Consider the following 545,958-nt stretch of genomic DNA (forward strand, 5'->3'; position numbering starts at 1 on the left):
ACACGGTTCAGTGGGTGGCAAACTGGCTGGGGTGGGGGTCACACCCAGAGAGTGGTAGTAGACGGGTCAGTATTGACCTGGAAGGATGTGGGTAGTGGGGTCCCACAGGGCTCAGTCCTTGGACCTGTACTATTCAATGTCTTCATCAGTGACTTGGATGTGGGTATGAAGTGTACTCTGTCCAAGTTTGTGGATGATACTAAATTGTGGGGTGGAGTGAACACTCTGGAGGGTAGGGAACGATTGCAGGCAGACCTGCGCAAGTTAGAAAAGTGGGCAGAACACAACAGGATGCAGTACAACAAGGACAAATGCAGAGTGCTACACCTAGGGCGTAAAAATCCAGTACACTTACTGGCTAGGAAATGACTAGGCCCGTACGAATAGGCAGCCATTCAATTCGGCTTCAGATCCAGCCGCTTTGGATGCCAGGGATCTGATCCAGAGCTCCAGATCAGTTTCCTGCTTCGATTCGGCCGAAGCGGCTCCAAAGCTTTGGAGCTGCTTCAGAGATCCAGCCATAGGGTATAATGGGGAATCAATGAAATATCTATAACATTGTTGTTTTGTGTCTGATTTGGATGAAACTTGCAGAGGTGGTAGCCTCTGCTGAGGGCATGAGGCCTACGAAGTGTCAAGAAGATAGGTGCAGGGGTTTGGGGGGAACTGCACCCCAAATTCTTGAAAGCAAAACTTGTGTCACATGTATGTGTTACAACACAGGGGGATGAAAACTGCAGGGATGGTGGCCCCTGGTGAGGCAAGTACTCCAAGGTGATAGGTGCAGGGGTTTGGGGGGAACTGAAGCTCAAGCTGTTGACATGCAAAACTCATGACATAGATGACCATGTGTGTTAAGATGCAGTCCAAAGCCTTGCACAGCCGTAGAAATGACCCTCTCAGCAGCACAGAAGCGGAAAGGGATCTTAGAGTCACAGTGAACTCCAAGATGAACATGAGTTGTCAGTGTGACGAAATCATCAGCAAAGCTAACCGCACTTTATCATGCATCAGCAGATGTATGACAAACAGATCCAAGGAGGTGACACTTCCCCTCTATGCGGCATTGGTCAGACTGCACAGTTGGAGTACTGCGTCCAGTTTTGGGCACCATACTTTAAGAAGGGTGTGGATAGCTTCAAGAGGGTCCAGAGGAGGACCACTCGTATGGTTAAGGATTTACAGGCCAAGCCCTATAAGGAGAGACTAAGGGACCTGGACCTCTTCAGCCTCCGCAAGAGAAGGCTGAGAGGTGAACTTGTGGCCGCCTACAAATTTATTAGTGGGGTGCAGCAAGATATCAGAGATGCTTTTTTCACCACAGGCTGCCTCTTGGGTAACAAGGAACAATGGTCCCAAACTGACAGAGAGCAGATTTAGGCTAGACATCAGGAAAAACTTCTTCATGGTAAGGGTGGCCAAAATTTGAAATGGGCTTCCAAGGAAAGTTATGCTCTCCCCTACCATGGGGTCTTTAAGAGAAGGCTGGATAGGCATCTGGCTGGGTCATCTTACCCCAGCACTCTTTCCTGCCTAGGCAGGGGGTCGGACTCAATGATCTGTTGAGGTCCCTTCCAACCGTAGCATCTATGAATCCCTGAAGAGGGATGAATTAAGGATGGGTCTAATGATTTCTTTCCACAGGGATCAATTTCCATATAAAGCCAGGAAACTGAAGACTGGCACTGAAGACCTTACAAGCAAGGTATGTTTCCCTTTCTGGAAAGGCTTTGTGTGTATGTGTGTGTGTCTGTCCAAAAAAGGAAACACATTTTGCTTGTGTATAGTACATAAAAAGACTTTAGTGAAGCAACTTCAATATGTACCAGCTCAGGATCTGGTCTTAGATTTTAACACATACTATGCAGTTAGAAGAGTCTTTCAACTGCTCTTTTAAAAGCTCTGTAAACACCTGCAAAATCATCTAGAGAGCAAAGCCATATTTTCTAGAGTTTATTGAACTATTCCACAAAAAAGAAAAACACAGATGAACACTTCTCTGAGTGAAATGCAAAATGATTTAAGGACATATTTTAGATTAGTCATATTCTAGGTATATTCTGCTTTGATGAAATGGCAGTGCCAACACATGCAAAGACAGATATTGCTTCTAACAGATGGAGTCACTTGAGACTGTGGGGGCTCAGAGACAGTACAGAAACACTAATAAAAGTCAATTAAGACATTCAACAACTTGTAAGTTAAATACTTTTGTGTCTGTTAATGGGCTCTCAGATTCCATGCATGTATTCCTTAACTCAAACTTCTTCTCAAAGCCAAACCTTCTTACTAGGAAGGACGGGGTGGGTCTGCTGTCACTGCACCCTAATTAGAGGGGCTGCTTCTTCTGGATCGAGGGCTGTCTTGTCCTTTTCTCTCCTCTGATTCACTCTTCTGCTCAGCCTCATCATTGCCCTTTTCTAGAGACACTGCTCTTCTCCAACGGGCAGCTTTATACGTAACAAGCACACTAGCAGAAACTACGAGAACTGAAACAAAAAATGACAGGACCAACGATTTCCACCAAATATAACTGGAATCCTGTGCTCCGGGAACTAAGAGAAACAAAACAAGGAAAAGAGAAACGTAAGACACACAGGACACAATTCTAGCCTGTTTTCCTCCAGGCCTTTTGGTAACGAAATATGTGTCTGCACCTAATTTACCCCTTACACTGACTGCACCTGAACATGTAAACCAGCAGCCCAACTGCTAAGGTGAAGTGAAGCTGCTTTGTACCAAGTGATTGATACTCTCAGCACCTAAAACTGGCCATGCACAAGAAAGATCACTTAAGCAAACATGGTACAAAATCAGCATAGGGAATCCTACCAGAACCATCTACTCCAAATGAGTTATCTATACCTCATTCAGCCCTGGATGGTGTTTGGGTATCTAAAAGACAATTGTTATAATTTATGCTAGAGCCCAGGCCCAAATTGGGATTCAGAGAGTGTAGATCGTAACCTTCTACAGCTCTCCAGAGCTGCATTCATGTTTGGACTTAGCCAAAGATCTGCGTGACACTGTTGGAGAGAAGAATCTGGCTCCTTCTCTCTCTCCCTCTCTTTCATATATATATATATAATGAACAGCAGCAGCTGCTTCAAAGGTTGTTAGTTTTCCCTGTACAGTTGATTAAAGATACTTTGGAGATTCTAGTATTTCCAATGCCAAGCACCCCGGAAATATGCAGGGTGGACTCTATTATGCAAGCTTTAGGTGCAAAACATGGGAAGTGATAGTGTCTCTACTCAGCACTAGTTAGGCCTCATCTAGAATACTGTCTGGAGTTTTGGGGTCCATATTTTAAAAAGGACATGGAGAACTTAGAGAAGGTCTAGAGGCAGGCAACAAAAATGATAAAGGGAGGCAAGTCATACAAAGAGAGGCTGAAAAAGCTAGGCATATTCAGCTTGCAGAAAAGGTACTTTAAGAGGGGACCTGATAGCAGTCTTCAATTACTTGAAAGGCTGCCATGTAAAAGGAAAAACACTTTTTCTCTCTTGCTGTAGAGAGTAGGACACAGATCAAGGCTTGAAGTTGCACTGAAGTAGGTTTAGATTGGCTATCAGGAAAAACTTCTTCACTGTTAGAACAGTGGGGCAGTGGAATAGACTACCTAGAGGAACTGTGGACTCTCTATCAGTGGAGGTTTTCAAGAAGAGTCTGGACACCCACTAGTCAGGATGATCCAGGCATAGGTATAACTGTGTTCTACTATGGTTATTTCCCATGCTTCTGGGATTTTCTGGCTGCTGCATGGGACTGCGAGGGAATATTTTTTTCTCCTGCTGCTATATGTCAGGTTTTTTTAAGCTTTCCATTGGGTGCTTGCTGCAGCCAAGGCTGGGAATATCAACTGGGATTTGCCAGTGCTCCTGCTGGGACTTAAGCCAAGAGGTTCTTGGCTAGAGGGTCTTACCCTTCTGCTCAGGGTCAGACCAACTACTAAATTTGGGGTCAGGAAGGAATTTTACCCCCATGGTCAGATTGGTATGGACTCTGGGAATTTTTGCCTTCCTCTATAGCAGGGGGTGTGGCCCTCTTCCTGGGATCTCTCAAGTGTATAACAACATTTGTGACAGCAGGATGTTGGCTGCCACAGTCCCCCTGCTTTATGTGTGACAGGTTAGGGTGTCATGCCTTGTGTTATGTCAGAGTTGACTGTGTAGTTTTGCTAAGAAGTAAGACAATGGATTTGTATAGGATGGTTAGGATAGATTCATAGATGTTAGGGTCGGAAGGCACCTCAATAGATCATCGAGTCCGACCCCCTGCATAGGCAGCAAAGAGTGCTGGGTTTAGATGACCCCAGCTATATGCCTATCTAACCTCCTCTTGAAGACCCCTGGGGTAGGGGAGAGCACCACCTCCCTTGGGAGCCCATTCCAGACTTTGGCCACTCGAACTGTGAAGAAGTTCTTCCTAATGTCTAGTCTAAATCTGCTCTCTGCTAGCTTATGGCCATTATTTCTTGTAACCCCCAGGGGTGCCTTGGTGAGTAAAACCTCACCAATTCCCTTCTGTGCCTCCATGATGAACTTATAGGCAGCCACAAGGTCGCCTCTCAACCTTCTCTTGCGGAGGCTAAAGAGGTCCAGGTGCCCTAGTCTCTCCTCATAGGGCTTGGCCTGCAAGCCCTTAACCATACGAGTGGCCCTTCTCTGGACCCTCTCCAGGTTATCCACATCCCTCTTGAAGTGAGGTGCCCAAAACTGCATGCAGTATTCCAACTGCGGTCTGACCAGCGCTCGATAGAAGGGAAGTATCACCTCCTTGGATCTATTCGTCATGCATCTGCTGATGCACGATAAAGTGCCATTAGCTTTTCTGATTACTTCGTCACACTGACGACTCATGTTCATCTTGGAGTCCACTAGGACTTCTGCTTCCGTGCCACCAAGCAGGTAATTTCCTAGGCTGTAGGTGTGCTGGACATTTTTCCTCCCTAGGTGCAGCACTTTGCATTTCTCCTTGTTGAATTGCATTCTGTTGTTTTCTGCCCATGTCCAACCTGTCCAGGTCTGCTTGTAGTTGTTCCCTGCCCTCCGGCGTGTCCACTTCTCCCCATAGTTTTGTGTCATCCGCAAACTTGGACAGAGTACACTTCACTCCCTCGTCCAAGTCGCTGATGAAGACATTGAAGAGTATCAGTCCAAGGACCGAGCCCTGCGGGACCCCACTGCCCACACCCTTCCAGGTCGATACCGACCCATCCACTACGACTCTCTGGGTACGACCTTCTAGCCAGTTCGCCACCCACCGGACTGTGTAGTCATCCAAGTCACAGCCTCTTAACTTGTTCACCAGTATGGTGTGGGATTGGGATAATCTTGCCCTGGATTACCTCTCAAGGTCCTTCCAGCCCTGCTTCTCTATGATTCTAAGCGCAATATTCAGCCATGTGAGTACTTTGAAACGTGACTGACAGAGCTGTAAACAATGGTGCCTTTGGTAGTCACCCGTTTTCCTCCTTTGTGCTGTAAAATGCTTAGAGGATCCCCCTCTCCCCTCCTGGCCAGGAAGCAGACTGGGTGCAGTGAGTTTTCTGCAGAGGGAAAGAAATTCCTCCAAGGGTGCGCAGCCTAAGAAGCGTTGCCAAAAGCTGCAACTCAGGCACCATTGTGACATTTCACTGTATACTATGTCCTCTGATAAAGACTACAGCAAATACTGTGAAATACTGTGAAATACTGTAGTGTGCTTTCACCTGGTGTGACCTTGCAAATCCACGAAGCCAGTTCTGAGCAGGGAGATGAAATCAAGGTCCCATTTACAGGTTCAATCTGAATACACAAATCCTGAGCCTCTTGGAAACCCCTGAAAACCAAAGCAATGAAATGTATCTTTATATTAATCTGGATTTCCTGACCTCAAAGTCACAGCAACATTCCTCCCTGATGTCCTCCCCCAGTAACACTGTCACCCTTAGGTAAAGGAAAGGTGAAACTCATGAGAACGAGAATTTATTTTACCAATGAGGCACTTCGGTGTCTCTACCAGGCATGATCCAGGTTTTGGACTGGAGATTATGGCTCAGCTTGAGTAACCAGCTTTTCTTAGAGATGACTTTAGCAATCCACCTCTGCAAATAATAAACAAAAGTGGTACTGTAGCAAAGATGATGCCTACAATGTACACCTGGATAACAAGGAGAGATCCCCAAATAACTAAATAGATACAGTCTCATTTTGGCAGCAGGATGGCACATCCAAGTCATGAGGCAAGTTTTTTTCATTCTTAATGCCAGTTAAAAAGAAAGAGGCCATTTTAATATGTTAAGAGCCCAAATCTGCACCCATGGAATTTTGATTTAAAATGGTAACAGGTGCAGGAGGTTCAACCACGTACAGATCAGCTGCCTGACCATAATGAAGTACTAAACCTAGAATCTTTTTTAAAAGGATGCTGTTAGACAGTTTAGAGCCAACATTTAACTTGCATTAGATGGGAATGATCTTCAGGTCCTGGTTCTATCAAATTATCTATCTAAACATCCTCACTTTGAGTTTTCTGTACTGTTCATTCATAAAAGAATTTTCCCCAGATAACTGCATAGCAAAGTTGTTTTTAAAACTTCATTTTTTTCTTAAACTCTCTGCCTTGATTTTCTAATTAAAGACAGAAAAAATGCACCTTTCAGTTGTGAAAAAATTCAATACAAATTGACATATACTCCTTCACACACACAGAAAAAAACCCCATCACACACCATTTTTGTAGGGCATACATAGCTCGAAATTTTTAGTTTCTATTCAGTCCCTACTCAGACAAACTCCCACTGATATTAAAGGGAAGCTTTGACTGAGCCGGTACCTCATGCTTTAGCTTAGTGATAGTATTTACTAGTAACATTTAAAGCTGCTGACAGACGTGAAAAAAGCACTTTACTAGACGAAGCAGTGCGTTAGTTCAACTGCAAAAGAGGTCTCCTAGGCTTTTTTATTTCTTTACTTTTCTCTGCAGTGTCTATATAGATCATGTTCTTCAGTGGGGCTTTTTGGTGCTTTTATCTAAAGTTGATTCAATCAACTGTTAATTAAAAGTGCCAAGAAAGCCCTGCTGAAGCGCCCAATCTATACAGACATTGGGCAAGCCAAGTCCAACTAATGTGATGCCTCTTCTGGGCATATGCTAGCCTTGGTGCAGGGGCACATAGAGTTTGAAGTAAAGTGTTGTTTTCTTGGGTTTTTTTTAAAGTCTGTAAGCAGCCTAAGTGTTGGGCTAAAAACCCATATTCAGTGCTGTACAAATACAGAGTAAGAAAAAAACTGTCCGAGGCTCAGAGAGTTCACAATCTAAGTACAGGTTTGTTTAGCTGGCTGGCAAACCCTATGCTGACAAATCCTGATCTCAACAAATCATAAGCCATGTCCTCACAAAGGGAAAGAGTTCGTAAATAAACAGCAAGCCTAACAGAAGTGAGGAGTGGGTTCTTTAGGTACATAAAAGAAAAATTAAGCAGTGTTTTTCAGAGAGGAAAAAGAGATCCAATATGCTGGGATAAAATGATCATTTCACGGTTTTAAAAGATAAATATTAAAGAATACATTGTACACGACCTCTTTATTAATAGTTTTATATCTGAGTGACTGACCTGTTCTTCTGCATCTTGTAATTTTAACAGCTGGGACCCTTCGTATTGACCACACATAAATTCTGCTCCACTCTTATTCAGTGCCCCAAAAGGAGGAATATAATAACAATTTCCATTCCAGTATTTCCAAAAGGGGAAACACATCTTGCTTGTAAGGTCTTTTTGAAATAGAAGACACAAATTAAAAGGCACAAAACTCATTATACACCATCTTGTACCCATACCACCAGTCTTCAGTTTCCTGACTTTATACTGAAATCGATCCTTATGCAAAGAAATCATTAGACACATACTTAAATCCACTCCTCTTTAGAACAGATTTTATTATAAACACGTTTCAATTCTATTAACATACTTACACGCTTCCCTGAATAAGCAGCTTTCTTCAACCAGGGTCACATCAGGCTCTCCCTCCCCTCCCCCCCAATGCAAAGCTTATTCAAGGGGAATCTAAATATCATTATTCCTTTCTATCCATCCATTAGTCAGAAATAACCACCTGCTATGAAACCTAGTCAGGAAAAGACCAAGCTAAAAGGTTGAGTTTTATAATGTATTTAGAATGCTGGTCAACAGCTCATAAAATGGTCAGACCAAAATAACGAACCTCAGCAGAAAAGGGAGCCCAACTCCCTTTGCTGTCTTACTCACCATATTCACAAAGCTCTAATTTCTTAATTTCGTGACAAGTCACTGCACCATCACACAACCCTGTGATTCTATTGCAGGTTGTATGGCTGAGACAGCGTGGGCACTTCTGTTGGCAATACATACCATACCGTCCTTCACTGCAAGCTGAAAAAAAATTTTTTTAATCTTTACATTTAGCTTTCAATTTTGGCAAATCCTGAGTGTTTAGACATATGGAGAAGGGGGGAATGAATGAATGAATAAATGAATGAATGGATGGGTTTGCACAGGTACGTATGTCTACAAGCACTGCACTGTACCATATAAGCATACCCTAAACTTCTTTGGGTCTCAGGTTTCCACCTGTAAAATGGGGAAAATACTACCTCCCAAAGTCCCAGGGGTACTAAATAAATACACTAGCGGTGAAAGCTGCTCAGCTGCTTTGGTAGCCATGGTCATACAAATACTGGAGATAGCTAGAAGGCAAATTGAGATTTACTTTCACAATCTGCCATTCAGTTGACTTGACACAACTCAGGGCTCAAACATGCCCTTAAGGGGCAGTGCAGCATGTGCTTGCAATAAAAAAAAACCTGGATTATGGCCTAAACCAGGGGTTGTCAACCAGGAGTTCTTGGAAAGGCCCTAGGGGATATGCATGGGTGGGTGGGGATGAAGCGCTGCCCCCACCACCCTGCACCACCGCCTCCCAGGAGCAGGGGCAAGGGGGAGGGGGACAGGAAGCTCACATGCCCCCACCACCCATCACCTTGTGCTGCTGCCATTCTGCATGCAGCCAGCACCAACACCCTCCCCACACCCAGCCGTGTGCCACCCCCTCCCCTGCTCTGAATCCGGCTGCCGGGGGTATACTGATTAAAAAAGGTTGAAAACCCCTGTCCTATACTGTTGGCAAAACTTCTGATTTTTATTTTTTTCCTCTCTAAAAACAAATGCATCGACTTTCTTCTTAAAACAAAGGACACAACAGAAGCAACCCACACAAGCATAAAATGTTCAAAGGCAAGGATGCTCAAAGGCAACTGGTTGGTTTTTCTCTTATTATTTTGTGTTGGCTCTTACTGCTCAGACTTGATGATGAATGCCTGGCCATCTGGCTATAACATCACTCTAATTCTACCAAAAATACTCAAAAGCATTTATGAGCAACCTTACAAGGCAAACCACTGTGTTAAGGGACAAGGTAAAAATACAACTCCTACAGGCAATCAGATTACAGACACTTGAGGAACAGAGACAAATTAAAACAAAAAGTAATCAGTCCTCTGATTTACATTTCTATGAGCATATTTACAGCATGTATAGCATTAAAGAAGTACATAGTTACCACTTTTCAGGTACACAGCAACATTTCTTTTTCTGTTGAAGATCAGCTCTTTACCACTGACAGGTATGTAACTTTGCCCCCAGTAAGTTACTCCAGAGCAATCAGCTGCTATGATACAGGCTGACATTGCAACCTCCAAGAATGTGTATGTTAATCCTCCTAGCGGCTGCAGGAGCAGCATTCTGGGGTATTTCCAAAAAATGCCATTACCTGAAAGATTTAAAGAAAAAAGAAAAGAAAAGCCACCCTTCATATTCTGTGCATTTGGTAACTCCAGTCCCTTACTGGACCTTCTGTTGGGTGAAAAGTGACTGGCATGCATTAGTAAAACAGCGGTACTCAGATTTTTTTTGTGCATGGAAAAGCATAGCTAAATCTCAGACAGCGTACTGACTAGGTACCGATAAATCCCATCGTCTCACACCTGATTTTATTCGTGGGTTGGGAGAAGAAAATTTTTCTTGCTATTTTAATTACTACTTGGTTCTCAGCTTTGAATGAACTAAAATAAACTCAGCTGAAAACATTCTCCTCTCCCTGCAGAGGCAGCGACTGATGTCAAAGGGACATTAGCATTTCTGAACACAAATTCCAAGAGCCTGGCAAAGGACTTCCCGAGTTCAGTGATCTGGCTATCTTTAAATCTTTGACATCAAATATGCTCTGCTTGAATATTAGCTTTCATTTAAGTAATTTTAAGAGATTATAGTAAACTTATGTGGTGATATGGGTTGTTATGACAACACACAGTCAATTTATACATGTTCTCTGGGTAGCATAGCCTGCTAGCATGCAAATCCACTCTAATGATAACCTGTAGATCAAATCCAGTTGAATTTGTTTCTAAAGCATAAACGAAGCCACTAGAGGGCCACACAATCTCCCTATTACACAAATACACACATGATAATATGCACTTGAGATGTCAGTAACTTAGGCTTTGGTAGTGTTGAGCCACGTGATTGGCACACACTGGATCAGGCATGCCATTCTACTGAGCAAAGGACCGTGTTAACACATAGATGATAGACATGGTACACACACGATAGAAAGACCAAACGAACTACTATACAAACCAAAAAATGAAAATCGCTGCCTACAAAGTGCTGGGTGTTTTTCCAGCAATCCTGTTCTTTGACTGCATTAAGCCATTTCACCCTCTCATTCTCACCAGGTTCCCCTTTCCTTAAAAATCAGAAAATACTCTTCAACCCGCCCACCCCAAATGAATGGTTTTGCAGGTTTCTAAAGAAACAAATTTTCCTTAAAAATGAACATAAACTGAGTATCTGAATTGTTCTCATCGTGGCATGTGTTCCAGCATTTCCAAAACCTCCTGAACAAAAGAGGCTAGCAGTTGTTTCCCTGAGCAACCCAAAGCACAACACTTGGAAACACTGTTCTGAAATTAAGCCTAGCTCATTAGGTGGTTCATGGGAAATCATTGCAAATACTTTTTCAAAGCCTGTTGATTTTTGAATTTCAACTTTAGATGAAATAATGGATTTCTTCATTATCACTCTCTTTGTTAACAAATGATAATCCAAACCACAGTGACCTTGCCTGCTGAACTGCCGTTCTGTTCATAGAACTGCATGCATTAAATCCTTCTAAATTTACATCATGTGACACCTTTTGATAAACCAAAATGTGAGGCTACCCAATCTCATCCAAAGAGAAGCTATAGCTGCATGCTGTCTCCAAGCTCTGCACTTTCATTCCAATGAGGCAAAATTTGTAAAATAAATGCAATCTGCCACTTAACCATCCCCAATGCTTCAAGCTTTCCTGCAAGAATTTATTTACCACAGCTTAATCTTTACTCCCTCCTCTCAAGAAATAAGTTGAAAAATCAAAAGCTGCAGAGCAGGAAAAGCCTACTTGGAGCATGATTCCTAACCTGGTGTGGAAACACTTTCAGAATCCTATTATACCTCAATCCTGGGACAGTGCAGACCTGATTTAAAAAGCAGTCACTTGTGAGAGTGAGGGTTCCCACCACCACCCACCAGAGATGAGGAGGTATGTGGGGCACAAATGATCCAGACAGGGAACTGGTGGGCCTAACTGTGGTATTATCTGATTGCAAATGGAAGGAGGGTTAGCTGCACCCTGAAAACAACAACCACACATTACCCCACGCAGCCAGCACAAGCACATGTGTCCCAGAAGGAACTGCTGCTCAAAAGTGGATTGAGTGCCAGGACACCCCTGGGGAAGTACAGCTCTGAATCAGTGCTGAGGTGAACACAGACAATCTGCCCCTTCCAAAGAAGTCTGCTTTGAATCACCAACTCAGTGTGGTCACCCTTGGTCCTCATGGTTGCAGAAAAAAATTCCTGCCCTCATACATAACCCAGGCCAACCCTTGTTTGCTTGCAGAAAAATTTTGTAGCTGGATATGGCTGCAGAGATTTTTTTATATAACCTAGCTAGACTGATCTGATAATTTCAGTTCTCTTGCAGCCAAGTTCTGTCACTTTATTCACATAACTGTAGTCTGTGCGCATTTCAAAGTAGGTTACTACTGGGCACATAATGGAGTCAGGCTTTGTACATATGCCATGGAGAATTGAAACTGTAGTATACATTGTGTGACAATATTCACAGGTCAGGAAGGGATTTAGCAGAGTGCAGTCAGATAAGATAAGAGGAACTGAATTATTTCTTACCTTCATTTCTCTTACAAACCCAGGAAGCTGAGGATGAGCAGTTAATTTGGTTCAAGCTCCCATTCGCAGTTAGCTGATCACAAGCGGTCAAAGTGGTATTTTTGGTGTGGCTTACCCTGAGCAATCAAAACACACCACACTGGAGGTTAATCACACCCAATGGCATGGAAGCTAAGCCTCTGGTGCAGAAAAATATATTACTTCAGAAACAAAATGGTCAGGCTAACCCTCTCCCCCCTGTCCCTGCCGCCCAAAGAAAGACTAAAAACTGATCATAGAATCATAGAAATTAAGGGCTGGAAGGGACCTCAAAAGATCATTGAGTCCAACCCCCCTGCTCTGGGCAGGAATCAAATTAGCAAATCAATTGCTCAAGGGAGCAATCCTGGATGCGCAAGCAAAGTCCATCCCATCTCGGAGGGAAGGCAGCAAAAGGGCACAGCAGCCCCCTTGGCTCTCCAGGGAACTGGCGGACCTCCTGTGTCTTAAAAGGAAGACCTACAAAGGATGGAGAACTGGATCCACCACCAAGGAGGAATACTCTGCTCTGGTCCGGACCTGTAGAGAGCAAACCAGGAAAGCCAAGGCTGCGATGGAACTCCAGCTAGCTACAAATATCAAAGACAATAAAAAGTCCTTTTTTACATTTGTGGGGAGCTGGAGGAGAAGCAAGGGCAACACTGGACCCCTGCTGAACCAGATGAGGCAACTGACAACCGATGCACAGGAAAACGCGAACTTACTAAATGGGTAGTTTGCATCAGTTTTTCACCAGTCCCATGGGACATCCCTGCCCACTATGGGTCAGGGAGGCCCGGGTCAGGGAGATTCCTTGCCCTCCATCGAAGCTGATCTCGTGAAGGAACACCTTGACAGGCTGGATACCTTCAAGTCAGCCGGCACTGACGGGTTACACCCAAGGGTACTCAGGGAGCTGGCAAGCATCATAGCTCAGCCCCTGGCACTGATCTTAGAGAGCTCTTCGCGCTCTGGTGAAGTGCCCGAAGACTGGAAGAGGGCCAATGTCGTGCCTATCTTCAAGAAAGGAAGAAAAGTAGATCCGGCAAACTACAGGCCCGTTAGCCTGACCTCTATCCTGGGGAAGGTCTTGGAAAAGATTATCAAAGGGGCCATCCTTAACAGACTAGCTGAAGGCAATATCCTAAGGGATACCCTGCACGGGTTTGTTATGGGTAGGTCTTGTTTGACCAATTTCATTTCCTTTTATGACCAGGTGCCTTATCACCTGGACAATGGGGAAGAGATTGACATTGTATATCTTGACTTTAAAAAAGCCTTCGATCTGGTATCCCATGATCACCTCTTGGCTAAACTGGCTAACTGCAGCCTTGATCTCACCACAATCCGCTGTCTGGGGAATTGGCTCCGCGGTAGGACCCAGAGGGTGGCAGTCGATGGAAGCCAATCGTCTTGGTGCGCGGTCACCAGTGGGGTCCCTCAAGGCTCTGTCCTAGGGCCTATACTATTTAATATCTTCATCAATGATGTGGACATTGGTGTCAGAAGTGGACTGGCCATGTTTGCTGAAAACACCAAACTCTGCGGTAAAGCATCCACACCTGAGGACAGAAGGGTGATCCAGGCCAACCTTGACAGGCTCATGAAATGGGCGGACGAGAACCTGATGGTGTTCAACACCGAAAAATGCAAGGTTCTCCACCTTGGGAAGAAAAACCTTCAGTATGCTTATAGGCTCGGCAATGCTATGCTGGTTAGCACTACAGATGAAAGGGACTTGGGGGTCATGATTGACCACAAGATGAACATGAGCCTTCAGTGTGATGCTGCGGCTAGTAAAGCAAGCAAAATGCTGGCTTGCATCCATAGATGCTTCTCAAGCAAATCCCGGGACATCATTCTCCCGTTGTACTCAGCCTTGGTGAGGCCACAGCTGGAGTACTGCATCCAGTTTTGGGCTGCACAATTCAAAAAGGATGTGGAGAAGCTTGAGAGGGTGCAGAGAAGAGCCACGCGCATGATCACAAGTCAGGATAACAGACCTTATGATGAGAGGCTGAGAGCCAGGGGACTCTTCAGCCTGGAAAAGCGCAGGCTCAGGGGTGATCTGATGGCCACCGATAAGTTTATCAGGGGTGCTCATCAGGACCTAGGGGAACATCTGTTTACCAGAGCACCCCAAGGGATGACACGATCAAATGGTCACAAACTGCACAGCAACCAATTCAGGCTGGACATAAGAAAGAACTTCTTCACTGTCCGAGCCCCCCAAGGTTTGGAATAGACTGCTGCCGGAGGTGGTTCAAGTACCCATGTTGAACGCCTTCAAGACACATTTGGATGCTTATCTTGCTGGGATCCTATGATCTCTCCTGACTTTCTGCCCCTGGGGCAGGGGGCTGGACTCGATGATCCTCCGGGGTCCCTTCCAGCCCAAATGTCTATGAAATCTATGAAATCCCAGCAAGGTGTCTATTCAGTCTCCTTTTAAAGACTTCTAAGGTTGGGGACTGCACCACCTCCTTGGGAAGTCTACTCCAGATTCTGGTCACCCTTACTGTAAAAAAGTTCTTCTTTACATCCAACCTGAACCCATCCTCTAACAGTTTATGGCCTTTGCTCTTTGTCCTCCCCTGGGGCGCCCTAGTGAGCAGTTTTTCTCTCAGCTCCCCATCAACGGGCAGAGCAGAGTTTTCAGTCTATTTGAGCATCTGAATGCATATCACAGCACACCCAAATATCCATGTTACACCTCCATATGTAGAGTTTCAAGTCCCGCCTCAGACTTTTGGGTCATGAGTACCTTTTCTAAATGCCCTTTTAGCCTTCCACCTCTCTCTTTTGTGACATTTAAATATTTGTCTCAAAGCTTTCAAGACTGCCTATTTTTACCATTGATGAATTTCTCCAAGCTCATTTCCTCCAGGACATGCCTTTTCCATCTTATATGTCTCACTCTGTCAGAGCCAGTTATGATGGCTATCAGCCATGGGGAGTTATCCATATTGTAGCAGGGCACTAGGGTGCCTGCTACTAGAAGTGCTGGGATGACCCTTCAGGTGCCGGTTGCTGAGGCAACCAAAGGGAGCTAATGGCTTACACCTGCCTAGCCAGCTGAAGGAAGGGGCAGGGCCTGGCCCCTATAGAAAGCATAGGAAGGAGGCCAGAGGCAGTTCCCTACCAGCAGCTAAGGATGAAGGAGTTCCCTGCCAGAAGAGAGAAAACCTGAATGCCAGAGCAGCGTTGGTCACCGTGGTAGGAGAGAAAACCCGGTAGGCCTGAGCATAGTTATAGCTAGCGGCTTATGTTTAAGTTGTTGCCAAGAGGCTGGTGTTTATGTTACGGTTTATGTTTGCTATTGTTACACCGGTGGTTTGGGTGAGGCTATAAGGGGATGGAGGAGGCCTCATAGGGGACTCATGGTAGAGGACCCCAGCCCCAGTGAGGGCACAGTGTTTGGGGGGGTACAGACCCCAGCTCCAAAGAGGGGCGGCTGAGAAACCCCAAAAGAGGGGGTAGTGGTGTGGGGAGCCCTGTGGGAGGGCAGCATTGCAGAGAAGAGCCCCAGAGAGAGACAGGGCCACGGAGGGCCCAAGGGGGTAGGCCAAGAAAGTGTTGTACACGCGTAGCCCACAAGGCTTGGGTATGCAGAACACCCAAAGCAGAACTGTAGCCAAGCAAAAGAAAGGTAGCCTCCCTATAAAGAACTCACATACAAAGTCGTGGCAGGCGAGAATAGGAGGGTGCAAGTCCGAAACTTGGCACAGTAAAGAAGGAGAAAGGGGAGAGCACAGCGACCCTAACGTCGCTCCTGTCACACACATCAAAGAAATACATCGCTGCAATAGGCCCTTCCGGCCCACGTCAGCAGATGCACAAAAACTGAATGCCTGTCCCACAGCAATTGCGGAGCAGAACTCCATCTCATTTTTCAAAGGAGAACAGTCCTGTTCCAGAAATCCTGTTCCAAAAGCTAAGATAAGGGGGGAAGGCAATGGTCTCCAAAGAGGTCCTTGTACCAAATGCATCCGGAAACACAACTATAACTGGCCACTGTATGGCAAGAAGGTGCCTTGTATACTCCCTTAATCCACAGAAGAATTAATCATAACCTGGGCCTACATTAGCATAGGAATTAAATCATCCTTTTACATCTGGCAGTGGTTTCTCCCTGATCCCACCTGCTGGATCTCTCAGTGAAGGGGGAAAACTGGATCCCCTGGGAAACAGGATGAGGAAACGTAACTGCATCACAGAGTAATCAATACAGAGCCTGAGCTGGGGAGAAGGGACAAAGAACTGCTGGACCACTATCTCTCACTGGAGAACAAAGGCAGTTAGACTCCTAAGAGATACTTGGTGCCTTTGAATTCCTCACCCGTGTCCTAATCCAGCATAGTTGTATTTAAGTCAATGGAGTAAAATGACATCAGCTGAGGATCTAATCCTTTACATATATGGTTTCCAAAACCTGATTTAGATGTGATTTAATACCCTTGTTGATGAAATAAGCAAGTTGCCTTACAAAATATGCTGATTCTTCCTGCCCGTGTTTTCCTTATCCCTTTGCAAGGAAACCACTGAGGCAATCCACGCAGGTTTGTTTAACACAGAGGTGATCCAGGCCTACAGGACAGAAACAAGTGTATGTTATAGAACAGGTTAATGACAGACGAGTATAAGAAGAAGAGGCAGATTTATTAATGGTGTCCTGCACATAACACTTGAACTCTGAGAGGGGACTGAAACCAAAAGTCTGACTGAGACGTGGATCTGACAGATGGCTCCCTTCTGTAGAACATAATTTCTTACAGAAGTGTGGCAATTTCAAAGGATTAGGCTGAACACGGCCTCACTTTCCTGGTATGTTCTGCAGTGGACTGGTTTAAAGATTTTTAAGCCAACCCAGAATGATGCTGAGAAGTCATACACTCTTGTAACAAATCTTATGGCATCAGAGCCTCTTCACACTATGCTTATTTTATTACAAGTTCCATGCTTGGAAAAATAATGTGTGGTACAGCACAACCTGTTAATAAGCCCAAATATGCAGAATAGTGGGAATTGATGATACCAAGATTGGCTTTGTGAAATGCAAACAGCCTAGATAAAACAGTTACTAGAGTTTAAAGCATGCCAGAGTCTCTCCCAGTGGTACCTGTCGCAGATTTAACTCCCACAATAAACAGAAGCATTTTCCAAGTCTATTCTAATACTATACTGCATTAGTTTTACAGTGAGCCAATGACAGCCAGCATTAAGTTTTATACAGCTATGAACTAAGGCACTCCTGCCTAGTTATCACGGTAAGAGACTAAGTGTGGCACATGGACTGACAAAGAGGTTGTTCATGCTACTGTCCCATAAATCTATACTGTTTGGGTTAGATATGCAGACCTCACCCAATGCTGCAACTCGCAGCTGCTTAGGTCTCATAGCAAGAGTACATATAGCTTGATTTTTCTCATTTAAACACCTGTAAATAGCTCAAATTACGTCCCTAGTGTCATTTAAGTGAGATCACGCTCACTATCTTTCCAAGAGACCGTGTGCTCAACCAGGTCCAGCTCCAGAGTTTGATCCTCATTTTCCAGCCAGGCAATGCACAGATGCACGAGGGGTAAAACAGATAAAGTATCTTTCAGGCTTGAAAAGCTCTATGTTTGTTTGTATGTATGGGTGTTTGCTTGTGGTAGAAGAAGAACCAGTGAACCTCAATTTTCACTTTTCAAAATTCTGCTCAAATGACCATTGCTCTTTCCATTACGATTAGCAGTCTGAATTTTAGTTTCAGTTAATTTGGTTTTAGCAAAATGTTGCTCTGCAATTTTTCACTACATAAAGTTCACAGTTCTGCACTGAGTGACTGACTATTTCTGCAACTTCTTGTGAAAACAGTTCCACAGCCCTGACCATCCCTAGCACAAGGTTCTGATGTGCTGGAGTTTAGCTTGCAAGCACAGCTCAATTAGCAGCCCTTAATGCTAATAAGAGCTCTAACATGCTAGATAAGTCAGCTATATGTACTAACATTTATAAGGATTTTGTCTGGAAAGGAGGTATCTGTGAGGGAAAACAGGAAGACCTGTTTTCTGTGCTTACAGAGTGCCCATTTTCCATCTGTGACCACCATTTTTATCACCACTTAGAAACAGAAACATTTTACCTCTTCTTCTGCACTGTCCAATACAAGGAGATCAGTGCCATTATAGGCAGTGCAGAAATTCTTTGCTTCTAGCCAGGTTGAACTATTAGTTTCTTCTATATAATAACACCTGCCATTCCAGTACCACCACCCAGGGTTCTCTGGACACTTCAGACTGACCACACCTAAGGTACAAATGGCAATATATCAGCGTTTAAAGCAAACAGAATACTCAGAAAAATTCCCTGTTGGAAGCAGCATGCCCAACCCCTTCTGTGTTTAAAAAGAATCCAGTTATCCAATATAGTAAAACATGGTACACCTGTAATAACTGAAATCAGCAAACTTGGCCCATTTTTCTAATAAAGGTGGAGCTTAAATAACCTTGCTGTGCACCTAATCCCAAGGCCCACATAAAGCAATGAACATCTTTCCACCAATTTCTGGATCAGTACATATACCTGAAAATACAGGGCAGGGGTGGGAAGAGTATCTTAAGACTGGGAATTAGATATAAAGCTGACACGTGTACAGCTTCCAGTGAAAAAAGTTGTCAAATCAAAAGCAAAGAAAAGAAAGTGAACAGTGGCATAACCTAGTGGTTAGAGCCAGGGGCTTGGTTCAATTCCCACAGCTTTGCTATTGCTGTTTTGTGATGCACCAAAACTGTGAGTGCCTTAACCTGCACACGTTCCTGTTTCCCCTTGCATAAATCAAATATATTAATGTGGGCCTCAAGGGAGATTACAAGTCTTGATTAATGAGTGTAAAGTGCTTTCAGATCTTTTGATGAGATGCTGTACATAACAGCAAAGAACTATTGATATCCACAGCACGCCAAAGCCAATTTTGGATACAATTTGCAATGCTGTATACCTCTACTCCAGGTATGTTGTTCCTAACTGTCCATATGGATTGGGATGCTGCCACCTCATTTGATGCAAAGTGAGGAAAAGACCAAGATGATGATGTCTTGGGTTTGTCTGTAGCTTTCTCTAACAGAAAGTGCAAATAACCCCATGGAGTACTGATTTTGGGAATACCAAAAGTTACTGGGACATTTTAGAAGTACAATTTGTCTCTATAAGAATGACAGCTAACGCGTCTACATTTGATAGCACCTACAGCCACCAGACTAATAACCAATATAATGAAATAAGAAGTTTACTCTATTCCCTCTGCCAGCCCTGCCCTTTGGGGTATTATATCTGGATGTCAAAAGAGAGGATAAGGTCTACAGCTACTTTTTGCAAACGATCTTCATTTTCACTTGCCATGCCAATCCAAGGGTTTCTGTTTCCAGGGTTATACATTTTACCTCTTTGGCACTGTTGTGCCACATATTTCTCTGAACACTGTAAGTACTCAGCACATTCTCCAGTGAAAGGGTTGCAGTTTTCAATTTTATTACAGGTGCAACTACCCTGGCATTCTGGACCATAGTATCCTGAGGCACAGGCTGTAAAACAGAGAGCAGAGAGACAGACACATTAAGGAAGACAAGAATCTGAAATCAAAACAATGGGTGAACCACTCTTTATAATGCGCATCCCATATTACAGGTTTCCCTCGATTTATGCAGGTTCTGTATGTGCAAATTCACTCTTATGTGATAACCCTTTTTATGCCAAAAATGTATTATATGCAAAGTAAATTCACTCTTTATGCGATCGGTGTGGAAGCCCACAGTCAGCTGCTTTGTGCAGTGCATTGTGGGAGTGACGCACACCAAAATACAGTCTCCTGTGTGGATCTGTGTTTCTTGCTCATTGTCTGCAACATGTGTTTCTGTAGTTCTGATAGTGCCTGGTGCTTGTGTGTACTGTCTGCAGCTGGTGAGTACCAAAACTGTCTTGTAAAAGCGGTAGAAATGGGTCTGGGGGTCAGTACAGTCAAGGTCCTGCAACATATCCCTATTTATTACATTGTAAAGTGGGTTCCCTTTATGTAAATTTAAGTTATACACCATCCGGGAATGCATGTACAGCATAAAGCAAGGGAAACCTGTATTTACATGGAAAAGATGTAAATACCACTGAAACTAATACAGACACATCAGAGCTGCTGTATAAAACTGGTACAGCTCAGATAAATCGCAAGACTAAGATCCAGGGTCCATAGATTCCCTGTCCCTCTTTCCATGGGAGTAGATTTTTCCAAGCTACTTGCATCTATAGTGGTACATCAGCACCTCAAGATACACCATTCCTTATATGTTGGGATAACACTACTCCTTGTTTTTGACTGCTAATAACACCTGGGTCTAAAAGCAGAGTTAGAGAGACATTCTTAAGGTTAAGACTCAGGTGTGTGACTATGTATATGCATGTGTATGTCATTCCTGATTTTTTCAGCTTTGTGTCTTGCTTCATGTTTTGACCAGAGAAAGATCCAGGAATCCTGCTCTTTGAAAATCAGGAACAAGACTGGTTCGTTATTTGCTCATCAAAAGTCAGTGGGACGCTTATTCTCAAACCCATATATACAGTTTGACTGTGCCTTTTCCCAGGAACTCAAAATATAATTATAGCACTGGATCAAAAGTAAACTGTTAGATACTTAAGGCAGAAGCCAGGTCAGAAGCAATACTGTTTTGTAGCATGCACTGTCTTGGAAATCCTTCTCACTTCTTCGTACTAGTTACAGTTGTCAATGTAAGGATCTTATAGGCTTAAAACTAAGATCTGGGATTCTTGGATTTGATCCTTGGATTTGGCAATGTGTCACAGTTTTTATTACTTCTCAGTTTCTCCCTCTGTTAAATGGGCACATCACACTACATGTAAAACTAACTGGAAGACCCAATCTGTGAATACCACAAAAAATTATCTAGCTAGAAAGAGAACTTGACTCCAGGGCAGCTTGAAATGTGACCTGAATTCAGAGCAGTGACATGCACCAGTGTGGCTGAATAGCTTTTCTTGTGCCAGAATAGGAAGATCAAATTGCCTTCCAGTAGCCTGGGCCCAAGGAAGTTTGTCTGAGATCAAAGGCAGTTTACTCACCACCCACAAGGGACATTCTTCAATATTCTTCAACATACCCGATTTTATATAAACAGCACTTTCATCTCCAAGGGCTCCACTGATGAGCAGAAGCCGGGTGGCAAACATAGTTCTGTATTCTCCTTTGATCGTCCCAACGGCATTGCAAGTGCTTCGCTGAAATCTACAGAGCTGTACAGCTTCCAGTGATGACTGGTAGGAAGAGTTTGATGTATAGGTGCCAACCACATAATATCCTTGGAATTCCTGGAAATCGATCATTCCTATAACACATACATTTGCTTGCTTGAGGGGTGGTTTTATTTTTTTACTTACATATTCTAAAAAGCAGATACACGTCATTATGTATAAGTTGGGAGCCTAAAATCAAAATCACAACAATGTAAATTGAACTGCATGCCACTCAAAGCCAAGATGATTTAAATTAGGGCTGACAAACAATTTAAAAATTTCATCGCAATTAATTGCGATATTAAAAAAAAATAGCTGCAATTATTTGCAATTTTGATCACACAGTTAAACAATAGTCAGAACCCACCTCACCCAACAACCCAGAGCCCATGCACCCTGTGGCTCCTCCTCACCACCACCAACAGCACACAGCCTCAGCCCCGACCCTGGCCCACCTTGGACTCATGCTGGCCGTGCGAAGAGCCCCGACCCCGGCCCATCCCGCTCCTGCTCCTGCTCTAGACTCAACTGCTCATGCTGAGCAGCAGCAGCAACAACCAGGTGTGGGGAAAAAAGCAGCCTCTCCCCATCGCCACTGCTGGGCCCTTCTTGCTGCAGCCATCTGGACCCCATGCCCAGGCTGCCCTGTGGCTCCACCGCTGCCCCCGAGTGGCCTGAAGCCAGCAGTGACGGTGGCAGATTAGAACTGCAGGCCAGCCCAGGCATGGGCCCCTGGCAGCTGCAGCAAGTAAGGGGGAGAGGTTGTGCTGAGCAGCAGCTTTTGGCCAATTGTCACTGCTGTTTCCACTGCTCAGCGGGCGGTCTGTAGCAGGTGTGGCGTGGGCTGGGGTCAGGGTTGTGTGTGCGGGTTCCAGCTGGTCCAGAGCTGGTCCGCTCCGCTGAGCTGAGTCTGCAGAGGATGCAAGATGGCCCATATTTTGCCCACCCCTGGTCAAAACGGATGTGCGCAATTAACGCTCATTACAAAAATTAACATGTTAATTTGTTTTCTGTTAATTGTGTACGTTAACTGCAATTAACTGACAGCCTTAATTTAAATATAAAACTATGAGGTACAGCTTAGGTCAGATTCTACTCCACTTAGTAGGCTTCAAAGTAAACTTAGATCCTAAACTAGGATCTAAAATGAGATCCTATTGCACCCTGCTCAAGTCCTCAAAATCCATTAATATATCTACTTTTGTGTTACACACTGGGCATGTCTATACATGCATTAATGCGCCGTTGCTATGGCGCATTAAATTTATGTACTAATTAAATGTGCAGTAGCCAGCATTACTGCACAGTATCAAAGGCGCACAGTCTTTTCATGATGCTTAACGTGCAGTAGACTAATTCTATTGCACATTAGCACAGCTTTTGTTGTGACATGCTAATGAGCAGTAGAATTAGCAGCAAAGTAGATTAGAATCATACTTGGGTGCCTAAGTTCACTTTCCAACTGCTGAAGCTTCCTTAGCCTGACGAAGGGTTTTTGAACCCGAAAGCTTGCTTAATAACTATTCTCCAACCATTTGGGTTGGTCTAATAAAAGATATCAAATTCACCCAAGGAACCTTGTCTGCCTAAGTTCACTTATGCACCTAAGACAGGAAACAGAATTTGGACTTTCTTCTCTACAGTAAATGAAAGTAGATGCAATCTCTTTAGTTACAACAATATAAATCTACAATATTTCCACTGATTGGAGATATTCTGGATCTTCTGCCACAATATACATTTGACCCACATATAGGAAACACATAGTCCCCTGTATGCAGCACATTATCTTTATTTAAACTGTCCCTATCAAGAACAGTGATATTTTTGATACAAACAACTGTCTGAGCCAGAGTGCTCCAGACAATAGTACAGGTGCATAAGTGGGGCTTCTTTCCCGGCAGAATTAAGAGCAATCTCTGTGCTCACCGAGAAATGCCTGTCCCATTCTAGTGACATGTAACATAATGGTTCACAATTATGTTAAAAAACAATTATATTTTGTACCAGGGACAAATTCTTAGTCGCTCCATACTATCGCACAAACCAACTGAGTATTTATTTGGATTACCTTCTTCTTTTCTCTTACAAATCCCCGGGGCTTTCTGAAAGCAGTAAACAGCTGCCAAATGGCCCTTCAGAGCATTCAGCTGCACACAGCACTTGGCAGTTACAGTCCACTTGTGTAGAGACAACCTCAGAGAAACAAATATCATAGGAGGTTACAAGGTTTTCCTACCAGTCAGTGCTTTATCATCTTACACCCCAGACTCCAATTTTAGTTTCACGGTTTCCTGCAGGCAGTTATTGACAAGCTGATGATGCTGCATTCCCATTCCACTCACTGAATGAATTACACACTACAGAACATATTACAGTTTCTTGTTGTGCAAAATGGATTTAGTAATTAAGGGTCTTCAGAACATCAGTATGTTCCATGCTTATTTTGGGAAAATGCTCTGCACAAGTGACTAAAGTCTTAAGAGGTAAGAAGTGAAAGAACACACCTTGTTTCACCCTTGATTTCTTGATTTGAGATCTTATTGCTCACAATGAGCAATGACTTCCAACAGGTTGGGTTTCCAAAAACGCCTACCTGTATGCCACAGACTGAATCTGGCACCCAACTCCCATCAGTAAGGTCCACCCAAGACAACTACTCACTCATGTAGCTGCTCATTGCTGGGAACAAGAAGTAGAAGTGTTGCAATCTGCCCATTGAACACATTTCTGCATCTGATATGCATTGCTTGTGCTCCTGCTGTTGGGTCTGTGCATGCAGCCCAGGCCAGAGTTGAGTTTAAAAGCTACTAAGACTTCCATATATACAAATTATTTTTTCTAGGAGGAGTGGAGTACTGTTCTACCTGTGATGATCCAGGAAATGTCTGAGGAGTGAGAACTTCCTGTGATATCTTTTATTGGACCAACTGTATAGCTGGATAGTTGGGAGAGCTACTGGACAAGCTTTCAGGCATCAAATGCCCTTCCTCAGATCATCTGCTCTAGAATGGATTTTTCCCCACTTTTGCAGAAAATATTTTATATCACTAATAAAGCAATGTATTACATTAAATAAATGGTATGGATGACAACTGTCAGAAGCAAGAACGTCTCCACTACAAAAGCACAAAAGGTAATCAACTAAGAATTACTATAGTTTAAGGCAAGGAAGCCAAGTAGCTAACTGGGTGGCTGGAAAATAGGAGATGACCATTTGCCTGAAACAAATGAAGCTAGCTCTCATTCAATAATCAAACCAAGCAGGCTTGCATTAGAATTCATTAGAGAACTAATACATAGCATACCCACGTACAACCAAAACCTTTCACTGAAATAAGTTTTACACTAACTAGCTCTGTACCCAAGGAATAGTTCTCCCCACAGGTATCTAAGCATTACCTAACGGACAGTGCATTCAAGACTTACCAGAAAACTCATCTTTTGTCAGCTGCAATTACAACCACTGGAAATCTTAGTAAGATTGTGAGTTCCTTCCTTGAATCCCTCATTCTCTGTGGGTTTCTGTTGATTTTTATTGGTGGAAAAATAGTCCCAAAAAGTAGGAGCCCTGTTCCCAAAGTTACTTGGCTACCTAGTACCAGCTGGCCATTTTCACTAGTGTTTCCAATGCACCTGGCTTCACTGAAATACAAACTGCACTATTTGAGCCTGTATTCTCTCTTTAGGCCAGAACTCCATGTTAAAAGGGAGGATGGTTAGACATGAAAAATCAAACAGAGACCCTGACCTACTGGATGCAATTTAAGCAATGCCTGTAGTATTCAACTTTACTTTCCTTGCATGTATTTATTTAACTTACCATGCTGAGCGTGCAAAAGGGATTTGACTGTTTGACCACTTCAAAACTGAACACCACCTAACCCCATAAAGGCCTGTCCAGAAAGATGCTTTGGGAACTTTAGAGAACAGCCATTCCTAGGAACAACCAAAGTGAGACAAAATGCTGTACAACAGGAACTTTTCTCTTGGAAAGATACTATGGCTGTAACAGACACTGAAAACAATACATTGCAAGAAGATGATTCCCCTTCCCAACCAAAGCTATTCAGAGTAATAACATAATTCACAGAGTACTGTATTGGGTAGCTGAGCGACAGGCTCCCTTGCCATATTAGGATGCGACTGTTTGATGCACTACAGAGGTACTGAATTCATCTGGCCCCATGGACCAGATAGGGGGTGCAAGGCTGGTCCAAATCAGGTCCACAGATTGGCCCCATGTACTAGAGTAAGTGTGTACAGCCAATCCAACACAGGCCCTACAAACAGCGCACACCCAGAACTTGCACTGCACCCCACATGCAGCATGCATTAGCCCCAGCTGCATGTGCTGCACATGGCACATGCAGCCAGTCTGGGGTGCATGCTACATACGCACCCATGCCAGACCAGGGTATACACTGCATGTGTCATACAATGCCATTCTGTAGGCCCAATCCATACTGGCCCTGGATCCACTGCACAGGGCTAGCACCTTGGCCAGATCCAGACATGCAGGCACATGAGGTATGTGACACAGCAAACCTCTCTGCAGTACCACAAACTGCATATGTTGCACATTAAACCATGTATGTCACTGCTAATTAGCAGTGCTCAGGCAAAATTTGCTACCAGGATTTCCCAGTAGCAAAAGAAACCCCTGGGCGGAAAAAGCGACAAAGCATGCAAAAGTGCTGTGTGACAAAACAAACATGGAGATGAGGGAGCAGGTTGCCCGCTCCTCCAACTCCACACACTGCTGAGTTCCCATGCTGAGGCACCCTGCTCCCCAATGTTGAGACAGGGGAGCAGGCAACCCTGGTCTACCTGCTCCCCTGTTTCCATGTGCTTCAGCATGGGGGCTCTGCTGCAGAGTCCCCACCCTGGCATGTGGACCCCCATCTCAAGGCACATTGTACCCCAGCCAGTTCCAGTGTGCCTCAAGATGAGGGCTCCATGGGTCTCAGCGCCAGGGCTCCACAGCGGAGCCCCCACGCAAAAGCATGCAGAGACCAGGGAGCAGGCAACCCAGAGCTGCCTGCTCTCCCATCTCAAGGCACACTGCGCCCCAGCTAGCAGGAAACCAGCTGGCTAGCATATGGGGTGCCTCAGCAACGCACAGGGACAGAGGAGCAAGCAGCTTCCACATGCCACTCCCTGGCTGGCTGAGGCCAGCTAGCCCCTTGCTGAGGAACCCTGTGCCCCAGCAAGCCCCCTTTGCAGCATATGGAGCAGCAGGACAATGTGTCCTGCTGGAAACCACACAAGCAGGGGCACGCACTGCAGCACAAAGTAGCGGCACAAATTTGTGCTACTACTGTATGTGATGCTGCAAATGCACAAATAGTTATGGATTAAATGAATCAGCAATGTATAACCTTTCTTGAGCTTGACAAATTAAACTCTTGCCCATAAAAGTGTATGCATCGCTGATTCAGTTAGTTTATAAAGTACATCTCTACCCTGCCTTCTGCCTGATTCAAACTAACATAACTTTCCCTAATCCAGGAGTTAAGGACTTGAAACTAATCACTGAGTAGAAGATTATCTATAACTGCTTTAATTTCTGTGTGCATACACCTTACAACCATACATTTAGAGAAGAATCCTTTGGGAGCAGAGTGGTTTACAGTCTGTAAGAAAACTTTAATTCAGTGACCTCTGGGAAGAAAAAATATGCTTTTAATGTGTTGAAAATAATTTTAAATATATTTAGAACAATTTCTTGCAGTGCTTGCCATGGGGAAATATGGTATTCTGCCAGTGCAAAAAGAAACAAAGTGTGAAACTGATTATAAAGCGACTAAGTAGAAGTTAAATTGGCTAGCCTGTTTTAATGGAGACAACTCCAAATATAAACTGATTGCATGAGTAGTGTAAAGTAAATCTCACTCACATTTGCAAGGTTAGCAACAGTCAGAGCACTTTACCAAAAGAAGCAGCACATTACTTCGACCCAGCTCTGCAGTGTCTCAAGATTGGGCACTTCAGCGGGGCTTTTTGGCACTTTTATCTAAAGCTGAATCAATCAGATATTAAATAAAAGTGCCAAAAAAGCCCCACTAAAGCGCCTTATCTATACAGATGTTGGGTGAGCTGAGTTCAACTAACACACTGTCTCTTCTGGGCATGTGCTGGGTTTGGCGCAGGAGCGCACCGAGTTTAAAGTGCGTGCCCCTCCCTCCCTTTTTTTGACGTCTGCAAGCAGCCAAAATGTTCAGATGCCATGAGATGGGGATTAGAGAACAACACACATACAAAAACTAAATTTAATTAAATTTAACCTCTATTCCCCTTGGATTTTTCAATTACGGTTATTTTATACAAAACGATTATCCTGGTTTCTCAGAGCAGAGATTCTGCAGGGTATCAAGAGAGAATACCCTGCACAGGGTATCCTTCAGGCAAAGAATTGCATAAGGAAATCAGAACTTGAAATCTGCACATGGAGTGATGCATACTCCTTCCTCACACTGTAAATACAGTTTCATAACAAATTGAGATTTGCAAAACTAAACACACACACTGTCAGTGAACGCTCCTTGTGCATCCTATTGTACCTTCTCCTCTGGACGTGCTAGCCACAGAAGATCTGTGTCCCTGTAACGCCTGCACAGGTCTCTTGCATGCTGCCAGCTTTGCCTCTTTGCTCTGGGGATATAGTAACAGCTTCCTTGCCAGTACTGCCATTCATCTTCAACAGGACATGACCCGCCAAACAAAGAACCTAAAATCAGAGCATACATTCACCAGTTCATCCCTGGTTGAGCCCCATTGATGAAACAATTACTATAAGCTAAACCATTTAAGACCATTCTTGTATAATATGTTCAGAATAAAGACCAATCAGAGCTTTTAGAATTTTTTAAAAATTCTAGCCCCAGACTTGTGTTCAAACCACTACATTTGGATTTTGCCATATACCCCCACACTACCTACTGAGTGTCAGATACATAGTTCTGTATTTATAACAATGGGATCACCTCCAAGATTTGGACAGGCGTTTAGATTTCAAACCACCTCCAATTACGTAGAACTCTTGGTTCAAATTCCTTCTCTAGAATATCTGTATGGATGAAAAGGTTTCTAACTGCTGCCTTAGTAAGTGGCATTTCTTTATTCCAAGTCCACTGAGGGTTGCTAAAAACCAAAATAGGGGAATTTCTCTCTTGTTACAATAAGAACATTCATTTTAAAAAATGCGCATAGAACTGAAATTTGTTTTTTGGCTTTCGCCACAGAGTTCCACAGGTCTAAACTGAATCCACTTCAGGTTGCAATGGCATTCATGCCATATAGATTTTTTTCCTTTCATACCAGTTTATTGGTGTCACTGCAATGATTTTCATGGCAATTCCTCCTCCCCCTCCTCCATAAATCCTTTGTGTCTAATGGCACTACAAACAGCAACAATATGTGAATAAAGAAAAGAGATAGGGCAGAAGCAAGTCCTGCCTAAAGCCAAATTTCCCACCTCCCCCTCCCTAAGGATGTTAAATAAGCTCACCTTTTTCACAGGGGATACTGCTACTCTCTGTAGTACAAAACACTGTATCCCCACACTTTCCTGTGTGGGGATTGCAAGAAACTCCCTGCTGGCAGGGTGGGCACTCATGCTCACAGAGAGGCCCAAACCTTCCAGAGACACAATCTGTAGGGAAAAAAAATGCTAACCACATACGAGCAGAGATGAAAAGCTGAAAGGACTGAAGCAGACATTCAGTGATCTTTACTTCTGGTCATATGGTATTGTTTTCCTCAACTGTAATTAAAAGGTGAAGCATTTGGGGCCCAGTGCTCTTGCTTCTGTGCTCTGCACATTCACATAGCACTCATTAATGTTAACAGAAATTAAGAGCATGCCTACTGGGACCTGAGCGAGTGATTACGATTTGTAATGCAAACCAGCAGGAGCAAAATGGAAGCTAAGTGGTAAAATGTTCTCCCCTCTAATGAATTAGCACGAAATATTACTTAACATGGCACTTAAAGCGCTTTTCAAAATACCTGCCTTTAAATGCAATGGAAGCACAGTGTGCAGAGATCTTGATTTAAGGCTTCCCTCCAAAACAACAAGAAGGCTTCAGATTGTTAGCGTTAGAAAATGTAGATATAACTAAGACTGAAATACTCACAGAAGTGTTTCTAGACTCTGACACTGGTTGGCAGGTTCAGCACCAAGGTAGGTGAGGAAGGAAAGAGCTAGCATTCGTCAATATTGGATCAATCTGGCTTTTAAAGCACTAGGTATGTTCAAAACCTTATGCCCTGCATTTCCACAAGAACACAGTCTTTCTACCATGTTTTGTGCTGGTTCATTTTATCTTACGCTTTTGCACAGTAGTGATATATAACATTCATCTACAGAAGCAGAACCTGGCTTCATCTTTTATTTCTGTAAAAGGAAGTAAACCTTCAATTTCTCTGCTGGATGTAGTTCTTAACTAGCAGTTCTCCCTAAAAGTTTGCAGCTGTTTTATGTTTTACTCTTTTGTATATTAAGTGAGACTCAAAAATACAAACCCACCATTTTCATATCCACTAGATTTTCATTCACAGAGGACAGTGAGTTTGAAAAGCTCTCACATGTTCCACATACCCGATTTGATAAGGGTTTTCACAGTTCTGTTCCTGCTGTTATAGAGTTCTGTTCCACTTTGTACAATGTTGTGCTCTCCCACAACCACTACTCCAGTGCAGTTCTGTAGATGGGAGCAAGCATCTTTGGCGGCCGTTACGTTGTTATAAATATTTGATGCTGGTACATAAGGGCTATATAACACTCTCCCCTCATGCACTGTAAAGTAGTTAAGAACTGTAAAAATTAACAGGACAATTAATTGTATAACATCCTCCCATAAAAGCATGAGCATAGGAAATGAAATTCAGAAAAAGTCTGCACAGAATAGGATAGGATATAGCAGGAGGCATAAACTGCAGAGCTCCTCAGAATACATCTGTTTCCAAGTTAATCAAGACCAAAGCCAGTGGTTCATATGGATAGCATCAGAAGGTGGCAACTGCAGCATTTTCATTTGCATTGGAATAACCCCTAGGAGCTCCTCTCATGAGCTAAGAGCCTTGCTGCTGCATAAAGACAGGACACAGAGTTCATGCCACTTAGTACAGCAGGAGGGCAAACAGAGAAGTAAGAAGTACACTAGGAAAGTGAAAAGCATATATCTCCCCAAGACAGCAACAAGTCCTGCAGCAGTGACCAAAGAAAAGCTGCTGATCAAAAGCTGCTGCAGTGACCAAAGAACTGCATCGGGATAACCCCATTCCTTACTTGCCTCTGTTTCCAGAACTACTCCCCTGTATTTCTACTGGCTCTTTCTAAGAGCGTCACTACTGTTAAAATCACATTGTCTCAGATAGATAATGCACCAGTAGTAACAGTGCATAGCTCCTTCTTTAGGATCATGAACAGGTGGATACACAAGGGCCCATCTGCTTTACTCCACATCCATTTGGATGGCTTTGACAAGAAGATAAACTATATGAAATCTATAAAGGGCAGAATATGCTGATGGTTCGTTGACCTTATAATCTGTTTCATTGGTTATTTTTTCTTCCCACATATATGTGGAAGCACTTCATTAAATGAAGGGCAGGTCTCAATTAGAAAATGTTTGCTGATACAGTTATACTATGAGGGTTTTCCTGTGTAGCTACACTTTTTAGATGCATCTTATAACGACATAAAGGCACTTTTGCTTACATAGTCTGTAATAGCTCCCTAAACAATACCTTCTATGATGTTATAACTGTATCTCCACTGTGGCTTCTGCAGGTATAGTAATTTTGTTTTGAAAAAAAGTCACAACTCTAACTAACATCATTATACCAGCAAAAGTTTCCAGGTGAGATCTGACCTAAGCCATATTGTTAATGGTCTCCACTAGGGATCAGCCTGTGTCAAAAGCATTGAGGTATATATTTGCAACCTAGTTAATACTTGAGCATCTGATTTTCAGAAGTGCTGTCCTGATTCACATCCCTAGGAGCTACAAGTGCTCAATAGGAAGTCGGGCATATAAAGGTTTAAAATGACAGAAGCATTGGCACTAAGGTTATAAAACTGATATATCGTTTCACTGGTTTAATTTTACACTGCAGTTAGGCCTCTGAAATCAGCCAAGTTACAGTAGCATAAAATTGGACTGATAAGCTAATGAAAACATATATGTTTTCTTTATACACATTATAAAGAAATATATGTATATAAAGAAATCTCTGCCAGATTATGCAGAAAAGAGAGGAGTAAGCAAGATGACTCCACCAAGTCACAGCCACCTCAGAATCCAAGCACAATCCGAGCAGCAGAGGTAAGGATGGATTGATTTAAAGCAATGTGCCAATCCTAAAAATTGAAAACTGCCAATTCTAATCACAATTTAAATCAGGAAGCAAATACTACTACTACATTTAAATCTTGTTTTGCATTTTTTTTAGATATTTTTCATGAAAAAATGTTGACTCTCACTGGTTAGGAACCATTAAAATATCCATTAAATCATATAACACCTTGCATGCTTATGGATGGCAATAAGTAATACCAGATTTAGAGTGAAAGCTATGTTTAATAGAAATATATAGATTTGCCACTAAACATAGCCTTGACCCTAAATCTAGCACTACCTGTTACTATCCAGAAATATGCTCTATATGCATATGCAAGCAGTTATACAGCTTAACAGATATTTATTCACATTATAAATTTTGACAAGTTATATTTAAAATTGCAAATGGCACTTCTTCTCTGGCAGATAATTAATCTTTTTGTCAAGTTGCTTTTGGATGGAAACTGCAATTAAAATTTCAGGAGGAAAGAGCATTTTAAATTTGTTACAAATTAATTAAAACTGTTAAATGGGCTGAACACAAAAAAACATTAAATGTAAAATGTTTTCATAAAGTTATTTGAAGGAAGTATTTATCTGTAGTATGTGAACTGAACTCATTGTTCTGCTCAGCATGTCCTTCAAAGACTTAAGAAAGTATAGATCTGTGTCACACTTAATTTTATTCAAAGACTGGAAGAAGAAAACAAGCTTTTCTGCTTTCTGAGGTCCAAGCTTTCAGCTTCTCACCTCTAAACGAATTAGTTATTGAATTAAACAAAAAGTGGGAGCTGACTATTCCCTGTGGATCTGCAGAAAAGGCTATTCCTTTCAAAACCTACCTTTAGGCTTTCCCCAGTTCAATGATTTGAACTTAAGTCTTAGAGGGCAAAGATGAACTGCTTGAAAAATATTTTTGAGTTTAGATTACAATAAGTATTGGCCTTAGCATAGGCTGTTTTAATTTCAAGTAGGTTTATTTTTTTTAAATACATCTGATTGAATTTTTTTTTAAATCACATTTTAGTCATTGCACACATAATACAATTGAGCCTTAAGTTAGAGCTCCGTAGAATGGAAATGACTTTTACCTTCCTTCCTTTTGCATATCCATTTTCTCAGCGAGAAACAATGTGCGGGAGAAAAATAATGCTTGAAGGCAACCACACAGTCTTCTTTGACAAGCATATGTCTCCTGTTTGTTCTGATGACCCTGCCAACCCACAGAGAAGAGCTTAACTGCAAAATGGAATAAGGTCAGCTACAGTATCACTAAATTTATGGGTTTGGTATTCAAGGGAAAATGTGGCTAGCGGTCAAAACCAAACCACAAACCATCTAATGCTGAGGGTCTGCATTGTGCTCTGCCAGGGATGGGTTTAATGGTTTTCCCCATCTAACACCATCCTATTTAGAACAACGTATTCACTGAAACTTAGCCTCACCATGCACTTTCAGCATGTGCAGGTTTGCCATCAACCCACATGTACAGGGAATCTTCTTTCTTATAGGTCATACCTATCCAGCTGTTCTCTCCTTTAAATTGTATCCAAGTCTGAAATGCAACATAAATCCATTCAAACCCGATTATAAGTCTCTTTTATCCATTCCACTCTGCATTCATCAATATATAGAATTGTTTATCCTGTTAGTGAGTTAGAACTACTCAAAACACTTGATTACTTATCATTTTTATGCTACTTGACTACCAAAATCCCTGGTTTTTAACTTTTAGTGTGGGTTACTCCCTCAAGATCTCCCACCCACCAACCATCACAGCTGCAGAGGCACTGGACCTGACTCCCTCTAAAGTCTTCCTATACAGTAGTTTATGGGATCACTGTAGTCAGTATAATTAAGAGTAGCCCTTAAAACCACAGTGGTCCACCTTGCCCTCCTGATGCACTGAGTGCAGACCCAGCCACTGAATCAGAAACAACAATCAATCAATCAATCATTCAGTGGACAATTGCTTTCAGGTACAGTCTGAAAACAAAGGCTCATTTCTGATATGCATTCTGGCCTATTATTTTCTACATTTAAAAACAAAAGATGAAACAAAGACCTAGAGGCTGTTGAAAGGAGCATTTCCATGCAGCTTAGCATCTACAATTATTTTAAATTACATTTTTCTCCCTCGTCACTGACCCAGCGATATGGGCCGCATCTAAAATAAGGGAACAGTTGAGTTCTGGACTGTAAAAAATTCTGCAAAACTCTACTAATACTATCAATGCCAACTTTTAAAACAAGATAAAACAGCAAATCCTCAATTCAAAATGTGTCAAATGAGAAACCAGGCATGCTACCTTTTCTACATTGTCTGTAATTATAGCAAGGTCCGTGTCTTTAAAACCCTGACATGCTCTTCTTGCTTCACTCCATGTCTTAGTTTTGGTGTCTTCTATGTAGTAACACGTCTTCAGAAAATAGTGCCACTCAGGCCCCTGTGGGCACAACTGCCTGGAAACTACAAGCCACAACTTGTTAGAGTTCACTATTTTAAGAATTAAAAAATTATATATCAACCAATACAAGGGCACGACACTCCAAATGACTGCTTTGTGTACCTTCTCCAGGGGAGCACTGTGGATCTTGAGACTGTAAGCTACAAGTAACACTGGAAGTTCCCACACAGTGTCCTGTAACACCGTTACAAGGAAGACCCCTGTCACACGGACGGCATGTGGACTGACAGTCTGAGCCATAATAACCTGGGTGGCAACCTGAAGAGAGAGTTTCAGAGTTAAATCAGGTCATAGTGCAGAGCCCTTCCCCACCCCTTCATTTATCTTAAGTGCAGGGGCTGAGTGTTTCAAAACTATCTGGAAGAAAACTGTATTATTTCCTAATAGGAAGCAAGGTTATTTCCATTTCAGTTCATAAATACAAAACAAGAACGGACTGTGCCCTGACCCAGGCTACTTTGACACTGACAGACACCACTGGCCTTGGTAAAATCATTCCTGATTTACACCAACTTAAGTGGGAGCAGAATACTTCAAACATCTTGAGCATGGGTTACCAAAAATATGCTCTTTTCTCTATTTCAAAAAAAGATAAATGTTAAATCAAATCATAGAAAATTAGAGTTGGAAGGGACCTCTTGAGGTCAACCCCTGCTCAAAGCAAGACCATCCCCAACTAGATCATCCCAGCCAAGGTTTTGTCTAGCCACGCCTTAAAAATCTCCAAAGATGGAGAGCCCACAACCTCTCTGGGTAACCTGTTCCAGTGTTTTACTGCCCTCCTAGTAAGAAAATTCTTCCTAATATCTAACCTAAACTTCCCTTGCTGCAACTTGAGACCACTGCTCCTTGTTCTGTCATCTACCACGACTGAGAACGGTCCAGCTCCCTCCTCTTTTAAACCGCCCTTCAGGTAGTTGAAAGCTGCTATTAAGTCTTCCGTCAGTCTTCTCTTCTCCAGAGTAAATAAGCCCAGTTCCCTCAGTCCTTCCTCATAAGTCATGTGCTGCAGCCACCTCACAATTTTTGCTGCCTTCCACTGAACCCTCTCCAATTTGTCCACATCTATAGTGGGGGGCCCAAAACTGAACACAATACTGCAGATGTGGCCTCACCAGTGCTGAATAGAGGGAAATAATCACTTCCCTTGACCTGTTCACACACCTACCAATGCAGCCCAGAATGCCATTAGGCTTCTCGGCAATAAGGGCACGCTACTGGCTTATATTCAGCTTATTGTCTACTGTAACCCCCAGGTCCTTGCAGGCTCCTGCTTAGCCAGGCAGCCCCCAGCCTGTACACACGGTGCATAGGATTGTTCTGTCCTAAGTGCAGGACTTTGCACTTGTCCTTGTTGAAACTCATGAGATTTCTTTTGGCACAATCCTCCAATTTGTCCAGGTCACTCTGAATCCCAGCCCTACCCTCCAGCATATCTACTACTCCCCGCAGCTTGGTGTCACCTGCAGACTTGCTGAGGGTGCCATCTTCCAGATCACTGATGAAGACACTGAACAAAACTGGCCCCAGGACAAGCCCCTGGGGCACTCCGCTAGATACCGGCTGCCAACCAGACATCGAGCCATTGATTATTAGCCCAAGTCTGATGCTCCAGCCAGTTTTCTCTCAACCTTACAGTCCATTCATTCAGCCTGTACTTCCTTAGTTTGCCTGTGAGAATGATGTGGAAGACCATATCAAAAACCTTGCTAAAATCAAGGTATGCCATATTCACTGGTCTCCCTGTATCCGCAGAACCAGTCATCTCATCACAAAAGGCAATCAGGTTGGTCAGGCATTATTTGCCCTTGGTGAATCCATACCAACTGTTCCTAATCACCACCTCCTCTTCTGAGTGCTTAGAAATGGATTCTTTGAGGATCTGCTCCATGATTTTTCTAGTGACTGAGGTCAGGCTGACTGGTCTGTAGCTCCCTGGATCCTCCTTTTTCCCTTTCTTAAATATGGATGCTATGTTTGCCCTTTTCCAATCATCCAGGACCTCTCCTGATCACCATGAGTTTTCAAAGATGATGGCCAGTGGCTCTGCAACATCATCAGTCAACTTCCTCAGCGCCCATGGATGCATCCCATCTGGCCTCATGGACTTATGTCCAGCTTTCCTAAATAGTCCCTAATGTGTTCTTTCACCACTAAGGGCTGCTCATCTCCTCCCCAAACTGAGCTGCCCAGTGCAGTAGTCTGGGAGCTGACCTTGCCTGCAAAGACTGAGGCAAAAAAGCCATTCAGCACTTCAGCCCTTTCTGCATCCTCTGTCACAAGGCTGCCTCCCCCATTCAGTAAGGGACCCATACTTTCCCAGATCCTCCTCTTGCTTGTGACATACTTGTAGAAACCCTTTTTGCTACCCATCACAGCCTTTGCTAGCTGCAACTCCAATTGTGCTTTGGCCTTCCTGACTTTATCCCTGCATGCCTGAGCAATGCTCTTATACTCCTACCTAGTTCTTTGTCCAAGTTTCCACTTCTTATAAGCTTCCTTTTTGTGTTTTAGTTTACAGAAGAGTTCCCTGATAAGCCAAGCTGGTCTTCTGCCATACTTGCTAGTCTTCCTGCACATCGGGATGGTTTGTTCCTGCACTCTCAGTAAGGGTTTCTTTAAAGTACAGCCAGCTCTCCTGGACTCCTCTCCCCATCAGACTGGCTTCCCAGGGGATCCTGCATTGAGTTCCCTGGGTGAGCTGAAGTCTGCTTTTCTGAAATCCAGGCTCCTTGCTCTGCTGCTCTCCATAATTCCTTTCCTCAGGATCCTGAACTCAATCGCCTTGTGGTCACTGCTGCCCATGTTTCCATCCACTACTACATTCCCCACCAATTCTTCCCTGTTTGTGAGCAGCAGGTCAAGAAAAGCACGGCCCCTACTTGGCTGTTTCAGTACTTGCACCAGGAAGTTGTCCCCAACACTCTCCAAAAACTTCTTGGATTGCCTGTGCACTGCTGTATTGCCCTCTCGGCAGATGTCAGGATGATTTAAGGCCCCCATGAGAACCAGGGTTCGTGATTGGGAAACTTCCGCTAGCTGTTTGAAGAAAGCCACATCCACCACTTCCCCCTTGCCTGGTGGGTTATAGCAGGTACCCACTACAACATCACCCTTGTTGCTCTTCCCTCTAACCTTAACCCAGAGACTTTCAACTGGCCTATCTTCAGTTTCATACTGAAGCTCTGGATGCAACCACGGTACATCCCATGGTTCTGGCTGTTCAGTTTTTAAAATACAATTACAGCTCTCAACCAGTGTTTTAGAGACCTATTCTCATATGTAAAAAAATCACCTAACATCAGTAAAGGACTGACTTTAAATACATCCAGGCCAGCCTATTCCATTCACAGGCACCTCAAAAAAATGTGAAGGGGATAAGATTGTGCAAGGAAAAATTTTAGGTTGCAGACTAAATGAATCCCTATTATCTGTTTGAACTATGTAGGTTTTTCGATGTACAAGGGACTGTGTTTATTGTTATAATTCATGTTTACGCACACACACAGGAGTTAGTTCTGAACTTATTAAAATGAAGACAGGACTAACAGTTGTAAGGTCAGTGAGTTACTTCAAGTTCACATCAGTGAGTCAGAGAGAATAATCTTTCCATCTCTATCCTGCGTATTTCTAAAAACCCACTTCTTTCTTAATTTCTCTTAATATTCCTAAGTGATGCACTGTCCTTCAAGACTGAAGAAAGAAAATTTCTGAAACAGTTCTAGGCAGAAGCGTCCCAGTTCACACTTGACTCTGGGAAGTCACCACTGGCCTCTCACTATATGGCAGATCCAGAGACATGAAAGAATTTTTAATTAACGATGGAAATGGAAAACTGAATGCAAAAGACATTCTATTAAAAAGGGCATAGTCCATATTTGTACTTTGATATAATCAAACACAAACTTTATATGGCAAATATAAATACAAACTACAAATATACATACAAACCCATTAAATACTTACCAGTTTTAAGGTATAATGAGTCAGCTTTATAAGAACTTCTAAATATTTCTGTTCCACCAACCAAGTGATACTGCTTCTTTGAATAGACTATTCCAGTACAGTGTGTTCTCTCATACAGGCAAGCATTTTCAGCAGATTTAAGGGAAGAGTGCACTTTTGGAATCGCATTCTGACTGTGCATTATGATGTGGCCAGCATAAAACTGAAACATATTTTCAGCTACACAGAAGAGAAAGAAAGGAAAAAAGATTCCCAGAATGATAGTAACTTATCTATCTTCCTCCAGTATTTATGGATTTATCCTCTCACTGGGGAAAGATAGGGAAAAACTACTGTGTCTATCTTGCAGTGGTTGGAAAACTAAGGTACTGATAGGTTAAGGGACTTGACCAACGACACAAGAAATCTGGGGCAGAGCCAGAGACTGAATCCAAACCCTCCTCAGGCCTAGCTCGGTGCTTTAAGCATCACATGACCTCTTCCTATGCTAAATTAGAGCCTAGTATTCAACTAACTAAAGCCATTTAACATAGTAAGCTACTAAAGGAAAGGAAATCAATATTTATACCAGGAATCATAATGTACAGTTACATACCTAAATTTATGCAAACTGGAAAATTAAATCTGCTGCTGGTCCACAAACAAGGCCATTTAGATATCAAAGCCCTCATCTTTACCTTATGTAATAATTAGTATGTATGAAAAAGCAAGGGCATATAGTAAAGAATGTGTTGGGCCTTATTTTGATGTCACACCTAAACAAACCAATAGCAACTGCGCAGAAGACAACAGAACTACATCAGCGTGTGAAGAAAATTATGAGCAAAATGAACCCCCTGTATTTCCAAGTGGAAAAGCGCACTTTAAAATACTGAATCATTTGTAACTAATTAACAAGAACTTACAGAAACTGAGGAGGAAATAAAAGGAGTGAAAAGAAAAGCTAGCTAGTTACTTACATTCTCTTCTTTTACACACAAAATTGTGTTTTGAAAGGCAATCAACTCCTCGTAAAGTCGTTTCATTATACCAAACAGCAACGCAGTTTGCAGTTGCATTTCCTTGAACCTTTATCCTGAAACAAGCAAAATTCCAAAATGCATTTCAAAATGCAAGGGAAAAACCCCAGCAAGAATATGGTGCGTCATCTACACACATTAAATCAGCCTAAAAACAGGAGGACTTCAACAGCAAAGTTACATTTCCCATGCAGTAGATTTATAAATCCTGTGTATACTGTATGATACAACTGAACAAAACAACAAATGTATTACATTTCATTAAATCTTATGCCAAGAAAAGAGGAACAGAAAATAACCTATATGGACAAGATGACTAAGTTTGAGGGATATGGAAATGAGGTAAAAGAGAAAAAAGAAAAGTATCATCCCACCCACTACCACGCAGAGTCTAATGTCGACCTATTCGTTCCTATCCACACAGGCCATTTTATCATCTTTTGCTGCCAGTCCTGTAAAGCAACACAATCCACTAAATTATAAACTGATACAGAAAACTCAGTTTTTAACAGGTACTTTTAGGTGTTATTCCAAAAGAAAAATACAATATAATCTTACCAAAACTTTTGCAATGATAACTTTTCTGTTTACTGTGATCAGAAACAGAAAAGTTATCATTGCCAAAAGTGCTGGTAAGATTAACTTTCCTGGGGAGGCCCCTATCCCTTGGGAAAGCCATTGTGGATGGTACACCACACAAGTTTCGGTCCTAGTCTGGACAATGACAATATGGTGAAACTGTGATGTGTGTACACATAGCGGTTAACCTAGCCATTGTACTGCCATTTCTATCTTTGTATATAAAAAGTTGGTAACAGTGCTTGGTGGCCCACAAAACATTTCATAGTTACAATGGTCCATTTGTCCAAAAAGCCTGAGTACTACTGCCTTAAAGCACTGTCCTACTACAGTTTAGGTACCCATTATACTATACCATGACCTAGATAATTATCAGGCATTATTTGAATCCATGGTACCTGTTGACACTGTATCTGGATTGTGCACACAGAGAATATATATTTCTTTCAGTTCCTAGTTAAAAAAAAGTGTATTAATTGAACAGATTTGCCTCCACGGCATTAAATTAACATTTTGGGGGAGTTTTATATTTCAAAGGCCTGATATACACACTGTTTAATTTAGCTTGATCAAGAGAACAATAAGTCAAGCATTCAAAACCTTTAGCAACTATAGGGAATAGTATCCAACCTATAAACTTTGCACCTATTACAAGTTACAAATACCAAGAGAGGAAATTCTACCAGGTGTCAGCTGTTGCTCCATCTATCCACTGCCACGCAGAGTCTGATGTCGCCCTATTCATTCCTATCCACACAGGCCATTTTATCATCTTTTGCAGCCAGTCCTGTAAAGCAACACAATCCACTAAATTATAAACTGATACAGAAAACTCAGTTTTTAACAGGTACTTTTAGGTGTTATTCCAAGACCTGATATCATTTAAACCACAAGTTTTCATTTGTTACCTTTCCACATAACCCAATTTCTGCTTCTTATTAACACAGAAAACACAGATATTTTGAATGGTCCACACAGTATTAGCAACAAACATGTAAACAAGTGTCCTTCAGAAGACAAGGGAACAGGAGGAAATCACAGAGATATTTTTCCCTCTAAACCAGAGGGGTTACCTGTGATTTCCCTGCTATTCCCACCCCTTCCCACGGGCCTGATTACACACTACACTTTTTGCTGCTCCAGTGTTGATCAGCGTATGTGTTGGCTTGAGTTTGGAGCAGTCTTAAGTTCAGACCAGCAGGCGCCTTGAGGTCTGAAACGTTAAGATTCTCCCCCACTCCCATTACAAGCTTTCCCCAGTGCTCCCCAGGGCTCCCTCCTGCACTCCCCTGCCCCCAGGACTCCCCCATTCCCCCACCCCGCTTACTTTACCAGGAGAGAAACCAACACTGTCCCAGGGGAGCAGGCAGGGAAGGGGAACCCCACCTGCCCAGCCCCAGCCCCAACTGAGCTGCTGCTCTTCTCTGGCTGAGCCCACCCCAGACAGCAGCAGTGAAGGCAGCAGCAGATGCTAAGCAGGGGTTTTCCCTTCCCTCCTTGCTCCCCTGGGATAGCACAGACAGACAAAAGTTACTGGGGTAGGGGGAGAAGTGGTGGTGGTGAGCATGGATATGGGGTTCTGGGGGGCCTGGGAACAGCAGGCCCGTTCCAAGAGGGGAAGGGTAGCAGTGGGCTGATCTGGGCTTCTGGGGAACAAGAGTGGGAACCCAACTGGGGGGGCCAAGGAGGCAGCAGGCCTGATCGGGACCTAAAGTGGCTACAGATTAGTGTAACATGAGCTTGGTAACACGATCAAAGATAAATGTAAACTGGATGGCATAACTTTAAACCGCCTAATGAGTGCTTAAAACTAGTTTCATGTGTTAATGTGTGGACAATGCAGGGGTTAAGAGGTCCAGGAGCCACCTAAAATTAAGGTCTGTAGCGTGCCCTTAGAACAAGGCCCTTAACATGCAAAAAATTAGGAAGGATATGTACTGTATTTCACGGTGTATAATTCGACATGGTGTATAGGTTGATCCTTGGTTTTCCAATAAGAAGTTAAGATTTCATAGGCACCGTGTAAAAGTCAGAGCTGGGCTTGGCGCTCAACTGGCATAGCCCCATCCCTTGCAAGTGGTGCTGCTGGACCACACCAGCAGAGCACCAAGCCCAGCCCCATCCACTGACGAGCAGCACTGGTGAGCTGAGCCCAGCTCCATCCCCTGCAAGAGGTGCTGGGCTCAGTGCTCGGCAGTGCTGCTCACAACAGACAGGGCCAGGCTTGATGCTCGGCTGGCATGGCCCCATCCCCTGCGAGCGGCGCATCCCCAGCTGACTGCCGAGCCCAGCTCTGTCCCTGTCCCCCATGAGCGGCACTGGGCTTGGCGCTCAACTGGGGCCATGCTGCTAGCAGGGGACAGTGACGGGGGTCAGGCTCAACTGGCACAGCCCCAAGCCCTGTAAGTGGTGCTGGGCTCACAGGGGATGGGGCTGTGTCAGCTGAACACCAACCCTGGCCCTGTCTTCTGTGAGCAGTGCTGCCAAGCACCGAGTCCAGCGTCACTCGCAGGGGATGGGGCTGGGCTCACGTTGAGCAGCACTGTTGGCAGCAGATGGGACTGGGCTTGGCACTCAGCTGGCGAGGCCTCATCCCATGCAGCGCTGGTGCTGCCCAGACAGCACTGCTTGCAGGGGATAGGGCCGCACCAGCCAATTTCCGATCCCAGCTTTGTCACCTGTGAGGGTGCCAGGCTCAGCACTTCGCTGGCGTGGCCCCATCCCCTGCAAGCAGCACTGCCTGGGCCATCCCAGCTGAAAGCCAAACTTGGTGCCACTCACAGGGTACCATGTATAAATTGAGGTTGAATTTTAAGAGTTAAGAATTGGGCTTCAAACCTTGACTTATGCACTGTGAAATACAGTACCTTTCGTGGTCTCCATTACTCAAGAAAACATCAGACTGCTTCCCAAGTAAGAGGAAAACTTCCTGGTCAAACCTTTTCAGCAGAGGATTCCAGCTTCAATAGACTTGTTCCTTTAAAATGGCTACAAAACAGCCTGGCTTCCATCCAGCTCAAATTTCTGTTGCCTTCTATAAGGTAGCACCATCCATTCCTGTACCACCAGCCAAAACCAAGAGGACATTTCAAGCTGTACTTGCCTGACATTAAAAGAAAAGAGAAAATTGCAAATCCTATAAAACAGCTTCCTTTTAAGGCTAAAAAGTTTTTTTTCCTGTGATATTAAGCTTCTCATGCTCCTCTCTCAACACAGCTGTTTTTATTCCCATTTCTACTCTAACAGCTTTTTAGATAGTGTGTTGTATAATCACTTCTAGAAGACTAAATGGGACTGGCAACTGTTTTACTTCCTGAGACTATACATCTAACTAGTGTTCTTTATCATGCCTACAAACCAGGCAGCCATATCAATATTCATACACAAAAATATTAATTTGCTTGGGCTAAACTGAGCAAATGCTCATGTAAATGCCAGTTTAGTAATCACTGCCAACAGCAGGAGGCCTGCTGCAAAAAGATGACGTTCACCCCAGGTCCGACATGGAAATTCATACCTATGCAGAGAACCAGCTCAAAGTCACGGAACCACTGAGGCCCTTGTTGGAAGATGGAAGTGAAATGATAGTGGTACTTAGGCCTTGGACTATTCTTCTGAAGAAGAAAGCATTCTCCTTTAAGAAGAAAGCATTCTTGACTAGATGAACTATTGGTCCAACCTAATACAGCACTTTGTGTGTTCTTATGTTCTGAGAAAACAGACACATTTCACACAAACAACACACCCTGGAATATAGTAAATGCCTTATTTTGGAAAGGCAGAATGAAGAACAAAAGATTTTTTTTCAGAGTTATGGCTGCAGAGAGATGGGACAGAGCCTAATCTTCAGCTGACTCATTTTTCCTTTTCAGTTTAACTACAGCCAAATCCTTAGCTGCTGCTGAAGACTGATCTCCATGGGTGCATGTATACTGAAAAGGCTATGAAATAGTAGTAGAGAGACCAGCCAGCACCTAGCACACAGCAAAGGTTAGCTTGATTAATGGAACATCAACACCAATATAAAGGAGAGATGATTGTTAACACCTGTAAAGTGAAGAGCAACAAGCCATTTAGTTCCTCCCTCAGCTACCTGAATAGTAATAGCGCAGCTGTTCTCCTGGGCAGAGCATTAGCTTTCCCACTTAATATGCACCCCCCAATATATTGGGGGTATATAATAGGTATATAATATGTGAGAAAACACAGTACTTTCTCAGGGAAACACAAGAAAAATCAGGCCTAAAATCTCCGCACCACACCACTACTCCTCTATGGCTATCTGTTCTCAGGCGCAGGCCGGAAGATGCAAGCACTTGAGATGGCAAGGTCCTGAAATGTAATTTTAGCATCTGAAAAATTCCACAGAAACAGGTACAGCAAGGGAGGGAGCCAGGTCTATTAATCCAGATGCATGTGTCAGTTCTATCAGTCTTGACTGCATCCCTTTGATTTTGCCCAAATTGGTTTAAAAGCTTTCTTCCCCAAGGATTAAAAAGAGATGTTTGAAATGCATTTATTAAACATGATTCTTCTACAGGCAGCACAGTGAAAAGCTCTCTATTTCTCTCTTCAGGAAAAAGTGGAAGAAATTCAATATATAAAAGCTGAAACTCGCAAAACATTTGTGATTAAATTTTTATTGCAAAAGTATTTCTTTAAATATAGGATTTTTAGTTATCCTTTGACTGAATACTTTAACAGAATTAGAAATTCTCACCCTTGACAAGGCTACATGTAAAGCTGTCCATGTGTAAACACAGGCTTAGGAATATAAATACATATTTTGTCAAAAGTCTGGTGTTGTGATTTGTTCAGTCAGGGAATGGGCCCTTATACACGTGAGGATACACCGATCCTTCTGTAACATGGTGTATGCATGACAGGTCACCAGGACCTTTAACACATACACCTAGGCAGAAGTATGGAGGAGGGGAGAGGCTGCCCAGACCTTCCATCCCCCCTTCAGACCATTGAGACAGGATCCTAATGCCTGACCAAGTCTGTCCATTCAGTGCCTCAATGGCTGTAGTTATATGCATGTTCAGGAATCAAACCCTGGTCTCCCACATGGAGGGCAAGGATTCTACCACTGAACCACAACAGTGGAAGTCAAATTGATGGAGTTACTGGAAATGTACACTAGTGAAGGCAATTGCAGATTCTACCTTACTGCATACTGATGAAGCTGTCCCACAAATTTAAAAATAAGAAAAATAACTTACTACAAAATGAGTTGTTTTAGATAACACTGCTATTCTACTATGCCCTTGTAACACAAACATATTGAGGTGAACACCAAAGTACCCTGATTGCTTCATATACATACCATGCCAAAAAAACAGATGCACTACCTTCACGTTCCCATGTAAGCTTACTTGGCTATAAGGAAACATTGCATACCATAAAAATAAAAAAATCATGGAAGAGCTGGATCCACTACCGCATTATGGGTTTTTTATTTAAACTTTGAGGAAGGAACGCTGAGTTTTAATCCCAATTATCAAACAGATAAGATTTTAAAATAAATGCTTACCTAAATCACAGGCCCCTACATCTTCTGGTGCAGCACAAACAACACTGTCCACACACTCTCCAGATATGCTATTGCATGGCCTGTCCCAATAGCAACGTGAGCATTCCTGTTCACATGACACTCCATAGTATCCAACATTACAAGCTTCAAAAGAAATGAAACACATACCAATCTTGGGGAAAAAAACTGTTATGGTTAGAATGGACATTTTCTCATAGAAAACATGCTGAATAATATGTTCCTTCTCTTCACAATAAATGAAATGTTAGCAATTTTCAGCTAGGGGTCACTAGAATTTAAGCCAGAAGAGAATTTTTAAAAACTATGCACAGTATCCGCTTAACCCTCATGTTGCTAGCTAGCGTATGAAGAAATTTTATTTAACAGGAGGTAAAATTCACTGATATATCCAAATAAGGTATACTACCTGATTTTAGGTATGTGACACTGGGTGCAAATCCACCAATAACCAATTCAGAGTTAGGTATCAGTAAATAAGCATCTCTCCAAAGCATATAGCCAAGGCACCCACGTTTCTGCTTTACACATTGTTCTCTGGCCAGTGTATGGTTAGTGTAGTTATTAGATATTGTCAATGTTGGAAAGACTGTTACTGTATCCCAAAAGCCCATGAACACGTCAAGATCTGAAGAAAGAAAAAAGTTTCACTCACTGATGGTTTACTAGAAGATTGCCACAGTATATAAACAGATGAGGTGATAGTTATAGATTAAAGTATACTGATAAAATTTACATGTGTTGCAGTTCATATTCACTACCCTTTACCATCTGAGATTTTAATGGAATGGCTAAGAGTCATTACTCAACTACCTTAAGATGTTTAATTCCTTATATGAATAGTCATTAAGTAGTCTGTAAATACCAGCCATTTGCTGACAGTGAAACATGAGACTTTTTTTGCATTTCTTTACAGCCAACATTTAAACATAAATAATAATAAAGCTAATAGAAGCCATTTCTGGAAAATATGTACAATGTTATTTTTTCTATAAAACTTCAGATGCCTAGCAGTATCAGGGAGCAACTTGTATTGACAATGTCTGTTCACATACAAATTATACTGGGCATGTCTACATGAGAAGCTTTACTGTGCAGTAGACTAATCTACTGCACGGTCGTTGTCATTGTCGGCAGTCCTTCACATACGAGGATGGCTTCTGTCAGGCTTGATGGGTCTTCAGGTGACTGAGGAGCCCGATTCTGGATATACACATTCTTCGGCAATGGCAGCATGTTGTTGCGTGGGGGAGTGGGATTCACAGCTCTGAGTTAGTCTCCTTCTCCTTCCTCCACTGCCGCCACTCTGGCTCAGTATTGAGTTGTTGGGCTTCAAAGTGGTGCACACCTTGGTGGACCACGTACTGCCACACCAAACGGTCATCAGCTTGCTCCTCCCAGCCATTGCTGTCAATGCCTCCGTGCTTGAGGGCAACCTTGAGTAAATACAGGTACTAGATTAACTGCACAGTAGTTACTGCACAGCAGCACTCATGTAGATGCTGACTGACACCAAACTTGCTCCCGGTCAGCTACACCAGCTGAGGGCCACAGGGAATGAAGGAGTTCTCTGTCCCCCATCCTGGTGCTGCTCTGCTCCCAGCTCTCCCCACGAGCCACCGGGACGAGGTTGCTTTTTGCCCCTCACCCCCATCCCGGCGCTGTATGACATCCAGATTCCCACAGGAGCTGGAAGTCGAGCAGCTTCAGGACTGGGGAGCTATCTGCTTCCTCACTCAGCTGGGGGCTTGTGATACCCATACCTACGGTTTTGCTGACAGTACAGGAGCAAGGTACAAACTTGACAAAAGAGAAGCCTAAGTGTTCAGACTGCACGGTTGCTACTGAGCCGCCAACGCAGTGAAACATATGGTTTCACAACATTGTCAAAGCAATAAAACACCTGTACTGGCAAACCATGAAGAAGCAACTCTGCGACGGCGAGGTCTCTTAGGTTATAATCTTCCTGGAGTTTTGTTTTGTGGGGTTTTTTTCTCTTCTCTCTTCCCCTCTCTCTTTCTGCCCTCCATATCAACTGCTTGAAAAGACTGAAAATCAGCTTCTTAAGGTCAGGAGGTGAAAAGGGTATCTCACCACAATGCGGTACAAAATTGAAACTACCAACTTACCATGCTAACCACAAAATGTTCTTGTGTTTGGCCAATCACAGTAAAGGTTAATCTAAATTTGGTCCTAAATTCCGCTTAGATGAGAATAAATTTGACCCAAAATTTAAGCAAAGTGTGCAGATCTTAGGGTTCTCATAGAAGCGTACTGCTGAGGGAACAGATACTTGGGAAGCTTTGCAGGTAGTGCACAACTGATGGCTCAGCTGATCTGCTCCAGGCATCATCTTTAAGGGTGTCTTTAGAAATTGCGCATAAGAAGTAACAAGACTTAAGCATGTTGTATTGGATTTTGTGAGTATACTCTTTAAGTTTTTCCTTTTAATAAACAAAGGCTTGCTTCAAAGTTCTGTGTGTCTATCCTAAAATAAGTTATACCACTCGACCCCTTACAGGTACGACAGGGCTGACTGGCTCGCTCAGCCATCAGGGAGCGCTCTAGAATGGGACAGGTCCCGGCCAGCCCAATGCTGGAAGGGGAATCCCCGCCCAGCTCAGGGCTCACCAGCAGCTGCCCCAATGAGGTCCCAGTGAGCCATCTGATGGGGAAACCCTACTGGGCACAGGGGCTCACTAGCAGCTGTGTCCCAGTGTGTATGGGGCTGGCAGAGCTCTGCTGGCTACAGCAGCAGCTGTCTCCCAGCCTGGTGCACATCAGGACCCCTCCTGATGTGCATGGGGCTGGGAGATAGCTGCCACTGCAGCTGGCAGAGCTCTCCTGGCCCTGTGCACATCGGAACCAATCCCCAGGCTAGCACCCCAGGAAGCCTGAAGCTCCCCCTGGTTGCTGCAGGGGGGCAGCAGGGCAAGAGCATCTTTGTTTTGGGCTGCTCCTGTTGGGAGCAGATTTGCTCCCAACAGGGTGCAAGTATAGTCACGCCCCCAGGGAAGGCTTACTGTACGGTATTTTACTGTGCAGTAAGCCTATATCACATTAATAGCACATGTAGACATGCCCACTGTCTCTTTCTCTAGGCTGTTATAGGCATCTGTCTGTCTTATGAGACAACAGAATTGAACTGAGTGAGACAACATCTTGTTGAATACCTGCAAGTGTGGCTGAAGAGCACAATTCTTGAACTTTTCACACATGAATTTCATATTTAACAGTCATGAATAGGATGCCGGTTCTTCTCAAGGTTTCTTCTCCCCTCTGAACATTGGGCTCTTCTTTCCTCAAAAGCCTTTATTCCATGCTTCAAAGGCTGTTTCCAAGTCCTTCAATCCTCATTTCAACAATCTTCTCCCAGTCATTTGGCTCAGTGTTCATTGCCTTCATATCTCTCTTGCAACTATCTTTGAAAGAGAGATCAGGATGCCCACATGGTCATCTTCCTGTAAAGAGTTCTCCATACAAGACATCCTTGGGTATATGGCCATCATCCATTTTCTGCATATAATGCTGACTGAGAAGAGAATGGATGCTTGGAACGGTGGCATGTTCCAAGACCTCAGCATGGGCAACTCTGTCCTGCCAGGAAATTCCTAGAATGAGGCAAAGGCAATGTAAGTGGAAGCTGTTGAGGTGTTTTTCTTGAGTAGAGTGTAATCCAGGATTCACTGCCATACAAAATTGTGTTGATGATGCAAGCATGATATACTTTGACCTTTGTCTTAACAGTCAGTTTGTTGTTGTTCCACATTCATTTGCTCAGCATAAGTTATATGAATAGATTATGTCTATTCACATACAACTCATACTGTCTCTTTCTCTAGGCTGTGTTAAAACTGTATTTAAAACCACAGTGCACTCTGATGAACACACATGCAGCTATTAGAGTTCACTTTTGGAATGCTTTGAATAAGCTCTAGTAAACTTTTTGAGACACTTTATAGGATGCTTCTATCAGTGCTCAATGTTTCTGCCCTTTGGGAAATACAATAAAAAAAAATCTTCAACCACATAGGGTAAGCTAATTTTGATAAAGCAGAAATTCATCCCCTTGCAAAGACAGCACAAGGTATAGGCACTATTCAACTCATACTTAAACCTTTCACATACTGGCCTTCTGCTCAAAGGAAATTCCACAAAAACATTAATATAAATCAACAGACTTCAAACCTGGTTCTGCTGCCTTCTTGCACACCCACCCCTTGGCTTTGTTACAGTCTGCTACAGACACGTATTTATCAGCTGTCAATTCAACACATCTACGCTGTCTTTTCTTCTTTTTTAGGACTAACCTGTTGCAGAAAATAAAAACACAATTCAGGGCATCAGTTCTTTTTGGACTGTATCTAGCTCACCTAAGCTGTCAGTAAACTGGGACGGATTGAGGGAAGGACAACAAGAACAATGAACTATCTACAGAACATGAGTTGGAAGAGACATGGAAAAAATAATCCACTGCAAAGGAAGGAATAAAAATGACTAGAATCTAATATGAAAACTGTCTCTGACTGCCCACCAGGGATTAACAAAAAAAACAGTAGTAGGGAAGGGGGAGAATTTCCTCATCAACAGTCTATGCCGTTCCTAGAATACAAGACAAAGATTCCAAAAAAACCCCTCCTTCCGTATTGTTATAGAGAACAGTATCCATTCACCATTATGACAAATGGATTTTTAATGATAAAAGTGTTTTAAAATGTCAGATATTACAAAAGCTGCAAAAGAAAGGACAAACAATTATTGACTGGTACAATCACTGCCTGCCTTGAATGAGTATAAGTTTGAAATTATACCACTCCGATGATTTTACATTGTTTAAAGCAGTGGTCTCCAACCTTTTTAAGTAGGAGATCAACTTTGGCATTTAAAAGTACCCTAAGATCTACTGTGCACCACCCTCCACCCCCCAGCAGGTAAGTCTCTGAGGAGGGAAGTGGGGGCAGATCTAGGCAGAAGGAGAAAAACATATTTGGGAGCATGCAGCCCCAGCAGGTAAGTCTGTGGGGGAAGGGGCGGGGAAGGGGAGAGGGCTGGAGGGGGGAGGCAGAGCAGATTGAGGCCCTAGCCCCACTTCCTCCCTCACTGCTGAGGCCTCAATCTGCCCCCCACCCCTCAAATGGCAGGGAGGGAGGGAATAGGGCTGGAGCAGGGGCAGGCCCTGTACAGCCAGGGCAGCGGAGCTGCGAGCGGCTTGCCCAGGGGGTGCAGGGAGCAGGGGCACACACCCTGGGATGGAATGGGGGTTGTGTGCCCCTCGATCTGCACACTGGCCGGGCTGGCTGCGAACTGGGGCTGAGGTGTGCCAGACAGCGCTGGAAGCAGGGCTACATAGGGGGCTGCAGGCACCCAAAAATTCGCCATAGCCCCCCCCCAGCACCACCGCCACCGCCTGGCCTGAGCACAACACGGTGTAACCCACACCGCTGCCGTGACCCCTAGTTTAAAGTATTATACAGAAATATTGTGTAAAATATGCTGGATGACTATGCACAAGAGAGAGGAATTCAAACAAACAGGTGAAGAGAGTGGTTACTAGTATATACTGAGAGAACGGAGAGCCTGTATGACAAGAACAGTCTAAAAGGCTGGTTTGTTTAGCGTATGAAAAAAATGAAAGCTGAGAAGAGATAGGATTGTTTTTCCATAAGGATGGAAGAAAAGCTATTCAGGAAAATGCAAGCACAAAAATAAATAGGACAAATCTGAACACAAATAAAAGTTAGGTCGGAAATCAGAAGGCTTCTTTCCATCAGAGAAGTAGAGTTCTGCAATAGCCTGTTAATAGGAGTAGTTGAAGGAGACACCCTAACTAGCTTTCAGAAGAAGTTCACAGATTTATGAACAGGATGATGAAGACTACACTCGCTGAACTGTAATGCCTTTTTTCAATCACGTGCCTTATTTTTGCATGAAACAAGAGATGTCTAAATTGGCCCTCCTAATGCGATTATAAATATGTCATTAATATATACATACTGTTCATAAATGTATACATATTCAGTGTTCTATGAAACACTGCCTAAATATTTTCCTGTACAGAGTGGAATGGACTTCATAAGATTTTACTGAAATATTCATGTTAACAATATGTCTAAGGCTGTAATAAATCTGAGATTTCTTTTGCATCTGCATAGTAAAACAGATAACACTTTTGTTTTACTGTGCTTTTGTAGTACAAACACATTAAACATCAAAACAACTCCTGATTATTTCATATACAAACCATGGCAAAACACTAGATGCACTATCTTCATGTGCCCATGCCCAGATACCATCTTGATTTATATCTTGCAATCCTGTCCATGTTTCTCCAAACACAACTTCTGTTATCCAAGTCTGCAAACAAGTTTTCAGAAATAAAAAGGAACATGGAAATAAAAGGCATCTGTGGGTTGATTATTTTTATCCAAATAAGAAAAGAAAAAAAATTAAACTAAGAGAAGGGAAAAAGGGTGTTTGATAAACCTAAGAGTCCAAATATGCTGGCTTTCCAGGCCAGAAAATCCCCTACAAGGTCAAACAAATTCCCTGGATGCCTAGTGAAGCATATTCTTCACATGTACAACCTTTGTGATGTTTACTGTTCCATGTAAGCGTGAAAAGAACAGCCTCTACTATAACACCTTTACAGTGCCACTATTCTGAAGTGCTCCAACCCTAGGCCAACCAGCTCATTAACAGGAGAAAAGGGATGATCTTAATAACTGTACCAGTTCTTCCACACTTTCAAACCAAAGGAGTTCAGCACCTCTGTACCGACTGCAGGTAGTATTGGCATCCTTCCAAGGTTTCCAATTAGCTGGAAGGATAAAGTAACAATACCTATTCCAGTATTGCCAACCAAGTTCTGGACATTTTAAACTGACTGTGCCTAAAAAAAATAAAAATAAAGACAGCACTGGTGTCTCATGTCAAAAATAAAATTACAGACATTTACCATTAAAAAAATATCTCAACATTCTTTGCATTCACAAAATAGCATGCATTTCAAGTGAAAAAACTCACTGTGAAAAGGGCTGATACAGAGTTTATTCACTGTTCAAAGACCTACTTATGCCTTCCTTTGGCAGCAAAAGTGGGATGGGTGATTCATAGGCTTTGTGCAGGACCTGTGCAAGGCGACAGGCATTAAAAAAAGTCCACTGCAGCTACTGCCTTACCTGTCCTGAGAAGGCTACACATAGACATTGGTGGTAGACCAGTAAGCCATAAAACCTATATTGTGTGCACATGAGACAGCTGGACACCTGTCAGCACCTTTGTTAAGACTGCGATCCTAGAAATACTTAGGTACACAACAGTTCTGTCATCAAGTCATGAGACTTTTTGAAGGATGAGAGAGTAAAGTGTGAATCTTCTCACATACAGAAAATACAATTTCTAGATTGCACAGACAAGTCACTATACTAATTTAAATGTGGCATTAGCCCTGGTTTACTTAGTGAAAATCTCTTGAAACACTAGCTTTGAACAGCATCTCCAGTGTAAACAGTAGCTCAGCTGCTGCCCTCCAGAAGTGGCAGTAGCTCCATCTGTACAGTTTGCAAAGGTCCTACTGTTCCATGCACCAGGTCAGTTTTACACTGATGTAATCCCACCGGCTTCAATGAAGTTACTGGAGAATCAGGCCACTGTTGCTGTCTGCAGCACTAGTTACCTATCTATATATCTTATTAAGTGTGCATTTGAAGCAAAAGGTGTTAAAGGAACTAAGATTATTAGCTTGCTTAATCCTATACCCCTGACCTCTATGATTATGTTGCCTATTATTCTCAGGCCTCCATCATAAATAACATTGCTGCAGTGTGGACATGTTACTCTAGCTGCTTCTGTTTTTAGCATATGCACTGATAAAAATGCACTGCTCAGAGCAAAATTTAAGTGCTGATGCAAAATGCAGGTGTTCTTTCATGTAACATCTTTATAGGATTTTCCTCTCCCTACAATAACGTTATACTTTGCAACACAGCTCTTACTTCACTGTACTTGTTTCAGTCATCTGATTTTATTTGTTTACTTCATACATAAGCTGTTCGACTTTAAGGAGGGAGGGAGGGAGATATTGGTTCTGCAGCTGGAAATTGATGCATAGGACAAGTGAATTGCCAGGATGGGTGGGAACTAAGCATACAGAACTTCAAAAACAAAACAGTAAAACCCTCTTACATAAATAAATTATGAATCTAAGATCATTCCCATCACTTTCTTGTACATTATATTCTCTTTCCTTGGTCTGTCTTTGCCTGTAAGAGTTTAAGCTTCCCTGGACATGGATGATTCTTCTCCATGTTTAGAAATCTGGTACTTACTGCATTTTGAGTTTTGGGGCAAAAGCAAATGCAAGTAAATGATCATACACATAAATCCGATCAAGAGATATAATTAAGGTGCTGCTCTGATGGCTTCTCAAACTTATACCAGGGAGCCAAACTTTCCAAGGGGGCTGGGAAAAGTTGGAATACAGAGAGTCCCATGTACTTCCTCCACATCCTTTGCACTGGTAACAGTAAAGAACAGTAATATAAAGCTTGACTATGGCAGTGCTACCCCTACTGGGGACTGTCTTCACAGTGAGGAACCAGGGTCAAGTTCTATTCCCTATGTAACAGCAAAGCAGATTAACTAGGGGCAAAAATGTGAGGCAAGAAAAGAAGCCATCTCACTCATACACTGGCACCAAAACCTTTATGACAGTCTTAGCCAACTAAATTAAATGTGTATGAAGGCCACAGCTGTTGGCACATTAAAGTGGGAAGCCTGCACTGCTGCTCTACCTGTTCTTTATGTTACAGGAAAATGGTAGCATCTAACACAATCACTGTAGGTTCTTTCAAGAAGGCAGCAATCAAGCACTTTGTGAACTGCTAGGAGGCAGAAGCTTCAGGGCAAGGAGATATTCTAGGTCTCTTGTTAAACACTAACCCATACACATAAACAAAGTTTCAAAGACTAACCGCTGAAAAATGAAAAGAGCTTGGGCAAGAGCTTCTAAACTCATGTCAATGTCTTCCCTGATCCGAGAACCAAACCAGCTAATTTTTATGTGGATTAAAACCAGAAAACACAGTATAAAAGCGGCTGTTTCATGGCACCGTTTGTTAGAACTTACTTATTACACAACTCCTTGTGCTGAAGGGAGCGAGACAACGGGTGTTTTCATCACAAATCCCAGTCAAGCTATTACAAGGTAGGTTATTACGGCAGTCAGGGCAGGCTTCCTTACATCCATATCCATATCGCCCAGAAACACAGCCTTCAGATTGGGAAACAGAACATTTCAAATATTAACAGTAGGTTTACAACTCTGAATAATGACTTCTTACATTTTAATTCCCATTTTCTTTACAATCTCCTATGCACACAATGGCATCATTACCATGAGTGAGAACCAGATAAGAGTGTGTGTTGGATAAAAACAGCTAGCAGCATCTGGGTTTCAAATGACAAACTGTCTTAATCACACAGCTCTATTTCTAATGTCACACGTTTCAGAGCAAATATCTTGTCATCCTTACAATCAGCATTACCTTCTGAGCCAAGAAGTCAGCCACAAAATATCAATATGGTAGAAGGGGGAATCAGATCAAAAGAGCTCAGGCCAAAGCATAATTCAAAACTTCTAAATGGGGTTGCCTAAAGCTAAACACCTAAATCTATACATACACACTTCTGTAATAAGATGATGAGTTCTTAAAAATTAAAAGATAGCCAAGTATCTTCAGTACCTATGGATGTAAAGCCAGTTATATTATTAATCCGCACTGGGACTCAAGAATCTAACCTTTAGAGACTCAGATCTGAGATCCCAGTTCCTTAGGTAGCCAGGGTGGATACCTTTTTTTAGGTTTGTTTTTTTTTCAAATTCTTCTTTAGTTAAATCAAATTGTTTATTAATTGTTTTCTAAAGAGCAAAATGCATTTAAAATGCAACACCAAAAATATGACAACACTACATTAAGAATTTACTAGACTCTATCACAGTCCTTTACATTTTAAATGAAAACAATGTTATTGAAGCAGTACATGTTTAAGAAAGTCAGATCACTGAAATGGTGAATTCACTAAGAACCTGGAAGGTTCTAAACCTGCCTAACCAGGGGTATCCTCTTTGGTAAGTACGATGAGAAATGTTTTCTTCATTTCAATCTATTCAATGACTAATTTGTTCAATGTTGAGAAACTGACTGGGGTCATCAGAAAGGAGTTTGCATTGTAAGAGACTGCCTCCTACGTTACTGCCATAAACTTCTTAATTAACCCATTTCTGAGTATCTGCAAAGATGCTGTCACCTTATCTCTTTCCCTTGAGAGTTAATCCCACTACCTAATTGCCACTAAAAAAATTTCTACCCTAAATTTTTTCTTCCTTACCTTCAGGCCATCTTCTGAGACTGTGAATAATTCCCTTTCTTCATTTATACTACTAACTTTGAGTCTATTTATAGATTACGATCACGTCTTCCATGAGCCCTCTGTTTTACTGACTGCAAATAGCTCGTTTATTCTTAGCTCAAAGAATCTCCCAGTGCCAGCCCTGTGACCCCGGAGCTGGCGCTGAGAGATAAGCACCCCAGCCCTGCCCACCCCGATCAGAGCTGCGGTTGGGAACTCCCTGCTGCTCGGGCTGGGGGACATAGACCCTGCCCGGGTTCCAGTGGCAGAGCCCGCCCCAGCAGCAGACAGCTCCCAGGGGCAGGGAGAAAGCTCCCACCCCGTACTGTCCAGCAGCACATTTGGCTTCTACACATGCACTACTACGCAGTAATCCTGACTAAATTTACTACTTGTATTTGCAGGTAGCAAATTTACTCACAATTAGAGCCAATTAATATGCAGTAAGCATGTGCACATGTAGACACAGATGTTTACTGCGCAGTAGTTAGCTCTACCGCACAGTAAAACATCCTGTGTAGATGTGCCCTGTATCTTATATTCCAATCCATACTATAATATTTTTATCAAATGATGTTAATCCATTTTTTAAAATGTTTGTATCCTACAGCTACTTATCAAAAGTACTAGAGACACCATAATATGTTAGAATATAACCGTTTGTTGATGTGGTTGGCCTGGCCCGTGGTGCAAGGAACCCAAATGGATTTAAGCCTTCCTTGAATGCCCATTCTTGGCATCTAATGAGGTAGGTTGCTGCCTACAAAAGCTCATGCTCTCCCAACCAGTCAGTCACTAAGGTGCCCCTGCCCTGCCTGCAATTTGACTTCAAATTAAACTCTCTCTTCCCTACTCGTACACATAGAATCAAACTGCTTTTGTTGCCACAGGAGCTCTGGAACGGTGGGACTGAGGCGAGATTTGCTGCAACTTTTGCGTTCCATTCATGGATGTTGCAGGGAACTAAGATGTGCCCGCTCCTTTAAGGGCAGAAGCAGCCTAGCCAGGGAGCCCAGTAGGCTAGACAGAGCTCCACAGCTGCAGGTTGCCCAGAGCAACAGGCTAATGAGGTAATTAGCCAGCACCTGCAGACAATCAGCTGATGAGAAGGAAGCAGAGCCCTGGGACCATAAAAGTTCAGGGCTGGGGCTGGCAGAGTCTACTTACTGTTTCTAGAGACTGTCAGGGGAAGGAGCCCCTGCCCAAGAGAGCTACCCACAGGCGTCTGTTGCCTACAAGAGCAGTAAGGCTCCAGGGGCATTTATACACATACTTTTTTCCAGCGATCCACTGGAGATCAACCGCTTCAGAGCAGATTCGATTAATCAAGTCTGCTCCACACAAGAACTGACATAAACTGTGCTGCACCGCATGCAGTTGCATAAGCAGCAAAATGCACGTCAGCACTGAGAAAATGGCAGTGGTGCGCTTTTGAACTAAAGCACCTCCAAAGTGTTTTTGTTCAAAAGCGCACCACTGCCATTTTCTCAGTGCTGACGTGCATTTCACTGCTTATACAATTGCGTGTGTTGCAGCCCTGGGGGTGCTTTTCAAAACGCCTGGTGCTCCGACGCATGCATGTAAAAGTGCCCCAGGAGCCCACAAGGTCCCCAAGGCTAGAGGGCATACTGTCTTAGGGGTGGAAGTTTGCCTTCTTAAACGGGCAGAGTGCAGCTTCATTATTATTTTTGCATTATAGCACAGGGACTTATGTTTGTATTGTTGTTTGTATTCGAAGTTTGGGATGAGGCTGTAAGGGGAGGTACAAAGGCCTCATTAGTACCCAGAGGGGCACAACCAGACAAGGGCTGGAGGGCCCGACATCAGAGGGGCATAGCTACACAAGGGCCAAAGGCCCAGCGCCAGAGGCATGCAGTCAGGCAAGGTCCAGGGGCCCAACAGACAGGGGCCAGGGGCCCAGTGACTGGAAGAAACCAATTGGCACTTGTGCCTCAGAGCCAGATCTGACATAGTGGGCCTTGGCTAGAAGGTCTAGCCATATTAAAGGAGCAGAGGCCAAGTAGGCCAAGGCCCCAACAGAGATAACAACATCCTTGTAACTGTGAGGCATGGGGACTGGTATAGGGGAGGTCTGGAGCCACGTACTTAGCCCATAAGGCTCGAGGTTTCCTGTGTGGCACAGAAGGGGAGTGAGGTCCAGTGAAGGGCCCAAGGACCAGTGAGTGCTTGTGAAGTTCGACAGACCAAGGCCATGCAAAGGCCCAAGGGCAGCCTCCCGATTTTATTATTTTATCATCAAGACGTGGCAGGTAAGACAAGAGGGTGCCCTTGGGGCAGAGCTGGCACAGTCGCAGAGCCACTAGGGGTATCACGGCCACCCTAGGGATCTTGCCCCGTGACAGATTCCAAAACAGTTTACAAAGTGGGCAAGTATTATCTACATGTATTCAAAGAGGAAAACTAACCAAGTTGCCCAACATCACAAATGCTAGAATCCCAGCCCCCACTTCAACTTCCCATACTCAGCTCTATGGTAGACTCCTACCAGTGACAGAAACAGAAGTATATTATAGTGACTTTCTGCTCACACTATAAAAAAGAAAACAAAATGCAATTAATTTTAAAATGATATACGTGAAATCAAAACATTATTATCAGAAAAAGAGATTCTTACTTGTTTTCAAGTAAACTGCATTTCTAATGGTTGCAGTCACCATTTCAGTTCCTGAGACAAGGGAAAACCTGGATGGCCAACTATTTATTCCAGTACACGTCTCTTTCATTGCACAGTAGAACTTGGCTTCCATTAGGGTCTTGTACTGAGCCATCTCAGCAAGAGAAAGCAAAAGATGCCCAGGATACTCCAAGAAAATATCAACATCTGCAAGGAAAAAGAAACTTTGTAAGAAGGCTGGAAAGTACATACAGCCTGAATAATGGAGAACAGTAAAGGCACACTAACTTGGTCAACAGCTCCTTTAACTAGTGAAATTAAATTAGAACAAATAGTTATTTACCTAGAATAACTACATTCCATCTCGCAAAAAGATCCCCTTTTCAGGACAACACTTAAGTATCCACTGGACACAAGTACACTAAGTGTTGGTCTGATTCGTAATGAGCTTAACCTAATGTTTAAGTGCTTCCTCCATCAGGGTCCTAGAAACTAATGAGCAGAAGGAACACAAGCTTAAGACTGTAATTCATCATTAGATTTTCACTGGTTACTGCATCAATTTCTAATGTGCTCCATGATGTACAGAATTACTATTACTTTAGAGTTCTATTTCTTATCAATTGTTTCAGGACATGAAACTGAAAAGCTTGAGCAGCAGGGCAAATCTAGGTTTCATTTGAAGTGAAATATATACTATTTTAATGAACATCTCTAGTAGGATAAGTACTTTTATACAATCAAACTGGTAATTTCTGTGGTCACAAAAGGAATTCCACACACTAGCTACGTTTTATTAAAAAATTACCATTTCTAAAATCATGCCCAAACCACCACATGATATAATCACAAGACACCATGGCATAACAATACCTCACAATTTTACTCCTCAGAGTTGGTCCATAGGAGAAATTGCAAGATCACCTTTCAAAACGCATTCATTATGTTAAAAATAGCGTGTTCGTATGCCTTTCTAAACCCTGCTTGCATAGTAATTTCTAGTTTAAAATTACAATGTGGAGATAAGGGGCAAGATCATTAGCTGCTACACATCAGCAGGGATCCTTTGAAATGAATGACCTAAACTGATTTATACCACTTAAAGTTTCAACATGCAGCACTGTCCATCTCCAAAATCTGGAGGGACATTCTGTTGGCAAAATATATGTTTTTATCATACACCCAGATGTCATGGGCATAAGGCCACCTGGACTGAATTACGTATTCTACAGATCAATACCTGCTGGTTTTTTACAGACCCAGTAGAGGTGTGTGGAACAATTAGTTGCCATAAGTATGCCTCCTTTCTTGATCTGAGCACATCCATGTTGATCCATTTGAATATCTGAAAGCCTGTTAAAAAGAATAACACAGTGGAGGCAAATATTATTAAAGCAATCATCCAATCCTTTCATACCACTGTTGTATAATCAGAAAAGCACAGCATGCTCCCATTTAATTGTTTTTTATTATGGAACAAGAAGCTATCATAAACACTCTCTCTTCTCTTTTATTATACAGGTTCTTTGAAAACTAGGGAAAATAAAACTACTCTAAAAAGCCCAATAAACCTATCAAAGTCCATATACTGCATATAATCAGAGAAACAATAGCAACAATATGATGTGAAGTAGGTCAAGCATCCACCTGAGTCAGTCTACCTAAAAGGAAAAGAAACACTCATACTGAAATCATGAAAATTTACAGTGAAATACAAAATGTTACTCTATCATGTTAATGATGAGTCCCACATTAATCTCAGGTGTTTTCTTCATGAGTATTATAATTATTTACATCTGTGTGCTTGGCAATTTCAATGTAATACTTCTGCAATAAAATATTAAAAAGAACAATAGAAAATGCATTTATACAGAGCAGTTACTCATAACAAAGACAGTGAGCTAACTGTTGTAAGATAGATGCACTAATATATTTAATGTTTATTCATTTGTGACAAAAAGGTAATTACAGAAATAGAAGACAAAAGTTGAGTATATATTGGAGAGTTTCTTTGTAATAAATAAATATAAAAGCTAATGCTCAGAGTTCATATGGGATTAAAAGGAGTAAAATACTGTATGGGGAATAAGGAAAGCTAAGAAAAGTCCTGAGGATGAAGAATTGACACTGCAAACACTGTCTTGCAAAATTACTTGAAAAAAATCTTATCTAAAGGCTTTGAGAAAGTACAGATAGGAAAGTAAGAGGACCAAGGCATCTAGAACATTTCCTGCTTTGATATTCCTGCTAGTCTTGGAGCTTATAACTTCATGTCTGACCCTATTTCATCTTCCCATGCTAAAGGTACATCTCATTAGTGTAGCCAAAATCCTTTGCAGGAAAAAAAGAAGAAAAAACCCAGTTCCCTCAGCAAGTCATCAATACCAGATCTCAATCATTTGAAAGTCAGAGAATTTTGTCATCTAAGAAAGTCTGCACTATGGATTGCCGCCAATTGCCAGCACTCATTGCAGCTGAATGAACAAACCCACACAAGCCTATCATCTAGCATTTGCCCTTTGCTCTATTACACTTATGGAAACTACCCCTGTTTGAATGCAGGATAAATTGCAAGCGTAAACTGTGGCTGTTAGATCTTTACCATAGTTATACATGGGAGTTATACTAGTAGAAATACATTTAGGGCAAGGCAAAAGCTGGGGTTGGTCTCCAATGCAGACAGGGGCTGAGTTTAAGGGGACAAGCGAAGCACCACTGCCAATGTAGCAGTGACTAAGCAATGTAGCTAGACTAACCAGGATGAGAGGAATGGGGAACCAAACCTTCCAGTGAGTCTCCCACCAGACAGATTTTAATATACCCTAACTCCCAGGTACCTCAGGAAGGACAGACATTTCTAAAATAGAAGGCATTAGCCCTTATTCATTAATCAGTAATGAACAATAAAGCAGTGACATCACATCACAGGAATACTATCACCAAGGAGCCACAAGGGCAAGAACCTATAACCATTATTGACATGTCTATCTCAGAACCAGCCTGCACAGCACTCTGGGAGATTGTTTTTAGATAAAGTGTAGCCATTATGAATCTACCTGTCAATTCAATTTAGAAAAAAATCATTAAGGATCACATTTGTGGGACCCCAGCAGGGGAAATAATGCTGAAAGGAAATCAGCATGGGTTCACTGCAGGTAGATCCTGCCTGACTAACCTTGTTTCTTTTTATGACCAGGTCACAAAATGCTTAGATGCAGGAGTTGAGGTAGATGCCCTCTACCTAGACTTTAAGAAGGCCTTCAATACATACTGCATTCTGTTCTCGTAAAAAAACTGACAGGCTGTGATGTAGACAATTACACGGTCAGGTGAGTTTGCAAATTGGCTTAGGGGGTCACACCAGAGTGGGGGTGGACGGCTTGATATCGACCTGGAAAGATGTGAGTAGTGGAGTCCCACAAGGCTCGGTCCTTGGACTGGCGCTATTCAATGTCTTCATCAGTGACTTGGACGAGGACATAGAGAGCACCCTGTCCAAGTTCACAGATGATACCACATTATGGGGCAAAGTTAACACATCAGAGGATAGGGAACAGATCCAAGCAGATCTGGACAGGTTGGAAAATGGGGCAGAACGAAATAGGATGCAGTTCAACAAAGACAAGTGCAAAGTGCTGCACCTGGGCAAAAAGAACCACCAACACACTTACAGGCTGGCAATGACCTTCTCAGCAGCACAGCAGCGGAAAGGGATCTTGGGAGTTATAGCTGACTCCAAGATAAACATGAGTCGTCAATGTGACAAAGTGATCAAGAAGGCTAACCGCACTTTATCATGCATTAGCAGATGCATGGCGAACAGGTCCAGAGACGTGATGCTTCCTCTCTAGGCGGCACTGGTCAGGCCGCAGTTGGAGTACTGCGTCCAATTTTGAACACTGCACTTCAAGAGGGATGCAGAGAATCTTGAGAGGGTTCAGAGGAGGGCCGCTTGTATGGTCAGAGGCCTGCAGGCAAGGGCCTACAAGGAGAGACCAAGGGACCTAGATCTCTTCAGCCTTCGTAAGACAAGGCTGAGAGAAGTGATCTTGTGGCTGCCTATAAATTCATCAGGGGAGGGCTGCAGGGAATACAGGGGTGAGCAAAATGCGGCCTGCCAGGCCATTCTATCCGGCCCACGGGGCCCCTAAAAATTTAGAAGATTAATATTTATCTGCCCCTGGTTGCCTGTCATGCAGCCCTAGATGGCTTGCCAAAACTCAGTAAGCAGCCCTCCACCCAAAATAATTGCCCACCCCTGAAATAGGAGATGCTCTATTACTAGGGCACCCCCTGGAGTAAGTAGGAACAATGGCCACAAACTGACGGAGAGCAGATTTAGGTTGGACATTAGAAAGAACTTCTTCACAGTTAGCGTTGCCAGAATCTGGAAAGGGCTTCCAAGGGAGGTGGTGCTATCCCCTACCTTGGGGGTCTTCAAGAGGAGACTGGACATGCTCCTAGCTGGGGTTGTCTGACCCCAGCACTCTTTCCTGCCCAGGGCAGGGGGTCAGACTCAATGACCTACTGAGGTCCCTTCCGACCCTAGCATCTATGAATCTATGTAGATGGCTTTCATATACCCAAACTCATGGGCTGCTTGCAGACGTTAAAAAACAAAACAAAACAAAAAATATGCTTCACTGAATGAAGCAGCACGTTACTTAGACCCAGTTCTGCAGCATCTATATAGACTGGGTGCTTCAGCAGAGCTTTTTGGCATTTTTATCTAAAGCTGAGTCAATTGGCTATTAGATAAAAGCACCAAAAAAGCCCCACTAGTGCCCAATCTATACAGACTTCGGGTGAGCTGGTTCCAACTAACACAATGCCTCTTCTGGGCATGTGCTGGGCTCAGCACAGAAGCATGCCAAGTTTAAATCACCACTTTTTTTTAATGTCTGCAAACAGCCACAATCTTTAATATATTTATCACTACCACATCTCATTAAGGCAGTGACGATACTATTCCCAGTATAGTAAAATGAGGTACAATCACACTGACCAGTTTGCCAAAGTTTGTTGGTGCTGGAGCCAACCACTGGGCTATACTTTCTCTGTGTTAAGGTAGGAAAGGTAGCATAACTACTGGTTCTTATGGTAGACACCTGCAACCCTTTAGGCAACAGTGAAGTAGAATGAAGTCACTGGGGTAACTCCTCAACTGAAGTACAGGTGCTAAGAAATGTGTTAGCAGCCATTTTTGAAATTTGAAAGTAGGATGACTTTTTTTTCAAAATTTGAATACATCTTCTCGTGTATTTTTTTTTCAACTATCTCTACAACAGGGTCCTCAGTGCCTGATAAGGTAACACCTGACCTACTATTTGTACTAAGTGATAAAGTTGGCTCAGATACTGCCTACATCTTAGCTCATGAAGCATTACACTAGCAAGTATAAAAGCTCTCATTCTTTCTCAACAAAAATGTTAATGCTCACCAAATGTATCAAGTGCAAAATCTAGAACTCATAGCTGAATGCAAATCTATAAAGAACATGAATACAGTCACTGATAATGTGAAGCAGCACTGAACTATTCCACTTCAGACCAGTGCACTGATTTGGGGAAATAAAAACACGAAATTAGTTAGAAAAACCTCAGGTTAATGAAGACCAGTTGATGCCATGAAGCAGTCATGCATATATCATCCCCCTGCCCAACCCCTTACCTACTAAGCTCTCATCATTAAGTTAGCTATCTCCTTACCAGCTGGAGTTAAGTTCAGCCCCATGTTCACTAATCCAATTCCAGGCATCCTGCTGCCTTGACAAACCAATCCAGGCGTCACCTTCCAACATGGAAGCTACCCACATCTGAAATCAAAAGCAGGAGGAAACTATAAGTTCCCACAAAGGGCTTCTCTTTGAACTACCTCTCAAACAAACATGTCATCATTGTTCCTGCTGTCTGAAAAAGTCATGCACAAGACTAAAACATCCCAAGAGAGAGGCAAAACAGAGGGAGAAATTAACTCAACTTCCAGGCTTAACAATATAAAATACACATGAGATGTTAAAATTGTTGTGTTCTTTAGGCTGAATGTAACAACTTTTCTGCAAAAAATACCTTTTCTTCTTCATTATCTAGCTTAGCAAGACTAGCATTGTTATAAAATGTACACTGAGCTAAGCCCTGCTCCCATGGCATCATCTCTTTCCTTTCTATGTAGTAACAATTGCCATTCCAATACCACCAGATAGGATCTTGAGGGCATTTTAAACTGGTGAGGCCTGTAAACAAAGAAAAAGTAGGAAAAAAGGAATAAAGAAAGCTATATAGACTTGCTACTTCAAATGGACAATATCTCATACCTCATCAGGCAACAGACAATGCATCATGACTAGGGACATAGGTGGGCAAGAAGCTCAGGAGAGGGAGGGGTGGGGAGAGACAAGAATTCAGAAGTTTTCCAATTTTCTGCAAATACACCTGTGCTTTCTAAAGACAAACAACAAAACTGTGTCTCTATAAGCAACAGCTAAAATAGAACCCTAACCCTTAACTGTTATTCCTAGGTACTACTATAAAACCAGAAGAAACTTTATTATTTAATAAGATTAATTATAAAAATACATTAAACCAATACAAAAATACCTGATTTGAATATCTGTGCTGTTGGACTTTTTATTTAAGGGGTTTTTTTTAATAGTCTTGAATATTCTGAATATTTTTAACATGAAACTGAGGTGCAAAATCAGTTTCCTCCCAAAACAGTTTCCTGTAAATGTCATCAAGGCAGAAAAAATAGCCAGCCCTGTCTGCTGCATTTCTTAATTCCTCATTCAGCTCTCTAGAAGCCAGTATTGCCCCATACAAAAACGGAATGTGACAAAATGTCTCTCAGTGTCTTTCACAAGGAAGCAGAGGCGGTAGGTCTGATTTCCCTTTCTGGTTTAGGTTAGGTTTCCCAGTTAGTGAATTAGGACTAGCAAACTCAGCTTGTCAAACCTGTGTTCTCTCATGCCCCAGTATTTTCAGAAATTAATTCATCTGGGTTAGAAAAAAACCACTTACGTCTCATGAGAACATTTACCAGTATGGGCCAAGTTGTTTTTGGGCAAGTGCCTTTTTAAAACATCTTGCTAGGCTGCGCTACACACAGTGAACAGAACAAGGAAATTCAAAAACCCAAACCAATTATTACTGTACCTGATTCACAAATTTCACCTTTAAATTGGTCCATGCAAATTAACTTTTCTGGGCATCTGCCCATTACTGAGTTGCACCTAAACTTTCCACGGCATGAGGGACACAGCTGCATACAGTTTTCTCCATAGTATCCAAAAGAACATTCTGCATGGAGATCATCAACAGAGCAAAGTTAAAAATACAGTAACAGCGATGTAGCTAAACAACTGTCTAAATTATTTGTAAGGAAAAACATGATTCTGAGTTCAGTTTTACTACCTCTTTTGGAACTCCAGAACCAGGCCCTTAAGCAAGATGCTGTGAAAGCAGTATTTTCTTAACTTGTATGACCTTTCATAGGATTTCTGCAGCCAACAAGCAAATTCATTTACTCACTTGCAGAAAAAAACATACTGCATGCACTGCATTATTTAAAAGAGCAGGGGCTCATATCATTGTTCTGCAGTCATTTGTAACACCATGAAGTAGGGTGTAAAATACTCCCAAACAGAAAGTTTTACAACTACATGGCAGTGATGCAAAGATATAACCAATAAAAGGCTCCAATTGTACCCTTTATATATTACGGAACAGCCAAGCAATAGGGGCTGTTTTGGTACAAAACTAACCTACAGCTAGCTGAAGTCACAGAAGGCTCAACCCAGAGGCAAGGTACCCACAGGTTGTGTTCAGACCACAATGCCGCTACTGTCACCCTATGCACCACAGCAATTTCTAGCTGCCATCAACAGTTAGCACAAGTTAGAAGACATTTCCAGCTGGTCCAAGGCACCATTTCAGCACAGACTTTGGAGATACTGATGTTACCTAGGGCCCTTTCCAGCCCCATTAGTAAGAGTGAGCACTTGTCCATCACAGCCAAGTATAGAAACTAGAGATCTAGAGATGCAACAGCAATAAACAAGCTTAGTTTTAAAATTTAAGAGTAGTCATCTGTGCCAGTGACAGGGGCTGCCCTACCCCAAAAACGAACAGGTACCCAAACTGGCGAAGAATCATCGACATTTCATAGTTGACCTCTTTTTCAAAGAGGTCTATTATAAAATTATATCTATATGCAGCTACCTGAAATGTAAACATAAAAGTTAAGGGTCTGATTTCACTGGGCATCTTCCTGGCATAGAGAACAGGGCATTTAAAGTACAGTGAATTGGAAATGTGGTGAATGCCCTCCAAAAACATCCATTCTATGGCAGAATCAGTCTAAAACATTTTAAAGAATTTAACATTTGGAAGTAATATAAAAGACTCTAACTGTACTTCACACTGTCATTTTTAAGTATTTCACAGAATTTTAACTGAATCTGTCATTTTCAAATTTGGGGAAAAAAATTATTTATAAAAAGTTGATTTTGAGACTATATTGAACACTCAAAACTGGTGATGCAGAAAAGATAAAGGAAATCAACTACTAAGAAGCAGACTAATTTTGTTCAACATTTGTACTGCAAACTTCCAAGTGTGGCAAATTAACACACCTGCGCACACAGACATTTTTGGGGACAAAAACTAAAAATGGCCCCATTTTCATGAAATACTTTGACTTTGCTTTAAATAGCCATAGGCATATTAAATTACTATAGTTTTAAACAGTGAATGAGAATGTTTCCCACAGATGATTCTTCTGTACCTACAGCAAATGTTTAGCTGGCGTGTGGCACATACCCTGTTTCACATATGTAACGACATCTGAGTCAGCAGCCAATTCAGAAAAATGGATCTCATCAATTCCTGCCACTCTTCTGAAGTAATTAGAGACTTTAACTACTCCTGTGCAGTTGTTGTCGTATAAACAGTCTATCTTGGCATCATGAAGGGAGTCATATATTTTCTTTGATGAAAGCGGCCCTGATAGGTATTGCTCAAGAAACGCATCAAAAATGTTTGGTGCTGTGAAAAAGAAAGAAACAGCAAAACAAGCGCACACTGCAACTATCAGTTTGGGGAAGACACTCAAAGTAAGTTTTTGAAAACAATCATTAGTTTTGGATGCAATTTTGGCTATGGATAGATTAGATTGTGGCTTTTCTAACTATATTGTCACTTTCTGACACCACCCGAGAAATCTGGAACGTGGGCATAGACTACATCTGGGACTAAAGTAAATCATGCACAAAGTATATGGATAAATTAACCTCAGGTGAAAATGCATCTTTTATCATGAAAACTGTTCTCTGACTTTGTTTAAGTCATGCATTTAGAAATTTGCTATATCAAAAAATACAGTTTCTCACAACCATTGTTTTCAAAGAATTTTTGCAAAAATTCAACCAATTTTACATCCACGAATGACACAAGGAAACTACAGATTTGGAGGTTTTAAACATTAGCCGCATATTATGTGGCTGCATCAGTTTGTTTCACGTTATATTCCAATGTTGTTCACCTTCCATCGCTTGAGGTAGCACTGCCACTGGAGTCATCGCTAACACGTTACAATATCAGGGACTGACTGTGACAAGGTCTCCCCTGTCACTGCACATCTTGGGAATACAGGTTCAGCATAAAGATAGCTGCACTCAGCAGCACACCAACAAAATGAGCCTCTGAAATAAGGATCTTATGCTCAATATCTATGTGCAACTCCCTCTAAAACCAGGGCAATATATGGCCTGGGGTAACCTGTCATGAAAGATGCATGATTTTTGGTGCAAACTCAAGTGCTACACCAGAGTCAACTGGTAGCTCCTTGAGCATGCCTTCAATCATCATAGAATTAAGGTCAAAAAAGGAAAGAACTAAAGTACAGAAATGCACTGATATATCGGTCCATATCCGATCAGCACCAATAAAAGGAAAATTGATATTATTGGCAATCAGCTTTTTTTAGCCGGTACAGCCAATAATGTCACCGTTAAATGCCACGTGCATGCGTACAGCCACAGCATGCACATGATCAGGAATGCAGCCCAGCAGCTTGGAAAGCAGCGTCCTGCCACTAAGTCTGTAGGGGGAAGGCGCATGGTGGGGGACATATGGAGACCCTCCACAGTGAGGGAGAGAGCAGGGCTGGGGCAGGGGCAAGGGCAGAAGCAGCTGCCCAGCCTGGGCAATGAATGAGACCCTGGAAGCGGGGCACAACCATGGGTGGCTTGTCTTGGGGGGGGCAGGAGGGTGAGGAGAGAGAGGCAGCTCCCCACTGCTGCATACACTCCAACAGGAGGCATGGGGGACATGTGCCCCCCAGATTTTTGCACAGGGTAAGGGCACGCTGCCTGCTGCGGGCTTAGGGCTGCGCCAGCCTCTTCCCAGCAGGGAAGTTGAGCTGGGGCAGCGCTGGGATCAGTGGCTACAAGGTAGCTACAAGGAATTTTGGGGTGGTTGTAGCTCACCCTGTAGCCCCCTACCAGTGCCACTGCCCACCCCTGTCTGCCCCAAATGGAGCCCTAACCCAGCCTATTGTCAGGAAGAGGTCAGCACAGCCCCTGGCCCCGAGCCCACAGTGGGCAGCCTGCCCTCACCCCATGCACAAATCCAGGCAGCACATGCCCCCCAGACCTCCTGTGCGGGTGCATGCTTCAGTAGAAAGCCATCCTCCCATGACCCCCCAGATGAGCTGCCTGTAGCTCTGCCCCATTTCCAGAGTTACATTTGCTGCCTTAGCTGCGCAGCACCTGCCCCTGCCCCAGTCCCAGCCCCACCCCCTCCTCACTGTGGGGGCCTTGACCTGCCCACCCCAACCAAACACACACACACACTTCCCCCCACCCCGCCACAGACTTACCAGCAAGACAATGCTCTCCAAGCTGCCACGTTGCATATTGGCTATTGGATTGGTATCAGTCTATATGGCTGGTTAATAATCAGCCATTGGTACTGGTCAAAAAAATCTTTATCAGTACACCCCTACTAAAGTATAATGATAAAAGTCTCTTGAACAAAACCTGAAAACAAAAAAATGCACAGCTGCATTGACAATACCAGATTCATTGGCACAAGCCAAAAAGACAAAGCCCTCAATTACTTCAACCAGCCCCTTTACAGACTCTCAGGATCTCCCTGGCATTAGCCTACACACTCTTACAACATTTTTCCTCTTTTCTGACTGCTGTGTTTAGGGCAGAATTTTTATAAAAGTTACTTTATATGATTAATATGCACTGAATTCTATTCTCCCACTTAAATATTTAACAGTAACTAGCAAAAAAGATTGGTTTTAAGTTGTTTTTTTTCATAAAACTCCTTCATTGCAACTTACATTCAGTTTTCTTACAGAGCCACCTGTGCTCATTCTCACAGTTTAACTTCAAAATACTTGAGGATGTTGATTTCATACCGGCACATCTTCCAGCTGACTCTCCAGACATCGGTAACCTGACATGCAAGTACACAGGAAATCTCTTGGAACATTTACCTTTTTAAAAAAGTTTACCTGTATAAGATGGCCATTCAAATTTAAAGCATGAGAACAATAGTCCTTGGCATACAAAAACTTTGGAAACTTAAGTCTCAAAACACTCTTGGCAAATCTTTACGTTAACTTCTAGGCTGATTCAGCCACTAAGAGTTAAATCCCAGTGCAGAGGATAAATGTAAGGACTGATCACTACTTCAATACCACTTACACCTTCAAATTTAGAGATGTATACGGTCTGTAGCCTTGGTGTTTGTGTCTGCATGGGACCAAACTGTGGCCAGCACGAGCAAGGGCACAACTAGCATCCTTTCAGTGCCCTCTAGAACCAAATGCACCACTTCCCCTAGGAACATGGTGTCATGCTCCGTTTTATTACTGCTGTTTAGTAGAAATACCATGCTGACATATTAACATATGAATTATAATGAAAAACAGCTGTTTTTGCTTCCTTTTATCCACTGTAGAAATCAGGAAAAAATGTATTTTTAGGAAGATAGACAAGTACTATAGTCTCCTTTTTACAGATGAGGAAATTGTAGCACAGAGGGGTTATATAATTTCCTCAGCGTCACATTCCATTAATAAATTATCCATGAACAGGACCTAAGCTCAATCCTTCAGCTCATGACTGCTGTTTAGGGAATACAGACAACACTCAAAAGAAGCAAACCAGCTTTTATAGTATCTGAAAGAAGTATATATCTTCTTCCCATGTATAGTGTACTAATCCACCATATGCTTATTACAGCAAAAAAACAGTTGAACAAGAACTGGTGCTTACGGCACTGTGGTAAAGAGGGCATCAAGCACCCTTTCAGTAATACACTTCATTGCTGCTCTTTGCCATACATTTCAACAGATAGCTGGACTTCAGCAATTTGAGAATGCTGGCCTATACAGCAGGCTCTTCCCAAATAATGCACTATTCCTACAGATTTAGATATTTTCAAACTAATCAAAAACATGGAAAGAAAATTGCACAATAAATCACACTTTTCTTAATTATATTCTGAATTTCAAAATGCTGACAGAACTTAAAAGAAGTTTCAGTAACTTAGGTAAGTTTCAGTACAATATTTTCCTAGGATGCAAGATTATTGTCACTTTGACACCGACTCATATTTTATACCTTAACCCAGTACTGTAGGACAACTGAAAATGTGAAACATTACTTATGCTGTTTTGTCTTTAAGTCCTTTTATGGACCATCATTCTCAGCTGGTGGAATCAGTACAGCTACTAACTTCAGGAGAACTATGTGAGTTCACACCACCAAAGCCTGGTCCTCAAAATGCCCATCACAATCCTAAACACTACTTTACCAGTGAAGTTCTTTGGCTGCTGAGTTCCCATTTGACCAAATCCATATAGACTCTTGCTGCCTGCTATTCAGTCCAATCCAAAAAGTTTCAGATGTAATTAGAGACAACAGCCAAGCCTATCAATGACATAAGACAGCATGCCTTTTTTGAATACAGTGGTATTTACTGCTGCAAGGTCTAAAACATTAGATTCGAGTCTAAGATTATAGTTCAGACAATGGAAAATATATATGAATTTTCTTCTTTTTTTGTGTTTCATTCACACTTCCCCACCAAATATAAGAAATACCAGTTCTTTTTGACTCCCAATCCACAGCAGATCTGCACTTCTGAATCTTCTACACATCTGCCTTGCTTTTACCCAACTGACAGAGGCTTCTGTGCTCACAAAGTAACAGTTGCCTTCCCAATACGACCAACCAGGAAAACGTGGGCACCATACACTTTTCATTTCTAGTCAAAGAAGGAAGTAAAAATACAATAAGGTCCTGTTTACTGGCATCTAATGAAAGGATCATTAGTTAATCACTGACAAAATGAATGGGAAAGAGAAACAACAGCCAAAGTTAGCTCATGTAAAATGACACCAAAAACACATGCAGATCTTCAAAGTTTTGTACTGCATTAAACAAATACAATCCTCCTGCATGGAAAATGCCTGTGTTACCATTTACGTACCTCTTTGACAGGCTGTTGGTGCACTCTGGGCACTGCAAAAGTGGAAATCATTGCAAGTGCCTGTGTATGGATTGCAGAGGCCATTATTGTAACATAAACTGCACACAGACGAACAATCCTTTCCGAAGTAACCCATAGCACAATCTAAAAACCAAGAGTGGAAGCTGTCATGCCATGCATTTCATGGCCACACAGTTAAGATACAATGGCTGGATATGCCTGTGACAGTACCTTTTATAGCTAGAGAAGAAGTAAAGAGAAAGGGCCCCTGTTCCACAATGAAAGCCTACTTCCAAATTGCTTCTTTTGGGAATCTGGATGCAAAATAGAGAGTGGGGGGCAAAGAGTATGCACAGCCATGGCTCTGTCTCCATATGCCAACCTGGGAGTATGCCAGATAGGGGTATGCTTCACCCCTAGAAAGCCTTGCAGTGCTCCTCCCTCTGTGGCTAGATTTCGGCACCTGAACCCAGCTTTGGTGAAATATTACAATTTTTTTTGTGTTTAAACCTCAAATCTGGAGTGGATCAAATCAACCCCTGACAGATACCAAAGGAGTCCAACCATTTCTCTTATACTTTGGCAGCATTGGTACAATTTGTCCTGCCAATAGAGACTGAAAGGACACCCACAGAAGCCTGGAAATTACATGTCTTTAACTGTATGACAAACACTGCAGAGTGTAAAACCATCTTGGAACAATAATAGAAGACACTCAGAATTAGGAATAACCATGCTACCACTGTTAACCTAGCAGTTAATAGCAGAATCACATTAGAAACAATGGAAGCCACTTTCTGTTCCTCTAGATAGGGCTTGTAACTGGTCTTATGACAGTGAATGGGATCTGTGGGCTACCTGAATATTTCAGGCTTACCTGATTTTACGTAGGCGTAGGAATTGCTCTCTTCACTTTTCATCAATTCTGTTCCTCTAGCAAGGACATAAGCATTCTGCCAGGTAGAAATTCCTGTGCACTTCTCCCTAAGTTCCAGGCAGGCTTCTTTAGCAAAGTGCAAATCTGCATGTACTTCTAATGGATCACGTGTTGATGAGAGAAGGACTTTGGCTTTATGTTCTTGATATCGCTCAACATCTAAAGAGAAGGGGAGAAAAAATATAAGAAACATAAAGTGCAATAATATAGCTAGGTGTCCACCTAGGCTCCCAAAGGCACAGCTCAGGTGCCAATCCAACCTCTGCAATCAACCCAACCTCCTCTGCCTGCAAAACCACAGCTGGTTGTGTACACTTCTTTAAAGTTAAAGAGTTCTTGCTGTTTTAGTCAACTAAAAATCCATAATGAAAAGAGTGAGCTTGCAATTTGCCACATTCTGATTGGACCTCTATGGTGGTGCACTCTCTCATTTTTTTTTCCATGCACACTGCAATATACACTACAACAGGATTACCTGAGTGCCTCTACTCTCCTTCTTGTCAATGACTGAAAGCCAAGAAGGAGCAAGGCCTATGTACCACTTAAGTCCCCAAACTAGAAACATAAGTAAAACATATGCTACGTGCCAGTCCTTTACTACACAGGAGTGAATTTGACTCAACCCAAGCATTGCTGGATTGATAAACTGAACAGCATCAGAGAGCAGGTTCAAACTGAAAGATGGCATTTGACAAAACCTTTCTAACTCGAAAAAGATTAAAAAAGACAATTATGAAGTTGTACAATTTTCCAGAAAATTTGAGACAAAGCAAACTATTTTTGAGAACCAGGAGAAGCAGGGAAATGATCTTGGATTACTTCTGAGTCATGCTTTATTGTAAGTGGCCATGTGAAAATTGCAGGTTAGTTCTCTCTGTGTCATCAGCATTCAAAAGCTGTGTAACAAAGGGAAAATATAAAAGATAAAAGATTTGATCTGCCTTTTTAGTTTTCTTGCATCAGTTTGCAAACCTCGTGTCATTCTGTTGTTTTAAAAAAATAATATCCTGATACTTAAAAATAAAAGAACAATGCCTATTTCTAAATTATTTATCATATATAGCATGCAGGAATCAAGAGTAATTCAAAAACTGCAAAGCTGTATGTGAAGACCAGCTTTCAAAAACAAATCTATCACAGAAGACAGAGCACAAAGCCAGGCCATGTTCAACAGACTACTGGGTAAGTCAAAGGCATTTTATAAAGTGATTTACTTTTTTCCTTATTGTTACAAATAAAAAGTATAAAAAACAGCTGCAGAAATTGTCAAAAAGATAATGAAATCCTGGCAGCTGAAATCCAAGAGATCTTTGTTTTATAAAGTGTTGACATAGCTCATAAGGAGTTTCCTATGGCTTTCAGAAGAGCATTCTGTGAAATTCAACTTTAATCAAAAAAGTAAAAACCGTGGCAGCAGGCTTCTATTATTTTCTAAGACTCATAACTCATTTCTGCCTCCTTTCATACAGAGCTCATTGTTATCACTTTCTCCACAGGAGCAAAATGAACAGCACTTAACTGTCCAGTTAAGATTTACAAAAACACTAATGAAAAAGATTAATCAAAACACGCTTAACTACCCTGACAGGATGACTCAACAGTAGCTTGTGGTTCCTGTTTAATACATTAAGAATATCAAGTGACTAGTGAATTCCATTTGAAAAAAATGGACTGTGCTAAGACTCAGCAATGTGATTTTGTTCTTATCATACTGGTATAAAGATACCTTACACTGATATTGTTTATTTCAGTTCCTGACATGAAATAATCTAACCCCAATATAATAAAATCAGCAAAAAATTAAAATGTAAACAAGCCCTTAGTAGCAAGAGCTTACTCCCTTAATGTTTTTTCCTGAATATATTCCCTATAAGCCCCTTTGAGCCCTAAGGGCGCATCTGGGTAAGCGCAGCTGTGCGGCATGTGGCACCACAAACGTGTTTGGGGCGCCACAGACCGCACAATTCGGTGCTCTCTGCACTGCAAGGGCGTGCTGCCCAAGCGTGTGCTACTCTGGGTTTTTAATCTGCAGGGTTTTTGACCCCTGGATATCCAGGAGTCAGAAAAACCCATGAAAAAAAAGACAGCAGCACATGCTCAGGCATGGGAGCCATACTAACACAGGACCATCCAGTGGGGTGTATCTGGGTGTATTTTGTTACTGTAGCTGTGATGGCTGCAGTTGGGACTTGCATTTAATATGTGCATTGCTGTTCTTCAGGAGCTAAAACAGTGGTATCCAGTGACCGGGTAGGCATCTTAAAGCAACACACTCATTATTTAGCATCAATGCATTTCAGAGAAAAATATCATAAAACAAAAGACTGTATGTCTAACTAGCAAAAAAACACCTCTTGAAAGTCTGTTGAACCAGGAACGTATGATCCTGAAAATGGAAGCTTATCCACTGTTTGTCAACAGTCTATGTTAATATAAAGCAATATAGCAATCTAAAGCAATATGAGGCAGACTCTTCCTATGCCTGGAGAAGCATATTTGTGCCCAAAAGCTTGCAAAGAACAATTTTTCCAACTATTTAGTTGGTCTAATAAAATATATTACATTTACCCAAAGAACCTCATCTGCCTATTTTTCTCACTTAATAGTTATATAGTCTCCCTCAACAGCAAAATCACATAAAGCATTAATAAATTTATTATATGGCAGTTCCACATCTGCCTAAGGAACTACTTACGAAAACAAACACTACTCATAATTGAGTTTTCAGGATTGTTAAAAGTTACATTTGTGAGAAAATACCTGATTTAGATATTGATCAATTAAGCAATTTCTGTACACATTCTCACCTGCACTTCTCTTGCATATCCAATGGGCCTTGGCATTACAGTCCAAAGGAATCAAGTTGCCGTTAGAAATTTTCACACAGTACGTAGTGTTTGGCTGAACTGGGTGTGTGATCCAAGACCTCTCATTATATTTTAATGGAATAAAAAAAAAAGTCACTATTAAAGAAAAAAAATCTAGAGACATAATCACTACAGCACAGTAAGTTCTGATGTTCTGGTTTGTTTATTTTTAATCAGCACTGTGGTTGGTGAAAAAAACAGAAGGCGAAACCATCAGATTTCAGTGAAAGTTGCCATTTTTTAATTTAACATTTGAAATATTGGCCAGGTCTAGCTTTTGGTTCCGTTCCCTGTCTCTGAACTCTCAAATCTATGTTGTGCTATAGCAGTCAAGTTTGAAAACAGACCAAGCTCTTTTAAACACCAAGCCACACATCTCCTATGCTGTTCATACAGAGAGAGAAATACAGGTCAATTTGCCAGATCTCCCACTCTCCCACTACTGGAACACTGTGACGGGGAAACTCTGGTCTCACCAGCAAGAAGTTTCTCTGCTGGATTACTAAGGTTATAACAATATTGCTGTGCCCAGTAGAAAGAAAACCTTTAACAGGCATTTACTGCTACTCCAGCCATTATACCCAGTGAAAAAGGGGTTGGAATGGGATTGAGGGTCTCACTGAATAGCTCTGTATTCTTCATTTCATGTTAAGTTATATATATTCCATACATCTTTTCCTCAGAAGCTCTCCAACGCAATGTCTATATCTGAGCTAGTGGGTTCAAATCCCGTTGTCAAAATAATTTAATCTGCATGACGTAGCCAGAGTTTCTGCTGCAGTCTGCTTCACTAGTATTATCATAGAATCATAGGCAATGAGAATTGGAAGGGACCTCAGGTCTAGTCCAACCCCCTGCTCCAGAAAGGACCATCCGCAAAAAAACATCCCAGCCAAAGCTTTGTCTAGCCAGGCCTTGAAAACCTCCAAGGATGGAGCTTCCACCACTTCTCTGGGTAAACTGTTCCAGTGTTTTACTACCCTCCAGGTGAGAAAATTCTTCCTCATATCTAACCTAAACTTCCCTTGCTGAAACTTGAGACCATTCCTCCTTGTTCTCTCACCTGCCATCAATGAGAACAGTCCAGCTCTATCCTCTTTGTAACCCCCCTTCAGGTAGTTGAAGGCTGCTATTACATCCCCTCAGTCTCCTCTTCTACAGGCTAAATAAGCCCACTTCCCTCAGTCTTTCCTCAGAAGCCCCAGCCCCCTCACCATATTTGTCATCCTCCGCTGGACTCTCCAATTTGTCCACATCCTTTCTGTAGTGGGGGGGGGGCCAAAACTGAACACAGTACTCCAGGTGTGGCCTCACCAGTGCTGAATAGGGGAATAATCACTTCCCTTGACCTGGTGGCAACACACCTACCACAGTGCAGCCCAGTACGCTGTCAGCCTTCTTGGCAACAAGGGCACACTGTTGGCTCATCTTCAGCTTATCGTCCACTGTAACCCCCAGGTCCTTTTCTGCAGAGCTGCTGCCCAGCCAGTCAGCTCCCCCGGCCTGTACACGCGGTGCATGGGATTGTTCTGTCCTAAGTGCAGGACTTTGCACTGATTACATGAGTATTAACTGATCTGATTACATGAGGACTAACTCATGTAATCAGATTTTTACCTTCTACAGGTGATTATTTTTAAGTCTTATTTTTATCTCGTGAAAAAATAAATAAAAGTGGATCAAGCAAACATGCTCAGTATACTTAAAAAACCCCACACTTATTTAGTAAGTGAATTTTTCAAATCATACTTACCAGGGTGCTGTCAGATCTGCTGGTGATCCTTCGGACCATCTAAAATTAGTCATATCTTCCAAATTATTCAATCCAATCCAAAAATTGTCCAGAGGCAACTGTAAAATCCACATCTGCAGAAATCATAGAAATGATTAATTATTTTCTAAACGGGTTTGAGTAACAATCAGCACTTGTATAATAACTTTCATCCAGGAAATTCAGACACTGCTTCTAAAAATACTGTAAAAAGAGTTATTATCCCTCTTTTAGAAATCTGAGGACTGAGACACAGGCAAGCAAGTGTCTTTTCTGAGGTCACATGACATCTCTGGTAGGGCAGAAAATTCAAGGAAGACTTCTGGTCTTTTTAAATACTAGACAACATGGTCTCTCTCACACATCAGGCCAAATTCTTCTCCTAGTTATACTCCTGCACCCTCATAGTATCAACAGGATAGCTCTGATGTAATTCCGTGCAAAGACTCTCTCACCAGCATACAGCATGCATGACTCATTTAGTTCCAAAACTAAAAGCAGTGCAGATGGCAGCAGGCATCATAAAGCAGCAAACTAATCAATATCTCTGCGCAGCCTCTCCCCAGGCATATTTTATTTTTAAAGAGTTCTTGAACATCAGAATAAAAAAGCATTTAATTTGCATGCAGTCAGAGAACAGGGAGATAGAAGCAGTGCATGCAGGTTTGGTTATGTATCAAATTCACAAGATGACATGCTCTTTTTTTGCTTTTTAAATGTCTTGTCTTTGCAATTATTAGTGTTTTTAAAGAAAGATGCTCAACAGCCCTAGTTCAAGGGAACTTACAAGATCTACATCCTTCAGTAGAAATAAACTGCAGTGAGTCTGTTAAGAACTGCATAAAGAATCTGACAGCATTTTTTTAAATTACTAACACACCTGAAGCAAAGAAAATGACTCACTTATTATTGTTTCTTTTTTAAATTAATTTCCTGTGCTGATGTGTTCCCATTGCACTTTTGTCCAAAGAGCTGATTTGCTTCTTGTTTTCAATAATATAAATCCAGGATAAATAATCGCAACACACTCAATGGACTCATACAACTGTAAAAACAGTGACTAAGTCTCCACATTTAAAGCAACGTTGTCAAAGACTATCGGGACAAACCTTGTTCAACAATGAAGTCTGCAAATGTGAAGACCCTACGGGTGATCCTACAAAACCATGCAGTATAGTAGTGGAACTTGCTCCACTGAAACCTCCACTTAGTACAGGTGCACCAATATAGTGGTGCCGTATCAAATCAGGACCAATAAAAGGAAAATTACCATTATCGACTATCGGCTTTTTTTGGCCAGTGTAGCCAATAATGTCACCAATAAATGATGCATGCATGCGCACAACCACCATGCGTACAACCAGGAATGGAGCAGCTCTCCCAGCAGCTTGGAGAGCAGTGTCCTGCCGGTAAGTCTGTGAGGTGGAAGGAGAGTGGGGGAGGGAAGGGGCATGAGCAGGGGCAGACTGAGGCCCCCATTGCATGGGACAAGGGCAGGGACTGGGGCAGTGAATGGGACCCTGGGACCAGGAGCAGAACAGAACCGCGGGAGGCTCGTCCGGGCGCGGGGGGGCACAGCCCCGGGGGAGGCATGAGGGCCATGTGTCCTCCTGGATTTGTGTGTGGGGAGGAGGTAGGCTGCCCACTGTGGGCTCGGGTCCAGGGGCTCTGCTAGTCTCTTCCCAGCCTAGGGGCAGGGCCGGGGATGGGCTCAAAGCAGGCAGAAGCAGGGCAGGCTCAGCTGCATGGGGTGGGTGGCAGCAGCACTGGGAGGGGTGCGTATGGGGGGGCTATGGAGAATTTTAGAGTGGCTATAGCCCCTCCCCCCACCAATTCTCCCCTAATGCCACCCATGTTCAGGGCACTCCACTCTGCTGCCTTTCCCTTGGAAGCCCTGCACTGGAAGGTGGGCAGGGGGCATGCAGCCGATGGGGGCTCCTAAGGGAAAGGCAGAAGAGTGGAGTGCCCCCAGCAGGGGTAACGCTAGGGGGGGCTTGGGGAGCTATAGTCCTCCCAAAATTCCCCCATACCCACATAGCCATCCCAAAGATCCCACATACCCAACCCTCCCAGAGCTGCCTGCCCTGCGCAGCTGATCCTGCCACACTCCTACCAGCTCCAAGCCAAACCCCCCACCAGGAAGAGCCTGGCATCGCCCTTGGCCCTGAGCCCACAGTGGGCAGCGCGCCTTCGCCCCGTGCACAAATCTGGCAGGGCACATGACCCCCCATGCCTCCCACAAAGATGTGCACAGCAGCAGGGAGCGCCTCCCCTGGCACCCCACCCTGGACAAGCTGTCCGCAGCTCTGTCCTGCTCCCAGCCCCGGGGTCCCATTTACTGCCAAGGGCAGTGCCTGCCCCTGCCCCAGGACCACTCTCTCTTTTACTGTGGGGGGCCTTGGTCTGCCCCCACATGGCCCTTCCCCACCACAGACCTACTGGCAGGTTGCTGCTCTCCACCCTGCCCGGCTGCATTCCTGTCAATTGGCTATCAGATCAGTATCAGCCAATAAGGCTGGTTAACAATCAGCTGAATGGGCCAAGAAAATCTTTATCGGTGCACCCCTACCATTTAGGTTTCTTAGTAGACTGCATGGTGATATCAGAAATTCCTCATTTCTGATTTAAAAGGAAATACTCCCAATGTCTCCTGGAGCTTTCACAAAATTCCCTTAAATTTATTCCCCCTTTACTACACAACTTTTTCTGTGATTAAAATTCAGACACAAGCTGGTTAAGAGTCGCCATCAGCAGGCCTGAGAAAGGACCTCCATAAGCAATGCTGCTGAGGTCAAAAGTGCCTGGGCAGGTTCAATCATTGTAAAGAGAGCAGCTGTCTTTGATAAGTGTCACCAACACATGCCGACCAAGCGTGACCAGGCTAAAGTGACAGTTTTTAACATGATGGAGTACAGTTGGACTAAAGACACTGTATGGGACTAACAGAGACTGCTGCTGGCAGTGATTAACTACTGGTTTTCTACTGCTCCTTTACATGGCATTCACATTAGTCCCTAATCCCCAAAGTGCCCAACAAGTTTACATATAACCAGAGAAATAACTGGATTATTTTCTGAATGCTGCTTTTAAGGTGTAAATTAGGCTCTGAAGACAAATTCCCCAGGTATAACTGCTGTAATGAATGGGAAGGAAGGTTGCAGAGACCAGACATCAGAAACAGATGACAGGAGCTCTGAATACCTCAAGCTGCAGCTTCAGGAGGTTTCATATGTACTCAGCACTTTTGGAGAAGAGAATCTTGGTTTAGCTGATGAATTTTCAGTGTTTCTATGACTGCAAATTTTGGCATGAACCTCTCTGAGCATCAACTAGGGGAGACATTGTAAAATGCTTTGAGAACTTAGCAGAGAGTACTCAACGGCTTTCTGACAAGCTATTTACTGCTTTTACAAAATAAGTCTATGAACAATTCTAAGAAATTTGCATATAGAGGGTATAAATGTCTCTTCTCTCAGCTCCTTGCATTGCTAGTCTCACTTGCCAGCTCCATACTCCTTTACGGAGCTGTCTTTTTCCTGATTTCTTGCTGCCAGTTCTTACGCCTTCCCCAGATTCTTCTTGAGTCCAATTTTCTTGTCCCTACTTACTCATACAGCTTTCCTCAGTCTCTTCTCTTTTCAGCTCCTCATCCAATTTCAGTGTCTTGCTTTCAGCCAACTGGCTCTCAGGCTCTTCCCATTTTTCATACCGCTTCCTGTTCTCCTACCCCAAGAAGTATAGCTTTCCTTCTCCCCTGTCTGTCTCCCAGTCTCTTGTTCTTCCTCCAATCCAGACCTCTAACTCAGTCAGTCACAATCCCATAATCCCTATACCCAACTACTCCTTGCCCCCCACCACTAGGATCTAGCTCTTGTACACTCTGCACTCAAATTAAACAGCTCCCTCCTCTACAATGCCTGCATAGCACAAGGGGAAGGGTCACTGAGTTTTCAAAAGAAACCCATTTGATTTCACAGAACATATAAAAACAGCCATTATTTCTACTAAAAAAAAGGCAAATTTGTAGAGATTTTCACCAGGGCAGCTATAAGCATATCCCCGGCATAAAGGCCACTCACTGCCAAATGTAAAGTCCTTGCTCCAAAGTATCCTGATGTTGGAGTGTTCCAAAACAGAAAAAAAGAGGTCACCTTCTGCACAGGCAAAACAACGTATCTGTCTCTAGCCTCATTCCCGGGAAAACAGCTGTACAAAGCATCAAATAGGCTCTGATGGCTGCAGTGCAGGACATGGAGTCAGGACTCTCAGGATCTAGTCCTAGAACTGAGAGAATTTAGCAAGTCAGTGCTCTGTTGTTGCCTAATTTTCCCATGGCATGAGGGTGCTGTAAGACTTCAATTAACATTGACCAAATACTCTTAGATCTCAGACTGAAATAAAGATAGCTATATGTTTATAACAACACTATAAAAAGGCAGAGTATCTTATGCAGTAACTAACAAACAAGTTTTCCTCTTGAGATCTGAGCTCAAATCCCTATGACAGGCAAAAGGCAGGTCAAGATGGCACCAGATGCTAGCAATAGCAGTCCTAGCATCTGACAAAGCAGATTGTTCATGCCTTTGAACTAGTTAGTCTCTCAGATGGCACCCTGCACTAGCTTGTCTTTCTTCATACCAACATAGCTAACCATCTCTGCATTCATGGAAATCCCTTTGAAGCTTACATGTGAAAACAACTGTCCCAACTTGTAACAGCTTTTCTCTTCCCACACTACAGAACAGATGGAGAAGCGCACACGCAGAACGTGCACAGTAATTCAGGGTAAGAAAAGATGAAATTCACCAGAAATACAAAAGAAATGTTAACCTTGTGCTTCTTCAAGAAAGAAGATAGGGACTAGAAACAAAATAAGTTAAGTCTAAGTGGTCTTGTAGACGAGTTTAAAAATTACACAAACAGCCCAATACTTACTTTTTCTGAAGGATTCGTGATTGTTAATAGTTCTGTGTCTCGATATCGTTTGCAGTATCGCAATGCTTCAATCCAAGTTCCAGTACGACTCCTTTCAACGCAATAGCAATGTCCTTGCCAGTAGTGCCAACAAGGGGCTTGAGGACAATTCAATGTGAACTTGGCTTTAAGGAATTAAAAATAAATAAAAAATAAAAGCATTTTCTTCCCATATGTAAAAATTATCCAGCCCAATGGATATGTAGTAGACAACATCTGACCTAACAATATTTCCCCTGTATTTATTAGAATGCTTAAATATTTTAGAAAATGGCTATTTACAGAGCAAATGCAATGATGCAGTTTAACACATAATAAATAAATAATTTGCAAGCTGCTTTGGGGTTTAGCTAATTAATCATAAAGTATCTCATCTGTACTAAGTTTAAGGAACCAGTGTAGTTATAAGACCTGCTAATAAGCCTTTGTAACCTATAGTTTCCAGAAGTCTGACTGTTTGGTTATTTATAAAAAAATATGAATGTTCTGTGAGCTACAATACCACAGCTAGAACTAAATACCACCAAAACATGGGCAACTCCAAATGATCCCACTCATCTTTGCAATTTATCTTAACAATTATATTTGAACTACAATTTTATTTTCCACTATTAAAAAAGTAATTATTCCAAATCTACAGCAAGGAACATAAGTCTCTGATTCATTTAACGTTTTTGGTAGAGGTGCACTGTTATATCGACTGCCTATCAGATCAACACTGATAAAAGGGAAATTTACGTTATTGGCTATCAGCTTTTTTTGGCTGGTGTAGCAGATAATTTTCACCGATAAACATAATTATGCCTTCTTGCCAGGGCCTCTAGACGCCACATGCATGCACGTGGTCACACGCATACACATGGCCAGGAATGCAGCCAGGCAGCATGGAGAATAGCTCCCAGCAAGTAAGTCTGTGGAAGGGAAGTAGGGGAGGTAAGGGGTGTGGGGGAGGCAAATAGAGGCCCCCACAGTGAGGGAGGGAGTAGGGCAGGGGCTGGGGACACTGCCCAGCCAGGGCGGTAAAAGGGACTCGGGGTTGGAGCATGGAGAGGGATGGAGCCACAAGCAGCTCATCCGGGGGTGTGCGTGGAAAAGCTCCCTGTTCCCTCTGGGGGACGTATGGGGGTGGCATGTGCCCCCTCAGATTTGTGCGTGGGGCAGGTGCAGAGTGCTCGCTGTGGGCTCAGGGCTCTCCGCTCTGATGCCTTTGTCCCAGGAGCCTCACACCCCCTGCCCACCTGGCACCAGTGGAGGTGGTGAGTTGTGCCTCCCACTGCTGGGTGGGCAGGGGGTGTGCAGCCGGCGCAGGGCTTCTGGGACAAAGGCAGCAGGGCGGACAGCCCCGAGCCTGCAGTGGGCAACCGGCATCCACCCTCGCCCCGCTTGGCTCTGCTCCGGTTAAAAGCATCCCCGTGCTTAAAAATGGTGGCGGCAGCTAAAGCTCATTTGACAAGCTTTAGTTCAAGCACCCCGCTGCTATTTTTAAGTGCCAGGACACTGATCCCCTGGATAAGCTGCCTGCATCTCCATCCCACTTCCCACCTCAGCCCAGGGTCCCATTCACCACCCTGGCTGGACAGCGCCCCCCCCACCCCAGCCCCTGCCCCTACTCCACTCCCTCCCTCACTGTGGGGACCTTGATCTGCACCCCGCAACGCCCCTTCCCCTTCACAGTCTTACCTGCAGGGAGCTGCTCTCCACACTGCCTGGCTGCATTCCTACTTATCAGATCAGTATCGGCCAATATGGCTGGTTACTAATTGGCTATCAGTATTAGCCAAGAAAATCTTTATCGGTGCACTCCTAATTTTTGGGCCTTAAAACTGGTAGTATCTCACTAGGATTTATTCTGTTTGAAAGTACATATTGTTTTTGATATCAACAATTGCTGAGATGCTTAATTTAAACATAAAGCTTAATTATGCAGCAAACTTACTGAAAACTTGGTAGATCCCAGAGAACATATGCATGCATGTACTCACAAACACTTCTGCTTACACACCCTGTACCTCTCTCACTAATGCAGTTAAACATACAGGACGCTTACTACACAGTATCTTGTTACTAATGCTCAGTAGTGTCACAGGGCACAAACCGTGATGCGATACTACTGTGCAGCACTAATAAGCTACTGCAGTCAGCTTCACCAGAAAGCCGTGCAGTAACAACAGTTACTGCACAATCATTTAGTATTTTGGTATGCAAGTACTATATGACTCTGCAGTAACAACTGTACAGTCAGCATCTGGTGTAGATGCAGCCACTAAGTTAGAAAGCAGATGAAACTAGAGGTGCATCGATATATCAGTCCATATCATATCGGCACCAATAAAAGCAACATTGACATTATCAGTAATTGGCTTTTTTTGGCTGATGTGGCCAATGTCGCCGATAAATGCCACATGCATGCCCGCAGCCGCAGCATGCACATGGCCAGGAATGCAGTCCAGCAGCTTGGAGAGTATGGGGAGGGGAGGGGAGAGGAGCATGGGCTGGGGCAGGTGCTGCCCAGCAAAGGCAGGGCAGGGTGGGGCATGGGATGGAGCACAGGTGGCTCGTCTGGGGGGCGCGACTACCGCCACAGCGTGGACCTCCAGGGGAGGCATGGGTAGGCACATGCCTCCAGATCTGTGCGTGGAGTGAGCGCAGACTGCCCGCTGCAGGCTCGAGGCCAGGGGTGGCACCAATCTCTTCCTGCTGGTGAGGCTGGGCTGGGGCTGCGCTCAGGGTGGGCGGGAGTGGGGCAGGAGGTGGCAGCACTGGGAGGGTGATTACAGGGGAGCTGCAATTAATTTTGGGGTAGTGCTAGCCCCCCCATAGCCATCCCTCCCAGCACCACCACTGCCCACCCACCCTGCCGTACCTGGCCCAAACGAAGCCCCAGCCCAGCCCCCACCACCATGAAGAAGCTGGCGCAGCCCCTGGCCCCAAGTCCACAGCAGGCAGCCTGCCCTCGCCCTGTACACAAATCTGGGGGGGGCACACACCTCCCTTGGGGTGAGCGCAGCAGTGGGAGCTGTCCCCTCCCTCCTCATGAGCCACCCGTGGCTCTATCCCACACCCTGTCCCACCCCAGCTGGGCAGTGCCTACCCCTGCCCTCCTCCCCATGCCCCTTCCCTCCCTACACCCAGCAGATTTACCAGCCGAACACTGCTGACCAAGCTGCCGGGCTGCATATTGTCAACTGGATTGGTACTGGCCAATATGGCTGGTTAATAATCAGCCATTGGTATCTGCCCAAAAAATCTTTATCAGTGCATCCCTAAATGGTAAAAAACACGATGACCCTTGACTGACTCTGTAAAAGTAGATGCTGTCAATTATGACAATTATCAAAATATTGTTAACATATAACTGAAGTGTCTGTAATTATTACAATACTGTTCATCTACTTCAAACAATAAGGGAAAACACCTTCCAGTACTAGGGGAAAACCTTTGTCAAAATGCTACAGTGGCACTTATTCTTTGGTCTGTTTATGCTGCAGAATGAGGAATAGTTTTATCTTAAATACTGTCCTAGTTGCAAACAGAGAACACAATTTCTTCCCCCTACAGACATGCTGGTGCACACGTACATGTTTCTATTCTAAAAAATAGCTTTGGTTTCTGTAACGCAGGGGTGGGCAAGATGCGGCCCGCAGGCCGGATGTGGCCCACCAGGCCATTCTATCCGGCCCATGAGGCCCCTAAAAATTTTAGAAAATGAATATTTATCTGCCCCTGGCTGCCTGCCATGCGGCCCTCGATGGCTTACCAAAACTCAGTAAATGGCCCTCTGCCCAAAATAATTGCCCGCCCCTGCTATAACATTTTCTAGGGCGTTTTTTAATTCATATTTGACAGTCTCTCTGAAAAACATGCAAAATTAATATAACAGCTGTTGACTTAGATAAACCAACTTGTAGTAAAAAGAGGTATAAATATACTCCTTCCCATCCTTCAGGCAAATGTCTGAATAAACCATCAAGCCAGGGAAATATATTCCCTGTTGCAAATAGATGTTCTGAACAATCTGAATGATCTATTTTTTCCTATTTACTCTGCTTCCTGTACAATATATCTGAGAACTGGCAGAGTATTAATCTCCTCCACAAGTGTGAGTCATTTTAGCACTGCCCCCCTTCCTAATTAGCAAAAGCAGTTGTGGTGAAGGACAGAATAATAATTGGGGAGATTTCTTCTACAACTTCTCTCTTCCTCATTCTAAACCTCCAATATATGCTTAACATTTCACCTGTAAAACTACTGCAAAACGTGAGGATCTAGTATTTGCAGATCTCCAATACCTATTCAGTCCTTAGCCTCCATATAGTAAACTAAAGACTGCCTACCACTGAATGAATTACAGTGACTTTGTTTTTTTTGTAAATGTGGACACCTGCCACAAGGAATTGGACTCAGACCAGCAACCCACTTCACATCAGCCATGAGATAATAATAATTTTCAGTTATGTACAGACTTGGCTATAGAATGATAGTTTCTTCTCACAATAACTTCTGAGCTTCTGAAATTTGTTTTTGTGCTGCATTAAAAACAAAAGAAAACCTTTCAAACATTTTTTCAAAAAAAAGTAGAGCTCTGCTGAAACATCCACTGAGGTCAAAAAGATCAAGATTTTCCTTCAGGTCTGTCTCGCTGTCTCACCCCAGGACTTCAGAAACCTTTCCATCTGAAAACTTCAATGATAGATATATTTCTGCACAATGCTTTGGTTTCAACAAAACCCAAATTTTTATCAATAAAATTTTATAAAAGTGTTCATATTTCAAGTGTTTATTTTTATAAATAAAATTTTATAAAACATCATAAGCGTTCCAACCTAACCTTGTGAAGACCAAGCTGCTGCTGGATCTTAGCTAGTGACAGTTATCTGAGAGCATTTGTCATTTCATTACCAATCCATATGTCTTATCAAGCCCCTAACCATTTCAATTTCATTTAACATTGTGATTGGAAAACTGTTCGGTACTCTTTCAATCCTTACTCCTTGCATTTCTATACTATCCAAACCTCCTAAAAGGGCTGGAGCTCTTCTTCAGTGCCTCATAGAGTCTGCAGAACCAACTGTTCCTGACAGCCAAAATCTGCATCACTTGCCTTCACCGGACGGAGTTGTTTCAGCTGCAAGTGGAAATGTGAAAAGCAGTTGCACAATCAGTGCACAATTTCACTGCTGACACACCCTAGCAAAATGCTGCCATGCATCATCTGGTAGAGAACGGAACCCAGAACTTTCTGCATGAAAAACGAATTGAGTTTAGGACCAAAAGAGGAACAGAGGAGGAAACAATGCATTGTATATATACCAGTATGATGCAGGAAAGTACTGGAGAATGATAGGCACAATCACCACGGCTTTGCTAAGACATTTCATGGAGTAGTGCATAAGCCTCTTTGGACAACAGTGCAGCTGGTGAAAATGTCAGTTCTCTATGGAAGCATAAGTACTTCAGTATTTCTCCAAATAATTAGTTTGATGTTAGAACGCCTCAGACAGCATATTATCATTAATTTCTTCAATTGTTAACAAGAAGGAATCCTAAAAAGGGACACTGAGAAAAGACTATGTGTGAACCTGTATTTGTTAGTAGGAAAAAAAAAAATCTGTTTCACAGATGATACTAACTTGACTGCTCAGCTACATTTTCAGAAACAATAAGGATTGAAGCAGAGAAATGAAATGTAAAGCTCTCATATAAAAGAATAAGGATAATACTTATACCTAAATCTGTTGAAAGAGTGAAGATATTCCTAATGAAATCCATAGAGACACCAAGTTGTGCTAAGCACTTCAAATATCCAAGTAGCATGGCTAGCGGGGATGCTAAACATCATTTAGGGATCGAACACAGAGTTAAACTTAAAACTGCTGTTTTAACAAGACTCAGAAGTATTTGAAGCAGCAAAGACATTGCAGCAATGTGAAAAATTAAACTGTTGAAGTCACGTCTTTACATTTTTTCTATATGCATGGGAGATAGAGGTTAAGGAAACACAAAATTATGAATTCTGCCTTTGAAATGAACCACTACATGAGACTCCTATGTTATGCTTCTCATCAGAGTACTGAGGAATTAAATGCTTCAATTCACAGCATAACTAGTGATACCTGATATTATGAGAACAATCAGAGGAAGAAACCTGAAGTTTGCAGGACATGTGGGTTGAACAAGAGAAGAAAAACGGTCAGAGCAGTACCATGAGCAGAGGGTATCCATAGCGGGTATGTGTCTGATAAAGTAACTGGACAAAAATAATATAATATGGCATTCTTCCCCAAGCAGTGTGAGACTACAAAATGTGGAAAACAGTTACTGGACTACTGCTTATTGTGTGGTGTGTTCAGTGGCCATTTGTGATGCCATTCAATTATGGTTTGCACTATGAAAATAGAAAGATTGTATCAAATTAAGTCAAATCCTGAATTCTTTACAAAAGCAGAATTCCCATTGCCCACAAAAAGAGTAGGAGCCAGATTGTTAGAGGTTTTTAGGTGCCTAAACATGCATCTAGGCATTCAATATATTTTTTAGAAAATCTGACCCAGGCAGTATACCCAACATGAGAATAGTTCTCTTGCTGGATTGGCAGCACCTAAACAATTCAAAATTTTCAGGAAATATTCTAAGCATCAGTGCATAGAACTCTACTCATTTTGGCTGAAAAACAACAAAAGCATCTGGAAAGAGAGGAGTACAATGAATCACCACGAGGGTGGCACATACAAAACTTGTGGGGGAGAGTGGAGATGTACAAGAAGCCCTTGGTGTGTGTAATAAGCTCACCCCACAAGAACAAGTATGCAACCCTCTATTATGAACTCTAAACCCAGAAGTCATTTGCTAAGATCCAGTCTGAGTTGGGCATATCTGAAAGTCTGAACACATCCACACATAATTATATATAATATGTGCTTTTAGCCCTCAACTGTGATCAGTGATTTCATTTTGGCATCTTCATGTTCTGTATTTGTTTTCCATCCGTGATTTTGTAAGGATGCTTATGTAAGTGAAGGATTTCCAGTTGCTGGTACTTCTGACTCCATCAGACATTTGAAAATCAAGGTATGTTCCTTCTGCCTCTTTCAGCACAAGCAACAATCAGCTTTTAGTTAATCATTTTGATAACGATGCTCACATGGAGAAGCAGATGCTTACAAACTGGAGAAATAGACTGGAGAAATGGTTCACAACCAATCAGTTGAGATTCAGTAAGGACAAGTGCAAAATCCTGTACTTGGGACAGAATAACTGCATATACAAATACAGACTGGGGAATGACCAGCTAAACTGCAGTACTGCAGAGAAGGACCAGGGGGTTGCAGTAGACCACAAGCTGAGTATTAACCAACAGTCTGCTCTTGTTGCAAAAAAAACCCAAAACCCAGCATACTGAGGCGTATTGACAGGAACGTCACTTGCAAATCAAAGGAAGTGATTCATGAACATGAGCCACCAATGAGGTGCTGCAGCCGACAAAGCAAATAAAACTCTGGCTTGTATCTACTGATGCATCTCAAGCAAGACCCAAGAAGTCATCCTCCCACTTTACTCGGCCTTAGTGAGGCCGCAGCTGGAATACTACATCCAGTTCTGGGCTCCACACTTTAGAAAGGACGTGAAGCTTGAGAGAGTCCAAAGGAGAGCCATGAGCATGATTAGAGGCCAAGACAGTGGGCCTTATGAGGAGAGGCTGAGAGGCATGAGACTCTTCAGCCTGGAGAGGAGAAGGTTCAGGGGTGACTTGGTGGCAGCCTGTAAGTATATACAGGGTATGCATCAGGAACTGGGAGAACGTCTGTTCACCAGGGCACCCCAAGGGATGACAAGGTCACAAACTACTGAAAGACCATTTTAGACTGGACACAAGGAAAAACTTACCATCCGTGTCTCCAGAGTCTGGAATAGCCTCCCTCCAGAAGTGGGGCAAGCACCTACTCTGGATCTTTTAAAAAAATACCTGAATGCTTATGCTGCTGGGGTCATCTGGCCCCAGCTGATTTCCTGCCCCTTGGACAGGGGGCTGGACCCGCAAGGTCCCTTCCAGCCCTAATGTCTATGAAATCTATGAAGTTTATTCTTCTGCTTTATTCAGAAGGAAGGGCCTCACCTGGAGCACCGTGTCCAGTTTGAGGCCCCATACTTCAAGATGTGGACAGTTTGGAAAAAATCCAGTGCAGAGCAACATAAATGATTAGGGGCCTGGGAAGCAAGACTTATGAAGAAAGGCTAAAAGAACTAGGGTTATTTCGTCTGGAGAAGAGAAGACTGAGGGGGGATTTGATAACAGTCTTCAAGTACCTGGAGGGCAATTAGAGAGAGGATGGAGGTGGGCTTTTCCCTGTGGCCATAGGGGACAGGATTAGGAGAAATGGCCTCAAGCTGCAGCAGAGGAAACATAGGTTGGAGATTAGGAGGGTGTTTCTGACTATGAACTTGGTCAAACATTGGAACAGGCTACCTAGGAAGGTTGTAAAATCTCCATCCTTGGAAGTTTTCAAAAGCAGGTTAAACAGACACTTGGCTGGGATGGTTTATTCAGGGACAGTCCTGCTTTGAGCAGGGGGCTGAACTAAATGACCTTGTGAGGTCCCTTTCAGCCCCACTTTCTTATGACTCTATATGAACAGACTCATCGCTGTTATGGAAAATGAGGTTCCTTTACAGTCTCTTAACTTTAACATGCAAGAAAGAAGAAATCTAACACGACTGATCACTTTTTAAAATATGGGTTTTTTCTGCACATTATGTAAATGTCACCTTGAAGCTATATCCTATATTTGTATGACATTTTGGTAGTCATTTTGCCTGTCTATAATCACATTCTAACCTCTTATTTTTCAGAGATTTTCTACACAGTATGCAAGTAAGTTAATTGTAAACTGAAAATTATCCATTACTTGTAATTCAGCAAGTATTTCATCACAATACCTATCAGATTTAAGATGTTTCAGGTCACAGCAAAACTACACACAGAATCTGAAGATGAATTACTTTCACTTAAGTATTTAAATATTATGTTAATCAATAAATTTAAATCGAGACTGAATATTTCAGGAAACAGAGACTTTAAGCATCTCATTTTCAACAGTGCAATGCTGATAAACAATTGATATTTGTGATATGCATCCTGTTAATAAAACAGGTGAGGGAGGGCCTGTATTTATCACAACCAACTAATGAAAAATATGCAGCTGCCATCAAGCTGAGGGGAGTTCTAATTATGAAAGCCTTTACACCGTGTTATAAATCTCCAAATCAGCATAGGTTTCCTCTCCCATCATGTACCTGCAAAATGCATAATCCCAGTCCATGTGCTTAATACTGGGGGCTATGAATTTTGAAGCAGCCTTCTGTACTCATGGTACATCTATCTACACTGGGTCGCTAACACACTCCATGGGCAATGCTCTCAACTGTTCTCCACTCACCCACCCATGCCAAACCCAGAACTGGGACAGTAAAGCTTCCTCAGGAAGGGAAAAGTGTTTTCTGCCATGCTTGCTGTCAAGAAATCAGTGTCCAGCAGGTTTAAGAAAAGCCACTGGAGATGGCCCCAGAATGCTCTCATTAACTTATTAACAGGTTTAGCATGTGAGCAAGTGAGGCAGGCCAAGCACGCTGGGGACATGGTATAGACAGACCCTTCCCTATCTCCCTTCGGCTCTTAAAGAAATCTCAGTTTATATTTGTCAGAAAGTAGAAATGGGATCTGCTTTCATATAGCAAAGAATACATCCTGTGATCCCTCAAAGGGGTAGCAATGGAAACACACTTCCCTAAAGTACAGACACAACACAATAGGGGCTCCCCGTGGGAGTCACACACACACATGCAGAGCAAGGCTAATTGTTTTGCTTTCATAATATGACTATATATCATCAGTTGAGCTTCATAATAGACAAACATCCATTGCTCTTTCTGTACCAGTCAATACACGTCTTTGAACTGGGATCCAATAGAGCTCAGGTTTTGTTTAGTTCTCCACTGATATATTTTCTAGATTTGATTTTCAAATCACACTCCACAAACAGGGTAAATGCCATTTCTGTGGCTAGCTCAGCATATCAGGAAACAAATGCACCAAATATGATTGTATATTGCTGCAAGGTAAAAACTCCCGTACCTCAGTTTATAGGAGTGAATATAGTATAATATAGTTGGTAAGAATTATTTTTCAAGTGCCTGGTTCTCAAGTGTAAGACAATGCAAGTCTTAAGATTATAAAAATTGGACTGGGTACTAAAAGTAGGGATCTACCCAATTCATGATTTCACATTTTTTGTGGAAACTGCAAAAAAGCAGTTTCTGCAAACCCCACGAAAATGGCAATTTTGGCACAGAATAGCCAGGACAAAAAAAAAAAGTACTAAAAATAAAATCCTGGATCTCTAGTAGGAGCCAGTGGTCCTCAGGGCCACTGAATCCTGGCCTTCCAGCCCACAGAAAGTGGGCAGGGGGGGAACCTACCCACATGAAGAGGAGCAGCCGCCCCCTACCCCTCACTGCGAATGGCCGAGAGGGCTGTCTGTCATATGTGCCCTGCCGCCCCCTACCCCTCACTGCTGAATGGCCGAGAGGGCTGTCTGTCATATGTGCCCTGCCCCTCTCCGCCAATCAGCAGCAAGGATAGGGCTGTACAATAGGCAGCCCACTCGGTAAATCAGCAGTCAAGGGAGGAGTCACCAGCGCCCCTCAGCCAATCGGCAGCAAGGGGGGAGGAGGGCACTGCAAAAAGACCGTGAAAATTATGCCGAATGATTTCTAGATCTACTACAAAATACGTTACTTCTATGTCTAATTATTATAAATAAATAAATAAATAAGGGCTCCATAGAACTATGAATGTAAAAAAGAAAGACAATGGGGAAGAATCTGCTCCCAAACTAGCTCTGGTTGTGAAAATATTCTCCCCAAGTTAGCCTGGCACTCTGTCCAGAAGCAGGATATTATAATTCCTTGTGCAAGACTATCCTAAACCAACTTTACAGTCTGGCATTCAAGCTGGTTCAAGCATTTCTGCATAACCCCACATTATAGTGAGACACACTCATGATGGTGCTGTTACAGGTTACCATTAAAACATTTTAAATCAGTGGGATGTTATTAGAACAGTCACAGGTTAAGGTTTATTGCCATCTCAGATCGGCACAACTGTAACTTGTCACAAAAGCGCTGACAAGTGGGGATGTGGACAGGAGCCAGGGCTCTATTGCTCCTCCGGGGCGGGAGAAGTGAGTGGCATGTAGCTTGGAGGTGGAGAAGAGGGAGGTGAAGAGAGCAGGGAGACTCAGCTCTGTCTCTGATTGATTTAGTGCTAGTTAAAGATGCCCGAGAGAATGAAGTCCTGAATTTATCCATACAGTAGATACAGCATAGACAGAAAGAGGGCAAACTTCCAACTATGTGCCTCAGCTGTGGCCTGGAGGGAATGAAAAAGATCTCCATGCCATCATCTCAGCCTTGTATCGTTCATGTGGTGACAGGAACCAAAGAGGCAAGAAACAGTATTGGCTAGCTCATGTTCTGATCCATCGGTCAGAAAAGATGAGTTAAGGCCTCAGCTCTGCTGATAACCTGCCACATGGTGTTGGGAAGCCACTCTGCTTTTTTCCCCAATGTGAGACGATTTTGACCTTCGTTGCAGAGCACTTTGCAATACATGGATGACAAGTTCCACATCAGAGCCAAGCATGGCTTTGGTCAGTGCTTGTTGTCTTTCTGGGCCAGTCTTGCTGTCTGTGTGGGCAACACCCACCCGTGCCTTACAAGCAGCTTATGATCTCTCCCCCTCCAGTTCCAGTGAACTGGATGCATTTAAATACCCTGGACAAGGTACTACTTGAGGCACCCCTCAATAGACTCAAGGCACCCCACAGTAAATGCCAGGTTATTTTTCACTCAGTTTTTATATGATACAAAAACAGAGCAATTCTTCTGTTGCAAAGAACTTAGAAAGACCCCAACAGGGCAGAATGCTTCTAACACTATGGTTAAACAGTGGCTTCATCTTTGAAATAAATCTCTGGATTTATCTTGTGAATCATGTTTGTAAACTTCACACTGCTAACATGGTATAACACCCTTGAAAGGATCTCAAGAGACCCCAAGGTGCCTTAATGCTGAGTGGAGCTGCTGGAAGTTAACCCTTGGGGCTCCACTCAATGCAAGAGCCACTGCAAAGCGAGACTAGGGAGCCTGGGGAAGCTTTCTTCACCCAGGTCTTACTGCAATGATGGTAGTGGCTCTGGGCTAAGAGCGGAGCCATCAGGGTTTAACCCCCAGTGTGGTGGAAGGAATCAAGGTTTGGAGGGTGGAAATAGGTAGAGGGGCTAGGACTCGTATACCCTGGGACGCCGGAGGACTACATATTGTTTTATCTCCCCAGAGCTGAATAACAGTATCCTGGAACGACCTGAGTAAGAGATTTAAGTTAACCTTCACTTCAGTTGGCTCATGGTTAAAACGTTTATAGCATGGATGGGCAATTATATGGAACCAAGGGCCATTTAGGGAGTTTTGGTGAGCTGTTGCAGGTCAGATCAGCATCCTCCCTCTGCACCCCACAACAGCTCACCAAAACTCCCTAAGGGGCTCTGCACCAGGGCCCGGCCCCACACTGTCACCGCTTGGCAATCCCAGGGTCTCCACAGAGATCAGCCCGGGACACAGGCAGGGCACACTTGGCCAGGCGGATGGGATGGGGCCGTGGGTGGGCAGGGAGCAGCATCTGGAAGCAGGATGGGCAGGTGGGGCCAGGATTGTGGGGCAGTGACAATGTGGAGCTAGGACTAGGCCAGAACCATGGGCTCCCAACACACCTCTGCCACCCATTGCAGGGGCATGCAAGCAGTGGATCATGGCTCTGCCTTAGCTCCATACTGTCACCACCCCACAGTCCCACTCCCAACCCTGCTCCTGGATACCACTCCCTGCCCACCTGCCCGTGGCTCCCTCCCATCTCCTGGCCAAGCACGCCCGCCTGAGCGGGGCCCAAGCCAGTCTCCATGGAAACCCCATCCACCTGCTCCATTGGGCACTCCCTCCACTGGGCAGACAAGACAGGGTGCCCGAGCAGTGGGGCTGTGTCCAGCAGGAGCAGCTGGGAAGCAGGATACGCCTCCCAAGAAGCAAAGTATGGCCCCAGCCCTGTGGGATGCCCAGGGGTCACAAGTAATGACAGTAACCTCCTGTGTGATCAGTTTGATATGACAAGCATTAGTCAAAAACTAGATATAATTATTATTATTGCCACTGCAATGATATAACAAGGAAAAAGATCACCATTCCAGAACTGAACAGAACAATGTTATGAGTATTTAATATTTATGGTGCAGTTGAATGCAGAATCCTACAGAGGTTCCTTTTATACTGGGTACAGTGCAAACACAGGATCATACAACACTGTGTTCAACGTGTAAAAAAAAAACCAAACAAATTTTTGTTATTTTTAAACAAGAAAGATAATCCAGTGGTTTTCTACCCCAGTATTTTACTCGCACATTCCTTGATAGAGAGAGAAAAAAAATTCTTGAAGCTGCAGCTACCGATGCATCTCGAGCAAGACTCAGGATGTCATCCTCCTGCTGTCCTCAGCCTAGGTGAGGCCACAACCGGAGTACTGCATCCAATTCTGGGCTCCACAATTTAGGAAGGACATGGAGAAGCTCGAAAGAGTCCAGAGGAGAGCCACGCGCATGTGCAGGGGGCAAGAGAACAGGCCCCATGAGAAGAGGCTGCGAGCTATGGGTCTCTTCAGCCTGGAGAAGCGCAGGTTCAGGGGTGACCTGGTGGCAGCCTATAAGGGGTGTGCATCAGGATCTGGGGGAATGCCTGTTCACCACAGGTCACAGACTCCTGCAAGACCATTTTAGGCAGGATATAACAAAAAACTTCTTTATTGTCTAAGGCCTAGAACAGACTCCCCCAGTGGTGGTGCAAGCACCTACTCTGGGCACTCAAGAAACATTTGGATGTTTATCTTGCTGGGATCCTGGGATCCTAGCTCACTTCCTGCCCCTGGGGCAGGGGGCTGAATCGAGGTTTCTTCCAGCCCTAATGTCTACGAAATCTATGAAAGTAAATGTCAGTTTATGTTATAAAAACAAGACACTAAGTAAGGCCATGGGTCTGGTAAATTCCTCCTGCAAGAAATGGGTTCATGCGTAGTGAGACTATAGTTGAGCCCCTGGGTGCTCAACCTCCGGCCTCCAGGCCAAATTCATCCCACTCAGCCCTCACAGGTAGAGAAGTTTGGTAACGGGGGCATTTAATACCTGATGGGCAAGCCCCAAACCCTGTATAGCAGCCAGGCCACCCTCCTTTCCCACCGCCGGCTTGGGCCCAAGACATGCCCCCTTCCCCAACACAACCAGGCTGGGACCAGGGCGCGCCCCTGCACCCTGCATGCAGCAGGATGGGCCCCTCCCACGCCCAGCCAGCTCTGGCACTGCCCATCTGACCTGCCAGGCAAAACAATACCGAGGACCAATAGTTTACTCTGGTTTAGAGATTTCCCCAACTCCCCTCCAAGAAACACCTTGCAGCCCTCAGGGGCAGGGCACAGAGGGGCGCGTCCCTCGTGCAACCTGCTCGCTCGCTCGCACTCTCTGAGGTGATTTTTATTTTCATAATAAGAAGCCAAAATCAGTTCCAAATCCAAGTAGGGTCAAGAGTCAAGTTCCAAAATTGGACTCCATTATGAAGTGACTCAGAGACTCGCACGAGGCTCGTCTCCCAAGCCCAAGATTAGGTTTGAGGCGCCGAGGCCCCCCCTTACCTGCGGACCCCGGGACGCCCCGCGCCGCGCTCACGTGGAGCAGCAGCACGAGCAGCCCCAGCCCCGCCATGCGGCCAGCACGTCTCGCTGCGCATGCGCGCCCGGCCGCTGCGCATGCGCGCTGCTGCTCCCAAAGTGGAGCGGTGTCCTGCGGGCGCTAGGGCACGTGGCGGGAGTCTGAGCGCGGGGCGCCGCTGGAGCAGGGCAGCCGGGCTCTGCAGGGTGCTGCCCTTCCCTGCCCATGCCCGAGTCCTAGAAGGGCTCAAAAATGAACCAAAAAAGCAAGCCATTTCCCTTGCCCGCGTGAAGTTACCAGCTGCAATTGCAAGCTGCAGATATCCAACTTTTTGTCAGAGGGAGTCCTCAGGCATCGCCCTCCCGCCCCGTGCACAGGCACACCGAAGCAGCACCCAACATCCCACTGTTTCCCTTGCATGTGGAGCCCCGAGAAGGGCCTGCGGTGCCAAGTCCTGTGCTGTGTTTGATCAATGATGTGAGCAGTAGATAGAGACATCGCTTGATTCATCTGGGTAATGAAGATGAAGTGCAGGGTCTTCCTGTAGCTGCTTCTCAGGCAGCTGCTTGATGGAAGGAGGTCACCTTCCCCTCTCCGTTTCATACTGGGGAGTACCTTCTCACTGGTTATGAGAGTCACCATAATGTTCGCCATGCCCGTAAGAAAGAATAAAGGCTGGATAACACCATGTACGCAGACAGCAACTTCCCATAGAGACATGGTTAACTCTTTCTGCTACAAAAGAGCCTCCTCTTTGTCTAATTAAACCTTTTCTCCTACTTGGAGTCTGAGGACTCGTACTGTATAGAACGCAAAGGGCAAGATTTTGATGAATATTTACACTAATAAAAAGCACATGTACAATTAGGTGACTACTGCGCTCATTGAGTTCTTGGCAGTGCGGATGGGAAAAGGTTAGTTGTGTGGTGCACTGGTTTAGTCCGTGCCAACTATCAAATCAGTGGCCTTAGTCAAGATAAAAACTTCCTACTCAATACCAATGAATGGAGTTATTTCTCTGGTTGAAACAATAGAGGCTTATGTGAAGATCATACCAACACTTGGGGGGTTTATGCATATGTCAGCATCCATCATAAATTAATTACCATTGGGTATACAGATGTGTAGGAGGGGCTGTGTCCATGATCACTCGGTCTGTATGTACAGTAATGGCAACCGAACCTTCAGATTAGGCACACAATTACACACAGGTGGCAACATAACTAAAGGCAAGTTTACAAGCCTCACACCCAAGCCTGGCACCAAAACTGAGAAAATAAGTCCTTCCCTTTGTTCCTACTCTGGCACACTAAGCCTAATTGCCAGTCCTTGGTGCCCTATTGTGGGAGAAAATGGGCAGGGATAATTTCTTTCTTGTGGGGCAGTTCTGTGGTCAGGAGGCCATATAGACATGCCCTGAAAGTTCAAAGACTGGATTTGAGATCTATTCATTGGTAAAATCTGTTTTGCTGGCTGTGCACTATTGGGCAGAGAGAATCAGTAAGTCTGTTCAGGAATAAAACCTATAAACCAATAAATGTAAAATCTGCTAGCCAGTGTTTTTACCGAATGCCATGATAAACATACTTATGTACTGCCATGTTCACAAAATCTCTTATAATAAATACACAAAAGCTTGTCATCCTTGTTTTATTCACTGTTGGACAAACTGAGACTCCTGCAGGGAGAAATCTGTGAAACCTTGGAGGGAAAGCAGAAATTACTTCTAAATACCTAAAAGAACAACTTTTCAAAGTACGTGCTTGATCTAGTCCAAGAATTATATTGTAAAACTTACCTCAGTAGAAGTAATGAATTAGCATTTTATTAGCACTTCATTTTGCTAGCCTGATGAATGCTTGTAGACAATATAAAAGATTTAAAAATGTGAAAATTTATGAATGAAAGTGAGCTCAATATTTTGATAACACTTGGATTCATTACAGTTTCAGGCTTTTCCTTAAATATTTGCTTCAGTTAGAAGTTATCTTCAGCTATTGCATCGTTAACAGGAGCAGTACTGGTATCACTGACAACTTTGTAGAGAACCAACTTCTCCTATTTAATTATTACATACCAAAGAAGCTATGGGCTTTTCATGTCCTCCTTCCAGTCAACTCCTCCAGGGGGTCCCACAACACAGAAGGAGAATATGTACTGTCAACATTAACAAAGGTAGGAAAACCTCATAAGTCTGAATAAGGACGGTGATCCACAGTCAGGACTCCAATGCTGTACACATAGAAGACAAATCTTTCTGCGGGCTGCAGGATATTTCCTAGCTAAAAGTTAGATTTCATAGACATTAGGGCTGGAAGGGACCTTGGAAGATCATCGAGTCCAGCACCCTGCCCAAGGGGTAGGAAGTCAGCTGGGGTCATAGGATCCCAGCAAGATAAACATCCAAATGTGTCTTGAAGGCGTTCAATGTAGGTGCTTGAACCACCTCTGTCGGCCGTCTGTTCCAAACCTTGGGGGTTCGAACAGTAAAGAAGTTCTTCCTTATGACCAGCCTAAAACAGTCATGGAGGAGTTTGTGACCGTTTGACCTTGTCATCCCTTAGGATGATCTGGTGAACAGACGTTCCTCCAGATCCTGGTGAGCACCCTGATAAACTTATAGGTGGCCATCAGATCACCCCTGAGCCTGCGCTTTTCCAAGCTGAAGAGTCCCATGGTTCTCAGCCTCTCATCAGAAGATCTGTTTTCCTGACTGCTGATCATGCACGTGGCTCTCCTCTGGACTCCCTCAAGCTTCTCCACGTCCTTTTTGAATTGTGGAGCCCAAAACTGAATGCAGTACTCCAGCTGAGGCCTCACCAAGGCCGAGTACAACAGGAAAATGACGTCCTGGGATTTGCTTGAAATAAATTAAATTAAATACCTTGGGACAGTAACCTTGTCTTGCTTACATGTGAAGTATTATGCACTTTATATAAACTGCATAATAACCCTTATTAGTGATAAATCATGACCCAAATTCTCTTCTCAGACTCACACAATTCAGGAGTTATGCTACTGCTACTACTAAAATCAATGGACTTATTGAAGGATAAAGGCTATTGTACTTATACGCTGCGTCCAGATGAGCAAGAACATGCCTGTTGTGCTGCCTCAAAGCAGTTTGAGATGCTGCAAAAGGCACGCTAAGAATGAAAAAAATGTTCCCCTCGTATATTTGCAGCGCAGACTCTAAATTTAATACTAGGGTATGGAAAAATAACATGCTGGGAAAGGGTGATGAAGGGCGTACTCCTGAAGCAACTGGAGGCTAGGTCCTCCAGAAAGACTCTTGTAGCCAGCTCCTGGCAGAAACCCCTGGCAGCGCAGCACCACCTCATGCTGCACATGGCATGCAGCGCTGGCATGTGCCCTCAAACAGAACTGGGCCAGCTCCTGCTGTTGCCCAGGATCCTAGCACCACACACAGAAGCCATGTGCTATCACTCCAGGTCCTGCTTCCATGGAGCCAGCCCAGCCCACTGGCACGCAGGGCACATGAAGGCAGGGCCCGGCGCAGCCCAGCCCGATAGCACGCAGCTTCCGCATGCAGTGGCAGGAGCCCAGGTGACAGCAGAAGCCAGCCCAGTTTTGGCCAAGGGAGCACGCTAGGGCCAGGCTAGCATCGTGAACCATGTGTAGCCCCCAGTCTGAGGCAGTGCCATGCCACCTGAGGTCTCTGGCAGCAGCAGGCCAGAGCGCTCCAAGGGCTGCTGCTGGTGCTGCTGCAGGGGATTGAGGCTGTACATCATGCAGGGGCGGCAGGCGGGGGACGCACCCCCCCAGCAGTCCCTCCACCCCCACACAGTCCCCCCACACCCACAAACTCCCCCACAATCCACCCACAAATCGCAAACCACCCCTACAAATCCCCCACCCACATACCCATCCACAAACCCCACACCACCCCAAATCCTCACACAAGCCCCACACCTCCCCCACAAACCCTAGACCCACTCTATACCCACCCACAACTGACCCCACAACAAACCCCTCCACACCCATTCCCTTCCCCTCCCCCAAATCCCACATCCCCTCCCACAAATCTCACACCCTGCATACCCAGCTGCCAGACCAGATGGGACAGGACCTGCTGGCAGAAGCCATGGCTGCAGGGCAAACTGCCACACTGCAGCCCTGCCCCATGCCCACACCCACAAGCAGTCCCAGCCTTGGGGTGGGCTCCTTGTCCCAGGTATCACTTGAGGGGGGTGATGGGCTGGGGGAGGGATAGAGTTGGCAGCAGGAGTGGTGTAAGAGAGAGACATGGGGGTCAGGGTGGAGTAGAGCTCCGGATAGGAGAGACTTCCAGAGCCAGGCTTAGAGGTCCTCTGCCCTCCTAGAGCAGCCTGTGCAGGGGAGGTCAGCCTGGAAGGGAAGGTGCCTGCCCAACCCAGTCCCTGGGCCCCAGTCAAGGGCTTCCCAGGAATGTCATGGGGATCGCTGGGGCCTGGTCACAGGCACAGGGAGCAGAACAGCAAAGGCTGGCACTGCTCAGAGCTACAAAGCAGCAGGTGGAACAGCTGCAGCTAGACTCATGTCCTGGTGCTGGGACAGAGCTGCTGCCGGGAGGGAGCTAGTGCGGGGAGGCAGAGATTGCAGGCCAGGAGTGAAGGGCACTGGTGGGGCTGTGGGTTGGGAGTGAGGTGCTAGGGCAAGGGGCAGGGTACTGGCATATACTGGTGAGTGAAGGGGGCAGGGGCAGCTCTGATTTTTCTATGCTGAAAAAACCAAAAGCAAATACCAAAGTGTATAGATATTTAGAATTTGTCTTATGATGATGATAGAGGCACTGGTAGGCTTCCAAATTGCTTTAAAATTGTAAATATATCAATAAAACATTGCCCAACTGTTCTCTCTATATAGTAGCATTTCATTTTAATTGTGGAAGAATATAGATTCAAGGTATTTTAATGGTAGAATTTGGGGTTTTATGAGAGCATTTCCATTTTTTTACACAGGGAACACCAGGATCTCTGTTAGTGAGGCAAGTAGCCAGACCCAGGTAGAGAAGCCTGCCCAGGGCCAGCATCAGGGACCCAGCTGGAGGGCAGATGAGGTGACTGACCTCCTGGCCATTTGGGGCCAAGAGGACATGCTTCGACAGTTCAAAGCGGGCCACCACAAGGAGCACATCTGGGCAATAACTGCCCAGATGGCAGAGCAGTGACACCAGAAGACATCACAGCAGTGCTGCCTGAAAGCCAACTGTGCAGCCATGGCCCACTGGCAGCTGGCCCAGAGGTATAGGTGGCTCTGCTGCAGTGCCTGTACCACAGCCCAGGTGGCCATGCAGTTTCCATCTGGGTCTGCCAAGCATGCAGCCATGGGGCCTCAGGTCCATGGGGGTGGATGCTATCACAGATGGCAGCCACAGCTAGGCAGCAGTGCCCCCTGCCAGACTGCTGCAGTGGGTAGAGGGTGCAAGGGCCACTCTAGATCAGGGTTGCTGCAGCAGTCCAGCTAGCACAAGGGGCTAGTGTCCCCAGATACCAATTGACCCAGCCTCAGAAGCTCCTGAGGGCAAGTAGCCCTGAGCTGCTCACCAGGGTAGCTTTTTATACTGCTGGGCTAGCCTCAGCCTCCATCTTTCCCTGACTGAAGATCCAGGAGGAGCTGGGCAGGATCAGTTTGCCCCAAGTGGCACAATTTGCCCCTCACCAAGGTGCATGTTCAGGCATGTGTGCTAAGGCACAAATCTCTGGCACAAATTTATGCCACTGCTATTTGAGCTGCTGCAAGTGCACATGCCTGCATGTGTGGACACGCCCATAATGTACATACATTATATTTCAACCTGATAAATAACAAGTCTGAAGTCCATTCAGTGCAAAGAAGGGGAAAGTTATCAATACTGCCATTATTATACTGGTGGCTTCTTAACTACTTTTTATAGGACACCCAAGTCCTTGGATCTGCATGTGTATTTTGGGGGAGTGGGTAATTGTGATGAAATAATTAAGAAAGAAAAGATGGAAATTAAAATTAAGGACTATTCAGGTCCAAGGCTATGCAAAAACAAATAATTAACCCAAATTATGCTTTTCTACAGTGGTATAAAACTTTTTAGGTACTATTTAACTTTAATTGGGGTGTTGCAGCCTGTCATTATTTTTAATCTAATTACCAAGATGTTCTACCAATACATCCCCCAATATGCAAGGTTTAATTAAAAACTAAATTGCTACAAGTCTATGGATGCATACAGATTTCTCCATTAGGAACAGTATTCTTCATACATTTATCTTGCAAATATTTGAGTCATTGACCCTGGGAAACATGTTTATTCTATTTAAGGCAAATGATGGCTTGCTTCAGAGTTACATTTTCCCTAATAAAAGAGGTCACTGTTAGAAAAGCAAAATATTGGCCTCTGGTATTGTACTTTGTCATCCTGAATCTTCCACTTCAGGCTCATTTTGAAGGTCACCATGATCTGGTTTTCTTCCAGCTTTCCTTGTATGGTTTCTATAATATGTATTGCAACAATCCAGTGTTAAAATGAAGGGCTGCATATACCTTTTTATCTCTTGCAAACTACGACCCACAGAAAATCTGCAGCCAGTAAAATTTATTTACAACCTTTTCATATAGGAATGGTTAGTTGAGATAAAGGTGCTCATCATTACATTGTTAGACAACTTGACCCATCAGTATAAGTCAAGGAAAAAAAATAACTCTGTTTAAAAGTGGAACAGATGCCTTCAAATAAATAACATATTGTTAGTAGTTGAGGCAACTGCAATGTCTGAAATGATTATTCAAGACAGTTAAAATATTTTTTTTCATCTAATTGCAACAGAGGTGTAATAAGAGGAGTGCCTCTTCTCCTTTATATTCCCTCTCACCCTCACCAACACATATACCAACATACATTGTTAAGTATCAGTAAGAAGATTAAGTCAGGGCCAAATATTGAAGCATTTATTTACTTTTAGTCAATTCTAATAAGGAAAAAACTCCCACTCATGCCACTGAGAGTTCTGATTAATGAAAGATGGCGTTAAAAGCAAGGCCCAAATTCTGTTGCAGGTTAATCCACATTAGTGAGTTTGGCTCACTGACTGTAAAGGCTAAGTAAGGAAAATAAGGATTTCAGAGTTTGGATTTCAAGTATTAAACATTCATTCTGGAAGATCCAAAATGCCAATACTATAGTAAAAATAGGTTAGACTCCATGATTTTGAAATAATGCTTGAGCAGCAACTATATAATAGAAGTGTCTTATGACCATCTTATGACCCTTGTGCAAGATCATAAGGTCTAATGACTTAGCTGTGGTCTGCTGTTCTTACTGCTTGCCTTGCATCTTGAAGTTATCCCTGCCCAATGCCCTAAGGTTACGCTAAGATAAGATGTTGCTAAAGTTTACTAACTTTGCCGCAGTTCCCCTTTTCCTCTGCGCATGCGACAAAAGATTTCGCTGCAGTTCTGCTTTTTGAGTGCGCATGCACTAACCCTGATAAGTCACACTAACCAATAACAAGTTAAGTGCAGCCTACAAGATAAGACATAACAATTAGGAAATGGTAATGCTGCCAATAAACATCTAATACGTTAAAACTCTATGTTCAATGTAAGCTATAAAAATGTAATTCCGGGCCGGACTAGTCGTCGACTCTGATTTGAGCTCAGCTCCTGGGTCGAACTGTTTGCAAACAATAAATCTGAGATGGACCCAGCCTGTGTGTGTGTGTGTGTGACTCTCTCCTGGGGTGGATTGGACAAGCCTCCAGGGGAATGAAACTAGCCGTTTGGGCAACAATACCAAAGTAAGAAACTTCCAAACAACACCAGGATGATATCTTTCCTCTTGGAAAGACATCCCTCTGTGGGTTAAAAAGTAGTAACTCTTCAGCAGCACACAGCACTACAGAGAACTTCAAAACATTAAAGATTACCTTGGAATAAAATTTGCTCTCAGGTACACATGCATAGTTCTCACCAAAACCAATCCAAGTGGCATCTCAGTAAGAACGGACTGAGGTATCCCTTGCAAATGAATGAGAAACAGGCGTGGGGGCCTGGTCTCTGTTCTTGGGATTGAGAACCAAACTCTGCAACGCACCTTGCTGCCATGGCAGTAGTTGGATGGGCTCAGGAGCTGGATGCTGCTCTGTTTTGTGAGGCAGTGGGAAAAAAGAAAAACATGAGCAGGCTGGCCACCAAGCCAAACCAACACCACATTCTAGCAAGGTGTGGGAAAAGATCATCGCAGACTTACCTCCCACTGCTAGAAGGTTTGAAGCCAAAGCCTGAGCTACACAGGGCCTAAGTCTGGGAGGCCTCTTCATGGGACTCTATAACGAGTATCACCCGTGGGAGCTGAGGAAAATAAATTGTAATAAAAACTTCACTGCCGGCCAAGGGGACAACACAGCTGAACCACTGCAAGGTTGTGAAGCCAGGACTTTGTGCTCAGGAGGACAGCAAAACTCCCACTGCACCACTACTTGAAGCTTAGCTGTGGCAGCCTGCTCCATGGGATTCCTTGATGAGTGATGCCCAAGGGAGCTGGGGAAAATAAACTTAAAAAGAAAAAAAAAGGCAGCTGCCAGCTGTGAGTGAGGCAGACCATAAGAGTGAATCCAGGCCCTTGAATTCAGAAAATGATCAAATTGCTCACTGTACCACAACATGGAGCTTAGAGCTGCCACCCTGTCCTGTGGAAGTGCTTGATTGGTGATGCCAGAGAGAGCTAGGGAATATTTAAAAAAAACCCTACTCCTGGCTTCACAGCAGACATAAGACATAGCTAAGCCAGACTGGAGTCTTGAACCATGTACTCAGGAGGCCACTGAACTGCTTGCTATACTGCTACACAGAGTCTGGGCTAGCAGCCTGTTCTGTAAGATTTGACTGGTGATACTAAAGGGAGTCAGGGAAAATTGAGACCAGGAAACATCCCACTGTACCAGAGCCAATATCTTTTGCCCAGTCTTCCTGCCAACACTCCTTCTTGGGCTGATAGCCTTCCTGAGGACTAGAACGGGGCAGAGCCAAAGGCTTGCTCTCCTTTCTTCCTATGATACAGACAAGCCAACCTTGTGAACTGAAGCAAGTCCCCAGATAGGGTCCCAAATCCCCTCAGGCAGTTTGGAAAGTTGGCCATCTCAAACTACTAGTTATGTCCAAGATAACATCTCTATCTAAGATGTGAGATCATCTCTAATTCTGGCATAGCTCAGACTCAATCAACATAATTATTGAAGTACTCCAATGATTTTTTCATCATACTTGGCTTGTTCTGTAGATCGCCACAAGGCTCAACATCAAGTCAGTTTTCAAAACTTACACACCCTATTAAAACTTACTGACTATAAGGATTTTCTACTTTTTAAATATATTCAGCCTTATCTATAGTCTAAATTAGACACACTACCACACAATAACATCAACGGTACCTCAGTTAAAGCTTACATAAATGATCAGGTATCCAGGTTGTACCCGTATTGATCTAGAGGAAAAGGCAACCAGGACTCGTAGTAGAGATTATATATTTTATTAGGCCAACAAGAAATTTTTTTTGCAAAAATCTTGTTGATCTAATAAAAGATACCATCTCTACTGCAAGCCCTGATTACATAAATTATCAACACTTGAAAACAGACCAAATTAAACATAGTAAAAAGCTTACAGAGTGGCCAGTATCCTTTGGCTGCCAAAGGTGACAGCGGTTTATATAGCGGGAGGGTGTAAATCACCTAGGGGCAGATGATTTGCTTAGGCAGAGTCACTGCTAGATTTCTCTCTCTAGCTGTGTCCTTATATACTGTAGATAGCATCAGTTATATAACTTCACTAATTGATTATCATATGACTATAAACCTATTTAAGGTTTTCAGTCTCAGTGTTGCATTACTGAGAATGTTCTATACAGAATAAACAAACACAAACACAGAGTGAGAAAGGCAGGCAGATATACAGCAAAATGGATGAAGGAAACAAAACTGGAAGATTAGACTGGAACCACTTTGAATTTCTATGTAGATGGAGGTGGTGCACAAGTTCTAGACAGCTCTGTGATTTGATTCCTCTTTGTTTAGGGGTCAAAGCAAGAAGTGGTAATGTTCTAGGTTTGGCTCAGATCAATAGAAATCTTACAGACAGCTGTTTTTTTCCATGTAGATTTAACCCAATAGCTAAATATATCTCATAATATATGTATAGTTCAACCAAGTGCTTCCTACTAGAAAAGAGGAAGGAAGTGTGATTCTCGTGCTTAAAACAGGAACCTTGGCAATCAGGAATCTCAGTTTCTACCTCTAGCATATTTTCTTATTTCCTCAGATCAAAAGGGTGTCCGAACCATAATTTAGTCATTGGTAAAATTGATTTACGGCACTAATATTTGTCTCCTTCTCAAGCAGGTTGTGAAGCATCTTGAATTTCCTGTTTAAAAAAATGCTTTGAGAACTTTGGATAAAATGCATATTATCAAAGAAAGCAAGTTGTTCTTTGTGTGCTGTTTTGAATTGTGCGTTCTAAAAGGGAAATTTTTACTATGTCCTTAAGGAGAGGAGGAGCAGCAGTACATTAAATCCTAATTTCACTCACAGGATCTTACCATAGAGTGTTATTGCAGTGCCGGGAGCAATTCACAGTGCTATTGTTTATATAGAAATGCTTATAATATAAATGCCTACGGTATCCTTTTAAAACAACTACAGTGTACTTCAGCTTCCATGCAAACACTAAAATATTGTAATGATCAAGTAGTCTGACACGTTTCATTCTGCAGAGAAAATTGCAAAGCAATTCACCACTAGGTAGGCCACAAACTAGAGGAAAACGTTGCTGTTTTGTTTTTGTTGTTCTCTCCCTTTTTCTTTTACACTCTCTCTTTCACAAAGATGGAAATGATTTGGGGCATTAGTATTCTGATGAAGAGAGGCTGTGACAAAGACCGTGACTGCAGGGCCTCCTGACTCCTCTATGATGCTGCCAGTGATGTAGAGGGGACTGACTCCAATTGCACCGTTTTCGAAATAGCCCTGAGATGGTACAGAGAGAACAGACAGAGAAGCAATTCACAGCTCAGGCTGTGAATTGTTTTCAGTTTTGCAGTGCTAGGTTATCACTTCGCATGGAAGAATGATACCAGGTAAGCATGTATTTGTCTTCATTTAACGGTTGCAGATGGTCGGGTGAATATGTGTGCATGCATGGGTTTTAAAGAAAGATTATCTATCTATCTATCTATCTATCTATTTATCTATCTATCTATCTATCTACACTTGTGTGGGTACATCTTATCTTCTTTCTGTATGTGTTTCACTGGCAGGATTTGGAAACCTCATGCAGGATGTGTTGTGGTGTTTTAGTCAAGTAAAAGGAACTATTGACATAGGGGTCACAGAAGGTAGGTTTGTTTTGCCTTTTGTTGCTTTAATCAAAGATAACTTGTTTTTTTATGTACTGCTTGTCTAATCAGTCAGCATTTTTTCTCTCATTCATATATTGTCAAGTACAATTGAAAGCAAGGAGTTGAGCTGTGCCTCCTTTCTTTTCTGGTTTTCTCAAGTATTTATTTATTTTAATAGACAAGTAGCTAAGATTAACTAGCGATCCAAAACATTTGTATGATATAATGATGGCTTAAAATATCAATAGCCCATCAGTACTTTGTAAAATGCATTGCCAGGACTTCTTTGTTTTTATTTCAATAATGTCTAAGGAAATTAGGAGCCAGCCAAAATTATTGGATGCAGGGTTTGTTTGTTTTTCTAAATGACATCAGAACTTACTTTTTACTCCCGTATCTAAAGCTAATGTACATTTTAACACATAGGCTTTTACAGATATGCATTAGTCAAAGATACAGGGGTGATTCAGGAGAACAGACATTGACTTTCATACTCAGTAGTTTTCAGTGGGATTTGCACTTCTAAATCACTTAGGCATTTTTTTAAATCTCCTTTACAAGTAGCCCCAATGTTTTAATTCATAAGTGGTCACGTATTAAATACATATAAATTATATTGGGCCAAAACTGAATTAAACTTGGAAAGAAATAAATTCAGTTTTCCTGCCCTTTAATTTGCGTGTGTGCGTTCTATCTTGCTCTCCTCCTCCATTCATTCCATTATTTCCTTGTCTTCTCTCCCTGTTGATCCATTCTTTCCTCTTTTTCTCTCTGTTCACCTCTGACTTCCATTTGCCCTGTTTATCTTCCATTTTGTTTTTATTTCCACTGCTTATCTATCATTCTCCTCTGTTGCCTTCACCCTTTACTTGTGTCCCGCATGAGTATCTGAAATCCCTTATCCCATCCCACTCCCCTGTTGCAGCCAAGTCTCCAATCCCCACCTCCCCATTTTATTTCTTGATGCTTTCATGCAAGTTGTGAATTGTTTGCCCAGAAATTCTGACGTACTTTTTTAAGGCACGGGGCGGCCAACCACCAAGTGCTCTACCACCCAACTGGCAGAGACCTTTTCTGAAAAGATATTGAGGCTTGACTGGTCTGACTTACTTCACTCATCTCGCATGGTTTCAGACCAGTTTTTCTTCATGTTTTGTTTAAATGATCAAGGAATATAAGCTTAACATTAACCTTCAGGTCTCACCACAAACGCACGATGGCTGACATACCACAGTCTGGAGAAGCCAATGTAGATATCGTATACCAGGACTTAGTTGCGCTGGCAAAAGTATGCCTCTGAGGGGAGATACCATGATGGTTTCAGTCCAGGTGGTTTTATGTACAGGCAGTCCTCAGACTTATTGGTCTCTGAAAACAGTGTCTTAAGTCGAAACGTTGTAACTTGGAACCAATTTTCTCCTAAGAAACAATGTTATAAATAGGGGATTCGTTCCTGAATCTAGGCCTGATACCCTATTTTCACCAAAAATACCCCAGAATTTTGTACTTAATCAATTATAGATGAGTAATATAGCTACATTAATGTATTTATATTGTAAATATATAAATACAATATAAATATATAAATAGCAATCATATTGATTTGGAAGGACTTTGAGATGACTTTGCTGGACTTTTTGAAGGGCTCTTGGTTGGACTATTTGAAGGGCTCTTGGCTGGAGTCTTCTCAGGAGTCTTGGCTGCAGGTTCTTCTGGAGACTTGTCTGCTTTCTTAAAGAAAGTGTCCAAGGAAGTTTGGACAGATGTTCTCCAGGGAGATGGTTGACATAGCAAACTTGTTCGCTGGCATGGCATCACATCAGATCAAGCATTGTAAAGTTGAAACTGAGGTCAGAAAGTTGAAACAGGGTGTCAATTTGTAAATGTTGTAAGTGCAAAATGTTTTGAAACAGGGTGTCAATTTATAAATGTTGTAAGTGCAAAATGTTGTAACTCAAAACATTGTAAGAAGAGGACTGCCTGTACTGTCAGGGGAGATCCCCTTCTTCCCTGCCTTGAATGACTTGGTATAGTTGAGGGTAGATACCTGTCCATTGCGCAGTGGGCATGCATCTCTGCGGGAGTCTACTGTAGTGTGCCAATGGCAGGGTATCGGCTACATGCTATGTGGTGATGGGGGATTGCTCTTGGGCTCTCCCTCTGTCTTGCTCCTATGGCCTTTTGGCTGGGGGCAAGCGAGACTAGGGGGCATCTGAACTCCAAAATTGGGGCTTGTACACTGGATGCCTGCCATGGATTTGGGAGTATCTGAAAGCCCAAACTGATGAGTATGGGAGGTAGGACCACACAGACTTGTATGATTAAGCTTTGCTCAGTCCACAGAACTTGGAGCTGATCTGGCTAATTTGACCCAAGACAGTGAGGCCCCTGACAGATGCTACACTTAAGACATGATTAGCCAGTTAATTATTAACCAGTTAATCATGTCTTAAGTAGTAGCCCAGCCACACCTTCAATGGTGCGGTAGGGAATTAACCACAAAGTTACTACACAAAATATGTGTAACAACTTTTTGGTTGGTTCCTTCAATTCAGCTAAGTGGCACTCCCAGCCACAGGAGCCCCAGGCCCCAGCTTGCTACTTGCAGGGTGAGTCTAAGATCATGCACCAGCAATAATAGTGTTGGGATCTGAGTCCCAACCCCACAATCATAACTCCTGCCATGCCACATGTGGCATGGCAGGAGGTGCAGTTATTGAAATCACAGATCAGATCCCATTGCACCTTTAAATGAACATCTTCCAGGGCCATGAGTGCCACTGACAGCAGTTCCACTTTTTTTCTTCCACAGAAAGTGTCCTTATCTATAGTACTAGTGCATCTGTCTTGAGAAGGATGCCTCTCATCTTGTGTTGCCTTTTGAACACAGGGGGTGGCAATCTGCATCCTGTTGTGATTAGAGTGGTGCACAACACACAAAAAAGCCATTAAATCTCTGTAAAAAAAATAAAATCTACTGCAGTTAAGGTCACTGAATTTGCCTATTGAAGTGCTGTTGCAAAATTATTTACAAATGGTTTGAAAGTTTCTCATAGAATCAAGATATGGGAAAGTCATTTTAAGCTGTCATACATATCACTTTGCCAGGTTAGGATAAATGAGCTGGTTCTCCCCCCATCTCAGCACAAATTAATGTTTTAAGATATTGCTTTTTCAAACTTTAGATCTAACTTATAGGGATCCAGAGAGGTCCAGACTGGTGGGAGAGGTTCCCTTTATTCGTGTTGTAACATGAAATGACAGTATGGAAATGATTGAGAGTCCCTGGTTTAAAGCATGTATGCAGTGAAACCTGAAGTGAAAAGATGATCATGTAGACCAGTAAAAACTGGGCCTAATAAGTATAAAGTGGACTTTAATTAAAGGTCAACCATAATGTGTATGAAGCATTGGAAAGGATGTGAGGTTGACATTCACAATGGTCCTTTGTCCTGTTTCTTTGGTGTATATATTGTTACATTGATTCCACATACCCCACATACCGGTAAGTCAGAGGTAAAATAAATGTATACTGCTGAAGTTAATAAAGCAGTAGAGCAATTTTTGGAGACTATTCTGAGCTCTCACCCTCATAACTCTTGACAGTATCAAAGGAGTAATATTTAGTTCCCTAAACTCATGACATACAATGTCATTTACTATTACAATACATGATGTTGTGAGTTGTTAGAAGGACAAATTGCTGTTCTCTTCACTCTGTTCTGCAACTTGAAAACATAATAGAGGAGAGTCTTCCTTGCCGGAGCAGCTGGGTACTTTCAATCTAAGTTACAGACCAGTCTCAGTACATTGCAGAGAGAGTCTCTGTGCTCTCTGTCTCTACTTCTCATCCCCACCCTCACAATTACACTAGTGTAAATGTGCCTTGTATTTGCACACGCTCTCTCTCTTTATTTTTGTCTTTTATTTTTTTCCTTACTCTAAAATGAAAGTAATCTAGCATGCAATATGTGTTTGGATGGACTCAATGATCTTTTTAATCTATAACTATATACTCCTTCAAATAATTGAGACTTTATATTCAGGATGGCCCCAAAATGATTATGGACAGGTCTAATATAAAGATAGAAGCTAATTACAATTGATGTGCCGTACTGTGTCCAACCATATTTTATTCCTGAAATATGAAACAAATCTGTATAAATTTAAAGATCAGTGTTGGTCTGAATGGAAAGTACCGTAACAAATCAGTGCAGAATCCAGAAACATGCAAGCTGAAGAGGTAGGATTTTTCCTAGTTTTATTGAGCCTTTGGTATCCTCAGCTAGAGTTGCTGGCCACGTCCAGACAAGCGTAGATGTGTGGCATGTGGCGCCACAAACCAATCTGCGGCACCACACAGCGGAGATGAAGGTGTTCCCCACGCTGCTACCTTAGCACGGTGGGTTTTTTGACCCTGGTAGATCCCAGGGTCAAAAAAAACAATGCCTTAAAAAAGCAGGGCAGCACATGTGGTGCCAGTGTGTGCTGCTCAAAACTGGAGCTATGCTCTGACTGCTGGCCAGGCTCCCAGCTGCAGGAGCACCCTGTGCCCCAGCCAGCCAGTCTGTGGGAGCTGCCTGCTACCCTGTCTCTGTGCTTGTCTCAAGGCATGCTATTTTCAAGTGTTTTGCAACACTTTTTTTTCTGGAGGTTATTTTTGCTACCGAGAAATCCTGGTAGCAAATTTTGCCCCTGTGCTGTGAATTAGTAGCACTGCACACAGTTTAACGTGCAATGCATGCAGTCTGTGGCACCACAGAGAGGTTTGTGGTGCTACAAACTGCATGTGCCTGCAAGTGTGGACGTGGCCATGCTGTACCTGCAGCACAAAGAGATTTGGTTCTGCAATACAACTTCTGTGATCTGTGAGTGACAGAATACTGGGCAATAAACATTCAGCACTTAAACTCTGTCTCACATTTAACTATTCATGAGCAAAGTATACATATGACAGTGAGTTGTCCAACGTAAAACTAAAGTACAAAATAAATCATTACATTTCAATACATTCAGCGTATCTTTCTAGTACCTACTAGGAATTTTTTACAACTGGGATGCTATCAGATTCAAGCAAGCTGCCATGACTGAAAGCTATTCCTGTTTAGGCTGGGATTTCGTTGCATCTTCTTTCACAAATGTGGGCTTGCTAGGTCATCCAAATGCATAACCAACTGCTCTGAAGCAAACACTTAAAATGTTGAGTATCTGCCTGCAGACTCATTGACTTAGCTCGGAGACTTCCCTGTTGTCTTATGAACTGGTTTGCTCTTTGTGTTGCTTGCTAATTGGGCTCGATGCCTATCCTGGTTTTTGTACGCAAAGCATTGTCTGTTAATGGAACCTAGCTGTTAAGTGTAACTATTTGAGAAGATACAAAATTGGTAAGTGTATTTACATTTTTTGTAGGTGAGGTCAAAAAGGAAGTTAACCTGTTTCTTGAGGAAAAAATCAAATTCATGTTATATTTTAAGTGAAAAGTAGTTTTGCTTTAGTGGAGGCACTTTTAATCTATAAATCTGATGGAAGGAAAGCAAGAGGGTTTTTCTTTTCTTCTTGAATTTTAGTACAGATGGGTATCTTGGATATGTTCTGTTCATGGCTAAGACCCTTATTTCCTGGTAACCTTAGTCAAATCAGATCATGCCCTTATCTACCTCAGAATAAACAGTAATGTTATATCCGTCTGTCTGCAAGAATAAGGGTGTTATGAAAAAAAAGGGGAAGGTAATTGATTTGCAAGCAAACGTGGCTCTTTCTTGTGTAACTGTGATGGAAATCTCAATAGTAGAACAGTTGCATGTCTCCTGCACAAAGGTAGAAGAGCAGGTGGTGTATAGTTGGGTGTAGAAAGCACTAGTGTAGAGAGACAGTCTTGATGGTTTCGGTGAGGTGTGGAGTTAGAATAGATCTACTGGATTGGAAAGATGGTTATTCTTCCTCTTTCCATAGTAGTTGTACCTATCAGCAGTCCCACCGGTTACTTCATCCAATCACCTGCTCTGGAGAGCAAACGTTTCACTGATCTGCAACAGTATTGAAGTAGGAAACATGAAAGGAAAGTTTGGGACATTTGCCCAGAGGTTGGCCCACTTCCTTTAGGTAGACTTTGATGAATCTGTTATAAAAGTCACCCTGAAGCTGGTTTTGTGGGGAGTTCTTCACACAGCTGAGGAGTAATCTGCACATTTCTGCAGTTCTCACATTTGACATCTGGAGGAAGTTAAAAAAACCCAAAACTCATCATTGTAGTTAAGTGCTCAAGTATTGAGGAGCTGTGACTTAATTGGGGTCTCTTTCAACTTGCAGCTTGAATAAGTTTGAAGTTTTGCCAGTTTTATTCTTTCTTTCATTACAATTCTCTTTTCTTACCTACCTCTTTCAGGATGCAGTTTAAAGCAGTCTTTTTCCAGATAATATAAATAATTCCATGGAATGGACTTCTTTAGCCCACTCCATTGATCAAGTGCGTAATTTCAAAGCTGACAGAGCTAAACAAATAAGATTCCAGCAGAGCTAATTTCCAAGTATTGATATTAAACTTCTAATTTGTCAAGAAAACTGAAGGTAATTTTCTGAGTATAAGTGTAAGAGGAGTGAATATGAGAATGAATAGCATCATTCTATACCATTCTTTCCTGTACTCACATAAAATATATTTCAGAGTGTTGTGCTAACTAGAGTATGGAGCTTGCTTCTTCGTGTGATATGATCTGTTTACCACATATTTATTCTTGTATCATATTTAGTTTGAGTATAAATAGGGAGTCCAATCTGTATATATGACCTCAGGGGCCTCTCTTCTTGGCTGAACATGGGAGTAATATTTCCCTAGAAAAACTGGAAACTTATTATTCTGTCCTGCCTAAGTATCTGGTGCACATCAATGGGAGTTTGGCCTACATAGGGCGGAGATAATAGTACAGCTGAGCTACAAAATAGAGCTCAGAATGTAGAGAAATTTGACTTCATTGTCTGCCTACCAGCAAGAAGCATGCAACAGATTTGGCAAATATATACAAACTTGTAGCTTTTTTATTACCTGGTAGTCCTATTATTAACGTATCTTAATTTCAGAGGAGGAAGCTTCATTCCCCACTTGTGCAGTCATACTGGGAAAGCTACAAGAATTTGAGGCTGAGGTTAAACAGGAAAATGAAGCATAGAATACAACTGGTAGCTGGAAGCTTGCTGCAGCAGAGAAACTATGCTATGGGATCTTTTTCTGGAACCTAGTAGCCCCTATTGCACCCATACCCTTGACAGAAGACAATATAAACACTTATAGAATGAGGAAAGACATGAAGAAAAGGGCTATTTCTTACTGCTGTTGAGTAAACCCATACCTGATTTGTTTTACATTTACAGCAGGAAACGTCATTGACTTCAGTAGAAGTACATCAGTGTAAGTTTGATCAGATTCAAGCCCCCCAACAATGTATAAGTTAAGGAAGCTTGGGGAATTGATCCTAATAGCTCTAGCCAGGGCCATTTATTCTAGCATTGATTCTTCATTCTTTCTTGAAAAGTCAAGAGATGGTTTAGCTGGGTGGAGAATGAGAAGCAATAGGACTCAGCATCACACTTTCCCAGGAGAACCTACTAGATGCCCCTGCAGAACTGTCTACCCCGCTTGTGCTGGGCAAACTATATATTGGCATCTACAAACAGGATGTTGAGCCTTGAATTATCAGTTTTACATACTTAAAGCTATTTTTGGCAGGCTCATTTACTCATGAGAATTACCCCATTAGTTTCAAAATGAGGACATTTGAATAAAAACCACACAGACAGTTCAGACTTGTTTTTTTTGCCATGCTTCCAAAACTCTCCAGAGCTTCCCTTCTCTGACTCAGCCCATCCAGCCTCCCATGGTGTTGTAGCACCATTCCCTCTGTTCTACCAGCCCTGACGGCCAGTTTGTCTGCATCTCTCTCAAATGTTTTTGTACCATCTTGCAAATTACATCCTGCAAAGAAACCCCTTCCTGAATTGATCTTCAAGGCCAACACACCCTCTTCCAAGGCCCCTGTTAAGTTCTACAATTTCTCTGGCCCATACAAGAAATCAATTAAAAGAATGTCTACTGCAATGTTAATTAGTGCAAAATGATTTTTAAACTGTGATGCCATTCACATGTTCTCACTGAATAATGCGTTATCCTGCTAATGTATCCCTTATTCTTTCTCCCCCATCCTACTTTCTACCCCAGCACAAGATTATGTCTTAATCTGTTTTGATGCCCAGTTTACAGGTCTGGATTTAGGTAAGCTAGTATTTTTTGCAGGTGCAATCCTGGGCCCCTCTTAAAACTTTGGTTGATTATTAGTATAGGGAATTTTAACACAAAACCCATTGTGCTTTGAATTTGAAACATTTAATCTTAACTACATAATTTAAATTTATAATAATTAAAATATTAATTAATATTCATTGTTCTTACAATTTATTATTGTCAATGATGATGACAAAGATAATAAACCAGGTTTAATTAATTTAATAATTGATTATAAGATGGACTATAAAAATCTTTCATCTTTGGGTTATTTAAAGATCTATTCACTAAACAGCCAGCATATATTGAAAGTAATTGAAAAACTCCCATTGACTTGGACAGGAAATTGAGTAATGAGGAAAGCAGGTGGCCTGTTGACATACATATGCTTATATGAACTAGAAGTGTCTATCAGTTGCCAGTGGAAAAGATTCTACGTCATACTAACCATCGGCATAATTGGCAACCTTGATGTCCATATCTCCCAGAAGGTCAAGTACTTCATAGACAAAGAAACTGAACAGTGCCCTTGGCCTCTGGCAGTAGTCTTTTTCTCGCTCCCCCCTTCTCCCTTCTTTCTTCCTATTAGAACTAAATCCAGTTGTGAGCAAGTGTGAGGAAACGTGCATGCCGCTCGTCACAATACCTAATGCCTGTTTTCTCATCTATAGATTGAGAAAGCTCCCTGTTGTCAATCTGAAACTTTTCATGACAATTTAAACTCATGCAAAAAAACCCAAAAAATGACATTGCAAATTCATAAAGTTTACTATTTTTCTTATTTCTTACAAATATTTGAATACTGAAGAACCACAAACCTGTACAATTGTGTAAGAGCTGCTATAATATTATAGCGTATTAGCTAAAGATATACTATATCTTTTGCATTTGCAGTATGCAGCCACAAAATCTACTACTGTAAACTTGATCTCATAAACACATTAGGATACTGGCTGCAATGTTAGTAAAACAGAGGGTAGGTGAGCACAGAGCTAGTGCCCATTGGTGTTAGATGATGTTGTGTTGCTGAAGGTGCTATCTTCCATGTGATATAAAACACAAAGCCCGCCAGACCACGTGTGATGTAGAACCATGTGCTACATCATTTGTGTGTCCATGCACGCAGACACACACCAGAGGCTATGCCAAGAATAGTGAGAGTCCTAGCCAGAATGGTATTATGCTCTAATTATTCTCAGCTGGTAGACAGCATCTGATGGACCATTACCAGCTGTAGTTTACAGGGGGTGCGATTGGTCTGGGCTCCTCTAAACCGCACTTGGATAAAGCTAGCACAGAAATCAGGGAGCAGAAATGGGTGCTGGCACTTTGCCACTACTTCTACACTTCGCTATATTTCAGGGGTTGTCAACTGGGGGTGTCAGCTGGGGGTATGTGTACCCCTAGGGGACTTGGAAAGATCCTAGGAGCTGGGTGGGTCCCATCCGCCACCCTACCACCCCGTGTTGCCACCTCCCAAGAGCAGGGCCAGGGAAGGGGCAAGGGCAGCAGTGCCCCTCTGCAGACCACACAGGTGCCACCCAGCCAGCTGCCAAGGGGTGAGGAGGGAGCTTGCACGCAGCTGCTGCTGCCACCATCTACCACCCTGTGCCGCCGCAGCCCACTGCCCCAAACCGCCACTGCATGCCGTTTTCCCACAGCTGGTCACACATGCGGCTGCATGGGCTGCTGACTCCATGGGCGGTGCATGATTGGCTAGGCACAAGGCGCCGTCAGCTGCCACATGTGTGACCAGCTGCAGGAAAGTGGCGTGTGGCAGCAGCACAGGGTGGTGGGTGGTGGCAGCCGCATGCAAGCCCCTGGGCCCCCACCGGCTCCGTGTCCGGTTGCCACCACCAGATGGAGTACACCTCTAAAAAAAGGTTGAAAACCCCTGCTATGCTCCATGAGGGAGGCTGAGCTCAAGAGTGAATCTGGGCCTTAGCGAGTGCATGGAACTTTTCACAAGACTGCAGTTGTCCACCGTTGTCGGGGTTGAATTTTGCACTCAAGACCTAACTTTTCTCTCTCACTTTAATCGGATATGGTAGCCATCACTTCCTGAAATAAACTGTTGTATACTATTGTTTTTCTCCACTCAAAGTGTGCTGCACTTCCAGAGTGGTGGGTGGCAGATGACAGAACAAGGAGCAATGGTCTCAAGTTGCATCAAAGGAAGTTTAGGTTGGATATTAAGAACAATTTTCTCACTAGAAGGGCAGTAAAACACTGGAACAGGCCACCCAGCGAGGTTGTGGAATCTCCATCCTTGGAATTTTTTAAGACCCGGCTAGACAAAGCCTTGGCTGCATTGGCGATGTGTAGGGGGTGCATGCGGATGCACGTGCACCCCCTGAGATCGGCTGTGCGCTTCCAGTTTCACCTTGCACTACTGTTTTCGCCGCTGGCTCGGTGTTCGGCTGCTGAGGGACCCCCCTACCCAATTGGCCGCTGGGGGACCCTCCCTCCATCGGTGATCTGGTGCCCTCCCAAGACTCGGTAGGCACCAGTCACCCATGCTTGGCTGGATGATCTAGTTGGGGCTGGTCTTGGACTATATGCCCTCCTGAGGTCCCTTCCAACCCTCATTTTCTATGATTCTATGAAATGACCTTATTTTGTAGTTCACATGTGAACAAATAAAGTGGCTTAGGATAAAGCATACTATATACATGCAGTATGTTCTTATTTTATATCTTTTTTACTTGATGTATGTTTGCTGTGGATCAACGGACCTCGAACTGTGGCTTGTGAAGCCCACACACTTGGATCAAGTGCACACAGTTCTGTCTCAGTAAAGGAGCATCCGTAAGTCTTCAAGCAGTGATATGTTGAATTGCTTGTAGCTCAGTCCCGGACCTTTTAAGAGTTCCAGGCAGAATATTTTCATAACTGAAATGAAAAGAGAACAAGCATCAATCTGCATTTGCAGAAGTACTTTGTGGCTCTTGAGCACTTGTTTGTTGTGCCTCTTTTTGTCATAAATGCAACCATGATTCAATTTGATGATGCTAAAAAAAGTAGAGCTCCTTCCACATAAGTGGATACAATGAATCAGGTGTTGACTTGGAATGATCAGAGAAGAGGTGGGCTGCAAACAAGACAAGTAGGGTTGGTTTGAATTAAAGTCAAGTCCCACATCCACGGAGAAGATTCAAATTGCAGGGGGCGAGAGAATCTGTGGGGTGTCAGGATATCATCAGGTTAACATAATATGAACATAAATATTCTTCCTGTTCTGTACTCTTCTTATTTTGTCATGGAAGAAAGCAATCTACTGTAGAGAAGATGGGGAACGGGGCATGTACTAGTCTGTCGGAAGATCTCGGTCTTAAGGAGCGATACACAATGTGAGAAGGCATGACTATTGATCTGGATTCATTTATTTGAGTTTTATTGGCCCCCAGGCTCAGATAGAAACATTCCAAGGTTTGAATTAGGGCACTTCATCAGGGTCTCTGTCAACTTGCCCTTTGAATAAGTTCGAAGTTTCTCCAGTTTTATTTTTTCTTTCATTACAACTCTCTTTTCTTATCTACCTTTTTCAGGATACAGCTTAAAGCCATCTTTTTCCAGATAATATCAACAATGCCATGTTCCAGCTTTTTGTTCCAGATAGTATAAATAATTCCAGTTTAAAGCAATCGTACAGTCCAGGGTATGAATTACAGCACTGGGTCAGGAGAACTCAGAGTATCGTAAAATGTTATTTTTTTCATCGTATGGTTTAATTTTCACCATACAGTTTCTAATAGCTTTCTAACATCTTCTGGTTACTCCCAAGCTCTAAATTGAGATAGGCAAATGCTTTATCAGGGTGCTAAAGCATAGCCCTCTTGCATAGGTGCTGAGAGACAGCCAGCTCTTGCTCTCTGAGGCTGCTAGTGTAAATCCCTGGGTGAAGCAGAGACTGCAGTTTGTTTTCTTTACCAGGAAAGCTTAAAACGTGCCAATCCTCAGGTCACCAGCTCTCCTTCCCCCCCCCCGGCACGCTGATTCCAGCCTGTGCCGAATGAAAGGCACCAGGTAATGTCTTACACGCCATGCAGCTCAGTTCAAAACCGAAATCCCTCTTTGGCTCTGCTCCAGGTTGAAATCCCCGGTGCTCGAAGCCAAGTGCATCCTGCTTGCACCCGCCCGCGACTCCCATCTGCACGCAGCGGGCAGCCTGCTCATTCCGGCAGCGAGCGGGGCGGACTCCCCTGGGCCGCGGGCTTGTTTTGCACGGCGGCCCGACCTGCGGAGCGGCGGCGGCGGGCGCTGGCAGGGCTCGGGGTGTGTGTTGACAGGCAGCACCGCCTGAGTCAGCAAATCCTGCTCTGCTGAGCTCCAGCCAATGCAGAGCCCACCCAGCCGGCTCGGGGGCTTCGGAGTCGGAGCAGCCTGCACGCAGACATGCGAGGCGGCTCTGCCCGGCGCTGATGGCAAGATGGGGTCCGGCGCCAGGCATCCCTCGGCTTTCCCCGCGAGCCAGCCCCGGGAGGGCTCCGCCGAGGCACCTGTCATGTAGTCTCCCTTGAACCACCCCCCGGCAGGATCCTCATGGATTGAGGGGACTTCTTGGTTGCTTTTTTTAATTTTTTTTTTATTTTGATTTTTTTTTTTAATTTTATTTCCTATGTAGATCTGTTCGGGGGTTGTTGTTTTGGGTTTTTTTGGAAGATGAAATGCTTTTCTCGTTACCTGCCTTACATCTTCAGACCTCCGAACACCATCCTCTCGTCCAGCTGCCACACGGAAGGTACCGAGCAGCCGGGCGCGGCCGCGCGCGCGGGCGGGGGGAGCCTGACCTCGGCCCTGCGGGCACGGGGCGGCGGGTGCGGGGGCAGCGGCGCGACGGGCGGCCCCAAGGTGAGAAGCAGGGCAGGCGGCCCTGGAGCCCGCTCCTGCAGACGCTGCTTGTTTTCCTGTTAAGTTTTGCAGCAGCCAAGCGAGCAGGAGCCCGGCTGGCCCCGCTGCTCCCCGGTGCCCGGCGGCGGCGCGAGTCGCGGGGCTCCGCGCAAGGGCGCTGCAGCGTCGGCGGCTTCCCGCGGTGGGTGGGCCAGCCTGAGCGCCGTGTGCGGGGAGCGCCGGGCCGGGCCGGGGCTGCAAACTTCCCCTCCGCACCTCCGCCTCCGCCCCGCGCCTGAGCAGGCGTGCGTGTGTGTGACACGTCTGTGCAGGGGTGCACACTGTGTGTGTGTACACACTGTGTGCGATGTCCTGTGCAGGGGTGCACACAGTGTGTGTGTGTGAGTGTGATGTGCTTGTGTGGGGGTGTACACTGTGTGTGTGATGTGCTTTTGTGGGGGTGCACACTGTGTGTGTGTATACACTGTGTGCGATGTCCTGTGCAGGGGTGCACACAGTGTGTGTGTGTGAGTGTGATGTGCTTTTGTGGGGGTGCACACTGTGTGTGTGTATACACTGTGTGTATACACTATGTGTGATATCCTGTGCAGGGAAGCACACAGCATGTGTGTGTGTGTGTGTGTGTGTGTGTGTGTGTACGTTTGTGTGTAAACTGTGTTATGTGTGTGTGTGTGTGACATGTGCCTGTGCAGGGGTGCACACTGTGTGTGTGTATACACTGTGTGTGATATCCTGTGCAGGGGTGCACACAGTGTGCCTGTCTGGGGGTGCAGTGTGTGTGTATACACTGTGTGTGCAATATGCCTGCATGGGGGTGCATATTGTGTGTGGTGTACCTGTGTGAGGGTACACACAGTGTGTGTGTGTGTGTGTGTGTACTGTGTGTGTCGTGCCTGTGGGGGGGTGCACACTGTGTGTGTGTGTGTGTGTGTGACTCTTCAGTGATATGCCTGTATGAGGGTACACTCTGTGTGTGTGTGTGTGTGTGTGTGTGTGTGTGTGAACTGTCAGGCAGTTTTGAGAGTCATCAACACAAATTCCTACCAGCTCGGCAGGGTTCAAAATGCACACAGATTTTGAGTCTGTCCTTGGAATCAAAACATCTTTTCATGCATCTGAAAAATACTACATACTCGGTAAAAACAAAAAAGGGAAGGATATTTGTCACTGAATGAGGTTGTTGGGAAGCACGGGGAAGTTAGAAAAGCCAAATTCTACTCTTGGTTTCTCTAGTGCAGGTGTCTAATACTGCAAACAGCAGTGAGGAATTCAGGAGCGTGCATTCGCAGATGTGGACGCAGTGGGACTATTTTCCAGGAAAGGCCAGATAACGGGAAACTGAGCCTGGCCCAGCATGAGTTTCAGATGAGGACTTGTGATTGATGCTGTAAAAAAAATCTTCAGATTGGCAGCTCAGAGGAGGAGGTTCAGTCCTGACTTGGTATACCCAGTTTATTTTAGAAATCAGATCAGCCTATTTTAGTTGTGTAAGATCTGAACCTTTCCATATGGATAGAGAAGACTCTGGGAAGGGAGGTGGGGGGGGGGCAGAATGTGTGTAGCTAAGTTTGGGTAGCTAAGGATACTTGGAGGGGAGAGTCAGTCATATTTTTGTGCTCAGTATTTTTTTTTTGCTTTGTTTATACATGGATATATTTCAGATTTCCTTAGATCGGGGTGGGCCAGCCTGTGGCAAGCATTCCACAAGTGGCCTGGGAAGCCTGTGTGTGCAGTACGTGCCAGATCAGAGAGGAGACAGGCAGCATCATGGCATACAAGGCAGGAAGCACTAAGTAGAGTGGTAGATTGGGCAGGGAAAAGAGACCAAAGCAGCAGATTGGCATGGGAAGAGGATCAGCGTAGCACTTGGCGAGGGTGGGGAGCTAACTTGTGGCATGCCTTACAAAAAGGTCGGCCCCCACTGCCTTATTTGCTGAGCTTTTCTATGATAGAGGAAATACTTAATTTGAAAATGTTTTGGCTCGCTTGTAGAATTGGAGATGCACTGAGAATATCTATATTTATCCCAAAGGCAGTACGTGACTGTGAAATTATAGATGCTCCAGAGACTGCCTGCCACTGATTTATGTAAAATCCCTGATAATTTGTATGAAACCTGGATGGGTGTTGACACACGACATGGCCAGCCCTTTTGAAGCCAATGCGTTTGTTTACTGGAGGAAGAGTTGCAGGGTTGGGTAATGTGTAGCTATACTGTGCCGATATGCCCGCATATGGGATGACTAATTGGGTATTATGAAAACTGACAAAAAAAGGATGGTTAAAAATAATTATCAGTAGAAACTGAAGGAGGACACTAAGAACTTGCCCACATCACTTGCACACCATTTGAGTTTCCAAAACATACCATTGAGGGCAAGGCTTTATTGCAGAGGTAACTCAGATGAACTTCACGTTGACCTGAGCATGTGTTATATCTGTTCATATCAAAGTAGGCTGTTACAAGGCCCTACCCTATTACTGTGTCCAGAGCCGTCCCTAGTGGGGGGTGAATCGAGGCAACCATCATGGACCCCGCACTTTGAGGGGCCCCTGCGGAGCCAGGTGGAGCAACCGTGGTGACTCCACGCTACTGCCAGCTTCACATCCAGCTACTCAGCACCCACCTCCTCCCTCAATCGCTGCCAAATCCACCACCAGCTTCCTCACAGCGGGGGGCAGGGCCCTGCACAGGCTGATTTGCCCCAGGCCCCGCACCTTGCTTGGGTCATCTCTGACTGCATCCTCGTTGGTGGTGCAGTCTTCCATGCGTTTTGCCTGGACTTCTGGGATCATATCTCATAATATTTTGTGTAGCAGTAAGCTGAGCTGCTTTTGATTCTTTCCCAGTGAATGAAAGGAGGATTAAGCTGTCCGGAGTGGAGAATTGTGGGAGGGCACTGAAGGACTATTGGCCTGACAAAGGGTATTTATACCCGAAAGCTTGCACAGAAGAATTTTTCCAACTATTTGAGTAGGTCTAATATAGGGGTTGTCAACGGGGGTACATGTACCCTGGAGGTACTTGGGAAGGCCCTAGGGGGTACATGCAGGTGGGTGGGGATGGAGCACTGCCACTTACCACCCCGCGCCACTGCCTCCCAGGAGCAGAGCCGGGGCAGGGGAGGGGCAAGGGCAGTGGTGCCCCTCTGCAGGCTGCACAGGTGCTGCCCAGCAGACTGGACACAGGGGGGGGGAAGCTCACACGTGGCAGCAGTGTGGGGTGGTGGGTGGTGGTGGTGGCTGCCACGTACAAGCTTCCCTCCCACTCCATGTCCAGCCACGTGCCACCCCCTGCCCCCCGCCCATGCTCCGTGTCCAGCTGCTGGGGGTACACTTTATAAAAAAAGGTTGAAAACCCCTGGTCTAATAAAAGATATCAGATTTACCCAAAGAACCTTGTTTGCCTATGTCCTTAGACCAACACAGCTACAACCTATGCCCCTGAAGCACTATTGACTGTTCAGTAATTTAACATACAAAGTGAAATTGTTACCATGCCAAATGGACATGGAACTGTAGTTTTTACCTCCAGTTGAGCTAGCCTGGGTTTAAAATAACACCAATTTTCGCTCAGAGTTTTGTGTATGCATCAGGCTCAGGAGGGAGGCTAGGGGCAACACCTGAGTAGGAGCCTGAAGATACTCTGCAGTGAAGACAGACCCTGTTGATCTACAGATGATTCAACTATGCACCCTGCCATGGCAAAAAGTCTGTTTGAGCCTCCTATTATTTTTCTTTCACCTGAGAAACCACTGGAAGCAAATGGCATCACACTAGATCTGAAAATTCAAGAGCTTTAGTCGATAGCATTTTGGACAAATTCTCCTTCAGCGCAGAAATCAATATTACAGTGGCTTTATACAGCAGGGAAAGTTTTCTATTAATACACATTATATCTTAGTAAAATATTGTGGGAAAACAGAAATCCAGAGAAATAAATTTCTGTGCACTACAGTTAAAGGCAAAGGAAAGAGAAATATTTTAACATAATATATCTCATAGGACATTTTGGAATAAAAGCACAGTCATCTGAAGCTTCTAAATTAGAAAAAAAATAGCCTTCTCATTACCAGTCATCTATACCTATTTATCTAATTTAAGACAGTGTTCAAGAAGACAAATATCAAGTTGTCCTTTAAAGAAAGTGAAAATCAAAATGAATAATGACAAAATACGTGCTGCTCATGCCTTTGATGGAGACAAATCAGCCTCACTTTTCACCAAGAGCATGTTCCTTTAATTAAGTCCATTGCAATGACTCCACTCTCCTGTAGTGCTGTAGTATGATTCATCCAGTGAAATATTGTGGAACAAAAAGTGACAATACCAAATTGTCCGTCTGGAATGGGAGGGTCAGGACTGAAGAGTGGTGCTCATGAATACAGGTCTGAAGAGTGCAATACTCTACCACTGCTTATTTTACTGTTTAAGCAGAAGGCCATACAGATTTTTTCTTTCCTCCAGAAATCATCAGGAAGATTTTTTTTAAAGGAATACAGAATAACGCTTAGTTCTTCCTGTGGAAGAAGTGCTCTCCAAAGATATTAAGCATTTCCATATTCAGAATTCCCAAACCTGGCATTTAGTCCCTGGGGTCCTGATGGGGTTTTGACTGACCCACTTCTGAACTGTTTTACTACTCTGATGGTTTTGATAGACCACCCAGTCTGACTGTCAAGGAAGGTCATGTGCGATTGCTGGGAATGGACTGAGCTCAAAAAAGGGCAGACCACATTATTGCATTCTCTACTTTTATTAAGTTAACACACTAATTATAAGCATGTGTGCAGTGCTGTTTCTCATATTTGTTGCAAGATATGTATCATCAATTTGATGCTTGCTGAGGGGAAAACTGAGCCAGAAAGATTTTAAATGCATCACCCCAGGCCACAAAGCAAATGAATAGCAGACCTGTGACTCCAAACAAGGGGTGAGAGCCCCATCCCCACTCTGGCCCCTTTACGCAGGATAAAAGGGTTAGAGTGGCCTTACACAGCCCATCCCACTTGTTCCTGCCAGCACGTGCCAAACTCAGAAATCCACTAGTGAAGCCATTCTGGGAGTACCCCACAATTGCTAGTCTGAAGTAGCCCGGAGACTGGCCACAGGATGCGACCCCATTGGCTTCACTGTTGCTCTTCCAGGTTTGTGGGAGCAGGCAGATGGGGTGTACTAGAGAGCAGGCATCCCTGGTGCTGTGGTGTAGACATACCCTAAAAGCCCTGGTTCCAACTAAGGTAAAAGTTACTGCTTCAAGCTTTGGTTTCCCCATCTATTAAATGAGAATAACCATACTTTACCTTCCACTGTAAACCACCACTGCATATACAAACAATAAGAGCTAATTAGCATTAGCCTACTTCTCAACCCAAGTTAAGGGCCTAGTCCTACACAGAGTCCCTTCTCAAAGGTCTGTTGAAGTGTTTAGTACTAGCATCAATTTTACAGCACTACTGAATTCTTTCTAGGTGAGATTTCAATAGTGATCTGACTATGGTATTAGAGCAGCCCATGACGTGAATTTTGCTCCTCCAGGCATGAATGCCACGTGCCCAAGGAGGTTGGGGGGGCACGGCGACCTCCCACAGGCGGCGGCAGCAGCAAGCGGTGAGCTCCCACAGGCAGCCACGGTGCTGTTGACAGCAGGGGTGGGGATGGCAAACGCCAACCGGTGGTCAGCGACCACCAGCAGATGCCGCTGGTGATGTCGGTGGCAGGGGGGAGGTGGCAAGCAGCGACTGCCCACAGGCACCACTGGCACTGTCGATGGTGCCTTTTTGCAGGGGGTGCACCACCAAGTTCAGGGGGTGCATGTGCACCTGCATGCACCCCTTATATGTCACCAATGTCTCCAGGTCTTCCATGCTTCAGACCATAGTAGAAACTATTGCTACTATGGGTTAGCTAGTTTCTCATCCAATTCCACATTCACTCCCTGTTACTTTATTCAGCAGCCCAATCAGAAAAGGCTTTTTGAACCACTGTTAGTCCATGAACAACAGCTTGTATAGTTTTGCATGGATGAGAGCAAAGAGCAAAGTGTGGAGAGTCTTTAACTGAAAAGATATTTTAAGAGTGATTAAATGACCTAACTGAAAGCCTACATGAACAGATGTCTGATATTAAACTGGATCCACCACAGTACTGCCAACCAACAGCATTTGAACCTCATGGGATGGCCCTCAAATGTAATGTGGTTGTCTTAACAAAAAAAAAAAAAACAAAAAAAAAACCAAACCCCAAAAACCAAAAATTAAATTTAAAATATTATAAATTTAGGGTACTTTTTATTTCTTTCAAGTTTTGGCAATGTCATGTTTTCAAATTTTTCTCAGCCCAAAGACATTGCACATTTAGGACTAGCTCATTCAGAAGCAATGTAACCAGGTTAGCATGGTGTTTTTATGCTAATATTCCTTCCTTGTCAGCAGGGCTGATTACTTCTGGCCCAGCACTATGTGAATAGATCTGAACACAGGCATGAGCAAACTAGGTGGCTGCCTGGGGCCCAGAAAGAAAGGGAGTCCAAAAATGAAAAAAAAAATTACAATTTCAAAAAGAAGTTTTAATATTGTGCATATACAGGGCTGGCAGTGCTAATAATTGAAAACCAACTATGTAAAAACATCAATACCACAGATGTGATAAAGACTTCTGCAACAAAATCAATATCTCTGGTGAAGGGGGGCCCGATACTAAAAGTTTGCCATGGGGCTGCCAGAAGTCTAGGTATGACACTGCATATGAATGTGTCCCTACTGCTTGTAGTATCCAAGCTAACTCATTTATTCAGAGTACTGTGCTGTGGAAACCAGACCTGTATCTTTTAAAAAATGAAAATGGAGTCTCACATAGTCCGGTAAATCCAGAAGGTAGGGCATTAGGGAGAACAACAACAGCCCTGAAGTTGGTAACACTGAGCTCTGCAAGGCAAAGACATGGCTAGGGTCAGGCATTACACATGAACTGGTTTAAGTGATCAGAAACTGGTTTAAACCTGTAACAGGACAGATGTTCAGTGCACAGAAACCGATTTGAAAATGGCTGCAATCAGTTTGAGATAAACCTGGTTGAATGTAGCATCAGACTTAACTGATTTGGGTCAATCCAGTTTATGCAATGTTTGTCCCAGACCCCTTGCTGATTTAAATTAAATCAGAGTCTCCCAGCATCCCAGCATGCTCTCTGTGCTGGGTAGGGCTCTCTGCTCCACAGCAGGGCTGGCCCCTCATCTTCTGCTCCCTGGCTGCAGCTTCAGTAGTGACTGCAGGCATCTGCCTGGCTTTTGCTCCCCGCCTCCCCTCCCCTCCCCTCCCCTCCCGACTCCGCTAAGCAGGTATTCCCCCATCCCTCAGACACCTCTCAGCATTAGCTAGCAGACCACATACTGGCTACCTTTGATCTGTGGCATATGGGACAAAGGCAGAATCAACAGGTAGCTGGTAATGATCCCCCTGTTTTCTTAATGGGGTGATGAACACTGAGTTAGAGGGGATAAACATTCTCTGCTGGGCTGATTGTGCGGGGGGAACCCCTCCCTAATCATAGCTTCCTGCCAGGGCCTGGCCGTGCCTCCCCTCAGCTCAGCTCTGTGGAAGGGAAGGGAGGGCTGCTCTAACACCGCCTTGGTTTCTAGCATGAGCCACTGCAGGCATGTGCCTACATTTCTGGGATGTCTGTCTGGTTACAAAACTGATTTAGCCTAGCCAGGTTAGACTAACCTGCAAAGATTGAATCAATTCAGGCTCAGGCTTTTTGAATGTCTGTCCCTAGCCCATAAGGTAAGACCTCAGTCATGTAATGAGCTCTATGTGGATGAAACTTTGAACCTGATGAAGCATTAATTTATAAACTACCCATGTGAAACTAAAATCTGCTACCAGGGATCCAGCTGCAGCACTTGAGCATAATTTCACATTAGATGTACCAAACAATAAGAGGGAATGGGAAAAGTAGAACTACCCTGGGACAGGAAAGCAAGGTTGTATAAACTAATTGAATGTAGAACGTGATGATTCCAAGTAACGCATAAAACATTTTTTCATGTTAATTATTAGACGTATTTTGCTTCATTTTTTCTGTGTGTGTGGTGGGTTTCCAATCTGCTGACTGTGCATCACATGTCTTTCTATTAAAATCTGCAATATCCAATGCATGCCACTCCTTATCCTTGCATTCTGACTGACACTCAAATTAATTCTGCAAGAGCATAGCATAGGATAGTCATTCTTCATTATACTTCCTCCAAGAATACCGTGTTGGTTGGGAAGCATAGACCCAAGCTTGAGCCCTTGGGCAGAAACACAGTATCCCAGTGCTATGAATAGGGAATTCAGGTGAACATTTATGTGCAATGCTGGCAAATTGCATTTATTATTTACCATTGCCTTTGACTTGATCAGTTTCTAGTTTTGCTTCATAATGATGTGAAGTGCACTGGGACAACACTGTTAGTGACTGTGAAAATTCCTGCATAGTTATTAGGTTAGTTTTATTGACGAGATTCTTACGTATGAATGTTCTAACTTTATTTCCTAATCATGTAGGCAAAGGAGATAAGCCCAGAGAAGCACAAGAATAAATTAAGTATCTTAGATCATATATGCAGCAAGGAAAAAAGTGATACAACTGTAAGAAATTAGTGACACAACTGTGAGGGTTGAATTGCCATTGGAAGATCCTCTTTAAGGTGTTACTTTTACAGATTTCTTTGAGGGGCTGAGCATCCCTTTGACTACATAACGGGCTCATGTACACATGTGATTAATGCATATGAACAAACTCTGGAGCTTATTGTTCTGGAGTTTTTTGTTCTGGGGCACACGATTTGAACGTGGGAGGAAAAAACTCCAGAGCGTATTGCTCCCAAGTTTATTCATGTGTTGCACATTGAACCTGGTTGGAGCTGCCTGGGCTGGCAGGGGATCCAGGGGTTAGCCTGCCAGTCTAGGCTGCTCTGACTAGGCTCCACATGCTGCGGAACAGCTGGCTGAGGCACAAGGGTTCTTCTGCATGCCAGCTAGCCGTGTGCCAAAGCACCCTCTGCCCCAGGCATCCAGGGCAGCATCTACACATGCACTGCTGCGCATGAAAAAACTCCACAGCACAGTATTGCTTGCATTTATAAGTACTACCCTGCTGCAAAGTTCATTAGTTTTGTGCACTGTAATAAGCACCGAGATGTATACTGCACTGTTAGCCAACTGTGCAAGAAATGTCTCATGTAGACATGCCCACTCATCCCATTGATTTAACACCTCATAATATCAGGATAGCAACAGAGGCATTAAGCTTAGTTCTTCCTTTACAATTTTCTCTTCCACGGACAATTACTGTGATAAGAATTTTGACTGAGACTCAGAATATGTGTTTTTTATTCCTTACCTGCAAGTGGCCTACTGTTTATCTTTATCCAGTCAAAAACTGGCTATTTGCTTAGGTTTTCTCAGAGGACCAAATCTTAGATTATGAATAAGGGAATGCATTTCAAACCTTATTGCCTTTAAGGCTAGGGACAGACATTACGCATATACTAGTTTAAGTGATCAGAAACTGGCTTCAACCTGTAACAGAACAGATGTTCAGTGCACATAAACCAGTTTGAAAATGGCTGAAACCAGTTTGAGATAAACCTGGTTGAATGCAGTATCAGACTTAATAGATTTGGGTCAAACTGGCTTATGCAATGTCTGTCCCAGACCCCTTGCTTGTTTAAGTTAAATCAGACTCCCCCAGCATCCTGGCATGCTCTCTGGGCTGGGTGGGGCTCTCTGCTACACAGCAGAGCTGGCCCGTCGCCTCTGCTCCCTGGCTGGAGCTCCGGTAGAGACTGCAGGCTTCTGCCTGACTTCCCCCTGCTTCCTCCATTCCCTCCCTGTCTCCTCTGCCTTACACAGGCCCACATGCTGGCTACGGTCCGTGCTGTAGCACACCAGACAAAAGCAGAATCAACAGGTAGCTGGTAATGTCCCTCTCTTGTTTTCTTAATGGGGTGATAAACACTGAGTTAGAGGTGATAAACTGTGTTATCAATTCCCTGCTGGGCTGGTCAGAAGTGGGGGGGAACCCCTCCCTAATCAGAGAGTCCTGCTGGGGCCTGGCCATGCCCCCCTCAGCTCAGCGCTATAGAAGGGAAGGGAGGGCTGCTTTAGTGCTCCCTGGCTTCTAGCCTGAGCTACTGCAGGTACATGCCTGCACGTCTGGGATGTCTGTGCAGTTACAAGCTGATTCAGCCTAGCCAGATTATACTAACCTGAAAAGATTGAATCAATTCAGGCCCAGGCTTTTTGAATTTCTGCCTATAGCCTAAATGTAAGAAAGGTGATGATTGCAGTCCCCCTTCATTTCCATAAACTCTATCCATAATTTAGTATTTGTTCTTTTTAGCTGTTTGTAAAATTAGTTAATCCTTAAACCATCAACTCGGTTAAGCACTTCAGTGTGCCTGTCACGGTATATGCTTAAGTCCAGCTCTGTTCAGCAATGCATGTAGGCCCATAATTGAGTCCCATTGACTTTAAAGCTAAGCATGTGTTTAAGTGCTTTATTTAAGTGGAATTTAGGTTCTGATCCTGCAATATCATCTATTCTTAGCCTTATTTTGAATTGGGGTGAAAGCTTCGAAAAAAGATTTTTGCAGCTATTCATTTAAACGCAAAACAACCATTTGGGTCAGCCATGTTCATGTCATGTTTTATTCATTAAACATTTATACATGATCACAGTGTATTCACTGGGAGCTATTTACCATTCATTACATCTTGAAAGGGAGTTAGATGATGCTGAGGGAGTGGTGCATTATCATAATTCCATTTGAAAATGGTGTCAAGCTTACCCATAGTTGTGGATAGGAAATGTTTCTTTTATTTCAGTGTGTACGCACACGTGTGCATGCACATATTGAAGAAAACATATACAGCTTAAAATAAAAATATTAGGTGCTATTTTTAAACAATAGGATTTGGATGCAACATGTATATAAATAGTACATTAAATCTCTGTTGCACTTTCTACTATTTGTAATGTCTTTTGGCATTACAAGCGCTAACTTCTTATACCTCACAGCATGTCTGAGATGAGAATTGTTTCCTTCCCCCCTCACGTTGGAATTATGTTTAAAGCAGGGAAGTGAGTTCTTCAGGGTGGATTAAGGCCAGAGCCAGCTAGAACTAAGGTCTCCAATCTCCCATCATTCTCTACAACCACAAAACATGTTTTTCTCTATCAGCTACAAAAGGTAGGGTCCTCAATTGGGTTCCTGGATACAGGAGTAGGTATTTACAAAATTGTTATAGCTAAGAGCTGGTTTCAGCATCAAAATGCTGAGTATTTAGATATTTGAGTATTTGGGTATGCTCTAATGGTGCCTGTAAGGTCTACAGCCTGAACACTATACATACTTGGTTTGGAGGCAATTTCTAATTTTGGTTTAATGTCTGACTCTGTTCCTGTTCTAGTGCAACAAAGTTAAACTTTCCTCTGTACACTTCTGTGATCTTTAGTCTATCTGTTGATACAGATGCCAAGGTGACATGGATGTGAATATACGAGCAACAAATACATCCATTTTAACTCTCACATATTTCCAGCTTAATGTCTTGAAGCATGTTTTCAGGCCAGCCTGGGATACATTTAAACTGAGATACTAAAAGTGAAAGACCATAGTCAGTATCTGAATTTGCTGCCAAAACTTACATATAATATTCTGTTCCCTACTGGACTTGAACAATATGTACCATTATTTACATATAATATATCAGTACCAATAAAAAAATCACAGTAGCCTCTTTGGACTGACAACGCAACACATTTAGGACTGGCTGTTTAAAGGCTTAATTTAAAGAATACTGAACAAAGTTTAATAATATATGCTATTTTATTATGCTGTTATTTTTTCTATTTTGTCCTTGTTGCTGCTGATTCCCACTTGAGCTGGTTGAATTTGTAATTATAAGCTATCTGATGAATGTGTTGCTTTTTTTCTGTTAGTAAACTGGCCTTGAACAATCTTAGTATCTGCAAATGTGTTTATTGCTCACTGAATAGTTTGGTCAAATTCATCTCAGCTCTGGTTTGTTTGTAAGCCATTCATTTCAGCTCTTTGCTATTCATCATTTGTCACATTTATTTGGTCATCCAAGACATATGATTTTTAAGTTGTCCTTTCTTAGTGGAGGACCGAAACTTTAAAAATAGAAGAATGACAAATAATGAACAGCAAATACAATTATTATGTATTATTTGTATTGTGGTAGTGCCTAGAAGCCCCAACACTGTTCAAACACAAGTCAGAAAGGCAGGCCTTGCCTCCAAAATCTTACAATATAAATAGCTAATAAGAAATGACAACTGCTCTTGTGTATGTATGAATACCCTTGTTTTCATGTGAATACTATAGAGGTTTGTATGAAGAACAGCCAACCTCCAAGAATTTGGGTAAACAAAATCCCATTTATATGAATGCTCACAGATCAAATGGAATATGAAAATGGTCAAATCAAAGGAACCATTCAATAATGAAACAAACGTTCAGAAATGCAATTTCTGCAGCATTTAACTCCTAATTACTGTAATAAATATAATACTTAGCACTTACAGAACATTTTATGGTTCCTAGCTTTACAAACTAGAGGGTTTTTTTTCCTGACTGAGGCTTCAGGCATTACCACCTTGGAGAATCTGTCCAGATTTCACATGGAGTCTAGTTCCTATTAGAAGAGGACTCTGACTGTAGACAGTGCTGTGAATATGTTCAGGCACTGCAGACATAATCAGCAAGGTTTCTCTCTAAAGAAATCTCAGCATGTCCTGATAGAAGGAAACTTCCATTAACTTGGAAGGATCTTACAAACTCTTACTGACCTGAATGGTACTTACACACACAAACACGATCAGAGCGACTGCCTAGGATTGCCTATAAATAAGCTATGTACCTAAGCAGGCATTTGCAAGACCAGGTACATAATCTATAACTATTTGAATAAAATGATGATGCTGACTAACAACATTATGACGATGGTTAAGAAAACCACCCTCATGTACTATGGGTGAATTGCTCTTTGCCTAGCAAAGCTGCCTGGCAGCTCCTATAGCAACAGCATAAGTGTTCCACATCTGGTGTCCCCCAAACCAGGACATTGGCTTAAAAATGCAATAAAGAGATAATAGGCTTTTGTCTGAGATGCAAAACAACAAGAAATGGCCAATGATAAAGCAGGTTTGTGGAGCCCTGCCACACTTCATCCAAGCTGCCATCAAATGCAGATGTTAAAGGGGAAACAATGTTTCAAACGTGACTCATAAGAGAACAATAAGTAGTGTGGGGGTGCAGGGGAAACTCTTGAATCACAGCTGCAGAAAAGAAAACAAAGGATTTACTATACAATTACCATAGTGTATTATCTGAGGCAAAGTCGTGTTAGATAACATCTCTATTATACCAGCATCATGGCTGCATCTGCTAGCCTGTTAGTTTGTTGACACTTGATGAGAAACCCCTGATTTTCTGGGAGATGGAGGCTGTTAATATTTTACGCATTAGAAACTGTAGATGGAGAGAATGTCGATATATGAAGCTCTGTCTCATACAAATGGCTGAGATGCCATGCTATTGGTCACAGCACCGGACATGATGGAACAGAAGGAAATGGGGATAGATAGTTTTCCGTGTTTGTAACTGGTAGATGAAAGGAAGCATTGATCCAGTGCTGTGGTTTTCTGTATGTTTTCCAGAGAAACATCATTCAGGAATCCCATTCCCATCTTACTGGATCTTGTGAGAGGCTTCCTTCCATCCAGCTATGTAGGAAAAGCAGGATGGGCACGACTCTCAGGTCCAGAGCCCCTAATCAAATTCTAATTCTAGATTCTAAGGCCAGCCCCAGCGCCGATTTACTCCATGACTTTGGAAGGGAGAGAGGTGGGAAATATCACTGAAACCTTCTGGGTCAAATTAATCCCTGCAGCAACATAGGTTCTGAAATCCCTCCAGGGTGCATTTGATCCTTCTGGTCCCCAGTTTACCCATGATGTGAGCAAGTGTCTTTCTTCAGGCACAATTAATCCTTATAAATTAAATTGAGTTCCTTATATGAAAGCATCAATAATTCGATAGTTGCAAATTATTATTATTTGTTATTCATCTTTGTTTTAAAAGATTTAAATGACAGTGATAAAAATAGTTATACAATTTCAATGGAGAAAATAGAATCATACAAATGAAGGGCTGGAAGGACCTTCAAGGGTCATCTAAGCACGTTTTTCCTCTATGGCTAGTTCACATAACTTATACCATCCTTGACAGGTGGTTGTCTACTATGTTCTTAAACATCTCCACTGATGGTACTTACAAAGCATTCCTGAGTAAAAGAAATGCTCTTTCAGGAGGTATGTCTGCCTACACCAAAGTAAAATTGCTGCAACTCCATTTAAGTGAACAGAGACACTGAGATCAGAGTATAACAGGCCACCTTTTTATGTGTGCACGTTACTCTCTGTTAATGCTCTAAGGAGTTACCCATGTTCATCATAAAAGGAGTAGAGACTTGTGCTACTGTTTTTAAAAATCCTGAGGACTTCTGTGTTTATCTTTTTGCTGCTGCTGGTAACATCAAGCCATAGTTGCTGTAATAAAAGTCGTATCTTCCATTTAAACCTGCCAGCCCTGACCTCAGCAGGTTGCCATTTGTCTTTCTAAATTATTACTCTTGTGAATTGCTTTGATTGTGGAGCAGCCATTATTTAAATATTTAATGGTCATATTACTCCCAACCCACGCAGAAAAAAAGAGAGTTTAATAAATGAATAAAAATCAATTGCATAAATGCATCTCATGGAAAATAAACATTTCTTTTAAGTTGTTTCAGCAGTCAGTAGCAGTGGTATCCTAGGACTTCTTCACATCAATTATAGCGTTGAAATAAAGACAGAGGATTGTTTGTTATCTGTGCCACACTTGAAAGCCAGAGTGTACCAAACAGTAGCTTAGGACCACAGTCTGTCACTCACTCTTTTGATGTCTCATAACTGACCAGTAGGCATAGAGTACACGTGTATCAACATGATCCTTGTCTTCCCCAAGTGTAGGCAGGCCTGGGATTACGCCAGGGCTTTGTAGGAGGGAGTTAAAGAGTGAGCATGACTATTATTCATGAAGGGAGGTCAGAATAAATGAAATAGATACACCCTTTAGTTTTGGCAGCTGTGTTCCATTAACGTATGTGCCTACTGCTTTTTTGTTAGTAATACTGGATCCATTAGGAGCTCAACCTTCATTTCTACCAGCAATTTTATTTTATTCATTGCAGATTGATACTGCAGAGAATTAAAATGGAAAGTGTGTCTGTATTTACACTTCAGAAATTAAATGACTGTGTCCAAATTATATTCAGTCCATTTAGTTTGCAAGGAAAGATATGCAGGTGAATTCTGATCTCTACCTATGTGGAGGTAAATCAGGAAGAACTCCACTTCTTAGCAACATTGCTGTTGGACCATTACATTTTTGGCTGATTCCCACTACCACCCAAGTTAAGGACCTGATTAACAGTGTTAATCAGAAGCTGGGGGAGTTGCTTTTGGATAACTGAGAGGGGGCTCCCTGGGGCTAGATCTCGAGTTAGCCCAGCCACCCGCCTAGGGCAGGCTGCCCTGACTCACCTGCCACGACTTGAATGTTATGATAATATATTAAGCAGGAGGCTGCCCATTCATGGCCCTGATGCTCAGGGAAGCTATCCATGGCTCCATACCTTCCCTACACCATGGCCCATACCTCACAGATGGAATCCAGATTGTTATTGCATCTCAGTCTGAGACTAGAGCAAACTCAGTCCTTTCTTGGCCTCATTCACCCACACTTACTCAAGCCGCCCCCTCTCACAGGGGCCTCTTGCACTCTACCCATTACTGGGCCACTCTCTAGTGCCCTTGCACCCTTTGAGCAACCCCCTTGGGTCATCAGGCTTTACTGCGCACACTTCGGCACTACCATGCAGCAACTTCAGATCCCATGAGTTCACCTACTCTATGTGGTGTCACCTTGTGCTGCCACTGGGCTGCTTCTGCCCCAAGCCTCTCACCAGGCAACTAGTTTATACTCACACACTTGGGGTTGGCCTATGTACCACCCTTCAAGCCGCCTCTACAGCCCTACTCAGTATGCCCCTGGTGCAACCCTTCCAGCCAGCCTCTGCAGCCCTACTCTACACCCCACTGGCACAGTCCTTCAGGTGCCGCAAATGCACCCTACTCTGTGCGGGCCCACACAACAAACTAACCCCTCTGGGGCCTCCGAGGTCTTACACCCCTGTTGGGCTCAGGTGCTTCCTCATAAGTGTGCCTGGCCTATGCTACAACTCTCTACACTACCCACCACATGGCAGGGGTTGGGGTTAAGGTGCCCCTACCTGCCTTTCACTGGGGGGGTACCTGTTCTGGTATTTCTTGGGGGCTGTCCTGCCACAGAGAGTCCCACGAGACCCCCCTTGCAGTTTCAGGTCATGCCTAAGACTAGGAGCCTCCTGCCATCCCCATAGCTCCTGCCCTTACCACTAAGATGTTCTGAGCAGCAGCTCAGCTGTGTGATGTTTCTCCGGCTGCCAGCAGCAGACTGCTACCCCAGCCTGCATGTGCTGGGTCCTAAAATGGCTGCCCTAATCAAGCACCTGCTGGCTGCCTGCCTCCAGCCCTTAAAGTGGCAGGCACCCAAAGGTGCTCTACCACAATAACCTTGGTATAATTCAGATCAGAATCAAGGCCAATTAACTCTGGCTCACAGTGAGAGTCACCCAAAACCCTAACTGTCCCATAGCAAGGGTGTTTATACGTTGATAGGAGCCCTACACTTGCATTTGTGCATGGGTGCATTGTGTACACAGCTCAGGTTGGTGCAGGATTATGCACATATATCTTGCAAATGTTGGCCTAATGAAAGGACTGTTCTCCCCCAAACAATCTACCATCCGTCAGTATCAACCACTGATCTAAAAAAGGGTGCTTGCATCTCATACCAAGTCTAGAGCTATTATTTAATTAATTTAATGTTATTACTGTACTAATGAAGTTGAGCCCAGTAGCCATTTCCCACTAATTTACCTTATTTTATTGATAGCAAAAGTGCTTGTAATGGAAACAGCAAACAGTGCCCATAATGGATTCTAAATGACAAGCCCAGTCTCAAGGCAGAATAATTTTCTTCTGCCTACTCTGATAGTAGGCACCCTTACAATTTCCAAGGTCACCCAAAGTTCAAAATATAACAAAATTTAAAATTTAAAAGCCAAATTATGGAACTATTATCCCCACAGGTAAGCAGGTATTGCATGGAGTACATTGACTCAGTAGACTGATTCAGTGTACTAACTTACCCCTGGGAATATACATTTTCAGATAGCCTCTACCATAACTGTAGCTCTGTATCTTCCTAGTCTCTGCCCTGTCTAAGTGCCATATTTTTTTGTATATAGTACATCCCAGAATATAATACACAGCTTATTTTTGAAAAGCAGAATGAAGAGAAAAAGCTCTTTACTTATAGTAACTACCCTTGGTGGGGGTTGCTAAGGAGCTGATCCTTATGTTCTGCTCTGTGTGACTTGTGTCAGATTTTAGTTCCAGTTTTACCTGCTCAAATGCAGAACCTGCTCTTGCAGTATTTTTCACGTATAATGAGCACTCCAATTTCCAAAAGCTGTTTTTTGGGGGCAAAGTGCATATTGTAAGCAAGAAAATATGGTATTTATCTTACTTCTCTTCCTTAAAGTGTGCTTAACCTTTGCACTGGCATTTTCCAGATGCATCAGCTATAAAACACTGATGGACAACACTGGGGATACTTTATCACTTTATGTTTGAAGTGCCTTTAAAGCTTAGCTCAAAGGTACCCTTAAGCTAGATGTTTAGCTTTTTTGAGATCTTTAGGATGAAAGCTTAGCCCAGAGGCACCGTAAAAGTAAGCTTTCTATTGTAAGGGCACCTCCAGGCTAAGCTTTTACCTTTCAAAATATTTTTTAACTACTTTTCGAGGGGGTGAGGGAGCGAGGAGAGGGCATAGTTTCTCCATATGCTCTAGTCAGAAAATTACTGTATGGGTAATTCAGCTATGACTGAAGGAAAAAAAGTTCTTTATATGTAAGAAAGTGGCTTGTATGACAGATCTCCTTGATTTTAGGAATAAGCCAAGTTTGAAAAAAGTGGTTGAGAAATATTATGATTAGGATTTTTAATCTCTGGCACAATTTGGTATATTATCAGTCAAATGCAACAACCTTCCATGAAAGAGTGATTAACAAGGATGAGCGCCAAGTCATGCTTCCTGCACTCTTTGCTCTGCTGCTCAAGAAGGATTGTTAGTTAGACTGGTTTTATTCTGTATTTGTGGAGCTCTGTGGCCAAGATCACTGGTCTTGATTCAGTCCTAGGGTAGGGAAGTATTCTGTTTGCTCTTTTTTTTATTAGTGTGGTTAACTATAAATTAGTACATTATTGTAAACCGGGGCCTGATTCTCATATACAACATGGGTTATTTACACTGCTTTGGCCCTGAAAAAGGACCTTAAAGTTTGCATAAATATGACAGCCTCCTCACTACTTTGCTGGCTGTAACCATGTTTACTTTTTCACTGAGTCATTTTGAGTCATGAAGCCGATGTGCGTTACCATATTGTTCTGATTAGAAGTTCACCATTCATGTAAGCCAACCCCGTTTTCAGATTCAAAAACAGCCTTCTCCCAGAGCGTAAGTTGATAACTATAGATAAAGGTCTTGAACAGCTGTTCCCCTTACAAAACCCCACAGGAGAATGAGATAATCAAGGAAAGGACCAAGAAGGCTAAATGCACTAAAATAAAAACTCTATTGAAAAGATTTCTGACTTGGTATTTTTATTGTATTCAGGTGCATACTACAAGTACAAAAGCCAAGACTGCTGAGGATCTAATTATATGTCAATTCCACACACAAATCAAGTTGTGAGATATATAGTTCTTTTGCAGGAAAAATAAGGTAGATAGAATCAGAAAAATACACTAGCCATAATAGATAAAGTATGTAAGGTTATCTAAGTCTGCAAGTCTATGTAGATTGCTCTGACCAATAATTAAAATTATGTGAAGATGGATCAATAATAAGGAAGATGGAACAGAACCTGGAATTGAGTTTTCAACAGTAACTACATTTCCTGAATTATCCAGGTATTTCTCAATCTGAATGCCATATTAATGCCGTCTTTTACACAGAAAAAAAATAGCTTCTCTTTCCCAGCTTCTATTTATTTGAATTTGCATCAAGTAGAAAACCCCAATTCACTGATCTGTTCTTCCCATAAGATTAATCAAAGTTAAGTGCCACCATGAAGAAACAGTCTCATAGGCTGTTGCTAGATGAAAGAATTTCTTATGCAAAATAACAGTATGTAATAGGGTGAGCCTGAGACACTATACCTATATAAAACAGTTACCTCGCACAAAATCAGGGCCCATTTCTACTAAACACAAATTTTTATTATTTAAACATTGAATCTTTTTTAACAAACTTCAGCTCATCTGTTTTGTTGCCGTACGTCTCTTGTGAATGGCAGAAATTTAGCATAAAACGTGCTATGGAAGACTGTGTATATCAACAGGCACATGTCTGAACTACTTTAATACACAAAACTATAGAAATTGTCCAAGCTGAGTGTGATGGAGAGAAGCTATGATAAACAGTCACACAATTCATGAACTGGCAATATGCCCAGTTCTATAGCTGCCAGATTCAATTATTGGTATTTAGGCATATCGGTAGTGCAGATGGTTCTGTTTTCTCCATTAAAGATGATTGGTGCACCTGCATTTTTGTTGTGATAACTCAGGAGCTAGAATCTCTCCTTGGCTAGGCAGTCTCACTTGTGCTTTGCTTTTATTCCCATTCTGTTCGTCCATTTAAAAGACTTTGAGACGAACCATCATTATCTCTTTCATTTTCTTCTTAAAGGAATTAGTTTTGTTCTGCGTGTCAGCCCCACAAACAAAAAACAAGAAATTCCTTCAGCTGATGGTTCTCAGCCTTTTTAAGACTAGAGGCAATCCTCCATAACTTTTGCGAATTGAGCAGCACCCCATTTTAAAAATGAATGTATTTAGTACAGTGCTTACCCACTTGAAGGGCTGGGAAGGAGAAGCAGCTGACAGGAAAGAACCTTTCCTGCAACGAGTTGGGGAGGAGAAGCCATGGAAGGAAAGAGCCTGCATTTATCTTGCTTATCTCCTCTCTGCAAGTGGCACCCTTCAGAGGCTGTCACATCACCCTGGTTGAGAATCACTGAGCAATTGGAAAGATACAGAAGATTCTCAGTGCCATTCAGTTTTCCCCTATAATTGATGAGGTTTCATAATGCCTTCAGGAAATAAAGTGGCAGATGATCTCAAGGGTCACAAATGGTCAAAAACAGTTTGACATCTCCAAGGGGCAGTTCCTGGGATAGACTCAGAGGGAAGAGTAGCAGAGAAAGAATCAGCATTCATCAGTCCTATTATACCCAGCCGCTGCAAAACAGTTATGTAACTTAGGTGCCCCATGAAAAGGCAGAGAGGGATTTACCATAGTACATGAGGGTGGTTTTCTTAACCATCGTCATAATGTTGTTAGTCAGCATCATCATTTTATTCAAATAGTTATAGATTATGTACCTGGTCTTACAAATACCTACTTAGGTACATAGCTTATTTATAGGCAATCCTAGGCAGTCGCTCTGATCGTGTTTGTGTGTGTAAGTACCATTCAGGTCAGTAAGAGTTTGTAAGATCCTTCCAAGTTAATGGAAGTTTCCTTCTATCAGGACATGCTGAGATTTCTTTAGAGAGGAACCTTGCTGATTATGTCTGCAGTGCCTGAACATATTCGCAGCACTGTCTACACTCAGAGTCCTCTTCTAATAGGAACTAGTCATGCAGTCAATATGGGGGAAGATCCAGGCATCAGAGTATAATGTTTTGTGCCATCACAGGAGACCAGGAGTAACATCCTGTGTCTTTTTCCTTAAGCCATGTAGGCCATAAGCATGACAGGGGTCTTAAGTGTCTCAAATGATATGTAAAAACCAAACCCCTCCATGCTAAGGAATTGAGAGATTAAATGCCTTATGAATCAGTAGGGCTGTGCAAAACTTCGGTAGCTGATTTGATCCAGAGGAGATTCAGCCCAATTTGGAGACTGAATCTCCGAATCCAAATTGAATCAGGAGACCAATTAAAACCTCTGAATCAATTTGAACCATCCGAATTGATTGAGAAAAGCTTCAGAAAAGATTTGGCCGCTTTGGAGATTCGGCCATAGACTAACCAGGCAGCTGACACAGCTGCCTCCAGCTGGTAAATCTGCTGGGGTTGGGAGAGGGAGGAGGAAAGGAGCATGGGGGAGGGAGTGATTGGGGTTGGGGCTAGAGCTGGCCAGCCGGGGTGGGGGGGGGCGCATTACTCGGGGAGGCGGGGGGGGGAACCAGGATGCAGGTGCGGCAGTGTTGGGAGTGGGGGCTATGCCCTGCTGCCGCCCGGAGTGAGCTGCGTCTGCATCACACCCTGCCCCCCATGCTGGCTGGGCAAGCAGCAGCAGGGCATAGTCCCTGTGGCTCCTCCCACCAGGGAAGAGGCAGACACACCTGGAGGAGCTGTGGGAGAAGCCCCCATGGCTGTCTTGCCTGGCCCCATCCCCTGCCCATTCCCAGCCTCCTGACACTTTGAAGAAAAAAAAAAAAGCCCCGTACTCACCAGCTCTGGCAGTGGCGATCAGGGCCTCTGAGGGCTCGTGGCAGAGCCCCCCCCACATAGCACAGGGAAGTGAGGGACAGTGGGGATCGCCCCCCCTCTTGGCATCAGCCATATGGGGGTGCAGTGCAGTTCGCCAGGGTGCAGCTGTCTGTCTGGGAGCTGGGATGGCTCCATGTGTCAGCTGGAGCCCAGCACCACTCAGCCCCAAGGACCCCAGCTCCAAAACAGTGCAGAGCGCCCTGCCAAGCTGTGCTGCACCCTCACAGTGCGACAGCTGCCATACGGGTGCCAGGCAGCGGGGGTGGTCCCTGCTGCCTCCTGCTGCTCTGTGCTGCATGGGGGGGCTCTGCCATGAGCCCTGAAAGGCCCCAATCGCCGCTGCGGCACCCAGTGAGTGTGGCACTTTTTTTTAAGTGCCGGGACTAGACTGAGGCTGGGAGGGGATGGGGCCATGCAGAGCAGCCATGGGGGCTTCTCCTGCGGCTCCCCCCACCCAGGGACAGGCAGGCACAGCTGGAGGAACCATGGAAGAACCTGCAGCTGCCCAGCTGTGCCTGCCTTTCCCCAGCCAATCCAAATCACCGAATCTCTCCAAATCAGCGCTGAACCTTCCAAAGCCAATTCAGCCGAATCAATTCAGGACAGTGATCTGAATCTCTGAATTGAATCACTGTCCTCTGAATCGTCCAAATCCAAATCTCAGTTGAATACTTCCCTATTCGCACAGGCCTGTGAATTAGTTCTTCAAGGACTGCTGTATAAGCTACTAGGCATGTCTACACTATGGTTGCCAACTCTGTCTGAATCTATTCCGGGAGCTTTCATCACCTGAAGTAATGATGACACGTGATGTGAACGTGCTTGCTTGCTTACGTATATCAGTTACGAATTACAGCGCATAGGTTTTATGTCAGGAAGGCAAATGCACATTACTATTGCATTTTAAAAACCAAGTGGACTACTGTATAAATTGGATTCAACATTTAATATTTATTTTAATGAATATCCTATCATTTATCACCTGGGTGACTTTCAGCAGTCTCCTGGACATTTAGATCTAGTTCCTGAAGACTCCAGGGCAATCCTGGGGGGTTGGCAACCCTGGTCCACATATGCATTAATGCACTTTTCCTAATACACATTAAATTTAATACCTCCAATATGAGGTACTAAATCAATGCGCATTAGGCTGTGCTAATGTACAGTAGTGCAAACGCACACTTTTTAGGTGATGCTTAATGTACAGTATCTAACATTAGTGTATTAGCACAGTTTTAATGTGCAGTAGAATAGGCTACTGTGTATTAAAGTGCACATGTAGACATGCCTAGTGAATATTTCCATCTTCCATGGATTTTAACTGGAGTGGGACACACTCAGTATCTTGCAGAAAGTGTTAAGTGCTCAGCATTTCAAAGTTGGTCCTCTTACATACAAGAATAACATCTTCAGAAGCCATCTAAATGCTTTAAGAACCTACCTCTCATTGCGTTTCAACAGGATTTAGTACCAAATGGCTTAGGGGCTTTTGAACATTTATATGCTACTTACAGAGCAGAGGGTATGAAATTAGAAAGTTCACTCTAGGGGGTTTCTCATATTATTGAAATATGCTGCTTTTAAGCTGTAGTTTATTTCAGGGAGGTAGATTCTGTAGGTTGGGAATCTAAGCCCTACGAGGAGAGACTAGAGAAACTGGACCTTTTCAGCCTCCGCAAGAGAAGGTTGAGAGGCGACCTTGTGGCTGCCTATAAGTTCATCACGGGGGCACAGAAGGGAATTGGTGAGTATTTATTCACCAAGGTGCCCCCGGGGGTTACAAGAAACAATGGCCACAAGCTAGCAGAGAGCAGATTTAGATTGGACATTAGGAAGAACTTCTTCACAGTTCGAGTGGCCAAGGCCTAGAACGGGCTCCCAAGGGAGGTGGTACTCTCCCCTACCTGGGGGTCTTCAAGAGGAGGTTAGATGAGTATCTAGCTGGGATCATCTAGACCCAGCACTCTTTCCTGCTTATGCAGGGGGTTGGACTCGATGATCTATTGAGGTCCCTTCCAACCCTAACATCTATGAATCTATGAATCTGATTGGTACTAGACAAACATTCTTGATGTTCCTCTTCAGAAATGCAGAATGTTCTTTGTAAGCTGGGGGTGACAAAGTCCTTCACTCTAGCAGCACACAGTACCACACTGCAGAGTCCTCACAGGGAGACTACCAGCTAAGACAGCTGCAGGCTTACAGCCAGGTGACTGTGCAATAGTGGATATTATACAGGAAGCTGTAACAGGAGGAAGGGATAGGAAAGTAGGCAGGAAGAGGGTGAGAATAGCAGTCCAGAAGGAAAAGCAGGATGAAAACCCAAGGACAAAACAGAGGCTGTTTCCTGTTCAGCATCAGTGCATGTGCAAACCTGGAGTTTTGTTGGTGCATATCCTCAGCTACCAGCCTGCAGTCTGCAAACATTTCCTACACATACCAAAGTGTGCAATGTGTGCACCCTTCATTTCTTAATGAAAGTCCTGTCACATAAATGTGAACAAATGCACAAGCAAAGATCATTGTAACGAGAAATTAGATAATGGAGGAAATGATAAAGTTTTCAACTACTCGGCTGACACCACCATAGGAACATAGAAATTGCAATATTGGATTCAGCAAGTTTAGTATGCTGCATTGGTACTCGTTGATTTTTGATGCTTCAGGAGAAGGCACATAGCCAATTGTGCAATGTTGGTAATTGGGCACCGAAGTGATTTCATAGATTTCATAGACATTAGGGCTGGAAGGGACCTCGGAAGATCATCGAGTCCAGCCCCCCGCCCAAAGGGCAGGACGTCAGCTGGGGTCATAGGATCCCAGCAAGATAAGCATCCAGTTTCATCTTGAAGGTGTTCAATGAAGGCGCTTGAACAACCTCCAGCGGCAGGCTGTTCCAGACCTTGGGGGCTCGGACAGTAAAGAAATTCTTCCTTATGTCCAGCCTGAAACGATCTTGTAGTAGTTTGTGACCATTCAACCTCGTCATCCCTTGGGGCGCTCTGGTGAACAAACGTTCCCCCAGATACTGGTGATCACCCCTGATAAACTTGTAGGTGGCCATCAGATCACCCCTGAGCCTGCGCTTTTCCAGGCTAAAGAGCCCCAGGGCTCTTAGCCTGTCATCGTAGGGTCTGCTTCCCTGACCCCTGATCATGCGCGTGGCTCTTCTCTGGACTCTCTCAAGCTTCTCCACATCCTTTTTGAATTGTGGAGCCCAAAACTGGACGCAGTACTCCAGGTGCGGCCTCACCAAGGCCGAGTACAGGGGGAGAATGACGTCCCGGGATTTGCTTGAGAAGCATCTATGGATGCAAGCCAGCGTTTTGGTCGCTTTACTAGCCGCAGCATCGCATTGCAGGCTCATGTTCATCTTGTGGTCAATGATGACCCCCAAGTCTCTTTCTTCCATAGTGCTAGCCAACATAGCACTGCCGAGCCTATAAGGATGCTGCGGGTTTTTCTTCCCAAGGTGGAGAACCTTGCATTTATCGGCATTGAACACCATCAGATTCTCGTCCGCCCACTTGCTGAGCCTGTCCAGGTCAGCCTGGATCACCCACCTGTCTTCTGGCGTGGATGCTTTGCCCCAAAGTTTGGTGTCATCGGCGAACTTGGCCAGTCCGCTTCTGACTCCAGTGTCCACATCGTTAATGAAGATGTTGAACAGTATGGGTCCAAGGACAGAGCCCTGGGGGACCCCACTGGTCACAGGACACCACGATGAGTGACTTCCATCAATTACTACCCTCTGGGTCCGACCCCGGAGCCAATTTTCCAGCCAGTGGATCGTGGGGGACCCAAGGCGACAATTGGCCAGTTTCTCCAAGAGACGATCATGGGACACCAGATCGAAGGCTTTTTTGAAGTCAAGATATATGACATCAATCTCATCTCCCTTGTCCAGATGATAGGTCACCTGGTTGTAGAAGGAAATGAGATTGGTCAAGCAAGACCTACCCGCAACAAACCCGTGCTGGCTATCCCTTAAGATGTTGGCGTCGGCCAGTCCATTAAGGATGGCCTCCTTAATAAACTTTTCTAAGATCTTCCCCGGGATAGAAGTCAGGCTGATGGGCCTATAGTTAGCCGGATCCACTTTCCTCCCTTTCTTGAAGATAGGCACCACGTTGGCCTTCTTCCAGTCTTCGGGCACTACACCAGAGCGCCAAGAGTTTTCAAAGATCCGCGCTAGAGGCTGGGCTATGATGCTCGCCAGCTCCTTGAGTACCCTGGGGTGAAGATTGTCAGGGCCGGCTGACTTGAAGGTATCCAGCTTCTCAAGATGTTCCTTCACAAAGTCAGCATTAATGGAGGGCAGGGGATCACCCTCACCCGGACTTCCCGGCCCTGTAGCAGGCACGGGCGTCCCATGGGGCTGATGAAAGACCGACGCAAAGTACCTATTTAATAGGTTGGCTTTTTCCTGGGCGTCAGTTGTCAGTTGCCCCATCTGGTTCAGCAGGGGTCCAACGTTGCCCCTGCTTTTCCTCCGGCTCCCCACATATCTGAAAAAGGACTTTTTATTGTCCTTGATGCTCAAAGCTAGCTGGAGTTCAGTTGCAGCCTTGGCTTTCCTGGTCTGCTCCCTACAGGACTGGACCAGTGCAGAATAATCCTCCTTGGAGGTGACTCCCATCCTCCATCCTTTGTAGGCCTTTCTTTTTAGCCTCAGGAGGTCTGCTAGGTCCCTGGAGAGCCAGGGGGCTGCTGTGCCCTCTTGCTGCCTTTCCTCCGAGATGGAATAGACTTAGTTTGTGCATTGAGGATCGCTCCCTTGAGGAGCAACCACTCTTCTTGAACTCCCCTCTCCCTGCGGTCACAGTCCCTTAGGGCCTCACTGACAAGCCTGCTGAGCTTGTCAAAGTCGGCTTTCCTGAAGTCAAGGACTTGCGTGTTGCTGACTGACTTGCCAGCTTTTCGGCAGGTGGTGGAGGTGATCAGCTCGTGGTCGCTGTCACCCAGCTTCCCATCGATCACTAGGTCGCTGACTAGGTCCTCCCCAGTAGCCAGCACCAGGTCGAGCAGCGCTTTGCCTCTCGTTGGCCCATAGACTTCTTGAGTCAGGTAGAGGTCATCCACGCACGAGAGGAAGCTCTGCGACCGCTCTGATTTTGCTGAGCGATCCTCCCACGAGATGTCTGGGTAATTGAAGTCACCCATGACAACCATGGTCCTGGAGCAAGCTGCCTCAGCCAGTTCCCGGGCAAACTCCTGGTCTAGCTCAGGACTTTGGGTGGGAGGTCTGTAATAGACTCCCACCATTGTGTCCCCTGTGCCGTGTTCCCCACGGATTTTAACCCAGAGGGTCTCCAGCCGTCCACCCTGGTCGCCAATATCGGCTTGCAGGGACACGTAGCTTTCCTTAACATAGAGAGCTACACCCCCGCCCCTTTTCTCTACACGATCCCTCCTGTACAGGGTATAGCCATCTATCCCCGTGCTCCAGTCATGGGTGGAGTCCCACCAGGTCTCCGTGATCCCTATGACATCGTAATTGTTTGCACTGAGCAGGAGGATGAGCTCCTCCTGCTTATTCCCCAAGCTCCTGGCATTTGTGTACAGGCAGGCAAGTGCCCCCTGGGGGGCTCCTTCCTTGCCCACAGATTTTACCAGGGCTGGGGCTGGGGCGGGCTCCCTTGAGTGCCATGATCCGCTGGCTTTGCAAGATTTGCTCAGCGGGCCAGCAGTGGCGGTCGTGCCCCCGTCCCCCAGCGGGCTTAGTTTAAAGTGGTCAGATTTCAACCTAAAAAGACCTTTCCTTTGCATATACAACAGTAGAACCTCTTATGGACCACTACCTTTCCACGACCCCTTTTACACCTTATTGATGGTAAGATGATAGTAGGACTGTAGCTTCTTGAGTGCTGAGTGGCTTCTTCCAAAGGGTAGTTTGGTTGGCCCCTTTGCAATAAAGATCCATGTATTACACTGCTAGTAGTGGTATTGCTTGAAGTATGTATAAGCAAAGGTCATATTCTGCAGCAGTATTAAATTTTTAAGCCTCTTAATGATGGCCTGGTCCACACACAGTTTTGCTGTTGGTATGGGTGCCAGTTAGGGATGAGATATTTTACTTTAGACTTCAACAATTAGACTTTTACAACCCTTAATTTTCATGTACAGTTACACCAGAATAAAAGTTGTACCACTAGAGTTGACTCCTGATATAAGCACTCATACCCCTGTGTTCATACCAGGGGACAGGCTGCACCTCTTTAACTGCATTGTGACACCTATAATGATAAAGTGAATTATGCAATACAACTTTTGTGTGTGGACAAAACTTTAGTCAGAGTCCAACTCTAAGTGCACCAGGTACGTACGGATTTGCCCGATTTTCCTGAAATAAATTCTGCCCTCGATTAAACTAGTAAAAGCTCATGTGGCTGAGGTCAGAATTGAATGTGGTCTTATATTATCTTAATATATCCTGTTTAAAGAGAATCAGTATTTGCCAGCAGTCATCTTGATATTAGAACCTATGGTTCATTAAAGTGCTTCCGATCCTGCTTGTGATTCCAACTGGACAAATGGAGAACAACTCTACTAAAATCACTGGAGACACTGGGTTTAAATTAACATGGATTCGAATATAACCCAAAAAGCATAGGGCATATATAACCATGGTTTCTGGGCACCTGCCTCCATGTAACTGTTTACAAAGTCTGGCCCACCTTTCTGCTGTTGTAAACTGCTTCATTCGCATAGATATTAATTGAGCTCATTGACGACCTGCTGTTGATGAAATGCAAGCCAGTAGCTTGGAAGAGCTGTAGATATAGAGTTCACTAGGCAACTACTTCTTTGGGAAGGGTATAGAGCTGAGTTTTTAGTTCATTACTAATTTTTAATTAAAATATAATCAAAAGGATTGCTCTAGATTATTACTGCTTGGTTAAGCAGTTATTATTAGAGTTGAATGCTGCTTATGTAAACTGCTCATTAACGGTATTGCCTTTACTTTCTGTTAGAGCTTTTATTTCCCAGCCTTGCCTTTGTGTAAGTCTCCTTTTTTTTTAATAGGTGTCATTTATTTGCTGGAAACAAGCTCATTTTCTGTGTGGCCTCATTCTCTGTCTCTCTACTAGCCCCTTCAGTCCTGAGATCCGGTGATTCTGTTCAAGTTAAATTACCAAATAACAACAGGATTGGGGATTTAGTGAGCTGGGAGGAAACAGAGTCTACGCAGGATGCTATTCTTGGACAGCACATATATTTTTTCCATTTGGGGTCTATTTGGCCTGATTAAGGATTCCAGAAGAGTACACAACTCTTCTAGTGAAATCATTAAAGCGCTGACGTTTTATGAAGTCCTCTCATTTTATTGCAGCACAGGGAAGCTTACTTGGGGGAGATTATTGGCTGTAAATTAAGGAATAGTGGCATATAATGCTACAAAAATAAAATAAAATAAAATAAACTGAGAGAAGGCAGGCTTGAAGCTCTGTTCAGCTGAGTCTTCAAGTGCCATAGAAAGTCACTTTGCTCAGAGGATGGCTTAGGAAAGCTTGGTCAGAAATCCTTCTTTAAATGTAAAGGTTTAGATGAAAAACAAAAGTATCCTCCTTAGAACAGCCAAAGCAGATGCAATTCTACATGTCTTATGAGGGACCCAGCTTTGGAGACAGGAAAAGTATAGAGAGACACACTGAGACCTGCTGTCACAGTGCTGAAACATGCTGTGCCCACCCTTCTGCTACTAACTCTCAAACCAGAAACACCATAGACCTGTTCACATGGTTTTGCACATCTACCAACTAGCTCTGCTCTTCAGTAACAGTATTGGTGTATGCTGTGCTGGACCATTTCCAGTTTGAAAACACATTTGGAGCAGGCCCAGTATGTCCACTGCTTTCTACTTTATGGGCATACTCTCAATCTTTTTTATCTTTATTTATGATGGAGTTGGCCAATGTGATAGCAGAGCTGTTGGGAATTATCTTTGAAAACTCATAGCAATTGGGGGAAGCCCTGGATGATTGGAAAAGGGCATATATAGTGCCCATCTTTAAGAAAGGGAAGAAGGAGGATCTGGGGACTACAGACCAGTCAACCACATCTCAGTCCCTGGAAAAATCATAGAATAGGTCCTCAAGAAATCCATTTCAAAAAGCACTTCGAGGAGGAGAAGGTGATTAGGAACAGTCAGCATGGATTCACTAGGGGCAAGTCATGCCTGACCAACCTGATTGTCTTCTATGATAAGATGACTGGCTCTGTGTATCCAGGAAAGCAGTGGTCAATATACCCAGACTTTATCCAGGCTTTTGATATGGTCTCCCACAGCATTCTTGCAAGCAAGCTAAGGAAGTATGGCTTGAGTGAATGGACTATAAGGTGGATAGAAACCTGGCTGGATCATCAGGCTCAGAGGGTAGTAATCAATGGCTCCGTGTCTAGTTGGCAGCTGGTGTCAAGTGGAGTGCCCCAGGGGTCAGTCCTGAGGCCTGTCTTGTTAAATATCTTTATCAATGACCTGGAAGATGGCATAGAGTGTACCCTTAGCAAATCTGCAGTTGACACCAAGCTGGGGAGAGTAGTAGATATGCTGGAGGTTGGGGTTAGGATTTAGAGAGACCTCGACAAATTGGAGAATTTAACCAAAAAATCTCTCATGAGATTCAATAAGAAGTGAAAAGTCCTGCTCTTAGGCTGGAACAATTCATGCACTGGTACAGGCTGGGGGCTGACTGGCTAAGCAGCAGCTCTGCAGAAAAGGACCTGGGGGTTACAGTGGACAATAAGATGAAGATGAGCCAACAGTGTGCCCCTGTTGCGAAGAAGGCTAATGGCATACTAGGCTGCATTAGTAGGAGTATTGCCAGCAGAATGAGGGAAGTGATTATTCCCCTCTATTTGGCACTGGTGAGGCCACATCTAGAGTAGTATGGCCAGTTCCCCCCACACTCCCCCTACTACAGAAAGGATGTAAAAAATTAGAAAGAGTCCAGTGTATGGCAACAAAAATGGTTAGGGGGCTGGGCTTATTTAGTTTGGAAAAGAGAAGACTGGGCATGTGTACATGTACAGTTAATGTGTGGCAGTAAACTCCAGAGCTTATTGCTCCCAGATGCACTGTGTGCACATGCACCTGAGACTGCAACATGTTGAGCTGGTCAGAGCAGCCCCAGGGGTAAACCTGCCAGCCTGGGGCTGTACCTGCCGGCTTAAAGTGCTGCAGCTGGGCTGGCTGGGGCACGAGTGTGCTTCAGTGAGGGGCTAACCAGCAGGCAGCCCCTGCACTGAAATACCTTTGTGCCTCAGCCAACCCCTACAACGTCTACATGTACGGTGCTGCAAAGTAAAAAAACTCCACAGCAGGATAGTACTTGCATTTACAAGTACTACATACAAGTACTATCCTGCTGCTGAGTTTATTAGTTTACTCCAGCCCAATTGCCCTGCACGTGTAGACATCAAGATGTTTACTGTGGAGCTAATTAGTCTACTCTGCAGTAAACGTATCGTGTAGATGCACCCACTGAGAGGGGATTTAATAGCAGCCTTCAGCAACTTGAAGGGTGGTTACAAAGAGGATGTTCTCAGTGGTGGCAGATGACAGAACAAGGAGCAATGGTCTCAAGTTGCAGCAAGGCAAGTTTGGGTTAGATATGGGGCAGGCAATTATTTCGGGTGGAGGGCTGCTTACTGAGTTTTGACAAGCCATTGAAGGCCACATGACAAGCAGCCAGGGGCAGATAAATATTAATTTTCTAAATTTTTTAGGGGCCCCGTGGGCCAGATAGAATGGTCTGGAGGGCTGCATCCAGCCTGTGGACCACATTTTGCCCACCCCTGGGTTAGATATTAGGAAAAATTTCTCAGAAGGAGGGCAGTAAAGTACTGGAACAGGTTACCCAGAAAGATTGTGGAATCTTCATCCTTGGAGATTTTTAAGGCCTAGCTAGACAAAGTCTTGGCTGGGATGATACAGTTGGGGATGGTCCTGCTTTGATGGGGGGTTGGACTAGATGACCTCCTGAGGTCCCTTTCAACTTAATTTTCTATCATTCTACCTTTGGGATTGTGAAGAGGGCTTGCTCTATTGACTTCAGTGACACTAGTGCAATTCACAGTAACTAAGGATTTGGGCCTAGATTTAGATCTATACATTTAAAATACCTTTGCTTTGTTTAAATACCATATTTACTTAAATAGAAGATGCCCCACCAACCATTAGATTGTATACATGGAAAAATTATAAATGTGTTTTAATTTTCCAGATATAGAATCAAATTATTGGAGATCTGCCTTGAATTTGTCCCTTTCCCACTGCTACAGCAGGAAAATTAAAATTAAATCTGGAGGTTCAGGTAGCCCCTTGTCCTCTGCCTCCCCCCAATTTCTTCCCCCTACAACCTCTTTCCCTGCTCCTTGTTGTCAGACTCTGCTCTCCCTGAGCACATAGAAATTAAACATGGTTATAGCAATTTGCAGTTTGTATACCCATAGACTTAGTTCATCCAGAATTGATACGTTACCTTGTATTATAACTTCTGCACATTTTAGCACAGATACTCCATAAACATACTTCTGAGCAGCACTTTGCAGCTATGTATACATAGCTCAAAGTCAAAAAGCTCATCATTTACCCTGTAGTTCATTGGACTGGGCCCCAGCAGAATCAACAGTGTTTCAAGACATGGGACCCCACAGCTCAGCACTGCTCAGTATGTGTGTGTACTCCAGTTTCTCCACACAGGATCCATGTGCTAATTAACCCCCATTCATGACTGGAATTGGGGGTTCTTGTCATGAGTCCTGGGATCCTCCAAAAATTTCTATGCAGATGAGGCACAGGGCAACTTGGTCCAGCTTCATCTTATGGAGGACAGGGCCACACTGATCATATGTGACAAGCTGAGAGAGGGGGATGACAGTAGGATTCTGGGTAAATTGTTTGGGGCCCCATTTGGTGATGTTTGCCAGACATTTAAGACTAGTGAAGAAACAAGAATCACTGGAACTAGGAAAAAAAGGCACAGCTTAGCTGTGAGTTGAAAAGGAAATGTATTCAGTGTCGTGGCTCACCATGACTTCAAAAAGTTTTGAGGGAGGACTGCACTCAATGGACACTACCATATATCTTATCCAGATGAGCTGTACTAACTTATTCTTGTTGTAGGTTCCTATTAGCATGTTTGCCCAATACAGGCCATGTGTTTTATAGTGTTAGTTGCATTTAATCAGCTCCATAGTTGGCTTCCATTACTGAGCTCATGCTGCTTTTGGCAGCAGTTTAATGACAGACAATGTATTCAGTGTGGTTTCCTTGTATGCAAATATGATGTGAGGAGTGTTTTCCCCATGCTGATTGGGGAAGCAAGCCCCTCATCTTGTATTCAAGTCCATATGGTAATATGGTTGTAAGTGATGATAAGCCAGGTGCGCTTGACCTGGTGCCAGGGGCTGGATCTGACCCATGGGCCAAAGGTTATTTGGCCTTTGGCATTCCCTTTGAGTATGTAGGGAGTTGCACAGGAGTTGATCGTGCATCCTGTGTGCTAGATCAGGTGCACAGAGCAGCATAGGACCCAAGCCTGGTGCATGAGGATGGGTAGAAACAGCATGAGGCCCCAGGCACCTGATCCAGACACTCAGGGGTGGCACAGGGCCCGATCCCAGTGTCTGGAGTCTAATCTAGGTTGTGGATGGGCCCTGCACTATTTATCTGGTCTGTGTGGCCACAACATTGAGCACTACTGAGGTAAGCAGTTGTGTAGTCGCATACACACAGCTTGCCTAAGATTACATAGGTAAATTATGTGAATATAGATACAGGATATATACCAAGTTCTTAAGCAGAGTTAGGAATCAGATGTGCATAGGTTTGGCAAATAAAACTATAAGATGAAATCTTGACTGCTTTGTACTCAAGGGGAATTTTTCCATTTATCTCAGAGTCCAGAATTTTACACTTGGTCCTGGGTCCTTAAAACCCTACCTACAATAAAATTACATGCTGACCGTATTCACTTGTTCCTGAAGAAAAGCAAAATGGAATTTTGTAAATAGAAGGGAAGCATTATAGCTTTAATGACATCTTTTGCGATGAACATTTTATCAACATTTCCCTGGCTGCATTTCCTGGGTCATCCACAAGGTGGTGGTGTTCAATTATGTTCAGTGACCGTGCTAATTCAATTGGCTGTTGGTCAATATACCTGCATTACAACAAAGAGTGATAGGCCACTTGTAAACAGCAGTAATTGCCATGGTTTTATTCTCACAGTAATGAAGAATCTAGGATTTTTTGTGTCCTCCACAGTGCGGTCAGATTTCTTTTTGCCCTGTTTCTACACATACAAGTTGAACACTAGAGTAGTATGTTTCTATAAATCTGGAATGGTTTGGGGAATAATTTAGGGTGTCTCAAATTAATGAATCCCTCTGAAAATATTCAACTTTATGCATTTTTCTCTTGAAAACATTGGTTTGGATAAAAATGATTAAGGTTGTGTCTCTCCCATTTGAGATTGGCCTCTGCTTTGGTTGTAGAGATAAATGTCTTGGCTGACTTAGGGACTTGTGCAGGACTGACTTCTATTTAATGGCTGCATACTGTTAAAATGGCTGGCACCACTGAAGGATCAGAAAGTGTGGAGAGAGGATTATCAAGCGTACAATATGTGGCAGCTCATTTAATAATGCAAACAAATCAGGCTACTTTAAGTATGTGAGCTGGCCTGGAAAGGCTGCTGTAGTAAGCAACACACCCTGCTGTGAAAATGTTTTCTGAAAAGTGCTCTGAACAGAAACATTAGGATGAATTGTCAATATTGCTCTTTCAGGGAAAATAACAGCATTCATGCATTTTGTATAAGGGAGACAGATCAAACAGACGATCAAAGTCATTTTATTATGTATAAGCTCTCCTCCTGTGTTGTTTTAGCATCAGAAGCTCAGGCATTCGCAAACAAGCTCGTTTGCCCATAGCAGCGATCAAGGGCATATGCAGTACCTGGAAAACTATCACATCTCTAAGGGCCCTAGCTCTCATTAAAGTCAATGGGAATCTTTACAATGACTTTAATAGGTGTTGCGATTGAGCTCTTAATAAGGGTCTCAGGTGAAATGCTTAGCTGGATGATTAAGATCTCAAGATTTCAAACAAGTTTTGTAATGATTCAGCCATTCTTTCCTTTTCTCCTCATTTCTCATGACAGGCACCCTTTAACAATAATATTGTAACAGATCAGCAATCGCCTACCTGCACATACCACCTCTTCACTCACCATGTCAGAACAGATTTAAAAAAAAAAAGAGAGAGATTCTCTTGCCCATAAGCCTTTGCTGTTACCTCTGAATGTGAAACTACTTTGGCTGCTAGCAGTATAGAGTTTATGAAATAAAGGGAGCAGTGCTGATTCTCTCTGATGGAGAGCAGGACATTGTAGGGCTTTTCATTTGCATTACACCTACCATTTGAGGATTGCAGAGTCTATATGCAAATGCTAATTAACTCATTCAGCTTCACAGCACCCCTGTAAAGATAAGTATAGACGGAGAAACTTGGGCACAAGGAGGTATAGCCAAGAAGTGCATTAAATAGTCAGGAAAAGAAACCAGATTTCTTAATGCCACTAGATTATACTCCCTGTCTTTAGTGGGATAGTAATGTGGTTGCTGCTTGGAAGTGAACCCCCCCTTCCCCCTCCAAAAAAAATAAAGAAATTGAAAAAAAGCACTTTGTACCAGTCTCTCCAGTGAATTTTGGATTCTCAAACTGCTTCAGTGTGGGTATTTCCATCTCTTTTCCCATTGGGAAAAATGATAACAGCTTTCACAGCTAAGGTCCTTTTCTAGCTGAATGCTGGAAACCCCAAACTAAGTATTCAGACCACTCAAATAAGACTTGTGTCCATGAATTTAGGATGGGAAATATCCTGGTTTTGCCTCAGCCAATCAGCTGTGGCCCATCAGGTCCCCCATGCCTGCATTAATTAAAATGCCTGACGCTGGTGTTTCAAGGAAGCAGAGCAGTGCATGCGGGGGCAGCACGCTCCTCTCAAAAGCGGAGCTGGGTCAACCTGAGCCTTGCTGCAGCTGCCGGCCAGGCTCCACACAGCAGAATCATCACTGCTGCAGCCCGAGGAGCCCTCCAGGACCACAGGTAAGGCTACTGGGGCCAGCACTGTGCTGGCCCTAGTCTCCCCTACCCCACCCGGGGTAACCTGCCATGTGCCAGAGTACACATGGCACAGGTGTTCCCCGGGGACAACTAGCAGCAGCACAAGGTGCGCCGCTGCTAATTGTCCCTGGGGAACCAAATGTCCGTACCACGAGTGGACAAGGCCCTTGAGTCCAGTCCCCTGTATTTGCAGGCAATTGTTATCCTAAGGACTCCCAGGAATTACTAACTCTCTCTCTCAAACACGAATCACACTACTCAAGACATCCAGAAGTTCTTTCAATATCAGAGATAAAAGCAGGGGAGGCACTGCCAATACCCTGCCATTGCAACAGCAAGAAAGTAGCTAGTTTATATACACTCAGAAAATCCATCAAAAAGGACCTCCCCTATGCTGTAGAGCAGAGCTGGGCAACTTCGAAGAGGAGTGGGTACACACCCCATGGGCTGTGCCAGTGGGGACTGTGGTCCTCCCAGGCTGCATGCCATATACTTGTGTGGGCCTTCCCTCTGCTGCACTATGCATATGTGTGGGCACACTCTCCCCTGCTACACCCTGTGCACCACCCTCCTCCTATATTGCACCACATGCAAAGCCTGTCTCATCCAGCACTGCTGACTGCATGGTACCACACTGCATCCCTTGTCCCCTGGAGCAGGGGCAAGCATCAGAAGCCAGGAGAGGAAAGGGGACCCCTCAACCCCCAGCCACCACTGCAAACAGAACAATAAATGTAGTGGCAGCTGGGTGGGCCACATTAACCCCTTGAGGGCCCATGGGGACACTGGACAGCCCTACAATACAGGCAACCCTGCCTCCTCTTCCTGACCTTGAATTTGGCCAGTATGACCTTGAGTGAAAAAGCAAGTTCTTCTAGACAAACTTTTTCAGGCAGATTTTGCAGTCTGTGCTGAATTTCATGCTGCTGTGAATGTTCTGTTAGCAGGACAAGCTAGTTAATTAAAAGCTAGGTTGAGTAGGAAAATATCAACCAGTATTATATCTTTGCCTGCAATACAGACAGACCCCAAGCGGATATTGCAAACCACAGTCCACAGAGTGTTGTGTACAGTGGTGCTACTGCCTCGACTGGGGGTGGGGGTAGACTGCAGGGTGTTCTTTTAGTTCAAGCAACAGAGACTGGTGACAGAGGTCTGCAGTTTGGTCCTTGCTACCAAAAACACAGCTATGGACTCAGTATTACATGGGGCTGGGTCATAGTGCTGAAATTTTTGCTTCTCCCCTCTTTCCCTCAAGTATTAAAAACTAATCCTAATGATGGTTGTCTGAGCACAACATCCCAATGAATAATCCCATTGTTAAGTGACCAGCTTCACTTATGAGAAATGTCTATGCAGGTAGCCAAGTATCTACTGCTTGGAGATAAGAGAATGGCACCCCAAACCTTACAGGGGCTTAATCCTTTCCTTCATTTTTGATGCAGCCTGGCACCCCCCTGCTCTTTTATACCCGTCTGCTTGGCTACAATTGGTGCTAGTCAACATGCCCTAAAAGAGATGACAGCACAACTCTGCCTGCTGGCAATTCTGCATCCCTACATGAACAGTTCTTGCAAGGTATGACATCAGCATCAATGGGGCAAGATTAGATGCCGAGCTGAGTGTTAGGTATTGAAAGCATTCAGTATCTCTCTCAGCCCACTGCAGGATTGGGGCTGTAATGGTCTTTAATTGCATAATGCCCATTCCCTGCAATTTCATGGGGGTTTCTTCCCTCTCCTTTTGTGAGGCGGGGAGTATGGAGAGCCATAAGGGAATGGAGTCTTGTTTATCACCAGGCAGGAAATTCATGCAGTGAAAAGCCAGATCTCCTGTTGAACTTTCTGCATGACTGTGCAATGCTAACAAAAAAGCCATTGTTGTGAACCTGAAAATCTCTCTGTAGCTCTTTGAGCTCAAGTGAGCCCTCCGATCCCCATGAGAATAGCTCAGAACAGACTCTGGCATGTAGCTGTGTTTAGCTTACGATGGGGAGAGCACTGCTGTACTGAGGTGAGATTAATATCTAGCAAGGCCTCTGTTAGTGATGGCCAGGGTAGGTGATAGGCACAGAGTTCAGTCTCTGTGAAAGAACGGTTTGAGATGAACAAATAGAACAAAGGTTCCCAAACGTCTGCATCCTTCTAGCCTCAAGACGCAAATATTTTGCACCAGGGCCAATGATCTATTGACAAGGCCCCAACTTAAATACAATTTTTCATTAAAAGGCTTCTTAGAATAAAACAGGAATCACATTTAAAATGTCCAGGAGCCCCTTGAGGCTCACAGACTGGTTTGGCTGTCTCTGTAATGGGAGCTTCTCTCTGTAGCATGGTGAAAATGTCTCAAGGCAATTTATTTCATCTGACAAAGGTATCGCCTGCTGGAGGACATTCTGGAAAAAAATTAGGACACTGGAGAGACAGAGTACCAAGGTAAAGTTTGTTCACCCAAATGATAGTGATTATGTGGGAGAACAAATCATCAGAAGAGGTCTTAGAAACAGGTAGTAGAAACAACATAAAAAGCAATTTGGCTGTGTATCTGATGCCAGGGTATCCATGCAATCAAAATACAGTTGGCAAAATATCTTTGCCTTTGTTTCCTAAACTAATTCACTTGATCTATGTAATATCTATTCCATAAAATTTAATGGATCATTTTCTCTAAAAAAACAAACCAAAACACTAAGCCTGTTTCACCACTATGTTACTTTGTATTTCAACTAATGGAGCTCCAGCAAAATGATGGGCTTTGTGATGGTGATGGAGTATTGACCATATTGGGTGGCACCTGGAGACGCAATCACATTACAATACAATGCATAGGCAGAAGTATATGGAGGTACATATCTGGAACTCAGCCTTGACTAAGGGTCAGACTTAGGCCTTAAAATTCAGTTCCACATGTGAGTAATTACTTGCTTTTGTAAATACTTCCAAGATCTCGGCATGCTTCCCTATCTCCCCCTGACAATGTGCCCAAGTCCTTAAGAGCAGCACCAGCATGCCAGCCCTGTACCTCCATGCATCTCTGCTCATGCATTGTATTCTAATGTGATAACTGGTCTCCAAGTGTGACCCAGCACTGACAGTTACTAAAACTTGTATGTGGAGCCAGCTCTGATGACAGGAAAGAGCTGATTTAATACAGTTTTCAAGACCTGAGATTTCCATGACATTATAGCAAAGCATATTTCACTGAACTACAAATGAGTTAAACTCTAGCAGCTCAGTGTTCCTGCTTTAACTATATTTAGTTAGTGCTTAAATCAGCAAGAAGTTACCCTCCTCTATGTCCCTCACCATGATGAAAGGGACCTGATTTAGTTTACAGGGCTGTGCAATTAATGTGATGCTGGAACAAGAGGGAGAGGGAGAGAGAGAGGAAAGCAGCTGTCTGGGGCTCTTTGTCACCCAGAGAAGAGTAGTTTAAATGAGTTGTTTTAAGAAAGTTCCATGAACAGCAATGGGGCAGGAGTCGACTTCAGTTAGTCTAAATTAAGAAGGAAGGCCAAGAAAATTTAAATGCCAACTGTTCTGCTCCTCAAAAATCTCAATTTGTTCCCTAGGATCAGTCCTCCCCTTTGCATTCAGTAGTGGTTACCAGTGACATGTGAAGGGTAAAATTGACCCCACTGTATCTAAAAATTAAAGGGAATTAATTTCCCCATACTCCTTTACTAGCTATGTTCCAGTACTTAAGCAAATGCTTAAGTTCATTTGACATTAATGACAGTTTAAGGACATGCTTACATTAAAGGCTGAAAGAATTAGGAATATTTAGTCTGAAAAAAAAAACAATTGAAGGGGATTTAATAGCAGCTTTCAAATACATGAAGGGTGGTTGTAAGGAGAATGGCGATAGACGTCTTTCTGTGGATGCAGAACAAGGAACAATGGTCTTAAATGGAACATGGGAAAATTTGGATGGAGATTAGGAAGAACTTTCTCACTATGAGGGTGGTTAAGCACTGAAGAGGCGCCCCACGGAGGCTGTGGGATCTCAGTCCTTGCATGTTGTTCAGAGCATCCCACTTGACTGGGACGGTTTAGTCCAGGACTATCCTGCTTGAGCACAGAGTTGGATTAGGTGATCTCCTGCTTGATTCTAAGCACATGGTTATCTGTTGTGCTAAAAGGACAATTTGCTCATTCTGGGTCTATATTTTCCTGTGGCTGGCACTATGAATTGGCAAATAAATATAGTAATGCAATCCTTATAGCAGCCTGTGGCTTTTCAACCTTGAAATGCTTTCCCCACTGAACCCATCTAGGAATGTCATGAAGAAGTCACTGTGTCAATATTGAATGCAATAATAGCCACAAGTTTAAATGCATTTGCTTTAATAAGACACATAAAAAGCTGGCTAAGGTTTGACCTTTCATCTCTCCTTCTTATCTGATCTGCCCTACGGTCCTTCAGCAAGGTCACCAAAAAAAACACCCGCTAGAAAAACACCCTTTGTTTAAGCATTCTGGTTACTTATTATGAGGAAGCCATGAGCCAAGAATACTTACTATGCACAGAAGAATGAATTTAATATAAAAGACAAAATTATACCATTGACTATTTGATAACAATCTAAAAAAATTGCCTTCCATGCTGCATTTGGAATGATTTTGTCATTTGGATTATAAAGAAAAACAGAGTGCTATAGGCTAATCTTGCTATATTTGGGGAGTAAATGCTTTATCAGCTTTGTAAAAGCCATATGGTAGGTTTATTCACAATCAGCAGTTCTATTCAAATGCAAGTTCATGGCATTTGGTAATAAATTTTCCAGTATACAGCCCAGCATTCTTTTTTCCCCTACTTTTCCAGCATGTGATTTGACAGTGGTCATCTGGGTGTATTTTTGTGTCACCTCTTGTTTGTCTAGCACATATTCAGAAATATTATTCATCACTAACAGTAGTGATTCTTTAAAGATAAAGCATGCTAGTCAGTAATCTTTGACATGCTGGCAATTTATCTTCAGTGCTATTTGCCTTTGTTACACAGAGTCTACAGAAATGTGCATTTTTTAATAGAACTGGGCCCAAGTTGCCGAGTTTAGACCAGATCTCAATATCAGTTGCTCTAGAATTTGGTTGAAGGGTGCTGGTTTGTTACAAGAGGCATCTATAAATAGGGACATACACATCAGCTAAGGCAATACGAGCCCACCATTTTGATAGATGTGCCACAAATTAACCCCTCACACTCCCTCTGTACTACTCTGGCCTTCTTCCCCTGCATGATCTGTTGCTCTGCTTCCTTCCCTGTGGCAGCATCTACACAAGATGCTGACTGTGCAGTCATTACTGCACAATCATTTAGTACTTGTATCAACATGTATATACTTGTTGATACAAGTACTAAATGACTGTGCAGTAACCTGAATTACTGTGTAGTAGTGCTGATGAATGTCTTTTTTGTGATGCTACTGCACAGAAGCCTAATATTACTGTGCAATAGCGTCACATCACGGTTGTTGTCACACGATGCTACTGCGCAATAGTATTGGGCCACCGTGCAGTCAGCATCTCATGTAGACGTGGCCACAGGGAAGGAAGTGTTCCTTGCCCAGTTTGCTACTTGACTTCCTGATTCTTGCCCTGTCACTGTTCTCCTTATTCCCTTCCCAATCTGCTGTGTGCCACACATGGATGCTGCCTCTGCCACTTGTGACATTCATGCCACAGGTTGGTTGCCCCTGAGCCAAGGTGCCAGTTCAAAGGCAGGCAGGCCTTTAATTATGATGATTGGATCAGGGTTAGAATCTGACGCCTAACTTTTTCCCCAGTGCATATAAATAAAATCACTTAAGCTCTGTTACAGGCTATTCTCTACCAGTTACAGGCTTGATCTTGAAGGGCACTGTGCATTTCCCCATTGACTCTGCAGTGAGTTGAGAATGCTCGGCTCTTCTTCAAAGTAATCAACTTCACGCTGGATTGAGCCCTAGATGCCGTGTCATTTCATTCTTTAGCAAAAGGATCTGCACGTGCATTTCTGAGTGCAGACCTCAGACCATGTTCCTCTCTTTATTTGATTGCAATGTAGCTGATCTTAGCTATAGTCTTTCTGAGTGTCCTCCAGCTGCTTCATGCACATGTATAACAATCTTCAGGACTAAACAGCTTCCAAAGACTTTTTAAACATTCATTAATTAGTCTGTCCTCGCAGCAGCCCTGAGAAGTACCTATGTGTTATTTTATATATAGTGTAACTGAGGCACAGAGACTTATTTAAGATCATATTATGAACTGGGCTTAGAGCTCAGGACTTCCAGTCCTGAACATAGTGCATCTCTCACCTACCCTTCCTGTCAATCCTGTTTACTGCCCAAGTTAGCTAAGACTACACTGTGTGATATTTTTAATGACAGTTTGGGAGCAGTCATTTTTAAACAAGCTAATAGAATAAATCAAAAAAGTGTGGGGGGAAGGGGGAAGGGAAAAAACAGTTTCCTAGGACTTGGCTTCTTCCTCAGGGTGGGCTGCAAATCCTACATGCTCAATGGTGCCTTATGCATGTACAGTCATTGAAAAAGATTCTTATAGAATCAAAAGCACTGATGTGGTATATTAGTGCCAACATCTGCTCTGACATGCGTGCATTGAAGCCAGTGGTCTTGTATGGGGCTTGAATGGCCTTATACTGTTGACACCAATGGGACTTGGATGGGGATTGTGGTGGCTTCATATTACTGGTGTCAATGGGCTTGCATAGGGTTTGCAATGTCCTTATGCCACTGAATTGAATTGGCTTCTCATCTGATATCTCCCAAACCATTATGCTAAGAGGAACATAGTGAGTCTATTTCACTTACAGGCTTCACATAAGGTTGTAGTGAACTTATGCTATTAAATCCAAGGAGTTGGCCATGGCCTTGTACTACTAAAACCAGTGGACTCATAGGGCATGTCCAGATGGGCACGGACATGAAGTATGTGGCACTGTAGATCTGTCTCCAGTGCCACACACTGCACATGCAGGCATTCCCCATGCTGCTCCCTTGCAGCGCAGGGGTTTTTTTGGGGACCCTGGGACATTCGGGGGTCAAAAAAACCCATGTTGAAAAAAAGCAGGGCAGTGCACGTGGTGGCAGCATGTGCCTCCTAAAACCAGAGACTGGCCAGCTTGAGACATACTCCAGCTGCTGGCCAGGCTTCCTGATGTGGCTACAGCCCTGGGAGGCCCTCAGGACCCAAAGTAAAGCCTCCCCTACCCCCCTCGGGGCAACCTGCCACATGCCAGAGTGCACATGGGACGGGCATGCCATGGGGACAAGTAGCTGTGCGTTCCATGGGGACAAGGTGTGCCGCTGCTACTTGTCCTTGGGGCAACAAATGTCCGTGCTCATTTGGACGCACCCTTATAGGCTTGTCTTGGCCTGACACTACCAAGAACAAGTGGGATTGCATAAGACATTAGTTAGAACACAATTTGCCCATTACTTCCTGAGTCTACTTGACTCAAAAGTGCTTAAAAAAAAATCACTGTATTACATAGGAATCAGACCAAAGTGTAACTCTCCCCCAAGTAAAAGGCAGCAGCCAGTGACACAGTAGCTTGGAGTTGCATTGAGGTAAATTTTGGCCTGGTATACTGGCATGAGTGACCCACCATACACCATACAGGGAGTTTTACAGCCACGCAGAGCAGACACACAGAGTTCTTAAGGTCCCTCTAAAATACTTCATAGAAACCCCACAGTTTAGCGAGACCCTGCTGGGAATTTTGAAGTCAGTATTTCAGACCTAACTCTGACACCTACTCTAAAGAATTTTCTTTCATTCCTTCTGCATTAGAGGGCTGTGGGATAATAGGCTTATTTGCTTCATCTCACTGCTCAAGGTGTAGGCGGAGTTGAGGAAAGGGTTTCATGCGACTTGGCTTGATAGTCAGGACTGCTGAGCGCTAGGTCTGAAAATGACTCAATGGTTCTCACCCCAGCTTGCTGATAGAAATGAAATACGTCTTCGGAGTGAGTCAGTTTGCTTTCTGGGGGCTAGACTCAATATCCCTTAAAGATGATGAGCATTTAAGACTGCCAGGGCTTAATTCTGGATGCATCCTATATTGTACTGCATGACATCATCTCCCATTGGTGTCATTGGGAAATGAGGGCCCACTCACCTTGGATTTCAGGGAAAGGTGAAAGCTATGGGGTTGGACTAGATGACTTCCTGAGGTCCGTTCCAACCCTAATTTTCTATAATTCTGTCTCCCAGGCATCACTCGTTATTGATACCTGATACCTTCAAGAGATTGTGCCAAGTGAAACTCCTTTTGAAGCTGATAAAATAGAATAGCATAAGGGAAAGTGCTATACCAGCAGTACTTGAGAAGGCCCTAGAGGGTGCGCGTGGGTGGGGATGAAGTGCTGCCATGCACCATCCCTCTCAGGCACTTTCTGCCCAGCTGCATGCAGGGAGCGGGAGAAGTGCTGCCTCTCTGCATTTGGCCATGCGCCGCCCCCCCCACCCCCACTCGGCATCTGGCCACCGGGGGGTACACTGACCCAAAAAGGTTGAAAACCCCTGTGCTATACAAATCAGGTGCTTGAGGGAGGCACTTTTTTGGATGAAAACAATTCACTGAAAATTTTCTTTCCTTAATTATTTGTGCAATTACTAGACTTGTGAGTAAAAACATAAAAGTTTCCTTGATTACCATTTGCATGTGTAATTATGATTTGTATGTGCAGATATAGTAACGGTGCAAAATTAGCTGTGTAATTGCATGGGTTTTCTGGCCAAGCAGGTTAAGGCTTGTAGTTTCAGATATATGTGTTTGTGTGTACAAAATACCTGAATTACACACACTTTTTCTATGACTGCACATGAGAATATAACAGCTAAGCAAGTAACTGGCTAGTTACAGGTCTAAGTGATTATATAGATTTGCCTTACTGCAGTTGTTCATGAAGTTAGAGTAATGGTGTATACAGTTTAACAACCACACCTTGCCCCAGCATTGACAGGGTGGTTCAAAGTCAGGGGTCAGACATGCAAGGAGGTGCGTTTGCTGCAACAGGATACCTGTGGGGTAAGAACAGCATTCGAAAAAGTGGCCTGGGACTACCTGCTGAATGGTAGCATTTTACTGCTCCTCTGTGCATGCCGCGCCATCTGCTGTCTAATGCCTATGTTGCCATCACAGCAGCAAGCAGTAACAGGAGGGGAGAAGCGGGGAGGGGGGCGGGGGATATGGCCCTTGCTGTGAAGACCCCGATCCCTTGAGGGACATGGTTTGTGAGTTGGTGTATTAGCTAGACATTTCTCCAGCACTCTCCTGGGCCTTGTTTGAGATTCTGTCTGGCAAGAAAAATGCAAGAAACGCTACACACAGAGAAGTTTGAAACTGAATAACTCCTTGTTGCCTATACCCAGTTTCCTAAAAGAAAGAATGATATGGTTGGCTCTTTGGGATTTTTTTTTTTAATTCTACAGTGGATACAAGAAATTGCCCTTCAACTTCTATCATGGAGAAACCATTTCTAGAGGGAAAAAGAAGGCACTCAGGAACAGTCAGTGAAATTACAGGAGTGTGGTTTACTGCCACTTTGCTACAGTCATTCAGCAGTAATAGCCCATGATCAAATTCTCCTCTTAGTTCAGATTAACTCCATTTCGAGAGGGTTATTCCACTTTTATACCAGCATACCGAGATCAGAGCTTGGCCCTGCAGAGACTGAGTTGAGAAGTAATAAGTCACACATTTCAGCTACTCTGAAGATAGCTTCTCATCCCCAAACAAAAATAATGTGCAGCTCTAGTAGACAGGTAAGAGAAAAAAATTACATATGTGCTGGTTTGTTACACAAGCTAGGCTGATTGCTTTGGAAGCCAAGATGTCCTCCTTGTACACAAAGCAGGAAATAGTAGCGTAGTCTTATTTGAGACTGTCCAGTATTGTGCCCAAGATCATGACCAGGAGGGTTTAAGAAGCAGTTCAGTGTGTATGGCCCTTTCATTCTGGCTCACAACATTGCTAATTAGCACAAATCATGATGGGTATTTTGTTCTGTGAATGCTTCCTCCCTTGGAATTCAGTTGAGACCTTCAAAACTCATTTCCTATGGGATCCTAAACAGCTATTTGATGGTAATAACTTCAATCTCTACCTGCTGGACATAAGCTAATCACCAAGAGGTGAAATGGCTGATAGTCCACCCCCAATACCTTGAATATTTCCACTGTCCTGTATCTCTGTTGCTTGCTAGTCCATGCACAAATTAGACTCTGTTCCTTTTCCAAACAGGATGAAAATTCAGTTTTCCAGGAACATGTGTAGAAATCAGTCAGGATTAAGCTGAAATGAAGCAGTGACTGAGCATATTCCAAGTGCCTAGGTCCTCAGATGAAAGGCAGAGGAGAAGAGTTATGATTATTAATCAACGTGGCATTTTAAATGTTAAGGGATGATCCTAGGTTTTTATAGACTTTCTTGACTTTAAATAATTCCTTCTCCTGTACTTTTGACCAGCTGCAAATTCTCTCCTGAATTCTTTTCCAGCCAATTAATGAAATGGGTCTATTCTCTTCTTCTCTCATTCTGTCTGGGGACAGTATTACCATGGTTACCTGGATACCTGTTCTGTAGACTATGTGCTGTAGTGATTTAGCTATTGAAACCTCTCGTTTTGTTGTTTATTAGTAGAAACCAGTCAATACCATGATCTCATTAAACTAGTGTCTGTGTAAGCACTGTTTATATCGTAAGATCAAAACTGCAATTTACTTGTATCAAAAGCTGTGAAAACTGAGATGACTTTGGGCTATCATTGCCCATTGATTAATGACTGCTCAGAGTGTCAGTATAAGCTGAAATGCAGCTACCTGAAAGGAGGTTTGGGTGTGTTTAATAGGGCTGTGCAAAGCTTTGGTCCCTGATTCGATTTGGCGGAGATTCGGCCCAATTTGGTGGCCAAATCTCTGAATCCTTAATGTCTCCAAATTGAATCGGAAGCCTCAGAATTGATTCGGAGAGATTCGGCAATTTGGACATAGACACTTTAAATGTTTTTTCTACATACCTCAAGGTACCAAGCGGCTCATGAACACTGCGATGCTGGGGCACGTGGAGAGTCCCACAGAAGCGCGGGGGGCTCCCCAACGTGCTTGGCAGCAGACCCGGAAGTGGACCAGAAGCACTTCAGTCCACTTCTGGGTCCACCAGGGAGCATGCTGGGGTGGCCCCCTGTGCCTCCCCAACTCTCCAGCTGGTGCCTACTGGGTCTGGGGGGCACCTGCAGCCAATTGCCAAGCCAGGGGGCAAGGGGGTTCCCCAGCGCGCTCCCCAGTGGACCCAGAAGTGGACCAGAAGTACTTCCGGTTCACTTCCGGGCTCGCTGCCGAGCACGTGGAGTGCCCCCCTGCACTCCTGTGGGATGCTCCATCTGCCCCAGCATTCACAAGGTGCGCTGGTACCTTGAGGCATGTAGAAAAAACATTTAAAGCTGTGTCCGAATTGCTGATTCTCTAAATCAGCATCGAATCTTTGGATTCGGATTCAACCAAATCAAATTGGGGACAGTGATCTGAATCAACAAATCCGAATCGGGCCGCATCCAAATTGAATAGGGCCCGCGTCGCACACCCCTAGTGTTTTAATAGTTTGGATAGTGTCAAGGGGCATTATGTACCATATTAAGAATGTACATGGGTAAGTGGTGACCTTCCCTGTCCCCACTCATCATTCTGCTTTGTGTTCTGCTCTGTTAACTGGATTTACTGGGCAATGGGACAGTTACAGAGAAGATCAAACGTAAAAATTTGGCATAGTACAGACTGGGGTCAAAGATGTGCTATTTTGTTAAATCGGGGAGGAGAGGACAAAAGGAAGCACTGAGTAGTGAAACCTATAATACTTTTTGTAGAGCAAAACAAAACAACTTATAACAATACACTGTACAAACCAATGAATACTGGCAACACTTTGCATTTTCATGTCAACTTTCACTTTTTTTACAACACCAAGTTACAAATGCTGCTTATTATCTATATTTTATGGACCTGGGAGATCTGGTGACTTGCCTATGGTCACACAACAAATTACAACGTACTTTGGCATACAGTTCATGTATTTTGACACCTAGTCTTTATTAAGCATCTCATCACCCATATGAAGTCCAAGTTGAAGGCCTACCTAAGCTGACTGGCCCATTTGGTTAGTATAGTTAGGGCACACAGGGGAGTAATGTGGCCCTAACAAGATGCCTTAACCACTCTGCCACTGTCTCAATGCCCTAGAAAACTAGGAGGTATTTTTATTTTTATTTTTAGAGATGGGCAAGTCTAATCAGAGAGTAGTTATAGCCAGCCAGTACAACACAGGTAAAGCAAGGAACAAAAAGGAGTCCTCACTCAATCTGCTGCTCTGTTCACTAGCTCAAGCTTCAGATAGCTTCCCTTTAGAAAGATCTTAACTATGCTGTTCTTCCAGGCTTTACATCAGGTTGTCAGAAGATGCCATACTACTATTTCCAAATGTACACTAAAATAATACTAGACATGTTTAGGATTAATGGTATTTTTACCAAAACAAATAAATACTTTCACGTTTTCCCAATCAAAGGCCTGTCTTCTCACCAGCTTTTGAATATCAAAAGGTACTACAAAGTATTTAGAAGTGCTGCACTGTGTGAAGAGCACTTTGAAGCATTCCTAGGCTGGTTATTATAGTATGCTTATTTCTCAAGCCACTTATTAAATATAATTCTAACAACTGCTGAAAGGAAAATTAGGTCCCAAGTGTTTTGGCATGTTCTCAGCACAGAAGGTCAACTACATACCAATGAGCCAGAAAGCAGCATGATCAAACATATGCTTACTCATTTTTCTCATTCATTTTTGGGGTGTGGGAGTGAGGAGTGGGTTATATGAATATTAGACTCAATTTTCCTTTCTTAGTAGAAATGGTATCTGCTGCATTCCAGTCTTTGAAGCCAGCAAATACTTCTTACTAGTGTTCCTGCGTGACAGTCCTAATTACAAAATCAATGGGAAAAAAAACAAAATTGCTCTAGCTTTCTCTCTCTCTCTCTCTCTCTCTTTTTAAAAACATATTCCATGCCTTTCAGTTGCATGTGATATTCTACAGGGTTGAGAACAGATTCTTCACTGTGGGCTTAGACTCAGTTTAGCAGCTGTACAGTGTAATAAACCTATATTCCTCTAGATTAGATACATGTCTCATTTTTCTAGGCATCAGGTTTCTGGAGGGAAGACTTCAGCCTCAGTTGAGTTTCTCTCATTGCCTTTTATTTTTCCCACCAGAGCCAAGGGAATCCAGCTTGAATGTCCTCTAAAGCCTATTTCGCATCACTTAATTGATGTGAGGGGCTGCCATTGACCAAAGAGGAAATGCCTTACAGGGTCTCAGTCTCAGCCAGCAGAAGCGGGTTGTATGTTCACCCATTCATACGAATGCATTGGAAAAACCTAGATCGCCTTTGTGATAATCCTTAGCTGTTCCTGTTCAAAGCACTCCATAAATATGGCCTTCCTGATACCCCACTGAGGTAGCTAACTATTATCACCTTCTTTCTATAGGCAAGAAACTTGAGGGAGGCAGAGATTAAATAGCTTTTCTAAGGTCACACGGGGGTTAGAGTTCAGGAGCTGCCTGCTCTTAAACCTGTGCTACCACCACAGCCTGCATTTTACACTTAGCATGTTGTGTTACAGGACTAACATTCCCCTTGGTTTATTGAAAACTTAATCTTTATGAAGTTTTGTTCATCTTTCTTTAGTTATCTGCTAAGATATATATATTTGAAATTAGCATATATCAAAAAAGAAACAAATTGTTTCTAAAAATAGGATTTTTTTAAAATACCTTGGTTTTATAGCATTTAGAAATGGGGTCAAGGCAAAATTCCAAATCCTGAAATATTCTGAGTGCATCCCATGACTCCAACTGTGTATTTTGAACCCAACTCTACTATTTACTTATCATTTATAAGTCTGCACAATAGCAGAATTGCACCGGTACAGAGTGGGGGCTGACTGGCTAAGCAGCAGCTCTGCAGAAAAGGACCTGGGGGTTACAATGTACAATAACCTGAATGTGAGCCAGCAGTGTACCCTTGTTGCAAAGAAGGCTACCTGCATACTGGGCTGCATTAGTAGGAGGGTTGCCAGCAGATCAAGGGAATGAACTATTCCCCTCTGACACTGGTGAGGCCACATACTGTGTCCAGTTTTGGGCCCCTCATTACAGACAGGATGTGGGCAAATGGAGAGAGTCCAGTGGAGGGCAACAAAAATGGTTAGGGGGCTGGGGCACATGACTTATGAGGACAGGCTGAGGGAACTGGGCTTATTTAGTCTGGAGAAGGGGGAATTTAATACCAGTCTTCAACTACATGAAGGGTTGTTAAAAAGTGGACAGAGCTAGAGCTAGACTGTTCTCAGTGGTGGCAGATGACAGAACAAGCTGCAGCAAGGGAAGTTTGGGTTAGATACTAGGAAAAACTCTCTCACTAGGAGGGTATTAAAGCATGGGAACAGGTTACCCAGAGAGGTTGTGGCATCTCCATTCTTGGAGGTTTTTAAGACCTGAATATACAAAGCCTTGACTGGGATGATATAGTTGGGGTCTTGCTTTGAGCAGGGGGTTGGACTAGATGACCTCCTGAGGTCTCTTCCAACCCTCATTTTCTATGATTCTGTGCTCTGATGCTGACTTGAGGTTACAAGCAGGTTGTTTTAAATCCAAGAAAACCATTACTGGGCTTCATGAAGGGTATCACGTTCCCCCAGATGTGTTCAGGAAGAGTTTGATTTCTGTCTCCTTCCCAGCTATACTGAAATTGGAGCCTGTGTTTGCATATTTTTAATGCATAGTTGTTGCACTGACACACATGGATGCTGATTCTGTATTCCTTTCATGACCCTTCGTTGATGAAGTAAAGGCGTGAGTAAAGATAGCAGGATGATCATCATAGTTCCTTTTGTGGGTTTAAATACAATTTTTATTTTTATTTTCATGATTAATTATTTTTGTTGGCATGAGGCCAAACACATAGTCTCATGGCCGAAACTAGCCATGTACTAAAAACCTGCCTTTTGCAAGTTCAAAGCACCTCTTCTACTGAAAGGGATACCTTCAAGGGGCAAATACATGTATTTGATGGGGCAGGGTAAAACGTAAGGTACCCAAATGATTTAGGAGCCTCAATTCAATTTTTAAAAAGTGCTTGGGGCCAGCTTTTCATTTAATGAAATGAGACTTAAGTGGCTAAATACCTTTTACAATCCTTTTTTTGGAAAGGTGTCATAGCATTTCAGGCACCTAAGGGCCAAATTCTGAAATTAAATTTAATTAAGAGGCCTCTGATAGAGAAGTGCAAAGCTACTAACAAAAAAAAATATATATATATAATACACACAGAGCAAGCTTGTATGCATTCTCTCTCTTTCTCACACACACACACCTCCAAAGACGCCCACACACACACACATACCACACACACACACACACACACACACACACACACAGCTCACTCTGGCTTTATGTCTCTTCAGTGTGGTTTCTTAGTAACACTCTTGTTCTGAAATTTCCACTTCAGGTGTAAGTGGCCTTTAGTAGCTTCAAAAGCTGAATTGATGGGTTTTTTTCCTTTTATTTACATCCAAATTCACTGTCTAGATTCAACATTTCTCAACTGAAAAGAGAATGAAAAAAATTCAGAAGCAGATGGCAACAATCACCATGTACTAATCTCTGATTAAAATACCATCAAGGTATATTTTTGACTTTCTGCCTCACATTACAAAAAGAAAAGATTTTTAATCCATTGACACAGACTAATTGGCTTGACTGTTTAATTTAATAGCAGCTTAAGCTTCCTTCCATCCAGAGGCCAACATGTTAATCAGAAGTCTTAGACAATGGAGTAATTGGAAAAAGAAAACAGTCCAGTTGATACCAAATGGAAACATCAACAACTATATTTCAATCTTTGAAACATAGTCCTCTCTCAGAAAAAAAAAAACATTTCTAAGACCAAGAGACACAAAAAAAGTGCTTTGTTGCTTTGTGGAGTGCTGCTTGTCATAAAATAACAGACAGTCGAATCTCTGTATAATGTTTCACGTTTATTATATCATTACTAGCCTGGCAGCACTGAATGATAATCAGTCTTGACCAACATGCCATTTAGTGGAACAAGAGAGACTCCTCAGACCTGCACATCAAGGTCATGGACTCCAAGAAGATTTGCTGTAGTGGGTGGGTTTTCCCAACATGCTTTGTGCTCATTAGGAAGGGTTAGTAATGGAATTTGAAGTGTGAGGAGGATGACTGGGAAATCGTGTGTGCATACATACATGTATGCCTGCATATCACATGTGCATTTTAAGAGAAATGCCAAACTATGCAAACAAAAACAAAAACTAAATTTAGATGAGACCACTGCTCCCAACTCTAGGAAACGTTAACTGTGTATGTGTGGAGAAGTGTGGGTTCTGATCCAAAAAGCTCTGCAGCCAGGCAAACTGCAAACTTCTTCTCTTATTTAGAAATCAAAACGCATTTATTTGGGATCACTTCCACCCTTGCCCCCGCCTCCCATCCAAACATACACACATCTAATGAATTGCCTCTGGATGCATGAGGTTACAATTCTTTGCAAGTTAGTCTGCCTTCAAATCTATACCCTTTCCATTGTATGCTGATTTTGCACTTTTGCAAGGACGCTTGTCCTTGAGAGTGTAGGCATTGCAGGGTGTCAGCGCATAACATCAGTCTCCAGGGTGCCTGAATTTAAAGAACCATAAAACTCACATGCATGAAATTTCATGTGCATAAAAGACAAGCGTGGAACATTTTTAATAGAACATCCTGATCACCTTTTTAGCACCTCCGCCTAAAGCAGTGGGGACATAAACATCATTCTTTTATCCTTTTCATTTTTCATCTTGTCCTGTGGGATAGGGACAGACATTCAAAAAGCCTGAGCCTGAACTGATTCAGTCTTTGCAAGTTAGTCTAACCTGCCTAGGCTGAATCAGTTGGTAACTGTACAGACATCCCCTGTGAACTGAAAAAATGCAGGCACATGCCTTCAGTGGCTCAGGCTAGAAGCCAGGGGGCACTAGAGCAGGCCTCCCTTCCCTTCTATAGTGCTGAGCTCAGGAGTGTGTGGCCAGGCGGCAGGATGCTCTGATTAGGGAGGGGTCCCCCTCTTGCTGGTCAGCAAAGGAGCCAGCTGGGATCTACATAGCATTTAGTTACGTAGCAGGGAGCATTTATCACCCCATCAGCAAAAAAAAAAGGCTCTCTTATTAGTTCAAGCTCTTCTTAAACAACTTGTTCCAAGGAAGGAACAGAGAGGCATTACCCACTGATAGGGCTGTGTGAAGCTTCAGTAGCTAATTCAATTCAGAAGATATTTGACCAGTCGGGGTGGGGGGCACAGGACTTGGGCAGGGGGGCTCCCACCACTGCACGCCACCAGTCCGGGAGCTGCTCGTCAGGTGGCTGCTCTGGCGGCTCTCACTGCCAGTCTGGGAGGGCATGGGAGCAGGTGTGTGCCCCCAGATTTGCACAGGGTGGGCTGGGCTGAGTTGTGCTCTGGATGGACAGCAGAAGGCACTGCGAGTGGGGGCTATGCTCTCCTGCTGCTCACCCAGCCGGGGTAGGGGAACACAGGATGGTGTTGCTGTGCTGCCTCAGAAAGGTGGCACGCAATGGCAGAAGCCACTCCTGCCTCCCCATACCTCCAGGACAAGCCATGGCTTTGCCCCGCCCTGGCAGGGTAAACAGCACAGGGTGCAGGGTGGATGCGTGCACCTGGATCGTGGAGGGGGTGGGGGGGGCAGCAAGGACCATGGGGAATTTTAGGGTGGCTGAAGCCCCTCATAGTCCTCACTTCACTGCGCTCTGCAGGGCAGGTGGAGCCAGGAGTGATCCAGGCAGCAAGCCCCTGCTGCCAGGCTGCGCTCTGTGGGGTGTGTGGAGCCAGGGCTGCACTCCAGACTGAGGCTGGGGCTAGCCACCTGGCTGGGGCTATCAACCCTGGCCCCGCCCACCCCACAAAGGGCATCCTGGTGGTGGGCAGCTGGAGCCAGCCCCCCAGAGCTTAGCCCTGGTTCCACCCACCTTGAGGAGTGCAGCCTGGAAGCATGGGCTTGCTGCCCAGAGCACACCCCTGTTTTATCCACCTCATGGAGCACAGCCCAGTGGCAGGCAGCTTAGTCTATGGCTGAATCTCCAAAGTGGCACTGAATCGCTGAATCTGATTTGGCTGAATTAAATTGGGACAGGGATTCAAATCACTGAATCGAATCACTGTCCCTCCAAATCGGCCGAATCCAAATCCAAAGCAAATACTTTCTGCTTTGCACAGGCCTACTAACTGACCTGATTAGCTCCAAAAAGCCCTAAGCAGCGCTGTCCTGTCTTTCTTGTCTCCCACAGCACAGACCATAGCCAGCGTGTGGTAGCATGTGGGGAGGAGGGAATCCCTGCATAGCAGGGAGTGGTGAGAGGAGTAGGGGGAGCAGGGGGCAGCCAGGCAGATGCCTGCAGTCTGCCAGAGCTGCAGCCAGGAAGCAGAGGGAAGGGGCCAGCCCAGCTCTCTGGAGCAGAGTGCCCCACCCAGCCCAGAGAGTATGCCAGGATGCTGGGGGAGTCTGGTTTAACTTAAACCAGGAAGTGGTCTGGGACGGGCATTGCATAAACTGGTTTGACCCAAATCAGTTAAGTCTGATACTACATTCGACCAGGTTTATCTCAAACCGGTTTCAGCCATTTTCAAAGTGGTTTATGTGCACTGAACATCTGTTCTGTTACAGGTTTAAACCAGTTTCTGATCACTTAAACTGGTTTATGTGTAATGTCTGTCTCTAGCCTTTAAGTTTAGATGAAGGGGAAAAAAAGCATTGGGACCTCCTTACATGTTTAGATTGATAAAAGTACATGGTAATGATGGATACATAGATGTTATATTGTAGAGAAAGGATACAAAATAGCTCCTCCAATTTGCAGACTGATAATCAAGTTTATTTTTCTGATCTGGAATGGCTAATTTTATTTGTAGGGCCAAGAAGGAAGTGTGGCTAGGAGCTGGAGAAAGAAGGTAAGTAATCAGGACTCCTGTTTGAAGTCTGCGTTGTCTCAAATAGGCCTTTAACCTCTGCGTGCTTCAGTATACATCTGTCTGTAGTAATACCAAACTACAGAGGCTGAACGACTCATTTGTAAATTTTTGTAAAACTATCTGAATCCCTCAAGATGAAAGATGCCACGTAACTGACTGCACAAGTTAGTTTCAGTGAGCTAGGCATGCAGTTTTACACACATTTTGCCTGTATCGCTGTGTTTGACAGGCATTTGAAATTTAAGTATGTCCAAAAACTCTTATGGATTAATTATATTAATTGAAAAAATGTTTCCTCTTTTAAATGTGTAGAAATTATTCAAACCACGACAAGAGTGATATCAATTTTATACAATTGGATTAAAATAATTGGATTCCCATATGGACAAGGGCAATTGGATTTAATGTTATTTTACATAAGGTCTGCTATTCTTGCATCTTTTTGCTGTTGGTGTGCCATTTGAGGAAGTAAAATATTAAACTTTGGCCATAAAGGTTGAATGCAAAAAATGTTAACAATTACATTTAAATCAGGTCTCAAGAAGCCTGATGTTAGCACTTTTTTCCTGACTTTTTTTTGTATAGTACAGAAAAAGGGATTGAGAATGAGGTGTGTATGTGTGTGTACATGTGTGCATGCACATGAGTATGTAGTCCATGTGGTAAAGAGGGTTGTTTGATTCATGATTTAGTTGGGGCTATTAGATTTTCCTCCCAGAGGCATTTTATAATCTGTTTAACAGAACATAGTCATTTGTCTTGCTTTCTGACTACTTAACAGATGGATTTCTGATTTTGGTAATTACTATATGAACGTTAATAAGACTCAATATCTTTTATTAATTAACACTTTTTGAGGTTTGTTTTTTTCAAATTACATCACGTAGATTATATATAAACATCAGTGACATACAAGTATTAGTTTTATGACATTAGCATTATGAGAACAAAAGCAGTTAAGCTTTTGGTGTCCTAGACTTGGCTTCTTGGTCTTAACGCTTCCTTTACAAATTATAATCCAAAACCATAGAGATGTGTTGGTTCTTATATTTTGCACAGTTAAATCTAAAGATTCCCCTCTGCAGTTTAACAACAGCTAGGCAAATATTTCCTCTGTAAATAACTGATTTCACCATCTTTGTAGCTCTTGTGTGCCCATTATTTGAATGAATTTCATCCACATTTAAGCCTTCTGCACGGCCCACATGCCAACTACCTCCCCTTAAGCCCTCATAATATATTTATATTGCATCTTCCAGTTCAGATGATTCCAAAAATACTTTAGGCTTAAATGGATATGAAGATTATATGGAATATGTGGGAATCACTGCATGTATTATTGAAATGCATCTACTCCACGTGATTATTACTCAACAGTTATGGACAAAACATTATAGTGCATTTGCAAACTCAACTGGAAAGGGTACAAGCTTGCAGTCCAATAGATTAGCAAAATGAAGGGTGCATGAGGTTTGGGACACCAATACAGCAGACAAACTAAGGACATGAATACACTGCCTCTGCAATGTATAAGGAAGCACTACAGTGAAGCACAAGATACCTGCTCAATGTATGCTATAATCCAAAACCAATGTAATTGTAGCTGCCTTAGCATAGCACTGGGCCCAAAACAATAAACATGCTTAAGACAGTTCGTTGCTGCCTGCCCTGTGCAGCACAAAGGTGGCTATATCATCTCTGTTCTGTGATTTAGCATGCACAGACTATGTTGTCCTTCACTTCAGAACTCCCTACAGCGCTCTAGAGGTGGTGTAGACAAGCCCTACAGGCCTCCACAAGAGGTAGAATTTAAATAGTTCATACATACTGTTTTGGCACAAAGTACAGTGGTGAATTTCATTCTGTTACCAACTGAGGGCAAGTTTCCATGATATCAGAGTTCACAGATAACAAAAAGGTCACATGCATGCGTGGAGATGGAAACCAATGTTCTCATTGCTCAGATGAGAATTCTTACTGGAAACAAACCACATACTCATTCTGTCAGGGACCAGAAAATGCCAAGCCTGATCAATCAGAATTCTGCAGCACAGCCTGAAGTTTGAATTTTGAGTTTCTGGTGTGTACAAAGAACTCTTAGCTATCAACTGACAAAATGAAAATAATGAGAGTGAATCCTACAGGTACATTACATAAATGTGCTATCGTTTCATGGATATCCCAAGGGAACAATAGGAGGCTAAGTTTCCTGAGTAACTATTTGCTCAGCTCCATCTACATTTAAAAAGAAATAAACCCAGCAGTAGGGACATTTTAAGCAAAAAAAGCCACATTTTGATCATGTTTTACATTGATGTATTAGACCTCAGAGGAATGGAAATGCAGACCCAGATTCTGTACTTTTGAGTTATATAGTCCTATATCGCCACTGATTGCCGTGGTATTGCATCGGTGTAAAACTGGTATACCAAAAAAGGGGGGGGAAATTTAGGGCTCTCTACTGCTATTCAGAAGCACGGTGTGGTGTCCTACAGTCCCTGAATAGCACAGGACACATCTACATGTGCATTAATACGCTTGTCCTACTGCGCATTAAATTTTGTACCTCCAATTTGAGACACTAAATTAATACGCATTAGGCTGCCCTAATGTGCAGTAGTGCAAGTGCATGCTTTTTAGGTGACACTTAATGCGCAGTAGCCTATTTTACTGTGCATTCGTGTAATAACCTGGTTTTTTATGCACCACTTCAATGCATAATAAAATAGGCTACTGTGCATTAAAGCACAGGTGTAGACATGCCCATAGTGAATATTAATAAAAGCAGTAAGCATGGTATTTGTCAGCTGTATTTGTTACCATTTTTGTTGGTTTGTGATATCTGGACAATATCAGCTCCCTTGGTTTCATGAAAGTATTTGCAAGTCACAAAAAGTTTCACATAGTATTTTTAGCATGAATTTTCATTTGTAATGCACTTTACTAACTAACGAGTTGCAGTCACAAAACAGAAACAATCCCAGTTCATTTTCGGATTTGCCACCTAATATGTGCAACGAACGGTGAATAATTGAATTGAAACACTTTTTGACCTTCCTTTAGTGACTGGAATTTAGAAAAACTAATAATCACAAGAATAAGCTGAAAAACTTCTCTAGAAAGGGACTAGACTTTAAGTAATAATGGGTGTGTCTACGTGTGGGCATTTAATGTGCCCTAGCCTGATTTAAGGTGCATTAAGGGCATGCATCTATATGTGTGCACCCTTAATGCACTTTAAAATGGTGATTTTAGGCTAATCATACCTAAATTTGATATCTTCATAAAGCAAGTACCAAATTTAGGTGTGATTAGTTACAGCACACTAACACACATGTAGATGTGTTAATGCACATTAACACAGGGCCTTTAGTGCTGTGTCTGCACAGCCACTAGCGGGCTGGCCAGAGCCCAGCTGCTGGGCTGCTGGCTGGCTTCCTCTCCAATTCCAGGGCTGGGATGCTCTCTGTAAAAGCCTCCAGCAATTTTGTGCCTTGGGGCATACACACCAGGTGCCTAGACAAGCCTGTCGCTGTGCACAGGAACCCACCAGGCCCTGTGTGCCCCCCTGGACAGGATGCAGGCAGCCTCTGCTCATCCTGTCCTCGAGCTGGAGCCCTGGCTGGGCACCAGACTGCTCACCACAGGCCATGGACACCAGATGCAGATGGCTGCTGTCACCGATGAGGAGCCCCACACCAAGCCACCAGTATTGCTAGCCCCAGACGTGTGGTAAGTCCCCCACTGGGAGAGGGAGGAATACCTACTTAGCAGGGAGTGGTGAGGGGAGGGGGGAGAGCAGTTCCTGTCCCTGCCCCCAGGCCCTGCCCCCACTCCCTGCTCGGGGCACCCAGACTCCCGTGGCTCCAGTTTCCTCCCCTACAGCATACAGAGAGGTAGGACACAGTTCATAATTTTATTGAGCAGCCCATGTCCCCACAGCTGGGTGGGCACAGACCTCTCACATGCCAAGGGAGGTGTCGATGCTGGCAGCAATGTCCTTCTTGGCAGTGAGGGACAGGGATGTGTAGTGCTGCAACAGGTAGCCCTCCAGGCAGTGGTAGAGTTTGCAGGTCAGCCTGGGCTTGCCCCCTGTGCAACTCAGGGTCCCAAACTGAGAGCACAGGTATGCCCAGGGCACCAGCAGGATCAGCAGCAGCAGGATGCAATGGCTTGGGCACCCCTCTGCCTGCACAGACAGGTCATCACATGCTGTGTGGGGCACATGCTGCAGGGGCATGGTCAGGGCTCAGTGGTGGTGCAGGGGGGAGCTTGCCCCCTGGCACCTCCCTAGAGAAGCTCTCTGCAAGGAGGGCAGGGGCACAGCTAGCCCCTCACCCCAGTTTTCTGGGAACCCCATGCACCCCCGAGCCCAGGTGCCACGGGCTGGGCAACAGTGCAGCAGAGAGGTTGGACTGTGGGGAAGTGGGTAGGAAGGACGGATGGACCTGTAGCAGCAGGTACTGCCAGCAGCCTGGCCTGGCCCAGCCCATCCTGAAAAGGGGACAAGGGAGGCAGGCTGCCTGTGCTCAGCACTCAGCAGCCCACTGGCCCCAGGAGAGCAAGCACAGCTGGGAGGCTCAACTGGCAGCCACCTGGGTCCAGCCCTACTCAGACAGCTTACTATGGTCCCTAGGCACTCATGCACAGCCGACCTACAATCTGAGCCTGGACAGCACAGGGCCCCTGGTGCAGAGCATCTTATCTCTGCAATGTTGCAAACTCGCACAAATGCCTTCTATCTCTTGCCTCTGTAGGGTCAACATCTGGATGTGGGAGAGAGGCTGCAGGGCCCTGCCTGTCAGAGCAGGGTCATTACCACCCACCACTGAAGCTGCCAAGATGTGCCAGCTGCACCAGCAGTGCACCAGGGACTGGACCCTTGTGTTCCAGTGGCTGGTGACAGCAGTTGAGAACTGGGTGGCACAGCAGCAAGCACAGGAGGCACAGGAGCTGGCCTGGTGGGACAAGGACATTGCCCAGGAGACCACCCAGGAGGAAGCACAGGACCAGGCGCAACAGGTGCACTGGTCCTGGCTGGAGGCCCTGGAGCAGCACCATGTGGAGCTTCTCCAGAAGCAACCTGCCAGCCAAGGCCCCTGGGTCTCACCCCGACCTGGGCCTCAGAGAAAGGCCTCTGCTGCCTCCCACCTACAGGAGCCCCTGATATGCGCCATGGGCCCCAGGGGGAACGGTCCACAACCAGGGTGCTGGCTCTGCACTCTGAGCACCCCCACCTCACAGCTCCCCACTTAGGGACTCAGAGACTGCTGTATATAGTTTTCAGTTTGGGAGGAGAGATTTCTATTGTTGGCAGATGGGGAGGGTGGTGGAGGGGCTCTGTGTGTTGAGGAGAGAGGGGGAAAGAAGTGTGAGGTGAATAAAGGTTTTCATTACAAGCATGTGCATGTCCTGGAGTGGTGCTGGGGAGTGGGCAGGGAGGCAGGTGGATATTGGCAGAGACAGCCAGGTGCTTCTGGAGTGTCAGCAGGGACAGCCATGTAGGGCTGGAGCTGGTGCAGCAGGCCTTCAGAAGGTGGGCCAAGTCATCCAGAATGTATTGACCCACGGTTGTTGTCCCATTCCTATAGCACGATGTGCTGCCACCAGTGCTGGCTGGTGTGGCAGGTCCAGAGGCAGTGGTGCTGGTGGGACAGGAGGGCGACCATGGTCCTGGCAGTGGCATCCCAGAGCCCATGGTTACTGGGGCTGGCAGGGGAGCTGCGCAGTGGCAGGGGCCTCAGAGTGCCATGTACCAATCATCCAGCAGCTGGCCAAAGCAGGTAGGGGAGTTGGGCAATGCTAGATGGCCAAGCAGCAGGCATATGGAATGGCAGTGGGTGAGTAGGACAGCTGCGGCAGCCCTGAGGAATGGGGGGACCATGTCCCTGGGCACCAGGGCCAGGAGCTGGGGCAGGCAGGGCCAGGAAGTGCAGCTGTGGTAGGAGCAGGGCAGCTATGTGCTGCCTATGTCTCTGCCCTGCTGCTACTCTGACATAGGAAGCATCAGCCCAGAAGTCACAGTGTGGAGGGTGTGCTTTAAACATGGCTGCGAAACGCTGGCAGCTGGCTCTTGCTTCAAATGTTATAGGTAAAATTATCAACAAGGGTTTCAAATTCACCCCAGGCCAGATCCTGACTGCAGGGGCTCAACCTGAGCCAGATCCATAGGGTTAGAAGCAACTGCAGTGGGTCCAGGGCCAGGCAGCGGCACAGAGCTGTGCTTGGGGAGCAGCACAGGTCCAGAAAGCTGCCACCAATGACCACATCCATTGCCCCCCACCCAAATTCTATGGCAGGCCATACCTCTCAACTTCTGGTAATAGGACAGACTACTAGCAGGCCAGATAGAACTATTCTGTGGGCCAAGTCTGGTCTGCAGATCTCATATTTGATGCTCCTGACCCATAACAATACAAATTATTAGACATCTAAGACAGTTTTCTTTTCCAATGCATTCTCTTGGTTTTTTGACCCATATACCTTTCTTGACTGGGCATTCACACACATGCTAAACACTGTAGCTAATATTCTGTGGCAGTTCATTCTCAATAGAAAATAAAGATCCGTTTCCTTTTACTACAGTAAAGCAATAATCAGAGCAAACTGTGTTATGATGAACTGTTGTAATGTTTCCATAAAAAGTTAGTTTAAAGCAAAGCTTGGGTGCTACAAGAAGCAAATGAAAGGGTAAGCAAGGCTATGCTGACACCAGTGTTTAAGAAGGACTGACTTTAAATTATTGCAGTGCATAGCCAAAAGACTTGGGGCTTTTTCACAGCTGCTTTGCTAGAAAAATACAGTTGTTTATCAGCAAGCAGAACTGGAGTGTGCATTTGCTGTTGTTTAGTAAAGCGTCACTGAAAATTTGCAAGGTTTTGAGTTTTTAAATAATTAGCTAGTGGATAACTTTAAAGATCATTCCCAGGGCATCCAGTTTCCAATATTGTGACTGCTGCTAGTCTTGCATTAATCCTACTTTTAAAGAATTACTGTATATTTTAAAACTTTATTATTGAATATTTAAAAATTGCAGTTAGTTACATGGGTTTGAAGGGACTGAACACGATATGGAACCCTGCACATTGTGGCTACATGGAACATAGTTGGAGTATGTTGGCACTATCTAAAACATGAAGTTGGTCATGCAGCCTACATTAGCCTGGGGTAAGAGGGGGGAAAAAAACAAAACAAAAAACATAACATCGCATCTCTATCAAGAGGATACAGGACCCCGCACATGGTAACTGCTGAAACCATCTCTCAAACTATCTGGCTTGTGAGTCTGTATGCAACTGAAAGTTCCTTCAGACTCAAGTGATCAAAAAAAATTAATTTCATTTGGGCAATAGATGAAACAGTGTGTTGGCATGAGCTGATAAAGAATGACAAAAATGTTTCAAGCTAGTTTAAAAAAAAATACACATACTCTGGACATATTCAGATCACTTGCCAGATTTGCAACAATACAATCCTGTTCACCACAGGATAGTCCTCTCTACTGCAGTTAGAAGCTGGTCTCCTCCACAGGTAAGATGGAACTAACTCAAGGCTTTGCTTCATACCATTTAACTCATCTGGCTGGTAAGAAATAAAGCTAAAAACAATCAGTAGCAAGGAGCCCTCAATTTTCTGAAGCACTCATTTCAGTGTAAATGTTGGGACATCATAAAATCATAATTAGCTAGAAAAATGAATTCTCTTAGTTGAAGTGTTCTACTATATGATTAGGAAGATCCAGGACTTTAAAATGTATCCACACAAAGAGAAATAGACTGTAAGGAAAAACAAAATGAAAATCATTTAGAATACATCCAAGCCATTTAGTAAGATTACTTCCATTTGGCGGCATCACACTACAGAGGGGCACTATGCCACATGATGCTCTAGAAATATTATATTTGCTAATGTGATAGTAAGGCCTAAATTTATGGTTAATGAATGAAGTTAAAACATCTGGGAAACCCTCCCCCCTAAACTATTTGCTTGCTTGTCTTTAAGCATTTGAGAGCACTTTGTCAGATGTTGCAATTTAGTCCATTTAAAATTTTTTCAGTGGCAAGTTTGTCCTCCAACTGATGTGTGTAGAATATCGTACTAGTGAATCGTCCCTAAACTTCCCTTATCTTGGAAGTTCCTTTTGAGAATATATCCTTCTAATGGTTTGGAAAGTCTTCTTAAAACTAATCCCAATATAGGTCAAGATTGCTGCTCAGCTGATATGCAGTGTCTTTTTCTTTAGGGAATTAATCCTGTCTGACTGATTATCCTTTGTGCTTTCAATTTTCCAAAGATGGCAAAGCTGTTGTCTGAGTTGTCTCACTTCCCTTACTAGATGACATTTGAAGACAAGCAGAATTTTTTTTTTTTAAAGGAATAATCTTAGAGCAAGGAGCCTGTGTTGTCAGATCTGCCCTACACATGTTTTAAGCTGTCGGTGGTTCTGGTTTAACTCGTACCATTCCCTTTTAATACAACTAGATCTGAAATGAAATTAAAACAAAGAAATAGAGTAGTCAGGGTTTTGGACCTAAAGCTCGAAACAGTTCCTGCATCTGTCACCTTAGTCTCAATCCCCTTGAATAAAATCCATTTTGGGGTTTAAACAAAGCCTAACACATTTGGCATTGGCCCTAGCTTAAATAAGCTACAGATAGGCATTTTAAGAAATAGTGCCTTAGTACTAGATATGTTGGGAAGCACTAAATTATTCAGGACAATGACACAAACACAGTTTTGTCTGTTTGTTGTTTTGTTCACAAAGCAATTGTCACTTCTGTGTTTGCTATTCCCTTTAGCTGAATTGCTAATTGATAAAAATATTTAAGCCTATCTGCTGTTCACAAACTGTGCACTTTGTTATTTCTGGTGTGCGATTGTCTACCGTGCCCTGTAGTTTTGTTTCTGCTCTGTTTGGACGATGGAAGTGTTCTAAACAGAACAACACACGCCCTTGTTCATGCACACATACTGTGGTTCAAATGCAAATACATACAAAGACCAGCTATTCCCTAGATGTGTATAAATCCAACCCCGTGCGATTGTGCATCAATATCAGATGAAAAGGGGTGCAAACATGACGGAAATGAGCAGCCATTTGGTAGATAAGAGGATATTCATCAGCATAACTTTTACAGTGTTTGACCAACTCTATTGCGAGTCTAAATGCAAACACTCTGGCCTTATATTAGGATATAATCCAAATTACATGGAATTTGATGGAAGTTGGATTACACCATTAATCTCTAGAAGAACCATGGTTAATTCCCACCCCACACCGCCCCATTAAAAAAAAAAATCTGGAAAAATCCAAGAAATAAAGAATATTGCCTTTTTTACCCCATGCTCAGTTAATGTAGCTGTTCAGTCTTAGCCCTCTTTTCAAAGTTGTCTCAGAAACTGCGCCTCTGTATCATTTTGCACCCTGTTTATCCCACGTATCATATGTCTCTGCAACGGACTGTAAGCACTTTGGGGCAAGGAGCCAGCATGTCTGTGTTACAAAGCACCATGTATATTTGCTGTGCTATATATATATAAATATATATATATAACGTCCCCAAAAGACCTTAGTTATTTGTGCTTCAGGTCTTTAGAACTGCAGCAAGGGTATTGCACACCTGGAGATACCAAGAGTATGAATCCATTTTTGGCAATCTACCATTTCATACCTCAGAAGATCATCATTGAAGTTTTTAAAAAATGCCTTCTTTGTGGTAGCATTTACAATAATAGTCCTCAAGCAAAAATAGTTCCTTAGTATAAGCTTTGCTCAGCTCATTCGAACGCATTAACATTGTAGCATATGGCCTTAATCTTTAGCAATGGTAAATCCTATTTATTGCATAAGTATTTAAGCCAATTACTTCTCTGATGCAAGAGGTGCGTGATGGACAGCTCATAACATATCTTTTAAAGGACATTAAAGTGTTTTACCCATGTGAAACAGCGTATGTTTCTTTCTAAAGTGGTTATGTTTCTTTCTTAGTGGTTATGTTTTTTGCTCCACACTAAGCGCATCTACACAAGACACTACAGCGCCGTAGCATCCATTGGCAAAAATTGTGATGACACCGCTATGTCGTCGTAGCAACATGCTCCCTTGCTATAGGAATTTTGGATTTTAATTACAAATTCATTTTTTAAAGCTACTGTATTGTAGCTTTAACATTTTTTTTTTTTAGATAGGAACATGCTTTTGTTAGAACACCTGCTAAAAGAAGCTGAAAGAGGAGGAAGTTAAAGTTTTAACAGGAAGTGTTTTCCTGCAGTAAAATGACATTTTATAGCTGTTGTATCACAAGTCTGACAAGGATACCTCAGTAACAAGACTCAGAATCATAGAAAACGAGGGTTGGAAGGGACCTCAGGAGGTCATCTAGTCCAACCCCCTGCTCAAAGCAGGACCAGCCCCAACTATATCATCCCCGCCAAGGTTGTAGAGCCAGGCCTTAAACACCTCCAAGGATGGGGATTCCACCACCTATCTAGGTAACCTACTGCAGTACCTCACCACCCTCCTAGTGAGGAAAAAAAAGTTTTCTCCTAATATCCAACTTAAAACTTCTTTTGCTGCAACTTGATACCATTGCTCCTTGCTCTGTCATTTGCCACCACTGAGAACAGTCCAGCTCCATCCTCTTTGTAACCCCACCTCAGGTAGTTGAAGGTTGCTATTAAATCCCCTCTCAGTCTTCTCTTCTCTAGAAGAAATAAGTCCAGTTCCTTCAGCCTCTCCTTAGAAATCATGTGCCCCAGTTCCCCAGCCCCACCTTCTTTTTTTGCCCTCCACTGGACTCCCTCCAACTTGTCCACAACCTTTCTGTAGTAGGCAGGAAGTGCAAAACTGGACACGTACCTCCAGGCTCATCTCTGTAAAGGGGAATAGTTACTTCCCTCGATCTGCTGGCAATGCTCCTACTAATGAGCCCAGTATGCTGTTAGCCTTAAGGGCACACTGCTGGCTCATATTCAGCTTATGGTCCACTGTAACCCCCAGGTCCTTTTCTGTAGAGCTGCTGCTTAGCCAGTTGGTCCCAAGCCTGTAGCAGTACATGAGATTCTTCTGTCCTAAGTGCCAGGCATCACACTTCTCCTTATTGAACCTCATGAGATTTCTTTTGGTCCAATCCTCCAATTTGCCTAGATCACTCTGAATCCTGGCCCTATTCTCCAGCTGACTTTTACATAGTATATAGTAAGCTTCAGGAAGACAACAAAGTGAGAGTGATGACCATTTTCTGCTCCTGGTTACACTGAAGTGATCCAGGGCTCCCCAGCTACTCTGGAAAGCTAGATCTGCAGCAATTCCTTTATAAGCCACTATAGGATGTTGCACCAGATTCTGACTTCATATTGGTTTTAAACTAAACTTCAGATTTACTCCTGCCTTACCTCACTGTAAATGAGATCAGAGTCAGGCCTGTCATGTATGACAATTGATTTGATCATAGCCAAAACCAAAGTGGGAAGAAATGCAAGGATAAAATGCAGTGACTGAGAAGGACCTAAGTGGCTTTCTTTACAGAGTAGCATTTTCTTAGATTGACGATTGGTGCATGGGACTTTCTAAGTAGATTTTGGTCTTTGTTTCCCTTCTTCACAAACTCAGAGCACTGAGAGGAATTGTAAGCAAAATTCTGCTACAAAGCAGCTTTTTTTCTAATCACTATATATTTTGTAGGTTATACTGCTGCACGAAACTCCTGAAAGTTGGATACTTTTGAGTGCACCAAGATCCAAGAAAATCCAACATATTGTACATACAATTCAGAAGGCAATTATGATGTGAGGTTATAGCGTTATTGTGCCAGTCTCTGGCAAAATAGGAAGCTAATAAATCAGTGATACTTGAAGTGCTACAGAATAACAACCACAAGTTACTGTGTAATAATTAGAGGTACATTAGGTCTTGTATTCAGAAGACATGCAACTGAAAATTATTTTTCTACTCTATAATATAAAGATGGTCTATTATTATTGTTATTATTTCTCCCTATTAAATCACATAGCTTTTGTATCCCAGCTGATAAACATGAAGTGAATGGTGGTCATGAATGCCCCATCCACAAGCTGGTGAAATCAGTGGGAGCCTTTCCATTGATCTCAGTGATTTTTGGAACAGGCCTCAATTATCACATTCGAGTCAACTTAAGGTGGCTAGAAAATAAATGGCAAAATATTGCTTAAATTATAGAGCAAAATGTAGTTTACTTGACTGTCCCATGTAATCCTGCTGAAAGCAGAGATAATGCATTTCATAAGGCCCCCGGGATTTCACAGGGCTGCTCCCAGTGTGGCTGCTGCTCAGTTCCCCTCGACTCCAGCAGCAGCTCCTCCTCCTGCTCCAGCCCCTGCTGTGCTGCTCCAGGTGAGGAGGAAGCTTCAGCTGGGCAGCTCCTGGCCCAGTGCATGGGGCTCTGGCTCCAGCTCCCAGCTGCCTTCCACCTGCTTGGGCACCCTTGCTGGGTGGCTGGAAGGCAGCCGGGAGCTTTAGCTGAGCGGTTCCTGCCCCAGTGCATGGGGCTACAGCTACAGCTCCCAGTTGCCCTTTGCCCACTCTGCTCACAACAACGCAAGACTCCCTATGTGGCCCATGGGCCCAAATAATTGCCCATCCCATACTTGGCTCATATAATGATTTTCATCCCTACTGCTGGAAGTGCTGCATAAAAGAGATAGGAACATTCACTTCGCCTGCAAGACTGAAAGCATACTAGATATACTCTGCGGGATTTGGGATAAATAGATTCTTTAAAATAAATGTATAAGAAATTTAGACTTGAAAAATATGAGAATTTGCATGAATTATTCCAGCAGACCAACAAGGTGGCTTTGAGTGGCATTTGCTGCCTCAAACAAGGTATCGCGTAGCAAAGCAAAGTTCTGGTGGAGGGGGGAAACACGCCCCATGAGGAACACCGATAGGGGAGAGGAAAGCTAGTCTGAATAATGAATGAAATGAAAGAAGCCATTTGTTCTCAGATGGTATTGGAAAATGTACAGTAGTAGGTGAGCAGAAACTAAGAGAGGCATGCAGAAATGTTACAGAACGCTGGCCAGTTTAATTGAAAACTGGAGAGAAATGCTTTAGGAATAGGGATCCACCGAGCCAGAGAATGGCGCATCTGTAATGATGCTCATTATTTGCATGTTGTTAATCATATGCAACCTGTACTGGTTGCAGTAATAACATGTAGCAAGTATGAATGAAGTAGATCTATTTATCATATGACCTTTGTGAGGCAGAAATCTGTACCTACATTGCATTCAGCGGAATGATTCTTTTCTTTCTATCTTGAGATCATCACCCTTATCTGGGAAGGGGAGGGAGCTAGGTTTCTGCTCACTTTTGATGCAAGGACTTCCTAATTTTCTTCACTTTGGGCTTAATTCTATATGACAGAAGATATCAAACTCACTTTCCCCCTCCCCCCAGGCTGGATCTTGATCATAGGACTCCTCATAGGGCAGATCCAGACCTGGTAGCTGTGGGGCAAGCAGCAGCAGAGGAAAGCCAAATTAACTTGAGATGAGTCAGAAAACTAGGGCTGGAAGACTTGCATGCTCTGCTACACCTCTTATAAAATTTAACCCATGAAATTCAAGTTAGGAAAAAATATCCCTTCACAATCCATCCACTGCTGCATAATTTACCTGTCCTATGTGGATCTCTCATGACTTTGAAGTAATGTTTCCCATTGGCTTATGCAAGAGATTGAAATCGGGTTCTGTCCCTCACTTTCCTATTCCATCTATGTAGTTGTGAACACATCACAGATGAAGGCAGAGATGAAGCCTTCTGGCTCCGTCGGTCAGATCCAGCCCATGGGCCATGTGTTGTCAACCCCTGTCTCATGGAACACAAATGCTCTGTCTAGAGGTCAGGAGTAATACTTTTATCTGAAAGCATGTCATTGAAGTCCAGATTCATAAAGGTTTTTAGGTATTGATCTCACAAATTGCAAGACATCAGACAACTAAATACCTTTGAGGATATGGCCCCTAGTGATTTACAAAGGCCGTCTTCTGCAGTACCTGTGAAGGACAAAGACCCAGCCCAGATCTGTTAAGATCAGCAAGCCCTGAACACATCCAATTTCATATCACACTTCTTTATTCCTTCCGCACTTCTTAGGGTCTTTATCTTGTGGCAACATCCCATTCCCTTTGGCATGATTCTTTAAATAAGGGCCAGCCATCCAGCAGCCTGATTGGTTGACACCAATTACATATGGGATAATAGGAGGATAATTACCCATTTTTGCTGCTTAATTAGCTTCTTAGATTTGAAGTGCTTGGTCTTCTGAAATCTGCTAGCAGGAAGTCTCCGAGTACAGTTATAAATGTATTTGGAGTTGTAGCAGAGCATTAAGTGAGTTTCCTCTCAGAGTATTAACTTAATGGTATGACCTTCAACCAACCTGAAAATTAGGTCTCAACCTCGATCCAGCTGGACAGCCGAGTAAACTCCATGTCATGCTATAACTAGCTCCGTGGGTATGGACTCTCAATTAAGACATGCCTTTGTAAGCTTAAGTTATGCAAACCTGGCTAATATAAACAAAGGTGGTTAGCACTTGTATTTTGCATTTAAATCAAACTCTCCCTGGGGAGATTAAAAAGAAAAAAAATCATCCTTCTTTTTAAAAAGAAAGAAGATAACGAGAGCTGAATATTCAGGTCTACAGTAGCTTTTGGAAAGTCAATATTGGTTTTAAATGATTGCATCACTTTATGAAATAATGATTGGTTCAAAGAATGTCATGAATTCTAATTAATTTACATTTGCATTAAGTCCACCATCACGAAAGCCCTTCCTTTCGCTTTCAAACATATCAAATTAAATATTTATTCCTGTTGTGATTTCATACATCCATAGTTAATATCACTCCCCAAAACCACCTGCTCACTGCCATATGTCACGCTCTGTACAGAGAGGGAACTCCAGTGGCCTCAATTTGAGCGCATTTTTGAACAAGGCAAAGAAACAGGTGAACTTGCTGTGAACTCTGATCTGTGTTTGTTTTGATAAAATGAAGATCACAGTCATGCCAGGAAGCTGCTCTGCAATTCAGTCTTCTTTGTACAGCAACAGTTCTTGAAAGAGCCGCCTTACTTCACACGGCACCAGCACTGGAAAGATACCAGCAGCCAAGGGCTTGATCCTGTTCACATGGGAACAGTGTCAAGTGAGTCAGTGACTTGACTTGGATCCCACTCAGGCTGATTGATGTAGAATGGGGAGAGCAGCGCAGATTCACCCCTGTGGCTTCAAGCAGTTTGCATGAATATGGGTGTGCACACACGCACACATTGCAGGCAGATGATTCATGCCAGGTGTTGTGCCAGGGCAAGGCGTCTTTGGAATCTTCCACGGGAGAGGCCACGTTGTGCACCAGCCAGGCCCCGTCTCTTCGCAGGCTGGTGCCTTCTACTTCGAGACTGTTGTTGGCCGGAGAATCCCAGCAGAGCAAGAGCAATACAGGACACTGTAGAGCAGCTCTCTGCATTTATCACCACTTAATTTTTGCCAGACTGGAAACTGAGTCCACTGCTAACAACTGAACTCCCAGGGGACTTTTGAAGGCTTAATTAGCTATTGTTTGTAACATGCTCTGAAGACAAAGTGCTAAGTGTTTTTATACCTGTCTCAATTTCAGTAGACTGTAAAATGTCAAGAACAAGGCTCGGCATTGCAGACCTTAGCTGTACAGTGCCTCTTGAGACAATGTCTCTTGGCTCTACGTAGCCTTCAGACATTTGCAGTCTTACCTACTGAGGCAGTGAGCCGTCTCCTTACTTAGTGCCAAGCTGGGGATAATCCAACCAGTCACCCTGCCAATCTGGTATATCCCCCTAAATTGCAATTAATTGTTTATTTTCCTTAATTTTTCTGACTAGAATTTCCAGTGGAACTTCAGGACATCGTGCACTTGTCACCCATTGACTTCGAGATCCCTGGGCGCACAGCTTTCTTAAAGCACTTTAAAAGAAAAAAAAAATCTCACTTTGCCATTACTGATCACCAAAACAGTGAGGTGCTTTCAATACAGCAAAAGTAAGGCTCATGACATACAGTCACCATAGCCCATAAAACCAGAAGGGGCTAATGGCAGAACCACAAATAGTTCAAATGTAAAATAAAGTGCAAACCAACCAGATTAACATGCAGAACAAATCATAACCTATAACAAAACACAGACTTCCTTTAAACAATCGCACACAAACCAGCATCAAAGTTTATCCATCTCAGATTCCTACATAAGAGATTATATTGAACAACTCTTACTCATGTGAAGAATTTTAAGTTTCCAGTCCTTCACATAAATCACAAGCTGTAAAGTAGTATCATAGGGACCTAATTCCAGAAAATAGCATCTTCCAAGTATTCACTGGAGTAAGACCTACCACTGCAGATGGAAAGGTTGGCCCCAAAAATAGCCTGGGAAAGCAGCCAAGCTGAAATTAGATTCCAGGAGATAAGCTGTGGGGTACAGAGTGCCCTCCACGGTGACCAAGCTTTCATTATTGTTTTCCACTCCAGATTCTTAAAGGTAGCAGTCACCAACAGTGCCCCATGGGCTGGCTGCACTTCTTCTACTCTACTTGCACTTAGGTTCATCTTTTAGTTTAAACCAGGGGTGAGCAAAACGTGTCCTGTGAGTTGGATCAGGCCCACCAAGGGATTTTAATCCGGCCTGCAGCATATCCGATGGTCTCACCCAGCCCAGGCGCAGGGGTGGTCTGGGCCATGGTGTGTGCAGCCAAGCCTGACACCACTAGGCACAGTGCGGCTGGGGCACTGCGAGGGCTGGACTCTGCTTCCCAGTAGCCCTGGTGGCAGTGGCTCCTCCTGGCTGCTGCTGCCAGTGTCACTGTTGCTGCCGGATCCAGCCCACCTACCTGAGCACCCTGCACCATCCGTCCTGTATTCGCTGTTGGGGCCACTGGAGGGATTGGGTGGGCAGGCGGAGTCTGCAAGGGGACTGGCCTGGGACCCCCACAGGCAGGCTGCACTTGGCTACGTGGATGGGATGGGGCCACAGGTGGGTGGGGAGTGGTATCCGGGAGTGGGATGGACAGCTGGAGCCAGGATTGTGATGCGGTGACAGCATGGGGCCATGTTGGGAATAGATCACATCTCTGCCCCAGGCCCTGGCCCCAGCTCTGGCTGTGTGCCGTCACCGCCCTGTGACTCTGGCCCTGGCCCCAGCCACCCATGCTGCCCCCAGATGCTGCTCTGAGCCCACCCACAGCTCCATCCCATCCACCTGGCCGAACACACCCCACCTATGGGGGTCCCAGGCTGGCCTCCATGGAGACCACACCTGTCCACTCTGGCCAGCGCCACTGGACTGGATCTAGTAATCTACCGCTTAGGGAGTTTTGGTGACTTGTTGTGGACCAGGGAGGGGTAGGGAGCTGACCTGGGCAGCAACAAGTCACCAAAACTCCCTAATTGCCCACCTTTGGTTTAAACCAATTCAGGTTTGGTCTAAATCATTTTAAAATTGACATAATTCTGCCCACTTACCATGTATGTTACCCACTATATATTCTCACCTAGACTCCCCCACTTACAGATGCATAAGATACCCTCACACATAACCACTAAATTCAGTCAGGGATCCAAGTCTCTGTTTTCACACTAAAGATATTTTCATAGAGTCAGCTCTTGCACACAGTAAAACAATTAAACTAGCAGTTAATAGAACAGGGGCGGCTAGACCCGGTCTGCCACGTGATTCTATGTGGTCTGCAACAAGTCCTATGTCTCCTCCTGGCCCAGGAGCGGGGGACAGCCTGGGCCATGGCATGTGCCGCTAGTCCCACCATCCCTGGGGCAGGGGTGGTGCAGTGGCTGGACTCAGCTTCCCAGCAGCCTCCACAGTGGCAGCTCACTGCCCGGCTGCCACTGCCAGCATTTCCACCGCCACTGCTGGACCCACCCCTGCTGCCCAGCTATCCAGTTCATCCACCTCGCAGCCATCACTGGAGGTGCCAGGTGGAGCTGGTGGCATTTCCATGGAGATCAGCCCAGGACCCCCCACAGGCAGTGTACGCTGGGCAGATGGAACGGGGCTGCGGGTGGGCAGGGAGTGGCCCCCAGAAGCAGGATGGGTGGGCAGGGTCGGGCCTGCTGGGCAGTGACAGCACAGGGCTGGGGCCCAGGGCAGAGCTGTGATCTGCTCACCGCACATCCCTGCACACAGAACCGGCGCCTGTCACAGGGCATACAGGGAGCAGATAGTGGCTCTGCCCAGGCCCCAGCTCTGCTCTGTCACCACTCGGTGATCCTGGCCCTGCCTGCCTGTCCCACTCTCAGGTGCCAATTTCCCCATCTCCACAGTCCATCCACCCAGCTGAGTGCACCCTACCCATGGGGATCCTGGGCCAGTCTCCATGGAGACCCCACCTGCCCATTGGCCCGCTCTGTCCAGAGCCACCAGTGGTGGGTGTGGGGTAGATGCACCTGGAGCTGGATAGGATCAATTGCTGCACCTTTCCTATACCAGCCCAGGTCATCACCCTCCCCTCCCCAGCCTGCAACAGCTCACCAAAACTCCTTTAGTGTCCCTCCAGCCCAAATAATTGCTCACCCCTGTAACAGGACCAGTCACAGCACTTTATAAATTCTGTTGACTGCAATTTACTGCAAGGGTTGGGAGGAAATCACATCCTTCATAACACACACCTATGCTGTGATACCTCCAAAAAATTTCAGAAGTAGCTAAACAGGTTGTGAGATAAGGTGCTGTGACCATTGCTTGTTCCATAGTACACAGGCATTTATTTAATAGCTGTTCTGTGCTTACTTCATTTATATATTATAGCCACCTGTTGTCTCTTGTTGGTTACTCTGTAAGTCTTACAGGAAGAGACTGACTTGTGTTTCCCTACACCTAAAAACCATGATCCTTAACTGTGACCCTTAAGCACTACCACCGTGCTACAGCTTCAGCCGCTACTTACTAACTTAAAAACCTTACACTTGTTACCTTTTAGACCAAACCAGCATTATACCTTAGCTTACTGATTTTCCCACCCAACATTAGAATGTGATGCTTTGTTCATTACCTCTGTCAGAACACACGCTGTAGGTTAAGATCAAATAGATTTGCTTAAAAGAAAAGAAATAACCTGATAATAGAAATTGAACTTCCAAATGCAAATGACTTACCCAGGCTGAAAGGAGGCATCTCAAAAGACAAAAATGACTTTAGCTAAATAGAGGAAGTAAATGTACAGAATACAATATTACTGCAGTAAGAAATAAAAATAGTGTATATGTGGCAAGTAGCAGATTTATCAATAAAATAATTTTTGCAAGTTTAGAATAATTTTCCTAATCCAATAATACATTTAGAAGTGTAAAAAATTAAGCTAACAGTCTAACATGTACCAGTAATTAGGAAATTGGATGTAGTGCTTACGGATGTGAATGTAAAAATAAATTAGCTGGAGGAAGTTCTTTAGCTGAGTTTTATGGTAAGAATACAATTGGAGTTTGATTGAATTATTATTAATACACTCTCTAGGTCCCATAGAAACTGGCGCACAGGGGCTCTTACAGCATTTCTAATTGAAGCACAAAACCAGTCGAGTGGAAAGTGCCCTGACTCTTCAAGATATGTCAAAGTATGTAACATGGTAGACACCTGGGGGTTTGGAGAACAGTGACAGCTACAAGCTGACCTTTGGTGAATTTAATCTGCAAATGGGTTCCTGCTTAGGACAGCTAATGCTTTTAGTTATTGTAAAGACTTGTTCCTGGATTTTAGAGAGCTGAGAATAAATGAATTTCAGGAAGCAGACCTATGCATGCTGCATAACAAACAGGTGGACTGTGGATGTATTTGAAGTATTTAAAGAAAACTTTGCAGGACTTACGAATGTACAGATAGAAATAATGCACAGGAGGAATAATATTTCCACTTAATAAAGGGGGAAAGCATTGCCATTCATTAAAATTGGACTAATCTGAAGAGAAACAGAAGAGGGAGGGGATGTATTATTTGTTTTTATGAAGCAAAATTCACTAAAATTGCAGGAGGGTTAATTTGGCTAAACGTTTGCTTTTGATGGAAAATTCCTATTTAAAATCTAAGCATAGAAGAAATCTGTTTATGGTAACATTTGAAGGGAAAAATGCTATTTTTAAAAAAGAATTAGGGATGGAAAACCCAGATTTGCATTATGTTTACTCTACAATATGTGCGCACACAGGCAAATGCAGTCATGCATGCATAGAAGCCCACATACGCTCATATATTTGCAGAAGAGATCAGGCCTCCATTTTTTTTACAAAACCTTCCCTTTTAATAATACTTGGCTCTTATATCAGCATTTATAGAATTTGTATCAGTTGATCTCAATGCACTTTTATAAGGGGAAGTAGGAATCATTATCCTCAGTTTGAAGATGGAGAGGTGAAAGCACAGAGATGAAAAGATACCCAAGGATGGATACAAGTGACACAGAGACTGATTTTGGACCCAGATCTCCTGAGTCCCAATCCAGGGCACTACCTCTGACCGCATATACATTGGGAATGTTAATGTTATTGCACCTTTTACAGCAAGGGTGGGCAAAATACGGCCCATGGGCTGGATCCAGCCTGCCAATTGATTGGATCCAGCCCATGGGCAGGTGCCCACCAATTGATTAAGTCTGGCCCAGGGCAGCATGCATGTGCTCCTACCCACACCCCCGATGGCCCCAGCCCTGGCCAAGATGCACAGCTTCCCAGCAGCTGACCAAGTGGGTAGAAGGCACCTGGGAGCTAGAGCCCCATGTGCTGGGGAAGGAGCCACCCTGCTACAGCTTCCCCCCTGCCTAGCTGGGCATGTGGTGCCTGATGCATGTCCCCACAGCTGCCACTGCTGCTTCGCAGTGCTACCTGCTTCCCAGGGTGGTGCAGCAGGGGCAGAAGGAGGAGGAGGAGATGCTGAAAGTGGGGGGAGCTGAGCAGTACCCAGGTTGCTGTAGCTGCACTGGGAGTAGCCCCAGCTGGACAGCTGGGTAGCTGCGTGTGTTGGCTGGGGTCGGGGCCGGGGCCGGGGCTGGGGCTGGCAGGAGAGAGCAGGGTGCAGCATGACACATGCTGCCCCAGGCAGGATTGGGTGCAGTTTGCCCCATGCAGAGTGCTGCTGGGGCAGCTGTGGGCTGGATGGGGCAGGGATAAACTATACCCACACCGCACCACCCAGGTGAGCCCTGCTGCACGCTCCCCCTGCCCTCCTGCCTTCTCCCCACCCATGGCTGGCTCCTGGGAGCTAGCATGCAGGCAGGCCCCCATACACATGTGGATATCACCCCCTACAACTCCCATGCGCCCAACACCCTCCCACACACTCCCCCTCAACAATATGTAAGAGTAAGACTATTTTGAACGATTATGCAGTCACTTCTGTATACACTACTCAAAAAAACATAAATCAGGACAAAAATAATGTTTTGGAATAAAATGTTATAGTAGAAGTTTGACTTTTAGTATATGATTTGTTTTTTTATCTATAATTTGTTAAAATTATATCTTCTAAAAGATTTTGTGTACGCGGCCCTTGACAAACCTCCAGCCGACGTAATTGCCCACCCCTGCTTTACTGCTTTTTACAACAGTGTTCCATTAATACCTGCTTATACTTTGGTCTTGAAAATGAGGCCAGGTTTTGGGTTACTGTATATGGGTGTTACTCCAATAAATTGTTTAGTTTAAAACATGATACAGATGCCTAATTTTAAAATATATCCATTGAGCATGTGCAGGAACTTGTTTTCAATTGTTTGATAAAGACTTTTGGCATGTGAACTTTCTGCTTATGCCTCTGTGAGGGTAATGACTCCAGAGGAAAGCTTCTGGCTTGTCACGTCAGTATAATTCTCACGCTAATAAATGCCCTATGACATGATAAATGCATGGTAGCTCAAGCAATATGTGCGTGAGTGCCTGAGTTGGTTTGAGCATAATTTTACTCATGTTGTATCAGCCATTATACAACATTTTGTAAAAGAATTCACCTTGGGAACCATATAGTGAAGATTTTGGGACTTTACCTTTTCCTAGCATGATCATGACATCATTCAGAAAGAGTTTTCATCTTGTCTTGCCAGTAATGCTCATCTGAAAGGACTCTGCATATCCTTTCAAAAGGCTCGCAGGCACAGGACAATGGCTTAGAAGGTAGACTGTCCCGTCAATGAGCCATGTGTACAGAGTCCTTAAACCCTCATTGGCAGATGCTATCTCCTGCACTATCTTTGAAATAAGTAACCCCAAAAGAGGCAGCACAATCTCAGTGGAATAATACAGAATATAACATCTTGTCTGCTTCTCAGGAGATTTTTCTACTTAGGAAAGAAAATCAAACAGCAGCAAACCTGGGTGTGCCACAGTGGTATTTGTCTATTCACTACACAGCCGTTCTGGCTCCTCCAGTCACAGTAATAACAATCTTCCTCCCCATTGATATAGTACTGTATTAGCCTACATAAATCCTCTCCTGGGTCAGAGCTGTAGTGTACTTAGAGAGCAGGGTGACCACCAAACGTCCCATCTTGAGATCTGACTCCAGATATAATGCAATTGAGAGTTGCCACTGAACAGCTCTTAAGTCGTATGGCTCCTGTAGACTCCACACCAGTGGAGAAGTGGCATAGGAGGCAGAGCTCTTCTATGTCCCCTCCCAATCCCTGATACTCCTCTATACCGTGGGGTGGGTCAGAGGTACAGCCCCATGTCCAACCACATGGGCCCAGCAGTGTTTCTCTCTGCTGCTGATACTTTGCGGGCACATTGAAAGTCACCTGAGTGTTACAGACAGAGGGACCATCATTCAGTGAAGAAGATGGGATTGGCATATTCAATTCACTACAACAATTAACTCTCTCAACATCTGTGTGCAGTAAGTGGGGAGGTGCAGAAACGGCAACAGAAAGATTATTCAGGGCCCCCAGTGTCCTGCTGGCAGAGCCTATAGTCAAACTCTGGGCTACCGCCCTCCCTCCCCGTGCTCATTCAGCCAGATTCATTCTCAAGACAGCAATCGCTTGAATGATGAAAATGTCTGGTACATCAAAGTAATAGTTATATTTTGCACTTTAACTTTGCAGTCAATGATTTTACTGAAGTGCAATTAAAAGGGTGGGGAGAATTTTCCCAGTGGGTTTCTTCTCTGTCTTTGCATGCTGTTAAATGTGTGTCAAGGTTTACTTTATTCCCTGCATCAGACAGGATCTTCTGAAGATCTTTTGTTTTGCTTTGGAAAGCACCAGCTGGCATGTTCTTTCAAAACCTGCTTGGAAGAGAATGCCGCCCCAAAGCCACTTCTAAGGACACTGCAAATTACTCAGTTCCAACCTTGAAGCCATTCAGTGGAACATCTCAAAACACTTTACATACACATTAATGCTCACAGCAACAAGCCAATGAGGGAACGAAATACTTATATCCTCATTTGATAGACGGAGAAACTGAGGCACATAGAATATAAGGGATTAGGTTGGTTTAATAATATTGGGAACAGAGTGGTGGTTCCCTGCTCTAGCTACCTAGACTTTATTTCTTGTCGATATTATTCGAATCCCAACATGAACCTACACTTCATGGTACTAAGTACTGTATAAACATATAAATATGCATAAATGCCCCAGTTCCACATGACCACTAAGCACAGGAACCTCACCCTCTTAGGCTAATATACTGCTTTATTCAGTGAGATAATGGGCCTCTTTCTGCACACGCATCATTGGCTTAACTCCATTTACTTCAGCAGTTACTCCTAAGCTAGAGGAGAATCCAGGCCCCTTGAGGCTCAATGTTAAGGACAAATAACAAAAGCTAATTTGCTGCTGATGCTGGTATCGAAATGGTGACAGTGAGGCCTCTTTAGGCATGTGGGCGGAGATTTGAAACTACTGCATAACTTCTGTCCATCTAGTATATGCCTCTTTTACATCACCTGAAATAACAGAGCACTGTACATACAAAGTGTGCATGCTCTGCCCTCCATGACTCGCAAATAAATATTGTGACCTCAGGAATATATATCAATATTCTTGTCCCTTCCTGAAGGCAGTAACAGGGTCCAGATGCCCAGCTGTGGAAGATATTTTTCCAGCACTGGCATCTGTCTCATTGGCACTCTCATTTGGCTTATAGAGAAGCAGGGTGCATTTAACCAACCAGCTGCCCATTTAGTAACCATTAAAGCAAATGAATGTTGTATTGTATTGGCATTATATCTGCTATTTATTATCGGCTGTGTTATGGTTTTTAAGCACTAGGCTGTGATTTGAAGGGGTCTCACAGCTACAGGATTACTGAAGGTCATCTTGATTTATTCAGGGGGAGAACGAGGGAAGAGGGGAAGCAGAGCCTGGGGAAGCAGCAACCCCACTCTTGAAAAGAATAGGGGCCACAGCCTTATTCCTGCCCCATGTCTCCTTTGTGGTGTCTCAATGCCGTCAGTGCAGAATACTGAAGGCTAAAGGACTAAGGCTGGAAATGGAGGAAACATGGCTGCACTCTGCCCAGAGCAGCCCCTTCCAGGGTCAGTCAAAACCCAGTTATAATTCTGGCTGGTGACTGCCCAGGAGCGATCCAGAAAATGCACACCTGTGGCATGGCATGGATGCTATCTGTCCTTAGCCAGCCCCCTACCAGTGTTGTACAAAGCGTGAAAAAAGCTCCGCTTCTGGCCCGAGGAGCTTACTACAGAAGCAAAGAGCTTCTGACTTGATATCTTGTTTGCTAACTATTTGCATTAGACTCCTCTTTCATAAGGAGAAATGATTTTTTTCTTTCTGATTCCCATGCAATAAATCTGTAAGTACATAAGAGCCAGTGCTGCATTCTTCATGGGAATCAGGCAGGCAGGATCCAGGATCCAGCTCTGAGGCTAAAAATCTTTAGAGGACTCACAAGCAGGTGATGGCAATAAGGTTGCTACTGAAATGCACAGATTATTTATGACATTTCTATTACTTAGAAGCATTATGATAGCACCTGGCAGCCCTACTTAAGGTTGGGTCCTATTGTACTGAGTGCTTTATCAATGCCTAGGAACAGATAGTCTGTGACCCATAAAACTTTTGAACTAAATACAAGAGAGGTAAAGAGAGGGCAGGAAATCAGAATCGCACAGAGAGGAAGTGACCTCCTTTGAGACGGCAGCTTGGAGACAGAGTGGAGAAAAGAACTCAGGCCCCTGAATCCCCTTGTGCTGTACAGTAGCCAGTATTTTTATAGTGGCTTTTAAACCTGGGTGTAGCTGCAAGGTAAAGAATCGTTGCTATTTAAATGCAAATGGTGGGCCTGAAATGCACCATGTCCCTATACTTAAACCTTCTGCAACCAGGGAAAGCATCCATATCCAATTCCACAGCTGAGTAAGGTCCAGCAGAGGAGAGGGCAAGTGCCTGATCCCAAAGTCAACTAAGCAACGTCAATCACAGCTCTTGAGGGAGGTTTTAGGACTGGGCCGAAATGCTCTGCCCTAGTTGTATGCTCTGTGGCTAGGGGTGTCGGAAGAGAACAAGGCATCGGGTCCCCAGCGGCTGGCTGGCATCCGCATCCTGCGGGCATGGCCTGCCATGGACCTAGGAGTACCTGAAGCCCCTGACTGGAGTCTGGGAGGCAGGACAGGACACCTGCATAATTGAGCCCATAGCATTTGGCACTGACCAGGCTGCTTCAGCCTGAAATACGACATTTCAAAAGAAAAAAAGCCACCTGAAGGCGCGGTGGCTGCCAGGCCCAAGGGCAGAGCCCAGCCGGGGGCCAAGGCTTTTATTTTTCTTTTTTTTATAATTTGTATCTAAGGCAAAATTAGCCAAAACTAATTCCAAATCCAGGAGTCCAGAACCATAAATGGCCCTACTACCGGCAAACATCCTTTAACCGCACCTGGGGCTTCAGAGGTTTCCAAAACCTTTGGTGGGTATCCTATTTGCCAGTGGCAATGCGTAGGGGGTGCATGTGCACCCCCTGAAAGTGCCAGTGCACCCCCTGTCAGGCCATGCTCCCTGTTTAGGCAGGGGGCAGGGGGGCAGGCAGGAGCATTAGTGCCCCCCACCGCGAACGCTAGCCAGGGAGTGGGGCTGCCAGCAAAAGCGGTCGTGCCGCTTCCAGAAGTGGCCGCGGGACTTCCAGAAGTGGCACGGCTGCTTTCTGGCCAGTGAGACAGGCCGTCGGGGAACCCCCTGCGGTCAGCACAATCCGCCCCCTGGTCTCTGACTGGTGTCGGGGGGGGCATGTGCCCCCCACTCAGTGCAGGCCCAAGCCCGGAGGTTATGCCCTTAGCCATAAGACCCTCGGAGCAAGCAAAGGTAGGGACTCCCATTCCCAGGAACCGGGCGTAAAGCGGCTGAGCCGCGCCAGAAGCGCAGTTCTCCTGCAGGAAAGCTGCCTTCTTGGGCACCGCTGCACGGTGTGCCCCTGCCAGGCTGGGAAGCGGCTCCGCTTGTCCTGAGCCTGCAAGAGCCCCGGCCCGGCGTGCGGCGCCCGTCTCCAGGCCTCCCCTCGGGGCGCCCCCGCTCCACTGCAGCAGGGAGACGCGCGGCCGCCGCTCGGGGACCGTCCCCGGGCCGCCGCCGCCGCGGTTGGACAGAGCCGCGCTGTATGGGAGGAGCTTGGGCTTTAATGCACCATAAGGCTCCGGCAGCCCCAGCCGCCGCCGCCTGCCGCAGCAACTTCCCTGCCCAGCCGCGCTGCTGCAGAGCGGAGCCAGCCCAGCCCAGCCCAGCCCAGCCCTGCGCGGATCCCCGGGGCCACCGCAGCCGCAGCCGCAGCCGCAGCCTTGCTCTGCCGCAGCAGACACCATCTTGAGGCCGGGGCCCCGATCCGGGGGAGGCAGCTGCGCCCGGGGACCTGTTGGGCGTCGCGGAGCAGGGAGCAGGCGGGGGGCGGCCGCCGGCGGGCAGGGCAGGGCAGGGCAGGGCAGGGCAGGACCATGCCCCGCGTCCCCCCGCGCCGCTGAGCTCGGCCGCGGGCGGGGATGATGGATCCTTGCCTGCCTGCTCTCAGTGCCGGGGCGAGCGAGCGCGCTGCCAATGGAGGAGGACATTGATACCCGCAAGATAAACAGCAGTTTCCTGCGCGATCACAGCTATGCAACTGAAGGTAGGGGGGATGCCTTTGCATTTGCAACTTGCGGGGGCTGCGTGGCCCCCGGGGAGCGGGTGCGGAGCCCGCGGGGAGCAGCAGCAGGTGGGTGGGTGGGGAAGAGGAGAGGAGAGGAGAGGAGAGGAGGGGGTTTGCTCCCTTCCTTGCGGAGAGGCGAGGCCGGTGGGTTGCCCGGAGGCAGGTGGGGACTCGAGAGAAATGCAGCGGGTGGCTCCGGCCTCCCTCGCTGTCCGCAGCCAAGGGAAGGCCCCGGCCTCTAGGCTTGAACAGGCGGGGAAACTGAGGCCGGGGGCACTGGTGTCCAAACCGAGAAAGGCATCGGGACTCGCAGGGTCCTGTCTCCTAGCACGGGGCTGGCATGACTCCACCTCCATTACACGCGAGCCGGTGTTTCTTGGGAAGCAGCATGGATGTGCAATGAGAAGTTGGAGGAGCTTGAACCTTTCTGCCGCTGGATGGCACTGGGCATGTCGTGTGGCTCTCTCTTATGGGTTTTCATGTCTGTATATGGGAACAGAGCTGACTAGTTCTCCAAGGGGATTTTGGTGCTAACCAATAACCAGGAATCTCTTGGTATGTTCAAAGCCCTGTATAAATGGGAAGTATTTCAGTTAATTATGAAATAAGTGGAAACATGGCATACAACCAGCTGTGATCTGAAGAGCTGGTGGGTTGTGACCATATTGCTGGCACTCCTGCATGATCTGTAAGTGCCAGTAAAAGCTTTTTAAGATGGGGCTTAACATTTAGAAAATGAAATTTGAGTGCTTAAACTGTTGTGTTCCTTCCTTCCCTATTCCTAAAACTGATCTCTTTCATAAGACCCCCTATGCCTCAAGGCTTCAATACCAAAGAAAATGTATTGCAAAAGGGTGAATGGACTACCTGGTATTCTACCAGAGTCAGTAGATCTAATGTCTTTTTCCTGCCTCCACATTTTAGGGTTTGACCAATGGTACATTTAAACATGGATTTTAGAGCATAGTATGGTGAGTGAAGCAGATCTTGTGGCCACGTGAAGCTGAAGCAGCAGAGTGCAAGATCTATGCTGCATCTTGCACTGCATTCTGCCACAAAGAGGCAGCCTCCACCAATGGGTAATGATCAGGAAGATGGACAGGAAGAAGCACTTGCTTTTGCTAGAATTTCTAATGGCTGAAAAGCTACTGCCTTCACACCAATTATTTTACAACTTTCTCCAGTAGATGAAATGTGGCTACTGCTAAATCAATGAATCCCTCTGCAGCATTATGTTGTTACAGGGAATCCCATTTTTTTAAGGGAGGAAAAAAAAAAGAAAAATACCCACATCCCTGAAAACTTACTATGCTCTCCTTCTGTTTCATTTTTCTAAGATTCCTACTGAGTCAGAGAGAAACATAAATGCATCAAATGAGTGGGATTTTTCTCACGTGTATGCTTCTAGCTTAGTGAACAGATTCCTAAAGGAGGTTATCCAGAGGGGAAGATCTCCTTTTAATGTAAGACAAGCCTGGGACTCCTGGTGAGCCAGTGAATAGACCGGTGTGATCCCATACAATGTTGCTTGTTAGCAGCTGAAGTGTACAAGGTCAGTTTTCACAATTATGAAATATAATTGGGAGTGAAAACGTGATGTCTGTTCATTTTGGACCATCTCTGAATCCTGTTGAGCATCTGTTCCCCATGGCACATTTCTTTGCATATATGTGTATCTATAGCACCTCTAATTGGACCTGAATGCTGTACACAGGATGGTTGCACTGGTTCCCTAGTATCTGCCTGCAGAGCCAGGGCTGCGCATGTTGGAAAGTCCAGCTGGGTGAGAGTGGCGAGGTGCAGTCTCTTGGCAGAACATTTGGAAAGGCAGCATGTGGTCACAGTGAGTGGGAGCTGAGCTAGATCAGCACATCTCTTGGGCAACCTTGGTCACTACTTAAAGCCGCTTTTTTGATGCAACTCTGAGGGAGGCTAATGGTACCGCTCTTGGAGGAGCAGCTGATCTTAAACAGCTCATGTTTTCCTATCCTATTTGGAGCAAGTGGCTAGCTTGGAAGGATGAGTGGGTGCATTGACTTAAGCTTGTGATCTTGGGAGGTCTAGGTTATTTTAACCTGAAGTTAAAAGTCAAGTCATTCCCTCCATTTAGGATGTGATGCATTCAGAGTTTGGAAGAAAACAACTCTCTAGTTTGCTGTATTTAGCTCTAGCATAGCCTTCTCTTTATTTAAAAAAAAATAATTTTTTTTTTGAGGAAACTTAAATCTATTCCTCCTTTGTGCAGGAAGCCAGGTCAGGATAAGCCATCCAGCTGTTGCTGGATTTTTTAGACATGTTTAATGGCTGAATATCTACTGAGAGTTTCTCATGCACGTGTTCTCCTTTGCCTGACTTTTGAATTTTGATGCAGATGTTCTATCAAAGGAAGGCTGAGTGCACTTGGAAATGCTATGCCTTGTTAGCACGTGGTGAAAGGCAAAAAATATATCCTGGGAAGCTGAATGCTTTTGTTTGCATAAAAGGAAATGTAGGTCTAAAAAAATTAAATTGATAATGTTTTTCTTTAAAACATCCTTACAATACCTCTGCAGTAAGTGAAGACCTGTTTTTTTGGAAAGAAGGTACCTATAGTGTGTCAGCTGAAGGAATGGGGTTATGTAATTTGGCTTAGTGAAGTGGTGTTGCTCTTTCAATCACTTGGATATTATAATGCAAATGCAGGATGGGAATGGTATTTTAAATGCACACACTTGAATGCCTCATTCTAGTGCAGTGCACAGAACTACCAGTAATGGAGGAAAGAAATATGTGCTATTAACTCCACTTTAGTTGCCAGGAAATATTAAGTTGTTGAACATAATGCTCTGAAAATTACAGGTCCCGGTATAATGGAATTCATGAGAAGCATAAGAAAACCATGAAAAATGGTTCTGAAATATTATTGGCGGGGGAATGCCTTTCCATCCTAGGTCTCTCTCTCTCTCTCTCTTTCTCTCTTTTCCCCCAGATGCTTTAACTAATTCATTAATTACAACTTTATTATTTATTTTCTGATTTGTGTGTGTGTATATCTCAGAAATAGAAAGGCTTATTCTGAAGCCTTGAATAGCCATTTAAAAATATACAATGCTGAGGACTTCATTTGAAATGGGAGAAATTGGTGCCATTGCTGTGAAAAGGACACTGACCATCTTCTTCCAGGGCTCCCTTTTAACCAAAATGAAGCCCTCTGGCATGCATAATGATGCCTTTTCCTGTAAAGTTGGAAACAAAATGTGAATCTCTAACATGTAAAGGTTTTTAGATAGTGGTATGGCTATTTCTAATAGTTCTGTTCTACACTCAGCAAATCTCTGAAATCCTTTAGATGACTTATAGTACAGAAAACTGCTGCTGAACAAATGCAGTAAATAATATTAATATGCTAGGTTTAATGGTTGAGCTACTTGTCATACTTTAATTTGCGGAGTACAGCGACTCTGGCTCTTGCGCTACTCCAATCCGGAAACGTAACATTAGTAGTATGAACATGATATCAAGACTGATCCTGTGAGACTTATGTAGGATAATTCTGTGAATAGATGCTAGTAGGATTTTCAAGTTTGGAGAGCTTGCAAAAATCAGGGCCCTAACAACAGCAACTCTGACTTGTGTGACCTTGCTTTTAAAGCCTTGAGTAATCTTCCGTCTTACTCTCGTAAAACAGACAAAATGTTGCAAGATCTAAATGGTGTTCTTGCCATTTGACATCTACTAACCTACTCCAAAGAAGAAAGGGAAGTGGGTGTTCCTTTCACATGGTAAATGCCAATATTCTGCAGTGGAATAGTTGGGGGGTTTTGTGTTTTAACAGTACAGTGCAGATATTCAGAAGTCAGGAAATGCAGAACCCGAGATTCTCACCATATCCGATACAGGCAATTAAGGGTATTTTCCACACCTCTGACTTCTCTGGGAATCAGGCCTGTGTGAAGTATGGCCTAATGGCTCAAGAATGCCCCACCCTGCTTTTGAATGATCTAATGCTTGTCATTTCCCAGCATATAGCAGTGTGCTGTCATAGTGGTGAACTGTCTAGTAGTTCCAAAGAAGAGTCATTCCTGTCAAGAAGCTTACCAGTGTGGATTAAAGTTAATTGAAATCTCAACCTACAAAAAATTAATCTGTCCAAAGGCTTTAAATTACATTTGATAGGTTCTTCTTTATACGCCTTGACCCAGTTTCCTCTTCCAGACTCTTCCACATCATTATTCTTGTCTTCTAAGCTCTGTGGCCCACCTCTCTTTGTTCAGCACGATGTGTAGCTCTCATGTCTTACTGATGAACTTCCTTCTTCCTTAGGCGAGAGGTTCCCAAATAGGAAGAAGAGCAAACAGCCAATCACTAGCTTGGATCTCCTTGGTTAGCTGATTGCTACACTTCGTCCTCCTGGATGGCTCTGTGATGGGAAAGAGCAAGGGGAAGGGAAGAAGTGGTCCCAGATATCCGATTTGGGAAGTAGGGGCAAATGTGGTGGGTGTCTATTATTTCCAGGAGCTGCTTACTTTTCAGACTGAGCTTATGAAACTGTCCCACTGGGGGTGGGAAGGGCATCCATTTTCTAAGAAATCTTCAGAGAAGAGAGATTATCACTGTTGGGGAAATATTTTTGGAGCCTCCTGAAGAGGGAACAAGGGAATGGGGAAGGTGTCCCAGAAAGTAGGAAAGGTTGTACTGAATCAGATGAATCGCGGCATTTGGTTAGACAAAATGGCTATCTGGAGGGGATGGATGGAGAAACACTCTAGTTGATTTTGAACTAAGTTATGTTCTGACTCAATATAATGAACAATATATTGATTCAGAATGCAAGAGCAAGTTTGGAAATCTAGAACCCATGTCTAAAAAGTTCAATGATGTGATTAACTCTCTTGGATTTTAAGAAGGCCTTCAATATGGTTTCTCATTGTATTGATGATTACCTGGTCAGGTGGGTGGCAAGTTGGCTTAGGGGTTGTACCCAGAGTGGTGGTGGATGGGTTGGTATTGACTTGGAAAGATGTGGGCAGTGGAGTCCCACAAGGCTCAGTCCTTGGACTAGCACTGTTCAATGTCTTCATCAGTGACTTGGATGAGGGTGTGGAAAGCACTGTGTCCAAATTTCCAGATGATGCCAAATTATGAGGTAAGGTTAACACACCAGAGGGTAGGGAACAAATCCAGGCGGATCTGGACAGGTTGGAAAGGTAGGTGGAACAGAATAGGATGCAGTTCAGTAAGGACAAATGCAAGGAGCTGCACGTAGGAAGAAGTAATCACCAGCACACTTACGGGCTGGGGGAGGACCTTAGCACAGTAGCAGAGAGGGATCTTGGAGTCGCTGCTGACTCTAAGATGAACGTGAGTCATCAGTGTGATGAAGTGATCAGTAAAGCTAATAGGGCTGTGCTAAAGTTCAGCAACCATTTCATTTTGGAGGTGTTTCAGGCCATTTCAGTGCCTGAAACACCAAATCTGAATCAAAACGGAAGGCTCCGAAATAATCGGAGGCTCTAAAACGTTTCAGAAATGTTTCGGAGAATTTTGGAGCCAGGCTTGCAGGGAAGCAAACTAAGAAGAGTTAGGGAAGGACTGCTCTGATATTGCGATCTAGCTCTCTGATTGCATCCCCAGCTCTTCCCAAGGGGACATGGGCCCCCGATCTGCATGTGGGGTTCCAGCGGGTGCCGCTACAGGCCGGGGCCAATGGCAGCTGCTTGGCGCAGCCTGTGCTGAATACTGGGAAGACTGTGCTGCTGCTGCTGCTGCTGGCTCCAGCCTGCAGCAGCAGCCTGCTGAAATCTGGACTGCAGATCTGGGGGCCCGTGCGCCCCGGGAAGAGCTGGGGGAATGATCAGAGGGCTGGGAATCCCTGCTGCATGACCTGGCTCCTCAAGGAGCAGAGATCTGTGCCTGCTTCTCCTCACCACCACTGCCTGCCCCACGCAGCCTCATGTCACTGGGCCAGTGCAGGGTGGGCAGCAGTGGTAAGGAGGCCCCTGGCACAGATCTCTGTTCCCTGAGGAGCTGAGTCATGCAGCAAGGACCATCAGGCTTGTTCGTCATTCTGCTGCTTCCCTGCCCTGTGACCCGGTGTGACAGTGATCAGAAATATGCCTGGGGGTCTCCTTGCCTGCACAGAGGACCGCCCCCAGAAGAGCCACCCATGGCCCCATCTTGCTCCCCACTGGAGCCCTGCAGCTCCCAGCCCTAGCCCCACCTGGCTGGGTAGGGCTGTGTAAAGCTTCCCTTGCAGCCCGTTCAAAACAGATTCAGCAGAGCCAAATGTCCAAAACAAATTCATCTGAAATGAAACAGGACAGTGATCCGAAACTAACTGCTGTCCTCCAAAATGGGATCGAACCACAGCTGTTTCTCACAGACCTAAAAGCTAACTACACTTTATCATGCATTAGCAGGTGCACGACAAACAGGACCAAGGAGGTGATACTTTCCCTTTATGTGGCATTGGTCAGGCCGCAGTTGGAGTACTGCGTCCAGTTCTGGGCACTGCACTTCAAGAGGGATGTGGACATCTTTGAGGGGGTTCAGAGGAGGGCCACTTGTATGGTTGGGGGCCTGCAAGCAAAGCCCTATGAGGAGAGAGAGAGAGGGCCCTGGATCTCTTCAGCCTCTGCAAGAGAAGACTGAGAGGTGAACTTGTGGCCACCTACAAATTCATTGGGGTGGACAGCAAGGAATAGGAGATGCTCTGTTTACCAGGGCACCCCTTGGAGTAACTAGGAACAATGGCCACAAACTGATGGAGAGCAGATTTAGGTTAAACATTGAAAAGAACTTCTTTACGGTAAGAGTTGCCAAAATCCAGCACGGCTTCCAAGGGAGGTGGTGTTACCCACTACTTTGGGAATCTTTGAGGAGGCTCTTCTCTTTTGGAGTCTTGCTGAGGCTTCTGACTTTACTTGCAGAAAGGCTCTGTAAAGTCATGTGCAGAACCAGGGATATTTGAAGTGTGATGAGGGCAGATCTTTACATCAGGGGACACTCCTACTGCCTTCAATGAAAGATCTATCCTTATTTATTTTTAAAAAATAGTAGAGGTGCACCAATACATTAGTTCAATATTGGATAGGCACCAATATGAAGAATACTGAGTATATCAGAAACTGGCCTGATGTGACCGGTAATTTGGTCGATTTTTTTTTTTTTAAATGTCCATGCATGTGCGCAACCGCAGTGCAGCACGTAGGCAGCAAGGAGAGCTGCATGCAGCTGGTAAGTCTGTGGTGGAAGGGGCATGGGGGGAGCAGATCACCCCCCCCCACACACACACACGGAGGAAGTGGAGCAGGGGCTTGGACAGGCACTTCCCAGGAGGAGCAGGACACGGGACAGAGCCATGGCTCGTTTTGGGGGCACGAGGAGGGGGTGGTGGCTCCTGCCGCTGCACAGACCCCAGGAGGGGTGTACAGGAGAGGTGTGTGTGCACACCCCTGGATCTGTGTGGGGTGGGCCGGGATGGGCTTCAGCTGCAGCCTGGAGCTGGAGCTGCATTTGGCTCTTCCCAGCGTTGGGGTGTTTGAAGGTGAGGTTGGGCTGGGGTTGCACTTGGGCCAGTTGGCAGAGGCACTGGGAGGAGGCTACGGAGGGGGTTGCAGTCCCCCCTCCCAGCACCACCGCTGCCACCCGCCCCGAGAGCAGCCCCAGCCCCAGCTGCAGCCCACCCCACCTACGCCTCGTGCAGATCCAGGGGCACTGCCCCCCACCACATCCTTTAGATGAACTGTGGCTCCATCCCATACCTCTCCCCCTCAGCCCCAGCCCCACTCCCTCCCTCTCTGCAGGGGCCTTGATTAGCCCTTCCCCATGTCTCTTCCCTCCCCCCTCTCCTTCTACCACAACAGACTTATCAGCTATACACAGCTCATCATGCTGCATCAGAAATCAGATCAGTATCTGCCTATATGCCTCCTTAAAAATCAGCTATTGGTATCAGCCCCAAAAATCTCTGTCTGTGCACCCCTAATAAAGAGTGAGCAAGAATTTCAAGACTTGGCTGTTTTACATTTTTGAAACACATGTGAACTGGATGTTTTGTCTGCTAACAAGCTGAAAAGCAACTGCATGTGCCTCAAACTCTGATTCCCACGGGCAAAATCCCATTTCTTAATTTTAAATGGCTGAAAACAGATCTCCCTCCACTCCCCATTAAACTTCAGGTTGCTCCCCAGCTTTTCACATCCGGCTTTTACAAACCCTGCCAACACAGTAGTCCCTGAAGTGGACTACTGCATCACCTGCTAGGCCCCTACTTCTGCAGGGAAGAGTTGGGACATTAAAAAAGTTGCTTAGGCCCAGATCCACCAAAAAAACTTAAGTGATTCCAATAGGTGTTGGGTGCCTAGGTTCAAAACCTGGATCTTCAAAACTTCTGATCAGCATCTGTAGGACCCATATTTTTGATACTTAACACTTCCCAAGTGCCTTGAGGCTGACTCCTGGGCCTCCCTAGGAACAATTTGAACTAGTCAGCATTGTCCAGACCAACACTTACCCCATGGCTATGTCCTTCTGGGATTCATAAACCAGCTGTTCCTCCTTCTGTCTTGCCTGATGGACTCAATCCAGTAGGTGGTTGCAGACCACGCCTACTGGATTCCACCCATCAAATACACCAGGGATTGCTTCCTCCTTTGCCTGGGCTTTAAAGAAAAAGGCTAGTGCTGTTGATAGAAGTATCAAACAGCTCTGGGTTTAGAGAACTAATTCAACATGTGAGACCCTTGGTTCAATTCTCTCCCTTCCTACCTCCCAGGAGAATATCCCATCCCAGAGTCAGCTGTTCTGAATAGGGGGGAATGTGGTGATACTGCAGAAAAGAATTATAGATTAATTGGACAGAAAAGAGAGAAAGCAGGAGGAAGCCTGACTCTGGGGCACTTGGCTGGGATGGAAGGAGGATCTGTAATCCAGTCCCTGCCTCAAGGCCTTTATTTTATTTTTTTTATTAATAGTCACTGGATGAAATGCTTTAAGAATGCTACATGGCTCAAGCCCCTTTGGCAGGATAGGTAGAGGAAGTCCTAATTTGTGAATCCTTGTGGGACTTAAGCACAAACTGCTCAACACTGTCAGGATTGAGGCAATTTTGATTGTGCCCAAAAACCAAAGCTCAGGGAGCTTTAATATTGAAAACCACTCTCTCAGTTCTAATCCTCAAAGGAAATTTACAAAACACCTTCCATAGACAAGCCTATGAACTTCACTCCATAAATCTACTGGATACAAAAAATCATGGACTAAATATAGACATTAGATTTATGGCACATTAAAACCTGCTTGCCATCTGATAACCCCAGGCAACCTCTCTACATTTTACCAGCTACATCTGTCACCAGGTCAACCCTTCCCCCCCCCCCCTCCTCCCAACCTACCTATCTCACACCTCCTATCTCCCATGGCCTCTGAGCTTCACTGTCACGCATTTGCATTTTCACAGACCTGCATTTTGCATATTGGCTTCTGTTCCATCCAGGAGAACACAAAACACCAGCAGACTCTCCTTATGCCTGAAGAAGGGTGTTTGTGCCTGAAAGCTTGGAAAAAACAATTGTTCCAACTATTTAGTTGGTCTAATAAAAGATACCACATTTACCCAAAGAACTTTGTCTACCCATTGACTTTAGGCACCCTCAGGATTAGTTGCCAGCTTTCCATGGGTTTGGAGAAGTGAAACGTTCTCCAAACCTTAGCCTTGGGTGCCCAAGTCCTTTTGTGAATCTGGACCTTTTTTCCTTTCCTGCGTGATGATAACTGCACCAAGCATATCAGTAAGACCAAGGACTTTTTGAAGAAACCGCTAGGTGGCTCCCTAAATGGAAGCCAGGTTATGATCACCCTCAAGACCTGAAGTATGTTAACCAAAGGCAGGGTCCCAGGCCCTGATTCTGTGTCCTGGAGGTAGCACACAAAAATAGCTGGGTGTTTTGCTTTTTGTCTTCACTCTGCTATTTTGCCCAGAAAATTATCTGAATTTAACCAGTCTCTCTGAAATTTCTCCTCCTCTCCCTGCACTGTTTAAACCCTGTCTGATATGTAGGAGTACTCTTAGGTTACATTTTGGCTGAATGGAATCCTAGGAATTGCTCTCTCCTCACATTTGCACTAGCACGTTTCCCGTTTTCAGGGAGAGGGGGGTATGTTACTATGGTATAAGCAAGAGGAGAATCCAGTTTCTGGAATGCTAGATATTAGAGATGGGAAAGGCCCCTTTGGCTAGTACAGGATTGGTCCTGTGTACATCTTTCCAGTGCTGATGGTCCAAGGGAAACTCTTTCAGACACCGTTCCATAAAAGAGTGCAGGCCTTGCCACTAAGAAATTATTATTAAATCTCCTTTTCCTCCATAATCATGAGCCAGTTTTGAACAAGAGGCTTTTTTAAATTCCCCCTCCCTACCCAACAGGTGACCAGAACAGCTTTTACAAACATGTCCTTGGAAGCCACCTAAAGATCTTGACAAAGCCTTAAGATACCTTTATAAGCTGCCAGATGCCTAAACAGCTTCTCATATTGCAAAAAGCAGGTTTCTCTCTCTCTCTCTCTCTCCTTCTCTCTCATTCTTGGGAAAACCAATCCACAAGCTTTCAATATAATTAAGGACCAAACATCTCTGGTCCTAATTTCCTCAGATAACTGCATCCAAGTTCATTGCCCGTCTACTGCTTCTTGGTCCCTCCCCACTCTGCTCAAATGCCCAGTCACACTGGTTTTTGATTCAGTTGTGTTGCATTGTATCTAATGCTGCTGGCAGGCATTCCAGGACATTCTGCAGAGAGCAAATTAATGCATTTTCCTTACACTGACAGAATTTTTTAAAAGATTAGTCTGCTTACTGGGGCCAGTTTTTGCTGTGCTGGGAACCTAAAAGCTTTTATACTTGCAGTGTCAATTTGATAAGAGCTCTCTCTGGCTGTTGACAGCAACTCTTTTCCCCTCCTCCCCCCGTTCTAATCTATATACAGTACCTTTCTTAAAAGCTTGATGTAGTATGTGGTTTATTTATTTATTTATTTATTTTCTTTCTCCGGCTTGAGAGAAAGGATGTTCTCGTATCGTATTCCTGTGGAATCATCCAAACCATTGTTTGATGGGGCAGGTTTAATTAATCTAGGAACTGCATTGATGTTGTTGTTAGTACCCACAAGTATTTGGTTTTAGTTTATTTATACTTCTTCCTTAAATAAAGCCCTTGTCTTCCTCTCCCTGACCTTCTCCAGTCCAGTTGGGTCAGAGGGACACATGGACTAGACTCTGTGTCTAATCCTTGGATCACTGAAATGAGACCTTTTTAACTCAGCCATTTGTGGTGTGTTGCGTCAAAGCCGACTTGGGGATGCTGTAATCTGTGGATTAATGACAAAATAGACCTACTTGGGGACTCCATAATCCGTGGATTACTGGCACTATTGGGAGCAGTTAATGATGCGATTCAGAACCCGTAGTGACCCGTCCCAAAGAGCTGCTCTGGTCACTGGCGATTAATGTCTGCTGCAATCCCTCTGACCCTCGTGCAGGGGAAAGGGCTTACAGTCCTTCCCCACACACGCACCCTTTGCATCAATCTTAGCATGGGCCACGCGCTAGATGTCTCTAAAAATCCAGTCCTGTCCCCATTACAGTAAAGCCAATATAACAGCTACTATGTCCTATACAACATCAGGGATCCTCTGTGGGAGCATCTGGAAGCACTTTACCAAAGCTCATGAGGCAGTCCAAGATGCAGGTGAAATGACTAGATGTGCCTGAGAGGAAACACCAGATCACTTGACTCCCAGCCCTGTCCTTTACACGTAAGAGTATCCCTTTGCTAAACCAGTATCGTGACCTGTTCTTTGCTGTATTCACCCCCATTGGTATAAGACAGACAACTCCTGGGATGTCTGGGTGGCTACAAACCAAAACGACAGAGCAACCTTGCAATGAAGATGCAGTGTTTTGTACTCTCAGTAGTGAGGAAGCCAGCACGCAACACAAGCTATGGCATTTGGCAGCCATACAGCATGGAGTCCTGTGTGCAGCTGGTAACTGCTTTGTCCTTCTTACCTACCCCGACAGCTGCTGTTTGAAGAGTACTTTTGATCATGTGAGACCTAAATTCTCTCCAGGTTCATGCTCGTGTAGGCTCTGATGTGGGATCTTCTGCATACGAGGGGCTTTAACGCAGCAGTTTCAACTGTGCTTTGGGGAGGAGGAGGTTTTTAAAGGACCCATGCAACCCCCAAAATGGCTGAGAAGAGGCATGTGCCAACAATGTCAGTGGATGCCAGATGAAGTTTATTGGTATGTTTTGTCCAAGAAGTCAGGCTAGTTCATTAAGTGTCCTTCTGGTCTGGGAATTAAAGCAGTTAATTGTCCCTCCTTGGGACCCTGATCAAAGTCAGAGTTGGGTATAAATTTTCAGGGCAGGCATCCTCTGAAGCTAGGAGTCTGGGTCCCCTGAGAGACTGTCCATGTGGCCAGCAAGTGCTTGTAGCTCCCATTAATCTTAATGAATGAGGCATGTGCCTGCTGAGTGTTTGTAGAAGTAAGGCATAGAGAGGAGTGGTGCACGCATGCCAGAGGTGATGTTTCTGTTGATGCAGCAGGCTGCTGATTAGGGTGGTTTAAAAATAGAACCTTTTTTTTCTAACTTTTCTTTCTGTTTTGGTTGCATGACTGAGATGAGGGAGATGAAAATACTTATGCTGATATGCTGAGCCAGCACAAAAATCCCATCTGCATCAAGGGCTGGATTCTGGGCTCAGGCACTGCACGGGCATCCCAACAACAGCTCTGCGCATGCATGTGCCAGCGTAGTATAGCAGAGGCCGGTTGAGGCACCCAGCAATTTGCAGCTGTTACAAGATTCTGAGCCATCGGAGGCAGCTGAGTCTGTTTGGGACAATGACTTGAGAAGTATTAATGCCTTGTCATTTCAGACCTTAATTAAGTTTCTTTAAAGGGAGTCCCTACACCTTCTATGTACCCTTCTTTGTGGACTTACGTGATCCCATCACAACAGTATTAGAACATGTCAAAAACTTCATATTCATCGTGCTCAGCTGAATTGGGGAATAGTATCTTTTTTCTCTTAAATCTGGGGAGCTGAGTCAAAGATGTATTAAGAGACTTTCCAAAGGACTTGCAGGGAGCCTGTAGCATTACTGAATTGGTCTCATGAGTCCTAGGCATTTGGTTTTAATTGCAAGGCCACGCTTGCTCCCTAATCAGCTTTAGAAATGGGAGATAGAGTACATGCACTGTCACTTACTCAAAGTTATAGAACACTGAAGTCTGATCTTAATGCTTTGAACTGCTTTAAACACAGGTTTAACCTATAGGATCTGGGACAGTCTGCTGGGCAGGGCTTGGAGAATAGCCACTGAGTAAATCCAAAGGGCCAGATCCATACCCAACTTATTCTGGTACCTGTCAGCAGGGTTACTAGTGGCAGAAAGAAAGCTAGCTTCCATGTCTTCTTGGCCAGTGGGTCAGCATTATCCAAAAAGGTGGGTGGTACTGGTCAGAGGATCATAGCAATGTGGCCTTGACTTGTTCTAATTCAGTGAATTGTTGCTATATCCAGTCGTGGGGATCCTCGATATCCTCTGGTGTGACCACTGGGGACAGTTATATTTGAGAAATCATTATTCCTCTGCTGTGAATCCTTTTTATAGTACAAGAAACAATGAATTCAGCCCTTACCTAAATCCATTCTGCCATGGAAATAAGTTACACCAGGGATGAGTTTGGTTCATTCAATCCATTTGGGTCAGCCTGTAAACTGTGCAAAGCTAAATGCCTTTGGCCCACAGGGGTTCATACAAGCATTGTCTTTGCATCTGGGATGTTTGGACTCACATTGACGGAGGGAGTTATGGGTCATCCAGTCTGCATGTTCAAATGGCTCTAGGAATCTTAAAGCAAGACCCAATGGAAAATGCTGAGGGTTGTTGGGTTTTGAGGGGGAGGGGAGTAGGTTTTTTGCGGGGGGAGGGTGGGGGTTGGTTATTTTCTAAAATGACCAAATGATTACCTCAGATCTACTAGAAAATGGGCAGCAGCTTTGCTCCTAAACTTCGTTGCTAATCTTAGCAAATCTTTCTGTGAACACAGGCTCAGTTGGCTCAGTCCCAATCAGAACCCCTAAAATGGAGGAACACAGGACTTGAAAGGGCTTCCTGAGCCACTTCCTGGTAATCCTAAATTTTGGGATTACCAGACACCTACCAGATTGAAGTGAGAACGTCCTATTCTGTAATTCCTTCCATAAACTTAGTTCTGTCTTAAGGTGATTCTGGTTGTTTGTCCCCATTTCTTGCCTGGAAAGGCCTTTCCAAACCTTCTCCCCTCTGACAGAAATCTTATTCTAATTTTCCAGTGTAAAATGGTCCATAGCCAGTTTGCAGCCATTTTATCTTGAGCGCGTAATTGTTTTTCAGTTGAAACTGCTCTTCTCCTTCTTCTCTATTAATCTCACAAAATGTCTTGTAAAAAAAAAAGAAAGTAGCCCTTTTCCTCTCTCAATCTCTAAACAAGCCAAGCCCTTTTAAATCTTCTTTCATAAGAAAAGGTCTCTGTTTCCTTAACTATCCTAGTATCTATTCTTTGTACCCTTTCAAGTCCAAGTTCCCTTTTTTTTTTTACTATTGGTGACCAGAATTGCACACTCTCCTAAATGGGGTCTCACCAATGCTCCACACCAGGGCTGACCAACTTCCAAGCAGCTGGGGACCGCACATCCTGTGGGCCACTACAGTGAAGGCAGCATAGGCTGCTCTAGGGCAAGCCACAGGCTCTGGGCCACATGCTGCATGGACACCCTTCCCACTGTACTGTATTCCCATGTCATCTCCTCTCCACTGGTGCACTGTGTACCTGCACAGCCCCTGACTTGCTCCCCATGCTGCATGACCCATTGCCCACACCTGGAGTGTGGGGGGGTAGAGTCCACAGCTTTTCTTGCACCAATACTGTGAGCAGTGGTGAAGCAGGAGCCTAGGGGCAACTTACTCCCTCATAGGTTGCACGTGGCCTGTGGGCTGCCAGTTGGCCAGACCCTCCCCTGGGCAAGGCACAAGTACTTCCTTGTCTCTACTGCCAGCGATGCAGACTGGCACGTTGTGGGATTTAGAAGAAGGCCTAAGGAGGTTAGGCTCCTTGTGATTGTGACTTTCAGTGGGGTTAGTTGTAAATCCCATGACGTGCTTATCTGCATCTGTAGGTATCCAAAAGCCTTTGTAAATCTAGTCCTGTTTCCTTAACAGGAATCTCAGGTTTTCATGGAGTCTCTTGAGTCCAGGTCATAAAACATGACCCCTATGTGAGCTTTCTCAATATGCAAACAAACCACTGTGATTTTTCTACACTTGGATCTGTCCCTATGTGTATTCTCTGAATAACACAATAACATGTTAATGGAGATAAAGGCTGTCATCTCCCTCATGTCTATTTTGTTATCAAGTAACAACTTTAAAGGTGCATAGGTTTATACTTACTAGGCCTGCACAGGAAAAAATAAATCAAGTATCATACTGCACATTATCATTTATTGCTCATACATTATCAGTAAGCAGAATGAGGTCAAATCCACAATGACATCCTCATGTAAATGTTATACAATTTTGTGTGAAATACTGTGAACCTTCCTATTAGAGGCCTGGGCTGTGGCTTGGAGTTAATTTAAAACCAAAGTACTGAAGTGAGAAGTATTTATCTGTACCAACACCATCAAATCCTAGAAATTGGGGAAGTGGTGAATCTTAAAATGGTCATCATTGCTTTATCTGCAAATATAGCAAATCCAGCCACATGCCTCACTCATAAGTATGGCTTTTTGCTGAGTTCATCTTGGTCATTTTAAAAACAGAGAAATGTTATCAGCCTTGCTTTCTTAACATGTCATAATTTGTATAACCTGCCAATATGTGTTACAGCTGCATAAACATCCTTTTTTAATGAATGACACAAGCAAGAGTGATTTCATAGCTGCACTGCTTTGAGCAAAATGCTGATCTCAGATCTGTGCAGTGCATTGTGATTATGATACCCTAACCTCTCTACACATGACTTCTTAATTCATAACAAGGACATTAATGAAACACTGATACCATAGCTCCAGATTTGGCATTTAGTACCCAAGTGATGAATACCATCAACTTGTAAATGACTCATTCTGGTTCGTCTGTGCAATAGGTGTCAGACAAACCAATGAGTTTTTCCAAATATTAGACACTAGGTACTGACAACTCTTCCTAATGGCACTGCAGTAAGAAACAAAGGAAGGGAAGAATGCTAACAGGCATTGATAAAAGAGTCTAATTGCAGGCCTTGATAAATATTACTGAGCAAAAAGGGGAGAGGTCAGGGGAGTGCAGAGAAGACAGCCCTTGTACCTTGCTTTGTTTATGCAGAATGTTGGATCTGGCTAAATGCAGACCTCAGACTGCGAGGAGCCAGATGCAGCCTCCAATGTCTTGGGGAAGCAATAACTTGTCAACACCTGGCACCCAACCATTAAACTCACTCAAACACACAATGCAGAGCACTAAGTGCTTGTACTCCAATTTTGATGGCATAGCTAGCAAATAAAACTATTTGTAAGAGGCAGCAGCATACATCTCTAAGCCTGGTATTTCAACCTGGGCAAAGAGAAGTGGATCCACCTGCTGTACCTGGCCTGTCAATCCAGCATCTTTCTGAAGCATTAAGCTGGGTTTAAATTGAAAAGGATGGGTTATTCCTATGCTGCAGTGGGATCTCACCTCTACAGCTACATTGTAGGCACTCTGAATCCTGAGCTATGACATTAGTTAGACACAAGTTTGGGGTTTGAAGTCCCTGCAGGAAAATTAGCCCTTCTCACATCTTCTCTTGACTTTAGCTCAGGCACTTGTATACTATGGCCATATTTTCATTTAAAAGGCCTGGTGTTGTTCTTAGAGAGCGTTTCCTCCCCTACCAAACTTGTACACATTCACCACTTGCTTTCCAGTTGCTCAGGGAGTGCAGTGAGACGCTGTAACGCTGAAGCCCTGCTTGGCAGTTACTTTAGTTTAATTCAGTTATGGTTCAGAAGCAAACCGCTGAGGTGCCACTTAAATCATTCACGTGTGCCTCTGACTCCCTTGTGCCTGGCCTAGAGGATTTCTGCAACTCAGTTAATCATTTCATTTTTGTGCAAGTACTCGAACATAAACTTTCTAAAAATCTGGTTTGTGACACTGCAGTCTTAATGTGCTGCTTGAATATTGTGATGTGTACTGAGACTCGCCTGAAGGAAAAGATTGTTAGAATGGCTGGATGTTTAGAAAAGGAAAATGGACATTAGGGTAGATGGCCCAAGGGATGGCCCTCAGCTGGTTTATGGGGGGAGGAGGTCAGTGCTGAATTTTGGCCTGAAGATTTTGTGTTTGTCATTTTTGGTATTCATTAAATAAGGGGTGGGGGGAAGGAAATATAGCAATTAGTAATAATAAATAGGAGAAAGACATCTGGCATCAAGCAGATTTCTGAGCCAGCAGGCAAGAAAGCTTTACTTTGGGCCTTGCCCTCTGTTGGGTCATTGAGGTGACAGGGACCACCTCAGTAATGCAGCTGACACGAACTGAACGGTAATAATGGCTTTTATGATGTGCTGGATTGTCACTCGGTGAAATAAGAGGGCCATTCAGTTGAATTGGAAAGCTACTAATTTAAAACTGATAAGAGGAATTACTTATATACACAGTATATCAGTAACCTATGGAATTCATTGCCATAAGGTATCATCGAAGGTTAGAGAGATTCAGGAAAGTTTAGTTATTTATACAGATTTTTAAATGCCTAACATCTGATAAAGCTAGAAATTATTACCTTCTTATATCTATATCTATATATAGATATAGATAGATAGATCTATCTATCTATCTATGTCTATATATATTAGAGGCAGGTTATTCTAGACTTGCCAACTTTGGGATTCTTGTACCTCCCTTTAAGAATTACCTGGTGGTACTGACTACGATCAGAGATACAAGATACTGAAGTAGATGTACCACTGGTCTGATCTAGTCTGACAGCCCTAATCACAAGACAGACAGGTTCCTATCCTGCCTGCTTAGAGGAAGGTAGAGCTGTACTGAAGAGGTGGATTTGGGGTGGAAGAAAGGATGAGTATAGGGATGAGTCAGGGCTGTGAAGCTTTTTCTTGAAATCCCTAAATTCACTTGACCAATGGTGCAGAAGGCTGACAGACCCTTAATTATAACAGCATGAGTATTGCTGCTTTATAACCTGTTCCCTACTGTAAATTTCTGGCTAGCAAGAATGATGTACCAGATGTCTGATTACCTCTGGTTCTGAAGAGCAGTTCAGGGGTAACACTCTCAGCTGGAGAATGCAAATAATACAGGCATCTGGGGTCCTCCGTTGGCATCAGCCGGAGCCCCATTGAATGGGCCCATCTAAATCTTTGTGCCATCTCCACAGCCACTGTCTTTTGCCAGAAAGTCATTATGCCTGTCTTCTGATGGGACTGATTGGAACTGGAACATGCACTTCTCTAAATAATGAAGTTCGTCTGGATTTGCTTATGTTCTTGGGAGGGTCTCTTTGCTCTTGGCATCAGCTGTGACCCACAGCAGTGGATGCTGATTAATTTGCCAAGCCTCAAAAATTATTTAAATCTACTGAACAGAAGCCAGGCTCTGGCTTCTGATGAAGGTGAATTGGTGTCATGATGGAGCCACAACCTCTGACGCAGGAAGCTGCTGCAGCTGATGTCTATCTCAGAAGCTTTGTAGCAAAAAAGACTTAAGAAGAATATGTGAGGATTTCTTGAGAGGTTGACTGATCACTCAGAGTCCCATGATTTTTGCATGCAGAATGCTCCTTCTCTTACAAAAGTAACCAAGCCAGCATCTTTGGTAAAGGAGAGTGACCAAGATAGCTTAAAGGTATAATGTTACAGGTAGTGTGTTAAGAGTGTTATCTCTCAGCGTGCCATGACTGTGTGTATGAGATGAACAGCCAGAGGTTCTAGATGGAACTTAATGGAAATTTACCTGATTGTGACCTCAACCCTGTGCTGACAGACAAAATAAATACATCTGCCATCCTACATAACTGCCAACAGTTGCAGTTTGGCTGGGTCTGTCGTGGGCTTTGGAATAAGTCCTGGTTAATCTCTTGGAGGGACTCTGGAAGTGTGTGTGCGTGTGTGTGTAGGAAGTGGTAGTTGTGCATCTTTTTAGCTGCCCAGGCACGTGAAATTGCTTCTTCTATCTTCCAGTGGCCAATCCTGAGTTTAGGTCAAGCCCTTTTCCCCTCCCTGCCTGTTCTCAACAGATGCTCGAGGCTGCTGCTACTCCTACAAGGGATGCAAAAAGAAGTGCTGGGCTGCAGAATGCACACTCTTAGCCAACAGATGTAGACTTCTTCTCCTCTCCTGTGATGCTCAGCAGGCCTGTGTAGTGGTGAAGGGAAGGAAATCGAAGCAGGGTGGGGCTCTAGGAATGCGGGTACCGCTTCCCACAGACCTCTGTTACCCCTCTAAGCATGAAATACAATTTGGCCCCAAATGTGTTGGCTAAGCACTCCATTTAGAAAGGGGTACAGCTGTCCATTCATCTGACAGCAATCCATGGGGTACTTACATGTCTGGTCCTGAAAGAAATGATGACATCTAGCCTGGAAGGCTGCACAGGTGTGTCTGCTGAACATCACTGGTTCAGGATAAAGGCTGGCCAATGCATGGACTTAAAGTAGAATTCAGGACTTAGAAGTTCAGAATGACCCCCAGGCCTTAAATATATCACTTCAACTTGTTCTTCCTTAACATATGTTGGTGTACATAAGGATAAGCTAGTAGAAACCTGTGTGAAACCAGTATAAGAACTGGCGTCCCTAAAGCTCCAGATACTGTCCCTGGGGCGTGAGCAGCCTTCAGTTATTCACACTCTTCTGCTTCTGCAGACACACACATGTTTTGAGGTTGGCAGCTCTTGCTAAGCTAACGCAGTCATTTCAGGAACTGGGCAGCCGCATCATTAAAATGCCACCTACAGTCTGAGTCTTATCCACATGCAGAATTCCCAGCAAACGGTTAACATGTAGACTAGCCACAAAATCAGGTCACTGGGTGTAAAAGAGAGAAGGTTGAATACATTGTGGGAGAATGCAGCAAATTTGCTTTCTCCACTGTGCCTCTTTACCAATCAGCAGAGCAACTACCTACTGATATGGGCCATGCATTTTTAATGAATCAAGCTTTCAGTGTCTCCATTAATGTGGCCATCCTGTTTGGGAAATACGAGAGCTGTTCTTTTCTTGCACCATATTTATATTGGCATCACTCCACCAGTTGCAAAAGATCTGTTCCCAATTTACACCGATGTAACTAAGGTCTTAATTGGGTCCATTGATGCTTTAGAAATGGGAAACAAACTGTTTTCTGTGAGTAAATTGTATTCAATTCAATAATGCTTTGTCCTGCTCAGCTCTGAATGAGACTTGAAACAGGAATCCCATACAAAAGGATATGTGCACTGTACTGCAGTTGCAACTGGAATGTCTTTTCTGCATGTAAATAAAAAATACTCATTTTGTGCAAAGTTGTCATGTTTATTCATGCAAATGTAGCTAGTTGCGTGCACATTTGTGTGTGTACACGTGCACCTCTTTTTTGTTTACTGCCAAGAGGAGCTGCTATCAGTAGGAGAAACCATAGCTAAATCCTCATTTCTGTTGCTGACTGGCATGCACAGTATTGCTAGTCCCAAAGGATTAAAAAACCCAATGATTTCACTTTCAAAGTGTGAAGCTCTAAACATTACTCTTGGGTTCATGTTTTCAAACTTTTTCTTTGCCAACATGAGGGCTGAATTTTTTTTTAAATTAACTATTATTAACTATTAACTATCCCAAATTTGATAACAGAATTGTGTGAACTGGCAACACTGCATGCAGGCAGGCAGCAACACATTTGTCTTGGTCTGGACCCTTCTTAAGCTGCCTGCATTAGGCGGCAGTGCATGTTCCTGGCATACTTTACATATGGACATCTTGTCGTCATTAGGGTTCCCTTTGTTGCAACCCAAGTCCTCTTCTGGATGTGGGGACAGGTATAGTGACTATGTCTGTTACTTGACCTCAGGATTGAAGGCTTCCCCTTCCTAAACAAAATTGTAACCTGTCTGAGGGGAAGGGAGCCCAGCCAGCTTGAAGACTAGTGATGGCAGGCTTCTGGCCTGCCACATTAATGAAGGACTTTTGTATGAGAGGGCCCTGAAATCCTCGTTCACCCAGCAGAGAGTCTGTACATGTACTTGGACAAATTAAGTGTTCTTTGGGGTGGGGAGAATGGAGCCCTGAATGCCCAAAAACTTTTATGCTGAGAGTCTGAATTATGAGTCTTCTGCACTGAGATGCAGCAACAGCTGCAGTCCCCTCCCTTCCCACTTCTTTTAACTGGCACCCCAGAGAGCTAGCCCCCCAAATGCCTACCTGAGCGTCTGGAGTGGGGACGTGCGGTTGCATGTGATGATTCCAGAACCAGGGACCATTGTGCCTGGAGATCTGCCCAGTTCTGCATTGCAGGTCATTTTTTCTTTCACTGGATCAGAAAATCTTTAGGCTGCTGAAGTATAGAAAATGCCTGAAAGGAAAAAAAGAGAAACCATCTCAACATGTCACTTCAGCAGTAAGCAAGATGTCAAAAGTTCATGGTGCATAGACACCCTGAAGATATACACCAGTTTGTCACATCTCCTACAAAGCACAGCTGGAAAATGAAACCTTCTTATATCAGCTTAGTGTGAGTTTCCCAGTGGACTGGACATTTCAGTTATGAATCCCGCTTCCCAGTGTTGCTTGACAATTTGATGTAATTCTTTCATTAAAAGAGCTGCAAAACACAACAACTTAAATATTACTGATGAGGTGTCACAGCTTAATAGCCAGTTAGTAAGCCTTTCTTAGAAGTGAAGGTAGTATAGAAACATCTTTGTAATGGTCTTGGGCATAAAAATACAATCAAGGATCTGTATTTCAGTATGCTTAAGCTTCTGTTCACTAAGCCATGCAGAGATAACCTGCAGTAGCAGTTTCCTATTTCATAGGGAGATGGCAGTTTCATTTTCAGTGGAGGTTTTGAACATGGTCAGAATTTGGATTTGATGTTTTTGACAGTTTCCAGCAAGCAGGAGATAATTCTTGGTTCCCAGTCTGCACAGGTGTTCAGAGCAGAGTAATGAAGCAAGGCTGAAGACTGAAGGCCAAATTAAACATCCAAAGGCACTAGGCTGTAAAAACAGCTGCCTGATGTTCAGGACAGATCAGTGATTGAGCATGAGAGCTTTTGTCCTTCTTGTAAGCTATCTTTCCCTAATATTCAGTAACTCCTTTTAGTAACAACATGCTAGGGTTTCATGGTGCTTATACCTAGTTTTGAAGTGATCCTTCTTAACAGTAGATCTTAAACCAGTTTAAAGAGGAGCTCAATGGATTTTTGTTTTTTTTCCCCCATTCTACAGAAGGGGTCACTGCATGCAAAGAGGGGGATAACTAACCCAAATTTGCTCGGCAGTCCAGGTACAGAGCTGGAAATCGAACCCTGGTGTTCCAGTCAACTGAGCCACACTGCCACACATCCAAGTTCAAACCTTGCTTAATGAGACACTTACAATTTGTTACTGAGCCAACTCAGTCTTCCACCCCCATTTGCAATGTTCTTGTGGAATACACTGATTTACTCTGATTATTACTATTTGTGATTTGTTATGGGGAATTATTTAGCAAGTAGAAATATCAGTAGGGACTATGGTGTCTTATAGGCCTTTCTAGAAAAATCAGGGCTCTTTAGGTTTAACTGCACCATAGCCTGAAGAAATATTCAGCTGCAATGATGAAACAAGGTGGTTAGGGGGAGGGGGAGCAGGCTTACGCTTATGAATATAGCCACCAGTACAAAGAGGTAGCTAAGCAGCTCCCTAACACGTGCTTGCAGTTGTGAAATGGAGCATGGGCACTGAGGGCCCTGGCATCTTTCCAGGCATACCTGCACTTGGAATTGAAAATCAGCTCTGTCACTTCCAGTTAAATCAAAGACCATTGCCCAGGTAGAACAAATGGCCTCCCACTTTTTTTTTTTCCTTTCTTACGCTTGTCCTGGAAATATGCTTTGCTTTTTATCAGAAGCATTCCCACTTTTTCAGTTCTCTGAGCTTAGCTCATTGACTGCTTTGGATACTAATTCTTAAACATGAGTGCAGTGCCAGGCTGGATTCTGATGAGTTCAACTGACTCGAAGCCAAAGGGTTTATATTTTCATTAGAAGTAGAGAACTTTGTCCACTGTGTCTGGATTTGTGACCACCTGTAAGAATTACTAGTTAGTATGCTTAATAAATAATGAGACACGGCTGTTAAATTGCATTTCCACCTCCAAGACTGAGGTGTGGGGAAACGGATCATCCTTTTTGGCTGTAAGTCACCCTAGTGCATTATTTCCACCTGGTTGTCTCCTCCATCCTGGTGTCCCTTGGCTGGAAGAAAGTGTATACCAGCAACTATTAATAGCTGAATGCTGCAACAGTCTGCCGTTGCAGATGGGATTCTGAGCTTCTGAAGCCTAACACCCGCTACAAATAAAGCAACGCACCAGATGCTACTTAATGCAATAAGGCTCACTAAGATACGTTCTCTAGACCAAATGCTGCCCTGTTTCTAAGCAAGGAATGTCCCTGGGTTTGTAGATTCAGGTCACTTTGTAATCCTTAACTTGTCACTATTTGTTTTGTTTATACTACACATAGTTAACTATTTTACCTGCCTATACAAGAATGGTACCATGGTGAACACATCCTAATGCTTGGCTTCCAGTACTGCTTCATCATTGCAATTGTATCTGTATTCAGTGGGACTAAGCTGAGTCAATTGAGAGAATACCTTAGTTGACTAAAGTGGTAATGTTCCTTTGGAGCAATGAAACTTTTGACCTTGGGCTTGTCTGTGCTTAGGTATAAGGTGCAACTTCAAAACATGAATCCCTAGGGTTCGTCTTTCCCTCTTCATCCCTCCCTTTGCCACACACCCATAGTCACCCAATATCATCTTCTCAAGCTAACAAAATACAGCTAAAATGTATCCCTATGACTTTAAATTAACTTTTTCCTTGATTGCTTGTGCACATTCAACCAAACCCTCTTAAACACGGTGAGTAAATGTTCTCCTACCCTCCCCTCCTGCTCCCCCCAAATTTTGTTCTTATTACTAGAAAAGTTAGAGAAAAACATAGTTCAAAACTATGCAGGGATTCTTGGTGCAAGTAAAAGTAAATAAGACTCAAGTGTAAAGATGCTGCATTTAATCTGAAATGCACTGAAGCCTCAGATAGCCGTTCTCATTCGGGAATGGATCTGCCACAGACCTGCAACTTTCTCCTTTGATGATTAAGCTATAGTAATCTGAGAGCACTTTTCTGTTTAATGGGCACTTCCAGAGAGGGGTGTAACCTGCTTTAACACACCTTTCATTGATTTGCCTTTAGTTTCCTTGGTATCCATGTACAGTTGAACCCTTGTACATAAATACAAGGGGTGGAGGGAGTCCTTGCTGCAAATTCAGCGGGGTACTTTTGAATTAGGCACATGTTTGATGTGTAAGTAGTCCTGTTGACTTTGAGAGTCCAGACTGCCACACTCACAGCCACTATCCTAGAAGGGCCCCACCTCCAAGGAGCAGACAATAGTTCAGTCTCTGTCCAGCCATTTCTAGTTTTCCTGCTGATGACCAAAGTTTACACACTTTTTTTGGGTGGGGAAGGAACCGTGGTTGGCATGGTTAAATTTCAGAGGAGTGCCCTACTATTTAGTACAGATTTGAATGAAAGCACCCATTCCTTTAATTTAATCTGTAGGACTCAAGTGACTGAAAAAGATTAGGACACTGTGGGCTGGTACTTTTCAGCTGGTTTACAAGTAAAAGATTCAATATGCCATTAAAAATCCTTTGAGCCATTTGTTTCATAAGGCTTTTTTTATGGGTGTGTTACTATAATGTTCAATAGTAAAGTGCACTTGCTTGCAAGGTGGCAGTGAGGTTTTTTTCCCCCGATTTCTCTCTAAGTACTTAGCACTCTCATGGTGTCATTTGTGTTCTAGATCAGTTTTTTGTTCATTATCAGTTGAGAGAAGATTTTTTGAGAAGGACCATCCACTTAAAAACCAAACAGAAGTGTGTGTGTTTCCCCTCTATTATTGCAAGTAACAAGCAGGATTACTGTGACCATAGCAATGTAGAGGAAAGAAAAAAAATATTCAGTTTACTCTGTGCATCAATCTACATCAATCTGTATATAGCCATGTTCACTGTTTTCCTTGACTAGTAGTTTTTTTCCCTGCCGTTTAAGTGGATCTTTAATAGAGAAATAGGAGAGAGAGACCACTTTTAAATGAAGATTTTTTTTTTTAATTACAGGAGTCTTTGAGCACAGGTGCAGAACCTGAACCTGATTACAATGGGCATAGAGAGGAAATATGCACAAAAACAAATTAAATGTACACTTGACTCTCCCATTTAAATTGAATCTTATAAAAGGTGGGAGGATGCTTTTCAGTACCGTGGACAGATCCAGGGCTGCCTGATACTTGATCACTGGCCCACATACAGTGCATGGCAGACATCCATTTGATAGTGTCAGGACAGGAAAAAACCCAAGGAGGTGACCTGACCTTGTAATGCTCACTCCATAAGGAACACAGCTGATATAAAAATAGCAGCGGCGTTACTTTAAATAGTTACTGATAATGTGACATATTAAAACTATGGCTTTCTCTCTTTCCCCCCTTGATTGGAGAATTGGTAGCTTTAGAAATGCAATTTTGAGCAAACTAACTTTTGCCTTCTGCTTCCATAACCGGGTAAATCTATTACTAATGCTATAAAACCATGGCAGTAATCTCTCAATTGATCTATGAATGGCTGCTTGAATTTCACACCTCCCTGGGCTTCTCAGGAGCCTGGAGGATACTCATATTCCCCTTTCTCTATAAATTTAGCACCATTGCTACTTCCTATTGATCCACACCTTGGGGACAGGGGTTGGGGCAGTTAATGCAACTGCTTGTTCTTCAGCATATCCTTATGGCTATCTGAGTAAGACAAAGCAGGCTCGCTTCAACAAAAGACAAACATGGGTGAAATCTTAGCCTTACGGAAGTCAGGTGGCAAAATTCCCATCAACTTCAATGAGGCATTTTGCCTATTGTCTGTCCAACATGCCCTAGTCAAACCTGTTTAGGCTCAGGGCATTTATAAAACAATGAACCATTTTGCTCAGTTCTGAGCTTTAGATCTGATTCTGTGATTAGAGCTGGATACCGGAGCAGGCTTTCACCTGTGGAAAAAAACTGAAAGAAAAATGACCCATTAGGCCTACTGCAATTGGGCAGGATCCTCACTCCCCTGATGTCCTTTGTGAGCACATCCCAAAACAATGTTTGATGAGAGAGAGCATCCCTGATCAGGACAGGCCCGGAGTAGCAGTAATAGAAGTGTTGAAGTTCAGGGTTTAGGGATTGCTAACAGTTTTGTGCATCTAAAACTGAGATGTAGTGGCATAATAGTGTGAGGATCCATTATTCTAACTGCAGACTATATCTTACTATATAACTTTCTAGGTTTCTTCACAATGTTGTGTATGGGGGGAGAGAGAAAAAGATCTAGCTAAAGCAAAGCATAGCACAGGACGCCTGGACTCTTATCTGTGCCTCCCCTGAGTGACCTCGGGCAAGCTACTAAATGTCTGTTTCTTGGTTTCGCCATCTCTGAAAAGCCATAATCCCTCCATGATAGGAGCATTGGGAGGCATGCTTAATGTCTCGCATACCTTTGTATTCTGGACACCATAAATTAGAGATGACCTGTTTCTACTCCTGGCTCTGCTGTTACCCAGTTAAAGGACCTTTGGCAAGTCATTTTCTCCCTCTCTCTCTCCCCCCCTCTCTCTCTGCTTCACCTTGTCTATTTGCAGAACAGAAATAACTCATTTTCCTACTTTCCCTGCTTGCATGAATGCTCAGGTATTTGTGTTCCTAGTTTGGAAAGTGCCAGCACAGCTATGAGTCTATTGGATACTGTTTCACACACAAGTCCTGCAGCAGAGAGCAGGGTATGAAACAGTCTTTTGCTGGTTGACAGAAGAATTGGAAGCATTTAAGCACATCTTAACAGGTTTTCTCCTACAAAGTTCCATATATTTTAGTTTTAACATACTGTGCATGTGTATGCCTGCTCGTGCACACATGTGCATGTGTGATTGTGACAAGTATGCTTTGTACACAACAGTTGTTTAGAAGCTAACTGGAAAATCAAGATCGATTTACAGCTATGGTAAATGCCCAGGAAAGTGAAGTCACATCCTGATTGGATTGACTTTGCTAATCCAAAACTGAGACTTGAGGCTTGCTGGAATTTACACTGCACTTGACTTCCAAGATGTAAAAATACCCAGCTTCCCTTTGCTTTGCTATCAAAATGTCCAGCTTCACCCAAGGTTTGAAAATCTGCTAAAGGCTGGGAATGGCAGAACAATGGCAAATGAAATTTAACTTGATTTTTAAAAAGGAATAGCAGAGAGAAGGATTGAAATACACCCATTCACAGCTAATTCAGTACAGCCCTCTGATGTTCGAATTGAATGAAGTTGCAGAAGGATCCCAGTCCAATCTCAGAATCTCTCATTTACCATAATCCAGGGAGCAGAGACCTATTTGGGCCAGACTGCCAGATGATGCACTTGACCCTGGACATGAGTCTTTTCACTATTGTTCTTTCCCATTTCCAGTAGTTGTTCTTGGATTTGCCCCTAAAAGCCTGATTCACCACCATAGCCTTAGAGGTTTATATGGTCAGGGAAGAGCCTATGAAGGGCTCATTTTACACAGCTCAATTTAGGAATCGAAGGGAGCAGTGAAATTTGTGCACCCTGTGGATATGCTGGGACCTGCGAGCTGCAGCTTTAGCTACAGAAGGGGGAAATTATTTCTTCTTTGTTATGGCTCCACTGGCCAATTCCAGTTGTTAGAGCCTTGAAGGAAGCTTGTTTAAATCCTAGGAATTTGTAGGAAGTTTTATATTCCGTTGTGAAAAGCTGAACCTCTTTGGCCCTGGCACCCATGGACTTTGTTCCATTTTAAAATAGACCATGCAAGAGATTAAAACCCCAAAATATGAGAAGGCAGAGTGTGATTGGCAAGCAGTGTCTCAGTCTTGGTAAGGTGTGTTTGGGTAGTCACGTACCTCAGGATGTAGCTAATTAACATTGAGAGTCAAAATTAACTGGTAGTATAACCTGGGAAATAAAAGCCTTGTCAATGAGAGATTGGCAGATGATCCTGCAAAGGGAAAGAGGAGAACTGAGCAGCAAAGAAAGAAACAGCAGATGGGAGCTCAAGTCATGTGGGCAGATGAGATGAGAGAGGTGCAATCACACTACGTAGCAAAGCTAACCACACAGTGAAAAAATCGGAGCCTGGATTTTTGTGCCTGTGCTATCTTGGGATACTCACAATGAAAGAGAATAAAGTCGCAGGCACACTCCCCTTTATCCCAGTGAGAAGAGAACTGGATATGTGGAGTCCAGTATTGGTGGAGATCCAACCTGGTGGCAGTTGGGTTTTGGGGATGTATATTGTTTTGATGCAACAGCACAGTACAGATTGTGCCCTTCTGCTGGCAAGATTGGGATGAGGATATATAAACACTTTCTTCGTGTTGGATGCCAGGCTGTACGTTCCAGTGTCTGGGGTCTTACTAAAATAAAATAGAAACTGGCGCACACAGGCTTTTTGTTCTTCTCAGTCACAGCACTTTTCATAATGGACTCTTGAGAACAGACCAAATATATTTTCCCCCCACTAATATTCTTAGTCTTCTCTTGGTTTTTTTTATCTCTGCCTTACTCCAGTTTTTTCTTCTGCCTTTTCCTTTGACTCCAGCATCCCTCTGTTGCATGAATCTGTTCTTTCCCTCCTTCCCCCAAATCTCCTCTACTTTCCTTTCATCTTCAGTCCAAGTCCCTCCTTCTGCCCTCTTTCTCCAGTCAGTTTTTTCTCACTGACCTAATTATATTTTCAGGTTTTTTTCCTCTCTTTTTTTTTTCTTTTCTTCCTCACCCTTGCTCTCTTCTCATTGTGTACTCTGTTATTTCCCCCTTTTGCCCAGCAGACCTGCATATTCTAGGCTCTCCATCTCTTTACAAGTTGAGCACGTTTGGCAATGAATTGTTAATAGCAAGGGTAGCAGTAGAAAAGTGAAAAATGGAGGAGGCGGCTTCTTTTTTGGAATTGGGAGTTAACACTGGATCTGTAGTCAGTGAAAGAAATTGCCAGTAACTGTCTTCATGTCTGGATCCTCTCCACTTGCCACCCACGCAGTCTTAAAAAAAAAAGCAAAACCACACCATGCTTTTGAAATCTAAAAGAGCTTCATTCCAAAAAGGAAAGGGTTGTTTCTTTGTTTAAAGAGGGTACTGACTTCATTTGGAAAACCCATTGTTAATGCAGCTACATGGGTTTATAAAAATGTTTCCAACGTTCCTCTTACTTTTCCAGGAAGGGGTGGTTGGTCACTTTGTCAGTACAGGTTGGTCTCTATAGTTTTTTAAAAACTTTTGAAGGTCCAGTAGGCTCCAGTTTTACCTCCTGAGCCCAGTCCTGTGTTAGTTAGTGCAGTGGTGCCCAACTCGAACAGGACTTCCAGGAGATGACAGTAGGCCTGTGGCATTCTCTAAGGAGCATTGGGACCACTCTGTTGAAGGGGATAAGCCACCCAATCTGTGTGTGTGTGTGTGTATGCATGGAGGGCATCAGTCTGTCCTTCCTGTCTGCTTTGAAGTAGCAGAAGAAGGTTGAGATTTGTACAGTTCAGGTGCAAGAACGGCATTGCTTCTGTCCCTCCTGCAATACACTAAGCAATATTTATGATTATAATCTAGTGCTTTCAACTGAACTGTAGGCACAAATTGAAGGTGCAAAGATGCAAATTGCTACCCAGTTCACATTATTGGTGTAGATTTGCTTTTGCAAAACATAGGTCTTAGTTCTCTTGAGAATTTACCCTAAAAAGTACAAATGTTATGAGTTCTTAGTACTGATGGAGTGATGTAGCTGTGATCGTTTAGAAATTAAGCAAGAGGCAAGGATTTTGAGGGGACAGCCCACTGTTGGACAAACTGCATTGTTGGGATAAAGTTGGGCGTTACTTAGGGAGCTCTTCATTTCTCAATATGTCCATGGTTGTTAGCTCTGCTCCTGGAAGGTAAAGGAGACCTTTTCTAAGGTACTTATGGTGTAACTATTACTCTTCTGCCCCTGATATTCTGAATATTGAAATGTGTGATTAGCCAGAAGAACTTAAATATTCTCTCAGACCCAGATTTAGGTCAGATCTTGCTGGTTTTCTTTGCAAATTACCTCTTCCTTCTGCACTATCTGCATACCTCACTTGCAGTCCATCTTTTCTCGGCTTGAGAGTTAAACTACCCCAGCCTTTATATAGTTAAACCCCTTGATCCCTGGTCTAATTCAATCCACTTTTAGTGGAGTTACATCAGGGACAAACTTGGCCCTGTGTGCTGTTCAGTATAATGCTCATATTTCTTTTATCTCTCTGCTTTTTATCTCTCTCACAAAAATAAGCAAGGGAGAGTGAAGGGAAATGCAGAGATGCAAATGACTGGTCATTTTTAGTCTAAGGATATACTTAAAAAGCTCTAGGATGGAAAGAGCAGTTTTACCATAGGTCAGATTCCTTTCAGTTTAATCCTAGTAGCACATCGTTACTTTTTTTTGTTTGTGGTCTTTAATGTCATTCAGCTGTTGCTTAGCCCTTAAAATCAGACATTGTTCCAGGTATAAGGACCCCTGTGGCTCCATTGCTGTTCCCAGGCCCCCATCTCCACAACACAAAAGTGTTGATTTTGACCCAGATCCTTCTCCCTGGTATACTGAATGCTATTTTGAAGTAATTCCTTTATATCCATTAGAGTTACTCTGGATTTACACTCAGATAAAGCAGAGACTCTAGCAAATTGTATTTGTCTGACTGATTATTACTTAGTGCCTGATCCAGACCATTTGGGGTTAGGGAACTATATATACAGGTAGAGTATATACAGGTTTTCATCTTTAGGGTTCTCTTTTCATATATTTTCCAAGACAGCAGTCACAGATGACTTGCTAGGCATCTGATGTCGTGTGGTACAATTCTGAGGGACAAGTGCTACCATATTGCCAACAAAAGCTTAAGCCTTGTGAATGAGCCACAAAGACTGAACTCTCCTCCTGCTCCTGGATATAGTCTTTCATATTCATGCCTGTAGCACTTTGGAGGAGCAAGGGGGCAAAATGCTAAGGCACTTCCATTGTATAAGTAAAGATCTTTTGCCTGCAAGGTGGCCACACAATATAGCACATTCTCAGGACAACACACTTTCCTATTTAGCCCAAGGAAAGGTAGTTAGCCCATGTTAATCTGGAGTAAGACAGAAAACAGGGCAGTGTGACACCTTATAGACTAACTCTTTCAGAGGGCCATCTGAACAATATGGCAAAGAAAGGGAAACTTTGTATAAATAAAAAGGTCAATAAACTCAGTGGCTACTTGATAAACTCCTTGGAGTCAAGATCAGCAGTTCCGCAGTGTGTGCAAAATCCTGATAACCACTGATTCACTTCTCTTATCGCTGCACATGTCTCCAATTACTGACAAAAGCCAGCCTCCCAGCCAGCCCCAAATAGGAGTATTCAGAGATGGTCTAAACAGTTAATCTTCATTAGCAATTTACTATCTGCTCTCTGCATTAGACTTATTTTAAGGCAGTGTATTTGTAAATGTATCTCTGTTACAGTAGCTGGGATATAGCAGAACAAGATCTCAGTCCACCAAACCTTTCTTTCCATAAAACAGAGACAAAGAAAACATGCCTAATGTTAACACGGCACTTGCAAAACGTTTGCCCTAAGCTCATGTTTAAAACAAAAGGGGGTGGGGTGTGAAGTAAAACTTGTTTTTTATGTTTTGTAATCCTGTACGTGTCAGGCAGAATGTGTTTAAGGGTGCATGTAGACGAAACAATATTTCCCATTTACGTCAACGCAACTGTGTTTGTGTTTGCACAACCCGGGATTTCCCGCCCGGTATGCAACTCATGGCATATTTATCCCTTCAGTTATGAAGTAGACGCTGGAGCAAATTTCTTCAAGACTAGAGTCAAACCAGAAAATTATAGTACTTAATGCTGGTGCTTGGTCTTATTTTCAAAGTGCTGTGGGGATGCTAAAATAATCCTTACAACTCTCTTATGAAGCAAAGGAGGTGTGAAGTAGCACAGGGAATTTTATCCAGTGCTTAGAGCAAAGAACGGGGAGTTGAAACTTCTGGGTTTTTCTCCATATCAGGCGAGGGCGAAGTTGTGTGCCTGAAGCTAGATGCCTCAATCCATATACCCGCTCCAGCAGTATCAGAACTAACTGGCTAGTGTCTCACAAGCGTGCTCATGATTCTGATTGCTGGCCACAAGAAAAAGTAGTGTGGGTGTTTTACTAAGTGAAAGGCCCACTTATTTTTATCTTTGATTAAGCATACTTTAGTTTATTTTCATGCTAGCATTGGATCTGATTGTGCTCCTGTTTCCATGAGTACAAATTGTAACATCATTGACTTCCATAGCACTGGTTATGGCTTGCAGAGTGCAGGCAGTGGGGAAAAATTTGCAACCCAGCAGGCATGGTTAATACTAAATGGGAACAGTACAGTAAAGTCCTCTCTCTGCAGTCAGCGAACAGTTCATTAGAAGGGAGGTTGTCACCTACAGCTCTACACAATGTGTAATTTTGCTGTAGGTCTTTATTGCACTTATGTACAGGGGCTTGGAGATGGAGAGCATTCATCACTGTAAATTTGGACAGCACCTGTGTTCCTCTCTGAAGAGAGAAAGCACAGCAGCTGCCTTTTTTGCTTTGTGGTTTTTACATTTACACGGTAATAATAAAACTCATTTGAAGAGCCTACAACTGTTCAGTTAAATGGATATAAATGTTCCATGTAAGCCCAAATCTGGCAGTTGGCTTCGTTCAAAATCAGTATGGATAAATTAAAACTAAATTGCTGGATCTTCATGGTGCATTGTTCTCTTAGTTCTAGCTATCTCTTTTTCTTTCTTCCAATGTGACTGCCTAACTGAACTTCCTCATTTGCTGCAATCTGCTTCTGACAATGTGATAAACTACTGACAAGGTGATGAAATCTGGTGAACTAAATCTTGCATGTGCTGAAGATAATTTTTTTTTTTTTTTTTTTGCAATCTTCAGTTCTTCAAGTGAAGATATCTCCCACTAATCAACCCACTGAACCACTTTTTAATTCAAATTAATATTTAAAAGGGCCAGTTCCCAACTCTAGGCTATGGATTCAAAATTTAAACCCAATCCAAGAGTTTGAATAGGTTTCTTCAATTTGTATGTGCGCTCAGGGGAGATGCCCCCCCATACACTGCTGTGCTTGGGCAGTATGAGTGACTAGCTAAAAACAAACCTGAAACCATTTTGCTCCATCCATTCACTTCTGTTCCTAAATGAAGTTAATTTAATAGAACATAAATATGATAAGATTTATTGACAAGGAAGGAGAAGTGCCCAAGGGAAGTGGCAGAAGCCATAACAATGAGAATGATGGTTAATCTAGATGAAGCTATTGTAGGGAAGAAATCAAAATTGTCTCAGGGCCTGGTCATAAATGTGACTTCTATGAAGTTAACGTTACTTAACAAAACAATGTGTGGTGCCCACACTGTTACTTATTATTCTTAGATGCCAGGTCTTCTTTGGCATAGGCCTTGGATATCTTGTTCAGCTTCCTACTCCTGGATCTTGTCTTGACAGCTATATTAAAGAGATGTTTACTACCTGATAATTCTTCCTCATGTAGATCATGATCAAGGAATCTATTCACCTCTCTTTGCCTACTGGCACTAAAATGATACTGTGTGTTGCATAAATAATCTGGTAAAGAAATTCTCAGTTTAATATTGGTATCTCAAACAGGCTTTCCTTAAAAATGCACTTCATCTCTGCTATAAAGCATCTTAGAAATTACTAGGATAGATAATAGTTTTACATTTCTTATGCTTCTGCAAATCAATCCTATTTCTGTTCAGAAGCTAAAAAGCCATCTTTCCCTGCTTCTCCCCCGTGAGGCTCTGCAATATTGGTGGTAAGAAAATTAAGTTGCAGCAGAAGACATGTAAAAAATAAATTGTCATTGTCTTCTGGCACATTGTTCTCTGGCTAACAGGACTGTGCAGTGAGTGCTTCTGTGTTTTACGTTCCAAAAGTTATTGATTCCTAACACAGTATCGTAAGAAGCCTACAGAATGGCTCATTCCTTTATTTTTAAAACCATCCTGGGCTCCAGCTGACTTTTTATTGGCTTTTTACTGCTGCATTTCTCCTGCTGAAGGTTGCTTAAGTCAGCATGCCGTAAGTGGCCTGTGAGAAAAAATAGCCTCTCTGGCACAGGCCTAGTTCTTGCTGGTCTCACTTAACCCAAATGGCTTCTGATATGATTCTACCACTCTTTGGCTTCCCATGTAATAGCAAACTTTAATGTCTCTGAGCAGTTTGTGCTACAGTTGTCTAGATGGGGAGCACTTGGCTAATGACTTCCTGTAATTAAATTTTTCACAAGCAATAAAGTTAATCTTCTTGGTGAACATAAAACCTGACCCACAACTTAAGCTGGCAGTTACAGTTGTTTATAGGCACCTTTTCCTAAGACTGAAGGTTTCTTTTCAAAACCCGAATCAATTAGTATAATTGGAAATTCCTTTTCCTGAGCCAAGGACTCAACAATAATAATAATAATAATAGTGTGTGCTTTTACAGCAACTTTTATTTGAAGGCTTTATAGATTTTAAAACCAAAAGGGTTCACTGTGAACTTCTAATCTGAGCATCTGTATAGCAAAGGGCACAGTAATTTTTTATTTTTATTTTTTTTACATCAAATGTATAACTTCTGATGGAGCTACATATATATTTAGAGAGTTGTCTTGTTTTGCCCTAAAGCCTTCAAATCCAGGTATTTTCAGTGGCTGGTTATCCTCTCTGATAAAAAAAAAAATGTATTTTGCCTTATTTCTAGTCTGAAGTTGTCTGTCTTCAGCTTTCAGCTGCTATTACGTCTTTGACAGCTAGATTAAAGTGTAGTTCACAATCAGCTCTCCTGCATGTAAGTACTTATGGGCTGTGATCAAATTGCCTCTTAACTGTCTCTTGGATGTACTAAATAGTCCTGTTATTGTGCAGAGGCTGAAACACTATAAGAGTGGTTTGGTCTTCCCTGGCTTATAAAATATCTGCTAGTAAGAAAATGACTTTCTGGTGTAAGTTGTGTTAAAACAGCCTAGAAAACTGTCAAAAACAGTCACACTTGAAAAATAAAAGTCTTAACCTTCTCTGGATAAACTTCTGGCACCTCTCTCTCTCTCTCTCTGAGGCATATGGTGCAGACCTCAAATATTCTTGCAGCCCATCCTGCTAGTACATAGCTTTGGGCAGGTCATTTCACCCTCCATTTGCCTACCTATAAAATGTGGCTTTTGGAATAGCTTTTGCTTTCACATTTAGACCCCCAGGTGATCTAAGGAACTTGGAAAAGTCAGGAATCTGGGTACTCATTTTTATCATCCAACAATGGCTGTTCCTTCCTTATTTTTGAAGAAAGTTTTAAAATCAGCCTTGTCTCACTCTGTGCTGCTGGAGAGAGATGGGGAGAGAAGCCATTGGGGTCCCATTGGCATGTTCTTTGGTATCCCATGCAACTTTTTATTATCCAAATCTGGCTCTATTGGGTGAAGTGCTTTCACCAAATAGGCTAGTGCCTTTCAGAATGTATTTTATCATGCCTTCTGAATGTGCTTTAAAGAATTGTTGCTGGGATGGGGTTTTTTTTGTGTGTGGGGGGGGGGTTGTTTGTTTTGGGTTTGTTTTTTTAAGATTCAGCTTTCTGACTGATTCAGAAAACTGGCTGGAGCATTGAGCTCAGAGGGTAGTAATCAATTGCTCAATGTCTAGTTGGCAGCCGGTATCAAGTGGAGTGCCCCAGGGGTCAGTCCTGGGGCTGGTTTTGTTCAGTGTCTTCATAAGTGACCTGGAAGATGGCATAGAGTACACCCTCAGCAAGTTTGCAGATGACACCAAGCTTTGGGGGGGAGTAGTAGATACACTGGAGGGTAGTCTAGGATTTGGAGTGACCTAGACAAATTGGAGGATTGGGCCAAAAGAAATCTCATAAGGTTCAACAAAGACAGGTGCAAAGTCCTACACTTAGGATGAAACAATCTCATGCACTGTGTAGAGCAGGGGTGGGCAAAATACGGCCCACGGGCCAGATCTGGCCTTCCAGGCCATTCTGTCTGGCCTGTGGGGCCCCTAAAAAGTTTAGAAAATATTTATCTGCTCCTAGCCACCTGTCGAAGATGACAGGAACCAGGGACAGAAGGACCCAGGGGGGAGCCTCAGCAGGAATGCAGCAGCCCAGCCCCACCCCACCCCCAGCCATTTCCCTGCCCTTCTGCCCCAGAACTGCTCCAGCACCATCTGGCTCCCAGGCTGCATTGCTGGACTGGGGAGCACAGGCCTTCACCAGTACCTCAAGGGGGAGGGGCTGTGCGTATGTGTGTGTTAGTAGGGCAAGTCCCACAAGCACACCCCACCATACACATGCACCCACACCCCCTCACACACTCCAGCCACCCTCCCCCCACAAATATTCCCCCACAAACCCCATACCCACCCACACCCCAGATATCCACACCCCTCACACCTATTCATCCCCACAGACGCACCCACAGTCCCCACAATCCTATTCCCCCCCCACAATATACAAGATTAAGACTTCATTTTAAGCTATTGTGCGATCACCTCTGTGTACACTGCACAAATGCATGTAAATCAGGACAAAAATATTTTTTGAAATCAAATTAATGAATTTTGTAGAAGTTTGCTTTTTAAAGTATCATTTAGTATTGTTCTGGTCCTGAGATGGCAAAACCCCTTGCTGAAAGGAGTACTTCTGGGGGCAAGGGGAGGGACTTCTGGTGGTAAAGGTCAGCAGTTTGGGGGCGGGACTTCCAGTCACAAGATGGTGGCCGGGGGTGGGGCACCTGTCAAGGGGCAGGGCTACCCACGTGGCCCTCAACAGCATGCCAAAACTGGGTAAGTGGCTCTCCAGCTGAAATAATTGCCCGCCTCGGTGTACAGGCTTGGGGCTGACTGGCTGGGCAACAGCTCTGCAGAAAAGGACCTGGGGGTTACAGTGGACCATAAGCTGAATATGACCCAGAGTGTGCCCTTGTTGCCAAGAAGGCTAATGGCATACTGGGCTGCATTGGTAGGTGTGTTGTGAACAGGTTAAAGGAAGTGATTCTCTATTCAACACTGATGAGGCAACATCTGCAGTACTATGTTCAGTTTTGCCTACCCCCCCCCGCCCGCCCCCACTACAGAAAGGACGTGGAAAAATTGGAGTGAGTCCAGTGATGGGCAAGAAAAATGGTGAGGGGGCTGGGGGACAGGACTTGTGAGGAGAGGCCCAGGGAACTGGGCATGGGCGACTGGTGCCACCTTAGTCAGCTGGGACATGTGCCCCCCCTGCGACCAGTCCTGCCAACTGGTGGGGGTTCCCCCCACAGCTGATTTCACAGCCCGGGGGGACCCCCGTGGCCGATCCCACAACTGCCCATTGCTGCAGCTGATCGCTGCGGCAGCTTCTGGGAGTGGCTGCAGTGGTTGGCCAGTGCTTGCAGGAGGGGCACTGGCACTCCTGCCTGCCCCGCCTGCCCATCGCCTAAGCGGCAAGAGCGGCCGGTCATGGAGTACACTGGCACTCTCAAGGGGTGCACATGCACCCCCGTGCACCCCCTACGCGTTGCCACTGGTACTGAGCTTATTTAGTTTGGAGAAGAGAAGACTGAGAGAGGATTTAATAGCAGCCTTCAACTACCTGAAGCAGGGTTTGAAAGAGGATGGAGCTAGACTGGGTTCTCAGTGGTGGTAGGTGACAGAACAAGGAGCAATGGTCTCAAGTTGCAGCAAGGAAAGTTTAGGTGGGCTATTAGAAATAATTTTCTCACTGGAAGGGTAGTAAAACACTGGTTACCCAGAGAGGTGGTGGAATCTCTATCCTCAGAGGTTTTCGAGACCCGGATAGACAAAGCTTTGGGTGGGATGATCTAGTTGGGGCTGGTCCTGCTTTGAGCAGGGGGTTGGACTAGATGTGACCTCCTGAGGTCCCTTCCAACCCTCATTTTCTATCATTTTATTCTATGACTTCCAGTTCTTGAATTGCTGGAGCCTGAGAAAGGAAAGTGGTGTTGTGAATTTAAAGATCTATTATTACTTAAACCTGAAACCCCTTGACTTAACACTGAAGGACAAACAATAGATGCTATTGATGGCATTTGAGTCCCAGTGTTTGAGCATTTCCCTGCTAACCGTTCACTAGACCAGCCAGAGATGACTCTGTGATACTGTGACTCAAAGCAAATGGACAGAAATATATATAGGAACATTTTGTTTGTCAGGACTCTTTGGGACTCAGGGCTGATTTGTGTGAGCTGCTGTGAAGTGGAGACCTCAGCCCATTACCTTACAGTATTGCGCATTCCCTGAGCTATTGCCAAGTTATGTTCATACAAAGGAAATGTGCCTTAGAGCAGGCAGTGTGTTTAGGAGGGCAACTGGCTGTTGAGATGCGATTTAAAAATGATTTTATTGTGTTTTCTATATAATGGCCCTGTTGTCTGTTTGGCTTTGGATAAACTTGTTTGCTGCACCATTTATGTTGGCTCTGAGGTAGCCCTGAGCTTTATCCCAACGCATAACATTGATTAGCCACTCCAGTCTTTAGTCTGTGACCTTGAGTTCAGAAAGCCTGGAAAATGGTTCTTGCACACTAAATGGTTTGATTAAATGCCCAATTAAAACTGGTCAGTCTCCCTTTTATTAGTACATTTAAATCTAATGATCTGTTTAAATATTAATAACTTTTTCTCTAACCCCCCTTCCTCATTTGTGTTGGAGTTAACTAATGCTAGATAAAATGCAGAAGCCATTATAGTATAGGTGGAATGATTTTTGCTAAAGTGTTGCAAATAATAAGTTTCTGTCTAGGGAACTGAATCTTAGTCCTGCTTGTTGATCAGGGTATCACATTCCTGGTACAGAAAAATACAATTGGATAAGCTTCTAGCCAGTGACACTAGACAGACCAGAGCTGCTAGCATTGCTTGGTATAATCTCTAGTTAAAAAAAACAAACAAACAAAGAAACCCTTTCACTTGAAATGAAATAAAAAGGAGATGGAGTGGGAAAAATCCTGTTTGACCAAGTGGCACTACCTTTGCCCACATCCTTCCTTGGTTCAGCCACCCAATGCAACTTAGAAGAAATATCCATGATCTGTGAATGCTTTGGAGCAGAGACTTGGCCCTTGGATGGTTTGGACTGAGCACATCAGAAAAACCATTTGGGCCTGTGTGCAGATGATCCCTCTATGCAGATTACTGCCATCATCTTGCATCCATACCTCCTGCTGGATTTTTTCTTTCTTAGTTGTTTTCACAGGGTAGTGCTGGGTTCAACTGCACAAACTCCTTGTTAATATTAGCAATGATGACTAATGCATCTCCAGCACAATCTGAGAAATCGGGTTGGACAACTGTCAGTTCCCAGAACGCTCCTTGGCCTCTTAGCTGTTTCCCTGTGGTGCTGTTGTCAGAGCTCTGGGAGTAGTCAAAAGTCTGGAAAGAGCTGGCCCCTAAATTTTGGGGAGGCTTTTGCCAAGTAAGACCTGGGAGTGGTGGGAGGCAGGGTGGAATGTAGGGCTTGGCATCTGAACGGGTTGAGGATACAAGACTCAGCTGGGATTTGAGTTCAAGGCCCTTGTCATCACTTCTACCCTGGGAATGGGAGAAAAGGTTAAGTACAATTAAGGGGCTGATTCTTATACTCTGGTTGGCTTTTACCTTGGATTGGTTCTGCTGGATTCAGTTGAACTGCCCTAATTCATACCCATGGATATTTTAAAAAATCGTCAACAGTGTTCCTCCATTGCAGTAGAATAAATTTTTCTCCAGTTCCAGCACCACAATCCCAGGAACTTTTTCATGTTGCCCTGGGGTTTGGATTTGTTGTGTTAAATGTTTGGATGGTGCTCCAGATTGAGATGAAGGCAAACATATTTTGCTTTGAAGTTTTCCTTTAGCACCCTTGTCTAGAAATCTTTTCCACTGTGTGTTTTGTAAATGAGAATTTGGGGAATCTTTTCCCCTATTCTTCCTCATCATGCTAACATAAATATATTAATACACTAATTGACTAAATTCTTAGCTGGCTGCCTGAAACATTAAGTTTCCTCTTGGTAGCTAACTTCAACCATATGGTTTGGTCCCACAGCTGCTTTGGATTTTCAGAAGAGGTTCAAAAATTGTCTATTTGCATCACCTTGGGATATTGAAATTCTATGCACAAATAGTTTTGCATAATTTATTACTCTTGCTGTGGCTTAGCTCATACTCCAAGTTCAACTTCAAAGTACCTTGTCCCCACTTTTAATTATTTATGTGCAGTAAAAAATCATTAAGTACCCTCTGTGCATCCTCTTGTTTCTGCTTGATGCAGAAATTGCCAATAGTACTTGCACACTCATGAAATTGCTCATACCCTTATAAAGGAGTACAGTTAGAGTAAAAATCTCTTCAATACCACTCCGCTGTGTTTTTCGTCCCTGGAACTTAGATTGATAAAACTGAGATGCTACAACGGCAAACTTATTTTATACTGAATTTTTATCCTTACTGAAAATTTTACACGCTGAACTACTGAATAGTTCAGCGTGGACTATGAAGATAGACGGGTCTGATACTGCTTAGTTATAGTGAGTTTCATCCATCAGTACTTGCACAGTGTCACAACACAACAGTGTAAGGTATAAACCATGCCAGGGAATGTCTGGACATAAGGGCAGTAATATCTGGTATTGCTGAGTTGTATATGATCCAACCTTGGGAGGAGACTCTTCATTTCTAGATGCCAGGGTACAACGGCCAGCCCACTGTGCACTACTTTAAACACAAGCAGTGCCAGAGTCTGTCTGTCTGGCACTTCACAGTTGGGAATCAAATTGATACTTGTAACTCACCAGCCATTAGTAATGGACTGGCATGGAGGCTACCCAGGGTATGGGCAGAAGGATCAAATTATTCCTGGATGAAGCGGGACCAGGCTGCCCTGGTTTAGCTTTCACTTGCTGCAGGGGAGTTGCGGGAACACAGTGTTACTGTGCATCAGCCATTTTCTTGTAAGTTCTTACCCTCTGTGCAATCACTGTAACTTGATCATTTGTCCATCCCCAGTGTTTGGTCTTCCTTCAGCAAGGGCATTTAACAGTACTGTTTGGCAACCCTCTGGCTAAGGTAGGGGTGACGGACGAGTTGCGTCCAACTACTGCTAGGACAGCTGGGTGAGAACATAGTTGAGAGTGAAGGAGAAATCAAGTCAAAAGCTGGGGGAAGGGCTGAGGTTCCCTGGTGCTCTGGAAAGGGAACCGTCAGTTCATAGTGAAGCCTCTTGAAATACATGTTCATTTCCAGAGAAAAGCACAAATGGCTCCACTTCACGGTTTGATTAGAGGTTCTGGGGCTTAGGCAGCCACAGCTCCCATTGGCACTTTAACCTGCAAAAAATTGGTCAGTCCTAAAGCGGTCCCATAGCTTCACAATTGGCTGATTGTCTTGGGGTAAGCAAAATCTTCTGCAGATGCAGGAGCAAGAAGGTAGATGTGTGGCCACAGGCAGGACAGACCTGTTCAAGTTACTGATTTCATCCTTTTCCTCCTGTCTGGAACCCCGCTATGTCCTCTGGCATACAGACTTGTTCTACTCTGTGCTGGAAGCCCAGAGATGATGGTGAGGTATGGGTGAATATGGAACATTAATATATTTTTGTTTAATTTCCATTATAATTTCAACTAGATTTTTCAATCAAAATTGTGATCTTTACTAGGAGGGAAAAAAGGATTTTTTTTTTTTGCTTTGAAAGGGCTGGTTGGCTGGGCAGGTAAGGCAGGTGGTGGCAAGTCAGCCTCAGGCCACCTTGCTGGGCAATGCGATATGTGATCTCTTTCAGCTCTCACAAAAGGCAGCCAGCATATGCAAGCAGATGTGAAAGTAAGAGGGAATGTAGTGGGAAACAGGACCAGTCCATGTTCCTCACCTTTGTATTCTAGGCTCATGTGCTTCATTGCATACGGGGCTCAGGGGCTTTTACCATGGTGTTGTCTGACCTTTTCAGGAGTTGGATAATACCTGTCTTCACTAGCATTTTCCAACAGGAGCTGCATAGGGGAAACATTAATGAGCTTCATAGCTGTAGTTATACCAGTGTAACCTAGGGGTTAACTGTAAATGGCATCTTTGGAGCTATTGTTCTATTTAAAGATAGAAAGCTCCCTATGTGCATGACCCACAGCTACAGTGTTATTGATGCCTTACAGCTGTGCCTTTGTGGGGCCCTAGTTACTCCTGAAATCTGACTTCTTAATTGTTTTAATAACTGAAATTTCCTCTTATCGTGATCTTAGCCAATCGATTTCCTCCCCAGCTAATGAACTTTCATGTAGAGCAATGGGGAACTGCTCTCATAATCTGCATTCCTCCAATCATTCTTTGGATGCTAATGAAGAGTACCAGGGAGATGCCAACCGTTGCTATATGCAGAGCCTGAATAAATCAGTGCATATGGATCATTGAGCATCTTTGTTGTAAAACAAATGACCTGTGGTCAGTTAATCATACATAGGAACATCTCCAGGGCCCCAAGGCATTATTCATAAGGTCTAAATTCTCTTGCAGTTTCATAAACAGAACATCTGTTAAAATATGGAAAAATTACAACTACAAAATGGTTATCACAAATGTAGCTATTGCAGATGATTAGGGGAGGGAAATATATTTTAGGTCTGGATTTGCAAACGCCTGGTCTCTCTGTGATTCATACCTCCTTGATTTTACTTTCTGAATTGCCTCTTTGCAGCTCTCCCTCAGTGCCACACTTGACAAGTTGCAGCTAAGTCTAACGCATCTAAGAGGAGAGGCGGGAGTGGCAGTGGTCAGTTGGCATCACTGTCTCAATCCTCCAGAACACAGCCTGGAAAATACCTGCTATTCAGTGGTCTCAGTCTTAAGCAACCCAAGACAAAAGAGCCCTGACAAGTTTTATACTTTCCTTATTGACCTTGGATGCTAATACACAGCAAATGCATTTGACTGCCTTTCCAGGTTGAATTGTGACGTGTGTTGATGTTTGAGTAACCTTCAGGTGAAATTAACCTTTCAAAGTAATATCTTGTGCAGCAAACAGGACTGCGGACCACTGCCATGTAAACAAGTGCTGGCAGGAACCCATGGCCCTGGGCTGATTTAGTAAGCCTTGGTGTTTTTTCCACTGTTGATTTAAGAGCAGCAATCTTGGATGCAGATGAACTTTCTTTGTTTCCCTCCTACTGGAATAGCAACTGCAGGCACCCTGACAAACGTGTTTCCAAGATCATCTTCTCTTGCAGCAATTGGTAAAGTGTGCTCTTTTGCTGCTTAATCAATGGCTCAGTAATGTCTTAAAGGAAATACATCTGAGTGAACAGGAAATCTTGGATGGGACACTACTTATTTGTCCCATCTCTGCTCACTGTTTAGTCTATAGTTCTGTTATCCCTCTGTTACACATTACACAGGAGGTGTAACTGATGCAAGGCAGAGAGGTATGCAGTTCAAGTTAGTTTTATAGAGGACTGACTAACTGTAATCTGGGCCAGGTTCTTTGAGCCCTCTCTACACCGAGTGAAAGCAATCTTTCACTTTAGAGGGAACCTCTACCAAGGTGCATGCCCCAAAGCAGTATCAGCCTTCTGGCTGCTTCAACTCCTTTCCATGGAGTTTAGAAATGGTTGGTAGTGGTTTCTGGTAACAGATCTATGGTCCCCTCCTTATCTCCAGGTGCTGACAGATGTGTAGTTCCCTGGTCTAACTCATGGCACTTCACAGAAAGCACCAGGAATTAAACTAACTCTCCTGATCTGACAGATCTTCGCTGAGGTGAGGGGTTCCAATCCACCCGCCCTACCTCTCTAGTGCAGGCTGGGCAAACTCCAGCCCAAACCTTCTCCTGTACCTTCTTCCCCCACTCCCATGGTGCAGACAGCACTGGGGGGTGCCTAGCCACCCAAACAGACAGAAGTTAATGAAAATTTGGAGCACTTTCATCTGAACCCTCATATAATAAGGGTTCATTTGTCATGTGATCAGGGACTTTTAAAGCACTCTGCAGCTATGTGCTTCTCTCAGGGCAAGGCTGTAGAGCATTTCAAGAGGCCAACTGCATGACAAATGTAACTTCTGTCTGCACCCTCCATATTCCTGTGCTGGATTAGAAGGGAGCCAGCATGCATGCATGCCCATTTGTATGTGTTAAGGCCCAGAAGAAACCTTCATAAGCCTCAAGCTTTGTACTGCTTCCATTCCAGACTGACCCCTCTGGGGCAAGACTGTATTCTCAAGTCGACAGTCCAGGGGCAAATTCCTGGCAGATGCCTGGGAAAAAAGCAAAACTCGCCCCTTAGAAATAAGGAAATGAAGCAAGGACAGACTAATCATTGGTACCCTGAGGCATCCTTTGCTTGCATGACAAATTAAAAGAGGTGAGGGGGGTGAAGGGATTGTGAGAGAGAGAGAGGCAGCAGAGTGTAAAAAGTTGGGGCGAATTGGCGGTGAAAAAGCCAATTTGCATGTCGAGGCAGTATAAAGGGATCAGAGGGTGAAAGCCAATTAGCAGATCAAAGGCAGAGAAACCAAGCCCCAAAGAAAGGGGGTTGATAAAGTAGGGAGCTATGGAGAGGATTAGAAATAGGTGCTAATAAAATGGGACTGAGCTGCTTGACCATAAAGCATGAAGGGAAAAGAGAATACCCGAGGAGGAATTAAAGAGCATCCCTATCCAGAGCCCATTTCCTCTGCTGATGCATTGATCTGGTGCCAGCTGTGTTTCCATATTCATGGCAGCCCCTGGCACTGCTAACCAGGCGATTAATGCTCCATGCAGACCTGAGGGTCACCAGCTAAGTTGGAGTTCTGAAGCAGTGGTTGAATATATATATTGCCAGCTTAGCTGTCAGGGACTGAAACTAGTGCAGACAAGCCAAATGATGGCTTTAAAGAAGTTTTAAAACAGAGGTTTGCAGCCTTTTTTCATTTGTGGACCCCTAAAAAATGTCTAATGGAGGTGCGAACCCCTTTGAAGTAAGTGTGGGTATTCACATACTTCTGACTGATCATAGTCATCCTTTGCAGACCCCTTAAACAATCTGTCAACCGCCAGGGGTCCACGGACCACAGGTTGAAAACCACTGCTTTTAAAATACGGATTTCTAGAAGGATGGATAATGTAAAATACCAGATGAATGCATTAGGAGACCAAAATCAAGCCCTTAAATTAATGGTGTGAATGGAAGTTATGGATTATTATTACTTCCTTGTAATGTCTTTGCTCATCATTACCCACTAAGCCCATGGTAACCTTTCAAACAAAATTAAGAGCCGTTGTGAAGAATCTTAACCATTTGGCTCTTGTTGATTTTATTTTATTTCCACTCAGAATAAACAGCCATTCTGCTGCTCACGGTACCTTGTCACTGAGCAAGTGTTGAAGATGCCAGCAGAAATGGGGTTAATTCCCATCTTTGCCAAGATGCTTTCCAGGTTTCCCAGATTTTATGTACTGATTTCCAGGTCTGTGGCACAGGGTGTCAAACTGATTTTTCTCTCTGCTAGTAATTATGGCTGACAGGTCAAAGAACAACTCATTAATTAATAGCACAAGTTAAGCCATGGGAGTAATCTTGGGTAATGGGGGCATTCAGAGTTAGCTCAGATGCTGAATGCTGTACTTTGAAGCACCAGTAACCACTATGCAGGGTGTTGTTAACAACCCAGTGCATCATTACCTCAGCTTCTGAGACCCAGGAGGGACAGTCTGAATTCCTCACTATGCTTTGCACATGCATTGGGTTGGTCAGCACTGGAAGTGCCTGCAGCATGCTATTTGCAATGACTTACCCATTGAATTTGAAAGAGTCATGCTCTTCCAAGGGGTAGGAGAAGCTGTCTTAGAAGCAGAGATGTATGAGTCACTGCAGTTGAATTCAGTTGAAGGGTCTCAGAATTCAAATACATTTGACTTCCTTGTTTGAGTTTGTTACAGAGTCATGCCCAACCTAGAAAAGTTGGCAGCAACTTTCAATTCAAATTCCATTGGGGGAAAAAAAAGTTGTTTGATTTAAAAAAAAAAAAAATTTATCCAGCAGCACCCACAATTATGTGCTTGGAAATAATTGCAGGGACTGTATTGTTAGTGCAGAGGATTGTGGGTGCTCTTTATAGCACTCAGAGATCTAAGCCTGATATTTTTAGGCATAGTTATTAGATAACTAATTCCCTGTTAACTTGCCATACCCTCTGGGGTAGATGGGTACAGAATGAACCTGGGACTTTCTTAATATGTCATTCATTTAACTTGTTACATATTAAATTGCTGTGGAATATTTTGGCTTATGGCTATATAAAACTGAATCCAGTAGACTGCAGTAAGTTTTCTCTCTTAAGATTCTGGTCTGTGTCTCTTTACAGCAACTCTGAATTTGGCCCAGTGTTCCTATAAAGACTTTGTGCTATTTCATCTGCAGGAGTGATCACCATTGCTTTTCCACCACGATTAAAACACCTAAAGTGGTCACCCCAATTTATAGTTCACGTTTCAAGAAAGTGGCTCTTATGTCTTGCCAGCCCTCAGCACGTTCAGTTGTTAAATTATGCATATGCTAATGAAGTGTGAAAATCAGCCAAATAACAACTCTCTGTAATCGCTTAATGTCCCCAGAGCATTGTGGCTTTTTTATTATTTTATGATTTGCGACCCATTCTGAGTCATGTTTCTGCAGGGCGTTCTTCCAACAATGGAGGTTAATTAGCATTTTCACTTTTACCCCTTCTGAGAGAGGCCCAGGCTGCAGTTTGCATTTCTCATCTTGAATTAAGCAATCCCCAGTTTTCCACTAAAGTCATAGTGTAGAATGACTTCCCTGTGCAATTGTTACAATCCACATCATTACCCTCTGTCTGAGCCTCAGGGTATTGGGAGGGACAACTTGAAATAAGCCTTCTAAGGTCACTGTTGCTGTAGTCGAAATCTCTTTGGAAGTTTATGCTGCTTTTCCCCTTTCGACATTACCATTGCCTCCTGGACAATGGTACTGTTCTAGCTGGGATCCAAATACCCATAGAAATTACCCTGGCTCCATTTAGGAATTCTTGAATGTCTTATAAAATACTTTTGTTGATGTAACCAATCTCTCATTGTTGTCTCAGTGGGAGTCTACATGCACAATTAAGATTTGGTTTGAGTTGCATCAGAAGGTCAAAACCATCACTTTTCACAAGGACCCTGAATTGATGGCACTACACTATAGACATTCATCACTTGACTACCAGAACCTGAACGCACTCATCTTCCTTTCTGTTGTAAAATGTTGTGAGATTTATTTTTTGTGTAAAACAGCTGTATCGTTCTACTCTGAGATGGCTGCATTTTGAATATTTTGTGTAGGACCAAATTCATTGATAATTTCAGTAGGTGCAAGTCCACTGAGTCTAAAGGAATGGTACTGGCCATTGTAGTGAATGTAATCAGAAGTGTCTATGGAAGTGTTGCAGGTGATATTAGGTATAAACTTCATTTGTCTTGCGTGCGCGCACACACGCGCGCGTGTGTGTGTGTGAGTGTGTGTGTGATGCTTAATTACAATGACTTCAGTGCAAGAGAAGTAAAGTTCAAGTCAAGTCAAGCATCATTCAGACCTAGGAGAGGGTTTAAACAATATTATAGTCTGACATTTGGTTTCAATCTTTGCCTGGTATGGAACTGGTGGATTTTGTATTCTGAAGGCAGCCCTATCCTTCCAGTAAGGAGAGTCCATTTCCTATATGAAAAAAGTAAACAGGTCCTGGGAAATCTGAATGCAGATTAGCCACATGACAGTGCTTGAGGCGACTGCAGAGTTCCAATGCCACTGCCTGAGGCAGAAAAGAAGGCTGGCTTGCCACCTGGATACATGGCTTTCTAACTCATCACTGTCTGCAAGCAGAGCAGTGAGTGGGGAAGCATGATCTTCTGCTACTTAAATACTGCAGGAGTATGATTGCTGACTGGGGGCTGGATTTGAGGCTTGGGCTGTGGAATGGTGAGCTGGATCACCTACCATCATATTAGTCTGCATATTAGTCCTGCAGGGTGTTTTGATTTTGTTTTCCAGTGGAAAAATTGAACATAGATTATGATTCTGGCAGCTGCATGCCAGATGTTTGCAACTCCCATCAATTTATAGGGTAGACTCAGTACAAAGCACGATCAGACCATTTGTGAATCATGGGATAGCTGAAAAAACGAGACTAGATCTTTAACAGGAAGTCTATGCGCATGACTGTGCATAGTATATTTAGCACTGGCCTTGTGTTTGCACCTCATTGGTATACCTACAGCTGTAGTCAGCAAGTGATGGACATTTTGGAGACATGTCAAACTATGCAAATAGGATATTCAGTGGCACTTACCATGTGATATGAGATCTATAGCTGCAGGTCATTTATGGAAAGCATGAGAACACACAGTTGTGGCACTAGGCCAGGAGGAGTGCCCATTTAAAGGGCTAAATATTCAAAAGAGGTCTCTAAAATTGCACCTGTAATTTTGTGCAATGTGTCTGCACCCAAGTTTGCCTGTAGGGCAGTCTAGGTTAAGAGGTAGTGACTTTGTGACCACTCATATCAAACAGATTTGAACCCACTTGGCTATTTTTGCTGGGTTTTTCTTTCTTTCTTTACTTGATGTTGACAGCAGCAATCGGAATCAGGCCCATACTGTGCAAATACATGGCTCGGTACAAAATGTTCTGGGTGTTTTAAAGGCCACATGAGTGGTGCCCCTTTGAAAATGTAAGAAACATTTTCTGTTGCACTAGGCAGTCCCATTTCTCCTCTAAAAATATCATTCAAAGATTTTTTTCCCACCTGCCTTTTGTGTGTGCCTCAACCTTAGTTCCATTATGTTAAAAGGCAGTCTATATAGCATGTTCAGCTTTGCCCTTGGAAGATCTGCTCGTTTGGGGCAGCTAACCCTAGATTCTTCTTCACTGGAATTCAGAGCAGTCTCTGGTTGTTTCATTTCTCTGGCTGAGATCAGACAGTGACAGGGAGAACTCACTTGGTCACATACAGTCCAAATACCTCTCATTTCATCTTGTAGTGGGATGAAACACAGAACAGAGCAAACCACCCCTCTGCTCTTTAAAAAATAGTACTTTGTGAGAGACCAAGTAGGCTAAATGGGAACATGATGGGAAGAAATAATTGGTGTTTGAAAAAAATAAAAATGGGAGGTAAACCCTAGAAAAGGCAGGTGTGGAGGCAAATTTTTTTCCAGTCTTCAGCCAGCCTTAATACAATTTGGTAGTGTAAGAGGAATGTTGTAGCTACGGTGCTGAAATCTTGGTCTGATACAATTTGAAACTTTGCTTTTGTTCCCATCCATATTTGAATTGTGAATGTACACGGGACTGCTCATGCCTATATATAGGGACCTACTGAAATCACGATTTTGGGCAGGTTCCATGATAAAGCACAGGCTCCGCACTTTTTGTGGGCTTCCTGGAAAAAACATATCAAAAATAAAATGCTGGCTCCCTCTGGGGATCTAGCAGTCCTTGTGGCCTCTATGGCCTGGCTGTGCAGGGGGCAGGGAGGGGGCAGGGGGGCGGTCTTGGCCTGATAAGGCAAGTTTGCTGCCCCCGCCCCTCACTGCTGATTGGCTGTTTGGCATGCAGCCCCACACCTCTCCACCAACCAGAGATGAGGGTGGGGCCACATGATGGACCACCCTTGTAGCCAATCAGTGGTGATGGGCGGAACTACCAGGGCCCCTTGGCCAGTCAGGCGTGGAGGGGCTGCACAGCCTGTAAAAATGACTGCCAGCCCAATGATCTGCTCACAAAATTGGCCAACAGCTGCCTCAAGTTGGATGGACCCCTACCTATAGGTCCATCTGATAGGCAGAAGTAATTAAGAGGCAGACGTACTCAAAATTGCAGTCAAACATTTTGTGGGTAGGAATCGTGTCTGTAAACAGCCCATGTCTGGCTGAAAGTAGGCTCCATTATGTATTGAAGACATTTTAATAAAACACCGGCCATACATTTTTGCCAGTGGACTAGTAAAAACCACCTGACAGATTCAGAAAATGGTATATACATGATGCGATTATCGCCTTTGCTTCTGGCAGGAAGTCTTCTTGCATTGCATAGAAATGAGGTTCATATCAACTCAGCTGCTTATGCCACTTTTATGGTGGCTCGGCCTGTAGTTGCCTCAAAACCTACATTTTTCAAAGAGCTTTAATTAAATAGGCCAAGTGCGTGAAAAATTAGGCTGTCTCCTGATCTGTGCTATAGCTATCTGACTTAAACAGCCTTCTAACAATTCCTAGCCTACAAATCCATGTGAAGCATAAAACTGATTGTAGCCAGGCCTACCTCATCTCATTCCTAACGATCAACAAAAGCATCTTACCAGGAAAAGGCATGGTTGGATAATTCATTTGGCAAACATTAGTAGGCAGATAGCTCATTGGATTGCTTCAGACACTCGAGATCAGAAAGCTGTAGGTGGTCCCTTTGGTACTTCTCCACCTTTCTTGCTGAGGCTGCCAGACAATTATCTCTCAGTGCATTATGCTCCAGTATGTTTTGTAGGTAGTGGGTTGCATCTAATTACCCCAGAACTGAATCTGGCTCAGTCTGTCCATTAAAGCATTTGAATCTGGTTCTGTTGAAGATTTTGAGCTAAAACTCATTTGAAAAGAGACTATCATGGTCTGTTTTATATTTTAAATATATCTGTATATATATATAATATCAATCACTGAGTGATATCCTGGCCCTGCAAAAATCAGTGGAAGCTTTGACATTGACTTCAGTGGAAAGGAAATGTCACTCTGCGTCCACGTCTACACTTCTTCTTGTTAGACACTGTCACTTCATAGCTGAAGTAGGAGGCTGCACATAAGAAGTGGCATACTGGGTCAGCCCAATGGGCTACCTAGCCCTGTATCCTGTCTCTGCCAGTGACAGGAGTGGATGCTTTAGGGGGAGAGCATTGAACTGGCTATATCTAGGCTGATCTATCCCCTATTCATTGCTCTCCCTGGAGTCCACCATTATTGGTTTAGAGATGCCAGAGGAAACGGTTTCAATCATTCTAAAGATTTCAGATGCCAGCATTTACTTGCTATGTGACAAGACATTGGTAAGACATTTAGATGAAAATCTTTCCAACATGAGTACCTACAGATAAGTACTTCTATGAAGTCAAATATTGTGTGCTTCTTTTTACTCATTGATCAGTCGGGGATGATGTAGTATTTACCTTATAAAAGAGGTTGTGAGGCTTGATATTTATGAAGAATTGATATCCTTTCCAGGGAGGATTTATGTAAGGGCTAAGTACTGTCAGCCTGGAATTTAACTGAATGTCTATTTAGGGAGTAAATAACGACATGTCTGTCCAGTGTTGACCATTTGCCCTCAAGTCAATAGCCCTTTTCTTAGCATATCACAGACATTTTTTCATAATTTTTTCTTCCCTCATCAACATGTCTTATAACTGTTCAAGATCTATATGTCCTTAGTTCCACTAGACTAACATTATAGTATGCATGCTATAGACGCATGCTGTTCATGGCTAGCTATACCATTAAACAGAGCTGTATTGAAATGAAACATGGACAATAGCAGGAAAACCTTTGTCTACTACCTTCTTCTGTGTCATGGCTTTAACCCATGGGAAATTACATTTTATATTCTGTGCACAGACCATGGCAAAAAAATCTCTTTATGCAAAGACTGTAATGTTTCCAGTGGCAACATTGGGAAAGACTCCATTTAAATCCAGCTAATTATGCCTTGCAACCTGTGCCATAAATTAAAGCTTGGTATGAGCCTATGACCAGTCAAGATCTGAAATGTTTATGAGCCGTAAGGACATTGTGGAAAACAGCAAGGAACATACTTGTAATAGGCTGTTGGCCTCCGTGGAAATTATTAATTAAATTTTATCTTCTCTCCTACACGGTTGAATGCTACCAGTATGAATCTTTAGACCTGAGGAAACCATACTTCAGTAATAATTGTGTGCTTATCACAGGATGAGCAGTCATTTAATATGCTCCTTTGTTTGACGAAGATCATAATGCAAGGATGCAAGATGTCAAGTTTTCTGGAAATACCAATAGCCAGCTTTGCTGTGCATTGGGTCCAGCTTTCCAATTGCACAAAAAGACAACCAAGAAACAATGAAGTGTGGAGTAATATGCTTTCTCATAATTGACTTTAGAATAAGCTTCCACAAAGAGCATCAGAGGTGCAGCCTACTGTATTATTTGGAAAGGGACAGAAATCTTTCTGTAGAATCGACAGAAGAAAGGGACTGGTGTGTCACTGATCCAGCCTGAGAAAGGCCTGGATGGGTTTTTTTGTGGTTTTTTTTGAGGGGTGGGGAAGGGAGGGAAGTTATCACTTCTGAGTTGCTAATTTATTTAAAGTGAGGTCAGCCACTTGGTAAACATGTCTTTGGTCCAAAATCCAAGGTTATTCAGCTTTTGTTTTAGCTCAGTTAAGCACAGCTCCCATTACCTGTGTTGTGTTGAAAGAAGACTAAAAGAAGATTTGGCTCATGGTAAAGGTAAATTTTTGTTTCCATTAAGTGACTTCTAGATGAAATGACTGCTTTACTTTCAAGCCAAAAGAGTATTATTGTTTTTTATGACAAAAATAAAAACTTCAGTTCACCTGTTTCAGCCTTTCTCCATCCCTTCAATGGAAAAAGAATCATATGCTAAATACAAAGGGTTAAATTCTAACCTTAATGTGCCCCAATGTGGGGCACATGCATAATATCTCAGAAAGTTCAAGGTCATTGTGTAACTTGGTTTATCAATTCACAGGCAGATTGTCTGTCCCTAAGGTAGGTCCAGCTCTTTAGTACTGGTGCTGTGTAAATGGCACTCCTGAGCCCCAGTAAAGTCTGGCAACATCCTTGTCTGAGAGTTTTCACTACGTAGGAAGCAAATCTTATTAGGTCTGAAAGCCCCCATGCTAGAGGTGACATGCAATGCATTGTGCTCAGCTTTAAGCAGAGTCCTGCAAGCACTTATTTGTGCAAGCAGTCTTTGCTCATTTGTCTAACCATCAGTGGACAACAATATTTGCTTTGTGGGTTGTACCTGTATGCATTGCAACATATCAGAGATTCTGGTCTGCTCTGTGGAGCTACTGGGTCCCTGCATATTGTGACAAGTGATAAAGGACATCGTTCCCTGTGTAGATGAGGGTTCTTGAATAAGCCAGAGGTATGTATAGGTGCAGCAAACAGCTATGCAGGACCACCGTGTTGCTGCTTTGATCATCTGGAGCCTGTCAGTGGTCCCACACAGCTCATCACAGAAGTGGCACCCTTTGCTATATAAACTGCAGCAAACAAAGAGGAACTGAAGGACTCACCTTTAAATTTGGCAACTGGCTGGCAACTAAGCAGGTTGCAAATCACTCAGATATAATTATTCATATTTTAGTGCATCAAAATGGGACATGAAAAATAGAGGCTGCCAGTTCAGCAAGGGTTCGTCAGACTACTTTGTTGCATCAAACATTGTTAAACCCATACTGATGCGCAGCTTATACACGCATGCAAAAATGTTGGAAAATATTATTACTGGAATCTACACAGTTGTCTTACTGCTTATTCTGGTCACTTGAAATAATGAAGCAGCAGGAAAACCTTGTGATTTGGCTTCTCCTAAGCTGTCGGAAAATCTTTCTATAGCAGTACAGGGCCTATGGCACACAATGAGCGCTCTCATTTCGTTCTGTAGATGTATAAGGTAATTCATTACAAAACCTTCCATTAGAAGTCATGTAACTGTTCAGCACCAATGACCACTGGTATAATAAACCCACATGATAATTTTCAACATATATGCCTCTCCAGGCATACTGTGGTGGCACCTGAGGCAGTGTGCCTCACCCTCAAGCTTGAGAAGATGTTTTTTGTTGTTGTGTTTTTGTTTTGGGGGTTTGTGTTTTGTTTTGTTTTTATTATTTCAAGGTACCTTCATGTAGGGGACACTGCAAGCTCTACATGGCTTTTTATTAGCCCCTTGTGTCTTTGAAGTGGGAGCTGTTTTGCCAATGGAGCTGTCAGAATGGTACTGTAGCAGATCTGTGTTCCCCCTCCAGTGATTACTGTTGGCCTTAGCAGGGATTTGCCACAGGTCCTAAGAACTTTTTCCTATGAAGGACAGTTCAGTATTGTAGTCACCTTGCCTTCACTGGGGCAATGAGGGCCATGCTTTTTAACAGATGCTGATTTCTTGCACCTGTTCCCTGACCCAGTTCAGCTTACTCACGTGCTGTCTCTAGCAAAATGACTTCCTTTGCATCTCATCCAAGAGTTGCTCAGTGAGCAGAAGAATAAGGGGAACATATACAAATTTTCCCCGTGTTGCAAAGACCTAGGTTCAAACTGATAGGTGTACTGCCTGGCTCTATGGCATACACTTTTAGAGATCAGTGCCAACAGCTAAGTACTATATTTTCTTGTATTTTTGTGGGGGGTGTTGTATACAATATGCACCGCTTTGAAAAGCAGAATAAAGAAAGAGAGATCACTTCTTGTTTCTTCAGCAGGAACCTCTGCCAGGGGGAAAGAGCAGAGCCCAGTGTGGGAGGAGCCCAGTGTGGGCCCCATCCAGGCCAGCAGGGGAGGGAGGGCGGATAGTAGGCCTGTGTGAAGTGGCAAGCAGTTGCTTTGGATTTGGACTCGGCTGATTCAGAGGACAGTGATTCGATTCGGAGATTCGAATCACTGTCCTGATTCGATTCGGCCAAATCAGATCTGAAAGATTTGGTGCTGCTTCAGAGATTCGGCCCTGGTCTAAATGGGCAGCTGGTAAGTCTGTTGGGGTTTGGGGAGGGAAGAGGGAAGGGGTGTGGGGGAGGAAGGGACTGGGGCTGGGACAAGCTGCCTGGCTGGGGCGGGGGGGGATGTTACTCAGGAAGGGGGTTTGGGGGTGTGGGATGTGGGCACGGCAGCACTTGGAGCGGGGGCTCTGCCCTGCTGCAGCTTGCCCAGTCGGTGTGTGGGGGAGGGGGGCATGATGCAGAAGCAGCTTGCTCCAGCATCAGTGCTGGGAGCAGGGACTCTGCCCTGTCGCCGCTTGCAAGCTGGTGTGGAAGGATGCGGGATGCAGGCCCTGCTGCTGCGTGCCCGTTTCCACCTGAGCCTCGCCTGCATCGTGCTCTCCCCCCCACACCGGCTGGGCAAGCGGCAGCAGGGCAGAGCCCCTGCTCCAAGCACTGCTGCGCCCGCATCCTGCACCCTGCCCCGCCCCAGCTCCAGCCCCAATCTCTCCCCCCCCCAACCCCAACAGACTTACCAACTGGAGGCAGCTGTGTCAGATGCCTGGTTAGTAACTATGGCCAAATTGCCAAATCTTTTCTGAATCTTTTTCCGAATCAATTCAGATGCTTTGAATCATTGCAGAGCTTTGAATGGGTCTCCCGATTTGATTTGAATTCAGAGATGCGGTCCCCAAATCGGACCGAATCTCCTCCGAATCAAATCGGGTACTGAAGCTTCGCACAGCCTTAGTGGATAGGGTGGAGTGTAACCTTTAAGGAAAAGTTGCTTATTGTATGCAAGAAAATGAAGTACCTATGTGACTTTTGTATACAGCATCTGAGACAAACTATGAGCCAGATCCTGCAAACCTGGATTTACTCTCATGAACAGTCCCTTACTTTAAATTCTCCCATTGAATCCAGCTACTGTCATGAGTAAAGACTACTTGTGTGAGTAAAGGCTCAGGATCATGCTTTAATCTGCTAAAACCTGAACACAAATAGTGGAGCACATGACAGTCATTACCCATAATCCATTCTGTTTTTCCAAGTCACTATCATCAGCTCGATAATGCTGTTTAATCCCTTACGCTGATTTAAAATTCCATCAGAGAAAAGTAATGTGTTTCTGTTCTGGGGTTTGCTATGGTAAAAGCATTACTGGATTAGCTTTTATCTTTGCTATTACAGAGGTCTTTAGGAGTTAGCACAGTTTATTACAGAAATAAAAATAAAACAAACCCAGGTACATCTGCAAGTACCTTTTATTGACGAGAGTTCCTTAACTCATTCAGATGTTTGCAGAAGTCCAGTGGGTAGCATAATGATAAGATCTTTGAATAGGGACAGAAGCCCTGGCCCAGAACCCTTCAGACATTGCCACACATGGGAATCCTTAACTCGTGTATCCAACTCCAGTTTTTCTGAGAACTACTTGCAAGGTGTGCCTTGTAATGGTCCACCTCCACTGGTAAGAGGAGATGCAAGCCTTTGGCAAATATGCCAGATTGAAATCGGATGGTATGAGCAGGTGCCTATGTCAATTCATGCATTGCCACACAGCAGGGATGTAAGATTTGCTGTTCTGCTTTTCAAACCTTATTTCTATTAAAAATGGTTTAATAAAGAATTAAGGTGGTCACTGGGACTGCCCTGGAAGGCTTCATGTTTTCCACGTCTGTTCTAACTTGCCCTGAAATAGCATCAGGTCTAGGTAAGCATTCAGCAGTAGTACTAGAGGCTTTACTCTAGTGATGTACTCTACAGTCTCTCTTTCTGATTGTATTTGGAGAAGCATGTGTTTTGTTAGGAATATAAGACATGGACTTAAGAAGACCTCTTGGATCACTGACTCTAGCCCCTGCTATGGCAAACAGCCAGCACTTATCAATTCATGCGTGTAGATAAATGGCAGATCTATCCCTAACCAGGTTTTATGTGGAAAATGAAGATTACTCCCTGCAAGTACCTTCACTTTTGTTAACTTAAGTAGGAGTTGTGGGTGCTCAGTGCTTTATAATGATAACTGAGGAGTCCTAGCTTTCCTATAGTGCTGCTTGTTATCTGGTCTCTTTTAGAAGCTGCTCAGTTATCAGAGGATTGATCTCAACTCTGCTGCCACAGGCCAGAAGCATTTCAGGCCACTGGTTCTCCAGGATTCAATTATAGTTAATCTACATGTTCATTCTCACTATTTCTGCTTTTAGTGATCCACATGTACCTGCATTACGAAACCGGGACATGATTTAGAGACAGGCTTTACTTGCATGTTTTTTCAGAGGAATAGTAGGGTACCACCATGCCGCACAGAGATAGTTTTACAGTAAAAGCCGTGTTATCCGGCACTTCAGTAGCTGACATGCTATATTAACCGGCATGCCGGTCAATGAGGCAAAAGCGAAACCGGAAGTCCCACTTCCGGTTTTGCCGAGTCCCACTTCAGGCCACGGTGAATTTATTGATAAATTAATAAAGTTTACATGTAATCCAATATGACTGGAAGGGATTGTTCTCTCTAGGATGTACAGGGGAGGGGCACACTGATGCACCAGACATGGCAGGAGGCAGGCAAAGATGCCTCTCAAATAACCAGCATATTTGGTTATCCGGCATCCCCCATTCCCCATGGGTACCAGATAACAGAGCTTTTGCTGTACCTTCCTATCCCCATGTGCCCTAGGCAGAGAAGTTTATGGCCTAGCAAAGTCTTGAACTCAGATTTATTCTGTGTCCTAGCTGCAGGATCATCCTGTCTCTTTGTTTCTAGCTTCTGCTCTTTGGAAAGACCTAAATAAGGTTTTGGAGAGGGAAAATCCACACCTGTGATGGAGGGCCCTGCCATGAAATAGGTTTTGTTCACACCTTATTGTTTTTACTGCTTTTCTCTTTCCCTTCAGGAACCTTTAATAGCTTGATATGTAGCTGCAAAGCAGCATCAGCTTTGATATAATTTCTGAGGCATTTATTTTTAGTTAGATCCAGGTAAACAATGAATAATGTAAGAGTTAAAATGTTGCGATTTTTGTTGTTCATTTTTTGTAACCCCCGATTTTCATAGGTGTAAGGCAGATAAAAAACAGAACTGGCATTCAAGCCAGAGTTTATTTTCAGGGATAAAAGCTCTTTGTTTAGGGCTGACTGTTTCTGAAGCACAAAAAGATAACTTGGAAGATAGCATTGATTTTTGTTCAGGAATCTCCAATCAGATGGAGCCTTTCAGTCAATTTAAGATAACTTTAATTATCTAGCATTTTAAATGTTAAAAGGAACTGGTGCATCAGCTTAGATCTGGCATTTAGGAGATAAACTTGGAAGGAAGGTGCCTGATACCTGAAAGAAACTCTACGGCTAGGGACAGGCATTCAAAAAGCCTGAGCCTGAATTGATTCAATCTTTGCCAGTTAGTCTAACCCGCAAAGCTTGAACCAATTTGGAGGTGGTCAGATATTCCCTTTTCATTCCAGAAATGCAGGCACATGCCTGCAGTGGCTCACGCTTGAAGCTGGGGCGGGGGGAGGGCACTAGAGCAGGCTTCCCTCCCCTTCTACAGTGGTGAGCTGAGGGGTAGGCGGGGTCAGGCCCTGGCAGGAGCTCTGATTAGGGAGGGGTCTCCCTCCTCCCCCCCCACAGCCCAGTCCGGAGTTGTTAACACAGGATTTATCACCCCTAACTCAGTGTTTATCAGCCCATTTAGAAAACAAAAGGATCTTTCATTAGTTTGGGCAACTTAAACAACTTTTTCCAAGGAAGGAACAGAGGGACATTACCAGCTACCTGTTGATTAGCTCCAAAAACCCCTAAGCCAACATTGTTCTGTCTGCCTTTGTCTGGTCTGCCACAGCATGGATAGCCAGCATGTGGTCTGCTAGCTAATGCTGAGAGGTGTCTGTGTAAGGGAGAGGGAGTCCCTGCTTGAGCAGGGAGTGGTGAGGGGGAGGAGGAAAGCAGGAGGAAACCAGGCCAACCCCGCTGTACAAGCAGTCTCTGCTGGAGCTGCAACTAAGGAGAAGAGGGGAGGGGCTAGCCTGCCAGCCCAGCTCTCTGGAGCAGAGCCCCACCCAGCCCAGAGAGCATACTTAAAACAGGAAGGGGTCTGGGACAGACATTGCATAAACCAGTTAGACCCAAATCAGTTAAGTCTGATACTACATTCAACCAGGTTTATCTCAAACTGGTTTCAGCCATTTTCAGACTGGTTTGTACACTGAACATCTGTTTTGGTACAGGTTTAAACCAGTTTCTGATCACTTAAACTGGTTTATTTGTAATGTCTGCCCCTAGCCTAAGAGTACACTTGTAGATTTTACATTTTGGGGATGTATCTGCTGAACTGCATCTAAATCACTCCTTTCTTTGGGTCAGGATACCAAAATAAACTGACATTAAAATCAAGGTTTGAATAGGAAATGTGCTGTCACCTTTCTTAAGAGGATGCATGCTATTTTGCTAGTGGAGAAAATGCTTTGTCACCAAGTTTCTGGTGGTCAAATCACTTGATTGTAATCTTTGAGGTGTGTCCAGTCTCTGTGCTGGTGAAAAAAGTGAGGTGAATGAGCATCAAATAAGTGTTTAACTTGTGCTTTCAGTCTTCTTATTCACTGATGAAGCCCAGTCTATTGAATTAAGTCTGTTCACAGAAATATTAGCAATGGGAGCTTGAGGTTTGACACACAAGAATAGCTTTTCAGTGTCATCGTCCTCCTCTTTTGCCAATTGATGTTATCTGCCAACTAATCCAAATTGAGTGAAACTCAGTACATCACTTTTTATTTGCATTATCTCCTGTACAACAGGATGCATAGGGAAAGGCCTGCCAAGGTTTGGGAGTCCATAAGAAATAAATCAGATGTTAAAATGGGTTACTTCATAGTTTCAAACAAGAGAAAAAAGGAGATTAGTTTAAGAAGGAATGCAGTTCTCCTGTGTACATTTTTTTCTGGAGCATCTTTAGAAAGAGAGAATGTGGTCTACTTCCTTCCTGCCCAAAAGTATTTAGTGAGAAGGAGAAAAGTATCAGGACTGAAGTGCCTGGCAATATTTGTGATTTTATCTCTAATGTCTGAACCAAACTCTATTGAAATAAGAGAGAAATGAGTTGCAGCTGAGTTTCAAGTAGATTCTTGCTTGAGAGGGGAGCAATGTTCCTGACCATAGATATTGCCAACAGGAGACTTGAATGGTTTGAAAATCTTTTTGCAATAGCAGCCAAAACAATAAGCCATCCTGGCCAACTAAGGGTGATCCCCTCCGACCCTCCTGCCACCTTCTCAGAAAGAGCTTGATCCAGTGACCTCAGCGGGAATTGGGAAATTTTTCAAATGACCTTAATAGGAACAAGATCAGGCCCGGTGTACGAGAGAGTGTTCAAAAGAGCAACCTCCGTTGTTGGAAACTAAAAATGCCTCTGATGGAGAAAAACTATTACAGGTGAAGCCAGTTAGTAAACCTCTTTTTTTCCTTTTCCTTATTTAGGAGGTGACACAGGGTCTGAAACCAAGTTGCAGTCCCTATTCCTTAAAAACGGTTAAACATCTTTTTTTTGCTTTGATTAAAAAAAATTTGATACCAAGCAGAAAATCAAATATTTCATTGAAATACAACTGACATCTCTGCTTTGCTACATATCACTCTTTTGAAATAACAGCAAAGAGCTGTACAGAGAAGCCTATGCTGTTGTACATATGATGACTGCTGTCTAGAGATTTAATGTAATAGCATCACTCTCTCTGCATTTATCTGTGTGTTTTGTTAGGAATTTGAGAATAGATCATGCATTTTTTTTCTTAGTGCACTCTAATTAACTTTGATGTGGATCACATGCTAATAAGAAGACTTCACCAGAAACAACCAGGTTAAGCTGCTACTTTGATTCCTGTATTGTGGCAAACAAACAGGATTATCTCTGTCTAACAATTTTGTCCAAAATCTTTTATATGAATACTGCCTGAGGAAGCACTATGTTTAGCTTCAAAGATGCAGCCCCCAACACTAGAATCAGAGCTTCCAGCAAAGCTCTTTAATTCCTTGTCAGAATCAACTTAATTAAATCCCTTCTGATTGAGAGAGGCTTTTTTATTTGATCTAATGAATGTCTGCATCTAAATTTGAAAGCTTATATCCCAAAGTTGATTCCAAGGTTTTCCTGAATAATGTAAAGCTTCATCAAGCAATTTCTTCCAAATCCTATCTATGTGATGATTTTAAAAGATAGGGAAGAGGGTAGTAAAATAAATGTAAACTAAATTGTTCATGCAGGGAAGTGTAATCAATACAACCAGATTAGCTAAAACATAAAGCAAATTAACTCCTTTTGGATTTGTAGGCTTGGAAGACATCCTGGGTGTCCTAAAGCACATACTGAGGTCATGTAAAGCATAGGTCACGATGCAAACTATTTACTGGTCTGTACCAACCACTTAAGGAACTAACAAAAACAATTGTTCAATAAGTGGCCTTCTAATGAGGTGGAGCAGTCCTAGCTATTTATGCTTGGCATTTTGGGATAGTGTTGTGAGAGGAAAATAAATACCTAAAGAGGGTGGTCTTTGAAAACACGTGTCAAAGCCCAGTGGAGGTCTTTCTAGTCACTACAGTGATTCTCAGGCCCGTATATAGACTTTGTTCTCATAATGCATATTATTCTATCCACATCTACACCTGAATTTCTCTCAAGGTTCATCTGCAGGAAAGCATGGGGAGCTACCAAGCTCTTGAATTTCCCTATAGGGCATTTGCTCTATTAACCCTATAAAACTTTATCTTCTTACTCAGTTTCTCTTTATAGGAGAACCAAACTGACCTAGTTTGTACAAAAAAAACTTGCCAGGATCTGAACAGCAGGCACTTCTTACCTGTGTATTTTATTTAAACCTTTCTAGTTCTGTACTCGATAAGATACTTTTCTCTAAAAATGATGTGAGTGGATGGCATATTTGGGATTCCAACTGTGTAGATTTCTTAAGCATGGAGATATTAAGTGTCTCCTGTTAAAAATAGATTCCTGTTATCGTAACCTAGCAGATCCTAACAATAGCATGACCCATGACCTCTTCATTTCAGATAGAGATTGAACAGGGATTTATCACTCTGAGAAGTACAGTTGATCACTTCTTTGGGCAAACATGGAGAAAGTATATTAGATACTTATCTACACTAGGAAAACAGTAGAACAAACGGGTTTGTACTTGAAATTCCTGATCAGTTTCAGAAGAAATGCGGGCTGCTCTTGAGATCTGTAAAACAAATATTTTTGTACCTTCTACTATTTACCTCTTTCTAGGAAGAGACAAAATGCTTTGTTGTTCAGGGAGCTGAGAAGAAATCCTTAAAGCTAAAGCGATCGATTTAATGTTTCAGAGTTTTTGAATAGCTCCCTCTATCTAGGTATATTCTTACTTATTTTTTCTGTATATTTCAATTATCCTGCAACTTATTTGATTGCAAGGAGACTACAACTGTTTTTTGTATCACTGCAGAGAAAGGATCTTATGGTGTATTGAAGAGAGTATGTACATACTTGTACTCTCCTCCTCAAAGAACAATAGCAGAAAACATTTCTAATTTCAAATGGTGTGTGTATTATGTATAATATACTATTTTATATATATATATATATATATATATATATATATATATAATTATACATGCACACACACATATACATACATAGGTAGCTATATAATGCTCTCAGCAATATACCAAATATTTGAACACTTCATTTTAGCAGGCCAGATGACTGTATGAGTCTAGCATGAAATTAAGCAAAGATAAATTTGGACAGAATATGGGGAAGAGAAGTTCCTCAATATGAGATCTCTTAATGTGATGGGTTCAGAATAGTGCTAAATACCTTCGGCTGCCCTTGAAATAAGTGGTAGATGTGGAAATCCCTAGTTTCTCATGGTCCTACAAAGTGAATGGACAAAATACACTGCAAGGTACAGGCCTTCATTGTGGCCTAATCAATCTATCTGGTATGTTCACCTGATGTGAAGTCAGGATTTTTTTCATTGCCTTTAATTAGGCTTTGGTTACATAAGAAACGGAGCAGACAGTCCAATATGTGCCATGATGCACCTTCTCTGCTCCTGACAGCATCAGGAGCATTTGGCTGACCTTGACAGTCTGTTGGCTTTAAGGGAATATTAGTAGCTGAAGAGTTATCTTGGAAAGAAAGGGTTACTACACATTAATAGAAGGATTTGCTCTGTATCCAGTGTAAGTCCATAACCTAGTATGGAAAATGTGTTAGTTTCTGTAGCAGCCTGACACTGTACATTGACACAGGAAAACAAGGTCCTTGTCTCAGAGAGCTTGCAGTCTACTGTGGCCTCCGTTCTGTGAGTACCTGGGAATTTCAATGGAAACTAATTGAGATCAGCACTGGGAGTTAAGACTATGTTACCACATGGGGTTAGCCTCTCAGATGGCCAGCACAATGAGTAAATGGTGGGAGGAAGTAGGGAGAACAAGAGTATAACAACACAGCAAGAGGAGAGGGAGAAGTGATCTTGGGAGAGCATTTATTTATGCTAAGATGGTATCATTTTAAATTGTCTTGTTTCGCATTTGTTCAAAGCACTACATAAAGCTCTGCCCTTTCAACAGTGTAGCTCTGGGGTCACAGAGCTACTACAGCTGTTTGAGCCCCAAATAAAATAAATCCTTTCTCATGTCTTCATACTTTGATATGGCTCCAGATGTTGGATAAACCATCTTTAGCTGATTACATTCAAATCTGTGCAACAAATGCCAAAGACTGTCTCTGTACACAGCTTTCGAACATGGTGTTTACTTTCCCTTACACATAGCTTTGTGGCATTAAGCATATCCTCCCAAATATTAGCATTATTTCAAGGCTGTGGCTTCCATGTATTGCTTTTTTTAAGAGTAGATTATTGTTGAAATGGCTCAGCTGCCATCCGTGTAAAAGGTGTTTATCTTTTGTCAAATAAATTCCATACTTCCCTTTCCATTTATCTGTGCATGTGATGAAACAACCCACACTTTATCACTAATTCACTGGCTTCTGTTCTGTGCCACCCGCCCCCGCAGCACTTGCATATTTTCAGTTCTGTGGAGCACAGATGCTCTCCTCAGTTTTAGGTGCTTTTGTCAACACTCACCATTGGGACTAGTGACTTGGACCATACTATTTCAGCTCTGTGCCCCAATTACAGCACATCCTATTTTTTTCAACTTTTTTTTCATTCATTACAGTCATCTTTCTTAAGCTATATAAAGAATATCAGATCTGTTTATACCCTTAGCAACCAGGCTTTACTCATTAGGATCCACAGTTTGTGTTACCTATAGCTTCTTGGGATTGTTTTTCATGCGAGTCAGAATGCTTGGGGTTTGGACTTACGACCTAGAAGACTAGCAACCCAAGCACTGTAATAAAAATGGACTGGAGCCATCAGTCCTGACATAATGTAAAAGAGATGAATCCCAGAGGACCTCCCAAACTCTCCCCCACTGGGAGGGCCTCTGAGAGGTCAGACTACCATATTTTCTTGCATACAGCAAGCCCCTGGGGCATATAATACATACCTGGGTTTTCAAAGACAGCTTGAAGGAAAAAAAATCTACCTTGTACAAATTTAGCAGCAGGAACTAGAGAGCCAAGCCTGCTGCCAGCTCCACATCTTTGGGTCTAGGATCTGTTTCATTCCTATAATGCACACCCCAATTTTTACCAGTTGGTTTTGGAGAAAATGGCACATATTTTCATGCATAACCTGGTAAAAAGAAGTGGAGCAATCCCCTGATTCTATGGCATGATGAATTCCAGAGCTGCTGGGTAAGCAAAGACTAGAATTTCTCTATTGTTGATATCCCAACCCTGAAGATGTGAAATAGGTCCTTTTACACTCATACAGAGACTCAAGCAATTTTGCTACTGAACTATGCAAGGCTCTTTAGCCATCTATGACTCGTGTGCAGTTCATAGAAACAATTCTTTGCACTTTAAGGAACTGGAAATACTAAGGTAACTTGTCCTGAGATTTCATGAGAGGAGGAATGCTGTTATTTCAAAGACCCAGGAACATTGCATGTAACAGAGAGTAAGATTTTGTCTGAAAATCCCACCTTGTTAACAAGCAGTGATCTTGGAAGAGAGTTGTTTTTTAAATGAGTTTTGTTGATTTGGCATTGCAAGTGGCTTAACTCTGTTCAGATGTGTACAAAGTGGAAGAGGCTTTCTAGAGGAAAGCGGACGTGAGCTATGTAGCCCTCACAAAGGCAGTTGACAATGGCTCAGAACAGAAAATGGATGTGTGATCTTAAGCAAGTCACTTTAATCTTTCTGTCTCAGTTTACCCATTTGTAAAATGGGGATAGGGATACTATGCTGTTGTACAGCTCAGTATTCATAAGCATTCTGTGATCCTCAGTAAATTGGTCTCTATAAATGTGGAGTATTATGATTTAAATGTTTAGCATCAATGTCTTATTAGAATGTTCTACTCAAAGGAATATCTCTGTGAAAAGTTATTGCATATTGTAATGTCTGCATTCATCCTAGATGCTTTTGTCATATGCATTGAACTGGAATAATGAAATAGCATGGAAGAGAAAATGACATCAATGCAAGATGATAACAAATTTCAATCATAAGCTGAAAACAGCTGTTGTGTACGAGAGGCAAGCTTGCGGCTTCCAAATTTAACTCGTGTAGCTGACATTCGGGTACTTCTAATTTTAATTTTTAGAAAATCAATAGGTTTTGCTGTTAAGCTAACAGATGGCTTCAGCAAGATGACCAAAAGACAGCATCTGTGGCAAAATCTAAGCTATGTTACAACATTGGTTCTAATGGCTATAAACTGACCTGGTGATTTTAGCAACAGTTATGCATGTGTTTAGGGAGAGAAAAGTCATATTGAAGACACTGAGATAAAGTAACCATCAGAGCCAGATGATATCATGGCCAGCACTGCATTACTGTAGGTTAGAAGGGCAGTTCTTACAATCCTGCATCCTTGCAAGATCCACATATATAATAAGCAATGTGGTGGTGTTTGTTAATGCTCCTGTATCATCTGATAATATCTAAGCAGCCAACTCTGTAATTTCAGGAGAAACAAGTTTTCAGAATTGCTTTGAAAATTTAAGTCTCATATCTAAATGTTTAACTTTATGTATCCATTTTTGAAAATACTGACTAAAACTTGCTCAGTAGCAGACTTGGGAGTAGAACCCTGTCTTCCTGATCCTCTGCTTGACTGGCTAAACTATACTTCCTCCTGTTATCTCAAGATGTGATTCCTTCTAAAACATATTTGTGTGAGAGATGAATAAAACATTTGATGAATCTTTTGGCACTTTTCACAAGTTCTGGGTCACTAAGAACATTGTTTTAAAGGAATATTCCTATGGTTTTGTTTTTCTATTATTATCCACAGAATCCACCATTAAACCTTATTTTAATACTTGTTCTTTTCAGTGCTCTTCAAATCCTCTGCCCAAAGGCTGCCAATTTAAATATGCAGTCCCCATTTTAATGACACATGAAAGGGATTTTTGAAATGATTGCAGTATGATTGAATTTCTGGTCAGTCACCCAGAAGACATACTGCAACTAAATCCTGGATTCGTTCCATACAGAAAAGCTGTGAGCTTTGCTCTGCCAGCTGCTCCAGTTACAGCATTTTTGTCCCAGCACACCTCCCTCCCTGCTTTTGCAGGTGAAAAAGTAGTCTGTAAATCCAGGAAATTTATATAAAAATAGGCTGGCTAGGTAAAACCATATTTTGTAGAGCAGCTCCAGCTCTATACCATAGACTAGATGAGTTGTCTAACCAGTGCCTCTGGGTGGGTGACCCTCTTAAGTAGAACACCAGAAAGAATCAATGCACTGCCCGCACAAGTTACCAAAGGCACTAGAGAAATACACTGTGTGTCGATAAATCAGGGTAGCTCTGGACACAGATGAACTAATACCACACTTCATCAGTTGCCAAGCACATTTCCTCTAATTTTCTCTAATCAATAGAAACATATGCACTGTAATGAAAGACTGTGCCTGTGGGTGTGGATGTGGGTGCATACGTTTAAAACAACAGTGGAGAGACAGAATCGTAACTACAGAGACATTGGAGAAACAAAATGACGCAAAAAATGACGGATCATAATAACTGTACAATTCACGATGGGTTTCATTTGCTTCAAATTGACTGCATTATACAGAGCATATTTCATAATTATACTAAGCATGCTTTCAATGAGTCTATCTACACAATTAAGATTATTAAGAAAACATTTTTTTTCTTTGCTCTTATGCCTACAGCTGGGTGCGTGTTTGTCTTTTGTAAACTGGCAAAGGAGCTTCCTTTACTACCTTTTTGCATTTTAAACTTTGCATAGTGAATTTCAGAATGATGGAAAGGGCAAGGTTAATATGCTGGGGAAGGGCATCTGCTAGTAATAAACACGATAGGTGGAAAGCAAGTGCTAGAAGTGCTGATCTTATCCCAACTGCTCTGCCAGGGTGCCTCAGGCTCATCCGTACAGGGAAGTTAGTGCATGGTAAAGTTAATCTGAGGATCTGTACCCCCCCCCCCAGTGGAAACAGTCTCTGTGTACTACAGGTGAGGCTCCTTGCTCAGCTTTCACAGCTGTAGTACAGTAAGGGCTCTCTAAGAGTTTCCACCCAAGGAGCTAGGAAAGAAGAGGAAGCACACTATGAGTTCACACCCTAACTTTGTGCTGTCTTGCATGTACAACCATCTTTCTAGTGTTTTCTTTTCCAGACCTTGCTCCCTGCTGTGATCACCAATCCAGAATCCATTCAGGTGTTTTGTCACATAAACCATTGTCCCTTGTGAATTGCAGTAGGACCACCAGCTTGTATCACCTACAGTATCAAGTTGCCATCAGTTAGTGATAGTCTGAGTTAGCCACCTGTTTTAGTCCTGATCTAGGTTAGTACCAAGTCTTTCCTGCGAGAGAGGAGATAGGACTTACGAGAACAAAGGAGGTTCTATCTTAGGATGGCCAGAAGCAGCCAGACCCTATGGTTCCCTCCGGCTCCTGAAGTGGATGATACAGGTTGTGCTGCTTAACATGACCACATAAGATCTAACCAAGGAGTCAAGAAATTGACTGCAAATCCCACTGTGGCAGCCTCTCTAATTCTCCATAATCATTCCTGCTACAAAATCTCTGTGCATCTTGGCACAGAACTGAGAAGCAGTAGGTCTGTCAGTCACTGCAGAGAAGCAGGACAATAACTTTCAGAAGACAAAAGCTACGAGCATGTTTCCAGCCCTGCATGAGGAAGAAAGCTGTCTTTGCATTGCAAGAACTCAGAGGTGGCAGCGGAAAAAGACTATACAATATGTTTTAATTGTCAATTGAGTCAGTGAGAACCCTGCTAGAATTACTGTATCCTGGAAGGAAAACACTCCTTGGCTGTTCTTTCCTCCAAGAATGAAGATGCTTTTAAGTTCGAGTGTTCTCCTTCCTCCTTATTATATCTCCTCTTGGAGCTATGAAACCCCTGTTAACTACTGCCTCCCATCAGCCCTTTTATCCCAGAAACACCATGTGTGCCACCTTCCACCGCCCCAATGTGGAAGATGCTTCAAAGTCAAAGTTAATATGAGGATCTAAAGCCTCTTAACAGATGTTATGTCATCCTGGCATAAATGATATACCCCACTCACTTGATGTAGATCTGATTGCCGATCTTATGCAAAGTGAGATAATTTGAGACACCATAAAGCAGCTGTTAATTTTCCTCTCCAAGTGAGAAGGATTATTCACAGTGGTGGAGAGATTCTCTGGGTCCCACACTAATTGTCTTGATTAACATGCTGTTCAGTTATCACAGGTGTAATGTATAATAGCTCTATAAGGTTTTCATAGCCTGGCCAATTAAAAATTGTCATTAATCCAAGGGCTAATGAGTTGTGCATCTTAATGTTGAAAGACGGGACTAGTTTTCCATTGCATGTGCAAACCCGTAACCAGCATGGGGTGGTGGTAGTAATGCAGCTTCTGAGTTCAAATCTGACAAATGCATTTCACCAATTGCTCTGCTGCTTCCTTCTTAGTAATTGTAGGTTTCAGTCATTCATTTAGAAGGGAGAACGCAGGAGGGGGGAGGTAAAGAAGAGTGGGAGCCTAATTGAAAATGAATTCTGTAGCATCGACCCCTGCCCTGTTAACCTCTTGATCCATTTAACACAGACGGTGTATGTTTAATGAAGGGACACATGTATGGCCTGGAGACATGCACCATGCATCCTGACAGTGGCAGTGGGATTAAAAGCCATGACTGCTGCCCAGTGAGCAGGGGAAGCTGGTTCAGCAGCATAAAGAACAAGAATAGTTGGTAAATATATAATAAAATCAAAGGGTCTGTCTACCCATGCCATTAGTGTGCAGAATATACTGTGTAGCTTATTGCCCTTCTTATTGCTCCCAGGCATGTGGTTTGCACATGTGCCCAGATCACAATACACTGAGCCAGGTAGGAGCAGCCCCAGGCAGGCAGGCTGACCCCACCCTCTGCCAGCTGGGGCTACTGTGACCTGGCTCAGTGTGCTGTGGAGGGGCTGTCTGGGGCACGAGGGTGCTTCAGTGCGGGGCTAGCCGTCAGGCAGTCCCTGCACTGAAGCACCCACATGCCCCAGCCAGCTGGGTTGGCATCTACATGTGCACTACTGCTCACAAAAACTCTGCAGCAGGGTAGTACTTGTATTTAAAAGTACCACCCTGCTGTAGAGTTTTAGTTTCATGCGCCCTAATAGGGGCGCATGTGTAGATGCGGAGACGTTAATTAATCAACTGCACAGTAAATGTCTCGTGTAGACACACCCAGTGTAGCCAAAAAGGATGGGGAAGAAAAGAACCAGACCAGATTCCTCCCAATCTTTAGTTCAGTGTTGCTGTCTCTGTCCTTGCTGCAATCTCTGCTTGAAATTACCCTCCTATAAACCCTATTCCATCCATCTCTTTGCTTTGCTGACTCCAAGCCTGGGGTGTCATTTTTCCCTCTTTGCTTCTTGCTCTCAGTCTCTGATTTTACTAGCACAAAAAAGTCACTGGGCCAGAACTTGAACCTCTTGCTCCCAGTGGTAATTACTTGCCCAGCAGGTGTCATTGACTTTAGTGGGAATGCATGTGAAGAATTGCTCCCTGGTAAGTGGTTCACAATCTGGCTCTGTATATCATGTATTCCATTATTTCCACTTGTTTTGCCCCTTTTCTCCTTCCCCCGGTTCCTTCCTTTGCCAAGCTTTGTGTTCAGGGCTCTAAGGCTGAGTTGGTGTGTTATGTGTATATGCCTCACTTCAATATGAGCCTAAGGAAAGAAAAGGAACAATAACTAGGAGAGTCCTATTTCTTTCTGTGCTGTCCCCTTGCTCCTTGGGGACAGTAACTTCCTGCAGCCCTGGAAAAGGTGCCTTTCCCCCTCCTCCCCACCAACCCTTTCCTGGCAGCCTACTTTGGATGTCAGGAGCATTGGAGATGAAGCTTCTTCTTATTCCCTGTTTCTTGCCCCTCCTCATCACCTGTTCTGAGGAAAGATAATAGCAACCCCATCTCCCACTCCCAATCTACAGCAAAGGGAATCCTTAATATGGTCCTGGAGCGGATTGCAGGGAGAGACCTTATATCCATCTGCATGGCCATGTTATAATGTTTCACGACTTCAGTGTGAGTTCTTCATAGCAGGGGAAATCTTTCTCTCTAGATCTCTGTAAAACCTCATATAATCTTATGGCTTTATTCGGATGTTGTTGATTTTTATTCTCCTTGAATTAATGAACCAGGCTATTGTATCCCAAAGCTGCCTGGTTTCTTTTGCAGTCCCTCAGATCAGGGGTAGAGGTCACTTATTACATGTTCCTATGTGGCAGCAATGGAGTATATGCCCCAGTGTACTTCTGTAGGAACTGCTTATTTTAAAACACAGTTAACTTGTGTAATTCCTAAAGGCACGTACCTCTATAGTATTAGACTCTTTCTGAATTTTCAATTCGTGTGGCCATAGCAAATTAAATCTTGCCAGGATAGTGGGGACAGCTAAATTCATTCAAGTAAGCTGGTATAGACACACAAGTGCAAGAAATCCAAAGCAAAAGTTAACAGACTGACATTCTTTAGCCTAGGCTTGTAGCACTAACACATGCAGCGCAGAGAATTTTTGTTTATCATATCTTGGACCTTTAAATCCATGGGAATCGTCTCCTTTTGCACAGTATCATCTGCTGCCTGTCATTTTCTACATGGTAATAGCACAGCACAAAATGGCCTGGAGCAACCAAGTTTGGCTTCACACTTGGATTCTTCTCAAAAGGAAGTTTGGGTATTTTGGGTCTAAGATTTTGGTTTGACCTGATACAGCCATAAACACCAGCCAGGAAGCAGAGATGTGGATCCAGATGATACCTGTGGGGTTTTGGGTCTTGATAGATTTTACTGCCACCCCTTCATTGTATCATGTCACATGCAATACAGTGCTTCAATGAGAATACTTTTAAGCTTCCTACTTCAAGTCAGACGATCAGGCAGAAATGGGGAATTGCCATGAGAAAATAAAACAGTGATACAGTTGTCCTTGGTATTATGCAATAACATTTCAAGGCATTTTGCTGATGAGACCAGGTTCTTACTGAGCTTAATGCAGTGGAATTGATTTCTGTTTGCTAGCCTATCATTCCCCTCAGCAGGGCAAAAATCAATGCAGATCAATCATGTGTGATTTTGCATGCCATTAGATACCAGTTTAACCTCTGTATCCCCCCATACTGTGGACCACACAGTTTGAAGGAAGATTGATTGCTTCAGATCATCTGTGCCTGACCCTGTGAACCATGCTTTTCTCCATTCCACCAAAATGTAGGGAGTTGGTTTCCTACCCCCATTACTCCTCTGTCCCCCCTTCCACCCAATTTTTAAATATTTTGCAATTCCAGAAATTCTTCCATCCCAGTCCTTGTTAACATTTCATAAGAGGTATAAATACAAGGGAATTGATAATGTGGGACTCAAATCTTTTAAGAGAACACTTGGTTCCATGCATATGAAGACCTGGTTCTGCTAATCACAGTGAACAGAATCAAGTACTCTTCCTTAAGTGACCCCTGAAAATAATGAGTTTGGTTTGGGCAGTAAGGTGATACTCATGGTGAATAACTCCTTCTCCTGTAGGGGTATAAAATACTGGTGGCACGCTATGGTGTCGAGGACCTGAGAAATGAACTTTAGCTCCCCCTTCAGCTAACACTCCAGCAAGTAATATATTTTGTTCTACAGAAAGGATTTCAAAGACTCCTGCTCATCACTATGGTACATGGGGGCTCTTGCTGTATTTCAAAGCTTGCAGATCATGCATGAGGTGACCATACCTTCTCTAGTATTGGCCTGCTTCTGGAGGACTGCTTTCTTACATGGGATTGATAACATGGGGTGTTGGGCTAGTTCTCTGGTTTGTTTAAGGAAGTGCTCACCAAAAGAGTAGGGTTTGGTATTGTGCCAGATGACACCCATATCATCAGAAATGCACAGATCCCATGACTAGGCTTGAGAATGGGGATTTTTTTTTTTTGTGCAAAACTACCTGCAGAACTGAGGCTGTGGCTCCTTTTAAAAACCTCTTGGAGCATTTTAACCACTGTTTTAGCATTTCCATGGTTTTCCTACAAAAGTGTGATTATCCCTGTTTCACATTTCAGCATGTGGCCTGAATTCCCTGTTGTTGACATCACATACATGACAGGTGTATTAAAAAGCTGTTTTCTTTTAAAAAGTTTCATGAACCAGCAAAGAACCATGGGCTATCAGAGCTGCTGTGCCAGTAAGGCTCTAGAACGCTCTCATGCAGATGTTTGTACATTTATTCAGAGGAGGAACCTGAAGGTTTGATTATTGCTTACATCCTTTCTCATGGAAGGTTCAACATCCCCCAACCAACTAGAATGGGTCCTAAGACAATAATTAGTAAAAAGAGAGATGCAAAGGATATGAATAAGCTAGGGCCATGAGTAGTGTTCAGCTTTCCCTTTTGCAAATGCAAGTATATACCCAGTTATTTCGCCCACTAATATCTTTAATTTTTCCATTACTTCCCCATATTTATTTTGTCTGCCTTAAAGGTGTTATGTTTCTCTGTGATTTTAGATCCTGGTCTCCAGCTAATGGAACCCTGCAGCATCCCATTTTCTGTCTTTATTACAGCTGCACAGCAGGCTGAGGACATTGGGGATTATTGTACAATAGCTCAGTCACATTCCTGGTCAGTGTGTAGCATCCCCATTCCATTCAACAAATCCCTCTATGTCCTTTCTCAATTTGAGGGGCTTATCCAGGGGAAGGAGGCATGTTTGCAGTGAGTTATTATCCCACACTTATCAGCATTAAACTGGATTTGACAACTCATAGCTTGGGATTTGAATGATCTAAATCCTTCTTCATTTGGCAGTCTGGTTTACTGTTATTTATGGTGCTTTCCAATTTATTATCATCTGCAGACATGGAGGCTTTACTTGCAGTGCCATCCACCTAGTGATTTATACAAATAATAAAAAGGTAGGGGCTCCCAGTGCTGAATTGCAGTTGTGAGTCCCTTTTGCGGTTCTGATTTCCAGTGTGAGTCCATCTCTTAGGTATTAACCCATTGCCCCCTGCCCTGCATCTGTGAAATACTTTCTCAAATGCTTCCTACATCATGGCAGTTCTTGGTACGATCCAAGAAGGAAGAAGTGCATTAGTAGGCCAGACACACATACGGAGGAGCACAGAGAGTCTTTGGTTAAAAGGTCAGGAGCTGGCTAAAGAAAAAGAATTGCCAGGCCTCAAGGAATGAAGGAAAGAACTAGCCAGTTTAAGTTGGCTGCAAAAGTCACAGGCTTAAGTAGGAAGACACTGGTTTGTGGGATTATCATATATAAAATCTATTTGCTCCAATGAGGTGGTTAGTTCACCAGTAAATTAGCCACAAAATAGAAGAGAAGTAGAAGGACCAAATGGCAAGATCAGGTCCTTATTGCTGTTTCTCTCTGGATTTACAGCTGTTGCAGATTTCCCAGAATTATTTAAAAATTACAGATCTTGGGACCAACAGATTTATTGTCCAGATCAGTACTGTTGTGGTTAATTTGCTGCCACCTGTGCAGTTCTGTGCTCCATATTTTAAAGAGGACATGGAGAAGTTAGAGAGGGACCAGAAGTAAGCAACAAAGATAAAGGGCTTGGAAAACAAGTCATATATGGGAGGCTGGAGGAGCTCGGCATGTTCAGCTTACGGAAAAGGTGCTTAAGAGGAGACATGATAGCAGTCTTCAAATAACTGAAAGCCTGCCATAAAGAAGAGGGAAGGCCCCTTTTCTCTCTTGCTACAGAGAGAAAGATGCAGAACAATGGCTTGAAGTTGCAGCAAAGTAACTTTAGATTGGCTGTCCAGAAAAACTTCTTCATTGTGAGAACAGTGAGGCAGTGGAATAGACACCAAGGGATGCTGTAGACTCTCTATTACTGGAGGTGTTCAAGAAGAGGTTGGAAGGCCAGTGGCTGGGGTGATTTAGCTGTAATTATGCCCATCTTCTGCTATGGGTATTTCCCATGCTTCTGGGCTTTGTTGGCTGCTCCCCACCCCTTTCTGCTACATGTGTCACATGTAGGCATTGGGTATTGGCTGCAGCCCAGACTGGGAACTTTGATTGGGACTAAAGCTGGGAGGTTCCTGACTAGAGCGTCTTGCCTCTCCACTCAGAGTCAGCCCCATCAGCATATTTAGGGTCAGGAAGGAATTTTACCCTAGGGTCAGATTGGTATGGGCTGTGGGGGTTTTTGCCTTTCTTTCATTGGTGACATGGCCCTTTACCAGGGATCTCTTGAGCATATACTGACCACATTTCATAGAAGCAGGATGCTGACTGCCATGGTTCCCCTGCTTTACCTAGGTTCAGGTGTTAGGTCTGTGTTGTCAGGGTTAATGGTTGTATTATGTTGAGCTTAGATTGTGGCTTGTATAGGTTGATTTGGATAGGGATGATCCTGCCTCAGGCAGGGGGGTGGACTTGATGACCTTTGTGGGTGGGGTCCTTTCGGTCCTGCTTCTCTGATGCTTCTATCTACCCTACCTATTCCTTTTACCCAGTTTGAATTTGAACCAATGGGAACATTATTCTTATCACTCTCCAACATGAGCTGGTGTGTCAGGAAAAACGAATGTGCTCTTGTACATCATCATCAGCACAACGCCATGAGCCATGCTGGGAGAGTTCTAGAGTTATTGACTTAAGGTGAGAAACAGAGTTTAGATGGGTTCTCGAAAAGTGCACGCTCTGCAGGATCTGGAAAGAGCCAGACTGGCAGCTTTGGGAGTGGATGTCCTATCAACAGGACTGGTATAAACAGTAAATATTTTTCTCATGGCTGCCATGCCTGTGCTCTGACCCTGACCTTCTTGTGGGGGTAGGGAAAGGGAGAGGTGGGGTTGTCAAGGTCATGCCTGGCCAGTCACTGACCTCACATTGTGGATCTGGAGCTGCTAAAAATTTGATTTTTTAAAATGTATTATTTAACTTTTGTCAAATTTTGGCAAAACCCCAAAATTTTAAAAACATTTAATTTTTTTTTCCCAACCAGCTCCACTTGGTCTTTCCCATATATAAACTGAGGGAGCTCTTCTGACTTCAGTGGGAACTGCCCAACTATTGATCTGGCTCATGCAATGCAAGTGCCTGGAAGAGTAACTACTTGTTCTTTTATTTTGGAAGGAATTAGAATCTGGGAACATTATACATAAGAAAAGTCTATGATTTTTATCTTAATAGATTGGAGAATCTTCAAAAAAAGATCATGAATGGTTTGTTCTAATGTCTTCCAAAGTAGATCCACCCCAGCATAGAGTGGTTACATTTGACCTTCAAACATACAGTAAAGTATGAGTAAAAAGTGACTTCAGTGATCTCCTCCCACCATCGCTGACTAATAGTGACTCAGCATTAGGGATGTAGAGGGGCCCAGTGACTTGGAAATATCATAACCTTAAGCCCATGAGCAGGCTGTTTTTAGAGTTCACTGAAATAACAGGTTAAAGGCTTTCAGGAGTGCCGGCTCAGAGGTGTCCGTGGGAAATAGCTTATTTTGCACTTGTTACACTGACTCAGCTGCTGGTCTGAGAGAAGGAAGTTGCAGTAGCTTATCTTCCACTACATCGAATCCAGATTGATGATTATATTAATACTTTGAACTTTACCATAAGTCTATGATGTTTTCATCTGAGGATCTCGGAGAATTTTTCCAACATTAATTTATTAGGCTTTGCAAAACACTCATGGAGTAGGTCTTGTAATCCCCCACGATACCAATGGAGGGAACTGCTATACAGGTTTCCCTCACTTTGTGCGGGTTCTGTATGTGCAAATTCACTCTAATATGATGACCCTTTTTATACCAAAAATGTGTTATATGCAAAGTAAATTCACTCTTATGCAATTGGTGTGGTGGAAGCCTGCAGTCAGCTGCTTTGTGCAGTGTATTGTGGGAGTGATGCACACCAAAATATAGTCTCCCATGTGGATCTGTGCTTCTTGCTCATTATTTGCGACACGTGTTTCTGTAGTTGCCATGCCAATTACGATAGTGCCCTGGCTTGTGTGCACTGTCTGCTGTTGATGAGTACCAAAACTGTCTTGTAAAAGTGGTAGAAATGGGGTCTAGGGGTCAGTACACTTGAGGTCTTGGAACATATCCCTATTCATTACATTGTAAAGTGGGTTCCCTTTATGCAAATTTGAGTTATGCACCGTTTTCCAGGAATGCATGTACAGCATAAAGCAAGGGCAACCTGTACGGGAAGTCTGAATGACTTTTCCCAAAGTCATGAGATGAGGGAGTAGAAGAGGCAGCTAGGCAAAATGACTCTGTCCTAATCATTAGATCACACACTCTGGCTTTTAATAAGGATATGGGGTTCTTGCAAGTAAAATTTTTAATTAATGACTTGGGTGATGGAATAGAAAGTGTCATGCTGCCAATAATACTAAACAGGGTGGGGTTGCAAGCACTTTGAAGGCCAGGACTAGAATTCAAAATTTATTTTGAGAAATTAGAGAAATGGTCTGAAATGGGAGACAATTCAATAAGGACACATGCAAGGGTACAAAATTGGATCTGCATCAGAGTAGCAAGAACACAGGAAAACTAATTTTCTTATCCAGAAGAGCCTAGTTTTGTCCTCTTTTGAAATCAGTGGCAGGTTGGCCATTCACTGTATGGAAACAAAAATGTGGCTCTAAAGAAGGATTCTGGGTATGCTATTTTCTGGTGCATGCAAATGAGAATAAACCCTGTGGCATTTATGGCCCACATTCCTCTGTAATGAAACAGTCTAGTTCCAACAGAAAGTAGAAGAGCTGCTTAATCACCCCACTTCTGACTGGGCTGCTTTGAGAATTCAAATCTTTCCATTAACTTTAATCTTCCTGTTTTGTCCTCCCTTAATAACAGGTTAGTTTTCTCTTTCCTTGCTGTACATTCTCCTTCTCTTAACAAAAGAGTGGGGAAGAGAGAGAACTTACTAGTCATGCTGAGTGTGTGTGTGTGTGTGTGTGTGTGTGTGTGTGTGTGTATTTATTTCCTATTTTTCTGATAAAATGGTATCACTGCTGAGGAAATCAAATCCAATCTTCAATATATTTAGCATGAAAGCAATAAGGAACATTAATGCACTTCAGAAAAGAGAGAACTGCAGGCTGGTACAGCTTGCTACTTGGAGAAGGCAGGATCACCATGGAAACTGTTTTTTTTTTTTATTTTTTTAAATTCCTTGCACTCCAGGCATTGAACATGTAGGAAGCAAGGAAAGGAAGGGGGGTTGGTGGGGAAAAAGCCCTTTTCCCTTCTGTTGTCACAAAACTGCTGTAGGAGTCTTGGCAAGAACAGACATGAATTATTGATGACATGAATACAAATATATATGATCCAAATTAATAATTGCACTGTGCTGGCTTTTAAATGAACCCGGTGTACAATAGCAGGCAGCAAGTTAAATCAGACTGCATTGCTTAAGAGGGTCACAAATTTACCAGGCGACATCTTAAAAAAACCAGCCAAGATGCTGTACGATGTTCATGAATTTTAATCACTTAAAAGATGTCTGCATCTCACTTGTTGAAAGAATTGGGGATGCTTTCCAACTTAACACTACAGGGGTCCACTGGCAGAGAAATACTTAAAATGGAGCTAAAATCCAAATTCATTAAGCTTCATGGAGAGAGACTCTTGTTGGTTTCAGTGGGTTTTGGATTGGGCCCATAATACCTACTTGTGATAGACTGTGTATCTAAGGAATACCTGCCATCTTGGCAGCTACATGAAAGCAGAAAGCAAACCAATAATACCATATCACTTTTCCCAAATGCTATGAAAGCACCTCTGATACAGTAGCTTAAACAGAATAAAATGCATAGATGATTTGGACCAAAACCTACTGAAATGAATGGTGTTCACTAAAAATACTTTGGACCTTTAAGTTTATGTACCTTCTTTTTTTTTTTTAAGACCATAAAGCTGTGTTATTAGTCATGCAGCATTTACAGGTGTCTGACATCCAGGCACTGGTATGCAAATATAAAACCAAGAAAGTTTGGAAGCTTCTATGGCCAGAAACTCCCCTTGCTCAACCTAACCAAGAATAAATCAGTGAAGGATCCTGGTGTATGCTTGTGCCTCAGAAGCTGTTTCTTAATTTTTATTTTTTTTTAATTATTATTTATTTATTTTATTCCTCCCCCCCACCCTAAAGTCTGACCCCTGATGTTTTGAATAGCTCTGCTGACAAGGTGTAATCTATTTAGTGGCTAGATGTGGCCTGAATCATTTTTTGCAGAAACATGGAAAGTGTTTTGTTTTGTTTTTTTAAACTTCTATTTTTAAATTACTCAAATTTAATCACCAGTTGGTGAAGGAGGAGATTTAATGGTAAAAAGCAAACATATTTCCAATTAAGTCATTTTAGAAAGAAAAAACATCTGGATGCAAGATCCATGTTAACCCTTCACTGCGGCAATGTTTAAAGCTACTTAGCATATACTGTAGGTAACTTCTATATCTGTGATTTTCTACCAGAGTGCTGTGGCACCCTGGGATGCCTTGAGATCTCTTCAGTGGTGCTGTGGAATGCTATACAATGTTAGATGTGGAAACATGATTCACAAGATAAACCCAGAGATTTCAAATAGGAATCCACAGCATTAAGAGCATTCTGACCTTCTGTGGTCTGTCAGAGTTCTTCGCAACAGAAGCATTGCTCTAACGCTTTTCTGTAGGGAACAAAAAAAAAAGTGAAAACTAAGAGATGGCATTTCCAAGGGGTGGCCTTGAATCTAACAAGGGATGCTTTGCATCTAAAAATTTGAGAACCATTGCTTTATGCAAAGGGTGAGGCATGCCATAAATTTAGGCAGCAGCGACCACAAGATGATCGAGTTCAGGATCCTGACAAAAGGGAGAAAGGAGAGCAGAAGAGTGAGGACCCTGGACTTCAGAAAAGCAGACTTCAACTCCCTCAGGGAACTGATGGGTAAGATCCCCTGGGAGGCCAGTCTGAGGGGAAAATGAGTCCACGAGAGCTAGCTGTATTTTAAAGAAGCCTTACTGAGAGTGCAGGAACAAACCATCCTAATATGCAGGAAGACTAGAAAATATGGCAGGTGACCATTTTGGCATAGCAGAGAACTCTTCAATGAGCTTTAACACAAAAAGAAAGCTTACAAGAAGTAGAAGCCTGGACAGATGACCAAGGGGGAGGAGGATAAGAGTATTGCTTGGGCATGCAGAAATGAAGTCGGGAAAGCCAAAACACATTTGGAGTTGCAGCAAGCAAATGATGGGAAGGGTAACAAGAAGGGTTTCTACAAGTATGTTAGTAATAAGAGGAAGGTCAGGGAAAGTGTGGGTCCCTTACTGAATGGGGGAGGCAACCTAGTGACAGATGATGAGGAAAATGTTGAAGTACTCAATGCCTTTTTCATATCAGTCTTCACAGGGAAGGTTGGCTCCCAGACTACTGCACTGGGCAGCACAGTCTGGGGAGGAGGTGAGCAGCCCTCAGTGGTGAAAGAACAGGTTAGGGACTGTTTAGAAAAGCTGGACATGTACAAGCCCATGGGGCTGGATGCATCCAAGAGCGCTGAGGGAGCTGTCTGATGTGGTTGCAGAGCCACTGGTCATTATCTTTGAAAACTCATGCCAGTCAGGGGAGATCTTGCATGATTGGAAAAGGGAAAATATAGTACCCATCTTGAAGAAAGGGAAGAAGGAGGACTCAGAGAACTACAGACCAGTCAGCCTTATCTCAGTCCCCAGAAAAATCATGGAGCAGATCCTCAAAGTATCCATTTCTAAGCACTTGGAGGACAAGAAGAAGGTAACTGGGAACAGTCAGCATGGGTTCACCAAGGGCAAGTCGTGCCTGACAAACCTGATTGACTTCTATGACGAAATGACTGGCTCTGTGGATGTGGGGAAAAGCAGTGGATGTAATATACCTTGATTTTAGTAAGGCTTTTGATATGGCCTCCTACAGCATTCTTGCAAGCAAGTTAAGGAAATACGAGTTGGATGAATGGACTGTAAGGTGGATAGAAAGCTGTCTGGATTGTCATGCCTAATGGGTAGTGATTAATGGCTTGATGCCTGGTTCGCAGTTGGTGTCAAGTAGAGTGCCCCAGGGGTAGGGCCTGGGGCTGGTTTTGTTCAATATCTTTATTAATGATGTGGAAGATGATATGGATTGCATCCTAAGCAAGCTTCACATGACACCAAGTTTGGGGGAGTAGTAGATGCACTGAAGGGTAGAGCTAGGTTTCAGAGTGACCTAGACAAATTGGAGGATTGGGCCCAAAGAAATCTCATGAGGTTCAACAAGGACAAGTGCAAAGTCTTGCACTTAAAATGGAAGAATCCCATGCACCAGTACAGGCTTATAGCGGTGCATGGCTTCTGTACTGGTGAGGCCACATCTGGAGTACTGTGTCCAGTTTTGGCCCCCCCCCCCCCCCCCCCCACTACAGAAAAAATGTCGACAAATTGGAGAGATTCCAGCAGAGGGCTATGAAAATGATTAGGGTTGACTTCTGAGGAGAGGATGAGGGAACTGGGATTATTTATTATTGTGGAAAAGAAGACTGAGGGCGGATTTAACAGCAGCCACCAACTACCTGAAGGGGGGTTACAAAGAGGATGGAGCTGGAGTGTTCTCAGTGGTGGCAGATGACAGAACAAGGAGCAATGGTCTCAAGTTGTAGCAAGAGAAGTTTAGGTTGGATATTAGGAAAAAAACTTTCTCACAAAGAGGGTGGGAAGCACTGGAATTGGTTACCTAGAGAGGTGGTGGACTCTTCATCCTTGGCGGTTTTTAAGGCCCGTCTAGACAAAGCGTTGGCTAGGATGAGCTAGTTGGGGATGGTTCTGCTTTCAGCAGAGGTTGGACTAGATGACCTCCTGAGGTCCCTTCCAACCCTGATTTTCAATGATTTTATTCTATGACTTGTGGTTGTTGAATTGCTGGAGCGTGAGAAAAGAAAGTGGTGTTGTGAATTTAAAGATCTATTATTACTCAAACCTGAAACCCCTTCACTTAACACTTGCTATTTTCTATGATTCTGTGAAATACCATTGCAGTGCTTTCTAGTAATCGGAGCAAAACTGGGAAGTATTTAGGGACCTCAGTGTATGTATTAATTATTGCCTTGTAGGCCTGGGCTCAAATCTCCTTTTTATCCTAATTACTGTGCAAGCATTTCTGTCACTTAGTGTATTATCTGAGTGCAGCTAGATAAATGCAGCAAGAACAAAACCTCCGTTTCCTTCTCTATGCACTAAAAAGGAGTACAATGTAGGTGGTTTATTTTCTGTAGCTGTGGTCTCCTTATATTTCATCTTAAAGAAGAGTTTTTTCCAGGGATCTCTCTTTCATTGCACCCTGGAAGTGACAAGAACTGAGCTAAGCTTGATCCAGGCCTAGCTCCAGCAGCCTAAAGATAATGTCCATCAACCCTCAGCATTTCTATCAGCTGCCAGTGAGAAGAGGTATGAGGAGCAATTTCGTTTTACCCATTAGACCCTTAAAGATAAGAGAACCAAGACCTTGAAATGGACTCAACCCTGAATAGGCAGATACCACAGAGTATGGAGTACTAACAAGTGTAGTGAGGTTTTGCTGGTTTTTTTCCTTTTCTTTTGTCTTTTCTTATGGTGTAATAGCAAATGCCTTAGGATTTAGGAAAAAGGTAGGATTTATCCTCAGAAATGTAGGTAAAGTCAACACAATATCCACCACCTGTTGTTGATCATGCCTAGTTTACCATTCTTGTCCCCTCTCTTTTATAGAGAAATAGCTAATACATATCAGTTATCCTTTGGAAAAGCATTTTTTGTCAGGAAAGACGTAACCCAAAGGTGCTGAGTTACCAGTGCCCACAAGGTTTGTTAAGTTTTGAGCTAGGTCTAAAAGGTCTGGGCTGATTACAGAATGAGAGATGACAGGCAGTAGGCTAAGCTATGAAGGGTCTTGAACATGAAGACCAATAGCTTACGTCTGATGTGATAAGAGATGCTTATCACAGTAAGGACCCCACAGTAGAGATGAGAAGAGACAGAAATAGAAAGACACCTGTTGAGTTCACGGGGTATTGGCACAAGCTCTATATAAGCATCTCTCATTGACGTCATCCCATTATCCTATAGAAAGAGAATCAAGCCTTAGGTCACCTACCTCTCTGCTGTAATCTCTAATCCATACTTCTGTTGTTAAACAGCCTTGTGGTTGGTTTCATGCCAGTCTTGGGTTGACAAGCAATCCTATATATTATGATGGTGTGGTCTCAAAAGATCAGTGTCTGTCTTTATATTAATGAATCTTACCATTCAGTGTTTTGTTAGGCAGGGAAGCATTATCCTCATTTTTACAGCTGAGAAACTGAGACACGGGGAGATTTGATTTGCTCGAAGTCCCAGAGGAAATATGTGGCTAAGCCGGGAAGCGAACCCTGATCTCCTGAGGCCTGATCTGGTATAGAATTCCTCTGTTACTGTGTTCCAGGCCAGTGCTTTCACTAGCAAAGAGAGATGGCACATGACTTCTTCCAAGAGAATGAGCTGATTAATGGAATTTGCAGTGGGTATGGACCTAGTTCAGACTTTGCTACCAAATAGCTCTCATCTGAAACAATCCCAAACAAATGCTAGGTTTAAGTTTCTTGCCTCCATTTTAATGCATCCTAACTACTACACGAGAAGCAATTCCATTAGGAAATTGGGGGCCAGGATAGTTAAATTTTAGTTAGAATTTGATGAATGTTAGTCATAAAATGTTATTTAAACTGGAAGCTTAAAACATATGGTACTCAGGAAAATGCCATAAATGAAAAGTGGTGTTCTTATTTGGGCCAAGCCCAAGGTATGCATCCAGGTTTGGCTCCAGATAAAAACTTGTCAAAGTATGGGTGAGTTCAGTCTTCATCTGCGAAATTCAGATCTGGCTCTGGGTATGATCAAGTTCGAGATCTGAGAAACATGTAACTGTTATGTGCAGACACCTTCCTCACATTTTTCCCATATGTTCGCCAGGCTTCCCTAACCAACTCTTGTTCTGGGTTTGTGGGTGTGAATGAACCCAAAATTTCAAAGTGAAGAGAAACTGTTGGTCACTGAGTGTATCCAATATTCTTGTCCAAAGATGCAAATTAGAGGTTCCTACCTTTTCCTGAGACAGGAATATAGAAGCCCTGTTAGTAGCCGAGTTGAGATTTGTAATTAAAGTGGCAGGTTGAATTGGAAGGGAATCTTTCAGTTTTACTTGATGAATATTGGATCAAGTACTGGATCCCTTTATTTGCTATCCCAAATTGGGTGTCAGTTCTAGAAGGTCCTCAAATTTTTCAGTACACCCAGGTTGATTTTAAATTTGTGATAAAACCTGAAACCAGGTGTAATTTGCTTAGGGTCTCACTGCAAGCATTTAGTGGAGTTCTAAAAATATCTGCCCTGTACTTTGGAATTGCAGCATCATTTCCTTTGTCCTTTTGTGAAGTAATTAGAAGCTTTATGTCAATAATTTCATCGTTCGGAAAGCACACTGCATAAACTGGATGTTTTGTGCACTGGGGCTTTGTGTGTTTCACTTCCGCACTGCTGAACGTGGTTCCCCTCAAACAAGAGGCTGCTAAAGGTCTCCAAATGGTAGAAAAATAGGGCTGGAAGGGACCTAAAGGGGTTATCTGATTCAACTCCCTTGCTCCAGCCAAGATAATCTCTACCTAAACCACCTTCAATAAATGCTCATCTAACCTGCACTTAAAATTTCCAATTATAAAGCTTCCACTCTGCCCTTATAGGTAGAAAAATCTTGCTAATATCTAACACTAATCTTCTGGATACAAATTCCAGCCCGCTTATTTCTTGGCCTATCCCAGTGGATGTAAAGAACAATTGATCCCTGTCCTCTTTATAATAAAGTCAAGGCTAAATAACAGCGTTGTGGTAGGTCAGAGAGCTGGTGTTTAGCAGCAGTTTTATTTAGATGCTTAAGTTTGTGAAGGCAGTGGGGGCAGTTCTGGCAGTATCGTGAATTAGTGCTGGAAATGCACATGAGAGGCTGATACATGCACATACACACCAGCTGGACCATCACTAAAGCCTGTGGATAACAGGGAATGTTAACCAGTTCAACTGTAGCCTGCATCATTTGGGTCTCTTAACCCTATCTACACATGCAAGAGTTGGAGGCTACGAGGCAGTCCACGGGCAGGGCACAGTACAGTTCCTTACACTTATCTGAATGCATAATCTGCAAGCAGCCCTCCCAGACAAGAGAGACAAAAATCCAGACTTTTTATATCATTATTAATCACTTCATCACTATTTACTGTTATTCATTTATCCCCTTTGATTCAACTTTCATAGCCCTTTTAGATCTCCAAGGGACAAGCTTGAGAGGTCAGACTTTTCCAGGACAGTTACACTTCCTGGTAACTGCTAGCATCTATACAAGGCATACTATGGAAAGTAACCTAAAGGTGAATAAGGACACGCAGTGTAAATCAGCGTCACAGTCTGCTGCACAGATTCAAGCAGCCTGGACATTCTTGGCACTACTGCTCCTCTCTCTTCCCTTCTAGGTCCTCCATATATCTTTGACCAGTCCAAACCAGGCTTCACTCTGGTTTCTTTCTTTCAAAACTAAGTAGTAATAATAAGAGAAGCACTAAAGAGGGAGTTCATGGAGGTCATGTTGCCCATGTGCAAGTAATCTGGCAGTAAATTTATTGTTTGGTTTAAGGTGCCATGCAGGGTGAAACTACATGCTGAAAAGAAGCAATGGGTCACTGAAGAGTCTGTTCACTTCCAATCCAGGTTTAATTTGAGCTATAGGTCTAGAGGTCAAAGGCAGTGTATCATATTTATCCCTTCCCAGAGTCATCCAGGCCCTTACAATCTCAAAGTTAAATATGATAACAAATTACAGATTTATCGTCAGGGAAGAGTCCTATTAAAAGATGTTTCAGGGAGTGTACAGGGGTGGAGAGAGAGTTGTTTTGCAATTAACACATGGGACTGGACCTGAGAGACATGGATTCAGTTTCTGGTTCTTCCACAGGCTTCCTCTTTGACAACGGCCTAGGTTCTTAAAGGTATATCGGTGTCTAACTCCCATTGATTAATTTGCACTAATGTGCTTGTCTGCACACAACTTTCTAGAGTGGACATGGACAAAACTCCAGTATGAACACCTAAAATTTTGGGGCATTAGGTACTAAATTTGTCTTGGGATATATGTTTTATAGTTGTGAATTTTAAGTTCTGCTCCTTCAACTATTTTAGAATGAAGTGGTTACAACTCTTATAAGTCAGACACAATTATACTGGGATAAGGATTTCATATAGCTTTTCCTATGGGGGACAGGGAGTAAGTTACACTAGGAAAAGGCATTTTTACACCTGTGTAACTGCAGCAAGTTATTGTATTGTTAGGTATTGTATTGGCGAACAATCTCCCACCCTTGCTCACATAGTTATACTACGTAAAATACGTGCAGATTAGGTCTAAATCTCTCTCTGTCCCTCAGTTCCTCATCTGTGAAATGGAGATAATAATTGGCCAGCAGCCCACAGGCTCTAATGATTTATCTGAGGCATTCACGATAGGAATAGCAGACGCATTTGAAGGAAATTGGAATCTATTCATGAAATGTTTTACTAAGAAGGGGTAATGCTCATAATAAATGTCGTTTCTATCTAACAACTTCAGTGGAGTTAGCCTGGCTTTAGGTTGGTGTAACTGAGGGGAATATTTGGTCCTTCTACACTGTTGTTCAGCCCTTTTTGTGAAAGTTAGTGGCAGATGGCTAAAACCTTTCTGGCAGATTTTACTACATGCAAATCCTATCTGAAGCAGAAGGGCTCCATGTGATGGAATAGAAGTGCTTCACATTAGAGCTTTCCAGTTCAGTGATAGCCCAGTCCAACCTCCCTGCCACACATGACATTTCTGTTTGTTCACAGGGATGGGGTGTTTACCATTAATCCTCTTGGGTTTCTTTGCTTGCAGAGCTGTCTCTGTCTGCAATGAAATTGTCTCCCTAAATCTGTTCACAGCAACCAAATGTTATAAATGAATTAAGACAAACTTCAGAACGTGTTCACATGTCATTACAAATATGCTTAATGTTGGAGAGATGGGGCAATGTGAGGAAGATGTGCGAATATTAATAGAAGCAGCATGGAGTTCATTACTCACCTGCCTGCTGCCATCTGGATTTTCACAGCTCAGCAGACATGGTGGGCTCCTTGCACATTTTCAGGGAGAGATTGGATCTAAAGAGTGAACAGAGATGTCCCTTTGAAGACATAAAGCAATGGACACTATGAATAAATTGTAGATGGCCATGTGTGCCCAGTCTCCTTCCATCCTGGAAGGCAATTTTCCTGATTGTTACTCAAAGATCATAGTCTTCCCTGCATTAATAATGTTCAGATCTCTCTTCATTTCTGGGCGGGAGGGGGCACAGGAGAATGTAACACAAAGTGTGAGAGGCAGAAGTTACGATGTTAACTGGTGACTCTATCAGGACTGCCTATTGTGAACGGGTGCAATACCAAACTTGACCTTTGTCCATGGGCCATTTGTAAGAGGTTGGGATATTGAAGTTAATCTGAGACTGATGGTAACAATGACTGTTCTCTGATCTCAAAATACCTCCTGCCTTCAATCCAGATTAAGCTATTAATGTATAGTTAGACACTACCTAATGACAGTTTTGGGCAAAGCATGTGAGTTAGTAGAGCTACTGCAAATTTGTAGGTCCCTGTGAAGCAGAATGTCACTAGCTTTTGTAAGAACATGTTTTTTGGGGATGAATAGGGAAGGCCATCCTAGACTGACTGTTTTCGGTATACACCAGTAGGAGCTTTAATACATGGCAGATATGAACATTATGCTCTCTGGGGAGAAGAATCATCTCTTGCCACCCAGCCAAGAGGAGCATTAGAAATGAGAGTGTAGGAAGTCCTCACTTCCCAGGATAAGGTTAGGTCAATGGGCAACAGTTGGATCCAGGCAGAAGATGAGGAAAAATGACCATCAGACTCTAGCAAAATAGGTAAATAACACCAATGTTGTTTAGAATGGGACAATTTTTTTTCTGCCTTTGGCACTGAGGTTTCACAGTCTGGAAGAATTAGGCCTACTGACTGGAAAAGGGAAGATGCAGTTTGAGGATGTAAAGGTACCAGTTTGAGAAAAAGAGTAAAGGAAAGACTAATGCAACTTGGGATCACTGAGCACCATGTTAACATTATGGAGGAAGCAAGAAGCATGGACAGGGAAAACAGACTCGGGAGTCAGGCATCCTGTTATAGCAGCTTTCAAAACAGTTTTCCAGGACTTGCTGGGGGGAGGGTTAATTTTTGCTGGGTGGGATCTTCATTCATATTGAAACAGATGTAGACAATAACCAGCATTTGCAACAAATCTCTCTCTCTCTCTCTCATCCATGCACCAGCTTCCTTATATACATTGAGATAGAGTCTTAAAAATGTAGGGGGTCCAATTCAGTGCTGACTCATTTATTTTAGATGTTTTTCTTTTTTCCCATAAACATACATTTAAGAAAATGAGAGAAGCCATTATGGTATTTACAGTCTATTCAAAAGGTTCAGAAATATATCCTTATTCAGAACAGCATTTAAACCTATATTTAACCTCTAAGCATTCAGACGGTGTCTGAGTGTGTCTATGCACTGTATACATGCATATATACACAAGTAGGGTGTAAGTGTATGTGTTTAGGAGGGGGAAGAGTATAGGTGCGCCATGCCTATGTATGTACATAGACACAGAGACATTACATAAATGAAGGATGAAAAGAGAAATTCATGTTCCAATCTTACCACACATGATCTGGATGCTAAAACTAAGTGCTTTTCAATTTCAAATCAATCCTTTTAGCCAGCAGTACTTTTGTGTTTGAGGAGCCACGTTCCTTTTCCCCCCCTACGTTGCTTTGCATTTGCTGAATGCTGCACTCGGAGACAGCTGGTGAGCACCAGTAGGGCAATAATTGCAGTAGAATTAACCCCTGACATTTTTCTCAAAGTAAGCCTAATAAACCCAATCATCAGCAGTTCTCCTGCCTGTTTTGCCCCAGGGGTAAACACCACTGGGGAAAGCCTTTCAAGTGTGGCATTCCCATAGGGGTTACCCCCTTTTAAACCAAAGGTTCCTGTCTATTTCCTTGTTTCTCATCTGCTTGTCCCCTTCACCTCGTTATAGTGTTGATCCTGTTTTCTTGTCCACAGACTTCCTGACAGTGCAGTCTAAGGGAACAATCTGAGAGGAGGGTGGGGGGCTACGTGGCTTTGGAGTGGAGGCACTTGTGGTGGGACATGGGAAGAGAGGTTGTTTGGTTTTGTTTCCATAGTCTTGCATATAAAATGGGGCTCTCTAGTGAAAAAGGGGTCTAAGGCTGTTTGCTGTGAGGGCTTGAAAGGGAGACAGTGGTCATGCCCAGCCAGTTCCCCTGGATTATATCCGTTTTGACTCTGCAGAGGTAGAAATACACACTGGTCCCCCAGAGGGAAGCGGAGATAGCCAAGGAAAGAAAATACATCTATTTAGCAAGGACAGAAATGAAACTTGCCTTTGCCTACAAAGAATACTTGGGCAGCTCTTTCTTGCGTGTAAATAGTAGAAATGGACAGAAGCCCAAGGTCTGTATATGACTCCAGAGCTAAACTTTCCCAGAATTTGTGGCGTGTGTTGATTTGGGCCACACCACAATGGAGACACAAAATATCCAGATGGGAATCTAGTGTTTAATGACCTGGAAATTCAGTGCTCATTTCAGGTGTTAGTTTTATGCCCCATTCTTAGTGTATTGTGTTCTGAAATTCTGTGATGCTTGTGGACAACAGAAAATAATATAAGGACTCTGGAAATGTTATTGGGAAGACAAAGCATTGACAATATATGTTGCCTTAACTGAACAGGGATTGGTGCCTTTTAGTTGCCTGTGAAAAGCCAGTCTTTGCAGTTACTTAAATTGCCTTTGTCTTCTTCTTTTCAGCTGACATTATCTCTACAGTAGAATTCAACCACACAGGAGAATTACTAGCGACAGGGGACAAGGGGGGTCGGGTTGTAATATTTCAACGTGAGCAGGAGGTAAGTGCTGGTGAATGCAAAATGCCCATTTTATCCTTTTAAGAGAAATTTCCTGCTGTTTCCTAATCCTTATGTGTCACTCTTAACCTCCGTTCTCTCCTAGCAAACTCCAAAGCACAGACGGGCCATTAGCATAAACAGGACCAGATTCCATCTCATGTGGCACCTTTCAAATTTTGCATTTTCTGCATCCTTTTTTTCGTTCATCGGAACCTGAATTAAAATGGATCAGGCTGCAGCATTAGAAACTCTGGTGGCCCTAATTGTTTCATTTGCCAAACTAAGTGATGCTCTTTGAACCTTGCTCCTTTCATGCAGTTTTGGCAAGTTCACGAAGCTTCTTGTGTTCACAGCCTTGCTTTGATTTTGTGCCTATTTGCATTGACATGTTAGATTTTTGTAAACATCATAGGCTTCCTTCTGATCTCGGTTTTCTTCTGTGTTATTGATATAAAGCCATACCTGTCAGTGGCGGTGCACCTGATTGGCACTTGTATGAGATTACAGCACAGCCTTACAGCTTCATACATGTTTCAAGAGCCCATAAGTATTTTGAAGTGATATTTGCCATTTCCTTTTTGTTTTGTCCCCTAACCACAACACCAATAAAGTATATAAGGCCTTAAACTCCTCTCCTCTCCTCCCCATTGCTTTGGGGAAAAAACCCAATGGGGCAGAAAACTCTCTTGGGGCAAAGCACTGACTCTGGCATGGCCAGTCCCTCTCTGTCAGTTATGCGTGGTTGGGGATCAGTGAGATAGAAATGGGAAGGATGTGAGTGTGGGCAACGAAGAAGATCAGCTGCTTTATGTGGCGTGATTCCCACTCTGTCTGGCAGTATTTCCACTAGTATCCAGCAACATAACCAAATGCCGGTCTACTTGCTCCTGCTCTGGCCTTCCTATTCCTCCCAGTGGGTTGGGAGGGTGCAGATCAGGCAAGCAGGAAATCACAGAAAATGACCCAAAGAAAAGCAGTTAGAGTGGGACAACACCTTTTTCTTTGGCCTCCTGAAGTGACATTCAGAGGAAATTTCATGAAGTGAATGTGTAACGTGCCCAGAGATACTGACCACATTACGCCCTAAGTGAGGGATGCAGAGCAGTGCAAGAGGACAGTGCACACCACTTTTCCTTCTCCAGGACCTAAATTCACAATCTAGCTCACCTGTGAGCTGAATTTGCTGGTCTTAGCCTAGTGTGTGCCAAGAGACTCATCATAATTTGGCTCCATTGGCCATGACTCCCCCCAAGAATTACTTTTGCTATAGATGAAGACTTAGGATACATTTGCAGAGCTGGGATGAGGGGTGGAGTTTGCTCAGGGTCTGCCTCCACTGTAGTATGCTCTCAGCCTTGGGGCAGGCACTGGACTTGCACTGTTAGGAGCACTAAAATTTCTCATAAATCATTTCCAATGAATACATCTGTTCAAAGCACAAGCAGATCAAAATAATAGGTTAGCACTGGCACATACTTTTCTTTAGATAAAGGCCTCATTGATAGCTTTTAAGTAACTATGTAGTATTTGTCATTAATTTCTGGGAACCCACATCTGCACCAGATATTTAGCCAAAATTAAAGATCCCTGTACATGCTCTTGATCCAAGAAGCACAAAATGTAGTTGGCAAATGAAAACTGTCACAGTCCTCCCCCCCACGACCAGGAATTTTTTTTCCTCTCTGCTTCCAAGGCTGTCTGATGTTAATTGGTCTGGCACATCTCATGTGTACTTCACAGTCTGATCTGGAATGGTATTAAATCTCCCTCTTGTAAATGTACTGTCTTAAGGTGGAGTGGGATCTCTGAGGTTTAGCCATGACAAATTTTATAGTCCAAAGAGATGTATAAACATCGTCTTGCTCTCAAAATTGTTTCTATGTATACTGCAAGGTGCTGAACACCTATGCATTTCTCTGATGTCAGTGAATACCCAGTACTTCCCAGGATTTTCAGCACCTGGCAGGTCTTTACACTGAGCAGTCTTGTACCGGATTCAGTCTTACACAGCTATTTATGCTCAATATTTGTAATTCTGCTTGCCTTACGTCAGCACAGTAATCCCAGTGGTTTCTATAGGGCTGTTTGTGTGAGGGAGTCAAACGGGACTTGGTCCTCTATCTGAACCATTATCTTGCCTCACAAATTTGTCTTGGAGATAAATGATAGAGAGGACTTCATTCATTCTTGAAACAAAACAACACAAAGGCAGCATTTCCTGCTTCATATCATCAGCATGCAGGAAAACTGACACATGAGGAGAATACATTGTGTGGGAAAGATCTCTTGTGTCGGCTTTGATATCTAAACTGTAACATGTCACCATAATCAGACATTCACTGTCTTTTAACAATCCTTGGAGAACAAAAGAATCGATAGAAAATTTGCTCACCCTCTCTCTTTCTCTGCCTTATATCTATATCTATATAAGTATTTTTTTCCCTTCTCTCCCACAGAGTAAAAATCAGCCCCATCGAAGGGGAGAATACAATGTTTACAGCACATTCCAGAGCCATGAACCCGAGTTCGATTACCTGAAGAGTTTAGAGATAGAGGAGAAGATCAATAAGATACGATGGCTCCCTCAGCAAAATGCAGCCTACTTCCTTCTTTCCACCAATGGTATGTATTTTTATAATGAAAGATCATTTTTGTCTTTCCTCCTTGGGTCCCAGAGGCCATTGCTAGTGGGGAAAAAATCAATTCACACAATCCCAGAGAGAGACAAGTATTATTCCCATTTTACAGATGGCAGAATTGAAGGAAGGAGCATTGGCTGGTGTCACACAGTGATGCAGGGACAGACATGAAATTTAGAAACCAGTTTTCTTGTCTTCCAGTTCTTCAGTTTGACCAACAGAAAAGAAAATTTAGGACTTGATTCTGGGAAGTTTGGAGCATAGGTAACAACTTTTGAAGTTTCATTGAAAAATAGAAGTGCTCAGCATTGCGCAGGATGATGGCTAGAGGGCCTTTCAACCCAGAGATTCTAGAGAACAATTTGTACAGAGAAATTGAAAGAGAAATCTGAGATCAGTAACCAAGGTTCACCATAGTTCTACTTTGTATCTGTTTTTGTCAGTGATCAGCATGGATCCTGGTTTTCTCTGTTTAAAAATCCCAAATTCTCCAATTTTAAAATGCCCCATAATCCATGTTTTTCCACAATTATAAAATGAAACACATATGTATATGTATATGTATATATGTGTGTATACAGGCAGTCCTCGACTTACATTTTGAGTTGCAACGTTTCGCACTTACAACATTTATAAGTTGACACCCAGTTTCAACTTTCTGACATCAGTTTCGACTTTATGACACTTGATCCAATGCCATGCCAGTGAACAAGTTTACTGTGTCGCCCATCTCCCTGGAGAACATCTGTCCAAACTTCTTTGGACACATTCTTTAAGAAAGCAGACAAGACTCCAGAAAAACCTGCAACCAAGACTCCTGAGAAGACTTCAGCCAAGAGACTTCCCATTTCCTTCAAAAAGTCCAGCAAAGCCACCTCAACGAAGTCCTTCCAAATCAATATGATTGCTATTTACAATATAAATACGTTAATGTAGCTATATTACTCATCTACAATTGAGTACACAATTCTACGTCATTTTTGGTGAAAATGGGGTATTAGGCCTTGGTTCATGAGCCAATCCCCCATTTATAACATTGTTTCCTATGGGAAAATTGGTTCTGAGTTACAGTGTTTCAACTTAAGACACAGGTTTCAGGAACCAATTGTGTTGTAAGTCTCAGAACTGCCTATGTGCACGTATCAGTTGAACACAAATTTTATTTTTTTAAAGCAGTTTGGAAGCCTACCAGTGCCTCAATCATTATAATAAAATAAATTCTAAATACCTATATATTTTGGCATTTGATTTTGTTTATTAATCATACAAAATCAGAGCTCCCCCTGCCTCCTTCGTTCACCAGGATGGAGGTCCAGCTGCAGCTGTCCCCCCAGGGCTTTGTGGTGCTGAGCAGCCCTGATATGCCAGTGCTCTGCCTCTGCCCATGCCATTGCCCCTCACTCCCAAGCCACAGCCCCCCAGCCATGCCACTGCCTCTCACTCCCAGCCCCACAGTGTGTAGGCAATGGGGTGGGAGTGTGGGGCAGGTGGAGTGTGGACATAGGCAACATTGCGGGGGGTCCATGTGCCACCAAGATTTCTGTGCCCACAGCAGGGTGCGAGGCTGCAGCTGGGCTGGACCAGCACCAGACAGGAGTTGCCTCCATGGCCCAGCAGGCAGGACCTGGTGCAGGAGGAAGCACTGCACCGCTATGGCTGCCAAGCTGAGGTGCTCCCTGACCACCCAGCAGTAGCAGGGGTACAACTCCGCATTGCTGCACCTCACCTTGATGACCATGGCAGCATGTCACTTCCTCCTGCTTGACTGCAGCCCTGTGCCCCGCTGTGGGCACAGAAATCTCAAAAGGCATGTACCCTCCCCCTGCCACATCATCTTGGCCTCCTCACTCCTCCGCTGCACCGCCTGTGCTTCCCTACCTCCCCATGTCACCTGTGCCCCTCTCCCCCACTCCCACAGATTTACCTGGACAGAGCTGCAGGAGCTACTCTCCGCCGCTGCTTGGCTGCCACATGCATGTGTGCATGCACATGCATGTGGCACCCCCTGCTTCCAGTTGCCCTCGCCCGCTCCCCCCAGCCCCAGGCAGCCCCTTGCAGGCTGCCAGCCTACAAGGGGTAACCTGCGGTTTCCCACATTTTTCTCTTTTAAAGGATTGGAAAACCTGGATCCCTGGCTATCAAAAACTAAATTAATGCTGAGTCAAACCTACTATTTGTGTTGGTTGTCTGGGCCAGGAGCCTTGCATTTAGGTATGTCACTCCCATTTCCTTCAAAACAGTCTTTTGCCCATGATGTAAGTGCTCAGGTGTAATAGAAACTTTTGCCCTCAAGAGAACCATTTGCATCTTTTTTGGGGGGTAATTTAAATCAAAGGGGCCACATATTGCAGCCCTTGCTCAGCCTGGAATGGCCTCATTGTAATAACATTCTTCAAGAATGAAGGGTTTAGAATCTGACCCCAAGTGATCTTGGGATCCTGGAGAAAGTGAGTTACCTAAAATAGTACAACTATTACCTGAGAGAGGCTGTGCACATGTAGGTCTCGCTGACGTCAGCTAGAGCCACAGTGGTACAACATACCTCAAGATCATGACCTTCATATCCACATAAAGCAGACCCGTAAAACAAGAGGAGCACAAGAAGCCTGATTTAAGTGATTGTGGGATATGCAGGATGGGAATTAGTTTCATTCAAAAGGCCACATTCTGGTCTCAGTGGTATTAGAGTCCTTACTCTGGGTTTTTACTGGTATGCCTGATATCATAATCTGGCCTGTGGACAGGCACAGTATCCCAATCCCAGCCCTCTTTTAACCTGCGGGGCAGAAGAGCTTAAAGACAAACAACAAACCAAACCAGAGCAGAACCCCTGTAGACCATTTGTCTGTTTCTGGATGCATTTTCTCTTTCCTTACTCACCCCTAGGGACCTGTCAGAGGGATTATCAATACGGTGGTGCCTATGGCTTGAAGCGACTCATACTTAGGAAAATATTTCTTCTGGTACAGTCTCATATAGAAAATCCAGAATCCGTCCATTGTAAAACACTCATTTAAAAAGGGGAAACAGGAGCCCAGCCAGAACTTGCTAGTATTGCGTGTTTTGAGTGTATATCCAGCACACAGGGTTTTGCAGTCAGTTCACAGCTGTTCATTCACCTCTTAACAGGGAGTTTCTTTTCTCCCTATTTGTGATGATTATATTTTTGGATCCTTGATCTTTCTATTCTTAAAGAAAAACTACAGCTGATTTGTTTCAATTTGCAGCTGCATTCAGCTGAGCAGCTTCATATTATGTTCAGATAAATATCAGGAGGATCCAGGGATATTACTTGGGATGAATGAGACTTTAAGATGGATGTGACTTAATTACTTCAGGGGAAAAGGAGGGGTCTAATTATCTCCCATCACCAACTTACTTTGTATTATAGAATTTACTCTATTGATCATTTTAATAAAATTCAAAGACTTATTAAACTCATTTGGGGGGAGAATCATTGAAATGCAATGAAGATTAATTATAGAGTATAATGTTCTGTTAATTGAGTTTTTAAATAGTTTTTTGATTAACAGGGATATTATCTTTCCATTTGGGATGGTGCTTCATATGCTACCAGGATACCAAAATGATTCTTTTTAAAAATATTCCCATGTTATTCTGTTTCTTTTTGTTCTTGCTGTTAAACTAACATTATACGTTGAAACCCCCTGAAGTCAAATGGGTTAATAAAAACAAAATTAATGGCAGTCAATTGGAATTACAGCGTAAATTAGAAAATTAAGATGAATGATAAGATTGTGCTTAAAAGCTGTTGGAAGTGATGATGAACTGCAGATAGAATCTCTGCCAGGAGAGGGAAAAGAAAACACCATTAGTCAGAATAAAGACCACATGTTCCTAGGGTGCTCTCACCTAAAAGGCTTCATGGCACAGGATAAATGGGATGCCAGCATGTGATAAAGCCAAGGGAATGTGGCAGTAGGAGAATTTAGATTGGATTCTCAGTCAATCATAAATGTCAGTTCTATTCACGGCGGTGGAAGGAGGAAGTCAAAACTGACATTTGAGTAAATTATAGATGTGATTTACTTCAATCTGGGGGTGTTCTTGTGACTATTTTTGTAATCTGTGCAATCTGTCTCATTCAAAGTTCAGATGAAACAGTTAGCTCATATGTAACTTTGAATCGCTTATTACCATATATCTCATTATAGTACTTGCTGGATTTCCTGCTTGAATTATATCCCATCGATGGACAAAAAACAACTCATTTAACCTGACATGCATTATATTCAAGGTTTTTTAAAGTTCATGCACAAATGAGCACTGTTTGTTCTCTAAACATTGGTGTCCAGATACTGCACAAGCATTGCTGTAAATGATTATTCTAGTGGCTGCTAGAATTATTCAGTGAGTGGGTAGATACAACTCTTGTGAATATTATTCTCTCTCTCTCTCTCTCTCTCTCTCTTTTGGTAAGAGGACAATTGGATTCAGTGCAGGAATTGCTGAGCAAAAATGGCCTGTGTTGGCTCGGAAGTCAAAATAGATTCTTTTAATGATATTTTCTGACTGTAACTCTCTGTGATTTGCTACTTAGCACTGGGTGTTTGTAGTAATAGGAATATAAGTTTTTTTTAAAAAAACAAATTAACCAGTAAGGACAATATAAGGAAATGTGGTACATCCACAGAATTTATCACACTTTCAATTTTGTGAGCATTTGAACTAATTTAATTTGGAAATCATACCAGAAAGTACTTAGGCTGTATGGCTGTTATCCAAGGGAAAACTCCCAGCTCTGAGGTCCTCAGTCAATTAACTTTTCTGCTAGAGAGATAGATGGATCAGCAGGGAAATAAAGCTCTGTGGGGGTTGGGTCAACTGGGGGGGAAGATCTAAAATCTGATGTTAAACTTAATCTCAGGGCAGTGTCAAAACCCTCTGTCCTCTTGTGGCTAGCATCCATAGTAGAGTTTCTAGTGGCAGGTATAAAATAAATCCCAAACTCCACATGCTGATCCATGTGACCCTAGGCTGTAATCTCTGCAGCTGAGCCCTGGGAAATCACTTGTCAAATAATTTGTCCATTAATCAGATTGTTTTAGTTTGACAATCTTCTTAAGCTTGTAATAAACCATTGGCAGTTGCCTAATTCAGGGATGTCCAGCTGAAGGCCTGTGACCTGAGGGGTTAGTTTTCAGCCCCCTGGATCTCCAACAGGTTTGCACTCTTCCCCAGTGCTCAGGCTGCAGAAACAGCAGCTGGAGGCACTGAGCAACCCCTCCCTCTAGTTTTGCTTCCTGCTCCGCCCCATGTGAAGGGCTGGAGCAGTGCTGAACAGCCCCCAGTGCCAGGGAAATCCATGGCATGATGTGTTGGTGCTGGTGCGGTGCAGTGCAGCAGGGGAGCCTGCATCCAAGGAGCCAAAGATGGAGTTGGGGCCCCTGCGCCCAGTGCAGTGGAGTTAGAGGGCACCTACAGGCTTAGGGTAGCAGGGGAGTACCTAGAAGCCCACACCAATGTAGGCCTGGCACCATGTATCCTCACAGTGCAGCCCCTGGCCATTGAACTGGGAAGCCCTGGTCTAGCTCCATAAGGAAACCAAATGTTCATGTAAAAAATACTTAAGTGTTTATATGCAGCATGATATGATCCTTTCTTCTTTTAAAGATGATGTTTTACATGTTAAAGCTCTTTCAAATAAGCCAAAGATCTGGAAATAGGCTTTTTACATTTAAACCAATTTTTGTGACATCAATATTTCTATCAGAAATCCTCTTTAGGAAACCTGTTCAGTCAGGCATAACTGTATCCTCTTCTCATTTGCTCTATCAGATAAAACTGTGAAGCTATGGAAAGTTAGTGAGCGAGATAAAAGACCAGAGGGCTATAATCTTAAAGATGAAGATGGCCGTCTCCGAGACCCCTCCATGATTACAACACTACGGGTGAGTTGAACCAAACGTCCAAGGATCAAGGACTCTTTCCCTTCACGAACATGAGCAGAAAACTGTCATTGTCATTGCTTGTGGATGGTAGCATCTGTGGCTTTATGGGGTCCTCTAATGGCTTTATGGGGTTCCTGCCTCGTGGAGCCTATGGCTGAAGAGGTTAGAAGGGAGAAGAAAAATAATGGTCCACAGGACAACAGTGTTGTTCAACTTTGAAGCAGCTAGGGGCCACATGTAGTCCCAGCATGCGCATCAGGCTGCACACCATGCAGGCTACACAGTGTGGGGTCAGCTCCCCTGGGAACTCCCTTACTGTGTGGACTGTGCTTGGCGGCATGTGGCCTCCTCACTCTACTCTGCCCCACACTACATGGGGTGCCGAGGTGGTGCACACCCCTGAGCCTTGCTCTGCCATGCAACAGCAGGAGAGGTAGCTGCCAGGGCCTGCAGGCCTCATGTTGGCCCCTCATGGACCACCAGTTGGACAGCTCTGGGCTAAGTAAGTTGGCCAAGGTAATGACTGGCAATAAACACATAAATCTGTATTTGCCATTTCTACAACAGCAATGGTTTTGTTCATGCTTGAGTAGGGGCAACACGTTGGGGGTGCACACGCACCCCCTGAGTGTGGCAATGCACCCCCTACAAAAAAGCACCACTGACACTGTTGGCGGTGCCTGCGGGCAGTCGCCATTTGCCACCCCGCTGCTGACACCGCCGGCAGCATCTGCGGGTAGTCGCTGACCCCTGGTTGGTGCTTGCCACCGCCACCCCCACCCCCACCCCACTGCCAACAGCACTGGCGACGTCTACAGGAGCTCCCACTTACCACTGCCACACTCCCACCACCGCTGTGCCCCCATAGTCACCGGGGGCATTTGTCATTCATGTGTTTGGGCCAGCAGTGCCTGCCATGAGGATCTGCCTGTTTCTGGGTGTATAATAGTGCAGCTCTGGGACAGGAGTATGACTGGAGTGAGTTCAATGGAGCTGCAGTAAGATGTAGAATCTGCACAGTCCTCATTTAGTGGCTTCAAAAAAGCCCTTTCCTTCCCACTGTCTGATGGTCCTAGCTTCAGAGCAGCCCAGTCCTATTGCTTAGTACACTCTTTCTTTCCTATGACTGCTGTAAAAGTAGGCCGAACAATGCAGAGCTTCAGGGGCCCAGACCACAGCCCTACCCTTTAATTCATAAAAACCTGTCACACCCCGGACATCCTGTGGTATTCACCGTTTGGTATTCATGCTGGTTTCTAAAACTTGACAAATCTGGCAAGTCTCACAAGCATTATTCATTCATTAAGCTGTGATGAGTAGGTAGAGATCTTTGGCATGACTAATGAATCCAGATGAATTTGACCATAGGACTTGATGCTGCTTGCATAACCTTCAAATGGCCCTGTAGGGAGTAAGTCCTATGGATAATGTACAGGCTGCACAGCAGATATCTATTCTGTGCCCTAGGCAGTGGTGGTGCTCGGTGCAGGGGCAGCAATTGGAGGTTTGTTTCTGTGGGGGTGAATGTCACTTCTCTTTTTTTGCCACCAACATATATCAATCAATCATTTAAATACTGAATTTCAGGGGCAAAAAGTGACCCCCCCACCCCACAGCAACAAATTTTCAGCCACTGTTCCTCTAGTGTGTGCTGTCATTGCTGCTCTGTGCTCCCTACTACTGGAGCCAGAGATGCTGCAGGAAAGGTGCAGGATGTGTGCAGGGGAGATACTGAAAAGGAGGGGGAGGCACCCTCCTAGCTCCATGCCAGAACCCCACCTTAGGCAGTGCCTACAAGTCCTGCTCTGCTCACCCATCCAATATTGTGCTACTGTTTCCCAGTTCAAGGAGTGCCCTTCTCTGCCACAGCTCATGTGTCATCTTACTGCTGAGTTTATCTGGTATGCCCTTGCTTTCCAGCCTGGTGGGAAAGGAGTTAATAAGTATTTATTTGCCTTCATGGTGATCTCAAGCCTAACTTTGGCTTTTGGAACATAAGTATGTTCTGTAAATGAGTTTTTCTTCCAACCTAAGAAGATTAAAATTGGCTTCCCAAATCAAATGTAAACACCTAAGGCTACGTTTTCCATTTACTACATAGGAGATGCACGCACAAAATCCATTAAACTAGTCCTCTTCACACCCACGGGAACACCGCTCTTCTTTTGGAGTGCTCCAGGGAAACCCCTAGAAGACGAGGCATATCTGATACTATGAGGACTGTGATATCTACTAGGCATTGCTTGAAGCGGTAGTTGACTTCACCTGGCCTGTTACTGTGCCAATAAATTTTGTCTTCCTAGTGGGGGAGGCAGTTCTGTCGGGGGATATCAGTTTCTGGTCTTTCATTTGCATATTAAGAGCTGCTTCAGCCCTCTAGGCACAGCCTGGCATGGGGAGGGGACACACTGGGGGTGCTTCTCAGCTAATTCCATCAGAATCCTTCCAAGGACTCCTGTGGAGTGCACGCTGCAGCTCAGTCAGCCTTTCAATAGATACTGAGCTTATTCTCCCATATACTTGGCTGTTTCTGTTGGGTGAACAGTTTGGGTAAAAGGCCAGTGGCTTTGCCATTATTCTACCCTGCTTGGCCACTCTTGTGGAGAAGACAGGGTATATTTGCACTGTAGAGACCAACTAAATCAGACCTGCATATGGTTTCATAAGCAGCAGGTGTACTTCATTGGATGGATCTGATCATCCGATGCTGTTTACAAAACCTTATGCTATGCTCTGATGGTTAATCTGTAAACGTGCAAATCTCCCCTACCCTCTGCCTGACCTGAAATAACATGGCTAACTCCCTTTCTCCGCTCTTGTGGAGGCCAGCACTACAGGTAACACAGGGTGCTTACAAATGTGGAAAAAAACCCAAAACAGCACTTTATGGGAAGAGGAATCACATCAGTTTGACCCAGCCCCCTGGCATATGTATAGCTTGTGTGCTTCAGCAGGGTTTTTTGGCACTTTTATCTAATACCTGATTCAATCAGCTATTAGATAAAGTGCCAAAAAGCCCCACTGAAGTGTGCAAGCTGTACAGATGCTGGGTGAGCCAGGTCAAACTGACGCGATTCCTCTTCTGGGCATGTGCTGCACTTGGTGCAGGGGTGTGGAAAGTAAAGCGCTGTGGGCTTTTGTGGGGGGGTTTCCACGTCTGCAAACACCCACAGGCATGGAGCAGTGCCGCTCCCTTTGAACCAAATAATGACTGGCTCCTGATGAAGGATAGGAGGGAGGGGGAGAAATTCCAGACTGCTTCCACTCCAGACATATCCCCACAGGGCCAGTTACCAATTAGCCTTGTAAGTGAACTTGAAGCAAGCTTTTCTGTTTAAACATTGAATAAGACCACATTTGCCTTAGCTTGGTATCAGGGAAATTTTAAAAGAAAATAATTGTTCTAACCTATAAGCTTAGAAACTGCAACTATGCAGTGATTTTGTCATGATATTCATCAGCGTAGAGGAGCCTGTAATTTATTAACACACTGTCAGAATTTGCATCTTGAGCGGTTGGGTTTTTTAAATATTATTTGTTGCTATGATTACCTCTAACTCACTTTTATAGCTTCCAGTTTCATCACAGATCAGGCCACTGAGAACCCCAGACAGCTAATTAATCCTTGCTTCTACACTGAGTTGCCTCTGCTTGCTGGTAGGCATCTTTTTTTTTTCCAGAGCAAGAAAACATTTTATTTCATGTATGTATTTATCGGTTGTCATGTTTAAAGCAGCCTTTTCCACCTGATATGCTGTTACCAAGGAAGCTCATTGGAATAATTCTTCCAGGATCTGAATGGCTGGGTCTATAGGATACCATAAGCATGCTGAGCTAGGAAGACAGCTATTTTTTTTCTTATTTAAAAAAAAGAAAAGGAAGTAATATTAACGGGTGTTACTCAACTTATTGCTTTTCTCTACCTAAATGCATCAGAAAAGCCAGGACTTAGTGTGGAAAAGGCAGGGTCACAGCACAAAGGCACAGAGCTGGTGTCTTTATTTCATCTAGATCTGCAAAAGAGATATCTGCGTGGAGCTTTTCCATATGGCAGCTGTGTCTGCTCGTGCCTGAGCTACACTGATGCAGCTCCTCTGCTCTAACCTCCAGTTGCCCAGAGGTGACAGTCTGCCATGAGGGCTTTCTCAGCAACTGCAACTAATTGTATGAGTGGCCTAAATAAACTATGAAGAGAACAACTCGCACTGTACTTTTCTACCACAGACAGTTGTTCATTTCATCCTTTTTATAAGGAGGTGGCATTTTAACGAGATTAGGCGCGTGTAGATGAAACGGGGGCAGTAAATTGAAGCAGTCGGTTTTTAAACCCCCATGTCATGCACACACCTCGCACTTACCTGCCTCTCCGGTGGCAGGGGCGGGGAGGGGAAGCTGCCGGCGGGCAGAGCAGTCCCTGAGCTGCGGGGGTGGGGAGGGAAATGTTGGTGCTTCCCTCGGCGGCAGCGGTCCCCCCTAGGAGGCACCCAGCTTGGGCGGTCCTAGGGGGCACCACAGCCGTGGAGGAAAGCACCAGGCCCCCACACAGCTCATGCAGGCAGTCAGGCTTCGAGGTGGGGAGGAAAAAAATCAGGCTCATCACTTTTCTTGGGTAGAGCCTGCTTTCCCAGGCTGCTACCAGGCTGCCTGCAGGGCTTCCTGCAGAGCCACAGAGCTGCATGCAGCCCGGTGCTTCACTCCGCAGCTGTAGGGGCGGCAAACTAAGTTTGCTGCACCCCAAGTCATTTAAGGTGCATTACGCCACCAAATTTCCTACAGCAGCTGGAATTAATGCACAATGCACCGCCAAGACGTGCAAACACAACATCATTAAACTGGTGCAAAAGCATTTAGCCTACTTTAAAGTGTCATGCACACATGCCCCTTGTTTTGTCTACACACGGCCATTGAGATTATTTAGAGAGTGGAAAACTCCTTTTTGCCTAATGTCACATTTCAATGCTATGAGTTTGGAAACTGGACTTGAATCTTACTGGGTTTGCTTCTGCTACAGATAGGCTGTGAAAAGGGAATTAGGGGGCAATAAAGAAATCTAGTGAGGAAAATGGAAGAGCAAAGAGGAATACAGAAGAAAGGAGACGGAGAATTCTGCTAGCAGAGGCTGCATCTACACATGTGCTTTACTGTGGAGAGAGTAAAGTGTTACCATCTACATGTGCGACGGTATTTGGCTGCAGTAAACTAATTTATACTGCAGTAAGATAGTATCATCAGGGACAGTACTATCTTACTCTGGAATGATTAAGCACACGTGTAGATCCTGACCGTGGGCACAAATTGCACCTGGTCTGCCCAGCCAGCAGCAGGCAGTCTGCTGTCTTCTGCCTAGCCACATGGCTCCGTGCTTTCAGCACCCTTGTACCCCAGCCAGCCCCTCTGCTGCCCAACACCACCACCCAGAGTTGAATCCCTGTGCCACCTGCCAGCCCAGGGCCTGCTCCTTGCCAGCTCTAATTGCTGCTGGCCCAGGTGCACATGTAGATACTGCATCCAGGAGTAGATTACTCTGGCTCAAACTACTCCAGAGTTTATTGCATCACATTAATTGCACATGTAGACACACTGAAAGGGACTAATTTACACCGGTATAATTTTTATCTTGATATATAGCTAAATAATAAAGCCTGATTTCCCTTTGCCAAGTAACCTTGCTTTTTAATAAAACAAAAGAGAAAATATGGAGAGAATATGGATTAAATTTACAGTAACAAAAAAAGTGTTGTGACTAGATTTGAATTGATACTGCAAGCCAAAAGCGTTTACAATATTAATGTTCTTATGAATAGAGGTGGGTGGACTTTTTTTGAGGATAAGTAAATTTGCCAAAAATGCAGTTTCAGTGGACACCCAAAGCTCTCCACAAATTTGAACTTGGCAAATAGTTTTGGCTGGAGAAAAATATGAAGGAAAAAATGTTGAAAATACCCATACATTTCACTTCAATTAAATTCCAAGTGAATTCTTCTGGAAATCCCAAAATTCAACTACAGGGCATTTTCAAAATGAAACTTCTTCATTTTGAAACAGCTGATTTTAATTTGAAAATAAGCCAAAAAATTAAAAAATGCATAATAATGAAATAATCCAAATTTAGATAGATTTTGTTTTGCATCAAATTAAATATTACATATTGTCCCAAAATATTTCCCATTGTCCCCAAATTAAACTCTACATTTTTTTTCATTTTGCTGAAAAATCAGAATAAACTGTTTTCACGTTACCATGTAAGGATAGTTTTCTTTCTAATTTCTTGTTATAGCTACCAAACTGAAAATGTCCATTGCTCACCCCTTCCTATTAATTAGCTCCCTAGATTCAGCCCTTCATACAAGGAGGGATATTTATGTATGAACTCAGTGTCTGCGTGTGAGTCCAGAAGTATTTGGAACCGAGCTCCAGTAGTCAACAAAGTAGTGTAGGTGACTTAGTGTAATAGTGACTTAGTGTCTCACACATCTTATTTGGTTCCCACTTTTCTTGACTGAGGATCAAATCTTAGAAAAATCAAGAAACCAGATTTTGATTAAGAGGCATGTCATGTGGAGGTTTGGGGTAGAGTGACTTTAAACCATGGTGGACAGGCAGAAGGCTACTTTCTAGTAGTAGGGGAAGTGAAAATCGTATCTTTGTTCTGATACCAGGTTCCTAGAAGGAAAAATCCCAAGACACTGGAATCCCACAGCCTACTGTTTTCCAGATCAATACCTCACATACACAAAAAACAATTGCAATGTCCTTGCGTAGAGCTGCCTGCCACCAGCAGCTATGCTGTGATCATCAGACTGATGATGGACCACTCACTGGAGGAACAAACGATGCAGAGCTCCATTAGCTAGCTTATATGTTAGTCTTCCTTGCAATTTGTTGATACTGCTGAGGGTAAATAAACCATTATTTTGTCCATCCTTAGCCTTTGATTACAAACAGTGGGTTAATGGAAACAGTCAAGCTAGCTATGTGTTTATTTTACTATAACTGAAGTGTTGTGCAGACATCCCACTCCATTAGGGTTAACTTTGATTTCTTCACACCTGCTCTCTGCTCTGTGATGTGCAAACACTGTGGGCTGCTATTGATTGACAGTCAAATGAATACTGGCATGTGATCAGTGTAATGATGCCTCAGAGGGATATGTATACTATATGATCATAAAAATAAATAATAATAAAGCTTATCTTTACTATTGATTGCTGTCATTATCTGATGGGATTTAACTGAATCCTGGGGTTCTAGTATGTGATCACATGGCCTTGCTCTGCACAAAAGATCAACTTAAACTCTTTTTTAAAGCATTCAAGTTGTATCCCATCTTTCTGCCTCTGCGCCCAACAGAAGTTAAAACAGGCCTCAGGTGTCAAAGTTGCATAGACTCCCATTAGCCTGCGAGCCAGCTAAAAACCATTGCATTTAGCCATAAGACTAACGTTAGTGCAGCGCATTTTAGTACATGCCCCAAGAGTGAATTAAATCGCATTCTCCTGTTCTGTGGAGAAGAGGAGAGCCAGGCTTTTCCCTGCCCTTGGATAGCTGAGCCACCATGGGCTCATGCCTTTCAACGCACAGAGGTCATCCTTCCTGTCAGTATTACAATCTGTCACAAAAAAAAATCTTTCAAAATGAGCAATGCCTCACCTTTTCCCAGTGAATAGGAAATATGTGCAACACGGGAAGAGCAGTACTTGGAGTTGTATGCATTCCCCAGATACTGTAGCAAGCCCTAGTTTCCTCTTCTACGACCTTTCTCTTTTCTTAACCTTCCTTTAACTGCCATTAAAATTATCTGGAGGCTTGAGATCTGTGAAGGTCAGATGGGAATGGGGGAAGGGGAGCAGTGCGGGGCTGGGATTTTTCATGCTTTTGAAGTCACTGTTTCATCACTGTCAAACCTGAAACCCTGGCTGACCCAAGTGGATTTTCTCTGGATAGCAAATTTATGTCAGATGGCTTCTTTTCTCTTCTTTTTTTGAGTTCTTGTGAACCACTTGCATCATGTGTCAGGCAGAGGAAAGCAGGGGCTTCAGAAAAGTTGGCTGTGAACAATCTGTCTTTGGCTTTAAACAAGCTCTCTGCTGGTCACTATAGAGTGCTTGTTGTTTTATCTGTCCCACGTTAAGCTGTAGTACGCAACCTTTCCTTCTGTTTCCATTTCCTTCTGTATATCACATCTGGGTGTATTTAGACGTGGATCAATTGCTAGATGTTAGTTGCGTCCCATCTTAAACTCACCAAAGTGAGCCACGATCCCTGCAGCACTAAAGTACAGTCCTGAGGAAGGTAGTAGATACCAAATCTGAAGAGGTCAGCTGACCCGTCTTGGACTGTACTGCCTCTGGCAGTTTCAAAAGCTTGATGTTTGTGAGCAAAGCAAGACGGAACTAATATGCACCTCACTAAGAAATAAACCACTGCGGGGGAAATGCCTTCTGGTTAGCTGCTGGTTACTTTATGCCCTGATGTCTCATTATAGATAACCCTTGTCATGTTTATTTCTAAGTGCTATAATTATGAATGATACTCTTTTTAATATATATACTCTTTTGCTTTATTTTCTGAATGCTGCCAGGCTGCTTGGTTGAAAGCCCCCCCAGACCCTCCTGGAGAAACGCCACCCCCTACATCCTCATATCCCCCCATACCCTTTTACAAATCCCACACACACACTCCACATCCACCCCCACCACACACAATATACAAGAGTAAGACTTGATTTCAAGCTACTATGCAATCACCTCTATATACAAATGCACGTAAATCAGGACAAAAATATGTTTTGAAATAAAATTAAAATGTTTTAGTAGATGTTTGATATTTTTAGTATATGATTTGGGGTTTTATCTGGCTCCAAGATGGCAAACCCCCATCCCAAAAGGAGCACTTCTGGGGGCAGTGGGGGGTGAGGTGGGGAGAGACTTCCAGTGGTAAAGGTCAGGGGCTATAAGGTGGGACTTTTGATCCCAAGATGGTGACTGGGGGGGGAATCTGTCGAATGGCGGGGCCACCCTTGTGGCCCTCCACCTCGCCAAAAGTCATTAAGTGGCCCTCCAGCCAAAATTATTGCCCACTCCTGTTTTAGGGACTTGCCATTTGGGGTAAATGTCTTTTCACATACGCATGTTCTCACCATTTTCAGGTAACCCATATGTGTCATGTCACACTTAGGGATGGAGATGGGTGAACAAGCAGCTATATTGTTTTTCCTGTAAAAAGGCATGTTGAGGCTTCAGTGAATCATTCATTTTATTTTGGCTTTTCTCTAAACCCTTGCACCTCAGCCTTCATTTGGTTGTCCGTGGGTTTTCTATCTGTCTGTAGCACTCTGGCATCATACCCATCTGGTGGTTTTGGGTATTCCTAAAACTATAGAGGCAGGTTTTGTAATAAGTTGCTACAATTCCCTGATTTCTACAGCAAGCATTCCCATGGGAGCTTATAGCTCCTACTTTATGGCTCCTTGAAGAGTTAAAACAGCATATAAGTGCTCAGCATTATGGTTATTACAATCTATTGAAGATAATGTCATCAGTCCCTAAAGGCAGAAGACTGGGGAGCCTTCAACCAAGCACCACTTTGAGCTGATGTTCCAATGATTATATGTAGACAGATATTTATGTAGATTTAACCCATTTAGTGCTGCCTAGTATAAGAGGGCTGTGAAGTAGCACTGTCAAATGGCGCTTCAAAATACAGCTAAATTCCACTGCAGCAGAGATCAGCAAAAAAAAAGGGGGGGTTTAAAACATGGATAACTTGATAACTCTCTTTCCCATTCCCCATAAAGCTTTTGGTGTATTTGTGAAGCATGGTGCCTGAGGAACTGTGGGTGCAGTTGCAGGTTTTCCAATCCCTATCATGTCCAAGAAACATGCGTCTGTGCTCAGGCTCTCAAATAGATTATGATTTTAAAAAGGAGTTTTGTGTAGTTAGCTAAACCTCCTTGTTCAATAGTTGTAGGCCTTTGGCCATTGAGTTTTGCATAGGGACCTCAGTTAACATCTTAGCAGAGAGCTCTGCACAGTGCCTCTGAATATACATTTGCACCCGTCCTATGGGATGTTTCCAAGCAATAATTAACATAAATAATCACCAGGGCTGAAATATCTTTAAACAGGGGATGTTTGCTTTGATCCCCACATACTGCAAATCAAGTGTCAACAAAGGCACAGATACAAGTATTTTTCTACTTTTAACTATACTTCCTGTTAGAAAGGAGAAGGTAGCAAAAGTCCCCCTGGGGTGCTGTGCTCAGCAAGATGCTTTCGGTTTCCTTTGATGAACAAAACCAGGGGGAAATATCTGGGGCAAAACAGCTTCTAGGCCTAGTTTCATAGTGCAGAAGATCACACTTGGGAAAAAAAAAAAAGAAAAGGCAGCAGGCTGTGTCTCTTATGCTGTCTTAATAGTTCATCTTTAGTTCAAAATACTAGAGATGGTTTTCCCAAACCCTACTGTGGTTTGAGACTTTGTGGGATGTCACAAATATTTTCTTGTGTTTAATTTCACTGATATGGCATGAGTGGTGTCGTAGAAAAACCAATAGTATGCTCTGTTCATTTATCTCACTTTTATCTCTGTATGGATTATGTTATGCTGTCTGTATATATCTTTATGAGTTTGATCATGGTATAGGCAAATGAGTAGGTGAAACTGCTAGGTATCTTTTGCTTTGTGATGCTAGGGCAAGGACAACTGCCACTCCGAATCACACATAGAAAGATCCATTGGTGGGACAGGCACTCAAATTACTGCCTGCTTGTAATGGGAAAAACAACAGCACAAAAGCAAACGCGTCTGATAAAAATGGCCCATTAGCCAGAGGCAAGTCAGCTGTCCTGGGGAGAAACATTTCTGGAGCATTCTGAAAGTCATAAGGAATTGGGACAAAGCTGAAGGGGGCAGAAGGAGGGTTGACCTTGTAGTATTTTAAGGGCTATCTGCAGGGGCTAGGGTCGTTGGATTTTCTCAGGCTTTGAAGGAATCCAGGTTCCCAGCTGTCAGGACTGGCAAGATCAGCAAGAAGACTGATGTTTGCAAATACTGGCAGGTAGGGCTGTGCGAAGCTTCGGTCCCTGATTTGATTTGGCAGAGATTCGGCCCAGTACAGTGTCCGAATCTCTGAACCCAAATCGAATCAGAGGACCCTTTAATATCTCTGAATCGAATTGGAACCCTCCAAATTGATTCAGAGAGACTCAGAAAGATTTGGCGATTTGGACATAGGCATGGCTTTAAATGCTTTTTCTACGTACCTCAAGGTAGCAGGCGGCTCGTGATCACTGCGATGCTGGGGTGCATGGAGTGTCCCACAGAAGCACAGCAGGTTCCCCAGCACGCTTGGTAGCAGATCCGGAAGTGGACCAAAAGCACTTCTGGTCCGCTTCCAGGTCTGCCAGGGAGTGGGCAGGGGCCCCCCGCATTCCCCCTCGGCTCGGCAACTGGTGCCTCCTGGGCCTGGGGGGGCACCCAAGGTCCCCCTGTGGTTGATCGCTGAGCTGGGGAGACATGAGGAGGCCCCCCCAGTGCACTCCCTGGCAGACCCAGAAGTGGACTGGAAGTACTTCAGCTCCACTTCCGGGCTTACCGCCGAGCATGTGGAGGGCCCCCCCTGCACTCCTGTGGGATGCTCCATGCACCCCAGCACCGCAGCGATCACAAGCCATACCTGCTACCTCAAGGTATGCAGAAATAACTTTTAAAGCTGTGTCTATGTCCAAATCGCTGATTCTCCGAATCGGCATCGAATCTTTAGATTCAGATTTGGCCGAATCGAATCAGGGACAGCGATCCAAATCAACTAATGGAATCACTGTCCCTGATTTGGGCCAAATCCAAATCGAATAGGGCCCATTTTACACACCCCTACTGGAAGGTCTCTCTGAAGGGCTAGGTGATACTCAGATGAGGGGGTAAGAAACTTAACTAGAATTTTTGTTGCTCCAAATTTAAGGTCATTTTTTTCTTGTATAATTCCTTTTTATTCTAAATAATTGAGCCTTTTGTTGTCTGGTCTGTTTACTGATTTCCTGTGGGAAAGAGTGATCTCTAAGCAAGTGAGATTTCAGGCTATCCTGTTACATGTATGGAAAGGGGGACCTAACATTTCTCTCAAAACCCAAGGGGAGGCCACCTAGATTTGGCAGAGACTCCCTGATGCAGCTCTGAAGGGCAGTAGAGCTGAGGCTTGCAGGGGTAAGGAGTTATCCCAGGGAAGAACTTGGTCTGTTCCTTGGAGCAAGCAGTAGAAGAATGGGGAGAAACTCAGGGCATGGGCGGTACCCTGGGGATGGGTTTGACAATGGTGTCTTGCTAGTTAACCCTTATGGTTGCTGTTTTCTATCTGAATTCTAGTAAGATGGCTGTTTAGGAGGACTGTATGTTCATATACAAAATGTGGGTATACCTCTCAAAAGGGATAACTGTTTCTAAATGTAATGAAAGTCCAGGTACTTGACCCTGCATCTATACCAGTAAGCCCCTCCTGCCACACAAAATGCTAAGACTTCCATGAGGCAACATACGGAAAGAAGGATAAATGTGTGGGATGAAGGCAGAAGTGAAATATCACAAGCAGATGAAAAGAGTAAGTGGAAGTGGTCAGTTCCTATTCAAACACAGCGATGAAATTGGTTAGGTAACATTATTCAACACACTTTTTCCCCCTATTCAGACAGCTTCACATCTAATTGCTGGGAGAAGGGTATTGTACTGATGGTGGGATAAGGAGCCATAAACGGATGATGTTTCAAAGGAGGAAATATTTTGAAACATGGTGCGACAGAGAATTGAATGCAGCTAAAGAGCCCCTCAAGGATTTAGTCAAAATCCTATCATTTGCCTGCTTTTAAGTGGTATGGTTTAAAACTGTATTCTACGGCCACAGTCCTGCAGTGGCTCCTGGGATGGCAAAGATGGGACCCAATAGTTGTTTTATTTTTTGTTTTTGTTTTTTTTTAACCTTCAGTTTCTCTAATTCCTCAATTTAAGATTCTTGTAGTTCAGTGTCAGACTCAAGTTTGTCTGATTTGCACAATGCTTATTTGGCGAGATGCTGGAAACTTTTGCCCAAACATGTATGTTTGGATTAGACCTGGAATGCAGCAAGTAGCAGATTGTTCTCATATTGCACCAGCTTGTTAGTGCAGAACAAAGAAACAGGCAAGGTCCCTGCCTCCAGGAACTTTCAGTTTAATTTGGATTGACACGGTACATGGCTGAAGATTAGAAGCAAGGAAGAGAAGAGAGAATTGGAAGAGATGAGGGAGGGAGTCAAAGTGCAACTTGAGAAAAGAGGTCTCCCTGTGAATGAGAAGAGGCATGCTGAATTAATCATTGTGGGCAGTTTAGAAAAGGGCACACATCTGAAAAAGGGAGCAGAGGACACAAAGAGCATTAAGCATATTGAGAGAGTATGGAGAAGAGCATCTGACTGCAAGTGGAGGAATGTGTGACATGTAAAAACAGAAGCCATGGAGAGGCTCCGAAACCATCTTCCTTAGCTTAGTCTAAGCAAGAAGGTTTGCAGTGGAAATGTTCAAAATGATTCATGACAGTAGTTTATCTGTAGCTGGATGGAAAATGGAAAATTGTAATGAAGAAAATCACTTGAGTACTCAAAATTTCTGATTTTGAACATTTTCAATCAGTTCTATAGCTGGTCAAAAATAGGATGAATTTTTTTTCTGGAAAGATGGTCTAACTTTTCATTGCAAACTCAAAATTGACCCATTCTATGTTGATATGGGTTCAGATGGAAGCTGAGGTAGTACAATTGGAGTCACTTACAACTAATCCCCTAAAGGAGTAGGACAAAACTGAATTTCCTTTTCACTTTTGGGCCATAAAACACTGTCCTTACTATCAACTTGTGTAAGGAATGATGTTGAATTATCATGAAACTGTGATGATGATATTCTTAGCTATTTTAGCAGTGGGTCATTTCCAATGGAAGTGCCAAATCAGGTATGTTAGGACTGGAAAGCTCCTTCTAGATAATTTGCCACAATACCTATAGTCAAGCAAGATGGCTCAGTAACTCTCAGCTTGAACACTTGATGACTGTTCCAGAAGTGTCTCACTAAGCAGACTTTCCCATTGTTATCAATAACATCACATTTATAGGCCTCCGCCTGGCCAGCAAACAATGGTCACCTTAGTTCAGCAGTTATATACAACCGCTTTGTTATTACCTGGGTACTACTTGTAAGAATTATCTGTCGCCAGGTGAGATCTGTTTTCAAATGGTATCCAGAAAATGGAAATGGGATATTGGCCTGTTTTTACCTCAGCCTTGCATGAATGAGAACACACTCCTAAAAAAATGAAGCCTGAAGGAGGGCCTGAAGGAGGTACAGGGCCTGAAGGAGGAAAAATAGCAACCCCGCGAGAGAAAGATGAGATGGAAAGAAAGGGGTGAAGTGGAGTTGTGGTGCAATGTTAGCTGCCCTGCAGATCTTCAAAAGGAGACAGGATGCACACCTTGCTGGGGTTATTTGACCCCAGCAGTAGGACTGTGTAAAGCTTCAGTAGCCAATTCAATTCAGAGGAGATTTGGCTCAGTTCAGTGGCCGAATCTCCGAATTGAATCAGAAGACCAATTAAAAGCTCCGAATTGAATTGGAAGCCTCCAGATTGATTTGGAAAAGATTTGGCGCCGCTTCAGAGATTCGGCCATAGACTAAACAAGCAGCAGTCCTCACCATGCTGGACACAGCTGCTTCCGGCTGGCAAATCTGTTGGGGTTGGGGGAGGGGGAGGGAGGGATTGGGGCTGGGACTGGGACAAGCTGCCCAGGAGGGGCATGGGACTCAGAGAGGAGGGTGGGGGGATGCAGGATGCGGATGCGGCAGTGCTGGGAGCGGGGGCTCTGCCCTGCTGCCACTTGCCCAGCCGGAGCAGGGTGGGGGCGAAGCAGGCATGGCTCCCTCCAGGCAGAAGGAGGCAAGCAACAGCAGGGCATAACCCCCGCTTCTGCACCTGCATCCTGTGCCCCCCCCCACCTGAGCAAGTGGTGGCAGTGCCCGCATCCTGCACTCCTCCACCCCAGCTGAGGCACTGTTGCTGCTTGCCCAACCAGGGCAGGGGTGCATGGGATGCGGGTGCTGCTGCTGCTTGCCCAGCCATGGCAGGAGCAAGTGGGCTGCCACTGCTTGCCCAGCAGCAGCTGGGGGGGGGGGGTGAGGCGTGGGTTGCCACTGCTTGCCTAGCCATGGTGGGAGCAGGGGGGCACGTGCTGCCACCTTGTGCCAAGCCATGGTGGGGGGGAGTGTGGGATGTAGGCGTGACAGCACTGGGAGCGGGGGCTATGCCCTGCTGCCACTTGCCCCCTTCTGCCCGGAGCGAGCCGCACCTGCATCACGCTCCCTTCCCCCCCTGCCCTGACTGGGCAAGAGGCAGCAGGTCATAGCCCCTGCTCCCAGTGCTGCCGCACCCACATCCTGCAACCCCCGCCCCCCTCCCCGAGTCCCGTGCCTTCCCTCCCCGGCTGGGCAGCTTGTCCCAGCCCCAGCCCCAATCCCTTCCTCCCACATACCCCTTCCCTCCCCCTCTGCCCACCACAACAGACTTACCAGCTGGAGGCAGCTGTGTCAGCTGCCTGTTCAGTCTATGGCTGAATCTCTCAAGTGGCACCGAATCTTCAGATCCAATTCGTCCAGATCAAATCTGGACAGTGATTTGAATCTCCAAATTGAATCACTGTCCCTCTAAATCAGCCAAATCTGAAGCAAATACTTGCCACTTCACACGGGCCTCCCCAGCAGTCTTTCCTGCCCAGAGCAGGGGGGTTGGATCCGATGATCTCATGAGGTCCCTTCCAGCCCTAAACTTCTGTGAAATTTGTTTTGGGAGACTTAGATGTGTATAAGCCCAATAAAGTGATCTATAGAGGACATGGATCTTTGTAATCCACTGAGCCAACAGGTGAATATTCTTGAACAGATGTCTGAGCTGCCACAGGGGTGCACCGTGGAAGTTCAGGGTCATCCTAAGTGGATAGCGAGTATTTTTAATTAATGAAGTAAATGGAGTCCTGTAAGCTTCAGAAGCATAGCCCTCACCCTTGCGTCACTGTATGCTGCTTGTAGGAGCCGGCCTTGATTGAACATGCAGAGTATCAAGACGTTCTGTCTCTGAGGTGAACGTTAGTGTCATTTATTGAATTGTTTGGAGGGTCATGGAAGCTGACAGCTTGCCATTACACAAAGGGAAAGATAAGCTTCCGATTAGTTTCTGAGCCTTGGAGAAACCCAAGATGCAGTACACATGTCAAAAAGGCTCGCAACATATAAATCATTGCCTCAATTTTCTGTGTGATACTAAAAAAAAGGCATTTCTGAGGTTGGCTACCAGTGTGGAACCTTATTAAAAAGTCTTCAGTTCCCCTTTAAAACAGGATTTTGTCCATTACTGAGGCAGAGAGGAATAGAGCCTACTGTCCTGAGGGAAGACAGAGATGAATGTCCATTGGTACAATTCCTCAGTCGTTTTGTTTCCCTGGCCTTTACTAACAGCCGAAGTTGGATATTAATGGCTTACCTAACAGCAGAAGCATCATTGCATCAAACAAAGGGACATGCTGATTATGGAGCGTTTCCTATGCCTATGAAGTGTCTTGACAAATTGTGGGGTGGAATTGGTTCTGATTTTTTTGCCATGCCAAGATTTTCTTAATGTAAATTATACCTCCATACAAGGAATGAAGTGAAGTCGTAGGAAAATCTGGTATAGAGCATACAAATTAGGATGCATATTACAGGATATATTTATAATGTCCTTACTCGCAATGAGTAATAGTTTACCTTGTGTTAAGTCTCATTGACTTTAGTGGGATTATGTATAAACCAAAGTACAACTAAATCTGAGTAAGAGCATCACACTTTAGCGCCTCCCTTTCCTTTTTCATGTCCTTGTGACAAAGTATTTAGAGTTGGAAATGGAATTGTTGGAAGTTGACTGGCTGCTCCATGAGTGCTTCTGCTGTGGCCTCAAACCTGCAACCTTTGGGCTGTCAATCATGCACCTTAGCCTGCACTGCCACAAGTTAGCTCTATATTGTTTTAAATATTGTGGGCCAAGTTTTACTCTGACTTTTTTCTGGGAATGCCACCTGAAGAGTAACATGGAGCTGACTCGCTTGACTTCGAGTCTAACAGGAAGGTTCCTAAAATAGGGATATTTTCTAAAAAGAATCTCTGTAACCACATTTTTTGCAGTCCATGCTAATAAAAAGTGCCCATAACACAACCGTGAGTTCCCACCCAACTCACAACTCTCATTGTATTCTCCAGCCAAGGGCACTTCTGCAACAAGCCAGGTGGACAAAGGATGTAAGTAACCTTGTTTCCCTGGCCAGTGCTGCATTTTGTTTTCCTGTTTGAGAAGGAATTTCTTTCTTGTATATAAAATATGCCAGGATGTACCCTTTCTGTTGCTGAAATCCTCAGGGACCCAAGGAAGAAATGAAAAGTATGTTATACAAACACAATGAAAATACAGCTCTGGGTAATCTAAGGAGACATGTGAGATGGGTGAACAAGTAATAGATTTTCTTTGAAATAAAATGGGACTGTAGGCTCCTCTGTCACAATGAGACGGTTATTCCCTTACTAGCATTTCCCTTTCACTTGCATCTTCACTGGAAAGAAAGCCTTGTCTCAATTTTTTGTAACTTTGTTAGCTCTCTCTTGTGCAGCTGAGGCCATCTCTTCCTATTCTTCCCCTAGCAGAAGAAAAAAATTCTGTAGCCTTTTACCTTTCCATAGATATAAATATTGCATTCATCACTCAAGTCCCCATATCCAAGCCAAAGTCTGGCTGAGAGCTAGATGGATTTCCTTTAAAAGCCACACTCAACACAACTCTAGCGGTTCCCTTTACTGAAAGAGACTCCCTTCAGTGCAGAATCTTTGCAGTGCTTTCAGTCTCTTCCTGCTCAGAGAGGTGAAATTCATCCTTGATGCAATTTCATTTATTTAGCGGAATTAAACCAGGAATTCGTTTGGTTTCAGGAATCTAACCCAGCTGGTCCAGACTACATTGCGGTCTCCTTTGTGTGGTGGCCTGAAAAACTGTGAGCAATTGCTTAGAATTTTTTCTTTGGTCCCCTCTGACTCTCCCTGCCTGCTATCACACATGGTTGTAACTACTCCCTTTCCTCCAGCACTGTCCGTTCCCCCCCGTTTCACTGTGCTTGAGACATAAACCTTTCTTCTGTTGCATATTCTGCCCACTGGAATCCAAAATTGGATCCATACCATTGAAAGCAACCTACATATTTTTTGAACCTGTGCTTTTGAATTTGGCCCAGTGTATTTTAAATATAACTGTGGCTGGCCTCTTAAAAGCTGATTGTTCTGGCTATTATTAATAGAATAAGAAAACTGTTGCTCAAGGTCACTGTTTTTCATCTTTGTCCAGGTTGATGACTGACATTTATATCTGATGTCTGTTTGAGATCTGCAATATGTGAAATGAGTGTGGTGATCCTGAACCAGTTCCCAGTGGGCAAATGTCTACACTTACCCATGCAGTCTGCAGGCTCAATAGCAATCTCAGGAGTGAGGCTAAAGAAGGAGGAATAAGTGAGGAATAAATCCCAGCTGCTCCATTGTAGGCAATCCCTTGGCTGGGTGGAGGTTGGCACGAAACAAGCACTGGCTTTATCGGTGCTCTGCTGCTATTGAGTGCGGACAGACATGACAGTTTTCACCCAGTCTGGCCCCAGAAAGCGATCTACAGCCATGATCAAACACAGTTGCACGGCTGCAGACCACTTTAAAAGGGCCTGATCCTCCGGGAGTCTGAGACCTCATTGTATGAGGGTTCAGATGAAGGCACTTCAAAATAGAGCGCCTTCATTTAATTTCTGTCTGTGTGCATTGGGAGCAGTGCTCACCACTTTCTGTGAAGCCCCATGAGTTAGACCAGGGAGCTGCATTTCTGTTTGCAGCCTTTGTGGCTACACTGAGGACTTTGGCCTCTAAGTCTCTCAGCCCATTACATTTCAGGAGCATTAACAAATAAAACTCTAAAAAATACTAATCACAGCAGCTCCCATACACTTGTGTACATTGATGGGGCAATAAGTCCTTCATGACTTCAGTATAAATTGCAGCAGCCATTAGTTTCACTCAAACACATCCAAATATGATAAGTAAATTGCACAAAGTGCCACATGGCTGTGCTTAACATATGTAGTAATGCTCCACCCCTGGGTTGTTGTCATGAAGCTGTCTTTGATTAAGAGCTGCCATCTCACTCTCTTAATCCTAACAAAATCCATCATAAATTCTTTTATACCTCCCTTGTCAAAGCATGCAAATTTCTGGGCTTTTGGGGACAGTTTTATAGAGAATTTGTATTTTATTCCCCTTGCACCATGCACACATCTACGTGCTCTTGAAAAATCAGCAGTTTGCTATAGACAGGGGAAAAGATGCTTCTGATAAAAATTATTATTCTGCTAGCACAATGGCTTTGTCTGTGGTGTCAGATGAGTATTTATTCTACAGTACAGAGGTTTGTATTTTCTTTTCTTTTTTTCTGTATTCTCAAAAAACATTATAATTTGTAATTTGAAACATTTGGCTTTTTAAAAAGAATGAAGTGCTATAAAATGCATGTGGCAGAACTAATCAATTTCAAACAATCAGATCATCATCAAACCACCGTTACAGAAATAAAAAAAAAATCCCAATTTGCATTACTCAAATTGCTATAAAGCAGTTGTATGTGCAATATCTGCATGCTCAGCTGAGCTCAGAATGTACTTCTGGTGGTTTGGGGCTAATGGGGCAGACTTGCTTAAACACCTTTATAGTGTGGAGCAGGACAGTTCGTTAGTCTGCTCTTCACCCCAAGCCAAACCACTGGATTGTGTTTGTGACCTATGAAGTGCACTTGCTTAGACTCGCTTGATTTTTGTCACTTGTCAAGTACTGTCTCTCTCTAAAGAAAAAAGGCCAGGGCCCTGGTTACCTGGTATAATGTGGCCACCGTTTACAACCCTGCTCATGTAATCTGACCATAAAATCAGTTAGCTTAGTGTAACAAGGGTCACTCTGTTTTTGAGGGTAGCAATCAAGTGCTGAGAGCTAGTGAAAAGGAGCTTTTACAATACATACCTTCCCTGCTGCTGACATATCAGGGGTAAAGGGCATGGCTGGAGGGAAGGAGGGAATAGCTAGTATGCTCCAAACTGATCTGCAGCTGTATGTCCAGTTAACTGATCTCTCAGGATTAAAGAGTATCACTTACAACTGAAACAACGAGGTATCGGGGATCCAGGTATCAGGAGGCAGAAGATGTAATTCCATGTATTGGGAGTTTGGCCAGGATGCCAAAACCTCTACTTGTAGCCAGAGAGTTGCAGGGCTGTTTCCTGCGCATTTCTAGAAATGGAATTAAATTTTAAAAATATTTTAATATCTTCCTTCCAGTTTTAATCCTTTATCAACAGCATGCCAGTAATGCTTCAGCTTGCAGAAAGAAGAAAGAGAGGTTATTTTTCCTTCACACCTCTTTTTTTTTTTTTTGCTTTTTCCCTGGTCATGAGCTGGCTTTTTTCTTCTCTGGTGCAAACTCATTATTCATCCATTTAATATTGGTAAACTCCTCCTGAAGTGCTGATGACCAGAGTTGACCTTCCAGATTTTTTTCCTACTCAACTGTTTTTTCACGCCAATTACAGTGTCAATATCTATGTCTAGGCGTACTATAAAAACAATGTGCCAGCCAGAATTATCAGATGGAATTAGATTGCTGTGTATCTGTGTTTGATAATTCAACTGTGCCTTTGCATAATTCTCCCTGTTTATCAAAAGTGGAGAAAGCTATAAAGCTGTTGCATGGGCTTTTACTGACATTTGTTCTTTTTGGATGGGAAAAATACATAAGCAAGCACATTTTAAAAAATTGCATCCTTTGTGGAGTTAAATTGTAACCAGTCCATAAAACTGAGATTTAGCATACCCGTTTTTGAACTTAACAAAAGACTTAGCAAGTCTTGGATAATTGCAAATCTGTTTCATAACTTGAGGACAGATAGTTTAATTATCACTGATAATTTTACAAGAATCCTCAATTAAAAATAGTGCCATGATAGAACAGACGCACAAAAAATTAGAAACCTAGAATGACTTGAACTGCTTTTTCTTTTGAATAATTCACGTTTTGATCACTGTACCTATTGGGTTGGTGATTTTTTTTTCCTAAATATTATTTTCTTTATTCAGGAGTACTGACTGAGGAGTTGGTGCTAATGATTTCCAGTCTGTCTGTGTTGTTTGCAAATACGGGTGTGTTTCTTTAACTATTTGTGTTGCATGATTAGTCACCTAAGTTCTTTTCTCTTTTGGGCTTCAAAAATGTTTTCACAAATACTTGGCAGTTTCCCAGAAGATATGAACATGTGAGTGACAGCAAACCAAGCTTGGTGCTTTTACTCATGATTTCAGATTGTTTTTACTTTTTTTGGCAGCATTAGTTATGACTGTCAAAACTTCAGGCCTGTACAATGTAGTGATGTCACAGTCAAAAGAAGAGGCCTAAGGAAATAAGTGCAGTAGCCAAATTAAACAGAACACTGAGCAGATTCCTACATGCCTAAACATAGGCTCCTGTACCCTAAAGGTGCAGCTGGTCACCTAGCTTCAACCTAAGCTTCGCTGTAAACCAAACAGAAGGTGGAGCAGGCTTTAAGTCCCTCCTGCGCCTGATTCTGATAGGGATACTGTGACCAACATGCACCAGCAGCATTGATTTCAGTACAAAATACAGCAGGCAGTATTAGTTTAGCTCACAAACACAGCTGGATGAAGAAATGGTGACCTTTGCACAACAGCCACCTTTATAAACAGAGCACTCAGCCAGAAAGTGGGAGATCTGAGTTTCTGACACTCTGCCACCATAATGCCTGCTGGATTATGTAATAGCATGGGAGCACCTTCCTGTCTGAAGCGGCCAAGAATGCATGGGGCCAGAACAGCAAGTCAGAGGAAGGCGGACCTCACAGCGTAGTGATTAGGTCTGTGTGCTGTGTTGAGCAGAGTAGGCACCTGGTGTGCAGCCCTGAGTTAGGGTCCTAAACTCTGGAGAGAGCCTGGGGTCAGACATGCTCTGTGTCATGTTTTCTACTGCAGCTCTGGGGGTCTGCCTAGTCTACGCTGGGGCTTTCAGAACATTTAACAAGCGCACTGGATCTCCGGAGAGCTGAGATGTCCAACCACATTTCCTTCAGTCACCCTCATAAATCGGCATGGTGGAGCCAAAGTAGAGATGCAGAAGTGGCCTGTCTCTAGGTTTTGCTTGTGATAACAAAGACCTACTTTAATGCAGAGTAGCATGAGCTCCTCCCTGTGCTAGGTATGAGAGGAAATATGCACAATGGAGGGGTGCCACAAGCACAGGGGCAGGCAAAATATGGCCTGCAGGCCAGCACTTTCATCCAGCCTGCGAGCACCTGCCAACTAACTGTACCTTGCCCAGCTCTTCCATCCAAGAGGTAATACACACACCTCTGCCAACATACTCTATTGCAGGGGTGGGCAAAATGCGGCCCGCAGGGCCCCTAAAAAATTTAGAAAATTAATATTTATCTACCTGTCATGTGGCCCTTGATGGCTTGCCAAAACTCAGTAAGCGGCCCTCCGCCCAAAATAATTGCCCGCCCCTGCTCTATTGCTTCTCACTCCCACCCTTGTGGGTGGAAGGGCCTGGCCCAGTCAGCAGGCAGCTTCCAGGCAGGGCTGCTGCTGCCACTGCTGCAGCCGCCAGGGGACCTGCTCGGCTACCCCAGCATCCCTCTCGGTCTGGGCAGCAGGTAGGGAAGTGGTGGGGGCAGAGGGGGAACTGCAGCTGGGCGGGAGTGCAAAGCGTGGGACTGGCGGCAGCATGGAGCTTGCACCCGGGGAGGCAGCAGGAGCACAGAGATCCGGTGGGCAGGGTGTGGGTGTGAGGGAGAGTGGGGGGGGGGTGTGGGGAACGCCCCACACCCTTCCTCCACAGCACACTCAGCCCCCAGCAGCAGGAGCACTAGCAGGTGACAGGCACTTGTGCCCAGCACAGGTGCTGCCGCCCAGTGGTGCATAGCTCCAGCCACTGCTGCATGTGAGGGTAAGAAGCACAGCCCAGCCAGGCCACCTCTGTCGCACAGTGCTCCCCGTATGCAAATCCAGTTCTCGCACTCGCAGCGCACAGAAGGGAACCTCCACGCACTGGAGCCCGCTGCCTTCCCCGCCCCATCATGCATATCCCGGGGGTCGGTGAGGAAGCAAGGTCTAGGCCTCCCCTCCACTTCCAGCAGAGTCCCAGGACCTGTGCGGCAGGGGCAGGGAACGCAGCGGGCTTCAGTGTGTAGCGCTTCCCTTCTGTGCTGAGCAAGTGCAAGAGCTGCGCACGTGCACAGGGAACCCCAGCAATAGAGGCAGCCTAGCCAAGCTGTGCTCCTCCCTCCTGTGTGAAGCACTGGCTGGAGTCATGCGCCAACGGGTGGCAGCACCTGCGCCAGGCATGAGCACCTGCCACCTGCTGGTGCTCCTGCTGCTGCCAATGCGGGCTGTGCATGCCAAAGGGGAGGGTGTGGGGGGTTCCCACACCCTGCCACAATCCCTCACACCCCACAAAAGCCACACACCCACATCCTGCTCCCACAGACCTCCCTCATATGCACATCTCCAACATACCCTATTGGCCCCCACACACACCCCCCACATCCCACCACACACACACACAAACCCCGCCGTGCACACCTCACCACCCCAGACCCCCACACACAATATACAAGACTAAGACTTTATTTTTGAGTGATTATGCAATCATCTCTATATACACTATGTAAACACAAATCATGACAAATATTTTTGTAATAAAATTAAAATATGTTATAGTAGACTTTGGTGTATTATTTTGGGTTTTTTCTGGTTCCAAGATGGCAACCCCCCTCCCTCCCAAAAGGAGTATTTCTGGGGGACAATGAGAGGGACTTTTGGTGGCAAAGGTCAGGGGTTAGGGGTGGGACTTTCAGTCCCAAGATGACAACCAGGGGGGCGGAGCAACTGTCAAGGGGTGGGGCTACCCTAGCGGCCCTTGACAGCTCACCAAAACTTGTTAAGCAGTTCTCCAGCCGAAATAATCTCCCCCGCACAAGCATGTCCCAACCTGCCTACCTCTTCTCTGTCTTTAATAAAGCACAGTTAAGCACAAAGAGTGCAATGCTGGCATGCAAGCTGCCTCTTTGGGGAAAGGGCTCCTGGCTCCTTTTCTCAACTGTTGTGCAAACTGTGTCATTGAGGATGAATTTTAGAGCTAAAGGAAGCCAACCTCAGTGTCTGTAAGCGTCACAGTGCCAAAGGTCCTGATGCCTCCAGGCCTAGAAGCTCTTGCCCCGTTATAAACAGTATTTCTGAGTGGCAGGAGATGGTCTGCATGGCAATACTTTACCCAGCAGGGAAAGACCCTCTGGGCCCTGCTCAGAGCAGTCATTTCATTCTATGTGAGTTGAATTTTCTCTCGCACCCTTCTACTGCTGTGTCCTTATCAAAATCCCTTCTTCTTCTCCCTGCTCCCCCTCCCCAGACCAAAATAGTAGCATAGATATAATGGAGCAATAACAAAAGGGAAATAACCCTTTTCTACCCCATTCAGGAACAACCACAGCGAACTCTGACTAAAAGCAAGAGAGGGAGCTTTTGGAGCCTGCATGCGGCATGCAAACAGTGTGCCAGTCTGCCTACCTCTTTTTTTCTACTACCCCCTCCTGCTCTCCACCCCTCTGTGTTGTATTATGCTGCCACGGGGATGGAGAGCTTGGCCGTGTTATGGGAGGCTGGATCTTAGCAAGCAATGAAATATTGCTTTATTTTTCTTCCCAGCCAGTTTTGATTCCATTAGCTGTGGGTGTGCTCTGAATATCTGCATGTGTGCTGGTGCTGGAGCAATTCAGTGTGCCAAGAGCCTGCTCTATAGTGAAACAGTAATTGAAAAGCTCAACAGGACTCCTGCTGGCAGGTCTGTCAAGAAGCGCTAAGCACATTCATTAAAGCAAATGCACTCCCTCCTCTGCTCGGCAGCATCAGCCTTACCATCTTTATTGTGCACGCCACTACTGTGGCTACAGTCTGATAAAGAGCAAAGAGCATATCAAAAGACTTGCATCTATCATCCAGGCTCAGGTGGCCAGTTTGCAGAAATGAAAACAGGTTGCATTAAAATATCTATATCTGAATACCTACTGGGTACTGGTCACAAGTCTGAATGTGAAAGAATTGTGAAGCTTCAGCATTAAACTTCAAAACACCCATCTGGAACAGATAAGACTCTATACGCCCATTTTATAGATGGAAAAATAGAAGCAGAGAGATTATCTGACATGCCCAAGGACAGGGAGTGAGTCAGTAGCAGAGCAGGGATAGAACTTTAGATCTGCTTGCATCTTTGTTTTTGCTACTTTTATTTCAGAGCATTTAAATATTACTGTGTAAGTTGAGCTACTGAGATACTAGTTTTTATTGTCTTCCCCCTCTGCCTTTTTTGTTTTACCCAGTTTGCATAAGGGACCATGGATGTTTCTCTTCTGGTCAGTGATAAGCTCCCGATGATAGACCATTGTGACAGTATGACATCAAAAAATGCCAATCAGGTCATTCAAATCTGTTTAAGAGTCTGTTCTCTAGTGGGTTCACTGCTTTGTACCTCTTTTGGGGACTGTATTTTTCAAGCTGTTAAGGACACTGAATTGTTAATCTTTGTCCAGTTCAAACTCAGCACTCTCTGATCCAGCAGCCAGCCTCAGAAAGCCTTTGAGCAACCGCTGTTCCAGCTTATGATAGGATCAGGCCATGGATGTTTATTCATCCCACAAAGGAACGGACCTAGCTGATGGACTTTGTGGCCCTTGTGATGGACCTTAATATGGACAAGCAACGTTAATATGTTCCCTTAGCAGAATTCCAAAACCTGCTTATCTTTTTACTGCTCATCCACAGCTACAAGCCATAGCCCCTTGGGCAGCCTAACATTAATAGTTTAGTGCAGCACAGGCTCACTGTTCCCTAGCAAACATACAGCTGTTTGATGTACTAGAATGTCTCTGCACTTGCATATAATTGTATGAAAAAATCATCAGTAATAAATGATAAAAGAAATAGCATTAGTGTAAATGTAATGTTTAGAGGGGATGGAAATGTCTAGGGAAAACATGAAACTGGCAGAATTATAGATTACATGCACTGGTAATTAGATAGCAAGTTTATCTTTATGCAGGAAGGTATTTTCTCTCACTTCATGAAAAAAGCCCAATAAGACAAAGTCAGAGAGAGCATGAAATTGTAAGTCTGCCATGAAAATAGTCTTTGATGCATATTCTGTCTGCAAAATATTAATCTTCAGCCATCATTGGCAGTTATGTGCACTGCTGACAGCAAATAACCTGCCTTGGGGAATTAAAAAATAAAACTCTAGAATAAAATCTAGAGAGAAACTTAGTTGATGGAATATGCTTAGCACCTCACAAGATTTGGCCTCAAAGAACTAGTGCTGCTGTTTTGCAATTATAACCGAATTATGTTTTTCCTTCTTGTTAAAAAAAAACAAGGCCTAGTCTGGACTTCAGCTGTTGTAATTTCACTGGGTGAAATTCTGCCCTCATGTATAGACTCATTTTTCACTGAAGTACTGGTATTTTTTATATTTGGCTGCTAGCAATGGGAGTGAACAAATTCTGCTCTAAGTAACACAGATGCAAAACTGAAGCAATCCACTAAACTAATAGATATATTTAATTTTCCTGGCATGATTAGCTACAGGGTTTGTCTGTGTGGGAGCTACACCCACACAGCTAAGTGCAGAATGTATCCTACTATAATTATTAAAAATGGGATTTCAGATCTCTTAAGACTTTCATCATCATCATTTCCTACAGAAGTTCTATTATATGTACAACATAGACTGCAGTGAGAGGTGTTGGCTGCAGTGCCTGAAATATTCCAGTATTCCCTTGCTCTTATGTGTAATAACTGCATTTCTTCAGCTTGGATATTTAGGTTTCCTAACCATTGGCCAGGCTGTTATTAGCAAGGATCCTGGTTTTCTCTGTTTAAAAATCCCAAATTCTCTGATTAAAAAATCCAAAATCCGTCTTTTTCTACAATTAAAATGAAATGTGTATGTGTCAGTTGAATACAATGTTTATGGATTTATTTACAATTTTAAAACAATTTGGAAGCCTACCACTGCCTCAATCATTATAATACATTCTAAATACCTATATATTTTGGCATTTGATTTGGGGTTTTTTATCATGGAAAATTAGAGCTCTCCCTGCCCCCTTTGCTCAGCAGGACATAGGTCCCGCTTTGGCTGTTCCCCCTGATGCTTTGTGGTGCTGAGCAGCCCTGAAATGCTGGTCCCCCTCCCAATCTTCAGCCTCCCACCCCCCCAAGCTGTGTTGGTGCCTCTCACTCCCAACCCGCAGCCCCCCATCTCTGCCGGTGCCCCTCACCCCTGACCTGCAGCCTCCTGGCTTTGCCGGTGCCCCTCACTCCCAGCCATGTTGGTGCCCTTCACTCCTGACCTGCAGACCCACCCCTCCCCCTATCCTCCCCACCAGGGCTCCTCACTCCCAACCTGCAGCCCCCTGCCCTCCCCCGGCCCTGCTGGAAGGGACCCCCAGATGCCCACTCCCTGTCCCATGGGTGCCAGCCAGTGCTGTGGCTGGAGTGGAGCACAGAGTCCCCCTGGCACTTGTGAATGCAGTTTTCCATAATGAAGCCTGAGTTTGCTTCCTTGATATACCTGGGATGTTAGGGGGGTGGGAGGGGTTGTGGTGTGTGTGTAAAGGTAGACGCTTCAATTTTAAGGAAGTAGACTGAAGAAGTTTTCCTGAAGACCTTGACAAAAAAGTGACACACATTGAACCAGTTTTGGAAAATGACAACCTCTTTATGAATGCACTGTGCAACACCTCCAAGAGGTGTATATATACCGCAGGGATGCAGAACTGAGTATATGCCAGGGTTCACTCCCATGCTAGCAGCCAAATACAAAAAATACCAGCAAATGTTTCAAAGAGATCCCTTCTCAGAAGACACTACTGCAGCAGGGACAGCCCTAACTAACAAGATCTATTTTGGAGAATGGACATCTTTACGTAAAACTGTGCAAGATCTGGAGCCACTGGAGACAACAACAAAACAGCCTCCCACAGTGTAGTATGTTAGTACCAATCCTTTTTATTATATATACCAATGACCAACCCATACAGAGTAATAGGAGGAGCTTCATATATGCTGATGTTCTATGCATCATGCCGCAAGAGAAGGACTTGGCCGCTGTCAAGAACACACTAACGTGTACACTGCACAACCTCTCAGATTACAACAATAAGAACCAGCTTTGTGCCAAACCAACTAAGACACAGGTCACAGCTTTTCACGTATGCCATAGAGGAGCCAAATGGAAATTAAACACCACCTTGGATGGAGTCCCAGTGACTAATCATCCAAACCCTGTGTACTTGGGGGTTGCACTGGATGGAACACTTACCGTCAAAGCAAGCATAAAGATGGAAGTCAGCACCTCCAACAACATACTTCAAAAGTTGGTCATGTCAGAGTGGAGCAAACCCAGCTACATTATGAACCACTGCTATTGCCTTGTGTTACTCCACTGCAGAGTATGCGTGTTTAGTATGGGAATGATCAATTCATGCCAAGAAACTAGACCTAGTTCTAAATGACAGCTATCATGAAGTAACAGGATGTCTGAAGTCAACACCAAAGGGTAGCCTGTACTTACTGGCTGGCATTGCACCGCTTGGTATCAGGAAAAAAAAGTAGCGCGCCAAAAAGAAAGATCATGGCAGATAGAATGGGGTCTTCTATGGTCCCAAAGAAGTAACTAAATGGCTTAAAGTATAAAAAAGTTTTGTGACCAGTTTTGATCCATTGGACATAATGGCTGACAGGGCTTGACTGAGATAATGGAAGGAAAGATTATGCACAATCAGATGCTTTGAAATGAATCTGGAACACCAGGAGGACCTTCCCAGAGCAGTTGATCTAGACTGGCCAACATGGTGATGCCTGAATCACCTACACACACAGACTAAGAGATCAAAAACAAACATGATCAAACGGGGCTACTCTAATGACACAAATATACACAAGTGTAGTGAAGTGCAGACTATGGAGCACCTTCTTGCTTGCTGACTCCTTGATAAGGCTTGTAAGAAGTAGGACCTCGCTGCAGCAACAGAAAGAGCCATCAATTCTAGAAATTCATCTATTTTATGACAAGGACACAAGAATTCCAGTTTTACAAATCTGTACTCAGGGCTATCAGAACTTTTGCAAGTTGCTTAATTTTTTGAACCCTGAGTACTGTGCAGGTATATGACCAGAGACAAACCAGCAGGTCACCACTGCAATTTTGGATTTGCTACCATAAAGAAACTAGGCTGCTCATGACTTTTAAGTCTCGTAAATAATTGTTTTCCAGTTCAGAGGCAGATTTGAACATTGCCCACAAAAAGTACTCTACTCAAATATGACTGCATCTAAGGAAAGCATTTACTACTACCAAATGCACTTAAGAAGCAAGGCAAGCTATTGTATCTATAACATATTAAATAATTGTGAGGGAAAATAGAGCAGGGCATGGAGAACCAGAACACCTGGGGCCTACTCCCAGCTCTGACACTGACTCACTGTCCAACTTGGCATGAGTTGCTGTGTCCCTCTCTGTCTCAGTTTTTCCATCTATAAATGGAAAGAATAATCCAGTACCTCTCTTGCTGGAGTATTTTTTAGTGTCATTAAGTCCAGTAGAACCTGGATAATTTGCAGGAGTACATTCCTTATCTTTCTGCGAAGAGCAGGATTTGTAAAGTAATTTGGACTACATAGAGCCACAGTAAACATCTGTGTGGGACCACTGACGTGTTCCAGATGTTTGCTGCAGTTTTTATTTTAAAAGCTGCTTCTTCTCCAGTTAGATGCCTAGGACTGCTGAGGTATTCCAGAGAGGCACTGATCAGAGATATGGCACCCTTTGAAGTAAAAGTCACAGTAAACAGCTGAGTGGCCCATCCTGAAAATTAAAGGGGTTGAGAATCATCCAAATATAACTGATCCAGGTTCTACTCTATTTGAAGATCACTGATTTGCTGCTGCTGTTAAAGTCTGATTTTCTTTTAATGACATTTTTAGATTACTTGTCACAAACTCAGAAGCTCAGGGATCTCAAACCCCTTTTACACATTCGTTTATCATTCCAACCTATAAAAAGCTTGGTGATCCCTGAGTGAAAGACAAAAGAATAAGTGCCATTAGCTTATTTGCAGCAAGACAGAGCTGCAGCATGTGGAATATAACCAGAACCAGGGAGCCAAAAAGCTCTCTGTTGAAGGCTTTTCACTTGAGTTGCCCATGGAGCCCTGCACATATCTCACCATTTTAGTTCCACCTATAGTCAACTGATTCATCCTCATCGCAGAATTTCTTGGTGGGGGAAACTCCATTATAAAGTTTCAAAGGAGCACAGCCCCTGGCAATCCAAGATGAGGGGGCAGTCCAATATTAATTTCTGTAGTTGTTTAGTAACATTAGGCCTGGGTTCCACACATCCCTAATTTCAGCGGACTTTATTTGTTTAACACCCAAATTCTGTAAGTTCTACACAGTTCAGGTGTTGTTGAAAATTACTTACATCAGAGATGCAGAATCCTGACTTGAAGTTTTCAGAACCAGTTAAGTTAAGCAGCAGGAGGGAATCCTGCAGCATTTGAATTATACTAGATTGATAATTGTTTTAGGTCATTAATTTCTAACCTTTGCCACACAGTTGTTATCACCAACCCCATTCCTATATGTGTGAACAAGTATATAAGTGAACAAGTTTCACCCTTATTTTTTAAAACTGCAACCACAAAAGGAGAGGACTAATTACAAGAGAAATTGTAACAGAAATTGCACTAGCAATAAAATGAAAAAATAGTGTTCCTGACACATTTGTGAGACATGGAAGTGCTTGCTGTTTATAAATTGTGAACTTGATCCCAAAGAGCATGAGACTGACATAACAGTCATTGTGTATTTGAAAAAAAAAATATATGCTGGCCTTGTTTGTTTGTGAGAGTTCATGTAAAATCACATGACTCCAGAAACTGGGTCATAATCTAAACATGGGAGGATTGAGAGAGATGATGTTATAAGTGAAAGCAAATTCAGTAGAGCAGCATTAGTCAGAATTTAAATATAGAAACAAATTCTGCCCCACTAAGCTCTTCTCTAACAGGAGAAGGTAGTATGTTGTGACAGTCAGCATAACACATAATAAAAGGAAGAAACCTGATGATAACCAGAGAATAATAATTATGTTTATTGGATTAACTCTGCCATGATCTTTTTGATTAAAGGCAGAATCTGGAGGAAAGAAAAGTAATTCTGAAGTATGAAAAGAGGCCAAGGCTGGGCTGGGTCTCTTGTTTTTTGAACCATATCTGCCACTGAACCATGGCAGAAATGAATTTTACAGCTCATGGGAGGATTATTGCTTCATTAATTCAGGAAAGGGGAAGACTTCGCAAGGCAAGGAGAACAGGATTGAGCATCATATGCATATCAGACGGGTGCAATAGCCTCTGCATTGCAAGAGGGGTCCTTCTTTAAAATCAAAAAGAAAAATTAAGACATATATTTTTAAAGATGAAAAATGACTGACATTCTCCTTCCCGAAAACAGAAAGTAATTTAATTTGTTAGCAGTTTATTTTATTTGACAGCCTTTGTATGTACTTGATTCGGTTTGTTACACTGAATTACCCTTTAATAATGGGTATATATAATACCAGATACTGCCCTGCAGGTTAGTTCAGTAATTGAATAGGGAATGCATTTAGAAGTCTTCTGTATTGTTCAAGATTGTCAGGACACTGCAACTAGAAGTGGTCTGGGTTAGATAGAAGCTAACACAAGGGCAATTAGGTATAAAATATATATATTTTTAAAAGCTTTTTTTAATTGCTGTCAAATGACCAGACATTTTACTAGGCATTTTCATTTAACAGTTGCTAAGTGCTATAATTCTGAGTAAGTTCATTGCCTTCTACCTTAAATTTCTGGTGGCTATGATTCAGCATAGCAGATCTTTGCAGGATGCAAGGTAGTTTGTAGTAGTAATACAACAGACCAGAGGGTTTTTTTTGTCTCCATTTGTTGTATGTTAAGCAGAATTGTAATGAGGAGGTCTGTGAGACTGGAATAGTCTCCCAAGGGAAGCATCTGCAGCTATGTAGCTTGAGACCTTTTAAACCTTGACTAGATGGAGGACTGGAAAATATATAGCAGAGAACAAACCAGTACTGGCCAGGGGACAGACTACAGACAGAAGTGATTTTTTACTTAACGATTTACTTTTTTTACTTAGGCTTCCCAAGCCAAATGGCTTGCTTTCTTCCCTGACCTCTTTTCTACAGGAAAACTAAAATTGCTTTCATTTTCACAAAATCCAAGGATCTTCTTTTCATTGCTTCATCTCTGTATGATAATGAAAGGGATCAAGCTTTTGTTTTCAGAGGAATATATGAACGCAAGTGATGATGAAAAGAGAAAAAAAACTTTTCCCCTTGTGCTAAGTATTCTCAGTACAAATTCCAAGTAGCTTAGATTCTGTGCAGTCAAAATGAGCAAGAAAATGGGACTGTTTGCTGAAATCACCTGCATTTCGTTTCTTTGGGATCTCTAAAAATATACAAATGTTCCTACCTCTGATGGTTGTTTGTTTCTATCTCTTCACCCCCTTCCCTTTCTATACATAGCTGTCTATAACAGCAGCATCAAAGCTGTGGCTCATAAATACAACTGTATTAAGAAGAAAATATGTATTTGGTTTGGAATTGATAATGTGTTTCTTGAGCCACGTGTGATTTTTAAAGCAACGTGGTTGAATTGCTTTGTTGCGATGAGAGAGGTATATCCCATCTTGGTATCACCTGCTACTGCCCTTGTTGGAGCCCCAAGAACCCAACTCACTTTGGTTGCCTGTTGCACTGCAGAGGAAGGAGGAGAGCAAATACTAGGTAACAGCATTGCCAGACTCTGGCAGCTTAAGGGCAGCAGAAAAAGACTGGACATACCACACCTTTATGCTGGTGTAACTTACATTGGCTTTGAACATAAACTGGGATCCAGGGTAGACAGACAACCAGCTCTCCTGCTGGCCATCATAGGACCATTATAGCACCTCACCACCAGGTGGAAGAGGAGCACACAATAGAGCAAATGACTTTCCTGGGATCTGCTGCAGACTGATGACATCTATGTTGATGTAATGTACAGTAGTAAAATTGTTTTACCCCTGAGTTTCTCCAGGATATTTCTATGCCAGATATGAGTCACACCAGCGTAGGGCTGTTTCTCCCTTTTTCAGATGTAAAACCCAATTATACCAACTTATGTGTATCTGATGTCCAGGGGCTAAGGCTTTTACATGGCTGTGCCTTCTGCTTAGAGAAGCAGTAAACAAAGGATGGATCCTTTCCCTCAATCCACAACCTAGGAGAAGAAAAAAGGAGGAGGATCTGAGACCCAGCAACCAGTTATAACTCCCTGATTCTCCACTGTAGCCCAGGTTAAAACAAACAGGGTGCTCTGTACCAGCTGGAAGTAGTCCCAAAGGGCCCATTTACCATCTGGGGCTAGCAGCTGAGCAGTACATTCCAGCCACTCCACCTCCCTCAGGAAGTTTCCTCCATCCGGTAATATAATTTTAATTACACTGGCAAAGGGGGGGGGGGGGGGTTAAATCAGAATTGAAGCATTTGCCCCAAATGACACAAGTTTTGTGAACAGAAACCTCCTGCCATCCCAGATGTGTCCACATAGGCTAAGTACAGGCAGTCAAAAAGGCTGAATTGATTCGGTCTTTGCAGGTTAGTCTAAGCTAAGCAAATGAACAGACCGTCATTTTTGATTCAGGAAATGGAGCCACGTGCCTACAGTGGCTCAGGCCAGAAGCTGGGGGTGCTAATGCATGGCTCTGGCACATAGCCAGCATGGGCTATGTGTTTGCTTCCTCTTCCTGTGGCCCCCAAGGTCTCTGGCATTTGCAGTCCACAATCACAACAGCAGGACTCTGCAGGTTTGCTCATTGCTTCCTCTTCCTGCTTCCATTTCTAGTCCACAGTCACAGCCAGCACCAAGTAAGCAGGGCAGGGCAGCTCCATACTCAAGGGAAGAGAAGTTTAACCCCCCTTCATGGCCCCAGATCCCAGAAGGGGGGTAGTGAGTCAGCCCTCATTGCTCCAGCTAGGGAGCAGAGGGACAGGGACAGCCCTCTGTCTGCAGCAGACAGCCCAGCCCAGCCCAAGGCTGCAACATGCTGGGATGCTGGGGGACTCTGATTTAACTTGAACCAGGGAGGGGTCTGGGACAGAAGTGTCATAAACCAGTTTGACCTAAATTAAGTCTGATACTACATTCAACCAGGTTTATCTTAAACCAGTTTCAGCCATTTTGAAACTGGTTTCTGTGCACTGAACTTCTGTTCTGTTACAGGTTTAAACCAGTTTCTGATCACTTAAACTGGTTAATGTGTAACTTCTGTCCCTAGCCATAGAGTGGGGAGGAGCAGGGAAAGGGAGGGAGTTGCTGGCATAGCTGCATTGGCTGTGAGATATGTTTTTTTCATAGCGAACACAGCTCTGCCAGCAGGACTTTGTGTTGTAAACCGTGCAAGTAAGAAATGCATAAAGTCTCTAGAATTTGATTTTATCCTTGCAGTAGAGACTTGTATTAGTTGAAGATAAATGGTAACTGTACCATTAGTAGGAGTCTTCTCTCCCGAAAACTAATTTGCTTATAGAAAGCTTTTCTATACAAATAAGTTAATTATATTGAGTAACTCGGTCCACATTTGGAGTTGTAGAGAATAACCACTACTCTTAAACAGATGTGTTTGTTCTACCAGCGCCAATTGTTGCAGACATTAGCATGGGCTTTGGAGATGTCAATGAAGATGGGGTTAGAGAATGTAGTATAACAATCTAGAAGTAGCTTTATCAGCATTATGGTGAATTAAATCTTATGCCAAAACCTTTACATGCTGGTATTTATTTTTGTTTCTAGAAAGTCCTGGTGTTACACTTGAAACCTTTACCTTTGCAAGCCATCATGTTTCTGACAGTCTGAATGACAGCTTGCTTCCTACAGTCTCTGAGCAAAATGCTAGACCATGTCCCCAGATGGCTGAGCAAAGTCCTTCAACAGCAAATGATGCATCATTGAATATGTCAGGCTGAATTAGAAAGCAGGCTCATCACATTAAGCTCAGGCTCTGAGCTGGCAGTTCCTATGTTCTAGTGTCACTTGATCCTGGCTGTCATACCCCCATCCCCACCTCAGCAGCCATGTGAAATCTCTTTGGGCAGTATACAGATAATACACACAGTAATGAAGTAGCTTGAGGGAATAGTTTATTGGCAAAAGGAAGCATAGGCTAACACCTTTCTACTGTATTAAGTTGCCTTAAGAGCGTTATGGCTGATGATATTACTTATGCTTTTCTTTGCATACACTGTTTTTGACTGCCTCAGTTCATTCACTGATGACTTGCATGAGGTCCAGTTAATAAATGTGAAAGAAAAACTGCATGTCACAGTTTCTTTTTTGCCTGTATCATCATCTACTTCATAGTTTCTATGTTTTTCTCTCTTATTGTCTCTAATTCCATTTTTTTAATATGAAGAGATGAAAATCAATACTGACTGAGGTGTCCCTGTTAACAATCATTGGCTAAATAGCAGACAGTAAAGATATTGCTGAATGGAGGTGATTGAGAAAACTATAGTCATGTTCTCTCTTTTTTGGCTTTTTACATATTTGGATTTAACATGAATAAAAGGTGCTTGCATTTAGGAGCATTCTAGTAAACCCAAGTATAAACATTTATCTCTAAAATACCATTCTGGTATATGAACCTGAATGTGGAAACAGGACTCCACTCATGTAGATCTGACGGAAGGGTCTTACTGCATAGCCTTAAATATGCTGTTCAGAGTAACGCAGTATAGCAGTTAGTTCTGAAAAAGAGCAGGTTTTGGTTTTGTTTTCTTTAGGGTGTTTCAGAAACTAAGGACAAAATGGCTGTATGTTTGAGACAAAGTAGAAAAGTACACAGCAGCAATAAACGCTGATAGCAGCACTGTTGAATGCACCCATTGATTACAAGTATATGTAGAAAAGTGATGTGGTCCAATAAATGATCACTGCCCACAAAACAGTTTTATTTTGCAATTGCCGTTAGTTTCTGAAATGTCCTCATAAATCTGGACCTTTTAACGTCTTATTACAAGAGCCCTGTGAATTAAATCAATATTGTCTCTTTTTTAGTAAATAGGAAAACTGAGGCAGAAATTGTATGAGAGACCAAAGAGGAACTCATGGCCAGAGTGGCAGTGGGATAAGGGGTAGTAGGTCTTTTTCACTGGATTACTCACTGACCCAACCAATTTCTGCTTTCTGAAAATAAAGAATTTCTACATTTGGTTTCTTTTCTACTGCTCAGTGTCCTGGCTGCAGTATGTATACTAACTTATTACTGAGGTTTGAATTAATTTGTAGGGCACGGTCATATCCCTTGGGACTAGAGACTGCCAGCAAAGGGTTAGTATCAGCTGAGATGGTGATGTTAGCGATACATGCAACTATCAAATGAGAACTGGACTAAGACCACCGACCTATTTTACACGGTGCATCAAACAGTCACAGGATGAACTACTGCTGTGAAACAGTACTGATCTAGGTCAGATTCAAGCCTTGAGCCTGAGGCAAAAGCTAATTCATGTCATGTCCCCTATACGTGGCCAGTGCCTTAAATGAACTAAACTGGGCTTTCATTTGTTTATAGGGGCCTAAGTACACTGATATGCAAGTTGCAATGAACTCTTTAATTCTGAGATTTTTTTTAATCTTAACACCCTGCTTTTCCTTTTTTCCCTTGCCTTGCCAGGTACCTGTGCTGAGGCCCATGGATCTAATGGTGGAGGCCACTCCCAGAAGAGTGTTTGCCAATGCACACACATATCACATCAACTCCATATCCGTAAATAGTGACTATGAAACCTACATGTCAGCTGATGACCTGAGGATAAACTTATGGAACTTTGAAATCACCAATCAAAGTTTTAGTATCCTTTGATTCATGCAACTGGTGGAATCATTGTCCAATCAGAAGAGGTTCATGCAGAACCCAGGCTTGAGAAGAGTAAGCTCATCTGAATCTTGAGCTTGCATCTTTTTTAAAGAGGGTTTGTATTTGATATTCTGACATTTGAATGAGGTTTTTTTCTTATTTAACCATTAATCAAATATTATGCTATTTGTTCCTGACTGTATGTAAATAAGTCAAATACTGACATCTTTACGCAGGGCTTCTTTACTTATTCTGGCAAAATTCCCAAGTGAAGCTTATGGATGTTTTGCCTGAAGGACTTAACTAAAAGTTGAGAGAAGTATTCAGGATTTATGCTTTTAACCTACCACATGCTCTTAATTATTTTAGTTCTATTTTTATTACTGCTGATTATCCTGTTTCCTGTCAGTAGGTTCTTACTTGCAGTCACTAAAGCAGGAACACAGAAAGAAAATTAACAGCTAAATGCAATAAGTGTATCTTGCAACATACCATGAATAAAGCTAGGTTTATATTCTGAGATGTTTCCCAGTAAAGAGACTTCCAAAAGCAGACACGTTCTTTGCTTCAGTGGGAACTCTAGCAGTGTGGACTGATCATGCACTGAGTAAGGAGTTCAGGGTTTGGTCCTATAAAACACGTGCATCAGAGGTGTGTCTCCTTGCACACTAACTCATGTTCTGACTGGTGCTATGACTTAGATATGATTTCTATTATTTTCTTAAGTGATTTCGAATCCTTCCAAAAGGAATAAGCCACAGGAATGACAGTGAGGGGACAGGGAAGTGGCCACAAAGGTAGAAAGGACAGTTAAGTTGGGGAAAGGAGACTAATGAGTAGGGTCAAGGTTAGGATCAGATGGGCAAATCTGAGAACCACAGAGGGCCAGCCTTCGTGGTAACTGGGATTCCTGAGCAAAGCCCACCAAAGCAAGTAATTAGTGAGAGAGGGCCAGTACAACCCAACCATCCACAAATCACAACAGATGGAAAGTGCGGTGGCAGCAATGGATCAACAAGAAAAATAGGGCAAAACTTCGCCCACAAGCTGCCCTATGCTAGTATGCATCAGGTCTAATGGTGAGAAAAGGTAATGCAACTTCCATAATGACTTCCCTTCCAAACTCACATGCGTAGGTCAGTGCTGTGGGATGGTATTTCTGGTCTTTACAGCCTTTAAAATGCTATGAGATTTTTGGAGAAAGCTGCTATAGAAGTATCAGGCTTTACTATTCATGGTGTATTATGATTATAATTTGAGTATCCCAGTCTGGCCAGTGTTTAAAATCTTTGCTAAGAAAAACTAGATCGTGACTCCTGAGACCTTTCCTTTCTCTTTCTATTTCTGTTGCTCTTGTTGCTGATGCAAATATGTTACCATAGCAGCTAGAGTGTTGGCACTGATCAGCTCTGTCTTATGCCTTCTTTTTTAATTTTTTTTTCTTTACCCATTATACCGAATCCTCCAATTCCAAGAGCCAAAAGATTGAACACAGCTCAGCTGGGCATCATTACAAGCTGATGCTTTCCAGCTTGGGTGACATGTTGTTGAATTTTGCCTGCAGGGTCTAAGTGGAGGAGGGGAATTTCTTTAGGTGATTTAGGAGATGGATGCCTTGTGGAAAACAAGGAGAGAAAAATATGAATAGTGTGGTTTCCATTATAGATAACAGGTGTGACAGGCTGCCAGTCACAGTTATATAAATGAGAACATGCCAGTCACCCTTATAACAGCCACATCGGGAATAATAAACAATGGGGTCACTAATAATCACTGATGTTTAGATGGTATTTTCCACTGAGAAATAGCTAAAGCACTCAGTAAACTTCTTATCAGCGGGGGAGCAATCCAGAAACCATAGAAATGCAGCCACCCTGGAGTGGATGGTGGTGGTATTTGAACAGCAGGCTGCAACTGTCCACAGTTGTTTCATAGATTCATAGATGTAGGGTCAGAAGGGACCTCGTAGATCTTCTAGTCCGACCCCCTGCCTGGGCAAGAGAGAAAACTGGGCTCAAATGACCCTAGCCAGGTAAATGTTGAGCCTCTTCTTAAAGGCCCCCAGGGTAGGAGTGAGCACCACTTCCCTTAGAAGTTGGTTCCAGATCCTAGCTACCGTGACTGTGAAGTAGCGCCTCCTGATGTCTAGTCTAACCCTACTCTCCAGCAACTTATGGCCATTTTTCCTTGTTACTCCGGGAGGCGCTCGGGGGAACAAGGTCTCTCCCAAACCCCCCTGGCCCCCCCTGGTAAGTTTATAGACGGCCTTCAGGTCCCCCCTCAGCCTTCTCTTGCAAAGGCTGAACAGGTTCAGGTCCCATAGCCTCTCCTCGTAGGGTCTGCCCTGCTGCCCCCAGATCATGTGGGTGGCCCTCCTCTGGACCCTCTCCATGTTGTCCACATCCCCCCTGAAGTGTGGCACCCAGAACTGGACGCAGTACTCCAGCTGCGGCCTGACCAGGAAAGAGTGTGAAGAAGCCCGTATTCAGTCACAACGTCAGGACTTTAGATGGACAACTATCTACCTCCTTCTCATCTGAATTTTGTCAAGATACTAGTGCTGATAACTACTGTTGATAAAAGTGCTGTGAGGAAAGTCATGATCACAACTCACCTGGACTTCAGTTTAAGTTCCTTGGGAAATCTGGGGCTTAGGACATCAGCAGAAGGCATACTGCTGCTCTGTTGTGTTCCCAAGCCTTCTGCCAGGGGATTGTATGAACTTACGTATGTCAAACTGGCATATCATAAATGAAGGAGTCCTTCTGATACGTCAGGGAGCATTTATACATGTCAGCATTTGACAAATCCTATCCAGTCCTCCTGAAACCAGCTTCCTAGCATTCTCCCTGATCACAGTGTTTTGGGTGCGTGGATGTCTAGTTAGCTGCACATCCTGATTTCTGAAATCCGCTTCAGGGATACTGCTTAGTCATGGAGCTGACACTTTTAGGAGGGGAGAGAAAAGCAACTGCAATACTGGGGGGCAGGATAGGGCATTTGCTTTTTTCCCGCTTAAAACCAGCTCCCTAAAGAATGATGTTTTGTGGCCTTAGATTGTTATTTGAAAAACTGATGCAACTGCAGCTCAGCCCACATCTTCCCCCTTAACTCTAACTTGTAAATTTGAAGTTGAGTCCACAGGTGAATGTATTTTCCTGCTATGGCATATGAGCTGGTACTTGTTATAACTGATTTCCCTTTTTTTAACCTAACTACTATTTTGTTTTGTTTTTTCAAGCAAACACCAGGTAATTTCCTAATGCTGGATGTGAAAATAAGTTGCTTTAAGCACCCAAAATGAAATTTGGAAGTTTTGCTAGCGACTTCCATGGATTTAGGATTTTACCTTCACTGTTTAAAGGGACCTGCCTCATTACATAGTTTACAGATGTCATAAATTTCTTATTAATGGGATTTTTACACTGAGTTGAAGGCTCAGTTCTGGATTATGCAGTTCTGTCTATGTTCCTTAATGTATCCTCTAGCTTCAGTGGGGATATCCCAGGAACACGGAACACAAGAGTAGCCTTAAGGACCAGAGACATTTTATGGACAGCTATTTATAACGGAAGCAGTTAGCCATGTTAGTCAGGCAAAAGTTAGAGCAGGGTGGCACCTTAGGTGCTAACTGGTGCAAGGAGGCATGAGCTTACATAAGCAAAAAGGGATTTTGTCAGATGCTATTTATAATACAGAATATTTTCTAGATTAGTAGACAATTCTCAGGAAGTCTGCACCTGGGGAGGACAAATTATCAGCACTCCTGTAGTCTTGGAGGGACCATTGTAAGCAGCACAGCTGTGGAAAGGGACCTCGGAGTCATAATCGACTCCAAAATAAATGAGTCACCAGTGTGATGAGGTAATAAGTAAAACTAACCACACTCTTTCTTGCATCAGTAGGTGCATCACAAACAGGTCTAGGGAGGTGATTTTCCCCCTCTATGCAGCATTGGTCAGGCCGCAGCTGGAGCACTGAATCCAGTTTTGGTCGCTGCACTTCAGGAGGGATGTGGATAACCTGGAAAGGGTTCAGAGGAGGGCCACCTGTCTGGTTAAAGGCCTACAGAAAAAACCCTATGTGGACCAATTGGGAGACCTGAACCTCTTTAGCCTCCACAAGAGGAGGCTGAGAGGTGATCTTGTGGTCGCCTACAAACTCATCGGGGGGGGTCAGCAGAAAGTGGGGGATACGATGTTTACCAGGGCGACAGTCGGGGTAACTAGAAACAATGGACAAAAGTGAGCAAAGTCAGGCTGGACATCAGAAAAAAGTTCTTTACAGTGAGGGTCACCAAAATATGGAATACGCTTCCAAGGGAGGTGGTGTCCCCTTCCTTGGAAATATTCAAAAGGAGATTGGACAGACACCTGGCTGGGGTCATCTGACCCCAGTGCTCTTTCCTGCCTAGAGCAGGGGGTCAGACTCGATGATCTAATAGGTCCCTTCTGACCCTAATAACTATGAAACTATTGCATTTCCCTATTAATTTACACTACCTTAACTGAAATCAAAGTCTGGACCAATGACTTCAGATTATTATTTTGATTTTGTGCAAACTGAGATTCTTGCTGGCTTTTGCCAGGCTCCTCTGTCCCTTACACCACTCTGTAATATTTTGCTTGCCTGCAGATTTCAAGGGTCAGACTTTTTTCAAGCCATATCTATGTGATAAATTTCCCAGACTACAGAGCAGTATCCTCAAGCACGTTATGGTGGTCTGAGCAGACTGCCTCCTAAACTTGTTAGGACAGTCCAGCCATGTCCTAACAGTGCCATAGGATTTCTAACTGTCACAGTCACTCAGAAGTGCTAGCAAAATCACCCAAAGCACCATGCAGACATGGCAGTCTAGGAGGTACATGAGGACATGGCTTAGGAGCACAGTAAGTTTATCCTGTAGGCATGGCCTGGTCCAACGTCCATTGATTTCAGTTTGGCCCCAAGCATTTTAAAACAATTCTTTTAGGATAGCTGATTTCTCAGTAAACATTTCCTGTTGGAGATACCATTGAGAACTTAATGCAAGTTCTTTAAAAATGTAGAAATTGTTTGTTAGTTAAAACAAAAGACAGATGCATCATGTGAAAAGCTCCTGCTCAGCAAAGTGCAGTGCAGTTTAATTAGGTTTAAAAACCTTCAGAGGTAATAGCAGGCCTTTCATGTCTGGAGACCTAAGCTCAAGTCTTACTTAAGTTGCAAGTAAAAATGAGTTTGGGGGCTTTGTTCCAGTTCTGATTGTGTGCACGCTGCAAAACCATTGCACAATTTGACATGATTTGAAGTCTCTGCTTAGCAAAGGCCTGGAGCTGTAATAGCAAGGTTTTACTGCAGGTCAGAACTGAGGGATGTTGGCCAAGTTGTGTGAGGGTCCAGAGGTGTAATAACACGATGCATTTCTCTATCACTTTTCATTTTAGACTATCAAGGTGCTTTACAGATGTTAATAAATCTACCCTCAGAGCAATCTGTGAGGCAGCCAAGTAAGTGTTACTAGCCCTGTATTGCAATGCAGTATAGTAGGTAGGATGCTGGCTTGAGCTATGTTACAAACTCTATAGCTGACATACAGAGGGACTGTGAGCAACTTACCTCACACCTCTGCTACATCTCTGCCTCAGTTGCCCTATTTGCAGCATGAAAATAAAGCTGTTTGCCTTTGTGAAGTACACTAAGATGCATACATGAGCCACTCTGACTAAAAACAAGGTGTTCTTATTTTACAGGGGAGGAAACTGAGTCACAAAGATTAAGAAATGTCCCCATGCTACTCGAAATGCAAATAATAGCAACACAAGAAGTCTGTAGATGAGCTCACAATGCCCTTTAAGCACAAACCATCCTTCATGCCAAAAAGCATATGAAGAGATGAGGAACTGAAGGGTAGAACTGATGCACCAGCTGAGCTAAGAGCTGGGCACTATGTATGACTGTATATAGGTTTACCCAGCTACATCATTTTCTCCCACCAAGAGCAAAGATATCCTCCCTTTCACACCCCCACCCTGTACTGCAGTGGGGAAAGGACTTCTCTTGCTGTCAGTTTAAGCCATCCCCACAGGACTGAGAAGTTCATATTTTCCTCCCCGCTCCTCCCTTTCTCTGGAAATTGCTGTGAACAGCAGGACCTTAATTTGCTCTCCATGGGGTGATGAAAGTAATGGTGCTGTCTTTTCCCCATGTACAGTCAGTAAATTGTCCCATGCAGGGTGTTCTGATAGGACTGTGAAATCTAAACCCTCCTACCACCCGTGACCACTAACACTGTGTTAGGGCTGGACTGCTAGAGACAATCAAAAGTTCGTATCTACCACTAGGAATTTGTGCGATTGACATGGGTCTTTTCTGCTTCCCTTATGCTTGCAGGTCTAACTAATTTTTTAAATGTCAACCTAAATCTCAGGATGACTTTGTTTTCAGTCCAGGATTTTTTTTGAACCTGCACTTGAAAAATGTTCGTTACAAAGGCATCAATGGCCTGTTGTGTTTGTTGTTTTGTGTGCGGGTGGGGGTGGGAGAGTTGTTCCATTGTTATTTCACATGGGGTTATTTTCCAGTGACTGTAATAAAAGATGTTTATTCTGGCCCATGGCAAATTTGTCAGAGTGGAGTCTTGTGATTCTTTGGACAAAGAGGGTACTAAGCTGTGTGTTACAAGCAGCTGTGGTTGCTAGGTAAATAGATACTGTGACAAAAGATGGGATTTTCTTGAGCATGTTAGTTTATTTTGGTCTGTATGTTAACACTGATCTCATTTAAACTCTGGGAAGTGAAATTTGACATCTCTCAATACCATTGTTCAGATTAAATTCAACAAAGAGATATAGTCTGAGATTTTTAAAGAAAGCTAAAAGAATTTGGTGCCCTAGTTCTGCTGAATTTCAAAGAGATTTGGTCATCTGACTCCCTTAGGCTATTTTGAAAATCCCAGCCATAGTTTCCTGTCTGCTATATTCAGCAATAGCATGTATCTCTTGAGAGTAGGGCTTTTAGAAAGTGGTTTCTCATTGCCTTCTGAATACTTGTCAGAGGACTGGGAAATGCAAGCACTGGTAAATTTGGACCCTATATGAATCATTTAATTCATATGCTGTCATCAAGGCATACAACACTAAAATGTGCCAGCCAAAACAACCAAGTCCTTGCCCCAAGCGGCTTATGTGAAAAGCCATCAGCAGGTACCGTATGTATAACAATACACACTACAGAACACACACAACTCAGAATAGCTGGTAAATGGTAACAACGTAAGGAGGGCACGCTATTCATCCAAGCAGCCAAAGTGCTTCTTGCCTGACAATGCAGAGACAGCACGTTCCACAGGTTAGATCAGTGCTGACCTGGGTTCTACCCTGGCCTTGTCACCTCACCTCTCTAAACCTCTGTTTTGCTATCTAAAAAGGGCTTTTTAAAACCCACAAAAATAGGGATTCTCATATGAATAGTACTGTTCTGGTAGCTATGTAAAAGGCTGCGTATTTGTATACAGTCTGCAAAAACAGACATCTAAGAATGGCTAGTGCAAGGATCAGGTAATTTCCTAATGATGGATGTGAATATAAGTCGCTTTAAGCACTCAAGATGAAATTTGGAAGTTTTCCCATTAACTTCCATGAAGTTAGGATTTTACCTTCACTGTTTACAGGGATTTGCCTCATTGAATAGCTTGGACATCTGAATATCCCCTAGAGAGCTAGAACACAGGGCTTTGATGAGAGATCCTGATGCAGAACCTTATTGCTCAGGATTTAAGAACAGAAGAGTTTTGAACATTGCCTTTGTATTCACCAGTACAAACCAGGGCAGCTGAAAAATTGCTTTCCAAAACAAAGTGACCCAGTTAAGCACTGCATGATAACAAAAGCCAGAGGTGATTAATAACCACCAGGGCTGCATGTTGAGAGTACTTGTCCCTGCTGTTTGCTTTTCCTTGACTTGCCTGTGTCAGATATTGTTGATATAAAGCCAGCCAACATGGAGGAGCTAACAGAAGTGATCACAGCCGCAGAATTCCATCCGCACCACTGCAACACCTTTGTCTACAGCAGCAGCAAAGGAACAATAAGACTGTGTGACATGCGGGCATCTGCCTTGTGTGACAGACACTCCAAATGTGAGTACTTCTGCACTTCACCAGGGCTGAGGAATGGAGGCGTTTAGTGATGGGATGTGAACGAAGAAAGGAGAAATCTGATTACAGGATTCAATCGCAACTACATACAAAGCTTGAGGGTCAGAGTCACCTAAAGCTCATTATGGGAAAAAACATTTTTAAAGAAAATCAAACAAAACCCACCCAACAAAGGGAATTGAAATTTGGATAAATATGAATCAGATGGTTTTATACAAGATCAGCCCTTAAGATTCAGACTGGAGTTTTGCTGGGAACCTCTCCAGAGTTAGGAAGGGTTTGCATGTGGGGGCTTTGTCTTAAATCAGAAGGGTCAAACATACTGCCTGTGGGCCACATCTGGACTGCAGAGCTGAGTCATCCAGCCCACGGTCTTGATAGGGGCTTTCCCCCAGCAGCAGCCAAGTGCCTGGGAAGAACCCGTGGTGCTGGAGCCCCAGCAGTCTTGCGGCTTGTTTCTGGGGTGGCAACCAAGCTCCCACAATGCCCAGCTATTTCCTGCGGTGCTGCTGGGACCCCAGGCCATTGCTCTTGCCTGGGTGCTCTTGCCTGAAATTGGCAGCCAATCCAATGAGAGCCATGGCACTAGAGTTCCAGCAGCATTGCAGGAAGAAGCTCGGCATTGCAGCTTGTTCCCACGGCTGCAGCCAAGTACACAGGTGTGATCCATAATGCTGGAGCCCCAGCAGCACCATGGGAAGAAGCCCAGCACTGCAACCTGTTCTTGTAGCAGCAGCCAAGCCCCAGGATGCTGGGCCTCTTCCTACCAGGTCCCGAACTGGCTGGAGTGGGCACTGTGCACTGAATCTGAAATGGGGGAAGGATGGGGGCTCCATAGGCACGATCCAGCCTGTGTGGCTGGCCCTGCAATATTTTTCTGGCCTGCGGACTGATCCTGCAGCACCCTTGTGGCCAACTGAGTTTGACACCCCTGTCTTAGATCATTACAAAATATAAAATTGAATTTGCAGAACTCAGATTCATGTGTGCCTTCCAAAAATCCAGGAGCATTCCTATACAGGCTCAAGGTCAAGTCTAACTATATTCTGATATTGTTTTTCATAAGTCAGAAATCAGGCATGACTATTTCATTGGTCCATGCAACACTTTCCACTTTCTTTCCCTCTCTAATGAATGGCGGTTTTTGTCATGGTTGATAAATGGACTAGAAAAAATAAAATCCAGATTTCACTCCAGCATTGGATCATCTTGCTCCAGCATCATGCAAGTCTTTGGCAGGCCTGTGAGCAAGAAGATAACCTTACTGGGTGCATCTACACATGCAAAGCTATAAACTCCAGAGCAATTTATGCCAGAGTAAACAGCTCCTTGGTACAGCAGCAATTTGGGCTATCTTATGCCAGAGTGAATTATTTTACTGCACCATAATAATGGTGCGTGTATAGGTAGTGATGCTTTATTGTGGAGCTAATTAGTGTACTCCATGGTAAAGTACACGTGTAGATGCACCCAGTGGAATCCAGTGCTGCGTATCTGGGCGCTGGTAAGGGTATGGATAATAGGTTGTAAGAAGCTATTTGTGAAACTTTTATATTGGAGCATCAAAATTATCATGCGATGACTGGAAAACCCATTTACCAAGGAATATAGGAATTGCTATACTGGTTCAGACCACTTGTCCAACTAGTCCCCATATCCTGTCACTGGCAGTAGTTGAAAATTCAGAAGTTGGGGGAAAAACCTTTTAGTGGACAACTTGGAACAAGCAGACCAGGTAGAAAATTTGTTCCTAACCTTTTTTGGGGTAATTATGCCCTGAGGCATAAGGATTTATATATCTCATCTTTATTTCACCCTCACTAAAGCTGACCAAATTATGAGTCGCCAATGATATATCCAGCTAATTTGTCCCACTTCTTTCTCTTCATTGATCATTTACAAGCAGGAAGTGACTATTAAGAAGGTATTTGTTCACAACCATTCAATGAATCATTTGTGAGAAATAGATATATCCAATAGTTTGTTCACAGATGGGTTATTGTAAGTATTATCATTTGTGTAACGATGCTGCTTGGAGGCCAGGATCCCACCATAACAGGCATAATATGTTGAATGTAGACTAAAAAATATGAGCCTTGACCAAAAAAGGTTACAGTTAAGACAAGGACAGCAAGATATAATGCATACCAGGGTTTGTTAGGCCTGCCATATGAGCAGTCACTTAAGCTGCATGGTTTTATTTCTCTTGCCCAATTCCAGCTGTGGTTCTCTGCAAGTGTTAGCAGTTTTTTATTACTGCTGTTTATGCAAAGAGCATTCCAAAATGGCCAGGAAAGCACTTTTGGTGCAAATGCTGTCCATGTAGTATCTGGCTACTGTCAAGAATTTTTTTGTCTTTTTTGCTTTCTATCACTAATTCTTGAATGGGATGTTTGCAAACATGAAAATATAGGAGGTCACAAGCACTTATGAAACTGGTTGGCATGGGTTTTTTTCACAAGAATCTTTCCAAGTATATTTTTTTCACACTTTTCTACTCTTTATTATATGTTATAGAACCAAGATGTGGTGACATCTTTTTTATTAACAGGATTCAGAGAGATTTCAAGAGGTGATTCTCCACCTATGATACCCCTCCCCAGAAAACTAGGCTTGAATCTTAGGTTAAAGTATAACATGGCAAAGAATACATGACTAGCGTAGGATTCAGCAAGTACTGCAGTGCCAGGGGTGCTTCTGAAGAAATACTGAAGAGAGGTCCTACAGGTTAGCATATGGTGACTGTTCAAATGGAAGTTGCTTCCTGTGGCACTACCTGCTCTAACCCAGCTTGGTTACATTTCTTCTGTCAGTAGAATTGATGTCCCATGGTACTATGCATGCTATTGGAAAATTCATAATATCCACCATATTTTCCTACACAGTTACTTGTGAGTAGAATTTACCATTTTGTAGAGCATCTTAGATTTACACATATTTACACATGAGTCCTTTTTGTTCACATAGCCTAATGGTTGTTCTGACTCTGTTCATGAAATACTTGCAAGAGGTTATCTGAACCCAGCAACACTTGTGTTACAGATTATTACTGTTAGAAGATAACATAAAATAGGATAAGATCTAAGTGTGACTAGTGAAATACAAGCATATTACAGGTGGGCTCCAAATAGAACTTGGAATCCAAACCCCTTTGAAAATCCAGTTTTAAACCAGCTGTCTCTCTGGATTGGTTCCATATCTGAAGGGACCTATTTTCCTGTAATATAGATCCTGTTCCAAATCAGAACAGCCAACCCCTCTTTGCAGATCCATGCCTTACAAGAACAACATACAAGATATCCAGCATGCATGATGTTGCAATATTGCAAGAACAAATTTGGCACTACTGAATCCTAACGCTAATAATCTAGATCTAGGCAGCACTTCCTCATCTCATTTCAGGTTCTTATCTCCTTGAGCTAATGGGAAATGAGGCACAGACAAATGCTTTTGATCTTCCAAGAGTGTAATTATAGCTTGACATCCACACAGTATTGCTAGGTTAAAAGCAAAGTAGATTAGGAGGAACACTGTCTATTTCCATATGGAAAGATTAAGATTTTGAATGGCAGTTTTTCCCTAAATTCCACAGTTTCTTTCCAGTTTCTTGCTACTCAGCAACAACAGCTCTCAGCTGAGATTCATAATACAATTAAGCAGCAAACAAAATACATTTTCCTGACATTTTCAGTGCCAGAAACCCATATTTGGTATTTCCCTTTGTTCAGCTACTGATATGTCCTTTTAGTCTGCAGTGAACATACAAACCAACGGCAAAAACAAGTTCAATTTGACCTCTCCCTTGACATTTCATATTGATTTTCCTCTATCCTTCAGAAGCATCGGCCTTCAGTCAATTGCAGTTCAGCCGATGTGTGATTTGGAATGGAGACAGTTCATCAAAGTTCAAAATGAAAAGCAACGCTGGCTTTTGAAGATGAATTCTCTAAAGGAGATATTTAATAACCACCAGTGTTTAATCAAAGTGCAGAAGATATCACTGCACATCTAAATCATGTCTATTAACCTTGCATATATGTTTGTGGCAGGGCAGCTTTCTGCCTGGAATCAGCTTTTACATAGGTGCTTCTATTATTGAAATGTACTTGCCCTTTGTATTTGATGCTCTGTTAAGCCTTAAGCTCCACCATTTGCATGTCACTTCCAGCAACGCTGCGACTATACACTAGATTATAAAGAAAAGCATAATACTTTTCATTTATATAAAGCCTATTATCCAGTGGTTTCAAAAGGCACTAAGGGCGCGTCTTCACATGCATTAGCGTGCTTTAGTTAATGAATGTTAAATGTAGTACCTGCATTGTGAGGTTCTAGGGAAACGCACACTAAGTAAAGAACATGGAACATTTTTACATGTGGTCCAGGACGTGGTGCTGGATGCTTTAATTAGCGAGCCGTGCTAATTAAAAGCGCCCACACGTCATGTGTATCAGCATCCCTGCACTGAAAAAATGGCAGTAGGGTGCTTTGAATTAAAGCTCATTGAACATGTTTTATTTCAAAGCGTCCTGCCATTTTTTCAGTGCGGGGGCACACAGGGACCCTGACGCATGTGACGCTGAAAGCTGCTACAGCACATCAGTTCCTGTGCTCCGACTCCAGTGTGTTGGAGTCAGCTCCCTGCACGTCTGTAAGAGCCCATGGTTTTTATGTGACACTTAATGTGCATTAGCTTATTGTAATGCACAATCACTAAAAAGCATGTTTTAGTGATGCTTTAATGCACAGTAAAATAAGCTAATGCACATTAAACTGCACATGTAGACATGCCCAAAAACATTAATTAAGCCTTGGAATACCAGTGTGATAGATACATTAAGATATAGTGATCAAGTGACTTGGTCAGAGGTATACCAGTTGGTGGTAGAAACAGAATCTAGGGTCTCCCCTGGTTTACTCACTAAAAGTCACAGTTCCTTTCATGAGCAATAGTAGTGGAACACGTCCTACTTGTTCAGTTCTAGCCCAGGTGGAAAGATGCAATGAGTAACTGATCTTGTGACTTCACAGACCTACCCAGGGAAACTTTGTATAGAATATAGGTAATGTTTTACAGGATTCCAAGGAAATCTAGGTCAAAGGAAAAGCTGAACGTGGCCTTTCATCAAGAATCCATGACTTTCCCAGTATTTGAAGATGTTTTTCACACCAGGCCTCCATAATGATTTGGAAGTTTAGAGCTGGAAATGATGGACACCTATATATGAGTCGCAGCAGACTTGATTAATCGGTAATTTCTGCACTTCAGCAGCCTCCAGCGTCTCATGTATCAGCACACCCGCACTTAAAAATGGCAGTGGGGCGTGTTATTTAAAGCTTGTTTGACAAGCTTTACATAAAGTGCTCCTGCTGCCATTTTTAAGCATGGGGATGCTGATATACAAGATGCTCCAGGTTCTTAAATGAGAGCAGCTCTCTGAGCCACTCTAATTAAAGCGCCCCCCCACTCGCAAAGCATGTGTATAAATGCCTGATCTTTGCAATTAACTCCCATCTCTGTGAACTAAGTTGAAAAACTGACCACTGATGAATTTTGTGGAAGTTTTAAATGTGGATTTCTATCCTGATGTAGACAGTGCATTTCAGTCTGCCTCATATGTACATATAAAAGTGCCATACCATTCCATTAGCTGGCACGTGTTTGCAAGCATTCTGGTCACCTCTGAGGTATTTTGCTTTGCCCTCCAAACCACACAACTGATTTAGGGATAGAAGCAGGAATTTATTTTGCATTAAAAGCAGAGATACTTTGCCTTGAAGTAGATTTACTTTGCAAGAATACATGGGCTAGGTACAGATGTTACACCTATAATGCTTTAAGTGCACAGAAAGCTCTCTCAAGTCATAACTGCACAGACATTCATGGCTCTTAGAGCGCTTTAAAAATGGTGGATCCTGCTCTAAGTTAACGCTTGATGGAAGAGGTATTAAACTAAAGTGCTTTCTGGTAGAGCGCTTTATCGACTGTCTATGCCAAATCCCATCCAGGGTAAATTAGAGTACAATCACCACCATCCCAGGCAGTGTTGCACAGGGCTGTTTTCTAGTCTCAGGCAGAGCTTGTTTGCTTTGCCCGAGCTTGGGCCAGAAGACAGGTCAGTGACAACCCCACCCCATCAGCTGTCACCAAACTGAGTCAGTGACAGCCTTTGATCCCAGCCCCGCTTCCTCCCTCTGGCCAGCTGTGAGCTGCAGCCAGTTGGCAAGGGGAGGCAGGGGAAAAGGGGGTGTCTCTCCCTGCAGCAGCCCCAGCCCTGTGGCTGGGGGGCTGGGGGGATGCAGAGCCCAGACTCCTTTCCCCTGCAGCTCCCCTGGCCAGGCAATGGCACATCGCAGGGCTGGGGCTACTGTTGGGACAAGGAGCCTAGACCCCTTTTCTTCCACAGCATCTCCCAGGCTGGCCAAGAAGGCTGCCCGGCTGGTGGGGAACAGGTCCAGGGTATCTTTCACTGCAGCAGCCCTGACAATGTACCACTGCCTGGCTGGGGGACTGTGGGGGAAGGGGTCCAGGCCCACCCGCCTCCAGCCACTAATACAGCAAAGCTACCAGCTAAGAAAAAAAAATAATTCCACCATCATACCCAATATCTTATTTCTTTTCATTATTAATTACACCTGCTTTCTAAAATAGTCACTACCTCCTGGTGTCAGAAAGAATGTGGGGCTTTCATTTCTGAGCTAATCGGTCCCAATTAGAATTTGAGGCCATTCTTTGTCCTTACCCTATATCCTGGCTGAGCAGGCATAGGCTGGGCCGAGGATCTGCCAAACAGCATCAGGAAGGAGTTTCTTTCTAGGTAGTGGACAGTAACTGAACTTCTGCTGTTACAAGCAAAAAAAGCAGCTTTGTTCCATGTATCTTTCCCCCACTTCACAGAGTTATCAAAGTGAAACATGGTTAATGTGAAAAAGTTAGCAAACTTTGTTGCCTTTAAATATGAATGAATATAAGTGTGCAGTACAGAAATCAGCATGACATGTATAGGGAGGAGTTATATAGTTTAATGGCTTTATTTCTCTTGGTGGAGTGTCACTGGGTAGAGATACAATTTGCAAACTGATGGTCTGTACCTGAAAGTAAGTTTCTTGTACAGCAAGGATCAGAGAAGGCTACAGGGTCAAGGGTCACATTTCTCTTAATATGTGAGAGAAGGGAATAGGGGGCAATGAGCACTGTACATTTCCACACATGGGTTTGGTATAGTCATAGTCATGGTGCCCCTGAGCTCCCTTTACAGCTCCTGGAGGGGGAGGGTGTGGGAACACAAACCTTTTGCCCCACCACAGTAACAAGCAGAGTTGGGTAGGAACACATTCAGGACCATAACAAGGGATAAGACTGCACACTATGTAAAGAGCTGCCGCCAGAATACAGTACAGTACAGACACTTACCCTTATAATTTTCAGTGACCCTGCCTTGCAGATGAATTTGGTTCACATGATCATGACTAAGTCTACATTACAGCAGTAACAACATGAGTGAATTTTGCCCTCGGAGCATATTGCCAAATCTACCTCTTTAATTCTCACAGCACCCTCATTGAAACAGGAAAGTAAGTGGTGTTTACCCCATCTTACAGATGGAGGAAATGAGATAGAAATGTTAAGTGACTTACCCAAGGCCGAGGGGAAAACTACTGTCAGAGTTCCTGTTCCCACAGTCGGAGCACACCTGGATTTGTCCCAAATGTTTATTTTCAGGCTTGAGAACAAACTGCAAAGTTTTTTAATGCAGAATGAGTCTCCTTAGGTTGCATTAACTTTCTGTTGTCTTTATAATTAAGGTTGTGCTTGGAAAAACTGTCTGAAGAACAGACTGAGTTTTGGCTGTGGTTGTGAAAGAAGGGAAGGAGCAGAGGGATAACTTATTTGTCTATGGCAAGGATTTTTGTGGGTGATATCTTGTTGGACTCTTATATAGTTGGGAGGGATAGACAGTCTTTCAGGTATAAAGCTTGTCCATGGACGGTCTACTCCACTGTGGCATCTGGTTTTCCCTGGGGTCCGGTTTATTTCCTAGCTGTACAGATTAGTTGATTGAGATCTAAAGAGGTCAAAGGATTTGCCTGAGATAGCACAGCGAGTGTCTGGCTCATGTTAGAAGGTAGGCCTTCCAGCTTAATAGCACCAAGTTCTGCCACGGCACATGGCTCATCCTACCTAGCCTGACCTTCCTCTCTAATGCACTGTAAATTGGGAGTGACTGTACTCAAGTCACTAGGATTACAATGGTGTGTTCCAGTGTAGGTGCTACTGAAATCTGAATAATAACTGTGTACACCATAGGCACGTGCATAAAAACACAACCCTGTCAATGGTGACACAACACCAGGGGAGCATGCAATCTGTGTCCATTCCCCAGGTTATCATTTGATCTATGAGTCTGTTTCTAACATAGTTTAAATATAGACCTGTGAGAAAACACAACTGCCAAATACACCGATGCACTGCTGGTTACCTGCAGACAGTATCAGTAATGCCCTTTTGAAACCTCAGTGGGCAATAACTACATTATATGACTTACCCAACCAAGTAAGATTCAGGTAGATGACTTGAAGCAAAGTTAAATTGATTATTGCCCACTTTTTCCTGCATGAATTCAAATTCAAAAGTCTTAAATACCCTTTTCCATCTGGTAATTAAGCAACATAGTATTCAACCACATTTATTACAGTGTGTTCTTGTGTATGTCAAGTCATGATGCAGGTTGCAAATGATGCCACAATACACAGGAGGGCTGATACATTCAGTGATGTTGTATTCACACATACATTATGCCATGTGTGACAGCCAGATCGGGTTTGTTTACCTTATTTTTTCCTTGGCTGGGCCTTGCTTGCTTTATTATAGAATTAACCAGTTTTATAAGAGAAAAGCTCAAGGCATACTTGTGAACTGCTAACATTACCAGAGAGGCTTTATCCCTGTCATTTTCCTTGGATTGCCATAGGGATGGAGAGTGCTTCCCTGTTTCACAATTACAGTATTGACAATCGGTGTGAGCCTCTTCAAAAACTAATCATCTCTTTTCCTCAGCCCTCCATGTAATATATAATAATGTCCCGCTCCACAGAATAATAGGCTTTGGTAAGACCTCAAGCTCAAAATTAACAATTGTGCAGAATTTCCAAGGAAAAGGAAACAAATCTTTTGTGCCACCCTGGGCTCATTTCATAACACAGGAACTACCTTGGCATGTCTTATCATTCTACCTCCTTCAGAGTTTAAATCACTTTCATTAAAACTTTTTATCTAGTTATTGATTTGTTCCTAGCAGGGCTTCTATGCAGCCACAGAGGTAACCTGTGCCTAAATATACTCCTTTCTCCTAGAACAGGCCTGAATGATTGACCATTAGTAGATGCTGATGAAGTCCCTAAGGGACCTTGTTGTCATGACACCATGGAGACAGAAATTATGAAACTAAGTTGAATGGTGAGGCCTCATGTGGTCTTTGGTAACAGTGCAATTCACAGTTTTCTGCATTTCCAATTTTCTGGTCTGCATTGCTAATTATTAAACACAGAAGAGTAGGGAAAAACTCTCTGTTGCTGTTAATCTCACTGGTGATTGCACATCAATCCAAGCATTGGCTTTGAAGCTGCCTAGAGAAAGGGTCTTACTGAGAGATGTGCTGCTAAAGCTGCAGTGTTTGGATCCAGTTTTCATTCAGGCCTAAGTTCTTCTCCTGTTTATGACAAAATTGATTCTCAGGCCTAAGTGAAAAGTGGCATGGCCAGGCATTGCAGAAACTGGTTTCTATAAAAGTTTAGCTCATGCAAAAATCAACATCCTGTGCACTTTGAGCAAGAAATTCCAAAATTAGGCTCACCTCCATATCATACCCTTTCTAGGATGGGACATGCACCTTAACCCCACGTGTCCTTTTCCTACTGTTCAACATGGATGTTAATTTGTGGCAGAAGGCAATGAATATATCTGTGAAAATAATGTAATGTTCCTCTAATCTGTTTATGAAGTACAGGACAAATAGAGGTCCAGTTTTCCTACCCTGTTCTGAATAATGTTTTCTCCCTTGTTGCTACTAAGCCTTTTCCCACTTCTTGGTGATGGCTGTTATATATAGGACTACACCTCTAGCTTCATACATAACACCCACAATTGCTCAAGTTGGCATATTATTGATTTGTATAAAAAAGACAAACAAGTGACAAGAAGTTTAAAAAAAAAAACAGAAAAAATAAACTTTATAATAAATCGTTCTAGTAAATTTTGTTAAAAGTTTGGTAAAAAGCAATGGTGTAGTTATTAATATTCAGCTAATGTATTTGACTCCAAAGTCTATGAAGTATACCGTTCCTGGTCAAATGTCAGAAACCTGCTCCATGCTTGTTTACCACTACTGTCTCATTCTTGCTAGTGTATCTTATTAATGCCATTAATCCTTATTTTTCTCCATATACTCTGGGGCTTTTTCTGTTGCTATGTAATATTTGACATTTCCCAGTCCTACAATATCAGCAATAATTCTTCTTGCTCTTGTACTGGAGACTTAACATTGCCAGCCTTGACACAAGCTCGAACACATGCATAGTTGATGGAAAAAATCCTCCCCCGAAGTCAGCCCACCCGCTGTGAGCAAACCCATAATTACTACACTGAAGACAAGTCGTGGAATTTAGATGCTCTTCCCGGACCAGCAGAATCTTTATTTTCTGTTGTTGTTTTTATTTAAAAAAACCTGCAGGTCAGCAGAATTCCTGCTGGTGATTAAAAGAACTAGAGTTAGATCCTGCTGCGAGTGATGCCATTTCTGATTTGTAGAGAGATCATTTATCTTGGCACTTCAGGCACTTCCTTCCCCCCCACCTGTATCATACTCCAGAATTCAAGAGCTTGAATTACAGTGCTCAGATAGGGGATAATAGAACTGAATAAATGTTTGTGCTCAATATGGTGTTCCATAAATCAGGCTCTGGCACTGTTTTTTTCTACTTTATGGAAGAATCAGGCTGGCTACCAACTTCAGACATTTATTTTTTGGATTGGGGTCAGCAATATTTTACAGTTGGGGGGGGAGTTGGGGGAGGATTGCCAGAATGACCCAGCTCAGTTGGAGACAGACAGGCATTAAGACTCAGCCACCACTGGGCATTTGTGCCCACCACTCCGCTCAGCTGCAGCACGAAGAAGCAAAAGCCGTGCTTCTGCCAAAGACAGCTGTGCTGTCCAGCTGTGACAGGGCGCAGACAGAGCTCCCCCTCCACTGGACCCCCAGGTAGCTGCCTGCAGCTTGACACAGGGAGAGCCCCTGTGGGCTGGATCCAAAGGCTCCGTGGGCCACAGGTTGCTGACTTCTGCCCTAAATGCAAGTCAGGTCAGGATGGAAGAGCAGATGCAGTGGAAGGGGCTTTTGTGAAGAGAATGTCAATCCAGCACTGACACAACTATACACAGATGTGTATATGCCCACTACACAAAGGTAGCAGAGGCCGCAGCAGAACAAACTTTCCCATGGCACTCTGCTAATAATCCTCAATTTAGAGGGTTTTTTGGAAATGAAAGGGTCAGGAGGATGTCTCAGGCTTGAGTCGTTAGTTTCTCTGACTCCGTGGACAAATATCCATACGCAATCCTGAAGACTAAAAGTAGCTTTAAAGAAAAGGTAAACACACATGCTGAGTTGATGGCATTCAGGAAATTCATTTATTTGTCAATTTAATTGACAAATAAATTGCAGGGCTTCATTGGTCTCCATCAGCTGTTCAAACTATGATTTATTCACAGTAGCAAGATTAAACCATGTGTTGTAATAGCTACAAAATATTTACATTGACTTCCAGTAACTCGCCGCTTATTTTCAGAGAGCAGGAATGGGATGTACAGAAGGAATGGGATGTACAGCAGGAATGGGATGCATCTTTTGGGGTACTGTTAGATGGTTGATCTATTGGTCTCCTGCATTCCTTAAGAGTGAGCCAGCTTTAATAGGATTGGATAATATCCTTTAAATGCAGGCCTTTGTTTTCATCAAATCCTGTCCTAGTATAACTGGGTTGATTCACAGTGACTTAATTGGAGTCATAACTGCTTATGCCTAATCTGACTTTAGTCCTGCCATTCTAGTGTTCTTCACCTTTGGACTGATTCCTGCTGTGCACTGACAGCCTGCTTTGTAATTCTAGCTTGTAATTTAGGAAATTCATATTTTATAGATTGTGATTTTTATGACACTTTGAACAGAGCTGTAAGGCTAGAAAAATGAAAATAAGATTGTTGTATGTAATTTTAAATTCCCAGATGAAATGAAACACAATAGTTTTGCTGCCCATTACATTTTAGTGTTAGACTTCACTGTTTAGTATGTGTCTTTTGGGGGACATCCAAATGCTGATACCAGTGTTTGCTTATTTATTATAGGGAGGAAGAACTAAACTGAAAAAATGAAAAAACAAAACAGCTTCCCCCTACCCCCGCAAAACCCCACCACATCTCCTCTGATGGGGTTTTACCTTCACATAAAGACTTCAGTGTCAAAGACACCTGCCAGGCTCGGCCTCAAATGTAGAAGGACACCTAGCAGATATTATAAACACAACTGAGTACAGCTCAGGTTCCACTCCCATTCCTCCCTCTCTCTTTTTTAAAAATGCTGAGCCCTCAGATATAAATGTCAGTCAGAAAAAATGTGCCGTAAGAGCTGGTTATTCCATATATCCTCACTTTGAGATTTCTTGCATCTTTCTCTGAGACCTCTGGTACTGGCAGAGGCAGGACACTGGATGATAGAAGCCCAGGTTCAGATTCACAATGGCAGTCCCATGTTCTAGACTTTCGAACAGTCATTATCTTCCAAGACTCCTGTAACTTCAAAAATATACCAAATCGCCATATAGGAGCTTGTGTAGGAATGCTCTTATATAAAATATATGATCAAGTATTCTCCTGGATTTTGCCCCCCCTGTGCAATTGCTACATGACCAGCCTTTCCTCTTCAGAAGATACTGATTTGACCTACTGTTCGCTTTATGCTGTTGATTTTTTTTCTTCTGTTCTGCAGTTTTTGAAGAGCCTGAAGACCCAAGTAACAGGTCATTTTTTTCTGAAATCATCTCTTCAATTTCTGATGTTAAATTCAGTCACAGCGGGAGGTATATCATGACCCGAGATTATCTCACAGTCAAAGTATGGGACCTGAACATGGAGAACAGACCCATTGAGACGTACCAGGTACTACTTTCTCAGAGGTGATGGTATACCAGACCAGGGATGCTCACCCTCTGGGCTGCAGAGCCTTTGAATATGGGTCATGGGACTCCCCATAAGTCAGGAAATTTGGTGGCTGGGGAGCAGTGGCAGTTAATACCACCACCCCCCCTGCTCCCAAAATCCCAAACTCAGCATGACAGGTCAGAGCCAGGCCACAACTGTCCCCCCATATGGTCAGATCAGGGCCCAGCTAAGTCCCCTTTCCCCACATGGCTGGATCAGAACCATCTATGCAGCTGAATTAGGCCCCACCGCATGCACCCCAGGTACTGGATTAGGTCAACTAGCTGGATCCAGCCTGCGGAGGAACCAGGCATTACCCATCTGGCTCCACACACAAAAAGGTTGAGCACCACTGTGCTAGACATATGTGGGAACAAAGAGGGAAACATTCAGACTGCCCCTTTTGATGGGATGTGCTTGAATTATCACAAGGAAGAAGTTAGGGTTAAAAGAGCATAAAACTTAGGAGTAGAAAATAAAAACAGTGTATAAGAATTTGTGCTTACTCTCTCTAAAGTTTTGCCTACAATTTTAAATTGGAGTACGATTGCTTCATAAGCTTTTGTAATTACATAAAACATCGCTTTTATCCCAGTTGTAATTTTGGATGAATTGGTGAATGTGCAGGTTTACATTTGGGGCGTGTTTTGCATGAGGGCAACGCATTTGCTAGCAGAGTTCTGATAACTGCCCTTAACCCAGACGTACTCTACCCTGTGCCAGTCTAGTGCCAAGCTCCTTGAGACAAATCCTTCTTTATATAGTATTTGCAGCCCTGCACTGCCAAATCCTCAATATATGGTGCTCAAGCTACATTTAAAATGGCACTCATTTTTTATTCACTGGAACTGGAAAATGATTGAAAACGTGTGAATGAGTGCATTTAAAAGTTCTGTCCAACTCCATTTCAGAGAACACAGCAAGTCAGTCACTATACGCATCAGTGCATTTGGTTATGGATGGATTAGTAAGTTAAACATCAGGAACTCTAGTCACATTTTTAACTCACTGGACCATGTAGCTGAAATGCAAAACTAATAAGCAGAGATCCTGGTTTTCTCTGTTTAAAAATAGCAAATTCTCAGATTAAACTCTCCTCACCCACAGCCCAGCACCCCCCCCCCGCCCTCCCCCCAGCCCTGCTGGTGCCCCTCACTTGTAACCCACAGTCTCCTGCCCCCTCTGCCCTGCTGGAGGAGGCCCCGAGTTACCAGGGCTATAGGGCCAGGGCCAGGGCCCACAGCTCCCAAAACTGCACATGGCGTCCCCTGCCTCCTTCTGTTCCCCCCAGCCCCAAGCAACCCCTTGAAGGCTGGATCTCTGCCAGCTTGCAAGATGAAACCTGCCATTTCTCACATTTTTCTCTTTTAAACGCATATTTTGCATGTTTTTCCATGGTGAATGGGAAACCCAGATCCCTGCTAATAAGTAATTTACAATTTGGTATTGAAGGTACTATGCTAGGAAATTGGTGCCTCTTTTTGTTCCATTTTAGACTTAAGGCATTTAACGAAACCTCCAGAAAGCATGGTATTGTTTCTCATCCTGCCCTTTTTTTGCTGTCAGGTTCACGATTACCTCCGAAGCAAGCTGTGCTCTCTCTATGAGAATGACTGCATCTTTGATAAATTTGAATGTGTTTGGAATGGGTCTGACAGGTAAGAAACATCATTCTAGATTATAAGGGGGACTTTGCTTATGGATTCCCAAACTACAGATTGTACTGTTCATTCTGCACTTAAGAAGTGCTGTAAATTTCGAGATGATATTCTGTATTCTTTACAAAACAGAGCATTTGAATTCCTTCTTCATGTGCAAAATGGATCTCATCCTTAACCCTGGACCCTTGGTCATAATACTATTGGCTCTTCCCTTTCTTCTGCTGTGTAGTCCTTTCTCTGACATCTTGCTTGTTGGCCTAGTAGTTTGGTGTAGAGCTTTAGAGGGTTTCCTTCATATATATGTGTGTGTGTATATAGATATATATAGATATATAGATATATATATATAGTGTAAAATAGAGACTGACCAAAACCAGAACCTCATATCCAACCTTACCCAAATTTTAGGTGTTTAGGTTGAGTAATCTTGGATTAAAATCCTTGCATTTGAATATGCCAGTATGTTTTGGGGTCTGCATCAAATCCACACACAGAAAATAACTATTTTTTCTGGTTCTGGTTTTGGTTCGGATATGCCAATATATCAGAAGACCTAGGGACAGAGATTACATATAAACTGGTATAAGTAATCAGAAATCAGTTCAAATCTGTAACACAAGAGAAGTTCAGTGCATATAAACCACTTTCAAAATGGATTAAGCCAGCTTAAGATAAACATAGATCAAGATAGTATCAGACTTAACTTATTTAAGTTAAATCAGTTAACTGAACTTCTGTCCCAGATCCCCTCTAGGTTCCAAGTTACCTCACAGTCCCCCAGCATCCCAGGATGCTTTGCACCTCCCCTGCAATGCCACCCCCCCCCTTCACAGGGCTGGAGGACTAGCTTTGGTCTAAGCTGTCTGCTCTACCTAAACAGGGAGGCATGCTCTAGCACCCTTCAACTTTGGTCCTGAGCCACTGCAACCATGTGGCTGCATTTCCAGAATCAAAAGTGAATGTCTGTTCACTTGTTTATTGGTTCAATCTACACAGCTTAGACTGACCTGTGAAGATTGAACTGATTCAGCCTTGGGCCTTTTGACTGTCTGTACTTAGCCCAGGTGTTCTGTGAAATTTGGGTTCAACGTGATAACTTATTTTGGTCCAAAACTGCAAAAAGTAATATTAATGCTAGGCAGAAGAAATCATTCAAGATGAGTTGATCTCAGAGGATTTACATGATTGTGTATCTAAATCTTGTAAGAATTCAACATCCTCAAAATATTAAGACTCAATAGGGGCTAGGTTTAAATCCAAATCCCTTATCTAATCTAGATCAAGGAAGTTTCTCTATAACTCATCAGTAGTTAGAAACAAACGAGGCCAGTATTCAGGTTAGTTGAAACACTTGTCCCATATTACATAGTCCATATTTAACTCATTATTATTGAGGGGCGAGGAAATAACTTTCATGGAAATTTCCCTAAGAAAGAAGTAAGGAAATAAACTTGAGGAGATGCATCCCAGCCTTACCCAACAAATCCAAATATTTTTTATTCGATATGGTAGAAAAGGAATGGAGTTCTCCAGAATTTCCTGATCCTGAAATTATGTGAGGTTCAAAAAGAGTAGCATTTATCAGTCTAGTTCTCACCTCATTTGAACTCGGCAAATAGCAACATGGAAAAAACAAACACATTAAGCCAAATCATCCCCGGAGAGGCCTGAAAACTGAGAGCAAATCTCTAGCAAACCACTATAGCAATCTCTAGCGAACAATTCAACGATGATGTTGACTCCCCCTTGGCTATTCCTTCTGTGGAAGGATCTTGAATCTGATCTGTTTTTTCAAGGGTCCAGAAGGAAGAGCTTGCAAGGACACTCCTGCTGCTGTGTCCTGTACATTCGGTTCATCCCTTCTTTCTGCTTACTTTGCAGCGTCATAATGACTGGCTCCTACAACAATTTCTTCAGAATGTTTGATCGCAACACGAAGCGTGATGTCACCCTAGAGGCCTCGAGGGAAAACAGCAAGCCTCGGGCCATCCTCAAGCCCCGCAAAGTGTGTGTAGGGGGCAAACGAAGGAAAGATGAAATTAGTGTGGACAGTCTGGACTTTAGTAAAAAGATCTTGCATACAGCTTGGCACCCTTCAGAAAATATCATAGCAGTGGCAGCAACAAATAACCTGTATATATTTCAGGACAAGGTTAACTAGGAGGAAAAGTTATTCTTTAGGAATCTCATGTACTGAATACTAGTAAACACAAGATTTCAAATCTTTCTTTTTCTTTTTTCCCCCCCTCCTTCCTGTTCATTTGGTTAATTATCCCTCTGCATATAACAACTGTGTAGAGGTGAACAAACAGATTCCAATGTCCCCAGCCTCCTCAAAACTTAAGAGTAACAGGTTGGCAAATCCAGTAGATATCACATTTTCGTTTTACTTTTTGGAGAACTGAACTCGACCAAATGATATGGTCCCTTTGATAGCAGGCTTGGATTTCTGATGCTTTTATTATACTGAGTAATCTTTGGTGGTTCCTAGTATTGTTTTGGTTGTAGGCGTCTGCTGATTTAAAATGAAGATAAACACTATATTATGGGATTTTTAAAAAGTCAGCTAAGGTCAGAAAAAAGGGTATGATCGTGTGTGCGTTTGTGTGTGTGCGTGCACGTGCATGTGTACACATGCTCGTTGTTTAAGTAATCCCATTTTTTTAGTATCATTTTGGAGATAATTCACTTGTTTTGTGGAAAATTAGAATGTTGTTCCCCTGCTAATGGCTTTTTAAATTCATATAGTTTTTGAACTGACAGCAAAACCAAACAAAGTAGAAAAGATCAGATTTGCAGTGAATGAGTTTATAGGAGGGGGGGAAATCAACTGTACACTAAGAACTGTATATTCTAATCAAGGCTGCTACCTTCCTTCTTCACAACCCACAGAAAGTCTTAAGGATTTGGCTCTGTAGATACTGTGGTGCCTTTTTTGGTATATGAAATACCTTTATAAATAATGCTTCCAAAATGCATTTATTTCAAACCAAAATGAATCTGGGCTTTTCTTCTACATAACTTGTATTTTGCTTTAGTCATTTTGAATTGTTCTGTTTTCATGTCTTGCATGTCATAACTGTCTCTTTTCCTTTTTTTAAATTAATTTATTTATTTATTCATTCAATTTATTTTTTTTTAAAGATAAAATATAAGTTGCTAATTTATGACATTCTAAGGAAAACCACCATATATAGCTGCTAGCACCTGACTGCTTCACATAGAGGTTGTCCATGGTTCTACAGTATAATAATAATAATAAAAATAATAACTCTTCCTCTTTGCATGCCAAGGCTGCCCCTTTCTACTGCAAGGATTATTCAGGTCCCTTCTTTATTTGAGGAATGATCCAATTAAAACTGAAGTTTTTATTCAGTCTGTGAACTGCTGCTGCAACAAAAGTAAAAACAAAAACCACTATCGTGTTAAAAATGGATACCTAATGTGCTGTGCATTCTTTCTGCTTGTGAACAGTGAGCAATAGAGCCAGCAGCTTTCATTGTTGCAGGAAAAAGTTATATAAATTTTTAAAGGCAAAATGCACTCTTTAAAGCCTCTTGTGTAAGGTGTGATTTGGATTTCCAGCATTTTCTGCTATGTCTAACCAAGTTTGATACCTTACAAGTGAGACTCACTGCCACTTTCTCAAGGGGCACTAAATCCCACAAGGAAATTACATAAAATGCATAGCTAACTGGGGACCTTCAGTAAATTTCTCTGGGGCAAGAGGAAGCCACCGTTCAAGTACTTGGAACCAAGCTTCTAATTGTTATTTAACTATTTAATACCCTGTCCACTCTTCATGAGACTGCTCAGGGCAGGACCGGATAAGAGTTTCCCTTGTTCAAAGGAATGATTACAAGAAAAAAAGAAGAAAAAAAGTATGCTGGCTTATACATTTATTACAAGTAATGGCTTTCAGGAGTAACTTTTTTTTTAAAAAATGAAATGGTTTAAAAAAATTAGCAAGAGTAAATGAGTCATTTTTTAAAAAAATGTTCCTTTTTTGTTCCTGTAAAGAAAGCCTGCACTCTGGCATCAGAAGTAAAAGTTGTCCCAAATGTGTTTTATGTGTGGATTCACTGATTGTTCTGCTTTCTAAATGCTATGCAATATATTAAGCCTTTGGCACCAGAATTATAGAAAGGAAAGTCAGCTGTCTGCCAGGCTGCTCATGCCGTTGGAAGCCCTGTTGCTATACCTAGCAACAAGACCAAATATATCCTGACATCTTGGTGAACCTTTGGGCAACAGAGTGCATCTGACCCTGAAATTAGAAATAGTTTCCACCTTTAGCTTACTGGTCGAACCTACCCATCAGTAGGAACTTGATGCAGCCAGTTGCATAAGGGTGAGATCTACTGCCTGGGGGGAAATCTGCAACAGCTTTGAGTATGGTATGATGATCCTGCTGGTGCAGATCTCTGGTTGTATCCACTGCTGAGATCAGCACCCACGTTTGGGGGGTAGTATGAACTGCTTAGGCTACATGAAATGTTTGATTCCACGAGCGCAGAGAATTCACAGCAGAAAAGAAGGACAGGGAGGTAAAGTGATTTGGAAGTTTGTCTAGTGCCTAGAATGAATAAGGGCCAGCACCACCCACGCTCTGTGGCTAGCAGTGTCAGGGGCACCACAGACCAAATGAAGGGACCAAGAGGAATCCTGCAAGTCAAAAACGATGCTTGTTGGCTGCATAGAAAACTTCACTCGATTAATGCCTGTACCACAGCCACTCCAAAAACCAAGACAGAGGTGGTCTGTCAGGTGATCTTGGTGGTCAGTCAGGTTCCTTTCCAGAGCTTTAAAACTTGTGAGCATCTTTTTATTAAGAATGTGTTGATAATTTGAGCAACGTACTGAGAAGTCTATGGCCTCATGCTAGTTCTCTGCAGAGCAAAGAAGTCCCTGTAACAGCTGGTCCACAAGGGTGCAGGGCTGGTGCTCAACAATTCAAATTTCTTGTCAAAAAAGTAGATATTCAGGAGAATTTTGGTAAAACTTAAATAATAGTAATAATATCTTTTCCTATTTAGTTTTTCCTTGCCTCCATTCCCCAGTCTCATCATCAGGGATCCGGGTTTTCCATTTGCCATGGAAAAATGCAGATTTTCTCCTTTACAGGAGAAAAACATGGGAAATCACAGGTTCCCTCTTGCAGGCTGGCTGAGTTCCAGCCTGCAAGGGGCTGGGGGCAGCAGGATGCAGGGGACGCCACGGGCATGCGTACATGTGCATGCCCGCACATGGCCAGGAATACAGCCCCAAGCAGTGGTGAAGAGCAGCTCCTGAAGGTAAGTCTAGAGGGGGGAGGGTAGGGGCACAGGCAACGTGTGGGAGGGGGGAAGGTTGAAGTGGTAGCCACGGTGAAGGAGGGAGAGTAGGGCAGGGTTGAGGGCTGGGGGGAGGCTGCCCAGCCAGGGCACTGCCCAGAGCCAGATTGAGAATACGCTGCCACTGGGCCTGCAGCTGATGCCATGGAGCAGGGAGCAGGCAGGCTGGTCCTGTAGCCCTGGCAGCTGGGGGTCTGCTCTGGCAGGGCTGGGGGCATAGGCGACTGGTAGGGGGTGCACGCGCCCCCCTGACGGGGCCAGTGTCCCCTCTGACGGCCAACACTGATGCTGTTGGTAGGGCTGGTGCCCCCCCTTGACAGGGTCAGTGGCTTCTGTGGGTGCCCCTCCAGATTCAGGAGACACCAATCACTCACGGCTGGGGGAGGGGACAGAGGGCTGTGGGTCAGGAGTGAGGGACACCAGCAGGGCTGAAAGCGTGGGGGGCTGCGTATTGGCTATGAGGGGCATTGGAAGGGGTGGGGGATTGTGGGCTAGGAGTGAGGGGCACTAGCTGGGCCAGGGAGCTGTGGCTTGGGAGTGAGGGGCAATGGCACAGGAAGAGGCAGGACACCGGCATATCAGGGTTGGTCAGCACCACAAAGCAGCTGGGGGGACAGCTCCAGTTGGACCTACATCCTGGTGAGTGAAGGGGCAGGGTGAGCTCTGATTTTCTATAATGAAAAACACAAAATCAAATGCCAAAATGTATAGGTATTTAGAAATTATTTTATTATAGTAATTGAGGCACTGGTCTGGTAGGCTTCCAATTTGTTTTAAAAACTGTAAATATATCAATAAAACATTGTGTTCAACTGGTCCCTATGTGTATATATAGAGATATAGATATATCTAATCTAGATATAGATATATCTATATATATATACAGAGAGAGAGAGGTGGTTTCATTTTAATTGCGGTAAAAACGCGGATGGGGGGGTTAATCAGTTCATTTGGGATTTTTTTTTTAAATCAGAGAATTTGGGATTTTTAAACTAGGATCCCGCCATTATTCTTCCTCTGCAGTTACATCAGATGGGGGGCGGTGGGGTGAGGAGCAAAGGAAGAAAGTTCCCCGCACCAGCCAAGAACCCAGCAGGAGCTGCTTTAGATCCTCTCTCGAGGAGGCTACCTACACCGACAGATTCGGGTGACCTGTGGGCTGTGCTCTTCCCAGTTTGAGGAGCACTGACTGTGGAAGACAGCTATTCCATGGGCTTAGCCTTGCCCTATGTTAAAAAAAAACAAACCTCAGTCCTAAACCAAGGTGGCACCTTAGAGGAGAGCCACCACTGACAGCTAGATTTGGTCTTTGGATCTGAAGGCCAGGATAACAGCCATGATGGTATGAACACTAAAAAGCCAGCCATCCTCAAGAGGATGTGGCAGAATACCTTGCTTTCCAGGACTCTCTGCTTGGGTCCTGCCATAGGAGCCCTGCCATAGGTCCAGGGTTTTTACTGACTGGCAGTATCCCATTCCTGCATCTGTTAAAACTTCTAGAAAGATCTGCATCCACACTTCCATGAGTCCATAAATCCCACGTGCCCAATTTTCAGAGGTGCAGAGCATCTTCAGCACCCAGGGACTTCCACTGTAGTTGTTCATAGGAAATTATTTAAGAACGGGCTGCACTTTACTCTCTCTGTCTCATACACAGACTTTGTAATGAACTTCTCACAGTCATAACTATTGCTCTGTTGGGCTTAACAGAACAGCTGCAGTCATGGCTCTCAGTTCAACCCCAAGCTGAGAGCTGAATAGCTTTTCCAAGCAGGCTCCATGAAGAGCAAGGATTGCGGGATACACGTAGGTGAAAGCAAGGAGTAAATACAGGCTCTTAGGCAGTTTAACGGCAGCACACAAGGTCTGTACCACCAGACTCTAAGCGGGATAGGCAGTGTCTGTGATGCATAGCCTAGAAGCCCTTTCTGCAGACGGCACATCTGTACACATACTCTACAATGCTAGGAGCAGACTAATTCATTTCTGCCATGCCTTTTTTTATTATTGCAGCAAACATGTCTCTGGGCACTGTTTCCTAGTCATTTATACAAGCCAGCATCTAGGCAACAGCTACTTTCCTGATCCTTACAGCTGCAAAGTGCCAGCGACTCTGTTATTAATTGCAATGAGGGTTGCTAGTCCTCAGCACCTTCCACAATAAGCCCTGCATTGTCAAGTGAAGGATTTGCATGGTGTATTATCTTATTTATCCTTTTGTTGCTCACGTGTGAAAAACCATTCAGCTTCAGTTTTGAACGTTTTCCATCAGCAGAAGAGCTAGAGAGCTGTTGAAGAGATGTATTTAAGGGATGGCAACCAAGCTGTTATAGCAGTGTTAGTTAATGCAGTGTGCAAGACACTTGCCTGATGCATTGTGGTCTGACTCTGGGAATACCACACAGCATGCACACAGGCCGACAGCTTACAATCAATATTGTGCTCATTGATGCAAGAAGCAACATCATCACATCCTAGACATTACCCCTACAGCCCAGCTTTGGCACTAAATATTTCCAATAACAAGGCTACGTGAAGTGACAAGGGCTATTATTCTTAACCTGCAGTCTACCCTCTCTGAAAAACAGCTGCCAAAAACATCCACTGGATTTTACTGGGGGAGGGGGTTGGGGAGACTGTTCAGACAGTCATAATCCCACTTCATGAGTCAAGCACTTGGCTAATATAGCAAGATAGGAAGAGAAAAGATTGGCATTTCCATTTACTCTGATTTCTGTGTAGCATGAGCCAAAGCACACTGGTTGACACTTGGTGAAAAGTGTTTTATATGGGGTATCTTAAGGGATGAACTTGGATTCAATTATATCAGGGACACTCATTCTAATAAACAAGCCCAGTTCTCCCAGTTTGAGCCTCATCTTCAGCTGAGTGATCAAGTATCATATTTCACAAAGGCTGTATCTAGTATTAGAAGCTCAGCACAGACTACATATGTATTGTGAGTGTATAGACTTGTTGTTTCTACAATAAATTTGCTATGGGTTATGATCACAGACACTTTTGAAGTATAAAGTGATTCTACAGTGATAGTTTAAAGTTATATGCATGGCTTTACCAGGGATAAAGGCACAATAACATTGAGATTCCTCGGTGTTCGGGCCCTGTCAGGAACCACAAATAAGGCATTTCTTTCCCTGCATTTCTTTCCCATTCCAATGTTGGGTCCTACAGACGCCGTACACAAAGAAACACCTGATTTGTGGATTTTGATACGGCTTAAGTATATATTAGTTTGGTACCGTTGGGACTCAGGCAATTCTTGGTATGCCAATGAGACCTTACCAGCCAGAAGAGAAATCTTTTGTCAGGAGCGAATGTGCTGACACTGCTTGCTTAATAAATATTCTCCAACTATTTGGGTTGGTCTAATAAAAGATATCAAATTCACCCAAGGAACCTTGTCTGACACTGTAGGCATTTTTAGGACTAGGTGGTAGCTTAGTGGGGCTCATGAGAATCTAAATTTTGTCACTGGGTGATTACAGGGGCAGGATGTAAGAACTTAAGTCTTTTTGTGGATCTGGCCTTTCATTTATTTATAAAGCAGGGATCTTAATAGTTGCCTACTTCTGTAAAGGATTGCAAGAGTTGCTGAAATTTCAGTGCCTGGAGCTAGATACCTAACAAGCTTTACAGATCTGGCCTTTAAATCCTTGGAGGAAAAACAGTGAGTATTACTACTTTAATGTAGTGGGGGTGTTTAATTATTTGAGTGGTTTCTTATGCAATAAAACACAAAAGACAGCCTTATGCATGTAGTCCTGGTAAATACACCAATTAATAAGTGCAAACCAGGTAAGTTTAAGTGAAATTAGACAATTTAGTGATGAAATATGACATCAAAACAATTAGATTCCTAACTTAGGATACAGTATGGATGTTGCCATGCCAATAAAAGCTACTGAAATTAGCATTGCTCAATTGAGAATACTAAGAAATGGACAAGTTACAGATTTCCTTCTTCTCTCTTGCTAATACACAACTTGATTGACTCTGCTTGATTAATACAATAAACCAGTGCCCAGATGGACAGTGCCTGGTCTATCCACAGACTGGATCCAGCTGGTGGTCCTGAGCTGGTGCCCAGGGCCAACACGGCAGGCCCCCAACCTGGCCCTGTGGAAGGGGCAGGTGGAAGAAGGCTTGACCCAGTCCCAATCTGGCCCCATAGAGGGGGTGGGAAGAAGGAGGCATGCCCAGGCTCCTGTCTGCCACAAGGCTTGAGGTTTGGGATTCTGGCAGAGGGGGAAGGTGGCTGTATTAATTAGCGCTGCTCCGCTGCTGCCAAATTTTCCCACCCATGAGGAGCCCCATGGGCCGGATACCTTGACTCTGTAGGCTTCATCTGGTCCACAGGCCAAAGGCTGAGCACCCCTGTGATAAACCAAACCCAATGCTTGGACAGTTCATAAATGGAGCCAGATACTGTGAAAGAACTGCAGAACTCATGATCCTTCTAAGCAATGAAAGGATCCTATCTACCCCAGCTTTTAAAAATCCTATTAATTGTTTTGAAAACACAAACAGGTCATGGTTTAAACAATATCCAAGTCATATATTGAAAAGTTGGACGATTATTGGTTTTTACAGGAAGTTCCAGACCCCACTGTTTATGGAGCTTCTTTCAAAAAAGCGAAAGAAAATGTCACCCAATGCTCAATGTGCGGCTAATTCACTATCACAACTATACAAGCCTGCAGGACATCTAGAAACAGAAATAATCATATCTATTTCTTTACTACATGGAGGCAGCCAGATACTGCAGTGATGGGAGTGATTAGAATATGCATGCCTAGGAAATTGTACAGGAATGAATGAAGAAATGAATGTACACAATTACATGGCCAAAAGTGCATCTGAAATTATGGGCATCATTATAGCAGCTATGCATGTTTAATCCTGAAAAAAAAATCTGCTCCTAACCATATACACAGAATACACTTACTCCTAGTTGTTAAGTGCAGACTAGACAAACATTTGTCTGGGATGGTTTAGACAGAGATAATCCTCCCTAGAGCAAAAGCAGGGGGATTGAATTAAATGATTTCTTGAGGTCCCTCCCAGCCCTAGTTTCTGCAATTTTTTTTATCCTGAAGACAAAAAAAAAAAAAAATCACCAGTTCCAAACTCAGTGATGCAAAGATTCACTATATACTGGTATGACAGAAAGGGATACAGTACCAGAACAAGCATGAGAAAGTAAGCCAGCTAGGTACTGCATCTGCCTGTCTCAGATTCACTACTTTTCTCTTTAACTGTCACTGAGGAACACCCATATACTGCAAAAGAGTGGAAAGATGAAAAGCAGGGAGACATGAAGAGATTCTTGTTCACAATACAACATCACATGCACTAAATAATTCACTCCCTTCACAAAAATAACTCTTTCATTATTCACTAAAACATGAACACAAACTGTTGATTCCTAAACAGACCATGTGTTCTAGAAGATTACTTTAAAAACCAGAGGCTCTGAATTAGATGTTGCACGGCATGGATTATGTTGTCAGAATGTTATTCAAACAGACACGTATTTACCTTCGTATCAGCCGAATGACTACAATCTACCAATCGATACATGCAAAATTCTGACAGTGGATTTAGAGGTCTCAATATTTTCTCAAAAGCATTTCTTAGCTATGTATGTTCTGGTGAATGGATTCTTCCAAGATGAGTCACTTTTTGTTGTTTCAGCTAATTAGTGCACACGTGCACGCACGCACGCACACACACACACACACACACACACACACACACAGAGTACTAGAGCTGGCAATGCCTTCCAATTTCATGTCATCCATTACTTTCATCAGTACATATCTCGTTCTCACTTGAAGGCTGTTAATAAAAGTATTAGAAGGGAGGGCAGCTATGAAAGTATTAAAGAGGATGGTCCTAAGACTAATCCGCAAGGACCACTGCAAGTACCAGTTCTCCTGACTAATAACTCCCCTTTCACTGTAACATATTATATAGTCGCCCATTTAGCCAATTCTCCATCCACCTTAAGATTATAGCATTAACCCCATTTTCTCTGCCTTAGATAAAAATGTTGTGAGAGACACTGTATCAAATGCTTCACTTAAATCTGGACAGACAAGGGTAATGCATTGGACCTAATACAAGAAGTCATTTATATTGTTTTTCTACAACATGCTCATCTAGAAGATCCTTGTTATTCACTAACACTAAATCTAAAATAGCATTATCTCTCATTTGTTCAGTAACCATTTGACAGAGTAATGTATTGTTTATTTCATCTGAGAACATCTGTGTCCTACCATTACTGGAAACCAAATGCAACCAATCTGTAGCTGGGAAAGTAAAATGCACCATAATCATAAAAAGATTGCCATCCAAATCCAAGTCTCAACCCTGAGAGTGTTGGCTGGGAAGAGTCTATAGCAGACCCTGAGAACAATGCTTTTGAAGCATTTTTCACCATCTCTTGCCAATGATTTTCACTCAAGCAGATTCAGATTTGTCCATGATCATTTCTTTTCCAACAGCTGCTTTACTGATACATGATGCTACCCCACCACCTTCACCGCTATTTTTATTTTCCTAAACAACGTATACAATTTAATACCCATATTTCAGCCAAGACCACTGTTCCACTCTGTTTGTTATTGCCCATTTTCTTGCACCACACTAGCAGTTCTGCTTCCTCCATTTTACTGTACAGGCTACATGCAATCAAGCACCAGGGAAATCAATTTTGACAAAAAGCAAATTTACAGCAACTTAAGAGCATATTAGTAAGAAATTACACATGATAATTTGTGCTGGAACTTCTTACACACACCTTCCTCAAGAAAATGAAAGGATAATAGATTTTCTGACCAATCACAACCAACCAATGCAGCAGTTGTCAAATGCTCACAGGTAACTGATTCCAATCAGCCCCTGAAAATCACAGTATTGAACAGTTTTGGATAATTACCACATTCTAGTAAAAAGATCAATAAATTATTTAGCATGAATTACCATCTCAAATTTACACACTTGTTAATTCACTCCAAAGTATACAGATACACAACTATTTAATAAAGAAGGCTAAGACCACTATGCCATCATGAAGGCATGATTAACTCAATGCACAATTCAGCTCAGTACTGCAATGTCCTTCTCTGGAAATCAGTATGAGAGAGGTCACTAATATATTATCTCAATGGGCAGGGAGTGGGGGGGGAAGGATTTCTAAGGGATTATTGGGGTGAACAAGAAGAAAAGCAGCAAAAAATGGTACCATGTCCATTTGTTATTACAAAATAATAATAGAAGCAGAGTGCTTTATCCTAAGAATATTTGTTTGAGGACAGATGAAAGATTTTTCCGCACAAGGAACAGTCATGAAACTAATGCTGTGATGGTTGCTGGGTCATCTGACATTATTTCCCTAAGGCAGTGGTAGGTAATGGTTGAGAAATGTCCCATAAAAACTGTGAAATGTACAAATTGCACTGATTTAAACAAGTTGAACAGCAATTGAGCTAGCCAGCCAACATCTGGTGTAGGCTCGTGGTAGTGAGGAGGCCTTAGGGCAGTTATCTTTTTCTTTCAAGTACTAGCCAATCAATCACAACTATTTATTTTAAATTATTTCCTCCCATTCCTGGATCCCTTTCCCCCATCAAAATGACAAGCTATTGTTTGCTTACTAGTACTTTCAAAAGACAGAAGTCATCACTCTTCACAAAAGGTCTACATTTTAGCAGATTCTAGAGTTTCTTCCCAAAGGAGAAAAGGCAAGTCTCCTTGTGCATGCAGCACAACAGTGTTATTTGGTGAACTGCTACATGATCTGTCTGGAAACACACATTTTGCTTCAAGCACTGTATGTGTGTCAAGTATCTGTCTTGATACATTTTTCATAATTATGAACATTTGAATTAAGCAATTCATTTTGGATCATAAGTGCTTCTGTCCAAACGTTTGTTTCTTTGCCTTTGTTCCCTCAAAACATTTCTTCCCATTGACTATAATTATTACTCTTGTAATAAGTGATCTAAAGCAAGAAAAGGAGAAAATGCAACGGAAGAAATTTTAAAACCACCATGGGCACATCTGGACAAGCACAAACGTGCAGTTTGTGGCACTGCAGACCCATCTTCGGTGTTGCAAACTGCATGCACCACACATGCAGGCATTCACCATGCTGCTAGTTTGCTGCGCAGCAGGCTTTTTTGACGCTGGGAAATTTCAATGTAAAAAAAACCCGCAGCAGAAAAAAGCAGGGTAGTGCATGTGGCAGCAGCATGCCCTGCCCAAAACTGAAGCCTGGCCAGCCAGATCCACGCTCCAGCTGATGGCCAGGCTCCAGTGCCCAAATTACTTGTGCTGAAGCCCCAGGACCCCAGGTAAGGCTGCTGGGTCCAGCCCAGGTGCTGGCCCCAGCCTCCCCTACCCCACCCAAGGCAACTTGCCACACGCCAGAGCACACATGCAGGGGCATTCTCCAGGGACAAGAAGCAGTGGCACAAGTGTGCCACTGCTAATTGTCCCCAGGGAAATGCACTTGTGTGCTCATCTGGATATGCCCTACAATGTCTGAGTACTAAAACTAGATAAGTGAAGAGCTTTTGGCTTGGCTTTGCTTATTGCCATCCAGCTTTACTGTACACAAGCTGCTTTTCAGTTGAAAACTCTACTGGTCTCCATACTAGGGATCAACACAGCAGGCACGTTCCCACAAGCATGCATGTGTGGCTTGCGGTGCTGCCTCAAAGTCATTTAAGGAACAGTAAACCACATGCAGCACACATATACCAGTTTGCCATACCACTAAGTAGCAGCGCAGTAGTTGGGTTTTTTTGACACTGGGATCTCCCGTGTCAGAAAAAAATGCTGCTAAAAAAAATGGTGTGGTGCACATGGCAGCAGCATGCACTGCTAGAAACTGGAGCCTGGCCAGCTAGAGCCATGCTCTGGCTGCTGGCCAGGCTCTGAATGGCTGGCTTGGTGCTGCTGCTGCCCGGCAGGACCCCAGGGCTCCAAGTAAGACTGTTGGAGCCAGCATAGGTGCTCACCCCAGCCTCCCCTACCCCTTCTGGATCACTTTGCCACTTGCCAGTGTGCATACGCAGGAGTGTGCCCAGGGACAAATAGCAGCACGAACATTTGCCACTGCTATTTGTCCCAGGGAAACGTACGCCACTACACATGTGCACTTGTGAGGATGCACCCAGTGGGTGCAAATCTAGAAGCTGCATCAGAAATCATGTGCTACACATAGCCTGAGACTTGGTCATCAACAAAATGTGGCATGTTCTGTGCTGCATGATACACTAGGCAAGCTATAGCAACTGCCTGTGAACGGGCAGACAGCCATTAAAAATGGCCAGTCACTGCAAGATCCTCAGAGCTGATGCTGATGGTACTGGCTCTTGTAGCATTACTATGTTCCTCAAAGAAATGATGACACTGCCTATTAACCGCCACAGGATAAGGTAGGGCTACAGAGGAAGCATTGCATCATATACTGAAGTGTTCCCTGTCCACGCTATTAATCATCAGCACAGCAGAGTCTCAGTATAACATAGCTGAGGGTTAGGCAGCTTCAAAGCCCCCTGAATGACAGAAATGCGTGGCACAATGTGCATGGAGGCTCGTGTGTTTGTTTTAATAGGGTAACCTCTCAGGCTGCACTTACAGGATGACTGACCTGGCTGAAAAATGAACTGATAATGAATGAACCCCACAAAATTAAAGACACGCTAATTGTAAGTACTCCCCAGGAGCTCCAATCATTTCAAACAGCTAGTCAGTAGTAGCCTAAGGATGCGACTGAATCAGAGAGAACTTCAAAGCACATGACCCTGCTTACTGTGGCACCCCCTCTACCCTCATTAGATGCTTCTCTTCTTTGATCAACACAAAGCGACAAAACTTTGCTTTGCTTATTACACTAATGAATATTCTAATTTCACCCATCCAGTATTTGTGGATTAGAAAGCTCGTGTTTTAATAAAACTCAGGTCTACATAATAAAATATCACAAACTACAGATGCACCCACATGAGACTACAGCAGACAGACACACAGTTACCAATATTGCTCAAGGGATAAAGTAGCTGATTAAATTATAGTGGCGTTTGAGTTTTCAGTCACACGTCCAAAAAATATACATATTTATCTCAAACATATAAAGAATGCAGATAATTAAGAGACTTAGTTAGGCATTAATTTACACTAGGATGTGTAAGTCACGGTGTAAAAGCAACAGGAACAAGAAGAGATACAACAACAGTGCTCAAGGCAAAGAAAGTGCAATGAAGTAGTTTGAACTGGATTTTTTTTTAAATGGAGTAATTTTATTGTGTCTGATCTATCCAGTGCAATTCATTAGGGTTGCACAGATGTAGCCAGGAGCAGTCTGTGGCAAACATACTGCTGAAAATGATTAATAGATTTATGGATTTTAAAGGCCAGTTCAGGCCACTGGGTCATCTAGTCTGACCTGTACATCAACCATGGCATTTCATCCAATCTCCACTATGCTGAGTTTAAAAAGTTGTGTTTACCTAGCTATATCTTCCAGAAAGCCAAATAAATGGAAAGTCTGCCACACCCTAACTACAAATCTGGATAAGCATATGCCTGTTAATAACAGGTGAAATTCTACAAGAGGGTAAGTAAAGCAAGTATTTTTTTACATCCAAGGAAAAACACTGCTTCTCTCTCCTCACCACGCTGCACTGCATTTGAGAGCATTACAGGGCTGTTACCTTCCTTTCCAGAACCAAGTATCCCGTACTGAGGAAGGTGGAAACCTGGACTACATGGACCAGTCGTCTGGCAACCTTTTTGTTTGAATATTTTTATTTCCATTTGTTATGTCCTAGTTATGTGTTTTGTAGTCAAGTAAGTTACATATAGCTAGGACATAAATGCAAATAAAAATACATGTAGTTCTACTACATTAGTTCTCTTTGCAGGCAATCTTGGATCTTACAGCAATGAAACCAAGGCAGCCCCCTTGCCCTCCCCGTATGTTTATACACCACACAAATATCATTAACCATCCAGAGTGGCATTTTCAGAAGCATTCTTCATGAACCTGAGACTGCTCCCGTTGGATCTCATGGGACTTCGCGCGGGGGGGGGGTGGAAATCAAACAAACAAATAAAAGAAGAGATCAGGCCTGAGCACCTTTGAGAAATTCATTCACATCTATTTGTACACACATACATAAGGAAACAAAGGAACCAAAGACACCAACCAACTCTGCACCACATTCTTTCCCTCCGCAAACTCGGCATCCTATGACAGCTTCTACAACTGCTTCCTTTCAACAACCTTCTTCTTCTGCTCTCTTAATTCTACCCCATCCTCACCACTGTCCATGACTAACCAGCATCCTGCTCTTTGGTGGCATATAGCTACCACTCTTTTATGACCTCTTGCCATAGATGAAGCTGCTTATATGGATTTACCCATCAGGTTTCTACGTGTAGTTTCAATTCTACCTCTCACACTACAACAAGAAGTATTATTCACAAAAATCCTTGCAACTCATCTTTTTCCAGGACCATGATAGCTACAACAGCACCCCAATGCTACCCAACAATGTCATGAGTCTTTTTTTTCCTTCTTAAACTCTCACCCTCAGGTTTTCCAAAAATGTTGCCAGGGATATCAGAGGCCTATTGATTCATAACAGCCAAAATAATCTTCTCAACTGCAGAACCATCAATGGTATCCAACAAGCGTCAGATCTGGCTTAGATATTTTGTGTCTGGCTAGGATGGAGTCATCAAGTCAATCACATTACAGTTACAGAAAGATCTAAGAGCAAAAGAGATTAACCTTTAGTTGTCTTCCTACCCCAGCAGCTTGATGACAGACCATGGAGTAATCTGACCTCCACACTGGAGTATCAAACAGCAAAACCCTGGACTACTCCATACAGCAGCAAACTTCTCCAGTGGCCATACACTGGATATGATTGCAGGAGCTTTCAGACTAGGATGACTTTATCACCTTCTTGAGAGCAAAGGATGAAGAAGCGAAGACAGAGCTTGCTAACAGCAAATCTGTCCTAACAGCAACATTACTGGCCACTTAGAGCAGTGGTTCTTCATCCTTTTTGGACTTGAGACACCCCTTATTAGATTCAAGACGCCCCTCACTGGACTCCAGGCACCCATCCATAACATTTGTGTACTGTTGGCACTGGATTTGTGACCCAAATACCTTGTTCTGAGCACACCCAAAGCCCACAGACGGACCATGACCTATCCATTTGATAATAGGTGAATTTTATTGATACACAGTGACAACAGATAAAAATAATACAAACAATTCTATATCTACCAGCCCTAGGGCTGTCATCAGAAGGGAGGTATGTCTGGCCAGTACCCGAGTTTCACTCTGAGGTTCTCTCTTGAATGTGGGGTGGGCAAAACAGGTTGGTGGTGTGTCCTCTGTCCATGGTGGCCTCAGGTTCCCCTCCTGGGGACCCTTTCCTGCTCTGAAATCCCTCCTTTTGTATTCTTTTCCTCTTCTGATGACTCTTTCAGCTCAGGCATTGCTGACTGGTCTCTTTGTGGTCATCATACTGTGCACGTTCTGTCCTATCAGCATATTCCTTTGTTTCTCAAGCCCATCACATGCACATATCCTAATGTGGTTCTTTGTGGTGTCTCCTAATTTGGTCCATCTACCAAAGCCGGAAATCCCAAGGGCTCTGAAGCTGGACACTGTGACCTGGTGCCACCTTATCTCATGCTATGGAAAGTAGGGTACATCTTTTCAATTTCCCAGCCTGTGCGTCTGCTTGCCTGTGTCAGACACAGTGGCCCTTGAAGCCCAAGCGGGCTTTTTAGAAATCAACTGACCCTTGCTGTTGCCCAGGACCATTGTTCTAATGCATATCTACTTTACCTACAAGCCAATTCCCAAAAGCAAATCTCTAAATATCCTTTTCTAGCCATCACCACCCAGTTTCAAAAACTAATTTATGTATTTCAGGAAGTACTTACTTCCTTGCAGTGGGTCTGGGCAGTGGGGATGGGGGATTTGCTAATCAAGCTTGAGCCTGCCCTTTTTTCTGCTTATTTCTTCACACCTGGCCACACCCTTCAAAATGTGATGGCACCCCTGGGTGCCAGGTTGAGAATCATTGACTTAGAGCACCTTCCACTAAAGCAGTGGTTTTCAACCTTTTTTCATTCATGGACCCCTAAAAAATTTTGAATGGAGGCACAAACCCCTTTGGAAATCTATTGTGTGTGTAGTGAACATAAGTAGATAATTATTGACAAACTATTGTCTTAAAAATAAAATCAACAATAAAATACAATTTTGTGAACTCATCATTTTGCTGTCAGTTCTAATGAGCTGACTGAACTTGCTTCTTGGCAGAAGCATGTGAAAGTTGGTAGACAGGTGACGGTTTCAGTCTTAGATCTTCAACGTCCAATTTGTTTTGGTATTTCATTTTTATTGATACAAAGGCTGAAAACCCACTTCCATATAATTACGTGGTGATGAAGAGCATCAAGACTTTAATGGCCTTATCTGTCAGATCAGGGTACTCCTTTTTTATTTTCAACCAGAATTGGGCAAGAGGTTCCTGCTTGAATTCAAGTTTCAGACCCCCGTCACAGGATAACTCGAGTAACCGCTCCTCTTCTTTAGCTGTTAGACAGGACCTACAGTTGCAGTCTGCTACAAAGAGGTTACGTATCCACTCAGTCTCATTGCCCATCTCAGGAAAATACTAGCGAAACTGAGATTTGAATGCCAGCAAGTGTTCTTTGATTTTGCTTTTCACATCTCCATCCTGTGTCACCTGGTTTTCAAGGGTTTTGAGTGTGTCAAAATTGTTTTCTCTTACTCAAGAAACCCAGAGTTGAAGCTTCTTGATGAAAGCCATCAGGTACAGTCCCCTGCATATACAGGCAACCCTTCACCCAGGGATTCCCCCAGATAGCCATGTCAAACCCTCACACATTCATATGTACTAGATGTGCTGTGAAGATGAAAAGTCGAGGCACAGACTGAGATAGGAGATATCCTTAAGCCCCACCAGACTTTTGCTGGTGACCTCCCATCAGTTTTGTAGGACCTAACCTTTCACTAAAAATATGTACAGTTCTTATTGTTCCAAATAAAGCTTTCCCTAAGCGCCTCAAGAGACTGCCAGTTTTCCCAATGGAAATTTCATCTAAGCTGGCATGTGCTCGGCTCTCTCTCTTTCCCTCTCTCTCTCCCACGCTCACACACATGTTCCAGTTATAGACCCATACTGCTGGATGAGCAGAGGGACCACAGGGCTGCAGCGTTACCAGGCCCCACGTCAAGCAATAGTGGCAGGATGAAGCAGGGCTGCCCAGCCGCGCTCTCGCTGCGGGTGCTGAGCTACCTGCTGCTGGCACTTGGGTAGCCTCTGGCCATGGGGGGAGCTGGAGTGGCAGCAACAGCAGCACCAGTGGCACTTCCCCTCTGGTTGGGACCTCCATCTTTACAATCTCCTTTCGCAGATCCCCTAGACATGCTCTCTGGACTCCCATGGGTCTGCAGACCACAGATTAAAAACCACTTTACTGGAGGATCACAAGGTGTTTTACATATTATTAATCTCCTACCAAATCTGCATAGTTAACAGTGGTTTACAGACTTCAACATTTAGGTATTGAGCACCCATTGATGAGGCATGTAAACTCCTTTGAATATTTTAGCCTTTGTATAAGCCTAGGAGCACATGTAATGAATCTGTGCCAAACCCTGGAACAAACCCTGAGAAATCCTGACCTCCCACTGCCTCCTCCAACCCTGGGCTACACACAGCCCTTCCTAAAATGGCAACTACCACCTTAAGCGCCATTCCCCTGACTCTTCTGAAAATAAGTTAAATTGCCAGGAATCTCAAACACTACATGCTGGCCTAATTCCCCAGGGTCACACACAGCAAAATTAGATTATGAGAATCAGAGGATGTTCTGGGTTGCATCATGGCTGAAGCCCAGTGCTTGTATATAAGTGTTACTAGGACACAAGATTTTGATCAGGTTGTCAGCACAATGCTGGAGCTTCACATTCACAGATTAAAGCTACTTAAGGTTATTGCAGAAGAAGCATGCTGTTCAGTCCTTAGAGGGTTCTTCTATCAATTCTTCTGGCTAAAATTCAGGAGTGCCAAAGTCCTTGGCAAAAACTGGACTATAGGGGATGGGGTCAGGGGGAAGAGGAGAGAAACAAAAATCATTGTGATGGATTCCTAATAAAGCTTGGAGGATCTACTGAAGGTGGAACAAAAAAAAAGATCAAGCATGGTGAATGCAAGGCAGAACCACCCTGCATCAATGCCTAAAGATACAGATGAAAGAGGATCTTGATATTGCCCACCCAGCTCTGATGTCTCCTTTAAAGCATCTCTTGCTTTCTGTAATTGCTACTAGGAATGCCATTTGATTTGCTTCAGTTCCAACTCTAGGATGCCACTGATTCTTCAATTAGAGCAAAATCCAGTATGAAAGCCCACTGCTCCTGAGGTGAGCTAGTCAGAAAATTGGGGGACCTGCACGATACGTCTTCTGGCCAAATATACTTCTTTTTTTAACAATAGCCATTTAAGGCGCTGTGTCTCTGCGGGCAGGAGCGGGGGCAGGCTCAGCTACGTGGAGCGGGTGGCAGCGGCCTGGGCAGAAGGTAGGCGCTTGGACTGGGGCAGCGCTGGGAGGGGTGACTACAGAGGGGCTAAGGCAAATTTTGGGGTGGTTATAGCTACCCCAAGCCTCCCCCTAGCACCACCCCTGCTCCATCGAGCACGCCAGTGAAGGTGGCTCATCATCATACAGGGAAACAGCAGAAGCTGTTACTTTAGTTTCCATTTGCAGGCTATCACTTTCTCACCCCTCCCCTTTAATACAATAGTGCCACCATGCATGGAGTATGTGAAGATTACCAAGCTCTATATTATTATAGGGCTACTGGTCTATCAATTTCAATAATCTTTTCCTGAAACCCAGCCCCCATTCTCTGAAAGAAGCAAGAAAACAGATGGATTTGGGAGCGTGAGGAACTTCCATAGCCTGGGGCTACTGAGGGTGACTAAAGAGCCTCATCATAATGCAATGTTATTGGACTTATTTTGAATAGAGTTTGGGCTAGACAGCACCTTGTTAAGGCTCCCTAGAGAGTCAGATGTCAGCCTGTAATGCTAAATACAGCAAGCTCCATCATGCCCTTCCCCCTGAACACCTTTATTTCTTGGTCTTCTTCCCATCCTGCCAGTCAGATGACAGATTTGATGGGCTTTCTTTTGTCACTGACTAACCTGGAAGGGATGATCTGGCTTTATTGACAGACATTTTTAGTTGTGCTCTCATTTTTTATTTTGCCTGAAACATTTGGAAAGATAGTTTAAGAAATTATTTGACCTTGGGAGAAGATGTTTCAAGAATTAAAAAGAGCATCTTTATTTTTGGTTTAAATTTGGATCACCTACCAGTCAGATGCTGAAGCCTAGTGTGTATCAGGTATGAAATGGGCAGTAACAGTGCAGAGTTCCTCCAAGTGCCCAGTCAGTATACCTCACTCTAGCCAGACATACTGTATCTATTTGAATATAACACCCCCAACAATTCAATTCTACATATGGAAAATGTATAAATTTGTTGTAGGAGATTTGCCTTGAATGTGTCCCTCTTCCACTGCTACAGCAGGGAAAAATATACCTAGGGGGATCAGGTAGTCCTTTGCTCTCTGGCCAACCCTAACTTCTTCCTTCCCTCCTTACTATCATACCCTGGCTGTCCCTGAAAACACAGAAGAGAGAAGTAAAATTTACATACAGGCAAATGACCAAAAGGTACCCACAGACTTAGTTCAGCCAGAATTCAAGCAGTGTTCCTTTTTTAAACTGCTGCAAGTTTTAGCACAGGTACACCATAAACATACTTTTAAGCAGCATTTTTGTACTTACAGTACATATTATACTTTTTTTTTGCAAATATATATATTGTGGATCATGGATTATCAAGTGAATTGGATTGGTCATGAGACAGAAATGTAAAGAGAGATTTTTTTTCTCCAGTTCTGCCTCATGATCAATTCAGTTCACTTGACAATCCTTGATACACATCTACAGTTAAATCAGCATCATCCTCATTACAATAGCCACAACAACTGAGCTGGGCAATGTGTATGCCCATCAGTATTGCAGCAGGTGCCCTGCAAAATATCTTATGAAATAGGCCATTTAGGTTCCTGCCCCAGTTGTCAGTTTGCAGATCTGGCTCATATACTTGGCGGCCAAGATGAAGAGCAGGATGTCCAGCATTCCTCAGCCCCCAGTCTGCTGCATCTTATACAACACGGTCCTTGCAACCTTCTCCTATCTGGAGCCCCAGCAGAAGATGCACATAGCTCTTTGGATCCTATGCTCTGAGAGATGGAGGAGGGAGGGGGGAAGACCAGTGTGGTATACAGACGATCTGGTAGCACCACTGCCCTCATGAGCACCATGCACCCACCAATGACAGGTGGCACGTGTTCCACAGTCCCAGTCTTTGCTCTGGTCTTTTCCCATGTCTTCTGTCCATTCAGTTCCAGGTCAAACTCCACCCCTAGGATATTCACCCCCTCATGGGGAACAGAGACCCCCAGGGCCAACAAGCCCCCAAGTTTGCCTGTACCAGGCAGGTACTCTTGTTTACATTGAGTTTGACCCTTGCCACTGATCCACATACATGAGTGTGTTGTAGCACTCTTTCCACCAACCACTTGTTATTGCACAGGATGCTGAGGTTGTCCATGTAGACTAGGACCCTTGTCTCTGCCTCACTTCCCCTGAGGATCTTTACTCTGCTGATCCTGGGATCTCACCTGAGCCACTGGGCTAGCTGTTCCATCATACAGTTGGACAGGATCGGGGAGAATGGGCAGCCCTGTTGGACGCCCAACTCCACTACTATTGAGGTGGTCAGAAACCCACTCACCAGCATCCTGCTGCTCACATCAGTGTACAGCATCTTTATCCAGGCAACAAATGTCTGGGGGACCCCCCCACCTACTTCAGCGTCTCAAAAAGGAACCAGGGGGACACTCTGTCATAGGCCCTCTCCAAGTTGAGGTTCAGCCCAGCAGTATTCAGCCCCCTCTCCCATTGGTACCACAGGCATCCTGCAGTTGTAGCAGGGCTCTATGGATTTGGCACCCTGGAACCATGCACGACTTGTCTTCATGGATCTCGGCACCTACAACAGTGCCTGGCCAAGACCTTGGCCATCAGTTTATAGTGAAACTGCAAGAGCTCTATGGGTCTTCAGTTCTTCAAATCCTCCCTTGCCCTTCTTATAAAAACGGGTTGGCCCTCGTGTTGCTGCTCCCTATGCACCTCCAGCAGGTCTGGGCCTACCTGGTCCCAGAAGGTGACACAGATCATGTAGATGTGGGAGGACCTTCATGTTTCTCCTGCGCTTTGGGGTTTCCCAGCCTGGTCTGTGTCTGGGCTCCCTGGAGGCTCCTCCTGTCCCCCCTGGATCTCTTGAGTCTCTGCATCTCAGCTGGAATTTTCTCCAGCTTCTCAGGTTCTCTCCAAGTCTGCTTTTTGCGGATCCAGCTTCTCCCTTTCCCTCTTATCTTTCCCCTCCATTCTTCCAAGGTCCTTAAGTCCTCAACCATCCACTTTAGGGATTGCTCACTGTCCTTGGAAGAAGTTGGGTTTTCCTTTCTAGGGAGGTTCGCTCCTTCTGTATTCTCCCCTTTACCATCCTTCTCTGCCCCCTTTTTCATTGTTGCTGCGAGGGTGGGGGGTGGTTGAAGCCTCTGGGGCTTTAGCAGTAGCTTCTTCTTTTTTGTTTTTCACCTTGTTCATGAAGGAGATGGGGTATTCCTTAAAGACATGCCTCTCTTCCCCACACAGATTAGTGTCAGTCCTGATTACAGTCCTTGGCTTCATGATCTCTCTCTTTGCACATGGCACAGATTTTATTTAGGCATTGTGCCACCAAATGCCCCTCCTCCCCACATTTGCAGCAGAGCTTAGGTTGCCCCTGGTAGAAGAGACAAAGCCTCTGTGGGGGCCCAGAGAGATTGCTGGGGTGGAAGGTGCTGCGTCTGGATTCCTAGGTTCACTTTTCAGTATTGTTTTGGCCCTCCAGTCTACACCCCACCTTGTGCTGGACCTCCACCACTTTTCCTACTTTCTTAGTGTCTTTTAAGCCAAAACCTTAGGTCCTCTTCAGTTATTTGACCAGAGTACATCTGGATTAAAAGCAGTTTCTCTCTCCTTGTCTCTCACATGGCAAATTGAAAAAACTCAAGCTGAAGATTTCCCTTGGCAACCTGAAGCTGCTGCCAGAAATAAGAGAATCATAGACAATCAGGGTTGAAAGAAACCTCAGGAGGTCATCTAGTCCACCTCCCTGCTCAAAGCAGGACTGTCCCTAACTAGATCATCCCAGCCAAAGCTTTGTGTAGCTGAGTCTTACAAACCTCCAAGGATGGAGATTCGACCACCTCTCTGGGTAACCTGCTCCAGTGCTTTACTACCTTCCTAGTGAGAAAGTTTTTCCCCTAATATCTAACCCAAACTTCCCTTGCTACAACTTGAGACCATTGCTCCTCGTTCTGTCATTTGCCACCACTTACAGTTCAGCTCCATCCTCTTCAGGTAGTTGAAGGCTGCTATTAAATCCCCTCTCAGTCTTCTCTTCTTCAGACTAAATAAGCCCAGTTCCCTCAGCCTCTCCTCAGAAGTCATGTCACCCGGCCCCCTCACCATTTTCATTACCCTCTGCTGGACTCTTTCCAATTTGTCTACATCCTTTCTATAGTGGCCACAGAACTCTAAAACTGGACACAGTACTCCAGATGTGGTCTCACCAGTGTTGAACAGAGGGGAAGAATCACTTCCCTTAATCGGCTAGTAACACTCCTATTAATGCAGCCCAGGGTGCCATTAGTTTTCTTCACAACAAGGCCCACTCTTGGCTCATCTTCAGTTTCTTGTCCACTGTAACCCCCAGGTCATTTTCTGCAAAGCTGCTGCTAGCCACTTGGTTCCCAACCTGTATGGGTGCATCAGATTGTTCCAGCCCCAGTGCAGGACTCTGCATTTGTCCTTGCTGAACCTCATGAGATTTATTTTGGTTAAATCCTTCAATTTCTCAAGGTCTCTCTGAATCCTAGCCCTACTCTCCAATATTATCTACTACTCCCCACAGCTTGATGTCATCTGCAAACTGGCTAAGGGTGTACTCCATCCTATCTTTCAAGTCATTGATGAAAATATTAAATAAAACCAGGCCCAGGACTGACTCCTGGGGCACTCCAACTGATACTGCCTACCAATTAGACATCAAGCCGTTGATTACTCCCCTCTCAGCCCAACAATCCAGCCAGTTTTCTATCCACCTTATAGACCATTCTTCCAACCCATACTTCCTTACCTTGCTGGAAGGTTGTGGGAGACCATATCAAAAGCCTTGCTAAATCAAGGTATATCGTGTCCACTGCTCTTCCTATATCCACCGAAACAGGCATCTCATTATAGAAGGCAATCTGGTTGGTCAGGCAGGACTTGCCCTTGGTGAATCCATGCTGACTGTTCCTAATCACCTTCTCCTCTAAATGCTTAGAAATGGATTCTTTAAGGACCTGTTGCGTGGTTTTTCTAGTGACTGAGATAAGGCTGGCCAGTCTGTAGTTCCCTGGATCCTTCTTCTCTTTCTTAAAGCTGGCTACTATATTTTCCCTTTACATAAAGTACCATGAGTTAGAGTGCCCTCCTTGACCCAACAGATGGTTTGCCCACTTTGGAGCTGATTGAGCCCAAGGAGCCTGCCTGCAGCCTCTCTCCCCTAGACAAACCCTCCCCCCCCCCCAGCCCCTCATGTGATAAGAGTTAATTTGATGTGCCATTGGGCACTTTTAAAGCACTCTGCAGCTGTACACGTGTCATGGCATGGCTGTAGAGCACTTTCAGGGGGCCCATCACATGACAAATGTAACTTCTATGTGTTTCCTGAGTGTCACCATAATGAACCTATCATTAGCACAGAAGATGGTACTATATGGACTTATACCAAAGGGACAAGAGGAAACATTATTAAGAACTTTATTAGTATGTGCTAAAACTAGTTTATGGAAAGTAAAAAACCTCTGGGTGTTTAAGGGGCTGGCTTTCACTGAAAGAGTGCCTAAAGATGGGGCAGCATGAACTGAAATACTACATTGATCAGGGCAAGGAAGAGCTCAGAGAGGAAGAGACAGAGAAGTGGAGTAAAAAGGACTGGACACACTTGTTTCACTAAACCAACAGAGACAACTGATGGGGGGGCAGAGTTTCAGGTGATTACTGAGGTAACAGTATTTCATGAGGTTCTATATGAAGAAAAAGATTTCTGGAACGGTTTGTTTTTTGTGGGACATTCATATATAAGGGTTTAATATATGTAGCTGTATGTTTTTGATATGTAGCTGTTTCTGTGATATGAAGTCTTGGTAAAACAAGGATACTCGTTATGTGTAACATTGTAAGTATAGGGTGATAAGTGTGTTTTTAATAAAATTTGTAAAAGAAAGCATTTTTGGCACCAGTGGAGGGTAGGAAGGTGTTGGAACTTGCTCTGGCCTGGTACTGCAGTACCCCCAGGCCTGGTGCTCGTTCCCTCCTGGGGGAGCGACTGCCTGTTTTGATCGGGGGGATTTTAAGGGCCACACACACAAAAAAGATCCCCATTAGCATTTTTGGCACCAGAGGAGGGTGTCACAGCTAGTTCCAGCCTCTCTAAGTGCTGGCCTGGCATTGCAGTACCTTCAGGCCTGGTGCTCATTCCCTGCTAGGGGAGCAAGGGTCACACACACACTTTCTATCAGTATGTTTACCCCATATGGGCCATGTGTTTTACAGTCATGCTCAGTGCTGGCTGCATTTAATCAACTTTATAGTTGGTTTCTATTACTGATTGAGCACATGCTGCTTTTGGCAGCAGTTTAATGACAGGCAATGTATTTAATGAGTTTTCCTTGTACGCAATTGTAAGAGGAGGGGCTTTTTTCCCCATGCTGATTGGAGGAAAAATCTTGTCTTGTATTTGAGTAAATACAATATATCAAGGAGTGAAAGGCTCTTTGGTTTTTTCCTCTGCTGATGTTGTATTTAGTACAGATATTTTTGCAAAGCATAAAAGATGTCTGAAACCTGACCTAGGGCCCAACCCAACATTAAAATTTGTCTTTTGATCAATCCCATGTTGCATATCAGTCACAGAAGAACCAGATATAATTTGTGCTCTGTAAGCTAGCTTCCCTATGTTATTCTTCTCTTGGCATGGGAAATATACAGAGAAATGACAAATCACTGCAATATGATCTAGATAGAATTCAGTTCTCTCTATAAGAAATGTTTAATGCTACCTCCTGTATCCAAACAAGTTTATCTTTATCATTGTCCCAAAGTCCATACAAATGAATTGGAAGATAAATGAATAGCAGCAGGCAACACATGCCAGATGTACATATTCTCCTCCCAGTGCCATCATCACATGAGAGCAATACCTTCTTTATACCGAAGGTACCTCTACCCTGTATGCAGGAACACAATAAAAAATACCTCCAAGTTAACTTCACCTATAACCACAGTAAAACATGGAACAGTGCAGAATTGCTGCCCAGGTCAGTGCTCAGGATCCCTGGCAGGTTTGTACTGTTGAAACAGTAGCTGCTGAATATTCCCTGCCATTGCTACTTGTGCTAGCTAACTACCTCAATTATACCTACCTATGCTGCAATCATGTTTCCTAGCTGTAGCCATACCCAAATGAATTGCATTGTCCCTAGCATGAGCCAGTCCCTCACCCATCCCCTGCCCCCTTCCCAGCTCCATCCTACCCAGTGTTTCCCAGCTGGAGTCTTATTTGCATATGCTGCTTCACTTGCTGATAAATGTTTCTAATTTGTTTTCTGGGTGTCAGCGTTTATGGCTGTTTCCTGTCTTCATGCTTGATGATGAAGTTTTATACTGTTTGTTTTTTAATTAGGGCTCTATATTTGGAGAAACAAACAATTCGTATTTAATTGAAAACCACTGGGGCACCTCAGTCAGCTAAAAGTCAGAAAGAATGAGACGCCCAAACAGGCCTGGAGCCAATGCTATGACAGAGAGGAAAGGGGGACATTTCAAAATAAGCTTAAGTGGCACTGAATAGTGTTACCTATCAGAAAGATGCCCCTGGGCAACAGCAGGACACACTGCTCCAGCCTGCTCAGCAATGCCCTCACACTGCCAGTCTCCAAGATAAATGAAAAAGCTCATCCAACCAGCTAAACCTGATCTCCCATTGGGTGCCAGCTGGCTAAAGACCTGGGTTTAGCTAGCTCACACAGTGCAACTGGATCATAAAGTAACTGTGCCTCTAAGCCAGAAGGGTCAAACAAACAGCCCGCAGGCTGGATCTGCCCCATGGCCGCTATATGATCCAGCCCAAGGATCACTGGATCAACCTCACAGGCTGGTCCTGGCCCTGCATGCGGTGCACAGGGCTGCACACACAGCACAGGGGGTCTGTCTGCAGCATGCACCTCATGTAGCACCCTGGACCTACCCCCTGTGCAAGCACCTGAGGAGCTGGGTCCAGCCTGCATGAAGTGCACACCCTGTGCCACCTCCACAGCAGGGCCTGGGCCAGTGCATGTTGCATGCAATGTGCAGGCTGGACCCGGCACTGCAGGTGCTGCACAGGGGGTTGATCCTGGCCCAGACCACAGGCTGGCCCAACAACTCTCATGTAGCCTGCAGGGCCAGGTGAGTTTGATATCCCTGCTCTAAGTCACCTTTGAGCTTTCTCTGGACTGAGGGGGGGGAAGCCTATGGGTTAAATTGGCCCCAAGTGCAAGTTTATGAAATCTCAGAAAGAGGAAGAGTGGCCCAATGATAAAAGTGCCACCCTGGAATCAGTCTCCAATCTAATCCCCTATCCTGCCACTGACATCCTGTGTGACCTTAAGCAAGTCATTTAGTGTCCCTCTGAGGGAAGAAGCATGCTCATCAGGAATTTCACCATGTTATTTGTACTCTGCAATTCTTCTTGCACCATTAACACTAACTTCGTCTTGGTATGATGGATGCAGAACAAATGAAAAAACAGCCCTGTGGTTGCACTCAAATCTCTGTTGGCTGGACCAGGCATCTAGGGATCCATTACACTTGTTACTATACAGGATTCATAATTGAGTCTGCAGCATACTCCCTGCTTCATGGCCTTAGGAAAGCCACTTAACCTTTTAGTGCCAACTGCAACATGGGAATCATAATACTCAGCTCTTCCTGGGTTGAGGTAATGAGGAGTGTTCCAGGGTGTAATTTATCAATGCTTGGAAAGCATTTTGAGGTACACAGAAGTGAGTAGTATTATGGTGAAGGAGCTTGTTTTGCAGACACACTCCCATGCACCCTGGAAAACGTGCTGACCCATTATGTGAAGTGAGTTAGACCACTAAACAGACTGCAGAGGGTATCATACAAAGAGCTTTTAATGAAATGGCTGCAGGTACAAATGCAAAAGCCGTATCCAAGGTCGCCCCGAGGTTAATGCAGTGGTTGAAACCGTCTTATTAAAAGATAATATATCTGTGCATGATTATGCATCAAAAGCAGTGCTGCGGGCAAATGCTAGCACAATGTAACTGCATGAAAAGCAGTCTGATGTGACAGCAGATACTTGTTGTGTTCTGTAGTTTGTTTTTCACACAGAGACCACCAGGATGTAACCATTAGTGAACATAACACTCTTGATATTATACCATAGAAAGTGTCTTAGAAAATCATTCCTTGTTCACCAGCGTCACTGGTTCTTGCTCTAGAGGCTACAGCATCCACATAGAAGAAAAGGTTTGAAATGAGACTGCTTTAAGCCACACTATACTTGCACGAATACTACCACCACAGCTATGTGATTTCATCTGCTCTGACAAGCTAAATACAATTGAGCCTCATTAGTGCTTGGATAGAAAAGCTAGAAGGAAAACCAAGAGTGCCACAGAAAGCAGCAGTGGCAATTGAACATCTGACGCATTTCTTTCCAAGTCAGGATCATTCCAGTGCCTTTACAAGAACCTGGGAGGTGCTTTACTGGCAAAGATGTTATCTTTCAGAGGAGATGTATCACCAAGATGCACAGTGGCTTTGGTATAGTCCCCCAAAGTTAACTTGTCACATGGACAAAATTTTGCACTTGCATAAATGCCTTCCTAAGGGCACCATGACCCTTGGAAGAGTATCCACGACAAAAGACCCACCCAAAGCTCAGATCCCAGACGATGCTGATGGAAAGAATGGAATTCCGGACCGTTACTCTGCAACATTTGCTACAGTAGGAAACCTAATGGACAGGGAGAAGACGACAACTCATAAGAGACAGGGGAAAAAAAAGAAGGGAGAGAGATTGGGATGTACTATAACAGGAAGCTACTGAAACAATCCTTTGCCTAGGGCATTAGTATAGGTAATGCTGACTTTCCTAGACTAGACTTACAATGTACTGGCCAGATTTTTCACCCCAGTATAATTCTTTTTGTTCTGCTCCAGCAATGCAGGGGCAACTTCAACACCTTAATCTGATATAGAGAGAATATGGAGAACTCAAAGGATGTAAAAACTGCAGCAGATTGCACTCTGGTGACAGGGGGAGGGGGGGGTGCGTCTACATGAGACACTGACTATGCAATAGTTGAAAAATACTGTGCAGTAGCCTGTCACAGCGTGGACAGTGCTAATATGCTGCAGTATTATTAAGCTAGTGCACAGTAGCATCACTTAAAAGATGTTCATTAGTGCTACTGCGCAATAACTCCAGTTACTGTGTATTTATTTAGTACTTGCTAATACGAGTACTAAATAAATGCACAGTAACAACTATGCAGTAGCATCTTGTGTAGACGTGCCCTGGGACAGTGAAATAGCTCTTACATGACTGTATCGGGCAGCCTAAGTTAGAGCAACGTTGATATAGGTTTTGCCACTAGTTTTCTCCAGGCCAAAGCATAACAGAAAGGTCCTTAAATACATTTTTGCCTCATCAGTCTACCTCCATCCACAGTAAGTAGGAGCTGGCCCAGCCCAAGACCTTACCCTGTGTGTTCAGTAAATTCGAGCTGGTTGCAAAGCTGTTCTGAAGCTATAAAGAGAGTCCGCGAGACAGTTTCATTTCAATCTCTGTTGAAAATGTGCCATCAGCATGGTTGTCCATTAATCTGGTTTATCAAAACTAGCTCAAGCTTTATCTACCTCCAGTTTGATCAATAGCCTCCTGCTGTCTCACATTTCTCACAGCAGGCAGGAGCTGGGGACAGATGGATGAACCCAGCCCCATTAAACACAAGAAAATAGTTAAAAGATGACATGCAGCCACTGTACCTTGGAGGAATCTAGTCTGCTGCTCACACTTGGGGGAAGTGGAAAATTTCAGGAGAAGCCAGATGCTTTGATTTCAGGAGGGTATAGTGTATTTAATTTAAAATAATTTAAGATATTTATTTCAAAATGCCTCCATTACACAATCCCCGGGGGCATTTGGAGAATAAATACACAACTCATTGATCAATGTTAGCAATAATAGACTGTCATCTTACAATTATGTGCAAACCCACAATCACCTCCCTCAGGCAAAAGGCTGACTAGAAAAATAGATCTCTGCACCCTGATATTCAATAAAACTTGAGCTCTTTGGGATCGTAGGAGCAAAAAACAAATGCCAGATCCATCAGCCCTTCACTGCCCAGTGAACTACAGAATTAACTATAGCACAGAGTTGGTTTTAACTTATGTGGAGCAAATGGGTAGAATTATGCTCTTGAGCAGTAAGGATCTAAAACACAAAGTCTATGTTTGTTTCTAAAGTAGCATAAAAATTCTACTGCAGGGATTTGGGAGAGTGCCTGGGAGCACATACTCAAAGATTATTGAAACACATTCACTCAAGAATTTGCAGCTGAAGTTACACAGGATAGGAGAGAGAGTAAAGCAGAATTACACTCAATAGTTTAAAGTTTGTATATAATATTTCTCCTCAAATTCTTGCAGAACAAACACAATTACTATTATGATTCTTATGATGAAAATAGCAAAAGCCACAAGCATAGATCAACAAGGAATAGCCCAAGGTTTCCTAGCTCATTATTTGAAGAAACTGATTACAGGACTGAGAAGTACAGCTTTTTGAAAAAGCTGTTTTGGGTCAACATCTAGAAGTTACCATCACAGACTAAGTGGAAATTTGAACTACAGATTATTAAAATTTAGTTTCCTACTTGCAACTAAATCCCATCTCCTAATATCCTTCAAAAACAAGTTTATTTTTCAAAACTGGCATCTTTTTAATTTTTTTAAAACAATTTTAAAATTTAAATTCTAATCTATTTCATAGATTTCATATTTCATAGACATTAAGGCTGGAAGGGACCTCGGAAGATCATCGAGTCCAGCCCCCCACCCAAAGGGCAGGAAGTCAGCTGGGGTCATAGGATCCCAGCAAGATAAGCATCCAGTTTCATCTTGAAGGTGTTCAATGAAGGAGCTTGAACAACCTCCGGTGGCAGGCTGTTCCAGACCTTGGGGGCTTGGACAGTGAAGAAATTCTTCCTTATGTCCAGCCTGAAACGATCTTGTAGTAGTTTGTGACCATTCGACCTCGTCATCCCTTGGGGCGCTTTGGTGAACAAACGTTCCCCCAGATACTGGTGGTCACCCCTGATAAACTGGTAGGTGGCCATCAGATCACCCCTGAGCCTGCGCTTTTCCAGGCTAAAGAGCCCCAGGGCTCTCAGCCTGTCATCGTAGGGTCTGCTTCCCTGACCTCTGATCATGCGCGTGGCTCTTCTCTGGACTCTCTCAAGCTTCTCCACATCCTTTTTGAATTGTGGAGCCCAAAACTGGACGCAGTACTCCAGCTGCGGCCTCACCAAGGCCGAGTACAGGGGGAGAATGACGTCCCGGGATTTGCTTGAGAAGCATCTATGGATGCAAGCCAGCGTTTTGGTCGCTTTACTAGCCGCAGCATCGCATTGCAGGCTCATGTTCATCTTGTGGTCAATGATAACCCCCAAGTCTCTTTCTTGCATAGTGCTAGCCAACATAGCACTGCCGAGCCTATAAGGATGCTGCGGGTTTTTCTTCCCAAGGTGGAGAACCTTGCATTTATCGGCGTTGAACACCATCAGATTCTCATCCGCCCACTTGCTGAGCCTGTCCAGGTCAGCCTGGATCATCCGCCTGTCTTCTGGTGTGGATGCTTTGCCCCAAAGTTTCGTGTCATCGGCGAACTTGGCCAGTCCGCTTCTGACTCCAGTGTCCACATCATTAATGAAGATGTTGAACAGTATGGGTCCAAGGACAGAGCCCTGGGGGACCCCACTGGTCACAGGACACCACGATGAGTGACTTCCATCAATTACTACCCTCTGGGTCCGACCCCGGAGCCAATTTTCCAGCCAGTGGATCGTGGAGGACCCAAGGTGACAATTGGCCAGTTTCTCCAAGAGACGATCATGGGACACCAGATCGAAGGCTTTTTTGAAGTCAAGATATATGACATCAATCTCATCTCCCTTGTCCAGGTGATAGGTCACCTGGTCGTAGAAGGAAATGAGATTGGTCAAGCAAGACCTACCCGCAACAAACCCGTGCTGGCTATCCCTTAAGATGTTGGCATCGGCCAGTCCATTAAGGATGGCCTCCTTAATAAACTTTTCTAAGATCTTCCCCGGGATAGAAGTCAGGCTGATGGGCCTATAGTTAGCCGGATCCACTTTCCTCCCTTTCTTGAAGATAGGCACCACATTGGCCTTCTTCCAGTCTTCGGGCACTACACCAGAGCGCCAAGAGTTTTCAAAGATCCGCACTAGAGGCTGGGCTATGATGCTCGCCAGCTCCTTGAGTATCCTGGGGTGAAGATTGTCAGGGCCGGCTGACTTGAAGGTATCCAGCTTCTCAAGATGTTCCTTCACGAAGTCAGCATTAATGGAGGGCAGGGGATCACCTTCACCCGGACTTCCCGGCCCAGTAGCCTATTAGATGACACTGACAGCTTAACTCATAAATAACACCCCTGATTCAAGAAACATGTTGTCAGGGTTATTTCCCTTTAGGGGGAGTTTAGATTATGTAACATCTATTTGGAACACAGGATGTGTCATTCAAGTAAATGCTGCCTCCAAAGATATGGCAAAAAATTCTTCCTCCAAGCATGATTAGATGGACCCATCTGAGTAACAGATAAGGATTATATTCCATGCATGCCAGGCATTGTTACATTACCCTCTCTCTAATCCATATGCAGGCAGAAACAAGAAAACAATGGGCAAAAAAATTCAAGTTTTTTTATGCCTAACACTTTAGCATAACTAAAAGAAAAAAGAGAGAGAAAGGAAAAAAAGTCATGGAATCATGATCTGGAATGAGAAGGAGGAAAAAGAAAATTCATCTACTGCATGCCTATGAAAACCCATCTCAGTGACCCTTCTGCCCTAGTGAGACTTTTTATAAATTTTACTTCTTATGCAAAAATAAAAAAAATGGTACTTGGAAAACCATAGCATCATTTTGAAACATTGGTTCAACGCTAATTTAGCAACTAGGTGCCACTCCTGTTCATATAGTACCTTACTCCATGAGGAGTTAAAAAGGGTGGCAGAAAGGAAACCTCTAACGGAGGAGTGCTCAACCTCTCCCAACCCTCCGTAATGCTCCCCAGGCTGCAGAGGAACAGTAACACTACCACTGCAGACTCGTATTCCTCCAGCTAGTGGCCATTGCTGACTAGAATTACAGCGTCTCCCTGCACATTGAAGCCTGGCACATTATACATAATTGGTTTATCCACAAAATAAGCAGATAAATAAATGTTAATGAACAGCTGGTCTCAATAAACAAGATAAATTAAAATTAATAATAATCTTATTCATTTAGTGAACAAGTTAACCATATTTTAAAGACAGAGACATAAAAAATGCATGACTTCCAACAGGGATGTGCTAAGCTAAGCAAAAGGAATTCATTTATTAGTAAACCAGGGCTACCTAGGAGTTTCATGGAGATCAGGCATTTTGCCAAAGCTTTATTACACCCAGAAGGATGCAATACTTACTGTGTTTTGTCCTCCTGTTACCAAATGAAGCCAAATCTAGAGCAAATACGTTTATTTTCAGTCGGTTTGAGAAAGATACAGTATTAGCAGGTCCAGAGACTGGAGTCCACTGCTTATCAAACATGGCAACACTAAGGTTCCTCCACAAGACAGTTGAGCCCAGTAACTGGAAGCCACTAATGTCAGAGGGTGCTGATCAGGGTCCTGTGGCAGCACTGTAACCTTTTGCAACCCTGATCCTCATCATGTGACTCTGGCCAGGAGATATATATAGTCTCTTCCTAGCACTCCTGTGTGTCACACACTTATTACAGGCCTGATTTAGAGAGACAGCCTGTAAGAACAATAAATCAGTCTCCCAGCCTTGCTTGGGCTCTCTGCTGCAGTTAGTGCCATTTTGTAGTGCTGGGTCTTGGGGAACATGGTCCAAACTGATGCCACCAGACACTCACCTGTAACAGTTTATAACAGTAGTCTTGGTTGCCAAGATGAGAGATTTAGGACAATTGCTTAGAGGCATGAAGCTCAGTAGGCTATCCCACGGTTCCCTAAATGCATGTGATTTATTAAATGAACAGCAGTACCTGCATCACATTTATCCATAGATCTCAAAGGCAATATACCAAAAGCAGTCAGGGCAGTACCATCACCCACACTTTACAGATAGGGAAACTGAGGCACAGGGAGGGAAGGCAATTTTCCCAAAGTTACCCAGCAGCCAGAGTCCACTATTGAACCCAGGGCTCCTGAGATCCCTCACCATGAAACTTAGGACTCTTGAGATCCAGCCCAGTGCCATCTGTGTTGGGCTGTGCTATGGGAGCAGAGTAAAACAAAACTAAAAGAAAAAATAAAGAGGCAAACAAGCCATAGCCACCGCAGGCATGTTGTGTCTTAAACTCTTTTACAACTAGGTTTTGAAAAAGATATCTAAGGGCAGCTCTCTCTGTATCTTTACATCTACTGGGATTTTCAGGAAACACCCCATCTGCTTGGGCATGAACTTCCAGATGAAGACAATGGGTGGTAGACAACTATAATCTCAACAGGGATGTAGAGCAATATTTTCCAGGGTGTCTAAGTGACCCACTAAGACCACACAGGAAGACAGGGCAGAGCAGAGAAATGAACAGACATGTCAAATCCTAGATTATAACCAGGGATCCTGCTTTTCTCTGTTTAAATATCCTAAATTCTCTAATTAAACCCCCCCAAATCCATGTTTTCGTGCAGTTACAATGAAACACCTCTCTCTCGCTCTCACTCTGTGTGTGTGTGTGTAGGCACCAGCTGAACACAATGTTTTATTGATATATTTACAATTTTAAAGCAGTTAGGAAGCCTACCAGTGCCTCAATCATTATAATAAAATACATCCTAAATACCTATACATTTTGGCATTTGATTTTGGTTTTTTTAATCATGGAAAGTAAGAGCTCCTCCTGCTCTCTTTGCTCACCAGGACACAGGTCCAGCTGCGGCTGCTCCCCCGACTGCTTTGTGGTGCTGAGCAGCCCTAATATGCTGGTACCCTGCCCCTGCCCATGCCGTTGCCCCTCACTCCTGACCCACAGCCCCCCCATACCTAGTGTGTGGCGAAGGGGGGTGTGGACATAGGCAACATATTGGGGTACAGGAGAGCACAGGCAATGTGTCCAAGGGCAATGGGGCAGATGTGTCCCCCCAGATTTCTGTGCCCACAGTGGGGCATGGGGTTGCAGCTGGGCTGGACCAGCTCCAGGCAGGAGTCATTTCAGCGGCCAAGTGGACGGGACCCGGCATGGGAGGGAGCGCTGCACTGCCATGGCCTCCAAGGTGAGACATGATGGTGGCTTTGAGTTCTGCCCCCTGCTTCTGCTGGGCAGGCAGGGGGTGCCTCACCCTGGCAGCCATGGGGTCCCACCCACTGTGGGTCCCACCCACTGGCCCAGCTGTAGTCCCATGCCCCATTGTGGGCACAGAAATCTGAGGGGCACATGCCCCTCCCACCCCCCCAACATGTTACCTGGGCATCCCCAGCCCCATCACTTGTGCCTTCCTGCCCCCCCACCACACTTCGCCTGTGTCCCCCCTGCCACCTCCCCCATAGACTTACCTGGAAGGAGCTGCAGGAGCTGCTCTCCTCCACCCTGCCTGGCTCCCACGTGCATCTGTGCGTGCACACATGCAAGTGGCACCCACTGTTCCCTGCATCCAGCTCCCCATAGCCCAAAGCAATCCCTTGCAGGCTGGAATGCTGCCAGCCTACAAGGTGAAACCCATGGTTTCCTGTGTTTTTCTCCTTTAAAAGAGAAATCCATTGTTTTCCCATTTAAAGGAGAAAATCCTCATTTTTCAGTGGTAAATGGAAAACCTGGATCCTTGATTATAACCCACACAGCTACGACATTTCTCATTCATTCCAGAGCATGATATTGAGCATTCCTATGGTACTGGTAGTGCCATCAGATAACATCAAAACCGCACTGGTGATTTTGGATCTTAGAGCCTGATTTTCAGCAACCAAACCTGTTCGCATTACTGGGGCACATTAAGGAATGGGTAAATAACATCACAAATACATATTAAATTTAGAGGGATGCATAGTTTTGCATGCCACAACCCTAAGTGCAGTAAGAAAATGTGGTGACCCAGTTTCTAGAAGTCAAGTGATAAAAGGTGCATGGCCTCTATTTCACGAGTGATGAACTGCTCTAAGTTGTCCCCAGTTTGCAGTAGCCCTTAATGAGATATTCTGAGAATCGAAATGAAAGAGAATTCTAAGCATACCCCATTCCTGGTGCATGTCTCACCTCTTCCTTATCCCCATGCTCAAATTTCTTCTTTAATAAGGGCTGGGAAGGGAGCAAAGCAGATTCAGCCATGCCCCCAGGAAGTTCCCCACACCAGTGAACTCCCAAAGAAGCAGTTAGGTCAGCTGTTTGCAGCTGAGCAGCAATAACCAGACTGAATAGGGACTAGGATATGCCTCAGTGGGCCAAATTCAGAGATGATGCAAAAGCCACAAGGTATAAATTTAACTCACCAATGAGTAAGTCAGTCGGGGTAAAGTCCACTGGTACAAAAAGTGAAAGAGGGCACCACAGCTGCAACCCAGGCAAGTCTACACAGTAACCAAGGTCCAGGTCCTCTAGTTGACAGTGGTAGCAAGCTCCAACTCATGTGACTTAAGGAGGATATAAAGTACTCACTCTGCTAATGTGGGTCACACCTCCATTCATCTGGAATGTAATTTGTTTGGACTATCAAGTTAGATACTGGTGGTGCACTTGATCTGAGCCAAAAGGCCGATATTCAGCCTCTTAGCCATAAGTCATGTTTTCTCAGTTATTGGGATCTGTTTTACTGAGAGTTGTTGTTGTTCAAGACACCACAAGTTACCCCCAGTCTTCTCAGGGAATGCCATGGGACTTGTGCAGTCTCCATCTGAAGAGATACTAGAGGAACCAGAAGGAAGGACTGTTTTTAACAGATATACAAATGTAATACTGCTTTGCTACATCTGAGCTATCAGACTTCAGCCCAAGAGGTTGAACATTGAAATGAATTAATCTCTTTGTCTGGTAAAACATCCTTTTTTAAAAAAGTAACTCACAATGCCTATCCCCTTTGCCAGCAATAAGTTTTCTTGGTTATTGTTAATGAACTAATTGGCTTGCACATAAGCCCACGTACTTTTAAATATATAAACAACCGTTTTGTTTGTCCAGTGACAATCTGACCAAATTTAGATTGTTAAAAGAAATGCAGAGGCTAGTAAAGAAATGTATTTTAGCATAAGCGAAACCAGAAGATTATTAATTAGAAGTCTATTATTGAGAGAAGGCAATGAAAAGACTATGAAACAAAAAGGCATAATGATGATGATAAATTAACATAGGCACTGAGAATACTGGAAGCATGTAAATCAACTAGATTATGATTGATATACTGCAGGAAAAATATATCCTGTAGGCATATGAGAAAGGACAGCTCTTTGAAAATCAACCAAGGGATTATGCTGTATGTATTAAATTAAGATTGTCTAGGAAACTTTTGTCATGCACAGAACCAGAGAGACGCTGACTAATTGAGAGGAGAAAGTATTGACATTTACAGATTAGAGGATATTTTTTGTTGGATTTGGTATTCTTATTTTTCACATTCAACACATAAAGGTTTCTAAGCAACATGATATTAAGCGGCGCAGTTTGAGGATTTAAAGAAAGCTACTCACTATTTGAAATATAATGGTCATAGACCAACAACTAGAGACTTCACTGATGTTTGCATAAACCAGGAACAAGTCCCATGAAGACACTGAAGTTACCCCAGTATACAAATGTAAATTTAAATTATATCAGAATCAGGCCCATAAAAAATCATCCATGCTCCTAAGTAGCTGCAGCCAAAATGTAAGCTGATTCCCCATTGTACATGAGTGATCATAACAGTTTGAGCAACTAACCCAAAGCCTCGACTTCTGGGCATGTTATTCCTCAGCAAGAACGGGTTACTGGAAAAGTCATTATTTCACACTTGATTATCAGAGAGCCCCACAAGATGGAAACTCTGCATCCACACTGACTGCACTGCAGGCTCATATCTAGGAAAGATTTCCTATTTCAATAATGTATTACTAAAATAAATATGCAGCTGGCACTTGAACAAATAGCACAAGAAGAGTATTTGGAGTGTAGGGCTATTCAGAGAGGGTCATAGTCACTTGATCCACATGGAGCAGAGTAATCTGGTTTAAGCAGGAGGAGGGCACAAGATTGGATCAAAGGCTGGGCCTGAGTGTAGGGTTCTTTTTTTCAGCCTCTTCTCCAACCTATGTGCTGGAAGAGCGGCAACAGCACTTTTACATGCTTGTAAAAGATGTTGGGGCCACTAGTAGTCACATATGGTCATAGATCATGAGGCCTGCAGCCATGGACGACACGTAGGGGGTGCATGTGGGTGCACGTGCACCCCCTGAGTGTGGCAGTGCACCCCTTACAAAAAGGCACTGCTGGCTGCGGGCGATCACCACTCACCATGCCACTGCTGCCACTGTCAGTAGTGTCTGCAGGTGGTCTGCAATAGCCAGTGGATGCCTCAGATATCTGCAGGTAGTCCCCAACCCCTGGTCAGCACTCCCCACCCCCCCACCGTAGACAGCGCCGGTGGCATCTGTGGGAGCTCCCAGCTTACTGCGGCTATGCCCCCCCAGCCGCCGGGGGCATGTGCTATTCATGCCTGCAGCCATCACTGCGGTCCATGACAGCATACGGGGTGAGACTTGATACTTTTTGCAGGTCCCAGCAGCTATGAGGGCCCACCTCTGTTTCCAAGCCACAGGTCGCTTCTCCCATGCAGCCCTCACCACCAGAATAGCTATCTTTTAGATGTGGAGAAACCACGAAGAATGAGAAAATGATCTCAATTTCTAAATCAAGTTGTTGGCTTCCTGACGAGAACGTAGAAAGTGTATAATTCTCTACAAAAAGCTCAATAAAATCCACTGAAGTTAAAAACCACCCAACAGGGGTCAAACAGCAACAACTTTCAGTTACTGAAGACAGATGATCCGAGCAGGGTCGGGGCCTGGGGCAAATCAGCCTATGCGGGGCCCTGCCCCCAGATGCAAGGAAGCCAGTGGCAGATTCGGCAGGGGGGGTGCCAAGCAGCTGGACATGAAGCCAGCGACAACACGGAGTCACCGTGGCCACTCTGCCGCTCCGCAGAGCCCCCCAAAGCACAGGGCCCGAGGAGGTTGCCCAATTCTACCCCCTCCACCCCCCAAGGGACAGCCCTGACTGCAGATTTCAAATGGGTAACCTGGGGCATTTATAGACGTGTTTCTGGAGGTGGGGGGTGGGGTGGGGAGGGAGCTTTAATTAGTGCAGCTGTGACAGCCACACTAATTAAAGCACCCGGATCATCAGGTGTATCAGCATCCCTGAATTGAAAAATGGCTGTGGGGCACTTTGAACTGAAGCTCATCAAACAAACTTTAAAGTGCCATGCCACCATTTTTCAGTGCAGTGACGCTGATACACGTGATGCTGGAGTCTGCTGGAGCGCAGTAATTACAACATTCCTGCAGACTCAACTAATCGAATCTGCTTGGACGTGCTGTAATTACAGCGCATCGGAGCAGCCTCCCTGCACACGTATAGGGGGAGCCCCTGGAAGTGGAAGCTTCACAATCCATTACCAGTTTCCAAAACTGCACAGCCTTCCAGGTAAATAATATTTATCTCTTCCCTGTATTGTGCCTGACTGGATTTCCTTGTTATCTGTATCTGTATAACAGCAAGCTTTGAGAGTAAGCACCCTCTGCTGGTAATAAGCATAACCAGAACCAAAATACTCTACAGGAGTCCTGGTTTTAATAAATTACTTTTCCCCTTAACAAGCACAAATATTTACCCTTCTCACAAGACCCTGCTGAAATCTCCCTGCAGCTGTGAAGGAGCTGCCCTGTGAGCAGGGACACCTTCCCCAGCCCCCCACAGCCCAGGATTGATCCCCAGGCCCCCTGCCAGCCCAGGGCTAGTACCCAAGGGAGCCAAGAGCTGCTGCAGCAGCATAGAGCAGGGCAGGGCAGGGCAGGGCAGGAGCACCCCTGGACTGAACTGCTCCCATAGGGAACAAATTTGCTCCCAACAGATGTGCATTTAGACACATTCCCAGCCAAACTTTAATGCACCTGAATGTACTGTGCAGTAACATTCAGGCACATTAACTGCACGTGTAGGTGCACCCAGAGAAATCAAGACAAAGAGGAAGAAAGCAATTTCTTCAATATCATACAACCCCTGAGCAGCAGAGCAGGGAATAGCACCCATGTCTTCTAACCCAGTATTCATTCCACTTGCCCACTCAGTGTCCACTCTAATTTTGTACTCTATCTGTGTACAAAATTAAATAGCTCAGCCATACTGACAAATCAGTCAGGAAATGCAACTCCCCTTCCCTTCTCAATAATGGTGCAGCAATGTTAAACCCTGTCAGTATTGGCAAGCGTGAATATAAAACCTCTGAAGGAAGTCGGGCTGACAGCTAAGGGGATTGAGCAGCCATGTCCTGCAAAATGCTGTGTACTTCCTGGGTGTGTCTATACATACATTTGATCTGGGAGCAGTTTACTCATGAATACACTACTTGCAAGTAACTGCTCTCAGACAGGTATCTACTCCCGCCCCTGCTGACCCTGCACCTGCCCCCTGCAGCAGTGAGAGGGAGCTCTAGACTCCACCTGGGTGCTAGCCTAGGGGTTGGCAGGGAGCATGGGGCCAGGAGACAGCCATCTCCTGGTGGGGGCGGGGACATTGATCCCTGTCCCCAGGGCAGCCTCCACCACCCGAGCCCAGGCAGGGACAATGTCCCCCTGCCTGGCAGCAGGGAGCTCCTGACCCAGGTTCCCCAATCAGGGGCAGGAGACTTGGCAAGAGTTGCAGGAGAGGGCCAGGTCCCAGCCCCCTGCCCCGATCCACCAGTGAGGCAGCTAGCAGCTCCCTGAGATAAGGATCTCCCATCCCTTGCTCCTCAGTTGTGATCTTGGAGTGGGGGACATAGTTTTCACCTGGGCTCTGATGGTGAAGCCTGCCCTGGCAGCAGTCAGCTCCCAGGGGCAATCTCCTGGCCGCTGCTGCCCAGCTGACTGGAAGCACATTTGCTCCCATTCAGGCATCTACGTGACCGCTACTGTACAGTAACTAATCACAAGTAAATTTGCTACTTGCATTTGCAGGTAGCAGATTTACTCACAATTAGAGTAGTTTACTGCACAGTAAGCATGTGCATGTGTAGATGCCCATGCTTACTACCCAGTAAACTGCTCTACTGTGCGGTAAAGTGTCTCGTGTACTGCACCCCCTGAAAAGTAGCGAGCACCCCTGGAAAGGAGTCTGAATGACTCAAACTCTTGCAAGATTATCTCAGGGTTAAATACTGAAGTCAGCGAACCTCCTTTTTATTTAGTTATTGGCTTCCTTGATGAGATTCCCACTTAGGACCAATTGCCCTGCTGGCATTGACAGTATGGACAACAAAGTATGCATTTTGAGGCATAGTTGTAGAACCAATGGAGTTCTCTCTAACCTCTCTCCCCCTCCCTCCCTCCCTCTCTCTCTCCACAGACAAGATTAGTTAGAGCCATTGAAGGAGGTCAAGCTGCAACTTTAAACTACTTGACAGTTTCTTTTTGAGCACAAAAATTAGATTACAGACATTTCAGTTCCTCTTCCTTCCATCTCCTCTTCTTTTGTGGTAGATAAAACATAACATCAATGAAGTGGGATACTTTGATCATAGAGAACTGTGCTAAATACAATACATTCAAAATAACTGGTAGCAAAAGCTACAAAAAGAACACAAAATGCTCACCTTGTTATCAGCAAGTACCCAGCTGGACAAGATGATTGCAGAACATTTGTTCCACATAGTCATTTCATAAACAACATCAAATAGACTTACATGTCAAAAGAAAAGGCATGGAAAAATAGAGGTAGGAGCCCCAAAGGAACAACCAGGCAAAAGATGGCAAGGTTTTAACTAAAAGAAGCTTGACAAACCTCTTGTTTCCCTGCCAGAGCTAGTTTATCTTCTTTGATAACTTTGTGTCTCTTAAATTATTAATTTAATGGATATATACCTTTCAGCCAAAATCAGTGAAAAAGGATGTAAACTGCAATCATCTTCAGTTATTGTTAATCAGAGTGGTAATTGAGCTTCACTGATTACCACCACCTGAGGATATGGCCCTTGATGTTCAAGTCATTTAAGGTTAGGCAAGGCCATGATACTAACAGGTGTTGAATGAGTGACATACAGAAAAGGTTTTTTGGTGGAGTTTTTCAGAACATAAATTAAGCTTTTGTGTTGCCTATTTGTTCTCTAGAAAAAAAGTATGGCAGCTTCTACCAAAGCTGGTCACAACTCTAGGAGGCACCTGCAAAAAGGACATAATAGTTCAGTTATATTTGGGATATGCTGACTATATTTGGTGCTGCTACCCAGTGAACTGCCTCATGGTTTGATCCTTTATGACTGTGCTTATGGCAGAGCTGGAGGGAGTGGAACAAAATAGGCATGCTTCAAGGTTGCTTTCAGGTACACCAGCTACCACATCTCCCAAAAGAGGATCTAGAAGCTATGGACCACCTGAGTCTATGGCATTATTGCTATGACACCAATGTACCCATACAGCAGGAGTTGCAGGAAGTTTTGAGGTAAGGGCTGGCTCCATTAATCATATTTCTTTCTGGATATATGCATGTTTTGTACCCTTTGCATTTGAACAGAATGGCATAAAGATGAGGGTGAGGGGCCTGATCTTCAGTTTTCAGTATACTTTGAACTATTTATTCCTCTCACAAAGGTATGTTAGCTGAGGAAAGCAAAACTTATTTGTAATCTCCTCTGAGAATGAAGGGATCTGGTAGGCCACATGTTGCCTTTGACTAACAGATGTCAGAAAAGGCGATCATAAGGACACCTGGATACAAAAAGGTTTCTGTTCCACCTACATCTAGCAGAGGGTCTGTGGTTGAGGCTGGAGCAAGGAGTAACTGCATAGCAGAGCATGCACACACTACTAGAGCCTTCATTTGGGGTCTTCTGACTTGCACCAGACTGCAGTGCTCTACCAAATGATGAAAACCCTGAGAGATGGTAGCCCAAGAAATTCTAGTCTTTTGCAGCTGAAACTTCCTTGTTTGTAGGCACAGTTTGTACCAACACTTTCTTAGCTAGCTGATAAGGTTCTTGGTTTGTATATTGGATATCTAGACATCCAGCTATTAAAATCACTGTCTGAAGTTCAACAGCTAATGCAAAAAGGGCATTAAAACAACTTCCAGAATGGAAGATAAAGATCAACTTTTCAGCTCATTGGACAGTGTGGACAAAAGCTCAGTCTTGTTGTAACTGAGGTCCACCTTTCACCTCTGGATGATCATAAATGTGGACCTAGATCAGGGGTGGGCAAAATACAGCCTGTGGGCCAGATCTGACCCACCAACTGATCGTATCTGGCCCACAGGTCAGCAACCACAAAGTCATAGGATCTGGCCCATAGGGAGCTGGCAGTTCTGGGTGCTGCGTCACACCAGGCAGGCAGGCACATCCTGGCCCCATCCACAGCTTACACCAGCTCCTGCCCCATGCACTGGAAGCAGCACTGGGTGTATACTGGCATCAGCTGTGGATGCTACCTGCAGGTGTCTGCTGGGGGTTGGGGCGACTACCTGGGACCGCAGCCAACGTCACCAGCATCACCTGCAGACCCTGAAGGATGCAGACCCAGGTGATGCCTGCGTCCGCAGCTGATGCCAGCACCCGCCCAGCACTGCTTCCAGCACATAGGCCAGGAACTGGTATAAACTGCGGGGCTGTGCTGTAGGTGTGGGACGGTTGGTGGGGGGGGAGAACAGGAGGGCAGGAAGTGGGGGGGAAGACAGAGAGAGGCAGCCATACCCATGATGTGTGGCAGCGACCAGCACTGAGTGCCAGGCAGAAGCAGGACCTGGCAGCAGGTGCGCTTGCTGTTTCTGGGGTCCTTCTGGCTGCAGCTGCCTGGAGCCTGTGCTGGGGCTGCCCTGTAGCTCCTCCCTGCTGCTGCTGCCACCACCCCGCAATCCTGGAGTGGCCTAGAGGTGGTACAGGGCAGCAGGAGTAGGGAGGAGCCACAGGGCAGTCCCAGCACGGGCTCTGGGCAGCCACAGACAGAAGGGCCCCATGCCAAAAGTGGTGAGCACACCTGCTACCAGGTCCTGCTTTTGCCTGGCACCCAGCACCAGCCACTGCCACTCATCATGGGCAGGGCTGCCTCTCTCTGTCTCCCCTCTCCCTTCCTCCCCAACCATCCTGCACCTACACTGTGGCCCTGCAGCTTACACCAGCTAGTGGCCTGCATGCTGGAAGCAGCGCCGGGTGGGCGCCAGCATCAGCTGCAGAGGCAGGTGGCAGCTTCCTCCTGGGAATCGGGGCATCTGCCTGAGCCCCTCCTTGGGGTAAAAGGGTGGCCAAAGAGTGAAGCTGCCACCTGTGCCCATACCAGACCCCTCCCCCCCACCATTGCCTGCAGCCCCATCCTACATAGGGAAGTTCGGTGAGCTGTTGCAGGGGTGGGGCGGGTGACCTGACCCATGACAGCTCCTCAAAACTCCCTATGTGGCCCATGGGCCCAAATAATTGCCTACCCCTGACCTAGATTGAGATTTAGTTCCCCTCTTGCCTAAGCTTTCTTTTTTTTCTTTTTTGGTTGCTTACACTGAATCTTATGAGGGTTGTACATACTCTTGCACCCTGGTTTTAGAATGATTCTGTTCTCATAATGATTATACAGTACTGCGTTCTCTAGGGCTCTTGCAGCATGTCAGGCCTAGCAGGCTATATTACCCGAATTTTGTGTATACATCTCTGGGCTTTCCTATAGATATCATCATCTCTGCAAACTATTGTACTGCACCTTGGAAAACTAATATGAATCAAATGAAAAGAAGTTTCCCGCTCTATCTGATGTGCCTCTGCCCTGATGGCCAGGAACCACCTTGGTCAATGGCAGATGATTTCTGCTCTGACTTTTTCTGCACAAATTACCTGTGATGAAAGTACCTCAGAGAAGGGGAGAGCACCTCTCATAGCATTCTGGGGTTTTTTGGTCCTTTAAAACCTGAAGATACTCCACCATCTAGTGGAGGCACTTGTGAACAGACAGGCAGTCAGGTTAGGTCATTTCAAACCAGTGGCCTGCCTGAGGTTTGTAAACATTGACCTATGTCCTCTAAGCAGGCCAAGTCCCTACAAGACAAATTATTCTGAATTTTTATTCTGATCAATAATGAAAGTTAACTGTGAGATTCTGCTGTATCACAAGGTTGCTTGCACCTGAGTCATATGAAAGAGGCAGCAATGCTTGGTAAAGGACCACAAGAAATAGCTACATTAAGGGGGAGGAGGAGTTGAGGCAAGCTGCACATAAGGCTTTTATAAAGCTTGGGAAAGAATCCACAATGCAAGTTTATGGATGGATCCTGCACTACAACATTGTGTGGCTTCATAGATCTTTATAGATCAAGCCAAAAAGGACCATTTTGATGTAGTCTGACCTGCTCTGTGACTCCCGTAGTAGATTCCAAGCTTCTCATAAACATGAATACGTTTTTCCTTGTGGCAGCCTGGTGAGACACGGAGATGAGAACTTCACAGTACAGATGGGGCACTGAGGGACCAAAAGATTAAATAATTTGTGTTAAGATTACACAGTGAATCTGCAAAGGAGCTGGGAGCTGAAACAATCATTTGAGTTCCAGGACAATGCTTTAACTATAGAGACCACTGTTCCTACAGAAGGAATGAATGAATGACCAAATTAAGGAGGTTTATCCACAAGAGTGGCCAATCATCACCCTAAAACTTGAAATTTAAACCTGTATAGGTTTCATTGCAATAGCAAAGGTGTTTCTTTCCCCATCTGCTACCCTCAAATTAATAGGTACAGTGGTAGAGCGCTTACAGTGTCTTGCTGAAGCTCCAAAAGCACAAATTTCAGCCCTGCTGCGGACCCAGGCTGGGCCTGCTGTAATTAGGTGCCTGGTCACTTGGGCCAGTGTCAAAGAAGGCTGGATGCAAGGCTAGTCGCATCAATCTTAATATGCTGTTTACTATAGGAAACTGATGTCTCTGGGGGATTTTGACTTTGCCCCCAAATTATCTGTTTATATTAATTTGAGAATTACGTATCCAAAAATCACTGACAGCATAGATGGTGACTCTGGTTTTTGCCTGTGGGTGGTTGCGGACATAAAAAACCCAAACTAACAGCACATTGATTCACTTGCTTATCAGTTCACTCCAGGCAATTTAGAGAAACCTGCAAAGATTGAATCAATTCAGCCTCAGGCTTTTTTGACTGTCCGTACTTAGCCTTCAAGTTTAATGACTAAAGAGGTTAGGGTGTACGTTTCCACACTTTTAGAGAAGCGAGCATCTGTGATCAGGATTTTTTGCCAGTTAGACAGCATAAAAACATAAATATTTCAGCTGTTCTCTTTGCAGAGTCCATCTGATGTTCACAAATACTGCTTGTTCCTCTGTTCCTCAGATGGTTTTGTAGTAAGTTCATAGTAACGTATGTGTAAAACCTGACAGATGGCTCTTGCAAACTTTTGAATTAATAGATGCCCTTGCATAGGAGTGTTTCATAATTATTTTGTTCATCCTCAAGCTGTGGGAGGTGAAAGGGGAGCAGGTGCTGCAGGTCATTTTACGTAGGACATGATGAAATTGTGCCTTACCGAGCACAGCCACAAGCATTGGAGACTGGTCTAAAACTTACTAGAATTGGTGGGAAAACTTCTATCCACTTATTTATTTTTGGATTATGACCAGGAAAATAGAAATGAGTAGAGAGCTCCAGGAAGAAGGTGGAATTAATAAATTAGCTGAGTTCTGTGGCCAAGGGGCTTGTGTGGCGAGCTGGGTAGTAGACGATGGAGAAGCCTGAGATTCTCAGCTCTGGAAATGGCAGTTCTTGGGGGCTTGAGAAAATGTTGGGGATGGTCCTGCTTTGAGCAAGAAGTCAGACTAGATGACCTCCTGAGGTCCCTTCCAGCCTTAATTTTCTATGATTCTATGAAATTTGACAATGAATATCACTTTACCTTTATTTTTTAAATGATTTTAAAATACTTTTCATAAAAAATACAAAAACTGAGTTCCCAGCTCAGATATGTTCAAATTTTAGCTTTACTCCACTAAAAAAGAAAGCTTTGAACTGTAATCAGATGCCTTTTTTGTTTGTTTGTTAATTGTAATGGACTAAAACCATATGAATGGTGAACTGCAAATAATATGGGGCATGTGAGATGCATACAATTAGTCCTGAACCTTGCTTCTGAGGACTTCTTTTTTGATTAAGCATCAATATATAACACTCTGGATTTGGGAAAGAGAAATAATTAATTGACTGGACATCATTCAATGAAGTTAGTGTGTAGTTACATAAATTTAATGAACTAGTAATACAAGGTACAACATAAATTAAGAAATGTAACCTCAGCTGTGACATTGGTACTATCTGCTATTCTGTAAACTTCGCTGCAACTCTCATGTGCCAGATGTATTTTTAGATCTTTTTTTTTCTTGTTGTTCTTATCCAAGTCTCTGGCATTTTAGACCTACGCTCATTTTGAAAAATGTACTGATACATGTATGGAGGTTTGCCACTTTAATTATGCTGAAATAGTTTTAACAAAGCAATACCCTTGGACATAAATATTATTATTATGTTTTTAAGCATAGTATTTTTAAGGCCTCCATTTCAAGTGAGAAGTGTGCGTACTTAATACTTAATTTAGATGAGGAATTGAGCCACAATCTATGGATAAAGCTCATATGCTGTCAGATTCTGGCAGAGGAGGTTTCCCACATTCTGGGTAGGTGATCTAACTACTGAGATATTGTAGAAAAGGCAAGTCCTGTTGTTCCATCATCGTGGAAACTGTATTTACTTTTACTTACTTTTAAAAGAAAGTAGTAGCTGTTTCTGCACTTTGAGTAGAGCCCAGTCCAGTAGATGTGCTCAAAATATTGAATTAAGCCCTTGGGGAGGGGTAAGCAGGTAAATTCATGCTTTATGGATTCCAACAGGGTTTAGGTATGAGAAACTGGGGTTGCTCAGACCCAGTGGTGATGCATAGGGGGTGCACGTAGGTGCACGTGCACCCCAAGTGTGGCAATGCACCCCCTACGAAAAGGCGCCACCAACACTGTCAGCGGTGCCTGTGAGTGGTTGCTGCTCACCACCCCCACTGCCGATGCTGCCACCGGTGTCTACGGGGGCATCAGCGATTGCCGCTGGCTGCCACCAATGCTGCCAGCGGTGTCTGCAGGTGGTTGCTGATCCCTGGTCGACACTCACCACCCCCCCCCCCCCACCGCCAACAGCACCAGCGGTGTCTGTGGGAGCTCCCTGCTTACTGCTGTCGTGCTCCCGCTGCCATCGCCACCAGGACCACCGTGTCCCCCCAGCCACTGGGGGCATGTGTCATTCATGCTTAGACCCCTTAAAACTGAGACACTATGGAGTAGACACAGAAACAAATCTTTCAATGCCTAGCAGACTTTAATCAAAACTGAGATATCTCTGGAGTTGATACACCTCCCAAATTAGGCAGCAGCTCAGCCAGGGTTTCAAGGAGCACAATTCTGTACTTGGGCACCTAAAACCCCTTTTTGATTCTGGGTCCGAGTTACTTACCCAAGACATGAAACAAGTTTATAGCAGAAATTGCACCTAGGGGGATGGTGGGAGCACGGAGCTCAGGTGGGCTGGGTGTTGGTGTGATGGAGGGTGGGGGACCCCCCCCTTTCGCTCCCCCCCATAGTGCAATGCCCCTGCCAACAGCAGCAGCAGACAGCAGATGCTTGTGGCCCACACAGGCACTACCACCTGGCAGCACAGCTCTGGCCAGTGCTGCATGTGGCAGCAAGGAGAGCAGCCAGGCTGGCCTGCTTCTATTGCACAGGGCTCCCCAGGGTGCACATGCAGCTCCAGCCACTCATGTGCCACTGGGAGAAGCCCTCTGTGATGGAGCTGGCTGCCTTCCCCACTCCTTGCCACAACGGACGGGGGGAATGGGGCTCCTTACCACCACCACCAGAGTCCCAGCACCTGCACGTGGGGAAGGCAGCTGGCTCCATAGTGAGGGGCTTCCCCTGGTGGTGCATGAGTGCCAGGAGCTGCACGTGCACCACAGGGAGACCCTCGCGATAGAGACAGGCTGGCGTGACTGCACTCCTTATCACCATGTGCAACGCTGCCAGATCTGTGCACCACTGGGCAGCAGCACTTACGTGGGCCACAAGCATCCCCGCCTGCTGCTGCTGCTGCTGCTGTCATCAGTGGCAGGGGCTGTGCACTATGGAGAGGAGTGTGTGGGGGGTACCAACACCCCCCACCCTCCCCCACACCCCACACGCCCACACCCTGCCCCCACAATCTCCCAACATCCCCTATGTCCCCCCCACACACACAAACCCCCCAACACCCTACCACACACACACACACACCCCCCACAAACAATATACAAAGTAAGGCTTTATTTTTGCACTATTATGCAATCACCTGTTTATACACTATGCAAAAATCACAACAAAAATTGTTTTTGTAATAAAATTAAAGTATGTTATAGTAGATGTTTGACTTTTAGTGTATGGTTTGTATTTTTTCTGGTTCCAAGATGGCAACCCTCCCCTCCCAAAAGGAATACTTCTGGGGGCACGGAGACGGACTTCTGATGGCAAAGGACAGGGGTTAGGGGTGGGACTGCCTGTCCCAAGATGGCAAATGCGTGTGGGGGGGGGAGGGGAGGGGCCCTTGTCAAAGGGTAGGGCCACCCTTGCAGTCCTGGACAGCTCACCAAAACTCATTAAGTGGCCCTCCAGGTGAAATAATTGCCCACCCTTGGTCTGGGCACAGATCATGTTTTCTTAGCAAGTTCACATAAAATGTCTCCACTGCAGAGCAGGGAGCAGAAAATACCAGTACTGCTCTCCTGGTTTTGCTTTGGCAAAATCCGCCTTTTAAATCTGGAGAGAGAGAAGTGATGAATTGCCATACAACGTAATGGTTCATTGTTGCAAAAGCAGTAATACTTTGTAATTGTGATGCACGCTTTTCATGAAAAGATATCAAATCACTACAAAAATCAGGTAGTTGAGTATGCTCTCTCCTTTCCTGATGTCACACAGAAAACTTACCCTGTGAGGTAACAAAGCTTGTGTGACACTAAGGTGCTCAAGAACCATGCATATTTCATGAACTTTAATTGTGATAGTCACTTGCTATATGCCCCTGCGACAGGATTCACTTGCTGTATGCCCCTGTGATGCCCCCGGTGGACACGTGATTACTGCTTCCTCCAGCCCTTCCCTGTTATTCCGCTTAATGCCACTCAAAGGGCTTGGGAGGCTGCCCCCAGGTCTTACAGCAGGTCCACCACAAACTTGCCACTTGGACAATTAGATGTGGCCCTTCAGGCCCTGTTAGCATGACAGAACACCAGGTGCTTTATGAGCTGTTTGTGGCCTCTGTCCATTCCTATAGCCATGCCCATGACTTGCAGATGTCACTCCAAATTTCCTCACACCGTCTTGTACAGGCTTCATCCCTCTTGGCCTTGGCCCACCAGTTACTCTAGCTGCAGACTCCCAAACCAGGGCCCACTGATATTGGCCTGGCTTCTCAGTCCTAGCCTTATCATCAGCTGCTGCCTAGCCCTTGTCTATCCTTCCGGGCACAGGCCCTCGCCTTCTTCAGCTTGAAGGAACCTGTACCCACTCCCTGGGTCAGGCTTGAGGCCCCCCTTCAGTTTCTGCTGGTCTCGGTCTCCCTAACTTGAGCCCCTCCTATGGCAACATCCAACTCTGGCATGTTGAAAGGCTAGCCTACTACTCTTTCCCCTTTAAGTAACAGGGCCTTTGGCTCCCTGCTGCAGCCCCTTCCCATATCATTTTACTTTTCTCTGTAAAACATATATAGATTATAGGTTCAAGGAGCATTTATTGCAACTTATGTGCCATACATATCTATTAGGCAACCTTCTAACAGATAGCATGTCTTCAATTAAAAGGACCAAATGTGCAGAAGGAATTCAGCGTGAGGGTAAAGCAAATGCAAACTCATACTCACCCTCAGCAAAAAACTTGTCAGCTTGATTCAGGGCAGAAAAGTCATCTGGAGGTTTAGAATAATAAAAAAAAAAAAGGTCTTAGAAAACTTAACATAAAATAATTCATCAATCTAAAAGCCAACTAAGACAAAGTAATACAAGCCCATGGAATGTAATTAGTAAGAGAAAGACTTTTTGCCTTTAGACCTGAGCCTCTTGTTTGAAAATTCCCAAGTGCTTTACTGGCATTCATTAAGAATTACAACCAGCTTGTGATCCAGGCGGGTATCCTAACCAAGCAGGAAACAAATATAATTAACCACTACAATGTCCTTTGAACAGAGTGCAATTCAACTTACCAGAGAATCTATTTAGGGCTTTACATACTGTAAGACAAGGGTGCAATAAAATCTGCATGTTCTAGACTCCTGTTGCCACAATCTTGATGTTGTCAGTCTCCAGGGTTGAACTAGTGGTGACTTGTAGCTGGACATTCTCAAATTATTAAACCTGAGTATTAATAATATACTAGCTACAGTTCAACTAAGAATAGGCTACATGGTGCGGGTCACAGTACAAGCCCAGAGTAGCAAAGAGTTCCTGCCGCAAAGAGCTCACATGCCAAACAGGCAACACAGACACAAGAGGCAGGCAGTACAAGTAGAGAAAACCCGGTGAGGGCAGCAAATATTTGTTAGTTCCAAGATTTTGAGGGGTGGATAGTTAGGGGATGACCATCTAAATGGAAAGCAAAATGGACTGAGGAGGACAGGACGGGAAGAGAGGGTAAGTGGGAAAGTAGCAAGGGCAGCAGCAGTAGGGAGAGCCAGAAGAGGCCTGGAGCAAATACCCAATTGGAACAGGGCACAGACAATTCTCGGGATGTTCTGCACCTCTTCTGGCTGCTTCTGCATCTGTTTCCACCTGCTGCAGCATCTGGTTGTCAGCTCTTGGCGGTTTTCTTCCAAGGCTATGCGGCAAGGCACAGTGCCCCTGCAGTGAGGGAGGGAGTGGGGCTGGGGCAGGGGCAGGCACTGCCCAGCCGGGGCAGGAGTGGAACAGAGCTGCTAGTGGCTCATCTGGGGGGTGCAGGAGAGGGGTGGCTCCTGCACACCCCGGGAGGTCATGTGGGGTGTGTGCCCCCAGTTCTGCGCGCCAGGCAAGGACAGGCTGCTACTGCGGGCTGGGGTGGCACCAGGCTTTTCCCGGTGGGGGGGTGGGCCAGGGCTACGCTTGGGGCAGGCGGTAGCAGTGCTGGGAGGGATGCTACAGGGGGAGGGGAGGCTGCAGTCACCCCAAAATTTGCAATAGCCCCCTCTCCCAGTGCTGCCGCCCGCCCCAAGTGCAGCCCGGCCCAACCCCCCTCCAGGGAGAGCCCAGCACTGCCTCCAGCCCGCAAATCCAAGGGCACATGCCTCCCAGGGTGTACGGAGCAGAGGGAGCCATCCCCCCTCCCCCCGACAAACCGCTCATGGCTCCATCCCATGCCCTATCCCGCCCTGCCCCACCCAGGCAGTGCCTGCCCTGGCTCAGTCCCAGCCCCACTCTGTCCCTCACAGCGGAGACCTTGATTCTGGCCACCTGCATTCTGCGCCATGCGCATGCATGTGGCATTTATTAGCCAAGTTATTGGCCACGTCAGCCAAAAATAGCCAATTGCCCATACAGTCAATTTTCCTTATTGTGGTGCCAATCCAATATGGGGCCAGTGTATCGCTGCACCTCTAGTTTAGACATTAAAATAAGCTCACGGAATCAGAGAAAACGAGGGTTGAAAGGGACCTCAGGTCATCTAGGTGAACCCCTGCTCAAAACAGGATCATGCCAGCTAAATCATCCCAGCCAAGGCTTTGTCAAGCCAGGCCCTAAAAACCTCCAAGTATGGGGATTCCACCACCGCTCCAGGTAACCTGTTCCCAGAGCCACCCCCAGGGGCTGTGGGGCCAGGGCGCGGTGTGGGTGTGGGTGGCAAACGCAGAGCGGGGGAGGGAAAGGGGGGGTGAGTGGCTGGAGCCTGTACAGCACTGCCCATGGGGCTCGGGGTGATCCCCCTGATTCGGCCCCGCTAGGGACAGCCCTGCCCGTTCCAGTGCTTCACCGCTCTCCCAGTGAGACAGTTTTTCCTAACATCCAATGTAAACCTCCCTTGCCACAACTTGACTCGTCTGGGGCTGTATCCTGTATTCCTGAAGTCTGTTAGAGCACGCAGGCTGCAAGGATCTGCTTTTGGGACCCCTGAATGTACTTGTCAGTCCTACACGGTGTGGCAAACAACTTACCTAGGGCAGGAAAGGGGACTGAAATCAGATGCGTTTGCTGAAGCCTGGTGTAGGTGTCACACCCACTGGGGTTTTCAAGCTTGTGGTCCCCAAAAAGCCTCCTTGGCAGAAGGGCTGCTGAGGGGGGCCGACTTCAGACCGCCCAGCTTGCCCCCACCTACCTCACCAGATGTCTCCACTGAGCCCTGGGCCCGGTGCCGCCTGCAGGCATCTCATGCAGCGCTCTTAGCTGGGGCAAACGTGCTGGGAAGGGCAGTCACTCTTCACTGGCCCCGAGCAGGTGAAATGCACCCGGCCTCTGACCACGTCTCTGCCGGGGGGGGCCGGGCTCAGCCCGCGCTCCTGAGCCTGCTCCTCACAGCAGTGCCCGGGCCGCCCCGGCTGCGTGTGGGGCGGCGACCTGCGCTTGGCGGGCGCTTCCCGGCGGCGGGGCTGCAGCTGCGGGCGAGGCGGGAAGCGGCGGCTGCGGCACGTGCTGCTGCTCCTGGCCGCGCCTGGCACCTGGGCCGGCTCCTTTGCAAGACCTCTGCCCGGTTCGCCCACCTCTGCCAGGCGGCCAAGAGCCGCGCTGCTGCTGCAGGCCGACGGCTGCAAGGGCTGGAGCCGCAGGGAGGCGGCGGAGCAGCTGTGGCACGAGCGGGACGCGGGGCCCTGCGGGCGGTGTCAGGGCGTCCCGCGCTGGACTGCGACTCTGGGCCGGGAGACTCGGACTCGGGCCGAGGGAAGGAGCCAGGCGGCGGCTCTGGGGGTGCTGCTGGGCTCAAAGGCTGGACACAGCAGCACCTGGACAGGTTACAGGGGTGGGCGGATGAGAATGGGATGCAAGGTGCTGCACTTGGGCAGTAGGAACCAGCAGCAGACCTACAGGCTGGGGAAGTCCCTTCTCGAAAGCACAGAGGCAGAAAGAGATCTTGGATCATTATCAATTCCAAGATGAACGTGGGCGGCCAAGGTGAGGATGCGGTCAGCAAGGCTAACCGCACCTTGTCATGCAGCCAGAGCTGCATCACGAGCAGGTCCAAGGAGATGATCCTCCCCCTCTATATGACGCTGGTCAGGCCGCAGTTGGAGTACTGTGTGCAGTTCTGGGCACTGCACTTTAGGAGAGATGTAGCCAACATCGTGAGGCTTCAGAGGAGGGTCACCCGCGTGATCTGGGGGCAGCAGGGCAGACCCTACAATGAGAGGCTACAGGACCTGAACCTGTTCAGCCTTCACAGGAGAAGGCTGAGAGGGAATCTGGTGGCCACCTATAAACTTACAGGGGGGACCAACAGGGCGTGGGAGAGACCCTGTTCACCGGAGCACCTCCTGGAGTAACAAGGAATAAGGCCATAAGTTGTTTGAGAGTAGGTTCAGGCTGGACATTAGAAGATACTATTTCACAGTCAGGGCAGCCAGGATCTGGAACCAACTTCCAAAGACAGTGGTGCTGGCTCCTACCTCGAGGGTCTTCAAGAGGAAGCTTGACAATTACCTAGCCGGGGTCATAAGCCCAGTATTCTCTCCTGCCCAGGGCAAGGGGGCGGACTTGATGATCTACTTAGGTCCCTTCCAACCCTACATCTATGAATCTATGAAAGGAGCCACTTGTCCACTGTCCCCTCTTCCCACAGGGCCCGAAGGGTGCCTCATGCCTCACAGCTCATCTGACCTTTCTCAACTATAGTCCAGGAAAGGATATCACCCCAGGCCCCTTTGCTTCTCACACGTTTCCATCACGCCTACAACACTCCAACCCTTGTTCCACCTATTTTTCATTCGTAGATTGTAAGGCTGGAAGGGACCACAGCAGATGTGTTTACAGACACTGAAGGGGGGGGGAGTGGTCTAAGTTTACCTAGAAACTAGTCTGTTTTGGTCCTGCAAGAACTGCTTCTTATTAATATGCTTTAAGACATGGTGTTTGGTTGTAAAGTAGGCACCTGAAACTAAGTGTTTTGTTGTGGAAGGGGTGTAGGTTGTAGGTGCATTAGTCTAAGGACAGGCAGACAAGGATCTTTGGATGAATCTGTGGCTGTGGACCGAGATAGATGTCAGGGCTGGTTTTTACAGCAGAAGGATCAGCGTCAAAGCTTTGCTTTCAGTTACAAACAAAGCGACATTGGCTTGCCTGCCTTAACTCCAGATGCACGATCTTTGGCTACCTAGAATTCAACTGTATTGACATGAGTATTGGGTAGTAATTAATTGAAATCATTTAAAGCACTGGATCTTACCGCAGGAATTTATTTCTTACTAGGGAATTCCAACTATAAATATGGCCTTTAGCCGTCCTTTAGGCAACAGGTACCACTTTGAAGACGGGGAAAATAAATTCACAAGACAGAAATATGTTGAACAGAAGTTTCCGATTTTTCTCCATGTAGACAGTGCGCAGCCAACTGTTGTCTCATTGCAATGTTAGCTGGAGAAAGTGCATCTAGCTGGTATTAATTTGAGAGGCAGAGATCCAACTCGGCCTTTTCAGACTTGAAGTACGCTCTCTGGCTACTTTGTTAATCTGTAGGTGGGTTAGGGTTGCAACTTTTCCAGTCAAATACTTCTTATGAAAAAAAAGCTTACTTACAACCTGCCTTGCCTGCTTGTTTTTCCTAGTAAACTGTCACCCGTCATCTGCATGCACTAGCTGCCAGTTGATTTGAATGAAATCCAAGTGCTGTTACCAAGTCCATGATTTGAATTCCTGACATCTGGGATATGGATAGCCACTTTTCTTCCCCATTCTGGAAAGTCTGGAGGCTGATCTTGTGCATACACACCACTAAACTCTGCAGTTTGCATACACCTAGGCTGGAAAGTAGATCACTTTTAGTTAGCCCAGGATTTCCTGAATTTTGAGAGGAAGGGAGGTCCAGAAGTTTGTGCTTATGTCAATTTACAAACAGACATCTCTTATTAAGTAATGGGGCATACCGGTGTCACCATGATGAAGTTGCATCTTGATGACTAGTTTAAACCAGCATCTACACCCCGACATACACACTGCATGTCTACAGCAGGGAGAATCATGGGAAGTTGTCACCCTTTCCATGTGATGTTTAGGTTTTATTTGGGGTTCAAATATTAATTTGTGTGCCAACACTTTAGTACTACTTTGGGTGAAACTCCCTTAATCTGGTATCATATCTTCAAGAGATCAAAGGAAGAATCTGGGTTGTGCAGACCAATAAACTGACAGCCCCTAACTTGACAGGGGAAAGAAAATGCTAGTGTAAAACGCACTATAATTTAAGAGGAGAGCTTTTTTTCCATCTTGAAACTTAGAAAGTCCTCTACCTTTGCTAAACTACAGGGTTCCAGACTCTAGTGTACAAGACTTCTTCCCATCTGGCAAGCAACTGGCCACTTAAATTCAGAATACATCTGGATTGACTACAGTTTAATAACCAGCTTCCTCACACAGGAGCTAATGAAATGTTTAAACAGCATTTATAATTCATTCCCATTAATAAGGGGGTGGGGGAGAAAGAGAGAACACCAAACAGGAGCTTCATGTCAGATATGAGAGATGCAGAAAGAAAACCTGGGTTATGTTACTAAAGGATTTCAGACATTAGGGCTGGAAGGGACCTCGTGAGATCATCGGGTCCAGCCCCCTGCCCCAGGGGCGGGAAGTCAGATGAGATCAGATTACAACAGCAAGATAAGCATCCAGATATCCTTTCCTTGAACACTTGAAGTTCTGCAGACACTTAAAACCCCAAAAAACTAAAGGACAATGTACAGAAATGCTAATTTTTATATTTGTATCGAAAGTATCTTTGTACAGTATGCAATTTACAAGCATCTTTGTCCAAATATTGTAGTATCTCTTGCTGTCCATGTGGCTGTGACAAACTCATTTGTCTTTTTAGATGAACGGTCTGTATCAAGATACCTGATGTTGTGTTTTGCTTTTCTTTTAAAACACATTTAACAAAATGCATTAGGCATGTACAATCCATATATAAAAAGGGTTGGTTTATTGTAGTTCAAATACATAAACTGAACAATCCCAACATTTCAAAATTAAACTTTAGAAACACAAGTTTAACATTCAAAACAGGAGTATAGTTTACAAGAATTGCCCAGAAGGCAAATCCACAGTCTAATCCAGAATCCAGTAAAGATCACTTTATGGTAAATAAAAATGTTTTTATACAACCGTCCTGTTCTGGGAACCACTGTTTACTGTGTCTCCAATTTTGAACGAAAATTTTCAGACAAGTTTTCACTTGGGCAAAGCAACCTGATTTTGTCTATATATCAGGGGTTGGGGAAGGAACAAAGCAGACCTGTGAACAAATTTAGTTTGGTCTCTGCGATCCTAATTCTCATCTCACAAGTGTAACTCTACTGATTTTAATGGAGTTAATTCTGATCTTAAAAAGGTGAGAGAGCAAGTAAAAAATCAGGCCCCGCTTTTCAAACTAAAACAAAAAACTTACTGTGGCCATCAGCACTCAATAGTTCTGTCATGAGACAATGTTTCATCTGCTCAAACAGCTGACTGCAGGTAACCATCTGACAGTTTGTGGTACTTGAGCAGGTTAAGTTCAACTCACAAATGTTACTCTTCCTTAAGACTTGCATAACACTGCTGAGAAGAATGCCTCCAAATATCACTGACATCCATACCTCATATACAGATATTCCATTGTTCTGAGATCTAATATTACTAAACACAGCCTGCATGGTTGGGATTTTGTCAGTCATGCCACACACACAAAAATAAAAGCTTAAATATCTTAAATGTTCTCTTTGTACAGAGACCCCCTTTATGTTCACAAACGCTGCTTTTTCCTCTGCTCCTCAGATGGTTTTGCAATAGGTTCACGGTAATGTATATGTAAAAACCTGACAGATGGCTCATGCAAGCTTTTTGAATTAACAGATACCCTTGCGTGAGAGAGTATTTCTTAACTATTTTGTTGTTCGTCTTGTGGGCTCTGAGGCTGTGGGAGGTGGTGGAGGACCTCGGCGGTCCAGGTCATCTACATAGGACACAATCAGTTTGCGTCTCTCCTCTGGCACACAGTCAAGTACCAGATAACGCTTGTCATTCTGTAAGATCTTCTCTACGTCTTTCAGATGCTGGTCAGATTCCTGGATCAATTTTTTGGACCTGAAATATAGGATAAGAATTACTTATCTGATGGCAGCCTAGAAGCCAACTTCAAATGCATTAGGTATCTTAATCCAGTTAACTGGGGGTTGATGCCAAAATCATGAAAGATGCCCTTGTCATTAGAACCTCTCAGTAGTGCCAAAAGACAGAACAAGTGCAGTGAGGGCACAGGCCCTCAAACCATCCCCACATCTACAGATACCCCTTCAGTCAGCTGAGTCTCATTGGCAAAGAGTTCTGTTGCCACTGCCTGTCCTTTATCTGTTGGGAGCATAAAAAAAAAGTCCGGTGTCAATGGCTGCCAGAACCTTTTATCAGTAGTAAACGAGCTACAACAAGTAAATAAGGGAAGAAAAAAAAGTCACACAAAGTTAAGCAAGCCATTACAATAAGGATGATAAGCTCCCAATTACAGACCAGCTTGACTGATGCATTAATCTGGCCATCACTGCACCACTGACAGTAGTGACAGTTGAAACAGAACTTCAGTATGCAACACAGTACTGACTGCAAAACAAAAGGACGAGTAACTCATTAGGATCTAATGAGCCTGTAAAGTTCCTATGTTTAATGCTTTACTTCTAGAATAGTAAACTGCCCAAAAGAATTACAAGTCTTTGAAGTAGCCTCAAGGTCTACTGGAATCAAATGCAGCCATTAAGTTTCTTTTGTAAACCCTTCAACTGAATTTCTGGCCTCAAAGTACTTAATGGAAGATTAGGTATTGACTGTAATGGGTCCACAATTTATGAAGTCTCTTCTCCAAACTAGCATCACAGAGTTCTTGTGGGTGTTGAACTGGGTCCTCAGCCCTTTCTACAATTCAAAGCAAGTACTCCAAACAAACATGAAACTTGGCCATCAGCCCATGAAGGTAACAGCCTAATAGCTTTATTCAATTTTACATTTCTTAACCTGTCCATGAAGGTTCACAGTATTGAGAAATCCATCATTTTCTGCTATGTGCTTTTTTCCTGCTGCAGGTGAAAGCCTGTCTCAATTCAAAACAAAACTGAAATCCCTACTTTATCTGAGATACTGGGCTACAAATGTTGGCTAGGGGAACAGAAGTCAGTATAACATTTATATTTAAGTCACAGTGAAATGCACTTCTACAACATTACTACACAAACCTGTATGTTATAAATTTGGTCTCTTTCAATAGCGTTCTGAAGTCAGCTTTGGCAGTAATATATTTGTCTCTGATGTACTCTTCAAACTCCCTTTGCTTTTTCTGCATGAAGGAAAAAAAAAAGTAATATGCCTGAAATTTGACAAATCCTTGAAAATCCTATAGCCCAGAGGATTACACACATTAGTGACTATAAAGTATCTAGGAAATCTACATTTTATTACAGGTTATAGTAGATATCACTATATGGAAAAAAATAATTTAATTACAGTTGCAAAATATGCAGTAATTAATTAACACCACTTATTTCATGTAAAAGGTAATCCACTGCAACAGATAATAACTTTCTTGTGATGCATACTGCACTATGTAGAGCAGTGACACAAGACTTACCCTATCACTGGAAGAAAACTTAATGCATCTGGGATCTTCTTTAATTATTTTTTTCACTTCCTTCCATGTTGATGTTAAAGTAATCTTGAAAGAGGCAGAAATAGTTAGAAGCTGCAGGCTGGTATTTAGAGTTGAAGTACAGCGTACTAGATTACTACCTACTTATCTGAAACCACTACAATCCTCAAGCTCAATAAAGACAAGAATACAGTGAAAGTTTAAAGAAGTGGTTTGATTTTTGCTGGTTTCTCTTATTTTATTACTACTTTCAAGTATTTTCTTATTCAGACTCTTCCTTAAATTGGCAGCATTTCAAAGAAGTCTTTACAAATCTATGACAGTTTGTTGTAGGTTAGATTCTAGCATCTCACCCCAATACACATTTGGAGAAATTTAATACCATGGGCATATGTATAATAGCAGCTGAAGTCACAGTTCAAATTAAAATGTCAATCTTTAAATTTGTTTTTGACTACTGTGCTAAAAGGGATGAGAATGTCAGATACTTCGCCAAGCAAAATTTTAACCTAATAGTTTAAGAGACTTAAAATTTGAATTCCAGGAATCTATAGTGAAGTCATGACATGACAACAATATGGAAAGCAGGAATCAAAGAAAATACAAATTAGGGAAGGGATGATGAGTTTAAATCGTACTGATAGAAGTGAAGTACAGGAAGTACACAAGACTGACAAGAGAAGACTGGAGGTCAGACACCACAATGGAAAGATTGTCAGATTGCCCACTGCCATTCATCCACATGGGTGTTAGATAACAGCAAAACCAGAAAAGCAAGTTTTCCAAGATATTAATCAACTGTTTCAAAACACAAGATAAATAACACAACACAAAAGAAATGTGGAAAAACCAAGAGACTACCGACTACAAGGAGTCTACAAAACAGCTTAAAAGGGCATGAAAGAAATGGATGTGAAATCAAAGCCCAGTATTGAGCATTGCCACCCTAGTATAATTGGTCAGGCAAGAAAGGGTTCTTTTCTCAATATTCCCTATCAACAAGATTTTAGAGCAGTGAGAGGACAGTGGGTGAGAGAGAAAAAGGTGCCCAGAGAAATATTACTGAGAAGTGACACAAAATCCACAACAAAAAAAAAAAAGGTCACAATCAACTTAGGTCTCAAAGGTAAAGCTACAGGATGCAGATCTCTTACCGCTGAGGTTTCATCCAGAAGTTGCCTAAAGTGCTCCCTTTTCTTTTTGGTAAGTGCTTCAATGTGTTCATTAAAAAGCTTCTCTTTCTCTTCTCTTTCCAGGAGGGAGCCAGATTCCCACCGATGATCTTTTCGAAGAGTCCTCCTGGTATCAGACCATGAAACATCTGAAGATCGCACCTAAATCAGAAAAAAAAATGTACATTTCACAGAGACAATATTGTTCCTATGATTCATTAATGGACAATTTTTCAAATACTTGACTTATACTTGATTGTCAGCTTTTAACTCTTAGTTGAAACGTAAGTGATGAGACAAATTGTGGTTTTCATACAAATACCAATGCATGCTGCAGGGAGACTCATTGTTCATCAATTCAAATGAAGATAATACACTGCTTCCCCCCCTTCTGAGTTACCCTGTATTCTCACAAGAAAGAAGTCAGGCACTCCCCCCTATGCATAATATACTGTATTAACCACCTGTGGTCTGGGAAAGCAGTCTCTGAGATGCATCATAATGACTTCCAAACAAGTCTCTAGAAGCTTTAATCATTGCAATGCTTTGTTTCTGGCCCCAGAGAGCATCCCTGAGAAGCTGCTGCATGGCAGTAGCAAAAATGCTAGGTCAAAGGCAAAGCAATTTATGTACTCCCCTATCTTAAAGATTTTGAGACTGGAATCTGTGCTCAGTCACCCCTTGATGTCCATCACATGCCATGAAGCCCTCATTTCACCAACATGTACCATTCAGGGATGGTTAATTTCAAGGCCTGGGTCTAGAGTACTTTCCAACTGAGAAGTCTAATAGGGTCAGATGTTATGCTGGGGGGTATAAGGTGGGCAGGAAAAAAAAACAAACAATAAGGTGAGAGGAATACTCTTAAGTCAAACAAAACTGATTTTCCACTGTGCATAATGGAGCTTCTGTCTCGAGAAATTAAGTTTTCAAAATTAATTATCTTTTTCCTTTTCTTTTTTAAAAAAGCCCATCTATAAAACTAAATACTGTGCAAAGAATCTCACTAACTTAAGACTGAAGCATATTTTCCCAAGAAAATGAAAATCTTCAAAACTATGAGATTATCATGGAAGCAGAAGTTTAAGTAGTACTAATGCTCTGCACTGTAATCAAAGGAATTTTATTTTTGGTGTAACAGTTACAAGTTCCCTCAAAAGGATGCAGTTGTAGAGTGATCAGAGGGAGAGAATCAAGAGAGTCTCACCATATCAGATAGGAGAGCTTTGAAATTCTGGATAGCCTCTTCACGTTTGTGCTGTTCACGTTCTCTGTCAATTTCCTTGGTCTGCTCTGAACGAGCTTTTTGAACCTCCCTTTCTCGTTCACGCAAACTTGCCTCAATACGAGCCTGCCTTTCCAACTCCTTTTCTTTTTCAGAGTCTAAATTCTGAAACAGATGCAAGAGCACAGTATTTTCCCCATTAACAACAACAAAGATACGACATTCTGAATAGTTAGTCAAGCAAGTTGAAGATTTACAGTTAATGAAAACATGACAATGATGAGAATCACTGAGTAAACCAATATACAGATAAAGGCAAGCCACATTTAAAACTACCAAGGTTTGCCTGCACAGGGGCAGTTTTGAAAAAAACCTAAAACTGAACTGGCTTACTCCTCAAACTATACCAGAAATGGTAGGACCAGAGTGTAGACAGTTCACTGGCCAGCACTCCTGTCTTCAGAAATATGTCCATTGCAGACTTAGTCTGGCTAAAGATTTATTTTTTGTGAACTGAAAGCTGAAGAAGCCCAGTTTCAATAATGAAAACATGGTGTTTGAAAATACACTGCAGACTATTCAACCATTCGCATAAGAATATTTCAAAACAAGCATCCCTCAAAAGACATTTTTAACCCATCCCAATGCGGGTGAATAACCTTGTCATTTGGAAACAATTAACAGCTAAATCCTGGGTCTAACAGTTCATGCCAGATATTCCCCTCTACTCATGCACACAAAGTAGCAAACCATGCTGTACGCTCCTTTTAATCAATAAACAATAAATATTCAGCACTAATACATATTAGAAAGAGCCCGTCTGCCATGTGCAGGAGAAATAGTTCACTACCAGGCTCGGTGACAGACAAATTACTTACTCTCTGCTCTATGTAAAATGGGGGTACTCCATTGGGTCATGGAAAAACTACTCTATGGAGCTTGTTCCATTCGTACAGTGACAAACCCAAAAGCAAATTGCTGGATAAAATGCTAATCAAATCAATTTTAAGTTCTCATCCATGGCATCAGCTCCTTGAAGAGGGAGGTAGAAATATCAGATTGAAATGAAGGAACCAATGGATGAATTATATAGGAGGCAATTATACTCATAAAAAACAAACAAACAAAAAAAACACCTCCTTTGAAAGAAGGTCATGTGAAAAGGAAAACACCTCTGCCTGGAAATCCCTGGCTTTGTGGCCTGCAATTTGTGGGGCTCCATAGCGAGTGGAGGTATCGCAGGCTCCGCCATCCTCACTCTACTTGACTGATTCTCTCCAGTATCTTTTTCTCTGCCATGTTTTTGCACAGTGGTAGAAGCAGCTCCCATGTACTTTAAATCTGTCCATTAGCAGCTATGGTATATGCCTGTCTAGTTGTGCCCCATACAAATACAGAACTGGGAAATGTCTTGCTGGTTTTCATAATCTGCATCAGTAAGTGCGATAGCATTAGATATTGTCCTTCCATTTGCTTATATATCAAATATGCTAACGATAGTGTAAACAACAGTATAAGCAATATTTTGTACCCATGTATTACATGCACACCTTGGCTATTTTTTCAATGTATTGTTTAAAAAGATCTTCCCTCTGTGAAGAACTATCCACTGCTTTGTAACGGGGGTCAGTCTCTACTTTGTCCTTCACTTTGCTCCAGCGAGACTGACTGTCCAAGTGGTGATTAGACAGTAGTTCAAAGAAGTCCATTTTGATCTACATTTTAACACAAGATACGGGAAGAAAACAAAATTTATGAGTAACAAGCTTTGACTCCTGAATACTTACTACTAGAAAAAGGAGGCAGACTTACCTCAAAGAAGGGAACTATCTGAATTTTACATATTATCAGAAATTGATAAAATTGCTTATTGAATTTTAGGGACAAATGCATCTAAAATCCTCTTTCACTTTAGGGAAAAGTTTTATGAATGCAAGAGAAACTAGGATGATATTGTAGATGTAAGATAAACTGTACTTTTAAGGAATTAGTCATTCGTACAGTTTTCTTGGCTTGCTGTACTTTAATTTTCCTTGTTCATTTTTAAAGACCAATCTGTACAACATCTATACTGCACAAACTGGTACTTTAGGGCATCCACAACAAGTTAGAGAGAGCAAATAGATCAAGCAAATATTTCACGCTCCAAGCATACCATAGAGATAAATCTTGCATCTGATATTAAATAGACACCCATATAATCTACCCTCTCTAATATGGCGTGTGATATTTTAATTTTATACCATTAAATCCTTTTGAACCAAAATTCAACAATTAAGTCCATAAATGATCTTAAGCAGATGGACATAATCAAAAGTGGTGCCCAAGTACTGTAATTTAACAGACCATCAAACATGTCTGTGTGAATATATACTAAAACAAACAAATGTTTGTATCTCCTTTTTCAAATGGAAATGGCATGTTACATACAATAAAATCCTCCCACACAGTGTATATGACCAGTGCATTTTGAAGGAGGCAGAGCTGATCCTATGCTAACTTTGTATCTCGGGACAGAAGAAGCAACCTAGAAATACAAAAAGACTGGTACCTCACTAGCCCCTTGGCACTAGCAGTTGCAAGAGCAGCCACTTTGTTTAAAGATCGTGCCTCTGTGAACGTTCCTTTCTGTCCCTATTGGGACCTCAGATTTTTTCTTTTATTTCCACCATTTTACATTTTAGAAGCCTTGGCATGGCATTTCAGTTCCCATGTTGCAAGAGAATAAGGTGCCAGTTACCATCACTTGTTGAATGACTACAGCCCATTGAATGGCTCTAGACACTCCCTGCACAGGGGCTGAGTATGCTGCCTTCACAACACTCCAAGCCCAGGGAGCCCACCAGGTACGATCTTTTACCACAGTAGAATAATGTCTAGCTGAGGCTGGCGTAGCTATACATTTTGCACATCCCCTGCCCTCTGACCCTCAAAATCCCTCGACTCCCATCCAAATAGATTAACACAGAGAGCCAAAGGCTAACATAAGACTATCAAATTATGTACCTTACCAGCCAACTGAAATCTTCCAAGTTTCTTAAAATGACACATATACAATTATCACATGTTAAGATGAAATGAAGATCAGAGCCAAAATTCTGCAGGCTTCCCCACTGATGAACTTGGCTCTTCACAATGCTTATATTGCTTAGGTTTTAAGAACCGATATAGACTTTTCTGCGCTATCTCAAAGGAGAAGGCAAGTACAACAGATTAGGAAACAACTCCTTAGCGTTACTTTGTCTACAGTATTGCAGGCTTTACTGTAGGTGTGTTGAACAAGATGCAAAACAAACCTTTCACTTTTTCTTTTTTTTAAATAAAGCGAGGTATGTTGTTCCCAAATCGACCTTAAGTAAACATGCAAGCAGTATCAAAATATGAAGCTTTCTAAGCCAACAGTATTAGAAATTTATGTTTAAAATATAAAATAAAAGGAGTTCTCAGATGTTACTTTAGAGAAGTCTATGAAGTAAGGGCATCTTGCTAAAAAGGTGTGGACAGGAATAAGCGCTCCCTGTATGGATGTATACTGCATTCCCACTTCCTTTTTAGAAAAATGTTAATTTGACTTTTAAACCCATTTCAAAAGCCTGAGGAGTGTCCTGGTGAGTCTCCCACAAAAGGAAAAAGAAGTCTCAAAACAATGGACAAGCAAAGCACAGCTGCCAGCAGGAGTACACTGGCGCTAGCTCCTGTCCAAAAGTCACACAACATGGTTCCCTGTTTCTATAAAGAGTGAGAAAGACAAGCTGGCACTTTCTAAAGCCTGGATGGCTTCACCAACTGGCACTATTTCTTCATCCAAGAGGGACCAAAAATGTTCTTACCTGTCAGGTTGCTACTGGTTTATTTAGTAGCAAACAGGATCACATAACCAATAGCTACCTTTCTGCCTCCTCAAGAAAAAGTAATCATTAACTAAACCAGGGGTGCAAATCTCATCTGGCCCTATGGGCCAGTCTGCAAGCCAGACCACAGCAACCCGCTGTGCAGTGCCTGTGGCCCCGATTCCAGACTACACACTGTACACAGCATGTGCCAGCCTGAGGGACCAGCACAGGGCATGAGCTGCCCACTGGCTGGACCTGGCACTGCAGGCAGCAACAGACCTCCCCCCACGCTGACTGCAGTGCCAAGTCCAGCCTGTGTGTCATGGGCAGCAGATACCTCATGCTGGTCCCATGTTGGGCGCAGCACACACTGCCAGTCCAGCCCTGCAGGGCTTCATGCACCAGTCCTGAAGCTTATAACGCACACAGGATGTAGGGCCAGCACAGGGTGCACACTGCCTGGACCCAGCACCACATGCAGCATGGGACCCAGGATGTCGGCTGTATGTGGTAACGTGTGGCAGCCCCACGTTGTATGCAGTGCATGTGGGGCTGTGTCCAGGCTATGCACCACAACATGCAGGGCAGAAGCCAGCATGTGGGGTTTGTCCAGTAACCCACAGGTCAGACCGTACAGTTCCATAGGCTAGATCCAGCTCACAGGCATGTTTGAGACCCCTGAACTAAACCCAGAATAACCTAGCAACGTCTTATCTTGTTACACCGGACTTCAACAGACTATAAACGTCAAATTTCTTAAAGAAATAAAATAGGAACAGACCAATTGTCTTAACTTTAACAGACTGGAAAGTAGAAAGCTTTAGGAGTGCTTTCTACTCCTAAACAAAGACAGGGGCTAGGTGGTAGAGCTATCTAGGGGCTAGAAAGGCAGTCGAGCAACCATATACATTTTAGCACAGACTGAAACTGCACCTTGGAGCAAGTTTGGTGGCCTTCTACGCTACTCTCGCAATATTCATTTTAAAAGGCCCAGGGACGATAATAGTGTTCCAAGTCAGATTACTGGCAACTTGGTATAGAAACTTGCATACCACAAGCCTATATTTAATTAGTTGTTTCCCTTATGCAGAACCAAAATTCAGTGACTGGTCCAAACCTTGTTCGCCCTACTCGCATAAGGAATATTTATCAAGTTTCACTTAGTAGCAGGCTTTGACCCATTACCATGATAAGAACAAATCTGTGCCCATCTAGAAAGAGCAACTGCCAAAACCATATGCCTCAACACAGGAAAACCAAAGGACATAAATTTCAGACCGTTACTTTAAAGATTTCTGTGAAAAGCTAACTTCCTTACATAAAATCTTTGTATTTTTAATATTGGCTGAGAAAGCTTCATGTTACACTTTAGTTGCCTTATTTATTTTAAATTTTTAAGCAATTTTAAAAGCAAAATAAAAATAAGGCTGAAAATAATGTAGATGTATTTAGAGGACTTTTTTTTTTTTTTTTTTTGCAGATAACACATTCTGGGCACAACTCTCATCACTTCACAAGGAAAAAAACTAAAAAAATGTAAAGTACCGGAACTGCGGGAGGCTAAAGTCACCACACAGAGATACCAATTCTTTCCTCACTAGGGAATCCCATAATACTTTGCGTGTCAGTGATTGACAGCTGTCAGACTGAACTGATTGACAGGCCGCACAGCACATAACTGTAAAGTCTATCCACTTGTTATAAAACAGAATACATAAAATGGTTACAAAAGGCTTTTGGAGAAAGAACATTAGTTTCAAATGCAAATAGAAATACAGTCTTTCTTCTTTTAACTTGTCTAAGTTAGAACAATCATGCAATATCAAAGCAAAAGATATTTACATTTTTTCTTTAAATCTTCAATTAGGCTATTGTTATGATGTAAAGAGTTAAAAAATTCCATATTTTTGGTTCAAATAAAATCTGTAAAAGTTAATGTAGAACTTTCAATAATACATTGATTTTCTTCTGTAAAGCATAATCATTCATTGGTAATACTGGCAATACAATCCAGGTCATTTTAAGACCAATAAAGCAACCAATTAGAACAATCAAATTCTTTACTGTGGAGCTATCTATGTAAGAAAGGTACTACTTTAAAGGCCACAGTAGTCCAATGCTGCATTATACAATATCTTCCTTTCTATTGGCATGAGGGGAATTTATATTAGTTCTCTTTTACAGAGTAAACCCTGCAGATTTAAATGTCAAAAATGATTAGGCAGTACAGGTTTCTTTACCATTCATACAACACACAGGGACATTTAGGGAAGTGGTTGAATAGTTTGCTGGTAACACTATGATGCCACCTCCGTAGCAGTCTGCTTCCCCAGTGGTGAGCGCTTGCTCCCTACTATTTACATTGCAGCCAAATGACATTTGAAATTCATCAATCTTTAATAGCTGACCTTTAATTCTGATAAGCAGCAATTTATATGTAAGATATGTTTACCAAAAACTAGAACCTCGTTAAAGTGCTACCTTTTAAGTAAAAACAGAAGGTAAAGTCTTTCTTTGAAATTTAAATGGAGTGGGCTACAATGAACTCTGAATTCTTATTGCCACCACTGAGAGAACAGGCTAGTAACGGCCAGTTCTGGGTTTTCCAGCCAACTAGGACACATGGTCTTTCAGGCTTCAAGATGACTTCTTTTTTTAAATAGACATCTTTCCATTTAAGAAAGCACAGTATTGTTCGTTTATGAAAATGCCTGTTGAATTTACATAAATAAATTCAATTTGATACATTTAAATACATAAACTCAATGGATTTGACATGGTACAGAAGTTGAGATCTACGAAGTGGATGAATAAAAGGTGATAAAACAGTGACCCAGGATTTGTATTTGAAAACTTCTCAGGCAGGGAAAGGATAGTCTCAGAGAAAGCACACTGGAAACCAAGCACTGGCTTTGTCCCATCCCATTCACACTCCCACCATTCACACCACTGGAACAAAAACCACCTTACCTTCTCACCTCTGGTCTTCGAATCTTCTTTCTCCTTCTTTCTTGCCGCTGTGATAAACTCATTAAACAAGGCCTCTCGATCTTTCATCTTTTCAATTGCCTTGAATCTCGAGTCTTTAGCATGCTTGGCTGCAAATTCACTAAAAGTAGCTCTGTAACAAAATGGCAAGTGTGCTGATTTGGTAGACCTGTCTTTGCCAGAACAGATGTTCAGCAGAAAATACCATCTCTTTTGCTTGAATACATGCCAAAATACAATAAAAGAAAATCTCTGTCCTCACTACGTGGCTGCTTGATCAATGAACTACAGACACAATGAAAAGGATTGTTAGAGACTTATGCTATTTAACAGTTATCTGCACAAGTGTGCAAGTATGGAAAGAGAGATTACACGCAACCAAGGACTCAGTTGTCCACAAGAACCTTAATTTTTTGTGGGTTAACACTGCAGACACCAGCATATCCATGTATTTCATAGCTGTGAAATTTAAATTTGACATGCACTCACTCACAGCCAAACCATGTTAAAAGTGATACTGGGAAATTCAATGTTTGGTGTTAGTCAAGGCAAAACACTGGATGAACAATTTTCCCCTGCAGACGACATTATCACTAAACCTTAAGACACAAGAAGATGGGATTTTTCTTTTTTTAACATTTTTAAAGCAGGCGCAGTAGTGTAGGGCTTTCCACCCATTATCCCAGTAGCACTGCTACAGTTCTCTCACCTCCAGGGCCAGATTCCAATCTCAGATGTGCAGTAGATATAGTACTGCCACTTACCTCGAAAAAAAACACTACTGTGCTTTTTCCAAGATCAGATGCAAATCTGGCCCCAAGAATACGTGAGACACTTATAATCATACGAATGTTTTCATCACAGCATGGTAATAATTAGACTTGGAAAATCCCGCCTACTGTTGCTGTAGGGTAAATTGAAACAAGAAAAGAATTTGGTAGCTTATTCAAAAAATAAAAGATTAGAAAGTGAATGTAGAGCTATACTGAAGAACACGAGCTGTATAAGAAAGATGGAACACAAACTTTTGAGTATGTTAGACTGGGAAAGATGATTTCTTTTTAAGTAGCTTAACACCCAGGGAAGTGCAGCTATGTCTTAGAGAAACACTGGAACTAGAAGATGAAGGATAGGGTTACACAAGACATGAAGTTCCTCAATTGGAGATTACATTCGTCTACCTCCCCACCCCTTTTTTTTAGTCTAAGCAAAAACAGTGTTGGTTCAATATACATACACCCTTTATAAATAACAGCCCTCATTTTACTTTGGTTGCAAAATACAAAAAGAGTTTCCAGTTAAACATACTGTAGGATATGTAACATGCAACCATTAAAGTATGCAAAATATCCCTGTTCCCTCATCCCCAAGAAGCAGTATTTCATCTACCTCACCAAATGATTAACCACACAAGACTGTTTTGAGAAACAAGAAGTCTAGTAACAAAGTTAATGCCCAGGTATGCCTGCTTCCAGCACATTTCAGTATACATCACTGAAACAAAGTTGTGAAGTGAATTGAACAAACAGTTAACTTAGGTTAAAGGAATTCCTGACTGGTCTAGGTTAGAACCATTGTTCCATTTCAGACCATTTAATTTATTTCTTATAGACTACTAAGTGACACAAGGATAGCATCTTATGAGTTGTATGTATGGGAATTGGGAGGACCGTGTCAACAGAAGCTTAAATACCCAAAATACATACCACAAACACTACACTACTATCAGAGTAGGTATCCCTGCGTGTTGTAGACTCACTGTAATTTTTATCCTGCAGAAAGTTAATATTTTCTGTAATATTATGTTATATAGGTACATAGTCACAATTACATGCTTTTAACTGAAGTAACACACACGCGCGCGCACACACACACACACATGTTCAAGGCTTCACAAAACTAAGGCCAGTAGGAACCCTATAGGCTATAAGTCACTCAAGAACATTTAAGGGAAATTTGTACTCTCTCACCATCCATCCAATATGCAGATTTCTTCAAATTCACAAGCAGTGTCTTAAAATATATATTACAAAAAACAAAACCCAAGTTCTAGTACTTTGTTGGATAAATGGTCACAATCATGCAGAGGAATTTTTCAAACAAATCCCCCAACGTCTATATTTCATTTTCCTCTTTCTGTATAGCCATTTTGAAAGAGGAAGGACTAAAAGTGGAATTATTTACTGCAAAAAGAAAGAGTGTTTGACATGGCAAAAGCTTTTACATGGGATGGCAAATAAGTCCCCTACCTTGGATTAATCTTTGCTTCTTCCATCATTTTCTTGAAATCCTCCTTGGCCTGCATTATTTTGTTTTTCTTTTCCTTGCGCTCTTCTTCTGCTCTGGTTTTCACATACTGGTCAAATACCTAGAGAAAAACAGACCAATCTGACCCAAAATGTACAAATTTAGACCCATATTGTCCCCTCTGTGAGAAAAGCCTACTTGGAAAAGGTAAGGGTAAGGGATCCCAGCATCTTCCAGCGTTTTCACCTACCTGGTTTGTGGGATGAGACAGTGTGCTTGCATTAGCCCACAAACCCAACAAATCTGACTTCAGATCAGTGGAGAAATCTTACAATTACAAAGGGCCTTTGTACAAGCCTCAGACCCTCCATTTCCTTCCCAGATTGCTGATCAGTCCTTAGAAGTAGTCAGATTAAAATAAACCACTGCTCCACCACGTAGCATATCCTGACAGTACCCAATATTCAAAGTAATCGGCATCTTCCCTGTTCAGAAAAAAACTTTAAAATTCCTTCATTTTGGAAATAACGACCTACCCACCCTTCACAAACACAAGAAATCAGTATAAGTTTTTGTCTAAGAAGGATTGATATAGTCTGTATTACCACTGAGATTTTGCTCATCCTGAATTCTGACGTTAAGTGATTCACTTCTATTCTAACAGACACTATCCATTCATACCAAACTCACATTTGCATAGCAACTGAACTATAACATAACCCATGTCTTTTCCAAATGCAGATATAGTTGGCAGTGAAATAAAAGGCTATCTACTGTATCATCACTTTACTGATAATCTCTTTGCTGAGCAAAAAACTACTTAGAAGTATCAAAAATACCAATATAAAAAATAAGATTTAGCAAATTCCTGGTATTATGTAAAGAAAAATATTTCTCATAAGATTTTCAGTTTTTCAGCTAAGTAAAGGACGTAGACTGCTTGGCAATGAGTGCAGACATTTATTTCCCCAGGGAAAAGCAGCAGCATACATTGTGCTGCTGCTACTCGCACTGAGGGAATGAGCGCCCATGCCACACGGGAGGTTACTCCAGGTGGAGTAGGGGAGGCTGGACCCAGCAACTGTGCTGGCCCCAGCAGCCTTACCTGGGGTCCTGAGGGCCTTGGGGAACTACAACCATGGCGCTTCTGCAGCTGGGAGCCTGGCTGGCAGCCAGAGTGTGGCTCCACCAGCGCAGGCTCTGGTTTTGGGCGGCACGCACTGCCATCATGCACGCCACCCCACTTTTTAAAAAGGAGCAGGTTTTTTTGACCCCAGGATCTCGTGGGGTAACCCCCCACACTGCAACATAGCAGCATAGAGCAGCACAAAGAATGCCAGCATGCGCAATGTGTGGCACCACAGCTGGGTCTATGATGCCACATACCACATGTCTGTGCTCATATGTGCCCTTGAGTTTTTTCATTGCTTAGATTTTTTTTTCCCCCAACATGGCAGCTTTGCATCCCCTTAATACTCTAAAGGCTCTCACTACTGGAGCACAAGAAGGGTAGTAAAGCACTGGAACAAGTTACCCAGAGAAGTTGTGGACTCTCCATCCTTGGAGGGTTTTAAGACCTGAACTAGACAAAAGCTTGGCGGGGATGATATAGTTGGGGGTGGTCCTGCTTTGAGCAGGGGGTTGGACTAGATGGCCTCCTGAGGTCCCTTCCAACCCTAATTTTTTATGATTTCATGATACTACAGCATTTTTGGCAGCCTCCTGGACCTGTATAATCTTCACTTTGCAAAGGAATAAAATCTTACCACAGAAGACGTACCAGCTTCTGTTCCCCTTACGGGAAAAAAAAAATGCATATTTGTAACACACATCCTCTAAGAAGTTTAAAAGCAAAACTAAGCTTTCAGTCAAAGATTATTTTACTGCCTTTAACACCTGTGTTGGAAGTGAACCGAGCTGGTCTCTCCTTTTACCTGTTTTCTTTCTTTAGGATTGAGAAGCAAGTATCGAGGATCGAAAACAATCTTGTGCAGCTCCTTTTCCCATGTTGAAAAGGCAGAAACCTTTAAAAAGAAGGAAGGAGGGGAAAAAAAAGACGATTCTGCCTGATAATTAAGTTCTCCCAAAGATACAAAGGTTTTGCAGTTTCACTTGAAAACTACAGGACATCATTTAAAAAGGAGATACAACTGAAACCAAGCCTGAAGTTTCCATCACTAATAGATGATGAGCAGTGGGAGGTTAGCATGATACATTTCCACACTAATTGGCTCTGAAAACTTCTACATAATTACACAGAAGTAACACACAACCTAATTACTCATTAAAATAACCACTACTGTGTGGCATTTAAAAAAAAAAATCACATCACAAGAGAGTCTTGAAGTTCTGCATTTTGATTTCCTAGGCCTGCTCTGTTTCTTTGGCAAATGTTATGAAAAAACTGAATAGTTTATATATACAATTGGATCTTTTCTTTGGAAAAAATACACATGCAAGCTTATCTCAACTGAACTAATTTCTAAGACACCCACAAGCTGCTATTTGCCTTTGGGACAAATAAAAGCTATAAAAGCATTACTTCATGCTTAGAGTATTGTTACCATTCTGGGAAGCCAGTGTACCTGTAATAGTCAACTGATATGAAAATAAGCTTTAAATTTACTTTAATTCATTAAAAAGGAAATAGCTAGTTTCCTTATTTTAGCAGCTTAGCCTAAGGGAAGAAAAGTAGAATTACTAGCTTCACACTGTGATTGTCAAAAGATTTTCAAAGGCATAAGTGGGAATCAGGGCTGCTGACAAAAAGTAAAAAAAAAGTGCTGTACCACAAGCAGCAGCACATTAGTGCAACCTGGCTCTGCAGCATCTGTATAGATCAGGCACTTCAGTGGGACTTTTTGGCACTTCTATCTAATAGCTGTTTAATCAACAATTACATAAAAGCACCAAAAATCTATACAAATGTTGGGCAACCTGGGTCAAACTAATGCAATGCCTCCTCTCGGCACGCAGAGTTTAAAGCACCATTTTGTTTTGTTGTTGGTTTGGGGTTTTTTGTTGTGTTGGGTTTTTAATTTTTTGGGGGGGGGACACAGAGGGGGAAGGAAGGTAAGCAGCCTAGTTGTCCAATTCACGCTTACTGTCAATAGGTGTTAGGTGTCTACTTGACTCACATACACTGGAAAAAAATTAGGGGCAAATAAGGTGAGATTTAACTTTCATTTTAGTTTTTACCCAATTATTTTTTAATTGAAATCTTTGGTGCGAAGACTGAATCCCCTTTTCTTTTCTGTAGGGGTGCACAACCCTGTGACTGCTTGAAAACGAACATCACAAAATTAAAAACCAAGAGAATCCTCCAATTCACACTAATGACTGTCTCATGGATTATTGAATACAAATGAAAGAAGATAACACATCACAGACACAGTTTGTTCATTTAGTTTGACAACTATAGTTCTGTGTTAATTATTTGAGATACCACTAAAAAGCACATACAAATGATCCCCACAATTATGGGATATTGGCACAGCCCTCTCATGTTAAATTTTTCCCTGGAAAGACAAAGAATGATTGCTTTGCATGAACAAGCAGTTCTGGACTTTAATATTAGAAAAATGCAAATGAGCAAGGTTTTATTTCAAACCACCAAAAGGCAAGCTTCTCCTACCCCCCTCTCTAGCAGCATATCCTTGAACTGTTTCATTCGAGCCTCCAGAGGGACGATGGCTCTCTCTCGAGCAGCTTTAATTTCAGCTTCCATAGCAGCCTCTTTCTCTGAATCAATGTCTTTGTTATCATCTTTCCTGTATAAATGAAATGCATAGTATCTGCTGAGAAGTGAGATATCCGCTCTGTAGTTAAGAGCTCTAGCTGTATTAAACAACTCACACAACAGAGCACTCCAGTAACACAGGTTTGCACAAACCATCGTAAGCTCCTGAACAAAGACTGGGACATTAGAGTCCTTAATGTAACAATTACAAATAAGTCTTTATTAAAAAATGAATCACAATTAATTTCTAAACCCTCCTCAGCATATTAATCACGACTACTAACAAGATATTAAAATGGAAAGCTATTCTTGTAACAAGTTATACAGACATAGCTATTAAGAGCAATAATGCACGCCTCAACTTCCTACAGAAAAAATTAATACAAAAGAATAACTCCCAATCCTCTACTATATACAACATGGTTAAACACAGTTAAAAGTTGTATTTGGTGTTTTTTTCTAAGAGATTCTAGCTAGGAAATCCAGATCTGATCTGGATTTTGGGCAACAAACATCTGTGCAAGTACAATAAACACAAGAAAAAGCAAATGAGTGGCATATGCTAATGCCACAGAACTATATAATGTAAATAGAGCTCAAAATGCTCCTAAGGGAGATCTGGCTATTGGTGATAGCTTCTATCCCAAGCACATTTATTATTAATGACTTCCATAGAGGATAGAATTTTCTCTCAATGCGAATTCTACCCAGCTCCGAGATGCACCAAACCCTCAAAATAAACAACTTCAGCAAACAACGAATATTATAGACCCTTGCTACTACACTCACTGAAACCCCACTAACTCAACAACATTGCAAATGAAAGTATGGTACTCTATATCCAAACCAAGTCCATTTAAGAATGAAATTTAACTTACTTCCGCTTCTTTGTTTTAATAGGCTCATCCTCATTGACTTCTTCTGTTGATTCATGTTCTTCTTTAACTGTAACACATGTCTCATTAACAGTCTTACAGAGGAAGAAAAAACAATTTCATAACATATCATGAAAACTCATCCTTGACACGAAGTAGCCGGATGGTAACTGTCACCTGTTCTTATGCCAAAATTAGCATCACCTCAATAGCCTTTGGAGAATTTGGAAAAAAAAACTGCCCTAACAGCCAGAAATAGACACTATTTCTAGTATTCAACAATTGCATTCCAGTTAATGTTATGTTAATTAGTCTCTATCATCCTTCAGACCTTCTGTACAATTTAATCTTTTCTCTAGATTAAAAATGTATTCCTGTTCCTCATAATATTCTAAAATAATTTTTTACCTCCTCCAAGAAAATAAAAGATGCTTTCATTTCCTCAGCCTGTAAACACAGCATTTTTCCTAAATCTAAATAGGATTCCCCTTGTTCTCTGGTACGCTTCCTTCCGAGCACTTGACATCTGCAATTCACTGTCCCTATCATGTGCTTAACTTAATGAAGTATCTGCTTCACAGCTGTAACTTCAATATCTGCTTACAGTTCACTTTTTTATGCTCCTTGTTTTGGAAATGAGCACACAATTGAGTTTGTATGGAAACTTGATTACAGCCTATAATGAAGGGAATTGATATTGAGGATGATTTTGCTCTCACTTGGTTTCTTTCCTTCTTCCATTCCTCTTTTGTGAGGAGGTTCCTGAATAATTTTGTCAACATCAGCTCTTCCAATTAAGTCATCTGGTCGGTCCCACATAGAGAGACGAGTGGTAGGGTTGTAGAAGAAAACCCGTTCATCACCAGTCCACACCACACACCTAGGATTTTTTTTTAAACGAGAGAAAGAGAAAGTGGATGCACACACGTGCCTCTTTTAGTTCTCTTGGGTTTAGAGAATATCAAATCTCCCAGAGTAAGTCACAATGCTTTCTAACATTCCCTGCCAGGAACCTTACGTTTCTAATCCAGTTCAGCTATTTACTATTCATTTTGCAGAAACAGAAGAAGCCAAGTAGCTGCTACATGAATTAAACTGTATTCATGAACAGAGTGCGGTGTGGAAAAAAAACATCTTGGGCTCACCTATAAAACAAAGTTCCCTTCTGGTCACATGTTGCCTAAAGTCATAATTTTCTGCAGAATATAAACTTAAAGAACTAACAAAACCCCTTACTTTTAAAATTACCAAAAGCCACCATCATCTTACTCAGTCTACAGAACTACAACTTTCACAGCTTTCTCAAACAGTAAAAAGGAAAATATCTGCATTATTGATGTAGCTCAGAATACTGTAAAACTGACCAGAGAATTGTCAAGAAAATTTCTAGGGAAAGACCTCAAAAAGAGAGGCTACAGAAGCCGAGTTCTGTGGGAGTGATGGAAAGCAACTTTGAATGCATCACCTGTAATCATCTTCAACTTGGCCATAAAGTGTTTCCAAGGAGCACAGAGAAATGGACAGCACCACACCACAAATCCATTTAGACAATTTATATATATATTTTTTTTTTACAAAATTACAGAAATAAGAACATTCTTCAAACAGGTAGCATAAATTGCTTCAGCTCTAGTAAAATGATCTAGCATGTTCAGATGCATTCCTGAACCATTTTGTCTCATTAAGGTAAATATTATATAGGATAATAATGTTAATAAACTTAATCTGAGAATTGACTTTTAATTGTCAAGAATACGTTTCTCCTGGGTTTGAGTTGGGCTTGGAAATGGAAACTAGGAGATGAATAAACTGTTTCAGACTATACTCTGAAACAGCAAGAGACAAGAGTTTGGGGAAGCTAGGAATATCTGCAGCTGAGGAAGAGGCACTCATTCACACAAACTGAAACATCTGTGTTTTTAACTTGATGGCTCCATCCACCTCTGGGACAGCATAAAGGGGAGAAAGATACTGTCTAAAGGAAGCTTGACATTTACCTAACTTTCTCTGGGGCAGCAGGGTAGAAAACCATAAAACAAAAGCAAGTTATGGCACTTGAATGGAAATCTTCTATTCCAGGGTGAACTTCACTGGATAATCCCTAATGAATGGAGCCAAGAGCCTTCTTTATACAGCCACCATTATGACCACGGTGCATACAGATGCATCAAGTGCCTCCAAAGCAGCCTGCAGAGAAGTTCTGTATGTCACCAGCCCTTCCAACATGAACCTCCTCGATGCTTTTGTGGACATCTTTTCATAAAATGGAGGCAATTCGTCTCAGTAAGAAGAGCCATGTTTTGCCAGAAGCACTTGGGAGGTGGTAATGAACATTTGGAGATCAGGAGAACAGGTTCTTCTGCTGAAGAGTTCCAGTCTTAGTCTCCTTTCCCTATGATGTCTCTCAAGAAGGCTCTTACCAACTAAATTGTTCCTGAATAGCTGCTACAAGATGTGAGCCTGCCACCAAACATGAGCAACTACTGAAACCCTTTGGAAAATCTGGCACCACCTTTCACCCTCGTAGAAATGGCAGGCTTCAATGGTGAAATTTGCCACAAGTCTTTTCGCACATTCTAAAATTCCTATCATCAATAGATGGATTTGATATCAAAGCAGGCATAGAATGGTTCAAACCATTTGGCATCTGCTCATCACCACCAAACCTTCTGCAATGTATTACAGGGAAAGGAATATCTATGAAATGTTCACTGGGCAAGATCATTACATACCATGGGGTACCAGGTATAGGAGTGGTTGCAACTGGCTTTGCTTTCTGAGCTGCTTTTTCTTCTTCTGTCATTTCTTCCTCTTTTGGCTCCTTATAGGGAAAAAGGTGGTTAAGATTCAGCCATACTCTCTATACAAATATTTGTATATCAAAATAAGAAAATAATTTATTTTAAATAATCTGATCAGCAGCTCACACTTACTTTCCATCCATTCTTCCAATTACGAAAGTGTTGTGGTTATCATACAGGTATCAGTGTCTATTTAAGTCAAAGCCCCGATCCAGGAAAACACTTAACCACTTGCTTAACTTCGATTTCAATGGATTTTTATGTAAATGCTTACCTGCATCCACATGCTTCCCTGAAACAGGACCTAAACAAATGGATTACGGTATGATTTCTATTTTAAAGAAAAAATTCAAAAAAAAAAAAAGTTGTCTATTCTAAAAGCTAAATGACCTTAAAGACAAGACTTGTACTATATAATATGTACAACATAAAATCTATAACTGCCTTTACAATAGGAAAATCAAACTCAAGCTAACAAAACAAAAGCAAACAAACAAAAAGACTCCCTCCAAAATAAGCATAGCAAACTGATAGTATAGCATTTGTACTACTGAATACAATCTGCCCAATTTTAATGTTAACTAATCTACACTGCATTTTTATGGCACAATACAAAATGTTAATGTTTAGCTTAGCATTTTTAAGCACTATACTTTATTAGCATACAAAAATACTTTACAAAAGGAAAAGGTTTATTTTGGTTCTTGTAATTTAAAGGAAACAAATGTTCTATACTGAGACAGAAAGCTTTCTATAGCATTTTTTTTTTTTTTTTTTTTTTATAAACTAGGGTTCAGTTGTACTGTATATAGAGGAAATTGAGTTTTTGCCTCAAATATACAAATATTCAATTATCTTAAAATTCTAACTACCCTGACATCCAGAACAAGTTTCGTTTTTCTAAACATGTCAAGCCTAATGAGAGGACTTTATACAGAGTATATGTAGCGCCAAAGTTTTAGTCTACTTTTCACATTCTAACTGACTGTACTACCCCACACATTCTTTCTATTTTTCTCTCTGAAGATTTTTTTATTTAAAAAAGCACTAGAAAACAAATAATAAAAAATAATAATTCTCAAATCATCCCTGGAATGTAAGAATTCAAATCACTATCTCCCAGGAATATGCCTGGTCTACAGGGGATCCATACATATACACAGGAAAAGGATTAAAAATAGAGGTCCTGACTATTTGGTTGCAGTGTCTTACCTCCTTTATAAGTTCTTTTAGAGGTTCTTCTTTGGGCTCCTCTTCTTCTGTTTCCATTGGCAAAGGTTCCTCAGTAGGTTCTTTAATGGGCTCTTTAATCTTCTCTTCCAATTTTTCTAGGAAGAGAATGATTTTTCTTTAATAGTTTGCCTGTAGTCACTCAAATTCTTATAAGCCACCTCAGATTTGGTTTATAAAATGTGATATTGCTAGCAATAAAAATAATATTCATGAAGTTAAGCTGTGTTTTCTTGTTTGCTATTCTCCTTTCATTGGACTTGACTATAATGTGCTCCTGAAAGGGCCAGATTCTCTTCTGCCAATATCAACTCAAACAGAAACAGGAAGCTGGTTCCTTGATCCAAAGATGTCACAGACCTACCTAAGTTAGAGTAGCTGAGGCAAGGAAGATGAGGCATGGAAAACTGTTCAGAGATATAATCTGGATTAAATAAATTGAGGATCATTTATTTTAGACACTTAATTTTCTGCTGCCATCCCAACCCCTCCCCATTCTCTCCGTCTCAAGATTTTGCATGCATTAATTTCTTCAATGTCTAAGCTTTTCAGTGGTCTTCATTTTAATGGATTTTGTACCAAGGGTAAAATATACACAGGAAAGTCTTTTAAAAGTATTCTTTTCACTTTCTCTGGTAATACGGTTGAGCTGTCCTCTAGCATATTAACATAAGAGGTGTTCACTTGTTACTGGAGAAAAAAGTATGCATTCACTGGAGTCAACAAATTAAGCCCTGTTGCCCTCCCTGAGTGCCACTCCAATCCCCTTCCCTTTGTCCAATCTGTAACTGCTCCCTGCCCCCTCCCTGATCTGCTGTGTGCCACAGAGAGGCTGCCTGTGACACTTGTGGCACACTTGCCACAGGTTGGCCACTCCTAGTATAAATGAACAGAAATATTCCAGCACCACAGTAGAGGACAAAAGAACTACAGCTTTAAAACTTATGACCCACTCATATTTCCAACTAGAAGCCAACTTAAAAAGTCCTGATTATGAGCCAAGAAGAATAAAAAGGAATCTGGTTCTAATTTTAAAATGGGATCATAGAAGTCATGAAGTGATCATACCTGGCTGGACTCTAAAATCAAATACTGTACCTTTCTCTTTTAGTTCCTGGGGTTTTTCCCATGTTGATTCCAATGTCCTATTATTATAATAATAAGTCTTCCCATCAGCTGTTTTGTACTCTGTCCATTCAGAGACTGCTGTTGCTCCAGCCAGTGTAGCAGGTGAAGCGGCAATAGCAACCTGCGGATGGATCATAGGTACAATAGGAGGGGCCATTCCTGGCAAGACACCTATATAAAAGGAGCAATAAAAACACAAAACAGCGAGGAACAATGAAGCAGCATTTTGTGACACAGAATCAAATTTAGTAAAACAATTCTGGAGGTATTTAAATTACCTCCTAGAGATTAATGCAAGCTATTTAAAAATAAAGGCTATTTCAGTCAAAAACTGGACACTGATGTATTGTAATTAAAATGCACTTCCACCTAAGTCACTAATGATTATAATCAACTGGGGAAAGAATAATTATTTAAAATGTAAAGTAATTTGAAGAGCATACCTTCTAATGCTGAACAGTACAAAACTTATTAGAATTTCAGATGTTCAATTTCAGTGCTTTGAGACTAATATAGCAACTCCTCAATGTGATGCTCAGAAATCTTTCAGTGGTTGTAGCATATAACTGCTTATTCCAAAAACATGCTCTGCAGTAAAATGGTATTATTTTTAAAATGAATAGGGAATGTGTTAGTGCTCTCCAAAGTTATTAACATTGGCAAGCTAAATTAAAGCCAGATCATCATAATGTAGAGTTTGCTTCTCCAATATAGCTTGACCTGTAAAATCCTTATTTCAGACTTAGACAAAAAGTGACAGCACAATTAAAAAGTCACATGGAACTAAGCTTGGGTGATGGTTTTGTTTCATACTTGAGATAGGCTGGTAAATCCATTTAATTAATTTCCTACAGCAGGGCCGTCCAACTGGTGGCCTGCAGGCTACATGCAGCCCACAAGATGTAAAACTGCCCTCTTTCCATGCAGGCTTCCACCTGGCTGCTGCTCCCCCACATTGCTCCAGCTGCAGAAGCAGCTGGGGGCTCTGCACCCCTTCTCTGTACAGTTTCCCCTTCTCTGCCCCAGGGAGCAGAGCAGTTCAACACAAGGCAGCCCACAGTCTGGGGGCAGTAGTGTAACTGAAGGGAGCATTCAAGGCAGCAGCTCCAGGTGTTACCTTTGTGGGGGAGCCCATGACTCAGGGCACCAAAGTGGCAGGATGCAGCAAGGGAACTTAGGATGAGATACGGCACCCGGTACAGCAGAGGAGCGGGAGCAAGGGGCCGGGGGATTAGGCGGCATGTGTCCCTGGGGGTCCATGGCCACCACTGATGCAGCCACAGCTAGCGTGGCCCATGGGTACGCAGCCTCTGGCTGCTTAGGAGTTGGGCAGCCCTGTCCCAGGGTAAAAAGGCAAGCACATGCCCAATAAACTAACTTCTGTCCAGGTTGCCTTTTCTTCCCAGCAACAGTGACGCACCAGATTTTTGTGGGATAATGATCATTAAAGAAAACAAAACTGATGTCAAAGTAAGTGAATACGGAGCAGTAAGATCACAATTTAGAGCTGTTTAGCAATACAGTAAAAGTCTATTTTTTAACCAAGACAAAAAACACTTATTCCAGGGAACAGCTAATTTTTAAACAGTGAACACTTTATGCTAAGACATACACATACACACACACCAACATGCAAACACAATCATGTCATTATATACATGGAAGTAGAAAATACATAAAAACCCCCACAAAAAATAAAACAAACTAAGAAATATGGGCACAAGAAGGTTCACATTTATCACAATTCAACAGTTAAAACAATCTGGACTTGAATAGCTTTTTGTACTAAATAGTCTAACACTACTAGTTAGCTGGGAAAGGTATCTGCTGGCCAAATATGCATAAATGCTATCTTCTCTCTTTTAAATAAAAGTATATAGATCCATTCATTTGGGGAAAGCAAAAAAAAGTAAATAAAAAGATAAACAACAACATTCACTACCATGCCAACTTACAGACAAAACAAACTAAGATGGTTTTAAAAATTACCGGTCTTGGTGGTAGCGACTGTCTTTACATACGGGCAGCTGACTATTTGCATCATTGCTACACCTGTAAAATGGATAAGCAAGCATGTTGGAAAGCTGCCACTGTATGTCAGCTACCACTGGGTGTCAGATCTTATCAATTTCCTGCTACAATTTGGAATGCCATTTTTCAATGGCAGAAGACAAAGCAAGCAGGAATACGGATATTCTCTTTTGCTCCAACATTTTATAAAAAGCTAGAACTATAAAATTAGTTCTAAGTTACAACAGCAATTACTGTCTACATTGAACCAGCAGTTTTAAGTTTAACATATATTAGGACTTTGAAAAACACTGGAGAGAGGACTCAGGGGTTTAAATTCAGTGTAGGGGAGGACTCGCACTTCTTCACAGGACAATTCCCAAAAGAAGATTGTGCTTGTATACAGTTTCTGCTGACAATATTTGCCCAGAAGAGGTCAATAGAGGGAGCCACAGCAGAATGAAACCAACAAAGCCTACTTGAGTTTCACCCTGTTACTGCTAGTAACAGTAGTGCCACAGGATTAAAATAGTAAGACAAGAAAGTGAGCTGTGTTGGTAAAGGCCAAATTGAAACCAAAGGGAAAAAATTATGGGGAAATGGAAAAAAGAAAAGGCATAGGCTGAAGGTAAGAGAAGGAGGGGGTAGCAGGAAGGACAAAAAAAAAAAAGGGAAAGCTGTGAAGAGGTAAACAAAAGCCTGTAAATGAGGGGACATTGGGGAACCTGTGGTAGCATATAATAGGGCCTTTCACCCTCTGGAGCACCATGGGCTCAAAATACTGTAAAAGTGGTCCAAAACAGGTGTTGTAAAGGAAGCACCATGCTTTGCTCTCTAGCTCTTCAAGAAATGACATATAAAGGCTATGGAAAGCACAGCATCTAACCTCCTTCATGAGATAGGAGAGAAGAGAGACTAGAAAAAGAAAAAAAAAAAAGGAGTTTAAAAGACAGTTCATTTTAGAAGGAAGGATAGTGACTGTGTAAGATTTGAGTATCAATCCAGGGTGTAAGCCTGGAAACTAAAAAAACTCAAATGTACACTCCCTAAAATGTTTCTATCCCACCATCTAGTAGAGGTGGGGTAAGAAATCCAACACTAAATGAAATTAAACCCCCGGGTTTGTAACTAAGTAACTTTTTTGCCCAAGTAATCTAATATATTAAAAAATACAGCCAATTGATTGTAAAAAAAATAAATCTGTCCTTTACTAGAAATTTTCAATTAAAAAATTCAAAACTAGCTTTCTTAAATGTATGGATCAAGACAAAAAAAAAGGTACTGAATGAAGTGTTTGTCTGGGTTTGGTGGCCTTTTTATGCTACACATTTTAAATAAGTTCATGCATTTTAAATAAATGCAAAAATTAATTGTAAGGAAGTTCCGCATGTCTTAAAACTAGGTCAGTATAAATAATGCCACCTGCATGATCAGTGACACTGACTGCACTACGGTGCAGATAGAATTAGCTTATATGGGTGGGTTGGGGAAGAGGAAGAGAAGAAACTGTTTCCTTTGACAGATTTCTTATTCTCTAATGTTTAACTAACGTTTATCATATGAATTAAGAGCAAGCAGACCTACTTTTCAAGATTTGGGATCATCAGGCATTGCTAAATGCACTCTTCCATTGTCTTATTATAGAATAATATGCAGAATGCCACAGAACTTAATGTCAGGATCATTTGAGAACTAAATTACTTCTTCTGTTTTCATGCAACAAAGTGACCTCTCCAGATGGTTTCATGTATATGGCAACACATTTAAACATTGTAAATCTTTTAACATCCTCTTCTCTATTTTAATGGGATAATTAGTTTCTTGTCATGGTAAGAATGCTGTAAAGGCTGTCTATGATTATCAGAAAAAGTCTTCAAGAAAGTCAAACTAATAGCCAGAAAAACAAAAAAGCAGACTAATTTTGTTCTGTAATCAAGGAAAGTATGCGCTTAGAATCAATGAAGGAAAAACACTGTCAATGCTGCATGGAGTCCTATACAAAGCAGAGTAGGAGTATGCCAAGATCTAAGCCCTCCAAACCTTCTTCAGAAATAATATTTATGTTTTTAAAAGAATGAAATAACTACAGAGGGTTTTAATTTTCCACATTCTCTTCTCTTCTGTATGGCAGTGTTCGGATTGGAAACAGCCTAAAATGTTTAGACTAAAAGCTTAACAAAAAAAAACCTCTCACCCCTGCCCAAAATAAATCCCCAAAACAAAACAGTGTCCATTGTTGATCAGATGTGGAGGTTCCCCCCTATATTAATACTAGTTTTTTCACTGTATTCAGCATTCACATTTACCTAACAGGTTGTATTTAAAGCAGCTGAATATGGATCATTCATGCTCTTCTTATCTTTCGCAGGCAGTGTCAGAAACTGAAACTAAAACAAGTCACCTTTCCCTTTCTTCATCTAAGTATTAACTGCCCAATTCAAATCTTAACAATTAATTTTTCTTTCCATTCAATGCTACAAGTCTGTATTCACTGGAACACTCTTCATAATACTTACCTATCAAGGTAAGACCAATATATTACACTTAGCTGGCTACCATTTGGCCTTAAATCAGTGATGACTTCCTTAGAAATGTTTTTCTTTTTTTAATTAAACTTGTTTTGTATAGCATTTTGGTTCTTTCTAAAAATCATTATTTCTCCTACCAGATTTATGTTTCATGCTAATCAGCATGAATTAAGCTTCAGAATGAAGCTTTCACCTGTTTATAGCCAATGACTTGATTTTGTCAATATCTAAGTTTAGCTATTTTTAAAAATGGTTTAGAGCAGGGGATGGCAACATTTTTGGAGAGAGTGCCAAAAACACCCACAACCTCAATTTGTAAGACATTGGGGTGCCAGGGGCATATGGCAGGGGAGCAGCCAGGGGCCCAAGCCTTGTTGTGGTAGTGCAGCCCTGGCTGTGCAAAGCTTCGGGTGGCGATTCAATTTGGAGGAGATTTGGCCCGATTTGGAGGCTGAATCTCCAAATCCAAATCGAATCAGGGGACCAATTTAAAGGTCCGAATCAATTCAGTTTTCCAAATCTTTGGCAAAGATTCAGAGACCTTTGATGATTCAGGCAGTCCCTGGTGGCTGCAGCAGAGAGCTGCAGCTACTCCAGATGGTAAGTACTTGGGGGGGGAGGCGGCTAGGGACCATGGGGGGACCCCTGCCAGCCCCCCCACCCCTCCCCAGCTTGGTACTTTAAAGAAAAGCCCCGGTGCTCACCGGGTACTGCCAGGCAGGGGGGCGATCCCTGCTGCCCCCCACCGCCCCATGCTGCATGGGGGGCTCTGCCCCCCCCAAACAGGTGCCCTGCCCAAGCCAGCTCTGGCCCTTCAAGAATAAAAAACTCGGAGAAAAGCCCCAGGACGCCTCTCTCCTGGTGCAGCCTCGGGGCTTCAGGGGCTCATGCAGAGCCCCCAACATGGTGCGGGGCAGCAGGGATCGCCTCCCGCCAGCAGGAACAGTGACTGCAAGGGGATTTTTGGTTTCGCTTTGTTTTTTTTGAAGGGCCAGAGCTGGCCCGTGCAGGGCACCTGCAGGGGGGCTGGGGATGCGAGGGGGTTGGGGGGCTCGTGTAGAGCCCCCCATGCAGCGTGGGGAAGCAGAGATCGCCCCCCGCCCAGCAGCACCTGATGATCTGGGGCTTTCTTTTTTAAAAACAGGAGCCAGGAGCTGGGGCAGCCACTGCTGGGCTGGGAGAGGGGCAGGGGATGGGCCTGGCCTGGCTGATTCATAGATTCGGCCAAATCAAATCGGGATAGTGATTCAAATCACCGACTCGAATCACTGTCCCCCAAACCGGCTGAATCCAAATCCGAAGCGAATACTAGCCACTTCCCCACCATCTGCCCTGAAGTGCATGTGCCAAGCAAACTGCCTTTGCGTGCCATGCTCTAGCACCCATACCAGGGGTTGCCTATCCCTGGTTTAGAGATTCCTGATACCACTTTTAAAAAGCATCTGTACTACAGAAAAAGCTATAATCAATTATTAGGATGTAGTTCATACAACAATACTTTGAAAGCACTGATTATTTAGATCCTATTATAGGGATTCAGCTTTGTCTATGCTACTTGGAACATAACATTCAAAACAGCAAGTATTGTTAAAATGATTAAACTGGAAGGCAACCCATGATTTTTGTAACCCTTGTTATCTCCTTTGATATCCAGATATCTATTTGTCTGGAATTTCTTTATAAGGTTTTAGGTCTCAAAACAACAAATTAGGTTCCATCCCCTTGACATAATTCATTACTGCCCTTTTTCTTAAGCAGCTCAAACTATGTGCGTCATGGTCCAGCATTATACTTGGTGGCTGCAGAAAACAGGTCTGGAAACACCCACCCATCATTTAAGTGTAATACATTAGAATGGTAATCTTTTCTGCTTTGGAATTTGTGATTAACTTTGTTTCCTCTATTGTTTTACTCCATTTCCAAATAAACATGTGTGAGGTAGATCCAAGGACTAAATTCATGTTTGGAAAGTAGCAGCCATTCTTACATTCTAACCTCAAATTCTGCTGAAAATAAAATAGTGCTAGAACATACTTGCAAGAAACATTTTTACATATGATTAAACAGCCTCACATTCATGTAAAGAATCAATCCAACCATTCCTTACTTTGGACCGGACTGTAGTATGGACTTACCCCCCCAAAATTACTCATGTACAAAACAGAAATTTTCAGTGCAGGACAATTTTTCCCATGATCCAAATAAAGTTTTACACGTTTAAATGTAATAATTTACTATGAATTGTATAATTAAACTTAAGTACATTAAAAAGTTGCTGTCCCTTATGACTTAAAAAGTCTGTCTGCTAACCCTAAATTCTTTCAGGAAATATTCTAAATGGAGAAGATTCAGGCAAATTCTATACACAGTGGACACATGAGTGCAAACAAATTGACAACATGGACACGTAGAAGACAAGACAATTACAGTTTGTCAGTTTACCTGGAAGTGGAATAGGCATACCCGGAAGGGGGACACGAAACGGAGGTACCATTACTGGTGGAAAAGCAGGAATTGCTGCAGTTGGCTGAGGAACTGCATGAGGAACAGCAGGAGGCAATGTCTGTGGGACGGGCTGGGGTACTGTCTGCACAGGAGTAACAGAAGGAGCAGAGGTTGAAACACTGACTGAAGGTGTGGCAACTGAAACCCCAGAACTTGGGGTCTGGTCTTGTGTTGTAGGTGCTGATAAAAGAAAAAGAAAAAAAAAAGTGTATCTTAGCGCAGCAGATGAGCAGAAAACATCTTAGCTCTCCTTAACATTTCTCTGCCTACCACTACATACTATTTTTTTCTCTCAAAGGCACACATCCGATGAAGACACTGCCTACAAGAAAAATGCACTCAGAAACATCACATCATTAAGGAAAAAAATATTTTCCTTTCCCCCCAATCCCTGAATATATACCCAACACATCTAGAATAGTAGGTAAAAGGTTCCTGTGTTTTGTTTACCAGAGCACCAGTGTAGTCTGTTGGGGGAGATAAATGCAATGTGAACGTGCTCCTACTGAGTCAAAGTAAGAAGAGAAAATTAGAGAGCCTGAAATGAAAAGAACTAATGTACCATGCTGAATGAACATGAAGATAACGGCAGCAGTTCAGCTGCATGATCACAGGATCATATTATGTGCTCTGCAATTAAGTGCAACTGCAGTTTAAGAGTGGGTAAATGTCAACCTAGTACCTGTATAATGAAAAGTAAAGAAAAAAAATCATTTTAGTCATGAGCTGGAAGAGTTCTACTGGCCTTCAGTGCCTCCTGATGGGAAAATGGGAGTCAGTTGGTCTTTAAATTAATGCTGCAAGTTTCTGAGTAAGATAACAGGAAGAGGAACAGAAGACTAGTATATTTAAGAATTACACAGCAAACTTATGCAGATGATTAGGATTCTGTTTAAGCTTGAAAGCAATAGTAACAGCTTTATATAGGCACACCATGCAGCTGTGAAAACTCATTCGTTTTCCTTGCACTATGGAACCAGGTGATGGATATGCAATTTGAGTCACAGGTATTCCACCAGGTCCACCCCTCACTCCTAGAGCTTTTATTACTGGAAGCACTAGAAGAGTAGCAGGCTCAACCAACACAAAGAGAAAATGATTTTAAACTAGAGGTGCTTAACTTCTGGCCCACAGGCCAAATAAGGCCCACGGAACCACTGCATCTGGCCTGTGGTCATCCTCCCCCCACCAAATTTCCAAATCCCAAGCCCCCCACTGCTGGTTGCAGCCAGGCCACACCCCCTCTCCCCATGGGCCTGACACCCCTTCCCCCTGCGGGGCCAAGCCACACTGCTTTTTTTCCATGGGGCCAGGCTACAGTAAAGCTGCTCTGCGCCCCCTTCTCCATGGTCAGACAATGCCCACTGTGCTGAGCCCAGTGCTGGATCAGGACCACCACTGGAATCCAGCCTACAGATGGATGGGACACTGCCCACACAGTCTGCTAGGGAAAAAGGTTGCGCACCCTTGTTTTAAACAAGAGTTCACAGATTACATGTAGATCCTAAGAGTGTCTGCGGGTCTGGCCCGCAGGCCATATCTTGCCCACCCCTGCCCTAGACACATTTTTGTAGGGCTACAAAAATAATCATTATGGTACCGTCTGCATATACACAGCTCCCTGGCTAGAACACAAAGTAAAAGGGACATTCTCCAACCAGGACACTGATCCTTAATTCCTGCTGCCCCCAAGGGAGCCTGCCAGGGCTCAGCCAAATCAGCCCTTGCCACTGCTGGAGCCCTGTCAGTCACTGCTGACCAGCAACCATATCTGACAGGGTTGCCTGCAAGCTCATCCCTGTAGGCATCCTGACACTTTCATGTATGAGTGGGCTATCCAGAAGCCAGCCACTCCCTCCCTCACACTTGGAGGGAGGGAGGTGGGGAGAAGGGAGAGTGGAGCACTGTGGGATACTGGGGGTCAGAGAGAGACCTGAGCCCATGTTAAATACATTGTGGAAAAAAGTCTGCCATGACAAATTTACTGCTGTTTGAAACAGCAACTCTTGTATTGCAAGTACACCATTTCTGTAATAGATACGCCATTTTTAGTGCAACAAACTGCATGAATGCTTACTTTTTATTGTGCTAAAAGAGTGTATATCGTGTAACAAATGCAATGTGTCGAGGCTCTTAAATGGTTTTGTCAACTCAAGACAAAGGATCATGCTTGGATAGTCTACAGGATTAAATGGAGAAGTTCTGCTCCACAACTACCAATTCTATGCAATTCAGAGTGGCACTTACTTGTCCACTCTCCACCTTAACATAGTACCAGGTGACATGATTAAGAGAAGAAAAGGGATTCTTAGAAGCATAACACTTGCTCCAAAATTTTCTCTCCCTCTCAAAAGAGTTGCAGGTTTGCTTTGAAGTAAATTTATAACCAAATACAAGCATAATAGGGTTTGTTTTTTTAAACTATTATAGAGCTACAACAGAAAAAGCAAATACATGGCAGTGAAAGGGACTGCATGTTAAACTAAGGGCTTATCTATGTAGGAAAACAGATCAGCACAGTCCTTCCAGAACAGTTACCCCGGGAAAGAGGTGTCCACACAAGAGTTTATTCTGGAACGATGATGGTGTTTTACATTCATATTCTACCTTCTTACAAAATGATTTCCTTATATAAACAAACCCTAAGTCTTTACTGAAGGCTGCTCAAAAGACAATATTTATTTTCAACCTTCAAAAACCCAAAATAACCCACAGTTACTCACTGGAAATGGTCTGAGAAACTGAAGTGGATGTGGTTGTAGTGGAGGTTGTGGAGGACTGAGTGCTCGATGATGTCGATGGAGAAGCTGCAGATGCAGGACTACTGGTAGTTGGTGTGGAGGCACCAACAGCCTGTGCCTGGGCCTGGGCCTGAGCCTGGGCTTGGGCCTGAGCTTGAGCTTGGGCTTGGGCTTGGGCTTGGGCTTGGGCTTGGGCCTGAGCCTGAGCTTGGGCCTGAGCCTGGGCAGCCAGCATCGGTGTCAGCTCTGACTGCTGAATAACCTTCACCCCATCTGGCTTGGTCCATGCAGACTCACGTGTTCTTGCATTATAAAAATAGACCTAGAAGGGAAAGTCAGTCATTCTCAGTGTTCACAGTGAATGGCCTAGCCCACTATCCTCAAAAGCATGAAAGGTAGTAAAAGCTCAACATCGACATGAATAATTATTAATAAAAAGAAACTGCCCTATTGCCTGTCTACTCAGGATGATGAAAAGCATGTTCTTACCATCACAATCTGCAGCCTTGATAGCCAAGCTGATAACAATATTAGTAAATGATAGTTACTTTTCTGTGTCTGATTACAGCCTTACCTTGCCATCTGGAGTTTTGTTTTCTACCCATATCTCTTCAGTGGGTGGCATTGTTGGTGTTCCAGGGGCTGTGACAGGTGGCATCCCTGGAGGAAACATCATACCAGGAGGGGGTGGCATGCTACCCATAGGAGGTGGCATGAATGGTGGTCTCTGTAAATTCACATAATAGCCATGTCACAGGATGATGTCAAATGCAGTTTGCCTTTATATACAGTATCAATTGACTGCACCACCTTGCAAATCAGGTTCCCAAACAATCTTCTAAGCTCCTCTAACAATCATGGGAACAACATTAGTTGTTCATTAGTTACCATAATGAAGCTGTGCAGGAGGACATGCTCCAATGAGTTCCCTGTGGCAGGAATTGTCAACTGACAGAAAGCTTGAGTAATAGATAAGCCACAAGACAATCCTTGGAAGTTCTGCTGGCATAGCTGTATCAGTGGTTGGATGCAGTCAGGCTGGCAAAATCCGCAGTGAAAATGCAGTGTTGCTGGCAGAAGGTTTCTGCTGGTAGAGATTCTGGCCTTTCCAACAGCAGGAAACACTTTCTACCATGGGGCACTGTGTCTACACCAGAGGGCTCTGTTCCCATAGGAATGGCAGCAATGGCCTTCTAGCACAGGCAAAGCCCAACTGCCACTACAGCCCAGCCTTCCAGGACCGCAAAAGGACCTTTACTTTCTAGGAGTTCAGCTCTGCTAAAATCAGCCTACCAACAGAGAAGGGATTTCTTCCAGCAGTTCTACCGCTTCAACACAACAGCATATGCTAGAAGCATTGACATAGGAGCACCTACACCAGGTGTTTTGCTGACAGAGCTACATGAGCCAGAGAAGTCCAATGCTTTTACAACCTCAAGCCTGCAGAACTGTCAGCAAATTCTGTGGTACAGACCTGGCCTGGACATCTCTGGTGAGAAATCACTTTGGTTCATTGTGCAGACACAGGACAGTCACACGATAAGAGATACAAAGAAAATGTAAAACCTAAGCAAGTTTTCCATTACAACAGCAGAGTAGGCAATTCCATTACAATCTGGCATGGTTTTCAAGGTTTTAATATGAAAACATTAGGGGAGAAAGACTGCAACTTCAACACAGCAGAAACATTCAATAAAACGTTTTTGTCAGGTACCTAACAGATTCTCCATTAGAGGATTAATTTGACAAAAGACATTTTTACCACCTGCTCAAAGCTGATCATAAAAAATCCTAGAAGTTTGATAAATTGGCATTAATTTGATACAGTCTGATAGCATTTTAAGTTGTTATATTAATCACCATAGCATCTGGAATTTTTTCTCGACAGTGCCAATTCTGTTATCTATTCTGATCAAGAAGCGCTCTTTTTTTAAGTTACTGTAAGCATTTATAATCAACCTGCTTGCTCAAATTCATCTGAAATTTGTTGCACGAGGGGAGTGTCATATAATGCTAATGATTCAAACTGGGGGTCAGTTAAGTAAAAGGGTCCTGCAATACCATCCCATCTGAAAACAGCATTTTACAAAAATCACTAGTTTTTCAAACATTTTGTGTACACAGAACGTTCAAACTAGGGCCCTGACTCTCCCCAAACTCATCTCAGTCAGTCTAATCTCAATGAATGGCTATAAACAGCCCTGAGGGGAGACAAGTATAGTTTTTTAACTCCAGGTCTTTACCAAGCTGACACCCTTAAGAGTGAAATGCATGCATGCAGCTAGACTATTTACAGGCAGGCTATTGCCACAGAAACTGGGCAGCTCAAAATGACCCACATTTCCTTTTGAAAGTTTTTCCCCAAAACAAAAAACTGTCTTTCAACTACATTAAAGGGTTGCTGTGAATTCTAAGCAAACTCACAAAAGTGAGAAGCATGTAAAGAAAGTGAGAACTAATGACAGAAAATATAAAAAAAAATAAAGCAGGGCAACAATTTTGGCTCATGCTCTTCATCCATTTGCTGTATTGCTGTATTGCCTGACTGCAATAGGAAAAGAGCAAATCTCAGTGGCAGTTGGTCAAAAAGTTCCTCAGGCCTAATCGTCCAATGTAAACGAATTGTAACATTTTCAGATTCTTGGGGCTTTTCTGGTGCATGCTTTGGAAGTATGGGCAAAAGGGTTAGGATCAAAACAGGGAGCGGGAACAACAGCTGTGGGAGCAATGTCAAAAGCGTGGAGGCAGTTTCTTTGCCAACCTTTGCCTCTTCAGGCTGTGCTCCGGCACTGCTACTGAGGGACAAGCAAACCCTTAAACAGTAACTATTATAAGTTCAATATCCTAAAGATCACTTATAATTTGGATATACAAGGACAGTAATCAGAGCTCTGTCAAAGAGCAGTGTTTCCATAGAATTATCTTCCCTATAAACCCTCAATGATTAAGGGGTCACCCTCAAAAGGACCTTTACTCTCTAGGAGCTCAGCTCTGTGAAAAGGAATGACAGCTGGGCCCCTTTCCTTCTAGTGACTTTTCTTCCTCACAAGCCTGTCAAGCCATCTCTCTCTCCTTCTTCCTCCTCCCTCAAACATATACCCACGTATCCTCCCTATAGCTTCTGCACCAGACCATGGGAGGGCCCTTTCCCTCCACTGCTCCCTAATCAACAATAAGAGCCCAAAACTGCCCACCTTCTTCTGCTGCCACCAACAATGGGGAGGGAGAAGAGAAAAAAAAAAGGCCTTAGGCCGACCTCCTTTTCCACCTCAAGAAAGTTCCAACAAGGCAAACTTGATCCCTCAACATCTGCATCACATCACAACCGTTCCAACCAAGCTCTTCACCCTTAAATACAGCAACACCACACACTGGCTGCAGCTGCAGTGCATACTGGAATTTATCTTTGTCAAACATGAGCAATAAATATCACTCACATCTCTTACTAAGCCACTCTTACTGACCCCTTCCAAGTGGCTGTGCAGGCTACGTAACAGAAAGGCAGAGAAGACACCTTAGCTGTGTAATGCTTGGTTTTCAGTAATTCTGAGCATGGCTGTACCATGCCAATGTTTTTGGAAGGGTATGATGCACTGCAAGACAACCACAACTCTGCACTGGCCAAGAGTCTCTATTAATGATTTTTTATGTGATTTTATTAGGTTAGTATTGATGACTTATCAAAACAGTGATCTACTATTAACACTTCCGAAACTGATGCAAAATGATTCACCTAACACAGGGGCAGGCAATTATTTTGGGCGAAGGGCCGCTTACTGAGTTTTGGCAAGCCATCGAGGGCCACTTGACAGGCAGCCAGGGGCAGATAAATATTAATTTTCTAAATCTTTTATGGGCCCCGTGGGCCAGACAGAATGGCCTGGCAGGCTGCATCTGGCCCACAGGCTGCATTTTGCCCGCCCCTGATCTAAGAGGACTCTGACCCCCATCTTTTTCAGCATTTATTATTGTCTTCTTCTCTGCTTTAAAGACTTCTGGCTGTTGCTTGCCTTATCACTTCTACCCACATCAAAGCAAAAAGAAAGCAACCTGACCATTCGCAAGCTCTTTACCTGTAAATGTGGAGGCCCCATTGGTGGAGGAATCCCTCCCGGAGGTGGCATTGGAGGCATGTTCGGATCAAACGGAGGACGTCCAAAGGGCGGCCGAGGTGGCGGAGGTGGACCGCGCATCATACCGAAAGGTGGAGGTGGACGCATAAGAGGTGGCGGGCCTCTCATAACGGCATTTGGTGGCGGAGCTGGACCACGAAATCTCAGTGCCTGCTGCTGAGCCATTCTGTGTCAGGGCAGAAGGAAAAAATATATTTTTGTTTGCTGAATAACTATGGGATGGTCTAAAAATCGTGTGCTGCTTGTATAAAAAGTGAAATTAGAAAAACCAAAAGGATGTGACAAATTTAACACTCAGCGACCAGGATTTAAAGTGCAAGTGCTTTAAGAGTTTCCCCACCCTGGTCTCACCATTTCAGGTTCACTACTCTTGTGTATAATTTTCTTTTTTAGTCAGAAAAACAAGTAACATATGGATCGGACGATTTCAGAAGGAGCAGGTGCTGTGCAAGCTTCCCTCAAACCGATCTGCCAAGCACCTCAAACGTGACCTGCTATATACCCATGCCTATAAACACGCGCATCCTGGGCTCTTCGAACAACAGCTGCCAATTGCACCCAGGGTTTTATTTCTTTTGTAACGTGAACAAGCATCCACCAGGGACTCGGACGAGACCACCTACATCCTTTTCACTCGTGACCCAAGGCAGGAGTCAAGCCCTGATGTGAAGCAGCAAAGGGCTGAGGTGCTAAACCCGCGGTGCCACCCAGCCCAGTACGCAGGTACCTTAATAAGTGCACAGATAGAGGAAAAAAAACAACGTTCACCTTTGCAACCAACAAACGCTCTTCTGACGCTCTCAGGAAAACAATTGTGCCCACCATTTAGTGCCAGTGCAATACCGACGTTGGCACGGAGACTCAAAAAAATAAAAATAATCTAAAAAAACCAGAGGTTACAATAAGGCGCACGGCAACACGCACCGATTACACCGCGTCTGATTTCAGTTCGTCGAGCACACACGGTACGTTATCGGACGGACGGCGGTGCTCTCCCCTACCCTGCGGGTCTTTCAGAAGAGGGCAGACGAGCACCTGGCCGGGGCTGTCCCGGCCCAGCGCTTTCTCCCGCCCGGGGCAGGGGGTCGGACTCGATCTACCAAGATCCCTTCCAACCCGAAAAAAATCAATTAAAAGAAACTCTAGCTGAGTGGCGGAGTTGAGGCGATGGCCGGAAGCGGGGCCCGAGGCAGCATCGCCCCAAGCCCCAGCCAGGCCCGGCGGGGGAGGGGGAGAGGGAGGGGAAGGGGGCAGGGCCCGGGAGGCCACCTCCCCCGAGCGCCCAACGGCCGCGGGACCGGGGGGAGGGGGGAGGAGCGCGGAGCCCCTCAACGCGGCGCTACCTGATCTCGTTGTTGTAGCGCTCCGCCGCCGCCGCCGCCGCGTCCCCCTCGCCACCTCCACCCGCGCCGCCGCCGCGCTCCGCCATCGCAACCTCGCCAGCCCCAGCGCCGCCGCCGCCGCCGCGCAGGCCCCACCGCGCTCCCATTGGCTGGCGGAGCCGTCACTCGCCGCGCGCGGGGGCGGGACCGACAGGGATTGGCCCGCGCGCCCGCCGACTTTGAATGAGGGGAGGCCGACGAGCGGTGATTGGCTGAACCCCACCGCCTCACGGCCTCCGCGACCTCGCGTCACGTGGCGGGTGACCTCGGGACGCGGCGGAACTGAGCTCACGTCCCGCGTCAACCAATCCGAGGTAAGGGGAAAGGAAAGAACCCGCGCTCCTCCAGGCCCGGCGACTGGGATTGGAACCAATCAAAGATCAGAAGGCGGCCAATCAAAAACCGGCGTGATCAGGAATTCCTAACCAATCCCGGGAAGGCACGAGTTCCGGGCCGCCGCCCCACCCCCCAGAGCCTGGCCGCCTGCCAGCCCGGCAGGAAACGAAGTTCTAATTCGGTAGCCAATGAGGGGCTGTTTGGATAGGTGCCAGCCAATCAGGCCGCGTTCGGTGATGCTGAGTTCCATCATAAGGCCGGGGTGTTGCGTGGCTCGTGTTTCTACGTTCTAAAGCCTGGGGCTGAGCGGGCGGCGGCACGTGGGTTGGGACCGACCCAGGAGCCGCCTCTGGCTCCTTTCAAGGCACGGCCTGTGCCCTGCCGCATACCCCCCACCCCCATTAGATAGATGGGTGTAATCTATTTTATTTATTTATTGGGAATATATATAAAAAATTCTCCTCCTAAGAGCATAGTGGCCACTAATGTGTTGAAATTTATTCCCAGATTGCAGGGGTTGTCTTTGCCTACATGGGACAGGCACAACTTGGTTAGTTTAGCTGTGTGGTAACAAGTCTTACGAGAAACAAGCTAATAGTTGAGGTAAGGAATGTTGCCTACCATCAATTGAAAGTGATAGGCTGTAGCAAATCCTTGTGCACTGGCATTGCTGAGCCCTGAAAACAGGAATTGTCCAGACAAAATTAGATCTTCAGAGGTGTCAAAAACATCCCTAGACAATTTACTGGGTATTGCGTGAGTTAACTGATCCAGGGCCCCTGGTACTGACATTTTGCCAATAGGAACCAAAAAAGTTGTTAAATATAGCAATGAAATCACCAAGGTGGCAACATTGCCATGCACAACCACTCACTAACTCCACTGGCTGCGTTAGCGTAAGCAGAAGTTTGCCCACACAGCAAGGCGCTATGCTAAAAGTGTCCAACTGGGCAAACTGGAATCCTGTAACTTTCACAATGGGACAACTTATGTGGAAATAAACACTTCCAATTCTCTACAGTCTCGTTCTGAAGAAAGCCTATTTATAAAACAGTTGTTTTTCCCAATATCCATCAGGTCATACTTCTCCCCACCATTTGGCCCCTAATTTTCACTGAGCCAGGCCCTGAGTGACTGGTGTTTTTGTGAGAGTCCAAAACCCCATTATTATATGGCAGAGATTTTCAAAATCGCCTTGAAACATCATTTAAGGTTAGGCTAGTCAAAGATTTTAATAAAGTTAACAATTACAAGAAATATTTAAGTAGAACTGGGCCTTAGCTGCAAACCGGGGATGTATCACTAAAGGTGCAATAGCACCTCGGAGCCTACATCATTAATGAGTCATGGACCAAGAGCTCCTTGTAGGCTTTTTACAAAACTGGTATAAAAAAAGAGACCATCCTTTTTTCCAAAGACCATAAATAAAAGTTTCCTTAAAGTTCTAGGAAATGGGATTACCTAAGACTTCTTTCCAGTTTACCAGCTGGGTCTATTCTGCACTTTGCTTCTGTCCCAGCCAGAGACGGCTTGTCGGTCTGCTAACTTTGGGAAGGGCTCTAACAGAGGGGTGTGGTGGTGAGGGGAGATTGCTTAGGGAAGGGAGAATTTTGAGTCATGACTCCTTCAGATTTTGCTTCAATATCTTTGCCTTTGCTTTTCATGCACAGTATAGATGTCAAAGATGACATGCTACTTTGCTGAAGGTTTATCTGGATACAAAATATACAAGGTTCCTTCCATACAAGCTCTTTGCAATTCTCCTTTCATTCACTAGGAGATCCCCTTGAACAGCAGTAGTGTGAAATGATCTCAAGTTTCAGTCTGTTCAGGTGCTGAAAAACTTCAGGGCCCTGGTTTTGATTTAACATGTATGTTAGGAATCATAATAAATACATTCTTAGAAATATGGTTCCACTTTTATGTCATCCTTCATTTAAAGTTCCCAAATTGCATTATAGATATTAATTAAACCTTGTAATGCCCACGTGAGGTGGATGTTTTTATATCCATTATTAAATTACCTTAACCTTAGGCAGCTTTTACAGCCTGTCTCCACCTTATTACTAAACCAGGCATCAGATCAGGCTTCAGAAGTTTTTCTTGGCAACCATGGATACTAGAAGAATAATTAGAATATTTAAAATCAGAAATGAGAAAGTAAGAGGTGTGTAGGTGGTAACAAATAAGCATGTCATGCTAGGTGTTATCTATTGCTTTTTATATAGACTGAAAATTCCCATGGGACAAAAATCAGTATCCTAGAGAGATGCCTGAACCAAAACTCACTTCATCCAAGTAGCCTTATGCTTTGAGGTGGTCAGATCATCTTGGGCCTATCTGATGTGCAGTAACATTACTGGTGATATAAGTAGCAGAGTGTAGGGATTGCTATGGTAGGCAGTGATAAATGGACTTAACTAGGAATTAAACAGGCAATGTCTCAAATGAGAACATTCAAGAACAAAGACACAACAGTATAGCATCGGAAAATTCTGTGCCAGGGCACAGGCTTTTCACCTCTTGGGGAAACTTGGGTCATTTCAGTGAGGTCTGATGCTTAGAACAGAAGACAATTTAGGCTATAGAAATCCTGCCTTGGTGTGGTGGCTAAAACCCAGCATGTTACCCTGTGTCTACAAGGTCCCTCTTTCCCACTATGTCCTATTTACAGCTCCCAGTCATTTGGATTATTAGGATGTAAGATTCTTTCCTATGTGGCCTGACGTGTAAAATTTCTAACTGGAAAAAATATTTCCCCAGCTCCTTTGATGTTGCTAATGAATGAGCTCTTTTTAAGTTATTCTTATGGCTGATAATTGTACAGTAGCTTCTGGGCAAAAGTGTCAGTAATGTGGGCATGTAGACTGGCCACTAGCATCAAATATTCATGCAGTCACAGATGGGAGTCTACAGTGAGTTTGCACAGAAGTGGAGTCTGTCTCACTTGCTCTTTGGTGAATGTATCTAAGCATCAAAAAGAACTTGTGATTTGCTTTTTCAGCTACATTTTATTAAAATATAAAAAAAGGAAGAAGTCCTTTTGCCAACTGGCATTTTGTGCAGAAATAAGTTAAGCAACTCAGAAAGCAAGCATCAGCCATCCCTCTCATCACACCAGACTGCAACTGGCCTCTGAGTGGATGCATAAAGTTGGAAGAAAGGCTACAAAGAAGTTTGCCTCCTGCCCCTAAATGTTATGGTCCAAGGGCAGGGAACTGCCAGTATTAGAGCCACTGCAGCAGTGCTCCTCTAGCAGTATTAGCTATTCCTACAAGGAACAGAGAGAAGGCAGGGCATGGCCTCTAGGCTGGCTCCACTCTGAGGAGCAAAGCTGGTGGGAATTAAAAATGCATCTTCTTCCTGTGCCTGGTTGCATGGGAGGCATTGCATTCTTAAGTCCAGGGAATTGTTCCTTAGGCTGGGTCTACATTACAGACTTTGTACTAGTATAACTACGTCTGTCAGGGATGTGAAAAAGTATGATGTGGTGACACATGACTGCTGGTAGAAACCCCTTTTTAGCAGTTTAGCCTGTTTTGCTCATGAGAATGGGTTACTGTATGGTTCAAACAGTAGAGCTTCATGCTCATAAGGAGTGCTCATTCAGTTTAGTGTACGGATATTTTCATACCAGTGTGGATTTGGCCTTACTTGGGTCCCTACTTCAGGAGAAAGTGACAGTGTCTGCTGATAACTCATGCTGCAATCTTGCCTGCAGCTTGAATTTCTGCAAATGTATAGCTTCCTCCAGCACCACTTAGTGGCTAAATACAGAATTGCAGATTCCCATAAGGTTGAATGTGGAAATTCTGCCGTGCTGATTGGTTTGTTCTGTCTCCTGATAGCACCTCACTTCCTGAAAGCCAGAAGATGTTAAGGTGCCTTCCTGCCTTCATGGTTACAGTCAAACACACATGAGTTATGTGGGCAAAACATCACAGAGAGACAGGTGAACAGGACTCCTGTGCTAAAGCCAACATAGAATAGGGCAGAAGGCCAATGAAAGACCGTAATAAGATGTTGCACCTCCTTATTCATTGGGGCTTTGAAATTATTAATTGAATGGATGCCACATGGTGTTGTGAAAGAAATTCAATCTAAGTTTTAAGGAATTTTTAATAAAATACCATTTTTGGTACATGACCTTGTCCTCACTTTTAGTTAAACCCAGCAAGAGAAAGACCACTTCACTCCATGAAGATGATAGAGAGAGCATGTTATATTGCTTCTGCATCACTGGTGGGTGCATAGGCTGGAAGGACCAACATGAGGGTAACAGTCTGTAGGCATGTTGGCAGAACCTTCCACACCAGTGAGGAGAAGGAAATCAGTGGTAGAAGGAATACAAAGCTGTTACAAAATGTGGTCCATTTACATTTGTCATTTATTGCATAGTGTATTGTTGGCCCCTCTTGTCTATTTGGCATTTAAGTTCTTCGGGTCAGCTTACGTCTTCCTCTTTATTTGTACAGCACCTAGCTTATTGTGGGGTAATGCACAGAATAAACAAGAACAACAAATCTGGATTGATTCTTGGTCATTGCACTAAGTTTACAAGCTGCTGTTTACATGCCACTGTCATAGCAAGAAAAGCCTAACTGGGCATGAATTTATCTAAACTACTAAAGATACTCTTAACAAGGAACAAGAATACATGGATAATCCATTCAGAAGAACTTTAAATTCACACCCTAGCTATTTCCAACTAATTCACTGTGTAGAGAAACCCACAGTTCAGAGAAAGGAAGAAGAATGCAGATCAGCATATAGCTACCTTACAAACTGTGGCCAAACAGCCAGTCGTTTTCAGAACCAGCATAATAACCCATTGATACCGCCCATTTGTCTCCCTGCTGGAAAACAGCTGCCTGTGTTTTGGTAGTGCAGCGCAGTTATAAATACTGTCCTTCTTTCCATCCCAAATTCTGTCATAGAAGGCAATGAATCAGCCACCCTGAATAAGATACTGGCATGCTGAGCAAGTTAGGCAAGAAGTAGGTTTCCCAGGAGACTCTGCCATCAGGATTGCCTGAGGATGCAAAGGATGCAGTTGGCTTTCTGGCTGCTACCAGGTCCATGGAATGTGCCCCGTGACTGAAGCAATGTACTTGGGGAATTGGTGCATCGCATGCTGCCTTATGCAGGAACTAGGAGTAGGCTGAGCCTGAGGCAAACCACGTCGACTTGGCAGAATTCCTCCTTTAGCCTCATGTTGGCTTGTCAGGCTCATCATCCAAGAACGGTTAAGCAAACGATTAGCATGGTGCCCAGGCCACCTGCCCTCACTATATTCTATTAGATTCTTCCTTTTAGAGTAAATCATTTTTTTGTTGAACCAGTATAATTGGGAGAATTAAAATCTTGAACCTTTACAGTCCTGTAATGTTAAAAGCTTATGAGTTCAGATGCCTCTTTCCTCCATCCTCACTCCCTTCCTTTCTTCAAGATGTTTAAATCAACTGAGCCATTTTCACTGCAGACAAGAGCAAAGCCCCTTAACGTACTCAGAATTTTGGATACTTTTTGTAACCAAATTCTTACTAAAATGGCAGGCAGTTGATACTGGGAATGCTCTAAAATGCCTGCAGATGGTTTGCTTTATCGGATACATTCCACCAATATTGATCAGGTATCAAGGACAGATCTAGATGCTGCTGCTACTTGGCCAAACATCTATTTTATCTCTGAAAAAAGGAGAGAAGTCTCAAAGCAGTGAGGAAAGCTCCATAATGCATGTGTGGGGAAGAAGGGGAAGTAAAGGCTTTTCTACAAAAATGAAGAGCATGTAAAAGTCTCTCTCTTCTCCTTTCCCTCCTTGCTTCTTTCACCATCAGCCCTCTACACTCTCTCCTACTGCAGGTTTATACACACATTCCTCCTGTTCTCCCATCAGTATGAACCCCTGACATTCTCCAGTCATTACAAAGTGAGAGGAGGACAGGGAGCAGGTCTGCCCAGTGGATGGCACCTGCAGAAGCTACTTGAAGCCGTACTTGAAATCACTTCTGAAATGTAATCTGCAGGCAGTGTCTGAGTGAAGTTTAAACTGTTCCGTAATCAGATTAGGCTAATCTGAATCTAGAAATGTTCCTGGATTTCTTGTTAATCTGTTACAAATCATCACATTCCTAATTTTTGGGTATGGACTAAACCAAGTCTTCTGAACTGGTACATCACTGGGGCTGGGGCTGAGAAACAAGGGACTGAGAAAACAAAACAGCTGCCACAGTTAATTGAACATGGTGAGGGGGATGTTTGAGGATGTACAAACTTGCTCCTTCCTCCTCCTTTTAAGACTTCATCAATATAATTATTACATTCTCTGGGACATAAATCCTTTGTGGTCATACTGATGTGTAACAATAAGGCTTATCCTTGAATTCAATTTTTAAATTTGTCCAAGTTTGCCCAAATTAGGCCATATGGTAGATACACGATACAAAACTAAAATGACAAAGCTGTGATTTGGAGCTATAGCAGAAGCACACGACTGCATTTTAAATACATCAGTCAAGTGGAGCATACATAACGCTTTAAAAGGAGGAATTAAATATTATTTCCTTCTAGGAATAAAATGGGGCAGCATAAATGAGACTTCTCCAGAACTGCTTTACAGCATCTAGTTCACTCTTTGTCAATGGTCTCATAGTCAGGATCTTTAGTAATAAACAATACAGTGGACCAGAACTTCCAAAAATTTCAGTTTTAGCTTGCTTGGCTTCACTGGTTTCTTTTTTTTCTTTTCCGATCTCTTAGGTTTAGGGTGGCCATCATAGAGGACATGCCAGTTTTCTGCTACTCTGTCCTCTGTCCTCTATTGATATGAAACTGGACACCTTTGTGTCCTCTATTTTCTCTCTTCAAGAGAAAAATAGAGGACATAAAGGCATCCGGTTTTGTATCAATAGAGGACAGAGGACAACCAGGCTGCACTCTATGATGGCCACCCTAGTTAGGTTGCTTTTTTCCAGACTGCTGCAAACTTTCCTGCCCCTGCCCATACCAGCTTCTCAGCCTTCTCCTCATTCCTCAACCTAACTAGTGTTCAGGTTTGTGGTGGGCAAATTGCCACCCCAGACCCTTGTGTAAACTAGGAGAAAAGTTGTATTTTTCTAATCCAGAGATCAATCCATCTACCAGCACATACCAGTTTAGACATCTTTCAGCACTTGTAGTTGCATGCTAGCAGGCTGACTTCTTAAAGTGAGAGTGTTAAATAGTCCGCATATTGGGGTGGTGGGAGTGGGGTTAAATCCAAAGAAGCTGGGCTGCCTGAGCTAACTGGATTGCAAAAAAATGTTACATTTCCTAGTTTAGACAAGGCCCACAGAGCTCTGAAGCTGTTTCTGCAGAGAAGATGCTCCATCCTCTCCATCCCCCTCCCCATACCGTACTCAATCATTTGATTGAGTGATTCTCAACCAGGGTGCTCTTGCACCCTAGGGTGTCCTGAGATCCTTTCTAGGGTGCTAGGGGTGCCACAAAATGTTAATGCTGTTAGATGTGCAAACATGATCACAAGATAACCCAAAGATTTCAAATAGAAATCCACAGTGCTAGAAACACTCTGACCTATTGTGGTCTTTCTGAGTTCTTTGCAGTAGAAGAATTGCTCTATTATTTTTCTTTAGTCAAAAAAAAGTAAAAACTTAAGAGAAGTTCCTTGGGTCTAAAAAGCAAGACTTAAATCTAAGAAGGTTGAGAACCACTGCCCTATACAATAGCACCCAGCCATTGACCATTCCCAATAAATTCTACCCTGTCATCCAGCCGCCAAAATTACTATGGTTGAAGGAAGAGATGCAGTTCTGGAACAGAAATTTGACTGAAGAGTAGTATTCTATTGTAGTGATAAATGTGCAAGCTACCACAGTGGGCCAGTTTCCACTAGAAACTCACCTAAAAGAGCTGAGGCTGGAAAGTTAGTAGCAAGTCACCTACCTAGACTGATTTTTTTTTGTGATCGGAAAAATTTTGATTGAAACATTTGACTATAAAGGTTTTCTGCCTGAAAAGCCTGTTTTCATAGGAACTGAGTCTCCTTGCCCTGATGCTTTACACCTTTTGATAGTGTACCGCACCACATTTGCACCTCATTAATTACTAACAAGGCTAGTAATGAGGCCCTTGGTGTTTTCAGCACATAAAGAAGTAAGAAGGATTGGTCAAGACAGAGAATGAGAATGAGAATTAATGCACTTGGAACATTATAAATTCAAGGTCTGGCAGATTGTAAAGAATGAGGCTGCTTAGATATAGTTTTAAGGTCTATACTCCAGTCTCTAGGCACTTATCCCAACAAAATATGAACTCTAGATTTTTTTTTTTATGTTCCCCCATCTTTTAATTCAAATTTAGAATACCATAGCTACTTAAGAATTAATATTGGTAGAATTCAATTCTTGCTAAGCTCAAGTCTAATATCAGTTGAAGTTTACTGGCAAAAGACAAAATTAGGGTTTTATGGCTTCACTTCTTTTTTGGTATATAAAAAGAGCCGGAAAGTTCTTTTGATTTCAAAACAAAACAGTTGTTTTCTGCATTTTTTATAGTGGACATTCAGGTTTTGTCAGTCTTGTAAAGCTCCTGCAAAGCTCAATGGAGGACTGGAGAACTGCAGTATTATCATATCAGAGATGCTTTGCACATGAAATCTGACTAAATGTTAGATGCATTCATTGCTCAAACAGCTTCAAATTATTTATACAACTCAAATAACAAGGAAAGAGTTGGGAGAAATACCGTTTTTGGTAAAGAGTCATCATCACCTCTTCAGTCATGGCCTTAGAAAGCTCTAGGCCCATTTTATGTGTCTCCAAGGAGCCCTCCAGAAAAACAAGAGGAAACCTGGCTTTAATGATACATTTTAGGTGAAACATCCACCAGAAAAATAAAACAGTCCATTTATATATCATAAAGGAAGCAAAAAGAGAGAAACACCCCTCCCTTTTTTTTTCCCTTTTCAGGTCATCTTTAATACTGGATCCATCTTCTCTCAGGGGAAATTATAATTTCTCTTTGCAGGGGGCAGACTTACTAATCTAATAGGTCTTTCTGTCTCCAATGACTTTGATTCTTATTTTTACCAGGCACTCTCTTCCGATCAAAAAAGAGCTGCCTTTCTTAAATAATAAAAATAATCAGAATTATTGAGGGAGCTTTTGATGGAGCTGCAATAAAAAGACTCTTAGAACTTTGATTTTACTCTTCTGTTTCTTTAATTTTTATTCATGTGTTTTGCTTAACACCACTGGTGCGACAAGTGTTTTGACAGTTCAGAGGGTGCCTGGTGGTCCCTAGAGCTGAGCGCATAACCCAATTCATCCCTCAAGTGCCTCTCCCACACATTGTCTCCTTTCAAGGATGCCACATTTACTGAGGGTGACAGGCAGCGGTGGTAAGTCTCTGGAGTGGATGGGATTCAAAAGTGTCTTCTTTGTTCCTCCAAGGAGCAGCAGGGAGGAGTTCAAGATAATCTCTACTGGCTCATCCTTAACAGTGAGATGAAACATATCTGTCTCCTGCACTGGAAAGGAAGAGGAGATGAAAAACATACACATGGAGTCCCCACCCCTGATTGTCCTTGCTCAAAACTGCCTGCTTCACATCTGAAGTGCTCAGTGCTTTCTGATGGCAGGAGATTAAAACAATTTCTGGAAATGATAGTTTAGATCCTCCCCAAACAGTAGGGCTGTCTGTCTTCCTTTAAAATCTTTCATCCCCTTTTTCATCCACTTGTTTCAGGATTGTCTCAATAATTTATTAATTACAGGGCTGGCAGATAGTAGCATCTGCAAGGCCTTTTTTATGTTTAGGGAAGAATTGGCCCCTTTCCAGAAGGAGGACTTTCCACTACTTAAACACAAGTTCTGCTTGCCCTACCATTTTCCTGTGGTTTATCCTCCTGTAGGGAACCCCCCTGCATAGGGGCTCCCATCTTTTAGATTCAGGATAGAGGTCATTACATTGTCCTGCCCTATTGTCTTGTGTTGTAACCACAGCCAAACATATAATTCATAGTGAATAATTAATCATTGAGCTTCTTTATCTGTTGTCATGTGCAATTTACTATTTTCTCCAATATATACAGTGTCCAGTGTTGTTTGCTGAAAAAGACCAGCCTATAATGCTCAGTCTGTAACTTGCTCAAGAGCAATTTGATTTGAGACTGCAAAAGTTGAGCTACTTGGATCAGGTTTGTTTCTGTTCCCTAGGTGGAAACATGACTTTTAGAAATCAGAGCCATTTAACGAGTTCAGAATATGCTTTCTGCAGATTTTGTCCAGAATTCATATATAATTAATTTGCATTTTCCATGAATAGTCTTACCAGTTAACTGGTTTGCTAGATTCAAGGACTGATGACACAAAACAGGAATGATCACAAACCTTCCATTTAATTGAGGATGTTTCTCTGGTAGCATTCCTACAGCTGTGGTTCTGACGTTAGATAACATTGCATCAACGGCAAAGATGTTTTGAGGACTTTTTGTGGCCTGTCACACAGGGCATTTGATATCCAAACTCATACTTAGGGGTCAAATTTTTAGACCCCTGAATCGAAAACCCACCTGTTTCTCTGTAAGACACACCCTAGGCTCCCTATGCCTTCCCCAAGTCCCTACAACTCTGAATTGCCACTGAGGAACGGTCTACACCGAAGAACTGTGCTTTGGAGCACAACAGCGAAGCACAACACACCTTCTCTGCTGGCGTTACACCCTGAAAACAGATGCAATGTAGTGCTACACATGTGCCAAGAAGCAATCTCACACAGGTGTGCATGTGCCCAAGACCAGACTTTGGTAGCTATTGCTACAACTTTTTGGGGTATAGCATGCGCAGAGCTGGCACATGTCAGTGTGCCGTGTCAAGAGGATTTTCAGCGCCCTGAAACATCTTGCTCCCAACACTGAGGGCTTGATGTCACATCTACCTGGGATCTTCTAAAGCTGCTGAATGATTGCTCCTTCATCTTGAGCCTTTGTTGGGGCCCCCTAGCAGGGCTGCTGCTCCCAAACCCCAAGGAAGATACTCTGAGGTGCTAGTGGTTGGAGGATGTGATCCCCTTTTTTGCATTAATAAGAAATTGTTCCATTTCTGCACTGCCAGCTGTTCTATACCATAACACCTCATTCCATGGGTACTTCATACTATAGCTACAAACCCCTTGGAGCTGCTATCCAGATGATGCTGGAAGTGTGTTACTAGAGCTGTGCATGTATAAGATTCTGAAGCCACACCAAGGCTGGGACTGATCCTTGGGAAATGGGACAGATACCTCCAGGCTACCAAAACCAAGTGGGGAACATGGGAAACGGGACTTCTAAGAATAAGAATTTAAATAAATGTAAATTTTTGTTTAATTTTAATTGAACAGGTCCTCTCAGGAAAACAGAACCAAACCAAGCCTTAGAAGTTTTCCCAATCTATCTAAAATTATGTGAAGATCTTGCAGAGAAGACTTTGAGGCTTTTGGGGCCAGTCTGGTGCCCACAGGGAGTTTTCCATAACCTTATATGCATCCTCTGCCTTCTGGTTTATTCTAATTTCATAGAAGCAGGAAACAGTAAACTCTTTCCTTTTTTTTTCCTTATATCAAACAAAGGCCAATAACAGATTTGTAATTGTTGGGTTGCTCATGGGCTGCGACTGCATGACAGAGTTGCTGATACTATTCTCATTTACGAAGGAAATATTTGTTTTGAGAGTAAAATGTCAAGAAAAATTGCCCCAGACCTTGCAGAGAAATGTACAGGCCAGTATGAAATGGATTCTTTTTGACACTGTCTCTTAAATCTACTCACGTCCTTAAGCTCTCTGGCCTTTTCCTTTCTGTTTGTAATCCTGTAGCATTAGCTGGTATTTGGCATTTTCTTTTAGATTTTTTTAGGCTCCTTTGCCATTGACTATCATAGTCCTAAAGCCTGTAAAGAGCCCCAGAGGGGCAAAGGCCCTCTGTGTAGCTGCTAATCACTAGCCTTTCCTGGGTACCGTGTGATCCACGTTAGTGGCATTTAGAAGTTCAGTTAAATAGGTCCAGAGACATTGACATCTTGTCATTTTTTAATTTATTTTTTTTTATTTTTTCAGATTTCAGGTTGGAGTTTGATGTTGAATTAAAAATTTTGCCCTGGGCTGTCTGCAGGGCCTCTGGGCTATAGCAGTGGCAGCATCTGCCATGGGAGACCCACAGGTCCTATTTCGGACTGTGGCAATCTTCAGCTGGCATCTGAACACAATAGTAGGGGGGAACTCCTGCTTAGGAAGCCTAAATGAAGTATTTACTTTCCTAACTCTGTATCTGGGGGTTGTTTGTATTTGGTGGGGGGCATCTGAGGGAGGCATTGTTTTGGGGGATTTTTTTTTACCTGTATACAAATGCCTTTGTTTACTGGAGGGGGTAGAAAAAGGTATATTATGTTGGTATTGGTAGTACTCGTATCTACAGATGGGGGTCATTTAATTTAAACCAAACCTTCATATAAACAATAAGTTAACCCAAATGTGATAAACGGGGACACACAACTGCCTGGTTTGTGCTTCAGTGTTTCCAGACGCCAGGAGTGGTATCATCAGACAGCAGCAGGAATATATGAGAAAATCCTTCCCACCTCCCCAAAGCACAGGCGATGCAGTTTGCAAACAAGATGTTATTTACAGGGAAGTTCAGCAGCAGAAATGGGTGTGGGGAGGGGAGGAGGGGATATTAGCCATCTGTGCACCATGCTCAGTCTTTTTCTTGGAATTGCCTCCAAATAAACTGCATCTTTCCCTTTTGTGCATCAGACTGCGCTACATGCCAATCTTTAGTCACGCTGAGGTGATTAATGAATGTTCTCCAAGGAGTTCGCAGCAGAATGTTCGGCAGACACTTGCTGTGAATGGCAAGATAAACAGAGGGGGCCTTGGATGGTAGTTCTGAATTGGATCCATTCCTAATTGGTTTGGGAATGCATTATTTTTTCTACATGTTTTTTTTTTTTTACATAGGACAATAATTATTTTACTACTGAATGATTTCACTCCAACTACATACATTTTATGATAAGCCTAGTTGTAGAATGACTTTCTACCCTATTATGTGAAAGAGTGAGAAAAACCTTCTGTGACTAGGAAGGTAAATGTGGAAAGGAGTATTTAGTGCTGTAGATTTCCATGAACATTTAAAATACATTATTTTGAATTAATAAATATATCTAAAAAAACCAGAGCATGACAGCCAGCCTGGGAGACCAGGACACCCATCTCCCCTACAGTATAACCACTGTGACTTTGGAGATCCTGGATCAGTCACTCAACAATCCACTAACCTGGCTGTAAAATAGGGATAATGATATTTATTTCTCTGAGAAGATTGCAAAGACAAATGCACACGATCTTCTTATAATCACAAAATCTGACATGGGTTGTGGATTCTGCCCCTGGCAAACTGGATAAACTGGAAACCAGCATGGTCTAAGCCAGGGGCGGGCAATTATTTTGGGCAGAGGGCCACTTACTGAGTTTTGGCAAGCCATCGAGGACCACACGACAGGCAGCACAGGGGAGATAAATATTAATTTTCTATATTTTTAGGGGCCCTATGGGCCAGATAGAATGGCCTGGCAGGCCGCATCCAGCCCCCAGGCCGCATTTTGCCCACCCCTGGTCTAAGCAGATGGAGAGAGGTGACTGGTGCTTTCATGCAGGTTCATTACTTGTTCTGATCTGGCTGCTACTCTGCTCTGCCAAGACCTCAGTGCGTGGGCTCAAGCACAATAACTGCAAGACAAGTAGTTTAAAGATGTGGGGATCAGCATGTTTTTGACACTTCCCTTATACCAGACCGGCATCTTTGTAAAGGTGCTATATAAAAATGTGCAGAGCGGCATTTTGTGTTTGAACAGCATCAGTTTAATGCAAAACCCTGTCCTCACTCCTGAGCATGAGAACATCCTGAGATAGCTTAGTCATGACAAAGTGAAGCAGGAAAATGGAGCCATTGTTGTCAGGTGAGTTCCCTGCTACAGAGACTCCCTTCTTTCATTGGTGACATTGCTCTGCTCCCAAATGATAGTATGTACTACCTTCACCCACTCTTTCTCCCCCTGGGAAACTCTAGAAGCCCTGTTTTGTTTTGCCCAATTATACAATTAAGGGCCAATCACAAGGCTATTTGAAGAAGCCAGGTCTGGGTTCTACCCCTGTTAGAATTAGAAGCTATTAGATAAGTCTTTTATATATTTTGATAATCAGCAATAGGCTAAGAACCTAAAGAGAGAGAGTGTCTAGTGCTCTGATGCAGTCCCTTCTCCTGTTTTGATGGGACATACACCCTAATAATGAATTCTGATATGGTATGATGGGGCATATCCATGTGTTAAATCATCCCTTTAATACATAGTTGGGATATGGTCAACATAATTAGAATTTGTAAAGCACTACAGCCTTAGATGTATTTGAAGAAAATGCTTCGTGTGCTCTGTTGCAGTAGCTGTCATGATCCAGGGAACATACAAGAAGAAAGGTTTGTTTGGCCTTTTTACTGGACCAACTATGCAGTTGAGAGAGATGCTAGACAAGCTTCTGGGTATGTTCTGAATTTTGTTTCTTATATGCACTATAGCTATTCAAACCTTTATAAAATGAAACCCCCCTCCAAGAAACTAGAAAAGGTTTCCTGCCATTGGAACCAGTATGTGATGGGTTTGAGCCAACCCTGAACACCATGGCAGCCTGCTGCTCCTGGGCCTCCAGGTGCCTCTCCTCGAGGGCCAGGAGCCTGTCCCAGAACTCACGCTTGTGCACTATGTCCTCCATGTGCCCGGTGACCAGGTGTCCCATGAGTCCACCAGCCTTCTCTGCCATGGTGACCAGGTGGTCCAGTAGCTAGGTCCAGTCCTGGGTCCTGTGCTGCTGGAGCCGTTGCATCCGGAGAGCTCCAGCTGAGACTGGCAGTGACCCTGATGGTGCATCCTGCTGGCAGCTGGTGCCTCTCCCCTGCATGCAGCTTCAGGACTTGCAGAGCCAGGAGAAAGACGCTGTTTGTGAGAGTTTGCAACATTTCTAAGATAACATGCACTGTACCAGGGGGCTCAGATGGGGGGTCATGCATGCATGGGTGCCCAGAGACCATGGTAAGTCAGCTGGGCTGGCCTGGCAGAGGCAGCTGCTGGCTGAGCCCCCTCTCCCCAGCAGCTCCACAGGGGCAGGTGGGCTGCTGGGTGCTAGCCTCAGACAGCCTGCCTTCCCCATCCCCTTCCCAGGCCAGGGCAGGCCTGGCTCCTGGCAGCACCTGCTGCCACAGCTCCAGACCCACTCCCCCTTACCCCCAACCCCTTTTCCTGCAGGCCAGGCCATCTCTGTTGCTGCCAGGCCCACCACGCCTGGGCTCAGGGGGCAAGGGGATCCCAGCTGACCTCTGCAGAGAGGTGCTTTGAGGATGGCCCCTCTCCACCCCCTCACCCCTCCCCATGCCTGCTCTGCACATGAGCGTGCCCCTGCTGAGAGTGTCCTGGGCATGCTGTGAGGAGCTGTTTGCACGGACCAAGGGGTGCCTGACCCACTATGCCCCACTGCTGCTGCTTTTCATGGGGTGCCCCAGGCATACCTGGAAACCTGGAGCGAGACCCTGAGCTATGAACATGCAGTGGGCAAGCCCACACTGCCCTGCAACACCCACTGCTGCCTGGAGGGGTACTTGTGTCTGCACTATATGTCCCTGCCCCCCACAGCTGAGGATGACATCACCACTGGCATCGACATGCTCTTCTGATGAATTGGAGTTGCTGAGGGCCAGCAGGGCCATAGCTGGCCTGGCCTCTTAGTCAAGGCTGGTCATCCACAACTGGTGGGGCAGACGCTGGCCCAGACTGCTGGAGCTGCTGGATGAGACCGGGGGCAGGGACTGCGGTGGGATGGGCTCATGGTGCCCCAAGGGTCCCTCCCCCACTAACGCCTCATTGCTGCTGCCAGGCCACAGCAGAGGCTTGGGCAGGCCACCCATGGTGGAGTACATGGCATGACTCCAGCCAGGGTCCCAGAGTGTGAGGATCTGGTCCAACTGCCGCATAAAGAAGATGTACTTGTGGCCAGCCCCCGACAGGTGGTTGCAGTCAGTGATGGTAACCCACTATGCCTGCAAGGCCTTGACCTTTATGCAGCACTGACATGCCAACCGATCATGCCCGCACTCTTGCGTGTGGCCAACAAGCCCTCATACATGCGGGCATTGGAGCGCCTGCTCTGAGTGAACTGGCTGAGGAACTCGGCCTTGCTTCACAGTGCCACAAGGTCCACAGTTTCCTCCTGGGACCAGTTTTGGCCTCAGGAAACAGCATGTGGCATCGAGGACGATGGCAGCATGGCTCCCTTGATGGTCTGCAGGGCCTTCATGTGACAGTCTGGGTGCTGGTGGGCCAGGGCAGGTGCCTGCAGCACCCAGCACAGAGGCATGGTGTAGGACAGGCAGGCAGGTGATGAAGCTGTGCTGGGGACCAGCACTGGGGTCTGGGCAGGCTGCTGTGGCTGGCCTGGGGCCACTGATGCAGGACTGGTGGCCAGAGGCTGGCTGCAGGTGCCCTGCAGCCTTTTAAGGGCCTGGGACTGTGGCAGGCAAAGAACTGTCCCAGCCCTAAGGCTGGAGAAGCTCCAAGCCCCATGGCCCTGGGGCTAGCCTGAGGGTGGCTTCTACAAATTTGCTCCCGGTTAGTGTCTACATGTGCATTACTGAGCAGTAACAACTCCACAGTTAATATGCTACCTGCACTTGCAGGTAGCAAATTAACTGCAGAGTAAACCAATTTACTGTGCAGTAAGCATCTGCACATGTAGACAGTGACTCTTACTGTGCAGTAAATTGGTCTACTGCACAGTAAGATGTCTTGTGTAGACGCGCCCTGAAAAGAGTTCCATTTTTTCTGAGTCCACTGTAAGCTACTAACGCTGTACTCAGAGCTTTTGCTCTACTCATAAACATGTACTTTGTATTTTTTATGCTCTGTGATCTGGTTTCTCTCTGCGAATGCACCTAACTCTCTTGAACCTGGAGGAGAGGCACGTGCCCCCTTCATGTTGAGACTCTGCCCCTCTACATGGAATACTTGTGGGCTGGGGTTTTCTATTACAGACATCTTCACGCTGTTCCTTCTCACCAATGGATAGAAATGTCATAACAGAGATCAGCTGTCATGTAATATATGTACATTTTTTTGTTCTTCAAGTGTTCCCCTTCAGATGGCAGTTGCAGCAAATTAAAAGTGCTGCGAGTATGTGTGGGGAACAGATGGTCCTGAATATTGTTAAACTTCCAATAATGTGTCCTCATACCATCAGTTCAGTTGTCACACAAAGTGAGAGACTGAAGAGTTGCTCGCAGGCCTGGAATGTCCATCATTTGGCCTATCTTGTTTTTCTATCAGTATATGATAAATCCAAGCTGTTTTCAATATGTTGGAATGTTTTATGCTTAGATGCTCTTTTATAAGCTGTAATTGAGCCATAGAAGCTATCCCATGGCACAGATTGTTCTTAATCCATGCCTCAGCCTCTTCTCTCTCTCCTTGCAGAGTGCTAGCAACCCTCTTCCTACCACCTCCCTCTCTCATCCTCCCTCTGCTTGCCAGGTGCACTAGTTATCTCTTTCTTTTCCTGTGCGGGATACTTGTTCCTTTCTTTTGGATAACTATCTTTGTCTATGTGTATCCTTCTTTCTCTATGCTTTTCAGACTTCCATCTATTTTGTCATGACCCTCTTTCCTCAAGGATCTGTCCTTGCTTTACAACCCTCTAATCTACCCAGAGGATATGCTTATGCTTCCGTAGGGGAAGAGGAAAAGCATTCCCTCACTTAACTCCCTTTGTTTTTACTCCAGTTCTTCAGATCAGAAGCAGGACATCTTTTTCTCTCCTATAACCTCCTGCCTTCTTAAACCACGTATGATGCTACCACAAAACTGGACCACAAACTACCTAATGCACCACTTAAAACTTCATAGATAACTGATTTTTAAAAAGCACCAACCTTTGCTGAGAATTTCTCAGCTCAGTGTGCAATGTCTGGTGCGATAACTTCTCTTTGCTCACTATCCTATATAAATGAAATAGGGTTACTTGTTTTGAAAGGTAGGCCAGCAGATAAAAATCCGTATCTAAGAATCTGTGAACACTGATCCTATATCTCACTGGCCTGTTTACTAGCCAGTTACGTACTTAATTCCTGTGGGTACAGAAATGGATATACATACTCACAAAGGAGGACAGAAGAACTTGGCTAAGGCTTCCTGAACCCAAGAAAAATGGAGGTGACTAACAAAATATGCATGTTCTTTTTCATGTTTCTACCTGAGTCAATAGACGCATGTAATTGTTGATCTTTACTAAGAGCAGCAAGATATCAGATGACGTTAGTGTGAGGATGTACCCTTTGCTACTTCCCATATATTATACCTTCCTTAACAATACTCAAAGCCCAACCCTGCTTTTTGACCTCGCATAAGTGTTTCATAGAAGCTGATGCATTGCCGAGAAGAATGAACAGGGTTTAGCTCTAAATCATGTTTTGTAGGACCAGTGCAAGAATATGAAGACTGTAAATATTAGAGTGAGATTACCAACAAGGGGGTATAGCTATGGGCCTAATAGTAGATGTGAGTACGAAGGCATCAAGTTGCAAATAGGAAATAAATGGAACGGAAATTTTAGACTGAGTGTCAGGGAAAGCGTCCTAACAGTATACTCTATTAGCCAGTGGGATCATCTTCCAAAGGAAATGGTGGAAGCTCCGTATGTTGAGCCATGTGGATCTGGATCCTGCAGAGCACGGGTGCAGAGCACTGCATGAATGAACACAAGGTATAGTGAAATAAGTAATGATAGGGAGAGCAGAGGAACCTGACCCCGCTCCTGTGGGTTGCATGGTCACCCAGCTACACCTGCCTAGTAGCAGAACTAACTACAAAGAGGAAGGATGAAGCTAAACATTTCTGATCTTGCCTGAACCCATACCTCCTCCAAGACATCCAACTCACCTTGAAACTCTTGAGAGTCAGGGGGTTGATGTGCACAGAGCCAGGTGCTTCCACTCAGCATGGAGGACTAGGACCAGCCCTTGCTTGTGGCCCCATGGAAACTCCCTCCAGATTTTCCTGATCCTGGTGTGCCCTGTACAAGGGCTAGGAGGATCAAGGCCTTGGCTGGGAAAATGCTGCTCACAGATGACAGGTTTGTGATACTTGGCTAATCCCTGAAGGAGAAAGTTAGGGTGGGGATTAGATATACACATTCATGTAGCCAAAAAATAAAATAAAAAATGTTAATTAAATTACTGGAAGCCTTTCCAGTATGAGTCCACAATATTATTATTGTACTGGAACTCCTTTGCAAGGCTGTACTGTATCCGCCCTATTTCACACCTCCTTTAAAATGCTGGCTTATTTAAATAGCATCAGCCACCCAGTAACAGATGATGTTCAGCTTTTGAGACTAAACACCACTGCTAAGGAAGGCACAGTTTAGCTATTGTCCCCGGATTCCGTAGGAGTTTTGGAAAACTTCCACCCACTTGAAAAATGGTCACATATCTGACATTAATAGAAAAAGACCATTAAAAAGCTTTATGATATTCTGTTCTCCTCGTTCTGGTCCCTCTTTCCCTTTGTTGCTGCTGGCATTTTATGAATTATTGATGTGTCTAGGTGCTTCTGCTCTCCCATTTCCTCTGTAGTGCTGTTCCTTGTGCCTGCATCACATCCTTCCTCTGAGCAAAGTACCACGCAGCATAGAACCCAGATCAGTGTAATTAGCGCCTTTCACAGAGCTGCCTTGTCAGGATTGTTTCCATTCACTGACACGGCTCCTCCAGCCTGCATCACTTTGTTACAAAGGTAGTTGTGTGTGTGGATTGCCACCGAGCCAGAGGATTTACTTCCCTGGGACAGGATTTTATCCTTCTGCAAAATTCTGCGCTGCCTTTCCCATACCCCCAGAATGGGTGCACGGGGGCAGCTGGTGTCTGCAGTTCTGTTACCCGAACAAAGAAATCTGGTGATTAGCAAAACTAACCTGAATTTACAAACCTTACATGATCATTGAAAGCCATTTGTTTTTCTTGGATAAATCTGTTTCTTTAGATAAAAGGAAGCTTTAGCCCTATGATGGGAGAGTACAAGGAAGTTTGGCAGCCCCAAGTGGTTGCCCTATCTATGCAGCACAGGGGCTATGTTTAAATTTTCATTTATCAGGGTCCACTTTTCCTCTCCTTGATCCATTCTTTAGCCTGTTATCACGGGATTATTTCTTCTCCTTTTCTCACAGTCCCTCCTAAGTAAAACACGACACACAAGTGATGAACTTTTAAACCCACCATGACTGAGAGGATTTGACATTAGGAACAAGCACCCTAACCCTTAGTTTATATGACTGTGGTTCAAGTCCCCATTGTGCAAGGTGCTGTGCAAATAAAGAGGTAGATGTGGCTTCTGCCCTCATGGACCATCTGAGACTGTGATCCAGCAATGGACATGGACGGGTGGAGCTCTACACTCTTGCAGAGCCCCAAGGCTGTTCAAGAGTCTACCCACATGGAACTCATTGTGCTGCTGGGACCTGAATAGAAGATGACAAGATCCATTCACTCTATTTTTGTGATCACATCAATAGATACGTTATTCTGGTGGTGACGGCATTTGACAGTCAGGACACCAAGGGTTCTGTCCCCAAATCACTTTACCTCTCTGTGCCTGCAATTTCCCTCCCACTAAGAGGGACCTGCCTTCAGGGAAGGAATTGCCTCCTACTCTGTGTTTACACACATCCTACCACAGCGGGGCCCTGGCATCATTTGGAGCTATAATAATTAATAATAATCCTTCCTCAGGTCTTGAGGATTAAGTTGTTGGCCAGTTTTCTGTAGCTGTCCTAGAGGAGGCGAATCTTGAGAAGGGATCTCAAAGGGGAGAGGGTAGCAGACTGACACATCTATTCATGAACAGTGAGCAAGACAAAAGAAGGGGGCAGGATGGTCAACAATTGGATCATAAGCCAGGGATTTCAGAGATGTGAGTTCAAATCCTGTTTTGCTACGGATTTCCTTTTTGACCTTGGCCATGTCACCTACTTTCTCTGCACTTCAGTTCCTCTTTTGTAAATGCAAATAAAAGCCATTCCCTCCCTCATTGGAGTGTTGTGATATAAATATAATGTAGACTATGAGGAGCTCAGATATTATAGTGAAGGTAGTCTATAAAAGTACCAGAGACTGATAAGAGGCAGCATGGAAGAAGGCATTCAGTTAGCAAAGGGACAAAATGAACATGTTGAATCTTTGTAATTCCAGTGACTGCTCCTGATTTACATCAGTATAAAAGAGCAGGATCAGGTCTGCTCCTGGAAGGGAGAGTACCTCACAGACAGAACTTTACCTTTGGTTTTGAATCCCCCTTTCTTTGTCAGTCTGCATCACAACCAAAAGGATGGCTGGCAGGGGTGGGGAAGAGAATTGTTATTATTGCTATTCTTATTTTCTTTTGTTTTATAAATTACACATTATAATATTTTCACAGAAAAAAAATTCTTCCAAGCAAGGTTGCAAATGTGCATTTCTTTTCCTTATGACACCAGAAATACTCTCTTGGGTTAATATTTAATTAGGCAGTTTTTAAGAAGTCATGGTGTCTACCCAAGGGAACAGTGGCCTCTGCTCTCTCTTCCCTGATACAGAAGCATAGCAGGCAGTTCAGGAATTATTTTTAGAGGAATTAGTGCTGCTGAAATGCATTAGATTAGTGGTGGCTCTGAAGACAAAAGACATCCCTTTATCCACTGAATAGTTATAAGGCAAACTGCAGCAGCATTGTTGGCTTTACCCACACACTGCCCTGTGAACATGTAAACTAGAGGTGAACATTTGAATTACTCAGTAACATGCTGTAATGTTGGACAGCCAGTCTCATCCTTAACCCATGTTCCTGGACAAGGGATAAACTATCAGACAAGTAAACAGTCAATAGTAATTAGGGAACATAGGTAGAATTAGACAGGGTAAGTTGTCAGGAAAAGGCTGTAATGCTAAGACATTTTTAGAAAGAATGAGCCTGAATCAGGACCTTGGCATTGACCACTCCAAAGTGAGGAGAGCTCTTTGCCAGATCAGAAGTTTGCAGCGTGGGATTCATTAGAGTCTCCTTCTTATCCTAGAGTTGTGTGCGGCCTTCCAATGCTGAGTGCTTTTCATGCGTATCAGTAGTAATACCGAAGCCTCCCTTGCACTTTGGCTTTCTTATGTCTTGTATAGGGCTGAGTGCACTGTTGGCTCTGAACAAAATTAATTAGTAACCATCATCTCTTTAAGAGACAGAAAGAGAATTAAGATGGAGACAGGGAGAGGGTTAAATTCTTCAAGCAATTAGTAGAAATGTTTCTGTTGTTTTCTTTCAGATCAGTGACCTTCATCTGTCTATCATTTACTTATATCTTTAAGACTTTGCAGTGGGCCCAGAATAAATCCACCTTTCTGGCTCAGTTTCAGGACTGTCGTTGCGTGATGTCAGTGCCAGCAGTCTGGGTCCTACATTAAATCTCAGAGCAGTGAGGCTCACAGCCCATTTCATCAGAAGCAAAGGTGGGTGGTAATGTGTTTTCCATGTTAATGCATGTTCACGTGGCATTAAACCCATCTGCAACGTGGCTGACAGTACACGACTCCTTCAGATGCCCATTTTGCATGGTGAACTGAGAGTGAAGTGCTGTCCTAAAGAGCTATTGCACATTACTCCATTCCCAGCTGGCTTTGTATTGTTCACACCTGGACAAAATGAGTGGATTAAAAAAACTACCACATCATATTATTCCACTAACACTGATGACATGCTCCCACCCCTTTGTACTGCTCCAAATGACAGCTCAAGGCCATGGTCAAATGGAGCTATGGTTGAGAGAGAATTGGGCCAGCCCCCACCAAAATGGTACAATTCATTTGTAGCTCCCTAACAGTGGCTCCCAATTTTAAACTTTATTGGTTTACTGCTGCTATACTGACCTTGGATTACAGCTGCTTTTCTAAGGATGGAAGAGTTTAAATACTAAAAGCTAATGCTTTTGGGGAGAATTATTCATTTGCCTTGACAACGAAAGGAAAATTCTCCAGTATAACCACCTGTCTTGTGCTGGACAGAGATCCCATCAGTGCTGAACAAACAATGGATTTTTTTATTTTTCAGAACTATTTTTTTTAAGTTAGGGTTGTCACAGAATGGAATGTGTAAAGGTTTCTTGAAGGAAAAAAAAATGAAATATTTAATCTGCAGTTGATGCAAAACATTGAACTGAACCCCAGCATTTCCCTGCCACTTTTGGATTATTTAACTGCTTTTAATTATTATTTTTTTTTATATTTATATCAGTTTCATGCAAAATATTTCAAAATTAAATGTTGAAAGGTTTTCTTTGACAAATACTTTACCTTTTCTAAAATATTTTCCTCCAGGTCTTCTTTGACTGCAACGGTTCACCAAATCTGAAATCACAAACAGTTTTAATCCTGTGAAACTTGGATAAACTTGGATACATTTTTGGATAAAATTACTATTCAACAAAAGCATTTTGCCCGGCTCTAAATTCTACCCTCCATATTGCCAAAAGAAGTAGAGAGTGCTTCTTTCATGTGCTTCAGAGTATCCCAGACACACACGGCCTTCCAGGACCCTCATTCAGAAGATGATTCTGACATAGATGTCCTCCCTTCTGTCACCTTCCTCATCACCATCCATTTGCTCCAGAAGAGGGAGCAGCTGGCCATTTCTCTGTTTGTCCATCCATACTTTTCTAATGTCTCCATCATCCTCACCTTGAAGCAGGAGAAAAAATTAGGAAGCAGAAGCCAAGTGGAACAGAACAGCAGGTAAACACAATGAATTTAAGACAGGTTTCTTTGGGACCTGGGTTTTTGGAGAAGGGGAATCAAATCACTAATACCAATAGGAAGCAAAGCTATGTTCCACCATATACCTTTACTTGGCTGTGATGAGCGAACTGCCTACAGGACTGGCTCTACTGTTTAGCAGCCTCCAGCTGTCATACATTCATCCTCTGCTTACCATACTTTATTATGTATCCAAGCAACCAACCAAAAAAAAAAGAGCAGAAGAAAGTTCTTAGCACAGCTTGTACACTTGGGCTGGTCTCTGGATGCTGACTGCCAGCCTCTCTCAGTGTGACAGAGGAGAAATAAGCCATCCAGACCACTGGGGACCACATTTGCTGCTGCCTCGTCATTAGCCATCACTCTCACTTTTGAAGCTTGCCAAACAATGACAAATGCCTGACACTGGGGGAATTCAAGTGAGGACATATCTTGCGTTTGTGTTAATGTTTTTTTTTCCCTCCCCCCTTCATGCAGGAGTGGAGGGGGAGGAGCGTGGCATATGATGGGGAGGGGGGAAACGGGATGGTCTATGCAGTGAAAGTTAAGAGGAAAAAAATGAAAAAGCTCAAACAGGAACAGACCAGTTCATAAGTTGTGGAGTATCCTGTCGCAGTAATGGCTGCTTGCACTTCCAGACCACAGCACCACTGCAAGGGAGCTGCGCCAAGCTTCCCAGTGGGATCATCTGATATTAGACCTTGGGGACTCAATTGTAAAAATTCAGGCTGGGATGTTACATGCCAAGTCAGCCCGTAAGCATGTGGGTGACTGGCTTGTATTTTTCATGATTCATTATTGTTCATGAAAATTTGACACCTCTGGCTGTCTGAGGTCCTGTATTTAACTACAGGCTAGGTACAGTACATAAAAGCCGCAAGACAAGTATCCCTTAGCAATGCCCCTATCTGAACAGTGGTGGAAAAAAGCAATGTCCATGGCTCATATGGTCCCTTCCTTCTTTGCCTGCTCAACAGAACATCACCTCCCCTTTGCTCCAAGGGAAACTAGAAACTGAACTGAGACATAGCACGTTGGCTTAGGTGAGGTTGGAAATTTGGGTGGGCCCCAAATTGTGCTGAACAGGCAATGACCAAAATTGTGACATCACAGCAAATAGTCTATATTGCAAGCGCAATACTTAAGTTTGCTACCTAAGCTCTGGGCTTCAGGGTACAGGGTTCAAAAAATGTGCACTAATAATTTTGCTTAAGCTTAGCATTCCCACAACCAGATTTGGAGCATAGTTACAGGTGGGTTTGTATGTTAATTGAGCAGGCTGTGACCCATACACCCACCTGAGTCCTTTGTCGCTCACAAATTAAGCTGAAAAAAGCTAGGGGAATACTTAAAGCTGATAGACTACAAATGCATATCATAATGACAACTGTAAAGCCTTCAAAAAGTAGCAACTTTCAGCCACCACTGCACTGGACTGAATTTGAACTTCTGGCAGAGAGCTATATGGCTTCACATCCCATTACCAGTCCCTTAAGTCATAGCCATCAGCTGTTTGGGGGTGTAAAGAGGATAAAAACCAACCAAGCAACAAGCAGAAATTCTGATTTTTTTCCTAATGCTTTTACATGTTCTTACTGCATTACTTAAAGGAGAATTGTCGGGTTTTTTATTTTATTTTTAGAGGGGGGAAAATTGCACTTAGTCCATAATGTGGTAATGTTTATGGACTAATTTGTTTTGGCGTTTGGAAAAAACAACCTATTTTGAAACAGCAGACATATCAAACTTTAAATATCATTTTCTGTTCAGACCCTAGACATATTTTTCCCTTGTTCACAGAGCTACTAAATGTATGTTTTAACTATCAGGCTTCAACAAAGGAATGTAGCAATTGCATCTGGAAAAGCCTTATTAGGGTAAAGCCACGGTCCACCTTAGTCAAAGACCAAACTCCATTGATTTCAGTGGGATCAGGGTTTTACCAATAACCTGTTCCCCTCCAGTCCCTTACCCTGCGCAGGACTGTTTCTTGTAGTTTATTTAAACTGTTAAACTATTTCATATGTCCATAGGAGAAGTGAATGGTTCAGTAATGGGAGATGGGCAACAGTACTTTCATCCAAAATACTGCGAATTGGTAACCATCCAACAACTGTTTGGACATTCATATGGAATCAGTTTAACAGTCTTAATAGGGTTATCTACACAAGCTATTAGCACACAGAGATAAACTTGGGCGCTTATCAAGCTGGAGTTTATTGCTCCCGGGCGCTGGGTTTGCATGTGCACCCAGGATTGCAACATGTTGAGGCAGGTCAGAGCAGCTCTAGCTAGCAGGGCGCCGGTAGGGTCAACCTGTCAGCCCAGAGCTTCTCTGACCCGGCTCAACATGCTGTAGAGGGGCTGGCTGTGCTACAAGGGTGCTCCAGTGCAGCGCTAGCCAACACGATATGCCCCCACCAGCCCTGTCAGCATCTATACATGCACTGCTGCACACTAAAGAATGCCACTGCAAGACAGTATTTGTATTTACAAGTACTAACCTATAGCAGAATTAATTAGTTTCCTATGGCCTAACAGGGCCACAGGTGTAGACACTGAGACTTTACTGCAGAGCTAAATAGGCAGTTCTGCAGTAAATGCTAATGCAGAGCTAAATAGGCAGCTCTGCATTGTGTAGATGCGCCCATTAATCACAAAAAAATCTACCATCGCAAAGGATATTTAAAACACCTCCTTGCTACTCTCTAAAATTAGTTTAAATAGAGCAGACACAAATGGGGCTACTTTCTGTAGTTATTTTGTTTTTTTTCTCTAGTTCAAGCACAATGGTGGGGAGTTTACAGAGAAACATACAGTAGTACATGTCTAGGCTGGACCTGTCCGGGACTGTTCAGGTAGACAATTGCCAGGTCAACCTGATACGGTTCCTAAGCACAGAAAACATTTCTGAAAAAATACATGCAAAAGAGGATGCAGTACAGGGGAGGCTGAATATATATCGTGCATAAGGGAAATATGAATCAGGCAACCTTCCAAAAGTATGTCAGGAATTTACCATTCTGGATTTCATCAGGAGGGCCTAGGCACAATAGGATTCTTGAAGGAGTCTTTGCTATGCATCCTGTATTAGTTAGGTCTTGAAAGTTTAATATCTCTCTCCAAATCATTTCCTGACTTCTTCTAGTGGGTTTGTCTTCTAAGCCCAACATTCTTTTATGTAGCTTTTGTTGTGTGAATTATACAATGTATTCAGGCAAGCTCTGTGTACCATTGTCCCACAGGTAACTCCAAAGGAAATTTCAAACATCAGAGATGAAAGGGATGTTCTACTGTGTTCCATAAATACTGCAGTTTCTACTTGTGGCTCTGCTCTCTGTGCATTTGAAAGGCAGGAACATCCATGATCCACTTTCTTGTCTTTTCTTTTTAGAACAAGTAGCACAGGGAAGCCCAAATATATTAGTGTCTGATCAGTTTGCACTTGCCTTTCCTGCTTCCATGTGGATCTTAGCTGCAGGTGAGACCCAGGGAACAGATGTTTTATCGAAAGCCTGACCCTGAATATATTTTCCTGGTGCCAGTTTTTTCTCCCATCTTCCCTCAGCAGCCTGATTTGCTCCAGCTGCTGTTCAAAACTGACTTCAAGAAGCAAAGTTGAGGATGGCTAAATCTGACTGCAATAACAAGCAAGGAAGCTGTGGAAGCGGGACTGTTTTGTATGAGAACCTAGAAGACCAGTTTCCACCTGGGCTAAGCTTACTAGCAACTTATCAAGAGAGAGGACTTACCTATTTCCTGCAGCCTTTCAGTCCAGAACACTTCACTATACATTTCAGCATCGTTGTTTGACATATACAGACTTTTCAATGAAGAACAACAGGTAGACTTAGAACTTGAACTTAGAAGTTAGAAGTACCTGCTGTACTTAAAGCAACACCTTTGTGCATGCAGAGTAGGCAATTATGCGTGCAAACAAGCGCTTAGACAAAGATCTACTGTGTAGGGGCAATTGCTTGTTTGCACAGACAAAAATTCAGAGTTTTTTTCCAGCACAACAGTTGGGTGTTTTTGCAAATGCTTCTCCTGTGATCTGCTCTGCAGATCTAGACACACCAGGGATATAAAAACTTGGATATAAAAATTGAGTAGGACACCTAGCTACCTATAACTATAACCAGTTCATTCAGTTTTTTTCCCATCAGTCAGGCCCAGGATACAACAAACTAGGTGGGAGCCTGAAGCCAGTGACTGTGGGTGCTGATCTGCAAATGCGCACGCTGACACTCCTCACATTGTGCATACCAATGCTAACAGTGCTTCTGTGACTCTCAAATGCTTCAAAACGGAGGTGCAAATTCTTACAAAACATGGACAAATCTGATGGTGTTTAGGGATGCACTGTTTTATTTTTGAAAGTTCTCTTATTGTTACCCTCAGTTGTAGGGACCAGTGAATTAGTTGGAATAAAAATAAATTTAAAAATAACACAATAGGGTTGGATAAAACTTGACCTAATTTTGACCTTGCTTAAAACCAGTAAATATCTTATGTAGGGAACTCATTGTGCTCAGTCTTTAGGGATTGTTCTTTAGGGATAGTACAGAGAACAGGCTTGGGTATAGTTAGACACCTCTGCATATGTAGGTTTACATTTTTTAAATCCAATGACAATTTAAGCGCGCGCGCACACACACACACACACACACACACACACACACACACACACAGAGAATAGGCTTAAATTAGCCAGACAAAAAGAGATTCAGAAGATCAGATTCATTTTGGAAACTAAAAATACACTACGAGCAGTTCATAAAAACTGCACATACTTCATATTAAGGATAATTTTGCGGACTTCCAAATAAAATAAAAAAATCAAAGTTTCATCTAGAATTCAGGCAAAACCTTAATGCATTTTTAGTACCCCAGAAAAACACAGCTAGTTTATTTTAAATATCTGTCTTTCCTCCTTAAACATCTTAGCACTTTCTGGGTCTGAGCTAATCGAAAAGGAGAGTGCAGAAGACAATGAACATTTTTTTCACTGAAACTTTTTTAATATACCAAAAATTGCTTTGGTTTTAATAAAAATATCATTTTTGAAGAAAATTCTAAAAGGAAAATTTTGCTTCATTAAAATTATTTTTCTTCTTTTAAATGCTTTAGAAATTGGAATGTTTGTAAGAGTTTTTCTCCATATTCTCACATTTTTAAACTTTTTGGAGGAAAAAATGTAAAAAGAGAGAAAATGGGGGAAAGAAACCTTTAAAAAATGGAAAAGAAAATAATTTTTTTTTCCAGTTAGAAACAAAACATTTGGCTCTGAATTTTTTTGTTGCAAAAATTAAAATAAAACATTATAAAGATAATTAGTATTAAATAGTGAATAATAATTTCTTTTAAAATATTTGCAGAGAATAAATTCTGTTTTTCAGTAGTCTCTGCCAAAATACCAGACGAATACCTGATCACACCCAAATCTTCCGCTTCTTTTTGTGGACTCTCCAGGCCAAATGAATATCTAGTGTAACAAGAGAATTACACCAACTGTTGGCTTGGCCCAAGGCATTCAGAATAATACAGGTTTTTTCATGTGAACTTCTGAAAAGAATCTCCCAAGCAGCTCACGTGTATGCCCTTGAGTAACCAATTTATACCTTTACCAAGCAAACGTTCTTTCACAGGACAGTTAGTGACACTAACTGCACAGTAGCCAAATACTACTGCGCAGTAGTGTACTAGCGCGGGTTTTGCTATGACACGCTACTGCGCAGTAGTATTAGGCTACTGCTCATTTAGCGTCTCGTGTAGACGCGCCCAATGCGACCATAAACTGCCTTCTGACAAGTTTAAAAACCTTTTTAAAATCTATCTAAGCAAGACTTTCAGTTTTCAGTCTCCTAATCTTATGAGCTGTCAAGGTATTTGGGTTATTCTTTTGTTAGCCAGCTGATAATAGTACATTCAGAAAACACACAGTACAGTGAAGTGCTATTCCTATGCCCTTATGGAGACTCTCAGCTGCCTGCACGAGTTACACAAAGCAGCTGAGCATTTGGCCCCCAATCTTGCTGACCAGAGATGCAAGGGTAATTCAGGCAACACTTTCATTAACGTTAGGGGCACAACATATACATGTGCAAACAGGGATACGTGGAACAAGGATTTAATTACAAAATTTAAACTTTTTACACCAGGGGGGGCTGCAAAATTTTGGGGCAGAGTACCAAAAACACCTGCAACCTTGACTTGTAAGATGTTGGTGTGCCAGGGGCATAATGGAGGAGCCATAAAGGAGCCAGTCCTTGCTGTGCTAGTGCAGCCCCAGCCCCTTCCGTGCCATCTGCCCCAAGGCGCGCGTGCCAAGCAAAATGCCTTCACGTGCCACACTCTGGCACCCCTGCTTTATGCATACTGGTACTGTCTGTGGAAGAAGCAAAATCATAGCATTTCTTGAAAACCTGGAAGCCCTGTAGTTCCTTATATACTTTGCTCTCCAAACTTATACAAGTTTAAAATCCCAGTAAACGCTGAAAATGTGATTAACCTTCCCACCCACTCCTTGCTCATTTCTTTCTTTAAGAGAGGTGTTCCCATGCCAGGTGGGAGCAGCTTCTTCAAATTCGGAGCTACACGAAGTCAGACTAAGACGGTTCTGTTGAAATTACAAAACACTATACTTTTAAATAGATGCTGAATTATTTAGTGCCTTCACACTGTCCAAATGCTGCGCTCTTTTGGTAGACGATGGCTTGGTTTCCCTCCCAGCTCTTTTGTTATGACAGTCGGTAAATAGGGCGATATTGCACTCCTCAATAATTTACAAATAATAATCCATAAGGATCATGCTCAACCACTGAGTTTGGGTTACAAACCAAGCACTGTGGGAGATGAAGAGTTGTTAGCTTACTTCCGGTCCTGGAGGAAACGGCTGGCTCTGGACTCCTCATGGATGTTTAAAATGGAACGCTAGATTTGATTCATTACCACTCACTTCCTGAAGGTTCACAATTCATTATCTGAGAGGGGTCTAGGAGATATAAATTACATTGCTTTGGATCAGCTCTTTATTCTTGAATGGACACTTTCAAAAAATAATAATAAAAATACTTACTATACAGCAGGAACATACATAAAGCAAGATGGTCTGAAGAAATGGTCCCAGAGCTGGGCTGTTATAATTTTAGCATATTAATCCTAGCTTTGGCACACAACCTGCTGTCAGCCTCCCCATCTATCTGGGATTTAGTATTTCCCTGCATCACAAGTTTGTTGTGGAGACACATTCATAGAAACAGTTCGAACATGCAAAGAGCAGCATAAGTGCTAAAGATGATTAAGTATTAGCATTGTTATTATTAACTATTTCTACTGTCTAGAAGTACTTAAAAACTTTTAATGAATTACCACTCACAACTGCCTAGCAGGAAATATTTTGAAGAAAGGATTTTTTTTATAGATTTGGTTATTGTTAAACTTTGATGATACACTACAACCAGAATTGTACATCTTGGGTATATAAAGTTGCACATGCCCAAATCTATGTCCAATAAATAAAAGCAGTTTGATTTCAAGCTATGCTGAACATCTATACATCCAATTGACTTCAGCGGAGGAGACAGGTGTTCAGCACCGTGAAAACCCCATTACATTTACGATGGGGTCTAAGTGCAATTTAGAAGGTTAATTTTAGACACAGAGGTTGGAAAAGTTTAGCTTCTGTCAATATTGTCCCAAAATGGTTGTTCTGAGTTCTCTAGCACTATTACAGCTTTAAAATTCTGCACTCATTTTAAAATTCTTTCATTCCCTTCTATTATCTCCATGTAAAATCCCATTTATAATACACAGTTCTACATTTGCTTTACAGAACAAAATCCAGATTGCATTGGATTTGAAAAGAAAAAAATGTATCTAACACTCTGCAGGCACAGAAAACTAGAAGTCCCAAGTAGTGCAATTAAAAGACAAATCCACTTGCTGACTTCAAAATATAGCTAGCTGAAAACAGCTAGTGAAAGTGCATGACCGCGAAAAACATCCTTTCACTTTATACCAGCCTGGTATAATATTTCCTTTTCGAGTCACTGCATTCCTGCACTCATATCCCTCTGCTGTTTGCTCTAAATGCCCAAGTGAAGCCCATGGCAAAATGTACTTAGTATCCCAAGACTGATTAAGTTGAAACAACAGGTGGAATGAATAGAAAGTCCCATTTTCCCTTGTGGAGCTAACTGTTCAGTTCATTTTAATTAGGATGAGCTCACAGCATTACATTCCCATGCCTGGTGATGCTCCTTCATGTATGGGTCTGCCAGCATAAATCTTCATTTGCAAGTTCAGCCATTCACACCAGGACGGTTGGCCTAGAAAGAAAGATAATTGTTGTTATTCCTGAAATAAATCTATGCAGGGTAAGTTTTCTGTTCTGAGTCCAGCCTGAGTAGCTGGCATGGGCACTGGTGACCTCTTACAGCTAGAGAGGAAGGGCTCTTCTTCCCAAGGCTGTAGTATAGCATTGTATCCATTCTGTGGTTGCTAATAATGTCATCTCAGGGCTGGATTAACTTCCACATGCCTTGTGCATCTGCTCCTTGGGGGAAAGTATCTACATCATAGTTTCTCACCCTGTGGTACGTGTACCCCTGGGGGTACGCAAGACACAGTCAGGGTAAGCGGGTACCCCAACACTCTCTCTCTCTCGCCCTCTTTTCCTCTCAAAACTATGGCAAAAAAATTTGATGTACTGTGCATTAAATTTCCCCAGTAATAATTTGGCATGCCTGGGTTCAGCCCTCCTAGCTTTGGGCAACATCACTTCTAGCCCAGGTACGTACTTGAGTTGTGCACCCCTGGTGTAAAAGGTGGCAACCCTATCCACACCAGATCTGACATCTGTCATATCATGGCATTATATACACAGCCCTTCTTCCAACATATAGCACACAGTCTGTAAATATAAAATCCCCTGGAAAATTGAGTGTTGGGGTACTTATTAAAGTTTTCAGAAGTTAGGGGGTACTTGCTACTTAAAAGGTTGAGAAACACTGATCTACTCGACCCTCCTCACTAGCATCTGATGAAGAAGCTGGGAGATGCATGCAGTAGGAAATTCACAGGTTCTGTCCTTCCCTTGCCATTCAGAGCTGCTGCATGTGGCTTGTAGGGAACACCTGCAAAGCTATGTTCCAGTGCCTTCTGTGGACTCCCAAAATTTTGCCAGCCATGCAATAAACTTTGCTGGAACCAGCATCTCTGGACCTTCTGCACCTATACATTGAGTGCACTCAGAAAACACCAGTTGGCACATGCAGACGGTGTACTGCTCAGTTATCCACTCCACCTGCATAAATAGAATAAAAGGTGGTTGATTATGGACATGTGCTGGCAATAACTCTAGATGGCATACTAGACCAGAGTGCCCCAGGCACTAACTAGGAATAATGGGTGCAAACTAGTGGAGAGTAGATTTAGGTTAGACATTAGAAAGAAATATTTACAATAAGGGTGGCCAGAGTCTGGAATGGGCTTCCAAGAGAGGTGGTGCTGTCACCTAGCTTGGAGGTCTTCAAGAGGAGGCTTGACAATCACCTGGCTGGGGTCATCTGACCTTGGTCCTCTTTCCTGCCAGGGGCAGGGGATCGGACACGATGTTCCATTGGGTCCCTTACGACTCTATAATCTATGAATCTAGATATATTAAGACCGAGGTTTGGAAATTTTATTTCTCAGGTATTTGCATTATAAGTTGGTGTTATACCTTTGGAAGCATTTCGCCTACAGTGTGCTGTATCTATACTATATATGTAAGTTAACTAACATGGAAATAATAATTTTTGCTTTGAAATTTATAGACTGAAAATGATGTATCCTAAAGCTGGTTGAACATTATCTGTTGAACATTTTTCCAACATCAAACTGGATTTTCAGTAAAAAACAGAAGAGCTCACTAGCCAAGTTTGCGGACGACACCAAGTTATGGGGAAGCGTGGTCACACTTGAAGATAGGCAACAGATACAGGCGGACCTAGACAGGCTGGCAAGTTGGAGAGATCAGAATCTGATGAAGTTCAATGTTGAGAAATGTCAAGTGCTCCACCTCGGGACGAGCAACCACCAACACACCTACAGGCTTGTTGGCACCAAACTGACTAACACCACGAATAAAAAGGGCCTGTGGGTAATAATAGACCACAGTATGAGAATGAGCCAGCAGTGCAATGCTGTTGCCAGTAGGGCAAATAATACTCAGGCATGCATCAATTGATGTATCTCCAGCAAAACCAAGGAGGTGATTCTTCCACTGTACTCAGCGCTGGTGAGACCACAGCTGGAGTACTGCATCCAGTTCTGGGCACCGCACTTTAACAAGGGCGTGGACAAGCTTGAGAGAGTCCAAAGAAGAGCCACCCGTATGATCAGAGTCTTACATGGCAAGCCATATGAGGAAAGGCTGAGGGAGCTGGGACTCTTCAGCCTGAAAAAGAGAAGGCTGAGAGGGGACCTGGTAGCAGCTTACCGCTACACTAGGGGAGTACATCAAGGGCTCAGTAAGCAACTGTTCAGCACGGCACCCGAGGGAAAAACCAGGAGTAATGGCCACAAACTCCTGGAAGATCGATTCAGGCTCATCATTAGGAAAAACGTCTTCACAGTCAGGGTGTCCAGACTGTGGAATAAGCTCCCTCCAGTGGTGGTGCAATCACCTAGCCTGGAAATCTTCAAGAGGAGACTAGACAGTCACATTGCTGGGGTCACTTGACCCCAGTTGTCTTTCCTGCTTGGTGCAGGGGGCTGGACCTGATGATCTTCCAAGGTCCCTTCTGGCCTTACAATCTATGAATCTGTTGTTATGATACGTATATAATATTGTTCAGATAGGTATTGTTCAGATAGGGGTGTGATGTGTTACCAAGGCACGCAACATCTGTTGTGGACCCAGGTTTTTCCTACATAAAGGTGCCTCACACCTTAGTCCCCTTCCCTGAAGCTAAACAAACAAAGCCCTTTTAATGTGGTATAATTGTATCCTTTAATTAGACCAACATGGTTGAAGGACTGACTTGTGTATTTAGCTACAGCCTATACTATCCTTTCCTTTCATATCTTCACTTGCAGACATGAATGAAGACAGGAAGCATGGAGGCACTCAGGGAAAATGAAAACACCAAAAAGTTAACTGAATGTTTCCGATCCCCGGCAAGATCTGCTTTGAGTTTCACATGCCGATTCAGACCAGCTCCAAACCATTCATCCCTGCCTTCCCCCGCCCTCCCCCTCACTTCAGCCCGAAACTTCCTGGCATGCTGTGCAAATGAAGCGCTGGCTGGTGAAGTGGACAGCACCGCCTGTTGTACCACGCCAGGTCCCCTTGGGCATATCCCTGACAGGTGTAACACAGAGAAACAGCATCCTCTCAAGCACCCGGCCCCTGTATTATGTAGCAGCCATACATTGCTGTGTTGCTAGGTTTGGTTTTGTTGCTTTTTTTTCCCCCCTACCCCCTCCTCATCTCCCTATGATATCAAATGTGCTTCTATTGATTTCCTCCCTGCATTTGTTTTCGTTATTCATTATTAATGGGATCATTTTTCCATCCTTCGTGCATGAAGGCAAATTTTGTGTAAAAATCAATTGAGTGAGCGCCGCCGATGGCTTGTTTGGTTTTCTTTGCTTTCATCTCCTGTGCGCCATCCCCGGGAGACGGAGAGCAGGATATTAGGGAACAAGCACAGAATGGAAAAAAAAAAATCAATTGTTAGTGGTTCAGAAACCATGTAAAGGGACCTGTCTTGCTGAATCTCTTTCTGTGCCTCATATGCATGCATTTTATTGAGCTTTTTTTTTTATCTTGCAGCCCAGGTTGGATTTTACCTCCTCCTTCCCCCTCCCTTACTGCAATCATTAAAAGGGAACTCCCTTTCCCATAATGATGGCAGCCACAGAAAGAGTTGGCTTCATTTTTTAGAGGAATCAATTATTGCAGGATGATTCAACAGAATGATTGAGCGTGAATAGGATTTGACCCAGCCCAATCCCTCCAGTATATGAAAGACCAAATGGTTCAGGGCCCAGACTTAGGAGATGCTGAGCTCTCCATCATTTATTGAGACTGATGGCAGCAGACAGCATAAGCTATTGGTCCCTGTAGTTTTACAGGATCAGATCCCTAAAGAGCAGCTTGTACCTGGTGGGAAACTTTCCCACTGTGTTGTATTTTTTTGTGCAGTGCAATTCACCATTACATTTTTCCCCCTAGAATTTTGATGAAGTTACTGCAGAGGTAAATTTGTTCCAGGACTCTGGGGCAAGGGCATAAAGGGAACAAAGATGGATGCTGAACAGGTCCGTGTAGAAAAGAAAAAGAAAAGGAAAGGTAAGAAGCTGGTTCTAGACCTTGAGGGGTTTTTTTGCTTGTATGTCTGCTTGTTTTTTGTAAGTAGAACATCTTCCCCAACCCAACCTAGAAGCAAGAGCTATGCCTCTGTACTAACTCATGGTGGGGCATATTTTCACACTAGGAGTATCTCCTGACAGTGCGGAAGATCGTACAAATTCACTGCCACCATATTACAACTTCACATTCTTAGTGCTAAAGTGTAAGAAAGCTGTCTTAGCTCCTGTTCATAAAGAGCTTCTGACAGTTGCATTGCAGACTCCCATCCCAGTTTAGGTCTAGCTTTCCCTGCATGGCTACAGGGTTTGAAAAATTCAACAACACATCATCTTTATATAATTTGGTCTCCAGGGTTTAAAGAAATATAATCATCTCCTGCTGCATGTCAGAGTCTATTTAATGTAGTATATGATCTTAAAGTAGGGCTATAGGAGGTTACATTTATTTTAAAAAATCCCCAGGAAACCTACAGTGCAACAACCTTTTTAATACCACAAACATGGAAACCACAAGGGACTAAGCTAGCGTGTCTGACTCAGAGGCTCCATTCAGCCCCGTGAAACAGTAATGAACAACTCAAGGCCCCAAACCTACTCATGACTGTATATATTTTTTTGCATCACATAGTCCCCTTGAAACATTTGACAGTGTTCCCTTGCTGTGTAAGACATTTGCAGCTGTACAGCCCAACATTCGGTATATGTTACCAGTAGTTTGCAAATTACCTTCTCTTGATTATTATATTGACAGATCCTGCCCAAATGTGTTACCTTTTTAGAATTTGCCATTTCAATGTGTTTGCAGGTCCTCAACAATTCTTGCTCTGTAGGGAAAAAATAAAGTGAAACATGAAAAGATATATGATTGTAACATAGGTCAAATAATTATGATGCTCCAGAAATAGTCCCAACTACTTGGAGCGGATGAAAAGTCGGGCATTTTGGTTCCTGAATCTCAGTGAGTTATTTTGGAAGCTAATGGGAATTTGGCTATGGAATTCCTTGGAAGCTGGAATATCAGCTCTGGGTGACTGAACTGGAGTTGAATAGAAGTGAAACGGAGGCAGGCAGGTCTCATGTAAACTTCCCTTAAGCACCTTCCAAATTACAAGTCTGCAGTAGTAGGTACCATTAACTAAATAAGTGTGTGGTGTTGATGGGCAGGACTGAAGAGTCTTGGATGAAAAGAGAAGTGTAGACACTCAGCAGTTAGGTGGGTTGTAAAGAGTGGTCTGCTATTCCACAAAAAGAAGTATAACTAGCGTGAATTGGTCATGATCAGGGCATGATGTAAGAATGGTCAAGGCAGCTGGACATAGCTCCAGGGGTGTGAGTTTGACCCCTGCTCTGATGCTGCCCTAGTTGACCCAGCAATAAATAAGTAGCCGATCATTCAGGCTAAGGAGTTAAAGGCAGCTGAATGTGATACTAGCAGCATTGCTGCCTTGTGTGCCACTGGCTACAGACACTGGCATGTCTTGCCCACACTAAGTCTTTGAGATGTAAGGTTTTTGGTGGAGTGTTGTCCATTCTCTTTTCCTCTTTTTTTGTTTTGTTTTGTTCGTCAGGACTGAAAAGCATTGGCTAGAGTGGTGAGGAAGAAATTCATGTGACACATGCCAGCACTGTGCTTGTGCTAATCAATTCTTTTAGCCCTGCACTTTAATAGCCCTTAATTCTATCGCAAATTATATCTCAAAATGATCAGAGACAATAGTTAGGGGAAAAGTTCTGTGTCAAATCTGTTTGTCCTCTTGATTTAAGGGAGTAATTTGGAGCTTTGCAAAGTCTCAAACAGATGAGTCCTGTATATTTCACATCTCTGGTACAGAGAAAGGCACATTTTAACTCTATAAGCAGTAGCCCAGCTGCTCATTCATTCAAACATGTTTAAAGAACAATTGAAGTGAATATTGTAAGGTTCTGAGACAGGCCATCATCACACCATCTGGAGAAGTGATTTTGTCCACCACAGAGACTCTCTTATCTCAGGGGTGAGCGTGCTCGCAGAGAAATGCTAAGCAAATTCAGAAGCAAAGTAAAACTGAAGCTGAAGTTAGATTCTCCTTTTTTATATCTGGAATAGATATATCTGGTAGATGGGTCAATTCAGAGAGAGGACACAGCCTGAACAAAACAGTCTGTTTTAGTCAGCCTTTTATCTTCAGATGCAGAACTGCATGATAAATACTGCTGCTACCTATAAGCATATTTGATAATTTAAAAAAAGGATTTAAGGCAGTGATTTAACTTTTCCTGGTTGTGATCCCACTTACCAACAGACAGTTTCATGCGACCACCCATTTAATGTTGTGTGCCTGCCATGAATAGGGAGCGAGGACTTACTATACCCCCACTGCTCCACAGTAATGGTCCCTGTATCCTCTCTTATCTTGTGGTGAGAGATAAACTACTGGGGGACCAGTTTACCTCAGAATAAAACTGAGGTAAATTGCACAACTTTAGCTTTTAGCTGCCACAGCATAATTGCAGGCACATGGGTACAGAGATATAACATAACAGTCTTGCACCATAGGCAAGAGTTGCGCAACCATCCAGCAGCTGTGATGGCTTCAATTTTTCTTCTGAAGTGAAAACCCAGGACTGCTGGGTCCCACACCCCTGCCTCCCCCATTCATAATTATGCACCGGGCAGTTATTGCAGAGCAGATCATTTCCCATCCACTGTTATTTGCAGGCATGTTGGGTAACTGTCAGCTGGGGGAATTAGCAGCACGTGGTGCCACTCATAACTAATTTTTTTGCTAATTTTTGTTGCCGTTTGCTGGACTCTCTCCAATTGATCCACATCCTTTCTGTAGTGGGGGGTCCAAAACTGCGCACAGGACTCCATATGTGGCCTCCAGTGCTGAATAGAGGGGAATAATCACTTCTCTCTATCTGCTGGCAATGCTCCTACTAATGCAGCCCAGTACGCTGTTAGCCTTCTTCGCAACAAGGGCCACACTGTTGGCTCATCTTCAGCTTATTGTCCACAGTAACCCCCAGGTCCTTTTCTGCAGAGCTGCTGCTAGCCAGTTAGTCCTCAACCTGCACGGGTGCATGGGATTGTTTTATCCCAAGTGCAGGACTTTTCACTTGTCCTTATTGAGCCTCATGAGATTTATTTTGATCCAGTCCTCTAGTTTGGTTCAGTTCTCCAGTTTGTCCAGTTTGTGTGACTGAATCCTAGCTTTATCCTACAGTGTATCTACTACTCCCCCCAGCTTGGTGTCATCTGCAAACTTGCTGAGGGTGCACTGTATGGTATCTTCTAGGTCGTGGATTAAGATATTGAACAAAACTGGCCCTAGGACTGATGCCTTGAGCACTCCACTTGATACCAGCTGCCAACTAGATGTCGATTTAGTGATTTAGCCTGGCGATCCAGCCAGTTTTCTATCTACCTTACAGTCCATTCATCCACCCTGTACTTCCTTAGCTTGCCTGCAAGAATGTTGTGGGAGACTGTATCAAAAGCCATGCTAATATCAAGGTATATAATGTTCACTGCTCTCCCTGCGTCCACAGAGCCAGTCATCTCATCATAGAAGGCAATCCAATTGTTCAGGCATGACTTGCCCTCGGTGAATCCATGTTGACTGTTCTTAATCGCTTCTTCTCCTCCAAGTGCTTGGAAATGGATTCCTTGAGGATCTGCTCCGTGATTTTTCCAGGGGCTGAGATGAGACTGACTAGTCTGTAGTTCCCCAGATCCTCCTTCTTCGCTTTCTTAAAGATGGGCACTATGTTTGCCCTTTTCCAATCATCTGGGTCTTCTCCTTATCACCATGAGTTTTCAAAGATAATGACCAGCAGCTCTGCAATCACATCGACCAACTCCCTCAGCACCCTCAGGTGCATTGCATCCGGCCCCAACCTTATATTCAGTTTTTCAAGATAGTCCCTAACATGTTCTTTCACCACTGTTGCTGTTCACTTCCTCCACAAACTGTGTTGCCCAGTGCAGTAGTCTGGGACCTGACCTTTCCTGTGAAGACTAAGGTAAAAAAAGCATTGGGTACTTCAGCCTTTTCTGCTTTGTTCAGGCAAGGCTGGTGAACTCAGACTGGTGGGGCGGTAGAGCGTCCCATGGTGGTGGGAGGGTTTGCAGCTGGCTGGGAGCGGGGGGTTTTGCAGCCTCCCTGCTACTGACTGGAGTGGCCAGCCGGCTGCAAACCGCCCCCCCAACTGGCTGCAAACCCCACCAGTCTGAGTTCACCAGCCGTGTCTGGCATTGTCTGTCACTAGGTTGCATCCCCCATTCAGTAAGGAACCCATACTTTCCCTGATCTCCCTCTTGTTGCTGACATACTTGTAGAAACCCTTCTTGTTACCTTTTACATCCCATGCTAGCTGCAACTCCAGTCGTGCTTTGGCCTTCCTGATTTCATCCCTGCATGCCCAAGCAATGCTTTTATACTCCTCCCTAGTTGTTTGTTCAAGTTGCCATTTTTTGTAAGCTTCCTTTTTGTGTTTTAGCTCACTGAGTCCTTTGCTACGCCAATCATTATATCTAAGGGTCAAAGGGCGTGTCTACATGTCCATTTATGTACAGTAGTTACTGCAGATTTAATTTAGCACTTAATGAAGCACTAACTAAATGTGTGGTAACTAGAGTTACTCCAGAGCAGCGCCAGCGCTTGAATTTTTAGTGATGCTTACTACACAGTAGCCTAATACTACTGCACAGTAGTGTATTAGCACAGTTTTTGCCTGGCATGCTACTGTGCAGAGTTATTAGGCTACTGTGCATTAAGCATCTCGTGTAGATGCGCCCAGAATTACTTAAAGGATTGGTAATAATCCTTTTTCATTTAGTTTCCATACTTGAATCCAGCCTGAACCAATAGTGACTGAAAGTAATTATCATCTAGTAATTATTTGACATTCCATAAGAAGCAAGTTGAGGTCTTAGTGTAGGTTGTCTTCTTTCCTCAAAGTAACTCATCAAGGTTAGGCTGAGAGAGGTACTGATGGGACATTTCTATCTGTGCAATATTTGAGAATAGGGGACTTCACTTCTCAAGACTAGTGTCTCTATCCTTTCAATAGAACTAAATGCACCAAAAATATGAAAAATATCATATTATATATGAACTAGTTTCCCATTTTGTAAAGTGTCAGACATTATTGTTATAATTATTACGTAACTAAGAAATGTAAAATGTTTGAAGTAAAAATTCCTCAAATAGTTTGCAATCAAAGATGCAAAATACAGCAATTTATGTGTAATGTATTCCAGCAAAGGCAACAAAGCTGCATCAAAGATTATTTTGATCCAGTGTACCCCATCCTAAAACCAGCACAAAACCTAGCTGTAACAATAATCAGTAGCCAAATGTAGCCCTGAAATAAGCATATACAAAGCTCATTGACTTAAAAGAGCTGTATTTGTTTATTGGAATTCCAGATTAAACATCAAGGGGGAAAAAGTAAAAGGTTCTGTGTTGTTGTATTCAAGGTGCATTAATGAAGCTGTATGGGAGAACTGTATACAGAATCAACTGTGGGGCCTAAGGCTTTTCTCACTTGAGCTAATAAACCCAACTAATGTTCTTTAAGGGGAGCAGTATTTGAGGTCAGAATTTGGCATGAAGTCACATTACTTTCAATATTATAGCTATCCGTAATGTATTGTTTTGTGCCACAGTTTATAGTTTTAGAAGCATTACATGTTTTATCCATCAAAAGAAACATGTATATCTTTTCTCCCTCCTAAGCAAGAAACAGAGACTCTGATACTATGGCTTCATTGGGATAATGTTAGCAGTGTTCTAAAGGACTAATGCAAAACTGTCACAGAAGTGTACCAGCCTAGACATGGAAACAAACTAAAACTACTTTCCCATCCTTTGTCCAGTTGGGGTTGAGAATGAAAGTCAAATATATTTTACCATTGCATTAAAAACAATTTCCTTATCCTAGATGCATGGCCAAAAACGGTATTTCGATGCTGAGGTAATGTAATCAGAAAGTATCTTAACACATAGTCCCCCAGGGTCTAATGCCCATGTTATAATTTGTACTGGCTGGAGAATGACAATTTCATTTCAAGACACTGAGGTTTTGACATTTGGTTTGGTTTGATGCTGGAAGAAAGACAAAACCTTTCAGTTGTTTTTGTGAAATGGAATTGTGCCAGAAATGTCCATTTTTGGATCAAAGAGGTCAGGGTTTCAATTTGGGTCTCTTTCTCTCTCTCTCTCTCTCTTACACTGAATGGAAAGTTCACCTTGGACTTCGGAAGACTTACAGTTGAAAATGTAATTGAAATGTTGAAATTAGTGTCAAAATCAACATTTTGGCTTTGAGAGCACATTTCAACATAAATAATATTCCTGTCAGCTCTAGTTAGACATAAAAGGGGACTTTATAATAGATTACAAATGGAATGAAGAAACAAGTGCAAGAACCTTGTATGTGGGTAGAAGTCCTGGCCCTCTTGAATTTTTGACATTGACTTCAATTATACTAACAATTTCCAGCTATAGTAACAGATTTCAGGTTGTGTTGGACTCAGGAGCACAGACTAACTGACTACAGCAACAGCTTCAGTATTTGTCACACTCCAATGTTTTCCTATTGGTAAGAGAAATCTGTATTTGCTATAATCTACTAAACAAAAACCCAGAAAGCATAAACTTTTAAAATTCTGAGAGGAGTACAAGCCTTTTGTATTTGCTATAACTACCCCGCATGGCATCTTTTTTGTCCTTTGTACTAATAATTGTATTTTTTATTCATTCAATTACAAGGAAATTGACACGAGACATTTATATTAGCGAGCTTAAAGCCCAGCTAATGGAGGAGCCTAATGACTAATTGATCAGATCCCAAGCACAACTACAGTGCAGAGTGGCCTAGAGGAATTTATGCAATTAGTTTGGGTTTGGTAGCAATTGAGTGCATATAAAAGTAAGCTTTTTATAGCCTTGATTTATGAGGCTTGGACATTGAATATATCTGCCAAGGAGGTGAGGAGGCAAGAAGGACCCCAGGCACCATCCAGCCCCAATAACAAGCCTTATTGTTTTAGCCAACTGAAGCTGAAATGGGTGAAGGGGGGAGTATAGAGGTAAGTGTTCAGGCCTGGAGGCAGGAACTTTCAAGTCCAGTGTGCAGAGGATCATATTCACAGGGCTTCATTACAGAGTTCAGGTCTCCTCCAGGCAGAACAACAGGATAGATCTGGGTGTAAAACAGGAGGGGAGGGTACTGACAAGCCCTTTTCATTAACAGCAAAAAAGGCTGTCTCTCTGGAGGCTGGGAGCCCAGGCCAGCTGCCACTTCTCCCCATTTTAGGAGGCAAGGGGCATGATGCTGCTTCTCTTTGAATCCAAGGCGGGGTTACGTTGTTGTTAATAGAAGCAGGATCAGGCCCAAGCTGATCAAGTAAACTGTTTTATTTTCTTACTGTTTCCACAACTTTCCTAGGCAGGCTCACAAGCTGCTCAGGCATTTTGTGTTAGCATCTTGTGTGTGCATGTCTACACCAAGTATTACTTCCACCTTATTTACAGAATCACAGGATTGGAAGGATCCTGAAGACTCATTTAGTCTGAGGCCCTGCAATAATGAAGGTTAAACTGGAAAAAAGAAGGGGTGGGGAATGAATCCCTTTAACCTTCTATTACTTGACCTGCTTTTACTTTCCAGTATGCAAAAGGCACCTGCAGGGGCAAAACCTTTGCATTTGGGGGACGATTTGAAGAAAATACCCCTGGAATTGGCCTTATTGCAAGCCAACCCAACTGCCACAATTTTTTTTTGGTCTCTTTTTTTTAAGAAGAACTGAAGGATCCCTATCCCCCAGCCCGACAGGGCCAAAGATTCTTGGTTAAAATCTGGAGTACTTCCAGGCAAATAAAAGTCAATAGTCCAGATTTTCACTGGTGAAACCAAGATCAGTTTCTGGCCCTTTACCTACTCATGAAAGAGTTTTCCTGTCTAAGAAAGGAGGGGTCATAGTTATTATAATCGATAAAAACAGCCTTGAGAGGACCCATAGTTAGGACCTCCTTCTCCACAGGACACAGAGTGGCAGAGGATGGAGGGGGAGCAGTGACATGGGGGTTTGGAGGGAGGGGGGTTGTTTATTGGAAGCTGCTCTGATCCTTTCATATAATATATTATATAATAATATATAATATAAATCAAAGAAAGCAAGCAAGCAAAGGCCCACAGCCACCAGTCGTCTCCCGCGATGCAGAGGGGGACCCCCCACACACAGTTATGTGCTTTTATGGTGTCCGAGAGCCCCGGGTTTGGTAGCGCGGAGCTGCGCCCCCTGCACACGTGCGCTCTCAACCCCGCGGACACACGGCGGCCGCCCCGGAGCGCTCCAGGCTCCCGCGCGGGGCTGCCCTAGGCGGCGGGTTGCACGGCGGGGGAATAATAAAGACACGTTGTAAGTAGAAGAGGAGAGGCGGAAAAACTTGGGGGAGGGATCCCTGCCGAAGGGGAGAGGCAAAGGCTGGAAACCTGGAGGAAGTTCCCGCTCCCAGGCGCAGGGACCGGGGAAGCCGGGCTGGGAGGGAGGGAGGGAGGCAGGACGAGCCCTAGCCCAGCAGTCCCGGGCGGACCCAGCGTCTCAAATCTTCAGGATCGGGCTGGGTCCTGATCCTGAAGGGAAGAGCCTGCCCTCTTCCTTGCTCCGAGGAAGGTTTCCCACTCCTGGCTGCGTCAGGAGAAACATCAAAAGGATGACACAAACTCAGGGAAAAGGAAAATCGCGAGCTGGAGAATTCCTCGCCCTTTAAATGTCTTTTTTAGTGATTTTGAAGTTTTCTTGGTTTTTTTCTTGTTTGTTTTTGCCCCGGTTGGTGTATTCGTCCGAATGAAATAAATTAAATTCACTAGAATGAAAATACAAGAAAGACTGTCCAATTTGCTTCCCCCCCCCCGGTCTCTGGGCTCAGTTATAACTGTGGATATTTGTCGTGGTCACACGTAGGTAACCTCAGATTTAGAAAAGGATTTCTCCACTGGAAACTTCAAAAGCAACTTGGAGGTACACTACGAGCTCTTTGATCTTGACGCCAGTCCTGTATATTAAAAAACCCCCAGCAAACCCCAAACCCAAGCCAAGCCAACAATGAAATGCAATAAATGAAGCTGCAAGAAATTCACAGGCTTGAAGAAAATGCGAAAAAATATATCTTACCTGGGGGGTTTTTGGGGGGTGGGAATCCTAACCATGCCCTTATAGAGTATCTGCTGAAATCCTAGTGGACAGTTGTGAAAGGCTGCAGCCGGGATTGCTTTCTGCCCTTTTTATACCACGATAGCCAATTAATATTGCATCACCCTTATTTTAAATTTTCAAAACCCACAATATAATGTAATGGCATAAGGGCATTTATTATTAAAGGACATTTGATTGGGGGGAAAAAATCATTGGGGCTGATCGGAAAAAAATAGATCTAGGAAACGAAGAGGTGCAGCATTCTAGTTTCTTAAGAGTCCTAAACTTGAAAAGATTAATTTTGTAAGGTGCTTCCCCAGCAAGCTGGGGTGGAGGGGAAAGATCCCCGGTTTAAGGTCTGCTGTTGGACACTCATTGAAATGCTACGGTGAAATATTCAGAAGATACTTGGGCGTCCATCATTAATTTTTAATCGTTAAGGTGCTTCTGGGAATCATAAATAAAAAGCCCTCTTTTTTCCCCCCTTTTAAACAGCATTAGAAATGAACCTTTGATGGAGTTGTTCGAGGGAATGTTTTAATGACATTTTCGAGAAGGGAATTTCGTTTGGACCAATGACGTTTCCGGATAAGAAAGCATCTTTCCCTTCCAAAACTTAACTAAACTTTTGTTTTACAGAGGGAAAACTGGTCCGAGTCCTCCCTGAATTACAGTAATCGTTACACTGCTTGGGAACTATTTCAGAAACACGACAAGATTCACGCACAATGATCTAGAGGAGTGTGAAAATTTACGTCGTCCAGGTGGAAAGAATATATTTCATATATGTATAAATATAAATATATATATATTTCTGGAACAGAGAAATCATGATCACACTGAAAAACAATATCGAGGCAAATCAATACATGGAAAATACAGCAGAAAAGAGAAAAGCGGATGAAACTTTACAACTCCTCTACACAATCATAGCAATATAATATAATCAGGGTAACTGAAAAGGAAAATATCATCGTCATTCAAGCGGCTAGTCAAAATGTAGAGCAATGAAAACAGCCAAAGCAGCAGTGGAACTGGTAAAGTTGATTCATTATGAATTTTAAACCCCTTTCCACTCTCCAATAGAAAAGCGCGAGCTACAGTTTATCATTAGCATCACATACTTTGCTCGGGCGCTATCAGCCCCCTTCCCGCTGTGAAAAAAGGCTCCATTCGGGTTGAAAAATAAAGCATTTATTTCAGAAATGAATCCAAGGGGAGGGGCGGGCGGACAACATTTATTTCAGGAGGGATTCCGAGGGCAATAATAAATAATTAAATAAGTAAGAGGAAGAGAAGGCCACACAAGCACTCAAACTATCTGGGATAAAAACTAAAAATCTGAAACAGGCAGGGTGAGAGGGAGAGAAAGCTCATTGCAAATACTAAATCCAAAAGAGCCCCGGTCAGCTTTGTGTATTACACAAACGGAGATCCGGGCTTGCACGAGAGAATTAACTCGGATTGAAACCGAAGGAAAGGATGGGGTGGAGGGACACAGGTGAAAGGCTTGCCCCCAAGTCCATGGAGTCACGGGGTGAGTCGCCGCTGCGCGGGCAGAGCCCGGGGCCCGGCTGCAGCCTCGTGGTGCGCTGTACAAGTCCGTGGTAGGAGCTGCAAGACACGGAGCTGTGCTCAAACCCGCGTGGGAACAAGCCCCGACTCTCCCCGCAGTTTAATCTCTTTCCCTTTCTTCCTTATTCTTTTTCCTATCAAGGAAACAACTCAAGGAGTGACTTGAAAAAATCCCTACAAATCTAGCTAGTGAGAGAGTGTTGGTGTGTGTGTGTGTGCTTGGAAGAAAAATCATAGAAAGAGCAGCCCAAGTATGTCGCTGAGTAAAAACAGGTTTCGTTTGCTTTCCCTGGCCCAAAGCGCCGGAGTAGAAAAGGATTGGTGTCGGACCCCGGGCGACAGACGGTTACAACCAGGAGAGCCGGACCCAGCAGACGGCGGAGCCGAATTTACCTCGGGTGCAACCGGGACTTTCTGAAAATAGCCTCTCTCCTTTCCAAATATAATTCTCACATTTCCATAAACCTTCCCCCGTCCCCTCCACCTGCCACCCCCAACCTTTCCCCTTCAAATCTAGCCTTTCATTTCTTATTGCGACGCAGTTGGAGAAACCAAACGCCCCCCCCACCCCAACCTGCCCCGAAAGTGACACCCTAGTGCACAAGAGACACCGCCAACAACCGCGGGGCGGCCAGACACGGGTCTTTGGAGGTTGCTTTTTTTTTTGTTAGTTTTGCTGTCAACAAGAAACGAGGAGCGCAAGGCGGGGGGAGATCAGCTGGATGCGAAGTCGATGACTTGTGTGTCGGTGGGTCGGAGCGGAGATCCCTGCTCCTGCCGAGCACCCAGTGCACAAGAGTCCAGCCCTGCCCCGGCCCCCCAGCCCCTCGCCCCGGGCCAGTCAGTGCACCGCCGAGTACTTCATGCGCTTCTGTTTCTGTCTCTGGTTGCAGAACCAAACCCGCACCACGTTTTTTTTCAGGTCCAGTTTCTCTGCGATGGCCGCGATCTTCTCGGACGAGGGTCGGGGCTGGATGGCAAAGTAGGCTTCCAAGGAGCGCTTCTCCGGGGCGGCGATGGAGGTCCGCTTGCGCTTCCTCTCGCTGCCGTTGAACAGCTCGGGCTTGGTGTTTTTCTCCCGGTAGGCAGCTTCAGCCTCCTCCAGCCAGGCTTGCAGCACGGGCTTCAGGGCGATCATGTTGTTGTGGGACAGGGTGAGGGACTCGAACCTGCAGATCGTGCTCTGGCTGAGCGAGCCCACGCCCGGGATCTTGAGGTTGGCCAGGGCCGCCCCCACGTCCGCCTGGGTCACCCCCAGCTTGATCCTCCGCTGCTTGAACCGCTCGGCGAAAGCCTCCAGCTCCCTGGGATCCGACTCCACGTCGTTGATGCAGGGCATGCCGTTGTGGGTCGAGACCGGGTGGGGGTGCCCCATGCCCATGGCTTGGTGCAGGTGCCCCATGGCTCCCAGGTGGTGCGGGTGGATCTGGGCGGACATCACCGTGTGGTCGGGGGCCCCCATGCCGCTCACGGTCAGCGTGGGGGAAATGTGGTCCAGGAGGTCTCCATCCAAGCCTTGGTGCACGGAGTGGTGCGGGTGCGAGGTGAGGGCCGAGGGATGCGAGATGGGCACTGTGGAGGAGGTAGACGTGCATGGGACACTGCTCATGGTATGGTAGGTCGCGTCGGGCTTGAAAGGATGGCTCTTGCCGTGGGAGACAATATCAACAGCCGCCAGAGCTTCTGCACGGGCCAGCAGACTCTCATCAAAGCTTCCAAATATATTGCCCTGGAGCTGCAAGCAAGAATGCGCATATTGGAGTCAGTGGGGAATACTGTCAACTCAGGATTAAAAAACATTTCCAAGCACAGAGATTCCTCCTCAAAGCTCAGGTCATAAAAATTAATATGAAGGCAGAAGCTTTGCTTGAATAGACATGTGGATCAGAGACAAGAGTGAGAGAGAGGAGAGGGAGAGAGAGAGAGAGAGAGAGAGAGACAGAGGTTCAGAGATATGCGATTGTTCTGGCGACATGAAAAAAACATTAAGCAAGTGCCTGTCAAAAAATGTGCCTTAAAGCAGTAATTATGCTTAATCTACATACCTGCGGGGCTGGAAGGCAAACTCTGCGCATCGCCTCTGAACTGGAGTGCAAGCTGGAGTACTTGGGCTCCTGGAGGGCGGCGTGCATAGTGAACGGCTGCTTGGCGTTCATGGCCATCATCTTTGCACACCTTGCAGGTAGGCAGCCCCTGACATAGATTCAGGGTTGTCTCTCTGGCTTGTTCCTGTCAAAGTGAGCTATTTTCAATGACAGAGCTTCCCTCTCCCTCTCTCTCCCTCTCCCTCTCCCTCTCTCGTTCCCCCCACCTGCTTCTTCACTCATCTTACAAGCAGCCTGCCAGGAACGGGACGAGCGCGCTGTGCGCAGGCGCTGCACGGGAAGGAGACGAGGAAAGTAGCCCTGGCAGTCCAAGGCACTTAGGAGCACAGATGCCTGTGCCAGGGTCCGGCCATGGGAAGGAGGGAGGCATCGGGGTTCTCCACGGGGCTGGGTTTGAAGACAGGTGTCACCTGAAGCTCCCCCCAAATAAATGCTTTGCTTGTATTTTTAATGCGAAGTAAAATGGAACGCAACAGAACATGCCCATTCCGATGCTCTTTGGGCTGGGGGGTCTTGGCCAGGCCCGCAGCAGAGGGCTCAGTGCAGGGAGAGGTGGCTGGCGAAGGGAATTCGCCTTTCCCGGCCATCACAAGGACTCCTGCGAAAACTGGGAGAGACAAGACAACCCGGTGGGGCCACGTCCCCGTCCCACGCAGCCCTCACACCATGCCCACGAGGACGGCGGGCGAGCACCCCCCTGTGCCTCCCTCCGGGGGCTGAACTAGTCACGTCTGTGTGTAAGGAGTGAAGTGCAGGGCCTGGTCTTGTCCCCATGGGACCCAGTGGCCAATCAATCGCCTTGGCTTCAACCAGCCCTCGCACATGGGCTCGGTGAATCGCCCTAGCACCTCTGTGCTGGTCTGGGATCGTGCAGCTCCCCCCGCTCCCAGCGCTCGCCGGAGGAAGGGCTCTGCTAAGTGGAGCGTCCTGCCATGTCAAGTCAGCGGTTTCCAAACTTACTTTTCCAATCCTAGAAGCACTGCAACACAAGGAGAGACATCAATAATGGATGTGATACCAGGTACAGCAGCAGCCTGGCTAAAAGCTACGGCGAGGTGCAGTGCGTGCGGAGGGCTGGAGCCAGCAGGCCGAGAAACCGAGCAAAGCAGGCGGGGGGAGGACTCGGCGCTCCGGCTCGGGAGCGGGCAGACACCTGTAGACGGGCGCGGCGCCTGGTGCGCCCCAGCGCTGGGCTCCTTTCCACGTGCACTAAGTGTCGTCGCCTGCATTTCAGGAGACAAGAAATGGCCCCGGGGGCAAGTTCTGTTATTTTTTGTCCTCTCAGACCTGACTTCACCCCTGCACGGGCTGGGGCTCTTTTTTTGGGACCAAGGTAAATCAGGTCACTGTCACCTTGTGGCTCTGGCAGTCTATGGCCAAGTCCCTGGAAGGACTAGTTGCTGAAGTTCACCCTATTTGTCCAGTCAGAGATTTCCAAGGAAGGAAAGGCTGTCACCCTAGGCTTCGCCATGTCCCCACTCCACTTGAGGGAAGCTGATGTGCCAACTTGGAGGGATCGCTGCGTGCGCCGAGCATTGGCATTGCCTAAAATCCACTAAGGAAATGTTCCCTTTTCTTTCAACTTTCGGAGAAAGTATTGAGGGCGATTCTCCACCTAGGGCGGGGGGCAGGATCGGGCTAGATATGGAGGAAGAGATTACATATATTTCAGGGGGGAAATGGAGCGATTGTTTTTTGTGGTTCCGGACCTGTGGTTTCACAAACCCCTGGGAATCTCAGCCTTAAAGTGGGAGACATCCATCCCGCGAGCCGGGACAGCAGGATAAACCCATGACAGCCTGATCCGTGTTAGCAAGAGTGCTCCGTGCCCGGGTGCAGGAGGAGCAACTGGACAGAAAGGCCTTGAACACTTGGAGTTTCTGACAGTTGCCCCCGTTGTTCAAAGTCAGACCCTCCATGGGATCAGCTGGGAAGAACAGAGCGGGCAGACTGCGGCCGGCTCCCGGGAGCCTGCCCTCGGTGAGCCCTTGCCGGCTAAGCCACAGTCCCACCAGGGCCGCTGCCTGTTCTCCATCCAATTAAGGGATCTGCTTTTATGCCCCTGCCCAGCGAAGGCAGAGTAGGCCTTATTATCATTCCTGGCCTTTGGAGTCCAGACAGCTAACACCCCCTCTTCGCTTATGACTTTTAATCTCAAGCGCTATTTGTATTCCTAGCAGCCTCCTTGAACTAGGTGTCACTGAAGTTGCAGCAGGCGGGGAGGGGTGGGGGGGCAGGGTTTTCCAGCAGGAAGCACGGCCTCCCTATTAACAATGTTTTGATCCTGCCAAATCTTTCTTTCATCCCCAGTGCCTTGCAACTCGGAAAAAAAAAAAAAACCCAACAAGGCTACATCAAGTTTAATAGATTTGTCCAGAGGGCATCAAAGCAACTCAATTACAAAGAGGAACGTTTCACTGCGAGGACTAGCTTGCTCCTACCAAAATGGTTTGAATTGTAAGCAGGTGGCTGGACGCATGATGGAGTGGGCTCTATGGACGCACGTAGGAACCGACCCTTCGCCAGGGGAAGTAATTGGGCAAACTCCAATCGTCGTTGATGAAAGCAGGTATTAATTCCCTCAGTTTGCAGAGGTATGAGCATCTGGACACTACACCATCCTGCACCCACTTTAAGATAAAATAGGTCCTTCTTCATATGGGCTTTGGCCCTGCCCAATGAGGACTAGACACTATTAAAACAGGTCAATAGACAACGTGTATCCGCTGGTTTTGTACAACCTATTTTGTCTCCAAGCAACCCTCCACTCCTTCCATAAGCATCCCAAAGCAAGAGGAACAGAAGGGTAAGTCTGAATGGTGGTTGCTAGCAGGTGAACATTCATTTACGAGTGGATCCAGCAGTTCTTGCTCAGGCAAGTGTCCCACTGAAACCAGAGCTGCGAGATCAGGCCCCCGGTACGGTGACACTCGCCACACGGCTCCCGGTTACACAAGAGCAGAAAGCAAGCGAGAGGAACAGTTCAGCGGCTGTCCGCATAACCGCAGCGAAGAACAGGACATTCAGGACTCCCACTAAAAGAGGAAGCACTTCGACGAACTCATGTTAAGCCAAACACGATAAGAAACCTCCTCTCTCTAAATGTAGACCACACATCTCCCAGGCAGACACTGCAGCCCAGCCTTCTAGCTCAGACATGCAGGCTCAGGACCACGAGGCCGGCTAAATTCAGTCCAGTATTACTGACACTGCACTTTCTTCGGGGGCGCTGGAATTACTTCGCAAACAGACACTCACCCAGGTTCCTCTCTCCAGGACCGTTTCTGCAGCACATACTACCGGTCTACGGCACAGGAGGATAAACCTAAGCCCAGAGACGTTAAGTGATTTAAACTCCTACAAGCTAGACAGTAAATATTAATTGTGCCATGGGCACATATATATTTAATAGGGTGGAAATACCTGTTCCTTGAGTCTTCATTTATTTTTAATAGTACAGTAAGGAAAAGAAGAGTCCTGATGTAAACATAATTTTACTATTCACTGGTTGGTGCCATGCTTCAACCCTCCAGCCGTCTTGAAATATTTCTAGACTTTGGCCAACTTGTACATCTTGGCGGTTTGGAGGTGGAGATATCTCGACGGCTGTGGGATCTCCGGGCTGTCACAGTCTCAGGCCCTCAGTGCAGGGCAGCCAGAAGTGGGAAGCGGTGTTAAAAAGAAGCGTTTTGTTGGCCTCCTGACAACATTACTCAGCCTCCTTTAGTGATCAGAGACAGCAGGAGGTCTGGCTTTGTCTTTAAAGGGTTTCCCCCCACCCCACCCCAGACACTAGCAGCTCCATGACTTCGGGTTTTCCTGCCTTGAGTCCATTCAATGCAGCGAGCGATGCGTGTTGTAGTCCAGTCCACTCTGAGAAAGCACGAGGAGGGACACACCGCACACCTTGACACTCTCCAGTAAGGAGCTACCCGCACACCTTGACACCTCTCCAGCTGTCAGAAGCACTCACGTGGAGAGAAAAAAAAAAGGGGGGGGGGGGCAAAAGCTGAATGAGAGACTCCAGAAAAGCTACCAGAAGCTTTGCACAGCGTGGGGGTTCACGGCTTCAAGCGTACCTAAAGCCTCAGTGGTTTTGTTTCCCAATCCAGCACCCCCCTGCCAGTAGTGGGGTCGGACAGGGGCATTTACGTTTCAGCAGAACCAAGTGGATAAGACGCTGTACACAAGTTGCTCAGCCGTACTTCGCAAAGCGCTTTGAAAAAGAAAGCGGCCCCGAGAGCCAGATGCAAAAGTGTCTGCGGTCCGTGCCAAGGCTCGGAGACAGGCTGGAGAGCAGGGATGTGAAGTCACCTCGGGACCAGAAGAAAGTAAACTCTGGCCACAGCCTAGAGACTGTGGGGATCCCTCTTTTCACCTGCATTGGGGCGAGGGAGAAGGCGAGAGGGGACCCGGGGGGAGCAACCCCGTGCAGGCGGCCCAGGGCTGGGCGGGAGAGCGGCGCGGGTTCAGCACCACGGACAGCGCCCGGCGGCCCCTGCCCCGCTCTCCCCTGCCCGGGCCGCCCCGGGCACCCGCAGCCGCGGCCTCCCGCCGGCGCGTTGTCGCGCAGCTCCGCGCCCTGATTTATGATAAAAAATTTAAAGGAAATCATTTATATTTCAAAGGGCCTAAATAGCGGCATGAAAGTTTTATCTAAAGTGGCACTGTATTTCTAGGCGCCCCGCCGCGTTGGAGGTAATTAATAGAGGGATGAATTGCACGCTTTTGTCTACTTATTAGCCGGCCTTTCTTTGGCACCGTCTAGTTACGGTAAATAAATAAAAGCAGGGAGGGAAAAAAAAAAAAAGGCAAAATCGTGGCTCGGTTGCTTGTGCACCAGCGAGCTGCTCTGCCCGGCTGCCCTCCCCTCCCCGCCCCGCACGCGGGCACCCCCTGCGGGTTTCTGGGGGTGCAGGGCAGGGGGCTCCTCCTCCCGCAGCCCCCGGCATCGTGGGAGCCCGGCCCCTCGCCCCACAACGCGGTCTGGCTTGAAACAAGCCGGACTGGTTAGTCTAGCTGCTGAGCTGGCTTTAATGAAAGCTGTAAAATATTGATGTTCCTGGCCCCGGCTGCTGCCGTTACACCTTACAACCAGAGGAAAGAAGTCCAAAGGATAAACAATAACAAGTTAAAAGAGCCCAGATGGTTTGCCATCAGAAAGGATCTGCAGACCAAAGTGTGGCACTGCGGTAGGTGGGAGGGAGCATTCACCTACTTGTCAATTATTAAAAATATTGGGGGGGGGGGGGGGATCGTGATAAAACACCATGGCTGGCCTCACTCAAAAGTGCCTGTTCCACCCAATGTGCTAGTTTTGTCTCTGTCACAAGTCCGAGACTGGGGAGAGGTGCAGCAGTGAAAAGGCTCCATTCACAGATAGGGCCTAAGTCAAAGCCCAGTGGGCTGCATCCAGACAAGCGTGGATCTTCAGCTTCCTAGGGACAAGTAGCAGCAGCACACATTGTGCCACTGCTAGTTGCCCCTGGGGAACACTTGTGCCATGCACAATCTGGTGTGTGGCAGGTTACCCTGGGTGGGGGAAGGGAAGCTGTGGCCTGCAAGTATGCTGACCCCAGCAGCATTACCTGGGGTCCTGGGTGCCGGGGCGGTGCTCCTGCAGCTGGGAATCTGGCTGGCAGCTGGTGTGTGGGTCCAGCCAGCCAGGCTCTGGTTTTGGGCAGCATGCACTGCTGCCATGCATGCCACCCCGCTTTTTTTCTGTGCAGGTTTTTTTGACCCTGGGATCATCCAGGGTCAATCTCTATCTCTCCCCCCATTGCACGGTGCTGGTAATGCCTGAATTTTTTGGTATGGCACCATAGACATGCCTGCATCACCACATGACTGTGCTCATCTGGACATGGCCTTAGAGTCCAAGGCCTGGCATTTCACTGTTACACAATTTGCTTGGGAAAGAGTACACATAGAAATAAATGAAGTGAACTTTTGCAGTTTAATACAACATGCTACTGAATATATACCAGCCCCTTCTACTTTTCAGTGGACAACAGTCTGGTGGGAACTTTTATAACTGCAAAAGCAAAAATTTGAGGGATTTTAACAATATTCGGGATTTTAATTAAATTGCCACTTGCATCAAATTCTACAGCAATTATTATTTTTTTTCTAGTGTTGCTCTTTTGCTAAAAAATTAATATTTAGAGATGCATAGAAAATAAATTGTCCCCCCACCTCTTTTTTTTTTGCAGACTCTAAAACACAATAGCATCCTACTTGCTTCCTAGTCCAGATAACTTGATCAGATGCTGTGATCATTCCATGTCCTTGAAGGGGGAGGGTTTCTTGTTTTACTCCCTGGCTTGTTTTTTCCTCTGCTCTGGATCTGACCAAGAGCTTAGTCTTCAGGCCTAATTTAAGACTTAGAGACTAAGTTGGTCACATTACAACTGGGATTTTCAGTCCCAGTGATTGATTACAAAACATACCACTTCTTGAAGGAAGGATTAAGGGCTCCCTGTGCTTTGGGTTTTGAATGCAGATTTCTGACACCATAAAAGAGCAAGAAACTCTGCACATGGTATGATATGGCTGTTCCACTGCACAATCTGATCGAGGAAATATCTAGGGTTACCCAGACAGTCAATTATTCATCAGCTAAACGGCCAAGCATCAATTACCTTGGCTTGATTCTCTTATTCATTAAGGAGATTGAACAGCCCAACTTAACAAAGCAAAAAGAAAGTTGCTAAGTTACCAGAGCTACCTGGCATAGTCACAAGGCTGGCTGACTGCAGTGTCAGAGTTTCAAAGCAAACAGGTCCTACTGAGGGGAAGTTTGATAGGCTATAAAGTAACATGCAGGGCTCAATTTTATAGCAGTCAATGTCAATGCAGGTTGAAGACAGCAGAAGGGAAGAGGGTTAAACAGGGATATAAGGGCTTTGCTCACTTTTAACCAGGTGAAAGTTATCTGAGGAGCTGACCCATAATAGTGTATACCAGCAAAGGTCCTTCAAAATGCAATGTATAAATAAGGCACATTAAATTAATTTAGACTGAGATGCAGACTTACCAAGAGACAACCCTCTCAGTAAGGAGAGATAGGAATTGAATGGGAACATCTTAGTGCAGCAAGGGCAGCTTCATGCAAAACCAGCACCAATGTTTTCTTTGGGCCTTTGACACTGACCCAGCAATTCACAAATCAATGGGACCTCATGTGAAAAATTTCTCTGTTTAACCCTGACCATCAACTCCTGTAGTGGACACAAGGGGTGATGCAGCCCATTTTGCCCCCTCTCACTAGCCACTTGAGCTGTGACTGTGTAGGGAAAGGAGATAGGTTTCTTAAACAGGTCTTGATTGCTGCAAGAGGGGGAGAAGAGGACAGAGAGCTGCTTGGAAAAGGGGATCTGATTTCTTGGTAAAGGAGCTATAGCATGTGTTGATAGCAATGGAGATGGTTAGAGGAGGTGTACTATTAAAGTGCAGTTGTGCCCTGAAAAGTGACTTAGGAGTCTGAAGAAAGGTCAGATGCCCGATGACTAGAAAATTACAAGAACAGCAGCACTAAGTGGAAAATGTCCAAGTGGTCAGCAATTATAGATTGAATTCTACCAAAGTTCAGAGGTGAATATTTTTACATTGTGGGATTGGGCAAGGGATACACCTTGAAATACTACTACAAAGTTCTCATCCATATTCCAAACGTATGCCAAATGTTTTTATGTAATCTTTGGGTTTGTACAGATAAAACTCACTGATTTTACACCTGTGCACTGCACACAGAGACCTGCTTGTATAATAAACCCAGAGTTTTGTACATAGGATTTATTCGTTAGCAGTATTGCAGAAACAGATAGAGAATCTACAATAAAAATGTTAATGTCACACCTTTAATCTACATTCCCTAAAATACTTCACAAACTTCAGTTAAGCCTCAAACTACTTACAAGAATGTTATCTCTAGTTCCCAAATGAAGAAACACACAGGTGCCAAGATGCTAAATAATTTGTCAAAAACTCATATAGCAGCAAGTTTCTAAATTTTTCAGTATACATTTCTGTAAAAAAGTGTTAGATGAAGGCCCTGAAGTTCAGGTTCTGCTGAGGTGTAGATGGTAAAGACAAAGGTAGATTTATGCTCTTTGTGCATTCTTGGTCCTGATCCCTGGGTCTGCTATGAAGTGTACAACAGTAACAGCCCTTTTAGATCCCCTACATTGCTTGGGAATTCCTGGAACACAGCAACATAAATCCAGCAAATCTATCAGATCAAAAACGGATAATGTAAACCTTGCTCTACCAGCACCTAGGGACTTCCATCTTCCCAAATCAAGCAACGCAATACAAGAGCAATGCAGAAGGCTCATATCAGGGCCTCCTACAATAAGTTATGTGCAATACAGCTAACTGGCAAGATAGTGCCATAATTTGCAATGGCTTCATTAAAAACCTGTTAGGCACTTGTAGGCTTCAACCCTTTTATTTACACAGCTCAAGGCACATTCTCCAAGCCATTCTGAGGAATGTCATACAATTCTGTTCAATGATTGCTGAGAGGACTTAATAAAAGTCTTACTACTTTGTCTCAATGAAATGCTCTAGGTCTTTTTATTTTCTTAAGCAGAAGTTTCCAGTAAGTACCCATCTCATCAGCAGTATTGATCTGTTCTGGCAACAATCATTCCTGGGCCATATAATAATTCAGCAGTCATTATCAAAATGGATCAATGGACTGTGCACAAAAGAACAGGCTTTCACCAACAGTTGAGAGTTGCTTTATTCTCTGACACCATTTGATGTTGCCTGGCCACAATTTACTTCCCTGTAAATGAGAGATCACCATTCAGAGTTTGGTGACAGCATAGGTATAGGTCAGCCCATGAGAAGTCATGGTTCAGGCTGCTGATTAGGCAAGAGCTCTGACCACAACTAGTGTGTACTTTATCAATTTTTTGCTCATGATCTCAGTCACACTCTTGCCTCTGCCTGTTACTCCTGGTCTTTCAGACTGTAAACTCTGTAGAGCAGGGACCATCCTTGATTATTTTTGTGCAGTGCTTGCACAAGAGGACGCTGACCCAGTCCAGGTCTCCAGGTACTAGAACTAGAGCAATATAAATGCTTTTAAATCAAGAACAAGGCAATAATCTGTGCATATGTCAATTTTGTGGCCATGGAAGAGGTAATGACTGCTCTGGAGTCTTACTTCTTCACAGCACACCTAAGACAATGAGCATACTGCCCCATGTCCACTCCACTTCAGTAGCTCAGTCCTGATGAGGACAGATTCCAGCTGCAGATATGAGAATTTGATCCTTGGGCTCTCTGCAGAGACTGACTAAGTGACCAGTGGCAGTGGTAGCAGAAAAGGCTTAGATTTGTAGTTCCCAAAGTGGAGGTCACAAGCCCCACTGAAAAGCATTTTGAAGTGAGGCTTAAATTGGAAGTGTGGTCAAGAACCCAGAAAAGATTGAGAAATAGGGTCAAAAGCTCAAAGATTGGGAAATGCTGGGTTAGATGAAAATCTTTCACCACTAGCAACTGGGCTGGGAGCATCCAACTCATTTTTAACCTAAAATGTTATTTATGAGTGGTAACTGTGTTATTAAACAACCTGGGCTGAACAATGGTCAGTCAAAAACCCCTATCCCCCACCTCAGGATAGGACCGAAATAAGACATCAATTAAATTGTTTTGCTTTATGGAGTCTGTCCAGAAGAACTGATAAATTATGAAAATAGCACTTGAGGGTCCAGGAAACATAGCTTAATGAGTTGTATGTATGTATGTGTATATTATATATCCATATATACACACACACATACATAAAACTCATCAATCTGCATTTCCTAAATTAGTGTGCAAGTGTGTATAAAATATAGCACCTTCCAGGAAATTAAAATAACAATGCTTGTAACTTATGCAGCTAAACCCATCTTAAATGAGCACTCAAGGCAAGCTACTTGTTACCAGGCCATCACCATTTAACAAGAGCAGAAGAACAGTACAGAAAGGTTTGGGCACATAAGGACTCATTTCGCAGCAGGAATCTTCTCATAAGGATGGGCGATTTGAACAGGTTGCAGTGTACAAGGAGGAGACTTTTTATAACAGAAGCATCTTCTAAATGAAGGGCTTTATTAGCGAAAAACAACATTAAAAACGATAAGCAACTGAATTTCACTTGATGCTCACTTTATTTCACTTCGATGTACAACAAGCAATATTCACACATACCATGAGCTTATGGACATTTACAAAAAGGATGTGGGAAGCAGAAGATGAGATTTTTTTGATGTAGTCAGTATGTTAGAGCCACAAATTGGGGTCAGACACCCAAAGTGGAAAGAAAAAAAAATCCATTAAATTGATGCCAAAGTGTCCTGTGTTTGAAAATCACATCCCGAACTCAGGGTGGAAAACCCCCACATCATTAGCATTTATGTGCCATGACTCAAAAACTGGACATTTACCAAAAAGTAACAGAGAAGTGCTTTACCATTTGGAGACTAGGACTAGCACCATACATGTTGATAAACTTTTAAAAATAGCCTTAAAAAAAAAAAAAAAAAGCTTGATGATGTTACCACTGAGTAACTATGCGGGGTCTGAACAATGGTAAAACTTATTGAGGTTTGAATATCTATTTATTTCTGCCTATGTTAATTTGACCAAGATGACAGTATTTTCCAAGGGGAAAAAAAGGCAAGATTCTTAATAGTTCAACAGCTCGATAGTTATATTTGTTCTTAATTCTAGAAATATATCTAAATGTAGTCCTAACAAGACTCTGTTTCACTAGAAATTAATGAGGAACAAACATTAATTATTCATGTCCTGAAACAGTAGGCCTGCTAATGTTTCTGCTAATCACCAAAGCTAAACAGATGTATCTTTATAAAGGCAATCGTGGAGAATATGGATAGGATGAGAGAACAACAGTGATGCATTTCATCAACTGTAACAAAGTCGGCTTTTCAGTGCTGCAAAAGTTGTGTCTACCTGAATTTACAATATTAAAATGTTACTGTAAGATTCCTTCCTAGTCAAAAGACATGTTTTGTTTTTAAAACTTAATCTAGATATCAGATTGAAATATTGTAGCAGAATCCAATGGAGTCAATATCCATTGAAATCAATGGGAATTAGAAAAGGGCATTTTGAGAAAAACTGGAAGGATCAGCTTTTAGTATATGTTCAAAGACTGAGAACCAAAATAAATACTAGAGTTACTCTATAATGGGAGTTTCTAATGGGTTGAACCACAATCCTAAACCAGAAAATCCATTGCTTCTCTTCAAAGACAGCCATGCACACAAAGAACAGTCAAAACAACGAACAATTAAAAATGCAAACAAATTTTAGAGCCTGGTTTTTAAGTTGTCTCACCATTTTTGTGAATATGAGTTTAGGTCTACAATAAATTGAACCTGCAAATGCTAGTATTTGGATATTTGCCTACAAGAACACACTTCAAAAAATAGTGGTCTGGTCTAAAGAAAAATATCAAACCCTGATTAGAAAAGTAGAGGCCAAGGCTACTTTTAGCACACATACAACGTTGCATAGAATTATGTAGAATTGGGCTTCTCAAAAAGAGCAAGAGATCATGTAGTTATAGGAGGGCTGACAATCTATTCTGTCAGAACTTGATAAGCTAAACACTGTTTTCAATTTCTGTGACACTATTTCATCCTTGAAAACAGCAATCAGAATGTAGGCTATGCATTATGAGTTAACATATTTTCCCTTACACACACTATCTTTTTAAAACCCTTCCTTCTAACTCTGTGAAGCCAGACTACATCCTTCCAACTATCAACCAAAGGGGATCACTAGAGTGTGTAATATGAGACCATGCTTCCATTCACACCCTCCAGGGATCAAATATTTTTTCAGGTTGGGAGCAAAATTCACGGTAATAACATTATAGAAAGCAAGTTCATATCTTCACACATTCATGCCAAAGTGCCCCATTCACATCATATTTAATACACATTTGTCACAATCAGGAAGGCAGCAAGGAGATAATGGTTTTTCACTTCATTAAAATGCCATCCATGGTGATTAAGGTTGAGATTTCAAACTTTCTTCTCCAGGGAACCCATATCCAGGCATCTTGAGATAATACTTTGGACTTCTCTTCTTAGATGGCTTGGAGGCAGGGGGGACACTTTACAAAACATTTATCTAGTCCTGCAACCTTAGAATTCCACCCATCTTTCAGGGTTAACACCACTGAGTTCTTGGAAGACGGGAAGAATTGCTAATTTGCCTACGCTAGCAAATGTTTCTGATGCCTCCAACCTGACTTCAAACCTAGTTAGTCACAGTAGTCTCAGAACAGGTTCATTAAGAATGGACCGAGACATCTTAAACCCAGACATACCTCGCAGTTGAACCTGCAAGAGTTTAAATGGCTTGCCCAAGGCCCCAGAGCATGCTTCTTCCCATAGACTCTGAGGAGCCTTTCAATTTGTTCCTATTGCATACAGAAGTCGGCATGGAGAATTATAGGATGCTTCTAGACAGAGCAACCCCCCTCACCCAGAAAAAAAAAAAAATCACTGATGCTCTTCAGGCTGTGTCACAGGGAAGAAGGAGGATTTAAAACTGGTGTGTGCATGCGTGCCCTGTAGCTCTATAAAATTATTCAGCTTTGTGCCACCTTCACATACCTTTTACGTTAATGCTCCCTGAAATCTTCATTAAAATTTGAAATTAAAATGTAATAATCAAAGGGGAAGGGGAGAAATCCTGTCACCTGACATTACACTCAAACTTTCCACATTTACATTCTTAGGGGTTTTAATTATAAAAATCACACCGTCTCCTACGTCAGAGTTTGGGGAAAAGAAGCTGTGCGCCTTGTTAGTTGTACTTCCCCAGCAAGTCCCTTGCATGGTATCAGTGTTGACAAGACAAAGCTTCCTGTGCCACTTAACTATGTTTTATTAAGGAACAGAATCTGTTGGGCCGTGTAGTTGGCACTGGCTGCTGCATACACACCAGCTGAATTCCCTGTGCTGCTACAGCGCTCTCCAGTCTTATGCATTACACTGTATTTTTAGAAACTCTGCATCTCCTCTCTAATGCCTCTCAGAGTCTTACATAGCTTTTCACCCAAACATACCTGCCATAAACAGGAGGATTGATACGCTCAGGAAAAGAAAGTATAACATTCTTCAACTACATTGGGTAGAGGGCTGCGTTAAGACAATGGAAGCTTTCCAAGGGAACAAAAGGTTTATAACTCAAATATTACAGCAAAACCTGAGAGAGTTTTTGCCTCAAGCACCTAGGAGATTTAGGAGCACTAGTCCCTTATGTGCTCCTGCATAAAAGTGGGTACATTTTTTTCTGCAAATAGTAAATTAATTGAAAATAGACCTCCCACATACAGAACAGAAAATAGGTTCTCCCACATGCGTTTATGAAAGGGGATCAAATTTGCAAGATCATTTTTTTGTGCAAAACAGTCACAAAAACTGCTGCCAGTGTAATTATTCCCCTTTTCCTCTAATACACAAGGGTTAGATCACTCACTTAGGATGTGGAAGATCCAGATTCAATTTTCTTCTGTGTTTCATAGGACAGAGTCCACATTTTCCTTGCCAGGAGATTGCCTAACCTTCAGGCTACGAGGTGTTTGGGGTGAGAACTCTCATTCTTTATGCTGTTTCACTCAAACATTTCTCTGGAGCAGAGACCAGAAAATGCGTGTCCCTCCTCCCCAGTGAGTGCCCTTTTTACCTACTTGGTCTCACTAGGGATTAGGCACTCACCTGAGAGGTGGCAGACCAGAGTTCAAGGACCCCCTCAAATTCAGGGCATGGGTTTCAATCAAGATCTCTTCTCCTCAGGGCAACACCTAACCAGTAGCCTGCAAAGCAGTGGCTCTTAACTTCTTAGATTCAAGGAACCCCTCTGAAAATGCCAGCTTTGATTTTTCTGCAGGCAAAAAGCAAGTGGGAAGTATTACAACGTTTGTTGGAAAGAACTCAGAGAAAACCACAAGTCAAGGGGTTTTTGACATTATGGATTCATATTTAAAATCTCTGGGTTTATGTTGCGATTCATGTTTGCATACCTAGCAGTGCTAACATTGCATGACACCCCCATAGCACCTTTAGAAGGATCTCAAGTCACCTTGGTTAAAATCACTGCTATAGGGTGCCGAGATGGGCCTTCCTCAGTTTCTCCTCTTGGATCAAGAGAAAACACTCTGGCCTGCCAGCTGCTGACATCTGTTTTACAGTCCCTCCTCTCTGGGGAGTTTGTCCTAATCATCAGTGTAGAGAGTAGTTGCTTATTCTTGCTCTGTCACGTGAACATTGCATTATTCTATACAACATGAAACAGTGTCACTGATAAGACGGTGAGCCTTCGTGCCAGAATACCAGGTAGTCTGGTGGTTAGGGTACTCTCCTGGAAGGGGGGGGAGGCATGGATTCAACCCCCCACAGGGCATTGGGTCACATGAATTCTGGGTGGATGCTCTGAACCCTGAGCTATTAACTGACTGATGGTGACATTGTCATCTCCTCCTCCACCAGCACTTTTGTAGGTCTTACCCCTCTCCCCCTCCCCTTTTTTTGGGGGGGGGGAGGGGGGAAGTAAACACCTAAAACAAAATATTTTTCACTTTAACATCAAAAACAGAAACATTGGAAGTTTGGTCCTCTCCAATTTCTTAATGTTTAGGTAAGTCATTAAGACAACCCCCCCCCAACAATTTGCATAATCTTACCACTAAATTTTAAGTACTTTCAGAAATCCTTTCCCTCGCATTAAAATAGTCCCTCTTCTTCCTTTTAACAGAGTATTTTATTCAGTCAGATACAAAGTTTCTGTTCCTTCTGAGACTATTTTAGCTGAGACTGCTCTATTACACCTCCTTTCTAGCCTTGACCTTCAGCTCACCTTTCCATGTGATTATTTTCTTCTTCTTAGTAGTAATTTTTACCTCCCTTTCTTTACTTCCTACCAGACCTATTCCTTTCCATTATTTTTGTCAAACTATAAACTCAAATGTTAGTTTTCAAGAGAGTCCAGATGCCTTCAATCACATCAGCTCCCATAGATCAGTCTGACACTATATCCAAGGTTAATACAATCCCACAATGCCACAAGTATTACTAGGTATGATTGTCCCCATGTTACATATAGGGAGACTCTCTCACTTTATGAGTTAAAACTTCCGTGTACAGCTCAGAGTGCACAGATGTTCCCGATTCCTTCTTTCTATGCTTCTTTCATATATTATTTTCCATTTCCCTAAATTTACTTATTTGCTGTCAGTATTTATAGCATATCAGTTTCTTGGCATTATTCCTTGCCTTTAATAGTGTTTGGCCTCTATCTTGTACAGAGAAGGAGGTGTGTGTAAGTGAAAATTGCTTTCAGGAGAGAGAAGTGTAGAGATCTTGTTCTGCTTTAGGGCATACTTAACACAGCCTAGTAAACAAAATAAGGCCTAAAAGGTAACACATCAATAACCTGTTAAGCATGGAGCTTTGGTTTATATATTAGATGCAGCTGTTTTTTATGCAAGCCTTTTTCTGTCATTCAGATTGTACCAGTCAGTGCAAAACCTTCTGTTATAACCTCTGTTTGCACTTTTTTCTTCTTTACTCCCACTATGCTATGCAAGAGTTAAGGGTAGCAGTCAGCTAAGACAGACAATTCAGACTAGATTGAGACCAGGTGTAAGGATTAGGCAACAGTCCACTACAAGCACATCTGTACTGATATTTCTGAGGTTAACATAGGCACAAGGCAGGCCCAGAAGAGAGGCTGCCTTCCAGTGACTGTCCTCAGTGATCCTGCTGAAGTAGACTACTACCTCACATGCACTTGGTTCCATGGGTATACCAGCCTCTCTCCAGCCTTCCCCAATTTCTATACATTTCTATATGAAATGATAGAACCCTAACATGTAACCCCCCGCAACCTCCTCCCTATAAAAACAGATATTTAAACTAAAACCAGTGATAGGATCTTATTTGCTATTACCCCCGTTCTCCCTTCCCATTGCTGTCAGCAATATCCTACGGTATGGGTCCTGATTTTGATAATCTTACCCATAATAATAGCTCCTCAGAAGCCTCTCTGATATCTGAATAAGGGTGACTGTGAGGTCTGAGCTTCTGTAAGCTAGGAGACTTGAGTTTTGTCTGGCCAGACACTTATAGCAGAACATAAATAAAGAATACTATTTAAAAAGAATTTAAATTTGCAGAAAGTATCTCTTTCTATATAGAAGAACACACCTAGCACAAATTCCAAGAATACATTCAGGGTCCAATTCTGGCTGCATGCTGACTGTGACTTTTGCTGACTTTTAAGTCTGTCCTCACAACCTTGGGAATTAGGTTTTTAAAAACCAAAATGAGTTGTAGCATTTGGAACCATATTTACCCATCCATGTGGACCAGTAGCAGCCACTAGAGAAGGATGAGACCCTTTGCTGGTTGACTTCAGTAATGTGTCACTAGACAGACATTTTTAAACTAAAAAATACTGGGTTATAGGGGTTCTAAATGGGCCTCATCATCAAATTCCTGTTGTCACCCCACCTTCATCCCATTATCTCCCACCCAAATCTTTTCCCTGCCTAACTCTTCCTCGCCTCTGCATTTGAGTCAGGATACTTAGTAGTTGCTCATGCAAGTATCCCAGCAGGGGAAACATTGGGAGTGCAAGAAAATCTTCCTGCCCTCTGTTATGATGTGTGTGTGAAACTCTTATACATTCAAAAGCAAGCCTGAGGTAGACACTTGGCATAGAAAATTTCTGCCTGAATGGTTCAGTTTGGCAGAGTTAAGAGAACAGGGCTTTAGAATGGAAAGTGTTTGGTAACTACAGGCAGGCAAGGCTCTTTGAGTAGATGTGATATCTTCTATTAGACCAACGAGGAATTGGAAAAAAATTCTTAGCAAGCTTTTGGGCACAATCACTCATCTTCAGGCATAGGAAGTCTCTGCTGTTCTTGGACTCCAGGGAAACTACAGGCATTTTAACTAGCTCTACCTATAGTAGTGCTCTTTTGTTTTGGTTTCATTTTTTTTCTGGCAAAGAGATAGATGCAGACAGTGGACAAGGAGAGCTTGCTTCCATTCACTGAATTTGCCAAGTGGCCAATTGAAAAAAAAAAAATCACATGAACTGAACCAAACATTTCATTTCCCCCAGTAAAAATCAGATTGTGATGTTCTGATTGTATACTTAGCAGCACAAGCAAATTTGACAATTAGTGCCACTTAAAGACCCCTTTTTCCTCCTAGCCCCACCACATGAAAATTGATTGGACTTCCAGGCAAACAATTTTCCTTCTAGCCAAGTCAACTGTGCGGCCCATTAACTGAATAAGTACGTGTGAACAAGAAAATGTTCTAAGTCAGGACCAGCAAATACAAGTCCCAGTCAAATCGTGGGCCCAAAGTTTACTCAAATGTAACTTCAAAGATATCTTGATGGAATTTAGCCAGGAATGGCTATAACTACTGCCCACACGTATATTAAATACTCTATTATCCCAAATAAGTTAAATCAAAACTCAAAATACTTGGGAGTAAAATCACGTTCCTAATATATCATGTGGCAGGCTGACAGCATTTATTCAACAGCATTCAAAATGTGGTTCCTACTGTAAAAAAAAAAAAAAAAAAAAAGAACAAACTAAGAACGGCATAGAAGATTTCTATGGCAGTCTTGTCTCAGCAGCATTCAAATTAAGTTTGCTCATCTTGTATGAATATTTTTACTGTCAAGTCAGCCAAGTAGACATTTTCAGGAAAAGCTACATCAAGTGTTAGATTCTGTAGTTTGAACATGGCTAATACTTTTGATAGCATCCTCATAATTCACTCATCCACAAAATTCACTCATATCATAGTATGGACTGGAGATAAAGTATGTCACTAAATTAAACAGGTAGGACTAGGAACAAACTTGTAAGAAGCAGGCCTCTTGACTAAAGAATAACTATTTTTTTTCAGTAGGACCAGACTTGATTACTAGACTACACACCATTAAAGATTTTCTAATGTTGTTCTGGGTGAGAGAGAAAAATATACTGAAGTCCTATCAGTACATTATTAGATATCTTTAATGGAGGATCTTGAATCAGCTTTCACAGCATAGCTTACTCCTAGCTCTTAAGTTAATTGAAACAGCTGATCCCAAGAGTAGTGAATACTATGAAACCTTTCAGGATGTGGTATCAAACCAAGTCTAAATAAGATGCAATTCAAGTTACCTTGAGACTCAACTCCTTCCATAATTTGTGTTTAGAAATGCTGACAGATAACAAATTGCAACACGCAGATAAGGACTGAAGTGAATGCTAGTGCCAATAATGAAGATTTAATTACTATCCTTGCAAGAGAAATACTGCAATTATGACCACTGTTTATTCGCATGGTCCCCTTCGCATTTTCAGCATGAAGCAATCCACAAAAAAAACAAAGTAAACCTGTTTCGAGAAGACATTTCCTAACTGTAGACTCTACCCTTATTTGGATAAAATAATTTTCATGAATCTTTATTTTTAAATAAATAAATATTTAAAAATAAATATACAAAGTTTTGTCATTTGCTCTTTGCCAACAGTATCAATTAGGTTACATTCTCTTAGTTCAGAGATTTGCAAGCTCTAGCCCAAAAGGTTTCATTTCCGAACTTAAAAGCTGCAGCTAGTAATGCTTTCAGGTTATGAAAGCAGCGTAGCCTACATCCTGTCCAGGGAATAAATAGGGCATGTCTAACTGCTGTTAGCAGTGAAGACATGGCCACAGAATAGTTGGAACAAAGAAGAAACAATATATTTGAAAGTTTACCGGTGCTTAATGCATCTTCCAGAAAACAAACAATGCTGCACTTGCTATCAGCTAAAATACCTATGTAAATCTAATCCTATTTACTGGATATACGTAAAATTATGAAGCACATATCCAGTGGCAATCAAGTACAGCACAGCATTGGACTAAGCACAGCAGCACAGGCATACTACATAGAGCTAAGGATTCAAGTGATACTTCCTGACGTTACCTACCTTCACTTTGACCTGAGCAGCTAGCCAAAATCCAGGCTCTTTTAAGTTACTCAAGTTAAAAAACAAAACTGGTTTATGAGTAAGGATCCAATTGCATGCGTTTACACAATGTTTTTACTGTCTCCAACATCAGAGGAATTCATACAACCAGACAACAACCCTGTTTACAGCACTGCTTTTTCTACCATGAAGCTTGACCCAAAAGCCTTCCTTAATCTCCTTCCATAGCCTCAATCACCTGGTTCCTACCTCCTCCATCTTTTCCAGAGTGCTAAGCTTTCACAAACATGCAGCTGCTTCTCTACCAAATGATTCAAATTCATAAACAGTGTTGCACTTGACTTTGGGATCATAAAGTTTGTTCAACTATCTAATAGTAGTCTTTAATAAAGAGCAGTGGTTATTTGGTTTTAATGAAATTAACTCATTCCATATTACTATTGTTATGAGTTTCAAGCCATAGACGCAGCTAGTCACTAAATTGATATTATTTGAACCCTAAATATTCTACTCAGAGGGTAAGTACTGCTATCTAGTAGCTTCAAATCCTGGTTCCTACTCCTGCTTTTGCCACTGCCTTGTTGGAAGATCTTCTCAGCAAGTGATTTAATGTGTGCCTCAGTTTACCTGCTGTGCAGATTGTACAATGAAGCCCAACCTTCCTATCAGCACCACCATTTGTAACTCAATTAAAACAGTTTCAAAAGAGCAATTAAAAGCAAGCATACACTCTGGCAGAAAGCAAGTTACATATGCAATTAATGAAATGCAACAGATATTTAAATTTAGTATTAGCATTTACCCTGACGCGTCTAACACATCAGAAAGAGGCTATCCAGAGATGACATCACAAAATATAGGAACTGCTGTACTGGAGCAGGCCACTTGGGTATCTTGGCTATAGCAGTCAGCTGATGCTGAATTAGTAGATACTTGATATTACAGAAATGACCCACTCCCTCTTAATTTGGCCCTCAAAAAGATAGCCAATTGTACAGTACTATTATACTTCCAGACCCCACAGACATCTCAGTTATCCAACAAATTTTGCTTCTGGGCAGCTTGAAACAGATTTCTGGGTTAATGGAGCTATTGCACCATCTGTTCAGCAAATTAAGCTTCATGCACAATGCTCTTGGGCAATCCTTGTTTTGGGTTACTTATATTTGGGTCTTGCTAGATACACACTGGTTAGACACCATTCAGAAAAATTGGCCCTTTCCAACCTGCTATATTCAGATGACCAAGTGAACTATTAAAAGCTTACTGAACTGAAGCAGGGGAAACTGTACATATAAAACACTGTGCAAGCTTTGATTTAAAAAAGAAGTATTGTTATCTGGAAATTGCAGGGCAGAAGACCCCTGCCTGAATAGAGATGAAATAAAAGCAATGACTGGCTTGGCTTTCTGTAGAAAGCCCTACTACTGTTGCAGCTGCAGTTAGCCCCCTCTGCCAGAGGCTGGACTGAAAGGATCAGAGGTTGGGAGCTGTATCCCTTACCCATGAGCTGGGTGCAGCAAAGGCACACACCATGTTCTCCTGAAATTGGGCTTATTCAAGAGGCCTATTTCCCTGGGAAACTGCATTTACATCCAGTGACATGTTATGTCTGCACGAATGGTTTCAATGGACACCTCCAGATGACTCAGTAAGTTAAAGAATGCTTCTCTTGCTGCTACTGTTCAGGCATCTGTAATTCTGGTTTCAAGGCAGCTAGAGTTTCTCCCTTTCAACTCTGTGACCACTTTTTACTGGATTGGGTCCTTGTACTGGATCTGCCTTCCATCGGAAATTTCTCCTAACAGGAACAGATGCAAGGATCCTCATTATTTGCATCACTTTTTGCTCCTTTAGAAGGAGCACCTTCCGCCTGAAAAGAAGTGCTGGTGGTGATATCTAGCAAGATTAAGGCTTGAGGCCAACTGAATTAGCAAGTTCCACACCATTCAAGACACAAGCTTTTGTCACCAACGGTGACATCTAGAGTTGCACTCAGTGAAAAGCAATCCGTACTCTGCCTGCATCAATACAGAGATGGCACAAATCTAGAATCAAAGCTTTTGCTACTGTTGATCAGTACTTCTACCCATCATTAATACAGTAATGAAACAATGTATATATTCCATGTTAGTGCTGCTTGCTTAGGGTGACCATATGTCCCAGTTTGCCTGGAGCAGTCCTGATTTTCAGAGGCTGGCCCCAGCCAGTTGGGGAAAATTAAAATGAAGAGTCCTGGATGTGGGGCACAGTCCAGCAGGGTGGCAAGGTGCGCCAGGCAGCTCCACGTCCCCACCACGCTGCACCCGCATCCCTGCAGCAGTACCACAGACTGGGGGGAGGGACAGTGTTCCAGATTTCCTTATGGTCACCTTATGGCAAGTTACCACCGTTATTTGCCAAACCCGTATTAAGATTTTTTATAAAGTTTCTGATTATTTGGTCAATCTTTTGCACTGCTGTTAAAGTGTTCATTATATTACATACACATGCTTCACATACATATTACATTACACACTAACAGGGCCCCTACCCCTTTACTAGGGAGGCTGGGAGGTTTAGGGTTGGGTCTCACTGCTACGTTCCCCCTCCTCCGCCCTGCAAATCCCAAACTGACACTGCTCATCTACACTGGGAGAAGGATGTGGACAGTTTGGACACAGTCCAGTGCAGAGCACCAAAAATGATTCAGAGCCTGGGAGGCAAGACTGATGAGGGCAGGCTGAAAAAGCAAGGGCTATTTAGTCTGGAGAAGAGGAGACTGAGTGGGGGGATTTGATCACAGTTCTCAAATCCCTGAAGGGTGATGACAGAGATGGAGGTGAGCATTGCACTATGGCTGGAGTGGACAGAATAAAGCAATAGCCTCAAGCTACAGGAGGGGAAACTGTGATCGGAGATGAGGAGCCTGAGGGTGGTTGAGCACTGGAAGAGAGGCAGCTAGAGAACTTGTGGTATCTCCATCCTTGGAAGTTTTCAAGCAAAGGTTGGACAGACGCTTGTCTGGGATGGTTTAATCAGGGATGATCCTACCTTGAGCAGGGAGCTGGACTAGATGTGGCAACTATCACGAGTTTTGGAACCTGGGGGTCACAAAGTGTGACCAAAGCTGAAGCCAGGAGCTGGCAGCCCTGAAGAGTGGGCCTTGAGCTAGAAGTCTCAGCTAGAGTAAAATTGGGATGGGGCTAGGGAATTCCAGCACCACATACGGATTTGTTCCTTTAAGTGTGCCTTACCTTCTGGGCAGCCTTATTGAGTTTACATCAAGATGTGGCAGGGGACAACATTGAAAGGGGGGCAAGGACAGAGGGTATGTATGGGTACTGGGAAGCCTCTAAAAGGTAGAAACCCTGTAGTGACACCCATCAAGTGCACACACACACACACACACACACACACACACACAGTGCCAAAGAAGCATTCATGTATACTCAGACCTGTAAAAAGTAGTATATATTTCTAAGTTGAACAATGTAAAAGTTCTGTCCCTTTAATAAAATGGATTTTAAATGTTTGAGATCTGTTCACTTAAAAAAGTGTTTCTGTTTTTTGCTGACCTACAGATAACCCAAAGTCACTTTAAAAATGTGAAAACGAAGAGTGGATGAAATTGTTGTTTGACATATTTTTGGCCACAGGAGACCACACAGCAGTACATTATATTGAGTTGACTCCAAATAATTTTCACATGAATTACTAAAGTGCCATAAATGTATAATTTATTAACATTTAAATAAATCACAGAGTAGAAGTGCTTTAAGGTTATCAGTATAAAATGCACAGAATACCAAATTATAATTACCTAAAAAGGTTATCATGTACAATCATCCCAACTGTAGCATATTTTACATGACCAAGGCAAGACAAAATGCAAGAGGGATTTGACTCAAAATGCACTGAAAAATCATAAGTAACTAGCTTTAAAAAGTATTGCACTAATAAAAAAACCTGACATTTGAATTGTCCCATTCATTTGGATCTACTCTTCTTCCTGATGCTTCAGCTGGCAACAATTCTTTGTGATGTCTAAAGCACAATTTTTTTCTTCTCATTCCCATACATAAGAAATGCTTGAAACCTTCATGTCTATCAATTAGCAACCAGCTTACAGGTGCCATACTAAATTAACCTCTTTATTCATGTCTTGTTAGAATTTCTCATATTCATCTTATTACTTAATCTGCTGTCCTCAGTAATTTATACCACAAACAAATAAAGGTTACAATGGGCGGGCCACCACAAATTGAGCTGGGGTCATTCCATTATGAAACTGTTGCCATTACTCATTTTCAGTATGGGCATACTAGGAACTATATCAACACTTACAATACATTTCCTTTGGTTACTGGTTAAGCATTTCTAACAAATCACATGCCTTTTTAAATGCAGCAGGGAAAAGCTACATGTTTTAAAGATGGAATACCCTCAAAAACAAATGCACAGGACACAGGGAAGCGGGAAATGGGAAGGGCAGGAGTGTATGGCGAGAGAGACACTGAGAACGCTTAATGAGTTTTAGACAATTTGTGGTGGTGTGTGAGATTTCACCATGGTAAAACATTTGAAGTAAGTACTAGCAAATCATTAAAAAGCATGTCTTTTGTCATTTAAGTTTGCAAAACGTAAAGTTAGAAAAATCAAGATCCCTGGTAATGTTTTAAAATTGCAAATTCTCTGATAAAATATCACAAGTTCTCTGATGTAGAATACACACAGACACACACATATTTTATATCAGTTGAACACAATGTTTGATTGATTAAGCCTATCAGTGCTTCAATTCCTATAATAAAATTAATTCTCAATACCTATACATTTTGGTGTTTGATTTTGGGTTTTTATCTGGGGGGCAGTGGGGAGCGGAAAATCAGAGCTTCCCCTGCCTCCTTTACTCACTGGGACGCAGATTCAGCTGCAGCTGTCCCTCGCCCAACTGCTTTCTGGCACTAAGCAGCCCTAATATGCCAGTGCCCCGCCTCTGTCATTGCCCCTCAACTCCTAACCCACAGTGCCCGACCCACAGCCCCCCAGCACTGCTGGTGCCCCTCACTCAACCACAGTACCCCAGCTCCCCTAGCCCTGCTGGGGGGGGTGTCAGCTGCCAGAGCTATGGGGCTGGGGATCCAGGTCCACAGCTCCCTGGCCCTTGCAGCAATGCCTGAGCCCCAGCTGCCACTCGTGGGAGATGGTGGCTGCTGTGGCAGAGCAGAGAGGAGCGCAGAGCCTTCCCCTCCCCTACGGGCAGCATGGCTGGAGCAGAGCCCAGGGGAGAGGGGACAGATGGGGCCAGATGTGGGCTGCTTGCTGCTGCTCTGTCCAGGGCCTCTGCAGCCCAGTGGGTGAGATCCAGCACAGTTGGGCAGTGAGGCCAGGCAGGGAAGCTCGTTGCCGCCATGGTAAGGCACCCCCTGCCCACCTGGCAGAGATGGGCAAGGCTGCCCCTGCCCCACGCACAAATCTGGGGGGGGGCACATGCCCCCCCCATGCTCCTCCTAGGAGTGCACACAGCGGTGGGGAGCCAGTCCCATCCCCTCCATTCAATGAGATGCTCTCCAGGCTGCCTGGTGGCCGTGTACGTTTGCACACATATGCACATGACACCCCCTGCCTGGTTGCCCTCCTCCTACTCCCTGCACCCTCTTGCAGGCTGTAACCCTGCTAGCCTGCAAGGGGAAAACCACTGTTTCTCATGTTTTTCTCCTCAAAATGAGAAAATCCCAGGTTTACCACGTTTTTCCGTGGCTGGTGGAAATCCCAGATCCATGGTTATTATAGAGTAAGCATTAACAACCTCCTCCTGTAAGACTACCTGCCATAAGCAACCAGTGGAGTCCACTGACAACATATTTTTTCATTTTACCTTTTTAACAGAGGAAATCCTACTGGCAAGATACTTGCTGCATGAACTCTGTTACAGGTTAAGCCAAAACAGCGTTCAGCAAAATATTTACCAACACGTATTGCATATTTTGTATAATGTATGCCCCTCTGTCCCCACCCCACCACGTAGTCATAACAATCATGCAGATTCATGGGTAGATATAGGATTTTGAAAAGTGGGGTACAGATGATGTGATGCATCACTGCATACTTAACGATAATGATCCCTTGATCAAACTTTCTCTAGAATACTCCTATACTAACATCAGCTTTCTAGATACCACAGTTCATACCCAAGATGTCACCCTATACACTGCTATGTATAGAAAACCCATGGACCATCATACGATGTCCACAAGACCAGCAGTCCAAAGCACACCAAAAAAGCTGTTATCTACAGCCAGGCCAGGGCCTCAGATAACACTGCATCAGCTCAGAGCAGAACCCCTCATGATGCCCACCTGACTTGCCTAAAATCTGCCTTTGTACAAGGAGGACACTCCAGACTGTACAGAAACAGACCATACATTTGAAAGAGCTGTCCAAATACCCCACAGTAACTTGCTACAACACAAAAAGAAACCCTCCCGAAACCACACAGCTCTAGTGGTAACCTACCAGCCCATAGTGAAGGCGATCAGAAGAATTGCCAAATTACTTCAGTCTATACCCAACAAAGATCAGACCTCAACAGAAATATTCCTAGCCCCTTTGCTCCTGGTTTTCAAACAGCCCCCTAACCTTGTTCAACTCATGATCAAAAGCAAATTCTCCAATGCCCACCAGACATCAAGTGGGACACAGCCTTGTCTTGGCAAGACGTGCCTGCCTTGTTGGCATATCTCCACTGCCATTACTATCAACACCCCGATAAAAAAAACATCAAAATCCATGGTTCCTATACAAGCCTTTGCCAAAATGTGATACACCCAATTCAATACAAGTCCCCTCCTGACAACTATGCGGGTGAAATTAAACAGCAATTACACAGCACAATAAACAGTCACAGAAAAAAAAAAAATGTGAAAGGACAGACACACATACCATTATGAGCACATTTCTCATAGAATGATCACTCCCTTTCTGCCCTCAATGTCCTCCTGTTCAAGGGAAATCTACCTACCGCCTTTATAAGGTGAACTTGGGAACAAAAATGTGTAAGCTGGCTGGACACTAAGAACCAAGGACTAAGCACCGATATTGGGTTTATGGAACATTATAATTTATCCAACTCCTGAATTCCGTACAAGGAAAGTGAGAATGACCCTTGCTCTTTTGATAGGTCTTGATCTCCCAGTAATCAGCTTATTTTCTCCTGCTAACTGTGGCTGCTTCAGACGTTAAAAAACAAAAACAGGAAAACCCCAACCCCTCCCATGCTTTACTGAAAGTGGAGTGTTACTTCAACCACTCTCTGCAATGTCTGCAAAGATTGGGTGCTTCAGCAAGGCTTTTTGGCACTTTTACCTAAAGTTGATTCAATCAGCTATTAGATAAAAGTGCCAAAAAAGCCCCACTAAAGCATTCAACACCACTACACCCTCTCTAGATCCACACGTATGCAGATCTTAAAAAAAAAAAAAAAAATCATTTTTACTATTTTGACTTCTCAAGTGTCATCTGCCACAGAAGAAATCTAATTATATAGGGACAGTTTAAAACATTTTTATTCTAACACTCTCATACCACTATTTGATACAACTGCAAATGCAAGATGCTTCTTTCTTCTTACTCTGGGGGAAGTGTTCATTCTAGAATGTTTGGGGAAATATCCATGCAAAATGCCAGTCTTGCATCACACCATGAAGGGTGATTCTGGCTCATCCAGACAAAGTTCCACAAATAAGGCTTGTGGCCACACAGACTGCCTCTAAACTTGCACTGTGAGCTGTCATCTTCAATGCTTCTGTGAACTGCAGCTGTTGAAATAAGTTTCTACGAGGCAGTTAGACCAAAAATTATGTTCTTGGTTCAAAGATGAGATGAAGCACCATGGCCAGATGTGGGTCCATTATAGTAGGGAATAAGGCAGTAGGAATCAGCATGGTGCGCTCATCTGGCCTGTTCAGGTCTACAGGCTGCCACACGTAAGGGAAGCTTCCATGACCATCACCTTGAATTCTAAGAAGAGTGAAATCAGATGAAAAAGCACGCATTATCTTGGCTGGACATGCAGCTGGTACATGGTGATGCCTCAGTACCTGGATCAGATAAAAGCAGAAATTGGAACTTGAGTGATTTGTTGTAGTCAGATAAGCCAGTGCCAAAACCCCCCCCAAAAACCAAACCAAAACACTGATATTGTAGGACAGGGCTGTCCAACTGGTGGCTTACAAGGGGCCAGCACTTGGCCCATAGGCCCTTGCAGTCACTTTTCCCACTGCTGCATGGCAGGGGATGGTCCAGGAGGCGGCTGTGCACCACCCACGTGACAAGAGGGGGGATTCTAGGGGTTTGCTTACCACTGCTGATGCTGTGTGATGGCAAGGGTCCCAGGGGCTGCCCTCACAGCATATAGTCTTCATGGCGTGCAGTCCTCTCCCCCCACCCCACTACTGAAGTTGAACAGCTCTGCTGTAGGGGAATAGTACAAAGGCAATATCTACAGATTTGGTAGATACCCAAAATTTGTTATGAGAGAATTTCTCAACTTTAAAAACCAGGAGAGGAAAGAACAGAAAATCCAGTTTTGCCAGGGCTATAAAATAGCTGCGTTTCATTTTTGCATTTTGTAGCAATTCAGTAATACTAACCTTTTCACCCTGTAATGATTGTATTCCAAGAGAAAGAATAGTAATCCAAAGTAGCAAGATACAGCTATTCCACAAGAGCCCTGCCACGCCATGTCCATGTACTGAGTGTTCATTTGCATTTTGAGAGGCCGTCTACAATTTGCAGAGGCAGCCTGAGTAGCAGTCATGTCAAATGCTTGTCAGTTAGATCACATATCCCTCCATCTGGAATGTAATGCCCAAATCCCTCACAGTCGAGATCTGGAATTAAAGTGAAAAGTGTAAAAATCACACAAATGCACACTGTCAAAAGTACAACAGGAGTGAGTGTACCACCGGTGGAAGAAGGGGAATCATTATTTCTTGTAAAGTGACAAGACAGTCCTGCTTTATGCATGCAGTATTCACGCAATCTAAACTAAAAATACTACATCAGCTCTTTCTATCAATACAATTTTACAGGACATATGAAAACTGCAAGAACACAGCTAAATAAGTTTATAAACTTTCATTTTATGCTAAGGTTAAAAGAAAAAGAATCAACACAGGAAAATATTGAAAAAAACATACTGAGACAGTGTATAAAAACCTGTAAGATCATCATAACCTAATTTACTGTTGTGAAGGCACATTTAAGATTAAATTGAAAATAAAATAAGCAGCCAAATTATTGTAAAGTGCATCAGATTTCCTGGATGAACATTGCTAGGGTCACAGAAGATATTGCTTTAAAATATATTTATCTAGAGATTAACATAAATCGTGTTCTATATGGTTTCCAATAAACTTTTCTGTGCTTCTCCTCCTCCCAAGGGATACAAGCTCAAATCCAACTTGCAGATGGGGATAGATGAAGCTAGGATAGTGACATTTGACAGACACAAATAAAATGGCCTGCTGACAATGACACTATACTTACCTACACATAAGCCTGCAATAAACCAAGCAGAAGCAAAGCAAATGCAGCAGTGAACATTTTAAAGATATATTCCTACAATGCTGTGCTGGTCAGTAGACTAGATTAACATAAGGTACACACACAAAGGATAAATTTAGAGTCTGAATCATGGAAAAATAGCCATCCAATTTACAGGCAGAGCCTCACAGCCTTTGTACTTCTATTTAAAAGTAATGTAAGATAATCACTCAGTTTTTATTTTTATTTTTAAAGAATAACAGTAGTCAGGCTGAAGGTCACAAGTAGTGCCAAGGTACCATGATGACCCTGTCCCTCCTACATTGCTCAAGAGGAAAAGGTAGACCCAACTAAAAACCTCGTTAAAGTATTGAGCATTATTTGTTCTGAAAGACCAAAATCTCACTTAAACCAGAATTAGGGTCTTCACAAATTCAACTGCAATCTATTTTGGCTATTATTGCTGGTCCATGACCTAGAGCTTAAGGAGTGGGGTGGGGAGGAAGAATTCTAGTGGTCCTTGCCAACCTGACCTGGAAGAACATGCATTCCTAACCCCAAATCTGGAAAATCTGTTTAACCATGAACAAGACCTACCAACGTGGCACTTCAGAGGTACAACTGGGAGCATCAGCTTACTCAACTACATCTCCTGCCTTTAACCAGGATCTACAGATGAATCCTTCAGAAGATTGTAGAAGCCAAAGAATGAATTAAAAAACAGGGGGTGGACATTTTTTCTGGCCACTTCAAGTGACCAGCAGAAGTCATGAAACTTAGGCTCACCAGACACCTCCAATACAAGCAAGCAACCCACAAAATGGAATAATATTTTCTTTCAGTCCCTCATGGGCTACCAAACACTTGTAGTCTCATGTCATGTGTTCTCATTATTACTCAATTAAAAACAAACAAACCCCAAAACAAAAAACCCATATTCAATCCCTTTCACAGACGTTATCAAGCTCCATCCTGAAGCCATTTAAAAAACTTTATTTAGATAAATATTCCAGAACTTCACTTATATAATAGTTAGACACCTTCAATAAACTAATCCAAGTGTATTTGTGATTAGTTGTTACTCAATCTGATCCCATACTAACATTGTCTTTTAAGCTAAACAGCTCTTCTGCCTGTTTTTACCTTGCCCCTAAACGTACTTACAACGAATAATCGCATTCTCTCTCAACTGTGATTATATTAATGTAAAACAGGCCAAGCTCTTTTAATATGGCCTTGAGCATAAAATATCCTTCAGAGGAATTTGACCAGCTTGTGATGCCAAAGAAACACAAAAGTGGGATTATGCGGACAGTCACAATCTAAGTTTGCTGTGCAAGTGAGAGCTCTGTGTTCTCATGCCCTCTACAGGGTAACTTCTCCAACTGCCTGCTAACTTCCCTATCTGAATAGCTCGCCAAATTTTATTTAGCCTACAATTCTTATTTTGACCTACAAAACTGAATTAAATGAAAACGTGATGAATAAAGTATTATCACAAGTTGCAGATACCAATAAAAATGTAATACCAAAGACAGCATTAAAACCCAACATCCTCCAGATAATCTGGTATAACCACAGACCTCTCTGGAGGCTGGCAAACTGTCTTAAGCCTTACATTTTAATATAATTATGCACACTGTGGTAGCACCCAAAACTTGCTAAGTGCTTTCCAAATACAATTACTCCTTGCAAAGATCCAATACATCTGCACACCTTATCACCTGTCCCTGCTAGTGAGGTTTGGCTGAACACTGGCCTTGGTAGGCTTACAGAACTGACTACAGTATTTTGAGGTAACACTTAACCTAGTCCTGTACAAATATTTTCTTTAAATATAAAAAACTGATAAGAATTAACTGGGAAACATGATTGTGCTGAAGAAAACAAGAAACACAACCCACCCCAGCCCATCCCAAACACAGGGGCTGCAACATCTAACTTTTAAGCATCTGACCTCCAGAGGGGATTCCAAACCCCGGAGTCAGGCACCTGGACTGCCCATAAAATCCAAAGGTACTTTAGAAGGGTACGCCATACAGCTTACATGCTGACAGAAAGCTGCCTAGGATCAGTAAATAAGAAGTTAAGTGCAGGATTGTGTCTGTACTCCCATCGGAACAGGGCTGCGGGCAGGCTCTGTCCACTCCGGATCCAGAACGGAGTTCTCACCTACAAGTAGAAACCTACAATTGTTCTTTCAAAGAAGAAAGCAAGGTTTGCTGTCTTTCTTTTAAAATTTAGGTGGTGATGTTCACTTCTGTCACCTAGCAGCCAAGTGGAGAGAATACTTGGCTGGAAAGTGGGAAACAAGTTAAAATTCCTTCTTCAGCTCAAGAAGATTGATGCTGGGGCAAATGGAGCGTCCCACAGGAGTGCGGGGGGGCCGCGCGCCCTTCATGTGCTTGGTGGCAAAACCAGAAGTGGACCAGAAGTTCTCCTGTTCCATTTCCGGGTCTGCCAAGGAGCATGATAGGGGCCTCCCCCCTCCCCCCCCCCCCCCCCCCAGACCCAGGAGGCACCAGTCGCTGAGCCAGGAGAGTGCAGGGGAGTCAGGAGGGCCCCCATGAAGTCCCCGGCAAACCCAGAAGTGGACCAGAAGTGCTTCTGGTCCACTTCCGGATCTGCTGCCGAGCACGCTGGGGAACCCCCTGCGTTCCTGTGGGACACTCCACATGCCCCAGCATCACAGCATTCACAAGCCCCTGCTACCTAGAGGTATGCAGAAAAAACATTTAAAAGCGGCGTCTATGTCCGAATCGCCAAATCTTTCCAAATCAATTTGGAGGGTTCGGATTCAATTTGGAGAGATTAAAGGGTCTTCTCATTTGATTCAGATTCGGAGATTCAGCCACCAAATCAGGCTGAATCTCCACCAAACTGAATTGGGGACCAAAGCTTTGCACAGTCCTAAACGCTCAGCCCAGTTGCCAGATCGGGTCCACAGCGAAGACGACATTGTCCCAACTAGTTTCTGGATCCCAGCTGGATGCAGGCAGGAGTGGAGCACATGGATAATCCTGATGGGGCAGTTTAATGCATGTCCAGGAGCAAAACTCTGGGTACCCAAGGAATTTCCAGGTCAAAAAGGGATTATCTAGCAAGTCTTTGGTACTTCTAGGGCTATGCAGCTACTGAACAAAAAAGTTTTCAAAGACTGCAATTTTGGATTTAGCTGCTTCAGCTCTGTTTAAATCTTAAGTGCCTGAGACTTTCTGAATCTGGCCCCAAGTACCATATTTCATGGTGTACAAGACAAGTTTTGAAGCCCAGTTTTTAACTCATAAAATTCAACTTTGACCTATACATTGTATCACCATCCCCTGTGAGACTCGGCACTTGGCTGGCATGGCCCAAGCAGCACCACTTGCAGATGTGGCTACAGCAGCCAAGCCCGTTCTTGTCCCCATCCCTGCCCCCTGCAAGTGGCACTGGGCTCGGTGCTCAGCTGGAACAGCCTGCAGGCAACAGGGCTGGGGCCAGGCTCAGCGCTCAGCTGGTGTGGCTCCACTCCTTATGAGTGGTGCTGGGCTCGGCTGGCATAGACCAGGCAGTGCCACTCACAGGGGAAGGGCTGCACCAGCCGAGCACCAAGCCTGGCCCTGTCCCCTGCAAGCGGCGCTGCAGTACATGTCCACCCCCAAGGTGCCTGACCCACAGCAAGGGCATGCAGGGGCCAATATAAACTGACCCCATATTTCTGATCCAAAAACATTAGGAGTTTTCTAGATCCAGTGTGCAAGATGACTTAACTTTTTTGGATCAGAAAAATGGGGTCAACCTATCCCCTGCATTAACCTATACACTGTGAAATACAGTAATAGTCTCTTCTATAGAAAATTATTTCAGTTCAGACTGGTCTCAGAAAGTAAATGATAGGTAGCATTTCACTATTAACCACATTTGTTAAACACCCCCACCTCCCCCTCAACATATTTTTTGTGTTTCTAAATAGCTATAACTTGTTATTTCCTATTAACATTCTGGCCTATAATATACCAAGACCTCTATAGACCTACCACAATCCCAAATGAGAGATCCAGGAAAGATTAATTAACCTTAAGTGGACAGCAGCAATAGGTATCAATAGAAAGTCCTGTAAAAAAGAAAGACACAGATTAATCCATGCGTTCTATTCAAAGTGAATTAGTCCCCAACTTCCTTGTGCAAAAAAAGCAGTATAGCTATACATATAAAGACTTTAGGGAGAAAAGTACTACCAATATGCACAATTCAGCTATTTGTTTTCCGTAACAACAACAACAAAATCTTACAATGGCCAGTATTTTTTTTAATATATTATTATTTTATACAATAGAATGTGTTTTAATAGGAACTGTCATAATGCACAAAAGCTCTAATCTGTCAAGTTAAAGATCCTGCCTAACAGCAACCAGCACCAGATGTAAAAGAATGCACAAGATGCATTCTGGAATTAGAGACTGATTTCACTAAAAGCAAGATGTTTAACACTACAAAATTCGAAAAAGATGTTAATCACAACACAATTATCTATAGTTAACCACGCAATGCAGCATCCCTTTTTTTGACATGCTAATTGTAACTTGCGGGAATGCATGCCAGTCTAGTTGAAGTATGTGAAACATTGTTTTGAAGTTACCACCTTTGACTTTCATTGAAGTCCCCTAATTCCTGTTGAGAGAAAAAAACAGCAGCTCCTGGTTCTGCTTTCTAATGCCATTTTTATATAAAAATTCTAAGGCCTTCTTGTTTTCCTCTTTTCTAACAAGCTGTCTTATCAAAACTTTTAACGAATTGGGACAGTTTATCCAGAGTCTCCAGTTGTTTCAATTGCCACTTTTTGTCAACCTCCCATCCAATTTTGAAATATCCTTGAGATGAGAGGATCAATACTGCAAGTTTCTACATGGAGGTTGTACTACTGACCTGTAATGCTATCATTAAGGACCTTTTTAAATTGCAGTTTTGTGTTTCCCTGTGATCACCATGAAGAATGGCATTTCTCCCAATTTTGTGTGAAATCTATACCATCTTTTAAGTAGCTGGGTGCAATGCGATAGTCTGAAGATGAGTGACTGATCTCCTGGCCAATCAGCAGCAAGGGGGAGCTTGCTGCAAAAAGACCACAAAAAAACCTAGCTTTTTGCACCATGAGCATCCCATGAAAATCCCTTCATCTCACCACAATTTAAGTAGATCCCTAGCTATAATGCTCTTCATTCCATTTCTTATGTCTTGCAAACAGTGTCAGTCTGTATATCTAAGTCTACCCAAATAGAGGTACCCAAGTTCCTAGCAAACAATTCTCCCTGTGTAATTACTATTTTCTGTGAACTAAGAAAAATAAATCAATTTTGCTTTAGAAAATATCATTTAATTTATAATTTTGATAATCAGCTGAATGGATTCAAAATTCAAGTGTCTATAAAAAGTTTCATAAGATTATTTAAAAATCTGTCATAAACATATTTAAAACTAAACTTTTTTTTTTTTACTTTTTTTTTTTTTTAATTAAAAAAAGAGTTGTGGAGTTCTCGCTTTCCATCAATGTATACCAGATAACATTCCGAATTGTAAGCCGTCGCGTCCACACAAAATCTACTTCCTCATTATTATACCACATGCTGGGCAAAGGATTTGACCAGCTCTTACTCTTTCCTTAATTACTCAATATGACTCGATCTCACATAATTCAAGGGGGGGGGAGGGGGGGGAAGAAGAGTGGAGAATAGAAAAGAAAACCACAAACAGAAAATACTAATAAATTTTCTGTTCTCCATCTCTGGGGAAATTTTAAGTATAAAAATCCCATTCAGCTCGCAAAAAAGAGCTTTGCAAGCAGAACTACAAAAAGGGGATTGGTTTGATAATTAGCAATTGTTCAAGTAGGTTAAAAAAATTCCATTTACCTTTCTAGATGTCTGTTAATACGTTCCTCACAACATCGTCCTTTCTTCATAAATGTTTTAAAAGGACATCCTCCTTTCCATCACAGGCATAACTGGGTACCAATATATGACCACTTTTATATCAATCCAGGGGCAAGCCAGCAATATTTTATAAGAGAACTGCAAAAAACAGAGCCCTAAAAGTATTTCTACTCCCTGTTCCTGCTTAGAAGACACCAAGTTTCATGTTGGTGACATATATATTTTTGGCAATAGAAACAGATTTGCACAGAACTGGACTTCTGGAATTCATTCTCCACTCTTAACAACTGTAATTTCTCCTTTCCTCTGAAGTTCTTCCTCCATTTTGTAAAAAAAGAGGAATACTTGCATATTTTAAGCAAAGGAAAAATGCAACAAATTTTAAACTAGATTTTTAAAAAATACATATTATAGTAGGACCCAAAGGCCACCACTAAGGTTTTGCCCCATTTCAAGGGTGTTGGAAAAATAAAAGGCAAGATTGTCACTTGTGTGTTTACGGATAAATAGGACGACTAATACAAACATATGAGAAAATATGTTTTGAAATAAAATGATACTGCTGCTCAAATATATTCAGACTCTGAAATTTTTTGTTTTTTGTTTTTTTTAAACCTCTCTGCAATTAAAACAAGGGGAAGATGAAAAGGTCAGAGCTTGTCTCCTGCCTACCCATGATTGGTAGGAAGGATTTTGAATGGCAGTGCCAGGGTCTAAGAAAGGACTAGAAAAAGAATACTAAAGAGACAGCCTGGATCTTAACAAGGGATATTTCTCCTTTGCACAATGGAAAACAAAGAAGAAAGCATA

At 43.5% G+C, this 545,958-nt stretch overlaps 5 protein-coding genes and 1 long non-coding RNA gene across 15 annotated transcripts; 1 reads left to right on the plus strand and 5 right to left on the minus strand.

The window, feature by feature from the left end:
• Nucleotides 1-1,940: 1,940 nt before the first annotated feature.
• LOC132243211 (uncharacterized) lies at nucleotides 1,941-64,336 on the minus strand. The gene is made up of 33 exons (XM_059733522.1): nucleotides 64,239-64,336; nucleotides 59,771-59,883; nucleotides 58,531-58,737; nucleotides 54,613-54,756; nucleotides 52,214-52,374; nucleotides 51,727-51,839; nucleotides 49,674-49,795; nucleotides 45,895-46,113; nucleotides 45,468-45,611; nucleotides 42,871-43,034; nucleotides 40,615-40,718; nucleotides 39,293-39,408; nucleotides 38,334-38,552; nucleotides 34,470-34,625; nucleotides 34,209-34,369; nucleotides 33,345-33,454; nucleotides 32,991-33,112; nucleotides 30,156-30,371; nucleotides 29,064-29,207; nucleotides 28,117-28,283; nucleotides 25,377-25,492; nucleotides 23,625-23,749; nucleotides 21,421-21,645; nucleotides 19,696-19,836; nucleotides 18,399-18,562; nucleotides 16,758-16,858; nucleotides 12,254-12,369; nucleotides 9,582-9,791; nucleotides 8,252-8,395; nucleotides 7,601-7,758; nucleotides 5,979-6,088; nucleotides 5,714-5,823; nucleotides 1,941-2,555 (listed from the first exon to the last, which is right to left on the minus strand). The coding sequence occupies exons 1-33, from the start codon at nucleotides 64,328-64,330 to the stop codon at nucleotides 2,326-2,328; spliced, it is 4,944 nt and encodes a 1,647-aa protein (XP_059589505.1). The 5' UTR covers nucleotides 64,331-64,336; the 3' UTR covers nucleotides 1,941-2,325.
• A 268-nt stretch (nucleotides 64,337-64,604) lies between these two features.
• On the minus strand, nucleotides 64,605-98,039 carry LOC102576988 (versican core protein). Its single transcript, XM_059733420.1, has 11 exons — nucleotides 97,991-98,039; nucleotides 82,549-82,712; nucleotides 77,596-77,708; nucleotides 75,783-75,901; nucleotides 72,916-73,134; nucleotides 72,039-72,182; nucleotides 71,361-71,813; nucleotides 69,880-69,995; nucleotides 67,347-67,571; nucleotides 65,682-65,825; nucleotides 64,605-64,762 (listed from the first exon to the last, which is right to left on the minus strand). Exons 1-7 carry the CDS (start codon nucleotides 98,037-98,039, stop codon nucleotides 71,620-71,622), a joined length of 1,002 nt encoding a protein of 333 aa, XP_059589403.1. The 3' UTR covers nucleotides 64,605-64,762; nucleotides 65,682-65,825; nucleotides 67,347-67,571; nucleotides 69,880-69,995; nucleotides 71,361-71,619.
• Nucleotides 98,040-108,404: 10,365 nt separating this feature from the next.
• On the plus strand, nucleotides 108,405-366,724 carry PPP2R2B (protein phosphatase 2 regulatory subunit Bbeta). 3 transcript variants are annotated; one of them, XM_019478390.2, is made up of 10 exons: nucleotides 108,405-108,489; nucleotides 108,670-108,747; nucleotides 293,765-293,862; nucleotides 296,319-296,484; nucleotides 302,301-302,413; nucleotides 339,427-339,604; nucleotides 347,561-347,725; nucleotides 360,787-360,956; nucleotides 362,565-362,656; nucleotides 364,541-366,724. In XM_019478390.2, the coding sequence occupies exons 1-10, from the start codon at nucleotides 108,480-108,482 to the stop codon at nucleotides 364,818-364,820; spliced, it is 1,350 nt and encodes a 449-aa protein (XP_019333935.1). In that variant the 5' UTR covers nucleotides 108,405-108,479; the 3' UTR covers nucleotides 364,821-366,724. The 3 variants fall into 3 exon arrangements, with proteins under 3 accessions (XP_019333935.1, XP_014453149.1, XP_006265080.1); XM_014597663.3 differs by lacking the exons at nucleotides 108,405-108,489; nucleotides 108,670-108,747 and adding an exon at nucleotides 121,281-121,766; XM_006265018.4 differs by lacking the exons at nucleotides 108,405-108,489; nucleotides 108,670-108,747 and adding an exon at nucleotides 203,570-204,022.
• A 55,254-nt stretch (nucleotides 366,725-421,978) lies between these two features.
• TCERG1 (transcription elongation regulator 1) lies at nucleotides 421,979-461,289 on the minus strand. 8 transcript variants are annotated; one of them, XM_019478388.2, is made up of 23 exons: nucleotides 461,182-461,279; nucleotides 460,607-460,718; nucleotides 459,779-460,004; nucleotides 456,280-456,432; nucleotides 455,688-456,027; nucleotides 452,902-453,144; nucleotides 447,911-447,973; nucleotides 445,892-446,092; nucleotides 444,776-444,891; nucleotides 443,838-443,867; nucleotides 443,495-443,583; nucleotides 441,482-441,642; nucleotides 440,766-440,832; nucleotides 439,783-439,942; nucleotides 438,083-438,172; nucleotides 436,151-436,269; nucleotides 433,884-434,034; nucleotides 428,631-428,795; nucleotides 427,063-427,245; nucleotides 425,838-426,017; nucleotides 424,666-424,749; nucleotides 424,274-424,374; nucleotides 421,979-423,137 (listed from the first exon to the last, which is right to left on the minus strand). In XM_019478388.2, exons 3-23 carry the CDS (start codon nucleotides 460,001-460,003, stop codon nucleotides 422,936-422,938), a joined length of 3,123 nt encoding a protein of 1,040 aa, XP_019333933.2. In that variant the 5' UTR covers nucleotide 460,004; nucleotides 460,607-460,718; nucleotides 461,182-461,279; the 3' UTR covers nucleotides 421,979-422,935. The 8 variants fall into 8 exon arrangements, with proteins under 8 accessions (XP_019333933.2, XP_059589506.1, XP_019333930.2 ...); XM_059733523.1 differs by lacking the exon at nucleotides 460,607-460,718 and having other exon boundaries at nucleotides 461,182-461,289; XM_019478385.2 differs by lacking the exon at nucleotides 460,607-460,718 and having other exon boundaries at nucleotides 439,783-439,918; nucleotides 461,182-461,288.
• A 47,868-nt stretch (nucleotides 461,290-509,157) lies between these two features.
• On the minus strand, nucleotides 509,158-510,744 carry POU4F3 (POU class 4 homeobox 3). The gene is made up of 2 exons (XM_006261110.4): nucleotides 510,625-510,744; nucleotides 509,158-510,314 (listed from the first exon to the last, which is right to left on the minus strand). The coding sequence occupies exons 1-2, from the start codon at nucleotides 510,742-510,744 to the stop codon at nucleotides 509,421-509,423; spliced, it is 1,014 nt and encodes a 337-aa protein (XP_006261172.2). The 3' UTR covers nucleotides 509,158-509,420.
• A 22,666-nt stretch (nucleotides 510,745-533,410) lies between these two features.
• On the minus strand, nucleotides 533,411-541,737 carry LOC132252489 (uncharacterized). Its single transcript, XR_009464402.1, has 2 exons — nucleotides 538,051-541,737; nucleotides 533,411-537,789 (listed from the first exon to the last, which is right to left on the minus strand). It is a non-coding gene; the product is annotated as an uncharacterized LOC132252489 (long non-coding RNA).
• Between the last annotated feature and the right edge of the window lie 4,221 nt (nucleotides 541,738-545,958).

Source organism: Alligator mississippiensis, chromosome 9 (assembly GCF_030867095.1).
Source record: "Alligator mississippiensis isolate rAllMis1 chromosome 9, rAllMis1, whole genome shotgun sequence".
NCBI lineage: Eukaryota > Metazoa > Chordata > Crocodylia > Alligatoridae > Alligator > Alligator mississippiensis.

Excerpts from the sequence above, each read along its gene's own strand:
- LOC132243211 (XM_059733522.1), bottom strand. The coding sequence starts at position 64,330 with ATGTTGGAAGGTGACGCCTGGATTGGTTTGTCAAGGCAGCAGGATGCC. Across the intron at positions 49,796-51,726 it reads GCATCTAGTGTTTTGCCATG|GTTAGTCCTAAAAAAGAAGA; the intron begins GTTTGTATATGA and ends TTTCTGCAACAG. Across the intron at positions 6,089-7,600 it reads TACAAGATGCAGAAGAACAG|AGGTGGATTGCTAAAGTCAT; the intron begins GTCAGTCACTCA and ends TATTATTTGCAG.
- LOC102576988 (XM_059733420.1), bottom strand. The coding sequence starts at position 98,039 with ATGGCGAACATTATGGTGACTCTCATAACCAGTGAGAAGGTACTCCCC. Across the intron at positions 75,902-77,595 it reads GCAGATCTGACAGCACCCTG|GTCTTGGATCACACACCCAG; the intron begins GTAAGTATGATT and ends ATATAATGAGAG. Across the intron at positions 71,814-72,038 it reads ACCAACAGCCTGTCAAAGAG|AAATGAAAAGTGTATGGTGC; the intron begins GTACGTAAATGG and ends TTCTTTGACTAG.
- PPP2R2B (XM_019478390.2), top strand. Across the intron at positions 302,414-339,426 it reads CCATGATTACAACACTACGG|GTACCTGTGCTGAGGCCCAT; the intron begins GTGAGTTGAACC and ends TTGCCTTGCCAG. Across the intron at positions 347,726-360,786 it reads GTGTGACAGACACTCCAAAT|TTTTTGAAGAGCCTGAAGAC; the intron begins GTGAGTACTTCT and ends TCTGTTCTGCAG.
- TCERG1 (XM_059733523.1), bottom strand. The coding sequence starts at position 461,267 with ATGGCGGAGCGCGGCGGCGGCGCGGGTGGAGGTGGCGAGGGGGACGCG. Across the intron at positions 446,093-447,910 it reads AGTCGCTACCACCAAGACCG|GTGTCTTGCCAGGAATGGCC; the intron begins GTAATTTTTAAA and ends CCTTTTATATAG. Across the intron at positions 423,138-424,273 it reads ACCAAATTTATAACATACAG|GTCCAAAAAATTGATCCAGG; the intron begins GTTTGTGTAGTA and ends CCTATATTTCAG.
- POU4F3 (XM_006261110.4), bottom strand. The coding sequence starts at position 510,744 with ATGATGGCCATGAACGCCAAGCAGCCGTTCACTATGCACGCCGCCCTC. Across the intron at positions 510,315-510,624 it reads TTTGCCTTCCAGCCCCGCAG|CTCCAGGGCAATATATTTGG; the intron begins GTATGTAGATTA and ends TCTTGCTTGCAG.